At 41.5% G+C, this 576716-nt stretch overlaps 11 protein-coding genes across 12 annotated transcripts in view; 6 read left to right on the top strand and 5 right to left on the bottom strand.

Annotated features, from left to right (window-relative positions):
• The window catches only part of LOC139335410 (oxysterol-binding protein-related protein 2-like), a 28697-nt gene extending 20901 nt beyond the window's left edge, over positions 1–7796 (bottom strand). The window contains exon 1 of the mRNA XM_070969008.1: positions 7678–7796. The gene's annotated coding sequence lies outside the window, so the exon portion shown is untranslated. The remainder of the gene's footprint in view (positions 1–7677) is intronic.
• Positions 7797–18652: 10856 nt separating this feature from the next.
• mtcl2 (microtubule crosslinking factor 2) lies at positions 18653–108956 on the top strand. Of its 2 annotated transcripts, XM_070967754.1 has the most exons (24): positions 18653–20030; positions 25146–25247; positions 25590–25712; positions 40363–40512; positions 80186–80248; positions 84298–84465; positions 85426–85579; positions 85719–86289; positions 86917–87214; positions 88031–88264; positions 90706–90843; positions 93694–93819; positions 94434–94664; positions 95001–95117; positions 95245–95412; positions 101009–101161; positions 101428–101544; positions 104684–104748; positions 104882–105029; positions 105278–105874; positions 106105–106372; positions 106516–106740; positions 107416–107825; positions 108578–108956. In XM_070967754.1, the coding sequence occupies exons 1-24, from the start codon at positions 19029–19031 to the stop codon at positions 108722–108724; spliced, it is 5775 nt and encodes a 1924-aa protein (XP_070823855.1). In that variant the 5' UTR covers positions 18653–19028; the 3' UTR covers positions 108725–108956. The 2 variants fall into 2 exon arrangements, with proteins under 2 accessions (XP_070823855.1, XP_070823856.1); XM_070967755.1 differs by lacking the exon at positions 90706–90843.
• Positions 108957–140037: 31081 nt separating this feature from the next.
• dnajc16 (DnaJ (Hsp40) homolog, subfamily C, member 16) lies at positions 140038–147033 on the bottom strand. The gene is made up of 15 exons (XM_070968226.1): positions 146827–147033; positions 146272–146451; positions 146125–146191; positions 145671–145995; positions 145367–145551; positions 145082–145186; positions 144815–144973; positions 144528–144658; positions 144247–144430; positions 143798–143977; positions 143590–143666; positions 142871–142951; positions 142578–142667; positions 142324–142494; positions 140038–142224 (listed from the first exon to the last, which is right to left on the bottom strand). Exons 2-15 carry the CDS (start codon positions 146442–146444, stop codon positions 141777–141779), a joined length of 2376 nt encoding a protein of 791 aa, XP_070824327.1. The 5' UTR covers positions 146445–146451; positions 146827–147033; the 3' UTR covers positions 140038–141776.
• Positions 147034–147236: 203 nt separating this feature from the next.
• casp9 (caspase 9, apoptosis-related cysteine peptidase) lies at positions 147237–151073 on the top strand. Its single transcript, XM_070968274.1, has 10 exons — positions 147237–147585; positions 147710–147920; positions 148029–148106; positions 148189–148250; positions 148366–148542; positions 148647–148736; positions 148912–149059; positions 149148–149336; positions 149453–149562; positions 149662–151073. The coding sequence occupies exons 1-10, from the start codon at positions 147454–147456 to the stop codon at positions 149764–149766; spliced, it is 1302 nt and encodes a 433-aa protein (XP_070824375.1). The 5' UTR covers positions 147237–147453; the 3' UTR covers positions 149767–151073.
• A 2481-nt stretch (positions 151074–153554) lies between these two features.
• LOC139334940 (L-rhamnose-binding lectin SML-like) lies at positions 153555–155921 on the top strand. The gene is made up of 8 exons (XM_070968227.1): positions 153555–153627; positions 154263–154295; positions 154400–154462; positions 154591–154726; positions 154976–155085; positions 155180–155224; positions 155383–155515; positions 155767–155921. Exons 1-8 carry the CDS (start codon positions 153597–153599, stop codon positions 155897–155899), a joined length of 684 nt encoding a protein of 227 aa, XP_070824328.1. The 5' UTR covers positions 153555–153596; the 3' UTR covers positions 155900–155921.
• Positions 155922–156143: 222 nt separating this feature from the next.
• lrrc47 (leucine rich repeat containing 47) lies at positions 156144–160976 on the bottom strand. The gene is made up of 7 exons (XM_070968408.1): positions 160382–160976; positions 159494–159952; positions 159273–159389; positions 158948–159063; positions 157993–158095; positions 157785–157874; positions 156144–157465 (listed from the first exon to the last, which is right to left on the bottom strand). The coding sequence occupies exons 1-7, from the start codon at positions 160949–160951 to the stop codon at positions 157244–157246; spliced, it is 1677 nt and encodes a 558-aa protein (XP_070824509.1). The 5' UTR covers positions 160952–160976; the 3' UTR covers positions 156144–157243.
• Positions 160977–161621: 645 nt separating this feature from the next.
• Positions 161622–195662, top strand: cep104 (centrosomal protein 104). The gene is made up of 22 exons (XM_070968731.1): positions 161622–161684; positions 162799–162925; positions 163248–163421; positions 165747–165885; positions 167459–167521; positions 170291–170367; positions 170850–171018; positions 174785–174940; positions 175077–175304; positions 176155–176370; positions 176842–177009; positions 177848–178021; positions 181324–181500; positions 184406–184606; positions 185587–185682; positions 185974–186058; positions 187488–187560; positions 187702–187810; positions 187932–188070; positions 189572–189639; positions 191642–191729; positions 193478–195662. The coding sequence occupies exons 2-22, from the start codon at positions 162813–162815 to the stop codon at positions 193606–193608; spliced, it is 2844 nt and encodes a 947-aa protein (XP_070824832.1). The 5' UTR covers positions 161622–161684; positions 162799–162812; the 3' UTR covers positions 193609–195662.
• Positions 195663–195743: 81 nt separating this feature from the next.
• Positions 195744–197985, bottom strand: b3gnt7l (UDP-GlcNAc:betaGal beta-1,3-N-acetylglucosaminyltransferase 7, like). Its single transcript, XM_070968732.1, has one exon. The coding sequence runs from the start codon at positions 197787–197789 to the stop codon at positions 196554–196556; it is 1236 nt and encodes a 411-aa protein (XP_070824833.1). The 5' UTR covers positions 197790–197985; the 3' UTR covers positions 195744–196553.
• Positions 197986–199544: 1559 nt separating this feature from the next.
• c8h1orf174 (chromosome 8 C1orf174 homolog) lies at positions 199545–203096 on the top strand. The gene is made up of 4 exons (XM_070969383.1): positions 199545–199691; positions 200645–200716; positions 200862–201233; positions 201615–203096. The coding sequence occupies exons 1-4, from the start codon at positions 199680–199682 to the stop codon at positions 201750–201752; spliced, it is 594 nt and encodes a 197-aa protein (XP_070825484.1). The 5' UTR covers positions 199545–199679; the 3' UTR covers positions 201753–203096.
• Positions 203080–206396, bottom strand: dffb (DNA fragmentation factor, beta polypeptide (caspase-activated DNase)). Its single transcript, XM_070969382.1, has 7 exons — positions 206239–206396; positions 205006–205135; positions 204723–204908; positions 204340–204419; positions 204087–204260; positions 203825–203925; positions 203080–203558 (listed from the first exon to the last, which is right to left on the bottom strand). The coding sequence occupies exons 1-7, from the start codon at positions 206359–206361 to the stop codon at positions 203339–203341; spliced, it is 1014 nt and encodes a 337-aa protein (XP_070825483.1). The 5' UTR covers positions 206362–206396; the 3' UTR covers positions 203080–203338.
• Positions 206397–207273: 877 nt separating this feature from the next.
• On the top strand, positions 207274–362207 carry nphp4 (nephronophthisis 4). The gene is made up of 29 exons (XM_070969495.1): positions 207274–207525; positions 208128–208265; positions 231197–231366; positions 231760–231824; positions 247233–247382; positions 250223–250359; positions 264144–264328; positions 269220–269355; positions 289865–290083; positions 290406–290529; positions 294470–294522; positions 303049–303186; positions 310464–310618; positions 313312–313503; positions 316145–316332; positions 324019–324179; positions 325145–325328; positions 334156–334290; positions 336761–336960; positions 338345–338568; positions 346180–346369; positions 346980–347063; positions 352047–352206; positions 352823–352899; positions 353192–353277; positions 354643–354814; positions 356710–356889; positions 358221–358364; positions 361907–362207. The coding sequence occupies exons 1-29, from the start codon at positions 207349–207351 to the stop codon at positions 362045–362047; spliced, it is 4365 nt and encodes a 1454-aa protein (XP_070825596.1). The 5' UTR covers positions 207274–207348; the 3' UTR covers positions 362048–362207.
• The last annotated feature ends 214509 nt before the right edge of the window (positions 362208–576716 follow it).

A 576716-nucleotide genomic window follows, 5' to 3' on the forward strand; every position in this document is an offset into this window, starting at 1 on the left:
ATGATGCTTTACTGAACCTTCCTTGTCATTTTTTAAGATCTGAAAGAGGCAGCATGAACATCTGCCCAGGTGCACATCCTGTCAGCCAAACTGCCCAATGAGGGGGTAAAAAGATGGGACTAGCATAACAACACAGCGGGCTGTGGGTTATGGTGACTGAGGCTGCAATCAATTTATCAATGACTGCATCATTTGATACTTAGACTGTACAAAACATGGACATAGTCTCCATGATGTCTAGTATGGCAACCCGTCTTTTCTTGCTACAACACCAATTCTCAAAGTTTGGATCCCTCAGCACCCAGTCTGTAATTGATTTGACTACAACCTAATTTTATAACATGCTGTTCTCAGCTATGACCCAAAACCTCGCCTAGTAGTCACCACACATTTCTTCTTTTGTATTAGGTAACAGGAAGCAACAATGTCCAAACTCCCTGCAGTCAGCAAACCTCAGGCTCCTGTTTTAGATTGTTTTGGGTGTACAACCAAATAAAGTCTGGGGCAATTGGTCTACACCAATAAAGTTATTATTATTATTACAACCCATTAAAAGCATTTTAAGGCTGGGGACAACAGACACTACCCAGACCATAACGTTCCTTTGATTATGTGCTGGAAAAGTATGACAACCACTGATTGAACTGCTGTACAACCCTCAGGCTGTGCTTGGCCTTTCTGATGCCAAAGACGTAAAAGCTCCTTCAGTGTTTCTGAAGCTCAGTTGAGGCGGCACGCTCCACATGGAGATGTCAATTACTAGGTTTGCATGTTTGAAAAGAAACAGGAACTGAGACTCAATGCAATATCTAAAAATGAATCTTGGCTAAAATGTCTCATGAATGCCATGATCTTGATTTATTAGGTTACATTATTTTCTGTTTTTTGACTTGTAGAACAAATGTTCCTGCATCTTACACCAAGTGAAACTAAATACTTCAGTATAAACCAATATTAGACTATTTTTTATCTGCACACACTAAAACCAGTTTTACACTAAATCAGTTTCAATCTATACGTCTACTGGTTTTGGTAATCTTTCGTTTGGAACTATCTCACTTTTCTGTACCACAACCATGCCCATTTTAAAGCAAATTCACACACTTACATAGACACAGAGACACAATGAGCCCTCTGATTGGTTGCAAGAGGCTCTCAGATCATATCTCATGCTCTGACACAACCTAGAACTGTTACATAACCATGGCAGCGCACTTAAACCACAAACGCACTCCTACATACTTGGACAACAGCTTATCACAAGTAACCTCAATCTAAGGTTCACCTATTCCATTAGAGACACACAAATGCAGGGAAATACCTGTCAGGTGAAAGCAAACATGATATTCTTTTAGGATTTCCTGCATATTATTCAACACATCTGTTTTTTTACACCAGAAATATCAAGTACCAATAAAATGATGTGCTTCAGCATCCAAAACAGTGGTTAAAAAACTCAGCCAAGAACAAAAAAAGATGCCAACAATGAAGTTGCTACTCTCATACAGAAGAATGTAGCTCGCTGTAGTAGCTAGACATCTCTCCACAGTGGGGTTCTCATTAAGGAGTGGACATGGTAGCACATGATATTTTCGCAAAATGACAGGCTCATTCATTTAGAAAACAAAATTAACAATACTCGTACCTCATTAAACTAGTAAGCCTACACAATCTAAAGTAGTACTGTTGGTCATAAAAAAATAAAAAACATGTTCTAAATTATTATCAGGGCCTCCAATTTAACAAATTCTATTGATCCCTTGGGCCTCATCTTTTTATTTTGCCCTCTCAAAACAAACAAGTCATACCAAAGCTTGTTACTACAGCAATCCCACAGTCAAACTTTCCAACAGCAAACAAACTCATTAGCAATCACTTGAAACCTTAAAGAAAACCTACCGACGTGGCTGTTCCATTCATAAGACCAGTGTACAGATACTAGCCTAGCAACGTCTCTCTGCGCTGTCCTCCGAGGGCTGGCAAAAACATCCAAAGCCACAGGGACAAAGCGAGAAGACCAGAAACAGACAGAGAGAGAAAGAGAGGCAAGGACAAAGAAATTAAGAGAAGAGAGCTTGTTGCCAGGCAAGACGGAGCCCGGTACAGAGCAATGATACAGCACACACACCCCTTTCTTTCTGTTTACACACACTCATCTCAGTAGTTGACACACCTCTGCGGACAGTGAAACAAAGTGTCAGACTCAGTTCAGTTCAGAAATTCAGTAACTAGCCTGTGTTTCATGTGGATAAAATCCTGCCTGGCCAGACCAGTCCAGTGGCTCCTCAGGATGGATAATTCATCTTTTTCCACTGCAGAAAATGATCTAGGAGCCCCTAAATCTTTTTTAAAAACCCCAGGAACCATCAAGGAAGGGTCCGTTGTGCTGAACGTCACTGACCATTCAAAGACAATCCCTGAGTTGGCAACAACTAGTGTGCAATGTTCATTTAGACTGTAACAAGCAAGGAGAGAAGTAACCAGAAAAGCTGACATCCAAAAACGATTTCATTTGTCACCGTTATGCAGTGAAAAACACAGACAGCATGGGATAAAGGGGCTGTTATATCCTGATTTAGTTCAGTTCAGTTCCTGGGGCTGCTTTATTCCTGGGACTGTTTGGTCAAAAAGGGTCAAATGACTTACTTGCATCACACACACTGAATTTCAACATGAACTTCATCGTATCCGTCTGCAAAACACTATATGGCTGTGAAAATCTCAAAACGTCATACTGCATTTGCTGACCAACATCCTTGCACTTAGCTTCCCGTCTCACCAACATTTTAGCACAAAAACTAAACTAAGAAGATGCAGAGAACAGTGAAGTAGAACTTCACCGTGTTGTAAACCAGTATGTTTTTCACTCATCTTTTTTTGCGAAGCACAGTTCTTCCATATATTGTGTGTCTTTTGATTGAAATCCACCAAGCAAGTGCTTTGGAGGTCATAGCTAGAAGATAAACATTAGGATGAAGGGAATGGGGTTGATCTGCCAATCCCAGTGAAGGAGGTGGGATGCGAATGCAGCCTGAGAGGCAGCGTTGGGAAGCAGAAACACAGACAGGGCACTGTGTCAGAGGCTGCCCAACACAGAGCAGCATTCTGCTGTGGCTGCTGTCTGCACTAATTTGTGCAGAAAAGAAAACGAGTAACAGGAGTCGACCATGGAAGACAGAATGATTGGGGGTGATTTGGGTTTGTGTGTTCTTCATAAACAGATGTAGACAAATTAAAGCTGCAAATTAAATTGTGTCCCAGGCATCCTGTTTTCATAGCGTCAACAGAGAAAAATTTCGACATTGTGCGAAGAGAAAAAAAACTTAAAAAGGAAGAAACCAAAGATCTTGTTCATACCGTATCACACGAACATATAGCCTCAAGTAAACTCCATCTCTGTTTATCTTTCATAAGCTGATCATCCACTGTATGTCGTCTGTAGTAGGACACATCAGTGCTGCCTGAGGAAAGCGAAATGAAAGTACATCACAAGACCCTTACCATGCAAGAGTGGAAATGTCAACAGCCGACAAACAACTTTTTATTAGACCGCGAGTATGAAATCAAATTTACTCGACCTCAATCACAAGAGTAACCTTCTTGAAGTACATCCACTGACGGGCAATTTGGAAAAAATAAGTGCGAATGTCGTCAACATCTATCCTGGTCTGCGGAGGGAAGACATGCACTGCTGGCTGCATTAACGACTGCTCAGCATAATGGAAATAAAACAGTACAACAGCACTATAATGTACTGAATCAGCCTAAATCACACACTGGTACAGCTGTGCTACAACTGAGGACTTTGAATTGGACACCAAAGGCTGAAAATGCACCACGATTAACTAGTTAATCATGAGGACAATACTGTTCTTTTCACCTCTTTGTCTCGTTTGTTTCTCTTCCCACTAAAACAACATATAAAAGGATGAAATGGTAAGACAGACAAGTCTTTCCAAGCATTTATTAAAGCATAAAAAAATAAGGATGTAAATAGCCATGAAGGAAAAATTACAGTAAATACCCACACAAACACAGCTACACGAGTCAAACTAACAGTGCTGAGGTGATAAGAAAACAGTGGTCCAGTTTTGGTATCCTGACTGCCCCAGTGATCACATAAACAACATTCTAAAGGACTACGTGTGAGTCCATCATCAACAAGTGAAAACAATCACTCACAACCTGGTTTTTCAAGCAAAGACTAAAGCTAGTCATGGACTAAGTATTTTTCAACATTTTCAATTAGTGTTGTTGTTTGAGAACCAGGCTCAATACCCGTCGTGCAGAGGACGTGATCCTGAAGTGGTGACGGAGTTCCTTTGACTGAAGTGATGAGTCTGACCTCTTCATGCTCACTATAAACCCTCTGGGAACACAACACTGTCTCACTCCGAGTGGGATGCTGAGCATACAGTCTATCTCTCACACACAAACATGCACCACCATTCAATTTAGTGTGAGTCAGCGCGGTCCAGTGATACCTGCTAAGAGGTAAAACCTGCTAGGATGAGTCTTACTTTCACACAGGCTTATAGATAGAAAGCCCGCTCAGCATCTTGCCTCGAAACTTCCCAAACGTTTCCACCCTTAAACGCAAACACTGTGACACTCCTAACTGAGCACATATAAAACACTGTGCTGTGCTGGTGTGTGACTGGCTCAGCTGGGAAAATCTGGTTTAGCTGGATGTTTGCCTCTGTGTCGAGGTTATCAGTACGAGATACACTTTCATTTCATGGGGGATCAACAATAAGAAATCACATTTTAGTCTGTTTGTGTACAAATGCTACTTTGCCAGATCACTAACTACTTTGTCGTCTAGTATTACTGAAAAGGAGAACATTACCAAGCCCTTCTTCAGCTTGCTAAATGAGTAGTGTTTGTTGATACTCTTCAATATCAGTAAACGAGAACAGGAAAGATGAAAGAAGCAAAAAGCAAATCAAGCTGCATCATCACAGTCCTTGTGGTCTGCACCTGATCTGCCCATAGCCCCGGCATGTAATTATAACGTATTTTAAAAAAAAACAAAACACAAACCCATTTTTAGCTGGGATTCTGTGTAAATGGTTGCAGATAGAAATGACACAGAATTATTTGGACAAACCTTTTTTGTTTCATGTGCAAAACACATGCAAGACTGCGTCTGAAGTGGGGTCCAAAATGACCCTATGCACATTATACAAAACAGATATTTAGCAGAAAATCTGTGTTTTTTTTAATTAATACAGTACTTAATGATAATTTAACTACTGATTGCACAAATCTGGCATCTGCATCTGAAAAACACCACAAGGAAATTAATAATGGATCAATTTCCATAAGGGTTCATGGGCAAAATCAGTCATCTCTGTTTGGTTTCTGTTCTTATATCATTAAACTGATGTTGGTTGATTCGTTTTAATAATGTCTTTTATCTGTTTCGTAAATGAACTTATCATCAGTCATATTGGCCAATAATGACAACACACTGATCCAATGGTGTATCCGCAGCATGCACTCCTTATGACCATGAGCCAATCAAAACAGAGCAAAACAATGCAAAGGCTGTTCAACAGACAGGCTCCTGATTGGCTACCTGTTCCTCTGCTCTATCATAAATTATACATACAAGATTGTTTCTCTGTTGCCTAGATGGTTGCCTAGAACAGAATTAGCTCAACATTTGCCTTATCCTCATGTGGCAACACAACACACTGCAGATTTAAGACGCACAAAAGAAAAAGAAGCCCAATGTTACAAAGAATTGTGCAGGAGTAAAAGTGAGTAAGCAATCTGTAAGTGCTTATATTGTTAAATGTTTCATACAACAGGCAATTATATAGACAAAATAAACTTAAAAATCATCATTAGATATTTAAAAGTTATTGGAATGATGCTTTATATTATATATTTAAAATAGTGAAATTACACATATACTATCACGATCCTCAATTACCAATTTTTTAAGATTTTCTCAATCGATTAATACTTAAGCCTACAAAATATCAAAAATAATGACAATTAAATTACAAAAAACAACCAAAAGTCACCAAAAAATTGACCAGTGTGTAAAATTTAGTGGCATGTTGTGGTGAGTTTGCAGATTGCAACCAAGTGAATAACCCTAACCCTTCCTTTTCAAATGTGGACACTCATGAAAGGTCTCTCTAGAGTCAGTTTTTGGTTTGTCCACTCTTGGCTACTGTAGAAACACGGTGCAACATGTCAGATGCCAAGGGAAGAGGACCTGCTCTCTCTGTAAATACATAACATACAAACATAATTCTGAATATTATATTCCATTTCTGCCATATTCTGCCAATAGATCTACCTAAATCTTCCACACTGATCATTGTCTTAGTAGTAGTAGCCTGTCTAACAGTATTGCAGGGAAGTACTGTATTCAAATAATCAATCACCTACAAAACTGTCAGAAATTTTGTTTCATTCAATCAACTGCTTAGATCATAATTTGTTTTGGTAGAGCTGAAACTGTTTTAATTCAGAAATGTGAAAAAAATATGAAGAACAAGTCTTCAGTTCAACTGAAGTAAACTGTGGTGCTACACATAATCAAAGCATCTGACTTACTACTGTCAGTCTGGTACCAATTGTTACTGATTTATCTCCAAAAGATAAATACTGAATGTCCTGTTAATGTCAACAGGATAAAGTGGACAAATACCTCACTATCTCACACACGTATCAAAGACTTATCTGCATGTTAGTCCATTCTTTTCATGCAATGTTCCCAAACAGTAGTCAAAATGTTTATCTAAAATATCTAAACAGACTCTCAGTCTTGGTGTCAGCACTTTTCCCGACCTCTTCTCCATCAGAGGTCAGTGGATGCAGGAACACACTGTCTGCCTCGGAGGGATAGTGTGTGTCCATCCATGTGAGAGCAGACAAACAGTGTAGACCTACCCTACACCAACACCAAAACACAAAGCTTCGTTTAGTCTACCCTATGAGGCAGATCTAGATGGTGATGGAGGCAGTGAGAAGCCAAACAGGCAAGGGAACATTCCCGCTGTTTGCTGAGACAGTCAAAGGCGAGAGGAGGTGACTAAACTTCGCCTTGCCTGTGATAAGTGCTGCCGGTGACCCCGGTGTTCCTTCAAAATCTCTCACACAACGCGATCTGACAGCACTGCCAATATTATATCAGACTACTCACTAGTACCTCTCGTTAATATATTACTAATACAAGAACCCGATGACTGAGAGTAGTTAATAAAATGTCAAGTCAAGCTGTGTGTTGTTAATGAAGTCTTTACTAACGTCACCGTCCAACTCGCTACATAAGTACGGGAGAACCCATTCCAGATGCTATGCTTCCGTGAACTGTTTGCTTGCTAACATTAGCAACTGATCTAGCATGCCAAATGAAAACTTGATTAACCTCAGCCAACAAATGTAAATCAGAACAACGTAATAAAACAAGGATATGGGGCACTGCTTGTCACAACACATACACACACTGCACTGACAGCTGCAACTCTGACAGGTCGTCAGGGAGCTTTTGACAGCTAGCCGTAACGTTAGCAGGCGGGCTAAAAAAAAAAAAAAAAGGTGGCTAACTAGCATAGTTAGCAACCTCCCTTGCACACAAAAGACAAAGCAGAAATTGTGGCCCTGAAAACTCGACAGGAGACCATAGACAGAGTGGTAAAATGTCTGTCGTCTTACCTCGGCAATTTGCGCTGGGTGAGTGTTTTGATAGGTTCAGGGAGATGAACAGGAATTTAGTGTGCTCCCTTAGGTTGACACAGAAGCGGAAGTCGCTAGCATTAGGGGCGTGGCTAGATGAATGATAGGCATGCTTCGCAGCCAATCAGCTGTAACGTTATAATAATAATACATGTTCAGTGGCTGGTAAAAAACAATGTGCCAATACTACCCATGTTGTTGATCTGCTTATCTTGTTCTTTATTGTGCTATGGATCTTTGCACTCTGACCTATACTATGATAAATTACACAACATTTTTTTACTATTGGTTAGTGAATAAAAAATACAGATTTATCAGTTTTGAAGTAAAAGTTCGGCCTGGATACATGACATACAATCACATATCTCAGTCATAATCATTTGATCTTACAATTATTTTGAAGCTGTTTTGTGTCAGTGCTGATGTTGGACGTTTGTGAGGCCAGCATAAAGTCAGGTGGCTTGAGTTACATAGGTGGCCATTAAGCACCACACCCTGATGTCCTATTGGTATCTCTTGAAGTAGATAATTTGAACATGATGAGAATGATTGGAATTTAGTCTCTGTCCTGGATGGCTTTGCGGATGTCTCATGTCAGCAGCTTATATAGGTGAAATGTTGGTGATCTTTCGTTGCGAAAAAATTACGAAGTTTTAGATATTTTGCATCACTATATATTATATATCGATCATGAACCACAAGTATTTGTTTAGGTAGTTCTTTAAAAAAAACACAGATGAGCTTTTCTAAGTGTAGCAGTTGTTAACCTTGTCCCAGGAAGTGTTATTTTCTTCAGCTTCACAGTTCTTGTTGTAACATTTGGCCTTTGGATAGCTGGTGTTCATTTCAAGGCCTGCTTAAGAGACATCAGCTTAGCCAGAATCTCTCTCATCAATAATGTAGTCAGACATTGATATATTTGATACAGGTGTCTGCTTAGAGAGTAACACAAGCATGGCGAAGTATTAGCCATATGGTCCATACTGACAGCAACCCCAGTGCACCCTTTGCCTTTTTGTGAATATGTGCGCATGTAGTTGATCTCAGTGAAGTGTATTAAAGGCTTAGCACTAAAAGTGGAGACAATGTTGGGAAAAAAAACCTTCCTTGCTTCTAAAATTGATCTCTGCACTTTTTGGTGTGCACTCATGTGTAATCTTCAATAATGATTTGCAGTGTGCTTCTTTTCCCACCGTTACATAACCAGGATGGTGTGATGAGAAGAAAGGAGAACAGAGAATAGGATGAGAGCAAGTAGGAGAGGAGGAGGGAACAGGCAGAGAACAGTGGAGCAGAGGAGAAAATGGTCTCTATTCAGGCTCACAGTGGGACACAGAGTGCTGTCCTGTGTACACAACCACACACACACAAAGACACAGTCATGCACTGTACATACAGATGCCCAAACAAGCATACATAATACACAAACAAGCATACAAGGAATGTGCTGATAGTTGTGCTGTAGATTTGAAAAAAATATTCCTACAGACTAAACAGAGTCAACAGACTCATTTTCTATTTGCGCTGCTTAGTGAATCAGAAAAAGAGACATGTTCATGACTCTTGTTCTCATTATTCAGTGTTTGAAAGATTAAAAAAAGATAATTCCTTGAGAGAAAAAACATGCTCTCCTTCTATGATGACACAAAGGAAATGGAATGCATCACTGGGGAAAAGTAGGTGGTTAAACATGCAAGTTTGTCCGCATTTCAACATCAATTTCTGCACCAAAATAATCATTTGCATAGTTTATTTCCTGCGTGCTGTGCCAACCTGCCTCCCAATAGAAAGTCAGAGATGCTTTGACCCCTTTTATACACACTCGCCAGCAAACAGGCCCTTCTTCTTCATGTGCTGTTGTCCCCCTCCACTACTCTAAGTCTGTTACTGCAGGACTCCCCTCTCACCACTAGATGGAGGTAGAAGACAGATGAACTTTGCTCCCAGATTGCGGTCTGCACATCACTGTCCTCTAACAATGGGAAACTGAATATGGTTAGAGTAGGGTGATGGCCTAATGTTTGTGGTAACGTTCAGATAAATTAAGCCCAGTCTAGATAGCTACTTAACAGGCCAAATAAACCTATGTTGGGAAGGGTGTGCAGTAATGTTTCGTCATAAATTGAAAGTCTAGCTAACTGATAGCCTCAGGGAGACACCCTACAAGTGTAGGCCAGCTCTGTTTCTCTCCAAGTGAGGAAATGTATTTGTCATTTGCATAATCTGGTTGAGATTAATTAAAAATTTTTAACTGCTTGAAGAACCAGTCCTAGTCAAACAACGAATCTTAGTAAATTGGCAAAATGGTTGGCTTCTCCTAATGCTAAGTTAAACAGCCAGTCTGACTAGCATTGACGACAGTGTCAGTCTAACTGTTGATGGTGTGGTCTGTGACAGTCCTACAATACGGAGTGCACCTTTGACACACATACTAACTAACTAACTACACTCCTGATTTCAAACTTATAAAGTTACCAGTGCCGGTGACAGACAAGTTTGTCTACATTCCCTCATTGGAAACTTACTTCATTTTCTCTAACAAAGATGTATGCACCTATATGTTTAGGCCTTGTGACAAGACTATGAAGACTTTTGTGATGACAGCCGTTTAATGATCACCCTGTTTTCACTTAAAGAAAACAGATCTGCAGATCTTCTTGTGTTTAAAAGCACAATCTGTCTCCAACGATAAACTCAGCTCTAATGCTGAGCTTCTGTCATTTTTTCATAGTCAAAATATCCAAAAGTTTGGATTCAGTGCCATGCTGGAGTCCCTTGAACGTGATTTGAAAATAAATGAGTGTAAACTCTGATGAAGCAGTACATGGAACAGTTGCATAAGTGACAGTGGACAGTCTGGGACTGCACACACTTCTTGGACATGTTCAGTCCTATAGTTCAAAGTCTTTTCATTGATGGTATTCCAAGTTTCACATTGCATAACAAAGTATTACATGTTCAGCATTGCAATGATATACAAGACCCTTCACTGCCGTCAACATTAGGAGTAAAGCGAGCACGTGTGCTCGATGATGTACAGTACATTCATGCTTGAAGTTGTTTTTTTGGGTACTTTGCAAAAGCGCCAGCGTATATTCAGCTCTATAAGAGTAAAAAATTACATCCAACTTGGTGTGTATATTGGTCTAAGACCAGTAGTGTTCATTCAACACTACTCACAGAGTTAAATATATGCAGTAATAGAATAATATAGTTTTCTCACACTGTGAGCGTAATTAACTGTTTGACAGATGCCATTTGACAGTTACTCAACACTTAAAGAGTAAAAAATGTACTCTAAGTCAGTGTCTGTTTGGCATTTATAAGGAGTACAATGTAGTGTTGAATTGTCAACACTAAAAGTGTAAAAATGTACTCTGACAGATTCCTGAAAGTTAGCAGTTTTTACTGGTCCACAAACAATGTTTTTAAATGGCATTGTCCTATAGCATTCTATAGCCTGTTTATGTCTTTGGGTGATAGACTTATATATTTTTAATATTATTACAAATAATATTTATTTGTAATATCTTAGAATTTTTTGACAGTGTTCTTAAAAAAAACCTGTGTTTGGCCTCAAATCTCATTGACCAATGACACAGAGGCCACTCTCAGGTGGGGGGCCCACCTTAAGGCCCTCATCATGTCAATTTACTGTACTTGAGTGTTGCATATTCAACTAAATTTAATTATTTCCATTATTTTATTCCAGAAACAAAACTAATTCCACATCATATTTTACAATGCTCAATGGCAAGTACAGACAAGGCCACCACAATGAAAAAAATTAAATTACAATAAATGGACTTTAGAGATGCAGGCATGCATCCCAGACAAAAAGAAGTGATTTCCAATAGTTTATCATGTGAGCTGCACAAGGTGCGGCATTGGCTGACTTACTGCCCCCACCTTAGGAGACGTCACAGCACCTGCTGTGCATCACAACATGGGCCAGACTAAGTCATCACCAATTACTTTTACAATAGCTTTTAGTTGATTTTATTGATTAGCTGTTGCTAATTGTATTATTACCCACATCCAAATGTGAATTGTCTGCTGGAAACTGCATCAGACATATCACAGAAAAATGTTCCAACGTTATGCTGCCATATTCATGTCATGTCAGTCCAGGCATTTGATATACTGTTTGTACATGATAATAAAGTGTTATCTGGTCTCACAAATGTATGTTACATATATGAGATTTTTCCACTTCAGAAGTACATACTAGAATTCACCGAAGCACAATCATATTTTGACATAATTCAAATAGTTCTGCAGACATATACAGTGCTTGCATAGAAGAGTGTACTATTAGGTAGCCACTGAGTGCCTTATTCAAAGGTACTTCAACAGGGCAGTGGCTGTGATCTTTCTCTCAATACAAGATGATACTTCAAATAGCTGTGATGGAGTCTGGAAATGTGATACAAAACAGCTAAATGCAATCCTTTAATGCCATAATTAAGCGTTAAAAACCAAGCCAATCACCATCTTCAAATTTTTTCTTATTTTAGAATCTGGAAACAATGGTGATAGTATGGGATGACTCACACACACACACACACACACACACACACACACACACACACACACACACACACACACACACACACACACACACACACACACATACCCATGCAGTGCACACTTTTGAAGAGTCCCAGGTGAGATCAGGCAGTGTCAGTGGGAAGTCTTTGATTTGATATTATTATATATTGGCCATCTACTGTACTCAGCAGGGAGTGGGAGCTGAGGAGGAACTTGTTATTCCAGATAAAATGAGCCACATGAGACTCATGTTACTTGCAGGAGACAAAAATTCCTCTCTGACTCGTGGAGAAGGATTAAAAATAATCAGCTGAGGCAGACAACACAGGTGACACCATAACACAGCGATAAAACATGCGAACGTGATTAGAAGCATGCAGTAATAATGAATGTGGCATAGATTGGTTTTTAGGTGCTAAATGTGACTGAATCTGTTTCTGAAAACTAAAGAAATTAAAGAAACCAACAAATAAATGAATTATTTGACATTTTGGGAAATATTTTCCACATTAAAAAAGAATACTTCCAAAATATCAAACTATTAGAAACGGGAGATTTCTATAAGCATTTTTGTTAAGGAAAATGAAGGAAACAGACAGCAATAGGCAGCAAAAATACAGTAATTTCTCATCCTGGTACTGACATTTTATCACCTGCTTAGCATCCATTTACAATTATGAGCAGGGGGGAGAACTGCTTGTATTATTATTATTTTCATTAAATGGCTGTTAATTGCAAAACTGGGCTGACACGTCAATCAAACAAAAAAAAAAGAAAATTGAATTCTCCTTTATTAACTAAAATAACAAAAGCAAATCAAAAAAGAGTAGATATATAAGGAATGTATGTGTCTCAGCAGGCAGAACGTAGCTGGTAGCTGTAGCACTGCTGATGCAGCTTCATAACCACCAACACACACCGACTGCTTTCCAGTTACTGGACTGATGGTAACCTGCAAGGACAGCAAGTTTCCGTCTTTTTTTCCTCTCTGCAAAGCAGACTGGAAATCATGCATCTAATACCCACATTGGATGGCAATGAAAGGCACATCAGGGTGTTTTTTCACAGACAATTAGTGAAATATGTTCATTGTTAAGGAGTATTTGCTGGTTGGTCGGCTGGGTTTCCTCCCTCTGCTCTTCCACTGAGGCTGAAATAACAGTGTGAGGCGTCATGGTGCTAGTATGGTATTCATCACCTCATTTACACTCACATTGTTGATGAGTGGTCAGATGGCTGGCTGTTTCAATGACTGCCATCAAGTAATTAAGCAAAATTAAGATGAGTCTCTTGTTATAAAGATATGCAGCTCAGTACAGTTAGATGAATGCATGAGAAAAAAAAATGCTTGACTGAATAATCTAGAAACTATATTTAGCGGATTAAACCATTGTGTCGTAGCCCCTCTAGATCCAGACAAGCTGGCTGCTGAGCAGAGGTGCAGTAAGCAGGCAGAATGGATTTTGAGATGAAGTAGGTAGTTTCATATGTTGCTGTGTCTGCTTTATTTCATCATGTCTCATATACTTTGGTTCATTATTGCCTAGAATCCCCAGAAAATGGCCTGAAGCCAGTTGTATTTAGCTGTTGTTTGACATGTGGGAGATATGGAGGAAATCAATAACTGCTTTCTATTAAAAAGCATGTTGCATATTTCAACATCTGTGCTCACTGAATTGTTACTGTATAAACTTCAGATATGCACAAACACTGAAAAAGCAAACCAGAAATGATTTCACTGGTAAACTAACGTAGCATGCTCAAACCACACATACACTCTCAGGTAATGTTAGCATAGTTAGCGGCTATGGGAAACTCTGACCTGCAGTAACCCCCTCCACCCATTTCTTTCTTAAGATACCTCAAATCACATACCTGTCTCTGTGTGTCTGATTTTCGCCTATAACAACCCAATTTTGCTGACAGAATGGCATAACATAAAAAGATCCAGGTACTAATGTGTACGTGTCAGGATAGAGGTGTCCTCATGACAGTGGGGCTTAATGTCACTTGGCGAATTACAAAGAGTTACCAGCAAGGAGCAAATGGCATTAACATCACAGGAAATGCTTGTATGATGTATTTCACCTGAAGTGGTTAAACATTAGCTTGTGTTTTGCATAGGGTTATTATGGGTGGACTTAATGCAGGGCTGTTTGAGGGCCAATATGGGTACTGTTGGTGTGCACTTGGGGTTCCACTTAACTATTAAATGAATGCCTTTAACCACCTCGTCATATGCAGCATTGGATGGCCTGTTCATTAATGATTCAAAGATCTATTCTACTATTCCATATTGCAATTTCCTCATTGAATTTGATGAGTGTGTAATCTGAGTATAGCACTACAGTACACAGAAAGGCAACAAAACAGTCAGCATGATATGGACCTCTCATGTAAAATGGACTCTGGTTTGGGCAATATAAAAGATTATGCCAAAATAGACTCTTTGACATGTCACAGTATATAAAGAAGAGGCGTAAACAATGGAATTAATGATGGCTGACGTCCATTTAGCTGCTTCAGTTTCAGAGTCTTGGTATTGTTCAGGCTGGCTGGCTGTCTTGGCTTATGGTTATTAGTAACACTGTGATTTGCCTGAATTGACAGACATAAATATCTGCTGTGAAGATTATTACTATTATCATAGAAGTTTTGTGTGTATGAATATTTTTGTTGCATAACAATAATCAGATTTTTCAACTTATTAAATCATGACTGGCGCTGTGACATCTTTTACTTTGATTTTTGTTCTTCTTTTCTGTCTCTTCTGTCAGTTTGATTCTGTTTCCATTCAGTCAAGCTGCTTATATGCTTACTCCACAAAGCATCTTATTTTTTTCTGAGTGGCAAACCAGGAATATCAAATGCATCACTTCCTCTGTACACAAGATGATCTTCCTCATGAAAGAGATTCCAGACACTGAAACAAAAGATGGGAAAACTTTTTCATCTTAGACTTCAGCAAATTAGTAGAGTGAATCACTTTCTATTGGATATTTGTGATCACTATGACAACACATCAGGAGCCTTTTGTTGGCAGCCAGTCAGCGTTTCTGTTGTGCATGAAGATGTACAGTCTATCAGATGTAATTCTGTGGCTGCCACTGCGGGATCATTGACCATGAATCATTTAAAGACTGCTTGATTTCAAATTCACCCCTGCTGCTCATAGCAGTGTATGTCACAGGAGTAAAAGAAGGGAATGCAAATTTGGTGCTAAAAAAACAAAAAACAAACAAACAAAAAAACACATCAGATTTCTTTCTTTCTTTCTTTCTTTCTTTCTTTCTTTCTTTCTTTCTTTCTTTCTTTCTTTCTTTCTTTCTTTCTTTCTCCAACAAAGATTGGATTCAGGATAGATAGCCATTACATTAATTGCTCCTTGATCAGCTGTGCCAAAGGTGACTTTCTGACCCCTATACAATGTACCATTACTCACCACGTGTCAATGACAATGGCTATTATTAGTATATGTTGTTCAGGAATAAGACTATACACATATTTCATCTGTCCTCCAGCTTAATTGAAATTAAGTTACCTTCCAGTTAATAGCTTGTCTAAGCTAAAATACCACCTGTTTTAAGTTGGTCGCAATGTATTTTTTAATTAATACAGCTACACCAACAGTGAAAGCTGGCAGCAATTCATGACTGCTTAACATGGTTTAGGAACATAAGGGACCATAACCAGTTTTGGCTGAAGGAGTCCTGTGTTACTGTCCTTTTTGTTATATATCACAATCACATTATTTGTGTTTATATATACATGGTCACTATTAAACAAGACCCTCTACACCGGTTCACAACAAATGGCCACTCTGTAGTACTGATCCTTGAGTGGTAACATCTGTTCTAACTGCTCTAATTCTGTGTTTGCACGTCTCGAGTTTCTGCTCATGAATCATTCACGGAGTGTGTTTCTGCCACCGCAGACTGTATCGACATCTTGCATTGGGTCTGTGATGGGACTTTAATCTGATGTTGTCACAATTTCACAAACAGCCACAACCGAGAGAAAAGATCAAAATCGGAGATTAACCTGACTGGAGATGCAGTTGCATTAAGAGTGAAAGTAATCATGGGATGTAATTGTGTGTATATATGCAGTCAGACTATTGAAGGAAACATGAATATGGTTATTATTAGAGATAGGGAGTTGGTGGGAGCAGAGGAGGAGGTCCCACTCTGCTTCTTAGCTTTAATAATGTAACAAGTCATCTGTTAATAGCTGGAGATGCCATATTGTCCCTGTTATTTGTGGTAAATACAGCAGAAATACATTTTACTTATGGTTGCTTCTTCCTCTGTATATCTGTATGTACCAAGAAACGTGCTGCATAAAGGATTGTAGTTGCATAACATTTTACAACAGTATGATCAGATACACAAATCATCATGGTGTCACTGTTTCCAAAGTGGTAATGAGTGGCAATGAAACGATGGACCATTTGTTTCATACGTGGGAAAATTTTGCCCCAACAGTCTCACAAAAAAAAAATAAAAAATGGAACACTCGTGTCCATGTACACAAACCTAATCGATTACATTTCTTGACCATTTCACAAGCTGCCCTAATACTGGACTGTCAGCTCAAAGCACCACTGTGTGTAAGTGCAGCCTCACAGAGCAGCCAGCATGGCTGCAGACCCTCAGTCTTATCAAACAAATGCAAAGTATATGATAATACCATCTTTATTTTGAAGGTTGTTGGGCTCAGTGTAGCCTGTCAGCAGCGCATTACTGTCTACATACTAAGTCACACTCTTACAGTCATTTCTGACATCTATATTAGACACATGGCAGTACAAAAAAATCTCAGCTTCTGCCCACTCTTGCATTACTAAATATGTTTAATATAAAAAGATAATTCAAGCATATTAATTGCTACTTAACCTGCAAATTCCACTGGCTGCAGCTGTGGTGGAGCTGATGGCGTCCATTCCAGACAATGCTTGTAATTGCACAAAGGATACCCTACTAATTAGATGTAAGGTGAAGCGTATGAGAATAAATCAATGTGAGAAGTAAAAGTACAGATAGAAACAACTTACAGATAGAAACAACTAAACAACATTGACAGACTTTGGAATATGATGTGATGAAAGCACCAAAATCATCCAGAGGCATCAGCATGGAGATGATGACAAACTGATATCGCCAATTTGTACACATTACATGCTGACATATTTAGTTGTCTGTCTGTCTGTCTGTCTGTCTGTCTGTCTGTCTGTCTGTCTGTCTGTCTGTCTGTCTGTCTGTCTGTCTGATTTAAGCTTTGCAGCAGTGCAGCAGGCTGTGTTTTAGTAACTGCATCAGAAAACAGGACTGAGGAGTCGTGGGCTTTCTTCTCTTTCACGATGACACCTGACAGGTAACCTGAGACTTGCTGTACCTCGTTACCATGTGCACGTGGAGTCCCCTGCGGAGAAGGAGGTGAATCAATCATGGGAGCAGCTGTGGTTATGTCTATGTACAGATGTACTGCAGCGCATACAGACACCACATTAAGATGACAGTGGATCAAAGTTTAAGTTGATTAAGCTGGACATTTGATTGAAAATATCAACAAATATCATTAAATCAATAATAAATAATGTATTCAATAGATATAAAATACAGGATTATTATAATTTAATCATGAGCCAGGCACCAAACTGAGGGTTCATGTCTACAGTGATGGATTATCTCATCCCTGTGCTTGTGTTTTTTTCCCCATTATTATTTGTCTTTATGTATTGATTACCAATTCCGCATATAGTTCGTAGGTGCGTAGCCTTGGATTGTTTTGTCAGCTTTGCTGTCAGCAGCATTTTCTCTCTTTCCCTGTCCACTGTGTGTGCATATCTGTTGATCCGGTTGGCAAGTTGTATTGAATTGAGCTTTATTGGATTTCATTCTGTTCAAGAATGAGTCGCAACAAAACCCTTCAAAGAGGAAAAACAAGTTAGAAAAGCTCTGCTAGGGACACGGGCTGCAAATGAGCTCAGGTTACAAAAGCTGTGCTATATGTACAAAACTTAAATATCTATCCTTTGCAAATAACACAAATAATAAATGCTGACAGTGTGCAGACAGCAGCACTGTTAAAAGGAGGGATAGCGTCATTTTAGGGGGAGTGACGTAAAACTGTTATGCACATAAATATCTTTAAGTCACATGTATCTTAAACACCATTGTTCTTATCCAGTTTTCTAATTATATGAACCCTTTGGCTTTCAACTAACGCACGCATCTCTCAGCATCCTGTGATATTCTGCAGTGGTGGCGACAGAGAGCTGCAGAAATGATGCGCTCTCTCTCTCTCTCTCTCTCTCTCTCTCTCTCTCTCTCTCTCTCTCTCTCTCTCTCTCTCTCTCCATGTCCTCCAGGGCTACATCCCGTTATCTGGGCGGAGAGAGAGGGACAGAGGGTGGACCACATCCACCACACTGCCTCACTGTTTCTCAGCCGCAACTCCTCCGAGCAGGACCCGGCTAGTCAACGCCACCCTGACAGACATCCTGAAGAGGGGAGCGGAGGATCAATTTATCAGAACAAAGCGAAATCACATGCACGTTTAGCGTGCACACAGTGGAAAACGGGATTATATCTAGTTTCTCTTCTGGACTGTGCTTCCTGCTTCTCGTTGCAGCACAGGAGCTCTCATTGTGGCAGGAGTGAGGATCCCTCCTTTTGTGTCGCTCTGCAGTTCTCTGTTCACACTCCAACTTCTGCCTCCTGTTTTCTCAAAGAGGAGGTTTCATTTCTGTTTTTCTTGTTTTTGCCTAAAAGGAATGAATGACAAAAACAAAGGAGGTTGATGTCCATAACTCCCCGACTCACCTCTTCTTCGCCTCGCCCAAGGAACGGAGACTCCATCTCCGGCAGAAGATGGAAAGCGGAGGCGGGACAGAGGGCTCGGACAGCGGGCAGACGCAGCACGCGGTGCCCGGTCAGCAGCAGCCAAACGCCCGGGCCGAAACCGCGGAGCTCTCGGCGACGCTGGCCGCTCAGCCTCCGGGCGAGAAGAAGAAGATAAACCGGGCTCCGTCCCCGGCCAGACCGAAGGATGTACCCGGGTGGTCGCTCACGAAGATCCGCGGAGGGATTGGCACGCCGACCCTGAGCGTCAAGCCGGGAGCTATTCACCTGGGTAGCCGCATTTCCAGGCGCAGCCCGGTGGGAAGTCTTGCTGGGAAGGACGGTAAAGCGGAGAAGAGCGGTAGTGGCAAACCGGCGGGCAAATCCTCCTTCTCCGCCGCCACATTGTCCAAGACCTCGATGGCCAAGGCGGCCAAAAGCACCGGAGGGCGGAGGAAGGTGTCGGACGCCAGCATCGGATCCGACGATTTATCCAAGGACTCCGGCTGCGCCACTGGGAAACTCTCCCCGACCGACAGCAGCTCCGAGCTATCCGACTGCGCCTCTGAGGAAAACAAGCTCTCCACGGACGCCGTGAGCAGCGACGCCGAATCGAGGAGCAGCCGGGGCGGTGGACCGGACGGAGACAAGCCGCACAGGGATGGCACGTTGGCGGACAGAGCTAGCCAACAAGCCGCCGCCAAGACCACCTGCTCGGCCGCGGAGAAGGACTACAAGGACCGGCTCTCCCTGGGCGTGGAGACCGGGGAAGGGAGCATATCCCCCGGCGAGGAGCACTCGGTTACCTCATTTGACAGCAGGGTGCCCGCCAGCACATCCCTGGCTTTCTCAGACCTCACAGAGGAGTTTATGGACGGCATGCATGAGGAGTTTGTCCGGGAAATAGAGGAGCTGAGATCCGAGAATGACTACCTCAAAGTAAGTCCAGCATATTTCCATTATTGTCAAAATGTGAAATAATAGTGTTTCCCAAGCTGTTTTAACAATTCGGCCTTAAATAGACCAGATTCTGCATCAGAGATCCCATGGGAGGGGTTTTTAATGACAGATAGCATGACCAAAATACATTTCATAATTAACTCCATTACCTTTCATTTTGCTTTTGGACCAAGACACAAATCATCTCTCTGTCAGAATAAAGGTGGTTTTCTTTACATAGTCTGTTGGGTTTGTTTGCCAGTTCACTCTGACTTGCTTCCCTGCCCGTAGAAATACGTTTGGATGCCATCCAAGGCCACTCACTACAAGAATGATGATGTTAGAAATAAAAGAGTGTGCACCATCAGGAGCACATGAGCAAAACAAGCAGCCTTGTAGCCTCTGGATGGCATGTTAAAAGTGAAATCCTGCAAAGACCTGGGTATATATCGTGGGTGTATTATTCTGGAAAGGTGGTGGCTTTTCAGCATAGTTTGCCAGCCTGTGTTGTCAAGCTCATCAGCAGTTAACTTCCTGTCAAGGGTTGTTTTCCCAATAGAGGCATGCGCCAACACCAGCAGGGCATCAAGTGAGGATCAGTCCACATCAGTCTCAGTCCATCAGTCCTTGAAAAAGGTCAACATGGCTATTGTACAATGATATTAATCTTGCAAATACACATACAAACATGGTGTGGGCCCACCGAGCAGACACATCACATAAAATTCTATTATTCATATGTGTGACCTTTTGATTTACGGTGGTATTTGATTAGCATTGCTTTGACTAGGAGTTTGAGTATCCTTTCATTGTCCAGATGCCATCTCAGCATGAGTCAAACACTCAAGGAGACACGGACTCTGAATTCCAAATTCTTGCACATTTGTGTGCAGGGGACACGGAATGGTCGAAATAATGTTTTCGGAAAATGTACCCGTTGGCAACATCAGCACCGAAATTCTATTGTTCTGTCAAAGTGACACACATGAGCACTGAAAACAATAACCAGACCCTCAGTGCATCCTCACGAGCACCTGCACTCACAGTGGGATTGTGTGTCATCTGATACTGAGGGAATCTCTCAGCTCTCACTCGTGTGCAGGCAGTGAAATGTAATATACGTGGATCCATCCTGCCTTGAGAGTGATTGATTAGGGGACGGATCGGTTACATTAGCATGTCCCTAAGCACTAACTGGCAGTTACCAGACAAGCCAATAATTGTCAAAGATTGATTGGGGAGGGTGATTGATCCACAGCACATGCCTGAACAGAAGAATCACCCCATCCTCTGTGATAGTGTCGTGGTTCTTGGCGGATCTTTACCCCAAAGATGGCTTCCGCGATGCCTGCTAATAGGATTCAAAAGCCTGCTCTCTCACCATTTTCTTAACTGATGGTCGGCCACCTCGATGAGATGAGGTCTAGATGTATATCTTTCTAGCAGGTGCATATCTGCAGCTGATGCATGTGTGCATGTTTGTGTGTCTCCGTGGGGGTCCAGAGCTGCTGCTTGAATATATAGGACAGCATATAACAGAGCTACCCTTTTGGACCACCCCAGAGCCTCATGGGAGGCCTGGCAGTGAAGTGAGTCTGGTTGTGTCTGTTGTGGCAGCTGTGAGGAACACCTGGTTACTAATCTGAAGATCAAAACAGCACTCTGAAGTACCAGACTCCTCCTCGATCTCTCGCTCAGCGTCTAATTTCTGCTAGATTAAGATTCTAATGCACACTGTCTAATTCTCTCTCTTGATTCCTGCCCCTAACGTTCAACCTTTTTCTCCCTCATACCTCTTCGTCTATATCTTCACGTAGTGCATATTGACATGCTGAGTCTTGGTTGGTGCAGTAATTAGCTGATAAAGACAGCTAGCAGCTGTTGGAATCTCTTTAAGTCTGATATATTTCAGTATGTAACATGTTTATACCTCCTTATCTTCTTACTTTCCTATAGCCGGAGCATGCTGTGATTATCGTAAGGTGACATGCTCACAACACGATTGATTGTCTGTCTAATGCCACCGCCCACACACCTTGTTCAAGCAGCTTTCACTCAGCAGGAACCTCAACAATGGATTCAGTTATCATTCAGGTTGACATGCTGCACATCGACATGATAAACAACATGTAGGTCCTTATTTCTGGCCTCATGTTTACAGTTGAGCCTGACATCACAAAGATAGCACTTTCAGGGCTTAACTGTTAGAAACGTCTGTCCTGTGACTACGATTTAAGCTAACAGTCTGTCCATTTCACGCAAGTCTGTCAGTCTTGAGGTCATGGGAAGTAGGTGCATTTGATAAACTTCTATTAAAAGCTGTATAATCACACAGAATTGAATTATTTTTTCCGGAGCTGCTGAAGATTGATACCATTGGTCAGGAGATTTTGTTACCTTTGGACAAAGCCAGATTAGCTGTTTCCCCAGTTTTAGTCTTTGTGCTAACCTAAGCTAAGCTAACTGGCTGCTGCCTGTAGCTTATATTGAGTCAGATTCATCAAGTTCTGGATCAAAAGCTGCACAGCTCAGCAACATACTGGAATGCAGAGGAATATTTCTACTGTCCAAAAACCACTGCTGATGTGTTTGACGTCTTTATGCAACAATGAAGTGCACGGTCACGTCTGTGAATGTACTACAGCAACAACAACATATGAATTGGATTTATAGCTGTAGAAAGATGAGGGAAGGAAACAGTATCATAGATACATTTCAGCCAGTCCTTCAGTAGTCAGGTCTGTTATCACAGATGTGCGTGAGCTCCAATTTCTAACATTGAAAGGTCTCGCTCATTAAAATCTGATATCTGATTGGTTGATTCAATCTCCTGACTGGCTGGTTGCTCGCATGACAGAAAGCGTCTTCTTCTTTAGTTAGCTGTGGAAAGCAGGTCAGTGGACCACCTCTCTCGCTCTCGGTCTCTTGCCACATTAACTTGTGATTCCCTTGTTTCACGTCCTCACATTCTCACCCACCGCTGCCATGTTTTATCTCCCTCCCTGTCTACATTTGTTTCATGCTCTGTTTTTTCCAGCCCTTCTTTTCTCTTTCCTTTGCTTCCATTTACTTTCTGTCCTTTTCTTTCTCTCTTTCCTTTCCTTCTTTTTGTTTTTTCTTTTTTGCATGTCATATCCTTTCTTTCTTTTTCCCTCTTGCCCCCTTCTCTCCTTCCTTCTCTTTCTTCCTCTTTCCTTATTTCGTTTCATTTATTTCATTTCCCTCCATCCCCCTCTCTCCGCTGTATTGCAGCTGTGCAGCACAGTGGTCAGATACACTCTATTTTGGCTTAATCAACAAATCTCTCACAAGATTATACACACACACAAACTCACACATTTTGCCGCATGCTGAATACATACTCTCACACAAATTGTTTGTACTTTAGGTAGTAGCAGCTTAGACACCATACCCACTGACTCCATTTCTCGCTGTCTTTTTACACGCACACGTACACACACATACATGCACACGCATCCCCAGAGCTCATTGTTGCCACACTCAGAGAACTGCAGAGCCTGACCCACATTCTCCACCGTAGTAAATTATGACAGCACTACTACTACTACAGCTGCTCATATTCCTTTTGCTTATTTTGCTTACACATGATAGACATGCACACACGTGCCATGGATGCATAATAAGAACTGGGTGCAGTGTTAGAGGCGGGGCATTGTTCATTCTTATGAGCCTTGCTGAGGTGCATGAAGCTAAGAAAGGCACTTCCCAATGTAAAGAAACTGCCTAGATGAGTGCATGCTGCACTAGAGCTAGCGGAGCTGGCTAGCTTCCGTTTTAGCCCTGCGCTAACTTGGATGGGGATAACACAATTTAATCGACCGGCTCTTCTGGACTTTCCAAATATTCAAGAAATGAGCCACTTTGTCAGGGTTGTGACACCCAAAAAATGTATCCAGTTTATCAAAGCAGCTACTGTCACAATGCCTATGGCAAAAGTCTTTTTTTGACTTGTGTGCATCATGTGATATTGTAATACTACTGTTTGGCCATTAAACCAAATTATCTTCAAAGCCCGACACACATGCATGGGGCTTCGCACACACAGATGTTTCCCAACACACACATCACGCACCCTTGGACACACTGTTGTAGAGCCCCCTGCTTGCCCACATCCACCCTTGACATCTTCTAGTAGATGTTTGTTTTACCAACCTCACCCAAAAATCAGCCTTTTCCCAACTGGGGACACAGCTTTTCCCCAGTTGGACAAGCTGTAGGCGTGCACACACACTCACTCACACACACACACACACACACACACACACACACACACACACACACACACACACACACACACACACACACACACACACACACACAGAGCTGCACCTTAAATATGATTCAGAGAGATGATGCAACCCAAGCTGTCAGGCCGAAATGAATAATAAGTCTATAAGAGTGGTAGATAACATCTGTTGTAAACTGAGCGTATGAACTAGTTTATTTTTGAGTGATATTGTAAAGCTGTTCCACACTTTTTGAGAACTTCTGTTCAGATATTTTTACTTCATGATTTTAGAGTGTAGGAATTTCCTTTGCTGTCAATTCCCCTGCTGGGACTGTTAAGAGTCTCCTGTGAGCTAATCTAATAACCTGATCCTGACCTTTGACCTCACTTGTACTGCCCCCTGGATGGGAGAGAAAGAAAGGAGAATCAATACAGTATCACATTACATTACTCAGTGCACCATCCTGCTACTTACAACATGTAGATCTCCATTTCTGATGACCCCTTTCTTCTGACTTGAGAGAATATTACATAGCAGTTCATTTTAAGAGGACACTAATTGTAGTAACGGTCATCCTGCTAATTAGGATGATGAAGATGAAGATGCGGCTGCCAGTGACGGTGAGCAGTGATTAATGGGATGGATTATGATCATAGCATGGTTAATGGAAGATGATTTTTTGATAATGATGAGGATTGCTTTTATGACAAAGATGCTAAAAGCTATGATGACTCCGATCATAGCTTAAAGGATTCCCTTTATGACCCACTTATGTGCACATAATGCAGTCGGCTCTTTGAGTTACAGAGAGAGATAAAATGAGATAAAAGAATTAAAATGACTCTCCCTTCTTCACTGTTTCCAGGATGAGATGGAGGAGCTGAGGTCTGAGATGCTGGAGATGAGGGACATGTACATGGAGGACGATGTCTACCAGCTGCAGGAACTACGGCAACAGCTGGAGCAGGTACGACTGTGGGCGGGCAGACCGCCTCAGCGAGAGCAACGCTCACTGAATTCTCTCACCAATCATGTGAATTTCATGTTTGAGCAAGAGATGCTACGGGAAGCTAGGTGATCATGCGCATTCAGAATGACTCATTAAAGGCAGAGTGTCAGTTTACAGTAGAAAGCAGCAGATGCCTTTCCCCTGTATTATGTTTGTGTACTGCATGTCTTCTCTTGTATCTTGAAAGTTGCTGCAAGGGGAGTTTTCATTGACGACACAATAAAGTGAAGTGAAGTAACAAAGATGACTTAGACAGATGACACATAACATCACCTACTTGCACTGCTTCTGTCTTTTTAGGCGAATAAGACCTGCCGCATCCTGCAGTACCGGCTGAGGAAGGCAGAGCGGCGCTCTCTCCGTGTGGCCCAAACAGGGCAGGTGGATGGAGAACTGATACGAACCTTGGAGCAAGATGTCAAAGTAAGTGTTCACATGCCTGAGCGAGACTAAATGGAGCTCTGTGTGAATATGAAGAGGTTCTGAAGGCATGCCGCTTAGATTACCTGTGTTCATGCAATAGATACGGGACATGATACTGTAGTCAGAAGGATGGAGATGCTCCCACATTAATTCAGCTTGTGCTAAAAGTCTCCATCCTCCAGAAACCTAAAATGAGTTTGTGTGGACATGTTTAAGTATAAATATCTGCTCTTAATCTTGAGAAGCACATTCTCAACTCTACATTTATACATTTATCACTCACACCAAAAATCTATTAAACATTTCACCTACGTTTCTATAGCCATGGCTTCTTTTCATGCCAGCTTCCTAAAAATACTGAGTGTCAAACCATAATTTCCTACTATGAGCAGAGTGTGTTTTCACACTCGTAGTTAGCAGCCAACAAGCTGGCTAGCAGTCGTATGTTTTGTTGGTGACATGACTTCAAGTGTTTTTTAGACTCCTCTTATGACCTATTTCCTTCACACTGCAAGTCATGCGACCGTACTGAGGTCAGGCTTCCTCTAATTTGTTTGAGGAATTTCCCTTGTTAAAATGTATGTATATGGGCTAATCGTCACACTGAACGCCACATTAGGACATTAGGTTAACATGCACACACAAGGACCAGTCGTTCCAATTTCACACACACAGATGTAAATGTGCATACATATAGACAGCACTCTCTTTCATAAGAGTCCTCCACAGTATGCAAACACACCAGTCATCCCAATCGCTTGAGGAATCCCTGATAAAGGCCGGTTATACACAAACACACTGAGGGTAAAGCCTGTGTGTGTTATTTGTCATGCTGACCCTGGACTATGGATGCACTACACCAAATTCACAGCGTTCCTCCAACATTTTCCATGTGATAGAGGACACAATGAGGCCTTTATAAGCCGAGAGAGAGAGAGAGAGTGTGAGAGTGAGACTGTGATGTCACTCTCCGAGGGCTTTCCGCCGGCTGCTGCTGTCTGTCTCTCAGCTCCTGTCTCACCATCTGGTTGTTTTGGAAGAGGGAAGGAGGGAAAAGGATGAGCGTACATCCTGTGTCTCCCCTGTGTGTGTGTGTGTGTGTGTGTGTGTGTGTGTGTGTGTGGGTGTGTGTGTGTGTGTGTGTGTGTGTGTGTGTGTGTGTGTGTGTGTGTGTGTGTGTGTGTGTGTGTGTGTGTGTTGAGTCTGAAAGGAAAAGAAGGGGGACTGGTCACTGTTTGAAAATTCAAATCAGCCAATCACAGTGAGAGGACGAGGCAGGGAGGAACACAGAAAAAAGAGAGAAATGCAGAAGAAACAGAAACAAAAAGAAAGGAGGGGAAACGAGATATTCATGTGCTCAAGAAGGAGTGTTTTTATTTGAATGGGAGTGTGACTTTAATTTCAGTCTTACGTAGCCAATAGAAGCACTGAGACAAGGAGTGGGAGAGTGAGGTCAGACGTGATGGAGAAAATGGGAAAAAAAAAGCTGAAGAGCGAGTGAGGTTTACATCTGTTGGCTGCGTTAGCGGAGAGCGATCATAAACACAGGATACAGAAAAACACCCACACTGCAGAGAGACAACCCTGAGCTGTCTCACAACACATGGCTGATTGTGTACTCTCCTGCCGCCAGGGCCGAAGACACGGGCGGCAGGTCAAGTTACACCATGCTGTGTGTGTGTGTGTGTGTGTGTGTGTGTGTGTGTGTGTGTGTGTGTGTGTGTGTGTGTGTGTGTGTGCGTGCGCGCGCGTGCATTAAGCCCATGCTAAGCCTCTCTTTTGCCAGCCTCTCACAGTCACTCCTCTGTTTATTCTGGTAACTTTATCATTAGCCTTATGAAAACAGACACTGACTCCTGCTTCAGTGACTCATCAGTGATTCAGCTCCTCTGGCAAATAAGCAGCAGTAACAAAAAAAAAAGACAATGGTTATAAACCGCTGAGCTGTCTCAATTAGTGTAAACGTTAAATGTAGCAGCTGTGTAAGCTGTGGATTCATGGTTTTGAGGATTCTTAGCTTAAATGACTAAAAAAACGTGGACATCAACACACTGTTTTGTTGCTAATTTCTTGTGCAACACGTTGAACTGAGCACATGAATCAAAGCAGAAATTCAAGTGTCAGAGATTTTTCCTCAGTGTTGGAAGGTGAGTGTTGGACCTCACAGTGCAACTTGACCGTGACTTGAGCTGCTCTGCACTGAGCTGCTTTACAAAAGAAATTGGCTTAACAGCTGGTGATGCTTTAAGGCCCTGATTTGATCAGTCGCTCACATGCAAATGCACACACAGATTTAAACTGAAACACACACACACGAACGTCCTCACTCCCTGTTTTCCCTCACGCAGGCTTTGACTGTCTTTCTATTCACGTGGCTCTTTAGAGCTCCTCTAGGGAGATTATGGAGGCTGGTGAGAATCATAAAGACAGATGACAGATGAGGAAAAGATAGAATGAGAACTGTGAGAAGTGGAGGAATAGTGTGAATGTGTTTGTCACATAAACATCACATGCTCTGACTTGTGTTGCGTTAGATATCTCGTGTGTGTGTGTGGCAGGGGTACAGCCGTCAGAGTCTCCATGAGAATATCTGACATCATTTCCTGTCCCACTCGCACACTGCTCTCATTCCCACAGGCCACAGACATCTGGACACACACAAACACTCACACACAGAGGAAATAGTTGTTAGCATTCTCATGATGTCAACACTGCAGTTGTTACCATATTTCCAGAGAGAATCAGTTTTCTGCGTTTGCCTTTAAGGGACGACTATATAAACTGTGCTGCTTATGATCTCAAGCATGTCTTACAGGTGAGAGAACAGGGATTGGAGTGAACAGATCCTTTTAAAGCATGCTCCAATATTTTGGATGATCTGCTTGTTTTTTTTTTTTTTTACTTGTCAGGTGTTATATGACAGGTAGTCCTTCAGTATAAAGAGTGTCCGGGATGTGTTTAGCATAGCTAGTTGCTGGTTGCCCAAATAAGGAGAGAGACCGCTGCAGCAGTGGCTGGAAACCAGGGCGGCTTTATGGTGCTTTGTATAATATTTGTGCTACACATGGCACCAGAGTAGAAGCTGTGCCATTGATAATGTAAATATTATTCATACAGTAATATTATTCATTACAGTACAGTAATCAAATGATTTGACATGACGTCATTCATTGTTTTTCAGACCAGACTCAAGCATTTTTTTTGTATTTAGTCTTCTTCTGGTTTTACTACTTTCTCTGAACTTTGATACCATAGATACATCATCTGTTGCTACTGCAGAGTGTATTAATGTGCTTCCTTTAGATGATAATATGGATTTCATCACATGCTTTAGAATCATCTTCCCCCTCTGACTCCCTCACAGATACATATGTTCTGCCATCACTGTGAGGACCTTCATTGAGATAATACATTCACTAGCCTCAAACACTGACCTTCACAAGCTAACGTATAATCTCAAGTCTTAACATTCGGAAAAAGCAAAGGCATTTTGAATAGGTGAGGGTCAGACAAAATGTCCTCACTTCCCAAAAAATGTCTCTAGAGGACTTGAACTCAAACTGGTCCTCATAAAGATAGAAACACAGGAGCAGAACACACACACAATCATTAGATTAGAGCTGGGAAGCAGCAGCAGTATCCGGTCCATTTATCTGAGCAGGGCCAGCTCCCAGCCTCATCTCCATATGCTGTGTTATGTATGTGTGTGTGTGTGTGTGTCCATGAGAGAGAGAGAGAGAGAGAGAGAGAGAGAGAGAGAGAGAGAGAGAGGGGACTCAGGAGCCCAAGTGAAGTGTTCCTCTTCTCTCTCTCTCTCTCTCTCTCTCTCTCTCTCTCTCTCTCTCTCTCTCTCTCTCTCTCTCTCTCTCTCGCTCTCTCTATCTATCGCTCTCTGTGACACACACACAGTTACGTTTCCATAATTTTTGGGGACATTACACAGACTTACATCAGTTTCCTGGAGACTTACCATAACCATAACCACAACTTGCCTAAACCCAACCTTACTCTAACCTTAACTCAAGTCTTCACCCTAAAGTTGAATAATTTACATTGTGTAGATTTGCCCTTTGTCTCCATAAGGAAGGCGAGTCCACACACACACCCCAACCCCCACTCGCACCATGTGTCATTCACACACTGTAGGAACAATTGAGTATTATTTCCTCTGCTACACGTGTTTCCACTGCTTGTGAGTAACTTGTGAGTTACCATTCACTGTACCCAGTTAACTCCAGTATTAGCTACAGTACAGTATTAGAAAAAGAAAGTAACTGAAACGTTATTTGTGCTAACACAACCCTTGGATAATTCCCCAAACCAAAGATCAAAGCTGCTGTTGCCAATCCGGACATATTTTAATGGACTGGTATCGTCTCAAATAAAGCAGATCAAAATCCAAAAGTGCTTTAGTGAATGTTTTCCACCTCAGTCGGCTCTTGTTGGTCACAGTTCTCCTGTGAGAGGTAAGAAAGTAAAAATTCCAATGTGTGAATGTGAAAAATGATTTGGTAGTAGCAGAGGTGGAGTCTGATCTGACACATGGGTTTGCTCAGCTCTGAGGATGCTGACCTTCACTCCCACAAGTTAAAATGAGAAACATCACTGGCAGGCAGGAGCCAAGCCTTCAGTATTTTGATCAATGCAAGGCTATTATTTCAATGTGTCCGATACATATTTAATCAACTTCTAGGCAAATATAAAGATTGGATCAGAATTGATATTGGAGATACCCACTGTTAAAGGACTGTTAAAGGGATTGGGGCCAAAACAAACTTGATTGCAACATCCTTACCACCCACTCTTATTAGAGGACAGTTTCTCACTGGAATCCAAAGCTCGCCAAACCTGCTGTGCTAAGTTATGGTTGCTCAGCTATGCTAGGACAATAGCTGCTCGGGGGTGGAATTTAGAGAACAATCAATTGTGCTGAAATTCTTTTCAGATTAACAATTGCTCTTAAAAAATTGACAAGTTTGACAATCAGTCAATGCAAAGCATTCATTGGTGCCAGCGTCTCAGATTTGATGCCTTTCACTGTTTTATATAATTGAATATTGAATTATTGTTAAAATAAACTCGTCACTACATCGCCTGGAAGGTCATTTTTAACTATTTTCTGACATTTTATCTACTGAGAATTCACTGAAATGATTATTTAGACATGAATCAGTAATGAAAATAATCATTAGTCGCTGGCTTATCGAGTACTACTGCAACTACTAATACTACTACTGCTATGATATCAAGTCCTGTATCTGCACCATTGGATAGATGCCTGTATGTATGCGTGAACAGATGCACGGATGGGACGATGTTTGGTGATACCGAAGGTGAGATCACACTTCCAACTGCCAAATGACACGCCAAGCATTGTGGGAATTCATCACATTCCATCATCCTCTGTCACGTCCCTCAGTCCCTCCCTCGCTCTCTCTCTGCTGTCTTTATCCAAAGATAGATGAAGAGAGACGCAGTCTGTACCGGAACAGCTGTCACGCCAGTGGCTCTCTCTCCCTTTCACACATAATGGTTTTATATATAGACACGCAGCAGATTACTTGTGATGTAACATCCTCTTAATGTGTGCTGAGAGGCCGGATTGTTGGACGAACGTCAAAAAGGTCAACAGCATCAACATGAAACACACCGGGGCTACTTCACAGTGACTCACAGCCTCCTGCAAAATCCCATAATTCTTAATGAAATATGCAAATAACTGACGATCTTTGAATTTTTAAAAGCAGTAATCATAAATTGTGTACAAGGGAGCAGCTGCATTAGTGATATGTAATTTTAGTCCATACCTGCCTGTACCGTGGACACTTCATGATAAGTTGTAAGTATCGCGGCTGTGTACTTCATATGAAGCGATGACAGCGCTCACCCCAAAAAACAGCAGTGCTGCAATATGAGGCTTTTGCAGGAAATCCACACAGTAGATGAACATTGAGGTAAGATTGAGGAGATAACAGGTAGAGAACCAAAGGTGTTTGTCTTCCAAGCTGTCAGTCATTGTTTGATAAGCAGAGTAAAGTTACCTGACATCTGTCAGGGTTTCTCTTTAGGTAACCACCACTTTCTGCCAAGCACGCTGTAATGACAAGCTGATGTTTTCCAGGACTTCAGCTTCCACAGATATGGAACTATGGAGGACGTTACAGGAGCAGAGGATGAAAGTAGTGATAATGATTTACTCCATTACAGTGCAGCTTTATACTTGTTTTGTGCTACATTTTAAAGGGAACACTCATACTTTTAGGTCTTCATATTGATCTACATTTATCTGATGCCTGTATTTTTGCATGTAAAGACTGTACATGCAATACAAGAGTATATGATGTATTGGAGTAGGTTAAAGTGTATAGATTAACAGAATAGAAATGATAAACTTGGCGTAATAACCAGATGCAGTGAATACTTACTTTCACTAGCGTGAAATGTTTGACTTTTACTTGTAATTGAGTATTTTTCGTCATCACCACTGGACTCAAATCACAGGTTCTTTTTCTTGTGAAATATGATGAGTGCAATGAAACATGTCTGATTTGTGGTGAAATCAGATGGAGACAGTGCAGCAGTCTATTCTGGTTCATCGGCCCTTTAAGAACCATTGATGTGATTGTGAAAGATAGTTTTTCAGAATCACTCCTCATCTGTCTGTGCAGCGACAAGCTGATTCTGCAGTACTCTCCTCTGCGATAAACTGAGCGGTTCAGCAAAACAGTAGGCAGTCGATAATTCTACAGGGAGCCACACTTTGTGCACATACCTCATAGCTCATTAAAAAAACAATATAGTCACCTCCAAGGTTGACTTTAAGACCTCAGATGCTTTTATGTCTCTCCAACATGAAGCCGCAGCCTATGATTTGATAAACATCATGCAGGACGAAGCCAGCAGAGTGCTGAGGTAAATAAAAATACAGTGCTTCCCTCAGATTTTACATCAGTAGAAGTGGTTATGTTCTTATTTTACTTGACAACAGAAACCACAGCAGGAAGTTAAAATACTCACATATAGATAAAAGAAGCAAAGTGAAACAGCATCCATAAGTAAAATTGTGGTTCTTGGTAAATTAGAAAAAAACATGACCACGGCAAACTGACCCGAGTTCCTTTCAGCCACAAATGAGATTTTAAAACAACAGAGGACTGGGCTGCTGAGCTTGTGTTTTGAAGTGGACAAAGCCAATGCGGTGTCATAAATTAATTTTAAGCAGAGTGACTCTGTTTATAGAAGGTCCTGATTGAAACCCCATCAGAGCTGACTGAAGCCTTTCTAGAGTTTTCATGTTTCCTCCCACACTAAAGACATGAATGTTTCAGTAGGTGGTCAGAGTACTTCTGTCACTGCTCTGGGGCAAGACTGCAAGCATCCCCAGGTGCTGTGCTATTGCCTCCCACCGCTCCTGTGCAGAATGGGTCAAAACTGGAGGAAAAACTCTTGGTCTTCAGTATACATTGTTTCTTGTTTGCCAGGAATCAAACCAAAACATTAAGAATGAGCTTGGCTCATGGTTTCCCTCTGCTCTCAGAGTTTGTGCTAAGCTAAGCTAAGCTAAGCTAAACAACACCAACACTGCCACTGTCAAATATTTTCAGACTGTGAGCGGTTACAGTCGACGTCGTTTCGAATGTAAGCACGATGACAGAGAGGAAGGCAGCAGACATGAAGAGGAAGCCGCATCCTCTTCTCTGTTTGAGTCAAAAAACAACGTTTATGATGTTAGTTAACTTTTTAGAATTCCAGATGTGGTCATCTTCCTAAAAATATGCACATGCATTTGCACATCTATCTTCTTATGAGGACCTCCATTGACATAACTCTTCCAGCCCTTAGCCATCACTGATATGTCCACGTCTAACACCAACCTTCATTCGAACGTTAACGTAAACCTACATTTAAATTTAATCCTAAAACAGTCTTTTGAGGAAGTGGTGGCGTCTTTTTTAGCTTCAAAACTTATCCTGACAAAGACAAATACAAGTGCTCACACACACACACACACACACACACACACACACACACGCGCACACACACACACACACACACACACACACACACACACACACACACACACACACACAGCTGTTGTGTTTCCATAACGGTCATCTCTCCAACGACTTCCCTCTCTCTAGATTTTATCAGAGGTTTTAAATGCAGCTAGTAAAGTGTGTGTGTGTGTGTGTGTGTGTGTGTGTGTGTGTGTGTGCGTGTGCGTGTGTGTGCAGTCAAAGTGCAAACTGGAAAACAGGAAGAACAAGAATCTGGTTGTTGAACAGAATAAAACACACATCCACACACAGTGTACATGAAAGACATCCAAGTGATGACTAACTGACATTTGCTGAATGATATTACTGTTTGCCCTGTGGCCTGTGTGTATGTGTGTGTGTGTGTGTGCTCGTGCGTGTGTGCATATTGCATGTTTTGTGTGTGTGCGAGTAAAGGAACAGTGAAGAAACCCTCACTCTCTCTGCTTCTGAAGGTTTGATTTGATTTTACTCTCCTCATTCCATATGCTCTTTGTCACACACACACACACCCACACACACTCTTTAAGACATACACACACACACACACACACACACACACACACACACACACACACACACACACACACACACACACACACACACACACACATATCCACACATGCTTCTCCTCACCCAGCTCGGCAGCACCCTGACTGAATGCTAATTACATCCTATAGCTCTGTTACCGGGTAAAACCACAGCTTCAATGGCGTTGAATTCCTTCACGTTTTCCTTTAACATAGAAGAACAATACAGCATTTAGAAGGAGTTAAAGGCTGACAAAGGGGCGTTGAAGAGGAGAACATTATAGAATTGAGGAGAGGACAAAGAGGAGGAGGAGGAGGAGGAGGGAGATGAAGACCCATAAACCTGCAGTGGAGAAAACATCCCATGTTTTGAAGCTGTTCTCTTTTTTTGAATATTGATGCACCAATCAAATTGAGCACACTGTGTTCATCAATCACCTTTTCTGTCCTATTCAATCCAAACATGAAGCTCTGGGGGATTTCAGCCAACACACATTAAGAACACCTCCTTGTTTTGATGTTGAAGCGTATTATTGATCAGCTTCAGGGAGAAAATTGATATGCAGGTGATCTACATTTGGTTTAAGCGGTGACATCAAGATATCTTCATATTTCATCTCCATATTTATACTCGATGTTTCTGCACCACACCTCCCTGAAAATCAGACGTTGTGGGACTGTGATAACATCTTCCTTTGACTTTGTGTCCCACTTATTTAAGGTCCAGGAGCTATGCAGCACCACACGGTACCATCGCAAACAGCCCTAAATAACTATTAAAAGACTCTATTCAGATTCACGTCTTTCTGTTATTGCACTTTCAGTCATTAAGTCCAGTGAAAACAGAACACTCATGAAGATCTTCGGTATATTAGCATTTCTTTTTGTGCCATTAATGTGTGCAGAGAGTCTGCTGGCTCAGTCAGTGCTGTCCAAAATTGATGTATCTGTCCTGCTGTTTCTATGGAAGCTGCGGTAGTAATCAAAAGGAGCAATTTTGTCACGTTATTCACAAAGGTTCAGAAATCATGCTGGTTAAAGCCATTTTTATGAGTGGATTTAAAATAGCCTCTAACAGTTCCTCTAAATTGCGTGACAAACCACATTGTGGTAATCACCCTCCAAAACGGTTCCAAACCGCTGATCATTTTCTCACCTGACACCGCTGTGCTGTACACCAGGTCGTTCCCACATCGAAGTCTCAAGTCTTATTGATCCATAAACCACCTGACCTCCTCTCTCTGTGGATTTTGTGGCTCTGTAAAAATGGTCAATCCGTTACATTCCTTGCTCCTGACAGATGAGGAATAATTGTTACCGTTGCTCAGAGTCTTTTCTACTCTAATGTAAACATGTTATTTGGTAGCTCGCTAGCTATGAGGGAAGGTGATGAGGAGATGATTCTTAACCCTGCCTGTTAACCTCTGATTGGTCAATTGTTTTGTTAACTGGTTGAATTGGCCTTCTGGCATAACTTATTAAATAATAAATCTGTGAGCACAGAGGCCTGGAGCCACGCTAATGGGTTGCATGCTACTAGCTAATAGTGTATTTTGAGTATTGACATCTTCGGGTGAGGCTTCTACGTCCACAAGAAACCTTCAGGTGAATGACCAACTAATTTGGGAAGTTTGTGACAGCTTGCACTTTGTGACACGAGCTCATCTAAATACAACTCAAATTTACGTTGCTGTTGCACATGGATGGTGCACAAACACAAAATCGAAGCCACTTATGTAAAACAAAAAAATAATTGTAGTTGTCAGTCGCTTAGCAGCATTGTGCTTTCAGCTTGGAGTTGTTAAGATGGTCATTTTCTGAGTGTAGGGTTGGTGGACACTTCTGTCCTCCAATGCTGTACTCAACATGAAGCTGCTCAGTGTACAGCTGGAAGAATTATTGTAGATGGTGCTGAGACAACCACAATACATGAATTTGTTCAGAACTAACTGCTAAAATACTGACTGTCAGTGTTTGTAATGTGTACTATAGTGTTAGCTTTAGGAAGGTTTTGGCCAGCAAATGGAGAGGCTTTTATAAACTGGACCTACATAGATTTTAAGGCATCAGTTGATCAGTAGATGGGCGACAATCGAGTAAATTTGAGAATTGGATGAAAAGAGGACTTTAAAATGGTGCGAAAAAGAAAATGGCGCTGTTGGAGCTTTGTAACAGAAATTTCCAGAGTACAAGGGGAACTATGAGGAACTATTGAAACGAGAGAATCTGAATGACAGAGAGAAATGCAGGAGGTGTACAGAGAGAAGAAGAAATGTCTGTCCACACACACACACACACACATTAAAACATGAATTGGAGCGTGGTGGAGCTCAGGGAGCCATTGGGTAGAGTGAGAGTGGGCAGCACAGAGGGGCATTGTGGGACTCAACTGCACATTGGCACGGGTTCAAAGACACACACACATACACACAAACACATAAACACAATACACACTATTATAAATTGTGTTCCGAGAGATTTTGCAGATTTTGCAGATGTGCAAACACAGACACAGTGTGAGCCATGTGGATACAAACAGACATAACACACGCTCAGCATTGAACAAGGTGCACCTGCAGACAGCCACTCACATGTAATTACAAACTGTGCAAGTATTAATTATGCTGATGCACAATTACATAAATGGTCTCTCTCACACAGTGTTCACTCTAGAGCTGCAGTTACTATTCAGACTGCCCTCCACACAAACAAAATCTACTGTGTGATATATATCAAAAGTATTGATTGATTCAAGCTTAATTTTTTATGTTGAATGAGGAATACGAGGAATATGTTTTTAAAACTCTTTTGAAAGCTTTGTTGAAAAGTTGACACTTTCCATGTGTGTCAGGTTGCTGTACCATGGAGTTAAAGTCAGGCTCAGAAATGGCCAAGTCATGTAACTGCCAGGTTTTGCTGGGCTTTGAATGGACCAACCCTTCACCTTGTTTCCATATAATCAAATGAAAGCAGCTGGCAGCCGTTTGTGCTGACCAGGACTGCAGCAAGTATTACAGCAGAATAATATGACTTTATGTTGTTACCACGTTGTGTATGTTTGACATTCTTGCATGTTTTTGCAGGTGCGACCACATCATCTCACAAAAAACATTGTTTTTATTGAGTAAAATGATTGTGAATAATAGATGAATTAAGCCTACACTCATTAATTGTTAACATAAAAGTAAAATCTGCGATCACAAACCTCCTAAATCATCAGACACGAAAGACCATCTCCCACTAGATGAAGTCAGTATTTAGGTTAATGGGGTCCAAGTACATTTATGAGCTACTGAGTGATTGATTTAACACATGCATTTTCCTCTAAAAAGGGATATATCCATTTACTCAGCTCCTGATGGGAATCATTAAAGTTTCATTTCATCAAATCTAATACAGCCTTTAAGATAAAAGCCCTCATATTTAGATTCAGTGGAGCCTATAAGCAATCATTTTCAAGTTAAAATGGATAATTATTAAACTGGCTGATCTCTTCTATCTGCACTTTTTTACCCATCAGTTTGAGCAATCAAACAGCACTGATTGAGTGTGATACAGTAGATAAATGTCTGTCCAGTTAAGGACTTTTTTCGATTTTTAACAAACAATGAGCTATGATGTGGATATGACACCAGTTTTTTCACAAATCACACAAATCAGTGTCTTATGCCATGAGTTGTGGAGCTGAAACAATTTGTGGAACAAAGGAAGCGTTTGAAAATAAATGTATTCCCTTTCTTGTTGAGTTAGAAGACATACTGCTCTCAAGCCTGTCCATAAACACTTAGCTACCCCAAGCACCTGGTTAGCTTAGCTTAGCAAAAAGTAGGGAAACACATAGCTTGTATAGGTAACAAAAAATAAACTGACCCATTACACATGGATTTCCACAATGCAGAAAGGAGGAGACAAATAAGAACAAATGACAAACCAAAGAAGAAAGAAGAGTGACTAATTCACCAAATTAATCTGGAAAAAATGAAAAAGGATTTCATAGGGCCTAGTTATAGCTCCTTTATGAAACCTGTACAAAACACAAAGTGACAATTCACTGTTTCAGAGGGGCCATGTATTGCATTTTCAAGCAAAAATGCCAAAAATTGTGCAGTTTATTTAAAAGTACTTCAAGTCTCTTGGCCCTAATTTAAATGGTATGGTGTCTAAATGTATTTGCAGTGCACACTAATAACGAAATAATTTATTGTCATGAAAAAAGATTATACTGCTTTCATTTCTACATAAAAAGCCAGCATCACCGGATCCCAGTGTAAGTTTGCTTATTGCCGCATGAGTCAGAAATGGCTGTGATTATGTCTCTGAATGTGAGGTTCTATGCTGCTTTTATTGCTGCCCCTAAAAGACTTTAGACCTTATCTCTAGAACAAAAAGCCCATTGAAATGTCGACTACTAACAAAGAACCGAGTTGCAGAAATGAAGGCTGTGGTTTAATTTTGGCTCTCGTGTGTACTTTGTTTCCTCTTTTGTCATCAGGACATTAAAGGTGCATGCAGAACAGGAAATGTAACACACCTCATTTCATGTACCAGCATAATACTGGTATAACAGTAAAACCCTCAACTCTGTCCATGACCCCTAACACTCCTTTAATCTTTAATTCAGTTTCATTACTAATGGACTGAAAATTCAAACCAATAAACAAATGTGTGTGAACAATGACTCTCATCACTGCTTTGCTCACATTAGTTGTACTTACCTCATGATAAAGTCATTCTAATCTAATCTAATCTTATAACATGTAACCGTATAAATGTCACTAAACTACAATGCAGTAATCAGATGGGAGTTTCTGACTGTTGCGTTTTGTGTCCTGTCAGGCTGTGTTCGTATCAGACGTCAGGTCGCTGACTTTGTCCTACTTTGACTCTTTGACATTAGAAACTTTTAATGAATAAATCCCCCGAGGGGGAAAACAGTCAGACTTTCATAAGATCACATTATGTATAAAAGATCAGTTTCTGCTGGAGTGGTATTAATTATTTTGGGGGCTTTATTAGATTAAAAGCAAAGGTTCCTGCTGATAGAGAGGACACATTTTGTAGACTCAGCTGAAGTAACGGGCATTGAGCTGGTCCTGTTTGCACTGGCAGCTTTCCTAGAACACAGAGACACTTGGAAATGAAATCAAATCGAGCCAGGGCTCTCTGTCTTTTACCTGGGCAGAGATTAGTAACATAAAAAGTAATCTCCTGAGCAATATCCCCTGATGACAGTTCAGAGGTCACTGTACTGTAGTTAGCACTGGCAAATGGAAACCTGGTTACTGCAAGTTACTCACCACTCCACCTTTTGTACTTTGGGGGATTGTACACACATTGCTTGGAATAGGAAATACACTCATGAACTGGGCTGGAACTCTCTTTTAATTCCTGTTTGCTCACATGCTGTTTTTTAAGTGTTTTGTGAGATATTCATCTATTCATGCATTTGGCGCAATTGAGCATTTGGAAATCCATAGAGAGACTGTTGGTCGGATTATTACCTTAACAGGGTTTTTAACCTTTTTCCTCGGTCACACCGCAAGGGGAGAATAATCTTTATACACTGATCTGATATGAGAGGATCAATTTCCTCAACTCTTTCACTGTGTTTCCAAGTTTATTGAACTGATTTTGTGCTCAAGAGCTGTTGATTGAGCTCCTGGAGCTCTTGCAGTGATCTTAGAAGACAGAAAGAATCTTCCTCTCTTTTACATAATAGAGACTCAGATAATTATTTAGACATGAGACAGACACATTCAGTTGCAGTCAGATTAACGTGAAGGTATTATGTTATTTTAAGACATTTGAAACTGATAAAATGGAGAAGGTTTGGCTTATTTAATGGTATGCTCTTGGAGAAAAATGTGGTATCTAGCTAAGTGAGACACTGAAAAATGATTGTTTTTGTGTCCTCTTGCAACATTGGCACAGTGCACATTGATGCCTGATGTTCTGGAAAGCATGAACACATTTAAACAATGCACAGCTCTAAGACCACCAAGCAGTCACTGTTTTCCATGGTGGGGAATTGACTGTGCAAGGCGCTGAACATAAACTCTTCTTCCTCCATCCCTCCCTGTTCAGGTGGCGAAGGACGTTTCCATCCGTCTCCACAGCCAGCTGGACAGCGTGGAAAAGAAGAGGAGTCGTCTGGAGCAGGAGAACGAGGAGCTGAGGGTCCGCCTTCAGGACCTGGAGGTTGCCAAACAGGTCCTACAGCAGGAGATTGACAAGGTAGGATAACAATATCATAACTGTTGTATGGAACAAAGCCAGGAGGGGCCATACTGGGCTCAGCGGGGCTTGGTGGCTCAGTGGATGGGATGGATGCTGTCTGGCAGCATGGCTGTTAATACATATCTGAATTCTTGTCGCTGAAAGGCTGAGCAGAACTGGTCCAGTTTCCAGTTTTTGAGTATTTTGAGTTGTCTTTGTGCTTGATGAGCTAAGCTGTAGTAAACATCATATAGCTGTACCACTGTATTGTTCAGTAAGTGTTATGTTGAAGAAGATTGCTATGGTCTAAGTTCAGACTGAAGTGTCCATTTCTGTTTGGAACAAACTGGAAATTTCATCTTAACATGGAGGCCCTTGCTGATCCTTATTTAGCCTATCATCCTTTCTGCCCTTTGAAGAAAACAATGTTTACTGTGCTCTGTTTGCCTTGGAGCCTCAGGAGAGCCGATCTCTGTTCTCTTCTAGTGTTGACTTCACTCCTGCCACGCTGCTGCCACTCCAGGGACTTATTTGTTATACCAAGTGTAGCCAATAAAGAGCTGCAATGAAAAGGAAGAATCAGATTTGATGTCAGGGCCAGCTGAAGTGAAAATAAACAAAACAGAGTTGGCATTGCACTTCTTTGAAAGGCAAAAAAAAACACAAACGAAATTGATGTTAGACCCAGATTCAAGTTAAGCAAGATTGACCTCTCCACTGTCTCCCGAAGGCCTCATTCTGAACAGTCTAATCTGAGTGAAAAGCCTGAAATGAGGCTCCATCTTTCCACCCGTTTTGTTCTGTCTGTCTTGCTTGTGCTCACTGTCTCTTTTCTTCAGTGTCTGATGGGCTGGTGGTCATGGCCTTGGCCCAGGACCAGGCCTCTGATGTGGGTCAGGGTTGGATGAATGGCGGGGTCACTGGCAGGGGATCTGGGTCCGTCTGCTCCGGTCTGGCTGGACTGTGTGTTCTCTCGACACAGTTGCCAGTTTGCTGTTTGCGGATGGCTGGAAAGATGGCTGGGAGGGACGCTCAGTGTTTCCCGATGTTGACTTGACGGCAGTAGATGTGCAGTGTATTTGCCCAGGCTCACTCTGCTCACTGCCTTTCCTATAAGTATACCCACTTGAAATCCTTAGTGTTCCTCAACATAAAAACACTGCAGTCCCTTTTGGTAATTTAACAATACTGAAGTGCCAATCTGTGTTGATTATGTATGTGAGCATTCAGACTTTCCCCGTCACTTTGGTATGGTGTATAGCCCTAAATACCACTATGATCATCAGTCATTCAGAGGCGAAAATCAGGGCTGCAGTGATTTGAGAACACGTTGGTGTTGCTGTTGGGATTTAAAGTGCTGAATGTCGGCTTTCTACAAAGAGTAATTGCTAGCCTTTGCTTGCTGTTAGCAGTGAATGCATCAGAATTTGAAAAGCTCGGCGCTTTGATGTTCCTTAACAAAATACTCCTTGGGAGTTGTAGTTGATGTCGCTCCTTGGGTTTTTCTGTAAATGGGCTTTTTTAACTCTTAAATCAAAGAAGTATATTTTTGAACACAGCTGCTCATTGTTTGTACTGATGATTCAATGTCAGCCCAAGCCTTGAATTGCTCCAGCACTTTATATTGTCTCTGCAGAAAGACGATTTTTAGACATCTGAATGCCCTGATTCCCATTTTGCAACTCTTTTCTCCAAAATAGTCGTTCAAGACATCAGATGTATTGAAGTAAAAAGTGTTGAATCTCCCACACAAATGTACAAAAGTGGAAAAAAAGTGCTAGTACATTATGTGAGTAGCATGCGTTGATGTATTTAGTTATTTTCCACCTGATGTATCAGCCTTTTGACTGAACAGATGACTGTCATACTCTCTGCTTGTGTGCTTGCCTGAATAATATGGTTTCATAAGCTGTGTTTGGGTTGGTGAGGCTGAGTTATGCTAACCCTTCAGTGAAGGGAATTCTTCACATAGCTGATATGATTCAGGGAACTATGTTTGTGTGTGCTCATCCACAGAGGAATGTCTCACTCATCTGTGTCAACTACGGCCCAGAAACGGAAAAAATGAAAGAGGGATAAGAAACTGACTTTGGTGAGACATCAGGCTACAAAGCGATGTACACAAGCTAAAGAAATATGTGTAAAAAGGTTAAACAAGCAGGACAAAAAGGCATTTAACCATAGATGCAGAAGAACACACAGACAATGAAGGCTTTGGTGATTCACAGGTGTAAAGGAGGTTTGTGAATTATTGATTGTGTCCTGGTGGCGGCTGCAGGCTCCAGTCTGTACTGATATCGATATTCTTTACAAAGCAGATCTATGCAGAGAGACTGGCTAGACCTTTATTGTGCTGCTGCAGGCCATTGATATTTTACTGCAAACTGGAAAGGGATTAGTTTCTGCATATCTAACAGTGTTAATGCTTTATGCACAAAAACAGAAAAAGAAACAAATATTATCAATTAAAAACACCACAAACAAAAGCAGCTCCATTTAATTTTGAAGTGTAACCCTTTCTCTCCAGAGCTAATTGTAAACATATTGCTAGCTATTTCCACATGTTAGCTTATTGCTGACAGTGTGTATGTTGTGAATTGTTATGATAAAACACAAAGCCTAAGCTCTCAAATAAATCATCATCTTTTTATAAGCCATTATCGAGCCTTTACATTATCACAGTCACCTCAGTTGTCGCTAACAGCTACAGCTGTAAACGGTAGTCGTTGCAGGTAGCGTGTTAGCACATTATTAGCACTGTGTTAGCATATCATTAGCATTAGTTACATTTTACTTTGTCACAGTATTTTAATGTGAAATAAACATTACAAACCTAAAAAATTTGGATGTTTAATTATAATATAATGCATATATTTAATTCAGAAAATAGGTTACAATTACAGTTAGTCATGTGGCAGACGCTTTTATCCGAAGTGACATACATATGAATTCACACGCCAATGGCACAGCATCGGGGGTAGTTTTGCGGTTCAGTATCTTGCCCAAGGATACTTCGGCATGTGGACTGCCTAGGCCAGGGATTGAACCACCAACTTCCTGACTGGTGGACGACCGCTCTACCTCCCAAAGTCAACATATTTGTGTGTGCATTTTTCCTGAAATATTTGAAAAGTATTAGCACATCTCTTCTTTAAAAAACGTGGCTGAAACGCCTTCTATCCAGACACACAGTCAGCTAGCTGGTTCATCTACAGTAACATTATTCTCTCAGATTTGAACACACAGGGAATATTTTGGTTCCACTTTAGCTATCTGTGAAGCTGCGTGCTAATACATTAAACTTCTATCTTAACATTATCTCTTAATTATCTCTCTATTTTAACGTTGTCTGCTGGAGTATCTGTAGCTTATATTTAGCATACTGTTAGACCAGCACACACACATGCACGTGCGCTTGCACACACGCACTCATCTCCTTTGTTTACCACCCTGCGGGTAAAGAAACAATCAACTCAATTAAGTGGAACAAGGAGAATGGAGATGTCCCCTCTCTTCTTAATTTTCTCTGTCGTTCTCCTTTTCTCCCATTTCTCCCTCACAGACCCACTCCTCCTCCTCCATCCCTCCCTCGCTCACCTTCCATTCTTCCTCCCTCCTGTGCAGACCCAGAGGAATGCTGATGCAGGGATTTCTTAATCCCGTCCCCCTCCTCTCTTTCAAAATCTCCTCCTCCTGCTGTCCTCCCCCTCTCATCGGCCTGTCCCTCCTCCATACCAGAGAAAGAGCCTCCCTCTCTCACTCATACCTCTCCATTTTTGTCTTTTGCCCATCCTCTCATCTCTTTCTTCTCGGCTGCTGCAATCTTCCCTCTACAAAGCTATTGATCCATTCCAGCTGTGTGACCTTTGAGGGAGGCAAGGTCAGATTTGATGGAGGGAGGGGGGAGTGGGTGGAGTCGCAGAGGGATGTAGGTTAGGAAGAAGGGAGAGGAAAGATCCCTCTCTTTTGGTTTATGAGGGCAGGATGGATAGGTTGCATCTTTTCCAGGTGCTCTGTCATCAGGGAAAGAGTGGCTGATGAAGGGATGGATGGATTTTAGTCGCCCGCTATGAACAGAGAGAAACATTTGCAACAAAACGCAGCACCTCCTTTCCTTTCCTCTCCTCCTTTGCCTTTGTTTGCATATTTTTTCAGCAGCCAAAAGAGTAAACTGGCTTCTGAATCTGTATTGTCTCACTGCAGTTATTGTTTTTGCTCTCTTGGCTGTGGCTCTGCGTTTCATCTAAGTAAATGAAGAAACAATACCAGCTGCAGTTTATGTGTCACCAAATGTTTGTGCGTGTCTCTCTCACTCAGGCGTGACTGTGTGCTGTTGTACGTGCAGCTTTGCCTTATGAATGAATATGTGATGGATAGACAGGGGAATGGTTCAGAGGGTCAGGTGATGTGTGTGCTCCTGAAGTGATCATAAACTGAACGAATGGAGCTTTTTGACCTTGTAAGGATGGATAGAGGGATGGAATTACATTCAGAGTGCTCCAGTGCCCACCACTCACTCCCTGTGTACTGTATGTCTGCATGTGCACAGATAAAACCATAACCTGCTTATTTTGCTGAATGTTTATGTTCTACACCTAATGAAAATCATGTAATTCTACATGTTGCAAGCAAACATACATACAAACGTACATTAGTTTAACTTACCTTATCTTAATTTAAGGCCCTTTTCTGAGATTTCTGTGTGTATACAAAAACAGCACAACCAATCAAATCGGATCAACCCCATAAAGTCCAGATGCAGCAGATTTGCTAAATGTTGCTAACTGTTAATCTCTTAATCAGTGATATTTAAGGCTGCTTTTTCCAGACTCAACCTTTGATTGTTGCTTATTTAGACATAAATGTGTGATGCTATTGAGATCTGAAGATGTCAGCAGATAAGTCTCAAGTTTTGATTCATTTTATGCTTCCTAATGTTGATCAGGAGGTCTTGTGCAGTGCGGCACGCTTCCCTTCTGGTTTGAACGTGTAGGCTACAGAAGTAAACATCAGTATTTGATATTTTTATTCACAAGCTAATATTAGATGTTACTCTACATTAGTCCCCCCTCAGTCCTCTTCACATTGCCATTATTAAAGTATTACCCCTTCGTTTTTACAAGCTCACACTGTGGTGAGCTGAACATCCATTGTATGTCGGCGCAGTTTTAGCAGCTCGAATCCTGGCGGTCCTTTGTTCACAGACTGCAGTAGAAGTTGACCAAAAAGCTTTTATTCCAGCTGTGGCCACAATGCCTCAAGGTGACTTAACACAAAGGAATAACAGAGATGAAAAAGAGAGGTAGACAGATGGAGGGATGTGAACTGGAGGGATGCAGATCAGGATGGTTGAACTTCAAGTATTCCAGAGAGAAAGAAACAGGGGGAAAGATAAAACATTAAGCAAAGGAGAACAAAGGGAGAAGACAGTGGGATGAGAAAGAGGGAAATTATACAGTATATGACTGATGGAGAGAAAGAAAAGAGGGAGATAGTGGAGAGGAGGACTGTACCATGTGGGCTTATGGTAGGAGGGCTGGCAGTTGAGGAGATAACAACCTTAATTGGAAGAAAATCCTCAGTGGCTGGAGGGAAAAGGAAAAATGCAGCATGTCACTCACTGATTCGTCTGCTTTTCTTTCCTTGTGTGTTTTCTTGTTGTTCGTTCTCTGATTTCTCTCACTATTAGACATATACTCTCCCTTTCTCCTCCTCCTCTCTGCATGTGTTTAATTCACATGTTTCCCCTGAAGGTCATTTAAGAGGTTTCTTTCTCCCCTTCTCTCTTTCTGTGTGTGTGTGTGTGTGCATGCGTGCGTGTGAGAGCATGGTGATTTAGAGTTAGTCCATAGAGGATGATAAGGTCACTCTGTCTGCTTTGGCACATACATATATAAAATGGACATTTTAATGCTCTCCTCTCTCTCTTTCACACACATCTTCCCATAAATGCACCTGTCAAGAATGTGCTTGACTTTAGATAGTTTAAAAATACTGAACATTAACTGCAGGTCTGTGATGGGATGCAAACTCAACGTGAAAGTTGGATGCTCTACACTTAATATACATGCTGTCGCTTTGCAAAGAAATCTTGAATTCTGGTGTGTATCTTCATATACACTGAAGGGCTTCCTGAGCCAAATGAAGCACCTGAAAACTGTTGGAGATGCGTAGTTTTCACAGGACAGGGGTGATGTGCAGGAAGCCACACAACGCACAAGATAACCAGGAAGAGAGAAATCTTCCTTGGTCCTGGATGAGCGTCATAAATAACTGGTAGTAACCAGTATCTGATTCCTCTAATAGTTATTAATACACAGTAAAACTTTTAATACACGCATGCTCTGAAATCACTTCCTGTTTGTTCCATGTTTATGTGCCACTGTTTTATTTGCATGTCAGAAGCATCCATCCAAATGTAGTGCAAACTGACATAATAAAATAACTAAAACTCCACAAAATGTATAAAATGAATATGCGTCCATCCACTGCTGCCATTGAAGCTCCTCAGGTTTTGAAAGGATGTGGGTGGAAATGCTCCTTGAATTCTCTGTTTGACATTTATGTTCTATAAAGTGCCCTTGAAAATTCCTGTAATGACCAGGAAAAAAAAAGCAGCATCAGTAGCATCAATGTAAACTAAAAATCCCACGGATTGATGGGAAAATTCAAGGAAATTGTTGATTCATAAATGTCCCAGTTTTCAATTTACAGCTCACTATAGAGAGTGTTGAGTATGAAGGGAATGGCGGTGAGGAAAAGAGGCAGTGATTTGGACACGGTGCCTTTTCTCTCTGTTGAGGGTTTGTGGACTTTTACGTGTTCTCTCTCTCTTATTCCCCAGTTACTGCTGAAGGAAACTGTTCCCTGTTATTTCTGACTTTCAGGAAGTGCTGCCTATTGTTTGCAGCGAGCTGAGGGATGTGGGGCAAGGGTGGCTAGAGACTTGCAGCGTGCATTTGTGAGTGTGTGGTGTGTGCGTGTAAGGACTCTCTGAAAGCGAAGACAGGGCGTTCACTCAGGCTGTCCTGCAGCGTGCGCTAATGGCCACGGCGACGAGCTTTTACCTATCTTTATTCCTGCAGCGCTCGGAGCACGGGTGTATGTTACATACATGCCAGCATGACGTCCTTTGGCACAGCAGAGCCGAGGAGAGAGAGCGAGAGCAGTAGATAGATTCAGGGTTAATGGAAGGTCAGTTTAGCTGTAAAGATAGCGTGACAATTTGAGGGTAAAACCAGGGTGTTTATATTTAGGGCCTCAATTAACCCGTTAAGCCTGTGGCTGTTTTTGCTTGGTTGTCAATTACTTATTCTTATTTACAAGCTTAGCATAATCGCTGCACATCTTAGCTACTCATGCCATATATTGTGAAAACGGTTCTAAATCTAAATGGTAGAAGAAGGTTATTGCATCAGTCATCGGTTAATCTTTAAATCAACTGATTAGTCATGCAGTCAAATTTTAGAAAATAGTGAAAAAATGCCATTTACAGTCTCTCATGGATCTTGAATTTAAAGTTTTGTGGACATGTTACAGCATCTCTTAAGAGTCCAGCATTGTAAAAGTAAAACTGTGTTTTTTAGTGATTCGGCCACACCGTATCAATCATTCAGCCCCTTTCTTCCCCTCCATATCTGCTTTTCTTCAGCATGCAGCGCATGACACCCGTGTTATTTCCCCATGGGCCATCTTAGGCCAGTGGGACACAATGAAAGCAGTGTGTTGTCTGGAGGGACACAAGTGCTGTTAAATGGGTCAGAGCATCAAAGCAGCCGGGGTTTAAACTTTTATCTGGGTCAGAGTGATTGATTAGAGTGAAGATGGTCTTAGAGGAACAGAGGGGAAAATCAGCCACGGAATACCCCAACTGCACACCGGAGACAGGGTGATGTCTGCGGTAGAGACGAAGACAGTTGGAAGAGAGGTCCTTTCTGTTTTGGAGTTTGAGAGGAAGAAGAGTCAGGAGGAAAAGAGAAAATGACAGATGATGACAATCTTCCTGAGAGCGAGAGGTTTCATTACTGCTGCAATAAGAAGAAAACTGCGAGGTTTAATGGAGTTACTATTGCACATAAACAGATTGATGTGGAGAGAAACAAAGAGGGAAAACAAGAAAGACTCCACTTCGTCAGAAGAAAAGATGGGAGAGGGAGAGGAGGCTGAAAAAGGGAGAAATGATGAAAGAAGAAATAGTACCCGAGAGGATGAGCTTGGTAAGAGTGGAGAGGGAATAAGAGGGAGATTGAGAGTAAAGGGAAGTGATATGGAGAGCGAAAACAGTAGATACAGGGAAGAATCAGATGAGTGACAGAAGAGAAAATGAGGAAGAGAGGGAATACTGTAGATCTAGAGTGAGAGTGACAGACAGGCTGCTGTTTGGAAATGGGAATGAGAAAGTGATATATTAAAAGAAAAAAAGAGTACGATGGAGGGAAGGAAAATGAGATGATGAGAGGTGTTAAGAGACAGCGTGTGAACAAATAGAGAAAAGTAAGAGAATGTCAAGAGTGAAAGGAGAGAAACAGCAAAAGGAAAAGGGCGCGAGGACCTGGATGGAAGACACAAAGGGAATGTTGCTGGAAGCGTTTCTGGGTCGACTGGAGCTTCACTGGTACCAGTGGGACACACAGAGGACACACAGGCGCACACACACACATACACAAAGTGAAAGAGACAGAGTTGTGTGCTTGAAGTTGTTCATATGATAGGTACACACACACATACATTAATATATAGGCGAGTTTCTAGTTTTTTGGCCACCCCAACTCAAAGCACCGGCAGGAGTCAGCCTGCACTGCTGCCTCTTTAAATTCTCAAACAAAATCCACACAATCTGATTTATACACACTTTAACGGCGCGGCTTCTCATATCATTTCCCCACCATCACATATATTGGTGATTAATTTTTCGACGATCTCTTACGAGCCCGGAGGAGGAACGGAGCTAACATAACGTTCCTTCAATACGATGATGCTTTTATGCACAGATGATTAGCGTTGTGTTTACCTCCGACTCGTGTTCCCTCTCCTTACTGCCAATACTTGTGCTAAATTTTTCAACAGTCGAGCGTCTTTTAGGAGCCCGGAGGGGTTGCAGAGGTAATTTCATGCCTCAGTAGCTGGAACACAAGTGTGTCTGAGATTGAGATGCCCCACGTACTGAAGGGCCCTGAACTGTTCGAGCCACCGATGGAGACACTGGGAGGTGACTGGGGAGTAATAACACTGTAAAAACACCAGAGGAGGGGAAGAAGAGAGGATGGGGGGGGGGGACGGGGACCCTGCAGGGAGGAGATCCAGCTGGAGAAAAACACAAACAGCATTTTTTCTTTTGTACACTCACTGTGTGTGACACTCAAACTGGCTTCATTTAGACGTAACGCCTGAGCTGCTGTCTGCACGCTGCTTGTTTTGTCCAACCAGGAGAACAAAACCCAAAGGTATTTAAATCAAACTGAGAAAATAAGCAAACGCCCGCTTCTGTGAGGCTGGAACCTTACGATGTTTGACATATTTGATCAATAAGTGGCGGCACGGTGGCACAGCAGGTAGTACACATGCCTCACAGCAAGAAGGTCGCCGAGTCGATCCCCGAGTCGGGCAGGGGTGCATGAAGTTTGCATGTTCTTCCCGTGCATGCGTGCGTTCTCTCCGAGTACTCCAGCTTCCCCCCACAGACCAAAAACATGCTCATTAGGTTAATTGGTGACTAAAATTGTCCTTAGCTGTGAGTGTGAGCATGAATGGTTGTTTGTGTATATATGCTGCTCTGCGATTGACTGGCGTTCAGCGTGTACCCCGCCTCTCGCCCAATGACAGCTGGGATAGGCTCCAGCCCCCCCGCAACCCCAAAAGGGATAGTCGGGTATAGACAATGGATGGATCGTTGATCAATAAGTGACCTGATTGAATTGCCAGAACAGACAGTCGGGATGAATATAACGATTCAATTTAAGTATTTAAGAATTCAGTAAAAAGAACAGGAAGTGCTTATAAAACGCTGTTTTCTGACCTGAAGCTCCGGCTGGCTGAGTGCCATTGAAAGCCATAAAATATGAGATAAATGCTCACCTTTGACTGCAGGACACTTTATTTGAGTGCTAATGCATTACAGATAATGACTTCTAACAGGCACAAACCTCATCCTTTGAAACGTCACCTTGTTAGGAGCTGAGAGGAGCACTGCTCGGAGGTTTGAACTCCACGCGTATTTCACTTTGAACTTGTTTCAAAAAGGTTGCATGCAACACAGACCTGCTCAATCCCCGCCCCCACCTGCAGAAAAGCGTTGACTTGATGCTCATTGCTGTGTAGATGCTCAGAGATGGAAGCACAGACTAGAGTGACTCAAATGTTGGAAAATGTCAAACATAATGGTTCCTACATTTTCTCTGCAGCAGGCGGAACAGCGAAAGCTTCCCTGTGTGCGCACTGTGATGCTTTTGTCTTGAGTGGCAACAGGTCTGTAAATATCAAAAGGTGCAAATCTGCTCCTTTCAATTATCAGTAATGTTTATAGAAAAGTGCAGAATAAGTCTGCATTTGAATAGGTTAGCCATTGTCACATTTGGATATATACAGCAGAGTCTTATTAAGGCTATGTGCTATGCTTGTGCTTGGCCAATGCTGATCAGCTGACTCAGTATTTATATCGTGCAGCCCAAGTTTGGTCTCATTTTTAATAACCACACAATGAAATGAAAAAACACTTTATCTTCTTCTCAAGCAGAAATGGCATTACCATGGCAACTCGACCAAATTCCTGCTTGAGTGTGAGAAGCAGCGCAGCGTTTCCCTGACCTTTGCATCTGCATCTACATTTACTCAGCAGAAATGGGCAACAGTTTGTAAAGGATGGATTTAAGGGGGAGATGGATGGAGGTTAGATGGAGAGTAGATACACTCAGTGATGGATCGGAAGCCTCAGGCGTCTGTGTGTCCCAGCAGGACGGGCTCAGTGAAGTGGATGGACGGACGGGTTAGACAAAGAGCAGGAACGAAAGAAAAGAGTGCAGCAGGTGACAGATCCCAGAGAGTCGATTGGTCGATGACGATACTGTACACAGGAGCAGATGAATGACAGAGGGGAGGAGGGATGCTTTCTCTCTCTCTCTCTCTCTCTCTCTCTCTCTCTCTCTCTCTCTCTCTCTCACACCCATTAAAAGCTCTTCAGCTGTTACAAGCTGGCTGAAGTGCAGATTATCTCACCTGTGGGGAACAAATTGGGGTTTGCTAAAAAGGTTCCAATGTGGTCTCTGTTGGGAACCATTGTGTCTGGAGATAAAACACACATGCACGCACGCACGCACGCACGCACGCACGCACGCACGCACGCACGCACGCACGCATGCACGCACACACATACTTGTGCTTTTATACTTGTGAGGACCCTCGTTGACATGATGCCCTCTCTAGCTCCTTACCCTACCTTATATGCCTGACCCCAGCCCTCACCCTGACCCTACTTAACCTAGTAATACAATAATAATTATATTATTAGATTATATAGATATAAAGATATAAACTTAAATCCAGCCTGACCCTTAAAACCAAGTTATAACCTTCAAACAGCCCTTTGAATTTACTAGGACTGGACAAGAAGTCCCAAACATGTTCTCACACACACACACACACACACACACACACACACACACACACACACACACAATGGGTACATACACATACTGTGTTCATACACATACTGCGTTCTATTGTGTGTGAGTATGTGTGCTGAAAGTGTTAGTGTGATGATCTATTGATTGTCTTATATATGGACCATATTGATCCAACTTTGCTCCCTTGGAACTGCAATATGTGCTTTACTTTCCGTTGTGTATGTGTTCATGCATGCATGTGTGTGTGTGTTTAAAAGCTTTTTTCTAAATTTATATGAAGGTGTAATTGAGTATGTGTGTGTGTGTGTGTGTGTGTGTGTGTGTGTGTGTGTGTGTGTGTGTGTGTTGCTGTGATGCTGAGCAGCTCTCAGCTCATGAATTAAGGATGACTTATGCGTCCTGATGTCAGTGGTAATCTGCTGGCAGACCGTTTAAACGTCTCCTGTAGCAGCTCTGCGGTCTGGGAACAGTCAGAGTGCCGCGACAGCACCAGCAGGAATCTGTGAACATTACTGGGTTCATTTTTCTCTCAACAAAGATGTTTTTGTTAAAAGTTCTGCGTTGATTCTGTTCAAACTTAACAGTTACAGATAAAGCCACATTTTGTAGGTTTATGTGGAATAGCACATTCAGGTTTGTCATGTTCTCCATATTAACTTATCATTCTAACATTTGCTAATCAGCACTAAACGCCAAGTGTAGCAGAAACTGAAGGGGATGTCATTATTTTTGCAGGTATTTGGACATAAACCAAAGCATGTTGAGCTCACGGTGGAAAGATTAAAGGCCTGTTGAGCATCAAAGTCAGGAGGATTCATTTTCATTCCAGTCCATCCCATAGATGTTATTTCAGTCTGGACTTGAGTGGCCATGCAGGCAGTGTGGTTAAATAACAAGACATCTTACAGAAGCCAACAGCAGTGTCTTCTCTTCAAAATGATCTCTGTTACCGAGGAACTCAATGTAAAGGTTCACCCACGATTGGTTGTGCACTAAACACGTGTAAGACTGTTAGAAACCTGAGTTTACTGGAAATGTGACACACATGCCCCTGCACCCTAAGTATTCAGATCGTTATTCCAATTGCATGTTTCTTTCACTTCCTTCCTACTGTAATGGAGTACAAACATCGGCCCCATTTCTCAGTGACATTTCTGAATTTTCCCAGTGTCACATGAATGAAACCTCCCTGGATAATTGTTAATCTGCTCAGCAGACGGTGCAGCAGCTTCAGCCTGTCCGTGGTTTCACTGCTGGTTTCTCACAGTCGAGCAGATAAACCGAGGAGGCTGGAGGCAGCCGGGCTCTCCCGGAGCCAAATCAATATAGGCATTTAAATTTTTTAAAAGGATTGAGTGCCTTTGGATTTAATGGCTTCACACTTTGCTAAGTGAATGGCCACACTTTCCAATGAGCCCCTCTGGTATGGAGCCGTGGGGACAAAGCCTGAACATCATCGGCCACAGTCTTTAGATCTGTTCTTTCTGTGGTTCTGGTGCCTTTTTTTCATAGCTTTTGATAATGTCATAGTCCTAGAGCTGTATTTAGACATTAAACTCGATCAAATTCCCAGTTCAAGTTAAAATCTTTTCAGTGCGTCCCAGGTCTACAAGTATCAGACTTGTATGTGAACTTAAATCCTCCATATTTAGCAGGTGGTTTTTTGGTGGTCTGGCTTTTATTTCCTCGTTGAAACACTGCATTGACCTTGTCTTTGTAATTAGATGAGACAAAAGACAGAAATTGCAGTGATTTATGATGCACAGGGTTTCATGCTGTGCAGGTGATAGATGAAGAAGCTTCGATGTGGTCGTTCATTGATATTCCCTCACAGTACTGCCAGCTCCAACTACATTACAGGTGTCAGGTATTAAGCTGTGTACACGAGCGGCGCACAGAATCCCAATGTTTCCTCTCTCTCCAGTCACAGTGGCAGTTTTGGAAACATTGAAAAGCCAATTGAGAAGATTTTTATGTTTTAAGTTCAAATGAGGCAAATACTGCTACTCCTGAATCCTTCAGAAACCACTGGGGAAAGTCTAAACTGCTAAAGATATGAAATATAAACTAGATTTGTGCTGTCAGATTGCCGGGAGACGATTATAGCTGCAGGCCAAATATTCTGCACAGGCTCAACTCACCGGCTGCTGAGTTGAACGGCTCTGTTTAAATGACCTATGGTGCGTGGTCTAAAGTGGATTTAGTGCAGCTCCTTCTTTGCTAGTTAAACACACTCAATCTGGGTGGAAAGGGGCGAAGGGGTTGAAATTATTCTCTTAATAAAACATTGGTGTGTTTTGGGCGTCATTGGCCATCATCTCACACCTGCACCTGCTATTTAAATGGGGTATTCAGCAAGCAAACAGTTTCTAGCTGAGGAAACAGATCTACATTAACATCCACAGGAGCAGCAGGGGTCCACCAAAGCTCCCTGGAGAGAAGCAGGCGTTGGAGGGTCTTCTGTCTGAACGATGGTGGAGAATACTGCACCACTGACTTTAGCCCAGTCACACATTAACAGGTTAACACTCATGGGGAGGAGGTCATGACTCGATAGGGTTTTGGCTTTAGATAAATAATGTCCTGAAAACAAGCTCAGATTTTTCCACCAGCAGGAGCAGCTTCACCACGAGAAGACTCGGCTGACCCTGTTAGTGTTTAATGGCAGCGGGTGAGAGCTTTATATGCTAACGACGGATGATGGATGTGGAGGTTTATCACTGACGGATGATGGATGTGAGCCGGGCTGCGTGTTGACATCACTCTGCAGCAGCAGCATTCGGCTGCACAGCGAGGAGATAAACATGGGCTGCAGCAGCAGGTCATTTAAAACAAACGTACTATAGGTCGGCTCACAGTGTGTGTGTGTATTCCCAAATATCCCTCCCTTCCTCTCCTCCTCCTCCTCCTCCTCCTGCTTCTCTTCCCGCTCCCACACTGAGGCTGTGTGACATCATCACCGTGCTGCCGGCGTTGCTGTGATGTGGAAGTGGAGACGTGGAAAATGAGTAGCTGGCACCTCCCGCTGATGCTCGTCTGGCTGCGCCGCTGTTACTATGGCTGCACTGCCGGTGTGGTGTGTTGCTATGGTTACCACAGCCGCCGTAGCCTGGCGGGGAGCGCTGTGCTGTGAACTGATGGACTGTTTAACGGAGAGAGATTCTGCTCTGAACTCAGACTTTTTTCTGTCTTATACAATGATGAGTTCACTTTTAATTTGATGGAAAACTTTTTTCAAATGATTTATAGCCTCTGTTACTGGCAGCTGTTCCGCTACATGAAATTTAACAATCAGGTTTTTATGATATACTGGAGCTGGTTTATCTGTTTGGCTATGGAGAGACATATATATACATTTGTACAAAAGGAGTAGATTTGTTAAGTCCCTCCTTTGACACAGCTGGTGGCCTGGGCCTGCTGTGAAGGCAAGAGTTATACAATGATGAAGATGAGCTCCTCACATGTCTGTTAGCATTTCAGTTGTAGGCCTCTGTTGCATGATTGGCACAATCGTACTTCCGTTGTGAATAGCTCAGTTACACATGCAACTTAGTTCTTAGTCAACCCACATAAATGTCATAACCAGCAACCTAATTGACCTCCAAATCTGATTTAACAATGTGCTAACATTTCCATTTAGATACCAATTAAAACACATGGCAATGATCTTTTTAACTTGGAAGATTTTTGACATGATGATTCGATGAAAATGTATGTAAATTCAGCGTTTTGCCAATCTTTTCTCGTATATATGGAATCATAATAATCATAAGTGGTCTGGCTCCATCACATACAGACATGTGCTGGTAACTTCAGCTATAATACTGCATTACGTGGCTCAGTCAGAACAACAGAGACACTTGACCACAGGGAGTCAAGTGTTCATACAAACGAGTTAACCTGAAGCAACCATAAGCTCATATAATGTGAGTGGAGGCAGCCTTTCTTCCCACCTACAGCAGATCTACTGTTTGCCAACAGTCCGATCTGTGTATCTAATGTGTCCTTTTCCTGACCGGTGAATTGTGTAACTGGGATGGATGGACAGGAACCAAAGCACTTCATCTCCTCTGTCTCTGCGCTCCTTTGATCGCACCGATGGCCACGTTATGTAAAAGACGCTGAGCGCTTGCGACAGTCTTTTCTGCTCGGATCAGGAGGGAGAGCTGACATCCACGTGAGCATGAACATTTTTGTTGTGTCAGCCCTCATGAGGCGGCGCCCGGCGTGTCAGGTTAGGTTGGAAAAGTGAGTTTCAATCTGAGCAGGACTTGGATCAATACTGATTAAATCAAGAGACATTTATCACCATCTGAAACTCCTTTGTTGGCTTCAGAGTGATTGTGTCAGCAGTAGTTTGGTGGTTTGAAATATGTTCTGATAGAAATGCTGACGCTCTTTTGAGAAACGATAAGAAAGGGATTAAAAGTCAAAGAAATTCTGCAACATCTTATCTCACATTTGCTGGATTTTCCACTGATGCCTTCAGGATTTTGCTCAAATGTATGCAAAGACATCTTACTGTCTCATTAATGGGAGATAAATCTCAAATTTTCCTTAATGCTTATCCTGTATGTCCAAATATATTTCATCGACATTACACACACCGTTCGTTTAGATCCATTTCAAATCGAGCACCGCTCCAGAGCAGAAGACATTACTGTGTCAGCTTGTATAACATTGGCATTTCTCTCCAAACAGATTAAAGAATCTTTTAGTTATTACAAATGGTCTCCACAGACCAGAAGATTACCCCAGACAGTCCATCAAGGCACATATGTGGCCTCAAATAGATTTCTGTTATGAGTTTTTCTCTTTTATCTGGAGGGTTTTTATAGTGCCGCTGTCTTACATTCCACTCTGCTTCCTGTCAATCATCTGACTCCCGCAGGTTGAAATGGAGGTTTCACATGTCGCCTCCAGGGGCAGCTCCCACTGTGTGTTCAGTGTGTCTTTAACCTTTAATGCTGGGGTCAGACTGCATGAACCCAGGCTGATTTTGAGACATTACCAGCGTAATAATTTTGTTGTGGTGACACATCTAGTGTGAAATCTCTCAAGACGCGTTCCTTAGCCTCTCTGGAACGCATCAGATGACAAACATGCTGTCAGGAGGGACCACAGAAGAAAACTTCACTGCTCCTACTGTCCTCTCCATGCCGCCCATGTTTTTTTTCTTGCTAGACAAGACAAGCACCATCACATACAATGTGTCTGATTGACAGTTGCTTCACCCGCCACCGCGATGATGTCTGAACTTGAGCGTGATCATGAAATAAGACATGCTGTGATTCGTCTGGGTCATACGTGTAGTCTCGCCAGTCACTCGACTGACACACGGCAAGAGTTTTTGGCACTGTGGTCATTAGATCTGACACGGTGACCATCTGCAAAGACAAGAATATTGTGTAGTCTGATCCTGGCTCAACAGTGTACACTGAAAAAAGACTCAAGGAAATGATCATGCAGACAACAGGAGACTAATAACTTAACAGGAAGTATCATAATCATCGTCTTATTTAACATTTTGTTAATTTCATAATACCAGAGGACCAGCGTTATGGTTTTATAATCCCATCTTTCTGGTGCTGCCGCCTCTGTCAGAGGTTGTGATAATTCACTTGTAGCACGGCAGTGAACCTTAACCAGTCATCCAGAGCAGAAACAATCACGGGCTGGTTAATGGGGCAGAATGGAGCTGTGGGTATCTGGAGCTCGACTGAGCAGAGAAGAGAGGCTGTAATGTAATCACACACTGACTGACTGGTTTGGGATAGACAGAAATAGAGGGATTATTATGTGATGGCCCTGGTGGTGGTGGCAGGACTGATTGTGCCTGAAGAGAAAAGTGCCTTCAAGGGTCCCTGTGTTAACAATTGGAGGAGGAGAGGAGAGAGAGGAGGGGAAATACGAGGTAAAAGGAGAGAGAGGATAAGAAAATAACTGTGCATGACCTGACTGTGACTGTGAGACAGGGCCAGGATTCAGTAAGATTTGATAATCCCAATCCACAGGAACAGACTGCAGCATTGTCTTGACTTGGTCATGCGTTCCAGTGGACGTGCATGACCAGTATTTACAGTGCAGATGGACCTGGACGTTTCACACCGGAACAAAACCAATCCAGGATTTCTGAACCAAACCTTTTGTGCACTGAACTTTGATTCTCAGCCTAAATTAAATTAATTACAACCCAACTGGTTTGGGCTGGCCTTAATTTTTAATTTATTTGTCAAACATTTTCCCAACAATCACAGCACATCAATCAGTTGAATGGCAGTTTATATAAAGGACATTAGTTTTGTCAGCCTGCCCTCTGTTAAATGTGCCAATTCAGCAAAACGTGCATCAAGTTTTGAAGCCATCATCAGGTGGTCCAAGATTTCTGTGGGTTTTAACCAAGGAGTGAAGGATGCTGGGTTCTCTTTATGCACTGCCGTGTGATACCCATGAACTGTAATAAAATAAGGCTCCTTACATGCAGCAGGTCAAGTTAAACAGAATTCATGTGAATCTGAGGAGGCCTTGGTCCAATCAGAGCTCCATAACAACCATCACAACAGACACTGTTACATCCTTATTCACTACTGACATTTTTAACCAAACTGTTTGACTGTTTTATACATTGTATATCATTTCCTGAGTGACCAGGCTTGATTTGTTGGGAAACCTGCTTCCCACAAGTTGTGGTATTGTCCTATCACATAGTGTAATAGTAGTGCTACAGCAATGATGCTACAGGCAGCACCTTTGTTCCCTCCCATTAAATCTATAATGTTAAATCGGATGAAGAACGCTATTACTTTCACCGCATTGATTCTTTATTCTCGTGCCAATATTTGAACTGAAGTGAGGAGGCCGGGCGGGGCGGGATGGGATGAAGATATGGAGAGAAAATAAGATGCGACAGGTGAAAATCAGTGGATTGCAAGAGAGACGGGGAGTGAAGGAGAAGTGAAAAACATGGAGACGGAGCCAGCAGAAGAAAACAAGCACAGAGAGAGGTGGGATGAGGGCAGGACGAGTGTGGAAAGACAAAGAGGTGAAGCTGGAGGGTGGAGGAGAAGATGAAAGGCAAAACTATGGATGGAAATATGTAAGATGGAAGAGAGAAGAGAGGGGTGTGAGAGGAGTGGGAGGTGGACATGCTCAGCGGAGTGGATGGGCCTGTAATCCTACAGTGAGAGAGATTTATCTCTGTCCTTTTGTGTGATAGTAGAGGACACCAGCGGACCATTACAGAGATCCCTATTTCATGAGGAGACCACAGCCACACTGTGGGTTTAAGATGATAGACCAATCAATGAACAGGTAAAGAGACTGTGTCATGTTTTATAATTTAAGGACTCGTTGTCCAATTCAGAGTAGTTAATAATGTATGAACAGGTGGTGGTTTGGTTTCAAAGCGCATGTACATTAGAGGGCACACGTCGGCTGTTCAACACTTCAGTACTGTATGAGATGATTTCTTCGAACAGTCGGTGAGTTTTACTTTTGTTGATTCAGTTCTAGTCATGGGCAAAATATAGTACATATCGACGGAATTGAATTCAACCATGTAAGCGTGAATTCTGTTGTATTAGTGTTATTAAAGCCATATATGTTAGTATTTAAAAATAGTAACATAATAATTGTGTAATAACACAGACTGTTGCAGCCCTGTCCACAACAAAGTGGACACATGGTGCCCCTGTCCACAAGAAGCATTGCATTGCAAGCTAATGTACGATTTAAGGAAATCAAAGCCAGAAGACAAACAGCAACAAAATCTAGATGAGAACACCCACCAGGACAACATGTCGCCTTCAGAGATGAACAGTGATCCGGCTGCTAACTTACCACCCAGTTATTATAACAAAAACAAGAAGGTAACTAAAATGGAAAATGGACCAATAAATAGACCCAGTTCAAACATTTTTGGCTAAAACAGGCAAAACTGTTTTAACAGGATTTCTGTGTGATGTTACACAACCACTTTCAAGGATGTGAAATTATGTGCTGCAGCTTTAAAGCTGAAATAAAATCCTTTGAGTGTGTCCTGTCGTCAAGGTCAGTTTGCTGAAGGTTCGTCCTTTGCAATTGCAGCGCGTCCCCCATTTATGGACACCAGGATTCAGCTGCTTTCACTCGGTGTTCTGTACCCTCGGTGCACCGTTGCCAGGGTTAGCTGTTAGGACAGATAATGGCGGGAATGATAACATTACTGCAGTGCACACAGCCAGACCTTCACTGGTTAAATGGTCAATATCCATTGTGTTACAGATCATTAACCTGTACATGTTCTGAGTCTGCTGCACTGGAGCACTGTCTCAAAGGCGGTTTTTATTGGAGAGTAGAGTCTGAGGAGGCATGCTGCACCCCAAACATGTCGGAAAACTGACGAATCACTCACTTATTAATTATCTCAGACTGATTATGAATGTCCTGACGTCCTACTTCCAAAATAGCCTCTGCGCGTTCCCTTAAATAGGATTTCTCATAATTAGCACAAACATCGCCCACGGCAGCAGTGCAAGCCTGGACTTCAACCATATGTGATCATAATGAGAAAAAACACTGCGATTAAACACCCGCTGTTGTAGCTTAACTACTGTTTCTGGGTGGATTTGAAGCTGTGCAACAAAGCAGAGACAAATGTGTGTCACACGATTCTAATCAGAAACTTGGACACATTTTTAATGATGGTTGTGGAAATGGAAGACAAAATGGGGAAATAATGTCCTCGAGAATCTCTGAACAGTTTTGAACTTCAACCAAGATTGATTCACATTTTGTATCAAAGCTTATTTCTTTGTATAATCAGACTCAAATTAAATGAAACCTTTAATTACATTCAGGTGAATTTTTCTGTGTCAAATTTAACTTAACTTAACAAATTAACAAATTTAACCTGTGAACTTTGGCTGTTGATGAATCTAAGCTTTTCTTGACCAGGGCTGTCAAAGAATATTCTTAATTTGAATTGAATGTAATTGAATTGTAAAGAAAACCAGCAGCAGCACTACTGTGGTGGCTGTTCCTGAGAGGGCCTGAACTGAATGCACTGCATGATGGACAAAAGTCCACAACCGGAGTTTCCCATATAAATAATTCCCAACATGTGAGCATATTTTTGCCCAACACGCTGTTTCCCTTCGCTGCTCCTCTGTTTTCCAGCCTCTCTCTCACAATTCAGTGAATTAAGGGTTTATTTCCACCATACCAGATTTGGTGGTGATTATTGGAACAGTGAAAAGATGAACCAAGAGGGTTTTGGTCAGTTTGTTGTGTTTTACAACGATAAAACTGCTGTTTTTGTGAATGGAGTCTGGTGTCTTGGGCCAGAGTGGTGTCACGGCTGTTTCTGGTGAAACAAAACAGATCTTACTCTCAAAAAATACAAAAAAAATACATGATACATCATTTCCACAATATTGTCAGACACTTATTAGAACAATTTGGGCCTGTCAGATTCAAACCAAACATTGCAGTCAGTTTCGTGGCTGCCGGCTGCAGCTCTTTTGTTCAACGCTGAAAAAATTTTGAGAACTGTTACATGTCCATTAGTTACTTTGACATGGAAATATGAGCAAAGAGGGTCCATAATCACCTGACCCGACTGATTGAAAATGAAATGTAGATCAACAGATCAACAGACAATTAATTCACCAACATGATACAGGACATTATTTTATTTGTTTATCTCTTAAAAGACATTTGTGGCTGGTTTTGACATCTCTCCAGTCTTGGCTGCGCTGACCTTTGAGGGACCTGTCAGCCAATGAGTCCAAAATAGAGGAGGCTGTCGTAGCACGTTAGCTGTGTTACACCTTCCACTTTTATGTAACACCCTCCATGAGAGGATAAGCTCCTTCACAAAAGACAGATGGTTTGCAGGCAAATATTTCTTCTTAATAAATCACCTGAGCTTATTGTCCTGTTAGAGACCAAGCTAATGAGCTAACTGTCAGTTAGCCAGTCAGGCTTGTTTGCTTGGAGAGCTTTCTTCCCATCTTTAAATAGACTCATTGAATTGAGTGATGTGCATCCCTGGGAATAAAATGCCGTAGGGAGTAAACAGCACAGCATAGAGAAAATAGCAAAGTCCTCAGCGAGCTATTGTGACGTGACGGCTCCACGACATGCCTAACAACGCTCCTGAGCCGTTCTGAAATCACTGTAAACCACGGCCTCTTGGGCCTCATTGTTTTAGTATTTCATTAAAACGTGGGATTTTTGCAGAATAAATCCCCTGAAATGTTCAGTACCTCTGACAGCTGTCTGCCACTGAGGAGGTGCTTTGTGTAGAAGAAATAGAAGATTTGAAATGATCATGTTTGTCATGTGGTTCATTATCATTAAGGCAGGAAAGAAACTGTCGACATTTGCTGACAAATCCCAAAATTCACCTTTCAAATACTCTCCTATTTAAGCCATTTGAGTCTCATTGAACAGAATAGGATGTCAGAATGATAGCTGGCTGCCTGTAAAGCTGGTAATTTGCTTCCCTGAGTTATCTTCAGGTTCTCTGAGCGCTGTGGTGATTCCCTCGGCACTTCTCAGAGTCCATGTCATCCTGTCAAACTGGGGTCAAAAATTAATGGCTGCCTCCTGGTTGTCTTAGAGCTGATTTGATCAGAGCAGCGGAGCAGAACGGTGTGATCTGGTCTGTGTGTGTGTGTGTGTGTGTGTGTGTGTGTGTGTGTGTGTGTGTGTGTGTGTGTGTGTGTGTGTGTGTGTGTGTGTGTGTGTGTGTGTGTGTGTGTGTGTGTGTTGCTTTTCAGGGCCCAGATCTGTGCTACAGTCTTCATCGAGTAATTTATTGCAGACAGATGAGGGACGCTCTGCCCTTTAAATACAACAAGTTGTGGTGTTGAGAGAATCACTGGTGCTCACTCAGCTCCTTTCTGGAAATAATTATTGGCCAACGTTTGAACTGTACTGTTCAGAAATATGTTGATTTAAGAGTTGTTACTTCCATTTATGTACAACAACATGTACAGCTGCATCAGCCCCCTTTTTTCAGACAGTTTTATGTGTTATTTGCTCTTTTTCCGGCCTCACAGGAAGGTAAATATCTCCAAGCTGTGATTGGCTCGGCACACCAGTCCTGCTTGAATTACTGAACAGATTAGAGATGAGGGTGATTTATAGGTCTGGAAGGTTTCCCACAGGGCGCTGATGTAGCTTCATTGTTTTAGTATAAAACACTTTTGATTTATCATTAAAGGTGCGTTGATGAAGATTATTTTATTAACAGTGGATCTGATGACGACAGTTGAAAGTGGCCCATTGTGTCCAGCTAACAGGTTTGTCACCTCTGCAGTTCCTCTCAGCTCCACATGGTGTTTTAGCAGCTTCAGAGTCCAAAAAAATCAGTTAAGGCTGCTTTAAGGATGTTTATTTTTTCTAATTTCAACCGTCATGCTTCTGATTTCATCAAAAATCAAACACTTCCCACCTCTCAGGAGTCTCAGGCCTCTCTTTTGTTACTCTAAGTAAAAGTAAGTTTTGCTTTTGCTTTTGAGCTTGGTCATAATTTGATCTGGTACTCGCCCTCTTTCCTTTCACTCTCCTTCCTTCCACTCCTTTCACGTGTCCTCTCTCTGCCTTCAATTTATGCAGCTCTTAACTTCATTATCCCATGAGGAAAATGTGCTTTGCAGACAGAAACAGCCACACAATAAAAACACAACAGCACCACACCGTCTTCTTGTTCATTAGAGTTGTTTATCTGTGATCGGGGATGTTGTCTCTTCCCAGCGTCTCCCGCTCGCGTCCTAATAACTGCAGCCAGGCAGCAGATCGATAAACTGGCCTGTTAAAAGCACATTAAGCTCATCCCTTAACTCAAAGCTAATATATGAACACATTCATGCCTGTGTTCATTTGTGTGTGGCTCTGTGCCTGCATTAGCATGTGTGAGTCTCTTTAGCCACAATAATCAGGCCTCAGCAGCTTGTAACTGGGTCAAACCGGGCCAAACTGTGCCATGTGGAGAACATTTGTTTTCCTCAGTTTCCACTCCTGTTCCTAATGTAATTATCAACGCCACGTCAAGCATCATCACTAATTCACACCGGGCTAGTTAAGGCTCTCCGTCTGTGATTCTGTGTGTCTCTGAGGTCGATGAGAAGATGAGTTCAGTCAGTGAGCAGAATGAGAAGAAAAAAAAGGAGAAAGAAATGACAAGAAGATTAGTGTGAATACCATGTGTGTGTGTGTGTCGTACACTGCTTCCATGTTGACAGGGGAAAGAAAAGGAGGACGATCCCCAAATCTTCAGCAGCCAATTATGGAGGAGCACATGGTAGGAAGGGGGAAGGAGGGGTCAAAAGAGGGAATGAAAGAAAGAAAAGTAAAAGAACAAAAAAGGAAGAAAAGAAACAAATACGAGTATGTAAGTGAATGAAGAGGAAACTGAATCAGAATCATTGGCTTTAAAATAAATGTAATCGATGCTAAACATGCAGCGTATTCACGTTACAGAGTGCTGCACACATGTAGAACATCTAGAAGAGAGCGGTTTTCCCATAAGCGGACTTGTTATTGGGGACAAGACGAGGTCACAACTCGTCTTCGTCCTCAGAGAGCCGGGTTAAGGCTTCAATCAGCGTGTCATATCCTGTTTGATTTCCTGTCAGAGGGGCTCATGTCCAGGATTACAGGACTCCGATGGAGGGAAGGCGGGAAGGATGGGAACTGAAATGGCGGGAATGAAGATCAGTTGAGAGAGGGATGGTGTGTTTAATGTCTGTCAAGAAACCTGGGAAATCTCTGACACTGTAGGGAAGATATGTTCAGCCGGTTTAGCCTTTGAGCATATGTAAAGTCATGATGGGTAAATGTTTGCCACACTGGAAAAATACCTCTTAATGTATGTTGTCACACATCAGGAGCAAACATGGTAAAGAAATATGTTAAACGTTTGGACCCTGACATGTGACAGCAGTAAGCCCCACACAAACGAGTGATGCTCCTCTGCTGTAACTGAAGTAACAGAAGGTGATTGGTCGCCTCTATCTCTATTTCTCAAAATGATAACTGTAATTTCCCGTAAATGGCTCTGTAACGAGGTTGTTGCCTGTTCTTCCGCCTCTTTTGTCTTTGATAAGGAGGAAAACATGTTGTTTTTCTCCAGCGGCCTTTCACTGCCTCCACCACCCTCAAAAAGAATTATCTTCACCACTTTACAGAACACTGTAAAAGACTTTGATTCCCCACAAAACGTAAAACAGACAAACCTCCTTAACAAGTTTGACATTTTCTTAGTTTAAACGATGTTAATTAAAGGTCCAGTGCGGAGGACTTGGTGGCGTCTGGCAGTGAGGTTGCAGACTACATGGCGTACATCGTGTAAGAGGACCTGCTCCCTCTGTAGATACAGAGTTCATTCTGAGGTAACCAAAACATAATGATTCTTATTTTCAGGTGATTATACTCTGATGAAAACATACTTGTGAATATTATATTCCATTTCTGTCAATAGATCTAAATCCTGCACGCTCCACCTTTAATTTTACTACCCACAGCAGCCTGACAGCATGTGCTGGGTGTTATTTCCGTCAGAGAAGCAGGACCTAAAGGAGACCCAATATTAGGTTGAATGTGACTCAAAATAACAAAACCTGAGTAGGTTTACAAAATCAGAGTTTTTTAAAAAAAATATTACTATTATAGCGTATAATTAATAATGAGGTTTAGTCTAATGTTTAGATATTAATATTATTCAATAAATCTAAATAGAATAGCTGCATATTTAGCATGCAGGCATGATGATGGTACCAGTGCTGTGGTCCAATGAAAAAGCCCTAAAAACCTCAGCCGTGTAATCATTTTAATGTGTCAGACAGATTGCTGGAATGATTAACCCATCCATACCACCTTTATCCCTGTGTGTTTGATGTTTGTCCATGTGTTTGAACCGTCAGACACACCTAAAGGTCACCAGAGCGCTGACATGTCCATCAGAGACGGCCTTTGTTCTGCTGTCAGGGAGCTCAGACAGCCTGTGATTATTTCAAAGCACAAAGGCCGTAATATCACTCAGTCTGCTTTAATGAAACACACAGTGGTTTCCTCCTCACTGTGGCAGCAGACATATCATGTGAAGGCTCCGCTGTCAAGTAGCCCCCGTAGTCTTATTGTTATTTTTTAGATTTTTAAGATACTTTAATCGAATATATACAGTAGTTCACTTACTCACTATTTAATATTTCGCATGACTCTTAACCTGAACTTGACGCAGTTCAAATGACTGGACAACCCGTCACACACACTCTGATGTGCTACCAGCCATCACTGCTGGCTCTGTGTGTCTGTGTGTGTGTGTCAGGTGTGAAACCACATGTGACAAGACATCCGCACTAATTAAGGATGAGAACCATGTTTATCAGGAGGCAGCAGGCCATGCGGCGGTCACATGGACGTGTGCGTGCATGCATTTGTGTGTGTGTGTATAAAGCGTGCGTGCACTTTGTGAGCATTTGACAAAGTCCACCTTAATTCAGTTATTGTTGATGTCCTCCCTTTGCACTTTAATTAGCATTTTTGGGGTTTTTGTTTAAAATGTTGCTTTTTTTTAAATCTGTTTACAAAAGATTATGAAACTGTCATCACCATAAAATCCTGACAGCTCCTCTAATGCACTAATAAATAGAAAATAAGAAATGCTAATGCAAAGCCTAATTAGATTTTGATCCATGGGAAAGAAAAACAACCTTTTCAGTGCAGACTCTGGTCGACCAGCGTCCTGCTGTCCATCTCTACACTTTATCCACAAATACAAGCAGGCTGATAAGTGCACGACGAAAACAGCCTTTGCTTCAACATGACCTTAAAGATGCTGATCCTCTTCTCAAACTCACGCTTTTGACTTCACCTACTTCCCGCTCTTTCTGACCTCCTCTAATTGGCGAATATGAAGCAAAGGTCAGTCTCAGTTTTCACCTCATTAGAAGCCACCTCTTATCGAACATATAAAGTGTACAGTGAGACAAAGAGTGCGTCTGCGGGAGAGCAGGGAGGTGTTACTGCAGATGATGCTCTCTATTTATAGGATGTAACGGGGTGCTGTGCTGTGTTGTGGTGTGCTGGGCCACCCTCTGTCACACACACCAGATGGACGCTCTCTGTGTTGATGGAGAAGCTTGTGTTGTGTGCGTCTCTGTGTTCTCGTTCACATATGGTTTCTCTCTGTGACGCTGCGGTAACAGTTGCTGGCAGCGCAGGTGCCTGCAAGTGAGAAAAGAGGGAGGGCGGGGGGTGAAGTTTAACCCTTGTTTAACCAGGCGGTATGACAAACTGACACGTTATGATTATGGGCAATTTCAAAATTTCAATTTCAGCAAATGCTGGAAACCTGTGTGCCTTCATTTACTTACAGCAGATCACAGTCACAACAGTTACACATTGCTGCTGATGCTGGTTCATATTAAATTATTAAACATGTATTACTTCAGGCATGACCAGTGGCAAGAAAGCCAAACTTTTTGAGGGAAACATATTGAAAGTTGTACACGCAGCATGAAAGAACAGCAACATCTGAAGAAAAACCTGGCCTTAGTGGCACTTCTTTAATGCTACTCCAAAAGAGCTAATTACACTTCCTGCTGTTTGTCCAGAAAAACAGAGCTACATCTTTGGAAAGTCTCTGATCTGAAAGGATTTGCAGGAAAATAGCAAGAGATTAAATTCAGAGACATCAGCAAAGGAATCTGAAAGGATTCAGTAATGGTCGAGGAAAATAATGTTTAGGTTAGCCACCGTGAAATTTTGATGATTATCAGACGCAACACGCGGCATGAAAATTGAAAGCGAGTTGCTGTTTCTCTCTCTCCTTTCTGTTGAAGCATGAAGGAAGGAATAAAGTGGTTTCAAGGCAGAGTCCCAGCTAAACTCACTGACCGCAGCTTTAATCCTTTATGAGCAGCAGATAACAGGTAACAGATCTCAGCTGTTGGATCCAGCAGGGTCCTCTGTGCCATTAGCCTGTCGGCGAGATCGATGGTGAAATCAGTGGGTGTGATGGTGTGGACTCGCTCTGAGGGGAAGTTTACATTCAGTGTCGGGGCAGCTTTATGGAGGCTCAGTCAGTGGATGGTGGAGAAGGTGAGGGGTGAAGAATAAGAAACCTCCTGTCACCTGTCTTTGCTCCATATTTCCGCCTTTTCATTCATAGATACTCAAACATTGATCACTGACACTCATCAGACTTATAATAGTTTTTGTCAGTTGTTGTCACTCTAATTCCAATGCCTGAATTTGGCTGTCTGCCGATACCAAGTACTGATCTGACACCAGTGTTAAGTTCATGAGCTGTATGCTGTGTGGAAGAGCCCAAAGAGAAGAAACAAAATGTAATACATCATTACATACTGTAGATATAAATACACTGAATTGTTATTTATTATTAAAACAATAATAATCCTGCACCAGCAGCTTGGTCAATTCAGGCAGAAGCACACTCGATAAATCTCAGTTCACACAAACAGTATAAACAAGTAACTTGTGATGAAATGAAACATTCACCATGAGCAGGAGTCTAAAGCCTTTGTATATTTTGTACATGTTTGCAAAAAGGCCCACAGATGTAACTGAATCATGATAGATCAGCTCCATTATCAGCCCTGTGATAACTGCTGCAGCTGTTTGATTCAGCATCAGTGCTTGATATCAGCATTGGATCGCTGCTTTCCTAACAAACACGACACTTGTTGACATCTCAGTCCTGATGAACATGTGCACAAATTTGACCAAACTGAAGAACCAAAACCAAAGACATTTCCTGTAGATTGTAGACTGCAGATTTCATATTCCAGTTAGTTTTGTATCATTTCAGTGATCTTAAATGTCTTCCCACGCCTTGGTTTAGTTTTCAGGTTTGTTTTAGTTCTAATAACCTCGACACTCACAGACCCTTTAATCATCTTTCCTCACATGTATGTCAGCATCGTCTCTTCTGCCAGCCATGAAACTCTCACTGCATTCACCTGTTACACACATTATAGCATCACTACCTGAGCGTGACCCAGAGACCAAAAAGCAACAGTGGAACAAAACACCTGAACAACCACCGAGTAACACCTCAGCTTCCAGCTGGTGATGCCTTGATACCACGCCACACTGCTAGATACCTTTTAGAGATTCAGCCTCAGCCCAAGACTTTAGTTCAGCCAGTTGATTTTTAAGTTGGTGGTAACTGGATTTATTTCCAGAAAAAGGGCTTTTGTTCATTATTTCTCAGTTACTGGGGAGTTTTAAACACGGTGAGCCTCACACACGCCTGATTCATCTTTGCAGTCTTTCGTCTCTGCTCATCTTTGCAAAGATAATACTGAGGAGCTCCAGTGGGGAGATGAGCTTTTCCCACGTTTACAAAATATGCAGATATTAAACACTACATCATGTTTATGGTCGATTCACATCAGAATCGCAGAGGGACATTGTCCTCAGCACAAAGGAAGCAAGACAAAAAAACTGAATGAGAGAAGATGAGGCACTGCAGGAAACTCTTTTACAGCCTGATTTAAGATTCTCATCATTTCGCATTATTTCCCTTATGCCTTTATGGCCGTTGCAGAGCTACAGTTTAGAGAGAAATGCCAGGCATCGTTGTTTCGTTATTAAACGTGTAAAAGTTATGAGGATTTGTGTTTTGTTGCAACGATTTCACAATTTTCCTCCAGGCCACCATCATTAAGTCTCAGTTTTTCTACTCACACATGATATTGAAACGTGCGCAGAACCAGTTTGCTGTTGATGATGTTCAGGTAAATTGAGTCGGCTGGATTCTTCTTCGAGGCAGCGTGCAGGCGACTCCATTCGCTGGCCTCATTAACAGAGAGCGTTTGAAAACGAGCGCATAAAGAGGAGAATGAGCTGTAATTATTCGTCATGATTTGTGTTTGGGTTTGAAGAGGTGAGGCTGCCTCGTGTCAAGAGCCTTTAAGGGTCTGTGCTTCCTATACTTTTCAATTTTCTTTCTCACTCCATCCATCCATCCTTCCTCCTCCTTCCCTCTTTTTACTTACCACCTCTTCCTCTCCACCTCTGACCCTCTTATCATTCATCCTCCCCCCTCATTTATGTCTCCTCCCTTCCTTCCTTCCTTCCTTCCTCCTCTTCCTCTTTTCTTTTCCGTAATGTGATGCCAGGGTGCCTTGGCGACAGTCTGCGAAAGCCGTTGCTACGGCAACGCATCACGGTCTGTGGCTGTCGAGACGTTGTGTCGGGAGGCGGGGGGATGTAAATGGATGCTGCGTGCTGGAGCTGCTCCTCGGAGAGGAGGAGGTCAGACAATCAGATACTGAGTCCTCCAGACGTGAGCTGCTCCTTCCACGTGTTTTCCTTCTCATGTCCTCCTCTCCTCACCTCATGTGATCATGACACTGATGCCTTTGTCAAGTACCCTAATGCTTGCCATAGGGTCATTTTGAGGAAACTTAAGATGCAAAACAATAAGATATAATGACATTTATGTGAAGCTGTGATCATAACGACATGGAACAAAATTCATCATTTGGTCTGTAGAGAAGTGTAGCTACATCGCTACAAAGCTTGTTTAGACTGCTGCACCTGGAACTGAAATAAATGAGAAGTTGAAGCAGCAGAACTCCACAACCAAAACTCAACTAAACTCATCTGTCCAGTAATCAAGTTGATGGAAAATATCTAATTATTATTATATCTTTGATTGTTAATCATTAATGCTCTGCAGAATCCTGCAAACCAAACAGAAATTAGCTGGTTTGTACATGAAATGAGAAATAAATTAGCCCTTTAATGAACGTTTAGGGGCAATAGGACCCTGAGGAGCATGTGGGGATGATTTGGGGAGAGGGGAGGTGAATGAGGCTTTTGGCGTTGAGGTTTGACGTCTGCACGCACGCACACACACACACACACACACACACACACACACACACACACACACACACACACACACACACACGCACACACACATTGCACGTCCTCCTCTCAGTCTGTTCTTGCTCTGTTCAGCTTGCAGCACCACTGGGCACATGCACACACACGCATACACCACACACACACCCATGTCTCGCTTGCACAAACAACAACATGGGCACAGCTAAACACACATATCAACACAATAAACACGCCATACACACATGAATAATTCAAATCAATATGAGGCATTCAGGTCGTACTTGAAGGGGTGTTCATTTGCGCAAGGTCACCTACTAACACACTGCCTTAATAAGCAGAGTGTCTGGAGACGCGCACACACACACACACACACACACACACACACACACACACACACACACACACACACACGCTTTTCTCTAATGGAAGTGGCTGGAAGTGAGAGGTGGTTCTGGTAACAAAGAACTGCAAATGCTCCTTCCTCTGCCCCTCCCTCTCCTCCCCTCCTCCCCTCTCCTCCTCTCCTCTCCATCTTTTTTCCATCCTTCCCTTCCTTGATGCTGTGTTTACATTTTGCCAAGTGTGTGTGTTTGTGCGTGACAAGCCAAAGTAAACAGAGGAGGAGGAGGCTGGTTTTGTCAGTCTCAAATACAGCCTGTTGTCATGATTTCTTGTTGGAAGAGAGAAAGAGAAGGAAAAATGAGGGGAGAGAGAGGGGGGAAGGAGGGAAAGACGAGTCAAAGCAGGGCGACGGGAGGAGAGGCAGACGGTCGAGGCACTTGTGTGTGTCGCTTTCCTGCAGAATCAGTGTCACATCCATCCCCTATCAGTCTTGCAGTGCTTTGTCGCTCTGCTAATGCTATGCTAATGTGATGCTAATTGACCATTCACTGTCTTGGCTTTAGCTGCGCTGATACACACAGGCGGATGTGAGCCAAATCACTGTTGTGCTACAACACGTCAGCATTTGCCTGCACAGCTGAAAATACAGAACATTTAAAGAGGCTCAGAGGATGTTTGTGAACCTGCAGGACCGTAACGTGTGTCTGCTGGGAGAACATCAGTTTAGCTTCAAGAGATGGCGGCGAATTGATTTTAAATCAAGCAGCGGCAAATTTAGGTTTAGCCGGCGGCGTGTTGATTAGCGCTAGTTTTTGATAGGGAAATCCATCTGAGGAAAAGGTGTGTGTATTCAGCTGTGGTCAAGCTGCTGCAGTGCTGGTCAGGTTTACAACATCACAGGAGCCTTGTTTCATTCTTTCTGAGGAGAGAGAAGACTGGTCGTGATGTTTTAAGCCATTTGCTTAAAATATGAGAAAAAGTATTGACTCTATGTATAAAACATGTCAGTGTTATCTGACGTCTCTTTTTACAGTGTGTTTGTCATTTGGTTGTGTATCCAAAGCAACCCAATAATGTTTACTCTTGTCCCATGGAGTATCATTATGCAGCATTAGAATCCAAACTGACAAAAATCTGAAGCCTCAAATGTAAAATTACACTGGAAATATTGGAACCGGGTATAAGAAAGTATTGATCTCATCTGAACCTGATCGATACTGAAATGATGGCTTTCCCTTGAGAGCATCACAGTGTGATATAGTTTTCATTGTTCCAGTGCCTGGCTGGTCGACACTGAGGGGGTGAAACACTTGATTTGTATCATTCAGCGTGTCTCAGTCTGCTGGGATCGTGGCCTTAACTCTCTGCCAACCTCAGGCACCACACAGAGGGTTAGATCAGTATTTTTCTGTCAGCATATCTGCTCCTCCTCAATGTCCCTGTGTGTCTTTGCATGATGAAGTCACTCATTTATCCCTTCCTCTCTGTGATGCTACTTTTTTCCCACCAGGCATCCCTGCAGTCATGTGAACAGGGAGATGCTGTGTGCACGCACAGAGGAGATACACTAACTAATTAGGAGAGAAAGAGGGCTTTGTTTGACACTTGACTAAAAAGCTGTCCGGGCTGACGTCAGCTGATGGCTAAACTGAAGAATTAAAAAGCTTCAGTGTTCCAGATGTTCCTTTCATGATGGTTTTTTTTTTTTTTTTTTGCCTTGACCCATTTTCTCAATAAGGTGTTATTGTGAGATAAAATGACTTTTAATGGACAGCTTGGTGGCCTTCATTTGGACTTTTGGAGTTCATCCGTCTTTCTGGTGTAAATGAGACGAGCAGTTTGATGGTCTTGGGAAGGTCGTCCATCCGTTTCCTGTCTCCCTCTTTATGCTTCTCTGATGTTTTATGTTTTTCTGTGTGAGAGTGTGAGCGTCACCTGACAGGGTGAGACACCGGGGGGAGAAATACACTGTTCTCATGAAGGATGAATGTTTGCACTGCGCCTATACAGCTCATTTGAGACCTAAACAGTTTCCCAGTGGCGTCCCACTGTCTTATATACCCATACAGCATGTTTATAAGAAGAAGTAACACAGTCCTCCTCTTGCCAATGAAAAGTAAATCCATGAGCAGTCCGGTTCTCTCAGGTTTGCAGCCACAGACTTACAGGGTCTGGTATGAGCACTAGCTTATCATTGCTAACGTTAACTCGTACTCTCCAGTGAACATTGCTGAGTTGACTTTGTGACTCCTCTCTACTTGTGCTTCACTTTAGCATCTCACAGATGAATATTTCAGTGCTTCTATTGCAAAGGTAGAACGAGGAGTAAACAAGCGGTTCCTCGCCGGTGATGTGTTTGATGTTTTCTGCTTGTGGTCTCATTTCACTCGCTCTCAGATGTGTTACCTCATGATGGTGGCTTTAACATGAACTGACTCAAAAGGATCTTGGGAAATGAGTTTCAGTCTTGTGGATCCTTTTCAAGTCATTTGCATGTTTTGATGGATTTTTTTTTTCCTCCGCGTCAGCAGCCATCTCTTTTCATTAATGTCTCTGTTTCTGGTCTGAAAATCAATCAGCAGACCCGATACACTGGCTTGACTTGTGTACTCCATGAACATTAACATTTTTATCAGTGTTACACATACGAATGCAGACCTGATGTTCACTGCGATGGATGACTCAGCTGTGTAACTGTGAAATGGCTGCGTGGAACAGCAAGAAAATCCAGACAAATATGTGAAACACAGCAGCATTCTTTGCATGAAGGTGAAGATGATGTAAAGCTTGATTTGTAGTAAATGGACTGAAGACTGCACGCTACTGGTACAGTACATAAAGAATAACTGGAGGGCAAAGAGTCTGATTTATCTAATTTCTGATCCTCAATTCAGGCTTCATTGACATCGCAGCAGACAAAGGGGCTTTATGCTTGAGGCCCTGACAGAGAATGGGCTGTTTATTTCCTAATTCAGTGCGAGCAGGGTGTTATAATGTTTTCACAAAAAGTGTGTTAAAGTGTGATAGACATTGCAGAGTGTGGAAACAGCGTGAGTGTGTAGTAATGAGCGGAGCAGACTGGGGATTTGGGTGTTGCTTTCGTCTTATCTGCTCTGCTCCGTTGTGCTCTGAGCTGTTTTCCTGTGCTGCAGACAACTGGAGAGAGCTGCTTAACGCTGCATTTGCATGCTAGGAATTCTATAAAAAGTCTTTATCAAGTGTGACGACGAATAATGTGATGTTAGAATCTGCTTGCAGTATTACGAGCGTCCATTTGTTTCGGTATATGAACATGATTTGATTGTTTTTACTTGGTAAATAGCCTGATTTTAGCAGAAGAATAACCTCTCTCTCTCTCTCTCTCTCTCTCTCTCTCTCTCTCTCTCTCTCTCTCTCTCTCTCTCTCTCTCTCTCTCTTGCATCCATCTGCATCTTGTATGAAATTAAAATAGGCATCTAATTATTTGTGAGTGTTTTGTCATTTGTATCGCACTGGGCAGAAACAAAGGATGTAATTTGCAACAAAATATTTGAAGAACTTGTATTTGTGTATTTGAAATACCTAAAATACATTATTAAATATGTCCTGATCAGCCTGTTCAGTGTTTCTCTTAAAGGACCAGTGTGCAGGATTTAGTGGCGTCTAGCTGTGAGGTTGCAGATTTGCAACCGACTGAATATCCCTCGCCTCATCCTCGCTTTCCAACCGTGTAGGAGAACCTACAGTGGCTGCAAAAATTATGAATAAGTGTGAAATGTTCTCTCTAGAGCCAGTGTTTGGTTTGTCCATTCTGGGCTTCTGTAGGAACATGGCGGTGCAGCATGGTGGGCTCTGTAGGAGAGGACCGGTTGCTTGTAGAAAGTTGCCGTACGAAAGAACCATTCAGTTCCCCCACTAGCATTTCAATTGGCTGTCCACTCAGTCAGTCACTGGTAACTTTGGCTGACAGAAAAACCACCCAGCATGCACCCCTCAAATCACCCCCCCCCCCCCCCCCAGAACATCGTGATTGGCCACATCAGATCTATGAAGAGGGGAAATTAGCAGAGGACACCTTTTCCATGTTTGGTGGTGAAGATGAGATCCATGTTGAGGATACTAAATACCTAAAATGTCATAATACCACTGTGTATAGAACAGTATTTTTTTAGTTCATGCTTTTTAATTGCATACATTTTCTCATTCAGTACCAGTATTCTGTATTTGATTTTGCTACATCTGAAGTATTTGTAATGAGATACTTCTGATGTATTTGTGCCCATCTCTGCTGTTATGCAACCCATTGTGCGTTGCATTGTGTAGACTCTTTGTTCCAGTGTGTGTGGTGATGATGCAGAGACGGGAGTGTCCTGTTCTTTCAGGCTGAGACTGGCCCCCTCGCCTGTGAAAGCGTGTGTGCCGGTTGCTGCATGCACTTCAAATAAGTCACATTTATTTCCTCAAGCCCACCCTCTTTATGAGCACACTGGGAAACACACACCTTCACTCAGTATTCTTACAGTCTGATCTGATCTCATTCCTGCCCTCAGAGGATCATATGAGCTGTCGTATTTCAGCGACTAAAAAAAAGTAATGTTTTTCTTTCTTTAGAAAATTGTAGGGTTCTCATTTTAAATGCGTAGCCCAAAATGTGGTTCACTCATGACCAAGAAACATTACTTTGTCTTGAACAATCACTGGACGTGCAAAGCAGCTGTTTCCTTCTGCTGCCAGTCGTTATGCTGAGCTAGTCTCCCAGCTCCAACCCGCGGACACAACTGCAGCCTCCATTATCTCATCTCATATCCTTGGAAAGAAAAGTGAATAAACATATTTCTGAAAATGTCGAGCAATTCCCTTAACAGCCTTTGGTGAATGGCAGGTGTGAATTATGAAGTGTCCAAACTAATTAATACCTGTTACGCAGGCAATCAGCTAAATCAAGAAAAGGAAATCACTGAGTCGCAAGACAGTTAAAACAGATAGTAAGAGCGATAAATGATGCACCGAAGGTCGTCAGCTTGTGATGCTAAATATAAAAGACTCATGCTCTCTGTTGTGTCGCTCTCAGGGTTTCACGCCTGCTTGCTTCAGGTGAGTCTGTAGATGGAGAGCAAATCTGATTTCAGTGCAGCCTCCTCTCTCACTGCCTCCATCCCCAGAGAGCAGTCTCATCTCCTGTCAGTTAGCCTGTGTGGTGGCTCGTAACCTGACTAGGCTGTTAAAACCGTTTCCATTCGGGAAAGCAGATCAGCACGCTGTAAAAACTTCTGCTACTCTGGTCTGTAGCAGCGGTAGCGTCTCAGTCCAGCGGTGTTGAATAGTTTTGTCTGTGTATTGCTGCATGCTGAGCAGGCGGGACGCTGTTTTCATCCCTCTGTCTGTTTTCAGCCGTTTGAATGACCCTCACCACTGCTGTGTGTCTTTATTCTGAGTTTCAACATTGTTCTTCGTCCTCATTTGCTCCCTGTAGCCTTCCAGAGGTCACATTATTTCCACGTCCAGAGTTTCAGCGTTCGTTTCTTTAGTTTCATCATGTTTCAAACGCTTTCCTCCTCTGGCCGCAGTGTCAGTGTTTTTCACCCCACTCCTGCAGACTTTCCTTGCTTTCCTCAGGGTGTTTCATGAGGTCTCACGGAGTGTTTGAGCCCGCCCTGCTCTGCAGCCCGAGTGTCACGGCTGGTTGAGCTGCAGATCAGATTGGATCGGAAGGAGGAGAGTTCTCGCTGCTGTGCCTCCTCATCCATGACAGAGGAATGACAATATCTCTCTCTTTTACTCTCCCTTTTTGTTCTGTCTCTGACATTGCTGTTGTTTTCTGTCTTTCTGTCATTGACCATCTCTTCCTCTTTCACTGTGCATCCTGATCGGGTTTTCTCCTCCATCCTCCAGTTCAGACCGCCAAAGGAGGGCTTTCTGTGCATCTATGCTACCTCTCCCTACTTTCTCAAGCCCGTCCATCTCCCCTTCCATCAGCTTTTCCCCTGTATAGAATCCACAGTAGGATCGTGATGAAATATAATGAAGTGTTACCTGACAAAACCTTTTCTGCTGCTGCTGCTGCTGCTGCTGCTGCTGCTGGAAAAGCACAGGACACAGCCAGAAGCTGTTAAATATGTCATCAGATAACATGGGACTCAACCTGTTATCTCTAGTGTAACTGTAGACCTGCGGGCTCAGAAACAGGAGATCCAGGCTCTGGTCACTGTGTGTGTGTGCATGTGTGTGTGTGTGCATGTGTGCTTTAATAAATAATGTCCAAGCATACTGTGCAAGTGAGAATTATAGACAACAAACAACAAAAATAGAGTAGCTTTCTAGAAATGGAAGTGACCCACGTGTATTCTGTCATCTGGAGGAAGAAAAGATGATCCAACACTTGATCTGTAAATATATATAGAAATATATATTTACACATTTGTGCAGTATTCATCAATTGAAATGTTGCCTTAGAATTTTAGCCAAAAATTATTTTTTTCAGTTAAACTGACAGTTCAGGCAGTTCTGATTACCTGCTGGTGCAACTTGTAATTGGAGGCAACTCAGACACATTTCAGGCTGATGATTATCAGCTTAGGCAAGAGTTTGACAACCTGACTCAGCATTCAGTGGTTCAGGCTATGTGGGTGTCTAGTTGCCAGTTTATGCTGATATTTGGTGTTTTACAGTATGTAATGTCACCGTCAGTGAAGGTTCAGACAGCTGATTGACAGTCCAGGCGAATATTTGTCAGTTCAGGTAAGTTTAGGCAACCAAGTAAAAAAAAAGAAAGGCTTTTTTCGCAGCAGACATGTTGACTGGTCAAAACAGAAAAAGCTCAGGTGTTACTAAAAACATGAATGTGGGCTCCGTTCCATTCAGGTGTTCCAGTAAGTCATGCCAGGAGTCAAGTTTCCATCCAACTTCAGAGCAAATATGACCTGAAAAAGAACATTCAAATGCAAATCTAAGACCATACTTTATGTAATGGGGACCAAGACCTTATAACTGTGCCAGATTAATGAGAACATTGGAGTCCCTTTGAAGGCATTCTTACATAACCTACCGCCCCAAAGTCACCATCTCTATAGGCTGAAAAAGTCTATTTTTATCCCTCAAAAGGCTTTTGTGTTGCAAACTCAAACAATCGTTTGGCAACTTTTCCTCCTTCTGGCAGTTGAGGAGTCGCTCATGCAAGTAAAACAAGGTGTGATTTTCATTGCCATGCGCTCCCTCTCAAGAGACCAGCATAAATTAATTTCCATGTTTTTCCACCGAAGCCCCCCCTCTGCGACTGAACACTGAGCTAAAAGCCTAATCCGATAGTCCCGACATCAGTCCAGCCTCCGGCCCGAATCAATGGTTCCATTATCAGACAGGCTGATTGATCAGTCGAGTTTAGAGCATTAATAGACTATTTGCATTCCTATAAACTGATCTTAAAGTGGGTTGTGAGACTGAGGGAGGGATTCATGGAGAGAGGGGGGCGACTGGAGGGAGGGAAGGACAGCGGGAGATGAAAAATTAAAAGGTTGGGGAAATATCCCAAAGAGTGATGAAGGGGTGAGAGGGAGGGGAGGAAGAAAGGGAGGGGTGAGGGGATGAAGGGATGGAAAGAGGAGAGGTGAGGCAGAGAAAGACTGGCAGAAAGAAAAAAAAACAGACAAATAAGCAAATATCCTTCACATTGATGCTGCACTGAATCTCCTGGACAGGAGAGGAAATCCCTCTGCGCTGGAGGTCACTGCGTTTCCGCAGTTGACATATTTCTGCTCACCTTTTCCTTCCTTCCATCCCGCCGTTTCTTTCTTTTGTTGTCGGTGGTTCATTGCAGAGACAGTAGCTTGTTTCCATGGAAACGGACAGAGCCAGATGAGCTGAGCTACTTGCAGTGCAGCGTCTGTCCTGACTCTGTGTGTGTGTGTGTGTGTGTGTGTGTGTGTGTGTGTGCGTGTGTGCGTGCGTGCACGCGTGCGTGCGTGCGTGCATGTGTGTGTGTGTGTGTGTTTGATTGGTTTTGGCTCTGAAGACGAGGAGGGATGATGATTTATTTGATTGTAATGCACTGGGCAGACAGTTGGAGGAACACTGTGTGTATGAGTGTGTGTGTATGTGTGTGTGTGTGTGTGTGTGTGTGTGTGTGTGTGTGTGTGTGTGTGTGTGTGTGTGTGTGTGAGCCAAGTAGGTATTAGCAAAGCCACCCAATGTTTGGTCCATGTCATTAGACCGCATACCTCTGCTTTTGTCTCTCTCTGTGTCTCTCTGTTCTTACAGTGGTACCTCCAGCTCACGCCTGTAATTCCACACTCTTATCAGAAAGTGAATATGTGGATTTGCCAAAATGTCAAGCTATTCCTTGAAAGAGGAACAATAGAAAGTCATATTGGTAAATAAACCGGTGTGAGCTATCGAGATTCCCATGCCTCCTGGAAGACCTGCAGGTGTTTAGTGTCGCCTTACGGTCTGAATAATGACAACGTTGCTTTAATTATACAGTTCTGAAAGTGCATCAAAGTGATGAGCAGTTTGCCAAATGGATGGTCAAAGTTCTGAACAGGCACCCAAACGTATTATTGTCTGTGCAGCAGGTGTGGTTGAGATGATGGCTCTGCTCAGAGATGAGGTAAAGATGAAATCATATGGTGGTGACGCTCTGAACTACTGTAGTTTTAAAGCTTAAATGAAAATCAAAGACACATTTGAGGAAAAAAAAATCCATTTTAGTCATAAATGTCTGCATAGAGGGAAAGTGTATATTGTGATTACACAACTTTAAAGCACACTTTTTTTCCAGCACAGGTCGTCTCCTCGTGACTCACTTGATACGATCATTCTTCATCTCAATGAAACATCCCACAGTCGATGAGGAGCTTTGCTAATGAGACTGTATGTGTGTCTGTTGCAGAACTCCCAGAAGAAAAGAGGAGCACGACCCAACAACAAACCTGACAAGAAGCTCGGTCCACAGGTACACACACACATGCACACACACACACACACGCACACACACACACACACACACACACACACACACACACACACACACACGCTGCTGTGTTTTCCCCCAGACAGTCAAAAAAATCAGTTAAAGAAACAAACTAATTAAACCTTTTCGACAAACCTGGAACGATTTATCTAACACAGACAGAGAGATGTGGAGCGATGTCATCAGTCACAGCCAACTGAGTGTGTTGAAACATCTGCAGCACATGATAGAGGAAGACGAGGACACGAAGAGAGAGAGGGTTGGTGAAGGTCGTGAGGGATATAAATATAAGAAAAGGTGACTGGGTTTGAAGGAGAGGACGGTTTTTAATGAAACAGAAAGGGACGAAAGAAGAAAGAGATAAAAAAATGACTTGACATGTCCAATCAACACCAAGGTTTAGTGTGCGATGGATCAATCAATTGCCAATAAACTCACTGCATGGGTTTTTTTTATTATTTCTGCTAAATTGTCAACATTTATGTGAGTTTTTCCTCATTATCAAAGTGCCCAATTCTGCTTTATATACTGTACTATATTCATTTTTCAATATATTCTTTATTATCAGATCATATAAAGCTACAGATTTTAGAAGACCTTGCAAGCAGTAACCCCATCTGTGGAATAAATAGGATTTGAATTGTGTGCGCCCTGCAGTGGTCCTGTCTGGGATGTTTGGACGTCCACTTCCTGGTAGTCACATCCAGGGATGCAGTTGAGGGTGACAGCTGAAAATTTGAAATATAGATAATAGATGTCATCATGTTTTCTGGAAATGTAATGGCATGGACTGTCGGTGACATAAGGCTGCAGAGCTGGCTGTTATTTCCTCCCACATGTTTCCACATTGGGTAGGTCAAACAGAGCAGCACTGGTTCTAAATTATAATCAATCCACCAATCAATCCCTGCGTGGACAGTTTATTTCTTATACCAGCATCCAAACACGCAAGTAAATGTGCTGTGCAGGCGGGACGAAGTGACAGAGAGTGTTTTTATCACTATCAGCTACAGCACTGAAATGTTCAGTTCAGTCAAGAACAAACTGAAAACTGGTAATAAAGATCTTGAAGATCCCGTAACCAATGAAATCTAAACAGTGAGTGACATAAAAATCTATTGGTTTTCACTGGAGTTCAGCAGTCATACACTCGGGTCAGGCAGAAAATGTAAACATTACTGACATGTCAATTAACACTATAGCCAACGTGCTGCTTCTGGAGAGACACTTCAATTAAAGGAGCTACACGGTTCATTATCGCATTAATTGTGAGTCCTGTTTTGCTTTTTATTTCCCACTTCAACCACAAATTGAGCTCAAGCTTCAGGTTGTCTGGGACCGCAGAGCACAGCCGTCATGTCAGACATCTTGCATGTTTGATCCCTTCAGCGTGTTCCTGCCTCACAGCTCATGATTGTGCTGTCTGCGTGTCTCTCTGTGACCTATTTCCTCTGGGGATCACAATATCCAGCAGATAGATCAGCAGTTCCTGTCTTCCCTTTCTCCTCTTCGTCAGCTCTGTGTGTTTTCTGCCCTCCATCTTGTCCTGCAGGTTTTTGTCATCCGAGCAGTTTTTGTTTATGTTTGGAGTACAGATCAGGCGCTTTAAATCTCTGCCTCCTCTTCTGCCTCTCTTCTTCCAAAGACACAAAGTGAACTACTTTTTCCTGAACTTTACTCTTCCAGAGTCTCTTCTTTTTCCACATCACTAAAATAGCTCAAACACTGCAGTAAGAACTTTTCCCCTCTGTGAGAAAGCACTGCAGGACTTATGAGCTCAGATTTTACACAACAAGAGTACACAGAGATTCAGATCAAAAAAAAAAAAACTACAGGACCAACGCCACAGACGGTGTTTGCGGTGAAGGTGATCCTCTCGCCCCCGTCTCTCTCCGCCTGCCGGGCTTCCCAGGCTTCCTCTCCAAGGCACATACCATAAATGGCTGTAAATTCACTGGCTCTCACCTCGCTTAATGTGGTTGGAAATGCTCCACAGGCTGTAAAACAAATACAGCCACAGAGCTGCTTCTGAGGAATGGGTGCACAGGGTCACCTCAGGTCAGCAGAAGTTGCTGAGTCTGGGATGAGAGATACATAAATGAATAATATTTGTCAACAACAAACACAAACAGCAAAAATTGGAATTAAGATATTATAGTTGAAGTATATATAGATGTCGGGGGGGCAGGAAAGCATCCCCATTTGCAGTGTTTTGAATAGTTTCGAGTTTAAAGTAGCTGTTTTGGGCCACTAGGGGGCAGAAAACACCACAAAAAGCTGACAGAAACACAGCCCTGACATATTATCGCCTTCTGAAGCACTTCTGCAAAACAAAAACTGTTGCCTGCCTGCACATCCAGCAGACATTAGCATTTATTTACAGTTGTGTTTCTGGTCACCTGACCAGTGGAAGTCCAATATTCACACTCTTTAGCTCTGTTTCGATCTCCATCCACTCCAAATGCTGCACCATATTCAGCAGCTAGTCGTTAATGTTAGCTTTTTTGCTGAAAACAGGCACCTAATCGGTAATCGAGCAATGAGACTTAACCATTAAATGTTCCCTACAACCAAAACAATTTGTTAAAAGGTGTAAAAATGCTCCAAAGGAACAGAGTTGGTGATAATTCAGTGATGTCGGCACTGTGAGCGACCCCTTTGAAAAATGAGTTGTTTAATGCTAATCCTTGCTCAATTTAATACACTGCTACAGTCTGAGCTGTATCCTGAGGTTTTTAATGTTAGCCAACTAAAACTTTATGTTGTGTAACTAACATAACCGAGTCACCTCCTTAATGATTGTTGTGATACTGTTACACTATGTTTTTTAGTATTTACCGTTATCCATTAAATCTTACTTGTGGCCATAATAGTAGACATAGTCCAGCTATAAGTGCAAATATTGCTGATTGCTGCTTTTAAGTACAGCAGTACGTGATAATGCTTCCACTACTTTACGCAGTGTGATGATAATTTGCTGTGTATTTTGTGTGTGAGGGAGTTAGTAAATATTCATTTCTGATTCTGAATGACGGCTGCGTTAAACCACTAATGAGTGTGTTTTCTGGAGTTTCTCTGTTTTCTGTGCGTGTGTTTCTTTTGTAAAAGCCTCACGAGGGACAAACGCAGCGTGACTCTGACCTCACCATTTGGTAGCTGAAAGCCACAAGTTAGTTAAAAAGCTCTTTGTCATTATTCCTTAAGTTCAAGGCGATTTTGAATGGAATGAAAACCCAGTTCATCCCAGTTGAGTTGCAGCGCTGTAATGAGCTGTGGCTTGTGTTCGGCTGACAGAAATACACTGCTTAGTGTGTCATATAGCTGCCAGGGATGATGTCAAAGCATCACTGTGGTTTGAAACACACTCAAATTTACAGAGCACCAGAACACAATCCAAAGAAAAAGATGATCATGTATGACCTTTAATGCTGTGCAGCTGTCAGACTGGATGAAATGATCTGACTGTGTGTGTGTTTGTGTGTCTGCACTGTCTGCAGCTTTTACTCTGTGTGTGTGTATGTGTGTTTCCTTCCCTGTCAGGTTCTCTGTCCATCTCTATGTAACCTCTGTCCCAGGTTACACTGATTGAAGTGTCCTCTTGTCTTAACCGTTGGACAATAGATCAGATTTGACACATTGCTACTGTTCAAGTTGAGGGACGAGTCGTGTGTGTCTCTCTTTTTAATCACGTTCCACCGGTTTATTTTCCACTCTGCATTGTGGCAGATATTGTTTCATCATTCATTTTCTTTTGTTTGTTTGATTTTAGATTAGTCAGAGTTTAAAAACCCGAGAGGACGGAACTGACGGAAGCTTAAACCCACAAATATTTGGCTTTTTTATTTAGTGAATTACTTGCAAAGATGAATCAGTTTGATGTAATTGACTGATCATTTAATCTAGTTATAGGCCTGAAAGGTCAATAGCACTGATGACAGATGTGAGTGCGTGTCATCCTCTGTGTGATCCAGCAGTTTTTCCGTATCAGCGTCACCTCAGGGTTCTCTTCCCTCTCTGTCCCGTCACTGCAGGAGGACAGCTCAGACCTGAAGTGTCAGCTCCACTTTGCCAAAGAGGAATCAGCCCTGATGTGCAAGAAGCTCACCAAGCTGGTGAAGGACAGCGAGGCCATGAAGGAGGAGCTGGCCAAATACAGGTCGCTGTACGGAGACGTCAACGCCTCACTCACCGTGGAGGAGGTGAGGATGAAGGAGGACGGAAAGACCTAGATGTTAGCTTAAAGCCATTTTATACAGCGGCAGAGCAGACAAACTAGTGGTGAGTGAATAAGGCTGTAAAACAGGAGCTGGCAAAGTAGAGATCGCTGTATGGAGAATCAAAAACCTACCGTGGAATGGAGGAGGTGGGAGAAGGGTGAGGATTTTCGTTTCACATGGAGAGCTGTGATGCAGCCCATAGAAGTGAAAATCAGAAAGCTGAGTTTCTGTCTTTTCTCAGCATTTAGCTCTGCACCTCTCAGTGTTTGCCTGAGAGCTGCGAAACGGTGCCACTTGGCTGTTATGGTGGACGTGGTCTGTGAAGTATCCCCACCCTTTGTACCCATATAAAACCCAAATGGTTCTTATCCCCCCTGTGCCAAACAGGCCTGGGAAAACTCTACAGAGGTGCATTGTGTTAGAAACAGCCAAAACATTCACACAGAGCTCATTAAATCAAACTGACTTTTGAGCCATTTTATGCTGAAAACTAAACATTAACAAACACCTCAACAAACAAACAAAGAAAACAGACAATTATTTTACTACAATTACTCCTTAAAATGTTGAATTTGTAGTCATTTGCATTATTAATGAGCATTTAATTATTCAGGACTGGTAGTATTGGTTCTCCTCTCCTTATCTCTTTTTATCTTCTTTTATTTATCTCTATTACAATCCTCTAACTTAAACTTTTTGCTGCTACTTACACATTTACACTGTGAACTCTTATTCTCTATTGTTTATTTTTAGTATTTATTTTAATGTAGTTGTTAGGACACGTCTGTCTTTATTCTTTGTGCTTGTGCGCTTTACTTGAAATTGTCTCACCGTGGGATAGTGGAAAACGGAATTTCGATTCCTTTGTATGTCTGGTACATGTGAAGAAACTGACAATAAAGCCGACTTTGACTTTGACTTTTGATCTGGCTCCCCTTCCAGGTTGCTGACTCCCCCCACACCCGTGAGGCGGAGATCAGAGTCCACCTGAAGCTGGTGGAGGAGGAGGCCAACCTGCTGAGTCGACGCATCGTGGAGCTGGAAGTGGAGAACAGGGGGCTCCGCGCTGAGATGGACGACATGAAGGGACCACAAGGTCATTGATACATTTCTTTAATCAGTTTGTCAACAGGTAGAATTACCTAATTGGACATATTGTACAGCACAGCGTGATTTAGTTGTAAGTGTAAAATGGGCTTTTTGTTGCTTGACTTCTCATTATATTGTTTCTCTAGATGGTCCTCAAGAGCTGACTGGTGTCGGCGGCGGTCTGGGGGCAGGTCTTGGCCTAGGAGGTGGAGCCATGGTGCTCGGTGGAGGGCCTTCCTCTGAAAATGTCATGGAGCTCCAGAGACACCTCCAGTTTGTGGAGGAGGAGGCGGAGCTACTGAGGAGGTCTCTCATTGAGATGGAGGAACAGAACAAACTCTTGATGAATGAGATTAACCGCTATAAATCTGAACTCCCGCCGCCAGCGTCCTCGCTGTCGTCCAACTCCTTAACCTCATTGACGGATGGGCTGCTCAACGACAGCCCGGTGCACTCCATACAGGAAGGGGCGGTGCTAATCAGCACAGACGCCCCGGCCCAGGAGGAGGAGCTCAGGATGGCGAAGCTTCAGATCGGAGAACTGAGCGGGAAGGTGAAGAAGCTGCAGTACGAGAATCGAGTGCTTCTGTCCAACCTGCAGCGCTGTGATCTGGCTTCCTACCATGCACCTTCCTCTTCCTCCTCTTCCTCCTCGCTACGACTGGCCCTGGAGACTGACGCTGAGGCTGGAGACTCTGCTGAGTGCCTTCCCACCAGGTAGTTTCCCATTGTCTTGAAATTGTGGTTCCACAGTGTGGTTCTCCACTGGGATTGCCTCAGTGTGGGTATTTTTTGTAGCTCAGCTCAGCAACTTTGTTGAAAATTCAATGAATACAAACAAACAGACCCATTCTTTTCCTAATTGAAGGCAGTTAGGGAAAAGTTGCTGATTTTTAATTTGGGTAGAAATCTGTTTATGTTTTTGCTTCCCCCGATTCTCTATTTCATGTTTCATCGTGGGTCCACTTAAAGATGTGTTCAACACTTGTTAGCAACTGTTATTGGACATGACGTAATGAGTCCTCCCCTATCTCATGTAGCCAGCCTGCTTTCTTTGCAAGCTCCGCTCAAAAGCCAGCTGTCATCGTTCTCCAATCTCGTAACAAGACGAGAACAAGAGAGAAGTGATGCTGCACTAATGCACAGCAGTGCTGTGAGCTAAATGCTAATATCAGCATGATAACAGACACAAAACAGCAGAGCTAAAATGCTGATGTTTAGCAGGTATAATGCTTATCATGTCCACTAAGCTAGTTTACGGTGTTAGCAGGGTAACAATCCGAGGGACCACAGGGTCCCCGTCCTCACTCTTCTCTCCTCTCCTCTTCTCTGCGTTTCCATCAGCCCGCCCCACCGCAAAGAGCCAGTAGGGGGTGAGAACGACGCCCTGGAGATCAAAGAACGGAAAAAGAAGATCGAGGACAACGCTGACGCAGCAGCCCTTCTCCCTGGGTGCCTGGGGCAGAAGGACCATGATGCCTTGCTAGCCATGAGGGACCAGGCTCGCTTGGTTTCCACGGCGATACAGCTCCTGACCTCCCCGGAGTCTAACTGCCTCTCTTCCCCATCCATCTATCACAAGGTCTGCAGCAACGAGGCAGCAGAGCCGTGTGACCTGGAGAAGCCTCAGCCTCACAGCCAGGTACAGTCCCCCCGAACACACTGTCCAATGAAAGCTGGACATCAACCGAGTGGCCTTGTTAATCCTTTTCTCATGAAATCTACTGAAGCCCTAAAGATAAGTATGTACTGTAAAGTACTTACTTGCTGATTACTTGCTTTGATTCACAGAGCCATTGCTGTGTCTGTAAAACGTCATAAAATAATGAAAAATGTACATTGTGACGTCTCCTGATTGCCTGTTCTGTGTAAGCGATGACATGAAATAAAGAGAAGCAGCAAATTGTCCAGAGAATATTTGCCTTCTTGCTTGATAATCACTTTCAACTCAACAATGAAGCCATTATCAACATTGTTGTCAGTTTTCTGTTGATCAGTTAATCTATTTATCAACTAATGATTTCAGAGCTGCTCTACAGGACAGACAGTCTCCTTGATTTGATTCTGTCTGCTTGTTGTCGTTAATAACAGATAGTTTCAGTACAGTTAAGAGAAAATAAATAAGTCGAATAATATAAATGAAGCTTGTTCATGTGCAGCATAACTTAATGTTCATCACCGGAAATAAACTGATTTTGTGATTCAGGTTTCAGGATGAGAGTTTCCTGTCAGTCCACGTCTTGGTTTAGTCACTATAAACCAGAGTTTAACTACATTTAAAAGGCAACTATGGATCTCTTTATTTCTTTGGGTCGAATGAAAGAGGAGAAACTACACGAGTATCTTCTGCTTTGTCACTTCTTCTTGCACTTATTGTTCAGCCGCCTGCAGAATCGGCCCCACAGCTCCCTCACATATCTGATAATAACTCCTGTGTGATCATTTCTTTGTTTCCCAGATCTCAGAGCTGTCTGACCTGGCGGACCGGCCTCTGGTTGGTGCTCTGACCAGCAGGCTCCAGGCCCTCCACACCCAGCTACAGGCCTTTGTAGAGCGGGTAGACGGCCTGGGTAAACCCCCAGCAGGCAGGAGGGACCCTGAGGTGGAAGGAGAGTCTCCTCTGGCCTCCCCCTGCGCCTCCCTCCCCTGCTCTGGAGATGGTCAGGATGGACTGAACACGACAGAGGAGAAGGTAAAAGACAAGAAACACACTCCTCCTTTTCACTCCTCGTCACTCTGTCTCTTTCATTTATTATCTTTTTTATTTCAAGCTTCTACTTTTGTTGGATTTTTATTTCCTGTTGTCTCTAGTTTGTTTTTCTATTCTTCAGTTGTGTGTTTGGTCCAGTGCCTAACCATTAGTTTGGCTGAATAACACTCCCAATCCCATCTAAACATGCCGCTTTGGTTTCTCCTCACAGTGGAGAATGAATTTACACAACATGCTCAAATCTGATGTGTCACCAGAGACAGACAATAAAAGCAAACAAGAAATTAGCAGATTAAAGGTGAAATGAGTTTTGTTCTGAGAAAAAAAAACTGTCAATGAACCTGACAGGCTTCAAACACTGTCTGAAATGAACTGTTAGCTCTTCGGTGACGACAAATTGTGGAAAAAAGCAGCTTTTGCTGCATCAGATGAATTCAGATTTGAGCCGTCAGTGTAAACCTCTCCACATGATGCCACCCATGTCCTCTGCATGCTTTATAACTGCCTCCTAACCTTATGTTTAGATGCTGCTTTAGGCCTCAAATGGAGCCTGTTTGTTGCATGGACATAGTGAGGTTATTAAGATCACATAAAGCACCATTTATTTCTATTTCTATATATATATATATATATCTATTCATCAGCACATCATAAAACTGATTCAGTGTACAGTGTGAGTTTACATCTAGTGTGTATGAGCACTGTGGCTCACACCTGTTTCATACAAAGTTTCATTTATATCAACAGATTTACTCACATTTACAGTGTAACTGAGAATGGCATCATATTGAGGCCAGCAGGATGATTGGGCCCGTTTAAAAACTTCAATAAAATCGTAAAGTAAAAGTCTGTCATTTGGTGTTGATCTGTTTTAGCTGCCGTTAAGTCGTTATTGACGCAACAGTCTGTGTTATTTATGTGTAATATCAATAGAAACACAAGACTGCAAAACCTCTTAAAAAAACGCCTAAAAATGGTGCAGAAGTCCAGTTTAGATTCTGATTGAAGGAGATGTCCACACAGAGCTCTTGAAACAGCAGATGAGACAGTGAGCTCAGCCTAAATAGATTTCCAATCATACTTCATGAATCACATTTTCAGTCTGAAATGCTCCACTGGGAAATTTGTGGGCTGCAGTTGATTGTCAGTGATTTGTCATTTATTATTCCAGTCTGAGGGTCTGCTGTTTTTTCAGTCATGTTGTGCTCCATATAAAATTCAGCCTAAGGTCTGCAAAGATAGGAAAAGCACATTAGAATGAGCAGAGAGACGGAGACATTTTTTCCCTCGCCTCTGACTGTCAGGAACATGTTTAAAAAACATGAATACGCCATACATTTTCTGGACTAAATGAAGTTGTGAAGTTTAAAAGGATGTCAAGACTCAATAGGAGACTAAATTTACTGGTTTAGGTGGATATTTGTTACAGTGCCTCGACAGCAAGAGAGACCTGTTTGCTGTAAAATGTGTGTTTTCTATTCTAATCTAACCTAATTTGCCTGTTTGGAGGAGGCATGATGACATGATACAAAGTTTTAATAGCATACATTATAATGTTTAGACTCCATTAGAGGCCAGTTCTGAGTCCCAACACCCCTCCGATCTCTCCTCCCTTTCCCTGTCTCTCTCTCCTTCCCTTCGTCCCTTCCTCCTTCCCTCTCTCCTCCTGCACGGGCACCATAACCGTCGGTTTCTGCACTTCACTTCGATGTCCCCCTTTCCCTCCTTTTAAACCTCCTTTATCCTACTCCTCATGCCCCCTCCTCTACATCCTAACTGCCTCCCTGCTGTCCTTTCACTCCTCCTTGCTGGCCTCCCTCGCTCCCACTCTTCCTTCTCCTTCACCTTGTTGCTCTGTCGCCCCTTCGCTCTGACCTTTCATTCTAACCGCCTTCCTCCTTCTCTTACTCTCCCATTCGTCTTTTTTCTCCCCTCTTTCCCTCTCCCTTCCCTCCTTTATTCCCCATTGCTGTTTCTCCCCGTCTCTCCTTTCTTCCCCCTCCTCTATGTCCTCCTCTGTTTCCTTTTTCTCTCCTCCCCCCTCAGCCATTCATTCTCCCCTCCATTCTCCTTTTCTTTCTTTTCTCCACTCTCTCCTTCTCCTCTCTGACCAAGCTCTTTTTCCTCTACATCCTTTTCTTCGTCTTGTGAGATCCATACTCAACTCGTTCTGTTCTGTATTTGTTTCTCATCATTCTCAATGTTGTCATACGGATGGACACCATTTTGGTTGTATTGTTTTTTATTCTTATTCTTGTGTTTGTTTGTCTCGTTTTCCTTTCATTTCTATCACTCCCCTCCTTTTTGTTTTTAATCCACAACTTCTCCTCCTCCCCTGCCCCTCCTTCTCTCCTTTATGATTTCATTGTTCGTTTGTTTGGTTGGTTTTTTTTCTTCATTAACTTGCCCATGCATGCATGCAGCAGCCTGATTTTAGGGACCAACCAGAACCGGAGGTAATGGGTCAAACTGAGGAGAACAGCCAATCAGACATCAATGACACTCAAAAGCAGGAAAACTGCCCACTGGAACAGGAAGAGAAGGAGGCAGATGATGCATCGGTGAGTCGCTCAAAATCACAATCATTCACATCATGACAGGCATAAACATACGCATCAGAGCGCTGCAGGGCCCTGAAATTTCAGGCCTAGTCTGTCTCAGGGCTGACAGCTAGCAAATGTTTTCAACCTGAACCTGACTTCAGCCTGAAGCCAGTGTTTCAATGTCCAGTATCTCTGTTATACGCACAGACAAATAAACACCAGGGGTTCAGCCTTCAAGGTAAAAAACTAAAGGTCTAGTCTGAGTCTGCTGCCTCACCAGCCCGTCCATTATTATAAAAGTATGAAACTACAGCCAGCAGAGGAGATTTTTTTGTAACTCCCTGTACAACAACGTGTAATTTTTACATTTCTGTGTATGCATCCGAGATACACATCTGAGCTATAACTTATTAATTAGTGAGCCTTACAGGTGGCAGAGCCAGGCTAGCTTTTCCCCCTGCTTTCAGTCTTAATGCTAAGCTAAGCTAACCAGCTGTTGTCTGTAGCTTCATATCTAACAGGCAGGCGTGATAGCGGCATTGACCTTTTCATCTAACTCTCAGCAAGAAAGGGATTAAGTGTCTTTCCAAAAATTCCTTGAAATCCTCTCTATGCTAATAAAACACACTAAAATACTGCTTAATAAATCAACACGACCTCTTGGCGTTGATATGAGATCCAATGACGAAACCCAATGTTCTCCCGATCTGATCAGCTGAAATTACAACAAGCAGGAACTGTAAATCGACCAGGTTGGAATTTTTCTTTATATTATATCATTGCAGCCTCATCAGTATCCCTGTATATGTTAGTCAGTATGTCAGAAGAAATTGCAGCGTTGGCGTTTTCAAGTTTTTAACCAAATCTCATGGTCTTCTTCGGTCGGAGCTTGCTCAGTTGTCATGATCTAAACTTTTTTATCAAGCCTATTTCCAATGTCAATGAACTTTTACCCTCAACTTGTAACATTGAAGGTTTAGTATTAATATTTGCGTTCCTGAATCAGACACACACCCTGACTACGCCCCTCAAATACATGCCTGCAGTGTGCAGTGACATCACTTCTTCCTGAGCAAACACACAATGACAGGAGGCTCAGCAAAGGTTAATTAAAGGCTCATTTATACGCACATTTACACACACACACACACACACACACACACACACACACACACACACACACACACACACACATAGAAACTCACACGTACTGTAGCTTGAAGCAACCAATGTGGTATAGTGGCGGCACCTCATGCTAGCAACACAGTGTTGTAAACAAACGCAAACAGTGACTTCATCGTCAGATGTGGGACTGACAGGAAGAAAGGACCTTTGTTTGGTTGACCTTTTGCTGGTGTGTCTCCATAGTAACCAGGGCCGTGTGTGTGTCTGCATCTTTATCTGAGCTGGAGAGGTTGAATGAGAGAGAGAGAGAGAGAGAGAGAGAGAGAGAGAGAGAGAGAGAGAGAGAGAGAGAGAGAGAGAGAGAGAGAGAGAGAGAGAGAGATAACAAGTGAGAGTCAGATATTCAAGAGACTGTTTGTAGCAGTGATGAACAGAGCAGCGCACACACCCAGTGTTTATGTACACCCAGTATTCAGTATAATGCTGTAACTTGTACCCTGCAGCATTCAATGGCAGAGTCTGAACAGTCTCTCCTTCCACCCAGCACCTCTGTGCAGCCTCTCTGGCTGGAGTGCTGGTTGCTAAATACAGTCATCGAGTGCAGGTCTTCATTTTGGTCTCACAGGCACCAAACATGGCAGCTTCACTGTGATGGCAAGACTTCAGGTGGCTGCCCAGACGTTCACATCTGAAGTTGCGTTTTTGTTGGGAATGCTGTAACTCTGTCTCTCCGGGCACTGAGACATTTTGGAATCTTGTCACCATGGCGTAGCTAAACCAGCGGAGACCCCAGACAGTCACTGAGCTCGGCTGCTGGTCGCCAAGAAATAATAAAAGCACAACTGTACGGCTGTCTGCTTTGATTTGTCTTCCAATTAAATGAGATAGGTGTTAATTAGTGCGCTTAAGATGTGCTGTTGGGAATAAATTTGAGCTTTGGAAAGAGCCAGGTTAGCTGACTGTCTTTATGCTAAGCTAAGTTAATCAACTCCTGGCTTAAGCTCCATAGTTAATGCACAGACATGAGAGTGGAATCAATCTCCTCCTCCAAGTATGAGCAAAGCTGAAGCCTCCTGAAGTGTAATCGAAATATCTTCAAGAGAATAAAAGTTAATGAACTCATTCTTATTCTGTGTTATTTAAGTATTTGCTCCCATCTTTGCTCCTGTGTTGCTGCAGTTTCTAATGCTGTCGCTCATTTTGCACGAGCAGCTCCCGCTTTTTCACACCGGTGAGTCATTTTGGAGTCGTTTGTGACGGTGGGGGCTGTGAGCGGCCGGGTGGCGTTCTGGGTGGAGGGTGATGGAGGACAGAGGCAGAGCCCAGTGGAGGGTGAAAGAGGACATTAATGGTACAGCGGTGGGTCGATGGATCGCACTCACTCAGCAGCCAAATGAGGCATGGGGAGGGTGCTTGGGATGATGCTTGTGTGTGTGGACATACAGTGGCGTGCCGCAGCTGAGGTGTGATTTAAAGGGTTTTGTAGCACAAAAGTGCCATGTTAAGTGCTTCTCACGCTCGCCTCTTTCTCCCTTTTTAATCTCTTTCTAAGTCTGCCTTCCCTCCCCACTTTTCCTCTCATTCCTGCTTCCACTCTTTTTCTTATTCATTTTTCTTGTCCTCTCTCCCTGTCCCCCTCTTTTTTCCTGTGTATCATTATTTCCCTTCCCACGCCTTTTTTCCTTCTTTCTTTCTCTCACCCAAATCTTATTTTTTCTTCATCTCCCTCCTTCTCTCCTCCAGCCCATCCAGTCCAGTGACCTCCAGGCTCAGCTGTCTGAAGCAGAAACGTCAGCTCTCAGACCTCAGGAGGAGAAGCTGGAGAAGGAGAGGCAGGCTCAGAGGGAAACCTCTCTCATACTCACCCAGGTCTGTTTGAAGCACTGAATACTGTCACAAACGCTAATAAACTAATCTTGTAAACAAAACACCTCCAGACTCCCACAGACACACTGGAACTCCACTTTATACACAAATATACAGAAGAACCCACTTATTTTGCAGGCAAGCTAAATATGAATTATTTGATTTTTGTTATTCTGATTCTACTTTGTTTAAAGTCTGTAAATGTCTGGAGAGGTCTTGGATGCTGTTAAATAAAGTGTTTTAAATCCTAAATCTGGTTTTAGAAATCCACAAATAGCCTGCATTATGTCAGCAAAGGCAATATTCTGATTGGATCTCCAGGTTTTTATTTTGCAAAACCTTTTTATTGTAAAAGGATTTAAGAAAATTTGAAAAGGCACAGGAGGTGTCTGGCAGCTAAAGGTTTAGATGTATCCATGATCTGTCTGTGCACAACGTTTTAGGAAGTGAATGAGCTTTTGGTGACTTATGTCTGACATTGTGAACACATGGAAACCTTCCTTTAATACATACTGGAAAGCACACACACTAATAAGCAAACATACATTCAGGAAGCTAACAGTTTGGGCCTTGAGTCCTCCATGATTGTCCTGCCTCAAGCTGTCCCTCTCTCTCAGCTTCAGGAGGAGCACCAGAAGGCTCTGCTCCGTCGGGACTTCCAGCTGCAGAGCTTGGGCCTGCAGGCTCGGCTTCAGCAGAGGCTGTGGAGCCAGGAGAGGACTCTGCTGGTCCAGGAGTCTCAGCACCTCAAACAGGCCTTGTTGCTGCTCAGCCTCAAACTGCGCTGCTTCCTCAAACAGTGGAGGCTAGGCTGCAAGAAGGACACAGAGTGGAAAGACATCTTGGAGGTATGAGAGGGTAGAAACGCGTCTCAACACGTCTCATTTTGGCCAAGATAAAATCAGTTCTCTGTTTTTGGTTTATGTAATAATTTCCAAGCCCCAAAGGATATTTCTGTTTGTCCCCAAAAATGTTGATCTGAGGTTTTTAATTCTATTAATTTAACATAAAATCTGAAATTTTACTTTGTAGCAGAGTTTAAATATTGTAGCTGGATGGACATTTTGCTGTTGCCTGTGAAAATACATATAAAATGAAAGAAAATCATAAAATGACAGTGTGTTACATAATATCAGAGGCCAGCATAAGTGATTGACAGCTGATCCCGCTCTGATTGTTTTTAGATGAACAGCCTGAAGGACCTGTACCTGCTGCTGGAGGAGGAGAACCTGACAAGCCCCGCCCACCAGAGTGACAAGAAGGCTGCTGCAGACGAACAACCGCTCAGCCCAACCATCAAGGCATGTGGACACACACGCACACACACACACACACACACACACACACACACACACACACACACTCACGCTGGAACACACAAGAAAACCCACACACACTCTGACAGGCGTTACCTGTCTGTCCCTGCAGTCGAGCGCTGTGAGCAGCACCTTGGCAGACCTGAAGGTGGCGCTGCAGGATCTGAGCGGAGAGCTGCGACAGGAGAGGCAAGGCTCCCAGGAACTCACCCAGCAGTTCGCCAAGGCCAAGGCATCATGGGAAGTGGAGAGGACTGAACTAAAGAGTCTCATCACACAGGTAAGAAGTACCACTGTAAATTCAGACGTGTTAATATGAGTACATTTGAGCTGCTGCTGCTCCTCTCGCTGGTTTGATGGGAGCAGGAGTGTGGAGCATACCTTTGTGCAGCAGGCAGGATGTAGCGGTGTTTAAAGCACAGTCGGATGAGTCGTTTGCTCCCGTCAACCGGGCCAGGTGACAGACTCAGGAGACAGATGTCGACATTTAAAAGCCATCAGATGCTCGAGCTGAAAAAAATGAGCTAATGACATGAGGACAAAAAAAATGATTGCTGTGGGGAGATGGCCTCAGGAAAACAGCAGCAGAGCATGTCGTCCATCGACGACAGAAAAGTTTGCTGAAGTTACAACCACTAAGTCTGACATGTCAAAGTAAACCACTACTATGAATCCATGTGACGTTTGGTTGCCTGTGCTTCTTGCTTCCATGTAAGTGGACAGTTGTCGTGCACCTGACGGGCAGCGGACGCATGAAAAGACCATTTGTGGTGTTTCTGCTCTGAAGCGGCCAGTATTCAAGTGTTTTTTTTAGAACCAGTGACATCCTTGAAGGTGACTTTCTGCTTCTCGATCTGTCAGCTGCCTTATTTGTCCATCCAAGCCTTTCAGCACCTCTCCCTCTGCCTGTCTTGTCTGCAGACTGTGAGTCATGGTTTTAATGTTTTCTCCTCCGCTCCTCCCTCATTGTCTCTCTCTCTGTCTCACAACAGCAGCAGAGGTGGTAATTGTGTAAGTTTTAATTAACAGCCTCTGAGATAGACAGCCTGTGTGTCATGGTAATTGAGACAGAGAGACATAAGATAGAGACAGAGAGAAGAAGGAGAGGCCTGGTAAAGTTCAGCAATTACTAAGCCTTTTCAATGTTGTTAACTCTGATTAACAGTGCCAAGGCCGTACCTGCAGGTCCAGCTTTGTTCTGAAAAGCACTAACAGGATCAACACAGGCTGGAGGGGGTCAGTTAGCAACAACATTTACCTAAGTACTGTGGTTGTTGTCAGGCAAATGATACAGTGTGCATCAATTTTCCATTATAGTCACAGGCTGCAACGGTCAGTCGCAAAAGGGGACAAATATCAGGTGCACCAGAAACAACTAGACAGGAAATAAGTAATCAAATGCTAAATAGAAAACAATTAAACAATTGATGTTAAAAGGAAAGATTTTCAGTGGAGTCAGGGCTTTAGCCCGTTGCGATCTGTTGTGCTTATTCAAATCCTAATCATAACTCTGCATTCATAGACTAAAACGGCCCTCTGTGATGTAGCAGAAGCCCTCGCTATAAAGCAACCAAAACACAAAAATATACATGACATGGTCATTAATCATCGTCACGATCGGACAGATTCAGCCATTGGGCTGCGGCGCAAGATCATTTGTCTTCTGGCAGCCAGCGAGAGCAGTGTTACAAAGAGATAACACGCTCCTCTTTCCCTAAATGTGACGTCTCAGCACCTTTTATTAGTTTAAATTCATGGACAAACCTATGTGGTTTAATTTAAGATCGAATCCCCCCAGCTGTGCCTTTTACTCTGGGTGATCATGGTGGATGTCGATGCACACACAAATATTAGTTTCAGATTTGATCATACTTGACTGTGTCGCAAGTTATTACAAACACACACATCTGTGCAACACTTTGAGGCCAGTATTCTGTGTGTGTGCGTGTGTGTTACCCTGGCCCAGATGCCACATCTGGAACCAATCTCTTCCCTGCCAACAACGCACACTGTAAAGTATGCCATCAATTTGCCCTGGTGGTGTGTGTGTGTGTGTGTGTGTGTGTGTGTGTGTGTGTGTGTGTGTGTTGGCGTGTGTGTGTAGACATCAGTGCCAAGGCGTCCTGGCAGGCCCAGCGGCTCCTCCAGCTGTTGCTTTGTCGAACGAGTCAACTCAATTTCAAACACTGTCCTACCTGTCAAACTGCTTGACAGGAAATTATCTGCGCCGTTCAGCCTGATAAACAAACATCGTCAGCGGAGTAGAAACGATATCCAGAGCCCTGAAAGCACGCAGCACACACATGCCCCCTTTTTTTTTCTGCGCCTCAGTCATCCATCCTGCATGTAGGACATGTTCGAAACACCTGCTGTCTCCGCGATGACACAGAGTGAGCAGCTGGAAGCTCTGAAGCTCTGATCGCTCATTCATCACATCTGTTGAGTCCACTTCCCTCATGAAGGGAGGATGAAGATAAAGGAGCGGGGAGGGAGACAGATTTTTTTCTCTTCAGACGACTGAGACGTCAATGTCCAGCTCAAATGCAGATGCAACTCATTATTCGATGAGTAAACCACAAACTTGGTAGTTTTATTCTTCCAAAATGATACATGTGACTCTCCGGAAATGACCCAGGACTGTTTTCTGCTGCCTCCACGTTAATGTCTGGTTAAATTTAGGCTTAACCTACTTGGTTCAGAAGTTCATGAGCCAGGAGACAGTTCAGCTTCGATTAGCGTGAAGACAAGGAGCAGGGGGAATCAGCTCGTCTGGCTCAGTCCAAAGATAAAAAACAAATCTGTCTGCCAGCACCTCTAAAGCTCACTAATTCACATATTGTATCTTATCTCATGCTTCCAGTCATTATGCTAAGCTAAGCTAAGATAAGCTAAGCTAAGCTGAAACTCTTCAGCTTCATATTTAGCAGACATGAGAGCTGTATCGGTCTTCTTACCTAACTCTCAAGATACGTTCAAACTTACACTTTTACCTGTAGTACTTTAAGTGTTATGTGTCAGACCATCAAAATAGGCTGAGCTGCGACTTCAAAGCCTCAGTTTTGAATAAACAGCATGCAGTGCAGTCAGCTAGACCGCATTGCTAAATTTAACATCTGTATCATCTGTATGCATTATATAATATCTAGGCTGTGTTTGTATTTAGAAACCTGACACACATCTCTGGAGTGTTGTGGTTGCTGTCTGCCCTGAAAACAGCTGAAGGCTGCTGTGCAGTACTGATAACATCAACAGCCAACATTAACTTTGTTGTTCCCTTATGGTAAAAATCTGCTGCAGGCAAATAATATGCAGCCCGAAAAGCACATAATGGGTTGCTGTTACACCAAACACATACATTACAACAATAACAACAATTAAACATACAATACATTTCAATAGCAGATCTTTACAGTACACTACTGTGCAGTGTGTGTATAGAAATGATTCATCCCAGACTTTGTAGTTAGAGTTTGTTGCAAATGATAATCTCTTATTTCTAACTTATTTATATGATCATTATTGAAGTGGCTATATGTCAGCACAAATAACACTTCAAGCTTTAGTCCTCCTTCAGTGTGAAGGAAAAAATGTTCTACAGGATGATCCCATTGGCTGAAACATGGAGCTAGAATAGTAATTGCATATGCTCTCTAATTGGTATAATAATAATAACAATGGATCTAATAATAGTGATGATAACTCATTCCTCTTGACCTCCCACTCGCTGCGTAAAAACCTCTGTGGGTATAATCGCTGTTTGTGGCCTCGGTGTTGTTAGTAGCTCTGTGCTCTGCCTTCCCACAAATACTTCCTTCCATGTCTCTGGAAACCACTTCTGTGTCAATACCTGAGCAAGAAAAAGAAGTTGTAAAGTCACATGATGAATGTGACGGATGTGAAGGCAAATAAGTCATCAGTGAGTTTGAGGGGTTTTTTATAGTAAGAAAGATTTCTCATTAACCAGGAACTGGAGTCCTCTGCTGGGATTATTTCAGTAAAACTTAATGAATAAATCTAAATTTTGTATTCAGGGTTTTACTTGAATAAATAGAAGTAATTGAACTTGCTAAATGGTGAGAGTCGAGTTATGATCGCCTGTCTCTCATCCGCCAATAAACGCCAGTCATCCAGTAAAATCGCCTCCCTCTTAACGCCTCAGCAGTAAACCTCGTTAAGACGTGGCGCTCGTTAAGCAGCGTTCATCATTAACGAGAAACACTCTGTTGCCATAGGAGACGAAAGCTGGGCTAAGGGTGTGTTTGCTACGCTGTGATTGGCTGCCAGACAGTTCCATTAGCACCATAGGGATGCCAGTGCCACACTCAGCCAGACTGAGAGAGGCAGAGAGTGGATTGATGTGACTGTGTGTGTGTGTGTGTGTGTGTGTGTGTGTGTGTGTGTGCGTGTGTGTGTGCGTGCGTGCGTGCATTTGCGCGCGTGTGCGTGTTTGTCAAATTGATAGGCCCGGTACTGTCGGCTATGTGAACTATGAGGCTCAGACAGAGGAAAAGGGAAAGCAGAGCTGCTCATAAAAATTTCAAGCGATCCCACCTACAGGCTCTGTGACAGATTTATGGAGAGTGAAAAAAGGGGTGAGAGAGCCTGGAATAGAGGGTGAGAATGCTGAAGAGAGAGGGAGAAGGGTGAGAAGGATGGAGAGAGGGTGAAAAAGGGGAGAGGGAGAGGGAAGATGGCATGAGAGGACAGGAAAAAAGACATGATTCTTCAGACTGTGGTCTCTTCCCTCGCTCCGTCCACACCTTATCATGCCCTCGCCACAACGTGAGCATCATTCAGCGAGCAGCAGTCAGCCATCAGAGGGATCTCATCTGTGCACAGACTCCTGAAATCGTCCATGAGATCATTTATGAAACGGCCCCTCCTGTGAGGATGAAACACTTGGAGACAGTGGGGCTTCCCATTACACATCGCTGTGTGGTCACATGAGTCATAGCTGTGTTCAGGAAAACTCTTGTAATTATTTGTGTGACTGTGTTTCTGTGTGTGTGTGTGTGTGTGTGTGTGTGTGTGTGTGTGTGTGTGTGTATCAGCTGTATTTTGAGGATCTTTTTTCCATGTTGTACTACGTTAGTCAAGAGGGAATTATTCATCTGTGTATGCCAGCATCATGATCTAATGCCTTTACATCTGGCTTTTTACCGACTTGAATCATTCTATATATTATGTGATTTAATATGCGGTTTATCATGTTTTTATTTTTACTGTATAATTATTATCAGTCCTCTGTGGAAGCACTTTGTTCTGCCTCAGTTTGCAGATAAAGATTTTACATGCAAAACATGATGATCTTGTGAATATGGTTAATCTTATAGAATGAATGAGTCAACAATATGCAGGGTAGTGTCGTTTCGTACCATCTGGTTCAACACTAAAATGCTGCTCATATATTTCCACATCAGTATTTTAGTGCAGTAGAGACAGCCTGCTTTATCAGCAGGACTTTTAATTTCAGCTTTATCAGCAGGACTTTCAATTTCTGAAATTTCCCCACTGTGGGACTAATAAAGGTATATCTTATCTTATCTTATCTTATCTTATCTTATCTTATCTTATTCAATACTTGTGTGCATTTTCAAATTATACTTGATTGTCCAAAAGAGGAAATTGATGCTAGTATGTATTGTACCACAGTATTTTGTATTTAAATATTGTTACTTTTACTGAAACTGAAGATCTGAATTTGTCTTCTATCCCTGATTATAATGTAAGAGTATTATAAAAAACTTGACGGTGAGACCGACTTCTGCTGTCTTGAGAGTCAAAATAAATCAACTGTAATGTTACTGAGAAATTTATAGTATCAACAGTTGTCTGTTTTCCTTCTGACCAACCCTGCACCATTTTCCTTTCTCCAGCTTGAGACCAAAACAGGCAAAGCAGCAGCAGCTCTGTCTGCCACTGATGCACTGGAACCTCCAGACCTGAAGGTGGCGCTGAAGAGGGAGCGCGAAGAACACCAGCACCTCCTGGCCGATTCCTATGCAGCCGTGATGGACCTGACTAAACAGGTACGTTTGTGCATGGATTGAGCATGGATCAAGCTGGTTGGAAGGCAACACAATCTGCAGAAACACTTAGAGTTTGAAAATGGCAAGTTTAGACAGTTTGATCGAGATCTTCAGGTGGGTGGTGTCAATTTCCAGTTCTAAAAGCTTTCTAGTCATATTCTGGTGGTGTGCACTCCACGTCCATCTTGTTTCCTCCTCCCCCTCCTCCTCTGATGTTTGCCTCGTCTTCTTGTCTCTCCACTGTGACCTACCTGTGGACCAATCAGCTTCAGATCGGAGAGAGGAACTGGGGCAGAGAGAAGCTGGAGCTGCTGGAGAGGTTCAGCCAGGAGAGAGCTCAGTGGGAGCAGAGACTGAGAGAGGCCACTGCACAACAGGGGAAGGTATGACGGGCTGATTCAGTGTGAGTGTGTGTGTGTGTGTGTGTGTGTGTGTGTGTGTGTGTGTGTGTGTGCGTGTGTGTGTGTGTGTGTGTGTGTGTGTGTGTGTGTGTGTGTGTGTGTGTGTGTGTGAAGAAGAGATAAGGGCTTGGGCTGATGGAATATGAGGGCATGTGGCTGTATGTTCAAGATAAGAAGAACATCTGAAGTGTATCAAGGCATTTGATCGGATGTGTGTTTCCTGGTAGTCTTCTCCCCGTACATTCAATCTTATCTGATTTCCCAGGTTTCTCTCAAATTTAATTTTTAAATTTCAGGCTTTTGGGGGCAGTAGTTATCTCAGTCAGCCATTCATTTCAGTGAGACCATTGAAAATAAGTTTCTGAAGTTTTTTTTTTTTTTGGGGGGGGGGGGGGGTTCATGCAGCATCATCCAACTAAGCACATTCCAATATGAGCAAAAGCATATTCCAGGTAGCTTAATTTATAACAAAGATGCAGTTCTGCTCTCTGTTTTCCCCCTCTGACCTGTTACCTGATCAACACAATTCAATGCAAACCATCAGAGTCCTTATGACCCGTCACAGTGCTGCAGGCCATTGTAATACTGGGTTTCAGAGCGCAGTGGTGCTGTTATTATCACTTTGTGCCTGAAAGGGCCTTAACTCTGTCGAATTGAAGCACGTTTTTCACAGACATTTTTCATCTGAACCTCCTCCAGCTGAATGCACAGCCTCCATTTTTCCGATTACTCAATACGGCCCATTGAGTTTCTATAGTTTGCTGTTTTTTTTATACAAATGCTTCAGATCAATGTTACCCCCGTGCAGTTTGTTGGCCTTCAAAGCTGTTGATCTTTTACTCTACCTGGACTTCCTGGATCATATTTCATTTTCTTATCAGTGCCTGCAGTAAGACACCAACACTACACATTGTCCGGTGTTATTTTTGAAAAGCCAGACAGTGACTTTCAAAATAAATGTAAAAGAATAAAGAATGCTACCAGCCCCGGTCTTTGGGATGGTATTTTCCTCTCAGGATACTAGTTGCTGCTTACAGTAAGTACACAGCTGGTAATGCCATAATGTGAGTAAGGAGAACCTCTCTGGCGTTATTGCTTTGCTGAGGTCGAGCTGCAGTTGAATGCTAAGTTGAGCTCACCAGGAAAAACACGGTCAGTCCGATCTGCTGATTACACACCAGCACAGAATCTGCCAAACTGCTGCAACATGTCAGTGAGGGATGAAGGGTGAATTGCATCATTGTTCTCCGCGGTCATTCGTGATTGCTTCTATCCCACAAACTCTCACAGAAATAAAGAGCCAGACACACAGTTAGTGGGTCGGTCCTCCACCATCATCTCTCATCTGTCTGCTGTGCCCCCTTCCTTTGAGGCTTTCAGTTTCAGGGCGTCTTTGTCCTCCCTTTCTCGCCCTCTTTCCTTTCCAGTCATTCCTTTCTTTTCCCGTCTCATCCGTCTCCCTCTTCTTCCTTCCTCATGTCTGTCTGGAGTGTGATCCCATCTTGCTCCTTCCATTAGGTGGCCGTGTCCTGTATTGGAAACTTGGCAGGAGACCAGAACTTGTCATACTTTAATTCACCCTGTCCCAGTCTCTCTGATTGCGTCTGTGTCATGCTCTGTCACCCACAAATCTTATCTACTCTACTTGTATTACACTGCTGGGCCTTTCAAAGACTTCTGACATTTGATTATAGTGCCCCCATCAGGCCAGGAAGTGTACATTTTTGTGTCAGTTGGACTGAGCTGGAGCTAATTAGAGATACAAATCTTGTGTTTACTAATGCATCAATTTTATTTATTTCACATTTGTATGTATTTCAAGTTGAAATTGGTTGTTTTTGGAGAATGCTAGTTTAGAGCAAAAGAATGTACTCAATGGAAGACAGGAGTCTTTTCTGTGATGGTTTTGTTGATTATAGTGAATGTTTATCTTTCAGTGCAGACTGTAGTTTTGTTTTTAAGAAATCTGGCCAAAAGAATTGTTCTGCTCTCCAGATCAGTCTGGACGAAAGATTTCCAGATTCCCAAAAATATGGAGCAGATTAAGTTAAACCAATTGACTGTAGTTTGTATAATTCAGTCAGACCATTTTTGTTCCTCAGAACAGTGAGATGAACTCAAGGTCCCCTTCATTAGCACTGCCAGTAACGCTCCAATGTGTTCATTTAAACTGACTTTAACTCTATGTTATTTAACACAATTATTTACAGGTGGATATCATTTTGGTATTTCTTATATAATTCAGTTTGAATTTGTAGTGGCGGAAGCTGGACCAACCATTTGTTCCATTGTTGTTACCCTCTCAGTCACTCATCCATCACTTTTCCCTTTGAAAACAACTCTGCCTTTAATTGTTTAGACATTTCTGCTCACATGCAAACGCCTTCATGTGCTGTTCACTCAGCATACGCACATAGTTTTAAATCAAATCGTAATTTCTACTTTTCATGTTAGTTCAGCGACATAGCTACACGTTCCCCTGTCTGCAGTCAGCTTGTGTGTTCTTCTCAGTCGGTTTGCTGTACACATGCAGGCAGCCTGGTCTGCAGTGCAGAGAGCTGCAGGTGAAAGTCTATCAGTGTGTCTGCACAACTGAGCACATTATCTGCAAATGTCATTTTCCCTTCTGCCTTTCTCTCATTCTGTTTCTTTCCTCTGAGGGGAAATGGCTTCAGAGTGTGAAACGCACTGACTCAGCATCACCATCTGTGTGTGTGTGTGTGTGTGTGTGTGTGTGTGTGTGTGTGTGTGTGTGTGTGTGTGTGTGTCTGTCTGTCTGTCTGTCTGTCTGTCTGTCTGTCTGTCTGTCTGTCTATCTGTCTGTCTGTCTGTCTGTCTGTCTGTGTCTGTGTGTGTGTGCTGTGTGTTTGCATGCTGTCTGCCACAGATGGATACTAGTCAGTCTCCACTTCCTCCTGTGAAAACAGCTCAAGAGGAAGTGGATGGCAATGAAAGGAATGTGTCTACAGTGGACACCTTCCAGGGTGTGGGGAAAGTGCACAAGTGTAGAATTCTACAGCAGCAGTTTGCTCAGATGATGCAGGTCATTTAAATGCTAATAAGATATAAAGATGTAGACTCTCTTTTTCACTGACAGTCAGGGTTTTCTTTGTCCTTACAGCCAAAGTCATTAGGTGGCGAGTCCTCTGCAGACACAGTCGTTGCTAATGGGACAATATTACCAAGGTAATAATTAAAACCTTTATCTCACAGTGCCTAGTTTGAAATGAATCCTTAACACGTGGAGAAATCAGATATTTCCTAAACTAACTCTGAGTGGAGTTTTTCATCAACTCCTCGCTGCTCTCTCAATGAACAGAACTAAATCCACATCAGAGCTGGACGGCCCAGAGGTCAACGGAACAGCCAATCCGGAGGAGAAGATTCAGTTTGCAGTCCCGCCTCTTTTGATTCGCCCGGGGCCGGGTGACCTCAATAGGAAGAACTGGACCTACCTGACCAACGAGGTGAATTAGATGGGATTTTATAGATTTACTGTTTTAAAATGTGCATTTTATTGTGATGTCTTTACTTTTATATCTTGATCTTTCGGAAGCCAAATGAGACACCAGCTGGATTTATTTCTTGATGTTAAGATTATTCTATTCATCAATCATTTGAATTTCTGGTCCTCTCATCTCTCCCATGGTAAAAAGTACACTTCTAATCACTTCATACTGGTTTCTCTTGTCCCCATTGTCTCATCTCCTCTCAGACCCCAGAGGTGGGGGACACTTGTAAAACCTGGGACGGCCCCAGTGGTTCATGCAGCAGCTTAGTTGCATCAGAGCTGGATCTGGACTCTGTTCAGAGGAGCTACACTGCCCCAGACCGTACCGGCATCCGGATCTACTACAGCCCTCCTGTTGTACGACGCATGGAGCACCAAAGAAGGAACCAGGAGGCCAGAGATCCGCAGCAGGCCCAGAACGGGAGCTCTGCCCTGGGACTGAGTGCCTCGGATGTAGTCGTGGATGCAGTGGAGAGCCAGGAGGTTCAGCAGCCTCCGTCCTCTTTTTCATCCTCGTACGAGCAGTGGCTGAGCTCACTGTCCAAGCAGCACAGGGAGCTCCTGGAGAGCAGAAGTGGCTGCATCACCGGTTCAATCCCCAGTATTGTCAACAACGGCATTGGTGGCTCGACTAACAGTTTGGTTGACGGGATGACGCCCTCGTCAGCCTTCCACAGTCTCGAGATCGGGGAGATTTCAGCCAACTTAAGTGATGACATGAAGGAGATGACCAACTGTGTCCGCCAGGCCATACGATCTTCCTCTCTGGAGAGGAAATCCACCAAGGATCCCGGGAGTCAGGTAGTGTCTTTTTAAAAATGAAAAGCTGAAAAACTGTTGAAAAACTGATTTTATAGTCCAACTATTGGTCTTAAGTATGCAAACACATGAGGTTACCTAGTGTAGGTTTAAGGGAATGCTTCTTAATCAGAGTTGTCTCTATTCAGTTGCTGTTACAGTTACTCCTCGCTGCATTTTCTCCTTCTTGAAATACACTAAACATTCTCCATCACTTCCATTTCTCCACCCAGGTGATCGGCATGTCCACCAGGTCCACGCAGACTGCCTTACAGTACGTCAGCATTGGGCTTCAAACAGACAGCCTTCACAGCAGCAGGGGGGCGGGGTTACACTCCAAAGCCTGGTCTCCTCGCCCCTCGTCCACAACCACCTCCTCACTGGCATCGGCCCGAACCCGGCAGATATCCACCTCGCTGGATAAAGTTCACAGCCGAATCGAGAGACCATGCTGTTCACCCAAGTATGGATCTCCCAAATTGCAACGCCGAGTGTCTGCGGGTAATTAGATGTCGTTTTCATTCCAATGTCCGGCTGGTTTTAATCACAAGATTTTTATTTTTGTGATTGTGGTCATGGCTCCATTGATGTTTCATTGATCTCCTTTGTAAGAGAACATGATGTCCAATGATTGTGTTTTTTAGGCTCCACGTCCAGACTGGATGGGAGTTCCTCCTCCAGGGACCGGAGCCTGTGGAGCCTTCAGCAAAGATCTCTGGGTGGAGGAGGAGGAGGAGGCTCAGCCTGGGCCCGCTCCACCACCACCAGGGACAGCCCCGTCCTGAGCGGCCTCACCGATGGCCTCTCCAGCCTCTTCAGTGTGGTGGAGCACTCCGGAAGCACAGAGTCGCTCTGGAGGGGTGACGGAGGTAAGACACTGTCTGACGGAGGGCTTATTGAAACAGAAGAGCCACAGACTCTTTAACAGACATGAGCACACATCTTGCCCTGCACCCTAGCTTGTTGAACGAGCCACCAAACAGCATAGAAACTTAGCTGCAGAAGTCCCTCTGGTCTGTTTAGATGCTGCTGTGGTTCTTACTCTTCAATACCACTGCTGATAACATAATGTCTGCTCATGGTTTGTGAGCTACAGCACAAATTTGTTTAGTTTGTCTCTCATTCCCCTGCCTGTGCCGGGGCTCAGCCCTACCAACCGCTACCAATCAAACATATTTTCCCAAAGACCTTTTGTTCTTCCTTTCCGTAATAAAAACATGTTGACAGAGGAGAACTGGATGTGATTTGAGTTGGACTTTACAGTAAAACCTGAAGTTTGAAAAGGCAAATCTCCTCTGTCCTGTTTTGGAGTAGCAGATTCAGCAGTTCATTTTCTTCGTCTACACTTGGCGATAGAGGAAGAACGCAAGCTTCTACCATAAGTGAACAATGCCTGATCTTACTTTGACACCCAAAGTGTCCATTCCTCTTAATAAAAGGTTTAATATTGTTGACGTCACAGCTCAGGCCTCCAGGATTCAAGCAGTTAATTATCTGTCTGGAAATCATTATAGTACACATTTTGGATTTCTGTTTGCCATTAGGAGCCAGCCAGGGCGCCAGTCCAGCACGACAGCCTCCTGCCGCAGGGAAGCCCTCCGGGGTGGCAGTCTGTGGATCTGACCCTGGCTCTCAGCGGTACGGAGGCCTGGTCCAGGAGTTCTTCAGGAACGTCTGCAGCAGCCGTGCCCAGGGAGGAGTCACCCTGCCTGGGGACAGAGTGCAACGAGACTCCCTCGGAGGTCTGGGTGTCTTGGGGGGTTTGAGTGGCATGGATGAGCCCAAGCCGGAGTGTGTGTCAGCAGGGGCTGGATTGGGCGGAAGCAACGACAATGTGACCAGAATTGTCAATAAAAGGTTTATGAGACAGACGGCTGGGGAGGAGATGGTCAGTATTATGGGAGGAGGGAAGGAAACGATGAGCAACGCTGGAGCTGCAGGATCTGGGACAGAGGTGCGCACATTGCAAATGCATTTTTATTTTCAACTTAAAAAGGACTGGATGAGTGGTTCTGCTCCTTTGCACAAAATTACATTTATCAGTAAAATAATGATAAACAGTAACATCACAGCTCAACATGTGCAAACAATTGATCGTGGGTTTAAAAATGAAATCGATGACTATTGAGTATTAAAGACTTTTAATGGATTTCCTACCATTCCAATTAACTGGTCATTAGAGATTCTTAAAGCTTGCTTACATGTAACAATAGTTTGATGTTAAGAGATTTATGAAAACTTGATGTGTGCTGTAATGGATTTCACAAGTCACAGCTGGACATCGAATGCAGACTAGCTGAAACCTACAACCAGATAACAACTGTCTCCACCAACAAAGACTGTTTGAGTCTTGGTAGACAGAAAGGAGCACATATTTTACTGAAACTGAGTGAAAACTGTCAACACCAGCTGGCCCAGACTGTGTTCAGCTTTGTCAGATCAGTCATCATACCCATTTCTTATTCATAAAAGGGTCAACAATCATTGTGCATGTCCCTGCCTGAAGCTAGTTTCACACGTCTGCTAAAATGTTCTGATCGCTCAGAAACGAGTGGAAAATAATGGCTGCCTGGGAAGGAAAAGGAAAGGAAAAGTTAAGAGGGTATATCTTGCAGGGGTACTGTCCTTTAATCTGATTTTAAAAACTCTATTGGAAAAAAATCATGTATTATATGAAAACACATTCATACTCTTTCCCTTTCCCAGGATGCACCCTGTGACTGTGCTGCCCAGTCTTCCTGCTTCGCCCGACCATCAAGAACAGCAACTCGCCATTCGCTAGGCCAGTGCAAGCACCGCCCACAGGAGTCTCTGGCGGCAGCTGAGGAAAAGGTGGACATCTGCAACGAGTGACAACACCTTTACTGCCACATCCAACACACACACACACACACACACACACACACACACACACACACACACACACACACACACACAAAGCAATACTGATTCTTCACAAACACTGTACACCACTGCCATGAAAACACATTTCCTCACATCTCTCACATCACCATATGTACACGTGCACACCTACAACCTGCCACACAGACGCACTGCCAAACATAACACACACATACACACACACACACACTGCACAGACTGCCCCACAAACCCACTGCCACATGCACTCATTCATAAACACACACACACACACACACACACACACACACACACAGAACCCAGGTAATATTACACTTGTCTTGGACTGTACCATTCTGATGCCAAGGACAGGGAGGACTGAAACTCCAACCAAGCAGGAGATCCCACCGTCACAAAACTACCAGCAGGACATAAAACATAAACACACATGATCTTACACATGAAACTAAACAAGAACAACTACGAACTGGAGAGAATTTAACAAAACTATGATGTCAGGACCGGACCTACCAAACTCTCCCCCACCCCAAATTTTTAGAATAACAGGTACTACAAATGGTCAGTTTTGGACTGTAAAATCCATCTTGATGACATCATCTTGCCGCCCTGCTGTTGGACCAGCAGCCATGTTGGATTTGCAGATAAATAAGAGAAAGAAAGGATGTAGTCCCACTTTGAATATGCATTGAAAGTGCATGTGTTGCTTTGGGAGGCCAGTATAAAACTGGAGAGGAGACATCCGTCACCACTGGAAGGATCTTCTGTATTGTGTTAGCAGCTCAGAGACCATCTCGGAGGAGTAATCTGGTGGAGCGCTTGGTTGATTTCTCTCTGAACCTTGTCATACGCACACATGCAGTGCTGAGAAATTCAATTATGCCTTTTTGATGGATGAGCACAATAACTTTCCATCACAACATCTTGATGATGCCTCTGCTTCAGTGGCAGACCAGTTGTCTATGTCTATTACAGCTGATCACAAAAGGAAGAATTCAAGGACTATTGGACTACATATCCCAGCATGACCAGACTTGGACTCCATTGATGGATGTTTGAACTTGTGGGCTCCATAAATGAGACCACAAAACTGACTTGAGTGGACTTTATACCATAATCGTTTAGTAGCAAAACTAAACAACAAAAAGCTCTTCTTTCTTCAGTGTAACTGTGTTCCCAGAAGGACCACGGCCACAGATACGGGGACATTTTATGGCATTGCAGCCATGACTTAAACCTTGTACATCTAAGAAAACCTACTTCAAAGGCATTACCCTCCAGAGTCTCACTGGAAAATTAGAGTTTTGGTTCGAACTTGTCACAGCAGGCAGAAAGTGCCTGTTGAGTTATTTCTTCGGTGATTTCAAGATTCATCCTTAAACCTTCGATGACATTGAAGATCTGATGAAGATATGTGGTGTACAGTCCTATAGCACACTGTCCTGAAAGGCTGAAGTTAGTTACACTAACTGGGGACCATTTCTGATTGACTAAAAGACCCATCTGCAGATTTCACTTGGCATTGGATAGAGATGCACTGATATCATGTTTTTCACTTGTTTTAACAGGTTTTCAGAGTGCTTCAACCACTCCTTTGAAATCATGCTGCAGAAACCCAAACCAACGCATGAAATGTGTTCCCTTTGGCTCCATTCTTTCAAAAAAGTACTAAAAATCAAGGTAGTTTATACAATCTTGTGTTCAAAGTGGTGAACCTCGCTCCATCCTCGCTTGTGAACGACTGAGTCTTTCCAGGATGCCCCTTTCATACCCGATCATGATACTACCACCTGTTAACAATGAACCTGTCTACCTGTTTAACGGGTGTTTCTGGAGCATTCCACATCTTTCCCAGTCTTTAGTTGCTCCTGTCCCAAAATGTTTGAAATGTATTGCTGCATCAAATTCAGAATAAGCAGATATTTACAAAAAGCAATGAAGTCGATGAGGTCAAACATTAAATATATTGCTGTTTTCCACTGAATATATATCAGAAAGGTAAAGCAAATTGTCACATTCAGTTTTATTGATGTTTCACACAGTGTCCAACTTTTTTGGAATCAGGCTTGGAATTAAGAAATGTTTTAATAATAGAAATGATATTGACCTGATGCTCATCAGCTCTATCAGTGCATCCCTATCCTCTTTGCTACACACATCAGATATGATGTGTCTCCAAACTCAAGATGCTCATCTACCATCGACCGGAAATGCTTGCTAACTCTAAACCGCGTCCAAGGAGAATTCAGCCAATGCATTCCTTTTTTTAGTCTTTCCCCGATGTGTACTGCAAGTGTGTGAAGAGGATAGTTTGAAAATATTCACCTTGTACTTGCTCCTTTCTCTCCGCCCTTCTCTTGCAGACAACTGTCCTTGTGTTATAGTACTACAACGATGTCGTAGCTACTGTACGAACCCTGTACGCATTTTGAAAATGTAGCATCATGAAGCATCAAGCTAAGCGCTGCAACTGTCCATCTGCAGCCACAGTAGGTCAAGCATCGACAGTTTTTACTTTTAAGAAATACATTCATGATGGGTTAGATATTTTCAAACTTTAGTCAAGCAAAGTTGTTTTCCTAAATTGAAAATGTATATCCATTTTTACCTCCGTGGCAGTCACTTCCAATGATATAAAATGTCTTTAAGTAGGATGTCTGCACACCTGGGAAAGAAGTAAAGGAGTGACAAATGTTACAGTCCTACTGGTGAATTGGAACCATAAAAAAATACAGTAAACTGGAAACAATCATATTTGGAAGAGGTTTTATTCCATTTCTTTCTCCTCTCCCTTTGTTTGCCATGTTGTTGTCTTTAGAATCAATCAACAGATATTCAAAGTGCCTGTCAGATTTCCTATTCGTCAGCTCACACCAAAACTGGACTCATACAAAAACACACAAACAAACCTAGCAGGCCTTTTTTTTAAAATGGGTAACATTGTTTATATGCGCATAATTGTGATTAGGCTGTGCTAAAGCTACACTTAAGTACTGTACCACAGTGGAGGAAGGACAAATGGTTTACAGGTATAGCAGGATATAATATAGTACACCATATGTTCACTTTTTTTATACTAAGGGTTATTATATTTCTGGAAAGTAAATTATTTTTGTTTGATTTATTTTATATGGATGTTTTTGCTGATATATTAGCCTGTTGTTTCTATTCTTTCTATTTAGTTATCATGGTGCTACTTAGTGTGAAGTCTGCTGTGGGTTCGCCTCCTTTAACAAGGCCTCTACCCATCTGTCTATTTAAATATGCCTCCTCACTGTTTCTTTATGAACAGTTCAGCATGTCTCCATCTCTGCGCACCATTTAATGAGTCAGCAGTTTAAAATAGGGCATTACAGTAACAGTGTATGTATTTAAATAACACAGTGAGGAAAACCCACAGTCTGAATGCTGCTGTCTGTCTCCACTCCGGCCCTCACTACTGGTAGAAAACCAACCGTCTGGAACCAGTCCCCACTTCAAAAGCTACTGGCCTGATTGCCAGGGGAACAGGCCATCTTATATGTTGACCACAATTATACAACATGTAGTTTTAGCCAAGCTAGTCTGATTGGTTTAAGACCACAGAAATCTTATAACCTCATTGAAATGTTTCCAAGTATCCCAAAAAGCACAGCTAGTAAGGTTGAGTAGATATCCATTCCTCTCAACAATCCAACATATTTCCATCTTTTAAAAGCTTTGTAGTAACGTCACACAATTGGAAACCTCTGGGATAGTCAGAGAATTGGTCTGATGCTAATAGAGGTAATTTATGTATCAGCAACAAGAGAAAAGGGGGAAATGCTGAAAACAGATGACTGTGGTGCTGTTGGTACTGTACTGCTGCAGATAAGGAAGGACGCCAAGACACAGTAACCTGTCTTTAGTCACTTCAGTTTGAGCTTCAGCTCAGTTAAACTGAGCTAACAAGCTAACATGTTCACTGAGCAAAGCAGCTACACTGCCCTGTATGTCAGAACTCATTTTTCCCTACTTAAACTATCACTATCACTCTACACCCACAGAAGTGGCTCCTAGAAGTTCATAGCTTGCTTCTTCACAGATATTGCGTGCTTAGATTTATAGCAATTTCATTGGATTCCAACATTGACCCGGGTCTTTCAATGGCAGTAGAAACATCTCCACTCCTGCAGCATAATCCACCACTTTGCTGTATGTTTCCATCAATTCTATATTTGCCAAAATGGCTAAATGTACGGCTTCTGTTTGATGCTAGCGGGGTTAGTTTTACAGTTGATGTTTTAAAACAATGGTTTTTCAGTGGAGTATTCCTCAGGAGGTCTGGCACATTTTATACCTACGGTCAGAAACAGGATTGAATCTGCTCTACTTGAGGTCTAAGAGTGCAAACTTTAGAAAGCATGACGTTTGAATTCAGCATACCAACTCATTAAAGTTGCTAAAACCTGTACAATTAACCAAACACTTAAATACAAGCGCCATGTTTCTTCCAACCACGGTTAAAAGAATCCAGATTGGTAATGATACACTTCCTACTTATAACAATACTAGCCACTAATGGTAGCTCCTTATGTTAGTGCACAAATTACAGTCCAAACTGCATGTTAAGACAGCTGACGACATAGCCAACATGTTATTATGTACGCTCAAAATAGTTCAGGCACATTAGTAGCATTGCAGTACGAGAGAAATAAAAAGCAACTAACTTCGTTTTCCGTTCACTGTGGGCCATAGGCTGGGGGTCTCCATTATGGCTGCCGAGTCTTTGCCAGAAATCTCTATATACTGTAAGAAGAGCCTGTGGGTAGACAGCGTACAGTGTAAGCCAGGTTGCCAGAAGTCCTGTCTGCAATAACCACAGTCAAACAATGACTCAGTCGTCCCACAGTCTCTTCCACCACGCTCCAGGATGAATATTCTTAAACTACAAAGGAACTTCATCATACCCTAATATTAGGTTTGGCATCATATCTGCTTTTGGAGTACACTGTAAATCTACAGCATCGGTCATAATCAGCCATTAAACTTCGCATTTGAAATCCAAATGTACCGTGAAACTGCATCGGAACAATTAAAAATGCGACACAAAATAAAAGCACAAACCTGAAGCAAATCTACTTTCAACACTATAGACTTGAAGATGAAGAAGAGATTTTGGCCTCAGTTCATCATTCAAAATTTCACTATAAATGTCATTTAGGCACTGACATGTTTTGTGACTTTAATGTCTTTTCAAAGGTCCAACTCAACGGCACAGGCCAAACATAAATTCATGATTGCGAGAAAGTTTGTCAGATTCTGTTCTACCTCTTACTCTTTTTACACCAACACTACAGACTGAGACATGTCATTGAATAACACAGAGCAAAAGACTAATGGATCCTGAACATAACTGTGCATCAGTCCTCTGAATATTCTTGATCCCCTATACCAGGGCCTTCGTCCTACTGTCATTCAGTCTTGCTGTCAATGAGAAGGTCACTTTGTGCCTTTCCTGTGCAAAGATGTCTTGGATTAATTAAAAATGTAGTTTCTCTGCAAACATTTGGATCCGACAAAGTACAAACTGCATGATGATGCCAAAATCCATTAAGATTAGATGTCTTAATTAGTCGTCTTGCGGTATAGGTGTGGACTGATAAGTGTTTACGTTAATCTTCAATAGTTGCTCTCCTACATTCTTACGTACATTCTGACGGACAGTACATGTTACAGACCAATAAGGGATCACGGTGTCAAAGTTTCAAGAGTACAGTATGCCTTAGACATTAGTTTTGCTTTATTTGTGTGACCAGACCTCCAAACAGTTGAAAATTTGGACCAAGGTTATGTTTTTAGGTTTTTTTTATGTTTTCTGTTGTTAAACGTTAAAATACAGAGTATTGTTTCATGTTTTAGCTGATTTGAACACATAAAATAAGTGGTTTGTATTAGTTTAAATGTAATTTGTTATTTAATGATGATTCGTCCTGTAACAGACATCAGATGTGATCATAGCTGGAAATACATCGCACAGCTTCTTCTATATATTTTTTTTTTTGTGCATTTACTCTGAAATGGCGCACTGAGCAGACTCAAATCACTCTCTACGACTCCGATGTCATTGGTCAGTTCTGTCTCTGCCTCTCCAGCCTTTCCACCTGCCCGTCAGGTGTTACATTTGCTCCTCCCCCTCAGGTTATATGTACTCGTCATTGCAGCCAATGACAGACAGTTTTACAGGTCACACTGCATCACCAGCCAATGACTGATGAGTTCTTACAAGTTGCATGGCACAAACCATGAACCTCATTACTCCCTGTGTAAAGTAAAGTAACATGAATTTTTCCAGCCTTTTTAACGTGTTTCCCTGCCATTCATATGATTATCACAATCTGGCAATATGTACATTAATTCTAAGGTGTTCATAATGTTAGCTAAACTATTAACTAGAGACTGCCTGTATATTCGCTTTATACTGTATAACCTACTTCTGTCTTTTTTAATAACGCTTGATTCTTGAATGAAAGGAAAATGCAATGAAAGACAAATAACATGAGTACACAGTCAGGAAATTCGTCCCCTTGAGTTGCAACTTGAAGAGAAAGGAAAGGTTTGTACTTTCTGTCCTTTTATTTCTTTGAGAAAAGCTGAATGTCAACGGCTGATCTGAACCAGGTCGCTGTGGAAGTATGTAGCTCTCTCCCTTTTTAGACCGCACTTGAGCATTTCTTCTGTACATAGGCGCATTTCGAAGCTGACGAAAACAAAACAAGGCAGCAAACATTAAGTGAGTAAAATGAGAAAATTTGATCCAAATGGATTTTTAAAGGGTTGGGTTTTGTTTTTGTTTTTGTTTTTTCGACCAATGTAGCTTGTAAAACGAGATATTATAACTGCCTCCTGTTTGTCATAGAATTCACAAATAAATGTTTGTTGAAATTGAGCATGGTTTGTTTTCTCGTCTTTTTGTGCATATTGAACTCAGGTGAAATGTTCATTGTCATCCTCCACTTCCCTTTTTTTTACTTTCCCCTCTTGTCTTTGGATAATACGCATTAGTTGCTGATGTCAAGATGATGGGATGTCTACGGTGGCCGGGAGGGGCAAATCAACATTACAAAATATGAGACAAATACATTTTGGAAAACATTTTTACATATCATAAAGCAAAATTAAAATACCATAAGACATTTACAAGTCTCAAAATAAATTTACATTTCAGAAAACAAATACACAAAACATTTTTGTAAGCGCCAAGAGAAACTTACAAATACAATCTACCGGAAAGGGAATGTCCCAGAAATTGTGTATTTATGTGTGCAAAAACCACATTTTCACGGCGTGCATCGGTGGGGTGGGGGCCCCAGGGATTTCTTGCTTGGGGCCCCAAGAGACCCTAGCAATGCCACTGCTTTCAGTTCCCAAGTGGCTCCTCACATTTTGTTGCTTAAATTAATTTAAGAAGATAATGTAGAGTTAAATACTAATGTACAAAACATACTTTATATCAAAATTTATTGCATTTCCTGCAGTCACTCATTTTCTCACGTTTCCAGCGTTTAGTCTGTTGCAGTTCTGTGTGTGTGTGTGTGTGTGTGTGTGTGTGTGTGTGTGTGTGTGTGTGTGTGTGTGTGTGTGTGTGTGCGTGCGTGCCCCCACTGCCCTGAGGTGAAGCCCGACCCCTGGGGCCGCCGCCAGGAGAGACGGAGGCTGCAGCCACTGGAGACGGAGATCGACGTCAGGGAAGGAGGATCGAGAAACCTGCAAGTTCACAGGTGTGAAGCGGCACCTGGAGATGATGAAGCTTTGAGACACGGCGTCAGAATCCTGTTTGGTGTTTAGTCATGGTGTGTTTTTTTGCAGAAAAACACTTCGTAGATTTGTTTTAAAGACAGTTTTTGTTCATCAACACCTCCTCCATGATTCTCCCGATTCTGCCTTTGGTTCAGAGATTTCTATGAAAACGTGATTATGTTGAAAATGGTGTAAACTTTGGGATGAATCAGCTGCAGCTGCACTGAAGGGGTGGAGGGAGGGCGGAGCAGGGATGGGGGATGGAGAGGGAGGAGGGGTGAGGGAGAGGGGTGGAGGGAGGAGGAGGGGAGAAGGTGATAGAGACGGCGGAGAAGAGTAGAGTTCATTGGGCACTCCTCCTGGACATGATGCTGTTCTGGAGGGGCAAATCCTGTCACTGTACAGTCTCACGCACTCATCCAAGTCTTTCTGAATAACATCACCAAACCAGAATCTCAACAGACACTGATGCTCATGACTCGCGTTGAAGTATCCAGCGTCTCTATGGTCTGCAAATAGCTCCATCCAGAACTGACCCCTATAGAAATTGATATAATAATAATAATAATATTACAACTAATAATAACAATTAATTCTATTTTCTAAGCATATACACATGTTTCAAAAATGAAATCAGAGGTTAAATATAATTGAATGACTTTATGAAGGCCCTTACCTTTCCTTTCTGAATATGGACCACCAGGACTCAATCCACACATGTGGCTGGATGCTCCAGAGTAGTAGTCATTGTGGTGGTGGCATAGGGTGCACTCAATTGCAGCTATGGTCCCGTTCTCCGTGCACAATCAGTCCTCAGTCTCATGGGGATGACACCGAGGTGTCGCACACATGACAGGAAATAGTGAGCGATCACTGATGGGTCATTATTTGTTGGTCCACATGCAAGCCACAGTGCACACGATGAACAAGACCGCATTAATCGGCTCACATGTTGTCCACGAAACGGGCAAAATATGACTCAGTCGCTGTCCATCTCCATCCATTGACAACATCAACAACTCAAATTTACCCGCTCCTGTTTTTACTTCCGGGTCAACCCCGGATTTAGGACATTCCCTTTCCGGTAGATTGTATTTGTAAATTTGTCTCAGTGCTTGTAAAAGTGTTTCACGTCTTGTTAAGTTCTTTTCTGAAATGTAAATTTGTTTTGGGACTTGTAAATGTGTTATGGTAATGTAATTTTGTTTCATAATATGTAAAAATGTTTTCCAAAATGTAAATTTGTCTCAAGCTTTGTCAAAGTGTTTCACATTTTGTAATGGTGGTTTGCACCTCCCGGCCACCGTAGCCAGCAGACTGAATACACCCAGTCACCCACTTTCTTCCCTCAGTACGCTGTGATTTTGTATAAAAGCTGACAGTCATGAGAGAAACATGCTGAAACCTTTGGTTGTCATGGTCCTAGATGCACTGAGAGACATGTTAAAATTCTGCCCATGTCATAAAGTTAGTACCAAATTCTCAGTGTGACTGCTGCTACAATCCAAGTCTACAAACCTGCAGTGGAATTGAAATCTGTGCTGGCCTGAAGGGGAAAACATGTTCTTGCATCATCAGTAAAATATTAAAAATTCATTAAAAGCATCTGAATTTTAAGAATTTCTCTGGTGAGTCTCCATTTTACTTAGGACCACTTATCCAGTAACTTTGAGCTTATTTTCTTTTGTCTGGCTCCATTTCTCTTTGTCTTGATTGCTTGTGGTAATAGTATTTTCTAAGTGCTTCCTTGCAACAAATTATCTTAGATATTTGTGCCTTAGCGGTAGTTTTGCATGTTTTAGGTAGAAATATATCACTGAATAAGGAGTCTATAAAAACTGCAAGCTGTTGGTTTCAAAGCATTCAGAGGGGAATTGGGGAATTTTATGGGCATAGGAAATACCTTCAATATGATTATAGGACTCTAAGAATAGAAACAATTTGTTTCTTCTCAACAATAAAAATGTTTAGAATTAGAATTCCTCAAACAACACCATACTTTTTAGTTGATTTGGGACTTCACTACAATCTTCTTGAATTACTGTCCTGGCCTTTAATGCCCAGAAATGCCATAAATGCAGTCCCACAGATGGGAATAAATTTCTGTTATTAACATATTGGCTGTGAAAGTGCTTATTATCTCTAGGAATACAGCAGAGCTTAAGACGAGTACTTACCCATTATGGGGAATGGGCAGATGGTGTTTTGTTGAGACAGCGTTTGGAGAATACACACAATATGAAAGCTCGAATAATACAGAGAAAGTAATTAGGCAGCAGTTCACTCCCTGTTCCCTGTAAAACAGCCAAAACTGCAGACTAAACAAATTCACTATTTGATTATCATTTTCTGTGAAGCTATATTCATTTCATCCTTTTGTTTGTCTTGAATCCCCATATGGCTCGAAGTGGCAGCAAATCTGGTATGTTTTGCGAGTTTGCATAGGTGGGAGGGGGAAAAGTGACATTTTAATGGGACAAGAAGGAGAGAAAGGCCAGAGAAAATGAAAACGAAAAACAAGATTCACAAGATGAAGAAAACAGCCCGAGGGAGGGAATAGAGACAAATCAAAAGAACTTCAGGTCCTCCAACTCTCAGCGAAACCATCCAGTGGAATGTGTAAAGCCTCGGGCTGTGGCTGTTTGTACAACAAACGCACAGGAAAGTGAGAGAAGATGGTTTCTCGACCTGCTGGCAGCTTTAGGAGAGGAAGTGGACAAAAGAAAAGAGTGGAAGAAGAGAAGAAAGAGCTCCTCCCTGTACAATAGTAACAGAAAGCTCTCCAGCCACATTCACACTCATGTGAGAGCACGTTCAAAGACAGCTAACGCTGGTCAATGTTTCACACAAACTATCTCCGCTGTTTGAATGTGAGCGTGTTACGATCAGCAGCTCCCTTTTTCTTGTGTTTCTGTCTCTTTATCCCCTGTGCGTGTGTGTGGGTGTGTCATGCAGGTCACTCCGACAGGATTGGCTCCACCTGTCCACACTTCCTCATCACCTGAGCACACCTGAGACGCATCAGCCAGTTATCCACCTGCTCTCCACTATTTAAGCCCCGGATCTGCACCCAGTACTTCTCAAATCATCTGCTGTAAGCAGTAGTGACATTTGTCTCCAGTCTCTTGTCTGTCCAGCTTCTTACATGCCTGACTCTTGTGTCTTTCGCCTGCCTCTGGTTCTGTTGTCCGTCTTGCTCTGGAGATAGAAGTGTGGACTAAAGACATTGTTCATTGTAAACCTGCATCTCACCACTGGGTATGCTTTGTCGTCCATAGTAAAAACACGTAGCATGTGGAGCTTTGGGTGAAAGCCCTCACCGGATTACCTCATCAGCTGGGCTAGATTCAGTATAGTACTGCATCAAAGAACAAGCTTCAATGGTGTGGGTGTGTTACTACAGGTACCTGAATGAGGAGATGAAATACGAAACAGGAAGCTGAGTTAAGTAACACCAGAAACCATGGGACATCAATGTGTCGCACCATGAGAGCAGATTCTACAACTCCTTCTACAACTAAAGGTCCCACCAATTACAAGGTTGGAAACATTCAAAATAGGATGATGCTACACCTCACATGCAAACACACGGAATGTGTACTCTCACGTGATTATTGTTGGACTGTACTGCAACAAGAGCTGGAGTCTGGATCAGGTTTCTTTGTTGAACAACCCTGCGTTTTTAACCCCTTCTTCACAGCATAGTGTCATTGTGACAAATGAGAAGGCTGCACTTTTATTTGACCCAGTACTTAAGTGGGTTTGAGGAAAGTCATTGCAGTCCCATAGGGTGTCATATTGTATATGTGGGACTGGTAGTCTGGGGGCTTTGGATAGAATGAGACACCCGAGAGATGCACATCAAATCCCTTTAGGTTCCACTTCCTTCCTACAGCATCTGGGCTTCTCTTTAAGTCTGGTGTTTCTCTTCATTCAAGCTGTTCCTGTTCCTTCCTTCACTTGCAATTCTTAATCTGTTATTCTTAATCTTTCCTCAATTAGTTTTAAAACACATCAAATCCTCCCTTTCCCCCAACCCTGGACCTGCACCAGTATGCCTAGAGAGCAAATAAATCCACTGAGGACACCATTAACACAGCTCTCCACACCGGGGCATATGTGAGAATGCTTTTCATTGACTACAGTGTGCATTCAACAGCATTGTCCCCAGCAGGTTGGTCACCAAACTGCTTGTCTTGGGCCTCAGTAAGTCACTGTGCATGTGGATCAAGGACTGTCCAGCCATCAGATTCTGTACCCACCTCTCTCCAAGCTTGACCTCAGCAGTGGTGCACCACTAGGCTACGTAAAAAAAAAAAAAAAAACAGACTTGTGTATATATATATTTATACTGTTATATTTTTTACTTTTTAATAGCTTCTTTTTAATAGATGTGTCATGCACCAACCTCACCAAAGCAAATTCCTCGTATGTGTAAAACCATACTTGGCAAAAAAGCTTTTCTGATTCTGATTCTACGTGCTGAGTCTATTTCTCTACTCCATCTACACATACATCTGCATGCCCACACACCCCTAAAACACAATCATTAAGGCTCAGACAGTCTACAAAGACCAAGTCTGCAAACTGGCAAGATGGTGTACAGAAAACAATCGATGACTGAACATTAAAGAAATCGAGGGACTCATTATAGACTTTAGGAGACACTGTGAAGTGAGGCTCAACAGCAGCTCTACTTTCTAAGGACTCTGAAGGAAACCAACATGTCTGTGAAGCTGCTCATGCCTTCCACCACTGCAGTATAGAGCGTACCGACATACTGTACTATAGTGGTATGCTGACTGTTCAGACAGAAGAGCTTCCCAGAGAGTGATAAACACAGCTCAGAAAATAACTGCCCTCACTGGAGGACGTCTTCAGATCACGCCACAGGGGCCTCGAAGAGCCACACATCCAGCCACAACATCGTCATAACACGCCACAGCACAGAATTAACAACTGAAAGAGCATCTCCACACGATGAGGAAATTTGTAAATATCTGTTTAGAACAGATTTTTTTCTGACGCTTTCATCGATTGTCGTCTTTGGTCTACTGCCTCCACTTTTTACTGCTTCAGCCTCATGCTTTCTTTGCCACTTTCTCTTTGTTGTTTCTCCTTCTACCTCAACTTGTCTTACTTACAGGAGCGAAAACAAGCTTGAGGAGGAGGCCGGCAGCCCTGATGGACAGACAGGAACTGACCTCATCATGGCAAGTTTGAAAACAAAGGAACCACTTCCTGTTTTGACTGAACTAACACATCAGTAAAGGAATGATGATGGTTACTAAATATACTATTATTATGATTATTGTGATTATTATTATAAAGGTTGTCAAAATGCCCAAAATGCATCAGAATTCATTTATCTATTGCACACTGAGTACTTGCATGTGATGGTTGTTAGATGAAGCTCAAAGGTGGTCCTTAACAAATCAATTTCCAATTTTAAACTACACTTCTAGTGCCTACTCATCAAACTAAAAAGTCAATCAGGGACATGAATATTTTAACAAGTATAGATTTATTTGTTCCTCAACTTACAGCTTCAGTTAATTCCATGGATTTTTTTTCCAGTAGGCAATTGAACTGAGCTCAAATCCCACTGCAGGAGTCAAACTAAGGTCTAGATTTAACTCCAGGACTGTTTGATTCCCTGTTAAGTCAACCAGCTCAGGAAGAAGGATTACAGGAGGTGGAAATACTTAAGAACATTACGCAAAAAATAACTCTAACTTTGTCGGAACTCTTGTTTTTATCTTTTCTAGACTTCTGCCTTGAAACCAAAGCCTGCTTAAAGATTAAAGCCGATAGTGAGGTAATGAATGGATTTAACTGAAGTCTGGTAGCACAGGATGTCATGTTAACTGCAGAATCAGCCTCAGGAGACACTGAGGTTAAAGATATAGATCTGTGTGTGTGTGTGTGTGTGTGTGTGTGTGTGTGTGTGTGTGTGTGTGTGTGTGTGTGTGTGTGTGTGTGTGTGTGTGTGTGTGTGTGTGCATGCACACACACACAGCCTCGACCTAAAATAGGTCAGTATCAGAGGAAGCTTGAGGAGGTCTTATGACAAGGCAGCCACTTAAGACTGTATCTGTCCATCTACTGTTGGTGGAATGTAAGAAGAGAGGAGCAAGTCAAAAAGACTAAAAGTGAGAGTCAGCCATCATGAACCTTTTTTACCTTTTTTCCTTTCATTTCTGAAAGGTTTCAGTTGCTGTAATGAATATATCCTAAATCTAATATTAGATCCTTTGTCAGATATGTTTAAATCCAGTCGCTAATGTCTGTTTCATTAAAGAATACGCCTGGTGGTATTCTGTATTCAGTGGTGGAAAGTAACTAGATACATTACTCAAGTACTGTACTTAAACACAGTTTTGAGGTACTTGTACTTCACTTCAGTATTTCCATTTCTTCTTTTCCTCTACTCACTACAATTCAGAGGGAAATGTGCTTTTTACTCCACTTCATTTCTCTTTAGTCACTAGTTACTTTGATGATTAAGTTTGATAAGACAAAATGTCATCAGCAACTAAATTATGATGTAATATTATAAATGAGACACAAATTTCAGCATTAAAGTGAGGAACACATTAATGCATCAGCATTAACACGTTCTGAAAGTACTAGTTCTCAGTACTTTTCCTTTTGGTACTTCAAGTTTATTTTGTTGCTCATACTTTTGTACTTCCACCTCTGCCCTTGATTGATTCCTTCACAGATTTATGTGTGTGTGTGTGTGTGTGTGTGTGTGTGTGTGTGCGTGCGTGCGTGCGTGTGTGTGTGTGTGTGTGTGTGTGTGTGTGTGTGTGTGTGTGTGAAGAACTATTCTGGGCTCTACAACATAATCCATATGACTCAGTGTACCTGCTTGCTGAAGGCTCCTGGTGGCAAAATTGTTTTAGAAGCACTTTAGCTGTTCGACATTTTTGATTCTCTGTTTAGTTAGTGAGCTCAGTGGACTGCTGCGATGTGTGGCTTGGTTGACCTCCTCTTTCAGGGGCCTGCCAAAGACACAGGTATGTATTATGTCAGATGGAATATAATATGAACACAAGAGTTAATATTTCCAATGGACAATTAAGAGATGGCTATAAGAAATGTCATCAGCTTATGTCAATGTTGTATTTTTGGAATCTTAATGATTTGCTCATTTAGTGGAGTGACACAGACGACCACTACTCTGCAGCTTGTCCTGTGGTCAGCCAGACTGCTGATCTGGTCTGGAGGCATTCTTTTTCTTGTAAAGGAAACCCTGGATGTTCTGCAGGAACATTGTCCGAATCTTCCTTGTTTGTGCTTCTTATGTGGAGGTTGCAGCAGTGCACTTAATCCTGCAGACTGAGAACGGCCAGTTCCTTCTGCTCCAGGTCGGGACCTGTCCTGAATCACTGATTAATTACAGTGAAGCAGTGATTAATGAGACCAGCTACCCAGCTACCATGTGTTGCCACAGGGAGGCATTGCAGAGGTCTTAGTGTTGGAGAGACTCTGGACTGGCAGGACAAACGTAAACATCCCGCTCCATTAAAATGCAAATTGTAATGTCCATTTGAAATACTGGCAAACTGAGACTAGACTTATACTGGGAGCGGTCTCTCAAGACATGAGCTTGAGGTTAGGTGCCACATACAGAGGATCATCTGTTTTGGTTGTTGTAACATTGCCTTACCTCTGGCGCTACCTGCAGGCCAAACTTCAACAATTTTTGTGTTTTTTTACTCAGTGGTATCCCAGAATGGCAATGTTTCCTCTCCATCTTTCAAATACCTTTTGTGCGTAATGATCAATTCATCCTCACATCTCTGCCAGTATGGCTAGAGACTTTTTATCTGTCTTACAAACCTAAAATAGTGCTTAATTATTGAATTAAATATAACACAAAACTGTTAACAAACATGGGACTACAATAAACCTTTAAATGTATGTTACTGTAAATCATATATAGGTATATATAAGTTCAGTTTCTAAATTTCCAGTCAGCTTTGATCACTGGTGTACTTTGCAGATTCAGTCTGATAATACAAAATGTAATCAATAAATAAAGTGTGATGTTATATTATACATTAAAATAAACCTTTATTGATTCCCAAGACGAAATTCACAAGCTACCCATCTAATAAACTATAGTAGTTAAACACCTGTACCAGCTTCAAGTGATAAACACAGTGATGCATTAATAATTACAATCAAATAATATCACACACATTATTCTGAAACATGCCATTCTGCAAAATAAGAACTTTTACCTTTTAAAAAAAACTCTGTATGGATCCTGACTTTTACTTGAAAGTGAGTGAGTATTTCTACAATCTGGTAATGTGTTTAAAAACGCACTGAGCTGATGGGGTCACATCACTGGGTGATGTTCATTATAATAAACACTGTTATGATAAACACATTTTGAATTTGTCTCACAAAGACCACCCTGCTGCTGTAAATACTCACTAAAACTCACTAAAAATGTGCATGAATCCCCAACTGAACAGCCTCCCACAAATGCTCTATTTACTCCTGTTTGCATAATGATTGCTAAAATATGAGAATTGGAAGTTATGGTTTGGTCCTTTCTGTTAACATCATACAGCCAAACACACACACACACACACACACACACACACACACACACACACACACACACACACACACACACACACACACACACACACACACACACAGGAACACAGGTACAAACACAGGATGCAGTCAGTGAGGCTCCAGTGATTAAAACTGAATGCCAAGAGGGGAATTCAAGCTCTTTACTTGAGACTAACTGCACACAACATACATTCATGGAAGGGAGTGACTTTCCTTTCACAGAATACTCCTTGAACATTATCAAGGTACTATCACATCAAATAAAAGCACAAACACCAGACCTAATAGCAGAAGGCAGATCAAGGATCATAAGGAAAACACATTCAATAGCAACAGCAAGAAGGCATTAGCTTCCAGTCCTATGTGACCTTTCCCAGCTCCACTGCGTGTCCCTGCTCCTTATCTCTCAGATAATTAAACCATCACATCGCTGTATTGATAGGTTCAATAAAGAGGGGTCAGTGAATGTTGGGAATCAAGGGAGATGGAGATGGCAAATCCACCCACAGCTGATGAAACATGTAGAAGACATGTAAATAAAGATGCATTGTGCTTTCATGCAGGATTGCTGAGGAAGAAAAATGAAGGTAACTTGTTTCTTTCTAACATAAGATTTTCAGATGTTTAAGATAGAAAAACATACATGAAAAAGGAACCGATACTCTGCCACAGGTGCTTACACTGGAAGCTACCAACTACTCCCATTCAATAGACTTCCCCTTATAACATACAATTTCACCTTCCATCTAATGCATAAGCTATGTTAAACTATTGTTACTGCCATTCAATAAATACTGCAACACAGACAAAATTTGCACGTTAGTTAAAACAAACTCACAATCGTCGCCCTCTCACCATCCTGGTCCTTCTTGCAACTATATATAGGTACTCGGACAGCCAGGGAATTTCTTGTTTGTACTGACACCACACTCCAAACTCTTTAGGTGCTGAGCATCTCTCTTACTACAGCCCATGCACATGAGGTGCCTTGTGATGGCTGCTTAACTGTGATTGGACAATCATTGTAAGGGGAGGGTGTAGCAAATTGAGATTGTATGTTTGGTATTTTTAACATTATGATGTGTTACCTTGAATACAACAAACACATTTCTTAAAAATCATAAATGGACAATGCATAATGGATATGTGCCTTTAAAGATCATCCCCATTAAGTGTCCTTTTCCAGCACTGTTTGGCTCCCCTTGAACTAGCCTTTATAGCCAAACTTCCCTTCCTTCTTCTTTTCTTTTTCTTCTTTTCTTCTTCTCTTCTTTGGTCTATGATGGCTGAACAGGAAGAGAACAATGTTCAGAGACTTTAAACGCAGTCTGTAATATTAAAAAGTAAAGGGAACTAAAATAGGATTTTGAAAGTGAGGAGGACATCTCCCTCTGCTGCACCCCCCCCCCCACCCCACCCCCCCCACCCCCTCATTTAAACCTGCATTAACTGATTTTTTAGGTTGGCTGTAGGCTGCAGACACAAGATGTAAACAGGTCTGATGAGTCTAATAGTTAATAGAAATGCTAATAGAAATGTTATATTATTATAAATATTATCCTCCTACTGTACATTAAACCCCCAAGATGTAAGTTTTGATTCATAGTTGAGCGTCAGATTTCACCTGTTGATATCACCACAACAGCACCAGGAGGCATAGCATTTTACATGATCAGGCCAAATTATGCTTCAGCTCAGTTTGAAACGCAGTGACATCTGGTGGCTGGTGAGACTTAAAACAGCAAATCACCGCTCACTCATTTGAACTTTTTTTAGTCTCATATGTGTGAAAAAACATCCAAAAGGCCTCTGTGATATTATCAAATCAGTAATACTTTTGTTCAGAAGTGCTGCACTAAATGCAGATGTTATTGTGCAATATGTTACAGCGAAATAATCAATACATGTACTGTCCAAAGCCTAGACACCATATAATACTAATACAACTTAATACAACAGATACGGCAATACCAAAAACTCACAGCACCATAAAACATCAATACAAAATCTATGATACAATATTTTAAAAAAAGAAAGAAATTACTTGAAAAAATGCCCTTTACTAAAAATTTGTTTATACAGCATTTTTATTCATATAAAATTTGTTTTTGACTTAAAAGTGCTTGTGCTTTCCTTTTTTCATAAGATAAAATACATAACAGTAGCCAGCCATGACTGAAGCATGAGCAAAAGATTGGCATTTGAATTGTCTTTGGCAATGAATAATTGAAACATAAACAAGTCCAAATGGAATTGTGATGAGATTGTATGTGTTGGCTCAAATGGGTTTACTAACCTCTGAAATCCACCGTTGTCGACCACACAAAACGTCTGCATGTTCAAGGAACATTCTAATTAGATTAGACTCAACTTTATTGTCATCGTCAGAGTGCAACACAGAGACAACAAAATGCAGTTTAGCATCTAACCAGAAGTGCAAATAGTCATAATATCCAAAAAAATATGAATACATGGAAGTAATCCAGTAATCCAAACGTATACAGTAATGAATTGTCAGCGCACAAACTGACTGACAGGTGTTTTAGATATTTAGTTATCTTTTATTCATTGTTTATCATTTGGAGCACTGTAACTGACACTTAATTTTACTCTATTTTATTTCTGTACATATGTATGTATACTTCATGTAGTTCAGATCAGAGACAATGCTTTCGACCCCACATACTAATGTAATACCCACATAATAGACGGATTCTAAGGAATCTGAGAGGCATGCAACCAAGTTATTTACTTTTTATAAATTATTTAAATTTACTCTAATACTGCACTTGTGTACAAATTTTTAGGTACTTGTACTTTACTTGAGTGTTTCCATTTTATGCAACTTCATTCTCCCACTCCACTACATCTCAGAGGCAAATATTGTACATTTTACTCCACTACATTTGTCCGACAGCCTCAATTGCTTGTTTCTTGTCCAGTGAATACCATGTGTCCCCTAATTGCTTGATTTTGGATGTGAACTGAAGGATTAAGTGTTCCATCATGGGTTGAAAAAATTGTCCTCCTTAAGATAAATAAACAATATTAAAACCTTGGATAAGCAGGAAAATGATAAAACTAAAAACAGAGCTTTTTTTCTGAGCTTGTGAAAAGTCGACTATAGAGATAAATTGTTCTCACTGGACAGCAATGCTACATATGTGTGATGATCTCAGATAACACCAGTAATGCATGCAGTAAGTTTTGTTTTACTTAGACTTTAGTGAGAAATATAAGATATTTCAGCACATAATGTGGAATATTGCAGTGTTAAGGCCATAACTTAGAAGTTAAGTGTTGTTTGATTGGCTCAGACAGACAGATGTCAGGAGGAAGCAGCGCGGAGGGACAGAGGAGGACTAGCATCCTTTGGCAAAGGGTTGTGAATGTTAACGTTTCCTCTTTAAAGTAACGTTTATTGGGGCGAGTGTATGTGCCAGTGAGTTCTGCGTAACTTTGAGCTGCAAGTCAAAGGACAGCGTGCCTGAGTGAGGAGAACTGAGTGCACTTCCTGACGGGGAGCTTCACTGGTTTTCTTCATGGGGGTCCACTGAGGAGTTCTTCAGCTGAACTGTGCTGCCTCATCTAGGAGAGGACTTGTCCCACTGAACTGTGAGTCTTAGGCCTGGGTCAGACTACTTCAGACTACTTTTATTTGCCTCAAATGATTGTCACCGGTCTGTGACAATATTTAACAATCTCACTGCCGTGTGCCACACACATACTACACGTAAGGCCCCCGACATCTGTATGACCATGACGACCACGTCATCAGGGAGGCGGGTGAAGCAGCTGTTAGTCAAACTGACAGAAGTGTTGTGTCTTTCAAATAAATTAAATTCATTGGCATCATCCAGATAACAATTACCACTAACAGATACGATGAATCTCATTTACAGTCATTTTATTTCCATAGTTATTTACAAGGCTCTCAAGTTTTGAACTGAGTTCAGGGTGGGGACGGGGGTCTGATCTGATAAATGACACATAAGTTCGTACAAATAAAAACATTTATTTAATCCAGCATTTCTTAGTGCAGGTGTGTGTGTGTGTGTGTGTGTGTGTGTGTGTGTGTGTGTGTGTGTGTGTGTGTGTGTGTGTGTGTGTGTGTGTGTGTGTGTGAGAGAGAGAGAGCGAGAGAGAGAGAGAGAGAGAGAGAGAGAGAGAGAGAGAGAGAGATAATGATTAGTGTTGTTATTGTAGGTCTTCTGTAGCTACTTCAGCGAGTGTGTTAATCAATGTGTTATTGTCATCATTGAAATCAGAAGGTAATGTTTTTGTAGCTGGAATATCTAAACCAGGGGTGTCAAACTCCTTTTAGCTCAGGGGCCACATGGAGGAAAATCTACTCCCAAGTGAGCCAGACTGGTAAAACCATGGCATAATAACTTAAAAATAACAACAACTTCAGATTGTTATCTTTGTTTAGTTTGGTCCAAAATAGTACAAGCACATTCTGAAAATGTACACATGCAAAATAATCCTCTTGACAAAACACTTCAAATTAGTTGAAAATTCTGAGGACAAAATTGGTGCAATTTCAAGAACACAATGCCTCAGTGGTTGGAACTTAGAGTTTGTCTCTGTATCTACAAAGGCATACAACTTTAAGTCACAGCCTATCTGGGATTGAGCAAAATGCAAACAACCATATAGGCCTTAGTTGTGGTCTTTCTCCATGAGAAGGTTGTCAAACTGACGGTGATTCAGGCCTCTGGAATGGATGAAATTAACAGTTCGGACAACCACCTCCATGACGTTATCTATCTTTAATGACTTGCAACATAATGCCTCCTGATGCAAAATACAGTGAAAAGTCCAAAAATCACATCCTCCATTTGCCATCTGCACTTTCTCTCTGAATTTTCTCACAACACCTGCTTTTTTCCGTCATTGATGGCGCACCATCTGTAGCCAGGCTGACAGGGCGGGACTGGTCCACTCCGACCCTGTCCAGTGTTCTGACAAGGGCGGCGAAAATATCACCTGCTGTTGTGGTATTTGTCATTGGCACCAACTCCACAAACTCCTCGGTGATGGTTTAAGTGTCATCAACATGAATGTGGCCAGTTGCGCAACATCTGTAATGTCCATGCTTTCATCAATTGCAACTGAAAAAGCAATAAATAACTTTACTTTGAGCTTCAATTGGCTGCCCAAATCCACCGAAAGATCAGAAATCCTGTCTGAAACTGTGTTTCTTGTCAGACTGATATTTGCAAAAGCCTGACGCTTTTCAGGGCACACAATCTCTACAGCCATCAGCATGCATATCTTGACAAATTCACCCTCACTAAATGGTTTTGAAGACAGAGCAATTTCATTAGCAATAGGGTAGCTATAATTTGGGATAGGTATGCATTTTATTAGTATGATTAAGGTCTTACACAAATCCCTCAGCAATGGTCTGCACCGGCCAGATCTGTTCCACCCAGTTCCCATTATCTAGGGGCACTTGTCAGGGCTGCCCCCTTTCACCCCTACTTTTTGCTCTCTCTCTCGAGCCACTGGTGCAGAAAATAAGACAACATCCATCTATATATCCCATCAGGTTTTGTAACACAGAACATTGTATATCTTTGTACGCTGATGACATTCTTCTTTATGTAGGCAGGGCTGGTACCCCAATCCCACATTTGCTTTCCTCTCTTGATTCATTTAGCTTGCTCTGTGGGTATAAAATAACTGGACAATGTCAGCGCTGATGCATTTAAACACAGCTGCAGGTTTCCCTGCCCTCCCAGATACCAGTAGTTAAAAACTTTAGATATCTCGGAGTTGAAATTGTTCCCGCTACGCCGTCCATTGTGATAAAAAATTTTCAAGGTATATTTAGTCAGATAGAGAAAGACTTTGAGCATTGGTCGAATCTCCCAAATTCACTTCAAGCTGGAATAGCAATAGTTAAAATGGATATACTCCCTCGTGTTAATTTTGACTCTTCTATCTTCCTCTTCCTCTTACTCCTCTGTTAGGCTATTGGGACAATCATCTGTCATTAGTTTCTAAATTCATATGGAAAGGAAAAAGACGTCTAAAACTCACAACTCTCCAGCGTGACCACACACAAGGGGGGCTAGCTCTTCCTGATTTTAAAATCTACTTCTGGTCTTATATACTACGCCCTCTATCTACATGGTTCAACCCAAGTTCCTTCTTGGAGACCAATTGAGGAGAATTTTGCACTACCTCACAGGTTGCAAGACCTTGTGTATGCTAACATACCATTAAAAAATGCTAAATTACAATTAGGCCCTGTTATTTCTTTTGTACTCGCATCTTACCATACAGTGATGAAGTATATTGGCACAGATTGTAAATGGCATAAAAAAGATTTTCAATAATTTCTCACTTCTTACTGGTAATAAGCCCTTTTCATTTCTTCATTGGAAGAATTGGGGAGTAAATGTTTTACAAGATGTGTATAGTCTCCATGGTTTACGAGCTTTTGACAATCTGCAAGCTGAATCTTCCAGTTTTATCTTTTTTCTTCTATCTGCAGTTGAGATCAGCTATGCGGGCATACAGTGTTCCGTGGGGAGTAGCTCTCCCCACACACCCTCTACATAAGTTACTCACCTCAGGAGGACCCAATCGGGGGTTGGTTTATAAACTTTACGAATTCATTTCTGGTTGTCCTAAATCTTTACCAGTAGAGTTTATTAGGAATAGAGATTTAAAAGACTTAAAGAGAGATTTGCTGGGACACAGTGTCAAAAAGTCTTACGGATACATGCAGAAACTCCAACCATCAATTGATACACTATAAGAAAATTCACAGGATGTACCTCACCCCCAGAAGGTGTTATTCCATGAAGATCATCACATCTTCAAATTGCAGTCTTTGCCCACTTAATGCCCACGATACATTCATGCATGTTTTTTGGGAGTGCCCGGGTGTGGTTAAAATCTGGAAGAAAGTGTCTCTTACTTTGAGTGACATTCTTAGGGTTAGGATCAGGTCAGAAGAGTCTAATAGTGATGCCGAAGGTTATATTCTTTCAGCACTGAAACATGCTGTGAACGCACCAAATTCACAGGTTTCCCATTCTGGTGTGTGGCAGGCTCCTTCTGAACCCTATGGGGAACTCACTTGATTCCTCTACCTGTTCCCCTGGTAGAAAAAATAGCGGCACAACTTAGTCGGTGTTGTCCTGGTAATTTCTCTCCGTAAGAAATACAAGGTGTGGCGTGTGAGCGTGTGAACGGGTTGAAATGCATGTGTCTCACGCCCAATGCGTGACACGGTGAGAGCTTTGTATTTATTCTACACGGAGCAGGCTTGGCTGTGTTGGGCCCTTCAGTAATTACTTTAACATCTGATCTGGAGTCAGTAATGATAAGCATATTTCTACATTTATAATGTTATGACAGGGATCAGCTCTCTGTTCATCTTTCCAGCTAACAGTCACATGCAGCCCAGGTTGAAAAGGTGAAATATTATGTTCAGAACTAACTATTCAAAGAAAAGTCCTTTAGTCCCATCATTATCGCCCCCTGTTGGTACCACACCTTCATACACGTGTGGACTTTCCACGACTTTCCTCCTCCCTGCATGGGAGTATGGTTCTATGCTTCTCCTGTACAAACAAGCCTTGATCCATCTCACGCAGTTATATTATTTAACATCCATGAAAGCCTTGGAGGCACTGTTGCATATCTGTAGCAAACATGAGCAATGAGTGCACCTTAGGCAGCTTTATGTTTGACACTGTGATGTAAGTGGTTCTTAGTGATATCATTATATGCTCCAATTGAGTGGTTTCCCTGGTGGCTCAGAGAAATTGGGTAGCAGGGTCAGACCTCATGTGTAAAATGAAGACAGAGCTTTCAAAGGCAGAGGTGCCGAGTCAGGTCCTTTTGGAGTCCTCGGATAGGATTTGAGTGGGATGAGAGAGCAGAAAGGAAACTGAAGACAAGTTTGGGTTCAGAGAGTGTTGACATAGGAGAGAGGTTAAAAATTAGCAATACATGTCACCAAATAATCATATTTTAATGTGAATATGAACTCTGTGAGCACAATGTAAAGTGAAAGTGAAATAATACAGGTTTAATATGTTTTCAACCATAGACAGTATAACACAGGCCCATTCACAGGACAGTTTTTCAAGATTAGGTAATAATGCAGGACCATGTTAAAGGCCTCAGTCCTTAAAGTTTCAGTAGATATTGTAATGTACTCTAAGAATGAGTGCTCACCATCTAATGTCAGAATGTCCAAAGAACCAGGACCTGTTCTCCTGTTGGTTCCCCTTTTGATGGCTGGAAGTTGGACAGCAACACGAGCCTTTTGAGAATTTGCAACACCCTTAAATATGTTCTCACAATCATGACAATGATATAGGGCCGCGCAGAGACCTTTGGAGGGGCAGGTGCTCAAAGTTAAAAGGGGGCACATGGAGCACGAATTTGAAACACCATACAGAAACATACCTTGCAATATAACCGGTTGAATGGTAGCAACCCATATTCATAAAGAATGTAACATGGAATCACAACATACCATATCATTGTCCACACCTCATATATCTGTTAGAGGCCAGTGCAAAGCAAAATTAGTCTCTGCTTTACCTGATGGGGTACATTAAACAGCTTCTGTTGAGAGGGTTGGTGAGGAGGCTGCTGCTGCTGATATGACATTTCATACTTTTTCAAAAATTGTACTGTATAGCCACGAATTTAATCCATTCAAATCAAATCAAATCAAATCAACTTTATTTATATGGCACTTTTCGTACGTTACAGTAATACAAAGTGCCTCACAGGGGGTAAAAACAAAAAACAGAACAATACAGAACACTGTGGCCCGAAACCTCCCACCCCCCCAAATATACACACAGATACACAATTACATACACACTCACGCACATACATAGACATACGGACAGACATACATACCCACACACACAAACATACACACACCCACATACATACACTAACTGTGGCATTCATAATCTGCCCTTTATTATTCCTAGCGCTAAATTAATTAAGTAAAAAATAATTAAATGATATAGAAATCATGTATCTAAATATTTTGTGCTTTTATTCACTTTGACTATTGACAGCAAGGTTCTAAAAGTTCTATAATTTGTATGCATATTGTATTTAATTTGTGTGTAAATGTTATAAACAAACAAGTACTGATATGTTTAAATGAGAGGTTGAGAAAATCAAAATTCAAATTCTTCTATTATTGATGTATTTATATTGTAATAGTCCAAAATTATGTGAATATGCATATTGCATAGTTTCAGTAAAATAACATAGTCTATGCCTCATTGCCTCTAGAAACATAGGAAAAAACAGCTTGACAGTAAAATCACACATGATATCTCTGTAATGCACTTTGCCCATGACAAGAGAAACATACAGAAACAAACAAACAAACAAAAAAGCCTCACACACGCTGTGTGTGCTTAACGAGCGGCTATAACTTGTGAGAGGTGTGTGGTTGGATGACACAGAGGATGCTCATTGCTCACTTCACTTCGTCAGTCAACTTGCAAGAATACACCGTGCACAAACGAATACCGCTGCAAAACCTTTTCACCGGACCAGTTGTTTACTCAGTCGGGTCTTTTTCGGTTACGCGAGACTAGCAGTGGCCGTCTCCAGCAGCTCAGCGATGAGCAGCAGGGCACGTCTGGGCAGCGACGGCAGGGTGAGGGCACGTTATGGATCATGTGACCGACCAAGGTAGATCTAAATTATTATTATTATGTTTTATTTGTTATTATTTGGGGCCACACAGACGGACTTTCACACACACACACTTACCAAAAAAATAAATAAATAAATAAAAAATCAAATCAATCAAAAGGGCACTTTGCCCCCCCCCCCCCCCCCCCCCCCCCCCCCCGCACGTGTCTGCAATGATCCATTTACAATAAAATGTCATCATTATTATTTTTTTGTCCCTGACTTTTATGTAGAGCACTTTGTGTTGTATCCATAAAGAAATGAAGTTTAGTATTAGTATGAATAAGAAAAAAAACTGGGAAAGTTTGGCCAGCGTGAAGCCCTCAGATCACTTTATTGAGATACTGATGGTGAAGCTGGATGTTATCTGTGAGCCACCAGTTGACAATGTGGGTGGGGTCTGGAGGTCTAGGTCCATTGTTTGCTAGTATGGAAGTCATTTTTTGGTTGTCTTAAAACCTTTTAAATGCTCAACGCTGTGAAACGAAACAGACCTGTATGATGACATTGTAGCACTGTGCAGCTCTCAGCAACGCTAAAAACAGAGCAGTGTCTTAAAGCAAACATGGACCACATGTGCTAAATGTTGAGTGGAATTTCAGTTTAGCAGCTGTTGAGAAATTAATTAGTAAGTTTCCTAAAGGAGGATTTTGGACAAAACCGTGTGGTGGCATGATGGAACAGTGGTAGCACTGTCGCCTCACGGCTAGAAGGTCCCGGGTTTGATTCTTGCCTGGGGTGCTGTGGGCACCGAAGCACCATGCTATTGTGAAAGATCGCTGTCAAAAAGACGTGTCCATAATTAAAGTTTCGTATTTGTAAAGTTAACAATTTGTGTGTCATAAAACTTGTTTTACAAGAAAAAATTCCGCTGTCATATACGTGAGTCTGTGAAATTGGGTTCGGGTTACGAGTGTTTTTATATGAGTATGAGTCTAAAAGCTGTGAGTGCAAAGTCTTGAGAATACAACTCATTTTTCTACGACTACGAAGTCTTCACTGTGACTACGAATTCTAAGCTAGCTTCATCGGCATGTAAATATCTTTATCTTGCAAGCTAAAGCAATAAGTATGTGAGTTCCAGAAATGTATATTCTATGAAATGGTTCGATTTTATGAAATCAACAATAGCTATGCATGTTATTATTGACATTACCTGTGAAGTCTCTCCAGGGATGGCGGCGTTGCCCTGCATGTTTGCGTCTAGTGCATGCGCATGCGCAGTTGGAGGAATCGCCGATGGATTACTTTCCCCTGTGACTTGAATGTGACCTCAGTGACCTCATTTCAACACTTTTTGAGTCGTACTTGTAAACTTGAATTCGTAGTCACATGAAGACTTCGTAGTCGTAGAAAAATGAGTTGTATTCTCAAGACTTTGCACTCACAGCTTTTAGACTCATACTCATATAAAAACACTCGTAACCCGAACCCAATTTCACAGACTCACGTGTTCACCTGGGGTATCCTCCATTAAAAAAAGCCCACTAAAAACATTCAAGAAGATCACCACCTGACCAATGGTGACAAAAAGGACCTGGGTTCCCAGGTGCCACTGTTGGCTGGCAGCCCACCGCTCCTGGCCTGCTGCAGAGGAAGGACTTACCAGGATGGGTTAAAAGCGGAGAAAGAATTTCATTTAAGCATGGCGTGTGCAGTTTCCCCTGTAACTCTGCATGTTGTGACAATAAAGGGATGTCTTCTTCTTCTTAAAACTGTTCTCAAAACTGTTCTCTCAAAACCCTTTCTCTTGTCTCTCATTGCTGAATTGTTATCAAGAAGGATTAATTCCTTATTTGCTTTGAAAATATTGACAGCAGTAGCGCTGCTCCCCTTGGGTTTTTCTTTTATTAATTTCAGCATGATTTTAATGACACATTGACATACCTGGATGTTCCAACTCAAACATAATCATCATCATCAAGCACTCAAAGGCATTTCATCAAAGGTGACCTCTGACCTTTCCTCAATCACTTTGGCCATATTGTGGTTACCAAATGGATATTTTCTAAAGGCAGGTTGTGGACAAAACTGTTCCTCCCTTTTTTTTTTTTTTTTTTTTTTTTAACTACGTAATTTTTTAAGCACATGATGAAATCTGTTTTCTGCTTTTTTTTTTTACCACTCTGAAATACCAAACATCCTTCAGACAGCCTGTAACTTAAGTCGGCTCTTCTTTTTGGCCAGTATAATGTTGACTGAGTCTCCATGTTTTCGTGTATTTAATGCCATCACAAACAGCATCTACCTGCTTGGCAGACAACGTACATGCTGAAGTGAATGAGCAGAATAATGCTACAACACACTGCCACAAAATACCAGTCAACTGATCAGCGTTCAGAATTACAACCCACGATCAAATTTCTGAAGCATGTGCTGTGGCTTTCTAGAAGTCTGTGCACATTATTCAGAATTTATTCTAATCTATTTTCATTGCACCCCACCCAATCCGGCTTGGAATCGAAATTCTCTCATCTGCATATTTGGCCTGCCACAAGAAGTCATTATAATAACTTAACAATGTCATATGATCCTCGTACACAGAGAAGATATTTAAGGACCGTTTTTCCCTTTCCAAGACATCCTGCAACTCGATCTGCTGCAAGGGCAACCTCCTCCAATCGTCACAGCATTGTAAGGTTTTAAGTCTTGCTTTCATATCACACGATCAGCTGTTTCACTGCATGTACATGGAAAAGGTTCTTGATCTGTTCATTATCATGTACGTTTAGTGTCCACTTGGAATCTCACATTTAGACAGTGTAATTGGCTTCATGGTCCATTTTCTTCTCTAATGTATCTTTACATAGATGGCATCAATTCTTTATGTCTTTGTGGTCCTCTGTTTGACCAGTGGACTGTGGACTGGAGCTAATGTAAGTAAGATGCACAGTATAGTCATTTTGAATGAGCTCTGTTCTTGTAAAACCTAAAGCCTGAGTCCCATTGCAGCTGTTGAGTTTTCAGCATGACATTATTAAGAACATTGAAATGAAAATGTGTCATCAGCAAATACATGACTAGTAATGTTGTGTTTATGTTCACAGGCACAATCAGGTTGGTGCTTCCAAGAATTGTGACTGCAGACTCCAAGAGTGATAAGTTTTCAAAAATGACTTTGCCGGTCTCTGGCTGTTGTTGGACAACTTTTCTGTTGGGTTGCCCATAAATTCAGCATTAATTCTGTTTGTTACAGGTCATAAAATCTTGTAAAATGAGTGATGGGCTGCCATAGGAATGCTTACTCAACTTGTAGCTCATTTCATGTCATATTAATCAGCTGTAGGAGTAGAAAACTACTGGACATGGTTAAGTTAAGGCAGGGGTTAGGTGTAGTCTGGGTCAGTGTAATGAAACAGTTGTTGTAAAGCTCTTGTGCCTGAACCTCAGTTATTCCTCCTTATTCGTTTGCGCCCTCCTCTGCCTTTCGTCATCAGCAGAAGGGACTGATGCCTCTTTGACTTAAAGATGATAAATTACCTTTGGTTTTGAAGTATCCCTTCATTGTGGCTCAGCAAGGAAACACTGTCCTAGGACAAATTGGGAATATTGTACCAAAAAGACTTAACTTTGGAAGATACCCACATGATTTGGCTCAGACATCAGAAGCCACCGATTAGCTTCAGTTGTCACTGGCAACTTTTACAAACAAACATGAGAGATGGAAATCTAGTGTTTCTCCTGCCATACATCTACCATGTAGGTCCAGAGGAAGAAGGAGAAGAAGAAGGCCCTTCCTGTAAGGGATGCCCTCCTGGGTGGACTCAGTTAGATGACAGCTGTTACATATTGGTCTTCAGAGCAGAGGACTGGACTGATGCAGAGGTACTTCTTGGAGCAATATCAGTTATAACTGCCACACATAAAACAGCTTGTTCTTACAATAATTATTCAGTAGAACAAGTCCTCTTTTGGAGATTGATTGTCACATTATCACTTTGTCTCTTCACTGTTGTCAAATTCTCCCACTTTTATGTCCTCATATGACTCAAGTCACCTCAATATTATTGTATTTTTCCTCACTCCCTTTGTCTTTTTCTGCTTCACTCTGACTTGCTCTTTAGGCTTCCTGCATTTCCCTAGGTGGGAATCTGGCCTCAGTTACAAACCAACTGTGGTTCCAGTCCCTTAAAGAAATGATTACAAGGTTGAACAGTTTGAGAACTTGGATCAGAGACCATAATGTACCAGAGGTGAGTGATTTAACAATGAACAGGATCTGATGCAGCTATCCCCCTGATATTATTGAATTTGGTGCTCATATTAAAAATATAGATGTAGATATAGATATATAGATATATATAGATGTTTACCCCCCGAAAACCAGGACATTCATTTCATTGTTTAGCAAATGTCCTGTTTACCCTCATGGTGTTGGAATTGTGGTAGAGGTCTCGGTGGTGGTAAATGTGTTTTTTGAGTGAACGGACCCTTAAATCCGTGTTTTTCAGGAGAGGCACTACCCTGGTGATAGAAAATATTGCTTGGAGATGGACCAGAAAGGTACACACTGATTATTTACTGTGCTCTTAATTGTGGTTTTGCAGAAATCAGATTTCAGTATGCAATAAGGGACACATAAACTTTTCTAACTAATTACCTGATTTTATTATTATTATTATTATTACTATTAATAATAATAATAATCATAATTTTATTGTTTATACTTTGAATTAAGAAAAATAAATAGTTTGTGACTTTCGCTTTAGGAAACTGTAATGGGCACTTTTCACTACTGTGTGAAATTTTATTGACCAAACCAGAAAAAAAAGTAATGATAATTAAAGAAATAATAAATGTCAGCTCTAATTGTTTGTTTGTTAAATTTTGAATTCAAGGTGAAATCTCTGTCGCAATCTGCTCTGACAAGAAACCCTATCTTTGTGGCATGAGTCTGTGACGATCCCCGCCATGTGCTGTCACTTCTGCTGCCATGACGATGTCACTCTCTCGCTGACGATGTCACTTCCACCAGAGTGTCAGGCCTCGGTCGCATCACTTTCAAAAGATCTGTGGCAACTCTGATTTCATTTCAATCAAACAATAAAAGGATGTATCCTGATAAGAAATTTGTCTCATCTGTTTTCATAACCATCTCTATCTATCTATCTATCTATCTATCTATCTATCTATCTATCTATCTATCTATCTATCTATCTATCTATCTATCTATCTATCTATCTATCTATCTATCTATCTATCTATCTATCTATCTATCTCTTACTGCCTCTGAATATTAAAATGAGATGTCACATGGTCCAGCAAATGTTCAACCCGCTCCCGTATATCCAATACATATACTGTATGTTAGCTTGACACAGAGGCAAAGAAGGGGGATAGATTTGGCTCGCTTGTCTGATATATCTTTGACAGAATCGCACTCTCTTGAGCTTGAATTCAGTGCACTTCATCGTGTTGTTCTGCGCAGCAGTGCAGTAATGGGTGGTGATGAATCTGCAAGTTTGCTCATTCATTCAGCTCCTTGTCAGACAGCCAGTCAGATTGTGTTTCCACAAAAGTTCCAGGGAACTCATTTATTGTGCTCAGTTCTACTGTGTTCACTGTGATGCATCTCTGTTCACTGTTCAACTGTTTCAAGTCCAAACATCCACAGCAGGAAACAGTGACTGTAAACATTAAATAAAGAAACAACTTAGAAGCATTTAACTGTGAAATGAACTATTAGTTAGCAGCATATTCACAAAATTTAAATTTTGGACTTGTAACCATGACAAATTGCACATTGAAGAGTGGCCTCATCAGTTGCACACATACAACTCCCCTGTACATGCTGGAGGCAAATGTCAGCAGAAGAATTCTGCAGATTTTCTGTTTTAATTAACAAACATACAGCCTTTTATTGCAACCAACAAGAGGATGAATACACTATTGAAGACCAACTGAAACAGAGATCATTTTTTTACACTCACTTGTAAATTAAATCTTAATAAAAATCATTTTAAAAATCCATGTAAAACATTCACCAAATCTTACATACTCTTTAAAACACAGGTCCAATAGATAACATGATTATGTACAATATTTACAGAGTACCAACAAAATTATATGTTTTTTTTTTTTTCACTTAACGTTGACAAAACAAGTTATTAAAGCAAGCAAGCACACACGAAGCTTGACTTTACTTTCATGTCTACGTAATTCAAGACGACTTGTGGCAAACATTCAGAAAATGAAATGGACTGTTCAGCCTGTTCATTATGTTTGCTACATGAAGCTACTGGCTAACTGAGGTTCTTAAATAGACCAAGGCTGCTAAATAATTCTTGCTTGCAGCGAAGTACGTTTTAAACCGCAACCCCAACAGTTTCTGTGTAACATAAGTATTTTCTTTTGATGTATTTGCACGATCAGCAAGAACACAAAGAAACCCTTGACGTCCATGGTAAAAGGCATTGTCATGACGGCAGTACGCTATATTGCACAAGCGAGGCAGCATTCAGGAGATAATATGTAACGGAGAAAAAGGGCTGAGATGCATAAAAAGGATATTCAGTGTTAAAGACATGCATCTCTATTCACAGTATTCATCGATGGAGATGATGAAGGTAGTTATCTTGCCTCCCTTAGTGTGTGGATATGACTGATGGTCATGAAGGCAGGAGAGGGGGCACCCTGTGCCATGCCATCCCTGCCTCTCCCCAGCTGTCACCATAATAATAAAAAGAAATGCCATGTGGCCACAGTGATTTTGTTTTCTGTTCACAAGGCTGTAGCAGCAGCAGCATTTGCCTGAATAAAATATATGTATATAAACCAGCATGCAATGAGTGTAAGAGGGGTACGCTAAAGGATCTGACCCACATTACTTGCACTCAAGCCATGTTTGGAATATTCACCCAATGTTTGTAACTATTAATTACCTCAAGTCCAAGAAAGGCAGCTCTATCCTAACACAAGGGGAGTGTGACAGTGGATGAATACTAAGTGCTTCCTAACTCGCCTCCATCTATTTACTGGGGGTGATCTTGTCTAGTCCTGGCCAGGCGGGGATGTAGTAGCGAGGCAAAGTGCCTTCCATGAGCCTTTCCATCCACAACCCCAGGCGGTCCAGTTTGTGGTGGATCTGCAGGGTGGATATGCTGCGGGATCGGTTGGATTTGCGCGGTGGGTGGTCGTCGCGAGAACCGGACCTCGACCTCCCCCCTGAAGTGCCGCCTTCATCCTCAGATGACTTACTGTCAAGGTCTTCCCCAGTGTAGACGGGCTTAAACAGACAAAGGTACTTCTTGTGGCCGTTAAGTGCCAGCACGTAGCCGGTGTAGTCCATTTTGTGGCTTCCGCTATCATCCTCGTCCGCATCAATCTGCGTGGCATCCTGGGCATATTCCAGCAGAGTGTTCATCCACTGGCTGTGCTTGTCGATGTTCAGGAAGGAGAAATGCAGCGTCAGGCTCCTAAGAGAGGGTGGAAAGAATTAATGTGATTAAGTATCTGTAAACACGAATGTTTCATACACAGCTAAAATGTCCGTTTCCCATGATTCTTGAGGTTACCCTGTGAAGGAGTAGACCTCTTTGGCAAACTTGCTAAGCAGGATGTTCTTGGAGGCGTCGGTGAGAACCAGCACTATGTTCATGTGTCCCGGCCTCAGCTTCACCAGGTTGCTCATGTAAGTGATATCCGTCAGCTCCGTCACTTCCACAAAATTCTTCTTGGGAGGCCGACTAAAAATCAACAGCAAAATTAAGGACCTTAAAAAATTACGGTCAGTCCTGCACTGCATAAAATATGTAAGTGTTATTCTTGCCTTGAAGTGCCACCGGTCCCTGGTGACCCATTTTCAGCTTTTGTTCCCTCTTTTGCCTTTGGTTTAGTCTGCTTATCATCACTTGAGTCACTGAAAAACACACCAAAACAAAAAATAAGGTTTTGCCCAGCAGGCATGTGCAGTGTAAAGGAGTAAAATTAAAAGCATTAGTACTTTGTTTTCTTTGGCTTGTCTTTCTAGCTCGCTTTATATTGTGTTGGTCATGTCAGGTGATGTTGCCGTAGTTACATAGTTTGCTGGTCAAGTGAAACATGAATGGCAGAGCCACCAACCTGAAGGCCTGGATGACCACAGTTCCAAACAAGATGAACAAGGCAGAGAAGATGAGGGACAGAAGAGGCATCATCTCACGCCTGCAAATCATCAAAGATGTCTCAGTGCAACAAGACAAGCGGCATCTGCCTTGCCATCATATGTTATTCCGTAACAGGTGGACAGAAGCTTACCTTGCAAGGCAGCTGGATTTGCGAAATCACGAGATCACACAAGATCGTATGCGATCACGCGAGCCGAGAATCCATCTAGCCTGGCATTAAGTTATGTGTTTGTGGCCAAACAATAGTTGCCTTGGTCCGATCAGTGTCCTATGACGAACTAATAGCAGCTGAAAGCGGGCATGGTTTATGTGTGACGACAGCAAAAGAAGTGACTGTTGGTTTAAAAGAACAATGGCGGCTCCTAAAGAGGTTAGCATAGATGCTACTATAGCATCAGAACTAGAGAGTATTTCTTCACTGAAAGAAGAGTAAGGAGTGATTGGTTGAAAGTGCCTGCTCTTTTCCAAACAGTCTCCAAGGACGGCTTCCTAGATGGTTCTGTCACAAACCATCTGGTGCATCGCGTTAGACGGAGGCTCGCATGCAAATAAATACTTTTGCAGAGCAACTTCTTAAAATTTCAATCTTTCACATCAACCTCTTTCATATACATGGCACTGCTTCACTGAATCTAAAATGAAACTTGAAAGAGAGTGTCAAAGCTCTCTACCTACCAGTTGTTATGCAGAATATCATCGATGACTTCAGAGAGGTAATCGTAAGATGCATAGATCCATCGGATAACAAACATCTGAAGAGTGAGAGCGTTTATCATTAAGTAACAGGGTTGGTGATATTTGACAAACAGCACTTGGTTGTAGGAATAGTGGCTGCACAGACAAGCATTGTTCAAACCCACTATTTTCACTCAAAGGAACGTACAGAGGCAAACTCGTTGTTGAGCTCTGGCAGCATGGCGTCATGGATGAGGATGGACGGGTCCCTCTGAAGTCGCTCCAGCTCCTCCTGAAGATGCTGCTTGTCTTCCTCACTGCCATTCCAGGTGGTCACCGGCTTGAACAAGGCCTTGCCTGCAGCATTACGCCTCTCCAGGATCACCACCTGAGTACAAAAAAGGTACGAAGAATCTTGTAAATGGGGGTGTGAGTTATTATGTTAAATGTCTATTAGAAAGATTTCAATGGGATCATTTAGAGTTGATGTTTTCATGGCGTAATTCAGGAATGATCATTGAAACCATTACTTTGTCTCAACAAATATGCTGAATTCATTTCATACATCCTAAAGTGCTAGCAATTCTCTAATCCCCATAGATCCTGTAGATTCACAGTGGAACTGGCAGCTGTAGTGTGGGATATGTATGTGTGTACCTGTGTTGGTGTCTGTGCGCTGTCTTTGCTTTGCATGAGGATGTCACAAAGAGGTTGCTGCAGCCGTTGGTACACATATGCAAATCTAACAACCTCCTTGGCATTGGTGGAGGCAAATGAGAGGAACGCCTTGTTCCCAAAGGAAAAGGTCTCTTCGTCACCTGTGATCAGCAGCACGCAGTATCTGTGTGGAGGAAGGACAGTACAGTAACTTAGCAAATGCAAACTAGAAACAAACTGTGTGAACAGACGTTAAAAAAGCAAGTGTTGGGTTCTCTTACTTCCTGCGTCTGTGGAACTGTTTGACAGGACAGAGCTCATCGAAGAGCTTCTGATTGACCAGCCGAGGCACAAGGAGAAATTTGTTGTTTGACACAAACTCATCAATAATTTGCTTTTTCATTCCTTTGGCCTGCAGAGAGCAAACAAGACCACATGGGAAAAAAGACTGAGGTGACATTTCAGTGAACACACGTATAACTAGCTCTGTGTATACGTAGATACCCGTGAATAGGAGGAGAAAGTGGACCCACTTTGTTCCCTCAAGCTCCCTGCTGCTGTAATGTACCTGTATGATGTCAGCAGGCTTGTCAGTGTTCTCTTTGAACACCAGCATGGTTGGAGCATAAGTGTTAATATTGAACTGTTTCTGCAGGTCGGCAGTCTCTGAAAGGCCCTGGTCCACGTAGCCAAACTGCAAGTAGTCCTTATAAGCAAAAGCTGTCAGCTGTGGAGATGCAGACATAAATTACTGACACATTTGTGTTCGCGATGCAGTTACGGTCAGTGGCATGAGATACATTTCACATTAAGTAACTGCAGGACAAGAGCCTACTTTGTATAGCAGAGGAACTACAGGCACTTGGTCGAACAGGAGCACGTGTGGCTTGTTGAGCTCATGCCAGCTGTTCAAGAACTGCAGGTCATTCTTGTCTGTGACCTGAAATGGAGAAAATGCAAAATGCTTCATTCATTTTGGATTTAGCCCAATCCATCATCTGTATATCCATTATGAATCTACTCAGCAGCATACATTTTACATGTATAAAACAACCATTAGTCTTCCTTCCTCTAATTGACTGTATACGCAACTCTTATCAGAGCACAAGCCGATATTTACCCGCTCCACAAGCCTCTGAGGAAGAAGGTCTTCTACAAACTGTCTCAGGTGCTCCTTTGCTACAGCGTAGTGAAAAAACGTCACTTTGCCATTAATGACTCCAAGTATTGATGGGGTGCGATGAGCACCCAGGTGATTGGCTAACCGTCTCTCGTAGCCAACATCCACCACACCTATCCCCACGCCTGCAAAGACAGGATATCCACAAACATACACACATCAACCTTTTCACCTCGCTCTGTGCAACCCATCAGACGGCAGCACTGCTGGGAAATTTTGGATGATTTATTGACTCGTTCCAAACCTAGAGTCTCCATCTCCTGCACCACCTCCTTCCAGACAGGCTCAATGTGGATGCAGCTGAAGCACCAGTCAGAGGTGATCTTTATCAGGTATGGTCTCTTGTAGCTGTCAGGCACCACGTCATTGACGTACTGGTTGAAGTGCAGTATGTACTTGCTGTCAGCAAAGTCCCTGTGGCTCTTGCTGTTGAAGGGAAAGTTGAAGAAGGACTCGTCGAAGTAAAAGCTGTCATGGCGATGACCGTAGCGACCACTGCCGTATGGATGGGTGTCATCAGTCTGGCCATAACGGTCAAAACTAGCACGTTTGTCCTCGTTGGACAGGATCTGGATTTGAGGTAGAACAAATATCAATATGGCAGACATCTTCCTCTGGTGCTGCTAGTTGGCTATCACAGCTCACATGCACATACTGCATGACACGAAATGCATGATTTTTTTTTTTACATGACTGACCTCATAAGATTTGGTTATCTTGATAAACATGTCCTCAGCACCTGGATTTTTGTTTTTGTCCGGATGCCTTGAGAGGAAGATGCTCATTAGTAAAGAACTGGGAACAAGGTTGATAAAAACAGGTCAGTATTGTGTGAAAATATTTACCATTCTTTTGCAAGACGCTTATAGACCTTCTTGATCTCAGCCTGGTTTGCACTCCTGGTTACTCCTAAGATTTTGTATGGGTCCATCTCAGGCCCGGCATGGGCTGCTCCTGTCAGCAGCACTGAGAGGACCACCACCACAGCCAGCTGCACAGACATCTTTGACCCTGCCATCAGTTACCTGTAACACATCAGATCTATCGTCATCAAGTGGACTGAGGATGATCAGACCAGAAATTATGACAGCCTTTAGCTGACACAGCTTTCCCCCCATCCTAACATCAGCCTTGTAATGATGCATGATGAAGACAACCGGGTTGCTAAACAGGATGGCATTATAGCATGCTAACTACACAAGCTAGGTAATATTTGTCAACAACACCAACACATATTACAATATCATAACCCTGCTGACATGTCACTAGCCTGTGGCATTAACGTTATTCATCGAGGATAAAAACGTCCACGCAGTATTTTTTCTCCATTAGGGTTAGTTGCGTTGCTACAGTATCTCGCTGTGTCTGCCTCAACGCAACAGCTCTACGCTCCCGGTCACCTCGAGCAGACGCTGTCAGCCGGTGCTGCGCCACATATTTGGTGAAGGTTTTGATGTTCCTCTGCTTGATGGTTTACGTTGATGTGAAAAGACAGCGAAATGCAAAGGGTGTGTTCAGCAGCATCCCACAGTTCCTCCCTCCAAGGCGAGCTGACAACCTGCTGCTGCTAAGAAGGAGTAGAGGGGGAGGTACCCACCGTCGAAAGTAACATTGGGAGATTGAGTGTTTGGTGACACCTTCGGCCTCGTTTGTGTGTGTTCGGTTTATTTTTGTTTGTTCGTGGCGCCGCGATTTTTAGGTTGAACGCGTTGAGGTACGCTGGTCGCGTGTGGCAGGAGCGTACTGTTAAAGAAACCAAACGCATCCTTTTTTTTCCCCTGCTTACTCTGTGAATGGACCAATCACAGACGACGGTGATGTAAACAAGGAAATGGGTACTGCAACCGAGCACAAATAAGAGAAATGAAAAGGAAACTTGTGATATTTGTAGAGGAGCAAGGTATCATTTCTCTTTTACAAAGGAGTTGACTTATTTTAGAGCACCGACTGACTTTGTAATCGTGACAAAATTAGCTAGTTCGAGCTTTTAAGATATTTTTGTCCCTCGCTGAGGTCGGTTGTATTGAATGGAGGAAAAACACAAGAAGATTCTCCAGCGCAACAGGATCAATCTCGTGAGAGACTTGGACCCATCGAAACTGTACGATGGCCTTCTTGAAAATGGAGTTTTCACCCATGACATGATCGACGAGATAAAGGTAACACAGCTATATGACAGTTTCAGGTTAATTGTCTGTTGTTTGTACAGCGGCCATAAATACACGTCATTTAACAATCAGTTAATGTAACACTGTTAACACATGTGACTGTCTCTCCCATCAGAGCTCTGGGACCAGACGTGACCAAGCCAGACAGCTCGTCCGGGACTTAGAGACCCGGGGGAGTCGAGCCTTTCCATTATTTCTGCAGTGCCTTCAGGAGACAGGTCAGCACAGTTTGGCGGAGCTCCTGCGGAATGAAGCTCCGACAGTTCAGCTTCAGCCCGCAGCGCCCACTCAGGTGCTCCGACCTGTTGTCCAACCCCTCCCAGTGTGTAAGTGAGCCTCGATTATTACAATGATTTGTAGCTCTCTGGTCTTGTAATGTGAAGAGTTTGGTGTCGTTTATCGCTCATATACAGCATGTGCTGTTTCTTTAAAAGCTTCTCCAATGGATAAGCAAAGGCAAGATGACGCCCCTGTCTATCCAGTACAGAGACCCAGTACTACTCCCAGTCCATGTGAGCCATATGGTTAATTCACATATTAGTAAGAGTCTGATAAGTTCCATGATGCTTACACATATTGGTGTTTTTGTCACAGCACCAGAAAGGGAGTATTTCAGACCAAGAATACAAGGCAGGACCCGACGGGATAGCATTCAGGTGAGCACCATTTACTTATCTGGCACTGCACGGCCAATAGAAAGCCAAAGGCTGCTGCATCAGCTTATCAAATCTCCTTCTCTGCTTCCCTATTCTGTGTATGTGTGTGTGTCAGAGCTATAAAATGGACTCCAGCCCGTGCGGGCATTGCCTCATCATAAACAACGTGGAGTTTGAACCTCAGAGCGAACTGAACAATCGCAAAGGGTCCAACATAGACTGCGACAAGCTGGAGAGCAGATTCAAGGCGCTCAACTTCATCGTGGAAGTGAAGACAAACCTGAAACAAAGAGTGAGACTCACTTCCTCTGCTTCCGTGTCCTTAAACCACATTTAAACCACATTTAAACCTTTGAGCTCGTGGTTGTAAAGCTAACGATCATCTCCGCATTACAGCAAATCAAGCATGAGCTGTCAGCTTTGTCTAAGAGGGATCATTCACAATATGACTGCTGCGTGGTCATCATGCTGTCCCATGGGACTGAGGTTAGACATGTCCTACGTTTATTTTTCACCCAGTCTCTGGAATTACACTTGGCTTATAATGGTGCATGTACACATGATAATATGTGTAATAACTCTAATCTTTTTCTCTGACCGACTTGAGTCCAGATGCAGGTGACCCATGAGATCTAATGTATGTTCACGTTTATGTTCACAGGTGAGCCACAACCGCTTCCCTGGTGCCGTGTACGGTGTGGACGGACAGCACGTCCCTGTTCAGCATATCACAAACTACCTCAATGGCCGGCATTGTCCCTCTTTACAAGGCAAACCCAAACTCTTCTTCATCCAGGCTTGTGGAGGAGGTAGCTAACACTGAACATACTGAGTAACTCAAAGTAACAAAGTGCACTTAAAGTGATCTCAGAAGGAAGCGTTTGTGTTTTCCTTGAGGTGAAAGAGACACCGGCTTTGAGGTGTCCCCTGATGAGGTCGAACCGTCCATGGGTGGAGAAGATGATCAGATGGATGCCATTCCCATGTCGTCCAGCAGCGACTCTCTGAGCATGTCCGATGAACCAGACGCCAGAGCAACGCTGCCGACTCCGAGCGACATTCTGGTGTCCTACTCTACGTTTCCTGGTGTGTGTTGCATTCATGCACCCGCGTTCATTTTGCTCAATATCTCAAAGTTATAGATGAACCCAACTTGCTGTGTATGTCTTCCTAATGCCACTTTGACTGTGTGACAAAAACAGGGTACGTTTCTTGGAGAGACACCCAGTCGGGCTCCTGGTACGTCGAGATTCTGGACCGTGTTCTTGAGGAAAATGCTCCGACAGATGACTTGGTCACAATGTTGATGATGGTGAGCTTCTCTTAAGATACCAACAAAATTAGCTTGACGATTTAGACCTCTTCAGTTTAAACTTACACGCATCTGATTATTTACTGTGCTTATTTTCAGGTTAATCATGAAGTTTCCCAAAACTCTGCAAAAGGGCTCTACAAGCAAATGCCTGGTTCCTTTAACTTCCTTCGCAAACTTCTCTACTTTCAAAGCCAAGCATAGCTGCAAACTTCATTACTTTCAGGGAATGTCGGTTTACTTCAATGCCGTAAGGCATGATTGCAATTTTTTGTGTGATTTGACACAATCATGTCTTACTATACATGTCTATTTGCTTGTCACGTCTTGCTGTATTTTTAATAGTTGGCAACTTTTCTAAATAAACCTTTTGGGTGTAGGTGCTATCTTGTAAAGGAAATCTTAACATTGTGAAAATGTGGTTCAGGCTAGTTTTTTTTTTTTATATCATTGTGTGGTCGATAAGTGTAAAATACTTTGCTTACTTTTATTTCAAGTCTCTTTAATATACTGGTTTTGTTCACAAAATGGGATTTTTGTGGAGTTATTTTGTGAAAATGGAGTCAGAGGCAAGGAAAGACTTTAAATCTCATCTCACCAGCAATGTTAGTGTATATATTCTGTTGTCATCATACATTAGCATGCTAGCGTTGCTGCATGTGCTACCACTGAGTTACATTATGTCAGGCTGAAAACAGCTGCAAGTTAGACAGTAGTTTACTTGACTACACTCCAGTAGATGGTGTTCTTGAGTCACTGAAGACTTGAGATCTCACACCTTTTATTTTCCACCACTGCCTCCAGGGGTCTCCATAAAATTAGAAATGCTGGCATTTCATTAGCTTGTCCTGTGGCCTCAGATGCACACACACTGTTTCAAACGCAGGTTTATGTCTGATGTTGTAAGCCGAAAACAGTTGTCATGAGACACAAACGTCACCATGATGTTTCTCATGCTAAATGGGAGTTCATGGTGGCCTTTATGTATTTGGGGAAACTTGACATGAAAACATTGGCAGTCCCTTAATTATAAAGGTGATGTCAGCAGTTTGTCCATGCAGCTGTTGTTCTTCAGTTAGTCTCTCTTTAATGGATTCAGTCATTGCTTTATTATCACATCAGTTGGCCTGCAGAATAAGAGACACTTTAAATCGGCCAAATGTCAAATGAAACATAACTTTAAATAAAGTGGGTTTTTTTGGAAATTGTTTTTATGGATGGCAGTGTTGAGCTGTCAGCCCTCCACTAAAGTTCAGTCTGAAACATGTCGTGGATAGATTGCCATGAAATTTGGCTCAGTCATTCATGGCTCCAGAGGATGAAGTCTACTGAGTTTGGCGATCCCCTGACTTTTCCTGTACTGCCATGGTAAACATTACATCTGCTTAACATCATCATGCCGGCATTTCATTCAAAGCACTGCTGTGTGTTCAGCGCAGCCTCAGAGCTGCGAGCATGGCTGTACAGTTTCTGATTACTGAAGGCTGTATGAATAAAATCTGGTTCATCAGACATCTTTGGGTCGTCCTAATTTTGTGTTCTTTTCTTCATTGTGATCTTTGATATTCTGTTTGGCGTCTTATTTTTCACTTTGCTGCAGTGCTTTTGTTTCTTTCCCAACTAGAAAAATCCATATTGATAATACTACACTACACTGCACATACTACTACACTACACCTCATGTTTTCCAAACCATAATTTAATGACACTGCCAATTTCCGCTCTTTCTCATCTTTCAACAGCTAGAAAAAATTGTCCATTTTTTGTCTCCTCACATTTTCGAAATTAACTCAGTGCTTCATCAGGCTCAGTCCAGTCGTGCATGTGGTCCCTTAAAAACATTAGTAGTCTATTTAGTACTTTTTTGCAATCTCGTGTTTAATTGTATTAATGTTTTTCAGCATGCGTCTATTTTCTATTTCACCACAGCTAAGAATCACGAGGAATAGCCAGTATTTTATCAGACTGCTGCTCTTCTCAGCTCCCAGCCTTCCTCACCTCACCTGTTTGTGAGTCTGTGTGTTTTGTTTGGTTCATAAAGGCTTCAAACTGCTCCGGCCTCTTCAGTCTGCGCTCTGAGACTGAATGTGTGCCGTCCCTCATGGGATTCTGTGTGACATTCCTAGGATTTTTCCTTTACTTATTTCCACTTGGGATGTATATGTTTTAAGCTTTTTGCCCTGCTTAGACTACTTTGAATGATTCAAACAGGAGGTATAATGAAGTCCAGTTGTTCTTAGTCTGATCTGAAGAAGATCAAGAGATTTATGACACAAAATGTGTCAACTGGGTTTTCACAGTTCAACTTTGACAGTTCACCGAGTGAACATTTGTACATGTGGTGCATTAATATGACACACATGAGCATTACTGTATTTTCATGACACTTCAGCACCAGCACTGCTTCCATCTCCTCCTCGTCTTTTTGCCAGGTGAAGGGCAGGTAACATTCATCCACTGCGCTGATTATGGACACCACGACCAGATCACATGCTCTTACAAGCAGCCTGCCAAATACTGACTGCTCACACCTCCCCAGCAATGTTTCTGACAGGCACAGATGACCCCTCTTTGTCAAATTGTACCTCAGGATGCAGAAATCAAAAATAGCTCCAGCTCACATTCAAGCCTGTATTTACTCATGTCACTCTGCCTCTACAGCTGCAATGAGAAAAACAGCTGTATTATTAAAGCAAGCAACTCAGTGGTTGGAGACCCTGGTGTCAGCACTTACAAGTACCTGGAGGTGGCCTATGTATGTGAAGGTAAGCAGCTTAAAGGCCGTGTTTGACTCCACTGAGGCTCTCCTGTGGTCCAAATGTGCAAAGAAAACATGATGTGGATGTTAATGCTCCGTTAATCTAAATGCATTAAGATTTTAGTGTCGTTACATTGCTTTTTAATTTTTCCAAACATTGTTTTGATTTAAGCTCTGCTGATGAAGGGTGAAATACAGTTTTTTTAACCATCCTGCAGTAAAACAAGTCACTTAATATTTATCTGAAGTCATTCTTCTCTGCTTTTTTTTGCAGAGCCGGTGATCACTCCAGAATAACTTACAATAACATCACAATAAACATGTATCAAATAAAATACACTGAAGCAGCATGTGTTTTGAGTTTTGCTTTGGTGTCAATAATTATTCAGCAAAAATCTGGACGTGCTCATGCAAAGCTTCATGAATCCTATCATCAGATTCTGGTTAAGCTCCACTGCATTGTTTCACTGACTGGTCTTTCTGGAAGTCTGCAGACAAAAGATAACATCAGCGGCTTTATAGTTTTCCAGGAAGTCCACAGAAAAAAATAACATGGCGACAACTCATTTGTATGTCAGTTTTCAAGCACTCGGAGCTTGTTATTGCAAAGAGCAGCTAGAGAACCAGTTAAGGCTCTACTAGAGCTACTCTGAACAGTTCCAAAGACTGTGTTTTAACTTGCAAAACGAGCATTTGGTGCTGTGAGGAGGTATGGACATACATGGGGAAGACTGTCGCACAAACACATGACCTTAAAAATGATGCTAGCTCCTCAGGACAGGATTTTGCAGTCTATACATCAAAGACTAAAGTCTATACGTCAAAGACAGGGAGCACTCCTTCCAGTAAGGACATGTGAGAAACAGGGCTGGTGATGTGAATGAGTCTATTTTTTGTCTGGAAAAAACAGCTGGGAAAAACCATCTCTGGACAGGAGGGTGACTGATCATCAAAGAAGCCATCAGTAAATACCCATCTTGTGAGTTTTGCAATGCAACTTTAACCCTCTTTCTTGTTCGGTGACTTTTTGCATGCGTCACCTCATAGTACTTCTGTAATGTGAGCTGGCACATAGAGAAATCTTCTTCCTTCTGCTCATCACGGACTTTCACATTGTCTACAGCAAGTCATTGTCACTGAAGGGAGCCAATTGTGCAATGTCAAGCTGCTGTTTTGTATATAAGGCGAAGTTTTTTGACGGAGAATAAACACAGGTGCATCTCATCCAGCCACCATCGGTCCCACTGCTGACCTCAGACTGCATCTTCTAAAAACCATGCTGCGCTTCAGACTCAACACCACACTGTGTGAGTACACAACCTTTAATTAGAATGAAAGCAATTGTTAAAATTAGTTTTAAGTTAGTTTCAAATAAAATTTTTGATCTGATTGGAGTTTCAGGGTGAGACTGTGCATGTATACACATTAATGTTGAAGGTCATGCATCGTGTTCATTTACATAAACTACACTCATTATAATCTACCCATCAGTCTCAGCTATTTGTGACACAAGTAATCCAGGTTAGAGGACCCTGATTCATCATTTGTGGTTTTTTGGCGTTCTAACACGTAGATCCATTGCATGTTTCTCTGTAGTTTGGAGATTACATACTCTTCGTTTGACTCATATTGTAACATTTGTTAAGATTTGAGGTCCCTTTATCGATTGTATCTTACAGAAAAATGACTTGGCGGCATCTTAGTGGCACAGGATGATTTATGTGCCTTTTGTATGTAACTGATGATTATTTGAGTAACAGATAAGAAGAAAAAGATAATAAACCACATTTACTAATGTGCACAGCTTCTCTGCTATATGACGTTTATCATTTGGCATAGATTCAAACCATTTAGAAAAAAGGTCTTTTCTACTTTGATAGGACAATATAAAAATATGTTATATGATTTTTGTAAATGTTTGACAGTGATGTCTCTTTTCCAGTGCTGGCAGCAACGTGTTCACTCATGACAGCAGGTAAACGACTGTGCATGTGCTATCAGACCGCTTGCATTTATTTTTTACATACAGCTTGAGGCTTGAACACACTTCAGTGTATACTTTCATATCTGTTATTTCAGTTGTTTCCACAGAGACAGTTATCACCTGTGCTGACAGCCACAATGTCCAGCGCCTGAGCTGTGGTATGACTGAGCTTTTAATGTCTTTGCGTCCACACTGAGCAGAATATTTAAGTTTCATGGTTTGATTTGTATAGAAGAAAACTGTCCCACTGGTTTTATGACGTCATTCCTCCCTCGGTGTGCGACAGACACGGGGGTGATCAGTGTGCTGGAAGCACTGTATGGACGGACAGACAGTGAGACCTGCAGTGAGGGCAGACCTCAAGGACAGCTTGCCAATACACAGTGCTCTCAAGAGGGCACAGTGGACATCCTGAAGAATAGGTACACATTACATGTACAGTAATAGAATAAGAATTTACTGTTTTTTACTACATGTATTCTAACTGTGTGCTGGCAAAGAGTCTCCTGATTTGGTCAATGAGTCAAACCTCCGGCCTTGCTGCTATACTTGGAGTTAGCCGATAAAGTAGTGAAGTCTCTTCAGTCTGACTTTGTACTGTATTTCATTTGCACCATTTTAGTGTGCTTTTACTTAGTGCTGAAGACATGCTCTTGATGTTTTTCCCACAGGTGCGATGGCAAGACAGCGTGTGAAGTGAACATAAATGTCGTCCGTACCTCTGATCCCTGCTATGGCACCTACAAATACCTGGAAACCAACTACACCTGCTTCCCAGCAAGTCAGTCACATGTCTGGATTTAATGAACAGTGAAACAAAGCTGCATGTTTACGGTGTGATTATCTAATATGATTTATTTGTGGTACTTTGACAGTTCGCATTGTTGCATGTGAGCACTCTTTGGCACATTTGTATTGTGGTAAGATTACATTTTGTCTTTTTGCATTCATGGAATATTAATGTGATGAATGTTAGTATAATTACATTTTCACTGCATATCAACACTAAACTGATTGCTTTACTCAGCTGCATTTCTGTTCTCTATGCTGAGCCAATTTTGCCTCCTCTTCATGTCAGATGAAGGGCAAGTTATATTTGTCTACGGTGCTGACTATGGACGCCGTGATCACACCACATGCTCTTACAAACGGCCTGGCTCTCAGATTGAGAACGTTTACTGCTCAAACCCCACAAGAAAAGTTGCTGACAGGTAAAGTCGCACGCTCTTTGTTAAATATAAGACATAAATCAAAACTTCAGGAGGCAATTTGCTACTGGCACAGACAGATAGGTGAGTTTGAATTACTGCAAGGTCAGTGAATTAGGAAGAAAAACGCAGATATAAAGAAACTAACTCAGATCTGTTGAGGTTGATTTCCACCTACTTTCACCTTCTTTAAATAACATATTTCACATGGTGGAAGGCGCATCCAATTCACTCATGTCACTCTGTATTTACAGCTGTAATGGGAAAAACAGCTGCACTATCAGAGCGAGCAACTCAGTGTTTGGAGACCCCTGCGCCGGCACTTACAAGTACCTGGAGGTGGCCTATGTATGCGAATGTAAGTATCTTAAAGGCCGTTCACACTGATGAACAGCCATTGTGCTGTAGATTATGGGATGGGGAAACAGCATGATGCAGAGATATGTCCAGATCATGTTGCTAAACCAGCCAACGGCTACAAAAAAAGTCTCAGTGATGGTAAAAAGTTGTTACCTAAGTGCTTCAATTACTTGTCTGAATTGAATGTTTTGGGTTCTTTTGCAGATCCTGGGCTCGTTCCAAAGCAGTCTCAGGTCACACACTGAAATCACAGCCGTATCACAATAAACATGCACTGAAGGAAAGGAATCTGTCAGTTTATTCATTTTATCCATGAGCAAGAGAAATGTGAGAAACAACAGCAGGCTCCTGTTCCAGTTACACAACTATACCAGCGTACCAACATGGAATAGTTTCACTGTAAAGACGTTCAAGGAGTAAATTTAATTAAACGTAACTCAAACAATATTGGCTGCTGCTTAAAGGGAAAATGCCAGCACTTGAACGATCCCCTCCACACATGTATTAAGGCATACGTAAAAACTGTCTACTGTGTGTCCGACATGGTTTTAGCACCATATGAAAATCCTTCTCCCTCATTAAAAATAACCAGAATAAATGAGTACGCTATTTTCATTTCTGCTGGACACATGATGTCTTATAGACCTTGTTTACATCTGGCAATAACATGCATCTTGGGTGACTGGATCACAAGTGCACAGTGCTAAAGTATAAGCACCCACCAAGACGCATAATGACGACTTGCTGTGGGACGCATGTGACCACATATCCTTTTGTAGTGTAAATGCTGAAGCGGCCTTTGTCCTGTCAGTCTCAACAGCTGAATAGCCAGTACATGTCAGTTCTTTGACACAGTTTTGTTTTCTTAGCCTTTGACCGTCTAGTGGAAGTGATATAAGCACAAAACAACAGAACAAAAGGAAAAACACATTTTTTGTCTTGGAGGGGGGCTTTCAGTTGATTAACAGTCATACAAATCTTCCAGTACTACAGATAAATAAGTGAGGCCAGAGTTAACATTAGTTGAACAAAATGAATTTTACCAACAGACAAGTTGTCTTCAGTTTGCAAATAATACAAAAATACGGATATTGTGACATACAGTTTGTCATGTTGATCATGCTTTCAGGAAGCGGGAAGATTTATTAAAGTATTACTACACAATTCAAAAAGCTGTACATTCATGAACAGGCAACATTTGCGACTAGCTGAACCGCTGCTGGATGCTGTTTTAAGCACTACAATTCCTATTAGGGTCAGATTTTCTGTGCTCCCCAAAGGAAAGGGATGCAATTTTCTGTTACAATCTGTTATACTGACTTCATGTAGCATGTGAGTGAGTGTAAACATCAGAGGTCTTCTGGAGCTCCACTACCAAATGACGGTCAGGTTGCTGATGTCCTCAGAGAGGTCTGTCTTCGACGGGTAAACGACCTTCAGGTTGCCGTCATGGTCGACCGTTCGGACCTGCTGGACGATCAGCTCGCTGGAGGTCTCATGGCTGGTGGCCGGGTCTTGTGGGGCGTCCCCTTCCCCGTCTGACCCCGGCTCCTCCTGATGCTCTGCCGTGAACTTGTTCAACTCCGCCATTTTCTGCAATCAAACAGGAAATGTCCTTTAAAAGTGCGATTTGTTGTTGCATTCATAAGAGAGCAGAGAGTGAAAATTAATTTCTTAGATTGTCTTTTCTTTAATGCAGTTCGTTCAAAAAACTCTCCTGATGTTTCAAACTAAACACTAAAGTCAAATGAACCCAACAGTGGAAAACAAGGGCAGGAAAAGTCGTGTCTCAAATCCAGACTGTATATGAATTCTATACAGTATGGACAACACGCTAATAGTCACTGTAATATTGTAATAAACTTGAGTTACTGTTTAATGACAGAAAAGAGAGAGAAAAACTGAAGCTTACTACAATCAGGGCGTCCATAACATCTTTACAGGTCTGCAGGCTGGTTGCACTCGTCACCTCCAGGAACAACTCTTTGGTGGACTTCTTGATCTGTGAAGTACAAACCTCATAATTATTTCTGTTACATCGTAAGCAGACACAGACACACACTGTGGGCTACAATTCTCTTAAGGGAGGACACAATTATGAAGACGACAAACATACACACCTTGGTTTTCTCACTGTTGGTAATAGGTGGGAACGAGATCACGTGTCCCTCTGCGTCCACTAGGCAGGGATAGAGAGCTTTTCCTTGCAGAATCTGCAGGTATCTGTAAAAACATAAATGAGAGACAACAATATGAGCTTAAGCAAAAAAAAAAACAAAAACATTAGTGGTATTGATGTTTAAATGTCATTAATACAGATCACTTACAAATCTTCACATTCTAGTTTTTCTGCACTTTTTTTCAAATTACACACAGATTCCCACTTCCTGCAGGCACAATGTGAGCGTAATGTGTTATATACTTATATACTTATACTGCCTCATGTGTTGAAACGTAACAACAAGCAGGTTAAGATTAAGATTAAGATTAAGATTACTTTATTAATCACTGCACACACTACAGGGAGGAGACTGCACACACGCCATGCTTCATGAAATAATTTTTCTCCACGTTTGACCCATCCTGGTCCGTCGTTCCTCTGCGGCAGACCAGGAGCGGGCTGCCAGCAGCCAGCTGATGCTGGCGCCGGCGTCTTCTTCGTCACCTTTGGTCAGGTGGTGATCTTCTTGCATGTTTTTAGAGGGGGTTATTTTAAGGACGGGGAAGGGAAGAAACATGGGGAGAACATGCAAACTCGACAGAGAAAGGCCCCTTTTTCCTCAAGCAGCAGGCACTGAAGACATGGTGGAGGACACGCCACCAGCGCCCACAGTGGGATTCGAACCGGGCACCTTCTAGCTGTGAGGCGACAGTGTTACCACTTGCTACCCAATAGTTATAGTTAAAAGTTATACAGATGTCTTGTGCACCACTTTCTTGTAAAGTGCTGTCTCTTATTTTGAAAATTAGTGTACGTATCCCCTTGACTCCAGCCTGCAGTCAACTAATGAGGATCTTTAGAAACACAGACAGAGACAAAGCTCGTGCTGTACAGGAGTCCTCAGCCGTACTGACTTGTGGAGGCCGCTGACGTTCTGCCTCTTCTTCTGCTTCCTCAGCTCGTCAGCCTCCAGCTGAAGGTGTCTTATCAGCTCCACGGCCGTCATCTCCTTTCGACCCAGTGGTGCAATCTAACAAAAATTGTGTTATTAAGTGAAATTCAGACAAGAGCTTTTCAGTAACAATCATAGCGGGCCACACAGCAACTGAAAGAAACGGAAAAATGAGACGCGCACGCACGCACAAAACTCGGATTATCATTTTTTTTATTCGATTACTGCAAAGGACAGGTTTTTAAGTCTAGCTGGCATAAGAATGAGTTTGAAATCTGTTATCATACCTTCAGCTGGGTAGGTGGTTTGACATCATAAATCAAGGGAGCTTTGAGAAGCTGCACGTCATGAGTTGCAATGGTTGCGGTGGTCCTTCTACCGCACAGGTCATCGTGGAGTTTTGTCTAGAAAAACAACGTGTGAGATGCTTTTGGTGGCTAAACTGCACACCTGGATATTTTATGTGATGCACCGACAAAATGCCACCTTGTGACGGTTTTGATCTTACCTGAGCCACCAGGAACCGTTTGAGAGCGTTCCCAGGCTTTAGGTTCATGCCTCTGACCACGCAGCACACCAAATACGGTCGAACATCTTTCACTTCTGCACTCACTTTGACTGTGAGCGCCTCAGGACCGTCTGTAACGTGGAGAACCCTCACCACCATCTTGTTCAGTTCCTCCACCTCTTCCTGTTCATCTGCCACCTTCTCCTTCTTCTTCCTTTGCTGCCTTTTCCCCTTGTCTGCGTTGCGACTCCTCTCTGCATCACCTCCATCCTCTCCCTGTCTCCCTTTTCCTTTTCCTCTGAGGTAGTCAAGGATGGACTTGGTCTGGCAGCCGTTGACCATCTTCTCCAGACGCTTGTCAGTCAACTTGTTGCACTTGAAGTTGATCTCCTTCAGCTTGGGGCAGTCACTCAGGTCCGGGGGGATCTCACTCAGCTTGTTGTTAGAGAGATCCAGCACCTGGAAGGACGGGCATAAGGAGGACAAAACCATGCGCATAAGTTGAGTTTGAGACTCTGGAAAAGAGCTATTGTGTTACATAAATGAAAAACCACAAGAGGCAAGAGTATTTCGCATTTAAGACGGTTGTGTGGCGGTTACCCGCCAAACTCGGTTTAAAATCTGACATTTTAGTGCTACACTGCCTATTAGGTACTGGAAAACCCCGTTAGCTATAAATTTAATTTATACACCAAACATCTTGGCAGCTCCTCTTAAATTCGGAGGATATTTGATCCACCCAGAAGCAGTTTTCTTAAAGAAAATCACCACTAACTGACGAGATGACAAGCATCAAAGTGTGTGTGGAGTGAATTGTAAATTCTGACGAATGCGCCAACATTTACACTCATTCTGTTTATGTTTGTCTTTCGATGAATTTCGGCTGACCTTCAGAGCAGATAGCTTGTGGATGTCTCCGCTCAGCTGGTCAATGGTGTTGTCAGAGGCGATCAGTGTGCTGAGGAGATCCAGTCGCTCGGAGAAGAAGTCAGCGGGGAAACGTGTGATGTGGTTCTTGGAGATGTTGATGGAGGAGAGCTTGGTGCACTGGCTCAGTCCCTCTGGCAGCACCTCCAGGCTGTTACAGCTCACATTGAGAGTGTTTAGCTCCTTTAACTGAGTGATTCCTTCTGGCAAAACCCCGAGGTTGTTGACTGAAAGGTCCAGGACCTTCAGGGACTTCAGGTTACCGACGACATTCGGGACAGAGGCTAGCTTGTTCCTGCACAGGATGAGGCTCTGGAGGTTTGTCAGATGTTGGATGTCCTCGTGGATCGCTGTCAGACTCGGACACTGGCTAACCTCCAGATAATTCAACAATGTGAGGGAGTAGATGGCAGAGTCGAGTCCCCCGTTTGAGGAAATTCTCCCGTCTACAATTGGACCCTGTAAAACCAGTTCACGTCTGTTCCCTGTCGCTGCTTTCACTATTTCGGGCCACTTCTCCATGTCATCCATGCTGCGAGACACCAGTTGTCAAGATGGCCAAAAAGACATTATATCCGTTTTCATATTTCAAAATAAATTATATAACAGAGCAGGCATGGTAATTTTGCAGGTCTGTGTCAATGTTTCAAAAAGTATAATCAAAACATAAGTTGAACAACTTGGAAGAATGAATGCTACTTAGAAAACACCAATTGTTACTGAATTGTGTGCTCTTATTATGAAGCCCGTGCCTCTCTTGCTGATTTGTGGCATATGTTTTTATTTTTGTAGAATATCTATATCACGAGTCTTAGATTTGCTGACCCCAGTCGACGTACCGCAAAGCGCTACAGAGTTTGAAGTTACTGCTGCATGCGATGCCTTTATTTTGCCAAATATTTGCCTTCCTGTTGTAACTGACCATTTGCTCTGCTCCACCCGTGGACCAGGAAGAAGTTGTGAAAACACATAAAATGTAATAAATATATAAATACATACATAAAATGTATTTTGGATATTAATCGATATGGTCATTGTCTCAGGAAGTAGGCAGACACGTAATACAACCAGAGATGTTAAAGCTGGTTTCAAGAACTAACTGCTGATCTCAAAACGATCTGCACGCATGTAAAACTACGTTGACCACAATCCATTGCGACTTGCGACAATCCTTCCATTGCGCATGTCCGCGCTGGTTGTTGTCAGCCGTGGTTATGGAGATGAGATGGAAAGACGGGCTGTCAACATTACGGTGATGTTCGTGGTAAGATATCTTTGAAATACGCGCAAGAAAACTTTTATTCATTGTAAAATATATACCAACAAAAGGTAGGGCATAACGAATGACAGTTGTCAGTGCATTAAATGGGTTTTAGGTGGTGAAAATACCTTTAAAACACAGCTACTCTAAAACGAGCAGATTGAGTAGTTAACAGTTAGCTAGCTAATGCCCCCCGCCCAACATGTGCAAGTCAGCAAGAAGGATTTCTCTGTCCTGTACAAGGGGGCTGGAAATATCCAGGATTTACCCGAGAGAGAACCATACGCCAAATTGCATGCAGTAAACTGGGCCGTTTAATATTTTCTGTCTACTGTCACAGAGGTAAACCCCTCAACAAGATTTTGCGGCTCTTGCGTTCATATTTACAGAGACTGACGTACATTGAGTTCACGCATGCTGAATAAAGCACAACTTTACAATGATTAAACAATGATTGTTCAATTGGCGTAATGTTTTTCTTTTATTGTTAAATTAAGGAATTAGTCTATTGTTTCTACTCTATGTGAAAGAAAGAAAGAAAGAAAGAAAGAAAGAAAGAAAGAAAGAAAAAGAAAGAAAGAAAGTAATTGCTGTCTAATTGCTGACAAGTTTGTTGAACATCACATGGAAGAAATGTGTGTTGTGACATTGTAGTTTATAATGGGACCAAAACCATAATAGTTTTGGATGGATCAGGAAATAATATTTTCTCAAGTTGTAAGTGGTTTAGATGGACAAAGTGCTGTGGCAGTCCTCTAAGATATTACATTATTTAAGTGTGGGTGGGTAAAAGTTTCAGTACTAATACTGATACAATACCTGAGACATCTGACCTACAGTATGTTTTTTTTATTAGTTCACATTGAGAAATATACAAATTTGTTTCCATACACCCAGTACAACAGGTACTTGTGCACTTTTCGGACACATTTTATCTGATTAACATTAAAATCAGTCTGTTAATTAATAAGGCATTATGTCAGTATAATGGGAAATGCAAATGCTCATAAACACAAATTGGACTGCCCAGGTCTGTAAAATAAATAGATAATTGTGGACTCAACATAAATCTTTTCATTCATCATTGTCACTAATTGAATTGTTTGTATTATGTCAGTGCCCATCAGAGGGATGCCCAGAAAGATAGGATTCATTGTGGTCAACTGTTCCAGTCATGAGGACAACTTCAGTGCCAAGGAGCTCATGGTCCATGCGCCCACAGTCAGTGGCTGGAGATCCAGCAGGTATAGTAACACAGTGCTGTACTTTCAAAAGCATCTCACATTCATGATGACAACTTCTTCCTAAACTACAGAAGCAATAAATGAATGCAAATTTGCAGTAGCTGTGACCATATGCATGCATGCATTCACACATTCATGCATTCACACTCAAACAACCTCACTAGGCGTGAACAGTTAATCATCTGTGCTTTGGCTCATGAACAGTCTTTCTATAAAATCTTGTGCAAGTCCATGAAACCATTTGCTTTTTTATTATTTTATTTGTACACTTCTTCTATTGTCTTAAAGAAACTCAAAATTGTGTTTATCAACTATTCTGCAGGCTGTGCTCCTACCCTCAGCACATCACCCTCCAGCTGGTGGAGAGAAGTAGGGTGAGGAAGCTGCAGCTCCTGGCCCACCAGTACCTGATCCCAGCCAAGGTGGAGTTCCACCTTGGAGACACCCTTCCTGAAACCAGCACACCAGGGTTCCCTGCACAGCTTCGTAGACTTGGGTGAGACTGCACACTCGGCAGCTCAGTTTTGACTTGGTCCTTTTTGTGTGTTTTTATTAGAACTTCACATTAGTTTGCATGTTGGTTTAGGAGATACACAAACACAAACACAGGTCATTTTGAAATGTTCAAGTGATCAAATGACCAATGCTGTCTGACCATAACTGACCATACCAGAAAGGAGATACATGCAGACAAGCTCTGTGTTAGTCATCTTATTTGCTGCACAAATTAAGAACCAATAGTTATAGTGAAGCAGCCATCAACTGGGTTCAATAATGTGTCATAGGTAGACATCAAAAGGTGGACATTGATGGAACAGTGTCTGGTCTCAAAAACATAAATTATCCATGTGCTCCTATATTTCACTGATCCGGCAACAACAATCCCACACTTAAAGACCTTATTTCTAACTTCGGATTCTTTTCTGGATACAAAGTAAATGTGGATACAATAATGGCTATGGATATCAGGTGTAAAATCCCACAAGCAATTGAAGTACACAACAACAGCCAACAGATGGCATCAAATATCTTGGATCATAGATAAATTATATGAGGCAAACTACAAAAGTATAATCCAAAATATTACTAAGGACCAAGACCGCTGGTCAACATTACCCTTGTCCTTGTTCGGCCGAGCTTCTATATCCTTTTCAAATGCTCCCTATTGATATCCCTAAATCCACATTTGACATACCTGACAGACTTTTCGCAAAATTCGTATGGCAAGCCAGGAGACCGAGAATCAGATTGAAAACATTACAGCTTTCTAACACACTGGGAGGATTAAAACTTCCAAATATTAGATATTATTTCTGGGCTGCACAGTTAAAACCGTTTGTCATATGGCTCCAGGACCTGTCGTGTACACGGTGGCTCGATATAGAAAAAAGCTTATGTTTAAGACCTCTCAAGACCCTGCCTTCTCTATATACTCCCCTGAAGAATATAGAAATGGGTGAATGGACCAAAGTTACACTAAAAATTTTGAGAAAAATAAATCTGTTGTTCGGGTTACCCGAAGGTATTTCTCCGCAGACCCATATAGGATATATGATGGACTTTATACCCTCTCATACTAACTCAGGCTTCAGGCTTCGTTTTCTAATGAAGCATAGAGAATGGAATAAAGTGACGGATCCAAATCCAATTGAGGTGTTTTTAGTGAAAGTTCAAACAGTAGATGCTGAGAGGAAAGCTATAAGTAGTTTTTATCAGATATTTCTAAACATCATTCTGAACAACACATATCACATAAAGAGTAAATGGGAAACAGAAATGAACACGGACATTCTTCAGTACAAATGGGATGAAATATGTAATGAGGCACATGCAGTTACCAACTCAAATACATGGAGGGAATTTAAGTGGAAGGCAATAATGAGATTTTTCCAAACCCTGGAAATAGTGACCAAGATGAGCTCAGTATACTCAAACCTATGCTGGAGAAAATGTGGTACACAAATTGGCAACCACACCCATATATTTAGGCACTTAAAAAAGTATTTCGCCAGGACATCATAATAGACTCAAAGGTGGCACTCCTGGGTTTGACCCCGGCAGGTCTCGAGGGAAGGGCCAAAAAATACCTGCTACTAATATTGCTAACAGCAGTGATGAAATGCATTACAGTTAAATGGTTAAAACCTGAGTCCCCAACATGTAATATGTGGATTGGGAAGGTCTTGGAAATCTATCAAATAGAAAGTATAGTATAGTATCTGAGACTCCAAAGACATACAGTATATTTATCAAAAGATGGAGTCCTCCCACCACCATATTATCTCAGTGATTATTCTCTACTCTTCTTTGCATCTGAATCCTTTTTTTTTCTCATTTTATTTCATTTTTTATATATATATATTTGGCCCTCTTTTGTCTTCATCATGCCTTGTTCCTCTTCCGTATTCTATTTTGTGAACTTTCGACCGATATGAATATCATAAAGTTGCAGAAGGGCTGTTTATATTGATGTATAAATGCTGAAAACAAAATAAAAATTAAATGAACAAAAACCAAAACAAAACAAAAACAGAAATTATAGTGTCCTGGGGCCAAAATACATGCTTGTTAGCAATTAGGAATATACCTGGCCTTACCCTTGCCCAAGGCATTGGCTTACAGCTTTAATTGTTCCCCATGTCCTGCACAGGTATTACCCAGTGCCACTAAATATTGAGTATGAATTACCCCACATAAGTAAAGATAAGTGAAGTATCCATAGAGTATATGATCACAGAATTAAAATGTAGCTATGTATTTTAGTCTTCATATCTCAGCAGAGGAGTTGAACTGAAGAGCAACACTCTCACTCTCGCCACAGGTACGTGTCTTTATCAGATAATGAGAAGACATGCTTCAAAGCCCGGGAGCTGAAGTCAGTCCATGTCGACGCCATCGGGACATACCTCAGAATAACCTTCCACAGGAACCATGTCAACCGTTACAACCACTACAGTCAGGTAGACGATAGCAATGCACTGTTGTAAAAAAAACATTTAAGTGTTGCCTTGCAGAGTTAATAGGTTGTTTGCAGATGACCACGTCACTCTTTTGTTGTGGAGGAAACTGCAGATGGAGGGCCAGAAGTGATTTTCTGCATAGGAAGCACCATAGCACACATTCAAAATGACCATGTTTTGTGTAGTTTACTGCCTCGGTAGCAGCAAAACTTTCAGTTCAGCTGCTCCTCTTCATAGCGGTCACATCCAACATACGTTCTGATTTTTTCATATGAACTCACTTCACTTCCAGCCCTCTGTCTGAATTTAACATCACGTGACTGCAGACAACCTATCAGTTTACATTAATGGAGAATAAATAACAAAATCTTGTTTCAAAAACATTCAGTCTCACCATTAACAGCAGCTCTAGCTGCAGCCATTTCTGTAAACAGTATCCTTCAAATGTGTGTTTCACATCATTTCAAGTCATATGCTGTTTTTCTGAAATTCCCCCCAGTGTTTGAAACACACAGAGGTCATTTTGTCTTGATTGCTGCTGCATGAGGCTCTGAGCAGCACTTGTCTGATACAGCACAGCAGTATCCAATAGCAACACAGGCTTCAGCCCCCATCTCATATGATAGTTTAGAGTCTCATGATTATTGTCTTGTTGTGGGTAAAGGAGGACAATTTAAAGACTACAGTAAAAGAAGCTGATAGATCAAGCATGTTAGACAATAAACTATTTCAGAGTAATTTGAGAAGGATCACAGAAAGTGCTCTGCAGGTACACAGCAAGACATCACTGTTCGCACTCTGATATCATGTGATGAGCTTTTAGCATTTTTAGTGACTAAACTATGAATCAAAACATTGATTTTGTAATCAGCCATGAATGTAATACAATAGTTGTTGATCTGATTTTAAGCATTTAAAGGTAGCTTTTCTTCTGGATCCGTAGCTTGTACCAAATCCCATGAAAATAACACAACTAACAATGTATTCGTCTGTCTCTCAGTACTTCCCTACTCCGTCGGTGCCATTCAGTCCCAAGCTCTGTTAGTTCCTGCTGAAATCTTTAAAAACAGGTCTCAAATTTCTGGATCCATTTTCAGGCAAAATAATTTCATAAAGCAGCTGGGCACTGTTGCTTTACACACATTTCAGCAGCAGATTAATACATATTTGGGACTTTAATCAGTTTTTATGGCCACCTGACAGTTTTTTTAGGATTGATTCAAAATAAGCTGCAGTGTGTGTGTTCATGGTAATGAAGGAACACGTCAGCCAGTGCAACAGTGTGACTCACAGATGTGTTTTCAACAGTTTTTGGACAAACAATGGAGCTCTGACTCACAGTCAAGTAAGATATAACAGGCTTTACACAGTCAATACTTTGTCATCATATTGTTGTAATTTCATGTGATTTTATGATAATGCAAAACATATATGATATCACCAGCCCTGTACTAGAAAGTAAAATACTGACCTGTTAAACATCCAGCACTCATCCATTTATCACATGCACTAATTTTTCTCTCACAGTTCTGTTTCCTTCAACCACTTCACCAACATCTCTTTATGATTTCAGGTTGCTTTGGTTGCCATTAATGTTCTGGGAGATTCTTTGGATGGCAATGCTTTTAACACACTTGTAAGTGAGCACTCTCCTTCACCTGTCACCAATCACTGAACTTACACCTGCACAGCAGTAGGTGGTGCTGTTGTGCTGTGATTTTATGAGCCATTGCTCTGTCATCAGCCACTTAGAATAAGGTTGACTGATTGTTTCCTCATCCATCCACTGATGGTGCAAACACTGTGACAGTTTGAACTATTCACATGCTAAAATGGGAAATAGGTCTGTTAAACAAAAGGGGTCAAAGTATTTCTCACATAGCATATCACACATGTGGTATATCATATATACTTTCAATACTATGTTTTGAGGGAGTATTTGATGGTTTTGTTCCATCAGAGAATTTTATGGAGAGGATACACTGGGTTGTATAGATATAATACATATATAAGTAGTATTTATTCATATTCATTGATCAAAAGAGACTGTATAAGCATGTCTGTATGCGCACGTGTTTACCTGAATGGTGTGTTTGTATATGTGTCAGGAATGTCGTAATGAGACACAAAGGGAGGACAGTATGTAATCACACAGGAGGCTTTTAGTTAGCCAGTGTAATCAGATAGTCCTGCAGACAGACAGGTCCTGGAGGAGGGAGAGCACCTTAAAGCACACACAGACACAGAGACATGGAAAGACACGGACACACACTCGCACAGATTCCAGTGAACAAGCTTTGCATTGTTGCTTCACTAATCCGACTCTGAGCGCCCCCACCACAGCAGTGATCTTGCCTGGAGGGTCGGCTGGATCTTGTTCTCTTACAGTTTGGGAGACTGTGGTGTGGATGCAGGAAGAAAGCTTATTTAAGTGTGTGCCGCTCATTTTCACCCTGGGCCACATCAGTGTTATGGTTGTCCTCAACGGGCTAGTTGTAACTGTAAGACTGTAAGATAAATGTAACTACTCCTTAACATATTGTTGCATAATTGTCTCTGCATTTGGTTTTTTATTCACGTGTACAAATACTGGGCATGCATTTTCATAAGTGTAAAGCACATTGCTCTGTGTATGCTGTAAAGCAGCATAGACTTATTTTAAGACATTCATACCTTTTAAAGGCTCACAATGCCCACATAAAATGACGTGGCAGGCCGCATTTGGCCTGCGGGCCTTGAGTTTGACACATTTATTTGTCCAGGTTTTAAGATATCTGTCTTTGAGATTTTCATTACAATGGGGACTAATGGAATTTTGTTCATGATGCTCATGGCATTGAAAAAGCATGATGGTTGATGGTAAACAGAAACGTTTTCTCTGTCGCAAAGATGCTGAAAGATGCTGATGCTTCATGGCCTCCATTAACTGTCCAGTGTCCTGTAAATCTGCTCTGTTAACTTTAAAACAAATGGCAGTGTAAATGGCCTTCATCACAGCATGCATTTTGACTTGTCATTGTAGGAAAAAGCACAGGTGTTACTAATAACGCTCCATGTCCCACTAAACCATGACAGTGAGACAGTGAGCCAGCATGAATGACAGCAGGACCCTGAAACTGAAGCAGCTAAATGGAACTTAGCCATCATTTAGTGTATTATTTACACCTGTGACATGTCAAAGTGTGTTATCTCTTTCCCTCTCTCATTTAGCAAGAGATTGATGGCCTGTTGAATTGAAAGGATCATCTTCAGATATGTTGTGTTTCATTATTAGTGTTGTTATTAGGTTTTAATATGGTTTGTTGATCTTTTTTTCTCCCTTTCCTCCAGACTGAGCCTTACTTGGCTTTCTAGTGGGCTCTTTCCTGGAGATGTGTTGTTGCGTTGCACCAGTTTTCACAAAAATGTTCACCTGCCTGTCGATTTTTCCAGAACAGCAATGTACATTGTTTCTGTAGACACATATTGCTGTTGAATTTTTAAATGTAATTTTTTGTTGCTGTGCACACTGCATACTAAATCCCATTAATCTTTACTCTATTGGGCTGGTGGCTGAAATCTTAGAGACACATACCTGAAAACCTGGACACTTACAACCAAAACATTTCACACATTTCAAACCTTTTTGTTTTGTAATTTGGGTAAACTGATCCTTGAAGAAGTGGTTTAAGAGGAAGTATAGTTCATTAGCATGACATACAAATGCAGTATGCGGATCTGAACTGTTAATGACATATTAATCCACCAGTAAACCAGATTATCTGAAACGGTGACATTTAAAAACGCATTTGGCAGCTCTTTGTCCTCTTGGAATATATTTTAGCTTCTCATATCAGACGGAATAACGACATACTGTATGATTAGATAAGTGTACAGTATTGTTCTTGTTCCTACTTGGTTAGTGGTTAACAGGAAGTGGCACTCTTCTCCACCAGGAAGTTTGTCTTTCCTCATATTTAATGCTGGTTTGATGCTCTGCTGCACTAGAAAAAGAAGTGACGTCAGTAGACACTATTTCCTGTTCTCAGAGTGAATTATAAGTCTCCAATAGCTAAGAAGGTTTGATTAATGATTGGGCTTGGATAGATATATACGTGTGTGTGTGTGTGTGTGTGTGTGTGTGTGTGTGTGTGTGTGTGTGTGTGTGTGTGTCTGTGTGTGTGTGTGTGTGTGTGTGTGTGTGTGTTCTTGTATTTCTTATTACTTGTTTTGTGAGGTCCAAGGAGTTTTTTGGTGAAGTCATTTTGGCTGATCCTCACTTTTGAAACGGGCAGTGTTTTGGTCAGTTTTAGTTCGAGTTAAGGGTTGAAGTTGAGGGTCATCTTTAAGCTAATGGGATTTGAAAACAAGTCATACAAGAGCTTATATGCGTGAGTGTGTGATTTGTCCATCTGTTTACCCCCAGCCAAGCAGAGAGCAGCTGATCGAACACTACCTCAACAGTACCCAGCTGGAGGCCGCCATGGACACGACCTTCATGGGGTGAGGCTAGTGCATTGAACCCTGGTTGCTTTGTCTTGTGACAATAACATTGTTCAACAAAGCCATTTAGTCTGGAAGCCAACCAATAAGGCATTCAAGGTCACTCGCATTGGAGGACGATGCAGGTGGCGGCCTGTCAAAAGAGGAAAACACATTTCGAAATTGTTGTTTTTTTTTTTTTTTTAATATGTCAACCCCCAAGGGACGTTTCACCTCAGGGTCTCACTCTTTGGGGGGTTGGTTAGTGTTTTTCCCCTTTGATCAGGAATTGCACAATACGGAGCCCATTTAACTGATGGTTACACGTGTTTTACACTCAAAATGAATTTGAATTCTAAATCAACTGTTCTGTCAGCATGTCTCACAAGTGTAACAAGCTCAGACTGACAGAACTGTGCCACTGTGAGAAAGACACGTTTTAATGTTTCAGTTTATTTATTGTTTCAAATGTTTGTTGTCTTTGTCTCCTGTCTTTCACCCAGCAAATGTGAGTCCATCTGCCCCTTGGACGACCTGGCCTTCGACATGTACCAGGACCCCGAAGTAGCTCACATCATCCGCCACCTAGACCAAAGGAAGCAGGACATGGTCCGGCAGGAGAAATACGAGCAGGCCAAGAATCTGAAGCAGGCCATTGCAGACCTGCAAAAGGTACTGTTGCTCCTGGGAGGCAGACTGGATGGCCACAATTCATTGACACCAAATATTTGCTCCACAAATACCAGGATGTGTTCTCTCAACAGTGAGAGCATTTCAGAGTCTTAATGAGTTACTCACAGTCTGAAAAAGTCTTGAATATTTTTTTCTAGACTGAAAATTACAACAGTGAAACAATGAAATATATATAAAAAATGAAAAATGGTCAACAGCATAAAATCAAATCAAATAAACACCTGGAATAAAAAATAAAATAAATGCCAATGATTAAATCTTATCCAAGGCTTTAATGTTACTCAAAATTAAAAGCTAGGCTATAAAGATAGGTCTTTTATTTCCTTTTAAAACACAGAGAACTTGCCATTCCTATGTCCAGAGGCAGTGAGTTCCACAGGTTAGGGGCTTAAAAACAGAAGGCACATTAAAAACACAGAAGGAACATTTAAAAGAGTAGTGGAGGACCTTAGTGATCTGGCTGGAACAGCTGATTGTGAAAATGAAAAATAAATTTCCTCATTTAGCTTTAAAAAGGTTTTTACCCACCTATTCATTGATATCAGTGAGACGGGCATTGAGATCATGTAGTGCATTGGGGTCATTTGAGGAATGTACAGTTGTGTATCATCAGTATAAAAATGATAATTGACATGATGATTGTTAATAATTTTTCCGAGTGGCAGCATAATGAAAACAGAATTGGGCCAAGTATGCATCCTTGTGGAATACCAAGTTCAATGCCATGAGTCTCATACATACATACTGTAAGGATGCAGGCTGACAAAAACCACCTCTCAGTTATATATGATTGAAACCAAGCTAATAGATGGTCAGAGGGATAGATGAACACGTAGTTGATTACAGACAATTTTGCCTAAATGTTTAGCAAGAAAAAGTAGATTAGGAATGGGTCTGTTATTGTTTAGCTCTGATTAATCTAGATTAGAAGTCTTGAAAGCTGAGGGGAAGGTGCCAGAATGAAGAGAGGGATTTATTAAACTCGTTACTGGAGACAAGCTGTAGAAGCAGGATTTAAACAGCTTAGTTGGGATGAGGTTTAGAACATATGCAGAAGACTTCTGACACCATATCAAAGGATGACATCATAGATGGAGGCACATAAGCAGGGAGATCTCAGGCAGTTTAGCTGTCAGTGTTTACAATACTGGCTCTAATGGAAACTATTTTTTCTTTATAAAAGAAGCTAATTCTTTGCATTTAAGAGTTGATGATTTATTATGAAAACTGAGAGCACCTGATGGATTTAAAAGACTGCCAATTGAGAAAAAAGAACTTTGGGATTGTTTATCCAAAGCCCTCTAATCACTGCAGTTGTTGACATCAAAATGAAACTCACCAAATAAAATGATTTTTATCAAGGCTGGTAAGATCATGTTTGGTGGGGGAGAAAGATATTATAAATAAAATATTCAAATGTTAGAAAATTACCATAAGAGCTTTGAGTGAGGTAAAACTACTAGAGAATTACTGAGCTTTACAGGTGTTGGTAGGTGGATTTTTGAACCTTGGACAGAGTTAGGTTAGCTGTTTCTCCAAGCTTTCTGCCATTATTCACACCTTAGCTAATGGCCCACTGACTCTGGCTTTAGCCGTTTACTGAACACAGACTTGACTGGTATAATTTTATCATGTGACTCTAAGCAAGAAAGCAAAAAAAGCACATCTCACAAAAAGTATTCCTTTTAGCCACAATGCGATAAATCATTTTTATCATTCATTTTTATACCGTATTTGTATATATAATGCACATATATAGTTTATTTTGTTTTAAATTTAAAAATAAAATACAATTAGCATCTCCTTGAGCAGATACAGCATTTAAATGCTTCTTACACCTTAATGTATCAATAATGACAACCCAGTGTTATAATATAGAACAAATAAACACTGAATGGAGTCATTCTGCATAATGAGCACTTTTGGTACATTAAGGACATTTATGTGATAATACTTCTAAATCTTCCAGAGGAGTACTTTTACATTGTGGTATTGCTACTTTTACTTCAGTGAAATGACCACATTTCTTCATTAAGTCACTATTCCAACAGCACACTTTCAAATTATCTCCTCAGAATACATATTGACTGTTATATCTGTCTGTTAGTGTCTGTCATCATACACAGAGAGCAACACCAGCTCACGTTTATATGCATGCTGTACATTTAGAGCAATAAGCAGCATGTTTAAGGAAAACGTTTTTGAGAAACAGCATATTTTTACAAAGACTGTAATTACTGCTGTGGTCCATAAGCAGGCCATGTACAGCAAACTACAGATTTTTCAATATTTTTTCTCTTTCTCATGTCAACTTTGTGAGGCTTTCATTCTTTTTACACATGCAATTTCACCACTGTTTGTAACAGTAGTTGTTAAACATTGTTCAGATTCCTGTTACAGACCTCCTTTGTATACAGCGTTACCATGCTGACCATGAATTCTTAATAAGCTCAACAGCTGTGGTGATGGTCCTCGGCTAGTGTCTCACCCACGCCCAGCCACAAGCCTTTCTGTAACCAAATAACACACATACACACTAGCATCTTGTTAGCATGGCACGTTAACATGGCAGACAAAGCAGTTGCCATGGAAGTCATGCTGAAAATCCTTGTCATCACACCCTCAGGATGTTTTTTGGTGTTACATGATATGTGAATGCACATGCCAGAAAGAAGATCGAACAGATGGCAGAGAATTGTATATTTCTTCCTGCTTGGAGGATTATTGAGTAGAAACAACAACTTGCTGGAGATCCGAAATGTAAATTGCAGAAACAGCTGCCGTGTTTTAATTTTGTCCAAAAGAGAGTACAGAATGACAAGGTTCGGACTGTGTCGCTTGGCACCTGGTTAGCAACTTAATTCAGCTTAATGGAATTTCCTCACGAAGAAATTACGTGTCTGACTTACTGGAAGTTGTTGTCAAATTTCCAGCCTGTAAACCTTAATGATTCACCATGTGGCACTCTTACTGTTATGCAGCACCAGGCCTGTATTACTGTGCAGGGCAGAACCGCCTGTGTCTAGTCTAGTCCAATCCCCAAACCAGCTCCAGTTAGGTATGAAGAATAATTCTGCTTAATTACAACCTGGGTCTTATTTGTGCAGTTCTGGGCCATTGTTTCTATTGGTTATGATGACACTGTACTCACCACGGTAACTGCTGAGATCTAAGAACACAGTGACATCAGTACAATGAGGTTCATTGCAGTAAAAAGCACGGCCATTCAGATCATCAGTTGGGTAAAAACCAAGCTGACGATTTAACCAGATTATCTAAGTCACTTTATTTGGAGGTAAAACTGAGAGTGATCTCAACTCAAACGTAGGCAATAATCCCTCATTTCAAAGGAGAACTGCACAATTAGAGACAGTATGACCGATCAGAGCCGAACCAGGAAGTCTGTGATGGATGTTTAGAAACTCATAGCTGGTGGGTCTGATCATGTGACTGCTCATGTTTCTAGGACTTATTTTCAGTGATGCCTCTACATTACCAGATCTCAGAAATTCGTCATTAAGTACAATAATCCCTTGAGTTGTCAGCAGTGCTTGGTGAAAATTGTACAAAAAGTTGAGTTTTAGTCAAGATGGACACAAAGTGACAGAAATCTGAGACAACATGAGATCACAAGCAGACCCATACAACAACCTTGCTCCTGTGTTTACCCGTCTAAACATGCAGTGTAAGCTCTCTGTGTCACTGCAGGGCTATCTTTTCTTCTCCCTGTCCCGGGCTCTTCCAGGTGGGGGAGCGTTTGGCTCGATATGATGTAGAGAAGCGATGTGCCATCGAAAAGGAAGACTATGACCTGGCTAAGAAGAAGAAGGAGCTGATGGAGGAGTACAGGAGAAGCGTCTACCAGCAGCTGGAGGTCCACAACCTGCTGGACATGACAGTGGTCAGTCATGAAACACTGATGACGATGCTTCACCTGTGTTGGTGTTAAACAACATGAAAAATTACAGGATGAGGGTCAAAATCATGACTCATTCTGCCTAAACTGAATTCTGTTTTTTTTTCCGTCGTGTCACCAGATCACGAGGGCAAGAGATTCATCCCCAGCCCAGGATCCTCCCTCTCTTCAGCCTTCTCCAGGACATTGTTCAGTCCCCACCAAGCCCCTTGTGTCCACGGACACATTCAGAAAGGAGAAAAAACCGAACGCTCTTGAGAACCAGCAGGCGGATGCAGAAACTGTCGCGTCTAAACGAGGCAGCCAGCCTGGCACACCGCGCACGCCTGCCGCTGTGCCCAAGATAGACGTAAGTGCCAGTTCACCAAATGTGTCGACGATGCAGCACGTCATAACATCTTTACGCAGCGTGAAACAAGTCCAACACCTGCAGACACTTAAAAACAGTAATAAGTTGTCCAGTGCTCATTTGTTGAAGACTGTGGGTGGTCAGTGATGACATTTCTCTTTTTGTCTCAGTAATGATCCAGTTGTAAACAGCTGCACCTGTAGCTTGTTCTGCTCACATGTATTCCTGATTGTTGTAAAAATAATCTAGCCCAATGTAGCACCTTGTGAACACGTCTCCTGCCTTAAGCCTCTGTAGTGTTGGAACACAGAGTACATTGGGAGATTATGACCAACTGGGGCTTTTATGCTTTACTCACCACCTACAGAGGCCGGCCCTACTGCAGGTTTGGGTTTCACTATTTAATTAAAAGCGTGCAACAGTTGGCTGACTCCAGCGGCTGCCAACCTGGCCTGAAGGCAGGGCTTTGAGCCTTGTATGAGGCAGCTGAGTGCCAGTTGGCACCTGGGCACAGGAGACAGTGCTGACTGGTGGGAGCTTGGGTTTGTATAGAGGACCTTAAACATTCATTGTTATCATGATGTTGAATGATCAACCGTTGAGCACTTAAATGCTAGTGAGAGTTAGTGAAAAGAACAGGGGTTGGGGTGATAAATGTTTCAGAAAGGATCATTTTCAGGCTTGACAGCAGGGATCCATTTTCTTTGAACTATCTGAAGGACATGTACTATATTGTGTGCTGAGAAATACACAGTGCCTATAAATGTAATTAAAATGTGAAAGTTGTAGAATGTGTGTACATATTCTACTTCAGGCTTTAGATACCAATGTTCTTAGCTTGTGCTGACAGGTTACCAGTATACCTTATGATGAGAGGCCGCTGCCAGCCCTTCAGAGGAAAGAGCGTCCTGTGGAGGCCATCCAGAGCCCCGTAGAGCAGCACTCTCCCAAAACTGATGTCCAAAGGACTCCACGCAGTCCTGAGATGAGCGCAGAGCCGGAGCCCCTTACGGAGAAGGCACAGAGAGAGGCTGGCCTTCCAGTAGAGGTCTTTGGAGAAAACCTGGTAAGAAAAAATGAAATGTGGAAAAACTTCACGACCTCAGCTAACTAAGGGTTTTACTCTCTGAGGGGGTTTTATTTTTGCACATGTTTTCTGAAAAATATGTTCTGGCATCCATTCAGAATAGTCCGTACTTTTGGATATAATTGTCCTGTTTTAGCTGTCCCACGTGTATTTGTATTGGCATATTTGTCAGCAAACAAAATACTGCTGTTCAGAAAAGCTGAAGATTTCACAATACCCATTGTCATTTTATCCATCGATGATACAAGAAATACAGAGTAGCACAGCTTTAAGGGATCCTTAACAAATGTTTATGTGAATAAACTAATATTGGCAGATATGGGGGTTTGTAATGTATTATCTCTATATAGTACATGACATGTCTATCCACATGTGTTATGCTACCCACATATTTGATATTTGTGATTTGTCATCTGTCTGGCCAATGCTCTGTCCTCTCGTCTTTTCCAGGTAGCTGGGGCGTATTCCAAAACCTGGTCCTACAGAGAGGATGCCCTTCTAGCAGTGTACAAGAAACTTTTGGAGCTGTCCCCCATAACACCCAGAGAGGAGCTCAGAAACACAATAAGAGCTGCAGTCTTCATGGTGAAGAAGGCCCTTGTGGATAAAGTGCCATCTGTGAGTCATTTTCTCAAAAGAAAATTGTCTTGGTGTGGAATGTCCAAGTTAACTGACCGGACACTGCTGCCAGTACAGCAGCCTTATTGTGGTGTTGAGAACATGTTAACTTTGTCGCTGTCAGTCTTCTTTAAGTCATATTCTCAGTTACAAACAGAGCTAATGTTCATGTTCAATCATGAGCACACACTCACACATGCACACCCTTAACAATCATCCTCCTGTACCATGTACAACCCCAGTTCTCTCTCCCTGAGCTGGCTTCCTTAAACAAACAGTTTTGACAAGGATGGCCTTGTAACCCCTCCCTGGAAGTTGTCTACAGCTTGTATGGTAATGAAAAGGATAGTGCTTCAATAATTCGAGTGATTTATTTTCCCAGCTACATCAACACACAGAATGCTCCATTAAGATGTTAACAGGCTCATGTGCTGCTCCACAGATTGCTTCAGTTCAGTTCATGTTAAATACACACTTCTCTGGGAACACATTGGTCTATGCTGGGTCTGAAAGTAGCACAGGGTGTTTCCAGTCTAAATCTTCCAAGTACTCACAAAATTCCACACATACTGATAATGATCTGGTTATTTGATGTGTCAAAAACAGGTACAGAATCTTTGCTTTCCACTGTCTGGTGGATATGTCTCGGTCGGCTTCTTAGCAAAAAACAAACCTCCGTTCAGAGCTCCTGATACTACTGTCCTTTTGCAAACTCTGACCAGCTCAAATTAAACATTTCCAAGTCTCGCCTCTCTGCTAATTGACATCACCCCAGTGCTACCTTTTCTTGGAAGGTTCACCAGGTTTGGAGCTTAATGCCCCCTGGCTCTTTCCTTAGGTTTTCCACGCTTCCTTGAAGCTGTTGAAGCTACTGCTGAGCCAGCTGATTCCAGCTCTGGGGCTTGGCCGGGCTGAGCTGGCCCACTGCTTGGAGCAGACATGGCCCAACTTGCTGGCCAGGACTGGAGAGTCAGCCAGCCGCCTGCGGGCCACTGCCACCGCCTTCATACAGGTATTGTAACACACTGGACTGACACTTATATGACAGCAGTTGATTTGCACAAACCTCGTCAGCCTGCTCTCCCCTTGCTTAGCAGCTTTGCTTTGATTGAAGAGAATAGGAATTTACAATCTGCCTTCACTCCCTCCGTTGTCTTCCCTCTCGTGCAGAGCTCTGTGAAAGCTTTTGTCTGGAAATGTTGGAAAAATAAACGCCCTCTTTCTTTTTCACTCCACAAAACAACATTGCATTGTGCTCCAAAGTAAGCCAGCAGATTTCTCGTCAAAAGCTCATCTCCGTTGCATGCCTGTAAAATGAATGAAGAGGCTGCTGGTGATTATCTCATTTGTTTATGGTTATTATATCTCAAATTTGAAATTGTGGTGATTTATTGACATCCAATTTGTACACATACCAGCAGGGTGGAACTTGTAACAAGTACAAATGGGTTTCAGTGACCTCCCTGTCCCATGTGGGGACTCTCAAGGGTGGAACAGTGACAAAGACAGCATGACAGCAAACCCCAACACATTAGAAATGCATCCAATACAACTTTGCAGCGATGAAACAAACAAAAGAAATACCATAAATACATAAATACCAAAAATACTTACAGAAGTCGAGAGAGTAAAGATAACCTCAAAATACCGGTACTACCACTATACCACCTAATCATGCACAGTGAACAATGATCCACTATTGTCCTCACTCACTTCCTCACTGTTAAATGTCACCAGCCAGTTGAGTAAGAAGCTAGAAGAATGGCTTGATGACGGAAGAATAGATAGATAGAAGATAAAACCGCACAAACGTTTTTGTAGACATCAGAAATGACACAGCGGCACATGGTTGAACAAGATAATTCAGGTGTTCCCAAGAAATGTAGTCTTCAGAAAAGATCTTTCTCGAACCCTAAATTTATTAGAGAAGAGAAAACATGTTATGTTTCATTCTAGATCAGGTTAAAGCAGAGAAGGTTTCGTTTACTGAGCTGTGTTTTGGCTGGTTTTCTGAAAGAAAGAAAATTTGGCTTTTAGTACACAGTGAGAAAGTGCCTCCAACATTATCTGTGTCACAGAAATGTTGTCTATAGATGCATATTTCTATATAACAGACCATTTCTGTCTGCTGTCTTCTATCTGTACTGGTGACTCTGTTGTCGTGAAAATACTTCAGATTACGTGGAAAAATAAGAAAATATTTAAATAAATATTTAACATAAAGACTCCAATATCAGATGATTTCGAATGCATGTTATACTGTTGGCCTCCTTCCACTTATTACTACAAATTTTATTGCTTCCTGAGGCAAAATTCCTGATCTAAGCAATAAATAATCTTGATGTCACTGACATAATGCTGCCATTGGTATGGATAGCATGCACAGTAGATGGACACACATGAAACATGCTATAGTCAGTGACTGTGAATACACGCACCTGCAGGACAAAGTGAAATTTTGTATGCTTAACTGGGTTTGTATGTGCATGGACACAGATAATGGTTGCAGTTAAATGCAGCATGTTTTGTTCCTCCCAGATGAAATCAGTCTTACAGTCAGACAGCGCCCACAATTCTGTATTCAAAATGATGACTAGAAAAACGCCTTATTTGCACAGCCCGCAGTAAGCAAACAGAAGAAACAGCTTCATTATGTGCAAAAATTCAGTCCTGCTTTCCTCCAAAGGCAAACTCTGGAAAAGATTAGATTACCCGCGCATGTTTTAATGGGTCTATCTCTATATTTTTGGATTGAGGCAACACTTTTATTGGAATATATTGCTTTTGATTCATCCAAGAAAGTCATGAAAAAGAAATAATAAAAGGTACAGTGTGCGTATAACCTCTAAGCAGTGAAACAGAGACTTCTTTCGAAGGTGATCAAGAACTCCAGTTCTCCTTCCCTTTGTTGGCTAAAATGAACCGTTTTCAGCACACAGGGTCATATTTTTGCACTGCCCAGAGCAATCTCCCCATCTTTTATTTTTTAAAGATTACTTTTGACTGTAATTTATAGTATTACAGTCGTAGTGTCGTGTAGGATTGAAATAAGGGACGTTGCTGTTGTGGTGGTATGCGTCTTACGTCTCAGATTTTGTTGTTTGTTTGTTTGTGTTGTTTTGTTTTCTTAGAGCGTTAACATCCACAGCTCACCTGGCTGAGAGGCGCTGAAAGGGCAGTTACATGCAAATACAAAAACTAACTTCAAAAATGTGTTTGCATCAGTGCGCTCTGTGTTTTTTTAACTGCATACATAGAGCGTGCAGATCCTAGTGTGTGGAAGTTGTTTTACATATTTCTAAAGGGAACTTTTACTTTTGTAACATGATCTTCATTCCAGAGGCCTCACTGGCTGTGTGCTGTGCTGTAGCTTGATATACAGGGTGAGTTAGGAAGCGTTTGAGGTGTCATCATGCTCTACATCGGCCTTTAAACAGCCCTTGTTGTAGTCACCTTGAAGACCCAGACTGCTTCCTTGTAGCCTTTAGCTGGAACAGAGCAGTTAGCGAGTGTTTTTCGTGTATGCACTGTGCTGGACTGTGGCCCTTTCACATGGACTGGAGGGTGGAGTGTTTCAAGTGATGGCGCACAGTATGTAAGTGAAGTAAATGTCTGCGTGAACGTGCGTGATGTGTATTTGCTGAGTGAAATAGGTTGCAGTGTACTCATGGATGGGCGTGTGTATGTGTTGAGTAAGAAAGGGAGGATGTCTTTACAAGCTACAGTAACTTCTGTTTCAAAGAGTTCATGTCAGGCCATTACCACGAGTCTCGGCCCTCTGAAATCATCGCCCGGCCCTTCTGGATCTGTTTGGCGCTCCGTTAGAGCTGCGACTGAATGCCTCTTTGTACGCTGAGGACAAATTACATGTTTTTTTTTTCCTTTTCTCTTTCTTCTTCTTTTTTTGTCGGTGTGTGCGTGCGCGTGTGTGTTGTCCCATATTTCCGACATACATTCCTCTCACCTGATGAGGCTAAAATGACAAACAACTGAGAGAAGTTTTTCCACGAGCCCTCCTCCATCCTGCTTTAATTGTACACCTGTATTCTCTGTCATGACTTGTCTCTTTAACAGATGCGTGTGTTGAATGACAAATCACCATGTGTAGCATCACACAGATCTTGTTAGTGTTAGTTCAGCACGCATGTTACTTAATTTAAAGGATGTTTTGTTAGTAGTTTATAGCACACATATTGCTTAATTTAAAGGTGCATACAGTACATGTACATATACTGTACAATGACGTTGCTTGCTACTGCTAATTTTACACTGGCAAATTTCAGTCATTGTTTCTTTCTCATGTCCCCCTTTTAGGAAATTGCTGTTTTGAAGGATGTACGCACCTTGCAGGTAATCCCTGGTGAGCTGGTGAAGCCCTTCAAATCCAACTTCCCCTCTCGTCTGGCTCAGAGTCGGGCAGAGCTGCTCGAGAAGCTACTCGCCGAACTCGGTGCAGAGAACTCTGGCTTCACCCCGGACAATGTCATGACGGTAAAGGACCCCAACAATGGAAAATGCATCTGTCCGTACTGTTTTTAGTGATGTTTCCCCCCCTAATTAATTTGAGTTGTGTTAAGTCTGATATGGAAGCCGGAATGGCTGCAACAAGCAGCAAGGTATGTTGCTATCTCAGGAAATAAGCCTTAAGTTTGCCTCAGAAACCAAATTTCAGTTCCTGTTTTATTCCCCATTAGAAGCAGACATCTATCAGGCTGGTGACGTTTGGCTCAGTAATTACGATGTGACTAACTAAAAGGAGAGCAGTCCCTCCCTGGCTTTCTGTGGCCATTCATTTTATCCAAATAGGCTGTCAGCAAGCTCCAGTCAACTGAGTCAATGTTGTCACCATTGGCATCCACTTTACATCCCCTGCGCACTTCTGGTTTCCAGCAGTGACGTAATATCTGCGTGCAAGCTCTCCAACTGTTGACCAGGCTGGGCGGGAATTGTCCCGTCCTCCCCTCTCTGGTTTACAAACGGACCTCCACCCATCCCCCTCCACTCAGCCCTCCTCTTGACTTTAAACAGCTTTTATCAGTGAGAGCAAATTGTTAGGTTTGTCTCCTGAGTTTCTCCGCCTTTTGAAACCAAAGCCACACAGGTGGCATTGGATGGCCTGTGTTTGCATGTTTGTGCATGCTTTCTCAGCGCCTGTCCCTTTTGTGCCGGCTGCCTCTCATATTTGCCTGGGAAACATTTCCAGTCTTGATTGAGATGTGACAGGATGCCTGTGCTTTCTTCCGCAGTTTGCTTTTTCTCCTGACTGTCACATCTAACAGTTTGACAATAAACACGTACGAGATGCCAAATTTAAATGGAAACTCATTTTCAATGAGGAATGGTTTGTGAAGTAATTGTCTTGTCTTTCATGTTGATACACCTGATAAGCCATTGTGCTTATCAGATTTGGCTCCATTTTGCCTACCAGCTTCCAGCAGATTTTGTTAACTTCAGGAACTTTGCATATCATCAAGCCTTTATCAGCCACCAGAACAGCTAAAACAGAAATGCAGTAGCAGGTCCGTGGACTAATATTCCCATAGTTCTAAAAATGTCCTTGATTCTTGATTTTACTTGCTGTGGTTGTCTGAAACCAGGCTAACAGAGATTGTGAGACCTAGTTTGATACTGTAACATGGCACCAAGCAACATATCTTTGATTTCAAAAGTACAGAAGGTTCAGGGTGGCTACGTGCGTCCTGTGAGAAAAAGATTCCTCTCAGGACGTGCATAGAGCTAGATACACTCAATATGTAAGCATCAGCATGTGCCATTGAAGGGAGCAACGTGTGGATAAACCTGCCTGTATACCATCATCGTGCCTTTGTTTTGGTGGTAGTAGCTGGCCTCAAACACACGAAGGAATTGCACAACAGACACAGGTCATATCTTTTAATTGATATAACACAATGAACATACTTGGTAAATGACTGAATCCTTCAGTTCACAGCTAAAACCTTTACTCGTGTATGTCTCTTTTAGCTCTTGTGGCTAGGCCTCTTGACGGCTCTACAGTGTTAGCCCAGCCATGGTTTGAGCATTTTTCCTTTTTCCTCCAGTGTAACCTGGGTGATCTGCTCCCTGTCGTGAAATAGAGCGGAAAAAAAGGACGTGATTGGATTCCCTGTACTTAAAATGAGAAGCGGTCAGCAGAGACAACGTAGAATAATGGCAAGCTGTCACTGAGCCTGTTGAGCGAGGGATGGGCAGCCTTTGTGCACAGTTTACCTCTGAACGTTAATGTTCTCCACTGGCAGCACTGCCATTGTGTTGGGAGTCTCTTCACAGAGATGATGTGGGATGATGAGCTCTTTTTACACCATGATGTGCGCTTCCATCAAAGGACTTCCTCAACAGTGTTCCTGTTTTGCAGATGAAAAAAGGCTGAAAATATCGCAAATGCTGTTTTATAAATGTTGACTTTTGGCTGTTAAAAACAAGCACTTCATGTTTTCTGTGGCCTGCCTTATTTCTACAGCATACTGTAGGTAAGACAAGGCGAGGAAAATTTAGTTGTATGGCACCTTTCAATCACAGAGGCAATTCAAAGTGGCTTACATAAGGCTAGGGCACATTTAAGATCCTCTGGAAGCTGGTCCATCTGTGTTGTTGAGTGCAGACTGTGTGTTAACTGTTTCTTAAGAATAGGATTAATGTGCTCAGTCCTCCAAGAAATAAGTTTACTCAAGGAAATCAGGTTTACTACAAAACAAACAACAGCCTGATTGCTCTAATCTCTGCTGTAAACCTGCAGCAGGTCACTTATCAGATTTCAGATTATTTCCTAATTATTTCCCAACGTATTTAGCCATCTGGAAAGCTTTGTGTTAGTTTAAGGTTTACTCAGACATTGAATGGAATTAATTTTGAAGATTTGAAGGCACCGCTATGTGTAATGATTTCTCCTTTCATCCCGCCACTTTGCAGGGATACCGTCTGAAAGTCTTTGTCATCCACATGTAGACTGGTAAAAAAGTACATTAAAAACTTGATTATGTATTATCATGGCCAAAAAATGGCTTTCTGCAGGAGATTTCTAGCTACCCTGCTCACTGAAACCTGGTGTCTACTGTGCATGACACTGATGAAATCAGGTAACTGTGGAGAAACCACTGTAATCCAGTTACTTAAGGGCATGTACTAGTGGTTCTCAGCACAACAGCAACATACTGCTAGTCCATAGGTGTGTAGAGTATTTTTTTTTTTTAATTATTTATCATTTAAAATTAGATCTTATTTGTTGTTTCATGCCAGCAACCAAAAAGTGTCTTTCTTTTTCCCAGTAAAGGTGTCTCTGCTCAGCAGGTCAAACCAAAGCTGAAACAGTAATACCCAGTCAGTCAAAAGTCTTGCTCAGTGTTCACATGTTAACAGAAAGCCTGTTTTCCATTGTCAGTTCTGTACAGCCGCTTTGCAGCACAGTGCATCAGCAGTTCGAGAGCTGGCAGTGCGCATCATCTTATCCATGTACCAGCAGCACAGAGCTGCTGTTCTCAGCTACCTTCCAGCCAATGACGCTGCCGCACGGAAGAACTTCCTCTACAAAACCCTCTTTGATGGCTTTGCCAAAATTGACGGAAAGCCGTTGGAGACTCAGGCAAGAAGTGTTTTTTTTTTTTTCCCTCTTCACTGCAAATGAATTTCTCATAATATTAGAAATGACAGAAATCTCCCGTTTCTATATCTAACAAAGTCTAACATTCCTGACATTTATGTGGGCGTTTGTAAGCATTTCGCAAACATCATTTGCATCAAACTGCCAGGCTGAGTGTCCACACTATTCACTTATTTGAAACAGATTGTAGTCAGCGAGCAGCAGCTGGTAGATGGACAGTGAAACTGTCACACACGGCAGATGGAAGCACTCTCTCAAGCTGAAAAGAGTTGAGCTTTGTCGAGGAGAGTGCATGATGTCATGTCTTTTTTTTAATTTTAAGCTGACCGTAACAAGAAAGAGGAGGCAGGGTTTCATGTTGCATGGAGAGATAACTGCCTCCGTTGCTTCCTCTGCCAAAGCCATCACAGTCATGTATGTGTTTTAGTCATTGGGTTAAACAAATGACCCATGCCAGATCTGTGCATGCTCTGTATTAGCTGACGGTATAATGTAGATATAGTGTTGCATTTCATGCAGATGCTTCCCATCACCACCAACTGAGCTGTGTGTCAAATTGCAACAACAGCAAAAGTGACCGATTTTTTCATATTAACACAAAATGTGGTAAAGGATAGCATTTGCTGTTGTGCACTAGAGTAAACACAAATCCAGCCATTAAACAAGCCAGCTTGTAATCGAACGCTGGCACGGTGAGATACTGTTGTACCATGAAGTTTGTGGCCTCACCAAATGCCCAACCTGGCATCATTAGAGACCTTGTCTGTCACCGCAGCCCTAAGAGCCTGCAGAGCTTTAAGCCATGCAACATTAAAAAGAAGAAAATGAAATGAAAGCTGGGGTGGTGAGTGAGAAGGATCTGTGATGCTGGAATGATGAATGAAGAAAGCAAACATGGAGGAAAATGAAAGACTGACTCTGACTCTCTGACTATGACGCTGACCGTGTTACTTTTCACCCAGACGTTGAAGAAGGGAGTTGGTCGGCAGGATGGGCAAAAAGAGAAGGAGGAGATCCACTCTCTTCAGGAACAGCTGGCTGCTTTGAAAGAGATCACAGTAGGTGGAGCTGTAATCAGACAGATTACATTACTTCTGTAATGGCTGCTAATTTGTATTTATGACTCCACACAGACTTCTTACACTGTAGGTGGTCAGAAACTAATTCACATGTACAGATAACAGCACTGGTACTTTACATCTCCTTATGAAAAGGAGTTCCAGCATTTGCCTAAATCTGTCTTTGTCTGAAGTCACTGTTAAGGTTGTTTAGAGCTTTCTTTGTCTAATGGCATTTCTTTTCTGATGGCTGTCTGATGTGTATTTATACTTCTCTGTCCACTTGTGAAGGAGAGAGGGAATGAACGCACCAAAGGACAAATGCCCAAGAAAGAAGCTCCCAAAGTTGATAAAGATTCTCAAAAAGCCTGCAAAGGTACACATGCTGAAATAGAAAGAAGCAGAAACTCACACTCCAACTCACGCTACAGCACCAGGTCTGATATAGATTGCTTTATGGCACTAAAGCAGTGTTTCCCAACCACTGTGCTGCGGCACATAAGTGTGCCATGAGAAATCATCAGGCGCGCCGTGGAAGATTATCCAATTAATCTAAGGCTTAGAGCACCAATCAGGTGAAGTTTCCCTGTATGCAAAGCTCTCAAGTCTCGGCCATTGGGCGTGAGACACACGCATTTCAACCCGTTCACATGCTCACACACCACAACTTCTATTTCTCACACAGAGAAATTACCAGGAATACGCCCACCAAGTTGTGCCACCATTTTTTCAAACAGTGGAACAGGCAGAGGAATTAGTGATGTGTCGGTCGCGAATGAAACAGCTTTTAGAGCCGGCTCTTTGAAGTGAACGATCGGAACCGCCTCCTGCCTGGGAGCCGAAGCGGGAGACGCTTTTTTTTTTTTTGTTTTTTTGTGATTTTTTTCTCTCAACTTTTTTTCTGTTCAAGCCACATGTGATTGGTCAACTACATGATGTGTGATGGCTTCTGTGTGTAGGCACTGAGCAGGAGGGGGAGGGGCAGCGTACGTGCGCACACATACATACACATGCACTAAGAAATGCTGAATTGAATAAATATTTTTATTTGTACGAATTTATGTGTCATTTATCAGATCAGACCCCCGTCCCCACCCCAACCCTCACCGCCGCCGCCAAAATATCACTGAGCTCAGTTCAAAACTTGAGAGCCCTGTGTGTGTCTCTCTTCAATTCCTGCAAGAATATCAGCTTTGTGTTCAACTAAACAGGCCCAGGTTTCACACTGAGAAAGTAAATTGAGTAAATTGAGACTAGATTTTCATTATATTTCAATAAATACACTTTTTGTTAGATTTTTGTTTGGTGGTGTGCCTTGTGATTTTTCTAATGTAAAACATGTGCCGTGGCTCAAAAAGGTTGGGAAACACTGCACTAAACAACAATGTGGTGCTGATACAGTTTTTAGAGTTCATGACTTGTAAGACTTGTAAGACTTCATGACTTGTGACATAAATGGGAGAGCCCATGGTCATTCGTCACTTCTGTCCTCATTCAATCATGTCAATAACAGAAATAAAAGCTCCATTTCAAAGCAATATAGCAGGATCTAAAGCATGATAGTGACGCTGCCAGTCGTTTCTGCCATGATTCTGCAGAGACAAAGCGTACATATACAGAACAAAGTGATGCACCCCACAAGTTTGGCTTAATTATACCCCAACTTGATACCATGTTTAAGTTCTGCAGGCTTATAGTTTCCTCCTCTTGTGTAATTCTGCACCTCCTTGGGTTTATACTCTGATGGGTGGCCCTAAAGTAGTGCAGTCATGACAAGTAACAAATACTGTCTTCTTCATTTCCAGCTGTCTCAAAGGGACCCCAGAACAAGGGAGCAAACGGTATTGATGTCCAACAATCCATCAACTATCTGGACAAGTAAGCAACTCAATGAAGACCTTTAAAAAATCAGTGAAATAATAAAAAGACACAAAAAAATCTGTTTCACAGTATTCGTGTTGTTAGTGTGCCAGTACTTGAAGGAATACGATTGAACTGCAGCCTGATCTCACCTTTCAGCCTGTGCATATTCTGCGGTAAAAAGGACGAGTCCTTCACAGAGGATGGGTTGGACCTTCACTACTGGAAACACTGTCCTATGCTGAGACGCTGCGATGAATGTAGACAGGTAGCCTGTTACATCTTCAAAAGTGTCGGCATGAGCACTTGAAAGAAGAACATCTGCTCAGCTGTTTAATCACCTCCTAAAGCTTGAGGACTTTCTGTACAGCTCTGTGTTGTGTTCGCAGGTAGTCGAGATAGCCAGTCTCACAGAGCACCTACTGGGTGAATGTGAAAGCAGGTCCAAGTTCAGCCAGTGCCCACACTGCTCAGAGGCTGTGGCCACTGAAGACCTCACTCAACATGTCCAAGGTCCCGCCTGCAACCGTGAGTTCTCAGTGTCACTCCTTCATGCCATTGGACAATGCTTTGTGGTGAAAGTCACGCAGTTTGTTGGTTTTGTTTGCACAACTTTCTTCTTGTTTTTGTCTTTGTTGGACTGAGACACAGAAAGGGAAAATGGGACAGAGATGAGGTATGACATAAAACATAAGTCTCAAGCCAGAATTGTGGACACCCAGGATGTGCCTGTGACAGATCTTTATATGTCAATGAGAAATGGCTCAACCAAAACTACTAAATATTTCCAGAGTAACTGACTTACTCTATTCCACAAACATTGCTTTACTATTTCACTCTGTGGGGCAGAGCAAAGCATTCTCTCGCAATTTATTGCAGCTTCGTAAGCTTGATCGTCGATGTCAATCGGGTGGAGATACCAAGTTTTAGTGGTCTCTTCCCTGATGACACTGTCACCTGTACTGCAGCCAGCCGCACATTTGCTTGTCAGTGTCATCTTCAACCTCACCTTTGCCTTAGCTGTGAGACTAGTCACGGCTTTCTTGTTGCTGCTTTAAGCTGACTTTGTGGACTCATGCAGGTCTCCACAGAGCAAACTGCTCTTGATTGTCCTCTCAACCCAGGTGATGACCACTATTACTGGTGACTGACCGTGATATTATCTATTTAATGAGTAGGGCAGTTAGTCTCATCTCTCTCCTTTACTTTGACATTTTACCTTTCTACAGGCTACAACCTTCTCCAAAGCTCTCCCTCCCTCTCTTACAGGGTACACAAAGAACATAATATCCTCATTGAGATTAACCGTTTCGATGAATCATTACATTTGCTCCAAAAAGACACATTTCCTTAAACACTGATTGACCAACTACCTCAGCTGGATAAATACACGTCTGCCCGTGTGTTGATATTCCTGGTCTTTACCTTGATTGTCCACGGCTGGATTTTTTAGGCTGACCTTGGTTTAGCACCCAGTGCAGCTGAGATGTCCGTCTCTTTTAATAATTTACTCAGTGGTCATTCACTGACGTGGTGTGGTGCCTCTGTGGCAACAATGACAACACCTGCCAGAAGGAAATCAAAAGTCAGTACTTTTTTCATAGTGTTGGTGTTGTGTAGGGTTACTACCAAGCCCCATTACCAGTATTTACTATCAGAAAGCTGATGTCAGCTGTTCCTGTCAGATCTTCTGTTCTGTTTTTTTTTTTTTTTTCCCAAGTTTACTCTTATTGTAGCTACTAACCTGAAGAAAGAGGCTCTCTGTATCGAGACTTGCATCACATCCTGTCACAAGCCATATGGCTCCATACATAATTGACACCACTGAGCCTTTTAAGTACAAACATCAAGTCTCTCTTACCCCTATTGGTTTAACAGAAACTGGAAATGTGAGTTAGGATAGATTGTGTTGACCCTAATGTTCCCATTCCTCAAAGGTGTATTGTATCTAAAGCTCTTCTCCCTCAGTGTTTGGGGGACTTTTTCTGTAATTAACAGGTGGCTTAAAGGTGTCCTGTTTCTGTTTTAGCCCCCATTTCGGGTAAAGCATCCAACCACTGTCCTTTGTGTCACAACAACTTCATGCCTGGAGAAGAGGTGAGATTCTGTACATAGATGTTGTATTCGAGAGATCCGACTGTGATTGTGTTTTCTTGTGAAGGCTCAATTAAAGAAAAGCATAAGCATGTGGCATTAGCAACAAAAAAGTGTGACGTGGAACACACGTCCCTCTAGAGCTGCTTCCTAGATAGTCAAATTTACAAGACGGAGAATGAGAATGAGAAAAAGCTGAAGGTTTTCACAGCCTGAACGTCACTCAGTCAGCTTTTCTATTGTCCCTCCTTTATATCAACACGGAAAGTCAAGAGTGTCTAATATTGGGCTTGAGGAGCAAACAGGTGTTGAGGTAAAACACCGCTATTGTTGGCTTTTAAAGACTTCAAAGGAGGTGAAGCCTTTCTTCTTAAAGGGCTCTTCCATTTGTCAAGATGAAGTGAATCACATTCTTCACATTCCTATTAGCTGAAGGAGACGTAAAGACAGAAATGTCCAGATGAGCTGTTTGCAGCTAAAACTTTGACATGTATTTTTGATAGCTGCGCTTTCTCTGAATCTTTTTGTCGTCAGGGTGGCTTAAGATAATGAACACTGGACAAAATGAGTCATTCTCCTGCTGTAACATCAGACAAATTCGGGTTTCCTTTCATCTCAGCAGCGGTGCCAGTTTTCCTGCTGAGAAGGCTTGAATTGTGTTATTATGTGGGAAATGTTTAATCTGTAGCAGGAAATGATTGGCCTTAAAGATTTGCTGGTAATCTCATTTTAATATGAATCGACAGATATGGAAACATTAGTAAAATTAGCGATTCCAGATTATGAGCATACACTGAATATAACCTCAGTGTGATCTTATCTTTGTTAAGCAAACAGTGCTCGTATTTCAGCGCCCTTAGTGCTGCTCATCCATTACTAATCCTTAGTGTCAGTCCACTGTGTGGTGAGTTTAAAATGCAGTGTACAAGATTCTCCGCCCCACTGGAAGATGTAACAGTGTCGCCTTTCATCTGTCTTCCGTTACGTTTCTGTCATTGTGGCATCTAATGAATCATGCAAGTCGTCTTTGAAGGAGCCACAAGAGCCGCAGGGATCAGCCTGACCAGCACCTGTCCGGACTCTGCCTGTCCACACATGAAACTGAACAAAAGTCCAGAATTTAATACTGTTGCTCCTGATATGTGATTAGCCGATCCGCAAGGAATGTATAACCTAAAACACTGAATGTAAATTAATGATCTTTTTTTTCTTTGTATTTGACAAACAGTTTGGAATACATATAAAAAGGCAGAAGAACTGTACGACACGGCCGTCTACATTTAGTAGATCTTTGAACAACCGCTCAGTGATGTCACAGCAGGTGCTTTCCCATTGGCCGCTGATGGAAGACACCTGCTAAGATGTGACCAGATGTTTATCAGGCTAAAAAGTCTCAATCCATACAGAGCGGAGCAGCATATTTGATTTAGTGTTCAGTGGCCTCTGTCATAGCTGACGTTTTGACTGACAGGTGTAACTAATATCATTAATGGTCGTTCTGGTCTTATTTCCAGTGTCCCAGTAAGCTGTGCCAGTGAGACAGCATGCGCAGAACTGGATCTGGCACATGTAGCTGGAATGATATTAATTACATCTGTGCTCTTCCTGCTATGATGTTTTATTTGCTATGAAAAGTGCCTGTTATCCTTTGTCACTGTGCTCATCAGAAATACGAGTCTCTTGGTCTACACTGTGACTGTGATGTTGAGGTTATGCCCAAACGTACAGTCACACCTATTCAACCTTAGTTGTAATTTCTGATCTCATTTAAAATCTGATACCCAACATGCAGTCTCTCACTCCACTCTCACCCTTGAAAATGAAAGAAGTGACACTCTGGCTGCCAGAGCTCTGAGCGCAGACCCAATGAAAGACTGCAGTGTTAGTGGGAGGGAGGGCAGCCATTCGGGCCTTGACTGGGCCCACAGTCACCCGGGCCATGCCCTGATTGAGAAAGTACCTGGAAGAGGAATGGACTCACTGAGCTACTTTGTCCCTGTTCCAGGCCTGGAAGGCTCACCTCATGGGCAGAGAGGGCTGTAAACAAAACTCACGCAGGACTGCGGTGTCCCAGAGAACCCAGCCAGCACAAGGTAAAGCATTCATACCCACTGCGCTGACACCTACCTCCCCAACGCTCACTGTGAGAGCTGCACAAAGTGCCCATGCTTGTTGGTAAAATTTCACGTTGCAGCTTTTCCACTATTGGTTTCCTGCCTCCGAGCATAGAGGGAGGCACATAAAAATAGTGGCAGGTTTCGCATGGAGCCGAGTGTAGTGGGCGTTTGTGTATCCATTTCGAGTGATATTTCGCAATCGTGGCAGCGGTTGTAAGTAGGTTGTTAATGTCTGACACGTAACAGTCCTGTCATATCACAAGAACCCTGCTTTGCTTTACTAACCGTCTTGATTCCACAGTGACCATTGGGCTTGTTCAACCCACTCACCAGAGCACCAGTGCTGAATATATTCCAGTTAAAATCACTGAGGTTTTCATTATATCACGCCCCATTTTTAGCAGCAACTATTCAAAGTGTATTTGCACTCTGCGATTGCATCTTTATATAGTAGTGTTAACTATCACTGGTAGAGTCCACCTTCCTCTCCAGGACTTAAAATTGAGTTCCCATACACCTGAAATTCCCAGGAAGAGATGCATGCATGTGCTGGACAAAAGTAAATGAACTGAGTACGACTGTTGCACAACATTATCAGGGTCACTGTCCGCTTTATTAAAAAAAGACATGGGACCATGAATCCTCTCAGCTCACAGTTTGATCATGTGCCCTGTTAAGACGTGTTTAGTGCACCCAGTGGTCGATATGTGTCATTTTGAACTAAAGCTTACTGGTAACCAAAGGTGTCACCAAATCACCCAGGACTGAAATCTTAAGAATTAGAGTCCCAGTTCAAGTCCCAGATGAGGTCAAGAGTCATAATGACCCTGCTGACATATGGATACATTCTTTACAACAGCACACAAGATAACACGCTGAGGGGACAAATGGCTCACCGGTGAATGTGTTTACATTTCAGGGTTTCCTCCGAGGAAATTATTTATCAAAGGTGTTAAGCCACCTGACATTGTCTCATGATTAATGTAGTTAACTTTTACTGCACTGCCACTTACTACCTGTTGCACATGTCACCTATTTACATACCCTGTTGCACATGTTTAGAAATCACTTCCTGCACCTACCTCATTCTGTTTGTACTTCATGCCACTTGCACTACTTACATGTATTTATATATTTTTTTGTATATTCTGACTATTTGCACTTCTGGTTAGATGCTAAACTGCATCTGTTGTCTCTGTGTTGCACTCTGACGATGACAATAAAGTTGAATTTAATCTTAAGAGATGATGGCCTAAATAGTAGCCACCCTCATTAAATATGTAGCATTTGCTGTCTTTTATTCCATAAAAGTATATAAATTTTGTATGATATTAATGAGGGCGCTCCTCCTGTCAGGCAAGGTGGCCGCCATTTTTTTTAGGTGCTCATTCTTCTGTGCATACTTCAATAAGATTAGCATTGCTTTTTTTTTTTCTAATTCCCCTTGGGTAGAAAACAGTTAGTGGCTTCCTGCCTTCTGAGAGTAAGCCTTGTGATGTGGTCGCAGCACAGACGTACGTAGTACGTAGATGATCTCCCCCAGCGTGCAGCCACATCACCACGAGCTGCTTGCCTCATGAAACCTTCCTGTTTATACTCATATCACAGGTGATGCAGGCTGCTTTGTTTACTGATAACTAGCAGTTCTTACAAAGGCTCGCTGTAAGGATTTCTGTGTGTGTGTTTCTGTCCGTGCATGTGCGTGTTTGTGTGTGCTTCTCCAGGCAGGGCTATTGGTGGAGCCAAGCTGAAGCAGGCCTGGTCAGTCGGGGCCAGAGCCAGGCCTCTAGGCAGAGGCAGCCGGATCCCAGCCCTGGCACCCGCGGCCAGAGGACATCCACCAGGGAAGCACTGAATCTGCTTCTAAGCACCCAGGTGACAGAGGAGGAACCCAACAGCATATTTCCGGCATGGCAGCACTTTTAGAAAACAGTCAGCTGTATTCACCAACATTTGCAATAGGGTTTTTCATTTTTTGTGAGATTATCAAAAGGGAAGTCTCCCTGTCTTATCAGCTTCTGTACGAACTGGCATTACAACACGGTGTTATACTTACTGAGACACTGGTGGTTCACGGCATTAACTTTAAATAAAATCCGGTCCTGTTAAAGTCAGTGACAGAGAGTCTACACAGAGAGGAGACGGCTGGACTCACCCATGTTACATCTGTCTCCTCTTTTGTCTCCATGTCTGGTGTCACGTACCTGTCGGGCTCGTAGATGAGAGCGCACTGTGTGCCGTTTAATGACATCTCCTTGTCTCAGTTCTGAGGCTTATTTTACATATTTTGCTCACTGCCATTTGAAGCGTCCATGGTGGGGAATTGCACAGCTTCAACGGGCCGTCCATTGGTGTAATGTTGTACTTGCATAATGTTTGGGTGAGTCTGAAGATTTGTCAAAAAGACAGAAATTAAAGCAGCAGTGGCTTCTTCTCATTAGACCCGACTGTCTGCTGAAGTAACCACATCTTTCAAAACTCCACTCACTCTGTTTGAAGCTCAGGCTCTCTGTTATAAACGCGTTGGCTCTGAGCCCAAGCCGAGCTAATCCTGATGACATCACTCTGACATCATCAACAGAAGACGTTATACAAGTGTTTCCACAGGCCAGTAAACTAACCTTTCTGTTTAAAATGTGCAGAGGTTCCCTTTAAAGCTCTCCAACACTGCTAGAAAGGTGAACGTTTTATCGAAAGATGGTAATTATTGGCCGTTTTTACATCAAAAAATGACATTGGCATTGTTAAATTGATATTTAGACCACAAACTCTTCAGTAAAACTCAGGGTATAACAAAGCTGAGATGAGTGATCACTTGTATCGACTGCACAGGAGGAGTCAGGCTAAGAGCTTCCCATGGATAATCAGTGTAGTATCATTAAATATGCAATCAATCACTGCATCTTATAAGAGAATGATGACGATGTCTGATACTTAGAAACGATGCTTGCAGAGGTGCTAACGAGCTGAACGAGGTTTAGTTACAAGCAGAGGACTTTTGTCTCTTGGCACCGCTCCAGCAGACGAAGCTTTTGTCCTAAAGCCATCGACAAGCGGAGTGTCACTTTACTGTCAACTTCACGCTTTGCCACCTGGTTTACATTTTGTTCCTTGTCTTAACTCGATTACACACAGAGAATGAATTAGCACTTTGCCAAAGGGACGATGCCTCACCGCTGACTCTTCAGCGCAGCACAGACTTCATTTTTTTCCCTGCTTAATGCCTACCGATAACCTTGAGTGGATAGCACAGTTTTACATGCTCTACAAGTCTAGTGAGAGAAAGTTCATCTTTTAACTGAACAGAATTGTTACATCAAAATACAAACACCCCGGTGATGAATGTGCTGTATACAGTAGAATTTGTGTAGCACCGGTTTTTCTTCTTCTTGATTTGTGCTGAATATGACCCAGACTGACCCCAGCAATCACCTTGAAGCACTTCAGTGGCTTTAAACTGACTTTAAGCACAAACTAAAGAGCTCTGTTATGTTTGGTAGCAATGTTATGACCAAGTTGATTGTACTTTATCTGTGATTCACCCTCAGCCCAGAACAGAAACATCATTGAAACAGCCTGAGGTGTTTTCAGATTTTTGAATATGCTTTTACAAATGACTAAGGTAAACTCTTTATGGGTGTATGTGATAACACCAGCTGTTGTGTTAGTGAAGAAATAACTAAACAAGGTCAATATAGTCGATGTATAAGAGAGTGTATTTAGTTTCTAATCCATCACATTGGCTTAATATGCTTCTGTATCGAGGACTGTTGCAGCAGTGGATATTTTATTGTCTTTTTATGTGCATAGTAGTCAGTATTTTCTGAATGCTAATAGTTTGGGCAGGAAATGGCTATTTTTTCCATCAGAGTATCTGTATTTGTTTAAATAAAGCTGCATTAAGCTTAATATTGCATCTTATTTCAAATCTCCCCCCAGTATGGTGCTGCTCTCCAGCTGTTCACACATCAGTATGAGTCAAATACGGCAACAGTCATTCTGTATTTACAAAGCTGACAGAGAGCTCCAGTTTTATTTACACTATCATACAGAAATCTACAGAAAAATTCTTACAGCCCTTTGGTTTCTTTGGTTTTTTTCTTCTGTGAATCATACACAAATGAATCAACACTTAAAAATTAAAGGTGAAATAAAACAATATATTAACTTAAAAACATTCAAACCATTTGATTTGTATAATGTCAGTACCCTTGACAATAATCACTCATCTATGAATGCAGAGGTTTGTTCCCTGCAGTGTGCTGTGAGTCCACACAATTCGCTTTGACAGCCACACTGAAATCCTGAAATCAGAAATTGTCAATAAAATCAGCAGTTTCAGAGGAACACCTGGATGTAACAAGTCAAGTCTTATTCATGCCTGCACAAAGACGCGCTACAACCATCACACCCATGTCTCTGCAGCAACACTGGATCCCAGATTAACTTTGAAGGAACTCCCAATCTCAAATGGCACCAAGAGTTAGAGGCCTCGGGTCCTCCCTGGGCTGCGTGCGCACTGCGGGGCTGTGTGTTAGTGGTTTCACAAAATGGAAAAATCAGAGGAGGGATAGTGGAGAGGAAACCCAACCTGTCCACGAGAGATCCGCCGCTTTAATTTGACATACAGAAAGTTTTCAACACACGTGAGCATTACATGTTGAGTGGATAAAACCACTGTTGTAATGAAAATATTTGCCAAAAACCGCCATCTCTGCACAGATCACGATGTCTGATCTCTTAAAAAGTCCTCTGTATTCCCACTAACAGCTCAGCTTCGGTGAGGTGATCTGCCGGCGGTCATATGGAGGTCTTTTGAGCACAGATCAGTTCCTGGCTGTGCACCAACCTCCACATCCTGAGCAGCTCCTGCGCGCTCAGCTTGTGCACCACGATGAGGTTTTTATAAAAGCACGGCTCGCTGTTCATGGGGCTCACCCTGCGCCTGGTGATGCCGAAGGTCCTGAAGCCCGGGTGCATCTCTGGGGTCAAGTGGAGCTTCTGCAGGCACATCCCCAAAAACACGTCGTCAATCGGGTACAACTCCAGGTCCTCCGAGACCACGAAGAGCCTCCTGGCCAGCTGGGAGGACATTAGAAACCCCCCGCCTCCGACGTAAGGGGGATATGGCTTATCGTAAAGCTCTTTGGGGATGTAGTATTTGCTCTGCCGGTTTCGGATGGGGATCGCCTTGGAGATGGTGTCCCCCACAAACAAGTCGGCCTGTTTGCGATCCTCCACCTTGAAGCCGATGAGCTCCAGCAGGTTGTGCGTGTTCACAAACACATCATCGTCTCCTTTGAATATGAACCGCACGCCGGAGCAGTAAATGTCGAACCACTTGAGAAAGTTGACCTCTTTCAGGGTCAGGTTGAAGAAAGTGTCCATGAAGTCCCACTGAAGGATGTCCCCGTAGATCAGGTCCTCGTACTCGATCAGTTTCTGGAGGTTCTTTGTGTCTTTGCCGGTCGTCGGGCTTCCCAAAAGAAATAAAGTTCTGATTTTCTTCCCTTCCACCGTGTGTTCTTTGCCCCAGGTTTTGCGCACCGCCTCCCGCCGGTCGTGCTGCTCGATAACGGACTTGACCACCATGAGGAGGTGCACCTCTCCATCCGCGCATTTCTCCGGGTGATTGATGAGCATGGGGAAGTACCTGCAGTGTCGGTGCAGAACGAACTGGTGAAATCTCGGGTCCAAGCGCCGGAACCAGTCCTTGGTCCTCACCGACGCGTCCTCGCTGCAGTTGAGAACCTGCGCGTCCCAGGAAGCCGGAGTCCCGTTGGAGACCCGTTGCGCGTCCAAATCGTTGCTCGGCGCTGGAGAGACTGGGCTCCCCAAACTATTTTTCAAGACCCCCTTTTTGAATGAAAAACACTCGGAGCCGCACCAGCCGGCATCCCTCGCGTGCTTGACTCCCACTCCGTCCTTCTCTGCCAGTTTCAGCTTGTGGATCATGAGAAAAGACGCGAAGACTAGAGACAGACTCAGCAGGGGTTTCAGCAGACCGACCCGCTTTCTCCGAAAAAAGTGATCCATGGCTCTCACTGCGGCGCGCGGAGACCCTCAGACGCTGTACCTTTTGACATCATAGTCTTTCACAACTGTGCGTCCGAGCTGAGTCCACCACCGCCGCCCCTGCTCATTTGGACCCCAGAGGTCGGGTCCTCGGCTATGTAAGAGCGCTGACAGTGAAGTGGCCCCGGGGCCTCTTTTGCCCATGACGGCGCTCAGTGGACTCACACGTCGCCTCCCGGTGCGGGGAAATGATGCAGGACACGCAGCATGTCCCCGGGCGTCTCCCTCTTCTTCTTCTTCTCTGCCCTCTGTTTCCACACAAACTGACTGGGAACCTGCTGATGCCCCCCCCCCCCCCCCCCCCCATATCTCCTCCCTCTAACGATCCACACTGATCAGCAGGTTTCTCATCTCTCTCTCTCTCTCTCTCTCTCTCTCTCTCTCTCTCTCTCTCTCTCTCTCTCTCTCTCACACACACACACACACACACACACACACACACACACACACACACACACACACACACACACACCAGGTGTCCACCACAACAGGAATTATTAAAAAAAAACAAAAAAACAAACAAACATGGAAGCAAACAATGGACTTCTGAAAGACTTCATTAAACGTTACACGTTGACTGCGACTATACCAGAGGGTACAAACAAGTACTGTATATAAGCACAATAAGACAAACACAACAGATCTAAAGCAACAAAACAAAAAATATACATAAAGCACTGCATCAAGGAAATCCTTACGCCAAAGGTTCATGTTTTCCTTTTGGTAACAGGTATTTAAAGGGAAGAACCAAACCTTTTTTTCCCAATGTAATTTCAACTATTCCACATCAGTATATCATCAGAGTACAATATCTTGTTGGAAAGCTGATTTTCTTATTGAAGCGGAAGTTTCACAAGCATCAACAGGTGGAACAACAGGAAAACTCAACATCAGAAGTATCTCCAATATCCTAAAGGAATGACATTAAAAACAAAGGGAAAATATTTTGGAGTTAAAGAATGGACGAGCTGCAAGGTATTCTGAATTGCCACAGTTAGTCATTTGGTTTAAGTGAGTGTCCAAACAGTACAATGTAGTTTTTGAAACCAAGTCTCAAATATTAGAAATAAGACATATCGTTAGCCTCATAGCATAATTGCCTAAGTCATTTTTTGGCCAAATTGAGATATCTGCCTAACTCTACTCTCCTGACACTGCTGCTTCATCCTGCCTTATCGCCCGAAAACCTTAAAATATGACTTAGGCAATTATGCTATTAGGCTAACGATATTTCTATTCGCTCCCACACAAAGGATGGAATTACAACGTCTCTAGTACCCTCTTGTGGACGTTGATGAGAATTACATTGTGTTTCCTTCTTGTTCATCACCTCACACCACCCAGTTAAACCAGAACCCCAAATTTTGAAAACCAGAATTTGACTAAACCAGCATTCCTCTGACATTATGTAATATATACAACAAAGTCCACCCGGTGAGCTGACAGCCGCTTTGACATGAGAAGTTTTGAGTAATAGGGCTTAAAAGCGGAAAACGGTGATTTTACTTTCAAAATAAAATCCTGGATATTCTATAAGGATAAAATACCTGGGCGTATTAAGTCTTATAAACGTGAAAATAATGAGTAGACACGTTACAATAAAAATATCCAAACAGAAATGATTAATGCAACACACGGTCAGGTGAAATTGAGGATAACATTGCGGTGACGAGACGAGACGCTGTGACCTCTGAGTGAACCTCACCAACAGGAAATACACCGAGGCGACGACGCCTGATCGTGAAATTACAGTAGTTGTTGACTGTAGCTAGCTAAAGCCAATTTCATCTGAAAGCTAATAACGAATAAATTAGTCGAAAGTTTAATATCGGGGTCGGGAACTACTAGCAAATGGTGCACAAGGTAGGTATTTAGCAGGGCTATTAAACAAACGGGTAGAAACAGCAGTAAGTGTCACCGGTAGCTCAAAGCAATCCTGCTAGTTTTATTAGCTCGTAACGTTAGCCGATATGTCGTGATCGGTTATCGGACACTGTTTTGCTGGCTCTAACAGAAAATGAGATCTTAGCTGTAACCATAACCTCCAGGTTTGTGTCATCGTAACTACACACAACGCTGAAGAGATTATTGCGCCATGTGACTTTAATTTGTGCGTGGTACGTGACCTGCCGAAGGGCTCCGTAGGTTTCGCCGTGGTGGCTTTTTTTTTTTTTTTTACGTACGATGCAAATTTAATTGTAGAAGCTCATTTACTTCACTGGAAAAACGGTGTCGTTTTCATAGTTCCAGTGTTTGTTATGAACTTCAATTCGGCTCGGCGTGGACACGCCTGAAAGGTGTACATGAAACGTCAATTGAATAAATGGTTGAGTCGTGGAGTGACGTTAAATTTACAACATTTTGGGAGGAGTTTGGTCGGCGGCGTATACGGAGTGTTAAGGTTTCCTCCAGCGTAAACAGCAAACGGTGAAGAGTTACTTGTCCCCTTTAACATCGTGTGATCTGAATCCAGTATATCCTAAACATAGTTCTTAATACACTCACTCCACCAGCTGTCATTCAAAATGTGAAGTTTGGTGAAAGGCATGGAAAGTTGAGGCCTTTGCGAGTCGCAAATCTAATGTTTCCTACTGAAAAGACCACAAATTTCAAGCAGTAGAATGAATATTTTCAGTGTTGGACAAGAAAACAAAAATCCATCAGGACTTCTACCCAGTCTTACAGCGTATGTGTGACTAAAACCATGCATAACATCCTTAAAATGCTCAACTCAAACAAAATGACTGGATGGTCATCTGAGGCAGCCAATTTATTGCTGCTAGGGATGAAACAAACCACACTGTGTTGCTTTGCAGATGCCGGGTCAACTTAGCAGCTTGAAACCCAGAAAGAGGAAGAGCAGCTCTGAGGTCAAAGGCACCAGAAAGGTTTGTGTTAACCAAGTTTTTCCTCTGATTTGGACTGTTGTAACATTCACAAGTGCAACTGAGAACTATGCAGGACACACACATTGGGCTCGCTATTATACCTTGTGTCTTTCCAAGTGTGAGATGATTAACTTTGTGCCACCAGACTTCTGCTACAAGGAGGAGATGCATGAAAAATCCAAAGACGCAGTCTGCAGCGGAGAGCAGCGCGGCAGTCGGTGGTTACAGTAAAGCAGACGGGCCTCTGGAGAGACTCTCTCACATCAGCTGTGAATGCCACCAGGCTGCAGGCAGGAGGAGATGCTCAGCGTCACCGGAGCTTGAGGGACCGGAGGGCAAAGAAAATGAGCTGAGGACGGGGCTGGATTTGGACGGCTGCAGAGGGAACCGCACCGTGGACAAACAGGAGCCTGAGGACATGGATTGTGAAGAAACTGGCAAAAGCATCTTCCCAGATGATGACAGTAATCAGATTCTTCCGGTGGAGCAGTTCTTTGGAAACTTGGACGCCGTACAGGTGAGGCATTGTAGTTCATCTCCATAACAGGCACTAAGGGAATAGAAGTATGATCTACCAGCGACATATTTTAGACTGAATCTGATCACTTAAATGCAAAAATCTCCTGCCTCACAGCGCCTGGAGAGTGTACCGAGCAGTTTTAAGTCACTTTTACATCCATTAACTCAAATGGAAGACAGACGCACTGCCTGTTGCAGAATGTTTGCAACACCGCTTACATGCCTGCACAGTTATGTTCTGTTTGACTTTTGGTAAGTTGTTCCCGTATTTCCTGTTAAAAGAGCAAGAAAACCGTATCAGTGTAGCAGTCATATGGAAGAGATTTCTCAGGTCAAACTAAAGGGTGCTCTGATAACCACAGCGTTTTTCATTCTGCAGGACTTTCCTCAGAGATCATCAACTTCTGGCCACGTTCACAGGGAGAGCAGGAGACGACATTACTACGCACGAGAGGACAGCGACGAAGAGGGGGTGGGCTTCAGCAGTTTGCAGCGTGACGACAGAGGGGGCACTTAGTGGAAAGGAACTGCACTTATCGCTGTGGTGGACTCCAAGTTGTGCCAGTCAGCACTTAGGAAAAAGCAGCCGGGTAAAACGACCAATTCAGATGCAGCATCTAATCGGCCCTAAAACCAGTCACAAATACGCCGTGTGCGACGCCGCATGAGTCACTGGTGATGAAATTCCCCCCAGCGGCGTGAACCTGTTTGCTGTAGCTGAATCTGCTTTTTGATGACCGTCACTTAGGGACAAGCCGACATTATATGGGTGTACTGTATTTGCCTTAAACCTGCCGCTAGTACCCCACCATGTTTACCACATGATGACATAACACGACGACCACATTTACGACTTGAGTTCTTGAAGGTGAACTTTGAAATGTCCGATTTTTGACTTGACACGAACCGTCCAAACACACAAAAATGCCAAATTTTATTCAACCCGTAACATTTGGCCTGATGCCTGAATGCTTCATTTCATTTCTAATTTTTGTAACATAGCTATAATAATGGGGTCAATGTAGCCACTTGTGATGAACACAAAACAGTAGTGCTTGTTTTATTATTTATTGCTGAATTTATGCTCACATCAGCCCCATATAGTCATCTCTGGTGTCATCTGGAGAGTGTGTTGGCACTTTATTTAGACAAATCAGTCACATAACGTACTGCTTCATCATTTGTGTGCATCTTGACATTAGCCTTGTGAAATGCCAAACCGTGCTGGATTCAAATAACAAACTTCAAAAAGCTCAGATGACAAGTGATAAAATGGAAAATGGCTTCAGACTGTATGAAAATGATGAGGAAGGAGTGTACACATGTCAAGAGCAGGTCCATAATGAGAGCTTTTAATATCACAAATTCAGTGTATATGCCATTTTTCACCAAGTGTCTCCTCAGCGCTTCTTTGTGTGCTCGATTTTTGGCAGCTGCTCAACATACAACACATCTGTCTGTATATCCTGAACATGTATCACAGCAGCTGACAATTATCCCTGATTGATTTGCAAATATGACAAAAAATGTACTAAAAACAAATTAAACCCATTGCAGTTACTGATAAGTCTTCAGTGGAAGAAAACTAAAATGAACTTAAACCCGACTTTGAGGATGTCCTCTAATTTTAACAGCGATTGCATTTGTGCTGTTCAAATCCTTTTTTTGTACATAGCTGATTGTTCTGACCATCCAATCGAACGTTTTATATATTTGTACTGCCTTATTTATGCCAAATGATTTTCGTATTCTATGCAAACTTCTGACTGAGTGAATGCCTTGTACGTCAGTCATTGTAATCCATTCACGCATTTTACATGGTGCCAACGCAAAGAACAAATAAATGTTTTTCATGATTTCACCGTTTGTTGCAGTGGAATTACTTGTTTGTGACAAACTGCTGCCAGTCTGGATTGAGGCTCTGCAGGTTGCACCGGCTCAGAAAGCAGAAAACCATGATAGCTTAAAAAAATCTAGTGAGGTAAAGGGCAAAGTTGCTTTGTGGATCTGAGGTAATTATTCCTAGAACTGAGCTGTGTAATACGTTATCCTGTCACTGTTCATACAAATGAAAGAAAAAGTTTTCATAAGACTTATAAATATTCACACCAAGCGCCTTTTCCTCCCTTTGGCTTGTCGGAAAATCTCCTTGGGGTCACACAGCAGGTCGTGGGCACCTTTGTTGTGGCACACGATGTGAACCAGCTTCAGGTTTTCCCTGGTGAACAGCAGGCGGTAGAAGTAGTGCAGGTTGACGTCAGCGCTCTTGTGATTCTGGAGAGCGTCCTGCAGAGCGGGAATGACCGTCCTCTTCTTTTCAATCCTGGAAACGAGATGAAGAATAAACACTTCGAGTTATCTTGTTCCAATTAATACTTCACAGACTGGAAGCTCTACAGCATGACTGGTTTATATGAAACATGAAGTTAATTTATTTTCCAACGGATTAATAGTTTTGAGACCTTAAAATGTGATCAAGCGGACACAGATTGCATGTTAATGACAGGTGGACATGGGCAGCAGTAGCCAGCATGTGGCTGGGCTCGGTTTGTCCTTTGGGACAGCGAAATGCTTTCTTGACTGTCCCACCTGTGGTCCAGATTCCATGTGCTGAAGACGACCCTGCTCTCGTAGCTGCTGTAGGGGTTGATGGAGTGGAGAGACAGGCACACTTTCTGGTCAAATGATCCCTGAGGGGGTAGCAGAGAAGAAGAGGTGTGAACAATCCCACTGAATAACTGACCTCAAATGAGCTGTTCTGATTACAAAAGTGGTCTCAATTTCTGTCTGGCACATAATGAGGGTGAGCTCTGGTAGACCTATGAGCGCGTTGGTTTTCTACCTGTCATACCTGGCAGGTAAACCATCCTCCCTGAGTGCAGAGGCGATCTGGCTCCTTTACAGTCCTGTCGAAGTAGCAGCCATTGTACCCTGCTGCCTTCAGCATGTCCTTCAGGCACGCTGATGCTTTTAGAAACTCTTGCTTGACTTTAGCCTTCTGTATGCTGTTGGTGGCACCAACCACCTGAGAACAGAGCCAGAAAACCAGTGTTAGATGTTACTGCAGACACCTGAGGATTCATCAACAGAACACAGAGTTTTACCTCCTTCATGTAGCTTCGTATCCTGCTTTCACAGTTGAACTTCATGTAGGCAGACTTGGTCTTGAATCGAGCATCGACACCTGAAATGAAAGCCCACTTAAAAGTCTCAACTGCAGATGAATATGGAGTCACGTCAAGTGTTTTTTAATGAACCACATTCATGTTTTTTCATTGCTTCATTAGTTACAATGTTTGCTTTCATGTTGTACTAATTAGAACATTATTTAGAGGTCATATCCACAGTATCAATCACTTCAAGACCAGTGTTACCCACTCATTGACCTTTTCTGATTCTAATAACAACTGTAATAATGTTAGAGGCTGATGATGGACATTCAAGCACGAGCTGTATGGATAGCCAGAGTCTCCATTAGGCTTAGTACCTTTGAACCAGTCCTTATCCTCCTCTCTGCTCTCCAGGTCAGATCTGTCCTCCAGGTTCAGCACCAGTTCAGTCAGGATTTTACGTCTCTTTGGCGTCTGCTCATCAGACAGGAGCCCTTTCGCCGCTTCAATGAGGCCATCGCCGTGCAAGCCTGTGCTCAGTAGCTGACCGATGTCATAAGCGACTGAAATCAGAAGCACAGGTCCAGAAGAAACACACACACGTTTAGATGTGAAGCGTTTGTCTTGATGTTTTTTTAATGGTGTCTGAGGATGCTTCACCTCCTCCGCTCCATGTCTGATCTCTGGAGAGAAGAACGAGTTCAGTGTTGTCTGCCAGAGTCTGGAAGTATTCCTCTGTCACCTCTGTCCCATCAGCACACAAACACACATGCGCACCAGAAAGTGGCAACTGGAAATGAGGATGACACAAAATTAGACAATAATAAGAACAATAATATGTTTCAAATTCAAGTGAAAGGAAGGCCCAAATTATGACATTTTGGTTCTTTCTGTCTTACAGTATTACCGCTGTGAATACTGTGACACCTACCTATGGACAAAAAGAGTTTGTGTAACTGTCAGCTTTATTCTCATCAAAGACGTTTCACAGTTTTTCCTGGATGTACAGACAATCCGGAGACACAGGCTATGATGACAGAATACACTGACATGTTCTTCCTAGTTCCAGTTGTTCTTTATAGATTAAATGTTCCCTGACACCACAGAGCAATCTATGACACGGTTTGCTCAGATGAACTTTGTACATTTATCTAATGTATCTTGTGTTTTGGTACAGTGAGGTTAATCAATATCTGTATGAAGGTAAACTGGACTGAAACATACTTGGTATTGTGTTCAATTTGAAAAGGACAAGTTTGAATGATCTTTGCTATGAAATATCTGTTGTGTCGCTTGCTTTGTACATACATATTTATCCACACTGGTCTAGATTAATGTCCTCTATATAGATTTCTAACTTTGATTCATTTTCTAATCATCTGGAACCTGCTGCCACCTCTCCGCTCTGCTTGTGTGCTGCTCTCATAATAAACTCTCCCCTCTCAGTATACATCAAGTTTTTTTTTTTTTTTTTTTAATCTTAAATGTCTTATCTTATGCCGATAACTGGGTCACGAACATGCGATCACATCACTTGTGGATCCAAGACGTCTGAACGTCATGTGACAAATGATTTTCTCCCACTGATTCACGATTCGCCGAATCTTTTTGAAGGTCCGTATGACCCTGGTCGTGACCCGTCCGCCCCGTATCAGACTGTTTATCACAGAAGTCAACAAAGTACAGTTATGTGTGCCAGCACTAAAAATGTACTCACAGTACCCCAAAACAGTTACCTGTAAAGTCACCAGTGGTTCCAGTGAAACAGCTGTGTTTCTACTCTTTATCAACAGTACTGACTTTTCTGTTTTCTTCATCATATCCTCGACAAAGAGAAAGCGGAACGGGCGGTGACTTTTCCAACTATTACAAAAACACAACATATGGGCTCACCTGTAATAATTTACAGCCTTTTTTAAGCAACTCCTTCACATCTTTTGCTGCGACCCCGTACTTTCTGTTTTCAGTGCAACTCCTAATTTTGACAGGCTTGTCTTTCCTGAAGAGTCTTAACATCGCACTGCCGTCAGTTTGTACCTACCGCTTCCGTCTTCTTCCTCTTCACGCCACGCAGCAGTGGTGTGTTGCTGCCCCCTAGTGTCCCTGTTCTACAACTGTCTTTGTTTGATCAGACGCTGCTGTGAGTGAGTATTCAGATATTTGACTAAAACACTAATAAATGAATAAATACCCAATCGCTACCGAAAGTTAAAAAAAGTACATAAGTACATAAGAATTATCAACAAAATGTATAAAATCTTCAAGTACTCACCATGCTGGCAAGATTGGCCCCAGTCAGGTTTTTATTATTAGGGCTATATTTTATAATGTCGATTCATTATTAGTATTAAATGCGTAAACAGCATTTTGTTATTGTAGATGGTTGATGGTGAGCTAGCATTTTATATTTTAGACTTAGACAGCTTTTATTGTCATTCAGTAGACAGCAAGTGAACACCGAACGAAATTTCGTTTGCAACAATATATAACAATGTATTATAATAAAGCCAAAGTGTAAAGTCAGGGAATGGAAAAACTCAAATATGACAGAGCAGATTAGGGGAGAAGAGGTCATGTTCTGTAGTAACCAACTCTTCCACGTAGTTGCCTCCAGTGCTGACCAATCTCACTCCTCACGCCTGAACCTAACCTAAGAAGGTGTACTGTAGACCTGCATGGCAACGTGAACATTACCATAGAAACTGATGCAGCGCGATGGGAAATACCAAATGAAAGGTTTTGAGTTTCAGATACGACTATTGAAAAATGTAGTTTAGATATTTAGTTTCTTGTCGTTTCGACTCCTTGCACAATAACGTTCCTTTATCGTAAAGTCCGATTGTCTTTATTATTATTTTACTCGTCGATACTCTATATGAAGTAATTGATTTACGCGGGGCAACCCCTCTGCAAGGAGTGGTAGAATCCAATCTCAACATGGCGGCCGCGGGTTTGAAAATCCAAACCGTTGGATAATACTCACAGTAACAACTCGTAAAAAATATGGTCAAAACAGAAGACATGTCCACCATGGCGGACGGCTGGAGAGAAATTTTTGAGAGAAGCCGCTTGGCTCCCCCGCCCAGCCAGACAGTCCGTCTGGCCGCGGAAAACCACTTCACCCAGTCCCACGGCTTCCAGCTCTACCTCAGCCGGCTCACTGCAGCTCACCTCCCTCAGGTGACTGCTCACAGCTAACGCTCAATAGAGATGTAGCAACAGTTCTGCTCCTGGCAGAAATACCAGCAAGGTTAAACGCACCTAAATTCTGCGTGGTTTGTGAATTATGGAGTCGAGTTTACTTGTCATTATATAGCAAAGGTAAAATGAAGACCGAACAGTATCTCTCAGCTCTACTCCATGGTAACGTCACAGTGCGTCTGAGGAGAACTCGCGAAACCCCGTTCGAAAAGTTCCATAATTGAAGGTGACGTCGCTTTTTAACATTATCTCAGTTGCGTTCACTGGTACAAAATACCGGAATACGCGGGCGATGGATCTTCTCGTAAATTCGGTTCAGAGATAATCCACCAAACACCTCTTTAGATAATATTAACACGCACAAATGTGTCACACCCACTGCTCCAGTTGACAGACGTTTTGTGGACAAAATAATTGCTGTATGAAATGTACGCAGAATTTAGGGTTGGATCTTATATGAAGATCTTGAGTGAAACTCGCATTAGGATGTTTCCAGAGAAGTCTTAATTTTTCATATAGCCATATCTTTCATGGCAAGGACAAACTTTTCTAATGTAGCTGTATTCCATTTTTACTCATAGGAGATGTCAGAGGGGGAACAAGATGTGACCTACCAGCTGCGAGTGACACTGTTTGATAGAAAACACCAGCACTTCTTTGGGAAAACATGGAAGAGCCGACCTCAGAGGATGAAAAACAGCAAGATCTCCTTCAATGAGGTAGCTTTCTCATAACAGGCATTCCACTGAAATAAAGCAGATGACTGCAGCTATGATTTACTGTGTTTTAAACTCCTCTCATGTTTTGATAAGCTGCGGGTTGGTGATTATATAGTAAAATCAAATCCCATTCAAACATAAATTACATTAATTTAGCACAGCCATTATTGAATTAAAACTAACTCAAAGCTCCGTCACTCAAGGCTCTTGAGAGCCTTGCTCTGCTCTTGAGAATGTTGCCAGTCTAAACAGAGCAAGTTACAAACTTCCCTGATTGCCATTAAGAGGTTCCAGTTTCATCCAAGTCGCATGTTATAAGCCACCTGGTCCATTTTCCCAGCCTGTATGTTGAAGAGTAGCACATTTTTATGTGAAACAACAGCTAATGACAATTATTATACAAATTTTCATAAGAAAATTATAGCTACCTTTTACATTGCTTTATGGTAGATGTGATGAATAGTAAATCAATTGGTAATCAGGCAGTTGTGCTGCAGATTAATATATTTAAAATGGTTCTCAATTACACAATGACTGGCAATATTAGAACCTGGTAATTAAATTGTCCTTCAAGCCCCTGAAAACTTGCCTTCAAAGTATTTCAATATAATATTGAATAGTCATAAGTAAAGGAGATACAATAACAAGGTTTGACAAAGTTCCGAAGTATAACAGCCATAGGTGTTATTTATTTAGTGTTTTTAATACTTTAAAACTCCTTCATTCTGACAGTGTGAGTGTGGTTTTGATTAGATTCAGTTCACAGTGATCTGTCAACATAAGCAAACAACTCCTCTGGGAACAGGCAATGTGGACAAAATCCTCTATTATGATATACAGTATGCAATTCTATATTTCAATACTACTATATCAGACAATATATACATTTTCTCAAAGATCAATAAAGAAATGGGATACAATCTTTTTTTTTTCCTGCCTTATCCAGATAATGAAATAACCCCCCGCCCCCCCAAAAAAACAAACAAAAAAAAACACCTTTATGAGTGGACCAAGGGTGTGCAGGGCAATTAGGAGGGTTGATCGCATGTCCTTGTTTAACTGTCCAGGTTTAGTGGTTTTGAGGAAGTCGGTGTGTTTGTAGCAGTTGTGCTTGGCTTTGCATTTCTGTAATTTTTGGAAGGACAAGGTAAAACCATGAGAGCATCTTGCTCACACGTTTCACTTGTTGTATGGCCACTTATTGTGAAACGCTGGCAGTCTCACATAGTTAGGAATTTGGTGTGTTTTGCTATTTCAGCTCAGCCTTCTCAGCTTTCACACTCCCACTGAACAGAAGTGATTGAAAAGATTTGATTGATTTTCAGCCTGCATGTGGTGGGTATAAAAATTTAAGGTCTAATGGTTTTCATGGCAGTATTTCTGCCTCTTTTAACATGTGCACAGTTGCAACTCATTAGTGCTCTGCTCATCCTTACAAGTGAACAACACCAAACACTTGTGCCGTCTCACTGTCATTATTGGTTTAGCTTTCATGATCGACAGAATGAGCAGCCCTGCTAAGAACCAGCAGCAGTTTGTTAGCAGCAGGTGCACAAAACGTGTGAGAAACACAGTGAATTCAGAATAGACCATTTGGCTTAGCTGCATCTATCAATCACTTTAAACATCACAGCCGAGTTGTGTGGAGCCTGGCCATGGCTGCATTTTGCTTTAGACTGAATTACAGCGCTGCAGTGAGGCAGGCAGCCAGGCAGCCGACCACATGTTACAATTTGTTCATTTTACAAGTGGGAAGTTTTACAGTGAGTCTTTAGTTCATTTATGCTGCCGTGCTGAAGATTTGTAGAACCATGTGTGAGGGTTTAGAGGTCAGTGTTACCACAATTTAGTTTGTTTTTGACATGGAGGATGCTCACGACACTCTTCCCAGTTTTCCATTAAGTCCATTTGATGAGTAGAATATGCTTTTCTCTATTCATTCTCAATATTTGCAATATGAATCCATATTATTATATTATCTACTCTTGCTGTAGTGTGATGAATCAGTCAGGAAACTAACTTTACTGCCCTTTCCTTCTCTCACTATCAACTGATAATACATGTAGCGCTGAATCGATGAGTAGGTTAATAATTGTTTTAAGTGACAAAATAACTATCACATTGAATTAACTTGCTGTAAACATTGATTGTTCAGAATTATTTCGACATTTTACAGCTACACAATCAACTAACTGTTGGGTTCAGCTGTAAATAGATTTTTGCAGAACGTTGCTTTTCTCCTCTGACTAAATCACAGCTCCTCTTGTGATGTGATGATAATTTTAGTTTTGTTTCCTCATGTCATCACTTTTAGCATCATGTTAGTGTTTGCATGCAGATTGTATTGCTGAAAGCATTGTTTGTTGGTTATATTATCAAGACAAACAGGCAACTCCAACCATTAAGACGCCAGTCCTTTATGGTTTGGACATAAATTTGGTGCAATTACGTGTACTTACTGTGGTATTTATTGTAACTTAATGTCCTCTTTTGGGAGTGGCAATATTTCTGCTGTGGTTGAGCTCTTCTGAAGAAGGAACACTAATACCAACTGGTTTATTGACTTGGGTTTGTAATTGTAATGTACTTTTCCCTGTGAGACACTGTGAATGCACGTTGGCCTGCACTTTCAGTCAGAAGTGGGGTTTGAGTTACGCAGAAGTCTACGGTCTCACTTTGTTGCACTTTAAATTTTGTTACTTTTCCCAACCATTGTTCTGTGTCTTTTCCACTCTGTAATCATCATTAGATAATAGGAACAAAGAAACAATTTTTGATGTCAAAGTGTGTGATGTACACTATGAAAGATGTGCTTTGATGATGAAATTTCCAATTACTTCTTGAAAATGCTAAAGAGAATATCATCGCTACGGAGGTCTGGAGACACAAAAGACAAAATATACAACACTGATATTGAAATATGCCAGAAATCAGATTGTCGTCATGGTATCCATTCAGCTTGAAAGGACTTCTTTTGTTGAGCTAGGCACCCTCCGGTCTGTCATGTCCATGCTGATTTGGTGGCTTGTTTCCTGTATAATAGGTGAAGCTACAGTTGATGGCTTTGAACAACCCTTTACACGTCACAGTGCAATTGGGAGCTTTTCTAGTTAGATATGAGATATAACTAGGCAAGAAGATGTCACCACACTACTTTTAGTAAGTAGTGATTTTGCCATGGTTAAAGCCAAAGATGCACAGTGTGACACTGTCAATCAAGAATGCCACAGACCTTTGAGAACTCTAATGAATTTCACTTATCAGGTAAATTCTTAATTTAAGATATGTGGAATTTGTTCTGTTAAATTTTTCATTCCACCAACTTAGTTTAGGTCATCATGCTTATATTAAATTATTAAGTATTAAAAGACCAAAAGTAAGACCAGAGTTGAGGTATTTTTCAAATGTTACCTTAATACAAGCAACCTTATAATAACTTATGTAATGTAAGTAATATGTAATGTAATAATACAGTATAAAATAGACCAGTTTCATTGAATTCAAGTTTCTTAACGGTGAATTAGTCAAGAAGATTAGTTATGATACATAAATTCAGTATTTATGGCCTGCTTTCTGTCTGTCATACCAGCAAGATCATCACTGAAAATGTCCTGCAAAAGTCCTGGAAAGTGATTGTGACCCCTCAATATGATCAGGATGTACAAGGTGTCTGCCAGCTAATGCACAGTATGTAAGCTCTGACAGGAATTTAGCATAACATCACAAGACAATAATCATAAAATTAGCATATTACAATTATGGTCCTGCTGACACTGGAGCGTCGTGTTGGGCGGTATGATGGTATTTATTGTCCAACGGTAGAAATCTGTCCACTGGTAGATGTTTAGCAATACCATTTCCACCATGGGAGCTGTATTGACACACTCATGTGCAGTCTATGCACTGCTACCCTGCTACACAGCGAGCGAGTGGGCGTGTTGATGACATGGCACAGTGTGTAACTGCTTCATACTGTTTTCTGCTCGTCTGTATATTTCTTTGCACTCTTTTGTTGATATTGATATCAATGCAAACCATATTTATTCCTGCTGTAAAGTTGGGGGTCGATGGGGATGAACTCACTTTTGGAGCAAGCCTCAAGTGGCCATTCAAGGAACTGCAGTTTCTGGATCTGGGGTGTTAGCTTCATGTTCAGCCCTGGAGGTTACTGCTTGGGTGAAATACAGAACAGCAGCACTGCTGATGGAAGGTTTTTGGCATCTTGTTGCACAAGACTCAACATTTGAGGAGGCATTCCTGCTATTGCATGTCTTGAACCTTGACCCAGCTGAAAGATGCAGTCCAACTACAGTGTCTTCCAGAGGAGTTTCTTGTGAAATGGTAATCATTTGTGAACTGTAAAATGTACAGTATATACCTCTACTCTTAAACCTTGAGTGTGTGTCTCCTGGCATCATGTTTACCATCTCTTCCAAATCATTTTCTTTTTTTTGTACGAGATATCAGGGGAGCAGCTGGATATCTGTGTTCTCTCTCAATCGAACATCTGAAGGACTCTGTATGTCCCGGTTGGCGGCAAGTCACCCACTGTTTTATGATTGCGTCAGAGCACTGCTGAGCTCCTCTGCAGCTTGCAGTCGAAGATGCCTGATCTGCTTACAGTGTGAGCTGTTGTACAAGCTGTTTTGAGAAAGTCTTTTTAATGGAAAGAATACCATGAGCTGTAGCTGGCTGATAAATGCAGAGTGTTGCATAAGTCTTTTTACAGAGACATCAATGAGTCACAGCTATGGCAATTTCTGATTTCCAGTTTTGTCACCATCTGTTTTCTGTCCTTTCCTCTGCTTGATGTTCTTTTGATCGAACAATCTCTCAGTGTACGGCCCTACTTTGATCCAACATAATAGTCCTAGCCTGTATAAAAACCCACTTGGTATCCCAATAAGCGTCCTAATCCCATTATCCATCCAGGGTAATAATATAAACCACATCATATCCTATCACGATGATAAAGTGGGCCTGGCCTTCTCTGTGTCGTGCCGCAAGAGCTGCATCAGCTTTTTTATTGGATTTGGCCCGATGCACTCGTATTCATGCTGGTGTTTATGAGTGGCAAATTGCTGTTTGATATCCAAATAATGTCAGAGGGGGGATCCTCTCTTGAGTTACAGAAGCACAGTGAAAATTGCAGGGCCCCCACCTCCCCCCCAGTCAGCCATGATGGATTGGTTTTAATATCGGCTGAAAAGCAAAGATGCGAAGTGATTAAAGAGAGAAAGAGAGAGCTCTTACTAAATCTATGTTCTTGCTTTGTCTCTGCATTTCTTTCTTCCCCAGCACAGGCAAGACGTCTCAACAATGATGACGTCTGTTGCTTTGTGTGTGCTGCCGCTTTACAAGCTGTTTTCGAGTTGTCAGATCTGACTTATTAAGCTTTTGTTTTCAAAGTGGCATGCACGTTTCAGGACAGTTTGATAGGTTTGTCAATGCTTTTTACGCTTCTCAAATCTTGTGAAAGCTGTGCTTATGTGTTGAATGCAGCAAATATAGCCCAGTAGTGAGAAATCATACTGAAAATTTAGGCCTTCAGTTGTCTATCTGCTTGGATGCATAATTGTTACATACCTGTGAACTTATGTCCCTTTTTGTCTTTTTGGTGTCTTTTTTTTTACCATGGTACAAAGTCTGGTATGTCGTTAGTCACCCATACTACCCTTAACTGTCTTCCCAGTTGCTGGTTTTCTCACTTCATCATTCAGCTTGTCAAGAGTTTTTTACAGGGTCGCTCTCCTTGCTGTACTCAGTCTGAGGTAGCGAAAGCTGTGGGCAGTAGAGGGCAATGTTGTGCTACAGACAGTGCAGATGGAGGAGTTGAGAGGCTGGAGGAGGCACAGAAAAATGTGCATCTTTCTGCATTGTCTCTCACCGTGATCACTCCATTTGAACTCCCTGTCTTCACAGGGAGCCAGTGGTTTCATCTCATATGTGCAACATTATCAGGCCGACAGCTGGGCTTCGGAGAAAAGGCCACGTTTTGTTCGGTCGTTGTTCTGTCCGTGCAACCTCTGTTTTTCTAGGTCTCCAAATGCTGTTTGGCATGACTTAGGCAGCTCTGCACAGAATAAACCGGGAGTAACACGTGCACACACACACGCACACACGCATATTTTATTTCACTCCTTTTGTCCTTTCTCTCATCCTTAACCACATGTCTAAAGCTAACCCTTATGCTAACCCTCTAACCCTGGCCCTACCTTAAACTAAAGGGAGCAGCAGAACAAAGCAGTGGACTGTCATGGCTCGAGTCCCTACAATGTGATGAAAACAATACCCCTCACCACCGTAAGCACTAACACGCACACACACAGCCTTATTATATGACTTCAAAGCCCTGAAAAGCAGAAGACAGTGCTTAACCGATGGGAAAACATTTGAACATCAGTCATGCAATTCCTCCGCTTTTGTCTCTTGAATAGTTGTTCTTTAAAGAGCAAACTGGTTTCAAAGTGAAGAATCCCATATGGTTCAAACTTGGGCTTGGAGTAATGAATTCATGGCAGTAGTCACATTCATCATGTAAAGCATATGTTTCTCCTTAAAGCGTACAATAAGTTGCCAAATTTAAGCTGTCAGCGCTGTAACGAAGCTTCAGTTAAAGCCTCCACCCCTCCCATTTTTGCCTTGCTCTGTGAAATGAGACACACACTCTAGGAAGGCTGGCTCAGCTGAAGAAAAACTCCTCTTTTGACTCTTGTATATTTGTTGTGTGCTATACATACAGAGTGTTTCGCAGTCTATTACGTATGATTGCAGACATGATTCACATATATTCAAACGTGTCCATTCAGCTGTCACATGGGATGAAGCTCTGCCCTTTTCTCCAGTGTTTAGAGTAAAGGTGAGATTATCTAACTCTCCTGTCAGCTCTTCATCTCACTCCACAAGAAAAGAATAAACTATGAGGAAATGAATTAGGTTCTTCCCCTTTGACAAGTTTTTAGGAATCCTGGGTCGAAGTTATCAGTTTTGGGGCTCCGCAGTATGATGCTACTGACATTCAAAGCAAGCAAAGACATGTAATACAATGACATAAGAATGTAAATAAAGGTTGTGAAAACTGCCTTTCAAAGGGATTTTTAAGGTGCCATGTCACAATACTGTAAAATATGCTATAAACACATAGGTTACACACTTTCAGCTCTGCCTCCTTACTGGCACTGCTCATTGTTTTTCATATGTATTCGTATTCTTATTGATACTCGTTCATAATTCTCTAAATGAAAGAGGGACATTATCTGAAAGAAATGAACAGTTTTCATTGTGCAACAACTGTTATGCATGCTCAGCATTTGCTGGATTTCCATTCACTTTATTAAAGATAGCCCACTCTTTTGCCCACACATTTGAACCTGTTGTAAACAGGACCACAATGTAGTTGCACAGTGCTTACAAACTTATCATTAGCAGATGGCTTGAAGGCTTTCTATTAATTGAATGAACGATGTTCAAGTACTGCTAGAAGCACTGGCTGCCCTGGAGCAGTACTTAAGCTCTGACAAATCAGGAACTGGTACCAAATTAAGACCAGCCCTTGGTACCCATCCCTCCTCCCAACAGAAGCAAGTGTTTAACAGAGGGAAGAGTAACAGTAATCACATTAAAAAATGAATAGCAACTGTATGAAATCATGTGCAGAAATCATGCAATATTCGTGTTAGTTGCTCTGCACACCCACGATTCACCCACACAGGTGTTGTCTCTGCCTGATTAGACCTATTTTCAGTACTTGATCGGCATCTCTCTCATCCTGTAGTTGCACCTGTTAGGGCAAGTCTCATGTACACTTATTGGTAAGTTGAAATCGGTGGCCTCACGTCATTCCCAGCCCATCTCTGCCCAACGTCAACCTGAGCAGAGGTGCAATTAGTCAAGTTGACTGACAACAACTTTGTGAGTGTGCAGAGCCTTTAAGCTCCAATGCTCATTCTTGACCTTGGAAATGTTAGCTTGACAAAACAATTCAAACTCCATCTCCGTTCAATATTTGTTGTTCAGAATCATATCTTGTGGTAGTTGAGGCAGGAAAAACAACTGGGGGGGGTTGACTCCTGATGTCAGTCATCCTGCAGTGAGACAGTAAAGCCACCAACTAGAGATGTGACCATGCACAGTATATAGTGGTTTGAGGTTGTGCTATGCTCAAAATGCCAATGCTAACAAGCTCATGTTTAGCAGGTATATTTTTTCACCATGTCTGCCATCTTAGTTTAGTGTATTAGCATGCTGATATTTCCAATTAGTACTAAACTCAAAGTACAGCTGAGGCTGATGGACATGTCACTATTGAGCAAATAGAGGCTGTCACCTCTTGATAGTGCTAGATGATGAGTCAGGGGATCACCAAAGTCCCTAAGATTTATCCTCTGGGGATAATGAATTTCATGGTAATCCATTTCATAGTTGAGATATTTTAGTCTGGACCAAAGCGGTGGACTGACCAGAGCAGACCAACATTATCATCCCTCACTCAAGGCTGTTATTAGAAAACAGCCTTACACACTAGTTGTTTTTCTTTTAAGCAGGTTGTTTGAGCAATTTGGCAGAGTATTATTATTTTATTAAATCAACCCTTTATTAGGATAACTAAATGAACGAGTAACTGTGTGGGTGGTGTTTGCTGTAATGGTGCAATTATCACCTTTTGTTTTGCATGCATGGCTTGCACTTTGTAGCCTATGGGTTCTTCAACCTGTTGCTGTAGATTTACATAGCTACCTTACCTGGGGAGGTTTGACAAAAAAGTGACTGATAAAGCATATTTTTTTGCATGTGGAAAGCTTCTGAGACTGTCAAACTGCCAACATGGCACACACACATGCACAACACCACAGAGATCTGTTATTGACAGCAGTCTGCACTGCCTCTCTGTGTATGTGTTCAGTTTAATTTCAAGATTTATGCATCACACCTGGTTTGTTAATGTTGGCTGTTTGAAGGCACATACTGTAGCTGTAATTATGCCGTCTGTCTGTAAACAGTCAGGTTTAAAGCAGAATGTTTTTTTTTCACTAGCTGTGTGTTAAACAGCAGGTGATGTTAATTTGAACCAGGATATACATTTCTGCTCTGTGACGCAGCTGTATTTGCTGTGCTGTTATTGTGTTTTTCATACCAGTATGATTGGTATGATGATTGTGTATAGTTAGTGTTTGGCAGTCTTCACTCCATTCAACACTTAGCTTCTTTCAGCGTTCTGTGCTGTGTATATGCACTATTTCTCATTCCTTATTCTGCATGCACATGTTAACAGGAACTTGTAAACATACCACCAATGTGGTAAATGTATTGATGGATTTAAACCTTTCATATGAAGACCAGGAAATAGGAAAACTATGCCTGGCTATTTTAGGAAATGACACAGAGGGGGTCTCATGGAGGCATTATTAAATAATTCCTTATATGAGGTGCACCTCTGCGATATTTTACTGTGTGTGTGTATACACACACACACACACACACACACACACACACACACACACACACACACACACGCACACACACACACACACACACACACACACACACATGCATATATAAGAACACATATAGACTAACTTACCAGAATTAACTCAATTGCAGGTGTTTATGATACTAACCGTTCGTGAACTTGATTGATTCTGTTCAGGATTTCGGCCAGCCAAAAAGCCAATAGCAATCCTTCCTCACATGATTGATCATGTTTACATTCAGAGCGTGCATGGAGACGACAGGCTTTTCAGAGATGAGACCACGGTCAAGAGAGTGAGGGAGGGAGAGCGCAGGGCAAAGAGGGGTCTACAATGAATTAAGATTTTACCCATTTTAAGTAATACAAAAAATTCAATATGTAGTGGCCAATGTTGATATTGTGGTGGACCGCCACAAAAAAGTTACTACATGAGAAACATTGATAGGGAAGTCAAAGTATTCATAGACAGAGACATTGTTGGTTTTGGTCTTTTCATAAAATTTGTTGACAGCATAACACCAGCCTTACCCTTTAACACATCGAGCTGTGCTCCTGTATTAATGCCCACTAGCCCAAAATGGCCCCAAGCAGTCTTGTATCCCCTCTGTTGAACTGCTAAGTGCTCAGATAAATGGTCAGCAGTAAAACATGAACCTATATTGAGTCTTGTTATGTTCTGTCTTCCATTCTTTATTTTCTTTTACAAGGCATGGCACTTCCTTCAGTAACTGTAGCAAGCCTATGAAACCCGCCTGTGTGAAAAGCCATATGATTGATGGACAAAAGAGCCGCTATGGCAGCACAGACAGGCCTTCAGCTTACCTCGGGGCTTAATTCCTTCTCCCAACTGGCATGCCACACTAAGAGATATACACTTCAATTATACATGGGGATGGTGGGGGCGCAGACTCTGCTGCCTTGCCTGAGAACTGATCAATATTTCAGCTCCAAGGGGACCAAACATCTAGCGGAGCAGCTGCTGCTTAACAGCTTTACACACTGGAGTGGCACACCCCATAATACACAGCTATATACTGTAGGCGCGTGCGTGCGTGCGTGCGTGTGTGCGTACATGTCTGTCTGTCTGTCTGTCTGTCTGTCTGTCTGTCTGTCTGTCTGTCTGGGAATTCAAGGGCCACAATAGTTACTGCCGAGGTGACATTAGGGAGAGATGAGAGCCTCGAGGAGGTGTTAGGTGTGTGTGTGTGTGTGTGTGTGTGTGTGTCTCTGTGTGTGTGAGTGTGCGTGAAACTTATTTCTATTGTGGAAGGTGTGTATTGACTCAGTGCTTGACTCTTCTTCCTCCATCCATATCTCATTTCTCTTACCGTTACTCTTACACTGACATGCACGCTGGACACACACGCACATACGCACGCACACACACGCACACACACGCACACACGCACACACGCACACACACACGCACACACACACACACACACACACACACACTGAGCTCGCCCCTGTAATTCTGCTATCAGCTCTCCTGTGGGTCTGCATTGGCTGTGTGTGGGGTAGAGAGGGAAAGAGAGACAGAGACAGAGGGGAAGAAAGAGATTCTGACTGTCTTGTACTTTGTTGTTCCAGGCTTTGACATGTCAATTCCAACTTTACCTTTTTGAATCTGAAGTCTGGCAGTGTTCCTCTGATCCTTTCATCATTGTATATTTCCGGCATTCCTTCCTCTTTTGTGATGCACCTCCAGCATTCACAGTCAGTGCCGGCGGTTTGTCTGTGAGGCATTTCAGACAGGATTTACAAAATGTCAGGAGACCAAAACCTGGGTGACTTTACCCAGTGAGCACTGAGATCTGTTTTTGGCAAAGCTGGGGATGTTGTGGAATGCTGGATCTTTAGACTTTGTTGGAGTCAAGGACAAGGCAGCGAACACCAGAGGCACTGAAACTAAAATCGAGGAACAGGAACTCTAGGAAAAGGTTATGGGAGTTGTGCTGATTAGGGGGTTTTCACTGTGCATAGGCATTTATTATGGAAACTGGAGTCGCTGTTGGTGCTGACAATAGGCTTGAACTGGAACTATGAGGAGAATGTCAGAATTACCACACTACTCCTCTTCTCCAATCTTATTCATCTCTCATCTGCTGCAGCCTAGCCTTGGCTATGATCCAGGGCATATTTCCTGTCAGGACACATGTAACTCAGAGTCGGCACTCCCTCTGCTTACAGGACTGAAGTCAGTTTTCAACTTCCTCTGTTACCCCCGAGTCCGTTTGGAGCCATTATACATCTTTGTCAGTGTCTGCCTTCCCTGTATTGAATCTAGAAAGAAAGAGTTAGCTTGTTTTTCTCATGTAATAACAGACAGGTGGCATTTGTATTGAAATACACAATTGATTTGTGAACTTTGACGCTTGCTGGCAGGCCTGGACATTCATAGTCTTTAGAGGGATGCTACCTGAAGATTCTGGTGACTCGTCCCCAACATTTTTTAGCACTATCATCAGATCAAAACACTTTGACTCATGTTGATATTGCAAAAATTAAGAGCAAGGGCTCCTTGAAAATTCCACTTTTATCTTGAATAAATCTAAAAGACTGATAGCCATTAAACTGAACATTTGTGCTCCTCAGACAATGAACAGTTTCCTTTTTGGAAGATCAACAAGTGTTCTTCTTGTGCCACCCTCAAGCCAAAATCTCAGTTTTTCTACCAATATTTCATTCCCACTACTCATCAAGCAACTTAACTGGTGGCAAAGCTCTTAAGAGTTATTGATTGCGCTTCTCAGTGTAGGCTGAACACCTGGTTTTGCCGATCCAGATCCGATCAACAGCACAAGGACAAACATTTTCCTGCTTGACCTTATTTTTAATGATTCTTCTTGGGTTGACATTGAGAGGACCCATATCATACGCTACAAAGCCACAGAGTGACTAATGATTAAGATTATGTTTTATGGGAGGAAATGGAACCAAAACACAGTTAAATTAAATGCCAGGAGTGTGTAGCATTGATGTGCCATTGATGTGTAATTGATGCTGCTGTGGTGTAGCAAGATGGTCAGCTGTGATACTAGTCACAGATCTAGTGCTGTGAGATAGTAGACATAGAGCCAGTGTAACAAGATAGATTTCAGACTTCAGGCGAGACGTCATTCAGTCAGACTCTTTGGTGATCAGAGATGAGGAGTTTTGTGGTCTAAAAATTTTGCCACTTGGCCTAAAAAGACCATGAGATGTGGTTGAAAGAGCTAGAAAAGCTTGTGAGCAGAGCTGGAGTTTTCACACACTTTCATGCTCAATGAATGTGTTCTAATTTGCTTTGGATGCAGAACTGGAAATTTATCAATAATATTGCAATGTGCAAATCTGATGACACCTGTTACGCCCGGCCTAGGGGTGCACAGGCACAACAGGAAAAGAACCCCCATCTTCCCCAAGTCCCAAGTTTCACCAGTGATTATTATGTTTATTTACAAAAGAAAATGAATCAACAGAATGCTCCAAACAATAATGGCTTCAGGGTGGACCAAGGCCAAAACAACAAACAAAACAATTCTAACTGGGGAGGATATAACTTACCTAACAAAACAAAAGAACCGAAAGACATAAAACTTACCTCCCTAACTATGCAAAACAGGAGAGAAGAATAAGTTTAACAAAACTTGCAGTCCACCCTTACTAAGAAACGTGTGGCCGGTTGGGAGAAGAGAGAGATGAGAAATGCCTGCTACTGCCCCCTCGCCCGCCGCCATCTTGGACCGTTTTATAGCCGGTACCTCCAGAAATAGCCAATCCACCAGCCAGGACCGGAAACAATTGACCAGTCACCTCTCCGCAATGACACACTCCAATCTGCATAAAGAAAACTATATAATACAGACGAGGAAACACACAAGAACTGACAGAAATTACGACTGCAGTCGTAATACACCCTGTGTATAATATGTTTATGGTAAAAACATTTCCTGTGCAAGTACATTGAGTGTACTTCCTTGTTTGTGCACACATACTTGACCAATAAAGTTGATTCTGATTCTGAGTCAACATGTCCTCATACCTAAAGGACTGAATAGTTTAATTGTCAATGACTCTTAAAATTATGTATATGGCTATTCCCAAATGGCATATATGACCACTGGAGAGTACCAGCAGCAGGTGTACTGGATGTTTGTTGAACTGGATATTTGTGAGCACATGGTTAATGTAGTGAAATGGTCACAGTTTGCTGAGGTTTAGGCACCATAACTACTTGGTTAGGTTTAGACAACATCTACATAGGCCTAGGAAAAAGTCATGGGTTAAAATAAGTATGCTACTGTTACGTATGTGACGTAATTTAAGTACCTAAGTTTAAATAAGTCAATGTTGACAGTTTCAATGTAGGGCTGGGCTGAACGATAGCAGTATTTCTCGCGATAGACACGTCATCAATATCAATATAAAATGCGTTCGATAAAGGATTCGATAATTTTTTTTCCTCGTCGGAAGAAACCTGAAGTTGCGAAGCGAGGTTGGTTGCATGAACAAAGGCACTTGCTCTCAGGTAACTGAGCCAAGTAGGGACTAATCGCTAATCAGTGAGAGAGACATGCTAGCACGCCAATCATGTAACAGTATCAAGTTCGGTTGCACCATCTCGTTGTCACGTGTTTGATGCTCCGCGAGGAGTGAGATGAGAAATAGAAAGTGAGCGCTGCAGCGAGCGAAGAAATCGTCGATAGAACAGGGAAAGTCAGCTCACCAGTATGGAGTTTTTTGGATTTTATAAGTCGGACCGTAGTCAGACCAATATGGTCTGTAACTTATGCAAGACTTTAGTCCCCACCAAGACCGGTAATACCACAAACTTATTTAACCACCTTAGCTGCGCTCACTCTCTGGAGCGTAGCCGTATTCGTCAAGGTCCGCCAACCGCAGCACCACCGCACAAGCAGCTGACCACCATGCAGAGGTATCTGCTTCAGCGCCTGATGACAAATCATCTAAAAGGCATGAAGACGTAACGGAGGCAGCGGCATATCATATAGCTAAAGACATGCTTCACTGAGCACTGAGGAGAAGCCAGGTTATAAACATCTCTTACACGTGCTTTTTTTTCTTAAACACAATTGCAATAAAAATATAATTGAATAGTTCATGTATGTTTAGAGTAAGAAGAGTGACTAAAGATGTTAATATGTCTAGGCTGGTTTTATAGTTCAGTCAGTGTTACTGTACTGTCTATCATGTTTGTTTGTTTGTTTGTATGTATGTATGTATGTTACAGATGCCAAGTCTACCTCAGTTTTTGCTATGTTTCCAAAACACTGCACATATTTGAAAACATTTTATTCACCAGAAGGTGAATCAGTTTGTGAACTTCCTGCACTAAACCTGCAGAAAAAAAGTTCCCAGGTTTCTCTCTGTTTACATTTTTACACTTTTTTTACATTTATTATTTGAGTGTTTTCCATGGTTGTGTTGACATTTCGTTTCTGCCTTGATAGCTGAGGGGATTATAATCAGGAAGGTTAAATTTAAAATAAAAATGTTTAAATTGAATGTATTTTTCTCCTGGGCCTTATTTTAAATAGGTCATAAAAAATATCAATAATTATCGATATCGACCAATATAAAACATATCGCAATAGAGTTTTCAGCCATATCGCCCAGCCCTATTTCAATGACAATGTCACACTGGGCACCAACAGCGCTCTCATCCATCTATCTACCCCACCTTCTCCATATGTGGACTTTCTTGCTCTTTAGACTACGTCACCTGACGTCTTAGAATGCTCCTGTCATAATTACTACAACCATGAGAGGTTGCAGCCTAACAGAAGACAGAAATATTAACAAGTTATATTTGGAGGCTATAAGGGTAGGACTACTGTACATGACTCCTCGACCTACAAGTTTTCTTTATTGGTTACCATAATGTTTTTATTCTCTACCTTTTAAGTGTGGCTGATACCCGCTAGGTCTGGTTATCATCCAAAATTTAGATTTAAGTCAGGAACTATCAGATCAAACAGTAAGTAAACAATTAAACTGGCATTCAATGCCAACTTTTGATACTTGACAGTTTTCAGTTCTTGGTGCTATGGTCACATTTTGGTCAGCACCAGAAAAATATTGAGGTTCAACTGAACACATGCAGGGCCGGTATCCTAATCTACAATGAAAATAAAATGTTGGTCACTTTTAAATAACTTCACTTGCTGCTCTCTATAGTCTAAATAGCTTCAAAAGGAGATTTTTTTAAAAGTGAGAATCACTGCTGGATGAAAGTCCTTGCTGGATAGAAATCGCATCACTGTCAACCTCATTCCTTGGAGGGATTCCACATAATTGGGCTGTTTTTCCAGTAATTGCTGCAGTCCTTTCATCTTTGGCTGATAAACCAGCTTTTCTCTGTCCTCCACCTGTTCTTTTTCTTTTTTTCCCCTCTGTTTTATCTTTATGACAACTTTAATATCAAACATGTTTTTTTTTTTTTTTTTAAACTTCAGCCACATTGCTCACCTCAGGGGACACAGCACTCACTGCCTCCATTAATACAGTCTAAGCTTTTTTTTGCTCACACCAGTCACTCAGGTTTTATTGAATAGATGAGGAATACGAAGTATAGATCTTCACCACTCACTTCAGTTCCTAGCAAAGTTTTCTGTTTGGGAGGCGGTATTATTTTAGCCCCAAACAAGCAGTAGTGACTGACATATCTGTGCCCTTAACGTCCTTTTGTGTTGCCACAGAAGCAGTTGCTATCGGACCAGAATAATGTGCCGATTTAAATTTTAAGAGTTATTTCTAAATCCAAATTTAAAGCGACCAGTTTGTCTGTGTCAATCCCATTCACTCGTTTTTTTCATTCATTTGTTGTGGCTATTTATCTGTTGCTATTTTTCTGCATCTGGCACACGATGATGACGCCTCCATTCTTAATCCCCCCTACAAAGCTGTGACGAGCACAGCAGCAGGCCTATCTGAATCGCACCAAAAAATTAAAAGATTGTGGCTGTGATTCATAGGTTTGACTTTTGCCAGGTCCAAATAATACTCAGACTAATTGGGACTTATTTTTGGAATTCATTTCAATGATTTTGCATTGATTCATGTATTGCTATTTTGTTTGTTAATTGGTGGCTGATTTGCTCTGTTTGGGATTATTTATCCTCCAGTCTAATTCAGAATGGTGTTGACGGCCTGTTTTCTTTCTGGATCGGGTCTGTTTTGTGTGTAGGTTTTCCTCGGGTCAGTTTAACATCAGGTCCAACATATTTCGAAGCTTATTCAAAGTCTGTTTGATTCAGCTGCCACGCATACGCATACTTGGTCCAACTGTGAACCTGTGACATTTTTGACCGGAAATAACCCTGGGGCCTCCATTGCTGTCATTTTCTTTTCCTCTCTATCATCCACACCGCCATCTCTCATCTCTTCCTGTGCTGGTGACAGTTATAAAATTTCACACTGAGAGGATTTGTGATGCTGGTACCCACTGCTTCTGTGCCTGTCAAATGACTTACTGTATCTCTCTCTCCTTTCCTTGGCCTCTCTCTTCCCCCTCCACTTCAAGGCGTTGGTTACTCTGCCAAAACCAGTATCAGAGCGTTACAGCCAAGAATTTTCCTGTGTGCATGTGCTCGCTTAGCTTAGCTTCATAGGACTTCATTAGCTGAGCCATGGCTTTGAGTTTTTGCCTTTAACGACAAAGTCCCAGGGTGAAGGCACATACTATATAATAAATGCAGTAGTTATACAGCAGGGGCTCACAGTTGGATGTACATTTATACAATGCATTAAAGCCTGATTGTGTATGTGTCTGCTTTTTTTTTTAATGTGGTATGAACAGCCTTTATCCATTTTCGATACACATGCACACAGTCACATGCTCTCATACATGCATAATGTGAATAGTTATAACAGACATGCAGACATGTGGAGCCAGCCTATTATCTAAGTCCCAGGTAGCTGACACTAGTGCTACCTCCCAACCAGCATGTTGGATAAATGGAAATGCCCTGTTCGCTTTTCTTTTGGGAAGCCTCCGGGGGTCAAACAACAGGGCCCTGTCAATTACACTCCAGTTGCTCTGGACCTCTCTATGCAAAACCAGTGCCCATTCGCAGCCTCTTTGTTTTGTGCAGTGCCTTTGATTCCTCCCTTCAGTGCTTGCCCAGTTGCCCACAATTCGAGCATTTGAATGACCACCTCGAGAGAACAGGGAGAATTAGCCGCATCTTTTACGCTCTGATAGCACCATGAGAGGTTCATAATTGCTTGTTTAGCACCAACAGTCAGTAATAGGACTCAATGAAGCTATTACACAAGTTTTTGTTCATATTTTATAAATGCAAGTTTCTGATTAAGGATGTGATACAGTTTCTGTTATCACTTTTCAGTAGTCACTAAGTCAGCTTTATGTTTTAGTGTAGTACTGAAACAGCTGTTAAACCAAATATAGGAATGAATATATTTTAAGTTGTCCATTGATAACTCTGATAGTAACTGAAGTTGTCTAAAGTATCAATATTTTGATACCTTTTCCATTCCCTGTGTTTAAAACTATATGATCTCTGTTCATTCTACATTTGATTGTATCAAAAGTACTGAAGAATGTGTCAACCATCAAGGTACGGAAAACATTTAAGAATAGCAATAATAAAGTTGATTACTATGAACATTATTACAAACGTGTTGGTGTGTGTTTAATGACTGTTTCTGTCCTCTGTCAACGTGTTTGCATGCACTACACAGTATGAGGCATAGGTTGGATGCACATGCACACATTTAGAATTGTGACTGTAATTCAGTGCAGTCATAACTATCATTCATTTCCCTCGCTCTCTCTTTTCTACATTGCTCCCTCACGCTATGATTTGCCTCTTTCCTGTCATAGTTAAGTTCTCTGTCACCCACAATGGGTGCTCCATGAAACCTCCAGAAGCTGCAGACAGGCTGGCTGTTGCTAGTGACAGGGACTTCAAGCTACATGCCTCTGTGCTGATGATGTTTTAATGTCACCCCATTGCCATTCGCCCCTCTTTACTCAAGATGTGTGTGTGTGTGTGTGTTTGTGGGGAGGGTGGTGGGGGGTTGGATATTTACCCCTGTGAGAATCGATTACTGCTTTGTTGACAGTTGCTGCGGAGTCTAACCTCTCATTAGGTCCGACATATGCTGCGCCTGGCATTGCTGCAAATGCAAGCTGTTTCTCAATGACATCTCCCAGTGCTACTGTGGCTTTGGGAAGGAGCAAGCTCTCATGACAGTGTCTTAACGTAGACTTCCGGGGATAAATTGTAGTGCATTTTGTTGGTTTGGAAAAAGTAGAAATTTGGAGCTTTACTCAGGCAAGCTGAGGTAAGCGTCAGTGTGGAGTAATTGAATGTGAGAACAAATATGTTCCCATAGCTCAGGGTGTAACAGTTACAGTATGTAAATCAGAATTCACGTTTCACCTTTTCTCCAAATCCCTCCCACTCAAAGATTTGCAAATATTAATCAGTTATATACTGTAAAACAAAACGAAACTCAATTGACTGCTGGCCTTGCCTCATTTCCTGTTAGCACAAAGCATTACATTACATTCACATTCATTATTTGCAGCGCTGCCAGAACTATATGCAATAGAGCTCAGTAAACATAGCAGACTGTGTGGTTTTCAAACACACTGTGTGTTTCTACAGGATAGAAACAGCACTGGAAATACTGTCCTTGCGGTGTTATTGTGTTAATACTTAATCACGAGTTACTTTTGGCTCCATCTTTATTTCTTCCCAGTTTTTTAAACTATGTTCATTCATATTTTCTCTGGCATACACAGAATGAGACACGACTAAAATGGAATCTTTAACAAAAATTGAGAAAAGACGAGACGCACAAGGTGCTGCTGTTAAAGTTGTCGCCACAACTCATGCATATGATGATGTTCTCAAGAGTCATTCAGCCTTTTTCATATACTCAGACTGAATGCACGGTGGAGCAAAATCCTTCTCAGAAGTGTGCCAGGTTTACATAATAAGAACAATACAACTCAATAAAACAAGCAATAACAACAAATCTAAAAAAAATAAAATAAAATGAAAAAAAAAATCTGCTTCTCTTGCCCTGTACTTGGGGGCATGGACTCCTAGATTATTAACAGATATTTCACATACATAGTTACTGAATGTCCTCTGGAAAAAAGACCAAGCATGTCCATAGGAATTATTGCTGTGGACCGGACCCTAAATCAATAGTTTAATAATAAAGTGACTGTACATACAATTTACTAAATCAAAAAAGTGTATGCTCCCGTGGCTTAGAGGTTTAACGTTGACCATTAAACTCAGTGTTACATGTCTCTCTCCCTCATTTCCTGTTATCTGTCTGCTGTTGCTATGTAATAAAGGCATAGAATGCACGCAAAAGTAATAATAATAATAAGTGAATTTAGTATTGAGTTACTAGCCATAGACTGGAAGCCTTGTACTGTGCTGAACAAGAGATCAACATAGCAAGAGCAGAATTGCCTACATAACAGAGCATAGCAAATGATGGCAAAGCAGTGTGGACAAGAGAACAGTGAGGCTTCTTTTTATCAGATCAATAGTGAGAACAGGAGCATAGCAGTAAACACAACCACTTGAAGCTGAAGATAATAATGCCTTTGGCCTTCTTGCCACTTGCATAACTGCACATTTGACGTACTTTGTTGGCTATGCAACCAACTCAGTCAATACAGTTGGTTGAGGATGAAGAACCACCTCTGCTCTGAGGCAGGATCTAAACACAGGTCGGCGAAGAAGTCTCCAGCCGTCAGTTTGTATTGGAAAAAGACATAAAAGCATGCTGTACCATCACGAGTAAGCTGTACAAATGAGCTCATGTACCTGAAATAAATTTAGGCAGAAATATTTATTCAAAACACTTGACACTATTTTATCCTTCGTTCAGCTTGTCTGTCTCAAAATATTCATAAGCACTCATCGTTGTTTTCTCCAGTATCGACTACATCCTTTGAAAATCTGAATTATTACAAATTGAGCTTGGGAGATTTTTGTTCTTTGGGGACAGCGTGTTTATTTATTTATATTTTCCTGAGATTGGAACGGAATGCATTTGGAGGCGTATCAAAGCAGTGAGGCAGATGAAAAAGGAATTCTACCTTTGAATTGGAAATCCGTCATGAACAGTGTCCACGTTTGGATAGCTCTGAGGCTGGGGACTACGTCTTTGACCACAATGCAAATTCTGCATTATCACAGGGGTAGCAAACTTGGGTGAACATGATAGAAATAATAGACCCCCCCTGCCGCCCCCCAGGCTTTTGTTTATACTGCTTGGGATAGGTTCAAGAGAAGTTCATTCAAAGATGTAGCTTTGATTTGGGAGTTAAGGTTGGAGGAAAATAAATAAATAAACCGAGTGAAAGTAAAGTTTTCACTCCATGAATACTGAATGACATGCATCTTGGGATGGGGGATATTTTTACTCTCTCAGCTCAGCCCATGTCTGCTGCTGCTGCTGCTGCTAGAATATCTGTCTGAATTCCAGCTCTGCATGCACACAGAATGAATGCTGAGTCCATGAGAAATGTGCATTTCCATTATTGAGAAATTAGGCAAATGTCAGATTAGGACATCGATAATTAATAATTCCAAATTTCTTGTTTCCATTTTTCCATTCCTTTCAAAGCTCAGCAGTAAAAATGTCCTCACAAATTCAGATCATCTATGTTCAGTTACCAGCTACACATCCCATTCTCTTTCATTGGCCTCTGCTGTGCACAAAAAGTTAATGTTCAATGACCGCCACCTTCATCTCAGCAGTGGCACCGGTTTGTCAGCTGTTTGTGAATCTCAACATTGTCGTCGGCGAGGCAAAGTCCAATGAATATATGAAAACAAGCAAGCAGATAAGTAAAACAAACCATAGTGTCAAGAGTATCTTCCTCCTGCCATGTTATGCATTTGTATTCAGCAATGTTTGGATTTGAAAAAACTAGTAATTTAAACTCACCTTGCACAGAGATAAGACTGATGTGGCCGAAATAGGAATGCCTCCAAGGTTCTGAATTTGAATGCACGGCTCTGTGGTGGCTGATAGCTGGGTCTAAAGATGAGCAGGCTCTGCCACAGTGGGCTGGGAGAAATTGACTCTGTATTTCAAGGTAGCTCATGTCTACTTATGCCATTTTTTTCTGTTGACACTGTCATGTTCTTCTTTATGGTTTTGAAAAATAACAGGCTTTATTGTGCTCGGGGACCAATGTATCAGAGAGAATTTGTGGGTCTCTTTATCATATTGAGGACTGTGTGCATATAAATCAGTGTGGCTCCGCTGTAGGTAGCCTATTATTTCCATTTTGAATGGCAGATCAGAGTCTGTGAACAATTGCATCTACCTGGCACAGACTACAAACAGGCTCCCAAAAGGCTTGGCTGTCTTCCTCTGAACTTGTGTAAAAATAGCAAGGTCAAACCCCCCACATAATCCTAAAGAGTCTCCTAACCAGGGGGACATACCGGCCTCTTGATGTGGGATTTTTGGTGTCACATCCTCACCAAGGATACCAGGTATTCTTGTCAACCCTGGATGTTTGGCTCATTCCTTTTAGAGGCCTGCAATGTGGAAATTGACCCCAGTGTGTCAAATGTATGTCATTTCCCCAGAGTGACTGTCAACATGCTGTTATTAGCCATTATTATGATACATGTCATATAACTCATCTTGATTTTATTTCTTTCTGTCACATGTAGTCCCTGTCTTGCACTGAAAGAGCACATACAAAGCGTGGAGAAAGTACATCTCCTATCTACCAGTTCATTCCTGTGATGCTAAGATGCTAAATGCCTAGACCTGGGTCCATGATGTCCTTAGAGGACACGATGCTCTGCTTACTTAAACAGCTTATGTATGCTTCTGCTGGATTGTAGTATTTTCCGTAACTACAGGAAAATATAGAATAGAGACTTGTTAATTAAAGGCATTAAGATCTCTTGCTTGCCAAGTTTTTACTCATAATTGTCTCGTCATGTTAAATGGGTTGGGGGATCTGTGAGTTTTCATCAGTTCTTTTGCGTGATACACAAAGCACCATGCAGACACACTCACACACTTACACACAGATTGCTTATGATGATAACAGAGTGCATTTAAAGAACTTTGGAACAAGCCATTAAAAGTGCATGACAGAGCGATGTCACAGTAATACCTCCAGGAACAGTCCTGTATCTACCTGTGTGCTGTTATTCATAACATGCTATAGATTTGCGGTCTAGTAGTGTTTATAGTTATCAGTTCTTTTTTGTGAGCTCCTTGTGACTCCACAGAACATAAATATTCACATTAAAAGCATTTAAGCCTGGCACGACCTACTGCCAGTCCCTGGAATTAACCTTCTCGAACACAAACTGGATCGGACCTAAAATGCAACAACACTACATTTTAATTCATGTTTCTTGAGTCAACATCACAGACCCTGGGATTGATAATCTTTCTTCTCTCCATGTGTTATATGCTTCTGTAGGTCCTGTACTTCCATACGTCTCTGCGGTTGCCCAGCACGGTAGTGGTTCTGGAGCTGGTGTCCTTGTCACCGAGGCCAGACAGCTCCCAGTGTGCCTCGGGGCGAGGCTTCACTCTCCTGGAGCTTTTTACCAACAGACCAGAAGCTCAAGCTACTGATGGGGACAGAAGGTGATTAGCCCATTCTTAATTATACCAGCCAGGCATCAATTCTGTTTCTCATAGGAAGATGGTTGAAGGGCAGGTATGTTTGTGGTGAAGGGGTTGCTGCATGAATGTCATCCAGGGGCTGCCAGCTTATTTATATACTTACACCTGTTAAACCTTTTGCAACAGTAATGTGTAGCTCAGCTGTAGTAATTTGACATTTTCTTCTGCTTGCTTACATCACTACAGTACTCTGTTGTCAGGCATTAGGATTAGTGGCCAGGAGATAGTTTGATTGACAGTAGTTTTAAACGAGAAATTAAATGTAACTATAGACACACATTTCAGTTATGTGGGCACCTGTAGCGGCTCCCTTCGTTGAGTCAGTCATTCAGATTGGCTTCATTTATCTCCCAGGCTGAACCTACACCATGGATCACCCCGAAGCCTCCTCCATCCCCTGCTGAAGGACACTGCTGACTGTAAGGCCTTTTTTTTATATACTATGTTTTGCAAGTATGTATTAGGTCTATTCACTTAAAAGCTTTGTAGTTGAAATAATGGAGCAGGGAACCTGAGAGGGCCACAGTACATGTATGCAGGGTTCAGGTCAGTAAGAACTTGTGTTTTTTGAAGTGTGAACCACAACATCTTTAGCTACACATGTCAATGCTGCTGACAATTGAAGGTGCAGTGCCACTTTGCCATGTTAAGCAAGCTGAGCTGAACCATGATTCATTTACACTTCATACAGTCTGAAGGGAGGGATTATGTCATCAGGTGTAACCTTTGGAGACTCTCATCCAATATGGACAGTCTCTGCTGTGGCAGTTTAGCTTGGCAGGGAATGAATGTATATTAATACAAAGTAAAATGATCAGGTATCAGAGTGCTGGCTTAAGTATCAGAGCGATGGCTTATGCTAAAATAAAGTGGATTGAATAGCAAAACATTTAACTTATCTAACCCAGATCAACTGGCACCACTATCCTAAAACCTCACCGACTTGGAAGAACTCCCAGCACAAACCTTATGAGGAAAAACAAAATGAATACTGCAACTCAAGAAAAGATACCCCCAGTGTGCAGTAGGCGCTGTGAGAAATCAATATAATGAGCAGTGTAATGGGCAATGAAATGTGAAGACGAAAACATAAGATGAGAAAAACATAATTAGCGAGAAGATAGGACACCAGCAGTCAGTGTGAGGATCCACAACAATGTGAGATAGCACCAAGAAAGGGTCTCTGTCGAGTATATCTGAAAAGAACAGTCAGCTGTCATGTAAGGTGAGACCATTAAGTGTCTTATTGACCATTAAGTCCTCCATGTTTCCTTTAAAGGCCAGTTGTGGTTGTTTTTCTTTAAGAATGTGGGTGTGGAAGTCGTGTCCACAGTGATGGCACCCTCCATGACAGCTAACAATTAGATATATAGAAGATAATGAATAAAGTTATTACTTATGATTGAATGAATTAATACAAATGTGGATCTCCTTGCTGGAAGTTGACAGTTCGATTATTGTTCTGGCTTTGGGTGTAGGTTGTTTTGGGGAATTCGCAGCCATTGAATGGATTATCTGTGAATATTAGACTAACATCGGTTTAGCAGCTGAGAACAAATCTTCTTGAATTATTGAGTTAGCTACTGAAGCGCAGGGCTGGTCTAGATATGTCCTCGCTTGGCCTAAAAACCAAAGCTATGAATTACAAAACACTGTAGTGCCTCACAGTATGAATAACACTGTGCCCAGTGAGAGCCAGAGTTCCTGTCTTGGCTATCATGTCACATGAATATTAGAAAACCTTCTCTCAAACGGACTTTTATGCTCGCTGAATTATTAACCACATGCCTGTTGTTTAGTGAAACGCTGCTATTTTGTTTTAAGGGCCATATTGCTGCCACTCTTGCTGCTGCTCTTTCATGGTCAGAACCCTTTTCCATTTCTTTATATCACTTTTACTCTCATCCACTGTGACAGAGACACATCGTCCCTGTGTCTGCTGCTTGATGTGCAGAGCATTTTGAGTGTGAATTTGTGGAGTGAAACAAATATCTCAAACCGTTTCATGCTGGAGTGAAATAAGTACATTTCTTTCTAGCGGTCATTCACGTCTGATTGTGTGAAAGAATTGTAATGAGAAAACATGCCCTGGAGGATGACATTATTTTTATTCTTCATTCATTATAAATTCTACATAATTCAGTTTCCCCAACTTTGTTTTTGAAAATGCTGTAGCTGGGGATAGAAGAATAATATCTTCATTTTCTTTGGGTGTCGCAAATGAAGTTGAGGTTAAAAGTTGAATTGAATAAAAGTGAATGAATTTAAACCATAAATGGATGCATTTCCACGTCTGCCATATTAAAGGGTTATCAAGGATCACACACCATTGTCATTACAATGGCATGGGCTTCCTTATAGTCATAAAACAAGCTGCTGGCTCAAGATATAGACCTCAAACGGACACAGACGCCAGTTGTTGGTGGTTCAGTTTATTCTACACATGGTGTCTGCATACATGGAGGTGTTCACATGTTTGAATGGCAAATATTATCTCTGTTGTTGCACATTCAATGTCACAAATTTGGGCTGAATTGTGTCAGGTGGACCTTTGTGGCCATGCTGATGTGGAACCTGCAAATTAACCTTTGGGCAGCACTGTAATTGACACATTTAGAAGAACAAATCTAAAGTTCTGCTTCAAAGCTAATAAATGATGTAGACATCTATCCTACAAGCTTATTAGCAAGCTGTTGGTAAAACAATGATTTCTGTGGTCCTCCACATTTGGAGATTCTGCTGTAATTGTCATTTGATATTCCATCACAGCACCAAACTTTCACATAAGATATGAAACTAAGCACATGAGATTGACCATTTGCAGATGATCGTGTACTGTACTCCTTAGTCTGAGACAGGGTTGGAGAGACAAGGCTGGCACAGTTATCACTGTGACAATAATGAATCATTATCATTGCAATGATCATAATGAATTCAATTCTAACAGTTCATGTTACAATGTCATTTTTTTTATGCAGTGGAAATGTTGGTATTGACATGATCTAAACGGCCCCCAGTTTTTCTGAGGCGTCTGCATACATATAGCTAGAGGTCAGACAGCGCGCTCTTCTTTTTTGTCCATTTTATGTCATTGTAAAAACTTGTTGAAAGAAGCTACTATTGATTGCCAGTTTTTAGATTTGCATGAGGTTGCTTTTTTCCCCTTTGTGTCTTTGTTGCCTTAAACCTTGATGTGTTTTTAGTTGTGTCTTCAGCGCTGTGTTTACTGTGCACATATGAAGGGCAAACAAACCACATTCCTATCATTTACATAATGGTGCTTATTTTCTGTTCCAAGGCCAGCAATTGTATTCTATCCTCTTGAGTACACAGGTAGGTCAGCATTCTGTCCACTGTTTGCAATGCAGTGTGTGGTCTTTGTCTTCACACTCCACTGACAGTTGTTTGCTGCATCACAACATGCACCGACGATGAATTTGAAACATTTTTGCCTGGAAAATATGTTCACCGACACTTCCTCTCACAGAAGGAGCAAAGACTATCAATGTACTTAAGATGTGTGTTTACTTTGTGTCCCCGTGGTTGACCAACAGGTTCAAATGGGACATTGTGGTTACACGTTATTCACGTTATTCACTTTCAAAACAAGTTACATGCTGACTGCTTTAGACACCTTTGTTCTGTAGGCTCCAGAGGTAGACCAGGATGTCCGTTTATTGCAGGGTTGGTAGTTCAATCTCAGCTCCTCCTGCTGACATGTGCCTATAAGCAAGACATTGAACCCCAAGCCTGTGTGAGTGAGAGGCAAATTGTCTGTTAAACCAGGAAAAGGTCTTTATAATTGCATTTCATTTAACATTTGTCCGTAAAGCAAAAAATACCTTCTTTGCTCATGAGCGTATCTTTTGCAGCATATAACATCATTTTCCTCCAGGGTTTTTCTCCTTTTTATACACTTCTTTTCAGCTTCACCTGCTGACTTCCACCACCATGGTTAAGTGAAATGTTTAAGTTAAGGCTGGTTATTTTCTGTATATTACCTGTTGTAGACAAATCCCATGTAAAGACTGAAGACTGATAATTAATTGCTCCGACTAACACATATTGCCTTTTAGCTAAAGCCTGATATGTTATTCCACCGTGCCATCGAATTGTTGTGTAAAAACTATTAAAAACACATCAGTGAGCCACATCATTGTACCGTGTGATACACACACTGCAGTTTATTTTGACTCGATCCCACCACTCAAACATCCTTGTGTTAGAATTACTCACTAATGTATTTAACCTCAGGTAAAGTAGTTCCAACAAACTCACTGTTTAGTAACATTAGCTTAGATCTAATAGTGCACTGCTGGTAATTACTGAGCCTTTATGAAACTATAGGTCTATGACCTATTCTTAAAGATTGATGTTTCAGACTAATGGGGCTTGGGGCTTTGGGCTCACTTAATAAAAGTTCATACAACTCTGGTCAGGGGAAGAAAATACCTTGCCCCCACTAGATTTTAAAATATCGGTGCCAGTGCAGCACTGTGGATAACAATATGTTTCCCAGGTACCACTGTTGTGTTGCTGCTAGGGACATTAATAACAAAAGTAGCGGCACAGTGAGGCACTTTCTTCCTTTCTTTACTTCTACTAAAAACACTTAGCCAGTGGTCAGTAAATTACACTTTCATCTAATTGTCCTCATTTAAGCAGGAGACTTTTCTAAAGGTGTGTACTCCCACACACTCTGTGGTAAAGTAGACCTTTATCACAACGTTAGATTCACTGCCAGTTTGAATGCTGGAGTAAGAGTAAGATAATAGTGCCCTCTTTTCTACATATTGAATTAAGAATCAAATTGTGGGATTACCAGAGATTCTCATTAGGGAACAGTGAAAGTATTCAGAGATGGACTAACACTTTTGTTTAGAAACGTACAGAATAATTTCGGCTTTATCCTTTAAAACAGGTGCTGTATGTATGTAAAAACTTTTAGGCAGAGACATGTAAGTGTGAGCAAGTGAAGACTGCAGCGTGTTTACAGAAATGTAATTTTAATGGATGCATTCATTGAGATCTTCCACAATTCTGTCATAAAGAATCCATAGTTTTGCAATGATAGTGCCAGCTTTCACAACAGGCCTTTTGGAAATACATAACTCGTGGCAGCGACGTGCCGCTGCCAGGGTATGTGCTTGTTTTTGTATATGTGCATGGTGTGGTGTGTGTAGGGGGATGTAATTGGGTGCCAGGGTGTGAGCAGGAACAGGAAGGTATACTGGAGGTGGCTGCCAAACACTACATGTTTCTATGCACTACAGCCAGGCTGTCTGCCACTGGCTGAGTAACACACACACACACAGGCACACACATGCATTGCCCCCTCTGAGTTTGGCGAATGAATGGAGAGGACTAGATAGAAGGAAATGAATACATGAAGAAGAGAAAGAAGGAAGGAGGAAAGTAGAAAGCATTGGTCAATTTTTCTGTTTTTAAATAGACATCATTAGATTATGTAATTAGATCGATAGATTAGATAAAAAAAAACACAATCAACAAAAGCGAATTGCTGCTGCTAAAAGCACAAGCTTTTTTTATTGTTCCGTTGCAGCAGAAAACGAAAGCAAGTTCACCCCTCAGGTTAAACACAGTTTTAACATGTGAATTACAAACTGAGCAAAAAGGTGTAAGATCAGTGGAGAAAACCTGAATGCAGAAATATAACTTTGAAAGAAGTTGGTGTGAATTGAAACAGAAAAAGGAGCAGTGAAACGGGCAAGAAAGAAATAGAGTGGCGGTGGCAGAGAAGTCAGAACTTCTCTATTTTCCAGAGCTGGAGTCAGGGTCAAGAGGCAGGAAATGGGAAAAGGAGAGAAGATAGAGGGAAGGAAGTTGCCTTGGGGCTTTTGAAAGTCTTAAAGGATGGTCGGCAAAAAAAGGAGGAGGAAACAAGCACGAAGGGAAGCAGTAAGCTCATTGGCTTGATCTAAGCTGCTCTTCTCAACCAACTGGGAGAAAAGGGGAAGGAGCAGAGAGAAGCAAAAATGAAATGAGAAGGGTGGAGGGCTGCTGTGGGGCTCTCTTAGTGTGATGAGAGGACAAACAGATGGTACATTGTGTTCACATTAGCATATCTTAATTTGAAGCAACACCACGATGAATCAGTTTATTGTGTGCATGTCTGTGTAAGGGGGACAGAAAGGTAGCGCCATGACAAATTTTGCCACTGACATCCCAAAAAGCCTCTTTGTGGCTAAGATAAAGAGGTTTGTGAGAGCTTTCAAAGGGGGTTTTACCTGCATATCTAACTCTAAGGCATCCCACAAAAGAGTTTGTTTTCACCACCTACGCCAGGCTTTACTGCTGTTTGGGTGAACTTCAAACTTCCAACAAACATAATGAAGCTAAGCAACACTTTCTCCTGTTGTGGCTCCTCCGTCAGGAACCTGCTCCAATTCAGGCTCATATTGAGCCAGGCCAGACTGTCCTTTACAACTGTATCAACAAAAGCTCTTTCATGCATGTCTGCATGTAAAAGAAGCATCTTTATTATTGATTGATAGAGAACAGTATTGATTCAGTATTGATTCTATTCGCTAAATAGAAGTTTCATGGAGTGAGAAACTTGTGCAGTCAGTCAGGTTTTAAACAAACCCCCAGGTTAGCCAAACTGATTTTGACAAGAAAAGACTTTTTACCTAAAAAAATGACTTAAATTCTCTGTTGTTTACATCCATCAGAGTTTACAGACCAACTTTTTGGTTCGACATTGACCTGCAGTACTTACACTAGTTGTGCACATGCATAGTTTTCCTTTGCAAAGAGGGATTATCAACATTTGGGCTGCACTCGCGCTCACTTTGACCTCTAGAGTGTTTCAGATAATCTGTTTTAGCTGCTGAATTGTCTGACTGTACTGGTCTCACCAGCAGTTACCCAGTCAGTTAAACACAGGATTCAATAAAGCCAGTTGAAGCCGGGACTTGTTTTGGATCTTTTACTGAACCACGGTGTGAAACTGCAACACAATGCATTACAGAATAAACATGTAAATTTCGGCCGTAACTCGTAAAATAATACATTCTCAGCATCAATATAGACCTCAAGAACACATACTTACAGACAATGCGTCTTAATAGGCATGTAAGATGACAGAGAAAGTTGCAGAAAACACTCAAAAACGATCTGCCGGCTGCCCGTTTATGTACTTCCGGTTTTTAGCCGCCACTTCCGGAAGTGACGTCATCTCAGAAATAAAACACGATTTCACAGTAGAATCACTTTAGAAGAGCAGAAAACAACAAACAAACAACTCAAGACAATTTACTGTCCTTAACACTCTCCGCCTGGGGTCCTTGAACGACCCCACTTACGTTCATCTTTCACTTAAGAGTCCTCAGGAGACAGAAGGAGAACCAGTTCAGTGACAGGTCGAGAGAGAACTTTCTGGGTTCCGTCTCTGGAGACTCTAATGTCCACCTTTCTCACCTTCCCGTCTTTGCTTGGTGAAGCCTTCACGATGATGGCCATCGGCCACTCGATCCTCTTGGCCTGGTTGTCCTTCAACAAGACCACGTCTCCTTCTTTCAGATTGGGCCTGTTGTCTTGCCACTTGCGTCGATACTGCAGCGTGCTCAGGGAGGCTGCAGCAACTGACCTGGACCCATGGTCAGCTGGGTTGTGTTCCGTGGGAACATATCGCCACTGGTCTGGGGATGAGGTCTGTCGAATCCGCTGGACTCTGTTATTCACATAGACGTAGAACCGCCTTGCTTGATTGTGAATATACCCCAACACAACTTTGCTGTCAGTGAAGTATGTGATGCGGTCGAGTTCCATATCCATCTCTTCCACCACCAGTTCTGCGATTTCAACTGCGAGGACTGCCGCACATAGCTCCAACCTTGGAACAGTAATCTCTGGTTGAGGTGCCAGTCTGGCCTTCCCGAAGACAAAGCTGACTTCACTCCTTCCATCTTCAGTGGTTAGTTTCAGATAAGCCACTGCTGAAATGGCCTTAACAGAGGCATCACAGAACACAAATAGCTCCTTGTCTTGAGCACAACAGAGTGGGAATGATGAGTAAGGCCGTGGTATCTGAAGCTCCTGAAGATCTAGGAGGGAGGTTTTCCACGCTGTCCATTCCCCTTCCATTTCATGAGGCAACGACGAGTCCCAGTCCTCGGCTTGCTTAGAGAGCTCTCTGAGTAAAAGTCTGCCTCGTATAGTGACAGGAGCCAAAAAGCCAAGGGGATCGTACAGGCTGTTGACCGTTGATAAAACTCCTCTTCTGGTGTATGGCTTCTCGTCGTCTGAGATCTGAAAGGAGAATGTGTCTGTAGTGATGTTCCAAGACACTCCAAGACTCCGCTGTAAAGGGAGATCGTCGGTAAGGAGTTTCAAGTCTTTAATCTCTTTGGCACGGTCCCCGGGAGGAAAGGCCTCGATGACTGCAGGTCTGTTGGAAGCTATCTTGTGGAGGCGAAGGTTAGAAGCAGCAAGCATTTCCTGAGCCCGCTTGATGATGCTGATAGCATCCTCTTCTGTAGAAAAGGACTTGAGCCCGTCGTCCACGTAGAAATCTCGCTCCACGTATTGTCTGGCGTCACTGCCAAACTCTGCCTCTCCTTGCTTGGCCGCTCTTCTGAGACCATAGACTGCAACTGCGGGAGATGGGCTGTTGCCAAAAACATGCACACGCATTCTGTAGTCTATGATATCTTGGCTTGGATCATTGTCGCGGTACCACAAGAAGCGCAGATAATCCCTGTGGTCTTCTCGTACCATGAAGCAATGGAACATGTGTTCAATGTCCGCAGTGACAGCCACCAGATCTTTCCTGAACCTCAGGAGCACGCCCAGCAGGCTGTTGTTTAGATCGGGCCCAGTAAGCAACACGTCGTTCAGAGAAACTCCCTCAAAGGGAGCACTTGAGTCGAAGACCACTCGGATTTGCTCCGGCTTCCTAGGATGATAAACTCCAAACGATGGAAGGTACCAACACTCTTGGCCAGCAGAGAGTGGTGGAGCAACTTCGGCATGCTTGCTGTCGAGCAGCTTCTTCATAAAGTCAAAGTACTGGGCCTTCATCTTTGGTCGCCTTTCCAGAGTTCGGCAAAGTGAAGAGAAGCGACGGCAGGTGTAGTCTCGGTTGTTGGGTAGGTGTCTCCTTGGTGAACGAAAGGGGAGAGGGGCGACCCAGCTGTTTGAGCTGTCTTGATAGCACTCTTCCTCCATTAGCTGAAGGAAGCTCAAATCCTCCATGGATGGCGCAAGTTGATGGTCTTTGACCGACTGATGGAAGACTGACTTGCCCAGACTCTCTCCGGCATGCGTTAGCGAGCGACGTGTGATTTGGGCTGTACTGAGGGGCTGGCGGTCGAAGTTCTCCTTGACTTGGACCTTGCTGGTACATGGCTCAAGGTAAGTGGGGCGGCCGTTTTCCAAAACTGTGGTCTTGAAGGCGTTCACTTGAGACGGCCTGTGTGCTCCCCCAAGACACACATCTCCAATGATGACCCACCCCAAGTCAAGTCTTTGAGCGAAGGGGGCGTCATGAGGACCGTTGATCTGTTCCCGCACCTTATGCACTCGCAATACATCCCTTCCCAACAGCAAAAGGATGTTAGCCTCTGAATCAAGGGGAGGAATGGCTTTGGCGATGGATTTCAGGTGGCTGTGATGGAGTGCTGCGTTTGGAGTGGGGATCTCTGTGCGGTTGTTAGGGACCTGGTTGCATTCCAGAAGTGTTGGAAGTGGGAGACTGATCTTTCCATCCACTGATTTGACCATGAACCCACTGGCCCTTCGGCCGGCTGTTTGCTTCAGTCCTGCGCATGTCTTCAGCGTGTACGGTTGTAAGTCTCCTGTGATGTTGAAAAGCTCGAAGAATTCTGACCGGGCCAAAGACCGATTACTTTGGTCGTCTAGGATGGCGTACATGCGTTTCGATTCTTCGTAATGTCCTTGGGGGAACACGTTAACAAGGCATATTTTTGAGCATGCTCTTTCGCTCACTCCGTCGCCACACACTTCAGTGCACTTAGAGGTAACCTCATCATCCACACACTTCAGTGCACTTAGAGGTAACCTCATCATCGTGAGGTTCGTTGGGCTCCCCGCCATTCTCTGAGGCAGGAGGGTCTGACCTTGACCTTGAAGGAGCCGGGCCTGGGTGGAGTGCTGAAACGTGCCGAGTGCTTTCGCATTCCCTGCACTGTATGTCCGCTTGGCAATCCTTGGCGAAGTGGCTTGTGGACGAGCAGCACCGGAAACATATAGAGTGGTCTTTTAGGAACTGCTTGCGGTCTTCGTAATTCCTCTCTCTGAAGGTCCTGCACTTCTTTAGTGGATGAGGCTTGTCATGGATAGGACAATGTTTGGCGAGATCAATATCCCTTTGCTGATTCCCTCTTTTCTCCACAGGTGACACTTGGGTCTTGTGGACTGCTACAGGCGTCCAAACATTCTTATCCGGTCTCTCCCTTTTTGCAGGCGTCGACTGGAAGGGCGCAGTGTTGAAGCTAGGATCTGTCTGTGTTCTAGCCTCGTTGCAGATAAAGTCAACAAACACACTGAAAGGAGGGAAGGGAACGTTATGTTGGAACTTATACTTTGAACCCACTGATTTCCACTTGTCCTGTATGCCGAATGGGAGCTTCTCCACGATCGGGTGGACCCCTCTTGAGGTATCTAGGTACGAGAGCCCAGTCAATACGCCATCCAATTTTGCGGCTTCCACCTCCATCAACAGGTCCGCCAGCTCTCTCAGTTTGTGTGGGTCTTTATATGACACCTTCGGAAAGTTCTCTAGCTTGGAGAAGAGAGTATGTTCGATGGCTTCAGGTGATCCGTACGTTTCTTCCAGCCTTTCCCATACCATCCTCAAGCCTCTAGATGGGTCTCTCATATTTACGGCCTTTATCCTGCGGGCATGCTCTGATGATTGTTTCCCAAGCCACTTGATGAGCATGTCGAGCTCTTCTCTTGGCGACAGGTCCAAGTCGGCAGTGGCCCCCTGGAAGGATGATTTCCACGCCCAATAATTTTCTGGTTTGTCATCGAAGACAGTTAACCCGGTAGATACTAGCTGCCACCGGCCATGCATTTGATGAGGTCAAGCGTGGTGCTTTGAGTACCTTGGTTGGTGGGTACAGGAGAATCGTAGTAGGGCTGGTAAGCGGCTGGCCGTTGTCTACGTTGCTCCCAGTGACCATCTTCATACTGCTGCTCGGACTGAAAGAGACCAGGCTGAAGGGATCTAAGCTGAGAGCCATGTCCTGCATTCTGGACACCATGCCACTGCTGCCTTGGAGCGGCCGGCTGCTGAGGAGGGACTCCACCTGGATCCCGGTAGAGTTGATTATGTTGACTAGCATCAGATTCATATGCCGTTTGACGGACAACTGGGAGCGGATAGAAAGTAATGCTTTTGTCATCCGTTCTAGGTGGCTGGTGGATGGATTCGACGTGGGCTTGATCATGCACATAGTCGGCAGTGCGCTGAAGCCGTTGGTCAAGAGGGACGGGTACAGGTGCACTTTTATGCGACTCACATTCTGATTCCAACAGGCCTGCTTCCAGTATCTCAGCTTCAGCTATGGCAGCATTCATTTCTTTTTCCTCTTGCATAGCTTCCAGAGTGGCTTGAAGGCGAGCCGTTTCAATCTTTAGCTCCTTCTCTTTAACTGCGAAGGCAGCTCTGGCTTTGGCTGCTTCTGCTTTAGCCCTTGCTTGGACAACCATCATGCTGGAACTAGAGACTGAAGACCTTTTTGATCCATTTGATTTTCTTGATTTAGATGACGCGGACTGTTTATCGTCGTGCTGGGCTGCATCATCACAATGGCTCAAAGGCATAATGGAGGCGGATGTGGAAACAGAAACTTAGCTTGCTGACAACGCGATGTCAAATGTGACAAATCTTAGCAGGCTCTCCTTTCTTCACAGCCTATTGTATGGCTGTCTTTTCACTGTACTGGTCTCACCAGCAGTTACCCAGTCAGTTAAACACAGGATTCAATAAAGCCAGTTGAAGCCGGGACTTGTTTTGGATCTTTTACTGAACCACGGTGTGAAACTGCAACACAATGCATTACAGAATAAACATGTAAATTTCGGCCGTAACTCGTAAAATAATACATTCTCAGCATCAATATAGACCTCAAGAACACATACTTACAGACAATGCGTCTTAATAGGCATGTAAGATGACGGAGAAAGTTGCAGAAAACACTCAAAAACGATCTGCCGGCTGCCCGTTTATGTACTTCCGGTTTTTAGCCGCCACTTCCGGAAGTGACGTCATCTCAGAAATAAAACACGATTTCACAGTAGAATCACTTTAGAAGAGCAGAAAACAACAAACAAACAACTCAAGACAATTTATTGTCCTTAACACTGACTGTGACTGTTTCTCATCCTGTCATTGTTGCAGTACTTGACTGGTGACGTGTTGACTGGGGTTCAGGTCTTGTCAACAGCATAACAGACTCACTTGCATGCAGCTATATTTTTGTTTGTTTTGTTTTTGTACTCTGGACTTTCCCTTCAGCTGTATTTGATGATCTCATTCCACAGGTACAGCTTCATTGGTAACAGGTGATAGTATCATGATGAGGTATGAAAGGGGCATCCTGGAAAGGCTCAGTCGTTCACAAGTAAGGATTCACCTCTTTGTGAACACATAATTGTATAAAGGATGTTACTACATGGGCTCATGAACACTTTTTAAAACCATTTTCGGTAAACACAGTTGCGTTCAGTCAGTGAAAAAAGCACATCAAAAATTCTTCAATCCTAAGTTGACATTTTCGGCAGATATCGAATTGTTCTCAGAGTTAAGTTTTGACAGAGCCTGAGGTTTACTCTCACTGACTTCACTGTGACATGCAGAAGTACCAAAGTAGTGATTTCTTCTTGCCAAACATAGAAAACAAATGCATCTTGCAAGTCACCTCTTTAAATCCCTTCACTCTTACCTAAGTTGGCAGTAAAACCTTCTCTCTAAAATCACCCCATTGCTATTCATCTTTATTACTTTCTTCTTTCCCTCTCACCCATCTCCCAAAACCACTGCCTCTGTTTGTCTGATGCTGAGCCATTTTTTGGGTTATTTTTCCCCCACTTCCTTGGTTTCACATCTCTTGCCAAGTTGCTGCTCAACTGACTCTGAGGTACCACACCACTGCTGTAAGGAAATTTTGGGGTAGTTTTCTAATCTATGCATAGCATCTGACTGAAACCCAAGCTTGATGCATAATGAATAACAAGAAATAAATGATGAAAAAGTTGCCGACACCTGGGCACCATCTGTGTCAAGAAAGTTCTGTTTGATTTCTCCCGCCCTTTCTCTCCCTTCATACCCACCCTACTTTTTTCTGTTTCATGGTAAGAAGCACCTTTTCCATGAAAGCTGCTGCCGCCACGGAAAGCGTTTGTAGAACAGAGTTGAAGCTGTGCTGCAACCTCAGAGATTTACCCAATACCATTTTCCCTTTTTTTGGCTTCAGACGTAAGCACTTTTTTTTGTAGTAAGTTATATGTTTGAGAGAGTTAGAGGGTCTGGCTAGGATGAGTCATGGACAGAGAGGGGAGGAGAACACAGCGATATACTCCATCTTCTTTCTTTCTCAATCCCCTTTCATTGACTTTAAAGATAAAGGTGCTGGCTGTGCCCTGAAAATGGATGAAAAGCTGTCTGCAGCAGAAATGGACATTCTACCCATCCTTTCCGTAAACTCATCTGCTTTCTGAGTTTTTTCACTTTATATGATTGAAAGGGAACTCTTTTGTTAACAAAATGTCCATCTCCCTCAAGGCCCTATGAAACATTTTATTCCAAATAAATTTAATGTCTTAACATATAAATGTAATCTTCTTTACAGCTGGGCTATTGAGCCGATCCCACAGAGATCCATTCGCTTTTGAAGTTGAAGTTGAACTTGAAGTGTACTTCATGTGTTCAATCATTTTGTGAACAGAATTCATTGTGAAAGTTACCAGTCGGCAATATCTGAACAACTTGTTTTCTTCCTTACAAAAGTCTGAACTTTATTTCTGTATTCCAGACATTAAACTTTTTTTCTCGTGGGCAATGTTTGGAAGGCAGTCAGAACTAGAAAAGAAATGCACTGATGTTCTAAATGCTGATACATACAGTTTACTGAGAGAAAAACTGCTGCTGTGTGGATTACATTCAGCAATTTTTCCAAACTGTGCGATGTGGGGTAGTTTTTATTACAAGTCTGATGCTGAAGCTATATAGTTTGATGGCTGGTCAGGGGCAGTTATGGCTGACAAAATTTAGGTCACATGGATGCTCTTAGACAAATGTGAATACATAAGTATAATATGGGCCTTACTGACTTGTTGATTGTGACAATCCAAGTTCATTTGTCAATGTATAGTAAAAAGCTTAGATAGTTTTAATAGCAGAAGTGACGCTTCCAAATGCATAACCAGTCTTCCTTGTTGTGTCTTTAGGGTGACTGTCTGGCTGGAAATGAACTAAAAGCCAGACGGATGGCAGCCTTCTTCAGTGGCTCTCTCTGGTGAACGTGCAGATGATCCTCTGCATGTCCCAACTCTGAAAGTCCCACATGTGAAAACAATATTTTATTCCTGAATATTGAATACCTACCTATATATTGTAAATATGTTTATATTTATTTCCTCGGCATACAGCTACAAATGTACAGAAATTGGCAACATTCTTAATCTTTGTAGCCAAATACTACATATGTGATCAACACATGCTTAGTTTGCACCACCTATGAAGACTGTTAAAACTGTGAAGACATATTGCAGTTTCCAAAATAATCCATGCGTAGGCTTTCTGACTTGCCACTGCGATGGTTAAAGTTGATTTGTTGAGGCGACTAAAACTGCTTGATTGAGGTTAGGGAACGATTATGGTCATAGTTAACAGAAAACAATGTTGACTTTTGGTCGGAGACAAGATGCAAACAATGGTGTCAAAATGAGGCATGTACAAACCCTTCATCCTGATCTCCTCCTGAAGAGGTTTTGTAGTAACATCATAACTTCAACAGGTTGCATGTCATGGAAACATAAGAGTGTTTATTTGAACAGTATCTGACCTTGATTATTCCCCAAAACACATCCCAGCACATACATGCTCTGAGACATCAGTCACATCACCACCGTTTCACTACCTATAACACCTCAGCCACAGATTGCTCACTGTCATCTTGTTGAAACAGCATATGGGAGTGAATGGAGCTTCCTGTATTGATTGTCACTGATGCTGTTGAAGGTACAATCATTAACCCTGTCAGAGTGACGGATTGTTATGCTGTTCAGGCTTGAAGGAAGCCAACATACCAGCGCATCAAACACCACTTTGCTCACCTTCCAAACGTTGTGTGCTTTGTGTTGATGGCAGGAATTGTGAGTCGTCGCTTGTCATTGGATGACCTGTTTGAAAGATGACAATGTCTAGCTCATTGCTCATACCCTTTGCCTCATCTACACTGCAGTGCTCTTCGGGAGGAGCGTGTTTTCCAAGTTGAATGGTTGTCATTTCGGTTTAGCCCTGGAAAACGATGCTTGCAGTGTAATGGAACATTGCACCTAGGTCACCAGCACCCAAATGGAATATTGAAAAATGGAAGTGTCTGCGTGTTAGTTGTCATGTTGTCAGGTGACTCATTGCTTCTGGGGAAATATTAGACTCTGACACACTCTGACGCAAGGGGATAGATGACGTTTCTTTGGGTAGATTGGGGATGATGGTGGGCTGGAATGTCATTATCTAACTCCTTTGGATTCAGAGCGGCAGTTTGCCTGTTTGTCATGAAATTAATACAACCTTGTAAAACAATTCTACGCAAATTTGTTTGGTGTCTTTGCAGACAGCAGTGTCCTGAAGATCATTGATGGAGCACACTTTGACTGTGCGGTAAAAAACCATCCTGCACTGCTTTCCATGAAGCACCTCCTTCCAGAGAATGTCCTTGTATCTGGAGACGAGAACATCCCTGGGCTTGCAGCTTCCCCAACAGGTAAACTTCACATCACTGGCAAGGTGTATGGTAAGAGAATGAGCAGTACACTCCCCTACAGTAACAGATGCTCTTTTAAGAGGTGTTAAGATCTTTGACTCCTCCAGTTACTTAACAAGATTATTAGACAGTAATGGTGCTGTGCTATTCCTACATATTAATAACAAAAACACTATGATTCTTATTTTCAGGACATTATATACTAACGAAAACATACTTATGAATATTATATCCCATTTCCAATTCCAACTAGGAAGGATTATTTTACAACACTTGTGATCTGGGTCTGATTAGACCAGAAAAATCTATCATACTGTATGTGGGTGTTTACTGTGCAGCTATGTGCAGCTCATTAAAGAATTGTATGAGATTCAGTAATCAGTAGCGGAGCTAGTTTGGTTCTCACGCTTGATGAAACAAACTGGTCAACAAATAGTTGAGGTGTAAACCTAGCTACCTACCTAAATTCAAACCAGAACAATCAGAATATTGCATGGCTCGACCCAACATCTTCAGCACATATCAGGTGTAACCTTACATGCTGTATTTCAGCAGCTGCTCACTTGCCTTTGTCCAGCTGTCAAAATCATATACAGGACATTCATCATGGTAATTGATAGTGGCCTTTTCTGGAAACTTAGTTCCATCAGAAGTTGAAATGTCTGCAGTGCTTAGAAAGTAAGTTTCTAAGGGGGAATGTAATGAAGTCTGACAGTGCAGAGCTATAATCATTGGGAGTCAGTGGGAGGTATGGTAGCTGGCTAATCCTCTTCATGTTCTGGGGCTGTGAGCAGCAGAGACCTAAGCTGCCTTTTAAGACCACAGCCACCAGTTTGATATTCACGCTGCATTCAGAACAGTCCAACTCTGCGCTCCAGAGACAAGGTCTGCAATAAAACGCTTGATGGCTACATTACTCTTGAAGAGATTACAATCATACTGGCTATTTGCTCTTTGTTGTGTCTGAACGGGGTGATTGTGGACTTCACAGGCTCTCTTGCTTCATCCATTGGCTGAGATGCTTTCTTCAACCGATTAATTCAATTCACGCCAAGTATCCAGATGGAAACCGTTTTTGTTAGATTGTTTGACACAGGCATTGATATCTCTCTCTGTGGCATAAATATTTCAGTGATTGGCATTAGGCAGCTTACCACAAATCAATGGAGCAATCATTTGGATGGAGCTGCCGTCTCTCAGAGAGGTTCTAATAAAATATATTCATAATCAGAGTGAGGGTTGACTGTGTAAACATTTGCCTCCAAAAAGGGTTTCCCCATGCAGCTCATGGATTTCTCCATGACAGAGTATGACACATGACAATAAATAACTGAATGCTTTATTGAAGTGTGACAGTGTGATTAGTAGTAAGTAGTTTACAGTCTTAGTTTGTTTCAAATAGCCTTTTTAAGCTACCTTGGCTGTCAGTGAAGATGGGAGACTTAAGTTACTATCAGAGCTTTGTGAGAGTGAAACCCTACCTTATATGCTGTTGATATAGATGTTAAACCAAGAGTTACATATGCAACTACAGTTCTATGACTTTTGAATGACCGGCAGATGTGTTACTGTATGCAGACATTAACATGACTCGAACTCATCTGATGTAGACGGTGTTGCAGGCGTTTCTGTTCAGAGGAGCAAAATATGGAAGTAGTAAAGGGGAATTCATACAGTTGCACCTGTTATTTCACCTCAGACTGGCCATCATTTTCAGACGCAGAGGAAATTTAACATCGGGAAAAGCAGGTGTAAAATCTGCAGCGCTGTCTTATCTGACACACCTGGAGGTTGTGATACTAGCCAGGTTGAAACAGTTAGAGAGACATGCAGAGAAATGCAAATTCAAAGATGTATTCCAAAAAATCCTTAACAGAGCTTTCTGCTCAGCACCACAACACAAGCTATTTGAAACTTTTACCAGTCGTCATTCAACCACTGAAGCTTTTGTTGAACATCAGGTTGTTCAATATCTCCTCACCCACAGGCCTTCTCTCTCAGGAGGAACTCACACTTGCACATCCAAAAATGTCTTTTCTTCAACAAATATTTTAAGCTCAGCAGCAGAAAACATTTCCCATTGCGATCCCCGCATCAGATGTTATTTAGCGGCACTGTTGAAAATCAGATGAACTCCGTCTCATTTACATCTGTAGCTTTAGTCTGGACCAGACTGGTGGACCGACCATCTGACTGTCAAATTGACATTATCCACAGAACCAGCTGCTGGCGTGGTTGAAAAATACAAACAGGAAAAGTGAAGGTGCAGCTAAAACATACATTCTAGGCATGTGTAACATTTGAAGTGGAGCATCTCTGGAGTCTGGGTGAGGCAGACATATGACTGAAGTAAAGCTGCCATGAAACAGCAAGTGATTCTGGAAACTAAGCCTTTGGCACTGAGTTGACACGACTGATAAAGTAACATGGAGAAGCTCACTTTCTAAGATAACGCACACACATAACTAGAATCAGCATGGCTTTAACACTGTATCGAGCCATGTATTTTCCACTTGACCTCTCTCTTTTAGGTTTGTGCAACTGCTGGGAGGCCATGATAAATTTTCTGGGGACGATGGAAAATGTCAGGGAACTTTGCCAATGCGTCTCGAATAGGAATAGACTAAAATATATTTCACAACTGGTCTCACACATTTATTTCGCTCGATGGTGGTTTTCAGCCGTTTATCCTCCCCACAGAACAGACCTTCTCAACTGAAAACAAAGCACAGGAAGAGAAATCCCATTTCAGACCCAGAAGTGATGTGAATATGATATAATCATGTAAATGTCATGCCATGGTTGAATGTTGATGCTATTTTCTTATGTGCTGTCACCAGGTGATGCTCTGCTGAAGCCTCAGTTGCTCAAGATGCTGCCCTTCACCCTGAACAGGCTGACCATCTCCCTCCAGCCGTCCCTGGAGAAGTTTGAGAGCCAGCTGCTGCAGCTGATCAATGCTGACTGCCATAACACAGTACGGCCAGACTACTGTAACACACACACACACACACACACACACACACACACACACACACACAGAGTCTTGATGGTCCATTGTGGACAGTAGCAGAGTGCATCATGAGGCACATTTTGATCCATCTCCTCATACAGTGGTTCTACAGTTTGGGCTTTTGAATTGCTTGTGCACCTAAGAACACGCTTGCTCTCAGCATGCTGATAAATATCAACTACGGATTGAAGGTGAAGGGAAATATTGAGGTATACTCACTCGGAAAGCAAATAAGCAAATACATCTCACATCATACATCCTTTAACTGCATGGTATGCTTACAAGGGAAAACAGATCATCTTATATATAGACAATTCTGATAACATTTCATCCTTCTTTGGAAGCACTTCACTCCTCAAATTAAAGATGGCCGCAATGGCCCTGACACACCTCTGCCAAGATATTTTCTCCAGCCGGATGCTTTCCTTTATCTCACTTTCTGTTTCTTTAGTGTGTAAGCACAAGCCCTTTAACAGCTGCCACTGCAATTTAAGACACATCACCTCTGAAACTAAATGGAGCTCATCTATTCTCTTTCCTTTTCCTTGTCAATGGAAACCCAGATGGTTAACCGTATTTGACAGGTGCAACTATGGACTAGCAATTATTTGTACACTGGCTTTGCACAGGCCCTATCTGCTCACTTCAGCCGAAGTGAGATGTGTCTTTGGTACGAATGAGAATTGCTATGACAGTGCTGTCACTCCGTATCTCTTTCCTGCCGCTGTTTGATACTGCTGGGCTAGATCCTCAAACACAGGGGATCGAGGGAGTGTTTATTAAGTGGAGCAAATGGTGGGCACTAGTTCTTCTACCTTGTAAATTCATGCTAAGTGTACCTAAGATGGAATAACTGCCTAAACATTTGTTTTACGGAACTGCAGGTGGCTTTGAGCTTAGGTGCTTATTTTGATGGATGAGTGAACAATCTGTATGGAAAAGCCAATGCCATGAAAAGGTGGTTTGAAGTTTTCATGGTGCTGTAAAGTTAACAATGAAAAAAATAGTAGTTTCAAGGTTTTGCAATTATATTGCATTAATTTATTTTGAGAATGCCATGGACTTGCAACGTCATGTATTTCATTCTTGCAAAATATGATGCTTATCTTGAAAACATTTAATTACACTTTAACAATATGAGTGTTTTCAAACCAAAATAATACCAAATTGTGATCTGAGAACATTCAGCAAAATTAATTAGACCGCTCTCTTCTCCACAAATTTCCAAAATATGTGTTTACTACAGGTGGGAAACAGCAAGCACAAAGCAAAATATGACCAAAACCAGATGGCCTCTGAAGAGTCACACAAATAGCTGTTTATCGTTTGAAAGGCAAATTGATGAAAGAAAAGCTATAATTTGATATCATTTGGACAACCTTACAACATTTGACAAGGTGTTAAAGGTGGCTTTTTATGCCAGTCTACATGCTCTCCTGCATTCTGTGACAAACCTACATAGAGTATTGTTGGTCAGTGGTTCCTGGCCTGTATCCACAGCTCTGATCAGCTAAAGGTTAGGATTTTAGCTGCTGGGTTTAATAAGATAATGTTGACCCCGAGTCGGGCCACCCAATTTATGGGAGGATGCTGTCCTTTCACTGGTCCAACTTTGCTTCCCTTCCAAAACTGCCCACACATCCTCATTTAAATGTACTTATATTTAAAGGGAAGATTTGTGGAGAATCAGCCCCCACTGAGTCCCAGTAATTAACAACAATATAAGACTCTTGAAGGCTGCTGATTATGTGACCAAAAAAAAGGAGGAGGGGAGAGAGGGGAATGAATTCATTAATTAATAAATGGACTCACAAGAACAATCCTAATTTACCAGGCATATTGCCATTATATTTGCTGAGGCTCATTTTGCACTCCCAAAGGTATGAAGCCATCTGCCAGCACCATCCTCAGGACAAGGACCATTAAAGTCTCAAGGGGCTGTGAGTGGGACTAAAAACTTTTAGTTATTTGACCAGGCTTTTGGATAGTAAATAGAGGTCTGAAGCACATCCAATGTATTATTAAAATACAGACTCAGCATATATAAAGGCATCAATAAATATCCCTCAACAACACTGTGATAAAGTCAGATGCTGGTATGAGATTCATTGTGGTGGTGGGGGGCTTATCTATTGAAAGTATGTGAAAGGTATATTACCCTAGGTTATTTTTTCCTTCGCCATTTTAATTATACTTGATTCTCCACCTTATTTTAGTGCTTGCTCACAACCTCCTTTAATCCGCTCACCTTGCTGGAACTAGCTGCCCTGGCTAGCTTGACTTAGTTTTTTCAATGCATTTAGTTAGTGTAGTGGTTCTCCATGGCAGCACATACTCAGGCTTGAGGTACAGAGCTCGCTCTTTGAATCCCTCACCCACTGCCACTCTGATTGGCAAGGTATGGGATGCACGGCATAGCAACTGGGTGATGGCCTCAGACTGGAGTGCATCATGCATGAGAGAAGGAAAGATTTGGAACTAACAGTCCACGTCCTTCTGTTGACATCCACATGTTTTATGTTTGGATTGTCTAGAAATTCACTTGAGTAAATAAGTAGTGGCAGTGGGTTGTGGCAGCACCTCTCTCTAATTAAATACAAACGATGGAAAGTTGGCAACAGCTTTGTCTGTTTTCCCCCTGTGTGGTAAGTGACATGTTAGCATGAATAATTTGCATTCTCATTTTGGTGTTGACAGTTTTTTTTCTCCTTTGTGAGATGTTCTTTGAAGGTCTTCACAACCAGCCTAAGTCACGTAGTTTAGTTAAATGTTTCAGACTTTTCTAACTTTAGAGGTATGACGACATTCTCGTGTCTGTGAGAGGTGTTAATACATGCAGAAGTCAGCTTGATTACAGGTTTTAATTAAAGCGTGTTTGTGTGTGTGTGTCTGTGTGAGAGAGAGATAGACGTAGAAAGGAAAAGTGTGTGTGATCTGTGTGTGACCTTTAAAAGTGTGACTCCAGCTGGATTGTCATCAAGCTGTCTCTGAAGTGATGCTGACACCTCACCCGCCAACTCGGTTTTAGCGTTGTGTGAGTGAATGTGTGCATGCGTGTGTGTGTTTGTGACATATTATACCAGCCAGTCTGTGCTTAAATTGGCATTGAGGCAGAAATGGAGTGACGAAAATGAAGAGGAATGGGGTGGTGGATGAATGTACAGTGCAGCATGAGACGAATCCTTTGTGCTGGCTGCTAGTCTGACATACAGTCTTCACATAATCTCCCCATAAGTATGGCTATTTTTAGCCTCACAAACTATCACAGTGTGGCTTCTCTTTACAGTCCACTTTCCCATATATGCTGCTGGTGCCCTAGTTGATGTGCTTTTCATGTTAACTACTGTAGCTACTTTCCAAAGCTTTCATAGCACACTTTAATGAGCACTAGGCTAATTTGAACTGTGCTCTTGAACCTCTCCAAACAAACTCTGACCTCGAGTTAAAAAGCCTAACACTATTCATCTTCAGGGCTCCTTGAACATGTCTGTCTTCCCCAAGTTTGAGTGAAGTCAGAGGCTACAAATGACCCGTAGCAACCATTCACCTACATCTTCAATGAAATATATCACTCCTGATGAAAGGGCATGAGATCTTGTCAGAAATTATGTAACATCTTGGCTTGTGATCAAAAGACTTGGGAGAACAGAAGACGGTGAAGAGGAGGAGAAGGAGCAGGCGAGGACCAATGCCACGCCGCAGGCAGAACAAAACGCCGTAGGCTGATTTAATGAATGGAGAAAGAGTCTGGCAACAAAGCTCCAGGAAGTTTTCATTTGTCCTAAAAGAGGAAAACTCACTCAAAGTAGGACTGCCCCTGTGGACGTGGTACTATAAAAAAAGACAAAGGAGGTTGAACATTTCTCAAATAGGAGGCATCTTGCGCATTGTTCTCTAAGGACACCCAGTTTGGCTGCACCTCTGAATGTGAGAGCTGACTGCCTGCTCCTTATCATAATTAGGCCTGTAACCATTGCATCCGATGTGGTGCAAGGGAACAGGGTTTAATGCACTTGGCTCCCATCAAATATTCATGAAATGCAGCTCTTTGTAATGATTGACGATCCAATGATTAGACGAAATAGACTGCACCTGCTTATAGTCCCTATAAGTCAGACGAGACAGAGAATGCACAGCGGTTGAATGAGGGAAGGTAGATTCATAAAGTTTAAAAGTCTGAGTGACTGCTTTCTTCCACTGTTTCTCCTCTGTTGAGGTAATCTATTTGCACCAAACCGAACAAAGTGACCTCCAGGAGACGCTTAAGAACACTGAGGCAGGATCCATCAATCATTGGTTGGGATGTCAGCTATTGCAAGTTTTGCATCACTGGGAGTCACTGAGGAGGGAGTCACTGCACCTTTTGTCAGGGCAAATGCCATGAATGTCATACATGCCATACAACAAAGTTTTCTGATTTCCCTTGAGTGACAATGGTCTTTATAGTACAAGTTGCAGGTCACACCGCAGTGACATGGCATTGTTCCACAAAAGGCAGGTTATGGTCACCTCACCCCAAATATAACTGTTAGTTGTTTGGAAATTCAGCTTGGCCCTGTAGTCATTTATTTTGAGTCAGTTCCACATACACTATCCAGCTGCTGTAAATACTCAATAGAGCACAATAAAGAGCTCAACAGAGATATTAGTCCTTGGGTTAAAACAGTCCCCAGTAAATGAAAGGCAATGGCCAGACTTTTTAGGACATTATGGAGCCTTTTTTAAACAAAACTCTGTATTTGTGAGATTTATGTCTTTAGTAGAAATAAATGGGTTTGGAGCTGAGTGCTACAGATATGGCAGAAAGTCAGAAAGTAGACAGACTAATGCATGGCTGGTTTCTTTTCCAGGACTGATCCCAGCCTTATCATCTAAGGTTATGATACTGCATGTTTGTGTGCCGTTGGGCTCATTTTCATTGTAAATGATATGCTGGTGGTGTAATATGTGCAGTGGCTGAAACTGGCATGAGATGAGAGATGTTATGTTGAGGGACAAGTGGTATGAAATAGTGAGGGAAATGGGAAGGCAGCAGTGTGAGTTTGTGTTTGCCTTAATATTTTTGGTTGTGAATTATGAGAGCGTTTCAGCAATAGAGCAACAGTGATTTATCGGTAGAAGCGCTGTGCCAGTTAAAATCTGTTGAGGAGTAGGGGAGTGGGAGGATGAGAGTGGCATGCTAATGATGCTGCCACTGTTTCTTGCCATGGATGACTCACCCTCAATATGGGGGAGCTAACATCCTCTGTGTGGGCAGCAGCACATACGCACGCGCACACACACGCACATGTGTAGGTCAGTGTCCTGACTACTGTTATCTGTTGGTTGAAACACGGAAAAGGACAAGTTAGCGGCCAACTAGCATCTTCTCGATGACTGTGTGAAAGATGTGACAGTCACACAGTGACAGTTCTTTTGTTTCCTTGTTTTCAAAGGTAAGAGAAACATGCCAGAGTTGTGTAACTCACTGGGTAATTGCCTTGTACACAAATCATGTGGGACATAATTTCACCTGCTTTCTCTCTCACACACTCTTGCCCCCCCCCCCCCCCCCCCCCCCCACACACACACACACACACACACACACACACCCCTTGAGATGCCAGTTGCCATCTGTATAGTTATTATTACCTTTTACAACAGCCTACACATTAATTTCACAAAGTGCTCATTCAAAAACTTACTGTCAAACAGCTGATGGCTTTTAATGGTTCCATACAGAAAAACAAAATCTACTGTGCAAAAGCTGTGATGAAAACCCAGATGTAGCTTTTATCATAGCAAGCATTGTGTAGCTGTTAGTGCTTGATTGTTTTTTTTGTTTTTTTTTTTAATATATGTATATATATGTAAAGGAAGAAATTAAATGGCAAGGACTGAAACGGTCATATATCACCAGAATGAAATACTTACAGCCACCAGCAGCTCTTGTGCAGTCCATAACCATGACAGGGATCGTGTCCTGTGACGGATACAGGAAAGTGTGACTCTTTCAGTTTAACCCTCGTGTGGTTTGACTTAATTAAGAATTACTAAATAAGCTATTATTAAAACCCGGTGAATGTTGAAGTCAGAACATTTCCCACAGATGGGCTTGCACACTGAAGAAAAATCATGTATATTGACTAAAAATCATTTTATTACACCAAATAAGCAAATGTTTACCTTTTTTTACATGTTGCATTCACTATACATGAACAAACACCTGTCTTTTGGTTGGCAAATAATTAAAAACATGCTGACACTGTGTGTATGAAGCATTATGCCACATATTTCCAAAACAAATTCTACTGATTATGGTCATCTGGCCATTAAAGTGAAGCCGAGCGAAGTGAAATGTGTGCTATCCAAAATAGTGACAAAGCTTATGTTTTGGGCCAGTTAGACCCCAGACTGATCAAACTCCCTATCAAACCTCTGGTTCTATATGCTATGTACAAATTTACAATATATACAGATCCCCAACCTAAAGAGACATGCAGTGGAAAACCCTGCAAAACCGTGTGTAATAAAATCCTCATATTACACAAAGCAAGCTCACCTCTGCTAAAGTGCCTCTACATTTTGCTGCTAGATTAATAGTCGAATATCTTTAGGAATCATTTTGGTTATTATAGATCTCAGTTTCTTGTGTGCTGCTTTGTGGACTGGCGTCAGACACACGTACGCTGCATATAATACTGGATTTCTGTGTGTTTGTGTACACTCACACATAAATAAGCATCTATAAAAGACGGGGCTAACAGATAATCAAATATAATTTGAGATAATGGCGCTAATCAGAAATGAGAAGGAACATTATTAATTATGTTGTCAAGATAAGTAAGAAAAGATGTAATTAGGCTATGAGTCATAGAATTGTTATTTTGCTGATTATATATTTCGGCTGAACTCCACTCTTCCAAATGAAGATATTCTCCTCTCAGTGAGATGATGTAGCTCTGTTACTCAAGTTCGGTCCAGTTGGATCTGTTTAGATTCCATATGTCCGTGATTTGATTTGCTTTCCTTCGAAAAATCGGGAAAGCATCTCTTAGATTGTGTTTCAGTGGAGAGCTTTAGGCTGTGTCTATACTCACATCAGTCACTTTTCTCCCTGTGCCATCAGTGAAGCGCTGTATTGTGGGATCTTTGGCTAAAAGTAGTGCACATTTGATGAGCGTATGCGTACATGCACAGTGAGTAACACATTGTACTACAATTTGTTGTGTAGTAGGTAGCAAATAGGGAGTGATTTTGTCCACAGCTTTAGGGTGTTGGTGAGTAACTCCAATTGAAGTACTTGTCAGATGGTGGAATAGCTTCAGAAATCCCCTCCACCCCCCACCCCCAAACACACACAGTTTTTCCAATATTGGAATTGGAAAGTGTGACTGGCCAGGCAGGAAACGTCTCTTTCCAGCTCTCTTTTAGAATTCTTTGCACAACTACAATACACGTGTCACTTTTTCTCTACACAGGTGAGACTATGGCTGACCTCTGGAAGAGACTCTCTGGAAGCGTGTGTCATTATCCCTCACATTCAAACACCATCTCATCTTCGAGTGTGGCCGGAATTAGTAAAAACGCCAAAGCATCATACACCTGTCTCTGCTTGAAGATGCTCCTTGGCCTCGGATGTGAAAGACATCTGATATTACAATACTGGTCGTAGGTAACAGGTTTCAGGAAACCATATTGGGACTTCTGACCCTCTTATTGATCACTACCGCTAAGCCCTGCCTCAGCCATTTATGAAGTCCCTACTCAGTGATTACAGGGTCAAGACCCATTTCCTCTCTGGAGCGTCTTATGTCCCAGCTGGAGCTATTAAAGAGAGCTTGCTCTCTCACTTCATATCCTGCCCTTTGAACACAATGAAATAACCTTCAGAAACTAATTTATCCTCCTCTGAAAATCTACTCATTTTCCTCAAACTTGCACAATGAGGCAGCTGCCGCCTGCTTTACATTTCTCTTCTAACTGCTATTATTTCTAAATTCCCTCTAAATGACTTTTTCTTTTTCAGCAGTTCCATTTTATTCAAATGACAGTGTCCCCATCTAAATCAATTTTGCTTACTAACATTTCATCCTCTCGCCTCTGTCTCCCGCTGCCTCCACCAGCAGTTGGACCGGTAAATTGAATCTCAAAGAATCTTTGTTGTTAATGTTTGACAGTGATAATGCATTTTCAGGTCTGAATACTCAAGTCAGGAAATAATCTCCCACTTTTGTACTTCAGAGGTTTTTTGTCATTTTAGTTTGGATTGAAATTCAGATGAGGGGAAGGAGAAAAAAAAAATCACACCCTCCAAAATAAAAAAAAGACAGGAATGTGTGTGAGTTAATGCCATTCATGTGGACTGGAATCAAATGCAAGCCTCTTCAGCAAACAGCATGCACTACAATCCTCCACAGATATGTATTGCCTGTATTTTCTGTAGGGTTTTTCTTTCCAAGATAAGGTGTGTTTTCCACCATGCAGAGTTATCTTTGACTTGCTGGCGAGCCCTTTATCCTGAGCACAGATTTCAAAGGAATATGGTCATTTTTCCTCGACATTGCAGAAACAGTACAATCTGGGTTTTGCACCTCACATTTCTGTTGAGCCGTCAAGGCCGTGTTGGTGTAAGGTCGGCTTTGGCTTGCTCGTGATGCGCTGCACACTAACAGCCATGGGAGTAGTCTTCACAGACAATAGTGATGCACTGGCTTCGATGCGTTTTCTTTCACTTTATTGTTCTTCCAACAGGAAACGGGTGGTTAAGCAGAATGCTTAGTTTCCCTTTTACAGCTCCCACATTGGGGTGAGTCGTCTAATTGTGAGACAAAAAACCCACCCCCAACTCTTCTCTTACAACACACTGCTTTTGTTTACTCTGTTAACAAAGCTCAAAACAAACTGCCTCCAAAAGCATGCAAATTAGTCTCATTCTTCGTCCCCATTTTTTTCTTTAATGATTTTTTTTCCTTTATAATTTTTTTTTAACTTATATAAGCACATTGGCTACAAATAACTTGCACTTTTTCTAATGCAGGTGCATTGTTTTTACGCTGAGGAGACCATGTCGATCGGTTACCATGCCACTGCCTGGTTTAGCGATTCTAAAAGCAAGATCTGTGGGAATGTCACAAATATGACATAAAGGCAGGAGACAACAAGCTTATGTGTGTGTGAAGAAGCGAAAGACACACCCACGTGGCACCGGTGCGCTCATCACTCAGAAAAGTCCCTCTTCTGTGACTCTGGAAATGGAGTATAATTTAACTTGGGGGCCATTTCATTGTTCCCTTTAAGCTTCTTAGCTCTAAAATATTCATATTTCAGGCGAGGGAGGAAGAAATCTGTGACGGCAGCAGACAGAGGCGAGAGGGAGAAGAAAGAGGATAGCGAGCAAGAGAGGTAGCGAGAGAGGGGAACTGACGGAGTGAGAAAAAAGAGCAAAGAAATAAATGAAAGCGAAACTCGGAGGAGGGGAGGGAGAAGAGGGATGCAGAGAACACAGCAGCACTGTTACTGATGTTCTCTTATAAACAACTTTCTCTCTGTCTTTCTTTTATTTTCACTCTGAAACACTTCGTGGCAGACCTGTCCAACAAGAGACAAAGGCGTTTCCCTGTCATCTCCCCCAGCTCTGGCTGCAGTGGAGGAAAGAGGCGGGAGCAGACAGACGGTGTAGGAAATGACACAATCATAATTATAATCTGGATGTCACTGAAAGCAATTATTTACAGATGCCTTGTCATACTTGCACTGCTTGCTGCCACTCGCCGAAAACACGATTTTTGTTGGATACGTTCATGTAAAGATGAAGTGAAATACAGCTAGCCAAAAATGATGGAACACAAGATAAGAAGTAAAGTAAATACACTCATTGTGTTCATGTGTTCTATGCGAGAAATGTGACGCAAATATAGTATATAGTAAGTATGAATGGAAACTGAAAAAGACTGGATGAACTGAGCTATGAGTAGTGAATCAAAGATGAGATGTATGTTGATATAGTGCAGTAAGTCAAGTCATTTTATAGAGCCCAATATCACCAATCACAAGTTTCCTCAAGGGACTTAACAGTGCGACATACGGTACCTTCTGTCCTTAGACCCCATATCAGGAAAAGCTCCCCACTAAACTGATAACTTGAAAAAAAAAATCTCAGGGAGAGCTACAGAAGTGGGATCCTTCTCCCAGGATGGACAGACATGCAATAGATGCTGTGTGTAGATCAACAGATCAACAAAAGATCACAGTATACACAATATTAATTATGATGACAAAAGTGCAAGTACATGCAGATTGTAAGATATAAGTGAAGAGTATGAATCCAGGATGATGATGAGCAACATCAAGTATCACCAGACACGACCTCCTCTCAACCATGGAGACCTGGAAATGAGGACCGGCCACACATCACAGGAGAGGCAGCACAGCGTTCACACAGACAGGAGAGAGAGAGAGACGGACACATGGAGGGAGAGAGAGACGGGATGCAAACTAGGGAGACAGGAGGAGAGGCTGGAGGGTGATGATCCCATTGTGGCTTTTGTCACCTGGTTCTATAACTCAAGCACTGCTGGTCTTGTGTTTTGCTCATTGACGACTGTTTCCATGATTGAAGAAACGACTGCACCAATCAGAGCTTTGTTTTTTAACAACTCTTAAATCATCTTTTCCTCGATCAGTGATAGGTTCAGTATTTGTTATTAACGGGGCTTGTCTCCAGCAAAATGGTAGTTAGATTGCACTGCAGGTCCACCAATGGCTTATTCAGAGCTTTGTCAACTAAAGACCGTCTGTATCAGAGATTTAGAAGCACATTCTCACTGCTGCTATTATCCACACCTACCAACTGGTATTGCCATTGTATGACTTAGAATACTTTAGCTGCAGATACATTTTTGAATAGGTGTGTACTGTATTGGGGCCGAAATATGAACAGTAAAAGAACAACAGCAAACTGTCACATCAGCTGTATTACAGGAATTTTAAAAAAGTGTTTCATTTAGTTCAAAATCTCTTTTAAAGGACAGACCTGAGAACAAATTACACACAGTATATACACCATTACAAGAGAGTCCAGTCACACAGAGCAGTGAGATGTAAATACGATAATATGTCCTGATACTGTCAACAAGATGTATGTTGTTTTCTTTTTTCCCTTTTCACTTGCAAAACTTCACCTTAACCGTACGGTGCGCACACAAGGATCTGATGCATGTTGTTTGTTTTTCATGATTTTCTCTGGTAATTAGTAATTATCCCGCTCGTCACGGTGGAGGCACGGTGCAGAGTCCCAGATTGAAATGTGTGATGTGCGCTCCTCTGTGAGGGCAAATCTTAGTCTTGGCAGCGAGACGGCAAACGTTAATTGAATGGAGCCTTAGCCTATGTGATCCAGCTGGAAGACAGTTATGTAACACTCCCAAAGCCAAATGAGAGCTGACACGATTCAAAACGCACTATACATAGAGCATTGCATTAGTGAGTCACGGCGTCCTCTTATAGGTAAATAAAAAGTAAACCTCCACAAAGCACACCGCAGTGGAGCAACAGACAAGGCCTCTGGGTGTTTATGAAGACATTGCACATCAATTCAGATTCTCCTTCACCTGTCTCCCTTCTGTTACCAGAATTGCACTATTCTATACCAGCGTGGATCTTTCTTCCCACAGCACTTGAGACGAGGTTTTACTGGAGATATTTTTTAAGAGGAAACGGAGAAGGCAAGGAATCACTCGAGGTTACGACAAGAACCCTAATCTTCCATCACCAAAAGAAAAATACGGTACACCGCTGAGAACATATCGGCCGTTGCTTGTGAGAGAATGAGCGACGATAACAAGAGGAGGGTAGATAGTAAACAGGCAGGCAAAGAAGGGGATGGAGTCTGTCAGTGCAGAGATGTAACATGAGGAGAGCAGCAGCGAGCTGTGGTGTACGTGGGCTGTACAGTAGCCAAGCAGGCTGGCCGGCTGCTCCTGCTGATTTAAAAGAAAAAGCCAAAGCTGAATTGATATGCTAATTTGATTGAGAAGGCGTGGGTGGATATGGAGATGGTTTTAAGCAGCGAGAGGGACTGAAAGAGAGAATGACAAGAAAAGAGAGGGGGAGTGGGAGTGAGAGATGTGATGGATAGAGGGAAAAGATTGAAATGAAACAAATGGGAAGGAGTGGGACGAGAGGCGAGCTCAGCGTGGCTCCGGACTCTAAGGCTAGAGAGTGCTCAGTCAGTCGCTGAGGAGGTGTCAGTCAGCTGAGAGTTAGTGGCAGCAGAGTCTCAACCGGTGTCTGTTGACTTGTTTTTTCAACGTTGATAAGCACACACAGTGTATTTTGTTGTGCGCACAGCGACAGTGAGTGTGTGAGGTCAAGGTCGAAGAGGAGATCTACATTTGCAGCTGCATTTTTGCTTCCAAATGAATTCGACTAACCTTTAGATTCAGATTGTGTGACGATGTCTGATTGTGATTCTTGTGCAGACGTCTTTTGAAAGATGTGCCATGTTCCCACATTTCAGACATTCAGTTTGGGAGAACAGTGCAACCACTACTATTATTGATATGATACCTGAGACTCTGCTACCAACACTACCAACACTATATATATATGTATATATACACACACACACACACACACACACACACACACACACACACACACACACACACACAAACACACACACACACACACACACACACACACACACACACATACATACATACATACATACATATACATACACATACACACATACGTATATACACACACACACATATTTTACACACACATACATTCATACATACATATATACACACACACACACATACATACATACATGTATATACACACACATACACTCACATACACACATACATACATATACACACACACACACACACACACACACATACATGTGTGTGTATGGATGTATGTACGCACATGTATACACACATATATTTATACTTTTGAGGAATATAAACACATTGGTCTGCAAAAGGTTTTTTTTTTGAAAGCAGCATGAATTGGTTTTTTTTGGCCATTTTGGAGCACCAGACGAAAATGTAACTATATGATCACCTTATAGTGAACATGTTGCCCCCCTGATGAATATATGATGTTCACTCTCCTTGTAGTTCTGTTTTGCGGCTGTAAAACCAAAACATTGAGCTGAAATATTCTGCAGAGTTGAGGGGAACAGATAACTCGATGGGCCTGTCATGTAAGCCAGCCTTAATATATAATCATTACTGCCACATTTCTAAAGAGTCAAATGCTGTCTAAACACAGGGGCGGGATGGGAACTTTGCATAAATAAAATTGTGGTTAAATTGGCAAAACACTGTGTTTAAATCAGTTCTGAGCAGACATTGGATGGCAATGCTCTACTTTAATGACCATGAAAACACTCACTTTGACAGGATTATTACAGTAGGTCTTTGCGTTTGTGGATCCATCTCTTTTATATTCCCTTTAGGAGTGTGTGCTATCGTAATTAAAATCATTACGGTAGTACACACAGCAAGGTCACAAATAAGCAGGACGCGTTTGGACAACTGGAAGTTGTGTTCTGTCAGAGGGGCTGAGTGAACTGCCTCATATTCATAAGTACTGTCACTGAGTCCTTGTAATTGCCTCACACAGAGATCCACAGAGGACATGCCATCATCCTTATTGTTTGTAACATAATGTGTATCTTGATATGTTCATTTTTCTTCATTGAGTTAGCAGAATTTCATAACTCCATTGTTCCTCTCACTGATTCTCAGAAACAGCCAGGACCAGAAGGTGCACAGATGACGGTGGTCATTCAGGAAAGGAGGCTCCACGTTGGCGTCCACAATGGCTGGTGTTTCCTCGATAAGCCCCAAGTGGTGGTGTTGGAAGCCCTTGCCTCAGGGGCCAGGGGCCGAGCAGACAGCGCCTCCAAGCACGGCACCCTGGTCAAGGACAGGTGAGCGGAGGGAACGCATGTATATATCCACAGTGGAGCTGTTGCTGTGGGCGACAGGAGATGGTGGAGGATAATTCTGTCAGATAAAATCCATAGATGTGCAAAAATATTTTCAGTAGTGCTGATTTTTCCGGTATTTCATCAGCTTCTGCCGGCGCTGGTCCTGTTGCTGATAGGCAAGTGATTGTAGAAAGTTTATCCTGTTAAGTCAGCAAAAACTGAATTTTGAAGGAGCTAAGTTGGTGTGAATTTCATTTGTTTATAATGTTGGTTGGGAGATGTGTAGACTTGTATCTTATTCTCTCCTGCTGTTTATTAGCTTCATACTTTCCTACATCTACAGTGTGTATTTGGTGTGTTTCTCATTCTTGCCATTCTTACCACATGCTGTGTGAGAGCAGTTATTTCATATACTGCTGTCAGTTTTTTCCTCTTTGTCATATAAGCAGACTGCAAACACAGTCCAGTTTGGTGCCAGGTGGCTGGCTGTATGACCGTTGGATATAGTTGTCCTTTCAATATGGACGAAAACTAACTGGACTCCTACAGGCAGGTGACAAATAATAGGAAAAACCTCAGGAAGTGGGTGAAGAAACATAGAGTACAGTTGCTGCCATACAGGGCACAAGGGGTTGCTAAAAGGTTTGATGAGTATGAAAATGATGTGAGTCATGCTATAGCCTGAATATTCACCACATCTCAACCCACACGTGTTTTTTTTTGGAGCAAACACTAAATGAGGGAATGTCTTGCAGAAGAATGGTGTTCAGAGACTTGCATAATCCCACAGTCGACTGTTCCATGCCCAGCGCCTTGCGTCCATGTGTGTCGAAGTGTCCTTGAGCAATACAACTGAAGGGCAGGCCAGCGTCGTGTGACAATAAGTAGCAGACAGTCAAAAAGACAACATATTAAAAAAAACCCATAATGTTACATTTTACATAGAGTTGTGTAGGAACAAGTACTTTATATATTGCATGCAGCTGTATGTGGCTCCATTGACCTTGCTGAAAGAACAAATCCTGAATGCTTGCTTGTTCAGGCCTTCCATGTTGTAAGCCAGCCCCAACCTCATAATTCACACACTATTCCATGCCGTACAAGCTTCCACCCTCATAAAACAGCCTTGCATTACATTCCAATGCATATTTGCACTTTATAACCAATCAAGGAGATATGGCTCCTGCTGCCTTTGCCCCTGGGTTTTACTGAGACAACACGACACTGACCTTGTCAAAGTGGATCTGCCGGTGTGAGGTCACCAGCGTCTTCCTTAGATGAGCAGTAAAACACTTGGATTAAACATTTTTAGCATGCATAGAACAAAGCCGGAGAGGTGCAACACCACAGACTGAATGTGGCATGAGAGGTCCTAAAACTCATTGTAATTCCTGGGATCAGAAACATTGAATTAAATGAGTACAGTTTCAGAAAGCTCCATGTACAATAACAGTATTAAGATATACTTCTCTATTAAGTCACATTTGGGTTGAACGTCCTCAGATTCAGAATCAGAGCTGGTCCCTGCTCTTTGCTAATGGATCAGAAGAGGCTGTAAAGAAGCCGAATCAGATACTCTGTGTTTTAGAACTGACTGTGCTTTGGTTACACCAGCTGTCACAGATACCCCATTGAACCCTGTTAAATCTTTGCAAGTATTTCTTGACATCAGTGTTGTGAACAACTTAACCTTTGACTGGCACAAGTAAACAACAGCCAGCAATTTCAATGAATGAGTTGGTTGTGTGTTTTGTGTCTTGTGCAGGTTTAATAAGCCTGTAACTGAGATCCATGCTATGACCTTCCTCTCCTCGGACAATATGAAAATACATCAAGACCACTATATAAGATAAGAAAAGAAATCATTAAGGAATATATTGTGACCATATTGACATGTCATAATTTTTCTGTGCACTTAATTTGTCGTGCCTTAATGAGGTCCGCTGTGAGGGGTGTAAAGAAACGTGTTTGTGCTGACAGTACCGTCTGCAGAATGCTTAAGCGAATGAAAGTGGAATGGTGTGCACATGCTGCTAGTTGCCATCAGTAGCAGAAGCTACCGAGTACCCTTAATGCATTTTATTATACTCTTCCACACCTTTCTGTCAGTGTTAGGTCATTTATTTAAGCCGTGGCCCTCAGCCTGATTTAATGGGATGTTTTCTACAGTTTAATGAACTGATCATTCATTGGACCTTTGAGTAAAAGGAGTCGTCGGACTATTAAATAAAATGCCCAAAAAGAAATTTGCTGTAAAGCTCAACAGATGACGCGCAGATGATCCCCTTTTTCAGTTTGCATCTGAATCAGCATCTATTGTGTGTCCTACTTCAAATGAGACGCTACCTAATGTGGCGATTATGTGGATGATTATATGGGTGTCTTACAATCATGACAACGTGTCTGCAAACATGCAAATGCATAATCAACACCATCACAGGCTGCTCACTAACTATCATCTTCGTCCATATAACGTTGTTATGTTCTTTACTTTTCTGTTTTTCCCCCAAAGAAGAAAGTGCTTGCCTAAATGCGGTTTAGTATGGTAGCACCAGAGCAGGCAATAATTGCAATGTTTGCCTCTTTTTGGGCGCTGCCAGTGAGAACTGACACTGCCTTGCTTGTGTTATGCCTGCTGCTTCCAGACAGCAGAGAGACAGAAAAAAAAAAAAAAAAAAAAATCTGAAGTGCTCGCCTGTTCCATTCTCCAGAGAGTCCGTGAAGCGAAAAAGAAAAGGCGCTCGGCCCCACCTCGTGACACGCCAGCACTCCACAGTATGCTCCCGTCTATGGTGTATGCAAACTGTGAATGACGAATGCGGAGAGTGCTGTTCCACTGCTCACACAGGAGGCCAGTGCTTGCCAGAGAACATTTAGCAAGCGAGTGTAAATGGTCCAGCGCGTTGATTTCTTTTCCTATTAATAAAAACTAAAACTTCATTAAAAGAAACAAGTGGACACGACATTGTACTCAGGTGATTGTAAGTTTCTGCAGTAATGGCTTATAAAGCACAACTAGACAATTTCCCCCTGGGAAATTTTGAAAGGGCCACGGGTGCCGCCGCCGGACGATGCCAACCGCTAATGCTAAGCTGACATTAGCATGTCAAATAACACATTAAAACCCTCTGAACCATCATTAGAATGCCTTCGACAATCATTTTAGCCTAAGTTAGCATGTTAGCATTAGCATGCTAACATTAGCATGTCAAATAACACATTGAAACCCTCTGAACCACCATTAGAATGCCTTCGACAATCATTTTAGCCTAAGTTAGCATGTTAGCATTAGCATGCTAACATTAGCATGTCAAATAACACATTGAAACCCTCTGAACCACCATTAGAATGCCTTCGACAATCATTTTAGCCTAAGTTAGCATGTTAGCATTAGCATGCTAACATTAGCACGTTAGCTCAACAACCCGACATCAAAAGTCAAACCTCCATGCACCAACAAGTTCATAGGACTTCATGTTAGCATTAGCATGTTAGCATTGTGGCTAATGCTAACAGGCCAACATCACTCATTACCTCACTAACACCTTCAACTCACCAGTAATAGGCTAGGCTGTGGCTGGTCAGCAAGCCAATGCAGACCTTAATGAGGAGCTGCTCATTTGAATTAGCTGCATAGCTGCAGCTTAAGCCGCATATGTGTGTGTGTGTGGGAGAGGCACTGAGGCTCAGAGGTTGCCACGGTAACTTCAGATCAGGCCACAGGTAACCATGGTGACGAGCCACTTTGGCTCTGGGAGAGTCTGAGAAACGTCTGAATTTGGCCTCTGCGCACCCCCCGAACAAACGCTTCTCACGCGAAGACCGAAACTCCTATTGACGAAATTTCTTCACCATCAGAGCCACAAGGCTTTGCTCTACACTCTAATCACTTTCTTTTTTCGCTGGACTCAAAAATGCCGATTTTACAGCGAGTTAAAAAACGGTTGGTTTCTGTCTCTCCCGTTTTTGATTTGTATTGGACCTTATGGGCGAGGTCAGAGGCGCTCTCCTCGCTCAGAGGCTGAGAACTCAAAAACCGTAAGTCCTATGGCTTAGCCAGGCACATCGTGAGAATCAGCGCAAGCGGCACTACAACTCTGGAAATTTTCACGTGCCTAGAGCGGAATTTGTGCTTTGGAGGAGCGTGGAAAGACAAAAGTTTCACACAATTTTCAGAGCTTCTCTCCACTCTAGCAGTTAATCCCCTCCACTCTAGCGCGAACATTCCGTGCAATACACACCCATTATAAACTCACAATTTCTCCCAAAACGCTCATGGTCATTGAACGGCGACTGCTCAAAAACTATACGACCTACTGAAACGAGACTTAATACACCAATAGACGAGACTTATGTCTACGTTTTAAAGTTGGAATGGCGTCTCTAGGCGAACGTATGCCGGAGCAGTAGCCCTTTGAAAAAGGGGGAGATTTTTTCACTTTTTTCGCCTCTCCCCATTCATTTCTTATGGGATTTTTTCGTGCGTTTTTCGCGTCTTACGACGCGAAAAACGCGTATTCTGTAGAGAAAAATAATAGCACACCGAGTCCGATCGAGCCGCACGTTTTGATATATGATTCGCCTGGGTGCTCTCAAAACTCTAGGACTAGTAGCGAATCGAAATTTGACACGGAAGAGGAATAATAAGAAAAAACCCGCAGAATAACAATAGGGCTCGGGGCTTCGCCCCGAGCCCTATTGCCCTACAGCTATTTCATAGCTGTAGGGGCAATAGGGCCCGGGCGAATGCCCCGTGGCCCTAATTATCTTTATTTGGGTCTCATAGTAGCTTCATTACTCATCTCTCTTTGCGTCTCTCTCTCTCTCTCGTTCTCTTTTACCACATGCTTCACGCTTTCACCATATGTGCTCGTGTGTCTTTGCTCCTCAGCTCAGCAACATCATCCCTCCCTCAAACGCTGGGACTTCGCAGCAGCTTGGAGCTCAGACTGACCAATCATCCGGCTTTGGCAATCATCTTCCAGCTGGAGTGTGTCTTCTCTGTTCCAATTGGCCGAGAGACAATGGTAAGAGGGACGCACAAACACATATGCAGCATATGTCCTAAACCTTACCGATTGCTTATCCTTAATCTAAGTCCTAGCCTGAAATCAACCTCTTGATGAAATGAGAGGAATGACCTCTACTCTCCCTCTGAAGTTCTAAAACAAAATAGGTCTTCACAATAATAAATGTCGAAAGACACCTGCACACACACACACACTCTCACACACACACACACACACACACACACACACACACACACACACACACACACACACACACACACACACACACAGAGACAGACCCTACTGTCCTGTCTTCGTCCTGCCTTTGTTCTCTCACCACCTCGCTCTTGTCCTTGGAGTGTCACTCCATCCATCTCTTGCCAGTGTCTCCCAGAGGAAATTACTGAAGACATCCTTGGCCATAAGTCCTCTGTAAACAGACAAGGCTGAAAGATAGAAGGATGGAAGTGAGGAGAACAAATCCAGTCGTGATGATTTGAGCCGAGCCAACTTCTTATCTTTGCTGTTATCCACGTATTTGGTCATGTGGAGGTTCGTCTATGCCTACATTTTGGGGTCTTTCATTGAACCATCTGCTGTCTTTAAATTGTGCAACAAGTTACGGTTTCAAGAACAGATTTTTCTTCTTTTCTTTTCTCACTTTGTTCCTTAAAAAAACAAACTTACAGCATAGATCATCTGTACAATAATTTCTGCCACTGCTGAAGTAGCAACTAACACATATGTATGTCCACATGAGACCTACAACCAAGAGCCACACTGATAAAGTGCTGACAGCATATCCAGCATGCCAGCTGATGCGGTACAAGAAGGTGCAGTACACAAAACAAACGTTGGATGATATATCTGTGAAATCTAACAGTTTTGTAAACTGTCAAATACTGATATCTGCATCAGTCTCAAAAGTCCAGTCCACATGGTCAGTACTCAGTCCTAGTCAGAGGATTTCTTTAGGTCTCTTTGTTTCAGACGTAACAGCTTTGTGTTGGCGTTCCATGTACATGACATGACTCGAATTTTAACATAATCTCTGGTAGATGACAGTAATCAGGAATTATTGTCTTGAGCTGCCCGTCATTGAAAGTTGACTGACCCATTTTCTTGATTTGTCGATGTAATGGTTGATATCAGGCCTCAATCAAAAATGGAATAATGGTCAGTCATTGCTGCTGAGTGCTAAGTTGGCCATTATTGGTAGGATGAAGATTGAGTTGGAATTGCATAATTTCTTGTGGAGCACATCACCATTATTTTTTTTCAGAAGCCCATAGCCTAGCTAGTTTTGAGTTGTGTGTGATGATGTAAATGGTCCTTCAGAGGCACGTCAAAAGCTTTCGCAACCCTACTGCTGTGACTGTTAACATGAAAATGTCAAATTTAAACATAAAATATTGTCCTTTTCTGAAGTGCTTTTCTGTCTCCCCTCTGTCCAAATGACTTTCATAGACCAGTATCTGGCACCTGTGACAGACCGACACAGTCTACACATCCCCAGGGAAGTCATTTCTAAATTCAGGCCACACCACTTAACAACCTCTCATGGCATGGAAAACCTCAGAAAGACTGTGGTAATTATGTGTGTGGGTGAGCCTTCAGCACTTAATGCATGCCAAGGCTTGCATTGTGTCTGCTGTGTGTTGTACTTTATACAAGCAGAGGTCACCAGATCACCAATTAAAAGCCGCAGAAAAACAACCAGCCACTCGGTCATGGGAGCATCATGGTACTTTTGCGCTTATGGATTAATTCACCCATTCTTGCCTCGTGACAGCCAATCAGTCTGTTTTAAAAGGACAGCCCCCCCCCCCCCCCCCTTTTTTTAACCGTGGATTGGAGTGATTGTTGTTGACCCGTGATGGATATTGTTTAGGGAAAAAAAACAACACTTTCTACAGTTCTACATTCTCCAGAGCATGAAACATATCAAGTGAGGAGTAGATCACCATCATCAGCCTTTTTGTTGCGTGCAGTTTGCCCATGAAACTCGAATGATCATGAGCTCTCATGATTGGAAATATCAGCAGAGTAATTGTTACAACTGAAGAGCTATATGTCTGCTCTCTGAAAGTTGCAGTAAACACTGCGTACGGGGAAGCATACAAATGTAGAGAATTATTCAAAATGCTTCAAATGTTTTTCGCCAGCAATCTCCCACACAACTATTCTCTCGACACAAGTCCTCATTGGGGGTGTTAGTTTATTTTGCTCAAATGCTTTAAATGTCTGTTATTATAATAGCTTGTGACTTTGAGAATAATAATAGAAAAAGATTCAGGGAAATAAAAACAAAACCAATAGTCTCCAGCCATCCTTGCGACCCTGTGAGCAGCTCATTTTCTATCTATTTGGTCACAAAGTATTGGACAAATATGTATTTTGACCTGATGATGGCACTAGATTAGAAGTCAAGGGATCACCAAAGTTATTCCAATTCATTTTGAGGAGGACTTTGATGTCTGTACCAAGTTTTATGGCAATCCATCAAACAGTTTCACTCAAAACCAGAAATGTCAACCTGCTGTTTGCACTAGATTAAATGTCATGGGATCACCAAAGTCTGACTGACCAACCGACCAAAAAATTGACATTGCCATCCTCAGAGCTGTGCTGCTCGTGTGGCTAAAATTCATATGAGTGCATGCTTGCTTTGACAGCATACACTCAGATGAGAGGCTTGGAAATAAAAGCCCCATTAGTGGTGTAGTCTGAAGGCTGATAGACACTCAGAAACAAGGAAGTTGCAAAGCTGAAGTTGTACATGTAGTTGGCTCAAGAGATTGATAGCAACAGGCAACAGAAAATGAAACAGTGCATTTGCAATCAGCACACAGGTATGTGCTGTGTGTCATGAGTCTGTCAGCTCCATGAAACTTAGTAAATGTGTCTCAGCGGTTCACAGCTTGATTCAGGATTCAGTTCACTTTGCCAGTCTCTTTTCCAAAAACACACTGCCACTCCATTGCTGCCTACATCGAGGTGAGTGGTGCAATTCATCAGTGAACTCAAAGGGATGAAGGAAGAAGGAATGACCGTGTTGACTGATAATGGCCAGGTTTCCACAGAGGATTAAGTCTGTGACTGACGCCCTTCTGATCTTTTCTCTTGTGCCATCACTGGACAAAATAACAAGTACATGGAGATATCACCATCTGATGGGCAGATTGCCATGAAATTTTGAGCACATTTGTGCTCTACAGTACATTTCCATTTCCACTTCATGAGCTCTCCTATTGCTCCTACCAGCTCTAATACATCTCTTAATCTAATAAACAGATTGCCATGAAACGTACTGAGAACATTCATGCTCCCAGTGGGATAAACTTTCTTTGCTTTTAATGAAAAACATTAACTCAGGTAGAGAAATTCTAATAAACCCGATAAAACCATCAACTGATGCCTGTCTACATCATCCCAGAATAGCGAGGCAGAAACTGTTGTGTGGGTGACAAAAAAAAAAAGAGATCTCCTGCCTCACTCTACTTCACCACCTTCGCCTTCTCTGGCATGAATGTTTGATGAGGTGAGAGATATTTAGCAGGGGGAGAGTAATTTCTGTCTCTGTGTGGGAGTGGAGTGTGTTTGCGTGTGTGTGTACTGATGGGTGCATATGCTATTTGTGAGCGAGAGCCTGATCTATCTTGGGTGTTGACTGATAGGGATTTGATACGTATTGCCTCCTGAAGATGGCAGCAGACACGACACCCTAAATCTCACCCAAACACCCACTGCATCTTGCAAAAGGCACCTGTATTGTCAGCTGACTGCTAAAACTTCAGTCTCTGCATCTTGGGCAACCAAGACGAGCGTGATGGGACGCCATACATGTCCCCGCACTGTGCCGCAGCTGTCAGAGATGTGATGCAATTGAGGTGTTATAGCCATGTTGAGCAGAGGTGTGCCTTCAGGGCAAGCAGCTGTACACTGTCAACAGCACTTCTCACCACTTGACACCACTTGTGAAAAACAATCGCGAAGGTTCAAGTCTGATAGCTGCACTTTTCAGGCCAGTGTTGAACTGAACTGCTGTTTAAACCTGCAAAAAACAATCAAGTTGCTTTAGGTGGAAGACTGACTTATTTAAAAATGGGGTGAATCATTCTGGAGAACGATTGTTGATATCCACTGAGTTTGACATTCAGAGAATATCTCCTCACGGTCCACTAGCTGTCCGTTCTGTGCATGCACTGAAAAAAAAATCTGTTTTTTGTACACAGCCCGGGCTCTGTAAATGGGAAACAAACAAAGAGGCTCAGACCAGGATTAGGTGTTATACAGCACAAAAAAACAGACCCGATAAACGGGAGGTTCAGCAGAATAAAGGAAAATAAAAGTAGACAACCGTAAATCTTAATTACAAAGATGTATACAGATACAACAAGGAGAGGAGCGTAAACTATGCACGGAAAACATAAACAATCATAAATAGAACTTAGAGAGCCATATAATATACCCAGGACAGTTTACATAAAGATATCTTATGTACATTAATATATAAAAAATAGACTTAAGTTTCCTGAGAAGTCGCATAGTGTAGTATAACTTGATCCTGCACTGATACAGTTTAATAGTAGAATCAAATGTCAATAATATAATGGAGCAGAATACAACAGAACAATTACACCCTGAAAATCTGCAGTTAAAACATGCCTTAACACGTTGAGTGTTTTGAGTTTTCCAATGGCTGTGTATAGCCTTAAAAGCTGAAAGTGAAGATATTAAAGAATATTAAGTGGCTCTGTACTAGTGCTGTATATAATACAGAATCATAGGATAATAGAATAGTACACAGGAGGATAGGAATGATGTGTATAAAAACACATTATTGTTTTGTGTGGTGTCACTTACGAGTGACAGACAGATACCTTGAAGCTCTCAGTTAGAGTCCCTCATAATGGAGAACTGAATCTATTCTCTGTCATTGCCGATGTTGCTTGACGCTGACTGTACACATTGCCACTAGATGGTGCTGTGTAGTGTAACTTGAGGGAGCCTCCTCTGCTGTTAGCTGTGCTTGGACGGGGTTGAGGGCAGGAACATGTAGTCTGCCTTACTGTTGTTCTTTCCTCTGATTAAATAGAATTATGTCTTTTGATGTATTCTGAGGGGGCTAAGGTGGGTGAAAAGAGTAAAACAATTTTGCTGAAATCCCTTCTGTCCTGAAACATAACCCCTGCAATCCAGAGGCAATCACTCGGTGCTCTGAGACTGCCTCCATGTTTAATCCTCACTGTGTTGAAAAGCAAGTCTGCTTCTCACACAAGACAAAGAGCGAGGATGGTCTCTTTTTACAAAATTGCAGTGCCCTCATTGCCTTTGGTTATGAAGAAAGAAAATCATGCTATGTCGTCATTTGTCCTCTTTGGTATTTTTGATGTTAGTTATGATTGGGTCGCTCTCTCTGTCTTTTCTCTGTGTCGTATCCTGTCTCTCTCTCAGAGCCTTTGAGCAGAATTCTTTCATGCTCCTTAGCAGCAATCAGAGGGATGGAGATAACAATTTAAATTAAGGAGGCTGAGGAGAGGAGAGGAACTGGGAATTTGTCTGATAGGCTGTTCTCAGAGGGCGTCTGGGGTCAACGAACTTCATATCATCAACTTTTCTTTCAGTCAAATACATCATGTCCACTTCCTGTCTTCCTCCTTCCTTGTGCTGTTTTACTATTTCCTTCTCAGTCCCTATTCCCTCCCTCCTTAAGGGCTCCATCGTGTTATCCAGCATCCCTCTCAGGCTACACACATGGGAACCCTGTCCTCCCGTGTCCACTCCAGCCACACTTTTCCCTGTCATCCTGCCGCCTATTGAAGACAAAACCCAGAGAAGCTGTTTACAAAAAAGAAAGGACACGTGAAAGTATGTGTGAGAGTTACAATTAGCTGCTCCACACTGCCGTGCTCAGTGATTATGACACCTCAAAATGTAAAGATGATAGTCGCCTTAATTCCCTTCATCTCCTCCCGTATTACTACTGTAATTGCTAGTTTATGTACCATATTCATTTGTGGTTTGAAACAAGGCATTAATTGGATATGATAATATGATATTTCAGTTTTACTTAGACGTTATAGATAATGGATGGATAGATAATTACAGCTGCTTTGGCATTGTTGGAGTACATCTCCAAGGCAATGCAGTTGTTGACATTGCACTGCTACTGAAGTACTGAAACGCAAACAAGTGATTCAAGGCGTGTCTACAACCATTTAAGGCTTACTATGGCAATGGAAAACAAGCATCTGAATGTGCACCCAGTTCCACAATACATATTTCTCTGTATATAGACAGGAATTTAGCCTTAAACTCTTAATAGAGTTTTATGTATCAGGCCCAGAACAGCTGGATGAATATTACGGCCATTCACAGCTGATGCTGGTGACCATCCTTGAACAGACACAGAGGTTACAGTGCCCCCATAAACAGCCTCCTGTTACCACATCAAGGATACCATGAAAGGTATTAGAGAAAACGTGTTTGGGTTTATCGTTAATTGTTTTTTTTTGTTTTTTTTATTGCGTGTGTGTGTATTTTAGGTAAACGGACCTTATAATTAGTTGATTTTGAGTGTTGAATGCCAATATGTCCCTGTCCATTTACGAACAGTGTAGAAATAATCCTTCTTTCATTCAAGTCACAAGAGCACTGATAAGAGCAAATCCTTGTAAAACAACTTTTAATTGCTCTTTTCTCAGCTCCTTGACATACTCATCTATTTGAGAAGTCAAAAACTGGTGTACCCATCGTAGTCCGTCATGCTTTCAGTGATCCACTCAAAAGTGTAAGTGGACGCCCTCCACAGTACATGATTTACTCACTGTGTGAATACCTGGGTCACTGACAGCTGACGCCAGGCGATGACGGCTCTCCTAATTGTGGCCTGTCAGCACCAATTTGTCCCAGCCGTAACTTCATCTGAGGCATCTCTGGCCTGCTCCTGTTTGCCGCTCTCTGCCTCTCCTCAGCCACCATTAGCCTGTTCATCAATTGAGCCATGTAATACTGTTGCATATAGCCTAATGCAAGACGATTTGGACTTATTGTTGTCTGCCTTCCTCCACTGACAAGCACTAGCTCATCGCTAATGGAGGGGCTGGTCTGGGGGAAGTGGAAGCAGGAGGCGCTGCTAACCCCACACGGCTTTGTCCTTTAGCCAAGAAACAATTTATTGGGGGGCGTGACAGCTGCAGTCATCCAAAACACTGACATGGGGGATGAGTGACTGCTCATAGGTCACAGTCTCAGATGGATGGAAGCAAAGCAGTTAGACCGAGGGGATGGGAGGGACATGTAAAGTGGAGAAACTTGGTTTGATCCTCTCACTAACCACCGTCACACTTCTGAGAGACTGTCAGACGCGAATCACTTCCTCGGAACAGTAATTGGCGAGTCTCCCAAGCTGCTACACTACAGCAAAGTTGTGTTGCGGAAAAAAGGATTTTGGCAGTTGTGATACGTGTCATGTACTGAAATGGGTTCTCCGTTTGAGTAACTGGGCCAGCACACAACCAGTAATGAATGTGTCACCGGCATCATATGTTCATGTTGCGCCACCTTTGACCCTGATTGGGCTTGGTGAGTGGCACAGTTGATTACTGTGCATCTGAGAAAGTGCAACCATTAATGCGTGACCTTTAAACGTACTCAGTGTTTTGCCCTTTACTGAGCTCTCATCTGGTTACATGCAGACGCAGGACTGAATTTGGCAGCATGCCCATTTCTCATATACTATATAAAGCAGCATTCCAGCTCAGAGAAAACACGGTCATCAGTAAACCAAAGATGTTTGTTGTGTTGTCACCCACAGAGCACATTGGGCAGCATTCATGACTCTTGTCTTGTTTTCTGTCTGTGGTTTCATTTTAAAATACAAATCAAAAACATCTTTCGGCTGTCAGAGGGGTGAATGAGAAAAATTCCCATAGAAATGAGACTGATGAGTGCAGAGGATACAGAACTAGAGACATGAGCATCACAGCATTTTCTAAAGTGTGACTGGACAGAGGCTTGCCACCACTGGAGAACATCCTGCTACTTACGCTATACAAACAAGTTCAAGCATCAGTACTGGAAAGCAATCTGAATCGCTGGGCTGTTTTTGTGTTAGACCCCACTGTATGATAAAAATGATAGAAGTCCCCAGTGGAACATTTTTGTAATGACATTTGTGTTTTATGTATTTCATAACTTAGATTTCTCCACAAACCAATTGTGAATTAACATTTCATTAATGAAACCTATTTTGCCATATTCCCTGCATTTCCAAATAGTGGCCTGGGCCTTTATTTAAGAGCGGTATGCCTCATTTAAACAAATTAACCCAACATAGTCAAAAGAAGAAGCAGCGTAGTGAATAATATATGACTTTGACTCTTTACTGAACACCTTGTTCTTTAATATGAAAAAAAACAAACAAAAAAACAAAACAAAAAACTCTTGGTCGATGCTATTGCACTACTTCGTAGCACCGATGTCCATTTGGACCAGAAGGTTGCATTAGGGCGCTTATTCTTGTTGTTCTTTCCTGTCTAGAACCTTTCTTATGTTGTATGAAAATGTCATATGTACGTTGCTTTGGATAAAATTGTCTGCCAAATGACAAATTGTAATTGTAATGACTTTGTTATTGTTTTATAATGAGATAGTACTGTGAAAATGTACGTTATGGTGGGTTTATCATTTGAGCCTTCTCAAAATGTGCTTCTGTTTTCTTCTCATTCATTGACATGCACCCACAACTGTTGGCTAAGTTTCTCAAGTTTGTTCATTGAAATGACATTGCTAACAGATTTTAACAGCTGTAGATAACTTTTGAATTACGCTAACATTAGTTGCATGAGTTCGTTAACTTTTAAATAATATGCGCTTGATGGCATTTCATTAGCCGACACCATAGAGTGTCATCCAACACCAGCTCCTACATAGTGGAGAAATACTTTATAGGGATTTACTGGTCCTAAAAAGGGCTTTTTTTTTAACGTAACCTGTAACCTCACAATAATGTAGAATGGAACACTCCTCACCTGGGAAGTAACACTGAGTTACCTCTAGGTAGCAAGCTAGGCGAGAAAAACACAGCAGAAAACCATACCGGTTAATCCATTTTTCATACATGTGCTCGGCGATATTTCGCTTCGGAGAGGTTTAAAAAAAGTAAATCCAAGGCAAACCACTGTATACAGAGTAGAACTCTCACTACAGCCCCATGCACACTGCTTCAACATGAGGACAAATCCAAAGCTTGACAGGCCTGCTGTCAGAATTGCAGCTCTGTCTTGTCTCTGTACCTTTAGAAAAGGTGAAGTCTGTTAAACGTGCTAATGTCCTCCCTTATTTCCCTTACGGGGGATTAAGAAAGTCTTATCTTATCTTATTTTAGGATAAGATATAAGGATTAAACAGATAAAACTAGATTAGAATTAATTCAAATAAATACTCAGACAATCCTTCAGTTATATATTGAAAATTCTCCATATACATATTGAATCTACAGCATGCATACAGTATTGTTGCCTCTTATCCTATGGTTTAATAGTTTTTGTTTAGAATGTTGCACAAGCACGCATTGTGTGTGGTATCAAACAAGCTTTACATTAGCTGAGATATATAACAAATCCCACTCTCTTAATTATCTATTTATTCCTTCCTCTGTCTCAGATGTCACTGCCAGGGGATGGAAGATAAACAGTATGTGGAGCAGAAAGCAGTGACATGGCTAGCGGCTGGGTTTATTAAAGGTGTTGGTGTACGCTTCTCCTCTGTGCCACAGAGATGCTTGTTTGGATTTTAATTGGCTCACCGACAGGTACATGCTGTATAGATTGCTGTGTGTTTTTCCTGTGACTTCCCTTAAGTGGCTGTTTGTGTGTTGCTGTGTGCAGTTCATTCGTGCATGTGTGTGTGTCTATGTGCATTTACTTGGTTATTGTGGGTCCCTGCAGACTTTAATGGAGTTTAATGAATGAAAAAGCATCACGTGAAACTCTCCCCAATCGCATGCTCATTAAAATTCCCTCTTTACTATGACACTGTCCCCTAACTTATGAACCATTCCCTTAGTCTTAGTTTCCTTGACTGCTTACGTTACATGGCATGTGAACACCAAGTCCTCCTACTGTTGTGGACCACATCAAAGAAACCAGTTATATTTTTGTTTGGTTCTGATCTGAAATGTCATACAAATGTTAATTAAATGTTAATCAAACATCTTAAGCACAGTAATGTCACCGGGATTTAGAAGTGATATATTTAGCTGATTTGTGGCCCATTCTGGAGGTCATTCCTCCCTGGAGGTCCCTTTTCCTTTCTCACAACGAGGAGAGAAGTTGAGGATAAGGCAAGGGAAGCTACATGCCGCAGAGACAATATTTCGCCCGCCTAATTAAAATGAATGTCAGCTCTCCCCCCACTGAGAAGTGCATCAATCTCCCCCTGCGATAGGCCCAGAGTGAGTCTTACCCTGTCAGTGCCTGCCAGCAGTGCTATCCTTCTCCAGACGGATGCATTGCCCTGGCAGCCAGGGAGGCAGTGGCAATGATGTTTGCACATCTAATGGTTGCCATGTGGATGGCCACCTCAGACTGAGACCCTGCTTCAGATATAGAGGAGTTTCTGCCCACACTTGAATGATTTTCATTTAAAACAGCAATTGTATAAAGTGGTCAATGGCATTTTGGAGCCGTTTCAGGCCTGAGCAGCTGTGGAAAATTCAGTTTTAGCTGTCCATTGTTCCACATTGCAGATTGCAAATACAATAATACAGATGCAAAATCCAGTTTTTGGATAGTAAACGGTGAAAAATGTTGAATTGTTATGTCCGTCATTGTGGTGATGCTTTCCTCATACTGTATTGTTAGGAACAAAGACATTTGACTAAAACATTTGTGTATTTCCTGTCCCAAAGCCATTTTTGTCATTTGCCTTGTCGGTAACTCAGCAGTCCTTTCTGCCCATCCGCTTTAGTCTTGGAAAATGTTGTGATTTGACAGATTTCCTGTCAGATCTGATGGCAGTATAACTGAACATCAAGTTCAGGTCTTTAATATCCTATGTATATATTCCTGTATATTTTTATGGAGAAGAATGTGTAGAACATACCACACCAACTTGTCTGTCTTCTGATTTTTCTTTGTATATGTATGTACAGAATACTGTTAGATTGGTTGAGCCAAACATGCGAGGGTACATAGATGCTGCTTTCTGTGTTTGCAAAATGTCAAACAGATTTCATGTGCAGACCAGATAAATATCTGCAGACATCAAGTTTGACAGAGCTTTGATGTTTCACATGCATTCATGCATCAAAGCTGAAAACATCACCATAAGAATCTCACATGTGCTCCTAATATCATTTCCTTTCAGCAAGTGATTTGTCATCTTTTGCGTTATCATTATCTTCGGTGATTTAAATATTCATCTGAGGCTAATCATCAAGCACATGAGATAATCATCTCAGGTACTTTGTATTACTCTTCTGAGTTAGATGCATTCTGTTCTTGTAAATGAGGAAGCTACTGATGCTAATTTCCCAAACCAGACTTTAATAACGTGTAAATCTAAAGGTGAATCTCTCGTCTAGTTTGTGGTAAGTTTCTATACGCTGTGAAAAGCATGCACACGACGAGGGTCGAGTCATGCTGTCATGCCGTGACTCTGTGAGGCTGTAAAGCTCGTTAAAATGAAAGCAGATTATAAGGTGCATAAATGTTGAGGTCCAAAGTTTGTTTTTGATCCTTAGTGTCACAGTTGTCCCGTTAACATGTGTAACAGGTAGTGCTTACAATATTCAAGACTAGTGTTATTATTATTGTTTTAGCATGCACATTTTTTTGTTACCTGCTAATCAGCACTACACACAAAGTACAGCTTAGGTATTATAAACCAAAGGCAGATTTTTGAGCCAGCAATGGCGCAAGAGGAAAAGTACGTCCATAAAACCTATTCACTAGCCAAAAACTCTGTCCTGAGCAATTATTTGGTTCTTGTCTAAGCTGTTATTTTCTTAAAAGCAAAAACACTGGCAATGGGTTTAAATCATTCTGATGCAATATGCCTGAGTACAATTTGTACAGTTATTCCAGAAGAAAATCAAATAAGTATTAAATTTTAAATGAGAGATTCATTGATTCGTTCATTATATATGCAGCTTAAGCATCATTGCTTCTGCATGTGCATCTTCTGTCCGTATTAGTCCTCAGGTCTTTGTTTTTTCATTTTTTTCTAAAAGAGCACCCAACTGCTGATTTAAAAAAAAAAAATCTGAACATTCACAGTAAATTGGCCTGAGCAATGAACATGTCTTTCATCTCCTTGAAGTTTTGCCATCAATGAAGGCGAGATGTGAGACTAAGCGTAATTCTTCCCAAGCCCTATCTGGCCTTGGTGAGTTGAATAGAGCACAGTCGCCTGCTGGGTTCATTTGGACTACTTGTGCGGAAGGATGAAAATGTGAGTGGTTTAGTGCTCTTAAGTTAATGATCTCGGTGCATGTTCCCCTCACTTCCTCCAGGGCATCTCATTGTGAAAAATAAGTAGTGGGAGCTGTGGGCCGGTGCCTGTCACAGGGTCTTGGCTGAAATAATGACTTGAACAGCCCAACAGACTGAGGTAATAGTAATAACTGTCAGACTTCGTCTCCCATCAATGCTCACATCCCCCTAATTTAGGATTAATTCCTGCTGTACTCCAGAAAGCCCCGAGTCGCTGAACGTCTTGCCACTTTCTTTGAACGTCTCCAAAACTGTGTTCCCGCAAGCTGCTTTATCTCAGCTTATCACAAACTTGTCTTTTTTTATATTTGGACATATTAGTAAAATTTAAATGAGCATAGCAAAATCAGCTCTGAAGTGGTAGCTGTTTCTAAAATTAGTGGTGTTTTTCCTTTTATGTATAAGAAAAGCCTTTTCATCCTTTTCTTTCCAGTCAGTAAGAGGTGGTGAATTTGACTGGTTGTGTCTCTGCTGCCAGTCCGTCTCATCTGCAGGGAATGAGGCCTTTGATGTGCAAAAATCGCCATCTGTCACCTTTTGATAATTTCCTCCTTTTTTTTTTACCTCTTCACAGTGTCCCCCCAAAAATTTGATGATTACCTTTCGTGCTCCAGGTTACAGACATGAGACCTTTGTTTCCACCCTGTCGTATGCTTGAAACAGAGACACTGTTTCTTTTATTTGTCTGCAGATGCTGCAGCATTATATTTTACACTTCTAAACAAGGTTGATGGATTCTTCCCTTAGAAAACGCTTTGCCAGTTGGAGCAATTATGTGTGCAGTGACATCGCCTGTTATTGTTTTCAGTACAACTTTATGAAAAAGTTTGCTGCTTCCTTGTTTTTGCCTGAGGCTACCATTTCTGTTTTTTTTTCCCTCTCCCAAGTGCACTGTTGAAGCAAGTGCTTGGTTACTCTCCGAGCCAAAGTTAATGGCTCTTCTTTTAAATATAGCCTTTAACACTCAAATCAACTGTGTAATCACACTTCGGGGAAATTAGCTATCGATTATTCTGCCTTGTCCGACATAATGACCATAGCAAACAGTTCTAAAAGCAACTTTTAATTCAAATTCCCTGATAAATTCAAATGTTTCCGGCCCAAAACAGAGCGAGTGCAAAAAGTCATACTTTATTTCCTCTGAAGTGTAATGTCATTGATTTTGATGTCTCTTTGCTGTCACCAACAGGCTTTACCATTGATTAAGACTCGCTGAGTTACTGTGCTGTTCAGAATGAGTCAATGTGTCTGACCCTTGAGGCAACTTTCTTCTCACTGGAGGCCTTCAGCACATGCATACATCAGCTAACTACCTCCTACAGCACTGTATCCTTACCACAATGCCATTAAACCGCCTACACCCTCATGTTGATGTCACATTGATCTCCACTGTCACACAATCAAGGAAGTGCATATTGTTGTTTTTAAGCTCATGTATGCCTCCGAACATTGAGGACTGTTTGCATACAAGGATTACATGCATAATGTGAATTTTCTGCCCGGCTTTAAATGAAACTGTTATCCCTGTTTGTTTACTCAAACCACAACTAAAGAGTCTCTTTGAGATTCCCTCAATCCTATTGTTTGCCAGCCCAGGCTGTCAGCGTTTTATGCAGTTCATATGTAGATCACCCCATTCTGAAGTACTTAAAAAAACCACTGCATTGAAATCCTAATAGTGATTCATGTCGCTACCAGCTTTGCGTTTCAAAGGGAATTCTTACTTGCTGTAGTTCTGTGCAAGTTTGCCATTGTTGTGATCGCAGAATGCGGGTTTGTTTGTTTTTTTTTAATCCTCCATATTGACCGTTATTACGGATGTTCACTTCACGTGTGTTTGTAGACATGTATTTGTGGTGTGGTGATTAAGCACCGGTGCTTAATGCTCACTGTCTGTTTGGCTCTCAGATTTTTCTTTTCCTTTTCGTCCTCATTCGCAGTTACTCAGTGCAATTTTGAACATAGAGTCATTCTCAGTTTCACATGATTGGAAGACTGAAAGAGTGTGATAAGCATTGAGTGTCGGACAGATAAAAGGTTTTTGCGAGGCTGTAGGCGTCCCTGTAGAAGAGGCCCCTGATTGGTCCTTTGTCTCTCTCATTCTCTCAGAGCTCAGCCAGCATTACTGCTCCCGAATCATCCCTGCAACTGAATATATTCATTGAATAATACAAGAAGTGAGTGTTGGGTCATGTGCTAGACACTCATTTTGTTCTTTCCCTCGTGTTCTGTGGGAGCGCAGACATGTTAGAGACAGAGAGCGCTTGAAAAAAAAAAGACACATTAGATAAATTGCCTCACAATTTTTACTGGCTACTCCCTCCGCCATGAAATTATCTTTCTGTAGTTGGATCATTTTTACAAAATCATCACTTTGAAAATAGACTTGTTTGATTGAATGTTTCGTATGAAGCATGTTATTAATTCAGCCCCATGAGATGGAAAACAGCCAGTGCCTCAAGGGGGAATATACTGCTGTCTGTTTTATGGCTGCCATATATTTCTGGAGTTACAATTCAAAGAAATAGCTGTTAATGTCTGTGCTACTTGGGGGTAAAATTATAGTCTGAAACAAACTCCCTCTCGAGAGGAATGGAGTATTGATCTGCATCTGGGGCTGTTTCAAAAGTGTGAAGCAACATCAATACTCTGCATATGACTGACCAATCTGTATGTACTGTATATAGATTTTAAAGGCGTGGCACAAATTTAATAGGCAAGGCCAGCGCCATCCCACAGACTGAAGAGATTTGGTTTAAAACACTGGTGGGTTTAGGTCTGTTGATTTGTACAGTGAATATTCTGATTCATCTACCATCAAACAGGGCTGACTGGTCTTTAACCTTTGCACCTTTCGCGCTGTTAGCCCCTGCTACCGCACACCATTAGTTGTGCAAAATGTCAGCTCCATTAACCTATCTGAACGCTTGACTTTGGGCTTTGTTAGCAAGCTAAGTTGACGGCAACGCTCTTTTACATAATGCATATTAATCTGACATTTTGAAACTGCTCTCACCCGAAAAACAAAGACAGCTTTGATTGTTTGTTTAAAAGCCTTAAATGATCTATGCTTTTGTTTACCTGGCAAAGACCTCTCATGGCCGCGCGAATAATGACTTTTGTCTGCAGGGACGCTGAAAGTCGTTGCTGGTAGAAACTCAAACAGCTGATGCCAATCAAGTGTGACTTTAGTGGTCCGCCTGTACGATTGCTGTACTTCATATGTATCAGTCTGCACCGACTTTGTGTGTCAATGGGCCTCTGCTTTTAATCTACTTTTCTCTTCCATGCTCAGAGAGATGTGATCTCATTGGCGGCCATTTTAAATCTTGTCTTTCCTTCCTGAACACGTGAACTGCATCAGCAGAAAAATCTTAACTCAAGATCAACTATTTTTCACCTGCTGTCTTCACTGTTGTCTTCAGTGAATGGAGTTTGCTCAGTTGTCGTGGAGATAGATGCGTTGTCATCACATGAAGTGGAACATCGGTCACATGACACAACAGGTGGAGAGGAAATTGTAATTAGTTTGTTCAAAGATGGTCTTTGGATGTGGATGACCTGCTTGATCTCTCCCGTCCTGACTTTGACCTCATCCCAGTCATGCCACTGATGTTCAGTCTCTTGTCCAGGGTCCTTGCTGTTTTACCAGTGTTGTCTTCGCTGTAGTTATTGCCATGCAGCACTTTAGTTGTCCTCTCCGGGGAACTATACTACAGCACTGCCAGTAAGCTACTGTATATCACAATTAACTCTCTGTTTCTGTGGGTAAATAGAGCCGCGGTGGCAGGGGGCTATAGAATAGACACGGAATAAATGGATCAATAAAGAAAAACATTGTTGTTTTCATCTTGTATACTCCTCGTGGAGCTTACTGCAAATCTGTTTTTGCCCAGTGAATTTTTGATATTATTCAGTCTGGGGAAGGCATTTCTTTTTTCTGGCTGCTGTCCTGTCAGCTGCTCAGCTTCGCTCCTGAAGGAACAGGTGGTTTGATGCTATAACAGAGTTTCTAGTCTGGTTTGAATTTAGGGGAAACCAGTTCTGCTCCTCTCAGCTGTTAGTATTACTGCTGCCATCTCATACATGGACAGATCATAAAGTACAGCATGTTGAGACCATATCAAACAGTATACTCACTCACTCACAATTTGAAGACATAGATACTGAATATATATAATTTGTTGGCACGGTGGCAACACTGTCCCTCAAAGCTAGAAGGTCCCGGGTTCAGTTCCCGCTGTGGGCGCCGGGGGCGTGTCCTCCACCATGCCTTCGGTGCCTGCTGCTTGAGAAAAGGGGCCTTTCTGTGTGGAGTTTGCATGTTCTCCCCGTGTTCACCTGGGGTATCCTCCACAAAAAAAACAACCCACTAAAAACATGCAAGAAGATCACCACCTGACCAATGGTGACAAAAAGGAACTGGGTCCCCGGGCGCTGTTGGCTGGCAGGAAGGACTTGCCGGGATGGGTTAAAAGCGCCCATGGTGTGTGGATTGTGACTAATAAAGGATTTCTATTGAATATAATAATTTTTCCCAGTTATGTTAAGAGCAGTTCAGAATGTTTTGATCAAACAATGCTGTTTCAAAATGAAAGAAGTTTAATTTCTGATCACACGCTTTAAAAAAGCATCTTTGTTGACTACTGCAGACCGTACCTGTGCGCCATAAAACCATCTAATGGACTTTTCATGACATTTAGAATAGAGACGTTACTTATATGAATGGTGATCTATAGTATTGGATTATGGTGTTGCATGTAAAAACTGTGCTCAGGGGAGTAGTAAGCATTGAGGGAATCATTATATGCTCCTCGTTGTCTTGAAATGATGTGGACCAGCAGGCTGCTTTTGTATTCTGTACTGTCCTACCTATGATTGATTACAATTGTCTGAGGCTGACCAGCTTATTAATCGATTCGGCAAAACCTCCGAGTCCTCTACGGATGATTTAAAGCAAAAGGCTTTTCTTTTTTTTGTTGTCGTTGTTGCTGTTGCTTGTCCTGGGATGGCTGAAGTAGAGGCGCGATGGGAGTGATTGTAAATCATGTTCAAACACAACAAAGCTGCTCCTTAACTGTATGTGTTACCAAATATTTAGGCCCATATATTGACCAAATCATATTTAATATGTGACCGTTCCCTGCAGTGCATTCATTTCAAGGCTTTGTAGTAAATCTGACGTATTTTCATATTGCTTTCTAAATTATTGAAATGATTAACTGAGTGCCTGAGTGATTTAGTTAATATGGCAAATGCTGTAATTAATTCTGGCAATAGACAAGTTCTTTGCTTTTGAAGTAAATGTTGATTGCACAATCAACACGAATAATGAGGCATTCAGCATTGAGAAAGGTTCATTTTAAGCCTCACTCAATGTAAAGATACTTTGCAGTTTAGCCTTGACATTACAATCCCTAAACCCTCTAATACAGTACCTACTAATCTACTGTATAATGATGGTTTTTCATCAGGCTGCAAACTGCTGCTGTGAGCGACTGTCATCAGAATGTGTGAGGCTGCATGGCACCAACCGTGTTTCCATATGAAGGGCATGGTATTTCAAAGTAATTGCCTAAAGGAAAACTTAATCTACTGTATCTTTTGAATATCAAACACCGACTCTCTGTAGGTGGTCTCTCAAAAGTTTGTAGTTTGCTCTTTTGTGGATGATGACAACACTGACAATAAATTCTACAAAAGATGCACAGTCACAGTGAAAAAAAAAACAAAAAACAACAAAAAACAAAACAGGATGTCAGAAATCCATAGACACCTCTGAAAACCATCCTGCAGCAAAATGAAATTAACATTAGCATTTTTATGGTTTCTGGTATGTCGCAGCCCACGCAGACCACACAGGATTTAAAGTAGCCTGTATGAGTGCAGAGTTGAATGTGTGTGTGGTGCTGTGAAGGCAAAACAAAAAAGAAAACCAGAACAAAATTACAGATGATGATGGCGAGAGAGACAGGCAGATTGAGAAGCCAGCCTAAATAACATACTGTAAGCCCAGGCTCCCCAGGTACAAGACAGCAGGCTGGATGGCTCTGCCCATCCTGACCTGCGAGGGGAAGGGTAAAGACAGCAGGAGCAGCACCGACAGAGTCAGGGGTCATTACAGGCATGAGACATGATTCCTGCCAACACTTATCAGCTGGACAATCAGAGCAGCTCTGCGGGTTGGACGTGTATCTCATGTGGCAACCTGCATGCACAAATTAGAGCAATTTTTAAGCTATCACGAAATGGAAACCTATAAGTACATATGTGTGTGATTGTATAAGTACATACGGAGTATATATGTGTGAAACTACAGGACAGAGATGCTAAGATTACTTTAAACCCTATATAGCAGCATCTGGGATCATTGTTATGGCCGTGCAACGCATATGATCAGGGATTTTTCTAACATAAGTTGTAACCCAGCAAAAATTCAGTCTTTAGATGGCCCGCATTGCTCCGACTGAAGCCCCCTGTGCACCACTTCAGCATATTTATTTGTTGTTGTTGGCTTATTTAATGGGGACAGTGCACATTAATAAACATTGCTGTAAATACCAAGAGACTATTTTTCATCTGTCGTCCCAGGACAGATGTTACGAAGTCACCCTAAAACAGAATATAAGATTGAAATTACACCTTTATTGTGCTCATTTATAAACATGCAGAACAATAATAAAAAGGAATAATATTAATGTTGATAAAAATATCATTCAGGACACCGTTACACACGCTTAGACTGTGAGATACAGGTGCAGAGGCTCATAATGCAAGACATGCAAATCAAAAGAGACATAAACTAATAAGACACTCTGCTATATTATTAGACATGAACTGAAACATCCAAAGCAGAAGAGCAGACATAAAAAGCACGTACAACATATATATAAAATACATAATTGAGTCTGGCACAAGAAAAGCATAATCAAAGTAAAAGACATGCATGCAGGTACATGAGGACAGACTGGTGATAGCAAGTGAGGTTCACAGCACAGACTGAGGACGGAAGGGTACAACTGAGCTTTAGTGTTGACATAGTGCTAATTAACCATTTCTTTGAATGAACTCGCAGGTAAACTGTATGTCTAGAGTTCTCAGATAGTTGCTAGGATAAAGTTCCCTTTTAGTGAAGCTTCAAAAGAGAATGCAGACTGACTGAAAGCACTTTTTCTCGGTGGGATAATTCGTTCCTGTTTTGCTGCGTCTCTTGTGAACTGATCCTGATGTGGAGACGTCAGACCATTTCTAATGTTGTACTTAAGACAGCATCTACATATTTAATCATGTTTTTGCAACTCAGCAAGTTACATTTTTTAATACTGGCAAATGATGAAAAGGCACTGATTTCTTTGATTTTAAGTGTTTGTTACAACTTGCAGCCAAGATGGCGGCAGGTAGAGCAGGTACAGTCATAGCTCACTTGCTGTTTAACTTTTTAAACCTGTTAAAATCAATTCAGCATTGAAACCTGTTGACAACATGACTCCTGAACGTTTGTCATTGTGGAAACATTGATCAAGCCCATCATCTTTTACTGGACTCTAATTTTGACTTCCTTGAGATTTGGGCTTCACGTAAAACATCCCATCAGAAGCATAGCAGCAAAAGAGGAGCGACAGAGTGGGCTCAAGGGGAGGCTTTTATGTGAAAGATAGTATCCAATGAAATGAAGTCTATTTGCCAAACTGTTAGGAATCGGAATGTGTTGGTCTAAATATCATTTTATCACCAGAAATGTCTTTTGTTTCTATTGTAATTTATCGTCCTCCCTCCTATGATAGTAGCTTCTATGACAAATTAGAGAAATTAATCAGGTGGAATCAAAGCTTGACAGACCTGTGGTGCCCAGTCCCAGTTGCTGTGATTGGACATCCATCGGTCCATCGGTGATCTCACAAGAAGTGGACGTAACTTCAAAGATGGTCTCTTTGGAGTGATCAAGGCTGTTTCCATGTATGAAACCAATAATACTCATGTCATTGTCTGAATGTCCTCCAATGTCATGTTTTTTTTCCATCACACAGCTATCTGCCACCTCCACGTCCCGAGCGGCCTTCCTGCAGTGCCTTCGTTGGGGGATTTGGCGCCCCTTCCAGGAGCCGGCTGACTGGAGGGGAGAAGAGACACAGCTTGTTCTGCAAGGAGGTGCAACGCCAAACCCTCACGGAGTCATGGTCTACAGCACAGAGATGTCTGCCAAAACTCAGAGCCCTGCGCCGCTCTCAGCTCCAGGCACAGCTCAGGTAACACAACAGCACAGATAAACGTCTTTTCCAAAAGGAACAAAATGTAAAGAATGAGTTGAAAGGTGTTAAGACGAGGTGACGACTTCAGATGCTTACTGGAAGACAAAGGCTTTCACGCTGTCTCAGTTGTTTTTGGCATAATGTGGTATGAAGGATGCGAATATTGTTGGAACTTTTCACACCTTAGCAGTGAACCTTTGCTCAGTTTAGGTATTTTAAAATAATTACACATCACTGTCTTCCCATCCTGAATCTGAGCTGTTTCATTCTCAAAATTTTTTTGTGTTACTGCAATGTCTGAAACTTTCTCCTCTCAAAGGATACGATCACATTTCGGCTGTCATCCAGTCTGGAGAAGAAGGCGTCCAGCCCAAAGGCCTCTCTGAGGACGAAGCAGGAGGGTGTGTCACGCCTGAGAAGATCACCTTCATCACCTTCACAGGGTAAATCATCGTGTTCACCCATAATGGCTTTTTAAACACATATTAATTACTTGCAGAGGAATAGGAACAAGGTGATACAAAGAGTTTTCCTCCAAGAAGCATTTCAGACGCTCTTTGCTGCTCACAGCCAGATTTTTGTTTTCTCTGTGACAAAGGTTTGTTTACTGGACTGCAGAGTGTGTGGTCTGTTACTGCAAATTGTTTTGTAGGTACACCTCAAGCGTGCAGCAACACCCAGGTGTAATCATCCAAAGTTCTAAGCATCAAACTAGCCTGTCCTCTGCATATAATGCAGCCCCCACCTCTGCAGCGTTATCTCAATTGCACCACCTGCTCTCTGCATGATTAGCACTCTTCATCATTGGGGTCTGAGGGGAACGAAGGGATAAACTCAGAGTGCTAGGAGAAGACTTTGGCTGTCCATTAGGGCCTCTTGATCTCGAACAAGCCTTATTTTTTGCATCCTCATGCTTATGTCTGCTCGACGAGGGGAACTTTGGTCTGAACATAGACAACAACAAGCACACACATCCAGTATTTTCACTCTTTGGATTCTCACTAAATCCTTTCAAGGTAAAGAGTAAGACTGATATTTTTAGTGTTTTTATTTTTAGTCAGTGACTGCGAGTAGTCATCCAGTCTCTCTATCAAAGGAAACTAATGGATTTTTACAACAAACAGCTCCATTTCATTTTCTCCTTCATGAACTGTTCATCTGACTGTTCATGTTGGCATCCATTCAAGTGTCCTACCCCCATGCAACATTTTGGTTACAGACATATTGTATATGTTTGAATGTTAAACACAAATATATTTAGGGCTAATTAGCTTAATATTGTTTAATATTGTCACCTTCTTACAAATGTTATTTTATGAGTCTATATCAGTGTGAACAGACTCTTAAACATGGAAAATCCATAATGGTCACTAGATACTGAAATGCAAAATGCTCTCAGAAGACATGTCTATGAAGTCTACCAGACAAGCTTAGTGATCTTCCAACAGTTCAGGAGTTACCTCCTGTAGTCCAGCCAGTGTGCTGCTCCAGGGAATGGCCAGCCTGGGATCCAAGTCGTTTGATGGTGGATGCCAGATTAGCCAGGATGGAGCTGGAGAATGATCTGACTGTAAGATATGAATAACTTTTTGGCTTGTTACCAAAAAGCACAAGCTACTCAATGATCACCCTCAGGATGGTCTGTGCATCTTCCACTGGAGAGGAAGGAGGTTCTGAATTCAGTCATATTCTTGAATGCTTCGGTCGGCCAGATGTGGCCCGCGGGCCACCAGTTGAAGATCATGCCACCAACAAGTCAAAGTTTTCTTTTATCCAGTGAAATAATTGATATACCGGTGCAACATTTTGTACAGACATTCATTGTTCCCAGAGGATGAATCCGACTGACTTTGGGGATCCCCTGATTTTTCCTGTTGTGCCACCGTGAGGTTGACTGCGTGAAATGTGGCACACTTGAAGTGCTTTAACAAAGCACTTCAAGCACAATTTGCACGTATTCTCAGATAAAGTTTTAATATAATAAATGTAGTACTAGCAAATATTTTTTCCAGTTTGAGCATGGAGAGCTGTATTTTTCAGATATGAGAGCGTTTTGTGTTTTGCTCATCCAGCTACTGTCATAAGTCTGCTTCGTCTCAGACTCCAAACCTCCATGAACCTTTTTTGTTATTGTGCAGGAAAATCCGCAATTCTCTAAAAATACCCTCTCAGGCTCAATTACGTGACTCCCAGCGGCAATGACATACTGTTTTCCCTTCTAACTGAGATCATCGCAGCAGAGTGGCTTCAGCATTGCATTTGAAAAACAGTTTTGTAGCATCGCACATCAGCCACTCGTGTCACCAGGCACATTGGCTGCTCATTGCTTATGATGTGCAGTGGTTAAGACTGTGAAAATAAGCCTGAAACAAGTCCCTGTTTTTTTTTTTTAATTCTCCCTTCAGAGTTTTAAAGGGGTTATAAGTGTATGCTGCTGAATTTCTCCAACAGAAGCTTTTTTTTACTGCGTCGTTCCCTATTAAGCGTGACCGTTCCGCGATATCCCTCCAAAAATAACTCCTGAACCCGGAGCTTTAAAGAGGCCTCCCACTGAAACAAAGTTCTGATTAAATATTCCACATCCCGCACACAGCCAAAGATAAATGATGTGCCACTCTCTGCATCTCTTATTGAAGCCCAAACTGCTGATTTGCTCTGTGTCTGTCTGTGAATTGATTAAAAGTGCAGTAAACACTACACACAGCCACTCAATCCTGGTGACAGCACAAAGAACTTGAGTGGACCCTGGCTGTATACTCAATGATTTCCCTACTAATGATGCTGTTAACTTATCTTGGGAGTGAAGAATAGTGTTGATCAGGGCCTACTTCATGGATGTGTAGAGAAGGCTTTTGGCAAAGTCTATTAATGACATTTTAATCAGCGCTCAAGTGTCCTCAGAGGATCGCCCATGAAGCCCGAATGATTCTGGCTAGTGTTCAGAGGAGAATGATATCATGAATCTCTGTCCTTCTTTGATTTCAGCGCCTTAATCATCCCTGACTTTGCTTTTCCCAGAGTGTGTGTGTGTGTACGTGCGGGTGCACGGACATGCCTGTAAGTGTGCTGGTAGATGGCAGATCGCTTATTTAGACCCACATGAAATTCACGGCCAGTCTGAAATATGTAATTCACATCTGTGATGCATGTTTGATGAATTTGCTGTGTTTCACAACATCTGAATGTGTTAGAAAGAAACAAGACAGTTTGCCAATCTGATGTTTTGAGAATGAACCACTAAGTTATTCATAATGGACATGGACTTGACTTCCAGTTAGACTGGTGGAAATTCTCGTCCGTACATTTTCACGAATCTGTAATTCAGCTGAACCCGCGTTGTTTACATGACCATCGCTCTGGCGGTGAGCTGAGGGAGTGAAATGGGGCTGATCTTGCTGTTTTTCCTCAGATGTTTATTAATGAATTTTAATGATGCATCATACTGTTTCTGTGTATTTAAATGTACTCTTCCTCAATCCCTGGTGCGTGGCGCACATATAGGTGCTTGAATCTTCCTCTCAAACAGCTGCTCGACTGTCAAGAAGGCCTCTCATTGATCACGAGTAAATGGCCAATTGCACGCCAGTCCGGCTAATGAGGTGCAGCACATTTGCCACCGGCTCGGGACGTAAAACAGTGAGGAAACGGAAAGCTTTAAAAACAAAATGGCTGCCGGGGGGTTGGTGCCAGAGTACATTTGTGACAAAGAGCCAGCCAGTCCTGCACCGTGTCCACTCTATGTGCATGTAGTCTGAACAGATGGGAGATACAGTAAGACACCCCAGGCAACTGAAGCAATTTCCAAAAGGCCAGTCAAGCCCAGCGCAGAGTGAGAAAGAGTGGGAGACGAGGACAAAGAGATGCTGGAAAGACTCTCATTTCAGCATTACCATGGCTACCAACCAAAAACCTCAGGAAGTATTGTTGGACTTTAAACTCAGTGTGACGTCTGAATCGAACTGTGCCTTCTGATGTGTGTCAAATTGGACAGATTTGTTACGAAGTAGTTCTGGTGCCACCGTCGTCTGTGTAGTTATTTACTCGATTCAGAACACGTTGTTACAGTTTATTCTTTGTACCTCAGAATGACAGCTGACTGAAAATATAAGAAATAAGAAAGCAATCAAGACAAGATGACGTTTTACTGTCAACTTCCATTCTCTCTCACCGCTAATATTCCCCTGAATGTCTCCCACACTATAAAAATAACAACTGCCAGGCCGAGCGCTACATCCAGTGTTAATTGAGCTTGTGGAGTTGTTGCACACGTCCTTGTGAATACATGAACAATAAGTGATAAGCTTTACACTTACTTTATACTGTCACTGTGTACACTGTACAAAGTGGAGTAATTTTTTTTGTTTTGCTTGTGTTTTATTTTAGGTCAGAAATATATTTCACCAGCTTCTCCACCCGAGTCTCCTCAAGGCCCCGGGGTAAGACACCTTGTCACCTACTCAAATGAACAGGCGCTGCACGCATTTTAGCTGCTTTTTGTACTCACATTTCTCTCACAGGTAATAAAATCCTGCTGTCAGTAAGTCAGCAGAACAAGCTGACGATACAACATTTGACATATTTTAATCTTTATGAAGTTATTATGGTGAAAAATCAATTTTCTGTTTGCACATCCCGCCGATAACATCCTCATTCATTTGTTGTGTTTCTGTTCACTTAATAATGCAGCAGTCCCTCTCTTTTGCTCTGTTTTGGTCTCCATCAATTCCCCTTGAGCTGCTAACTGTCCAACCCTCCTCTCCAGCCAGTTGCTAACTTTGTATGCCTGTTGTTTTGAGCTTGGCGGGTAGCATACATTTGGTTTATCAAAGCTTTTTAGCTGAAAACAGCTGGAAACAAGGTTGATGGTAATAGAGTTTATGGGCCAGAAAACCAAACAATGAGCTGAAAGAGGTCAAATGTGATGTAGAGCTTTATGTAAAAACACGTTTCATATAATTTAAATACTTCAGTAAATGTTTTATTGTCAGACATTTGTTAGTGCTTTGATAACTTTTGAAGGGTATTTGGCTTTTTATCCATAATAAAATGACTGGATTAAGTGATAAAAAGCTTAATTTACTGATAAATTGCAACTTTTATGCTCGCAAAAGCAAGAATCGTATTTCACTTGATGAATAGAGCTACATTTGATCCTTTCAGTGCAGTTCTGTAGAAATAATGTATTCAGTGCAGATCCAGATACGCATTAGGCTCTCTGTACATGATGTGGTAAAGCTGCAAATGACTCACCTTATGTTCAGGTGTAAATTAAAAATGCGTATGCTTTACAGTGTAAAGTAGGTACCTGAAAAATGTTCCACTGTTAAATTTCACACCATAGGCTTAGTCTCTAAGTGCTTGTCTGTGCTATTGAAAGCTATTGAGCTGCTACGTAGAGCAACAGGAACAGAGAAAAATCACACATGCTCCATGTTCTGCACACTGAAAGTAGATTTTTTTGTTCACAACCTCGTCCTGAAACATATGTTTTCTTCCGCTTTACCTCCGAGTCAAGAAACATTATTAAAATAACTTCAGTGTTCATGTGCTATCTAGCTCTTGTCCGTACTTGTCAAAGAAAAACCATATAAATGGATTCCAGTTCTCAGCCGGCCTGGAGTGATTCCTGGCTGGATGACAGAATCAGGAAGCCCCTCTAGCACTTCCCTCTGCGTGGATACAGCGCCCCTTCCATGCTCTCCAGACAAAGATCATAAATCTTGACTAACCCACAGTCGTGCTGCATCTGGTCTGCCGACATAAATTGCAGGTGAAGCCCATAAATGAAAAGAAAATATATCAGGAAAAATGCATGTGTGTCCCAGATCTCACCAACAATGTGATGAGGATGCATTAAATGTAATGCTTTTTGTCTTAAACTCTTTTGACTCACCTGTACGAGATTTCAGAAAGATTGGGTCTATCAAAATATCCTGCAGCCAGAGTTACTGAATATGTATGAAGCTGGCTGCGAAAAAGAAAAATGGATGTGTGCGTGGGCGTGTGTCTGTTCAAAATGTTATTCTTGGTGAAAGACTTCACAATATCTGTGTGTGTCAATCATGAAACATTGAAATCACCACAGAAATCTGGGAACTAAAAGTATTCCTGATGATGAAAATCATGCATAGATGCATCAAATCAGATGAAATGTCACATTAGCGTCAGTGTATATTAGAGGCTTCCCACAGGCACTGATACACTGATCAATCCTACAATAACACATTCAGCTGCATCATAATCATCCATCCATCATATATGAGGTGGGCGACGACGACTGACTCATATCCTATCTTAGTAAGATACCGCGCATCGACCGTATGAAACTTATACCGATAGTGTGTGTTTCTGTGTGTGTATTTTGTGTATCCCTTCATCCTGGCTGAGCTAAGCTACTGGGCGTTACCATCTACCCTCAGCCTGAGTGGAAGTGCCAGTAGAGACTGGGAGTTGTGATGGATGCTACTTTCTCTCAGGATGAGGCCAGGGAGACACACACACACACACACACACACACACACACACACACACACACACACACACACACACTAACGCAGTGCCACAGAGCGGAGGAGGAGGAGAGATCAGCTCTGTTTCAGTGTTAACTCTGTGGGCCAAAATGAGCCACAGTCTGTATTGTCGACTCATTTTAAATTGAACCAACAGAGGCTGGGAGCTATGGGAGTGCTGCACCCATGAACTCTGCAAATCGACCCTCATTTTGATTAAGCAGCGAGGGTGGTGGAAGCCTGCAAGTGGGCAGCTCCCCGTGGGTAACGAGAGACAACTGTGGTCATACTGGGCAGCTCTTAGGGGAGGACGCTGGAAGACGGTGGGGCTTAAACTGGATATATCGCTCCGCTTGTAGAGTCTTTTTTCTACTCTTAATTCAAAAACATCTGGTCTACCAAACAGGCACAATTAATTTGAGGAAAATATGTCACTTCTACCATGTGTTTTTATTTGAATATCCTTAATTATCCTCGGAGTAGTTCCACAGCAAATTAGCCGATGCTTCTGTAATTTTTTCAAAGGTTTAAGGGTTAAGGTTCAACCACATTTTCCCAAAAAGGGCAATTAGCTTTACAACAAAGGTGAAGCATGCATTGTAGGACAGATAAAAACATTTCTGATGTGCTCGTTTTTAAAGCAAGAGTATATAAATAATGCCAGAACAAGGGGAGACTGTCGCATAATAACACATTCAAAGACATCATCATCATTAGGAAACCTTACTGAGAGCAAGTGGAATGGAACCATAGGCAGAAAATGAAGTATGCAAACGGACTCTGCGTTATTTTCACAGCAGTTCATATTTAAAGTTTGCTAACATTAGCCGCAGCAAGCTTGTGATCATATCAGACCAATTAAGGCTGCAGGTACAACACTGAGCAAGGGTGCATTTCATGAAGTTCCTTTTACTTCATGGTTTAATCTTGCTTTTAAATTGCTCTCAGTAATATTTTTGGGATGACTATCATTTAATCTTGTAAGTAACTGACTGTAAGGACTTAACTAGCCTCTGGTAGCTCAGTGTTTTGGCTTTCTAGCCTGCAAACACCCTTTTTATCCATCTGGTGTCCCGCCACAGGAGGCAGCTGGTTAGTTAGCTGGTGAAGTATCCAGCAGCTACAGGCCAGATATTTTCCTCAGGAGTCGGTGGAGTCCAAAACAAAGCCAAAAAGAGAATGAATATTTGGCTTACTTTCATTGGATATGAGGAAACACAACCACAATCGAATGCTCCACGTCTGCTGAACGTGTAAATAGACAAAGGTTAAACCATGTTACAATGATGTTGTGATTTAAGCTTTTTGTGCTGCTCCCAAGTGGCCAAACTAAAGCGGCTGTAAGTTTACTTCAAATGTCTTATACATTCTCCTTTACATACGTATTCATGTAAATAAAGGGGTGAAAGAGCAGTCATTCGTGCCCCGGCTGCTCGACGTAGATATGTATCTGATGGCCATCCAGGATTCTGCATAAAGAAAAGAAACAGAAAACACTGTGTGAAGCTATGCCACTGCTGTTGGCAGTCGCCCTGTAATCCATCACGACTCGTGTTGCTGCAAAATTCACAGTCTCTGTGTCTCTCCCTATCTCTCTGTCGCCTACCCTTTCAAAGATACTGTTATAAAAATACACCCATTTCAATCTGAAAGTGATTTTGCCTGTTCAACAAAATTTTTCTTTCCTCTTCAACACGACTGTCGAGTGCTGATTAATCAATGGCACCCTTCTCCGAAATGGCTCTGTAAACAAGCCGTATGCTCCCGCTCTGTCTGTAGGCATTGTTGGAGCTGACAACTTGCTCTTGCTCGCATAAATTATTGATCCTTGACACTCTGTGTTTGCTTTCGTGCAGAATGCTAAGGATCCTGTGGTATTTATAGCCAGCATTTGGGGAGGCAGCTGAGTTTGTTTGCCTGGGTTGATGATGATTTCTTGCATTGGGCTGCGGCCATGTTTCAGGGTCACGCTCTTGTTCTGTTGACCCAGGTGGTCTTGTAGTCCATGGGCTAGAGGTGAGGCCATGTTTCAGTTTGTTGCTGGCAAAGGGCTGTTTGGCAGCTGGTAGCAGCTCAGTCAGACCTAATTTCTCCAGATCTCCTTCACACAGTGATCGTTAGTGCCTTGCCCTTGTATAAACTGTCTTCCACATTTCAGAGCGATGTTATCGTGCGACTCTGTTTAGCACTCCAGCCTGCATCTTTCTGCTTAAACACAGGAAAGTTAAGGGGTAAATGTAATTCTAAACATGTAGTTGAAACTGATTTTCATGCTTCGACGTAAACTATGTGACGCATCGATGTGAGCTGCGTAAAGTTTGATTTTTGTGTTAAGCAAAGCACAAAGAGTTTTCGCTGAAATTACAATGGATTTCTGTTAATGTTGGTGTTTTTCTCGGGATAATCACACCTCAGACGGCACAGCTCAAACTCTTACCGCGGTCCTCATGATTACTGCAGTTTCAGCAGAGTTATATCAGCGCGGCGGCTTTGTAGTCTGGTTTTGGAAAATCTGAATGGAAACTATAATATTGTATTTGAAGGCTGCCTGATCTTCACTGGTTTTATCTGGTTAATATGCTCTCTGCATGCCGGTGTCATTGAGGAAAAAACTTTGATGTGTAGAGAAAATCGAGCGTGGGCTGTGTCTTTTCGCTGTTCAAAAAAGACCAGATGATTTGTGATTTGCTTGGTGCAAAACATATCTTCCCATATTTAATAGTGTCTTCATGGAAAAAAACAAACAATTCAAGCCACAACCACAGTACTGTCCTTGTTAAGCATTGTTTAGGCTCGTTCAATGAGGTTTTTGTTACAGTAAACTCAATTTCGGGTCCAGCAGCACTTATGTTCAACTTCCTAAAACCTGCTGATACCTTAAAAATGTTTAGATCAATGATTGTCGTGTTTTTAATATCTCTGTTTGCTCCATTTTTCAATCTGTTTTCAGTCTTTCTTGTCATCAGTAGAGATCCATCTCACTCTTCCTCACGTCTTTCTCGCAGTATTTCCCTCGGTCCTGCACATCCTGGCTTTTTATGTTCATTTGTCACGCTCACACATGCGGTTATCACTCACCATTACTCACATCAAACCCCCATTGTTCTCACTGTGCCTTGGTACTCCCCTTCCTCTAATGTTTTCCTCTTTTGTGTGCCCAAGTCCTCCACCCTTTGTTCTCAGTATTTCATTCCGGTAATCTGTCCATCTCTTTCGCTGGATCTCCCTCTGCATCCTCCTCTCTTTTGAACCACACCTGCCACTCACTTTCTTTCTTTGAGCCACATGATGAGCTTAACCCTGTGGTCTCTCCCCTCACATACACACATACTGAATGTCAGGAAACAGCCAAATGAACGTTCAGGAGACTCCTTGTCACACACACAAACACACATTTAAACACACCTCACACACGGAAAGGAGAGGAGTGAGGTTTACGCATACTGTACATGTGGACAGATATAATGCCTCAGACACATTCACACATACACAAACACACATGCAGATCCCATGAAGCCAGAATGTGAACAGATGATCTGCTTGGCTGTCAGGGCAAACAGACTGAGTTCAGAACATTGGCAGGCACGGCGATGCCACTACTAATTGCCTTTCTGTGCGTATTCTCTGGTGTGTGTGTGTGTGTGTGTGTGTGTGTGTGTGTGTGTGTGTGTGTGTGTGTGTGTGTGTGTGTGTGTGTGTGTGTGTATGCATGCATGCGTGTGTGTGTGTATGCATGCATGCATGTGTGTATGTGTGTGTGTGTGTAAGACAGAGAGAGATCAGCACATGCAGAGTGAGTGTGGTGTCTTTCACACACTACGTATGCAGGACGTGGTGACTCAACGTGAGGTGTGTGTGTGTGTGTGTGTGTGTGTGTGTGTGTGTGTGTGTGTGTGTGTGTGTGTGTGTGTGTGTGTGTGTGTGTGTGTGTGTGTGTGTGTGCTTGCATATAAAGTGTGATGGCTTAGAAATACTGGCGGGGACTGACTTGTGACAGCCTACTGGTCTTGACATTTTAGGACATTTTGAATTGTGAGGACATTTTGACCAGTCCTAACAGCCAAAACAGCTCATTTTAGGATTACGCCTACACCTACAGTAACATCGTATTTGCGAGTGAGCAAACTGTGGAGTGGCCCGCAGTTTCAAATGAAGATATCCACTCTGAAACCTTGTGTAAGTTAGTCAAACCAATTTGCTTTCAGATCTCTGTTCCAAAGACATTCTTGTCAGTATTTAAACTACAAAGAGAAAGACTTTAAAGGTGATTGTAAAAAGTTGTTGAAGGCAGACATCTGCTGTGTTCAGCTTGAATTCAGTTTGTCAAGATGAATTCCATTCCAGCCCAATAACACACGATATTCTTTGTCTTGTAATCCCATGGGAGAAAGGCCAGATGTTTGGCATGAAGCAGATTTAAAACTAAACGTAGCTGTTCAAGGCAGAAAAAGATATTTTGGACACATAACACAAACAAACGTTTTTGATAAGGATTTTTGTGAATTTGGTTAATTGAATTGTGACCAATAGCAGTTCTAATAAGAACATCCCTTCGGTTGGGGGGCACCCAGTGGAAACTAAGCAAAAACACAGAGAGCATGCAAACTCAGCACAGGAAGGCTCCAGTCAAAGCTAGTGTGGTCAGAAACTAAGACCTTCTTTCTTTTAGGTCATAGTAGCATTGTATTTTATGGCGTAGGGCAGCAGTGTTTGTTGTACTTCGTGTTCTTACCTCAGCTTTCCCTGCACGGTGACCCAACTTGCCAATTGAGGGGAAGCTACTTTTGCGGTCAGCCTAACCTCCTCAACCTCACTGACCTGCCGATGGTTCAGTCATTACGAACGCCGGCTGTGCAGCCGAACATTGCTCAAACCCACAAAACTTTTTAATTCTGGTGAAGAGCCCAACATTTCCAAGCACAAACCAAACTGTCAGGGTGAATTTTGGGGAAATGTGCATAAAATGACTCCCAAGACATCTAGAATATTTCTATTTGATGGACTGGTGCAGTCATCAAAAACGTGGAGTCCTCTGTTTAAGTATTTCACTCAGAGTAAACATCATATATCTTCAATGGAGATTTGGAACAAGCTGATACAGAATATACATGATGCTGCCAGACGGCGTGGAATAAGATGAGTTTTCCAACTTAAAAACTACTTTAGGATAAATTCAAGGGGTTCTAGGGTCACAAGATTATGAATTGGCTTGTGTCTGTGATCAAGGTTAGGATAAACATGTAGATATAGAATAGAATAGATAAAAGTTGCCCGTTGCATTTTCACAGCTATCTGTGTTGCTGTGGAACTGGTTGATACTTGTTGCTATGATACCACTCTACCCATTGCCAGTAAACAACATATTAAAGTTACCTCAGCTGGAGGCAAGTGGTATCTCTCTTTCTTCAGCTCAGGGAAACAGTTCCTCATGCTCGTGGTCCATGACGAGGTGCGTGACGTGTGTCACAGAAGCACATAGAGTCTGCATGCTGTGATTGCATCCTTCTTTTCTCTGATATGGATGAAGAGATTTGGAGTGACCGGGAACGTTTGTTTGATCCCTTTTAATGTCCACTCAAATTCATGTAAATCAGTGTAATGTCTTCACAAGCATAGCAGAGTCAGAGTCAGAGTGCATGTGTGTCTAAGAGATCAATGGGTAAGTGAACATCTCTTTTACTGCTCAATAGGGTTCGATACAGTATCTTTATTGTCTCACAGAGAGCCGTTTGTTTTGACCAGAACAGATTCGATAACACTCACCAACAGACTCTTAGATGAGAACCAACTGAAAGACGCATTCAGATTATTGAGGAATACTGGCCACAAGAAAGTCAATGATGCTGTTTTTAACATTGTAGCTTCGTTTCTCTTTTACTTAACAAGATAAACTCTGGTTAGGCTGAATTTAGAGTAATCAAACTATTCTGTCTCTTCTACTGCTGATTAACACCTAACTCCTTACAGATCCTGCCACGCTTGTTAATTATCTACTGCACTGGAAGCAGTGTGCTGGAAGGTGGAGTAATCTTACCCTGATTTTCTGTTGAGGGCAAGTGGAGTGTCCATGCTGCTCAGCTGTTTTTGAATCATACGAATACAAGTCCACCGTCTGTAATGATGCATATCTGCCACCCTTGTTATGACTGTTAAGAAAACTGCATGGAGCTCTCAAACTAGTAGCTACATCCTCCTTTGTTTCCAGTCCTCCGAAGCAAAAAGGGAGCAGACAGACAGTGTTGAACTTGACCTGCTTGGGGGTGACAGTGCTGAAAGATCGTGGGTGGAGAAGCGGGTGGAGTGAAAAGGGCTTATAAGTGCCAAAGCAGTGTAATGGTCTGTTGTTGTCATCTGAGATGGCACATGTGTCTCTCTGGCGTAAAGTATCGTCCTGAGCCCTGTTGCTCATAATCATAATAATAACAGCGAATCATTTGCATTGTTTCTTTGCAGCTCTCACTGTCTCAGCTGGCAGTTACTTCACGCTCGCCGACTATCAGCCACTCCAGCTCCGTGTTGCCATGGCAACAGTCGTTTCCCTCTCTGCTCCATCCTTCCCCGTTGGCATCGGCCCACCAGCTGTCACATGTCGTAAGATTCCCACCCCCGTACACTCACACACACACACACACACACACACACACACACACACACACACACACACACACGCACACCCACACGTAGCCTTGTACTCACACACATGCACATGCTGAGGAAAATACACAAGCATTAAGCAAAAGGGAGTCGTAGATGCCTTCACACCTAAGGTGCACATTCAAACACAGCAACACACGACATGGTAAGCCACATCCTCAAGGATACACAGACAGTCACTTAATAGAGTTCAAAGATGCACTCACCTTTATAGCTCTCTGCTCCCAATTTCATACACAAACACACACACACACACACACACACACACACACACACACACACACACACACACACACACACACACACACACACACACACCAAACCTCTAAACTGAACTCCTACCCAGCACACTCTTTGTCTTTGGAGCTACTGGAGCTGCTGGAAGTGCTGGAGCTCCTTCTTTTCATCTTTTTAATCAAAAGAAACATTATTCTTTCACTTTTTCTTTTCAAATCTTTTTACACAGGCTGCTTCAATTTTCTTAAGGTATCCCGTCTCATGCGTAATGTTGTTTTTTGCCCTCTGGGAAAATATGTTTAATCTGCCTTGTCCAAGGCCAATTTTAATTATGATTAACCCTGTTTTTCACGATCAGTCGATCTTTTCTGCCTCATCTCCAGAATTCAATTAATGGCCTGTGTGGGGGTCGCAGGAGTAGCATTTAATTGCAGGCCTACATAGGTCAAATACAATTGTTTTAAAAGTATTTTAAAGTTATTTAGTGGACTTTTCTGTGAAGTGCCACACCAGGTCATATCCAGTGTGAACAGTCTTTAGCAAATGCTGTTTCAACCAAGCTCTGTCTTATTGAAACCACGTAGATCCCAGTGAAATAGCATATGGAGGATAAATCTGAGGAAATATTTGACTGGCTCTACTTGCTAACAAGCTGTATGCATCTGAACAAAATCCCATCATTTGAGCCAGGGGACAGCAGAAATGAGGAAGTCAGCCATACCGTGCTGATTTTAAATAGCTCTGAATAATTTCCTGAAATGACACAAGGGCAATCTTTTACCCTCAGTTGTAGGTGTTTGCTGCTGAGAATCAGCAGGCAGAGTCATTCTGCCTTTGAACACCACCTTGTCTTTGCCAATTTAAACCGTGTTCACCCACAGAGATGCATATATTTGGGAATCAGCATGCTGCACAGGAAAGACACACACAATGGAGAAGAAATCATAATTGTCTAATCCTCGGATTAACCCTGAATCTTTTTTCAGCTTATCAAAGTCAATCTGTAGCTTCTCATATGATGTGTACCATGTCTTGATGTAGAAGAAATATCACTACAGGAACACATTGCTAGTGTTTAAGCAGTAAAGAGATTTGTAAACTGTTTCAGTTCATGCACACTCTAAAGCGTTGGATGGAGCTGTAGACTCTGCTAACAGTACAGGTCTGTTTCCCTTCTTCATGCCAGTAGCTTTGCTAGAAATATGTCAGTACTGTATTATGCAACAAATAGCTTTCTCAAATAGATAACGTCCAACGTGTCAGTTACCCTTTTAGGTAAATCTAAAGGTGCAGGCTTGTGGACTGGACCTCGCACTCAACACCTACTGTAGTGGAGTGTCTAAAGTGCTCGCTGTCATCATGCCAAGTCCACGAGGGCACTGGGCTGTGGTGGGGATAAAATACAGTAAATGACAGGACTTAGGGCGTTAATCATTGCTGTGGATGTGACAAATGCAGACACCTTGACCTTTTAGTCAAGTATTTCTGACTGGCTATGCCAAGATGCAGGTACGCTCCTACCCCCAACTCCTCCTGTGAAGTTCTCAGGCCAGGTGGGAGACAAAGTCCCTCCAGTATGTCCTGGGTCTGCCTCAGGTTTTATAGTTTAAACCTTCACAGGGAGGCGTCCTTTATCCTCTACTGGATGCACAAACTTCCTCAAATTTCAATTCAAAGGACCAAAGTTTCTTCCAAATGATTGACCTTGTCCCTCGGGGTGAGCCCAGACCCCCTGCGTTGAAAACTCATTTTGGTTGCTTCTAACTGCAGTCTAATTATTTTGGTCATTACCAAAAGCTCATGACCATCGGCAAGGATTGAAATGTAGAACAGTTAGTAAAATGGGATATTCGCCTTCGTTCTTACCATGACAGTCTGATCCACACCAAGAGTGGACTCTCTGAAAGTCAGCAGAAGGTGTGCTTGAGGCCCCTTGCAGACCTGGTGAATTGTGCAGTCTTTGGACTCAGTTGTCCATGAGCCCACAGGTGCAGGGACATCTGGACATTTGGATTCAGTCTCTAAATACATTTCTCTGAATTTAGTTTTAGTTACGGTAACTATAATTCAATCTTGATAGCTTGTCAAGCATTTAAACAGATAATGTGGAACATTTCATGTATAGAGAGTAAATCATCGCCTCATTCCTTCTTTTGCCTGTGTATATTAAGTTTTCTTTATTCTCATTTGTCATCTTAAGTAGATTGTGAGGCTGTATTAAAGCTGTCCTGATCGTGCAGTCCACCTGCTTGTGCACCTCAGTACTTTGCTCATATTCTAACTAGACAGCAGCAGCTTTAATGGGTTTCTCCCATATTTCATGCTTGAAATCCATATACAGTAGCTTAAGCTATGAGTCATATTGCAGGAATAATCCAGGAACTGTGGATCAGGCTTACTGGAGATAACAATATAATCAGACACACAATACATCTAAAAAAAGGCCAATTCAATTTGGTTTCGAAAGACTGACTAGGTCGTGCTGTGGAGCTGTCAGAACAACTTATCTATTGCATTACACTTCACTATTTCATCTATCTGTAACTATGCTGGCCGTGAAAAGTTTAGAACATCCTGTATTTTAGATGTTTCTTTTTCTTTTTTTTTTAAATTTCAAGCAATATACTCACTATGCTGTGAAATATGGCACAGTTAGAAGTCATTTTAATTAGTGTGCCTAACCCATAGTGTAAAACATGCACATACAGAGCTGTTTATGCCTGCTGATAGTTAATATGTTTGTTTCCATGTATATACCTACTTAATTATCTTCACTATATCTGCAACACAACATTGGTTTCAATTTGGCTCATACATCTGCTGTACAGATCAATTTGGCTCATACAGCACCGGTTGAATTCCAACTATCAGAGAAAGTTTTAGATCTGAAATGTTCTTACTTCTTAGCAGCCATAGATTTGTTGATTTTTCATTATGTAGTGTTGAAATTGCTTGTAGATTTACAAATTATAATACAATTCTTTGTGGTTATTTTAGAATTAACCTTTGAGCTAGTGCACTGGGGGGTTTATAGTGATTCACCAGTTTCTCATTGAGCAGCAAAGTTAATGTATTAGCATGTTCTGTTATGTTAGGATAGCACATTGGTTTTTAGTTGTCTGCATGGCATTTTTTTCCTGTCCCTTTTTATCCCTCATTATGGGTGAGAGGGTAAAGCACTGGACTGTTTTGCTTCACCAACAATTTACCTGACATTATAAACCCAAGAGTGCAGGGAATTCCTCTGCAGACTATTAGTGCTGAAGCTGCTACCGTTGCCACAAAAGGAAACTGTGACATAACGGTCAATGCTAAACATTGTGTAACAGCAGCACAAGTGAAGAAGAGTCATAAAACAAACTGACTCAGTAGCTCACATTAGCTACCATTGCATGTTGGTCATACCAGATCAAGGAAGGCTGTAGCTACAACACCCCTTAGTGAGGGTGGGTGTGTTTTATTTATTATTCAATGTTTCTTCAGTAAACAAACAAGCGCTGTATTTCCTCTTTCAGTAGCTGCCATTTCCTGGTACGGTTTTATATTTTTATTCTATTTTTCTAAGATCAGGCGACAGTTGCTTGATTGTGCTTGCTTGTTTCCTACTCTGCAGCTGCTCCTGCACAGCGCTGTGTTGGAAATTGAAAAACACTGTCAACATTAAAGTCGTGGATAAGTATGATGCATTACTGTATATCCCTCGTCCACTGGCTCCCATTAGTTTTTCAGTTATGATACTGTGCGTTTCTGTGACATTCTCTTTGCGTACAGAATTCATTGTGTATGCCTCCATTTGTCCTTGTCCGTAACCTGAAAACAACTGGCCATGAAAAGTAGTTATTCACATGCCATCACGCAGCATAGGCTTCATGGCTGCAGCTTCAGATACAGTACAAAGCCATTACTTTGAGCCTTTTGAACATGCTAAGGCTTTTACACCATGCCTTTGCATCCCTTAAGGTTATTATGTTGCAGGCTGTTTGATCAGAGGGAGAACATGGATGTGTATGTTGCAGCATGACTTTGGTCGAGGTTATTACCAGCCCGTTTGATGGAGAGCCCAATAACGCACAGCCTTGCATGTCCCCTGATAGGCCAGCTGAACCATGCGCATGTGACAAACATCAGAATAAAAAACACTTGACTGGAAAATGACACCATTAGCACTCCTTCGCTAATTATCTGCGCTAATACCCCTCCAGCTGCGTGTCTGTCAATGACAGTGGAGAGGGAATTAATGTTTGGCCAAAAAAAGAGAAAAAAATCTGAAATGAATTGATCCACAGGCATTATAGTTCCTTTCGCAGTAACTGACATTGTGAGCAAAATGCAAAACAAGGAATAATAGTATTATAAGTAGAATGTCAGTAACTACATTTGAGATTAAACGCAAGTTTGCCTCGAAGTCAGAATAGTAATAACAATAAGTTGGTCACACTTAACTCATCATTAGGATGGCACTTTGGTTAAATTAAAAGTTATCACTGTTTTGCTCTTTCTCATTGCAGGGAGGGACGCTAATGAAAACACACTACCTTCACACATCAAAACAGGAAACACTTTACTTTTATGGCTCATTGGAAGTTTCCTGGAAAGACTTCTGTAATTTTGTACTATTTTGGGGAGAACAGGGATGTCCTTGAAAGCTGCTTTCAGACCAAAGCAAATGTTAATTCAGTCTGAATTTATTATTGAAAGCTTTGTTCTCAGGATATGTTGAACATCTCTGTTTCTCCTATAATTAAAACTAAATTACATCGTAAAATCTTAAGTAATCTGTGAAGTAAAATTAAGTGCTACTGCATAAAATACTTTAAATGTGAAGTCTTTTCGTTTTCAAAGGTTAAGACTGCCGGTATTTTCTTATTGTCAACAAATCCCATGACCAAAACCAACAATGAATTGATCCTACTAAGAAGTATTGTCTATGTAGCCAAAGCCTGATTATTCCCACGTGCCATAAAGCATCCTTGTGGTCCAAAAACTGTTTAAAGCACATCAGGGAACCACACTGTTGAACTGGTTGACATTTCCCTTCAAACAGTGAACTGTAGTTTATTTTGAGTCAAGCCCACATGCACCGTCCTGCTGCCATGAATACTTACTCGTGCTCTGAATGTGAAATCCAAAGCTGAAAGTAGCTGTTTTTGGAAATAGCTGAGCCTTTTTTTAATATATATATATAAATTATATAACTACATAGACCATTTTTAAAGATGTGCATCATCACTAGGAATTATTGGGCTTGGGCCACAGGCAGATGCAGCATTTAAAAGGTTCACTCTTGAATTATTGTTCCTAACTTTAAGGTTTTTTTTCACCTTGCTGGTGCACGATTATTTTAATGATAAATAACATCACAGTAAATGTTTATCTATGTATTTGTTTGTGACATTTTGTTTTACAAAGCTTGGAAAAAATGTTGTGGTCAAGCCCTATGTTGATCTCTTTACAATCTATCCCAGATATTCTGCCCTTCAGGGTCTTGAGAAAGTGCATTGGTACACCTGAACAGTCTCTCTTGGTGATGCATTGTCCTCATGCCAAGTTTATTTATAGGATATTTTTAACAAACAGATGTACCATAGAGGTCTTTGCAGATAACATGGGCGACAAAAACAGATAAAATCCAGTATAGTAAAACAGTAGCAATAGAATAGTTTATCACAAAAGAGTTACATCCAGGAGGAAATCTCAGAATCCAAACCAACATACTGTAAGTAAGGATTTAATAATAGGGGAGACAGCTTGTAGGGACTGATTGCTAAGACGAAGTCACACCTTCTGCCTCAGACGTCTCCCAGTTTTACGCACACTGAAATAAGAATAGAATAGTGTAGCATACAATACTTTCTGAGATTCACACGTCATGCTTCTCTTCTTTCAGTACCAAACATGTCCATTTACAGTCGTTGGTTCTTGGAAAATTGTAATCTAGAAACTTTCCTGCAGCTTTAAACACTGGCTAATAACAATCATATGTGTAATAATAAAATAAAATAAATATAGTAATAGATTATTATTATGAAAACAAGTTGTATGGCACCTTTCACACAGGAAATGCTGCTCAACACACCCATCCCCAGATTATCAAACAGCATGTCTCCCTTTGTTTTAGGGCCTTAGGTAAATTATTGCTTATCCATTTATTTCATTGCCAGAAGACAGTAATGGAGTCTGTGGCTGCAGCATCATTTGTTTCAACACATTCATGCGTCTGAGCAGACCCTCGAGAGGAGAGTATTGGCTAATCTTAGGTTTGCATGTTGATGGACAAAGCTGTAACTTTCCGATGGGCACTCAGAATCAATACAGACATTCACATGGACCAAGGAAAGAAAATCAGAGTAAGCTCTTTATGTCCTCTGTGACGTAGCTACTGTGTATCGAGACATGTAATTGTACTGTAAGTGTGAGGTTGCAGCAGCCAGCGTGTTAGGCTCGCTGGCTCTCTTATTGCCATGTTGCTTTGTTCTAAGCCTCCGTAATACAATTTTACTTTCCGTGCACTTTCCATGTATCCAGCTGCCAATTATGTTCATTGAAATTCTTTTCTGGATTCCTTCCTGTCTGTAAGTGTACTGCACTGCTGTTGTTTCATGTTATTGCACTTGCCTTTCCCCACTCTTTTGTGTAATCAGCTTGTAATTTCATAGAAGTCTTGCCTGTATGTCATTCTGTATGATGGGATGGTAGGCACTGCGTGGTCTTCTTGGGCACTTTTGGTGGAAAAAACCCAATAGATCGTAGATATAAAATAACAAAACAAAATTTCCTGCTATATTGCAGCTACACTCCTGATTAAAGCATCTCATTTATATACTGCCTGCTGTACAGTGGCCAGATTTCCTGGCATCTTTAAACACTTTAACTATAAACCATCCACCATAAGTATTAATCAGATTCCTTTTTTGTGTTCAAATCTTCATTTATCTACTGGTAATTTTCTGTTTCTGTATCATCCCAATTTGGTCCAGGCCTGCTCAGGCGTCAGCAACATTGCCCACCTGGAAGTGAACCTTCAGCGGGAAGGAGAAGTGTCACCTTCAGCTCAGGAGGGAGAACAACTTCAGGAGCTGCCCTTCACCCCCGTGCATGCCCCTGTCATCACTCTGGGGATGAATGTGCCAAGGTGAGCCCCCTCAACTGACATCTTCAGGCATGATCTGCTTTGGAAAGTCAAATGGTTATTATTCTGCAAACTGCATCCATGACAGTCATGCTGTGAGGCTTTTTTTTTTTTTTTTTTACATTCAGTGGTGGAGTTGAAAAGTGAAAAATAAGCAATGGCTTTTTCTTTAATCTTATTATACTGCAAACCGTTTCTTGTAGTGTAACACAGGAAAGCTTTCATAAAACATGCTGGACCTTCTGTCCTTGAACATGTTATTTTGTGCTCTCCTCATTGCCTCTGAATCATCATTACTCATGTTAAGGCCTGTGATTTGCATAAACTGAACTTAAATACAGCAGCTTGGACTACTCTGCTCTTTGAAACCCAAAGCTATCCTTGATGCTGTATGAGGAGTAAGGAAAATCCCACTTTACCACAATTGCAATAAAAAATCTCTTATATGTGAAACTGTATAGTGATACCCATGATGAGCAGCTGTATACTGACTTGAGTGGAATTCAATCGGTGGGCAGCACTTAGCGTAAAAAGGACATTCTAGTATATTCCAGAGATATGAAACTAGTATGATTTGGCCACCTGGCTGCACTAGACTAATGCATATGGAGCTTGAGTTTGAAACACATTTTGCTCCTTTTCTCCCAGTTGTATTTTCTTTGATCAGCACCTCATCACAGTTTCTGGTGTGGCTAACCGCTCCACCACAGCACATGAGTGTTACTGATGTTTGATAGGAGACTGAATGAAAACCACTTTTAAACATCCCTTTAACATGCATGCTTTTATCTGGCCCAGTATCTCAGTGTAAACACTAGTACAGTCCTTCATTACCGCAACACTTCACTGGTCTTCACTGTCTTGCTGTCTACAGAAGGATATTGATCGGCTCACTAATTGGCAACATGTGTTCACGGGTAGTATAACGGTGTTATATAGGAGAACTCAGCTCAGAGCCAATTTAAAGAAATCGTTTTGTCAGCCTTTACATTCCACTTTTGGTAATGGTCTCAGTGTTGTTTGTCCGTGTGAAGATTCATCAATAAATCCAACTGTAAAGAAGAGGTTTTGAAGTTGATTTCGAGTTACAGAATGCACTAAAATGAGCCCACACTTTACTTTGCAGTTAATAATAGAGTTTGGAGAGGATATCATAAAGGCAGTGGTAATGGAGCCAGGTATGTTAAGGTGGGACACGAAATGAGGAAGTACACCCTGCAAATAATGAGCATAGTAACTCAGAAACAGGGCATCGCATTAGTGCAGAGAGTCTGTAAATAAGCAGCTGGCATCAAAACAGTTTTCCAATCCCAGAGTTTGGATCCAGACATGATGCTGTTCAGTTCAGTGGGCTGAAACATCTCTGCCTCTTCACTCGGAGCCAAAACATCTTTTTGACTGTTTTCGATGTGGAATGACCCACTTCTTTGAGTAGAACAATGGAGTATAAAGAGGTTTAATTGAAGTTGCTTTGCATATCTCATTGAGCCCCTTTTGAAATAAAAATGATGGCTTGAATATTAATCCACTGTGGCTAAATTAAGACATAACTTTGAGCGATGAGGAGGAGAGGGAAAGCATGAAATTGACAAAGCTGCAGAGGAAAACCCAACTGACGGTCTTCCTCACCGCCGCTGCTTTAATTAGTTTGATCATGGCTTCCTTCTCATTAAACTGTGGGCTTGACTGTTTACAAAACTGGACACAGGCAGCGTTACCGTTGCGCTAAACCCAAACATTATCGTTCATTTTCCCGTGCTTGCACTTTAGCCAGCCATCTGTGCACTATGTTTATCATACCCAGAGTGCTTGGTGTCAGTGTTGAAAGTATAAGTTATGAATGTTACCACAGTTGTGGAAAAAACAGGTGGCCACCATGATTAGAGATAACTGCCAATTATGCTTGAAAATCCTGAGGGAGTGCTTTGGCACCCGCTCTCTCTCCCTTGTAGCGTTCTGGTGCTGCTGCTGCTTGACAGATATTGCTGACATCCTCATGCGCTCTAATCACTGTTTCACTGCATTTTTGTGAAATCTAACCAGGTTGTGAAATTCAGGTTCAGTTTCACAGGATGAAGGTGAACGGACTGTGTTTATATAGCATTTTTCTAGTCTACCGACCACTCAAAGCACTTTACAACACGTGTCAACATTCATCAATTCACACACACATTCATAAACTGATGGCAGAGGCTGCCGTACAAGGTGCCACCTGCTCATTAGGAGCGATACAGCGCTTCCTGTCCCACAGTGATTCTGTGCTCACCCATTCACATGCACACTCACACCCCAGTGGCACAGCCATCAGGAGACTGGAGGGGCTGGGGCTCTCTCTGATTAGAGGACGACCCACTCTTCCTCCTCAGCCGCAGCCCCCTGATGAAGTGAGTAACTTGAAGTTATCTCCCTAAAGATAAACATCTTGAGTCTGAATGGAGCTGATGCAAGATAAACCGAGCTAGGCCTGAAATGATAAAGCAGCGCATTATTCCACTCAGATCGAAAAAAAATGTTCTGCCTCATTTACAACCACAAATCACTCAAGGGAGGCCAGTGCATCAGGGACTGAACGCATTACCTCCTGCTGCTCGTAAAGCATCGGGAGCGCCATTCACTTGAGTCTTTTCAGCTTGGAGAATGATGGATGTGCACTCATGATTCTTGAACCTTGCCCTAATTTAACCCTTCTCCTTTAGCTCCTGCTCAGTCAGCTCCAGGAGCTCACAGGCCCACCTCTACTCCGCTGGCTTCCCCGACATTGTGGACTTGAGTGGGCAGGTGGCAGAAGTCCTGGACCCCACAGAGCCCATGCCCTTTGACCCCCACCGCGAAGAGACTGACCTTCTGCAGGGAAACCTGTTGGTGTTCCAGTTTCTGGCATTTACCAGGTGAGGTCTGCCATGCTGGGTCACTAGAGGCTGCAGAGTTACTATTGACTGATAGCAGCTCATGTACTGCACAATGTATTTGCTGTTGTCATAAATGTTACTATAGATTAGGCCTGTATGCATGCAATATGCTTCTTACAGTAAATATAATATGTTTCCAGAAATGTCAGAACTGTTGTTGATTTGATAGCACTTTTCTTGCATCATACTGTACACTGAGCCACCGGCCATTTAACCGTTTACAGGAATAGAGACGTCCCTTTTGGTTGAAGGGCAAAGACGCGGCCCTGCTCGCCTTGAGATTTCTCTTTTTTTTTTTCATTGAACTGCAGCCAACACTTCAGTGCACTTAAGCCATGCACACACAAAGTGCTTCCAGTCATCCTCAACACATGTGGGCTGCTGAATGATGGGCACACAACACAACGCTCTTTGTGTCCTTCTATCTTGTCATCAGCACTGTCAGCAGTATGATAAACCCAATTCACATTTGTCTTGTTCGTCACAGACTCACTGCCATGCTGCCAGGACTTCCTGTGTACCATCCTCAATATGATGTCATTTCTTCCTGCAAAGAGACATGTGATGTCTAATACTGTTCTCAGTGTCACGTGTGAATGGACAGATCTGCTTTGTTTCCAATTAGAATTAACATATGTTCATCAAAATGTTCTTTTGACTCCTCCTGCATGATAACAGACTTTAGAGATGGAGAAATGACAGCAGACTCACTCACTTGAATTTATCATTGGTTATCCAAGGGATGCCATGTCGTCATGTAACATCTCTGCAAACGCTTTGCCTTTCTAGCGAAATTCACACTTTTCCACAAAAAATATGGTACCTGCATGAATTTTGTAGATCAGAAGGGAGTTTTTATAGGAAGGGCATGAGCAGGTTGTAAACAATCCCCAAGATTAGCCAAACTTATTTGGAGGAAAAATGGAAGTAAAACTTCTATTGGTTCCCCTTTAACGTACCATGTTCCCATAGTTGTGGGTGCACACATCAGGCACAGGCGAGCAGAGCAGTCAGTAATTACATGCTCCCTACCTCCAGCTTTCCCCGGCCTCCAGCATCACAACACCGTTCCTCACATACAGGCTGCCAATTAAATCACTTCCTTTCTGCAGGCCACTTGGAAGGAAGTTTGATTGTAAAAACCTTGTTATTGTAAGATTATAACAGCAAATATTTACAGCCTCTGGGTAAGTTGAAACTGTATCGTATTATCAGCAGGAGACAGTGGAATAAAGCAGATATTTTAATATCAGAAGGTATGGAGTTTTACTTGAATTTGTTTGTTGTGAAAATATGAAATCTTATTTCATTCAAGACAATCTTAAGACAATCCGAAGTGCGACCTGATACGTGAACATACATTGTGTCTCTGTGGCTCGTTGTAGAATGGGTCAGGGGTTTCCTCATAATTAGAACAAATATGCATGACAGGAGTTTAGGCACCAGCAGCAGCACTTAGGCAAGCAGGGAGCCCGCGGATGGCAGTGTAATTTCTACCTCTCACCCGGGCGCCATAATTATCAATATTGTCTGTTTACCGAATGAATATTAATGCCAGCCCCTCTGTGAAGATGGAGCACGGCAGCATCTTTAACAGTGAAATATCAGAGCGTGTGATTGACTGGGAGGTCACACACACCGCTCTTATTAGATTCCACTTTGAAGACTCCGGCTCTGATGGCCTGTCTGCAGTCGTGGGGGGCCTCCCAGCTACTCCCTGTTTGTTTTCAAATGCCTTGTCTTTCTTCCTCATTATTGAATACCCGGTGACTGATTGCTAATCTGTTTATCAGACGGAAGCAGAAAGAAGCTCATTGTGAAGCTCGCTCATTATTTATTGTGTTCAATGCTGTCGAGTGCTCGAAGGCTCACCAGGACCTTTTGTGGGCCGTCAGCAGTTTGAGGTGTGTCTTTAGATTTGTATATGAGTGTGTGAACTAATTTTTTTTCTCTACAGGAGTCCCATTGAGGACAAAAATCCATACAATAATTGCCTTTGTGTCAACAGAATATAACCAGATTTCTACCTTTTTTTTTTTTTTTTTGCTTTAACATTCAAGATTTCCTGTCCCCCACAAGTCTAATAGCCAGTTTTCATGCTGCCTTCAGTTTTGAAAAGGAGCCAAGCTATCAGCTTATTATGAATCAGAGGTGTAGTGCTGAGTTTGTACCTACTCAATCACCAGTCCAATTTATAGCCACTTTTAAGGTGTGATTTACCCCCTTAAGTTCTAATCCTCATTTTGATTATTGGGTTTTCACTTTTAAGTAGCTGTAAAGCTGAATTACCGGCTCTGGTAGGACGTGCGAGACATGCATATTAGATTTTTTTTTCTTTCCTGGAATTGTCTGAGGTAAATCATTAGCTGAAATGTGATTTATTCTCCCAGGTTGTTAATGACATTTTGCAGCACGTCTTCTCAAATATGCATGCCGCTCTACTCCCCACATGGATTTTGTAATAAAAATATCACAGTTAGTGTTTAATTGATAATAGCGGGGGTAGTAAATCAATCGCTTGTACATTTATTTACAAACAGCATTGCAGCATTACATTCAAATTTTGCACTTTGAGTGATCATAACTTTCTGAATATTTATCAACCCCTGTCTTTTGACAGAATACCAATGGCGGGTGTCGGTGCTGATTGGCCTGACAACATCTACTTCACCTTCCAGTTCTACCGCTTTCCACCAGTGACATCGCAGCGGCTCAAACTACTGACCAATGACAAGGTTCAGCAGAAAGTTGGTGATCCACTTCCCTGCGTCCTCGCCTCCATCAACAAAGACGGCACCGTCAATTCTGGTGAGGATCCACTGCTTATTTCCTCACTGAAATGGGGAGTCAACAGTTTGGATGCACTTTGAGTATTTTAAATGCAATTAAAGTGCAATTAAAGTGGACCATAGGTTTTGAATGAATCGTTTTTTCCTACCCTTCAGACAGCAATTAACTTCCATTCATATAAGCAGGGTGAAACCGCAGAGAGTTATGCTATTAATGCATGCTTACACGGTTGTTTGGTGGTCCATGTCTATGTCGAAAGGTGGGAAAATGCATTCATGTACTCCATATAAAAACGTATGCCCACTCTTGTAAGACCCTGGTATTGATTCCAAACAGTCTTGGAGTCGTACATCTGTTACAGATTCGGGCTAAAAGCCGGGCTGTGATTTGTCTCTACGGCTCTCCAGGTTTACATTGTCCAATCAGTGTCTACAAACTGTAAGCTCGCTCCATGATGCTCCATGATGTTCTCTGATGCTGAGGCACTTCTCTTTCAATCAGCCGAGCGGGCGCTGATTGATGTCAAGTCTATTCATGTAACGACTAATGAAATGGAAGAGATATTACAGCTTCTGACAGAGCGTGATATTGAACACACAAACAACCCCCCCCACCCCACCCCAATCCTACGCCTACCCATATTCTACATTCCCCAGACATACACTCCAGCCTAACTCCATCAATATTTCTCTGTCTGTCTCTACGTCTCTCTCAGTCTGTGTCATCCAGTGTGCACTTCCACCAAGCCCTCTCACATTCAGACAGATCCTTATATTTTCTAAGGCTGGGAAACTTTCCACCTGTTTACTGTTAACTGCTGAACTACGAAAGCTTCCCTTCCTTATTTCAAGGATTAAGCGCTGCAGTTATCATTGAAGAGTTTGTTCACTCGCAGCTTCTCTTACTGTTCAACTGGGTAATTGTTTCCTCAGGTATCCAAAATCTGACTCATCGTTCTTTTGGATTATTATCATTATCCTGTATTTTATCATGACTTTGCATCTCAAAAGTTTAGCTAATTGAGTGGATTCAGAGAAATTTCTGCTGACATTAAAACTGCTTTTGTTATAATGTTATTACAAGCAAATATGAGAAAGGTTTGTGAGCATTATCTAAATGTGTTCTAATTGCCCCCAAAATGACAAATTTCATCTATTAAATACATCACATTATAAACAGAGACTGAACAAACATTTACACAGAAAGCATATGAGATTCTCTGTCTCTGATTTTATTGGAGGGATGGTAATTTTGTTTAATGTTCCTGATGTTCAAACCAGAGTAATCGAAGATAAATCGAGAGCACAGGGGAGAAAAGAAGTGGAAACTGAAAGCTAACTTGATTTTGCTTCTCATTTCGATGCTAAGGCAGAAAAGACAAAGACAAAACTCAAGATAAAACAAGTCCGATAAAAGTTCATTGTCACTGAAGACATCATGGAGGCTCTTTTGACATTATTTAATCATCAAGTGATAGCAGTCTTCATGTCCACTCAGGGCTTTTTTTCACTTCAGCCTTATGGTACGCCTGCTAGCATACTGTGGTTAAAGTTAGCAAATCTTAAAAAAACAAGAGACAAACACACTGTTGTACCTCACCTGGAGACATATTTGTTGTTTCCTAATTATGCTGTCCTTCCACTCTTTCAGTCAGGATACCTATTGATAATGTCTGCAAAGGGGTTTTGGGAAATTCAGTGTACCATTATCCTAAATTTCACTTCTGTTCATCGTCATTGCTGTTCAGTAAAGTTTTTTTGTTACGTAGTCTTACATTATAGCTGCACTGATCAATATTTTGATATTAGCAATGGAACAAATGACTATTGACTGAAGTTTGGGATTAGTGAAGAAATTCGTACATCTAGAAACTAGTGATGTTTTCAGTGGTTGGCAGAGACTGCATGTCTGCTGGGTGGGTATATAAAGAGGCACCAACGAAATGTCATTGTTATGTCTACAGCTTTTTTTGCTGCCCCCAAGTGGCCAGAAAAATTAATACTGCCGAAAGCTTTTGCAGTCGAGGCGTAAGAGCAGTGATAGCTCATTAATATTTTGTAATTGTGCGTGGGGATGGCTCAACCCTAATCACAGTACTTCAGTAGATTTAAGGTCATGACTTTCCCGTTAGACACTCTTGGTCGTCAATACTTTTAAGCTCCTCTGTGACAGATTTTAAGCCTTTCTGTTGCTGTGCTCAGGGTCATTGTGAAGGTGAGTGACCCAAAAACAGGCAAAATGATTTCCTCTAACGTGTAGCATGGGGCTGATTGATTTTTGTTTTTTATTTTCACTGGTTTGTGAGTCTTCATACCCTGAGGCAGTACTGTCTGCTTCATTGTGGAGATGAGCTGTGTTCAGTGTTGCCTGAGAAAATGTAAAATAAGCCAATCTAGTGTTTTCCTCTGCGGTGCCCTCCACTCAAAATAGTTTCAGAGACCTGCTCAACCCAGTGACCTGCACCTTCATACTGTAGGGTCTCTGCCATTCACTTTAATGGGTGTGTGTCTCATTTCAACTATTTTGACCACCTAGAAACCATCAACTGTTGGCGTATTCCTTCAGAACCATTTAAAGCAACAGCTTTTTGCCCCGCCAAAGACAGCATGTTTCTCCCACTCTCTTTGCGATACATAGACCAGAAGACAATCAGCTCCCTCACTCCCAAACTCTCTCCCACTGTGGCACTTAAACACGCAGAGACTGAGAGAGGATGAGACACTGTTTGGCATCCTGCTGTTAATCTTATGTAAGTTAAAATGTTCTGTCTCAACCACTGATTTCGCTTAGGCAATAGGTGTGACATGTTCACAATTATGTTCAAGCAATTCAAATGGTTAAACTGAACAATTAAAAGAATTCGCAGGAGAGCAACTGAAAATGTAATTTGCTTCCTGCTGGTTGTTTTTTTTTTTTTTTTTTTTTTTGAGGATTGCAACAAGATTTAAAAAGCAGCAGTGGGACACACTGGAAGTTCTGAGTAGCTAATGGTAACAACAGATCAATATGTGAACTGTACTATTTTTAGCACTTACTTGCCAGGCATTGGAATAATCCTGTATATGCCCTTCACAACCAGGGCCCACTCACACAGCTGTGTTCACTTGCCTGATAGGATCTCTTCTCTTGACTGCATGTACAGACTGTGTTTGATTGACATGTCTGTGGCTTTCCAGTTGGTTTTGTGGCATCTGTTAAGATCAGTTTTCAGCTTGTGCCATAAACAATGTACCAACTGAAACAAAGCACCAAACACACGTGTTTAGTGTTTCTGTGTTTGGTTTAAACTTACCAGAAACTCCCTCCCTCTCTTGGCTCTGTACCTTTATTAACTGGAGTCATACATCCTTGAGATAAGCACACATTTTTGGTAACACATTACTTACATTTAGATACAAGTATTCACCATTAACTAGTTGCTCATTAGCATGCATATTAGTAGCATATTGGCTTTTTGTTAGTCTTATAAAGCACTTATTAATGCCTTATTCTGTATGACCATATTCTACAATATACGGGGGCATTAACTAAAGGTCTCCCCTCAATAACGAGCTAATTACTGCTTATTGATAGTGAGTAAGGAAATTGTTGTACATGAATTACCTTAACCCTGGAATAATGCACTAATAAGTGCTTTATAATTACTAATAAAGAGCCAATATGCCATTAGTATACATGCCAATATGCAACTAATTGATGGTGAATATGTGTACCTTAATATGAAGTGTGGCCTCTCATTGTGAAAGCAAAATAAGTTTTTCCCAACATGATAACTATTTGCTCGAACAGTCTCACTAGCATTTGCTATAGGTTTTTATTTACTGCAGCTGTGAGTAGCTTCTCCTTTGACATCTAGTAGTTATGAAGCTGTTTTTCCATGAGTGGGTCGCTGTGCTGTTTATGCCATGAGTGCATGCGGCACATCCCTGCCGATGGGTTGGCACTATTCCACGGATCTACAGGTGGTGCTAATATGCCAAGATATGCTGCAGTGTGCCCATGAAAGCAGGGAAAAGAAAGACTGTTAGCAAGTAAACATGGATGTAAACAATGCTGCATTTAAAACACTGGGCAAAATCAGCATTGCAAATGTTTTCTGAAGAAGGAAATGCATTCAAAACATTCGTTAGCGTGACTTTAGTCAATTCAGCAGAATACATAATCATCAGGTCCTCCAAACTCCGTCCTCTGTAGACTTTGGGTTCTGAAATAACATCACCTTACTTCCTCCCTCTTGTCTACAGCCACTAGAGGTCTTTTCCATATGAACATAAGCATATATCATCATAGGGCATTTGATGAAAGAGCTGATGCTGTTGTTTTTCTCATATTTACCATCTTCATTTGATAATGCATCAGTCAGTGTGTGGGCAGCTCGCTTTAGCTAATGAAAAATGCAAATGTTTTTATCCAAAAAAGTCTTGGATTATTACTTTTGTGTGTTATGGTAGAAAACCATCACAGTGTTGAGTAATTTCAGAATAAATATCAGATCTAATAAAGTGCATCATATCCGTGATATTGCAGTGAGAAAGCCTAAGTGGCCCCCATATGTTCCCTCGGATATCTCAGTAAATGTGGCCTTAGTCTACAGCGATGCTCTGGTTTGCGTCAGTCTCTGCATCTGTCTGTACACCCTGTGCATCCTCACTGTTTTCTTTGCCTGCAGCCTTCACAGCGTTGTTGAGAGTTGTTGATCCCCGGCAGGATTTTCAGCCTGCCTGGTCTGCTGTGTACACACCAGGCAGGCCATCCAGGTTGTGCGTGTGTGTAAGGTGGGGGGGGTGGGGGTCTCGGTGCCGCTCCTCGTCTGCAGACCTAGCTGCACACACGCACACAGTCCTGTAAAACCCTTGGGCCAGATATGTCAGCTCTTCCCCGCTTGTGAGCGCAAACACACACGGCACATTCTCTCTCTCCTGCGCTCCCTCTGTGTTCTTATTGCCACCCCGCCACTGCACACAAGCCCAGAGCATGCTGGGAGAATTAATGGTGCAAGTGGAGAGAGTTGGCGGGTGGTTGAGGAGGGCTGGGGAGTCTGTGTAGGTTAGGCGAAAGGAAAAGGAGTTCTTAAGCAGCACAGAATATAAAGACTGCTTTGGTCTTTGTGTGTCTTCCCTTGTCTCTTTGTCTTTTTCCTTGAGTACTGCCAAACAAGTCTATTATAGCTTTTCATCAATAATTGTCTGTCGCTGTCATTGTTGAGTACTTTAGAGAAAATGGAGGTTCCCCTTGTCAGTACATTTTTGTTCTCTTTTTGTTTCACCTCAGATATCTGATCAGAAAAACCATTGTAGTTTGGGTGGATTTTATTCAGCAGTCTGTGAAACCTTCACTCTAACCTGCCTCAGCTGGCTTTAAGCAGCTGCTATCCACCCGGATGAATTTTATTTTGCCTTTCAGTGCGGAGGTTTAGTGTCTGTGATGGTCTAAATGTTGCCTCTGAAGCTTCTCTGCCTTGGTAAGAAGAAAGCAGAACCTTACAACAGTATACGCTTTTTAGTGCATCTCACAGAAGCAAACAACATCACCTGTCTGTGAACAAATGGCCAGAACTAGTCACACACACACACACACACACACACATGCACACACACACGTAATGCACGAATATCTGTGTGTGCGCTTGAAAAGAGAAACATTTTCTATTGGGTCATGTGTGCAGAGAGTCAGAGGGGCTCGGTGGTCTCTTTAAAACAGCAGGGCTGTCACCAAAGGTCCTCATAACTCTGCTTCTGTCCAGCCAGCTTCTGCTCTGCACGTTCAGTTCATGGGAAGAAAGGCAGCGTGGGGGCTTTGATTCGGAGTTGGAGGGAGGCTGTAGAGAGAATTTTGGGAGTCAAGTTGGCACAGGGTCACATGCTCGCACCTTTAACACGCACGCACGCACACACACACAAACACTCTGTAGCAATAACAAGCCGCTGCAGGTTGGGTTTTGGCTGCAGCTGACTGTACATGGTACCCACTCACCAGCTGAGTTGGATCACTGGTGGGGTCAGTTTCATTTGAAATGCTCAGAGTTAGAGGATGAGTCAGATTTGAAGCCGGTACATGGCTGAGCCGTGATCACAGAATCACAGGGCGGCTGTTTTAAATTCTCAAAATGAATGTGGGCTTTTACTCTGAGTTGATTTAATCAGGATGAAATGGCTTGTGTGCTTGTGCCTGCATGTGACAGGCAGGAGTGGACAAAATAACAAAAGGCTGATGATATAAATAATACATGTCTGATGAGGTTCAGGGCAACCCATTGTCCACAGAGCAGCTTCGGTCATCAACTGTGTGTCTAGTAATTTTCTTCGAAAAAGAAAACCTTTTCTTTCTGACTGATGAAGAGGAATATCCAGTCCTCATCAAGGTCCAAATGTGTTAATTGTTGATGTGCTGATTAAAGCCATGATTTTATCCTGCTGCTCATAAAATCACTATTGAGGTTTTTAGTATGTTATGCACTATTATCTTCCTGAATTATAGGAACCCTAGGGTGCTTCTGATTTGATGAAATGGCCTCATACTCCCTGGTTATTGTACTCCCATGCAGTGCAATCATCAGACCTAATGACTCCCAGTGGATTGCTGCTGCACCAGTTCAGAGCTGTCCATAAGTCTGACAGCTGGTTACAGGTATTACAGCTCTTGCTCCAAATCTCTGGGTGGAAGGACAAGTTAAAATAGTTATCAGATCCATGACTTCTACAAGTGGTGCATCTTTATGTGTTCTGATGTCAGCTGAGACATACACTGGTTCTGTTTTTCAGACTGTACGGCACTTTTGAGGTGTTGTTTCAACCAAAATTTTCTTTTCTTAACCTCCAGTACCTAGGATTAAGACAAAGAAATGCAGCACATCTCCACAATTTAGAAGCCTCAATGGGGACTGTTGGGATTAAAAGAAATGACTTGAATGATAACTCAATCATCAGAATAGCTGCCATTTTTCTTGTTGTTTTATTTTGATCCATTATCAATTATTCAACTATTTTGCTCTACATCCACACTTGGGCTCGGATGTTGTCCAAGCCAAGAAATCTGCTGATCTAAGAGTTGTTATGTCTGTCGACTGTTAGACTAACCAATAGAGATGCACCTTTTGTGATACTTCTCTGTCGCTATAATTAGTTAGCTAATTACTAGCTAGCTGTGTAGGAAGATGATGTCCTCAGGTCAGAATGCCTAATTGACGCCTGGTCATCGATGCCTGTTTCTTCCAGATGGAAAAACAAGCATCAATTAACTCAACGCCATATTGATTTGAATTGCTGAACCAACCAGAAGTCTTGAACGAGGCTAAATCATAGGTCCACCATGCCATGGAGTTTTCAACCACTGGTAGTGCTATTAGCAGTATTTTTATGAGTGGGTTCCCATTTTTTGTAATTTATTCACAATATTTAAGCGATAGGCCTAATAGCCAGCAGTTTAATGCTGTTCCTCTGACAGACAGTTGGTGGCATTAACACGGCAAGAAACACAGCAGTATTCTAGCAAGGTAAGGATGGTGTTATGGTGTTACATCGCAGTCCATTAATATTTGGAAAGTGACACATTTTTTTGTTGTTCTCTCTGTACTCCCTGTGCTCAAGGTGTTCACATTTCTGTTAGACAGTGCAGTACTCATGAGCCTTCTCTTTACAGCTCAATGTGTTCGAACAGTCTGTGTGTTTTTCCCTCCACGCTGAAGTCTCCTCTCTTCTTGTCTAGGCTCTCCGGGCTTGCAGGTGCAGTTCAGAGTAGATGATGGTTTCCTGAGGCCAGGAGAGAAGCGCTGGTTCCTGCGTTACCTGGCCCTCCACACCATGCACATCGACATCTGGGACAGCGACTCATTGCTCCTGATAGGTTCTACTGCCATTGAGCTCAAGGTAGATGATGATGATTCAGATCTACAAAGATGAAAGTGATCATTTGTGATAACTAGTGTTACAACACAAACACTGATTCCCGCTCCCCTGGTGTTCATCGTAAGAAGAGCTGAGCATTAGAAAAACAAAGAAAACATATCTTTTACACATGCTTTGTCATCCTTCATTGTAACGCAGTGTATCTGTCGTGGATTCATGCAGCGTTTGCAGATTGTTTTAACACATTTAATAGAGTGAACCAGGCGTTGCAGAGAAAACTGCTTCTGATAATAGAATGTCAAATGCAAAAACACTGTATTACCCAGGTGTCCCTAAAAACACAAAACATGTCAAAATAGATGTTATAAATGGTTTTATTCTGTCAACTGGTACCGGCACAAAAGCCTTATTTAATGAGATGTGCAAATGTTGTGGCTGTTTTTCAAATGTGTGTCTTTAATAGGAAAAGGTCATGAAAAAAAATAAAAAAGGAAATGCACCAGAGTGAAGCTCAGTCTTGTTTTGAACAAACCCAGTACTTTTTGTGTTGCTCCCTGTGTGCTCTGTTCCAGGATTTGACCCAAGCAAATTTTCTGTTTTAACCTCTAATAAACAACAAACCACATATTAAGTTCTTTTAATTTGGTCTTTTCAGCTCTTCTTTCTAGCCATTGGACAGAAATGCTTTTGCCAAACTTGATGTAAAATTGATTTGTTTTGCAACGTGAAATTTGTAAAGCATGTAATGAGAAAAACTTAAAGGAGGAGTTTATAACAGAGCAGAGCTGCTCTGAATTTGACCCTATTCATTTGCTGCTAACTCGTTCTCCCAACCGTTCCTCATAACATGTGCTTTCATTTTCTTGCTCGTCTGCCCTCTTTTACTCATTCCCCCTCATGTCTTGGTGAGTGTATTTGTGTTTATCGCATAGTTGTGAATAAATTCATCTCCTTTTCTTTTCTCACACCCTATTTTGCATCCCCAGTACATGTTGCGTCAAGGTAAAGCGGCAGTGCAGGCCCTTCATGAGGTGGAGGTTCTGACCACCGATTACGTGGGAGAGGACACCCTGCTGACGAGTGCAGATTTGGGTCGACAGTCATCTCTCACCCCCATGACAGTCCACACTATTGTCAGGGGCCGGCTGCACATACGCACAGGCAACATAGGTATGTTTTTCTGATGTTTTTTTTTTCTTTTCTGATCGTTGAAACTACTTTGTTTACCAGCTATTGATGTGGCTCAGGCCAGATGAATGAAAGTATTTGGTAAAAAATTCATCTGACCAGCCGGATTGTAGTCTCACTTTGTGTTGCTGTTAGCGCATACCCCCATGGTGAAACTCGTAAATCAAATAGATCCAAGCTAGTACCACCCCCACTGGGATACAGAAGAGGGTTGAGAGTGATGGGATGTACGAGATGAGAGGGCTGTGAATGGCTGAGTAGCTGCATTACCGAAACATGAATGCAAATGTGAAGAAGGCCCGGAAAAGGAAGAACTTGTATTTGTCGTAGCTTTCAAAAAAAAACAAAAAAACATCCAGTTTCAATATCACCCAAATCTACTTCTACCTCTGAAATATTTACAAGAGTGTTTTATATTCAGGTCATATTCCATTTGGAGCCTCAGATTATGAAGTAATGTTGTCTGTTTACTTTTATTGATGTGTAGAGTTGGGAAATGACAGTGAATCCCCCGGGCTGCTGCTGCTGCTGCTGCTGCTGCTGCTGCTGCTGCTGCTGCTGCTGTTGTTGCTGCTGCTGCTGTTGAAAGTTCCCATTTTCTGGAGGTGTGCAGGCTCGCAAAGCAAACACTGTGCCAGAACGAAATATCTTGATGTGATAGTTCCACTCCGTCTAGCAACTGAACACCTTCCCTCTTCCCTTGCGCTCATCCAATTTGGGTCTGGCGCGCCCCCACAGTGCGATGCCAGCTGATGATAGCTCGCTTGCCATTAATCAACTGTTGAAACGATACTCCCTCTCATAAACAATGCATCATTCTCCCAGCCTCAGAAACTCTGCAGAGTACCATTGTTGGGGCTAAATATGCCAGCACTTATCACTCAAAGCAGGTTGAGAGCGCAGTGGGTTATTGGGTGTGCTGGGGATGGAAGGAGGAGGATTGTGTCTGGCATGTAAATTCCAATCAAGGCTCAGATATCCATCAGGCGCCCTGGCCGACAGTCAGAATCAATTTGGGGAGGGAGGACTCGCAAGCACTTTTCTTTGTTTCTGCTTCCATCTGTCGCTGCCTTTCACACTTCTCTCTTCGCTCTTTATCACAGTCTTCCTGTTTTCTCCTATTCATCCATTTACCTCTTACCTTTCTATCACACGTTCTCTCTTCCACCCTCTGTCTGGCTGTTTGTTGTCTTCTCTCACCACCTCTATATCCTCTGTGTGTCTCACTCTTTCTCTGCATCAGTCATCAAGCTGTAATAAATCAGCGCTCTTATTTGGTGGGTGGTAAAGGATATGAAGCTCGGTCATTAATACTCACTGCTGGGGGGGGGGGGGGGGTCAGAAGTTGCCCACAGTATGACAGATGCATTTCCTGTATGAAGACTTTAACAGAGATTTAATGCAAAGGACATACACACACACACACACACACACACACACACACACACACACACACACACACACACACACACACACACACACACACACACACACACACACACACACACATGCATATCAAATCACTCATACATGCCATGACAGCAGGCACTCATGCATACACGTAGACATATAGACAGACAGGTGTAGCAGAGCATGGACAGGTTGGCTGATGACACGGGTGGTGGAAATGAGAGGCGGACAGGTAGAGTATATCACTGTCATCATGTGAGAACCCTGGAACTCCAGTTTTTGTGATTTTCAAGTTGAATAGAAGGATTACATGGCTTCTGTATGGATTCTTTACTGGTTCTAAATCCCCTCTTGATGGACTCAAAACTGCATGATGGCCAAGCTTAAAGGCAGGCTGCATTTCTGTGTTGACACTGTTCAGATAGACTTCTTGGATTTCAGCTTGAGATGTGAAGGAAAGCTGCTTGAAAATGGCCGATGACGCAGAGTGCGAGACAAAAGAGGTGGTGTGTGGCAGTGTGACAAGACGTGTCGCCACGGCAGGAAAGGCTCTTTTCAGTGAGGCTGAAATGTCTTTTTGCTGTGACCTTTTCGATTTAGATGAATGTGCTGATTATATTGTAGCCATGCATTATTATAAGATGATTTGACTAGTTTAATGTGTTCTGTAAATCTTTGAATATTGACCAGGGCCTGTTTGAAAAAGCACATAAAAGACAGAGGCCTTTGTTTCTAATTTCTCATATTTCTACTATATTTATTAACAATCCTCAATGCAAACTCAGTCTGCAAACTCTTTTCATAAATTCAGCATACTCTACATTTCCACACCACTAGTTCCAGCAGTGGAGTTGGACAACAGTCTCAGTACTTGTCATTCTCCAGTTTGGTTTAAGCAGCTGTCAATTAAACTCACCACTTCACTGCACATATGTATAACATTAAAAGCCTTCCAGTCCAGTGACTCACAGGGCGTAATTCCTCCCATTCCCACCGGACTTTTAATTTGAAACATCTAGAGGAAATGTTGAGTTTCAGTGAAAGTAACAGAGCAGCACTCAGAAAAACGGCAGAAGGGAAGTGATTGAAATGAATTAGGAAATTAAAACAGCATTTGTGTTGAAAAGAGAGAGTCAGAGCAGCAGTGTGATCATATATCCATATATTTATATAATTAGGTGGACCCCCACAACAATGTCACTATAACTCACAAGCAATTCAGTCCTGACTACACACTGCTCTCTCCCTTTTTTTTTTCAGTCATGCATGCTATTAATCATGTCTTTACTTCAACCCGCTGGGAATTCATCAGAATTAGGCTTTATTGGAAAAAGTGAGTGGCAGACTGTCATTTCCAAATGAAAAAGAGTGAAACACCAAATGATATCCTTTTTAATCATCACAAGGTAGGATTGACATGTAATTAATTAAATGGTAATGATACACGCTGTCAGGCCTATTCAATCATTCTGTAAAGCAGCTTTTATTAATAGTCTCATAAATGACTAAAGGAAGTGGCTTAATCAGAATAATAGAGACTTGCAAAATTGTCACTGGAACGTGGGGTGTTTGGTCTGAGGTCTCGAGGAAGGAAAACATTGCTCCCATACAGAGAACTGTAGGAGCAGATGAGGAGTGTATAAGCCATGACGACCGCCTGCTCGTCCCATGAAACTGATCGACTGGTGAATCCAGAGGAAAGCTACGATGCTTTATTGATTTCATCTGCTAAATCCACATGAACTCTGAGAGGAAAATGATGAGAGAGGTGAGGGAAGAAATACATTAAGGAGAGATGTTTAACTGTAACACAATTGAAAACTGTGCAAAAGCTCAACATTTGGAAGCTGCTATGAATATTTTGTAGCACCCCTCGAAAATATTACTTGGCCCAAAGTCTGCTGAGTCAAAGCGGAGTCATCAGTATGTGTGAGCAGCTTTGTCCCAAAGAGAGAAGATAGAAAACACTGAATGGTCTCTATAATCCCTGATGTCATTATGATGTGAAGCCCAGAGCTTTTCCAAAGTCTGATGCTGTGGTCTAATTGATGGTCTGCTAACGGTGATTAATGCATGTTGTCCTTCCAAAGCAAACAGGCAAGCAAACACAACACAGACAGATGACAGACGGGTCAGAAACATCTTTAGAAAGCAAAGGATGAAAGAAGCAAGGAAAGACAAGCCATTTTTATAGATTTACACCTCTGAGGCTGTAGAACAAGTTAAGAAAGCACATGACAGAAGGGTACATATATACAGAACTGAAAGCAATGGTCCCTTCATTGGGATTCTGTATGCTCACGCTTGCCTTGAACATTTCTGTTTTACATGTACTGCAGATGTGTTTGTTTATTTGCATCTACGTGTGTACATTACCATTTTCCTGCCAGCAGTGGGACTTGAGGAAGGCAATGTTGAAAATCCTTGTATCCAGAGTAAGCTTCTGTATATTGACATGTTCAGGACAAATTACCATATGATGTGCTACAGACGTTCATGGTCCCTGGAGGATAATTCTTAATAATTTTGGTGACACGCTTAGTGCCGGAGTGGGGGACCTTTTTTCTATCAAGAACTGTTTCAATCTTGATAACATCCTTTGAGGGCCATACTAAATTATTGAACACATGTGTCACCCTCTTAAATAGCTTGATCTACTTTTCTTTGAAGGTGCGTCTGATGTCAGATGGGAGCAGTGATGATGATGCTACTCCTGGCTGTTTTTCCAGGTTTGGTCAGTCAGTCTTGAGCAAAACCAAGTCTTTGCAAGAGTCAGTTTTGAAAAGCAGTGCTCACAGTAGTAGGTCGTTGCTTTGCAGCTTAATGATTTTGTGTTTTCAGTTGTCAGGCACATGAGCTGGTCCCACGTTAAACAGCATAGCAAATACACTCACTGGCATATTCAGATGTCACAGAAGACTTTTCGTCTTGCAGCCCAGGAAAATGTGTTTCCTCTTTTCAGTTGTACTTGTCACAGTGTTAATTTCACTTTTCAATTTAACCGGAGAGCCGAGAAGCTGGCTGGAGCGTGAGGTTCAGCTCTGAGAGGCACTTGGTAATGTCCGTCTTGAAGGTCAAATCACAGATACTTGCTATGATTGAGTTTCCACGAGAGGTTTTCTCTTCATCTCCATGACAAACAAACTGGCACTTTGGAACAATTATTGTCCTGTGCAAGCAGCTCCGCAGCAGCAGCAATAACAAGGCGCTCTTTGAAGATATGTGGCTTTTTAGCTGTGAGATGCTTCAGTATGTTCTCCAGCTAGTAACATATTTTTTTCAGCGTACTGGTTTGTGCGAAGCTCGTAGCATATGTTTTTTTTTTTTAAGCTGCCTGGTCCCACTGGAAACAAGGTTTTCAAGACAGGGAAATGCGGCCTGGATAACCAAAACAGTGTGCTGAAAGATGGTAAATTCCATCCATCCATCCATCCATTATCTATACCGCCTATCCCTTTCGGGGTTGCGGGGGGCTGGAGCCTATCCCAGCTACAATGGGCGAGAGGCGGGGTACACCCTGAACTGGTCGAAAGATGGTAAATTGCTGCATGAAACTGAATGAAACTACATAGTTTGTAGTAATTCTCTGTGGGTTCATCACTATGACCGACGTCTACACACAGGCATGTGATCCATTGCTAGAAAAATATTGATTAGGGTAGCTTTAATGCAAAGAACTCAGTGCTTATTTTGGCTTATTGTGACGGAACTCATGCTAGTATGTCTAAGCCAAGGCTGCAGCAGTTTATATAATAGTTTTTGATGATCCAACTCCATCTTACACAGATATCATTTGAGTTTGGCTTCATAAAAAGGTAATATTAGCTTCATTGCCAAAGATTAAGACAGTGAGTGCTTTTATTACCCAATCTGGAAACATGTTGGTAATATCTGCCAACAGTAAAAAGGCCCATATGTGACAGAAGGGAAAGCCTATTGAAATAAAATCATTTTGCTGACTGAGTTGCGTCTGTATCGTTTCTCTCTTAACTCTCACTTTCTCTTGCTCTCTTTTGCTCTGTCCACACACATGCACACACTCTCTCGCACACAAACAGAAAGCATGTATCTGCTTCAGCGCAGTAGAGGAGACAGATTAGAACCTTCTCCAGACCTCACAGTGCTCCTCATCTGCTGCAGCCTGATAAGCCCTGAAGAGACTGGCTGTTGCAGCAGGAGAGAGTAGAGAGAATCCTCTCTAAAGCTGCCACTAGTGGAACAAAATATCAGTGAAATTTACCTAACAATTAGTTTAACTAGGTGACTTCCCCAAGGGCTGCACATACAGTATGTCTCACTCATTAAAAGCTCTTGCTGTTGGCGAATTAAGACCCGACTTTATCAACTTTGCTTTTAGCCCTGAGGTGAGGGGAAATCTGCTTATTCTGAAAGGTCAGTGGCCTGGAACAGGGAGCCAGAAGAAATCGAATATTGCAGACTACTTTGAAACCCCCTCGGCACTTGCTCCCATTTGTTCTGAGGGCCAGTAAATCAGGGGTTTGTTGTGGCCGTAACCTCAAGAACTGCCAGCAGAGCAAAGAGGGCGGGCAGGTGGGGTAGTGCCGAGTAGTGTTATTGTCATGCAACAGAGAGAGGTAGTCAATAAATTTGATAGAGTTCAACCCCCTGGCACTTTGTTCACAATTACTCTCCTCCACACAGACAACATGGAGCAGCCAGCGCTGGGCTGGCCAGGGCTTTCTCTCTGCAACACAAACCCGGAGTATTAGCTTTCATTTCAGTGATGAGGATCATCAGCACTGTCTAAACAATCTGCCAGTGTGATTCAGCAGTTAGGGATGGATAATGTGACCAAGAGCAAGACATCCACGTCAACCTGGATTAGCTATAAAGTAGGTATTATCTGATGAGCCTAATGATGGTTCTGATGAAAGCCGATTAATTAAAATGATTAAATGATTAAATCAGAGGGTCACGAGTGGGTTCCATCACCCGTCCATATGTTTTTATTGTGAGCAAGTAGCACCGGGTGTTCATCTTATCGCATCCTTGCAGGCTCATTTCATAATTCTATCTTTCATCAAAGCATTTCTCGACACAAAAGAAAGCAGGCTGAGAAAGGCCCATAATGAGGAGTTGGGAAAGAGATCTCTATGGCTCTGTTATTGATTGGAGATGCTTATGTGATGGCAGATGTAATGTCCTCACAGTTATATTTGGGAAATATAACTCAAACAAATACATTCGACTGAGTCGTGTGGCCAGGGAAGGGTGATGGATGATGAGGGGAATGCATTGGGACGGCAGACACCTCACCCATTAATCTGCAGAACTGCGCTGTCTGTGTCTGTTTGCATGGCAACATCAGCTCCCCATTACTCATTTAGCTGCCTCCCATTATCAGTTTGTTGATGAAGGACTTTGCCTCTGAAAGATTTGGAGGGTACTTTTTGCCTCCCCTTCTAAAACTCTTACAAGCTCACTGAGGTGTCAGTTCTGGGCGGTAAAGCCACTTAATTGCTGCACTCACCATATTTCAAATGAAAGCATCCCGGATGAGGTATCCCACAGCCTCTTAGGAAATGCTCAAACTTCTTACACTACAATTAAGCACCTCATTTGGGTATGTTGTGATGTTCCGAAGCCTAGACACTGATGGGAGTAATGGGAGCATTGTGTCAAAGTGCACTGTAATTTAAAGAGCCGTAAACTTTAGTTTTAATTACTTCTTCAGTCAACTGTTGTAAATTGTATAACAGGCATCCCAAGTGTTGGCTTCAGTATACCTGTAAATTGCACAAAACAAGTCTTTTGACCCGTGGTATTTGAAAATGCTCTTGTGAAGATGGTGCATGGCTGCAGGCTGGTGTTGTGGTTGTGAGCAATTATCTGTCACTTTCATTACAGGTATTTTTTGTGTGTAAAGCACTGTTCAAAAGCATAAGCAAGGCTGTCCCACAATTGCTATACTGTAGGGGCTCTGTGCAGGATGAATTAATGTTAGAAGAAAACCTAATATCAACCATCATTCACTGCGTTTGTACAAGTGCACCCTGGAGTGTTTACTTATCCACATGCCTTTACAAAGAAGGGGATGATTTTGCCTTTAGGAACAGAAAGGGAGATAAATAAGGTTGAAAACTGAAGGCAGTCTGGTTGTGAAAAAGCAGGTTTTGCAGAATAACCCACAACTGTCAACTTAGCCAACCAAACAATGATTTATAAAGCTTCTGTAATTGCGACATAGAAAATGAGAAACCTCAAAACTCAAATTGTTCTTTAAATGAAAGCTCTGTAATGCTGTGGTCAGCCCCCACCTCCCGAAAGCTTGGTGTTTCACTCCATCTCTGACACTCAGCACTCAGCCAAACCAGACAGAGGCCAACACTAACCATCAATCAGCATGACACTCATCACAAGCTCTCTGTGTCCAGACCTCTCTGGCCATTTCAGGCTACTAATTAACCGCTCTAGGCTTGTCTTCATGTAGTGCTCTAAGCCAGAGTTTAACCTGGAACGTGTTCACTTTGGCTCTGTCTACAATGAAAATGTATTGTTTCACATGTGATTTAAAAGAGAACTTTAGCTTAAATTAATTAATTTAGTTGGCAATCTGGCCAGATCTGGCTTCAGATCTCGGTTTGGCTTACTACTTCAAGAAGCAGCAAACTCACGCGATTCAAGTCACTGCTGGAGGCTGATATGGTCTTTAAATAGAATGAATCAAATCAAGAGTTTCAGAGATAACTGTGCTTCTACCATTTATCATCCTGATAGTGATATAGAGATAGTCTCAGACATAACGTACAATCAAATAACATATTCCTCATTGAAACTTCTGTCGGGGAGTCTGCTCACTGGTTAGTTCTTTTGCTGCTATTCACGAGTTTGAAACAAATAAAAAAGTTCTTCTTTGGAAAACGTCCGACATGACATCCAGGTAATACCGAGGTTCAGAGCCTCAATCCCAGCAGTTCCAGGCTGACCTGCCCCACCTGTCAACAAGGAAGGTTGATGTTAGCCTAATAGTTAGCTTAAATGAGGCAATTTCTTTCTCCATAGGACTTTTTTGTCAAGTAAATAAACAGTTTGTCACTTAATTGCTTGTCAAATCCATTGACAAAGCATAGTGGTATGCTATATTCTTAGATGTTTACAGCAATATTTTACAGGTGATACAAGTGTAAACCTACAAAAACACAGTCAAAACTGGACCTTTAACACTTATTGCCTGCAGGTGGCACAAGTCTTAAACTTGCAGCCACTCTTTCCTTCCCTGCCTGTGAGTGACAGTAGTTGGCATGTGTAGAGCTATAGCACTCCCTCTTGTGGAGAATCTGCAGCCTGTTAAAAGTGCGTGAGACTGAGTTTATGAAGATGAAATATGGGGTGGCTCACATGTGAATATAATCATAAAAACTGTCTTTCTTTTCAACAGGGTGCCCAGTAGATCCTAGCAGGAGGAGGCCAGCAGTCATGATGCCATCTCATTCTCACATCATCACACCTCGTGAAGTCACTGGTAGCTTCAGAGGAGGCAGCCTGTCGTCCAGAAACATCCTCCAACTCAATGGCAAGCACTTTAATCTACAGCCCACTGAGTCCTGTCTGTGTTGATGTATAAACGTAGCATTTAACACTTTCATTAACTGTAGAGTTCCCTTCACTCACCTTTCAGTTTATGTCTGAACACATGCACATGTGTGTATTCCAGCGCTGCTGAGTAATTAGTGGCTTTTATTTGGGCGGTGACCATGCTTCTGCCTTGATCAACTCAACCAGATCCATTTCACATTCTGTCTATTGGCTGCACCACTGAACCACTCAATTTTCAGCCTAATTGAGCTTGCAGAAGCATCTCTGGTGGCTAGCCACAGTCCTGTTTGTATTTTGTGTATGTGTGTGTACGTGTGCACGCCCACACGCACACACACTGGGGAAACCAATTTTTTCCTCAATTAGAGAAGCCGTCGCCAGTCAACTGGTGTGTATTCCTAAATTTGTACTTAAAATGTGGACTGTGACTCAAATACACACACATACACACACAGTAAAAGGCATCACATTAGAAAGAGTTGAAAACAAGCAGATAATTGCTTGTAATGATATAAAGTAAGTCTGGCAGGTCTAGAATTCAGCCCACTCTGAGGAGAACAGACTTTGGAAACACTGTGTAATTATATTTCACAAACATTTGCTCATTGCGCACTACATACTAATACACTGCTAAAAAATGTGCACACGGAAGCATGAACAAACAAACATAATGTATAGAACATGTTTACAAATGCATGCGTGCGTATGTTCAATCCAAATGTATTCCCTAAACTGTTGCGACCATTTATTCACAGCTCTTGTTACTGTGCAAACACGGTCTGTTCACTGTTTGCTGTTTCTTACCTATCTCACTCTCCTCCTCCTCCTCCCCACCACCACCACCTCTCCACTACTCTTGTCTCTCTGTGCCCTGAACTCTCTCCACTCCACCTTCCCTTGCCATTTAGACATACAGTGCGCCTAATTGCTTTCACTGGAGTCCAGTCGCAGCAGACTGAAGCAGCGTTGTGAGTGCGCTCAGTCCCACACCTGTCCCACTCATTGTCTGCCTATGGCTGAAGGAAGCAGTGTAGCCAGACACTATCTGGTTTGGTGACTGGCAGTGGACCAAATGCCTCTGTGATAAGGAGACTTTGGAAAAATGTCCAGGGATGAAGAGAGAGGAAAACAGAGGGAAAAGGGAAAATAAAAGAATTTATGCACAAAAATGGGAAATTTACTCTTGCAGATAGGTGCAATATATGTAATTAATGGAATTCTGTTCATACATCAGTGAATATATTTCCTTTCCATCTCTTTCTGATGTGTTGCTCTCATTTAAATACACTACTGCTAGTTAAGGATACTGGGCTGTTTGCCATTCGATTGAGGTACTGATCAGATGGCATTAATCATCGTTGCTTTCATCAGTGCATTATGGTGGCCAAGAGAGCTCAACTCACTGCAGCTAAAGAAAACTCATTGACAAAACTCAAGTAGTAGTACAAGTACAGACCAAACACACAAAATCAGTTTCCATGGGACACTAAACAAACTGGCAATTTGTAAAAAGCTAACTTTTGGTGATATTGCCATCACGTAATCACCTAGTTACCTCCATCATGCTCCTGTGCACGAATGTGTTTGTTCATTTGCTTGTTTATATTTACAGTATTTTGTTTCCCTAAACGCAATTTGTCTACGGTCAAAATGGTGTACATCTTGTCTTATTTCCATGTGTTTTGCCAATTTGGTTGTTATTTTCAGAAGTTAAGGCACGATGAGCTTTCTCCGGCAATTACATTCATTTAAAGTTGCCAGATGAGTGAGGCTGGCTGTCGTGTGAATGTTTTACGTACTGGTTGCAGGAAGACAAGCTGCTGTGCAGATACCAAATACAATACTTGTTTCCTTACTTTGAGAAGATTTTCTACAAAACCTTTTTCTCAAAAGAAGCGCAAGTTCTCAGATGTTAATTGTCTAAACACGAGCAGCCGTACAAGAACGTCTGTCTGATCCAAGAATAAGTTCACAGTTTATGAGTAAATTTAGGTTGGTAAAAAATTCATAATGCTTGTGTTGTTCAAAGTGCAGGATTAGACACATTCTCTTTTTGGAGCTTTTAAAGAACATGAGTAATGTGCATGATTTAGCCCAAATGAGGATGGATTGTTTGGTGAGGAGTAGATGAATCAGGTGTTTTAATTAGATATTTTGGTGCTTGCAGAGGATACATTGCCATGGATGTGAAAATAATTGGTGAGGAGAGAGCAAGTCTGTTTTCCCAGCAGTAGGGCTTTGGCCCAGTTGTAGCGGTGCCAGTTGTTTGACTGTTGTCTGCGTGCAAGCTGTTGTTTCTGGTGCTCCAACAATACTTTAATCTGTCACAACTCTCTCCCTTGGACATTTGGAGGGTTTTTAGAACATATGGTCAAAATGGCAAAGAGATTAGATTCTACTCTGTTCAGTAAATATATTCATGATTGTGGCCCGTTTCTCCTTCACAGCGAGGAACACTGCACAGGCACACAGACTGGAAATAGACGGGGATCGCGTGCCGTCGCTCAGACGCGACATCAGAGCTGACGCCGCCGTGCTCTCCGAGCACAGCCTTAACGAGCCCGACAGCGAGCGCCGCAAGCTCAACTGCATGGCTGCAGTGCATCAGCGAGAGGCCAAGGAAGATGCTAAAGCGACTAAGGTCACGGTGAGGTCAAACTTTGCACTTAGCCAATGGGGAGACAAGAATAGCTGCTTAACTGTAAACGGAGCCGCAATGCCCTGCCCCTGTGTCGTCTTCACTTAAGTCTTAAACGGACAACAAAGACAGCGCAAGAGCAGCTTTCATTCTGGCTCTGAAACATGTCATGAGGGAGCTTTCATAGAGGCGAGGAGTGTCTCCCAGACAGCCTGCCAGTGTTACAATTCTCATGGTGATGTGCCCTTCAACCCTCTGTGTTTTAGTGACTGTACAAGGAGGTGTTAATTGTTTCCTACCCAAAGGCACATCTTGTACTTTCACCCATGGGCGCACATGCTAAATGTGATTTTGGCTGTGGTGCATGTCTGCCTGAGACATTTTACGCATTACATTTCCTGTGGTAAGACCTGCATTTTAGTCTGTTCACACCCCCATAACAGCCAAAACTATGTGGAGTATAACTGCTCGCACAGGAAGATTTTAAGGGTTGCTTTGCTATTCAATTTAGATTAGACTTTTCTGGGCTGATAGCGATGACTTTATTCGGTCTAGGTTTATCCCCGGCATTATTTCTGTTCACTAGACCTGTTGAAAACCTCAATATTTTATTTTCTAACATGCTCAGTTTCACTACCCTGAGTTCTAATGTTTGATCTGTTTTTAGGACAGGTGTACCTACTGACCATAATACCTGTGCTTTATTGTACCCTTGTAATTTTTAAAGGGTTTGAGTCCATAATTACATTTATCACAAACTGTTAGATATTCCTAAAAAGAAAAACAAAGTAGAGACAGTGTATCTGTTTATTTTACCCACTGCTTTGGAACAAGGCTGCACAAACTTAATGAGCCCAAAATTTGAGAAAACATGTAATATTGATTCCTTTCTAAACACCTGTACTCAGTGTTGGAAAGCTTATGGAAACCGTGGATGCATGGAAGTTTGTTGAAAAATATGCACTGAGGTTCTGAAAAGGTCATTTCATGTTCACAAAACTGAACAATATGGGATAGTATGTAACACAAAGCTCGCCCGCTTGCAGAGCTTTGATTCCAACTCTACAATGTTCCAACCACAGAATGTAGCCATGGAGTTATTGTTCATGAAGAATGGGTTATTGTATGCCTTGAAATAGACACTGAAATGTCACAGAGAAAATTCTGTTTTATTGCACCCTGGGTTTTTTTCTTACTTTTATCCATGATTATTATTATGGATATTGCTAGCCGGCAGTTTAGCCAGATGTTCTAAACCATTTCACATGGAGGTAAAAAAATACCCGCCTGTCTGCAAAAATTTGACGTATTTTACAGAATGTCATGATATTGTGTTGCCTGGTGTCACATTGGTATGTCTTTTTGAGTATTTGCCATTGTTCTTGGGCATTAGGATTGGACTAAGGAAGGCCGTTTGGTCAAAGCACTCCATCAAATCAAACCCAGCGAAGAACGCAGCAAGGCAGAGGGCATCGCCAACATGCTGAGCCAGGCCATCACAACCCAACATGTGCTCTATGCCAGCCTGGGCTCTGCTGAATACCTGGAGTTTGTCCTTAAAAATCCCTTTAATGTACCTCAGACGGTCACCATTCACAGCGACGACCCTGAGCTCAGGTAAGACTCTGCGAACAATGAGTTGACAGTGAGGTGATGTCAGCCTGCCACCTAACCCTTAACTGTTTATTTAGTGTGATATTTTCCTCTGACAAGAGAAAACTCTTAATGTGTTTGTTAGTCATGTGTTTCGTCTTTAGAATTGGGTGGATTTGACACGTTTATACTGTAGGTGTGTCCCCAGTCCAGCACACCTACTGAGTTGTGTTGTTCTGTGCTGGACAGTGTTCTCCATTATCACACCGTAACAAGCCGTGCCCCATCCGTGAAACTGTGTTCACGCACTCAGAATGTGTTTCCAAAGGTGATGGTGATCTCTAAAGATGCTTCTTAGACCTTTTTTCATCCAGCTTTAGTTCTCACCCCTGACCCTCCACCCCCCCAACGTGAGATGAACTTTGTTCTTTGACATGATAATTTAGCCTTTCACCTACTCCTCAAACACTTTCAGTCTTGATGGGAGCTGGTGGTCTTTTGACATGCAAACAGTTGAGGGCAGTAAAGCAACATAATACTGTGTATTATCCATCGTTAACACAACAGGAAGACAGAAGTTGGCCCTCCTCTCCCTTGTCATCAATCTTAATGCATGGTTTCGAATTTGTTGTTGGGACTGTGTATAGAAAGTTACGAGTGGCGTCTAATTCTGCAGTTAATTTACTACCAACCAAGTCATAGCTCTGCTTTTGGAAGGCCACTTGAAACCAAGGCCCCCTCTGAAACTAAAGTTAAATTGGAGTTCCATGAAACTTCATTCACATTCATTGCATTTGTCCTTGTTACCTCTACATTTTAAAGTTGTAATGCTGCACTGGACTTTGCCTCTGCAGTACTGTCCAGCTTTAACTGTTATCAGTTAGCTGCACATATGCGACTTCGTAGCCTAATGTTAATGCGGTGCAAAGCGATACTTTTTCACAGCAGACATTTTATCTTGTCATAGTTGGAAAAGCACACATGTTGGTAAAAGTATGGCTTCATCTATTAAAGGGCTCCAGTAATTAGACAAGAACAGTAAGTCATGACACCACAAACAACAGCAGGACTCTGAAACTGATGGAGATTAATGGAATTAAAACCTCATTCATTTTATTATTTAAAATTGTGCTTTTCCTACTGTGATATGTCCAATGTCTTCCACTATTTTACATATCAAAAAACCTGTTGATCATGTGAGGGCAGCTTGCACATCTGTACTTAGATTTCTGGCTGTGGGGCTACCCTGTTTCGATTTGGCTCGTGGATTGTGTCTTTAATGGAGCACCTCTCATATGATGGTGCATTTTTGAGATCTATGTATTTTTACTCAGGAATAAACTTGCTAAATCATTGGTTGTTCAGTATGAATAGCAACCACATTTCCAAACACATCTTACATCTGTGTGTCTGCATGAATAAGGAAGCTAGATTCACATTTCTGCTATGTTTCACTCTGTTGTTCTCACACATACTAGAGGCCTGTAAAAGAACATTCTGGCTCCTTCAGCACCACAATCAGTTGTCCTTGACACAGATGCAGACATAATGCTGGTGAGATGCTAAATACCCCCTTTAATCCAGGCATAGCAGCCGTTATGAGTGACGTTTCCTGGATCAACCGTTCTTGGTATCCATGTCGTGTTTGTTTCCTTCAGTTAGCGTTGTTGTTAATCCCCCCACACTGAATCTTTTGTTATGGATTCTGCTCATGCCTGAGCTTTGGATTAACATATATCACGCTGATCAACAAAGGCTGGAGTGCGCCATGGATGAATCATTATGGCATTAGCCCGGCCACCGATCCTAACAGGTCTAATTGAGAGTCATCAATCCCTGCATCTGTCCTCTCGTCGGCTTAGCACCCTGCTAGTTTATTTATTTATTTCCTGATGAGGCAGCGTGACACTTTACACCAAACCGTCTGCCACCTCCACCAAGAGCCAGAAATGTGTAAATTAGCAAGGAGGCTTTGGTATTTGAAGAAGCAACCTCAGGTCACTCAGTCAGGTTCTGGCAGTTCAGTGGTATTTTATCATAGACATGCTGTACTTTTTTCATAACTTCATTTAAGGAGTTTTGTATTTATAGAAACATATACGCACATGTACAAACCTAGCCTGGATATGTTTAGGAATGTTCAGTGAGCTTCCCTGATCTCTGTAGGTAGTGTGTTCCAGAGCTTTGGAGCTTAATGGACACAGGCTGCATCCCTTATTTTCTTTGGGCTGTTGATGGGAACCTCCAACAGACCAGCAGCAGATGATCACAGTGTTCGTGAAGGCAACTAGTGAACAAGGTTAGCTTGATCATTGTCCATGAAGGATGTTGTATACAAGGAGGACAAACTTAAAATCAGTTCTAGATGTTGCAAGTTTTTTTGTTGTTCTTTTTGAAAGGCCAGTAAATAGCATGTTGCAGTAATCAAGTTGTATGTATGTGTATATGTGTGTGTGTGTGTGTGTGTGTGTGTGTGTGTGTGTGTGTGTGTGTGTGTGTGTGTGTGTGTGTGTGTGTGTGTGTGTTGGATTTCAAATCCATGAGAATAAGTCTGCATGCTATGGGGCTCCTAAATGCTATTGCCTTCTTTTATGCATTTGTGGCATGAGTTTCCACTGGTGTTCCTCCAAAGACGGTGGTGAGTGGATTGGGTTCAAGAGATCTATTACATGGAACTGACAGGCAGTCAAATATGGAAGACCCAGGGGCAATTTTAGTGATTTGGACCAATTTAAAGCAGCTCTGTTCAGTTAACAAAGCCATCTAACTAAAGGACAGACCGGAATGACAATTCCAACTGAAGAACTTCAAATGACCTTCGGTCGTGAAGCGCCGGTCAGTGCGAGGGGCAGACTGACACCAGGCTCGGTGCCAGTGATTGATGTGTGTACCATCCAGTTATTCCCCCACAGCTGATGTGCAGATGTTGCTTGTTTTATATGACTGTCCATGATCTCTATGAAAGAAGTCACATGATTAGTATAAGCAGACAAAGTTGCATGTCAGGCCCTGTTCAGCAGAGGAAATCAACAATGAAAATAAACACAATATCCATAACATCTTAATATCTGATAATGTCAATACAGTTCTCAGTACAAATGACATTCAGCAGAAAAATACAATGCAAAATATAATACTTTACGGGGGGGGGGGTAAGAAATACTTTTGCTAAGGGGGGGGCACAGTATGAAAAAGAACATAGAGGTGTGAACACTGTCGCAGGTGCAGCAAACAATATTAGGCTACACAGAGATATAGAAACAAATAAATTCCACAGCAACTGCAGCCACAAAGACACATATTGAAGCAAAGAGAGCTGCACAGCTGCACAACACAATAGTTGTTGATGTCTCTCTCTGTAGTTTTTGTACTCACCTGTCTCTGAACCTGTGGGCCTTGTGCACTGCAAAGTCCTCAACAATCCGCTCTTGGTTCAACTTCTTTGCTTGACTAGTCTCAGTTCATAAAAAACCAATCCACCTTTTTGTCCCTCAAAGTTTTCAAAGAGTTTGAGCTGATTAAGTCTCTGCAGTCAAAGACAGTCAGAAACAGCAGAAAGGCCTCATTGACTACACTCAGCAGTGTAGCAAATGTAGAGCCACTGCTGGAGGATCCTCTGGGAGCGTTTTTGCATTTAGCCAAACCCAGCATGCACTGATGTGCAGTGGGCGCGCAACAGGCTGAGGCAGCCATAAGGATTTGGTGCAAATGCAGCATGCAAAGGTTGAAGGTCAAAGTGGAACAGTCCATTTTATTCAATTACAGATTATCATTTGTTTGGTGTGACATGAAAGGAAAACATTTAATGAATTAAATGAAAAAGGAAACACAAATTCATGAGGCTGTTGGTGGATGATGCCCCAGGCAGTCGCCTACCTATGCCATATGGTAAAATAGCCTATGGACCAGAAGTGACTATAGAGAGACAGGACCAGAATATATGGCCTATCAAAACTAGGTTACTGAATCTAGGGCAGGTGGGGTTAACAGATTGCTATATTTTAGGTCAGTGGTCTATCGCCGGAGTAATTTGTTCTGTGGAACACCTTGAACTGAATTAACCTGTTATACAAATAGAGGAAGTATAGCAGAGATGCCGTTTACCTCAATATCCTCAGGGATTACCATTTCTAGGTTGCATTCCCTGGCTTCCCGTATTCTAGTCCTTGTTGGTGGATAAATATTTTGGATAATATTATATGTGCTGGAAACGAAACCCCTGTCAAATAGATTCAACTTAAATAGTTCATATGTAGAATCCTCATTTGGAGTTGAAAGATTTTAAAATGACAGCATGCTTTCTGGGTTTCTATCACTTTTTGCCAGGAAGTTTGGGATTTCTCAGGATTTAGCTGTAACTTTCATCTTCGGCACTCAGTCCTCCACCTGTTGAACGCAGCTCTGCACTCTGCTTCAGGGATAGGAGCCTGCACGTCTGATTAATCCGCTTGTGTTTGTTCACTGTAAAAAAATATTTTGCCACATAGCTAAATTGTAAACTGCCATTTTTGGATGACATCATTGTTCGAAACGCCTGCAGTTTGAAGATTGATACAGTTATAAAACCGTAATAATGCATTTCAAGGTCAGATTTCAGTGTTTGCTTTCTTTCAGTTTAGTTTGTAGGATGCTATTGCACAGACGCACACAAAGACATGCTCTAAATATCTTGGGTTGCCTCGGGAAAATCTCTGGAAAAGGAAGTTGATTTTGGTTAGAATTCCTGAGAAATCCTTGGATATGAATTCCTGGAAATCAGAGATATTGTATACATCTCATGGTGAGGTGTGCAGAACTTGTTTGTTTTGTGAAATACATGTTTACACTGACCTGCCAAGTCTGAAGAGCCCAAGATTTTGTACACAAACAATAAAACCTGCCCCTGTTATCCTACTGCATGGACCATAGCTTGGTCAGTGCACTGAGGCTACTCCACTGTTACTTCCTTGTCAATATTTCAACCAATTTTTGACAATGTGCTTTCTTGAGAACACAAGCGAGGCCTTGGGTTAGCTCTTTGTTCTACAGAAACAAACAGAAAAAAGCCCGACCCTCAACCTGAAATCCAGCATCAAGCATTGAAGGGCGCGCGCTTAGAGAGAGGCTAGGCTAGCTGTAGCTTTGATGTCTGCTGTGGTTTAGAGCCTGGAGGCTCCTCTTGACATGGAGGACACGTTTGCTACCTGTTGCCATTCATTTTGCATGGCTACTTTTTACACTTGGCCTCACAGAGCTTAGTGTGAGCCATGACTGCTGGCTGACAGAGAGATAGGAGACTCCAGCTCCTCTGCTGCTGTCCATGCTGCTGCTTTCGCTCTCACTATTTCTGCCTCTCATTATCCATCTTCTTCCCTGTGCTCTCTCAACTCTGCATCTCTGAATCACTCTTCTCTCTCTTGATATCCTTTTAATCATGTTCATTTTGTTCCTTCTCTGGATTTATCTCTATTTATTGCAGGCAGTTTGTCCTCTTCACCTCCTACCTTGTTCTATTTTCTTTCTTTAAAAATGAATCAACCCATGCTTTTTTCATGGCAGCTCAAGTGAAACGCGCGCACACACACACACACACACACACACACACACACACACACATAGAGTTTCTTTGTTGTCATAATAAGCCACAGGCAAATTGTTTCATTCCACGTGCACAGGTGGGAATCTCCAAATAAGTTTCATGGAACTGACTGTTGCATCTCACCCTAATGTTAGCGAGGTGGGCCCCTGAAAAATTCATAAACTCATGCTCTCCTATTGAGAGAAATTCCCCTCTCCATGCCCATGGGTAGGAACCTTTGATGTTTAAAGCAGCACTTCCCTTTATGCATTTGTGCGTGAAATTTTTGCATTCAAAGGAAGAGGAAAGAGTGCAGACGAGACCTCCCTCTGTTGAATCATGTTATCTGTTCCTGTTGCTTTCTCCCTGGAAATCCATTTGTTGGGGATTGAGGCGGGTCTTTCACTGACCTTTAGACACTTTTATGAAGTCTTCCATCGGTAATTAAAAGGAAAGCATTGTGTTTTTGTTTTCACTGCTCAACCGTAACATTGCTAGAATCATGGATGTGAGGTGTAGAGCGTGAAAACTGAGCTCTGTAGTGAGTTTCAGCTCACCGTTTAGCCGCTGGCCCAAACTTCACTGTTCTGGTTCACTCTCATTTCTCATGTGGCACTATTTTCAGCCACAGCAGACGGCTGTTTTTAGGGAAAAACCTAAAAAAGAGACCCACTGTACACTATCTGCTCAGCAGACACACAGTTTTGCCAACTAGCTGGTGAACATTGTGGAGCCTTTAGCAGCTAAAGAGCCAGACATTTCCCTCAGGAAGTGGTAGACACCAAAAAAGGAGTTATAAGAGAGTGAGTATTGGACTTACCCTGCAAACACATGTGGCATGGATGCAATGTGTCACATAGGCCGGCAGATGGAGGTTGTTTACCTGCTACACTGACTCCATCTTTATAGCATGTAGTTGCATGCTAGCGTCACTATGTGCATATTTAGTTTTGCCAAGTACTGCAGCTGGATATACAGGATTGGGAAGCGTAGGCTATATTAACTGGTGCTGAATTAATTAACTATATGATATGCGATGTAAAAACACCTACAGCATTACTCTGCCATGTCGCAGTGCCTCTGGTACAATCAAGTATTTATTTCAATCATTTTTAAGCAGATTTTACTGCTTTGTTGCACAGTTCTATGTGGTTTTTACCTGTTGGACAGCTGAGCAGCTGCACCAGTTGCATAAAGATTGTGACGAGCAGCACAAACGGGGTGCACGAGGCTTCCGTGGTGAGTGTAGAAGCTATTATAGTAATAGTAATAATGCCCTATGTATTTTGGCCATTACATTCACCAGGTGGCCAGAGACCTGAATCCAAGTTAATGATAATGTTGCTCTGTAACTGCTGGATATGTTAATAAGCAACAATTTCTCATAACAACTGAGAAAGAGATGTGTGTTCACAACTTGTTTTCACTGCCCCCAAGTGGCCAAAAAAGTCAGTTATCGCAGGTTTAAGTTTATTTTAAGGCAGAGACTGATCTGCTAAATGACAGTTCAGTACATCTTTGTAATTGTGAAAGATAAATGGCTTCATAATTACATTTAACAAAACGTGTTTGTGTCTTCTATATCTCTGGCATTTGTCGTCGCCTCCCTTTGCTGCTGGATTAATTGTATGTGTATGTTAACCTGGTAACATTTGTGATGAAAGCTGCTTTAGTTAATACGTAGTAAACACATTGATGCCTTTTTAAGGATAGTGCGGTCAGTTGTTATGTGAGGATATTCATGCTTGGAGTCCAAAGAGAGAATCCTAATGTTTCTGATCACCGTCTGATTTTATTAAATTTTTTAGACAAGTTAACTTAAGTAATCCAACAACCTTTTCTCTACCGCCACGGTCAGTTTTTTTAGCTAAACTGCTGTTAAGACTTGAAGACTGTCAAAGATCGGTATGTTGTTTGTTCCTCTCAGTACCATCTTATCATACTGCAGTGATAAGGTAATGAATAGTGCGGTGGTCCTGATGGTGTAACAAATCCAACTCTGATCCTGGATGGATCCTTTAAAGATGGAAGAAGAGCCTGCTTTGATCTCACTCAGCTCCTTTAATCTTTCCACCTAGTGTCATCACTAACACAGAGGAGTGGGGTTACTTCAAGGCACTAACCAAAACTCCGACCCCGCTGGAGGAGAACATGTTCCACTTGGAAGACGGTACCCCAGGTCCCAGCGTTTACCTCCGGCCCAAGGAGAGCATCCATATTCCCCTGAAATACCAGAGCTTCCTCTGCGACCACACCATGGCCCTTCAGGTACAGTGGAGAGCCGAGGTTGATGCTGATTGAACGAGAAGGACTAGTAAACCTTTAAAACCACATTTTAGGAAATGTAATTATTGAAGAATGCAGTGTTTCTGATGCAGTGTTTCAGCAGTCGCAGATGTTCTGCTTGAACCCTTGAAAAAGCTCGGATTTGTTCACAGTCACTGCATATTTCCATCATCATAGATGAAAGGTCAAAGTTACTGTTTTCATGTAAAACAGTAACTTTGCTTATTGATTCCTTTTCTAAAAAAATCTTTTAAAATTGATTGGCCTTGAGTGGTTCAAAGATGTGCTTTTGGTGTATGAATAACAGTGATAAAAAGTTGGAATTTCAAACTTATAAATATAAATGTCAGGGATTATTAACAAAAACTGATCTATTCCAAGGGCAGGCCATACACATGTTATAGCAACTCAGACTTGACTGTAAATCGATGCCAGAAGGACACTTCAAAATAATTTATGTAGGCTCTTATCTCCTGTAGAAGAGGGGCTTTCGCACGCTCTTGTTCTCTATATGCAGATGCAATATTTTCAGTTGTTTTTTGGTAGATGATCAATTTTGATAACTATTCTTTTTCTAATCAAATCCTTGCAGGGACCAAGCTTCCTACCTACAGGGAAGGGTTCTCAGGTGGCCAAGAAGAATCTGCCAAATATTGTTTCTGCCAAGACTATCAAGGTACAGAGTGTGCTACTTATGCATTTTGCAATATTTTCTGTGTATTGGAACATCTTTATCTGCCTCTGTAGTTTTTTGCTGCTCAATCCCTCGGTTGTTTGTCTCCCGGCTGGAATTATAGTAAGCCATGGATTTGAGATGCACTGTGGATGTACAGAATGTTTGCTGTCACGATAAGAGCTCTAACATAGTCCATTTTAAATGTTTTTAGCATCTTAGGGTATAAAAATTGATTGTGCAATTCAGCAGAGTAGAGGAAGATAAAACCACCTAAACTCAGTGTATCGTGTGAAGCTTCTGATTTGGAGTTTAGTCGGGTTAACCCTCTGGTACATCCCTAAGTCTAACAGCATCTAGTGTACACACACATACTCCCAGACAACTCTCTGCGGATTGGCAGTGCACCGCCTCCTCCCTCCTCTCCTCTCTCACACAGTCACAGCTCAGACACAAAGAACGCTTTGAAGTGTCAACTGTTTAAAAAGTTACACCAGCCAGACAAGATTGTCAAGCAAAATTATATGCTGGAAATCACTTTTATCTTACTGAACATAGTTTATCTTCTCCAACCGGCAAATGTCAGGCTGGAGAGTTAAACTATCTCGGATTGGAGGACAGCTTGACACGTCTAGCTAATCTACTTTAAATGAACCGTGTATATATAGTATTACTCTGAAGTAATACTATTTAAATTTTCCCATTTGATGCACTCACTCAACCATTTATAATATGTAAGAAGTTTAGAGGAAGGAGAAACAATGTGCATGGGCTTGTTCGGATGCACTCCAGATAAGATGATGCGCTCTGTATCTCTGTGTGACATAATGTGCTCTGCAGCCCCCGTATGCTACAGCTGTCCCCAAAATTAACCTCTGTTCTTCATGAATCCATTCAAATGAAAGTTTCTGCCCTCACTTTACAGATGTGACCTTATATCTAGGCTTACATTATTGGCACATTTATGCTGCTAAAAAAAGATCGCCATCACTGCGCGCTAACCTGCAATAATCCTGTTGTTCATGTCGAGTACAGTACCCTGAAGCTCTCCCATTGCACAGGGTGATGAAATATTTGCCAGTCTGCCAAGCATTTGTGTATGTCTGCCGACGGTATGTGTGTGTGTGTACTTGTGTGTTAGTGTCAGCACTGCTGCTCTGAGCAGAAATCCTGTCAAGAGGTCAAAGAGGTCGGGTCTGGATCAAATCTGTGTCCCGCTAAAACTGACAAGCCCCAACAGCAGAGCTGTCAGGATGCCAGCTTTGGCACCGCTGTCAGTCAGCACATATCACCAGAGCCAGATCTGGGCCACTCCTGTAGGTCAGCATGGGCATGCAAATCTGACCCATCAACCATTTGGACAGCTGCTGTTTGGCAGGGATCAGCTTCTCAGTTTGTGAATCAGTGACCAAAATGTAGAAAATATAGTGTAGTCCATTACTCAAGATTAAATATTTAAATCAGCTGTAGCAGTTCTAATGAAGGTCCTCTTTTTTTCCTTGTACTGTGGCATTGCATAGATTTACATGTCTATTATCTATTAATATAAATGAATGTAAGAAATAATTGTACAGTTTGTACTATGACTATGACTATGTGTACTATGTCGACACCTGAACGTTGTTAACCCGCAGCTATAACAGCCTGCAGGCCACTGGGATGCATTTCCAACAGATTATGGAGCCTGGCTACAGGGATTTGCTCCCATTCCGCCACAAGTGCATTAGAGAGGTGAATGTGGGCGACAAGGTTCAGAGATGGTGTTCCAGTTCATCCCAAAGATGTTGGGTGAGGTTGAGGTCAGGCCTCTGTGCAGGCCAGTCAGGTTCAACACCAAACTCAGAAAAGACTGTTTCATATATTATAGTGTGTTTTTATGACAGTGAACGTCCCCAGCCTTTATTTTTAGCATTAGGGTGCTGTGAGTAATTTAGTAATCCCCTTTAAAACCCTGCAGGTTTAACATACTGCGAAAACATACGGACTGGAGGCATGAATATTCACAACAGATTTCATGTGAATCAGTCGATGAATTTTCTAGGTAAGTTTGTCTTAGACCAAAGTGTTGATTCAAGGGAAACTTGACCTTTCAGTGACATTAGAGATAAGGTCAGGAAGTCACTATTATGATGAAAATCATCGTCTAGGGACCATGAATATCCACAGGAAATCTCATGACAGTCTGTCCCATAGTTGTTGGGGTTTATAAAATGGAAAGGTCAAATCCGGCAATCTGATTGGCTGTTAACTGTGATATAATGAGCGTATACCACAGCTACTATTCTAAAAAGCCTTATCACAGCATATCACTCCGCTTCAGGGAAGCAACAATCTTTCTATGACAACAACCATGTGATGTGATAAGTAATTAGGAGTCAAATAGAGGAGTCCCACGGACAGTTCCCGTATAATGACAGTCACACGATCAGCACCTTGACAGCGACTGTGACACTAAGGGCTCTATAGGGTGATCTGTCACTGTCTGATTGAACAGCCTCATGGAAACGATATTTTACAATTCTTCACATTATTTGCTAACGAAATTCGTGAAGGCAAGTAATTTGGTGCTTTTAAAGTCATGATATTCAGATGCCGCTGCTGCGTCTCCAGGTGCCTGCCGCGATGTCACATATAGTCGGCTTAATAAAGTCAGTGATCACTCAAAGCTAAAACTATTAAAAAAAACTCTCATTCATTGAGGTTTTGGGTGGATTCTTCCAGACCACTCACTCATAGTTAACTGCGGTGGGGCCTCGCATGTTTACGTTACGGGGCTGATTGTCAGAGAAGCAGCATCCATGACATCAAACTGTTATAGTAGGTAGCAAGAAGTTGACAACGTTAACAAATAGACAACGTTTTGACAACGCTAACAAATAGACTAAATTAGTTGAATTGACATGTTTAAGGTTAACTTTCACCTCCAGATAGGGAGATAATATGTATTTCTGTTTAATTAAAAACTACATGAAAATTATTGTATATTCCTCTTTCATATTGCCATTATTGGTAACTGTTTTATAAAAGCAATAAAACGTGTCGGGCCAAAGAACACCCCTTAGCTGTGGTATAATGAGCGTATATCACGGCCTGTCGTGACGTATTGCTTAAATATAAACCTTATGTAATCCCAAATGTTGGACTGACTCACAGACATTGTGATACTCTCTCTACTCTCAGTGCAATAGTGTGTAATGAAGCAGCTGTTTTTATTTTTTGGACCTTAGAAGTAACATTCTTTTATAATTCAAATCCTGCAATATGTAGCCTATAATCTAAACTCAGTTATATGTGGTATGACATCATGTACATCATGGAACGTGAGCGAGTTAGCAATTAGATACGTTTACATATGTTAGCATCTGTTTATACATCAGCTTTCCTCTGCAACCATATGTAATTAGTGTATATATATGAACACATTTGTGCACAGATCCTGAGGGCTATTTTAATGCAGCAAACTTCAAAGCACATTCTGCATGTCTGGGGGTTTCAGTTGTCGGATTGAAGCCAACTTTTATATTCTCGTGTACATCGTGCTCCATCATCATCATGCTCTCTGGTGAATTTTTCAATAAAACTTTTCAAAGCCTGTTTTTGAAGAAGCTGTATATGTTGTTTAGAGCTGAAGTGCCCGAGGAAGAAAACATGGCAATTCCACTTCTGTATTTCACTAAATAGAGTCAAGGTATCAGAATGTAGGTATTCTCTAACACAGTGTTCCTCATTTCCGGTCCTCGGGCCCCATCACCCTGCATGTTTTAGATGTTTCCCTCCTCTGCCACACCTGATTCAAATGATCATCAAGCTCTGCAGTGGCCTGATAACGAGCCACTCATTTGAATCAGGTGTGTTGGAGCAGGAAACATCTAAAACATGCAGGGCAGTGAGGCCCGAGGACCGCAATTGAGAAACACTACTGTAACGTCTAATGGCACACGACAAGTATTTTTTGGCAGTCTCACACACACACACACACACACACACACACACACACACACACACACACACACACACACACACAGAAAACAGGAGAGAAGGTAGAGATGAATGAATAAATAAATTAGTTGCTGTTGTTGGCATTAAATAAATCAAAACACATGACGTGCCAACCCTGGCTTAAAAAAGAAATTCCAATTATTAGTAACTTTGGTCTTATTTTCATCATGATGACTGTGAATTCTTATCTGAAAAAATAAATTAATTGTACTCACCAAGGTCATTGCAGAGATCTGGAAATGTGGCAACATTACTGTTAAGAAGTCTGATGGAGAAGAAACACTTCATTTGGAAGAGAAAATGACAATGATAAACTTATCCGCTGTAATCATCCATCACAGTTTACAGACCGACATCCTGCTTCAACCTTGACATTCTGCACACGCGCATGAGTGCATGAGTCCAGTGACTTAACTATTTCAGGTGTGCTCACTTTCATGTTTACCTCCTAGAGTGGTTTGGATCAGTGGTCAGTGGTCAGGCACTCATAAGGGGTCCTAAGATACATCTAATCTAAGAAAGACAAATACACATATATTTCTGCTGCAGACTTGTCTTGAAATTTTACATTTTCTCTGTCTATACTGGATACTTTTCCCCCTTAAAATATTCTTTAAATGAAACCGTTGCTCACAGTTTATGAGCAGAGTCAGTGTGCAGTAAGGCCATAAGTTAAGAGGATTTTTGACGGGTTAGAGGCTTAAGGTTGAGAACCACTGGTTTAGATAATGTTGCAAAACTGCTGGCTGGTCAGAATATGCTGTTACTTTGTTGATTACAAATTCAACATAACTGATCGAAATGATAAAAATCTGAAGATAAGAACCAAGTTGTAATAAGAGTGTTATTCTCCTTTAAGGAGCTTCCACCCAGCTATGGCCGTTCCATTAGTTTGGCTCGAGGAGTTTCTTGCCCCATGATGATATCGATGCTCTTTCATGGGTGGCATGCTGTTGATACTGCTGACCTTTCACCCTCCCCCCACAGGTTACATTCAGTGCAGAGGACGGCAAGCCGATGGCCATCTGCCAGGTGAACGTGGAGCCGACACCTCACGTCATCGACCAGACTTTCCGGCTTTACCACCCCGAGCTCTGCTTCCTCAAGAAAGCCATCCGCCTGCCACCCTGGCATGACCCCAGCACAGGTTACCCCCCATCAGCCATTACTCCCTGTCCCACAGCTCCCACCCTCCCTCCTCTGATGGTGTCTAGATTGCAGGATTTATTGCATCTTATTAATTTGTTCACTATTGCATTTTTAGTATTGGTGTGAATATATCTCCAGCAGATGCACTGACTTACTCTGCCAGACGAGCATGAACACGTACATAAATGTGCAGAAATACAAGGACATATTTACAGTACACATCTTGGATGGGAATGAATAATGTATTGTACCTTCATTTTATTGTGTTTTTACTAAAATATCGACCGAAACAATCTTGCAATATAATAGAATTTCTAGCATGAAAAGAGCAATAACAACAGAGAGGCGTCTCTATTTCCAGAGCAGGAAATGAAAAGAATGAAATGGATAAAATGAAGAAAATAGCACAGCATGATATGCATGTTTGTGTATATATATTGTTTACGTGTATATATGCTGGTTTGTATAAATTATATCACGTTAAATGTGTCCTTGAGATCAGCTAGATGATGAACTGATGTCATTCATGAAATCTGCTGAAAAACGCCATCTTGCTCAGATCTTTGCTGTCTGAATATTCACAGTTTTCCTCTTTCTTGTTTTGGGTTAACCAGTTGGAGGCCCAAATGTGAAGGGTCACATTTCTGTACGATGCAGTGACCCTAACATCATCTGCCAGACAAGAATGCTGGTAGGAGAATGACTTTTTTTTCTGAGGTTTTCTAATACCCGACTCTGATATCAGCAGGGGATTCATTACTGAACTGATAGCTTTAACACTGTTTCCTGTTCCGGGGGGACAGCACTTTATTCTGGCTTTTCCATCATGAATTGCAAGCTGTTGTGATACCTAAAAGGCTCACCCTTACACCATGCCGCACACCTTTAAAGTGCTAATGTGATGTCTCTTTTGTTTCTGCCTCTTTTTTCCCTTTACCTCTCCATCTTCACATCTCTCTGCCTTCCACTCTGTTTCTGTCTAGGTGCCAGGGGAGCCTCAGGATGTGTACTTGAAAGTGCCAGGGAGTCCCAGTCCACACATAAAAATGTTCTTTGTGATGGTTTTTACGTATGTATTATTTACTGTACGCACCAAACACACACACTCACACGCACATTCACACATACACACACACACACACACACACACACACACACACACACAGCTCAGCCTGAAGAAGTATTCTATTTTGGACTAATTAAATTGTTCATGCAGGCTTGAATTAATTAACTAATCAGATGGAGGTTTGGTGGTCTCACTGCCTGAAGTTACAGAACCTGTTCTCTGGTCTTTCAACTCTGCACCAGGATTAGAGCAATATAATGCATGAGTTTGTTAAAATGCAGGGTCAATGTCTGCCTCTTACCGTAAGAGGCACTACACTACACTGATCTGCATTAGATTAGTTTTCTATTGGAAAGCTTTATTTAAAGTTAGCCAGTGGATTTTTTTGGTGAACTACTTTATGTTTGCATTCAGTGTTTCCTTGAAGCCTGAATGTCCAATGAGATGCATGATATACAACCAGAACAGGTACCCGCTCAAAAAAGCATCTTTCCATAGTGCTGCTAGTGGTCAGAAACTCCATTTGGCACCTTTACTTTAGTTCTCGTGAGTGATTTTGGTTGGATTCCCAATCAGAGTCATCTATGAATGTGTAGTGGAAATGGTTGCAATAAGAAGAACACAAGTAGCACTTTATTTTACAGGATAAATATGGTGCACACAGCAGTCACCATATTATGTTCCTGAGATCATCCAGTCCTCCTCTTCTGGAATAATACAACCTGTACGTTTTTCTGTGTGTCACATAATGTGTGGTAAGTAGATTAAACACAGTTATTGAGGAATATGCACCATGTGAGCCCACTTCCAGTGCACACCCTGTCTTGTAGAGGGGACCGTTTTGAGGGGTCTGGAGCTCAGTGCCAGTTAATAATTCAGACGTGTTTTAAGACATTGTTTTAGAAGGTAAACTTCAGGAGCTATAAAATCAAGCATTACAGGACCACCTGCTGTAGCATTGCAGCTGCATCATGTTAAAAAAATGAATATATCATCACTCACCAGCACTGTCAATCCAACACTACTGATATAGAGTCTGCCTTTAAAAACCCAAACCACTTGAATTTTATTCCAAGTATCCCCAAATGCTCCTTGAGCGCTGTTGTCACAGAGCAGGGCTGAGTTGGTGACTACATCGCCTCCCACTCACAGCTCTCAGAATCAGCTAGGGCCACTGAGACTGAATTCCCTTCTTCTCAGCAGCAAGAGGAGGATGATGATGCTGCTCCTGCTCCTGCTCCTGCTGCTGCTTATTAAAATGCTAGCACAGCCGTAGATCAGCGCTCCTCATCTCTGAAGTCCTGCTGCTCTTGCTGCGTCTCCAGAGGACCTCAGTGTAATTGTTCCTGATGATGTTTTTCTCTGTAGTGACAAGTGGACGGCAGCGCCCTCCCAGATTTGGCAGATTTACGTGCATTTCCTGGAGCGGGTGGATGTCAGCTGTGTGACTGGTCAGCGGAGCTGTCAATCACTGGTGCTGAGGGGGAAGCAGGCCATTCGCAAGGTCAAGTGTTTCTCATCACACCCCCAGGAAGTTGAGGTACAAGTCTTCAAGGGCATTGTAACATTGAATGCACTTTTTTGAGGCTGTTAATTCGACAGCAACTTTATTATGCTGTCAGTTGATTGTGGCCCCAATCCAAATCCATGATGTTGCCTCATACTCAAAGTATGAAGCAGAGCGGCAGCTCGCCTTCGCTCCAGTCTGGACATCACCCCGCTATCGAGACATCAAAACAGAAATAAACTCAGCTGGTACCCAAGTCACGCCAGGTCCAAATTACACTCCTGTGGGTCCCAATCTGTTTATCAATATGTCTAATACCCGAGTGGATCCAAGCGGATCCTCTCCCAGCTCTAACCGTGCGTGCCCCATAACCACTGCAGTGGAAAATGTGTTTTTTTGAGGCACATGTGCAGGAAATCTGACATGTATCGCTGCTCTTTGGGACACCAGCTGCTCATTCATTGGCGGAGCATCTTGCTGCTGCCAGCATTGGTGTTTTCTCTGTATTTCGGTTTGCCCAATTTCTGTTTGACAGGTTCTGGGAGGTTGCCTGTGGGTCTCTTTTGGATTTTGGACCCATGAAGACCTCTAGTGGAGAGTTGTGTTTGATTCTTCATGATTGCCACAAACACTGGAAATCTGCACTGTAGTTAAATGCGTAACTCTCATTTAGAGTTGTAATTTGAAAAGAGATTAAGAGAGTGCGACGAGCAGTCCGAATGGTTTAATGTGGTGAGCTATATGTTTGGGGCAAATCTACATCATATTTGTACATGTTCCCATATTTAATCTAAAATGAGGCGTTGGTGCAAGCTAAATCTTCAGTGCTGTCTTCCCTTTGTTCATGATTTCAGTTTTTTAATTGGGACAAAACACGGCTGACACATGGGAAACAAAATACAGAAAAGAGTGAGTGGAATCAAAATAGGTCAAATCATACCTTGAATCTTCCAAATCCAATCAGATGTTGAGAGCTTTGTTCTTGCCGTATTTTTTTTTGTACTAGCAATTTTCAAACCACATACCCAAAAATGATTTCTTGCAAATTGTTCTCTTAGCAGCAGGAAACAATGGAGCAGCAACGGTCTCTTTTGCAATAACCCCAGTTTGAGATTCAAGTCATTATCAAGAATGTGCAAATGCAGATTGTCAGAAAAATTGGTCTTTTCATGTCATTTCATTTTATTAGTTACCTCCTGCAGTCGTCATGTTGGAACACAATTTGACACAATGCGGAAAATAAGCAATGCTCTTGTGCTCTCTGAATGTATGAAAATACGTTCGGGGAGTGTCAGATTGCCCTCCATTTTAAAATAGATCGTTTCTTATTCATAACGGTGCAAGAGGGGAGAGAGGCTGACAGTGCTTCTCACTCAGAGTAGTAAAAGGGGCAATGCATATTACTCATAATAAAGGAAAAAAAAAGATGGACTGTCACAGCCACCACCCTAACCCTAACCCTAACCCACCACGTACAGTACGGCCCAGTCAACCTATTCACCCTGAAGGCTTCTGGCTGAAAAAGCGCCGGATGTTTTTTTTTTTGTTGTTTTTTTTAAGGTTTCATCAGGGTATGTATCAGCAGATGCTTTGATCTGACTCTCGGCAGGTTAGCTCACTGTGGAATGTATCGGAGGAGTCTTATAAAACAGGATAAAGCTCACCGCCAGAGAATAGCTTTGCCTTTTTCCACAGATTGAAAAGGAGCTGCGCAGTAAATCTCATTCTCACATCCTTCTGTCTCTCTGTCACTTTTCTGTGACTCTCTCATTTCATTGTCTGCACCCGCTCTCTGCCTGTTTCACTGAACCTCATTCACCCTTTCTTGGTCAATGCCTCTATGTCTCTTTATTAATTGTAAAACCCAGCCAATCAACATCTCCACACCTTACTGCCCTTAACCCCACCCCACCCCACCCTCTCTGTAGGTGGACCCAGAGGGTGTGTTTGCTTTGCCTCCTGCAGCAGTGCAGGAGCTCCAGTTGAAGGTGCAACCATGGCGAGCAGGCAGCCGCTTCTTGTATGTGAACGCAGTGGATGTGGAGCACCGGCGGCTCGTCACCGCCTGGCTGCTCTGTCTCAACGTCCACCGGCCCGTGCTGTCCAAGGTACAGTATGTGTAGGCTTTTTTCCCACTTTATCACTTGCAATGGTAATACGTGGGGTTTTGTTGTGTCTTCGTCTTCAGTGTAAGCACTTGCCCTCAGTGTGGCCATCATTCACCGTTTGTTGAGGCTTACTCTCACGTGGTAATTGAAGATCAGTTATCGTTTTAGTCTTCAGAAGAACAGTGAGATGATGGACAGCTCAACCCTAAAGGGACATCTAACACAGAGTCACATTCAGTGCTTATCGAGCCGCTCTGGTGATTTCCAGGGTCAGCTGGACATTCCCATCCCCTTTATAGCTGGTATCAAGGAAAGGCTAAGGACAGCTGATCCCAGGCCAGCACTCAAAGCCAACCCCTTCTGTAGTGCTGTCTGTCTCTCTAAACCAACTAACTGACTATTGAAGGTTATGTTCACATTACAGCTAAGTGTCTAATTTGAATTTTTTGCTCCCAATGTGATGCCTATATTAGTCTAAACCCAGAGGTGTAGTGCTATTTGTTTAAGTACCGGAGCTTGTGGCTCCTTTGAAGGACATTTAATCACGGCAGGTTTTTAAATTTAAATTTAATCACAGCGAGTATACTGACCGCACAATCACAAGATTGACTTTATGAATCATTTCATCATGTTAAGCATACTACGTGACAGTCTGCCAAGAAACAGCTGAATGGACTCAAGAGGTTTGTGTTTTGAATTATTTCATTACCTTAACTTGAGCTGAACAAATGAAGCTGTGTTCAAAATATTCATTCTGAGGAAAAGTTGCAGTGCAGGTCAAGCTCATCTGATAAACTATGAAAATGTAGCTCAGCAAGTTTTTATTTCCTGCAGGCTTTGTCGATGCAGCAGGAGCTGGCCAAGTGTAACAGGCTGGCTGTCTAATGTTTCTTTGTAAACCAGAGGAGTGAATGATGAATGAAAGGATTCTCCACTTGTTTTATTGGCTCTCTTGCATGACAGTTTTAGCAATGATTGCATCTTCAAAAAATATTCAATCTTGAAAAAATGTATATGAGGTTCAACCAGATTATGTGACCTGTGTATATTCTGTGTCCTCACTTAGAGAAAAAAGTGGTGGAGCATTGTTTCCTACATCTAAACCACAGAAGTCAGTTGTTTCAAATCTCAATCACTCACACATGTCTTACAAAAAGTGCTCTGGAAGCACACAACCAACATGCAAACTGTACATTTGCTGGTGCAAACATCTAAAAAAATCTGATATCAGCATATTGGGGCATTTCAAGACATTGCCAATGATTTAGTGACCACCCAGTTATGGCTCTGTCTGCGTGTGTGTGTGTGTGTGTGTGTGTGTGTGTGTGCAGGCATTTGAAGTGTGTGTCCCAGTTGGTGGTGGGCGTGGCAGCTCCAGGAAAATCACCTACACCAACCCTTACACCAGCAGCCGCACATTTGTGCTCCGCTCTGACCATCCAGACCTGCTCCAGTTCAAAGAGGATAAATTCCAGGTGAGATAAGACAGGAAGTCATGCGGTTCTCTTACTCTCATAAAACCAATAGTTTGATTGACGGGAACCTTCATCCTCGACAAAAAAGTTGTTGTCTTTGTTGCTGAGGGAAATGAAGACCCCCACCGGTACAGGTAGTTTAATGGGACTAATGGTAACTTGGGAGGAATCCTTTCTGATCATTGAGCATTATTATTGATAGCTATCGATTTATTTATTTAACATTTTAAGATTATAATTAAAATTGATAGAATATCTTATTCTGTTTTAGGCATTTTTATTCAAGTTGAGGCATCATTTGGCATTTCCCAGTAATTTACCATGAAGCACTAAAGTTCAAGCCAAACCAGTTTATTCCACCTGCTTTCACTTAATTATATTACATCTGTATGTAAACAAGTTGCAATTCAAAGCATTTTTGTTAGAGTTTGGAATTGGTTTGAGTGCTTCACAGAATGTGTTCCAATCATGCAACAGAACAAGCTCTATTTATTATGAGTGCCTACTGAAGAGCTAGCAACAATGACTCGTCTTTTCGCTGACTGAAAATCAGTTTTCGATGCTTCCCAGGGCTTTTTGTGAGTATGATTAGGTTCTGCATTCACTTCACAGCGACACCACAAGCCTTTCAGTTTGTCAGTGTATTGTCTGTTACTCAGTAAAACCTTCTAAAGTTAAGCTCCAGGCTACAGCTCCCACATTGGCAATATTTACCGACAGTTGACATGAAATTAATATTAAATGGTGCCATTAATTTGTTATGAACAAAGGAAGACGCAGAATAAAGATAACAACCTGTTGTAAATACGGCAATTAAAATGAGGAAGCTACAAAGTTTCTGTTCAACGATGATAAATGAGCCGTGAACGTGTTTTCACCATCCTCACGAAACACAATCTGGCAACACGCCTGTAAACCTTACTGGAAAGTAGGCTGCTGAAGAAGCTCGCTTAATGACTGCAGCACCTTCAGTCCTCCACCTGTGTCTGCACAGGATGCATTCAGGCACAGTCCTGAGTGTGGGCCACCTGCGTTTTGGCAGTGGTCAGAGCAAACTCACAATGAGTTTAGTTCCACACATAGGTGGAAGAAAATAGCCTGAAGCATAAAATACTCATGGGAGGGGTTGGGGTTGTATTCATATAGCGCGAGTAAAGCGTGAGCCTTTGTGTGGCCTGTGCAGACAGCTGTATTGATTAAAATAAAAGCGTCTGAAACTGCCTTTTCTGTCTTGGCTCTGGTGGAGATTTATACAACGACAGACTTATGATGGATCTGTGCTTCAGCCAGAACACAAAACAGACTTATTCAGTCGACATGAGTAGGAGACACTTTAGTGATGGATTATTTCAACAATGTCACGCACTGAAATTTTAGCCTAGTATCAGCTTCAAAATCAGTTGCAGTTCACTCTCAGCTAAAACCCAGTATTAGACACGCCGGCACACACTGATACTGTTAAAGTTTATGGAAAAAGTTTTGGCCAACACACTGACTGTGACAAATAAGACCCTTTGTGTGGAAAAGTAACCTTTAGTGTTAACCGTGACATATAAGGAGGAATTTCCTGTCATCGTGGCAGGTGAGTAAAAGACATCAACGATTTCTGGCCTCTCATGTTGACAGTTCATTCCTCAGCTGGTAGACAAGTGAATGATTTCCTTGTTTGCCTGCAGAACAAAACAGGAGGAATATGTCAAAGTCATTATGCTGTTGTTTTATTGTTATGTTGTCAGCCCCAGTGTGTCTAATGGCTGATTCACTCACACGCACAGAAATGAAGCACCACAGCCACCGCCGCCATTGCCTTTCATTTGCTGAGGTGTGATAAAGTGGCAAAACAAATGGAAAAGCAGCATTTTGAATTAGCAAATGAATGAACGGGATGCAATGAGAGTCTGTTTCCACATAAACTATTTAAGAGTCTGGCTGCTGCTGTCCAGAAGACACTGCATCAGTTAGACAGAAGGAGGTGGGGAGAATGACTAACAGCCATTGTTTTGGTTTTTTTTCCCCCCTCATCTTGTCAGCGAGGCTCCAGGTGTCTTATAAAGAATTTACTGTGTCCGTAGCATTAAGCAAATGTGGAGCCACTTTCTTTTTTTTTTTGACATAACTACCTCGCCATGATAAAAGCAGCTGTCAGGAGGGAAAGCAAAGCAGAGATCAATACTGCTGCGCTTTTGGGGAAGATTACAGCATAAATCCCCCAAATTGACCTATATATTTGTTGCTGGCTATTACAGAAAATACTAGAAGACAGTTCTGGTCTGATTGAAATACTGGGAAAACCAAAAAAACGACCAAATAAAGACCTTTCGCACACTATGAGCCCTGAGAAGAAAGGCAGTAAAACATTAAGCACTGTGTGCCCTCAATATTAAGGAATCATCAGAATTGCACTCTGGCTGGAGAGACGGTAATTTGGGCCAAAGACAGAGTGTGATGTCAAGAGGTTCGAAGAATGAAGAATGCAGCCCATTCGGGGCTTCTTCCTGTAATAATGTTCCTGTTTCAGACAACCCTTCATTATATTAGTGGAAGCCCACAGTGAGGATACACACTGACACTGTGTGGGCAAGCTTTTGCTTCAAGTGTGAACAAAGTTGCTCCAAAGTCACTGAAACAAACGCTGTTCGAGAGTCAATCGCTGGCAGCTGAGTTTCAGTGAGAAGAGGATGCTGACAGAGCCACAGATAAAACGGGAAGGAACGACTGGTACTTCTTAAGTTAGATGTATATGTTCCTGTTTAAGAAAGACCCCAAAGCTATCTAACATCATGGAATCTTTAGTTTTATTGCACATTGATTTTGAAGTTGTCTGGGCAGCAGGTAGGGAATACATGCTCTATCTGACTCTTATTGCATGGGCACTGTGAGGGGACCACAGCCTGGTGTCTTGTCTGACAGATCGAGCCTGGAAAAAGTACTCAGGTCTGTAGAATCCACTGTGGCTGGTGTGTTTGTCGGGCAAAATTATGGAACCGACATACTGCGTAGCTATTCAAAGACAACTTGGTCATATAACCGGGGCTGTTATTTGGTGTATTAATGACAATAAGATGCTTCTTTCCCTTTGATTTATTGATTTTTCTTCTTCTGTACCTCTTTTATGCAAATGACATGAATTAAAACACACCTTAAGGTAGGAATCAGCTTTGAGAATGATAACTGAAAACTTGTTTTTGATCAATGCCACAAAAAAGGTTGCTACTTACCACCGGTGACATCACATCACAGTTAACACATTCACTGTCGTAGGAGGGGAAGTTGAAAACACTATTCTTTCACAATACAAGACGATGCATCCCTGAACAAATGATAGCATTTTACCTAAGATAGATATTAACACTTGAACTGATTTTAAACTGAATGTTGATCTCAAAAATCAAACCGAGCCACAAGATTCTCAGACATCCACATGACAAATGCTTACATGCAAAGAAGATCACCACCGTGAGCAGTAGCTGAAGAGAAAGAAAGGAACAGCAACTCACGCTCAAAGGAAATGAAGTGTTGTTTGCTGTTTTCACTGTGATCAGATCGGCGGGGGAGAAAGTTACACCATCGGACTACGATTCGCCCCCAGCCAGAGTCCCGGCTCAGTGGAGATACTGGTCTACGTGAACAACCTGGAGGAGAAGACGGAGGAGACGTTCTGTGTGAAAGTGAACTACTCGTGAAGCCATGATGCTTGTTTCAAACAGCTGGAGACTGATGTGTGTTTTAAATGTCTTTTCTGACTTTTTCTACAAATGAGCTGTAATTGTTCTACTTTGCGTGTGTGCCATTTTGTAGTAGATCATATTTATGACCAGAATAAACTTTCTTTTCACATATAGTATTCAGATTTTCTTTCAGTCGTTTGAACATGCTGGAGTATTGTGCACAGTGTGAATGAATGAGAAGGTTTGTGCTGGCATGATGAGCTTCACTGAAATAAGGGCAACATGTTGAATTGAAAACAAGCAAGCAAAGCTACTTTCTCTCAAAAGCTTTCAACACAATACTCAGTGTCCTAAACTATACAACAAAGCAAAGCAGACGCTAAACATGAAAGTACTTTCATGCTCAAAAGTGAAAATTAGGGTGCAAGAAAGAAAAGAAAAAAGAAATGATCTGCAAAAGTCCCTGAATATATGCGTGATTTATTTTGTTTTGTTATCAGCAAAGCAGCACAAAAGCTGCTACATCAGTGTCAAAGCTAAATCCCAATCGTGATCTTTCCCCTCCTGAATTGTCCGGCAAATGTCTGACAGCCATGCAACGGCGGTCCGAGGGTGAAGGCAATAACGTTTTATCGACTTTAATTACCCAGCAAAGCCTCTTGAATGCCACTCGATGGTTGAGTTTTAATCTCAGACAAGCCAGGGGTCCGCTCTCTGCATCCCCTCACCTCCCAAACAACTTCTCCTCATCACTGCCGTTATTAGAAACAGTGCTGTAATGAGGTATGACTTTCCAGCAAGGCACACATCTCTTCAGATCGCCCTCATTAACACCAGCACCCTTGTAAAGCCCTCCTCCTCTGCTTCCTCCCCATTCTGCTGTGTGTCTCGCTGTCTGAGATAGAGAGAGAGAGAAGGCCATGCACATTGTGTTATGTAACACAGTTACACAATCCCCCCACTCCCTCTGTCCCCTCCCTCCTCCCTTTCTCTCATTAAAATGCAGGCTGCAAAATAAGCCTCAGCACAGCAGCAGAGGCCAATGAAAAGAAGATGGCAACCAAGCCGGATGCACTTCTCTAACATCTTCTGAAGCAGATGCCTCATTGTCTTCTCTTTTTTATGTTAACATGTTAACAGCTCACAGAAATGCACATTAAAGCGGTGCTCACTTAATCATTTGTTCCCTGTTGTAGCCTTTGACATTCTGGCTCTTAAGCTAAAAGACGCTCTGTGCAACTGTGAACATTTGGCTTAAAAGATGGAGTGGGATCTTTTTAAGTGTACCTTAATACAATATTCATATGCCATATGTATGGTGGAAAGAGTTATTTGAGGTTCTTGCTGTTCGTACAGGCTCTGGAATGATCTTTTTTGAGTGTGAAGACTGTGTTAAAAAAAAGGGGGGGGGACAAAATCCTCACTTAGTGTACAAATGCATTCAAGTGGGCATTTTCCAAAGTTTCAGGCTTTTTAGTACAAAATTCGTTCTTTGTGTTTCCTACTTGTAATAAACCTGCACACGACTACCAGTGTGAAGAGAGTCACTAGATTTCGCTAACGCAGACTGCTTAAAGTAACCCAGTCTGCCTGAACTGTCATTCATTTCATTGCTTTAGCTTGACGTTATTATTTCTAGAAGTCAATCTCATCCATTTTTAGAGCTTTTTCTTTTTTTCATGGATGCAGCTAGGTAGCTACCTAGCCGTGTAGGAGGATAACGTCTCCATTCTTAATTCTGCCTACCAAGCTCTGATTGTTCCTCCAACCAGGGGTAACTGTGAATCACTGAACACATCTGAGATGCGGGCAGTGACTCAGACATCTGGAAGCAGGCTAAATCCTCATATAAGCTTCAGCTGAACTTTAATGTGCATTTTTTGCACAAAATGAGGAGTGTGGATTTGGTCCTGTATTTCTTTATGTTGGTCGCAGTGACAGCTCTGTCACACGCACAGTATGTGAACGTTGTATTAAGATAGGCTTCAGATATCTGAACATATTCTTCAAATGACAGCACAAGTGGCTGAACTTTTCTCACAGCTTGTTCACTGTGTCTGTTGGGGGTGGAGATGGTGAACAGCCGTCATGTTTCCATGCTTCACTACCTGTGTGTGGAGAACATCTCGTGCTGCCATCCATCTCCAATTTGGGAAAGAGGATCCACAGCGTGTCTGGCGGGGATGGGATGCTGGTTTCTGTTGCGGCCCTATTGTGATTCACCGCAGGCTGATGAGGCAGGTGTGTTTTGTGTTGCAGTTTTAATACCTGCGTCCCGCTCGGAGCAGCAGCCCTCAGTGAGAGCTGCGTGGCTGCTCTCTGAGGGAGGGGCAGAGCAGCGCTGACACCTTATTAGCGGTGCCAGTCCAGTTGTTGGTGGTTCCTCCTGAAGGAGCACAGACACCCGCCACAACAGCTCACACTGTCTGTTCACCTTGTTAGTGTGGTTAGACGGCTCCTGTCTAGCTGCCCTGCAGCAGAGAGGCTGCCTTGATGTTTTGCTGGGTGAAGGGTACCTGTTATTGCCCTGACTGAGAGAAAACCAGGCCTACCCGCTGGTGCATGTCTGTGTGTGTGTGGGTGCCTGGCCTGAGCCATGTGAGTGGGTGCACGTCTATGAGAGAATACAGCGACGCAGGTATCAAAGAGCTTTGTAACTGGAGGAATATGCAACCTAGCAACCAGCCCTCCTCCTCATGTACACCGCTGGCCTGGATCGGCACTCTCACAGAAGAGAGGAGAGAGTCTGTGTGTGTTTTTGCGGTTCAATTCAAGCTGTGGAGCGTTAAACTGAGAACACACAGATAACAACAGAGGAGCCGCGTTTTACAGAAAAATCTAATCGAAATAACAGAAGGAAATTCAAAGCTTGTTCACTCGTTGCCATGCCCTAATCTGGATGTCACAAATGAGGTTTTCACAGCTATCAAAAGCAACACACCTGCTGTGGCATCACGGGCGTAGCTGGAACTGCAACATGCTTGAAGGTTTCAACCCAAAGGTTTGAACAAGTCTTTGAAACAGTGATTTGACGTAACCAGTGAAAAGTCTCCACAAGCATGAACATGTGAAGTTCCAACAAAGAAACAGGAAGAAGAAAGCAAGAGAAATGAAAGCAGAGCTGAAGTTAAAGCAGCTGTCTTGTTTTATCTCAGGGAGGGGCACCTGGGTGAGATTAGACGTGAAGTGCGAAATGGAGCTCCTTAACAAATTGAAATTCAATTACCTCGTTACCCTTCTCAGCAGGACCTCCCCTCAGTCATGTGCACAAAAGGAAATGTGTTTGGCTGAGGGACCCTTACAGCAAACACACATCCAGCTTGAAGACGCTTCTCAGTAGATGGCAGACTTACACATGCAGCAAATTCCCACTGTTCTTACCAGTCTCTCTTTCCTCTAAGGCAGCAGTGCATCAATAAGGTGGTAAACTGTTACCTCCAATCTGAAATTATCATAAATATAAATATCTTATCCTGTGCAACCAATAATTTAAGAAATACTAAGAAAAGCTTTCTGTCCTTTAGCTCAACTTTTCTCCTTAAAATAGATCAATCAACTTTGTTCTGTGTACTTGTCTGTACTGTATGTGCACAGTGAGCATACAGTGGACTTCATTTAGAATTAGGTCAGGCTGAAAAAGAGGACGAACACCATCAACAAATAAAGAGTGGATAATCAGAGCCTCTCTTCTTCTGCCTGTCTTCTCCCTCTCTATTCTTTATTAAACCGGTTCCATGACTCAGGTCTGGTGTTGTTCCTGTAAATGACTGTTGTGCATAGGATCGAGGCTGTTGACACTGCCGAGCACAGAGGGAACGTGGCAGCATTGCTTTACAGTCAGACGCAGCCAGGAACAAGGTTTTAAACAAATGTATCTGGAACAGGAAACAAAGGCTCAGCAAACTGCTTTCCAAACTGTAGACTGTGAGGGGTCCATAATGGTTTACAGACTGAATTCCTGCTTCAGCACTGACCTATCTTGCTCTTTTGTTTGGGCACACACATTTCTTGTAGCATGAGGGATCACCACTAACATTTCAAGTGCACTCTCTATCAGTTCTGCCTCCAAGTACAGTAGTTTAGATGATCTAAACTGGTTGTTGTTTATTAGCCTGTGTTTCAAGCCTGGTCAGACCTACTTTTAAATCATCATTTTTTTCAAAATCACTTCTCACATCTTAATCTGCATCTAACAGAACATACCCAAATGCATTTATTTATTTTTAGTTTATCATCAGCTTCATTAGCTAACATTAGCTACCATTCCAATCCTGCTCATTGTCCCCACCCACCTGATTGACCTATTTTTCCTCACATTATTATGGGGATAACAATAACAGTTGTTTCTTCCATCTTCCTGATTGCCTCATTTGTCTTGAGTACATAAAATGACACCTCTGTTGTGCCCCCCCCCCCCCCCCCCCCCCCACACACACACACACACACACACACACACACACACACACACACACAAAACGGAAGGCATTGTCAGACAGAACAATGGAGCAGTGACGCGGCCACTCTTCCTGAACATCAGACTATTGTAGTCCTGGTAAAGACTGAGCTGAATGCAGCCATTGTGCTTTCTATTTTTTTATTATTATGTCTAGATACTATATACCGATGTAATACAAGGGGCTGTGTGGGTGTGGGCATGTTTCTAAAGGGCACAGGTGACCAATAGAAAAAAAAGGAGTCTGAAACCACATGGTGGTTCATGCTCTACCACCTTTACTTTAAGAGCTGATACTGGAGCATGCACACTGCTGCAGAATTTCATGAATATTGTAGTGGATTTTGAATTTGAACTTGAAGTCTAGTGGGCAGATTGTGGATGAACCTGTTTGATTTAAATGACCCTGTGGTTTTCCCTCTAGCGCCACCCTCAGGTAAAACCTGTCAGTATGTTGTTCTTTTCATCCAGCACTTTAATGGTCCCATTAGCCATTTCACTTCACACCTTCACTTTACACACACAGTGTATGTATTTATGCATTTTAAATATACAATAAGTGTCCTCCTCATCTAAGTGCTCATGGCTGCTAATTTATTGTATAGCTGAGGATAAACGCCTAAAATAACGTTATGGTGGTCTTCAGGGGAGAGATCGTCCTATAACTGGGTCAGTGGTGCATTAACAGTAACGGCTACAAATGATGTCTGTTGCCAGTGACGAGTTCTCGTAAGTGTCCTTGAACAATTTGTGAACTCGACTTGCTCCCACGCTGTTAATTACTTTGAATGGGAGTGTCAGCTAAATGCCTAAATTGAAACTGTAAATTAGCTCAAGTCAAGAAGGGAAACAGAGAGCAAGGTAAATCGAAAGCTGTGCCAATTGAATAAAAAGTCCTGCTTCTGTGAGAGAAGAGAAACTTTCAGTCCTTGCCATTTGCTTTGGATACTGGGCAACAATAATTCCTGAAGCTGTGGAAAGGAGATTTCCTGTGAGTTTATCGGATAATAAACCAAAGATATTTTGTGGGCCAGTGCCCTGTTATTCTATGACAGAAGCAGTTACACAGAGTGAATGACGATGTGAAATCAAGGAGTTTATGATCATGTTTTGTAGTTTGCATGCGTTTTCTGTCTGCAGATTTAAATATGTATATTTTTATGCATCTAGAGATGAGACCACCACAGTGCAGTTCACTGCAGCAGCATGGGCCGGTCTAACCACATTAGGAAAGGTAGAAAGGGAATTACAGATTCAGGAGATATTTCTGAGATGAAAATATGCTCTCTGGGATATTGCTTTCTGGTGCTTGTTAAATGAGAGGTTTGGATCAAAGGTAACACCAAGATCGTAACATATTCCTTCTTGATAACCGTACAGCCACCCATATTAAGTGAGAGGTCTGATCCACACGAGCGGATTCCTCACTTGCCGCATTGAGGGAACAAGTGTTTTTGTCATCTTTAGAAGTTTTTGATGAAGTTTAGTGCATTCTTTAGACATAAGGTGTCCTCTTTATTTCAAACAAACGATGCTGTGGAAGAAGAGGGACGCTCTGTCCATGCCACAAGCCACTCTGACAAACTCCAGGGCCTGATAAGACCCAGTGAGGATGCCTGGGTCAGGGAGTCTGATCTTAAAAGACAAGTTACATTACCGATGCTCTTTTGAGTACAGTTGGAAGATAAAGAAGGAATGTGTCTTTGATGATTTGTTGTAAAGAGAAGTCGCAATGGAAATGTTGCTGCAGCGGCAAAATCCTGTCATGACTACTCCAAGTTCGACCAGTCGAGTAGTTGATCACAAGTGTGGGTGGAAGTAGAACAAGTCCTGTAGGACTTTAGCCAGCACCCCCACATTTACAAAACACTGGTGCTTGTACTCTATGATTCAGGTGTCACGCTATAGCAATCCTGCTTTGCATATTATGACTTATTTATGGCTATTAGCCAGCAGGTCATCACAGCACGAACCCATCTGCGTTGTGTTCTGCTCTGCTCATTTGCTGCGGCTGACAGGCTGATACTGTCATCACCAGAGCTACGCTGCTAACGCGGATGAATAGATTTAGATTTACATCTTTAAGCACTTCCTGTCGGAAAAAATTGTTTTAAATCAATATCAGGCCCCTCTTGTTTTGTGATAAAACAAAGTGTTTCTCTGCGACATGCTTAGGTGAAGTGTAACAATAGTCCAGAGAAAAATCAGAAAACTGCAAATGTCAGTGCACCTGCTAAAGCGGAGTGCATTGACTTTATTGCCCATGAATTCCACTTCTCATGTTTGCTTCACTGAACTTTGAAGTCCATTTTCAGATGATATTTACATACATACACGCAGTCGTTGTGGTTTAGCTGATTTGAACTGAACTCTAGTGAAGGACTGATTTCTAACCAGTGTAACAGTTATATTATCCTTTTTCATCAGGGAACACTACATCAGTCAGACAGGGCCATTATAGTGCACTGCTGTATTCACCACAACACAGGTAACAGAGTAGGAACATTGGGTATTTAACACTAATGGAAAATTAATATGCATAAAAGCATCTTCATTTCTGATATGCAGCCCTTTTTCAATTACAGCCAACTGGAAGGTCAACCAAATGTAATTACAAGCAGCAGAACACTCTGGAGGCCTGTGTTTGGATTTGCAAATCTTTTACAGGAAACACAGTCACAAGGGTGCTACGACGGAGTTTGCTTGCTTTCAAATTGAAATGAAATGGATTGATGCAGTTAAGGTGAAATTATTCAATCTGATGCAGATACCAGCGGTAGAGGGGATTTAAATTACTTAAGTGTTAGCCTGTTATGAATTTTAAATGGGAAATCATGTCCCATTTCCTGGGTTTAATCAAGTCTCTTTGAAAATCAGCCACTGGATTTCTGGTTTAATATACTAACGGTTAGAAAGGAGAGAGAGAGGGGAAATGAAATATGGAGTCCTGATTGGGCATCACAGTGCACTTTCCGTCTGTCAGCAGAATGGCCTGCCGTAATTAGGAAGAGCAGCACAATGGAAGCAGCGAGCGCTGTGTTCAAAGCCAAGAGCTCTACTCTTTTATTTTGCTTTGACTTCACACATTCAGACCTACTGGAGACCTATCTGCCTCGCTTTGTAACCACTGCACATCAGAGTGAGCGGCCACTTAGTGAGGCTGAGATGTACAGAGACATTATCAGTCACATCAGAGACACTACAAAGCTGCCTCCCACCTCTGCCTTGTCCTTTTACATTTACACACTGCATTTAAAGTCAAAGCATCATGTGTCAGACACACACGAAGATTATTTGTTGGAACTCTTCTGTTCAGATTCCCTGTGTTTGACTATAAGTGGAAAATTCATCTTGCCCTAATCAGATTAGGCTTGGAGACAAAACCTAAATATGCAGTTATTAACCCATAGCTTCAATGTTGATTACTAAGTGCAGTCCTACTGACCTGACCGCACTGCATTATGTAAATATTCATGAGTGAGCGGCAGGCCTGGGAGATAAATTGGGCCCTTGCCTGCGTGTCCACCTTATCAAGCGAAGGGTCAGAGCTCGGGTAATTTCTTATAGTGGAGTGGAGGCAGTTCACAACCTTTCCATAAAATCCAACCCAGAAAGGAAAGCTCTCACCTTAAATCATGCCCCCCTTTCCAAGGACTTGTTGAAAAATTGTGCCCCTGGTGATTTTCCATCACTGACCCAGTCCTGCAGGAGGTTCACGTGTCGATAACTGTCAGCTGTCAGTATGCCTGTTAGCTGAGCTGGATTGCTGTGTGCTGTGTGTGAGTGCTGCGCTCGTCAGAGAGTGTAAATGGATGGTAGGTGGTTGGTATTGTAATATTGCTTTCACTGCAAACTCTAAAAAAAAATTACATTTCTGTATAAACAATGTCTAAAATGACTGCATAATGTGAAGTGCAGCTCATCGTGATGAACCCACAGGTAATTATCACCCACCTCCTCTCACCTTTGCGGAGTGTTTTAGCATCTTTCAGCTCACTGGTTTGCTTTTACTGCCTGCAGTCTCAATGCTTCCATCAACTTTGTTTCCAGCAGCAGCAGCAGCAGCAGCAGCAGCAGCAGCAGCAGCAGCAGCAGGCAGCTGTTTTTAGTGGAAAATGCTCTCATAAATTGTCCGTATGCTACCTGCCCAGCACCAAACAGATGGATAAAGTAAGCAGCTAGTGCAGCACTTATCAACTGAGTTTATTAGCTAAAAACACAACTACGGGAATCTTTTTTTTTTTCTTTCTTTCTTCCTTTTTTTTTTTTTTTTTTTTTTTTTTTTTAATTACAGGAGTTGGTGAAGACCAAAGCATCATCAACATTCACCAGGTCGGCAGAGATACGCTCCAAAGAAATGCTAATGTCCTGGGGCTTCCTGTAACCTGAGCTTCTAAGAACCTTGGTCCATCCTCCATATTGGAAGGCCAGCGGTTTGATCTCTGACCCCTGCAGAACCCCAAATAGCTCCTGATTCTGAGTCATCAGTTTCTGACTGTGCATGTGAAAGTAATGAGCTGAGCGGGTGGCACTTAGCCAACAGTGTACACGTGTGTGTGTGTGTGTGTGTGAATGGATGAATGCTGACGTTTACAAAGGCGGCATTCTGGATTTCTGCTATTAAAAAGACAAAAGCAGGACCTATGTAGTGTGTTTTAGTTGTATGTGCTGCTCAAGTAAGCAGACAAATGAAGTAAGCAGTTGTGGGACAGACAACAATGGAAGAAGTGGTGTTGATATTGTTATTGACTGACTTTCATGTTAACATGAGATAATGGAAAATACAGGACCCTGTCAGGGCCAGCAAAGGCCAGGGAGGACTGAAAACTGTATCCAGCTCAATGATGCACTTTGTAGTTCTTCACTTTGCTCCACTGCACTCATTGTGATTCACCATTTTTCTAGAATCATGTTTAATCTTCACCTGCACAGATTGGCTTTGGTTGTATCTCCATTTCTGTCAGGTGCCGAGAAATTGGTTATTGATTATGCTAGTTGATACAGATGCAGAAGCAAAATGGTTTGTAGTGTTTGTTGTAGTTAATATTGATGTGAAACATGTAGTTTCACCTCCTGAGCAATGTCATTGAGTCTGAGTCCTTTCCAGGGAATGTCCAAAGCGGACTGATAACAGTGGAAACAAACCCAGAACTTGTGACAGTGGCTACGTGTTCGTGCATGTTAGGCTCCTGTTTGGAAAAGAGCTGAGTCTGTCTATGATTCTGGATTTGAAGATGAATCCAACACAAGAAAGCAGAAGCTATCACAACTAAGTGTCTCTAGAGGCATGCTGAAGTGTTGCTGGCAGGTTTTAGGGTTTTTACAGTCCATCATTAAAACGACCAAGAGCTTTTTTTACTGTTTTTATTTCCTTCTATTTTTGCAGCATCGCGTGACGGTTTTTCAGGACTAGTCAGAGCTGTGGAAGGCCACAACATTGAACCAGTGGTGAATTCTGCATGCTACAGGACAAAATAAACCATGCCTTGTGGATTTTACAGGCAATAGTCTAATGTGAATTATTTTAGCATTGCTGACTGTGTTGTCATCAGCTGTCCTTTCCCATTTGTGTTCAGCTTTTCCCGCCGCCCGTGGACAAGCTGCCATTTCCTTCAAGCTCCGGACCCCCTCTGTGACCTCACAGTCGTACTCCTACATCTCTCACTATCCGGCACCTCGCCTCCTGACAGCACACTGATCTTACACTTTGCTGTCTTAAATTAAGATGAAAATCAGTATTTGATCCTTTTCTCACAGTAGACTTTGAGATTACTCTGTGTTCCTTAAGGTCAGCCCAGTCTCTGTGCCCTGAGCCCACAGAGACTCCATGTCCTGACTGTGGGCAGAGGGCCAAGCATCACCACCCACAGCCCCCCCAGTCGGCCCCCAGAGCTTGGGGTCAGCGGAGGTTCATCTGCCCTTCAGATAGAAAATGATCCGATGTGTTTGGACAAGCTCACAGTTCATAAAACAGCAGGCGTCCCCACATTGAAATAAAAGACTCACTGAATTGACTAATGTAGTTTTATGGGCTATCAGTACTTTGCTGCACTGTGGCTACATAAAATAAGATGCTCACGTACATTATTCAATCGTCTATACCCTCATGATAAGTTGCAGTTTGATTGATTACTTATTCATTGTAGAATCGGTCTCTTAACTCACACGTTTTGATCAAATTCCATAAGAATGCTCAAACTTCATTATTGGGTTAGTGGGCTTTAATGGAGAGTTTTAATGTTGCATGATCTAAATGCTAATTCAGGGCCTTTTTCAAATTAGTGGAACATCTCAGTCAAACACATAAAAGCCCACTTTTAAATGGGTACAGTGATTTAGTGCTACACTTCCATAAAGTTGGAGGACTCACAAGAGACAAATTAAAACAGATTGGTCAGAATCAAAGTTGCTGAAGCTACTTATCCTGGCTTCTAGTACTTATGTAGTATGGGTCAAAGGATCCTACATTTCCCATCATGCAGCCAGAGCCTCTGTGCCTGGCAAATTCCTAAATCTTTCAAAATCCACACGCTAGTTTGTAAACAAGGGCTTTCTGGTAAAGTTTGGAAATCTTTCAACCTGATCTGAGATAACCCTGATGAGGGTCAATGCACTGATGAGTTTGACCATGTCAACTTCATAGAGTTTGGTCTATGAAGTACAGTTTTTGCTCTAGAAGTATCCTTGCATGGTTATCGAAAGTAGCCTAAGAGACAGTTTACGTGGCCCATCAGCGGCCTCACACTCCAGGTTTCATACCATCCATTCAGAACTCTTGTCTAGTGTGTCATCCAACCACAGGGAAGCCAGAAATTCACCTTCAACAAGGTGACTATCATGGTATTAACGTAGTAGCCACACCAAGTCCGACAGGATTGCTGGTTGGGAACTGGTGTGTCTCATTCAAGACTTATTCCTTCTCCGCTTCCGCTGCTTCCTGCAGCGGTGCTGTCCGTGGTGCTGAAAGTCCTCCTCACAGAGAGCAGTGGATCCTCTTTATGTACACAGCATGTACCCGCTCTTACATACACTCTGACTGCATACGGACCTGAAAAATCCATCTAAAACTGTGTTTGCTCTCAGAATGACTTTGATAATAATTGCACGGTCAGTAATCAGGTCTTATGACCATTCTTCTGCCCTTGAGTTGAGGTAATTTTAATGTCATAGATGCTCGTACACAACGGCGGAGAAAATAATCCCATCTGACTACTTGGTTTTTGCTTGGCCTGCCTTGGATGCTGTTCTACATGGGAATAATTTGAAAACAATTGCATTTGCTCTATCTCATACCCTCTGTGGGCCTCCCTGAACATGAAATTTCAATTCTCTGCTTTATACCAGGCGCTCATGTCTCTCCCCAGCTATTGAGGCTGTAATGTGTGCTATAAATAACACCAGGGCCAGAGAAAAGGGATAGAGGGCATTTTGCCATACAGCTCAGTAACGAGCAGTGTTATAAGTCATTAAAGACTTTTGTGTAATTAATGCAGCATATGGTAAGACACCTGCTTTGGAGACTTGATGGTGTTACAGGCCACCTACAAGGTTTTATACTCTGAAGCTGCCTTCAGATAATAGGAAATTTGCTATTTGCTAACTGCGAGGGAGGACACAGAGCATAGTGCTGCAGAGGCAAAGCGCAACACAGGTATACACCATCAAAAAATGCACGAAGAAGCTATTGACCATGTTTGAAGGCAACAACAGCAGTTGCGATTGCAGGTCATTTTGTATACAACTTTCTTTCAAAAGGTGCTTGTGATACGAAGAATAACCCATCACTGTGTCTCCTGGCATAGCTAGCGCACATTTAGCATTGCATCTTGGTTTTTTTTCTCTCTCTCTCTCTCTCTCTCTCTCTCTCTCTCTCTCTCTCTCTCTCTCTCTCTCTCTCTCTCTCTCTCTCTACCATCCAGTCTTGTTCAGTCTCAGCAACCAGATTGTTCAGCTGGCCTGTGTGATACTACCACTGAGGCCAACCTCTAGGTTTGTCAGTATTTTCCTTGGTTCATATCCTTCCATGATCCCTGATCCCTGCTTGCCTCGTCCACTGTCCTGCCTGTCTGTCCTCTGGCTCACAATCCAGCTCTCTCTGTCTGTCCCGCTTCACCATAAACTGCGGATCAGCTCGTCATCTCTTCAATAAAACTACATTGAACTGTTGCAGATCCTGCTTTCAGGTCCAAAACTTAATCAGTTTAATCATAAAGTCACGTTCAGTGGCAACTGAAGTCAAAGTTGAAATAAATTGAACTCTGAGTGCAGAGCTCTGTGGCAATTTCATGCAGTGCACCATGCCAAGGGTAGGGTCTCTGCCTTGTTGGGCGCCACCGCTGACCATGTGTGGGCACTGTATCTCTTTGACATAAGGAGAAATCAGCATTAAATAGCTTCGTTCAACTAAACTAAACTGAATGAATTAACACTTGCCCTGAAAGTTCTCAAAGCGACACAGCAAATGACATTTATTTTAAAATGCATGAATACATTTGCATTGTTTATATGTGTGAAATGAAGACTATCCTTAATTAGTGTAACTTGTAGTGTGCCATTGTGTGCATAATTACACAAAGGCTTAATTATCGTTAACAATACAGAATCCAAACTCATTCATTCTTAAAAAAGGGGGCAGAAAAGAAGTACCTCTGCTATCTAAATTGTTCCATTAAACACAGCTTTGTTATGAATGAAAAGGCAGAAATGGTTCTTTATTGATTGGAAATAAAGCAGGTTTACTGGAGGTTGTGATAAAAAACAAAGTACTAAATGGGTGTGATGCCAATTTTGATCCTTCCAGTCAGGGCCTGCTCATCATGATAAAGTGTGTGGCTCTGATCCCAGAAGTAGCAATTATAAAGACAACTTGCCTACATACCCATACTTATCCAACACAGAATTAATTAATACCAATGTATAAGTCCTCATAGAGGAGGAGGGTGAAGGCTAACAGCACAGCAGCGGTGGTGTGTGCATACAGGATGAGTGTTTGCTAGCTCTGTTCACGGTCATGGCTGCATGTGATCGATGGATTACTATAGCTCTGATATATCGCATCTGTGTCCTGCAGAACAACCACAGAGCTCTATGTCTTAATAACAGCAAGGCCCTAAATGACTTATTCACATTAATGCTGTGAGATGATCAATATCTTACAGTGACCAGCCACAATGACTGTGCACTGGGTTCTGAGTGCTGCCAAAACGTGGGTGACCCACACTCAATACTGTGCCTGAATGCATCTAGTGTAGACACAGAGGGAGGCCTGATGCCACTGCTGCTCTGCTAACATGTCGCTCACGCTACCCCGGCTGTGCACACATTGTGTCAGTGGGAGGAAAAAAGTGGAGTCGATTTCAGTGCACCGATCACAGTTCAGCAACATTCGTATGAAAATCTCATGATAGATGGTGACTTGTCGCAGCAGATTAGCCCAGCATGTGATCATGAAACTCATGTTAAATAATACATGAAGATGTTTCTTTTCAACCTTGATTGTTTCTTCTTCATGAATACTTAATATTGTGGAAGCATAGGTAGGATTGGAAGCCAAGTATTCAGGGGTTTTAATTGATATTCATATTTTAGTCAGTCATCTGGGTCCTTGGTTTGAGTTAAGGGAGGATTATCAACCGGTCAAAGTTGGTAGCAGAGCCACAGAGGCCCCAGAAGCCCTGAGTCTTGTAGGCAGTTTGATTAATTGCAAACTTTCCTTTGAGAAAATGCACCATTATAACACGAAAATCAACTGTGTGGTTTTAAGAGCGTATTTATTGTAGTTAGTTAGTATTTATTTGTATTTAGTTTTAAGCTCAGTTACAGTATTTTATGCAGAGGTGGTTTGATAAGAGTCTACTTCACAGATTCTGTTATGTACATGCAATAAATACAAAGAACTTTTACAAAGACAAAGAAAGTTTGCTAGAATTTTAAGATGTCAAACAAACACCACCCTGAACACGCTGTTAAGCTTCCAAAAAACTTTTGGCATCCAGAACTCTGATGGTAGGACCGTAGATCTGTAACTGTCAATCTGAGGTGACAGAATGAAGTGTTACTTCAAGTTGTTTGTGGGCCAAATTCAGGACAAACCTAAGCATGATGCTCAAAACAACATTCAGGAGAGGCGCAGCCCAAAAATAATAGTTGAACAGCAGGTCTCTCAAGGCCAGAATGCAAAGGTTTATCCAAACTACTAAATAATGCAGGATGTACAGGATTAAAATCAGCTAAAGATAAAGTTCAGTGGATACCTACAGAAGCCTTTTAAGTCCCCCTGTCTGCAGCGTAGATTGAGTTTACAAATCCAAAATATTTCTCTTTTGAGACAATATTGACAATATTAAGACAAAAAAAATTCTCATCTTGTTGAGTGAAATAAATACGGTTAAAATGTAAATTAGTAACCAGCATATTGGACAATGTATTGACAATATTGGCAAACGAAAAAGTAATTAAACCTCACACAGAGTGAGGTTACAGTTTAGCTAGTGGACTGTCCAAGAAAAAAAAAAAAAAGACCCAATAATACAGGGACAGCTGCCAAAGGCTGTTAAAACAGCCAATGCTGCGTTTACTTCTACCAAACATAACTTTTCAGTGCTTTGAGAAGCACAATCAAACCTTTATTGTATTGGGATGGAGGCAGGAGGCAAAGCTATCTACATGGCCAGACATTATGACAGGTAAGTGGGAAAATATATGCTTCTGTAGCTCGAGTGTGCTGACTTTGAACTGCAGGCAGCTGTAGCATTAGTGCCTCTTCTTTGGACTTAAACTTCACTAGATCTTCAACTGGGCACACACAAACTTCGAAAAATGGATGACAATTTGAACACAACATCTTTTTGCCTTCGCTCACCCTCCTTTTTATATGATGAAGTCGGCCGGCCATCCCAGTAATAACCACTGATGTTTATCTTCAAAGCCTTTGTTGTAAAGAGTTCCACCTCACATCTCATCTCAGCTATGGGACTCACTGACTCATGTTCAGGACTTTTCTGAAGCTTTAGCTGCTCTGATTTAGGACATACTGCTTTACTGTAGAGAGAGAGAGACAGGAAATAAGCGTTTGACAGTTTTAAACATTTATTGTTCTCATCATGTATTTCTTGTGAACATCAGGCCTGCTAAAGAGCAGATTTGTTTCATTTTCATTCTTCTTTATGCATCGGGTCTGGCCCTTAGCTCTGCAATTGACCCTGTATGTTGGAAAAAATGTGAATTATTTACTCAGGGCATTGTGCTTGTATGTAAATTTCACATATTCTCAACTAAGGTCTCTCTGTCAGGCATGATGTATGCTATTGTGCATTGCTCGGCATTGAGCTGGTAAGAAAAGAGCAGGATTGAAATATAACCGCGTGTGTATGTGCCAAGAATTGATTGTATGTTATTTGACCGTTTGACAGACTCACATGGTTGTGGGGAGTGTGTAGAATGAAAAAGGCAGAGAATAACATGATTGCTGCATTTGTAAAATTGACCAAAGGCTGCAAGCTGTATATCAAAATAGTCGCCAGATTTGACTTGAAATATGTTTGCATCTGTACCAATTTCATAGTTTCTCTTCAGTTGTTTTCTTTTTTTTTCTTTCTTTTTTTTTTCCTATGGCACAGAAATCAAGATCTTTATTAATGATATGATCAAGATTTTTTTTCTTTAGATGATATTTTAGTAATTTAGAAATGATCTCATAAGATACTGAGTCATAATTATACCTGAAAGCCATAGTTATGAGAAAACATGTCCTCTTTTCCCTTTCCTCATACTATCGGAACATAACATGTCATAACATGTCAGAAGGTGACCTTCTAAAAGCAGGCCTATATTCTGAAGTGCATTCAAAATGAACTGAATGTGTTTCAGTCTTGTTGCCTTCATCAGCTCCAACACGGCGACATATGTCTGAAAAACATAAATACAGAAGACTCCGTAGAGGGAGAGCAGGAAAGGAAAACAGAAAATTGCAACAAGCGGTACATGTGAGGTATTTGGGAGGAGAGGGAGAGTGTGACTGGAGGATTTTACATGATGCATCACCCTGTCTTGAACTCATAAAACTATACAGTAAAATTGGGGTATTAAAACAACAAATAAACATTTTACAACAGGATGGCATGTTATTGTTGTTTCAGTTTTGTGCTTCCAGTCTTCAGAGACAGGCTTCCTCTTCACAGATATTGATTGTTCTGTCCAAGATTGTAAGAATGAATTAAATTCTTGAATCAAATGCTCGTCGCTATAAATGGTGCCATTAAATTTGCTGACACTTCCCAAGAAATGCAGCAAATTCAATCTGTTGAGTGCATTTTTGAGGCAGCTCAAAGTCACTTTGTGATCCGTAATATGAATAATGAGTTCATTTATCTATAATAGAGGGCTGGAATGCCAGCTAGCTACATTTCTACAAGCTGTGTTAGTGAAATGGAGCAGTTTCATGTTTTCAGTGTGGCATTAATGAAATATCTCCCTGAATAATGGATTAAAATACCAGCTTTAAGCTTGTGGTGGAAAAAGAATTATTTAAGAATAAAAACGATGGACATCAGATCCCACTGTGACTATGGATGCATGACCAAACAGCATTTATAAATATTTACTCTTTGGACAGTAACGACATTCAGCCATGTTGGGTTGTGCATTGTGTAAATCTCCACTACAGCACAGTTGAGCCTCTTAACTTCAGGCTTGCAGCTGTCTGTTTATTTGCTGGATGTTGCAGTTCTTTGGCAGGATAGAACAATCAAGCTGTATACTTTCTTAAAAAACAAACAAACAAACAAACAAAACATCTACATATAACATTTTAACATGAATAAATCATAGCTGCATTCAGTTTGAGACACTGGAGTACACACCTCAAACAAATGTCACTGAGGAGAGTGTGTAGCAACCACTGCCTTTGAGATTGAGTTTTACTGGGTATAAATTGCTGGATGGTTGTGACAGGATGTGGGGCGAGGATGTTGTCCTCCCAGAGCAAATCCTAAAACCTTTGTGACAACAGCACAAGACGAAAGGAGGTAAGGTGCCTCTTCAGCAAAGCCAACACATATATACAGTACGGCATTAAAATATAATGCTGGTCACTCAGAAACAAGGTGATGAATATGAAAATATTACTAGTTCATGGCAATCATCACAAACCAATGTCAGATAAGTCCAAATCACATCACTTCTCATACAAGAAGAAAAAAGTCCCAAGATTTTTCATTGCTGCAGAAAGTTGTTCAGATATCCACTTAAAAATATACAAATATTCATAAATGAATAAATAAATAATAAAAAATAGAGGTTTTAGATACATATGCTTAAACTTATTATTAGTTTTACTGAGGCAACATGATGCCTATGCAATGATTTGTTTTTCAACTGCTTTAGTAGGAAACAAATCTGATATATACTGCACATAAGGCTTCTGCCACATTTATCTTCACAGGAAACAAAATCCTCTTCCCACAGTTCCCATGTTCTGTAAAATCAAATCATTTTATTGGCATTTTGTTTATATTTTATACAGGTGTTGAAATAAACAATCCCTCCTAGGCTCAAGAACAGACAAAATCAAACTCTTAGCCTGGAGACATCTAAAAAAAGTCAGGAGTCAGGTAGGTTAATCTTTTCCTTAAATTCTTCAAACGTCCACAGTGTTATCTTCTATTAAGTCCCCACTTACTATAATCTGTTTATCTGGCCATAGGGAAGAGGATTTAAGTTCAAGGCCAGGTGAGGAAATCATAATTCAGGGACATAGGTTTACGAGGCCCAGTTACAATAAAACCTCAAACTTTGTCAGCCTCCATACCTTCATAGTATTCTGTCACAAAAAACTGTCATTGTCAAGAGCTTGATATGAGATAGATATGAGATATGAAATCAGCCTTGGTCTGAGGGAAGCCGTAGACATGTCTCACTGTCATTATTTAAGAGAGAGAGATTTTTAATTTTTCAGGCTAGAGGTCTGAAAATGTGGATAAGCAAGAGAGACATTTCATTTCGATGAGGTGAACTCTCCAACACTCAGACAAGGGGAGTTTGAACCAGTTGTTAAACTTCATGGAATAAACTTCCTTTTTACTCTATTTATCTTTGCAGGAATTTCCCCAAATTCCTGTGTTCACCAAAATAGTTTGTTTGAATGGTGATAATAATTGAGGTGTTTGAACACATAGTAATGTGTCATCTGCATGTAACAGCTGCCTTTGACCACATTCAGGTATTAAACTGGTCTGTAGGGTGTAGCTTTACTGATGTATTAGCATTCAATGCTGTCAGTGGAGGCAACCCTGTTTTAAAATAAGTGAGAAATTCATTTAAGTAAACTTGCCCACTTCAGAGCCACTTAAAGCCAGGATCTCAATAACCTGCTTGGGGGTCCAGGGGTAAAAATGAGCAGTGATACAGAACACCAGTGAGGTGTTAGTCATTACGCTCTCTTTTTCTCTGGGTCACCTTTTTCTTTCTCGTTTTATTAACAACATTACAACAACATAACATGACATTATAACAGCGGGAGTAAAGGCCACAAAGAAGGTAAGTGCTTGAAGTGTAAAGTGAAATAATTATATTTTATTTTTTATATCTTCATGATATTCTTTGTTCAAGTAACATGAGCATGATGAGAAGTATTGGGTTAGCTATTGAGCAGGAGATTCCTCTCTGCGATTATCAGGTTGGTGTGAAAAAAGAATAGACTTGTAAAGAAGGTGTTGTGCACCGTAGAGAAGAAAACATATGTCCTCTTAGTGGTGTAGCGGGCTCTGCAGGTATCAGTAAGGCCAGTTTCACTGCAGCAGCTGAGCAATGATTTGCCACTGCTGGGACAAAGTGAACTTCTGAAGCTGATCCATCTAGTTGAATCATTATAAACAATTAAAGTCCCATCCAACCACAGAGCAGCTGTAATAAGGTTCTGCAGCCAGGTTCGCCATTCCTTCAATGGTAACATATTTCCCCTGCCTAGCTTTGACAGTCTCAATCTACTGAACGTTAAAGGCTGTCTTTTGTGAGGCAGCCACACCTTTACTTGCACGGCTAAAAGATGCATGAAAAACCTGGCCTGCCTGCAGCTTATGAGTCTAAATGAATGCAAAATCAATTGTACTCAGAAATTTGAATATCCATGTCTGAACCCAGATTCTGTGCTGCCTGAAAAAGTTGTTTGCAGTAACAACATACAACAAATTAGTTTCAGGCTTATTGTCTGTGTTATATTTAGGAGCTTCTGAATGCATCTTGGTTCCATAATTTAAAGAATACACTGATGGTAGAGGCCATGGCTCCCAGTCAGCAGGTGTATGTTATTTTCAGTCTGATTCTCATTTTGGCATTTACCTTATGTAGTGTTCTGAATGTGATGTGGACGCCAGCTGTGCTCACATTTCCTCTTGGAAACTTGGGGCTCTGGGAGTTGTCCTGCAGACAGTATGAATTATGATGTCAGTACGTACGGTAATGAATAGCTATCCAATTGCATGAAGGAAAGTCACAACAGCCTCACCCCAGACTTTTGGGAGTGCATGTCTGTATGCTAATGAGGTCTAACATGACTTTGAATAAGATCACGGTAACTCCAGAGTGTTTTAAAGCAGGAAGCACATTGTTCACTTGTGCCTCTTCTCATTCAGCTGTAACAACTGCACTGATTCACCATATCATTTTTGTCAGCCTGTGATTAAGCCTCCCACTCTTACCCAGCAGGTGTCTCACCCACCTGCTGGCTTTGGCCCAGTGGCTAAAAAAGTTGAATTGCTCCCCAGGTAAGCAGACATCTGAGGCAGACGTACAAAGTATTTCAACCCCATTCACCCCAAAGTTCTGCTGTGAAAGAGTAATTCCCTCAATAACAAGCCAGTTCTCTGCAGCAACACAGGGTTGGCATCCCTGCTAGTTTGAGTTCAGCCTCTCATCTGCCCCTATTAGGGCCTCATCCAACCTTGTACCAGCAGGGAGAAGAGAGACGAGCTGGACATGCAGACTCCATTGACTCCCTCTTGCATGGGAGGACAGGCCTTGAAAATTGATTGGATTCTGAAGTTAATGTTACGTGTTTTATTTTGAAAATTGGCCATTCCTGTGTGTGACTTCCTGCCCGGTTTGATCTGCTCTGTGCAACTTGACACAGCTTCCATCATAAATAGATTAGATATACATTTTAATCCAAGCCCTATAGAAAGCCATTTCTGGGATGTGTCTGAAATGCGCTGCGGTGCCTCTGGTGGAATCAGAAGCATTGTCTGCCTTGAGAACTGTACATTTACTGTTTGGTAGAAAATAACGAATTTGAAGCCTGCTGAACTTTGTGCAAGAAAACACTCTTTGGAACTGTGGATATAAAGGCATTCACATGGGAAGTCATAAAAACATAAAGGCACCTTAAAAACATCATCCAATATTCTGTGTTCAAATTGGGAGCAACACCAACCAAAAACTCCTGTGACTCCAGTAAGTGACCTGGCAATGAAAAAAGCATTCTGGACTTCACACACATCGGTTGTATAAAAGCAATGAACACATAGGTCGTGCTATAGCTGAAACCTTCAAAGGTGAAAAGGACCAGACATCTTACATCATGCAGATTTGGATTGGCAGATTTAATTAAGAGAGACCGCATCTCAAAAGTGAATAAGGGCCTGTTCATGCTGATGTTCAACGAAAGTCTAAATCAAACAGACAAAACTAAGCAGTTGGACATGCATGGATGTATCTGGGAGGGCGAGCAGGCACAGCCAAGATACCTGGGGCCACATTTTATGGAGCGTGTCACAGCCCAAGACTTACTGAAACATGTCAAAGTCAGTAAAGGTTTTATTTATCAGCAAGCATTACATCATTTTTACTGTCACATTCGTTGATTTTTTTTTTTTTTTTTTTCATTGCAATGCTTTGCAAAAGTGTGATGATCTATTCTATCAAGAAATCTGGCTGGGAAAATAACTGGAACCATGTGAGGAGGCTAACATTATTGTCATACATACATGGAGGTGAGTGAAACTACATACACATTTAGAAATTTAGGATTACCTGCAGGAGTTGAAAATTGAAAAGGAAAACCATCCAAAAGGTTTCTGAAAGTCTGACCAGAGATGTAGACAGGTCTGCAGAAGAGGCTGAGGGTAAGGGTGGCCCTGAAAGGCTCTGAGGAGGGGCTGCAAGGAAAAGTTAGCTGAGCTCAAGAACACTGAGGAGGAAGAGAGCTCAGATCACTGTAGCTTAGTTCTTGTAAACACACACACACACACACACACACACACACACACACACACACACACACACACACACACACACACACACACACACACACACACACACATATACACAACTCTTGCACACACAGCTTGCTATGTTCAGTTGAATGTTTGTGTTGAATGTAAACGATTCATTTACTTTCCAAGTAATTCTCCTTTTCCTGCATACCTTTTTTGGGCCAGTATAGATGTGAAATAGGCATTCAAGTCTGAAATGTAACTTTTTGAAACCTGCAGAAACCCTGAGATAAGAGGATGCTTATTTCAGCTTTGTTTAATGATGAACTGGAAGTTGAGTTAAACTGCAAAGTATATGATACAAAGAATAACTGTTATTCTCTCCATACAGTAGATGACTTGAGTCACTTAAAAAAAAAAACATGTACTGTGTACATCCCATAAAAGTATGTGTGCTATAACACATTAAAAAACTCAAGAGCAGATGTTAGTAATTCATGCGTTAATTTTTTTCCCCTGTGAAACCTGTCAGGCTCTATACAGACGTCTTCAGGTGATGATAACGCGAACAAAAACAGGTCAACCACTGCTCGTGACGACGTCAGCAGAAAAAATACTCTTTTCCTCCCAATGTAAAAGCACAAGGGGAAGCAAAGTCACATAAATTCACTCTGGACTACTGTGAGCCATTTTCAGAGCTTCCTCTTGGCTGCTTACCGTCAGGCACCTGGTCACTGCCTTTTTATTAAGTCCAGACCTCACATGTGCGCTGTTATTAGCTGGGGGCTACACACCCACTGCCCAAATGTTGCAGCCCAAAACATCCTGAACACAACAGCATAAGAAAGTACAGGCAGAGGGCAGAGTCTCCACACATAAACACACCAACACACACTCCTACTGGGTCATCAGTGATGACTGAGAGACATTACTGTTGTATGAGTCTATATATTGTTTTAAAGGAAAATCCTGCACAGCTTACCTTTAAGTGCTTGCAGCTGCAGTAGACAGATGAGAGTATAATTTCAGATTAAACAGAGGTAAAATACCATTTTCCATCAATGCTCTCTCCTCTCATCTAATCAAGGGCAGCCTGCTGATTGGTCACTCTTGTGTGAAGTGTGCATGGTCAGTGTAATGCACCCTTTCTGACATTGCTGGTTGATAGACCAGCTGGGCTGACAGTGCATAGACTAAAGAGAGTTTTCACAAAGAAAAGATTAATTCCTATTAATACGAGAATAACCCGTATCACAGGGGCTCATTTTTTGACAGTGCTGTAAAAGTAAACTCTTGGTAAGAATAAACAACACAGAGAGAAGTTATTGATCTTTGCCCTGCTCTCTTTCTCCGTCCTGTTTGTGACAGAGTAGGAAATTCCAAATGGAGCTGCCAGTCTCCGGCACTGAGCTGTGACGGTGTTTTAATATTCATGTACCGTCTTGTAATGAGCAAGTCAAGTCAAATGTCAGTGTTTCACGCAGCAGAAGCGCAATCCCACCTGCGATAAGCATTCAAATGGGAGAGCACAAGCAAACATGAAAAGGTATGTTTGTTATGTATGAGTTTCACGGACGGCGTGTACAGGCACCCATGGGAGAAGAGTCTGTGGCTGGAGACGCACAATAACCAGAGGCAGCGGGGGATCAGGTGAAACCTCAAAAAAAAGCTTTGTATCGTCAACATCATAAAATTCCCTCCATTTCCAGATGTTATGGAGATACGGTATCTCCTCTCCGCTGTCTGCCTGTCAAAATAAAGGAGTGTTTATAATCCTCCGATAAGCCACATTCTTAGGCTCCCCAGACAATCCTCTTTCAGTCTCTGTACCTTTCAATCATGTCACTTATTGAGTTACAGAAACAAATGGAGCTAGACTAAAGTTCCTTTCCCTTCCTTGTGGATGGCAGAATATTAAAGAGGGCTTTTGGAGCTGCTCCATCACAGCTGGGAGAGCAGGTGGTGGGATGAAGCCCAGGGGAGACTCCAGTGAAGCAGACCTGGCCTGTAGGCAGCCTCAGGTACAGCCGCCGTCTTGCCAAAATGACAGCCACGAAGCAATTTTACATTCCCTTTGATAACTCTATACTTGGGTTAGATCAATATGGTGATTTGCTCTTGTCTGTTTTTCTGCTAAATATCACACAGTTCAGACAGTGGCATTCAATTATGACACAACAGTTTAAGCATTTTGTCACATTTAATCGATTTAATACAATTGCTTCCGCAGTGCTTCAGGCGATTTTTGAAAGTCTGCTATATATGTTTGTAATTTTTATGTGTATTTCATTTTTATTCCATTTTTTAATTACTGATTAGCCTTGCTAGCACCATGGCTCCTGGGGTTACAATATTGGTTCACTGTCCCACTATTTGATTCCAGGGCCAACGACAACTATTGAGATGAATTGTGATGAAACTCACTCACGTTCTCCTTTGAATGGAATTGTAACAGTGTCTTTGGTCTTATGCTATGATCTGGTCTAAATTTCTCCAATACTTTCTTATGAACAAACGGCTGTACACACGCTAACATGCATGCTTTCATCCATCTTGGGTCAGGGCTGAACACAGCACATACAGTACCTGTACACCCTTCTTGCATGCACTGCTCCATTTCAGTCGACGGACTTGAAAACTACATCCACACTTTGCTTTGTGAGAACTCAAGCTTTGCTGACAGTTCTTGCTCGTACACTCATAAGATGAAGCCAAGAACAGCTTGTATTCCAGCACTTTTCACTGCTCTGAGTGCAGCCCTGACAGTAATTGCATAGTCCACATTCAGGGCGTGAGACTGGACTCATACCTTGAGATGGAAGTCATTTTAATGTCAATCCCTGCAAAGGTAAAATGACATGAATTCAGTATCAACGTCTTTGTTTTGGTCATAAAACTGGTAAGTTTCAGTGAGAGTGAATAATAGCATATATGCACCCTGCTATTGCCAAAGAAGTGTGTGCCTTCAAACCCCATTCTGTATTCATCATTAGATTCTGACAGGTGGCTCTATGCTTCAATACCTGTGAGTAATCCAAAACTACCCATTTATGAAACACCTCGTACACACAAACAACAATAGAACAGTAAACACTAAAGCCAAAGCGTTTTCTTCCCTGCTTTGAATTTTATGTTTCAGTTTTTGACAAATAGTGTTGACTATTGAAAGTTTTGGATCATTGGAATAGATTCCACCACAAAGAAGAGCGAAAAACATGGCATGGTCGTCAACTTTTTCAGTGATGGCAAAGACTCCCTGGCTGCTCTTCCTTGGGGTGCATTCAGGAAGATGGAGCACAATACCATATTCTACTGTGGTTTCCAGCTGCCTCTTACGGCGACCTTCTGACTTTTCATGCAGTGCCACCCGCATGCCAAAAATTTCCCCTATTCAGTGAAATAGCTTGACTTCTACTATAAGGATTCAAATTTTACTGGCTTTTCCTCTGACATGACCAGCAGTTTGACACTTAAGGTTAAGAGTGAGATGTCTTGACAACTAGGGGATGGATTCAGACCTTTATGAAATATGCCACATAGAGGGAAAAGTGAGAAATCTGCTAAGCATAAGTGCACCCAAGGAACGCAGAAACATGCTCCATCGCTGACTGTATTTATATCATCTCTCCATCCATTTTCATCCTCTCCAACCAATTGTCTCTTTTGCCAGTAGGCTCTCAGAGTCACTACTGAAACATAATGTGTAAGTGATGTGTTCATATCCTTCAAGTAATACATGAATAAAGTACTGAATTTATTTGTTTTAATGTATATAATACAGGGATGGTCACAGCATTTCATGTTCAGCCAGGCATTTGATTCTGACACCTAACTGTAGTCGTTCAGCGTAGGAACTAGTGAACCCAATCCTTGCTGCTGCTATTTTAAAGCAAGAGGTTATTTTAGGATTCAATGTGTGCAACTTTGTCTAAATGCAAGGGATACGTGGACAGTGTTAGAGTGGTGGGCACCCAAGGCCGGGGGTGCTGGAAAATTTTTCTTATTTTCAATCCCAGTGTTGACAGGTATGCATGGATTTCCATTAAATTTAGTACAGACATTCACGTTTCTAACAAGATCAATCCTAATGACTTTGGTGATCCCAGGATTTTCCTCTAGAGCTGACATGAGGTTGACATTTTGGATTTTGAGTTAAATATCTTTGCAATTATTGGGTTGGTTTCCTTGATATATACTAATCAGTTTCAGTTTGTCCAATACGTTGGTTTATGTAGCAGTGCTCATTACTGTCTTTCCTGAATTTTCATTTCAGGTGAATCAGACCCAGAATATCCCAGAAAAAAGTAAATGTTCCTTTTTTGTGTAGCTACTCAAAACTAATACACTTTCATTTGTAATTTCTGTGAAAATAGTGAAAATATCAAATTCTATCGAATATTGGCCAGATCCATGTTAAAAAGCAACTGAATCAAATACATCAAATTGAACTGATTTTTATTTGTATCACACCATCGACCATGTGTGAGGAATAACTGCATGTGGCTGGTAGCTGGTGAAACTGGGATTTTCTACATATTTCCAAAAACACATGGATCATCATTGAATAGAGAGGTTAACCAATGACACCGTTTCACAAATGACTCTGCTTCCACTGACCTCATTTTACATTGATTCTATCTTCATTATAACAGCTCCAACAGAGAAAAAACATCAGGCAGATTATGAGCACGGCTGCATGTGGAACTCCCTCCCTGGCACAGCGCTTATCATGTGAACACATGTTTGTAGAGGAGGTCTGCACCTCAGCATCAAAGCCGGTCAGAAATGATAACTTCATGTCAAGCATTTCATTGTTATTGTCCTTTGAATTGTTATTACCCAGTGCCTCTTTGAAGGTTGTCTGCATTATTCAGTCCTTGGTACAATATGTCGTGTTTGGAAAAAAAACGAAACAAAACATGAACTCCAGAGTGAAATATTCACCACCTTTTTTTTCCCTCTTGTGTCTTAAGTGTTTTTCCAGCACAGGGTACATTCTGTACAAGGAGTGAACATAGTGAGAATCATCATCTGACACTGTAAAAGGCTCATTCTCACAACATTTATCCCAAATAACAAAGAAAATGGACTGTTATGGGGCATTACGTGAATTATAGTCTTTCAGTAAAAACATGACTTCCATCTACAACCTCCTTGTCATAATCAACTATAGAACATCAGGTTTTGATGTTGGAAATGATGATAATCTTGAAATAATCATCCATCTATGTCTTCATGACAATACAGTGCGTCTCCAACAGTGTAAAGAGAATGTTATTTGAGGTTAGGATTAGAGACACACAATTAAACTTGTCATGCTGCACACTGCTGGGATTGCTGGGATCTTGTATACGATCATTTTCGCTCCTGCTGATGCATTCACTTTCCAGTGGCACTACTATTACCGGCATAATTGCATCTTCAAACCGCCCAGAGTTGCACCCTTGTTGCAAAATCCATTAGCACACCACAACACTCTTCCCCTGGGATGAAGACGGGGGTTTCCAACAAGGCTTGATTTCACTCTGTGAGACTGAATAAAACATGGACACTTTCCTGCCTTAGCCTGCCCTTCATTGATTGTCTCACTGAGACAGGGAAAAGAATGACTCAGTTGAGTTCGAAAGGCTTTGTCAAATGAAATATTACAACGCCTTGTGTGTTTCTCTGTGTTCAAAACTTTTGCGAGCGCATTCGGCAACTCCTGAATACTGTGAAGTTTTTTGACATCCGTTTGTCACAGCAGCTACTGGAGGGAGTCTGACTCAACACCCACAGTACTGTTATCTATTCAAAAATAATATCTTATTTTCATTTCCTTACTCCATATTTTGCTTTCAATTATGTGAAAGTCAAACAACTTCTGTCAATGCATCATGAAGAGCATTTCTCTGTTTTCTCATGCAGGTCTCAGGAGAAAGCCACTGCTTGCTTTCTTGTCTCGAGTCTTTTCCAGCTCCATCCCACACTGCCCTATATTGGCTGTTATGTAATGCTTACACACCACCTGAGGGCAACAGTTCTTCCAGCGACAAGGGAAATCTCATAAACAACCACTCTCATTTTTATTTTGCATTAAGCCTGATATTAACGTCTTTACACATAATTTCAAACTTTAGACATGAGAGTCAAAACTTTCTAAAAGGAGAAATGAGCTCTGGAATATTACAAGAGCTCGGCACAATATGTGACACCCCAATAAGACAAAATATAATTCACATCATACACTGTGCGCAGGAAATTAAAGTAGTGTTTTCAGCAATTACAGCACACCGAGGTACTGAAAGAGCGAAAGTCATCTAAAAGAGAATAACCTGCTGAGGCCTTTGTACAAGCTACACCAGTGCAAAACATTTATGAGGACTTTGCAAGAGAAGTAATGCCACTGATGACTGGCAACAGCTGTGTTGATTGCCAAGAGATAACCAATGGAGCATAAAAATTTTGGTAAAATGGCCACAGAAACAAACGATTGTGCATCACATTAATTCGTGGGACTAATAAAAGGCAATTCTTACAGGTGAGACTAAAGTGATGCTGACGTTGGTCAGTCATTTGTTCGCTTGATCCAGCACAGAGTGAAATATCTCAACAGCTATTGAATGGATTCCCTTGAAATTTGGTGCAGACATTCTTTCCCACAGAATAAATTACAATAACTTTGTTGATCCCTGAACATGTCCTCTAGCACCATCATTGGGTCGCAAATGACTCCTAAAATGACATAAATGACCGTTGGAGAGCACCAGAGTGCACAGAGTACCTTCTTTGTCACATTATTAGCAATGAAATGGTCACAGTTTGTATAGGCACCAAAACTACTTGGTTAAGTTTTGGAAAAGTTCATGGTTTTGATTTAAGTAAGCATGTTACTGTTATGTAAGTTAAGGAAACGAGCAGCAGTCTGCTGGTTGATAGTCCTGTGTTTGTTTGACTCATACATCCATCAGGTCTTTATACTTCGTCACCTGACTTCCTCCTTTGCTCCCATCTACATCAACTACTAGAACCACAAGAGATCACTAACAATAAAGGCATACATTATTAACCTACTTGCACAGACGACATAAGTTATGATTTTTCTGGTCAGAATGGACTGGCATGTAAAACATCATCATTGTGAGCACATGCTCACAATGATGATGTTTTACATGTTATCATTTATCATATCAAGTCACCATGGCTACTGTAACAGTATCCACACAGAGCTGCTAGAGTGGCTGTAGACTCTAGCTAAATCATGAGTCAATTTTCAGGTGTTGAACAAAAAAATCAGTCAAGCCGTAATATATTTTATTCATAACACAACTGTAGAAATGTTACTCAGAGTGTGTTAAACTAAGATAAATCACCTGTAATTGGGATGCACTCGACATAGACCAACAAAAAGCATTACCCAGTATACACTGTCAAATCCAATATTAAATGGATTAATGAAGAAGATAAAGGATCAGAAATGTAGTAAACTCACTCTAATGTCTGTCTGTGACCATTTTTAGAACTACTGCTGCATGATGGAGATGTTCAAGATGTTGGTTTCTTACAATTTGCTTAGATGTGGGAATGTGGCAACATTACCAAAAAAGCAAGTCAGACAGGGAGAGGAGAAAAGAAGATGACTTGTGGTGACCACATGAAAAAGAGTGGCAACTTTGACTCCAGCATGAGAACTTTTACTGGTCTGTAGCTGCGTTTCCATTACAGTTGTTTGCAAAATAAAAGCAATATTTCTGAAATTTCGACAAAGTTCAAGTGCTACTTGCAGGTGTTTCGATTGAACGCTGTTTTGCGAACTAACTGAAATTCTCGTAAATTCTCGGCCGTCCCGCGAGACTTCACTTTGAGGAAGATGGCCGAAAGCGTTATGCGTCTCGGTACACTGATCTCAGGAGCCGCTATGGCTGTTGCTGTACTTATTATGAACAGAAGGCGGAGGCAACGTATAACTGTTCAAAGGCGAAGCCCTTATGTGTGGCAGCGGTCACGAATAAGGGATTTCTGGGAGAAGATTGTAAATGAAGAATTCACAGACGAACTGTGGATACAACATTTTCGGATGACCCGGGCCACGTTCAACGAGCTTTGCAATGTTCTTGAACCTCTTGTGGCACCAGATGTGTCATGCCCCCGGGAGGCTGTTCCTACTCGGAAGCGAGTGGCTATTGCCCTTTATAAACTGGCAACCTGCTCTGAGTACAGGGTAATAGGGGAAACGTTTGGTGTCAGCAAAACCACCGTACACAGGTGTGTGTATGGGGTTTGCCAAGCTATATGCAGCAAGCTCGTGAAAAGAAAAATTCATTTGCCGGACGTGGATGAGGCTCTAGAGATTGCGCAACGTAATTATGAGGCACATAAAATACCCCAGGTCTACGGTGCAATCAATGGGTCTCACATACCTATTCATGTCCGTTGACCTCGGTGACATGTAAATGCGAAAAAAGTGTTTCCATTACACTTTTGCGATACACTTTTATATCGACACGTCTGAAAAACCACCTCATGAGAGCGTAAAAATGTTTTTGCGATATTTGAGAGGATTTTCGAAATATAGGTGTTTCCATTACCAGTATTTTATTGCGATATTTAGGTTTTGCGCATTTCTAGGGGTAATGGAAACGCAGCTAGTGTCTCCTCTGAGACTCAGTGGGACAGTGTAAATTTGGGATGTTCATGAATTCCACTCAGCTGTTTTGGCCACTGGTGGCCTCCAGTCTTTAATTGACCTCTGTCATGAGTCAAGTATCCGCAGCACTTCGGCTGCTGTGTGCAGCCATCTTCACCGCTGGACCGGAGAATTCAATTAGCCGGGCTTCTTCTTGCCCACTAACACTGGCTGCATCAGGGAAGAGTTTCCTCTCCCTGGGAGTTGGCTATTTGCAACACCGCACATTATTTACAATCACAAATGTGCACAATGAATTCAGAAAGTCAAGAAGGGACACGCGTCAGTATACTAAAAAGCATTTACAATTCCTGGCTCCCCGCAGTCCACTGCACTCTCCCATCCATACAGAATTAAATATACAAGCAATTTACCCTTGGTGCTGTAATTTCTCTCTGCTTCCATATTGGTTTGCTTGAAAACAGAAAGTGGCACTGCAGCAGCAGGAGCTCAAGGGGACAGAGTTTAAAATTTTCCAGTCACTGAACAATTCCATTCAGTCAGGTGATTGTTCAATTTAAAAAAAAAAAAAAGAGAAAGAACAGCACACTGCAAAAAAACTGTGATTGCTACAGAAACCAAAATGTCTTGTAAGTTAATTACAATTCAATACCGGGATGACACTATGGCACTGACATGGAAAGATACCACTTTTAGCTGAATGTGCTAATGATAGCAAGAGTCCATCTATTCCTGAGAAAAAATAATAAATAAATAAATATGAGTGTCCATATGGCCTCTTGGCTGTTAAGTTACTGAGTAGACACACACAGAAACACACACACTGTAGCACTGGTAGCTCCGTCTGCCTTGTTGGGAGAACCCACCGCTCCAGGAACAGCTGTTCACTGGTGTCCCTTGTGGCCCTCTGCCAAGCCAAGTGTGTGTGTCAGCCCACGACCACACAAACCCACCTAGCACGGTGAGCCGTGCACTGCACAAATGAGTAAATAAATGAAATGAAGAAGTGTATTCAACGCTTAGTGTGCCTCCCAAGAGCACGGCAGCTACCGACTCTTAAAACATTTAATGAAGAAATGTTAGACGGGAAAAGAAAGGAGGAGGATTGTTGAAAGGAGCTTCTGGCTGAGGAGAATGGAGCTCAAACATGGTTAAAAAACAAAGGATTATGAGGAAATGAGCTACTCGCATGACAGCATAAATCAGTGGGAGGCATTCTCCTCTAATGGAAAGCAGAGGCTCATACCGAGGACCTTATCAATCATAGAGATAGAGCTGCCACCTTATTGACTATGCACCAAACAAACAATATCTCGGATGAGGTCTAAGTGCTATTCCCAATATGGACCACATTGTAGATCATTGCTCTGCCAACGTCTCCTGGGAGCACATTGAATTATTGAGAATGCATATGAGTGTGAGTGCAGAGCATGGTCGCACAAAGATTCCTCTGCTGCCAGATTACCACCGCAAACATCACTAAAGGTCACATTCACTGAAAAATATCAGAGACTGGAACAATCTCTTAATAGAGGCTAATTTTACAAAGCTATGCAAAGTGTGTGGGAGAGTACCCATAGAAATTTCAATATATGCTAATGCCGTTTGTATAATTCAAAAGTGCTCCTGTTATGACCAGCACACACTGGCTGAGACCCAAATCTCAGCAAAATGTGACCAACAGTGTTGGGTCTATGAGTCATACATTTGGCTCTCTATTTCTGTAATATATATCCCAATGACCGTTGACCTGATTTACACAAACTAATTTAGCAAGTCATAATACTGCTGTGTGTAATTACAGCTCATTTTTATATTTTACTAAGCAACAGCATGGGGCGAAGAATACTTTTAATCAAACATCATATTTTGCAAGACAGGTCTGTCAGTATTTTTTGAAATTTCTTACCTTTGTAGGATTTTTTACAAGCCTAAAAACCCTATTTCTTCATTCAGTCTTTTTTCAACCTGGGCTTATGAATCCAGTTTATTCAGAAGGTAGAAACTCCCATATCTGTTGTATAAAGGGATTTTCTATGCTGCGCCTGCAGTAACTAAACTACGAGACTTTGGGGAAGCAGTCAGAAGCATGACGTGGATATCTGCTTTCTTTCTGGCTGACCTGTTTTGGTCTGGAGTCATGTGCACCACAAAGCATGGTATTCACTGCTTAATCTAATAATTGCAGTGGAAGGCTCTCTGACCGTCTGTCTGGTTTTACGATTAGATGTAAGGATAATGAAATGCGAAGTTCTGGTCTTCCCATTGGGCTGATGTCTCAGATACATTATTACATTTAGTCATTTGACAGACCCTTTTATTCAAAGCGATGTGCATATGAATTCACACACCGATGGCGCAGCATCGGGGGCAGTTTTGGGGTTCAGTATCTTGCCAAGGATACTTCAGCAAGTGGACTGCTGAGGCTGTGGATGGAACCGCCAACCCCCTGATTGGCAGATGACCGTTTTACTTCCTGAGCCACAGCCACCACGGATAAATGCATTACTCACCAAGTTTGCATGGGGTGACGAGGTTCAGACTTTTTCTGTCTGATGCATCAATGCCTGGCTAACCAGTTAGGCAGAAGCTCATTTGTGTCTCTATTAACGCCCACCCCCATGTTACCACCCTCTGTGCATTGTGTATATGCCTGTTGCCTCCAAACTCTAATGGAGTGTAGTGACAACAGAAGCATGGTGACAACAGAAGACTGCAGCTTCATTACAAAATTTTAAGAATATCTGTTTTCACACAGTGCCCCTCTACAAGACAGAGTCATAATGCAGGATGTTAGATATTGTAAAGGTGCAAGATGCCTAACAAATCAGGAAAAAAATCTAATTACCAAGACCCACTGAGATGCATTGAAACTGGGACTTGGGTCCTTGTGGGTGTGGAGCCCTCTTTACTTGTTTGGTGATCCAGCTGGAGTGAAATGAATCTACCCTCAGATGCTCTGACATTGTTCTACATCAAAATTGTCTGATTTCCAACTTGTGTTCCAGTATCTGAGGTGTCGTGATTTATATTTTTCATGTACTCATTTCCCCTCAACCTGGATTGTCAACTTTTGCTTCAGTTAGCAATTTCCTGTATTTCCCAGAATGGCTTTTAACAGCCGCCAACAAAAGGCTTCTCTGCGCTGTAAACATGTAGGTGGAGAGAGCGGCAGCAGCGGTGCAGTGAGTCTGAGAAAAACAGAGCGAGACAGAGAACAATGCCGTGGAACTGTACGACTATTCAACACTGACACAAAATGGTGAGGCTCGAACGGAGCCCTGCATGTTTTATTCTCAGGACTGACACTGAAACCTCATATTAACTCTTTATGTTTTTGACTGTCTAACACTGTGTCAGAGATGATTTTAACACAGAACATGGCCTAAAGTAACTGGACACCCAACCATTGCACTCATTTGTGATTGATGAACATCTCATTTCAAAACCATGGCCCTTAATATGCAGTGCCCACTTGCTTTGTGCAAAAAGGTACCGTCATGCATGCATTGTCAAACAGGAAATGGTTTTCTCCAAACTGTCACTACAAAGCTAGTAGCACACCATTGTCTAAAACTGTGATTCTCAACTGACCTGGCTTTGGGACCCACCATCACCCCTTAATGACAAACTGTGACCCAAGCTACGACACCAATAGACCAATCAATCCTCTGCATAAAAAATCCCCTTCAAAATGAAAGCACAGGGTTAGGGTCAGCCGTGACCCACCAGTTGAGAATCACTGCTTTAAACCAGTGATTCTCAACTGGTCTGGCTTAGGGACCCACCATCACCCCTAAAAATAAAAACACATGATTTTTTTTCTTAACTTTTTTTTACTTAACTTTTTTTTTTTGCCTAGGCAAATGCTCGTGACCCACTGAAAACGGACCCACCACTTGGGAATCACTGGTTTAAAATATAATTGTAGCATTAAGAGCTGCTTGAACTGGAAATTAAGGGAAAATGCCGAACTCATGACAAACAGCCCCAGAACAAAAAGTACACAACATACTTTTGGCTATATAGCATATCCTTACGTAACGACACCTGTAAATCATCACAGCAACAAACAAGAGCGCTGTCCCCAGCTGCAACCAATCACAGCATCTTACACACTTTGTTGGATGCTGTCGTTGGGTCATGAGGTTAATGATTTTGTGCTTTGTCAAATCAGATTTATTTTCTGAGCATGGATTAATTTGTCAGCATTGTGCCATCCATTAAGGCACTACTGAGCAAAGCCTTAATTAGGAGAACGTTAATTGCAGTGATTACCAGCCTCCTCTTGAGGCGTTGTGAATGGGCGGAGGAGCAGAAATCGCCACCAACTTTTGGGAGTGACGCAAATTAAACGTGGTGTTCGCAGAAGTCACACGCTGCGACAGTATGTGGAGCCTCGCACTCGTCCTGTTTCCTCCAAGATGTGATTTCCTTAATCTCTTTGGATAGCCTGAACAAAATTACTGAGTGATTGCTCAAGTGTTGTTCACATAGATAAATGTTCTGTGTGGAAAATCGCAACAAATTAAATTATTCCTACTGAGGGAGTATTGTATTGGAGGGCTGGAAGCAAGTGCAGCCACAATCTCGTGGAAGAGACACAAAGACAACCCTAAAACACAGTCAGCTCTGTAGGCAATGCAAGTGTTTGTTTGTCTGTGACACTGATATGCATACGCAATCAGATGAAAGACTGGAAGGCTGCTTGCAGGAGCCAGAAGCATGTTACCTTATCGCAACCGCGGCTGTCTGTCTGTGGGCTGTTCACATATTGTGACGCCTTTCTGTCCCCAGATGTTGCAGGTAAATCTGAAAAAGCTGTGGCGCTGTTCTTAGACTGGTCTATGTGTCCAATCTGCATTACATTACTTTTCAAACAGATTCAGTCCCAGTCAGAGAGAACTTCATTCAGAAACTCAGCAGCAGCTTATAATTTAGTAGTGACCTCAATTAAGGAATAACATCAGATTTTAGCAGCTGGATGTTCAACTTCCTTCACCAGCTACTCTGCTGCTTTTTGCTGGGCAGCTAGTGCACATTTATGAAAGCTTTTTGCTCAAAACAATTGCCCATTTCTGCTGGAGACAAAGTTGATTAGAGCAGAGTTTGTGAGCTGCAGGGAACTGTAGAGTCAGGTAATACTTCTCTATGACTTTGTCTTTGCAAATTTAATCATTCACATTGCCCATTCATTTCATTTCTATTCATTTCCCATTGTTAATATTAATAAATATCATTGCAGATTTAAAGGTCCAGTCGGGTACCTCACCCCTTCTTTTCAAAGTGTAGGAGAGCCTATGGTGGCCGTGACACTCGCATAAAACATGAAAGGCTCTCTCTAGAACCAGTGTTCGGTTTGTCTGTTTTCAGCTATTGCGGTGGAAGAGGACCCTCTGGCTCTGTAGATATAAAGAGCTCATTGTAAGAAACCGAAAATACAAAGATTCTTATTTTCAAGTGATTTTACATGAATGAGAACATAGTTATGAATATTATATTCAATTTCTGCAAATAGATGCCCCTAAATCTTACACACTGGTCCTTTCTGATATGCTTAAAATGGCAAGAACTTGAAAATCCCTGGACCCAGTTTCGTTGGGTAGAGGATCTGTTATACTCAATGTCAGAAATAATTACTAGGGATTGAAATAGGAACAGTTTACACTGTTACAGTTAACCATACCTTTGTATTGGCTTCCTTTTTCTAGCCATGTCCACGGAATGCTTTCATGGTGGGAAGCCATATTTTTCACTTTTGATGCAGGGAACATGTGTATCAAATCTTTCATCTGTACCATTCACAGTTCCCCCGGGAAAATGCACCGACTGAGTCTTTCATGTGTCAGAGACAAAAATGTGTGTTTGTATGAACAGTATATGTGTGATAATCTTGAAATGCAGCGGAGCAGTGGGCTGCCTCAAATAACCTGACCAATCAGAATCTTTTTCTTCATTTTGAGGCGAGCACAGCTAGTCTTTAGCTTGATTCCCAGCCTGTGTGGGATACATATTGATTCAGGCCTTGTGGAGCCATCCATCTTCTACCAATGGGCTCGGGTGCCCTCAGCCTCTGAGCTTGCTGCTTGTATTTAAACAGTTGATGGCTATCACATGAGATATAACAAATCGATTGCAGACAGCATTATGGAATATGATTCATGGCTTTGAGCGGAGCCAGCAGTTAGCTATAATTAAGCAGGCTTATTTGTAGATTGAAGGCTGGTGTGTTCACTATCCCCTGAGATAGGTGGAGACGGATGTATGTGAGCGGTGGGGGATAGAGCCCAGGGAGGTCAGGTTTCTCCTCAGAGGAAAACATGTCAGGTACACTTAATTGACAGGATGCATGTTTGAGTGCATACTTGCAGTTGCTTTGTGTGTGTGTGTACTTGTTTTTCTATCCTTGTGAAAAACTAAATTAAGTTTTCAACCTTTGGAGTGATGACACAAGGTCACTCAATGTTCTGTAAAATGCAACCATAAAAAGAAGAGAAGAAACCTAATGGCTGTAAGCAAAGGTTTTAAACCCTTTAAAGATGTTTAATGAGGTAGGAAAATAAGGAACTATGAAAGTCAGCATCTTTGTGGTCAACTTATTTGGAATTTGGCATAAAATCAGGGCACTTCACATTGAGCACTCTTGGTTGGTTTGCAGGATGTCCATTTCTGCACCAAAGTTGCAGAACATTGGTCCATGCCAGTCCACTATGTCTGCATCACGTTTTGTGTCATGAAAGTGAAAACACCTTGTCATTGCACGGTCAAGTTAGCAAAAATGTGTCGGGTCAGACTTGCAAAATGAAGCTCGCTGAGAAACATTTCAGCCGGTGGTTGCAGTTTGGTTCAGTTAGGAACCAAAACTGCATGGTTAGGTTTACATTTCACATTTTTGACAGGACATTTACATTTTGATATAAACACATATCAATTCTACATGAAAATATAATAGTATTTTATTAGCAACACTTTAGCTTACATTCTAGAAATGACAAGAACCTGCCTGGTTGAAACATTAATACAAACATGACATGTTAAAAATAATTCAGGTTTATTCATGAAATAAACAAAACAAAAAAACAAAACAAAAACTGAACATTTGATGTCTCTGGCTGAATTCTTTCTTATACAGTAGCAACGGCCACTGAGACTCATGGGGTAGTATTTACGAGTAGCATGTACTGGTATTCAGCACAGCAAACTGAGGGAAAGATAAACATGATTTCTAATAAAGAGAGTATAAATATGTATTTGTATGGTAATAACTTAACCCAGTAAAATAGTAAAATAAATAATCCAGGGGACGCGGCCATGTGTCTGTGTTCAAAAACTTGAGGGTAAAAGTAAAATTTTAACAGCATAATTGGAGTAAAATTTTATCAACCAGCTGCAAGATAACATGCTCATGCAGTAAGCCCTGAAAACATTCAGCATGTGTACTCTATGTGTGCATTTTGCTCTCTATGTCAGCACAACAGACATGAAGGACTCGGGAGCCAATAAAGGCTGGGAATGTGAATTTCACTGCTCTGTGCTCCATATTATGCTGTGTAGCTTTATCTAACATGATACTTTGATAAAGTTTTTAGCAGCGAGAACCTGCTGAGAAACTGATCGATTCATCAAAGTTTAACAGTGTAAGTGCTTCTTTCTGCTGTGTGTTGACCCTGAGTTACATCCCTGCAAACATCTGACACAACTTTTGTTTTGACTTCTGCTGTTTCTTTCAGCTAACGTGGAGAGATACCCTGATGTGTGTTCTGTCAGCTTGTCTGTGCTTACCTTCTGTGCGGCGTTCGCCTGGGAAAGACCAAACAGTAATCTACAAAAGCACACTGTGGTGAACTGTCAGGGTTGAAGCTTGTCCTGCTATCCTCCCCTCTGTATCAAAAAGCTTCGCTTCTCCCTTTGATGTGCCGGCACCTCGGTGCTGCTGGGTATGATGCCCCCATCTTTTCTTCGCAGCTTTTCATCCCCCGTCAGTCCAGCTGACATCAGTCAAGAGTCTGCATAAATGAATGCTCTCCAGTCTGCATGAAATGGTTTTGTCACTCAAGAAGAACACTCAGCACTCCAAACATATGACTACAAAACAGAGATCGACTGTTGATGTGGGTGTTTTGGAGATATGTATACACGGTGACAAGAGAAAGTCCAGATGTTGTTTTCATTGCTTGCGCAGTGCTGGGATGACTGTTTCACCATGGATCCAGCTTGACCTTTTATTTCTTATTTTTTCCGAATTTATTTACAGGAGATGGTCATTTTCTACTAATCCACAGCGTGTGGTCTCTTGCTCACGGCGTCTGCCTTTTGACAGGCTCATATTAGATGAGACCCACCTGGCAACCAGTCAAAAATGACAAATCACAACTTGTGACTGTGACAATACTACCACTGGACTAATGCCACTGTCTGAAATTTTAATTTGTAGAGGCCAAGATTTCCTACCTCTCAGACCCTTAGTATGGGTAAAGCACCAAAAACATTGGCTGTCACAATCCCTGTTGGTCAAATACCAGTACTGCACAAGGTACCCTTTACAGTCTGTGTGAACAGGCAAAGCCTTCCTTCCAGGAAGCCTTTCCAACACGTGGTTAATGTTATGAAATGGTCAGTGCTTAATAAATGTCTAATATTGCTGCGGATAGGATTGTACATCTGCCTGAGATGTCCAAGGATGTGATCAAATATTGGTATTTGACGCCCTGGGAATGAGACTTGGCTCACAATTCCCATAATACAAATTGATGAACCCTTTCATTGGACCCTTTATGCCTGGTTAACAGAGATGATTGTCAAGCTCCATGCCTGCTGTTATAAATTTGTTGTCCCAAACCTAAATTAACCCCTGATGACATCACTGCCAGGCGTTATACAGCCCCTGAGGACATCACCTGGGTTACTGTCTCAGATTTGACAAAATCTCCTTCAGAGCCACAGAGTACTTCATACCCATGACAAGTAAACTTATGTTTGTGTACTACTGGTGGAGTGGCCCTTTAAAATAGATATCCAACAAGAATGATCTTATATTGTAACTTATGTCAGTGACTGGCAGCTCTTGCCATGCAATATTAAGTCAGCTTGATTGATTCCAAACAAACAGTACAGCGGGACTACATGCATAAGCACAAAAGCAGAAATACACACATGCAGTCGTTTATGCGTCATAAAATTGAATTTCCTCTGCAAGCTTAATTAAGAAAAGCTAAAACTATAGTATTCCTTTGACTGATGATGAAAAATGAGGTCAAAGGTCAAATTTCTGATGTTTTTCATTTTCCTACTTGAAGTGGAATACAATCATATTGGAAACTACATTAAAATAGACACAGCTCTACAAAGTATGGAATTCTAGTGAGACACTGTTCAGACCTATGCTGCACTGAAAAGATTAAGGATCCAAGTAAAGGGTTGTTTACTGATCCTCTGTGGTTTGCTTCTTCTCTGTGCCCCATTTCATCATGACACTTTACTTAGCTGAGTCAAATCTGTGTGCACATCGTGTGCAGCAGGCAAGCAAGTAAACACACATCTCCACAGCACCCTCTCTTTTGACCACATTCTGTATGGAAAGTGGTGCATTCATTTGAACACGTGGCTCTTGATGGTTTTGTTGAGTAGTTCTTGCTCTCTGGTTGCTGCTGCGCAGTGTTAGGTGGGGAGGGCAAATAATCTTGCATTTGAGTCAGTTTACTTGTGACAATCACAGGTCAACATGGCAGTTTCACTGTTTGTCTAAAGCTACGTCACATGAACTTGAATTAGCTGTATGTATTTATCTAGCTCACCTTGATTATCGTCCAAGAGGATTTCATTTGTCTGATAAGAGCACAGGATTGCTTCCAGATATGAGTACATGGCCTCCTCTGTTTTCTTTAAATCCCTTGCTTGATTATTACCGTGTGTTCAGGAGGGTTTTCCTCAAAGGTCACTTCACAAATCAGAAGAATTACAGTGCATAGAGGAGTGAAATCTTTAAATGCATTTACAAAAGGATTCCAGGCATGGGAGATGTATTAGCAGATTATCTGCATGTTAGTGGAATTAGGGATAGGTGTGCGCTTTTACAAGCAAGTGACAGATAAGTGATGCCACAGGGCCATACGGCTGCAAAGGTCAATATTGTGTTTACATGGAAACTGAAGGAAATAGCTCCTAGGTATCTACATCAGTTATTAGCCTAGCTGCCCAACTAATTAAGTAACAGGCACAGTAATCAATCACAGGCCAAATTGGATTTGGATTGGATTTCTGTGGTCTCTGCAGTGAGCAGCAAATTGTCAAAAGCCAGAGGTTTGACTTTGACGATGACATTCCCAGTCAGCTCAGGCAGAAATTAGTCACACGCTGTAGGAGAATGGCGAGATAAGTAGCAGTGTCATAACACACGGGGGGCAGGTTTCCAGCTGCCAAGTATCTCCTGAAATATCATCACTTAGGTTGAGGGTGCATGTTTTTGGTGATTGTACTGTGTATTCGCTTTATTCTTTTATCAGTAAAAAATGTTGGCAACAGAACAATAGAAGGAAGTAAAAAGACTTTTTAGAAATAAAGTAAGGGGAGGAGTAATGAGGCGCTATTACATCTAAAAGCTTCAGCACATATAGAACATAAAGACTGCACTAAGTGCGATATATAATGCTGTCTGTGTGGAATAACTCTGTTAATGAGACCTCAGTGATTTTCCAGCCACACACAGTCAAGCAGAGAAAAACAGTTGCACTGTTCCAAAAACCTATCACAACGCAAACTGTTGGCTGTATTGATTTTGGGTCTTTTTCCTAATAAGAGTCGGAAACATTTCAATGATGGGCAAGGCATTTGGGATACTTGAAATGAAAGACCCTCACAAATGTGAAATACAATCAATAAAGTGAAAAATATATCCCCACCTCATGAGTTTCAATTAACCATGTTTCTCGAACAAATTGAGCGAGAGCCTGAGGGTGCCAACACCACAAGGTTACAACTGATCCAACCTTGGTTTCCATTAAAGTTGTTAAAATGCAGACTAACCTGCAGAATGTCCTGGTAGTAACCCTTCATCCACCTGTTCTCGGAATATTGCTCAGTTCATTTAGTCTACTAATCACTTGCTTTGGTGTGAAACCCTGGAATAACAGCCATACCAAACCAAACAAATCATGCAAATTAAATGACAAAACACATTTGTAACCGCCTTCTAAACTGACCCATGTAAGCGTTTTCTGACCTGATGTGCCTGTCAACAAGACAACATTTGTCAGTGTCTTCCCAAAACAAATCATCCTTACAAAAACATTCATATTAGTGTTCTCTGTCAACTTTGGACCTTTGGACAAAGACAGGTAAACAGTTTTCCCTGTTTCTTGTCTGCTTCCTGCTGGATATAGCTTCACATTTCGCATAAAGACATGAGTGGAATCATCTTCTAATCTCTTGAAGAAGGCAAACATGCATATTTACCATTCAGATTATGGTTTGGTTATGTTTAGTTGAAGTAGACTACTTGATTAAAAGGGTAGGTTTACACTCTGTAACCAGAGACATCATCTTTTCATTCCACATCCCTCGTTTTGTCACATGATGCCTATGTGGCCCTCAGTGAAACTTGGTAATGTGTAGCAGCACTTTAACTTTCAGAAAAAAATGCAACCCTGTAGTACTATACAGGCATCATCATCATTGTTGTTTATGTACAGTACACACACCGCTTAAAAACGTGTTGCTCTTTGTACTCGTAATCCTGCCGACAACGCCAGAAAATGTGGCCCTCAGTGAAACTTGGTAATGTGTAGCGGCACTTTAACTTTCAGAATAAAATGCAACCCTGTAGTACTTTATGATAAAAGTCGACAACGCCACCCTTTTTTTTTTTAAAGAGGAAAGGGTCCTCACAACGGCTAGGAGGATCGGTACCAGTTAAAAGAGCAACCGTCATTAAAATACAAGCGGAGTGATCTCACACAGTTTTCATTTTAATAAATAATTAAAAACCAGAATAACGACAAGCCAGTCCCATTAGCCTACTGTGGCGAGGGCAAAACTGGCTCAGTCCAGTACTAAGCAGTCCAACAATATACGCAATAATGCGCGAAGTGCAGGGGAAGCAGGAATAGCCGCGCCTGGTCTGGGCATCCGACGCGCCGCCTCCTCGTCCACGGGCCCGCGAAGGAGGAGATTTTACTCTCCTCCACTGCAGTTGCTGTGCGTACCACTGACGGCTTTCCTCTGTCGAGCGATCTGATCTGCACAGGTGTTCTCTTTGTCCCCAGCGGCACGGCGTTTCTCCCGCTCCGTCCCCAGCGGCTACCTCCTCCGCTGCGCTGTGTTGCGTCTGTCCTCCTTCTCCAACTCCACCTGTTAATTAAACTTTTTCCTGCTCCCATGCCAAACCCATTGTCCGTAGTCCTGTTCGGATTGGCTGGGAGCGAGTTTTTTCCACCCAGGTGCCAGTCTTTGAGCTGATTGACCTACTTGTCATCTCAGTCCAGGCGCTCAGTGGCAGAAACATCACAAAAAGAAAACAAATCAAATCAATAAACACACAGCACAATATCAATAAAGGAACAACAACTCATGTAATAATCAAACCATGCAATATAAACAACACACAAAAAATATAAACAACCACACAAAATAAGTACCCATGAAAAAAAATTCAAATCAAATCCAAAATTGAAAACACCACATTTCTGCCCACCGACACCTACACAAAGTGGGATGAGTTATTTTGATCTTTTACTAGTTACTGTCATTTTAAAGTAATGTTACTTCACAGTATTGCTATTTGTATGGACTAATGGGTTTCTTACTACACTACTGTGGCGCTACTTTCACCAAAATAACTGCAGAAGTACGACTATATATTACATTTATATTATGTTGTGTAATAGCAGCAGATGTACTCTGGTTTTAATCTATGCACCTGTCTGCTCGTGCAGCTGTGTCTCACAAGTGTAACCCTGACATGAAGCATTTATTTATGTTTCAAGTCTTTTTTTTCAACAGTATGTCCATGAACACGAGGTTGATGCCCCATAAATAGAATGAATGAATAGATATATTTATCTACATTTTGCAACCTGAGCAGAGCAGATTGTGCTGCTCTCTGGACGGAGCCAGCCGTGCACACATGCAGCTCTTTTTGACTAAGATTGCTGAAAGCCCTGCTCAAGACGTTTAGTTTAGTTTGCTCTTTTATCCTCCTAAATGCAAATTTTACATTGTGACATTAGTGTTTGTACAATAGGGTTTGTAATATGTGTGTTCAGAACATGATGGTTTATGTGGATAGTTGTCATTATCGTAATGTTTTCAGGTTCTTGTTCCCTCTATTGAATGTTATTAATGAGACATCATCGTTAATTGTAATAGACAGAGAGACAGAGATTTTGTCAGCAATGTGTTAAATTACTTTATTACTGGCGAAAGGTAATATGTTACTGAAATACTGTGCCTACATTACCAATAGTACACCTTGACCACCAGCAATTCAGGTTGTATATTTGTTATGCTAGCAGTGGCTAATGTAGCCTTGAACCATTAGCCCCAGGCAGAGACGAGGAGCAGGCTGCAGAGGTTTTGTAAACTCACTTTTTTTCTAACACCCTCAGATTTCTTCATTCTCACACTTGAAGTCTTCATACCCAACCAGCTGAATCATGTGTCACTTGAGCCAATTCATCAGACTTCTTGCAGCTCCCTCTGGAGCCGCTGAGGCTTTATACATTTATGGTCATCTGAACAATGACTCATCTTATCATTTCTTTGGATGACATGGCAAACCACTTACAGCTCCTTCATGTGTGTGACAAGTGGAAGATGCAACATTGAAATTCACCTTTTTATCTGATTGTGTAAATCATAGCCTAAGTTTCATGGAAAAGGATTAATGATTGTTAGTCCCTGAGGGGTTTCTGTGGAACAACACACCTCAAATGGTGCAAATACAGAACAGTCTCTGCAATTTGTTTGAGACTGAAATTGAAATATGAGGCATATTTTTAAAGCAACAGTATGTGGTTGTACAAAGCTGAGATTGATGATGACTTTTCCATCCGCTCAGTTCCCTTTGCTTGGAATGAAGCAGATGCAATCAGATGAATTGAAGACCAGAAACACAGGCTGCGCTGGCAAAGTCAACATTTGAATCTTTTATTTATATCCACATGGAAACAATTACCTGCCAGTGCACGCACACACACACACACACACACACACACACACACACACACACACACACACACACACACACACACACACACACACACACACACACACACACACACACACACACACACACACACACACACGGGGGGGGGGGGGGGCATCACTTGTGGGGACATTACATAGACTTACATTCATTTCCTGGAGCCTTACCCTAACCATAATCATAACCACTATTTGCCTGTTCCTAACCCTATACCTAACCTAACATTACCTAACCCATAACCCTATCCTCAGTCTTCACCCTAAAATATAATGATTTAAATTGTTGGAACCTGCATTTTGTATTTCCCCACAATGTGAGTAATACATGGGTACACACACACACGAACATAAGCACACAGCTATTTCGCAGACAGAAAAAGAAAGAGGCTCAAAACCTCAAATGCAGCTGCTGAATGAATATTAAGTCACCTTGTGTAGTGTCAGTCTTCATGCAGCGCCTGCTCTCTGTTCAGGTTTCAGATGTCACCCAGTAGGAACCCCCCTTTGGTTTTGATCCATATCTGTGGCAGGTGTCACTCAATAATCCTCAGTGCCTCCCAGGGCTTCCCTTTCCTTTTCTTATTCTTCTTTTTGGGAGTATTTCAAAGATTTTTAGTTTCCACTGATCATAACTGAGAAGACAGGAGCTTTTTTGGGCTGTATTACAGTGTCATAACATTTTCAAAACACACCAATACATAAGATATTTTGTTTGCTGCACAGATGAATGATTACATTATTCAATTCTTCTCAATTTATTCCCAGAAATTTAGGGAAACTGTCTATTCAGGCTGTTGGATATTCTTATTGCATATGATCCCCTTTAACATTTTTTTCTTTTTCAAGAGAAGTTCTGCAGTATATTTGTATACTAGTAAGTAGTACTTACTACTATATTTTTGACTTAATACAGTATGTTTATGACAACCTGGTTCAGGTGATAATCTGGCGTTATGAGACACCCCTCTGGATCCTAAAAAGCACAGCTAAATTTCATTTGGCCACCATTCATATTATTATTCATACCTGTGCTCTTCATACTGTAAGAATGTCATAATGTTACTCATTTTGTTTTACTGAGCTTTATTAACCATTGATAAAAAAGAGTATTTAACCACTGCTGCAGGCCTAAATTCAATGACATCCAGCGCTGAGAATTTAAATAAATCTGTTATTTCAGCTTACATCTCACTGAACTGACATTTGCAACAGTTTAAATGCTGGTAATCATCTAGTTAAAACTGAACCAAACCAAGGTAAGATTGGAGGGATGAGAGCTCCTGCACTTTCCTACAATTCAAAAGGGCGAGTAAACACAGACTGTTTTTGTCCTTCCATTTGTTTAAGGTTCTTCTTCTTCCTTGTTATGAAAAAGTAACCTTCAGAGGCTTTGAGTCATCCGCATGTGATTTTCAGTGCAGCAGCAGGGGTACAGTAGGTACACAATTTGACTCCTCAAACAAGCACAGTTCCATGTCTCAAGGTTACTTTGGCAAGTATGTAGACAGCTGGTGATTCTTTTTATCCAGGCATGCTTAAAAGAAATCAAAAGATCAGACAAATATTTCAGTGACTGATAGAAATGCACAAATATTTATTTTGGCTGTATGATGAATGTTTGGTAGTTCAATGATCAGTTTTGATGGCTGTGACATGTGGTGAGGTTGATCGTAGCAAATCATTTCCCGTTTACATATGTTAACATTTGACATTGTATTTTTTTGTGCAAATGTGCTTCAGTGAAGGTATGCATGACGTGCGTCAAGGTGTGAGCTCGTGTATGCAAAGAGGTCTATGCCGGTATGAGGAGGCGGCTGGTTCGCCAACAGCCAGCTCTTGAAAGTGATTGGCTGCTACTGGAGGAGGCCACAACATAAGGAACCAAGATTGTTGCTGAGGAATTGTTCACAGCTCATCACCCAACCGGCCACACTTGCATCAATGTAGGCTTTGCCATACTGATGGCTTTAGTTCTTATGAGGGTTTTAACATTATGCAGCATCATTTGATTTGGTAGTTCCATCACTAAGATCACTACATGGAACTTGACCTTCAAACTAAATAAATAAATAGATAGATAAATAAAACTCAGTATAGTTTTCGATTAGGTCTATTAAGCGTGTCACATTAATCTAATGCACTTTCCTTCATATAATATCCCAAAATTATATTCTCAATGCGCAATTCTTTTGTCTGTATTATGCAAATATAACATTGTGCTGATCTCAGAGTTGTTTGCCTAATATGCAGTCACAATATGTGCACCAAATACACAAACAAATCACAAGGCCTTTGTGTTTATTTAATTCATAAATTCAATACATTTCCACACATGGGACAGTTTCCATATTAAACACATGAAACAGTGGAACAGTATGCTGTACCACCATACTTAGACCATGCTGCACTAAAACATTTCCACTGTGGCCTCACAGCAGGAGACAAACGCACTGAGCTGTGCAACAGCAGGACGGTTTGATAACAGGGCCAACCTGTGCCCATCACCTCCCTCAACCAAAGCTGTAAATTGACTGGCCAAACCTGTGTGAATGTGCTGGAGACTGGAGAGAAATCATTGTTATTAATATTTAAGCTGTTTTCAGCTTTTGTTGAATGAAACTGACGTTATTGTTACTACTACTACTACTACTACTACTACTACTACTACTACTACTATGTACTTCAAATATCAACCTTTCTTGTTTTCTGATCACTTCAGATGTACAGAGGTATGTGAAGTTACTGCATAAAAAAGAACATGTCCTGCTGCCGAGTCAGTTTCCCATCAGCATACCAGCCGAAAGCTTTTGTTGTGCAGCAGTTAAAGGAAATGGGAAATGGGAAATGGCAATGCCATTCATTGTAGAATAAGAATTGGTCTACACAAAACATAAATATGATCTATGCTGTTTTGTCAGTTGATCAGTTTTGAACCTTGCAAGAGAAGAATGGAGGAAGAAGAAACAGCTGCAGTCTTACACTCTTACCGTATATGTATGAACCAGCACACCTGAGACAGTTCATCAATGTAAACGACACCTTTTACCTTGCTGTGCTGTCATAGTCATAGCCCCTCATGATTTGGTTTCGTGGAAGGATGTTGGGTGCTAATCCATTGCAAATCCATTTCTTAGAAGACAGACTCTTTGTAAACATGCACAGGACCTAACAGTGGTACAAGGCAGCACAGCTACATGACCACCACACATTTGAGAAATGCAAGAAATTATTTTTAAGAACAGATGAGCAGGATCCTAAATCCTAAAAAAAAAAAAAAAAGGATCCTAAATTTGGGATTGAATTTCAGTTTTACTGTGATTTAATTGAAGAAGATTTTGACATCCAGTTGCTCATCATGGCCAGAGTTGTGTATCATCAGCATAACAGTGATAAAACACACAAATTCACTGATCAATTGCCCTAAAAAAAAAAAAAAGCAATAAAATGGGCCTGTGGCACTCAAATTAGAGGTAGCATGTGTAGTGTGTACTACCTTAATTTGATGTTGCATTCGTTGATAAAATGTCGGGGCACCACCTTCCTCAGCTAAGAAGGACTGCAGGAATTAACTGCTATAACGCTGATAAATACTAACGAATGAACTAACAGTAAACCAGTCTGATAACCTGAAGTGTAAACTCTGGATACAGGGATCGTAAATATTCAGTTCAAAAGGACACCGTCTAACCAGGACTTAAATCAAAATATCATTTATTAAGCAGAATTGTGGATAATGGGTAATGTACCATGAACAATAAGACAGAAGATGGGAGGTGATATGACAGAACACACAAGAAACTTATGGCAACACAAGGGTAAATAAATTGGCGATAGTGAGAGGCAGTCTAAAAGGAGTAATGGGGACGCGAACGCAGAGTTAAGGGAATGAACGATTAATGGAGAGAATTTGGACGAATTGACCTAATCTTAACCTCACGGACCAACTCTTATTCAAACCCGCTTAGCGTGCCTACTTGGTTGCTGGCGTCCCGTTGTGCTCTGCTCCGAACTGGCTCGAAGACGTTCCAGATGTTCGTCCGCGGCTCGATCTACTTGGTGGTCTAGTGGAAGGCCCAGACCTCCAAGATGACAAACTGGTGCGGAACGGGGCGTCTCTGGAACTGGTTCGGCGGTCGGTTACAGATGATGGACTGCTCCGGATGGTTGTGAACCGGACCAAGGATCAACAGCTGGCCGCAGGGTTTGGTTCGGTTGAGTCCGTGACGGATTATTTTAGACTGATAGTACAAATTAAGAGTCTCTTCGATGGCCGGTCGAAGAAGGCTACAAAATTAGTATTACTTGCCTAAATTCACTAATGAAAACAAAACAAAACGTTGGGCTAAAGAGGAAGTTAACTTTGAAGTTTACGGCAAATTATAAGAATACGTCTTCTGAAGATTATTTACGCTACTCGAATGCTTGGAGTAGCTCGAAGACGAAAACTCAAGGAGCAAAACGGCTGTGCAAAACTTAAGACAAAAGCAAAGAAAATAACTCAGCTGAGAGTAACTAGACGTGAAAAGAAAACAAAAGAACAAGACTAAAACCAACTAACAGAAACAAAAATCTACTGAAAATCTACTAATCTACTTAGAAAACTAAAAATCTACTAAAAGGCTACTAATCTACTCCTGAAACGCGCACTACACGCAGTTTTTAAAGGTCGCTCCGGGGCGTGTCGAAAGGCAGGCCATCGAATCACGGGAGACTCTTTGTGACGCGCGGTGTAATCTCGCCTCATGGAGCTGAACTAATCAAAGAATCATACGAGGGCTCATCTGCTTCTCACTATGGTCAATCACATATAATTTCAATGACCAATTTTCAATGGCATTTCAACATTGCTCACAGCATGCATCAGACACTTTCTATGGTTGGGTGAAAACATTAAATGATAATCATGGTACAGTTTTATCCCAACAGGTATAATAACTCAATGAATAACTAATACAAAAATAAAGGTAGGAATAAAGAGAGGCAAATTATATTTGTCAAAATGATTATCACGATTATGGTTACTTATCGATAAATGTGCCAAGTCAAGCATATTCAATCTGACGGTTAGGAAACTCTGGATGGCAGTATGGTTTTGTGGTGACAATTCATACAAACTTTTATAAAACCGTTAAAATCAAAACTTGGTCATACTTCAGGTCAGAGATACGGGAAAAACATCAATATTATGCGTACCCCGAGTCCTGCAAGTTGAAAACATGAAAAGTTAAGTTTAACATAAAAGTCTGGTTATCTTGGAGTGTTGAGGAAAATCACAAAAGCATACACAAGTTGCCTCAATGGTTGTCCGGTTTACGACCCATCAGCATTTGCTGATGTTTGTGGATGTTCCTCTGGAGCCTGGCGTTTGTCTCTCCAGACGGTTTTATTGTCTTGATCACTCTTGGGGCTATCAGGAGAGAATTAGCATTGCCATGAGAAACATAGTGAGGAGAAGGTGAGGAGAAGGCCACCTTTGATGTTGAGGTGTCTGTGTCCCTGGCTTCCCTGAAAAGAAAACATGGAGGAGATGTCTCTTGTCCAGACATCTTTTCTCTCTTCGAAATCAGTTTGCATTATAGGTAAACCAGATGGTCTACAATTCAATCAGTTGGCGGGTTTACACCTCCATTTCCCTTGAGTATCACCAAAAAGGAGGGAAAGGGGTCAGTTAAAGGCCGGTTCTGCTACACATGTATGTCAAAGAAGAAGTGAACTAAGAAATGAGCCCTGAGGAAAACCAAAATACAGCTGAGCCGTCAAGGAAGAAGAAGAGTGTTACCCAAGAGTTACCCAGAGTGACAGAAAAAGTTCTGTTAAACAGGTATGTGCATAATAAGCTAAGAGCCGCACCTTTGATGCCTGTCCAGGTCTCCAAATAATGTAAAAGGATACTGTGATCAACTGAGTCAAAGGCAGCACTTAAATCTGAAAGAGCTAAAATCGAGCAGTCACCTCTGCCTGCAGTTAGCAGTAGGTCATTCGTAAGGTCTATCTTGGGACAATGAAGTGCTCTAAAACCATGCAGGAAACTTTTAAAAACACTATTAGTATTAATCAAAGATATCAATTGGAATGAAATTATATTGTCCAGAACCTTAGATAAAACAGACATACTGGAGATTGGTCTGTAGTTACATAAAGAGAGGGGGTCCAGGTTAGTTTTTTTTTTTTTTTTTTTTAAGCAGTGGGTGAACAATGGCAAGTTTAAAACTGTCTGGAACAGAACCAGTTGTGAGTTGTTAAAAGTCTGCAAAACAACAGGGCTGATAGTGGGGAAAAACTGCTTTGAGCAGCTTAGTGAGGATGATATCTAAGGTGCAGGAAGATAAGCTCATATGGGAGACCCTACTCTAACTGGGTAAAAGCAGGCCAGTCTCACGTCCTTAACTGCTCTCTGATAAATTAGCATTTGGCTTTTAAATGATTTTTTAAAAACACACCTAGGTCACCACCACAGCCCCTTAGCCTTATTAAAGTAGCTCAAATTTGGGTATATCTCCAAAAGGTGACTATGTTTTCCTTCCTTCAGCGAGGTTTCAGTTAAGAAAAAGAAATCAAATTCTTTCAGAAATCAAATCAGTGTGCCTCTGAATGTCTACAAATGTCAGATTGTGTAATGGACACACTGATTGCAGCCATATTTGAAAAGAGAGCAGCTGACTAAAACATCTGGTACCTCAGCCCAACATAGGAATAGGGCATGAGATGAAGACAAACTGTGGTGGTTTTGGGGTTTACAAAGATCCCCAGGACCATTTGCTCTTTTGCTGCCTCAGCCTGGGGCCTGTACTATGAAGCAAGTTCGACATGACAAAGATGTCTTTTCATTATCTGGTTTCAATAAGTCAAATAACTGCAATCACGCTAAGCGGTCACATGATGAGGTATCACTGCCCCATCATTTGGGCACACTTAGACCTGACTGTAATTACATTTGCGTAGTCCATTGAATTAATGTATTGCTTAAGTGTAGTCTGATGGTGTTTCGTATGACAGTTTTAGACTTATTCTTTCAGAAACGAACCCAGACTTAGACCAAATAAAATACATTTAATATCAGCAGACAACGGCTATATCTCTCATATAAAATGTCTTCAGGGACAGCCAAAGGTCACTGAACACTCTTGCCCTTCTCAGAGACCCTCTCACAATCACACCAAGCTCCACAGGATTCTCTGTAGATCATGATGCCATTTTCCAAGAGATGCTGAAAACCCAGGGTTAAACCTCTAGTTACTTGCTAACCTCAAGTCTTGCCTTGTGATACAGGCCTCTGATCACAATCCTTGCAATCACAGAACACAAACAACAACAACAACAACAACAACAACAAAATAGCACACCCTACTAAACATGTTGCATTACAGACATACTATCACTGAGGGCTGGGGTGTGAGACAGGGACAACATCCTCAGTTCTTATTATTTATTAAGAATTTAGCTAATCTGTTTCATTTGGACTGTGTGGTTTCACAACATAAACAACCAAACAAATCTCATAAGGTTCTGATTCAAATGTTGCAAAATCTCAGTCGGTGCTCAGAAGTATGACATTCCTTTTCTCCAACAGAGCAGTGCACACTTAAAACCAGTGAGAGGAGCTCAAAATGAAAGTGAAATTAAGAAAACATTGAGTTCATGTTGGACAACATTGCTTTAGTACAAGCTAACTGGGAAATGAGGTTTTCAGGGTCTTTGAAACCTCCAAGGAGACTTTTAAGATCACTGCTGCCAAAGGAGGCACACTGATTAATTGCACTGTTTCACTGAAGATGAAACACCAGCCACAGACAAGCACTTGCTGCAAGGTGTAAACATCTCAGTACTTTTGATAAAAAAAATCCTCTCAACATTTTCCAAGACCATTTTTGCATGTACAAAGAAAATACAGCTTTAGTTCAGACACATTACACACATACAGCTTTCACATGGGGAATGAAATGCCTGCCAGATGACATTTAGACAAAATGTCTAAATGTCATCTGGGTGGCAAAAGGATAAGGCTGCCATGTTCTTTTTTTTTCATAATCAGCAAATCCCATGTACAACCCCAAAACAACATTGAATGTACCTGACTGACTAGGACTGTGTGTGTATCCACAGCCTGGTATATCTTATTCCTGTGTGCCTCTGAGCTCCATTGATGTCCAACAACACATTAAAAACACATTAAAACCCATCAGTGAGCCACACTGTTGCACTGGATGACATGTTCCTTCATTACATGAACACACAGTGCCGTTTGACTCAATTCCACATACACTGTCCTGCTGGCTGAAGTACTAACTAGAGCACCAAAGGTGATTTAATCCACCTCTGAAAATAGTCCACAACAAATGCACCATTTACTCCTGTTTGTTTGTTTATTAAAACCTACAGTGCCCCGGTGTTTGAGTAAATTACTGAATGAAAGTATACATGCGGGAAGGGTTTTTAAAGATTTGTCTTCCATAGGAACCAGGGGGCTCAGACCTGAAAGCCATAGACGGAAAGAAGCCTATCCCAGTCGTCACACCCTGGACCGGTCACCAGTCGATTGCAGGGCACAAACACACAACCATTCATGCTCACACTCACACCTAGGGGCAATTTTAGAGTCACCAATTAACCTAATGAGCGTGTTTTTGGTCTGTGGGAGGAAGCCGGAGTGCCTGGAGAAAACCCACGCATGCATGGGAAGAACATGCAAACTTCACACAGAAAGGCCCGACCCAGGAATCGAACCGGCAACCTTGTTGCTGTGAGGCAGGCACACTACCTGCTGCGCCAGCTTCCACATATACAAATTAAATGATCAACAATTTATTTCTCATCACATCCATCCTATAACTCCTGATTCAAATAGGAGATTAATATTGAAATGTTTCTGTCAACACAATTCATATTTCTGATACCTACATAAGTTATGATACATTTGGATAATGTCAGGTTATCTGACAGAGATAACTAAAACTAATTTTCCTCCCCCATCAACGGTACAAGTGGGACTCTTTACAGGAGGCCAACCACTTGCGATTTGATCTGTTCTTGCATTGAAATATTTTGTGAGTATTGATAAATTTTTTGCACATCTTGTTTTGGATGTAAATCAGTCCAGCTTTTGAATGAGGTCATGTGGAAATATTAAAATTTTTCTTGTTCTCATAGCTGTTTTCTTGGACACTGTATCAAACCTCTCCCTTTCTGACTCTGCATATGAAATTTCCAGCTGACCAGTAATTAATTGTATCCAATCAGTAAGACCACATAAAAGCGTAATTCATATTTATGCTCTGATTACTTTTAAACTCAGTTCAGTGGCTGGTCAACACAAATAGGCTACCTGTCTCCATTGCTCCCTGCAAAGACCTCTTATTTGTTAAAAATGCATGAACAGACATCATTCCGACTGTCTGACATGAGCACAAATGTTGTTGTATTCACCAAATTCGTGATGAATAGTCCAACCTTTACATAGTCATATCCATATGTGGTTTATTACACAGTTAGCTTGCCATTCAATCTTCCTCCTACACCACTATCATCATCATCATCTGCAGACTGCTTACAAAAAAAAGGCCAGCGAAGCCTTTCTCTCGCCGCAGCTGAGACGAGTTATTGAATATCTGTATAGAGGCTACATAATAATGTTGGGGTTGGAAAGAAAATGGGCTGGCCCTCACAAAACTGGCCCACTGGGAAAATTGGCAAACCTTCATAATGGCCAGTCAAATTAAATTAATTAATTAATTAATTACTTTTTAATATATAGATTTTTTGTTTTATTTTATCACATTTTATTTGGATTTGTCTCTGTTTAATGATTGATAACCCCACTTCTTTGTCTGCAGTTGAACAATATGTAGCATCTCATGGCGCCTTCATGTAAGTAATTCACAAAAGGCTTTCAAGCAATATTTTCATTCTCCCGTTAGCTTAACTGTGAAATAAAAACACATGAAGTTAACAAAAAACAAACATTTTAACGGTCTTTGTAGAGCTTGTAAAATTCCTGCATTGCTGACAAATTCAAACTGTCCCAACTTAAAGGTAAGTAAAGGTGACCTCAAGAAGCAATTTGAACTTAAAACTTGCTAACTTCCGTATCACAAAGAAACACTTCTTTGCCATCACACATAGCTTTGCCTAACCATTATCAGGAGGAGACAAAGACTGGCTGTTTTAACTGAATAAGAAATTACATTGCTGTTATTAGCAAACCTGTTCATTACTCACCAAATTAGGACGTGCACCAAAGGTTACCTCAAAGTTCCAGAAAGCTTCAGACCTGCCAGTTACAATTCCACATCACCCCTCTGACTGACTGACTTATTTATGGACATCCAATTAATGCAATTAAGGAAGTTCTGAGAGTGTTCCCTGCACCTCCTCTTGGGAGTGGAGTCTTGATTGATGATTGTGTCTGCAGCCAGAGGCTGAGCAGTTGTGGACACACTTCTATAAGCTTTCTTCCAATGGCCCGTTTGTTGATGTAAGCAAATGGAAAGCCATCTGAAATATTTGGCTTAACTTCAGAAAAGATACGCTACTTGAAATTGATTAATTACTTTAATTTATCTAAGTATTTCTTAATTTATTTGGACATTATGCATTATTTAAATCTATTTGTGTAATATAAACAATAGAACCTCTCCCATCACCACTGTTTCCCAAAAACCCTCATCTATCATGACATCGCATGATGGAAAGTTCTGTTTCATTATCACGTCAAAATCTTACACATTGATGAAATACGTTTGATACTTAATGTCACAGTTAATGATTTGTAACATTTTTCACCAGACTCTCATTAGACTCTCAACTCCCTCTTTCATACTGCACATCCAGTATTTTCCGCTGTTCAGATGGCTGTAGATATTTTTATTATATCCACAGGAATGCCAAGATACATTTGAATAACCTATCAAAGGTTATTAAGAAAAAGACGCACACCCTCAACATTCAGTCAGATAGCTGCATTTAGGGGAGACACATAAGCAAACAGAACAGGTACAGTAAAGGTGATGCCTATCCATGTGATTTTCTCACATTTTATAGGCTTTGATTTTAAGGCCATTCAGCCTTAGATTTGAGAATTGTTTTTCTAATGCGATGCAGATCTTCCATCCATCCATTTTCTATACCGCCTATTCCTTTCGGGGTTGCGGGGCGGCTGGAGCCTATCCCAGCTGTCAACAGGCGAGAGGCGGGGTACACCCTGGACCGGTCGCCAGCCGATCGCAGGGCAACACACAAGACAAACAACACACTCACACTTAGGGGCAATTTTAGAGTCACCAATTAACCTAATGAGCATGTTTTTGGTCTGTGGGAGGAAGCCGGAGTACCCGGAGAGAACCCACGCATGCACGGGAAGAACATGTAAACTTCACACAGAAAGGCCCTGCCTGGGGATCGACCGATGACCTTCTTGTTGTGAGGCACGCACACTACCTGCTGCTCCACCGTGCAGCCCAAGGCAAGACTTGTCAGGGACAAAAGGCTAAGGCAGTTACCGGGGAACAGGAGATCAGTCCAAGATTCAGCTGGAGAGTCTTGCATGAGGGCAATGACAATCTGGCAACCAGTGAGTGTGGCAGAGCAGCTTATATAGTGCACTGATTGCAATGAGTCTCAGGTGTCTGATCAGGTGAGCAGGCTGAGTGGCTCAGAGTGGAAAAGTACTGAGGGCACTGGTGAGCAGATGAGGAAACAATGCCAGCAGGTACGAACTGTGACACACGTACATGTAGGTTCACAAGTCATCAAGCACTTCCAAAACATATGGAGATGTCGCAACTTAACCGAAGGCTGATAACTCTTAAAATCTGCCAGGTGAAATGAATTATAATCAGTGGATGAATTTGAATTGTATTAACTGATATGCAACCTTTTCTTTTATCATATGTTTTGAGTTTTCTTTTCCACACAGATGTCACTGGTAAAAAAGTGAGGTGCAGATAAAGCAAGTTTGGAGTAGATAAACAAGACCAAGCCGGTGGATTTAGACTGGGTTGGAATGATTAACAACTGGCTATTCCCTGGAACACCATAGGATTTAAGAGCAGTGCAAAGTCTGAGATATAAGAAAAGTAAGGTCACCTTTTTCATTTCAGTAAAAACTCTTTGACCACTGAGGGAGAACCGAAGGTTTGTCTTACGCCAAGTATGACTGAGGAACCAATATGCTGATTAACCTTGCAGTGTTTCCAGCTTTGTAATGTATTGATTCAAAAACACCTATAACAAGGTGACAAACCTTCTCCCCTTCTGTATTTTGTCCAGCTCCACAGATTCAAAGTAGCCTTTTGATTAAATATTCCTTTCATCGCAACACCAAGGATAAAATGTCACATTTCAGCACATAGTCATCAGTATTTTTGGGACAGGTTTAAATGCTGTGGCAGTGAGGACAACATGCTGTTTGCATCACGCTCAATGGAACACAAAATTAATAGAATCTGGCAGCGTGATTACTGTATAACTCCTCTCACCCGATTCAATTCCCAAACAGGAGATAACAACATAATGGATGGCAATGTCTTCTACACAAGGTCTATGGTCTGATGTGAGCTCTGTTTTCTAGTCATATAGCAGATATGTGGCCATCGTCAGGGCCGTTATTTCTGCTGTCAGATGTGAAAAAGGACAAAGGAAGATGAAAAAGGCCACAGTGGGGGGTGGGGGTGGGGGTGGGGAGTAATCTTACAAACAAAGACAAAAGAAAGAGATCATTCACCAAAGTAAACTTTACCATCTTACATTATGTGGGTGTTTTTCTGTTTTTGACCAATGGAACAAACTAGTGTCAATGTTTGGGTAGCTTCTTTCTGGAGGATGTTTATGCTGCTGCTGGTGAGTGGTGATAGTGAGGTTTTAGGTGAAGGAACTAGGTCTTAAAACAGACCACACTTCGGAGGCTTGTGTTGTTTCAGGCCGCCTCTTGCCTCAATCTGCATAGGCAACGGGGTTAATTAGGAAACCCACTTTACTGATGTGTTTCAAAGGATGAAATTAAAAATTAACCGGCAGCCCTTTCACGCCAGCGGGAAACCATGGTGGATAAATAAGGAGAACACCCCGTCCTGGTTAGAGGCTCTCACAGAAAGTATTCAGCTGCTCCCATGACATGACAGGGAACAGAAGTACTACAGCACAGATGTTGTGATCAAAGTGGATTGTGTTCTCCCTCTGATGCACACTCCTTAAAAACTGCCTTCTGAAAACTTTGGTAAAGTTTTCTTTTTGATGGCAGCAAAGGGTCCAATGTACATTAAATATAGTAAAAGTAATAAAGCATGATGTGTCCCAGGAAAAGGAGTTTTAAGGTGATGTAAAATCTCTGCCTTTATGGTGGGCTGGTCTGCAGTTAATGCCACAATCAAGCATGCGCTTCTGAAATACCTGGAAGAGTCCCAAATACTGGCCCCTCTCTGGTGTAAAATGATGTTTGGTCAGGGCAAGATAGTGCACAGATTCATCACTGTGGTTGATGAAGAGGAAAAACGCAAATGTATAGGAGATGTTACAGGAAGAGACACTTTAGCGCTGATGCACTGAGATGTCGTTAAAGATGTCAAAGGGATGGTAAAGAGCCGATTGAAGTGCAGATTGCAGGAGGCAGGTACATCCCTTGACTTTCAAAAAGGGTTGCTTGATTTTATTGAGGGATATTATTGCAGTGTTAATCTACTAAACTCTGCATGATTGCGGCTAATTGAAAGGTAATGGCATTATTGATTATGTTGACATCATCTAGAGGGCCTTATAATGGAAAGTGTGTTTCTGAATTCTAATCACTTTTGTAGATTGCCGCTTGCTATAAATGTGAAGCAGAGAAAATACTAACAACCAGAAAAGATGGATGGCAGACACTTTCAGACCATGCAGTACATGCACTTTTATGTCCAAAGGAGTCAGAGAGTAGGTGATAAGATCATTTAAACCTGCAAAAACAACTTGTAAACATCAGCCGTGCTTCCATCTAATTTCATCTAATCATGCAAATGCAAATTAAAAAAATGTATTTCCATCAACTAGTTTGGAGTGAATAAACTTTGTTGTAGAAAACATAGTTTTGTTGGTAGTATAGGCTACATTACGTATGGCTGCAATAAGCAGAGAAGAGAAGAAGTCGCAACCAAAAACAAGACAAGTTTTTGCCAACTGCCGGGCAACCTAAAAGAAGAAGAATAAGCAGAAGCAACAAAACCAGTCACCGTGACCTCCTACACGAGAAAAATGGAGACAGGTCTTCAGGAATTTCTCAACAACGGACAAAGCTTCTTTTTCTCACAGAGTGGAAACATTACAATATTTTCCATCACACTTTTGCAATATGACACTTCAAAATGCACATAGAAATATGACGATGGAAAAATGGCAACTGATATATCATCACCTTTGAAGCTGATATGGGGAACTTGTTACCAAACAGTCAATTCTTTAGAGATCTAGCGGTTATGGAGCAGCATAAGCATTAATTTTAGATAGTGTTTCTATCCATTTAGCAAATGTACCTCCAATACCCTCTTTTGGCTCTGTCTTTGGGCTCCAACAACTCCTCTAGGTAATACCTGGCTCTTTAGCTGCTCTATGCTCTACTGTGTTCACCAGCTAGTCGCTAACTGTGTCTGCTGTTTGGTGCTGTGTACACTGGATGTTTTGCTGAAAACGGCTGCCTGCTTCTGCTGGAATGCAGGCTGATGAGAGTGATGAGCCCAACACAAAACACAGAGTTACAGGCTGTAAAAACCAAAACAAGGAGCTGAAAGATGCTAAAATGCTCTGCAGCACTAAGAGGGACTGCAGAGTTGGGTGATAATCCTCTGTGGGTTGATCACTATGAGAAATATCTTTCACATTACATACAATCATTTGATCTATTGTCAATATAAAAATACTGATAAGTACAACTTCATGATGTCCAAGTTAACCAGAATTGGCACTGGGCAGTTCTACTGGAGTGAAGGTGCAGTTTATTTTACTGACTCATAACACAGAATGACTCACATGTCTATGGGGAGTTGATGGGGCTGTTGATCATTACCAGAGACTCTATCATTACCTGGAGAGCTGCTGAGCCCTCTGTCCTTCTTGTTAAGGCTTTTATTCAGATGTTTTTTTTTTTCGCTCTCAGCTCACTGCTCTGAGTATTTTCAAGACCCTCTGTCAGACATATTTTCAGCTACTAAGTGATGGATTTGAATGAGCCACTCTTACCAGCTCAACTATAAAATGCCAATTCCAATTGTTCTTTGGCCATAAAATGAAAGACAGTGTGTGTTCTATGTGCTAGATACCCGAGTAGTAATTGGAGGGACAGTTTTAAAACTAATGTGTCTTATACATAAATGACTGAATAGGTTGTTGCCAAAGACTCCCAAAATAACGTCTAACTATTTGAGAGAACAAGTGTACTGGACCTGTGTTGTCCCATGGTTACTGTTGCTGACTGTCGCTGTCAGGTGGTTAACATTGTCAAATGTTTGCAGTTTGCTTAAGTTTAGGCGCCAAATCTACTTGGTAAGGTTTAGCCAAAGATCATGGCTTGGGTTAAAACGTTAAGTACCTCATGCAAGTTATAATAAGGCAATATCGACTTTCAGTTTCTTTAGGGACACAGCAGTCTCCTGAGGCAAAGTCCTGCTTTTGTTCGGCCCATCCATCTATGGACAACCTTTTTCTGGTCAGGACAGGTTGTCTGAAACTAACTACACCTACATCATGGTTAGCCAAAATGAGCCAAGTAGCTATACAACAATACAACGCATTTAAACATCCCATAGGCCATGAAGACATAACAAATGTTGCTGTAAACATTTCAAGATTCAAGATTCAAGATTCAAGAAGCTTTATTTATCCCGAGGGAAATTGCTGTGCAGCAGTTGCGATACAAAGTGTAGAAGTAGTACGAGTAAGAGGATAGATAAAACACACAACTAAATGCAACAAAGTGCAAGGCACAATTAGAATAATATAGCATGAATAAGGTGAAGAATAACGGAGTAACTAAACACACTAAAATGCAACACTGAATGCAAGAAAAGACAGTTAACGTAGGTATATATAATATACAACAATACGCACTGCGACGGTAGTTGCATGAATTGAAATATAAACTGAAATATGAGAACTGAATATAAATTAAATATAACAAGTACAGTCTAAAATAACAAGTACAGTCTAAATACAGTAGAATAAAATTAAGTGATAAAGTGATGTGATGAGCAAGAATTAAAGTGAGTGAGTGATTGTTTAAAGTGATGCCAGTGATAAATATGGTAGTAGATAAAAATAAGAAATAAAAATAAAATACAGCAGCAATAAGACAGAATGTCATTATTCTCAATAATGAACCCAGTCTCTGAATAAAGTGACAGTGAAGATAATGGTAAGGTGACAGGTGACACAGAGTCTCTGCATTGGCTCAGGACACAGAGTCTCTACAGTCCCTCTCGCGGCCAGAGGTAGATGAGTTGAACAGACTGATGGCCATAGGAATGAAAGACTTCCTCTGGCGTTCAGTGTTACATCAGGGGGGAATGAGTCTGTGGCTGAAGGTGCTTCTGCTCGAAGTTAGCACCTTGTGGAGAGGGTGAGCATTGTTATCCAGGATACTATGCAGTTTACATAGCATCCTCCTCTCAGACACCACTGCCAAGGAGTCCAATTGTACCCCCAAGACAGAGCCAGCCTTCCTTATGATCCTGCTGATCCTGTTGGTGTCTGCTGCCCTCAGCCTGCTGCCCCAGCACACAACACCATAGAAGATGGCACTGGCTACCACCGACTGGTAGAACATCCTCAGCATGATGTTACACACATTGAATGACTGGAGCCTCCTCAGGAAATAGAGTCGACTCTGGCCCTTCTTGTAGGAAGCCTCAGTGTTCTTGGCCCAGTCCAGTTTATTGTCCAGGTGTACTCCGAGGTATTTGTAATCCTGCACAACATCCACAGGCACACTGTTGATGGAAATGGGTGTGGGGGCCGATTTCCTCCTGCGGAAATCCACCACCAGCTCCTTTGTCTTGGTGGTGTTGAGATGCAGATGGTTAGTCTTGCACCACTCGACGAAGGAGTCCACAACGCCCCTGTACTCCTCCTTCCCCTCACTGACACAGCCAACAATTGCAGAATCGTCCGAAAACTTCTGCAGGTGGCAGGACTCAGAGAGGAACTGAAAGTCCGAGGTGTACAGGGTGAACAGAAAGGGCGAAAGAACAGTTCCCTGGGGAGCCCCAGTGCTGCTGACCACAGTGTCAGACATGCAGTCCTGCAGTCTGACATACTGTGGTCGATCTGTCAAATAGTTTGTAATCCAGGAAACCAGGGGAGGGTCCACCAGCATCGCCTCCAGCTTTCTCCCCAGCAGGGCAGGCCGGATGGTGTTGAATGCATTGGAGAAGTCAAAGAACAAGATTCTCACAGTGCTTCCCGGTCTGTCCAGGTGGGCGCCGGCGCGATGGAGCAGGAAGATGATTGCGTCCTCCACTCCTAGTTTCGGCTGGTAGGCAAACTGAAGAGGGTCCAGTAATGAGCTGACCAGGGGCCGAAGAAGTGACAGGACGAGCCTCTCCAAGGACTTCATTAGGTGGGACATCAGCGCCACCGGTCTGTAGTCGTTGGGGGTGCTGGGACACGCCTTCTCCGGTACTGGAACCAGGCAGGATGTCTTCCACAGCACAGGGACCCTCTGTAGACTCAGGCTCAGGTTGAAGATGTACTGCAGGACTCCACTCAGCTGGGCTGCACATGTTTTGAGGACCCTCGGGCTGACACCGTCGGGATCTAGATTAAAAATATTAGCATTTTCGAAAATTCGACTAAATGTGAGGTCAATATTCATATGCATGTTTTTTAATCTATAATATTAAGAGCTGTTTTTAGTTTTTCCACTAATGATACAAAACCTTTTGCGTGTGAATTGTACTTGCACTTTAAAAGATTTTACAAAATGAGGCCAAATCTATTAATGTATCATACTGCATACCTGTCAACATTGGGATTTGAAAATAGGGGACATTTCTGGGAGCCTGCCCTAGACTGTCACACCACCCTTACCACTGTCCACATACTCTTTACTTTAAGACGAGGCAACATGAAATGAATCCTACAATCACCACAAGGCAACCACGTGCTGTAAAATGCCAAAGCAGCAAGGATTAGGTTAACTTCCACTCAGTGGCAGAGCTTCTTTCTGCGCCTCTTGGGCGTGCTTACATTTGACAGATTTGTCATGCTGGCTCACATGGCTTTCCATGTGACACACTAAAATCTGTCTGGCATATTTTACAAAGAGCATGAATTTGACTGATGTTGCTCTTCATTAAATATAGGTAAACCTCCTCCCATTTGATGAGATCCACAAACTTTAAGCCTTTTTGGGCAGGTACTCTATCACTCTCAGGTTCATCCCATCTTGTTCCTCATTTCTTTTGACTTATTCTTGTTCTTTTTCTTGTTTAATTGGCAGGTGCTGTTTGAGTGAATGACTTCTTGTCCTTAGATAGCAAATGTTCAACATACTGCCACCTGCTGTACTGGAGAGGAACGGAGCAGACACATTAAATCTGGATTTATGCCTCCTGTCAATGTTACAACTGACTTTTTTCTTTTATTTTCTTTTTTTCTGAATAAAATAAAACCACTTCTCTACTGTATTTAATCATCATATTACTAAGTAGTTACTTTGTATTTTAATCATTGTTTCGTGAGCAAGACTTTTCTGGCATCTGGAGCCACATCACTGTTCTTCTGCAACATACACATCTGGATTCTTTTCAGCAAGTAGCAAACTTCTAGCTTCTCCTAGATTCCTCTCTTGGCAGTGAACCAGGCGTTGAGCGTCTTCTATTTACTCATTTGTTTTTCTGTCCAACCCTCTGACAGATAGCTGTTATGGAAACCTCATTTAAGTGGTGCCAGAGAACCATATTTTGTACTGGCATTGTCCCTTCACTTCACATTGTCCCTGGTAATTCAAATTGGTGAGAATTCAATAAGGTGATCACATGGAAGGTCAAAGCCAAAGATCAGTGCTGGGTTTTCATTTCCATGGTGTTGCTGTTACTGCAAATATCCCCTTTGTAGAGTGTGATGGTTGTAGAAAATGATATGACAGATTTAGCCTTTTGACCCTTTGCTCCTGTCCAGCAAAAGATGAAAAAAGAAGCATAGCTCATGGATCAATGTGTCACAGTTTTATCCTGAATCAATATCAGACAGGGAACAGACATATTTCACTTCTCGATGAAGGGTTTTGGGAAGCAGTGAAGAGGTCATCCAACTTGTTAGCTTGATGAGATTTTTTTTGGAGCTAAACGCGCCCGGTTGAATAATTAAACATACACCCGTTTAGCTCTGGGTGCAGTTCACTCGAGACTTGTCCCCTCAATAATTCAGCTTGTTAAGCCTTTTATTAAAATTGCCATCAAATATTTATCTCTCACTGGGACCTCTTGCAACCTTCCTCTTTTTATGATCATCACTATGGACAGTTATGCTTACTGACAGCTATTATCCTCATGGAACGTCAGGCACGTACAAGTCGATCATGTCCGCTTGCATGTAACACCTCACAACCAGAAAGACTGCTTGGGCCACATCAAATATGTCCTTTGAGGTGAGCTGAACATGTCTATGCCCGAGAAATCATTTGAATTCTACAGCGGCACATGAACTGAAATCAAGAGCAACATAGTAAAGAGGAATTTGACTTTGATTGTCAAACCATTCCAAGAGTAAATGAGTATGATCAGCGGGTTTTGGAGGGACTTGGCAGCAAAGCACCCAGCATAAGGTGCTGCTGTGGAGTTGAGGCTTTGCAGAGAATTGTCTGTCACAGGGCAAACATTTCACTTACAGCAGATGCTCAGTGGAGCATTAGAGTTTGTGTGGCCTCTCCAGGGAAACGGCCTAAATGGGATCACTTGCACTCACAACGGTGTAGATAAGAGACCCAATGGGCCACTTTGTTGGCTCTCAAAAGAAATCCGAGTATCAGGTAACTGCTCTGGTCAGATCAACACATGTTGCCTGCATGAGGAACTTACGTTTTTTTTTTTTTCTGTTTTTGGGGGAGCTCAAGCGCAAATACGATAATGAATGTTTTCTGCAACATAATTGAAATGATAAAAAAATGTACCTTTGTACACAACACTGTACTGCATGATTTTGTTAACAAATAAGAAGAAAATCTAGGTCCACACAGGGAAGGGGAGTATATCATAGAGAGCCAAAGTAAAACTGGAACAGATTCTGTCCCAGATGTAAGAAAACCTCATTCAAAACCACATTAATATTAATAACAATAAAACTGATCAAAATCCGGCCCTAAAACATAACCCTGTTCAACAGTATGTCATACGGTTCACTGCATTTGTCCAGACAGAGACGGAAAATTGCAAACAGATGGCAATTCCAACAATACCAAGACGACCAGTTTGACAGACGTATGAAAATGGACAGGGAGCATCGTTGACAGTTTTCAGACAGCAGAGGAAGCTGCTGAAACTGGATAACATGTATGAGGGGGAAACTGTCACAATGGTGTGTTACACACACAACCACAGATAATTTGGCTGCATTTTAGCTTAGTACATTTTAAAGTAACACATTAATTTAACTTTATTAATATCAGACTTGCGTCAAATTCTGTAAGAAAGGTCAATGTTTTATTCACATTCATATAATTAGATTCACTTATCGTATGATATGGGCAGCAAATCCCAGGAACATATCCAGGAAATTTTTCATACAAAATGAAACCGTCCTGGAGGACGTGTGTCAACAACAACAACAACAACAACAACAACAACAACAACAACAACAACAACAACAACAAAATGGTAATGACAATTTCGAAAATCTCCATGTTGTTAGGACCCAGCCCAGCTGACCCCAGTCTACACCCTGACCTCATCTGATATTCAATCATGTGTGAACTTAGCTGGTTTCTACCAGTGACAGACTTAGAGGGGCGTTGATTTTTCTCATGGAACTCATTTATTCATCATGAGTACTACACAGCCTGTGAGAGCTGCTCTATCATGTTTTCTGTGGCTGGAGGGAAGAAGCCTGGAAAAATAACTGTGATGACATCATATCTAATCTCATGTAAGTCTTGTAGACTAAAAATATAGAACAGGAAGACAGCGTTACAAACTGTGGTGTGGAGTTTGGAGTTGGTTGCATTTCAGGCATCAGGCATTGTAACTGTATGTTTTTATGGGCACTTCTTGCTTCTGATTATGTGTTTACTGCTGTTGAATAATCTGTTTACTGTTGTTGGGTAACTTGTTTATTGTTGTTTAATAGCATGTTTATGAAGTAATTTGTTTACTGTTTTGAGTCATATGTTTACTATTGTTGAGCATACCAAGACAAATTCCAAATTAAATGTGAAGTTGATATGGAAATTACTGAATCCTAGATCTAATGAAAGATGCTATTGAGTTGCATCATGGGAATGATTGGTTCCAGCTGTCCCAGCAGGGAGTACAATTTCAGTATGCGTTGCTCTTATTTATGTCACTTTCTTGTACTGAGTTAATATTTACAGTGCATGCAAGATGGAGAGAGTGTGTTACACTGGACCATGACTTATTTCAGTTGGATCACTCATTACAGAGTCAATTTGGTACCATTAGATGGTAGTATAGATGATAGAACAGTCAGTTGCTTCTGCAGGTTTGTTTTAGGAAAAGAAAATGGCTGCATGTGGTGAGGAACATGATTTTCATAAGTGCACAATCTATGGATGGTACAGTGGGAAACCCAGGAGAGCACGGAAACAAGCAACCTGCACATAGAAAGGACTGTATCTCACCACTGTGAGGCCCCAGAGATAACCTCTCAGCCACCTTACGGTGCATGATGACAGCAATACATGACACTGATTCCCTCATCAGGATGCTATTTCTTTTATAGACTTGGAAATGAACCGAGGACGTTGTTGTACCTGCACCACATCGGCAACAATTGGACAGGGCAATTGGCAGAATTTTTCAGCCAAGCCATCTGGGCAGCATGTGTACCACTGAATGCCATAGACTTCCAGCTAGTCTCACTGGCCTCCCCACTGCTTCCTGAGTGACCCTGAACTCTGACAATTACTCTCCTCTGATGCTCAGTGTATCGCAAGTGCATGTAAGCACAGAGCGTTGCACGACATGCGGCATCACGTTGAGAAACATAAGCCAGGCCAATTATCTCTGTATGGTTTCTATTGCAAACATGCCAATTACCGGCACTGCCACCTGCACACAAATGAAGTCCCACAGGCCCCGAGCACACCCACTCTGAAACCTTTCATAGACTGCGCTTGCCTGTGGATTTAGGTTTAATTTCACAGTGGTGCATCTGCTACTATGTTGTTTCCACAAAGGAACTTGCCAGTCTGTCTGTAAAAAATCTGAGTACTTTGATTTTTACATCCATTTAGTATCCCTCCACTTGATGTCTGTAAATCTGGAAACTGCAACATTTAGATCATCTGAAACTCAGTGTTGGTAGGTTCCTGAAGGCAAGACTTGATGGAGCGACTCCTGACATTGTCAAGTAAAATCAAATCCTCACTTCTGTCATATCAGTGCAGACAGCATTGAGTGACTCATACTCTCCTAATCGCTGTTCAACAGTGGCCTGTCACACTCTTAACAAAGCAATATATTGTTCTAACCCTGCCTGTAACATGGACAACACTTTGACCTCTCTTAAGTCAAATCAGCAATCTGTTTCCTGTCAGATCTGACCCTCATGCACTTGCCTCATACTGTTGCTGAACCCCCTTGGTGCTGTGTAGCTTTTCTGAGTGCAGCAGCATCCCACCTGGGAGCAGCTGGGTAGGGGGGAGGCAGCAAAGAAATATTGATCGTAATAAGCCAGGCAAATGACCTCTGGAGTATTTTTAGACTGGAGCCATATGACTGGGGAGGAAGCGGGCCATTTTCATGAATGAGGAATGAGACGGTCGTTTCTCTCGCGCCATCGGCCCCCTCTGCGATGTTGAAGAGTATGCAAAGACCTCCCCCAAGGCTTGGTTAATTATTCAGCCCCCACTCCTCCATGTACACCGCCCACCCCTTCTCCTTATCCTCATCCCCTGTGCCCTCTGTAGGAAAATGCCACTGAGTGATTGAATTGTTTGCTGATGGAGCAATCTCCACCATCTTTAACTCAAAAGCCACTCACTATAAATCAAAGCAAACATTTCTGCTACCTGAATGATTAATGTCATCTAATATCCTTATGTAATTGCCTGTTTCCCCAGTGCACCACAGGCATATGTAAGTTAAACGTTGAAACGAGGTACAGCACATGATAAGATTGGATTAAGAACTGAGTCTTATAATTTATCAAGAAAGTATCGCAGGTTGTCTTCATGTCCTTGTCAGTCCACAGACACATTTTGTTCCATTACTACTGTGTAATTTCCTCTCTGATGAGTTAGCCAAATGATTCTAACTCTGTGTTTAAATGACATTTGAAGATAAACACCTTTTTTTTTCATGGAAAATGGGTTTTTAGTGAAGGTATTACATAGCAAACACGTTGGGTAATCGGTCAATCTTTGCACAGGAGACGAAGGTTTGAAAAGCCTTGAGTTTTCTGATTGTGCCTTCTAAGCTCTGCCGTTTACCTTGCACTAAAACAGAGCATTTACCCTGAACTCACTCTCATTGAAACCTATACAGTAATCACAACTAGAGCCTTGTCAAATCATAAACACAGAGCAAGTATGGCCCTCCTCATTTGACAGTCCTCTTTCTTCAGTAACACAGCTGCGAGAGAGCACATTAAATTTTCCCTGACGTGACGTGGGCGTTCACACATTTACAAGCTCTGCATCTTCGCAGCTAATTCCTCAAGATTAAAATAGATTTGCCTACCACCTTCAGGGTTCATCCACCCCTCCGATCTTGTCACACATTTCTCTGACATTACTGACATTAAACATCCAAACCAGACCCGGATAGGGATTTCATTTCCATATCCTGAGTGCGACAAGTTGAGGTCTAATCTTGAAGCTTTTGGCTCTCAGGCCTCTTTATAAATCCACTAGTGTCACGGGGGTGTTTGTAAGATGCAATGTTTGATCCTGGATGGAGCCATGGAGATGCACATCATCGGGAAATCTAGACTGGAATGTCAGTTATTTAACCTGCATGGGCTTACTTTAAATCTGTATTCATCAAATGTTAACTTGCTGCAATTACAATTTGTAATAAATTACATGAGATTAGATTCAATTTTTTCTCATTATACTAAGGAAATTTTTTACATTGAACCTATCTGCATAGTGTACTGTCAATGTATTTTTGGCCACTTGGGGGCATTGGAACAAGATGTAAACACAATATAAGCATAATGTCATCTTATAATGTTATTATGGCAAACACATTAACAAATTATTATGCATTTTACACTTTCAGCAGACATGGAGCAGCTAACTTTCTTGGTTATATACTGAAAAAGCCACCTTTGACTTGAAGCATGACAGGCTAAACATGTTGACCTTTTCAATATTCAGCCAAAACCCTAATCTCCCTTCAACTTTAACCAAAGTGCTTTTCTAGACCTAACCTAGAATCTGCTGGCTGAGAAAATTTGATGTTAAAGTTCTGTGCTTGTTATGCCCAACCAACCACGCTGACTTCATATACTTGGACTTGAAAAAGTGTTGTCAGTGAACATAAACCTCATCAGAAGTCATATTTCCTCTAAAATGTATTTTTGGCTAAACTAATTAATATTAGTAGAGCACGTTGTTGTGACACAACCTTCTTTTCCTGGAAAACTATGTTTACTGGACCAGAAATTTGAATGCATCTGCAGAAGACTATCAGTGTCTTCTGCAAAGTTTGTCGGTCTTCTTCATTCTTCACTGGAGAGATAAGGAGCCTGTATTGTTGTGGAGACGTGACAGCCTCCCGCTGAGTGTCTGTAAATCAAAAGTCACAGTACCTCTGATTATTTCAACTTTATCTCGTGAATGTTGGTGGCTTAATAGAAGTATTTACATTTTAAATGTGCTGTGTTTGTTGCGCATTTGTCAATTCTCCACCAGTTCCAATTTGTGTTCATGCAATCACTGCCAGAAGTGATTATTCATGAATAATGCATTTCATCGTTAAGATTCAGCACTCAGGGTTTGATTTGCACAGTTATATTTTTTCCTCATCTCTCTTCACTTATTCCTGATACTCCGCCTCCACCCACTACCACCAGCAATTCTGCATTTGTGTTAAATAATTCAAATGGCGCAATAATCAAATGGAATGGATCCCGCAGAGTGTATTCACTCTGCTTTAACTGCTGTCCCGTTTTCCCTGTGAATGATATGTGAGATGCGACCTGCTTGCTGTTTCTCTGTAGCAGCCGGCAGGATGTGAGGTTGGCAGACCAACGAGAGTGCAGAGCTGTGGAAAGAAACGATTCCTACTGGCAATTCCTGGCACAGTGATGCAAGAGAGACTTATTTTTCTTGTAATCAATCCACATATGCTTAGGAGGGAAATGGGGGAATGTGTTGGATGAGGGGCTGGTGGGGTGGGGTGGGGACACTGATGGGATTCCCCCCCTCCCATTGACACTGCTGCGTTCCGTGCTTGCGTCAATAAACCCAGCTTAAACTACTTAATTATATTATGTAAGCTGCAAAATCAAGGAACACACTGAAAGACAGCATCTAAGCGCAGTGCAGAGTGTGTCTCTGGCTCAAGTCGTCAGAAGCTTCTCTTCTCCCTCCATATGATCTCAATACAAACAAAAATGAACCCTGATGTCTTAACGGCCTTACGCCCTCTTACTTATCTGACCTGCTTTTACCGTATCAACCCTCGCGGACCCTGGGGTCCTCTGGCACCGGCCTTTTAGCCATACCAAAAGACAGAACAAAAACCCACGGTGAGGCGGCATTTAGCCTCTGTGCTCCTCACCTGTGGAACAGCCTGTCGGAGAGCCTCAGGTCTTCAGAGATAGTTGATATTTTTAAGAAAAGGTTAAAGAAACACCTTTTTAATCAGGCTTTTTAAGAGACCGTTAAATTCTTCTTACGTTTTATCATCTATCTTATGCTGATACCTTTTAGTTTGTTTTATATTTTGTATTATTTTACCATATTTTATCTACTTTATTCATTATCTTATGAACTTCTCTTCTTTTAACTGTTTCATTTATTTTCTAACTGCAGTGTTTCCTCAGGGGGGTCGTCCACACTGGGAGTTGTGTCTGGTCTGCTGCCGGGGGTGCTATCCTCGGGTCCCTTCGGCCCGGCTGGTGGGGGGGGCTCTCTACTTTGGTGTGGGGGTCTGCCGGTCTGTCAGGGTTGGGGGGGATCATGTGCCCAGCTCACAGTCCATGATGACTCCTCTCGGTGTGGACGGCCCCAAAGGTGGCATTATCCTCCATCCTCAGTGTCCTGCCATGTCTCGTTACTCTTCCTACCATTTGTGGTGTGTGTGTGTGTGTGTGTGTGTATGCATGTAGTTCGGGGTGTGTGTTAGTACATACGAAGGGTGGCAGGGATGGGTTTTTAATGTTGTTCTGTTTTTATTGATATTGTTTTTAACTCTTGTAAAGCACTGTGTTGCATTTGATTATGTATGAAAAGAAAGTTTAAATAAACTTTAAATAAAGTTTGATTGATTGATTCTGGGGCTGTACGGTGGCGCAGCAGGTAGTGCGCGTGCCTCACAGCAAGAAGGTCGCAGGTTCGATTCCCGGGTCGGGCCTTTCTGTGTGACGTTTGCACGTTCTTCCCGTGCATGCGTGGGTTCTCCCCGGGTACTCCGGCTTCCTCCCACAGACCAAAAACATGCTCATTAGGTTGATTGGTGACTCTAAATTGCCCCTAGGTGTGAGTGTGAGTGTGAATGATTGTGTGTATGTGCCCTGCGATCGGCTGGCGACCGGTCCAGGGTGTACCCCGCCTCTCGCCTATCTTGGCTGATAGGCTCCGGCCCCCCCGCGACCCCGAAAGGGATAAGCGGCATAGAAAATGGATGGATGGATGATTGATTCTGATGATGTCTAGGATTAAAAAAGTGTCTAGACACTTCGTTTCTGAGTGCTAGATTACTATTGAGCCCCACTAAAAGATAAAATCACTATTCATCACAAAGGAGTATTCCTTAAATCTCCTTGTCGCATAAATGACACCACTAAATGAGTGTCTGTTTTTCCTCCGTACAGTTTTCACAGCTTTGGACTGCTGTGTTTTGCACATGTTATTAATAAAACATGTGCTGGAGCTTTTAAGTGGCACAACTCACATCCTCATCAACATAACGCAACACCCTGAATAATTTCTGAAGTATTCCGTAGCGTCCAAAGGGAGAGAAAACATTTGAGATGTCATCGTAGATGTTTGCACGATGTTAGGGTGTGCACAGGAGGTTAGGATTGACAAGACCTCAATGATGGTTTGTGGAATTGGCATCTCCTAGAATGGAATACACACTCTTAGTATTCATAAGCAGTGTGTTTTCTATCATGTAATAACTAATGTCATACCATAGCTGCATGCAATATTCTGACTGGAACTGGCTCTATTAAATGCATATGAAACACAATGAGTGGCAGCCCACAGATAATGCATATAGACTATGTGTATTATCCTCTTCAGGGTGTATAGATTTTTGAATACAGAAGGTGAAGGAACACTGAAGAAAAATACTTGAAAGGAACAAAAGCACGTTTTTTTTTTTCACAGTTAGTCTCCAGAGACCAGAACAATCATTTTCCACTGTTGTCATATGGCTCACAAAATTATAAAACTCAATATGAAACCAATGAGCCTTGAAGAGGCACAAATTATTAGGGAAGTCAGTTCTGTATTGACTGCAGCACCATTAAAGAGATTGTGTCGACTCTCTGCTCATTGTTGGGAAAATAAAAGCTGAAATATTATGCATGGCGATGTATGGCACATGATTGCTCACTGATCAATATTTCCATCTGTGCGTGATATTGCACATTATATTCTCAGTCATAATGTAACCCCTTAGATGTCACAGGTCAAGTCTAAACAATTACTCCCACTGAATCACCAAATCCCCCACAATACTTTGTCTGCATCCACTCTGTGAATTACTACGCTTTTCTCTTGACTGTCAAAGGTATACATTTTATCACAGGAAAACTGCATAACAGCCATTTTCTGATGCGAGCTGTTAAAAATAATAACCAGGAATGGTCGATAAGGGAGATGCATTCCCCGGGACTATGGGTCTTACAAGTTGACTGCACAGTAATTACATCTCCCGAGGATCCAGGAGAGGAAAGTTTTCAAAAAGAGGGGGAAAGCTGGTGAGGCAGGAGAACTTCATGCTCTGCAGGCATCACCGTGCTCTCCTCCCTCTTGAAACAAAATATGAATGCTAATATCTCATCAGCAAACAGACGGGGAACACTAGAGACACTTTGTACTGGTTCATTCATCCTGTCTTCCATGTGTTGTTTTTAGACATGTTGTTTTTGTCCACACACATGTGGCATATGAGGATGTTCAACATTGTTTTAAAGGAGGACGAATCTTTGGGCTGGTTTGTCGAGCTGCCTTGAGGCTTAATTTCTACTACAGTTGTGCCATCAGCTGCTACACAGCTTTTATTCTGGGGTTGCATGGAACTGAAAAGAAGCTCTTGTAGTCACTTTGTCAGGAGTCTGGCAACATTGTTTCAAGCTACTAGATTCATTTGTGAATCAAAAGTAAGTATGAAGATCCACTAGATGTGGAGCGATGGAAGGCAAAGTTTGCTCTTATTAATTGTCCATATCTTTGATGTCATTTACTAAAAACGCAAACATGAATACATACACATGCATGTGCACACACACAAACACAAAAAGCAATGTAGCACCAGGAAGTGTCGTGTTTCCCAGGTGTGGATAAATGTGGATTACATTTACAGTTTTTTGTTTTCTTTTTTGCATGCCACAGGCCTTTATGACTACAGATAAAACACAGAAAAAGTTGGCATAAAGGGCTGGAAAAGTTGTCAAAAAAAAAAAAAGTCTTGAAAGTAGTACAAAGTGCAGTTTGTTCACACAGTGCTTGCTAAACTACTTGCTAACCTGTGTTTACACATCCACAGCAGCAAGACAGAAGTGTAGGAAGCACTGTTGTGCAGTTACTGTATGTGTACATGACCTGAAATTTACATATAAGCATATATTTATTGATTTTTTATGGTGAAGATATTATAACATATAATATTGCAAAAGTAAAAGGGAGACTCCATTCAAACATGATTCTACTTCTTTTCACTCGATTAGCAATGTAAGGAGCATATCTTAAGAAATTCTAACAAAAACAGATGTGTTTATTGCTCCAAGTAGGAATGAAAATGAGCTATAGGAAGGAGTAAACTGCCTCATAATGTAGTTTAATTAGTAAATGTAATGTGATTCATTCTCAGTTAGACAGAGATTAGGAATAGGAATCTCAACAGCATTTCTCTGGCAGAAACAAAGCATGTTTGTAATGACAAGTCCCCGTTACTAGATTTCCAGTCAATAGTATAGATTGTAAATGAAGATAATTCAATTGATCTACAGACTGGCATATATGTATGCGAACACAGGCTAAATAAACATGTGATATTTTAACAAACATATTTATTTATTTATTGATTGATTGAGGTTGCAGATGTGGGGCTGGTCCGCCTTGGATATACTGCACAGATGAACTCAAGAGTAGTGAAATGTTTGCTTGAAGAGTATAATGTGAGATCCATGCTAAGCTAATTGTAACAGTAAATGTTGGTGTTGGTGTCATACATAAACTTACCTCTGCCTCTTCTCCTTCTCCCAGGGTGTTTGGCTAAAAGAATTCCCCAGCGGCTAGCACACCTTTTACTAGTTTTCAGAGGGTAATGACAAGTGGGAAGTGGGTAGAGGGGTTAGATTATTTAAATATATTTATTTATGTAAGATATTTATTAGGTCTATGTGTGGCTGTGTAAATAGTTAACAAGATGTGTATATTTTCAATGCTGGGTTTATATAAGTAGTTATTGTGTGTTTATGTGTTTGGATATCTTTGCTGGACTCTGTATGTGTGATATGTGTCAGCCAATATGTGAGTAGACAAGCTTACATAAGGAGCAGTCTCTGTGTGGTGAAGTCGTTGGCCTGAACTGGTGTACCTGGTGCGCTGAAAAAATAAAATTCTCATACAGAACCATCATCCATCTCCTCATAAGCTTCCTTAAACCACTCAGGCAGCCTTACAATATTACAGAAGTATAGCAGTCAGTGTACCACAGGGCATGTCGAGCAAGTACATTTACATACAAACTGACGCAGCAGAGAGCTTTCCTGTAACAACAAATCCAGCTGAACTTGTGTTGCTGTATGAAGTGTGCAGATAACGTTAGCTTTGGCTATGTGAGACACACAAAAAGCATCCACATCCAACCTACTACTCAGGTTATTTAACTGGCTTCAAATGAGGTTTAACGTTCACACAGTTTCTCTCTCTCTACTTGCTGTTTTAGCCGCAGAACGTGCTGGTCCTCAGAGCAGTCCAAAGTAAAATGGTTAGTGCACATGTAATGTTATGACTGTTAGCCTAAGAGTTTTCTGTTTGTTGTGTTGGGACATTTGCATTGAGTTGATCCTCGGATAGTGTGACTAGATGAAGACTTTTGCGTTGGTTTTTGCAGCTGCAGTGAACTTTGCATATGTTGCTCGTAATGTTACCTTTCACGTCTTCATGTGACCAGATTAGTGCGTTATCTGGCTTTTTTTTTTTTTTTTACCTTAAAACCAGTTCTTGGGTAAAGCTTGAGCATGGTGAGCTTGAGCATCTTACTTTCTTGCCAATTATCTCAGAGCAGAATGACTTTGTATTATATATGTTGCATGTTACATATATAAAAAATGTGATAAGAATAACATAATAAGAAGTTATCACTCTCTTTCCCTTTATTACAGGGCTTCAAACAAACAGCGGTAAGAAAGCACAGTCAAAAGCAATACTCTGTTCAAGACACAGATTGGTTAAATGGAGTCTAAACAAAATAACTGTGAAACTCCAGAAACTCTTATTTATTAGACTGAGAAGATGATGATAAATAAACAGTATGACGACTGTAGCACGTTTAGCAGTTTTAGCTCTCTTAGTCACAACATTCCAGTCACATACAGTTCTCTCCTCATCTTCATAAACCTCTTCATTTACACCTTTGCACTGAGAAAAACCAGTGCTCTTTGTATTGCTTACATAATACCCACACGCACACACACACACACACACACACACACACACACACACACACACACACACACACACACACACACACACACACACACACACACACACACACACACACACATTATCTATGGCCATCTTCTTTGACTTTCTTTGCTTTTTTTCCTCTTCTTTGTTTCTACTCTACAGAGTTTATATGTATTGGTTGAGATTTCTTATTGTCATTGTTGTTGTTATTATATATGTGCTTCTAAATGTTTCTTTTGAATTCAACTGTCTTGCAACATTAGTGTTTGGAATATTGTGTTTTTACTGTGGGCTGAAAAAAGAATTGACTCTGTTTCTGATTATGTGGTCCAAGTACATCCTCTGCTTCTGATCCTCTAGACTGCCTTTGAGTTTGTTTAACAAAGTAAGTGACGTCAACGTCCCGAGAGTCAGTATGATGCTGCACTTCATCCAGCATTTGGCTAGCTTGGTTAAGGTATTAGCAGTCATATTTCTCTGCGGAAATGGACATAAGAAAGTGTTTTCCCAACAAGAGAAGTTCACCTTATAAGGATTGCAGTTTTGTAGATTCCAGTAGTCGAATGGCAACTAGTGTTGACGTTACAACTACCACTACCACTGTGCATCTCACACTGTCAGTGTTTTAGGCTTGATGATTTAGGCCTCTGACTGTCTTTGTTTGAATTTTAATGTTTAAAAGTGGGGTGAGACTACATGACTTTAGCACACTATAGCCATTCTTATAACAGGCTACACATCGAGTCACAATGAGTTCATGCAGACTGAACTGAATTTTCAGTGTCATTGCTAAAATATAGCAGTAAATGCTAATACATATCATTTCATGGTAGTCTTTTAAGATATAAATCTACATGATATGGAACTATGTAATATTAATCTGTTAAAAAGTCCAGAAAAAAGACTTGATTTTCAGGGCTTGGCTCTAAAAACCAAATGCCCTGCTGGTTACTTTCCTCTGGCACCGGGACTGCTCCTCTATTTCTTAGACATGACTGGATATTACCCTTTGCCACTGCAGTGTTCACATCTCATCGTGACAGAGGAGCTGCAGAGATGGTGAGAAAGTCAAAACAATAAGAAAAATTCAAACATGACAAACCTGGCTTCTTGGCATTTGCTTGGTTACCATATGTAGTCTATGTAAAGTGTTCTTGTTGATGCCGCTTCGTGTAGTGTATGCTAACTGTGGCTGACATAAGATGAATTAATAATGTAAAGGCATCTGTATGCTTCAAAGAAAGTGCTTGTCAGATCATTGAACTGGATGTCTTTGCATGTTTAATCAGATCCAAAACAGATCTTTGGAAATCCTGTCCAAATCAAACAGCAGAACTGGAGAAGCTGCATCTGACAATTTCTGTACTTTTCTAAAACAGACTAATCTAACAATCATGGCCACTCTACACAGCTGTTCTCCAGGTGTGTGGAGGTGAGAAAAGTTGCAGGATTTGAAGTTTGGCCTGCTTTTTCAGTCTTCGCAAATGTTTTTGTCTGTTTACTTTATGTGAACGAGCACAATGCCATGAATTCAGGAAGAGATTGTGCAAAAGTCCCCCTTTGAACCATTATCACAACTTTACCCTCGAAGGGTTTTTGTTGTGCAACAGGCTTTTCACCTCACCTTTGAGTGTTTCCATTCAGAACAGCTATAAACATTTGTGCCTTTAAATGTGGTTGGACAATATTTTGTGCAAACTTTTTCCTTTTAAGCCTACCTTGGCCTAAAGAATGCACCATCTGGATTTCTCTTATTGAATCAACTTCTTAAGAAATCAATTGTGCCTGTATTTCTGTATCGTGTTGCCTGTTCAATTTCACCACATATATGTGCATTTGTTGCTGTTTGGCCTGGATGAAAACCTGCTCGACACCACAAGCAATTCTACTGCTTTAGAAATGAAATATTTAATTGAACTAATCGCCATGGCCAGGGGCTCTGTGCCTGTGAGAAACCTGTCACTTAATTTGCATTTAAATAGAAAAACACTCGCTGAACTATTTTGCTGGTGGGTGGGATGGCTTTCTGTCAGCTGGGGTGATTTGCTGTGATTTAGTGCTTTTGAAATGCTGGATTTGTATATGGAATGATCACTGCCCCTCTTGTGTCTCATTATGATTGATTGTTTGATTGTGTGATGTGACCCGCTCCTTTTTTCCTGTTTGCCAGGTCGGATAGGTTACATTTGCAGTGCAGAAATTTTTCCTTCAAGTGGACCAGAAGACTCATTTTTTATACTCCCAGGCTGCTGAAGCGTAACGTTCATTTCATCAGCTGAATTGGCAGTCATTGCAGGAAATCAACCCCTTAAATTGTTTTGATTCAAACTGAAGGCCTCTCTTGTCTCCATATCACCGTGGTCATTATCACTGACTTTGAAATGGTAATTAGGTCTTGCTAATGAATATTTACAGTGGTGATTTATGTATCATGAATACACTCATTACATTGCTTGCAGCCATATATTGATGACATTTATTCAACATGACAATTACAGTGATAAATGCATGCTTGAATTCTAATGTGAACTTGATGCACATTTTGTCAGTAATGTACATGAGACTGGGAACTTCATGTGTGTTTTTATGGATGGTGTCTGTGCACAGGTGTGGGAATCTGCCAAATAATCTGCTTGACCTCTGGCAGTTATTGCAAATGATGAGATGAGATAATTATCTGGCTTCTACACTGACTCTGTAACCTGCTATTGTCACAACAATGTCATAAACACAAGTAGTATATAAAAAAGAAAATCTAAGAAAGTAATGTCAGTGTTGGTTGGCTGATTTGTCCATCCTGTGTTTCTGCCCAAAGCAAGATATCCCTCAACTAGTGCTATCCCTGACAGTTAGTTTCAATCCATGGCTGCTTTATCAAAGCAGTGTTTCTGTACTTCACACATACTACAATGGGTTTCCATCCATTATGCACATTTTCAATTTGCCCATAAAACCTCCTGGTGTGACAGCAGGAACATCCTGTCTCTCACGAGCTCCTCTTTCACAAACACCTGGAGTTCCTGACCATTAAATGGTGCCTGGTCTTCTTCCCTGGGAGTTCACCTCAATGATCTTCAGTATGATTTGATTCCACTACAGGCCGACACTGCTCTGCCTGAGTTGCATGATGCCCTTGTTAGCTAACAAGCTAAACATGGAGGGGATTTCAACAGGGCTGACCTCCGACTGGTGCTGCCAAACTTTCAGCAACGCATAACGGCCCCAGGGGTGAACCGACTCTGGACAAGTGCTACATGCGGTTCAAGGACGGGTACAGAGTGCAGTCTCTCCCTGCTTGCAGCAAATTAGACCACACTGCAATCTTTCTTTCACCAATGTATTGTATAACCAATGGCTGAAGACAGACAAGATGTAATATTTCATTAAAACTCAATCTTCTCATTTCTCCCCTTAGAAACAAAAAGTTCATTTCTTAGACAAAAGGGGAGATAAAGAGCTAGATTGGAGATAAGGGAAATCTAGCATGAGCCCACTGTAACTCCTCAGAATGCCCCAGAAGTTAAAGGCCAAGTATGAATAATAGAAAATATTTCAGTTTACTGCATGCATTCACTAAATACCCAGTCTACTGAAAATTCTGTGTATGTACTGCTAATTGTGCAACAACAAAAACACTGTGCAAGAAACACAATGCTGCCCAGATGATGTTTTTTATTGAAATAATGTGGGACGTTGGAAAGTGTTCATGCCGAATGAATGATACCGTATTTCATTTGCTTTTCTACAATATTCACTTGTGGCAACTAAAGCATCTTTTAATGGGTATGCTTGGCCAACCAAAGCACTGGGCTATGGTTAGAGAACGACTGCCGTCTTGGTTAAATTTTGAAAGAATTCACTGGTCACGCGAAAGATGTTTACTGTTACAACATTCAGTGTAAGTATACAATCATTTTCTGACATTACCCAAAGAGTCTTGTTGTTTTTCAAGTTTTGTGGTGGGCAGTGTTTCATACTTATGTTATACCTCTGATCCATATTATCTGTATATGCACAGCAGGTCAGACTCCATCATCCAGAGTGATTTGAGGTGATGAGGTTCTTTGCTGTGTTGCTGACACCTTAAATAGGGTCAATCTGAGTACACTGCCTCACAGCTACAGCCAATGACACGAGAGCTTATTTATAACCTGTTCCAATGGATCACGCTCCAGAGTGAATCTGCTGAATCAACACCAGTACCGGTTCCCCAGGTACCTTTCATGCTTATGAAATATTCACACAAGCACATGTACTTTCTTCAAAGTACTCATATTTCATCTTAAAGACACAGTTTAATCCCTCTGATACCGTCATGCTGATTACTTGAAAGCTGCTGTGCATGTGAGCCCTCCTTCCATCCAGGCAGTACTGGTTTGAAAAGCATCTGCTGTAGTCCAACTGCTTTGATTCTTCATGCATTCCCACGTACCTAATCTGAATAGTGGTTATATATTGTGGTCATAATGACTATGGGTTGGAATTAAGAGTAAAGCTTACAGAATGAACTGTCTACTCATTTCATTTGATTGATCTTGGATGAAAAGAGATATATCAACTCCACTAACAAACAGTAGCTGTAGACTTCTTTGAATGCTGCTGTAAATACATCACCTCCCTGCTGCACAGAGGATTTTGAATACATTCCTGTATTGTCTACAATAGCTGTAGGTTTTCTCCCATCAATTGTGTAACTATAGCACAGCTTAGTCTATAATCTGCTGCATGTTGACAACATTGCAGAAGCTTTAACCAAGTTCATTGTCAATGCATCTGTTTATTTATGCACTCCAATTCACCCCTAATCCTACTAGTAGTACCAGCAAGTTTGAATCTAGTGTTGAACCAGAATGTATAGATTGGCACATAGCGCACAGTTGGTACAGTAACTCATAAATTATATGGTGCTGTATTCCAAGTTTGTAACTGTGTTATAAGCTTTGTGTGCTTTGTATCATGACAGTAGTATAAATTCAAAATGAAGATGCTATAGCTGCTAAAAGTAGCACTTTCAACAATACACGGAAAAGCAGCCAAAGTAACAACAAAGCCATGTCAACTCTTCACCAAACCCTGCAGGCATAGGGGGTGCAAATGTATTCATAATCCATAAATGTTCTTTGAAAGATATCGTGGAGTGGAAGGGTTTTCTCTCATAAGACCAGTGAGAAGAAGAGCATTGTACATAAGGAAAAGGGCTTTACAAATGTCTTTGTTCTTATTGAGTACACCCGAGTTTGTATAAGAAACCATGAAATGAGCCGTAGCTGCATACCTGTAGATGGTGGTGAATGTGAGTGCAGACCTGGGGTGACTATGTCACTCGGCTGGCCTGGGAACGCCTCGGGATCCCCCCGGTAGAGCTGGAGGAAGTGTCCGGGGAGAGGGAAGCCTGGGCGTCCCTGCTCAGACTGCTCCCCCCGCAACCCGGCCCCGGATAAGCGGAAGACAATGGATGGATGGATGGACCTGGTACATTGTGAGTGATGTGACTGACTTGTGAAAGACTTTCCCTGCTCATTTTCACCCATGCAGCACTAAGCCAGACATCATCTTGCCTGACTTTTCTGAGGACTGAATCGTTGAGTACTTGAAAGTTACTTTAGGAAACAGGTTAAGAGTTCATGGGCCTTCAGCCACTAACCAAAAAAAAAAAAAAAATCACCACAATCAGTGGCAGTTTTTTCACCCCACATTCACTTGTACTGTGAAATACATGCTGCAGATTTTGTGTACTTTAAATGAGACTTTTACAACTAGAATCTAACGCCTATGAAAAAACATCCTCAAACACTCTGGCTTTTCATCATTTGCACAAGAGCTTAGTCATCTCTGTGGGCTGAGATCTATATTACAGGAAATTCAGTCATTTTAAATGATCAGACACGATGTGTGAAGAGACAATAGAATAAGGCTTTGCTGAAAATACACCTGATTGTGTGCTGTGTGATGCTCACTGACAGGGGACCATAGCTGACCCTCCATTTTCATTTGTCTTGATTGAGCGTCCTTTACAGGGTGTATGTTCTGCAGAAATCAAGCTTTGTCTCAAGAGGTATGAAGTGTTTGAGAAACCCTGTCTTTCATGCATGACATTCCTCACATCTTTTTGCTATGAGCACATAGAGCACAGCACCAACAGCAGCTGCAGCGTGCCTGCTTGTCTGTCAGAATAGCATTTCATCTTGAGCTTGATCCTGGCTGCAGTTTAGGATGCCAAAAAAAAGAAAGAAAGAAAGAAAGAGGGACTGGTTGTGTCAGTAATCACAAAGACATAAAAGCGGAGTGATGTGGGCGAGCGAGTGATTTCTGAACTACTTTGTCAGCTGAGTTGACTTGTCTTGGCATGGGTAAGGAGGTCTGAAGCTCTGAGCGCCATGTGGACTACACTAGCCTGTAATGGAAGGCAGTCATTATTATCTAATTAGGCAGACTAATGATGTGCCACAGAAAGCCATAAGGCTAAGACAGTCTCCTTCATGGCCGTCTGTTTTTCACTAAAGGCTGTTCTCACAGAGGCAGATGTACCTTAAAGTTATTTTCCAAAATGGCCAAATGTTGCTCAAGTGAGAGAGAGAGATATTTGTTTGATAGAATATTAGTGGAAATAAAATCATTCGTGTTCAAGTATCCTATTTCACTTACATTAAAGGCGTCAATATAGAGTTCAAGCATTTACTAGATGCTGTTAAATCATAATGAATCACGCCTGGGGGCAGGCAGGTGAGGTACAGCTCTGGTTTAAGAATCGCTCAGGGTTGGGGAGGGCAGAAAAAGTTGGAAAGAGGTTCATAGTCAGGAGGAAGGCTCTAACAGTGTGGTTGTGCATTACTGACTGACTGAATGGCTGAGTGCTGAAGTAAGAGCATTGGTGTGGCCGGCCAAAGGCAAAAGATTTCCCATTGGCTATTGCTCTTTCCGTATTGTCACTCTAATCTCAATTCAACTTTTACCTTCTGAAATCAATTTATGTAGACAGCTCTAATTGAGCCCAGGATTTATCAGTAAGGCTGCTTTACTCCAAACATTTTCACTCTATGTACCTGGACTGTGTGTATGATCTTCTCAATGTGTAGAAGAACATAGAACATTAAATAACATGCTGCGTGCTGGGAGATTTAAATAATCCATGAAGTTTCGCTGCTTTGTGCGAAATGTACACAGCACTTCACACTATTACACAAACCCACAACACATCCCGGATTAACCACAGCGCCAGCAGGTATAACGACAATCTGTTTATCACTCGTCCTCAGGGAGTGTTAACAATAAGCTACTATGTGTACTATGTCGTTCATACAAGGTTTAAAGTTTGGAAAATTTTAACCGTCATGTTTTCAAAGTTAGAGATGCTTGATTTTCAACATAATCTAGTGCGTCGTCTACACTATCAGTCGTGTAAACTGAATAGCTTTTAATATTTCTAATGAAACCATCCTGTTATCATTTAAAATGGTTTGTCTCCTGGCATAGAAATAAGTGAGCATTAGATAATCATGATTGAAGTGTACAATCAAAGTTAATGTGATCAGCAGTGACATAGCAGCAGGTGGTAGCATCATGGTTGGATGTGTAAGGGGCATCTTCGAAAGGCTCAGTCGTTCACAAGCAAGGACGGAGCGAGGTTCACCACTTTGACTGACAAGGGCAAATCACTTAACTACTGAAACACCGTGAATGTAAAGAGTCAGGACCAGTCAGAGTGACTTCCTGGATGGCCGAGCAGTGACCGCAGGCTGAGGTTTAGGAGTGAATCATGGACTGGGTGCGAGGAGGTGTTACAATGAATTCTTCATGACCTTTAAGTGTTTCAGAGTAGATTGGGGGAGCAAACAGGATATTTCATTAATCAAGCGTAACTGGTGGGAGCCTGGACCAATAACTGCAAGCCACTGTGCTGATGCAGGGCTTCACTTGAAACATCTATTGATATAAGAACAGACACCAGGTCACTTGCGAAGGTCTGGAAGAAGGATAACAGAATCAGGACATGAGGACTGCCTCTTACTCTGCTGGAACACCACAGTTTCAGCTGTTGATTAGGGGAGAGACGAGAAGCATGTGTACAATGGCGTAGATGAGCTTTCTTTTACTTGCAAAACCTTCCTGATGTTCACAGATCTTTCTTCCTAATTATCTGTCCCAGCTACCAGTTTCCTCATTCAATACAAGTATCTTTGAGCACTGACACTGACAGACACTGGATCCCACCAGTTCCAGGGTGCCCCTCTGTGATGGAGTCTCACCTATGACCTCCAGAAAAATGAGAATTTCCTTTCACGAATGAATAAATGATTAACACCCTTCTCCTATTGCTGACAGAGGGCATAGTAATTGACAGAATGAGTACCATTCATGTGGGTGCTGGTGACAAGGGAAATAAATGCGGCTTGGTTCTGTTGGTTCTGCTGCTCATTGACGCCATGAGAATGGCTGAAAGTAGGGTAGCAGTTCCAGCTGACAAGGACGTGACATTTGGGATTACAGTTTATTCAGAATTTGATACAGTATGCTGGAGTTGTAACATGACGTCTGCAATCATGTATTGTATGGTCACTAGATTTGTGCTACCCAAAGCCAATATTGATATTGGGTTCTGATATCCTTCAGGTCAGGGAAAGGCCTAAATCTGCTGTAAAACATCATGGTTATACCGAGCCCGCTTGGTGTCAGCTGAGAAGGACTTTCACAGACTTTCATGCTATAGCGTACTTTTACAATATAGTTCTGAGATGTTTTGCTGACATTGATCATGTTTTACAAGCACACATAATCTACATGTTTGTACCTCATTTAGATGTGTTAACAAATACTTTGTGACTGTATTGAATACTACAGTCTGTTGTTCTTTTAGTCTATCATCACTCATTTTAAATGTCAGTATAGCCAATCTCACAGCACAGCTGCTGTCATTATCCTGTATTTTTATTTATTCTGTCTGACAATGTTGTGATCATAAAATGATAGAGATACCTATATCGCTCTGACTGCCGCTCTGCCGCTCTTGCTTTTTTTTTCTTTTCTTTTAATCTTATGTCAAGTGTGTTAAAAACTATGTAAGTGGTTGAATGAAAGGAGAGTCTTAGTTTGGAATCTATGTTCCCATAAAAATACAGCTGATAAAACGAGCCATGACTGTAATTATTTCATTGGTGGCGGTACAAGCATGTCAGCCTGTCTGTAATGACTGGAGTCCAATCATGGAGTTCAGTCATTATTGACCAAGTTCATCAGATGCTAAGATGGAAAAAAAGATAAAGGGATGCACAAAGAGAGATTAAAAGATTGTTATTATGGCACGTAAGAAAATGTATGTAGAGTATAATGTTTAAAATACAAATGAAAACAAAAGCTGAATACATCTGAAACTGGCATGTGATCTGATGTGGAAAAACAATGAAACCGTGTTGAAATGATTTTAAAAGGATTTAGTTGGGCACCATTACTGAAACCTACTTCATTTATAGAGGTAGCATAGAAAAAAACACCAAGTACAGTGCTGATTTTACTTTGCTCTACATTTGAATAAAATGGAAATACGTGTATTTAAGATGAGAACTGCTGTCACACAAAGGTTCAAGCGTTGCTGCTCAGTATTTTTGGTAACATTTGAAGAATAAGTAAACAAATGAATCCAATATGACAAGTGTTGATTACCTTGGTTACCTTATCTTTAATTGTCAGTGCAACTGTCTGTAGAAATTCAGGCATGCAAACATATCCCAACATCCTCCCTGCTGCCTGCCAGACTTACACATGCCGTCATTCTACCTCCCATCCTCCATCACTTGTTTGTTTTGAAGACCACTACAAAGCTCAGCCAACATGCATTCAGTCCTTTCACCGTCTGTTGTTGCTATTCATTGGAAACATGCAGCCTTTGTGTTGCATAGCAGTGCAGCAGATTTCATGTCACATCAAGAGCGATCTCAGAGTGCAAAGTAAAGACCATTGTGTAAAACAGTTCTGTGTGTTTACTGTAATTATCATAATGTCCTAGATTAATGTGGTAATGTTGATGTCAGGATGATAAATGTAGCACCCTAAGGTAAAACACAGCTTTAAAGAGCTTCTTTAACTTGTGTTTTATGTTTTCGGCATAAACAACTTAATAATTCCTTCAGAATATATTTGGCAGTCGGTGCAACAGTCCACTTTACTTTAGTCACTCTAAAAGCTTCTTATCCGCTGATGCACTTTGAAATAACTCAAGCGGCAGCAGAACTTTGCTCTGGATGGTATTTTAGAGGTGTGTGCTATTTATTTTTAGATGACAAGGATGACCAACACTATAAAGTTAAATGCCACAAAGAATTAGTGTGAGTTATAATGGGGCCAGGGCAAAACTAATGGTGTGCTTGCATGTATGGAGGGAACAGGGGGGTTGGGTGGGTTAATGTGTTAACTTGATTAAACATTAAATAAACTGTAAACATTTCCATAAGTCATTTTGGTCTTGTATGGTAATTAAGGAAATGATAAAGGAGGTATTAAATCTACTGTATTTTATGTGTTTCCAGTGGCAGTACTTCATCACTGATACAGTATATTGCCCAAAGGCCACATTCTACACATAACATATATTCTGTATTTATTCTAATATACATTATCTCATATATCAAAGTACATGGGATTCATGTCAGTGAACTGCTGTTACGTTACAGCCGTGATCCACATCTTCGCAGTTGCATATTTTGTGGGTTGTGGACATCAGAAAGCAGCAAAAACAGCAAAATAAATCTCACTTTGATGCCAAAGAATTTATTTTACACTCAAAGCTGCCACCACACTTCATAAAAAAATGTAAAAAAAACACACAAAAAACAAAAAAGTAAAAACAAATCCATTTCTCCTCTCTTTGTTTCCATAGTAACCATATGACAAAAATGAAGCAAAAACACTAAAGAGAGGCACAACGTAAATGAACATTTAAATATAAATCAGCATAAGCCTGAGTGACAGCTACAAAGTCATCATGCCACTTACTGAGGTATAATTATTTTAACTATGACATCTTGGATTCTGCCCCCTGACAGTTTGAGGCAGGAAATGAGACAATTTTAAAGCGCCACATGCATACAAGCTGGGAAAATTGACTTGTACAAAATTCAGGACAGTTGCTGTGAATGCAAACAGACAAGCGAATCACCATCAAAGTGATTTGTCAAGGGGGAGATCAGAAACGTGTGTGCCTGAAATTCCTGCTTCACAGCAGGCACAATATTCTGAAGTTGTGCACAGAAACCTCCACATACGCCATGCACTCTGTAAATGTTTGAATGAGTTGGGTAGAGGTTATGTAATGTGATAAGTGTCCCAGCGCTCTTCCATCAAAGGCAAGGCCTGAATTAGTTAAGTATGCTCATAAAAACACATGATGATTCATTCATAAATCATCAAAGTTGTCCTGCATTGTGAAAATATGGGGGCAAACACAACACGCTGTTGTTGTTGAAAATGAGGCCATATACTGTACAAATTATTGCAACTAATATTTCTAACTGAAACTGCGCTGACCACCCAATGCGCAGTTGGACTCTACATGTACCTAAACTGTAGTTCCTGGTACAGATCCACCTTAAGAGCAGGGAGACATGTCAGCACTGGGGGCTTTAGGTGGAGGGCTTCATTTTAGTCCTGCAGTGGCTACACAGCATGACTGAGCTCTGCCACCACTTTTTAATCAGTGACAAGGAAGGCATTCAAAGACTTTAATTAAGCCAAAGTTCTAACACAGCAAGGTAAATCCCCCCCGCCCACAAGTAAAGTCTTAGGCTCAGAAGTTTACTCTAAGGTGGGGTGTGAAACTGAAACTCCTCACAGACTGCATCATATCTGTTCTCTATGTGCCCTGAAATATATAAGAAATAAAATAAAAATAGAAATAAAAAAATTCTGCAAATGGGAAACAAACGAAGTGGCTCAGACCGAGCCACACACCACCATTCCAGCAATCAGCAAGAGGTGGCGTTCATGTTCGTGCACAGGTCAAGGGGAAGAGGAGGGGAGATGAGGGAGCCAGAGGGACAGTAAATCTGACATGCTAACGTGTAATTGCACTGTGAAGAAGGAGAGATGGAAATTTAACAACTTTCTCCAGAATGACTCACCCCACCTTTAAGTCAAAGTGGAGAAATATGAACATCAACACGAGCTGACATCCAGTCTCATAAGTGCTCCAGAAGATTGGTCTTAAAGAAAGGTGTTAAAATAGTGATGTTTTTTATGTAGGCAGCATGTCAGTATTGGATCCTGTTCTGCATTTGCTTTGTGTTAAATCAGTCTGTAGACATGCATTTACATGCTGTTTGATCCCTGATCTATGAAGCAACTTCTAAATACAGCTGTCAGATACATGTAGTGGACTAAATAGTGAATAGGACAATATTTTCCTCTGAAATGTCGAGAAAAGCATTCATATGCTCAAGATTAAAATTTCAATATCTCAACATTTTGCTTGCATACAATTTGCCACACATGCTTTTAATAGCTGTGGGTGAAGTTGTCATATAGTTCTGGATTTTCAACAGGTTGGACCCATTATGGAGCTAAACAGATGACAAACCCACGATCAGACAAGCAGCTCCATGATGCTGTTTTTTGGCACAGTGGTGTTCTGAGCTAACAGCTACTTTTATCATGCTAACATGCCTGCTATGATTGTGCTATGATGCTGTTTGCCATTTTCATCATCTTAGTTTAGTTACCATGCTAACAACTGGTAACATTTCTACTGCAAGTGAAGGGCTGACATGGGATTTATTTTTGCCATTCATGTAGTTTCTTGGAGTCTCTTGAGCTCTCTGTTTGCTTATGGAAACATCCAATATTCATAAAGCAATAAAAAAAAAATAAAGCAAGAAAAGATGATGTCTTCGACCTCCTCCATACTTGTTTTTGTGGTTGCGTAAACATACATTTTACATTCTTACTGTCTGTTATTTACAGCATTTCTTTGCTACCAGCCTACCCTGTGCACTGTTTACATCTGTGCTACACCTGAACACTCGGAACAGAGGCGTGGAGACGGCAACAATTAATTTTTCCGTCTCTGTCTCTGCAGTAGTTTGAAGGATCAGGGTTATCTTTAGGTACAAGATGATAAGGCCCACAAACACAGTGCTAAATAAACTCAAGTGTGATTTCATTAACAGCAATGTAACGCTGCATTCACTTCATGGCCGCAGTCAGCAGATCGAAGAGATTTCCTCGCTCAACTGAAGAACAAGAACACTTGACAAAAAGAAAACTTCGAACAAGTGCTTCAAAGTCCTGTACTGTAAGTAGTTCCTTTTTCTTTTTTTTTTTTTGTCTAATCCCCAAACGGGGCTCAAAAAATATTCAAAACTGTCCACCGTAACTGCTTTGGCAACTCTTTTAACATCCAGTATGTCTGTGTATCCCGAAGTCAGCTTTCCCCATGTGAGACGAATTACAATAACCCATATCAGAAGTGTTCCCTATCATGCACTGTTGAACTGCAACCACTGCACTGTTCCCTCAGTTTACCTTACCTTGGGAATCTGCAAAGGAAGGATTAGTGGCCCAGATGAAGGGGCCGAGCTCAGAGGACCACAGGGACAACGAATATGGAGCTTTAAGCCTTCCCGGACCTCATTACAACAGAGTCTGCAGACAGACATACAGGATAGGGACCGGTGCTTAGAAACTGCTACTGCCTTCAGTGCAAACCAGGGTTCATGTGGGCTTTGAAGGCCACTAACATTACCAATATATCAGGGCCATGCACTGCTACAGTTTTGGTGATGACATTCTTATTTTACTTGTTGGTGTTAATAATTCTTTCAAATTCTTTGACAGGATCAAATTCAGGCTTTTTTTCTGGCAATCTAATGATACAACACATAAGTGTTGGCAAACTTAAACTTGCCTTGTGTTAAAAATAACGCGCAAGTCAAAGCAAAGTTATCAATGTATCAAACCAATAATAACACTAAAATTATGATGGAATGTGGCTACATTCAGAATGACAGCATTTACAGAAGAGGCATGGTGCAAATCTGACATACTGGCATTAATAAGCAAGATGATGGTCAGGCCTGGTGCCAGAGGAGAGTAACTGGCAGCGCATTTGGTTTTTATGGCCAAGCCCTGACAATCAAAATAAGTTTTTCTGACTTTTTAATGCAACAACGGATTCATCGTTCAATATTATGTGTGTGAAATGACAGGCTTAAGTGTATATTTTAATGATGACACATTCAGTGTATATGAATGAATGAACATGTTGCTAATAGGCTGCACTATGCCTATTATTTCTAAGAGTAACAATGTATGATAAAGCTGTGTAGTCTCACCTCATAGTTATTAGTGCAAAACAAAGTCACTAAAACAGCGACATTGAGACCATCACATCAGCACCATAAACCACACTACACATCAAACAACAAGACAGCGTGTAGCTCAGGCAACAATTGATTCTACTGTCACATATCTATTACTTGATATTGGCAAACGTACGCTGAAAAAGACCCAATATTTTTAACCACCTAAAACTGGGAAGCCAATTCAGGAAACAGCTTAAACTAAAATGATTTGACAAATATAATTGTGGCCCACTTACTACACTCCATTGGCTCAGGCTCGGCCTAATAAAGCTGCAGCCGGCATAGCACTGTTTACTCTGTTTGACATCTCTCAAATCTCTTTTGTTGTCAATATACTTTCTTAACTTTCCAGAGCTGTAAACTCTCTAAACTGGAATCTCATAAAGGACAATTATATAGAATTTAGTGGTGTCTCGCCGCAGGGTTGCAGATTGCAACCAACTGAATACCACTCCCTTTCCAAGCATGTAGGAGAACCTACAGTGGCTGTGGAGCTCCTGAAGGCTCCTCTCTAGAGCCAGGTTTTTTTTTCTTTTTTGTCTGTTCTAAGCTACTGTAGAAACATGGTGATGCAACATAGCAGACTCTTTTTAAGAGACCCTCTCCCCTCTGTAGATATAAAGGGCACATTCTAAGGTAACAATTCTACAAATAGATACCCCTAAATCTTACACACTGGTTCTTTAAGCCTCATTGAAACTGGTCTCAGCCTTCCTGCATCATGCCGCACCAGCACAGCCCCTTTTGTTTTTTAAAGCAGGTCTGAGTGCCCCAAAGCAAAGTAAAACAGTCCATCATTTATGAGTCATCAGCTGAATGCAGCTATATGGGTTGTTTAATATAACTTCATATTTTATAAGATGGATAATGAAGCATAAATTGTTTTACACTCAATTACAGTACATCTTGCTGGCATGCCTTGCACTCTTGTGGCACAACGCCCAAATCCAAAATCCAATCTCTTTGATATTAAGAATTCCTCAACTAAAAAAGCCAAACTTGCTGGCATTAATTGAAACATTTGAACTGAATCAGAATAAATCATTGAAGGGCTTCTGATAGAGAGTGAAATTAAACAAATGATATCTGACTTTTAATAAAAGTTGAATTTTGGTATAACTAAGTAAACTAATATTGTAGTCTAACTTCAGCACACACTGTTCTTACATTCAGAGAGCCCTTTGAAGGGCAAATTATGGCATAATGATAGCAATAAACAAGCATGCCTCAGTCTACAGAGCCAAAATCCCAGTTTCTAGCTTATTATTGAGCTGAAGAAAGGTCGTGAGATATCTCTACAACTGACTCACATGCTCTCTGCTGTCTAATTGCCTATTAATCAGCGTGTAATGAGTTTCTGATGTACAGACTGTATGTCTTGGGAATTGGAAGTATCGTTCCAGAGGAATTTAACTGTGACATTATGAAGTGATTGTTTTTGTGTTTCAGGGCATCGTAAACCACTGTGAGCTTGCCTGCCAATTTCACCTCCATTTTGAGGCCCAACAGCACAGTTGAGACTCACAGTGTTCAGCGGCTGATTTCCAATTGGCTTCAAAAGTTGATTAAACAAACAATGGATAACACCATTTCAAGACTGTTTTCAGCCTGCTTTTGAGGTTTGAGCAAGCATTTGTCCTTAAATAATAAAAGTAAAAAAGATTTAATTTAAGGCCTTCAAATAATTATTCTTCATAGTTGCACAATAAAGCAGCGATAATTAAATGTAACCAATTTTGTAGTAATTAAACGTAATGTTATTGTACTGTATCTATTAATTTACCGTAAGGTCCAGATTATGATGAATAAATGCCCGAGCTCAGTGGAATTGTGAAAAAGACTTAGTAGTAATAAATCTCTTTCACATTGCCAATTGATTTAATTAGATTAAAAAGAGAAATTACAGCTGGCAAGCAATCAGATGATGGCAGAGTCCTATCAGGATCCAATCAGTGGCTCGATGAAACTCAATTAGGATTGAAGCGAAGGAGAAAATCGGCTTACACCATCAAAGTCTTTGGACATTCTCTCCTTATAACCTGCTGAGCAAGTAATTGAAAAGGTTGAAACATGTTAACTCACCGAGACTGGACATCAGCCAAAGTCTGAAACGTATTTATTAAATTTAAAGAGAGAGGTTAAATGAAAAAAGTTATAGAACATTGGTGTTTCTGATGTCTAAAATTAGAATATCTAACAGCATCTCTTCCCTGCACAGGTTCCACAGGTTGCTCTACATATTTGCCACCAGCATTCATAATGAGTGTACTAGTTTCACTGCAACTGAGCATAGCAGGATAATACAAAGTTCATGCCCTGCCTGTCTGCTCCGAGTGAAAGAATTGGATTCACCCCTTGTCTGGCCTGTTCCTCCTCAGTCATCTCAGAGCTCCGTGATTCTTCTGGATTCGTCTGTTTGCACATTCTCCAAACATCTATTAAAACTATTGACTTTTGCTCGTCTCCTGTCTCCTCTGTCAGAGTTGTGGCATTTTGGGTCCTTTCAATATCAAAACCTAACAGTGAGCATTAATAAAAGGCTTTTTAAAAAAGAAAAGTTTAGAGAAGAGATTTAAAAGATGTCACTGATTCTGCTAGCTTCAGATCCTTGGGCAGGGACTTCCAGAGCTGAATGGCTTTGAATGTAAATGCCCTGCCATCTTTAGTCTTGAGCCAGTACTTAGAAACAGCCAGCGGAGCCCTGCCTGAAGATCTGAGGCTGCGCTCTGGCTCATAAGAGAGCGGAAATTCACCAATATAACTGGGAAAAACTAGCAGGACCTAATACACTTTCTCCATTGCAATGTCAATGCTTTGTAGTATGTAGGAAAGTCCAGTAAACACACAAGCTTAATCATTTAATAAAAGTTCAGCTGGACTGTGAAAACAGCCTGTTGGGAATATTGCTTGACAAAACAAAGTGAGACTTTTGACCCATAACTTTCTGTCCATAAACGGTGCTGGACCTCGTGTACTTCCTGCCTGCTGAAAGTCAATGAGAACATACAACATGCTCTCCGGTGATGGACAGCACTTGGTGGCCTTCAACAGGTGGCGTGGCTCATGATGGGGTTTGAAATATGCATCAGTGCTTTGAGTCAAATCTTCTGCATTGTTCATATTTCCTTGTTTAGTATGGTGGCTGAGAGAGCTCAACTTAGTTAAGAAGAACTTACTAAGTAGAGAAAGCACGAGCAACTAGACAAAACCAAACACACTGCAGATACACTGACAAGCTGCAAATACTCACAACAAAACCAAACAGCCAAACGAGCTGCAACCCAAACACAAGAACACCCTGCAGTATCACAGAGGACAGATCTGCTTTATGCTTATTGCTTTATGACCAAATACCTGCAAAAAGAGTGCCAGTCACATCAGTTTAACCAGTTCTTTGCTTTTTAATGCAAATTTGCATGTTAAGAAAATTTAAGCATGCTAACACACTTAACTAAGAAGCTGATCATAGTAAAAAGTGCTTGCTCAAACCTCAGATAATGTTATTAATAATGTTAAAATGGTATTACATTCCTTTGCCCACCTTTACAGGAATAGAATCACATGATGACAATAACCTGCACACAGCATGCTCATAACCCTGATGCTGCTGTGTGAATCTACAGGATCTCGCTTCTTCACTTGGTCATTGAGAATGAGGGTTTTTGTTTCACCATATTTTACCTGATGCTGCTTTAAAATTCTGTCCTATGATTTTAGGGCAGTTATTAGTTGTAGGGCAGTGATTCATAAAGATATCTGAGCTAGATCTTGATTGAATAGCGACATTTCTCTGTGACCCTGCAGAGCTACAGATACTAATTAAACCTTTAGTCACATTATCACTATTGTTCATGGGTTTAATCCTCCATATGTGCCATTAGCTTTCTTTGAAACTCCAAATCTAAAGCCTGCGATTGATTTAAATCTCATCATTTGAGGTTCACCTCACAGAGATCTCAATTAAATCAATGTCAGTGAGGGATTCAAATCTGACACCGTGGCTTTCCCCCTTCTCCCTGCCTCCTGTCAGCTGACAGAGTGGTTCCCTTTGTACAAGTTGATTAAAAAGATACTTGAAAAGAAAAAATGTCACTCCTGCTGTCCCTTTTGACAACAAATCATACTCATATGCTGGACTTTGAGGCAGAAGGGGAATTTCGGGGGGATGTGTTAATTCAGGAAACATCTGTCATCTTTCTGATTGAATAGCTCATCCATCAGCGAGGCTGCAGGGTGTCCAAAAATCCACTGTGAGGTGATTAGCATTCTAAAAGTGCAACGCCTGTGAGGTAGACAGACTCTCTCCATTGAAAAGAAGAGCACTGCTGACATCTGTGGATGTATTAAAGAGTCTTTTTGGCCAGAGAGAGAACAGTGGAGGTATCTTAGCGACGAGTGCTTGGGAATACTCAAGCACAGTGCAGTTGTCATCAGATCTCCCTGTTGGGGGAATGAAAAAAAAGTTGCATCATTTCATCTGACAGAGGGATGACTGACGAATCCGTGGTCATACTGCTAAAACTCTGGGCCTTGGAGGTATAGATTGTAAAAGATGTAGCTGAACACAACACAACACAACACAACACAACACAACACAACACAACACAACACAACACAACACAACACAACACAACACAGGGTTTGCTTTGACAACCAGTGTGGCAATAATTTTGGCAATAATGTACAGCATACTAGGTTGATCATATAGGTGGTCCAAAAATAGATGGTACTTTTCTGCCTTTTATTTGGATGGATCTTTACAAACAAACCAAGAAGAATAAGACATGTCAGTCATTGGACACAGTATTAGTTTTGTCTACAAAAAATGTCTTGATAAATATTAGTTGGTGTACCTTTTATGATGAAATCTGTTGTGTTTAATTATGCTGTGACAAGTAAAGACAAGACAAAATAGTTGTCTGTGTGTGGGCGGATAACCTAACTCGGATCACAGTAGCCATCTCAAAGTATTGGTTGTTTTTCTCTTCGACCAATTATGTATGTGCAAGTGCAAGTTTATATTCTCACTGGAGTGAGAGCTAATTCATATGAATGCAACACACGTACCACGCGGTTGATATCTTGTCAATGCATCATGGTGCCTGTCAGCAAATGTAAGATGCAGAGTGACGCTGCAAATAAAAGGCAACCCTGTGTGTCTAAGTTAGTTTGTGGTGATGAAAAAAAAGCCGAACTCAAGAGTCACTACAGCACGAAACAAACAAACTTGATGGAGCTGCATGGTTAAACACGATTGGATAATACTAACCCTCTTCAGTAGATTTTGGATGCCCAACAATCAGCTTTGACATGACCACATTCTGACAGACAGGCAAGTAATATGGTGAGCAAGCTAACAGCTAGTAACCTGAATCCTTACTCAGAAGAAGAATTTGTGAAGTAATACCTGCTGTTGCAGAGCTGATACCACTGTGCAAAGTAAACTTGTCCAACAGTGTCAGTGATAGCAAATGTCTTTGTGATTTGGCCTTCATGGTGGACATTACCAAGTACCTCTCAGAGCTGAACCTCAACCTCCAGCCAACTCCAGTTCAGGACATGAAAGGTAAACAAAAGGATTTTTAACACATTTGCTGACCTTTAATGTTGAACCAGCTGATGTGCCTGACAACCTAAAACATGAAATCAATGAGCTGCAAAGCAACAACTTGCTACTGTGAGCAACTCTTTTCAAAACTGGCTCTCGCTAAGATTCAGTTCTGCTCAAGACCGACTGACGAAACCTGGAAAACCAGACGCAAGAAGTATCATCATCATCATCATCATCATCATCATCATCATCATCGTCATCATCATCACTACCATCTGACATCAGACGTCTCACTAAAAAGACTGAGTTCCAGCCGTCACAGAGGTTGGTGTGATATTTGTGCTCAATAATTTAGTATGGCCAGAGGTGCAGTCAAGGGGGGGCCAAGGCCACCCTGATACAATTGTTGGCTGCCCCAAGTGAGCCCCCTCCCCCACCCACATCGCATATGCACAATAAGCTTCTCAGGTGCTGCCCAATCACCAAGATTATAAATTAAATAGCAGGACCAAGGGTGTCAGATTCATTTCATAAGTGTGTATGTGTGGGCGTGTGTGTGACTTTTGGGTTCATATTTCAGACTCAAGACTAGTTAACTTTGGACAGCTGGTGCAACTGAGAACAAAAGACGTGTCCCCAATTGAAGGACAGATGATTTTTTGGTCGGTAGTTAAGGTGATGGTAAGGGTTGGCAAGTAGTGGTTTTGGTCAGGCACAGCGCCAGGACTTCAATTTTGGGTGGGCCGCAGTTACTTTGGGTGGGCCTCTTGATTACAAAGGTTAACACTGTTTCCAACTGGTACTTTCACTTAAACAAAAATGACTGGTATCATGCTGTGGAAGGCAACTAGTACGTCTAGCTGATTATCTTTTTAAAAAACATTTTCAATGCTGTAGCTTATTATTTCACCACGACAGTTAGCATTCATTACAAGTGGCACACGCGGCTTATCTCATTATCTATATTTTATAGATAGTATCTATACTATCTATATCTATATTTTAGGCAGGAGTATTTAGCACTACTTCCCGTATTGTCTACATTTTCTACAAGTTCTAGTTTCAATGGGAAATGCATTTGCAGGTATAAATATATAAAAAAAGGAATGATATGATTTCCTTCTACATAGTTGGAAAATGGCGTGCTACTGTGTTCAACTTGAAACAGAGGGCGAAAGCCTGACTAAAAACACACGAAATATCCTTTAACTACAGGTGAAGTTTTTATTTAAATTCTCACAGACACATTTATTACTTGTTTTCTCTTTTGATACTCACAATAAAGTATGCCATAGACAACATTTTGGTGACACGCAGGCAGTCAAAGACACAGTTCTTACTCTTTTAACATACTCCAACATAGATCACTGTTGTGCCATAGCGATGCATTCATTTAACTGTAGCAGCCTGTGCCTACAAGATAGAATTCTCAGTAACCATTTTTTGCCGAACAACCGCCAGATTGTGACGTGTATGCGTGAGCGTAACATGTCTGTTGTGACCAGTGATGGCCCGCTGTGACTGGACTAGGCCTCACGTGATAATAGCCGAATAAGTGCTGTATCTTTTTTTTTTTTTTCAAATGGAGTTTTTGTTTTAAGGGTTTTATTAAAATGATGATTTTAATCATTAAAAATAAATGGTAAGAAAATTCTCCAAGTCATTTAGGGTAGGCCAGTTGTACAAGTGGGTGGGCCCAGGCCCGTCAGGCCCACCCGTAATGCTGTTTTTGGTTGTGGTTACAGTAAGTTGCCAGGAAATTAATGTAAGTCACTCAATTTCCCCTCAAAACCAATAGAAGCAGTTTATAGACCAGAGACTCTGACTGCACCACAGGGTGGTGGGAGAGAGAGAGAGAGAGAGAGGGAGAGTGTGAGAGAGCTGCATGAGCAGAAAGACAATTCTGTTATTTCGAGTCTTGGAGTATTCAAAAGCGACAACCATGTTTGATGTGTACAGTTATGGTTATAGGTGTTGTTCTTCTTTAGGGTAAGGTTAGTGGGAAAAGAACTGTAATTATTGAAATGCACACAGTTCATGTTGTAGTTTTCATTTTATTTAGTTTTTCTTTTTTGTTGTTGTTAAAGAAGGCTGTCAGCAAATAGTTTTTGTTGCAAAAACACTGCTCAGAATCTGTTGTTCCTACTTTCATGTCATTGATTGCAGATTGTCGTCTGCAAAGTGAAGTGGTCTTTTTTCTCCAGTGGTAACTCTTCAATCATGATCTTTACCTCAATTAATCATTATTGCTCCGGGATGACCTGAAAATGTATGTGTATCACTGTGATGACTTCATGGCAGGGCTTGACATACTGTGTGTCTGAACCTGGTTTAAGATAAATGCTGTTTTGAATCCAGTGCAAGGCCAAAGACTGAGCAATATATCACTGAATCTGAACTTTTCACAAACTTTTCTAACACTTATCTCTCCTAGGTCTGATATATCATTTGTCTGATGTTCTGTTCCCCCTCAGGCACCACACTCGATCTGCCAAAATCTATTACAGTAAACTGGTTCAATATACCAGAACTTCACAAGCTTTTTTTAGTCCTTCTTTTCTCATCTAAAAAAGTTAGATGAGAAAAAGTGTTTATATCTTTATGACTTTCTATAAGTGGATTTGTGAGATCTGTGGATCTTGTTTTGTTTGCAGATATGAGCTAAGTTCAAACATGACATTGTACTATAATGTGACAAATGGATGTTAGGTTTCCCTTTCAGCTGGGTGGCAAACTATGGCTGCATCCCAACTCAGACGCTGCAGTCCACATTTCAATATTAAATACACAAGACCTGGCCTATTACAAATGCTTTGATGCATGTAGCCCTCTTTGACCAAATCTGGAGGACAGTGTATCCTTTTCAACCCCTGCACCATGATCTGTTATGTGCAATTACATTTTTTAACAGTTAACAGTCAGAAAATCTCACATGAGCTCTCCGTATTTAACATATATTTTTCTTCAGATGGAAGAGCTAAAGAAAAAAATCAACAAGGACAAGGCCAAGCACAGCCCCTCAGGAAATTGGGGAGGAGGTCATTTCTCAGCATTAGAAGTGCTTTATGATTGACCCCAATTTTAAGTAACACATGTTATTTAAGTAAATGTGCAAACTCAACTTTGGGATGAGACCCTATCACTATAATTCCTTCCATGTGCTGTATCTACCCCGACAAGCTTCAAAATACTTTTGATTATATATTGATCAGACTGTGAGGAAATAATTCCCGACAAGAAAATATGACAACAGTAAGTAGTCAAGTCTGTAAAAACATTAAGTAGCATTGAGGATCCAGATCCAAGCATAAAACTTAATACACTGCTAGCTTGCTCTGCACATAGTGATGTTCAAATGTAACTGATTTGCTTTGGCAAAATAATTTTGTAGAAATAAATAAAAGCTGCTCTGTTTATTTGTATTGTAAAAATGAGGAAACACATACAAATTGGCAAAAACTGTGTACAGCCAACGCAAAATTATCATACACCTGTATTAATCCTGAGTTATTGCGTGTGAAGGGTGGACAAAAAGCTGGAATTTCAAAGAATGCGAGGTGGGTATGCCAAATAGTGAGTGAGAGTGGTTGTAGAGAAACAGAAGGGAAGAACAGGGCTAACAGACGAAAATTCATTATGTAGCACAGTGGCCATGTCATGGTCATTGCCTCTGGGAGAACAAATCAGGACAGGAGGAAAAGAATCAGGACAGGAGAGGACAGAAGGCAGCTATAGAGAGGTGTGATCTGAAAACGGGACAGCAGTGAGTGGGTGTGGGGGTTGGCTTGGTGTAATTAGTGGGACAAGATACTCAGAGGGGCTACCATCCATCTAGAGAGCACAGACACAGGGGAGCCTTCCAGCTCCTTATCCCAGCCCTCGGCACCTCTTCCTGGACTGTGGAAGTGAAGGATGGGTCCTGTGGAACACCATATGGCTTCAGCCAGCTTTTAGTAGATCACGCAGTCCAGATACGTAATACTTATCCTTTGGCATCGAGTAGCAATTTCACTCTATTTTGTCAGCAAAAGGATTAGCAGTTTTATCTTCGCCACTGGGACACATCTTCAGATCCCTATTGCAACTTATTGGCTGAGTGCTCCCGATACTGGAGGTGATCTGAGATGGATGCAAGCTGGAAAAGGATTCTCTGATCATCCAGCACTGAATAAAGTTTCACTGAGCAATGCAGTTTTTGGGATCATATTAGGGACTTTTGCATGGTGAACCAAAACATTTTGCCACAGAGCTGGAAGCCATCTGACAGCTGTTTTTGGCTCCTTAAAAGAGCAAGGGAGCTAGCAAAGGCCTGCAAATGTGTCTTTCATCCTGGTTCTCTCAGCCTGTTGCAAACTGCTAGAGCTGCTGTCTTTGATGTCATAATATCGCTGGTATTTCCTCTTTGACATGCATTACGACCATTATTACCAGACATTATCATCATCACTGATGTACACAATTTGATGGCCAGCCAACTGTGAGATTTAAGTTGCAGCCACTGAGGCTTTTGATGTGCCTTTGAAGCTAGGAAATTATTCAAGACAGAGTACACGGCAGGAGAAAAAAACTTGCCTTGGAATAATTGTATTGTAGTGCAGCTTTAAGTGTATTCCATATGTCAACACAGGATCCATTCCCTTTACATTTCCAGCATGCATACCAATTAGGACATCAGACAAACACATAACAGCCAATTAGATTTTTTTTCCACTTGCTATTAACATGGGGGATTTTCTCCGATTACCTCCTGCTTACATTGCCTTTGGGCTATTTATTTTTGCTGGATTATGAAATGATCCTGTTATAATTGACAACAGTAGCAGTAGCAACAGTGACCGTGTGAAGTAGGAAGATACAGGAACCACCCTGCCCACCTGCTGCTGCACTCGTCATGGCGCTCCTGCAGTTATGCAAGAACACTGTGACACCACTGCTCTCAGTTCACCTTCTTCCCCCATTTTATACAATCTCATAAAAAATGTATTTAAGCACTTCTGCAATGCTGGGTCCTCTGTTTCCCTAGCAACCAAATTCACCCACCAGTATTAAGTGCCTGAGGCCTGGAGCTAGTACAATATTGCTTCACTTCTTTCCTCTCCTCCTCTTCTTTCATTTAGTGATATTGTTCCCTATGCCTATGCAACAAACCACATCCAGTGACATCACAATGCTGTTTTATTTCATTAATAAGTCATACAGTTACAAATAAAGTGTATTGGGGTGGTGAACAGTAACTAGGCCAGGGCAATATCAGGAGGCTTTGCAATATGATGTGCACATAAATCCTGCACCCCTGGGTGATGTAAAGGAAAAAGTAAAGCAACTTCAAGGTTACAGGGTCCAAAGACTGAAGAGTCCAGCTGCAAAGAAAAAAAAAAAAAAAGAAAAAGAAAAAAAAGGTGGGTGAGTGAAATGAATAACACATATATTCTGGTGTTATGGCTATGAGACCAGCTGCCAGTGACCAGCTGTCAAGTCCTGGTAAGACTGTGAACCTGGGTGCCAAAGAGAGAGAGAAAAAACTCTGGAGAGACACTCTTCTTGCAAACATCAAGCTTGCTCTTATGCCTTAATTATGGACAGTATGTGACACTGTGGTGGTCCTCAGAGACAGTGAAGGGGAAAAACAAGCAGACTGCACTCTCAGAGAAATTTTACATGACACTCAATATATGCAGCAGGATCTAAAATGGCCTCCAACAAGCTAAAAGTGCAAATAGAATGATAGCTGAAGCTGCACATGGCTGTTAGGGGGCTGGCTGGGCCATAGGCAGGCCCCTGGAAAGCCCTGAAGTCAGACAGTGGACATATCTAGGATGAAAGGGCCATGTGTTGCTGTTGTCAGAAGGCATCAGATGCAGTGACTTTGTTGTGCATTACATGCCTTAGCACACTATCTCTTGAGAGAGCTGAAAATGTCTTGTGTCTATCTCAACCCCAAGCTTAACTAACCTGATTCTAAAAAAGTTGGGAATGCAATCATTTGCAAACAAACTGTTTACTGACAACTCATTTATGAAATGCTCCCAAGCACGTAATATCCTTTATAAAATAGCTAAAATCAAGCAATCTGATTGGATGTTAGCCATGATGTAATAACAGTAATATGGCGATGACTTCGAAGTCTTTTACACAATGCAGTAACTGCCTCACTCTGCCTGAGCAGCTGTGCTGGTCTCCATGCTGGACTTAAACAATACAATAAAGACACACCGCTCAGTCAGTCCTGGTGTCTCTTCAGAGATGCAGTGTTTACAATGTGCAACCAGCATTGTGAAAAACCCTTGAACGAAAGATGACAGTACATTGTGCATCAAAATCAGAAGATGACTTGAAAGAAATAAAAAAAAGTGCTGGAACCCAACACTCAGGACGGTTTCATAAACAAAGTGTGGTTTTAGGTTCAATTACTCTTCAGGTGGAGGGGAAAGAGGGCAATCAGCAGCTCAAACCGACATCCTTCATCATCAAAAGAGATGAAAATGGGCTTAATTCTGAAACAATGGCCTTCAAAGAGCATACAAAGAATCACAATGACCCTCAGGAGAAAAAGAGAGCACAAGAGGATTCCTGTTGAAACAGCCTGATGATCCTCTGTGCCAGGTTTCATCTATAGAGAAATATCTCTCAAACCTACCCTCAGAGGCACCAGCCTTCTATCTTCACCTAAAAAGAAAAGTGATCTGCACCAACATCTGAGTCAACAGTTTTCGGTATAGGTCTAATGGATGGTCTTCTGTCTAAAATTCTATATAATTATGTAGGGTAGTCTATTGGCTGTCCTGGATGTGGTGGTCTAACTGGTCTGGTCTGGTCTAAATGGTCTAAACCAGTGGTCCCCAACCTTTTTTGCGCCATGGACCGGTTTAATGTCAGACAACATTTTCATGGACCGGACATTGAGGTGTGGCGGATAAATACATCAAAATAAAATGATATGACCGTCTGCCCCTCTGCTTTCTTTATACATCGATGCTCTGCCCCCTAATGCTCTCTGGTCGCTATGGTAACGTTTAAACATGCCTTCAAAATATGATACAGATACACCATAAAATTAGTAAAAAGTGCATGAAAAATCTAACTCACCTTAACGCTCAATCAATGGGAGCCCTGAGCTTGTTGTCGATGTCTGTTTCTTGCTCATTTTGCTAGCTTGACTGTAAAATTTCAACAGCCACGTGTCACGTGACTGAGATGTACTGGAGAGAAACCTAATTTTTCAAAATAAGGCATCGTTCAGACTCAGATAACAAATAAAACGGAAATAATGTAAGTTATTTATTCTTTCTGTGTGGCCCGGTACCGAATTACCCACGGACCAGTACCGGTACCGGTCCACGGCCCGGGGGTTGGGGATCACTGGTCTAAACTACAGCTTGAATGTAAAAAGTGTCATTTGCTGTGTGTTACAGATATATTCGAGAGCCAATGGGTGTCATATTGCGATAATGCTGCCCAGAATATGCAAGTAAGCAGGAACAGAGAAGAATTACAAGAACCACTGCCTCTGCAGCACCATGATTCAGAAACTGATGTGGGGGTGCAGGCAGAAAGGAGGGCCTACTTCTTTGTCAGAACAATGCTTTATGAATGGTCTATGAATATCTTACTGAGACTGAGCCTTTCCAGGATGTCCCAATCATGATACTATCACCTGTTACCAATGAACCTGTTTACCTGTGGAATGTTCCGGACAGGTGTTTTTGGAGCATTCCACAACTTTCCCAGTCAATTGAAAACAGTACTGTTTTCAATTGCGCATATGTCAAAAACGATGATCACATTCTGTTTTATTCATGGTTTTTTTCATTTATACAGTGGCCCAGCTTTTTTAGAATCCGGATTGTATTAGACTACATCACAGTCATAGTTGAATAAATTCAAGTGATTTTTACATGGTTTATGTCACTGAAGGTGATTCTTCAAACAGTATTCCAGAAAAAAGGGGAAATGTCATAATAAAGCACTCATTTCTTTTAAATAAAGCAAGGATGGCAGATTTGATTATGAAAAATGGAGGATTATATTCTTATTTCAACAAACGTACTTAGTAAAAGAGCCTTCCCATGGTTTGTCCTTTGGCTTATTCGTTATGACTGGTGATGTACAGTGTGTTTACTTCTTGTCTCACAATTTAATGAAACCATTAAATTGTTTATCTGTGACATGTTAAGGTGTAGTGTTAGTGTGTGTTTGGACTGAACAGCACAATCCTCCGGTCGCATCCCCCTAGTGGCCTGGCGCACTTCCGTTTTGTGGAGTGAATTTGCAGCGTTTGTCTCTTGCAGTTGTTTTGGGGTTGTATGTGTTTTGATATTTGCAGCATTTTTCTTTCACATTTGTTTTGTGTGTTTGTAAGTTTTTGCTTCTGCTTCATTTCTGTGATTGCAGCATTTTTCTCTTGCAGCGTTTTTCTGTTGCATTTGTTTTATGTGTTTGTGTGTTTTTGACTTTGCATCATTCCTGTGTTTGCAGCGTTTTGCCGTTTGCGGCGCCTTTGCCCTTGTCAGCCACTGTAACAATTGCATATATAGTCAATGCAAAGACACAAGTGATTCCACACATGTGCTACAAACCCACATAAACTCTGTACATGTACACAATGAGGTCATACATTATATAAACAATTTTTACCACACAATAACGCAGCAATGTGAGGTCCATATGCATTATATTTTAACTTTGTTAAAATATAAGTAGCTGATTTACACTTAACTCTGGCTATCAGAAATAGTATTTATTCTAAATAACAAAATTTCCCTTCTTACATATTCATCTCTGGGCACCACCCTTTGAAAGAGAAAAGTTGATAGTGAATTACTTAATTTAGTCTCAATCTGAAGGTTGCCATGGAGCTCTTGACTTGTGTACAGTGATACTCACGTAACAGGCTCCTTATACATGAAAGGCTTATTATGAATAAATGATTGAATGCATGAATGCAGCAACACACCAAATTTGTGAATGACCACGATCAGAACTGATGAAGCATATCTTAATGAGATGCATCAATTCGTGGAAAAGCAGAAGAACAAGTGGGTGAAATCTTTAAGAAAACATTATAATTGTTAAGGCACCATTCAGCAGCTAAGAGGGAAGACAAAAGAAATTATTTGAAGTCATTAGATATCGCAACTATATTAATGGGAAGTCCTCATTTTTGAGGTGTTTATTGGGTCTGAGGTCGCACAGAAGAGCTGAGTTCTTTTAAACTGGTAAGAATCCTCTTTACATGTGAATAACAACTCTGACATTATAACCTGTGAGTTTTCTTTCTGTCCAGTTTCCTCTTGCTTGGCCTCTGGTCACATTCATATTTAATTGTGCACTTAAATGGATGACTATACATCCCAGGGCGACAGCCAGGGGCTTGTCCTGTTGGATTTGTGAAAGAGGTCTCTTTGAAATGGGGAAAATTGATGCTTATATACCGTATACCATGCACAGAAACAATTCAATCGCTTAGTGTTTTCAGTTGTAGAGAAGGAGCGTTTTAACCTGTCAAACTCTTCGATAAATACCACCTGTTTAAGAGGACACTTAGCTTCTAGGTTCTAGATATGGCTGCTGATGTTAGTGGCCACCATTAGGTTTTGATGGCTTTAATATAAATAGAGTGAGCTGCATTATTGAATTAGTAGTTTGTGAGTATATTGAATGTCTGGGAATAGGGGCCTGACAAGCTGATTATGGTAGTCACAATTCATTTCAATTACTGTTAGAAATAACTTCATTAATAAGAGTCAGGAAAATTAGTTCAATTTTTTTCTCTGTAAGGGGACTTGAAGCAATCAGGCACTTTTATTTCATAACTTATTTAAACAACAGGCGAATTCTCAAGGCGGGAGTTACATTTAGTAATTGCTATTTTTCAACACAGGTCCAGAACATGCAGACACAATTTTCTATAACAAGGGTATTCACAAGGCTGGAGTTACCTTCATTCCGGGATCAGTCTACACAATATTTTTGTCTCTGATGATGGTCATCATTTCAGATTGAACAGTTACAGTGCCATAAACTCTCATCATGTCTTTGTTGGGTTACTGGCAACACTACATGTACATCTCCGACCACAGCACGCCTTATTTCATGATCATGATTCATGAATGTTCTGAAAAAAAAAAAGAAAAGAAAAGAAAAGAAAAGAAAAGAAAAGAAAAGAAAAGAAAAGAAAGAAAAGACAGCTGTGGATGCACTGTAAGATTAAAAGCAATTGCAAGAGACAGTGTAAACACATTTTTTTTAACACAGGTCCACTCAGGGACTTAAAGCAGATTTATACTCATTACAGTAATGCAGATTTCACTAATTGATCTACACAAATGTAACTCAAATTAAATTTAATTGAGGCACATCCTTTCATAGTGAAAATTTGATTGCCAATTAATTGATTAATTGTGTCTCAGTTCTTTATAAAGTGTTCTTTATAAAGAAATGAAGATAAGATAAGACTTGGGATGTATATCTCCACCACTGAGGCCGATTCGATACGCATCTCGATATGCAGCCACTGATACGATACATTAATGATACATTGAAGCCTCTGTCGATGCGATGTGATGCGATTTGCTCCGGTTCACGATATGATGCGATTCAAAAATGATTTGATAACGATATGACTTGCTTACAAAGAGATTCGGTTCGATATGATGTGATCCAGTTCGATAGTTAGTTGTGGTACAAGAGTGTGCCCATATCAGATTTCTTATAGCACAACTCTGCTTAACTTTCTGTATCATTTTGAGAGATGCATGTAATATTTGGTTTGTTTTTACTGAGCAAACCAATAAATCCTATTTTTAAAAAAGACATAATTCAGTATGTATAGAAAGAGCATTAAATTTTACTTATAATAAGAAATCCTTACTCCGCATTGTGTTCTCTGTCTCTACAATTTTACAAAACGTATACAACTTCACAGTTTAACAGCTTCAAAAAGCACAGTATGCATAGTCAGATTCGTTGTGCTACTGCTAATTGATAGCTGATTGGCATTGTTTGCGTGCGTTTTATCCAGTTTACCTTCTCGCATGAAAAAAAAAGAAGTATTGCCACACGTTTGATTTGTGTGTCTTTTTCAGTGCACTGAATATCTCCTCGCTGCCAACGTCGTTCTCATTTGCCTCCGTGTTGTGAACAATGCTTGCGTCACTGAAGGAGGAGCGATGGTGCATTCAGATCGGAAAACACGGCTAGACAGGGAATAGTACTAGAACATGAAATAACCGATTTAACCATGGAATTTACCGATGCAGACAGGCTAGAAGAGATGCCCCGTAATTCACTCGTAAATTATATCCGATGTACCTTGAATCTACTGGTGCAGTCGCATCACAAACATTTGTATCGGATCACCGATATGAATCGGTGAATCTCGTCATCCCTATTTCAGTAATTGAAAATAAAATATAGGTCAGCTGAAAGGGGCAAATAATACAACATAATACAATTTTTTATATTTTGCTATGCGTAGGTATGCAGATCTTTTAAAAGATGTCATGTTGAAATGATATACAAGCATTATGTCTCTCATATTGGTTTTCCCATTTATAGACGTCATTTATAAACATAGCTATTCGAAAGGTTTGAACAGAGGTGTTTTTTATTTATTTATTTTAGAGGGAATATTCTAATGTCATTTTTGCCCATTTTCCCACATTTATGGGTCCAAGTGACTTACTGTATGGAGACAACAGTTTTTGAAGTTTTCCAGAGCAAGAGTGTGGCAGTTGGCAGCCACGAAACCGGCTGCAATGTGACCCCTCTAGGTGTTTGTGCACCATCAATGCATGTCCACTGAAAGTGCTTTTGCCACTGACAGGCTCAGATATAGAAAGGATCCCTACAGAGGTAACCTTTTGTTAAAGAGTGAGATCCTTTTTGTTTAACAAGAAACAGCCGTTCTATTGCTCTGGCCAAAACCACCAGACTCCATTCACAGAAGTAGTAATTTTATTATGATAAAAAAAAAACTTAACTTCACCAGAACCTTCTTGGTTCATTTGTCACTGTTCCAACAATCACTACCAACTCTAGATTGGTCAAAATAAAGCCTTAATTCATAGAATAAGAGAGAGAGAGGCTGGAGATCAGGGAAGCAGGAAATGGTGACGTAATTATGCTGGCCAATGCCTTACCCTTGTGTCTCAAGTACCGTTTAAAATGAGTCAACCAACATAAACCAAGGAAAATCACTTGCCAAAGTAAAACCTTGTTCAGTGCGATAATTGGGCAAATTAAAAATATTCTACACTAGCTAAATTAAAAATGTTCAACATCAGTTGAACATGTATTACACAAAGTGTCCAGTGGACTCTGTAATGTCAGTTATATGGCAAATATCTATCTCAAGTGTGATAACACAATAGTCAACTGTAGCCACTATGAGTAAGGTAGCAGCAAATTACTGAATCTATCGAGATCATTTGATTGCACTTTTTTTTTCTTTTTAAATTTACTCTGGGTTTCAAAGGTTTCAATGAAGAAAATCATTTCTGAGAGATTCCCTTATGTTTAACAAATGTTACATGGCCCTGAAAAATGAAACTTGTTGAAACCATAATCAGCAGATGATTATTTGACAAGAAAATATGCTGCAGCAAGGACATTTGGATCCAAATTAAAGCCTTTTGCCAGATATGTCACTAGGAGAGTTTCACCATGTTTGAGAAGCAGCAAAAGACCATTACACATCCTGTCAAGTCTGTTGTCTCTATTGAAATGACCAAGTTTGACAACGCTGGCTTCCTCTAGAGAGGAAAAACTGTTCTGTTTTTGGAGTAAGATGCTTTCCCACTATTACCTATTCATGACATGGAATCAATAATCCCCGCCTGCACAGTCTGTGCTGCTCCTGGGTCTAAGGGATTATTTTCATGTGCTTTTTCTTATGTTTAGACACAGAGTGTTACAGACTCAAGGACAGAACAAGAGATAAGAAAAGGCTTTAGAAAAAGTCCTGGTTTGCTGTTTATCCAGTGGTAGACAAAGCAGAATACATGGTATTTTATTTACACTGACTGTGTATAATTTGATACACTTCACCCACAGTGAAGTTCTTGAAATATTACATTGAAGCAGCAGATAACGCACAGCAGAAGGACGAGGATTGGTGGACTGTTGACATGACGAGTTAAACCTGAACTCAGCTTGGTTTCACCCCCTCCAGTATTATTGGAACCAACATGTCATATGTTCGATCACAGCTGACACCAGCCACTTTTCAGTAGGACACAATTATCCAGCTCATGGTATTTTAATTTCACTATAATTGACTTTAACCGGACAATCAGCGGGCCTATAAAAAATTTAGATGAACAAAGTGGTCAGTCGGTTATCTGTGGCTTTTTTTTTTTGGCCAAGCAGAAAGTGTACATGCTGTTGAGCAGAATCATTAATGAGCCTAGAAACCCTTCTGGAGGTTTGATGTTGGGTGTGTGTTTGCTTCCTTTTATGCTCTCCAGCACATTTTAGTTTTGTTGATGGGTCAATTCAAAAGCAATAACACTTTGATTATTGCCTCAACAACAATTTAGAAAGACTTATCTGGAAACCATGACTCCATCGGGAATATGTTCATTAGCACATTTTAAACAGTAGTACTTAATACGATTTTCTTTCCAGAAAGTTAATAAGAGAGTGCTTGACTCTGGACACCACTTCATAAATGTGTCTAAAGAACCATTTTCACATGTTTTATTTGTAGAATATTTGCAGAATAATCTGCAGACTGCAGCCTATTATCCATTAAATCCTCCATGAGGTAGTAAATATCGAGGAAATGTTGCATTTATATATTTATATACATATACATCCAATGCAAACATCCAGAAGGGAGTCAAGGCTCATCAATGATATATATATATCTGTGACCACTTTACTGGGTACATCTGTAAAAGTCCTTAAGATTTTCACAAAATAAAATCCTGTTTTTGGTGTTTTTATGGTCTGCATGTTTTCCCAAATAGGCAATCAATGTATTTACATTCTGCAATTATTCTTTACTTACTAGCTGTTAGTATTGGTGGCAGAGTCCACCACTCCTACTGGATTCAGATTGCCTTCACACACACTCGGGATTCACAGGAAATGAGACATGCCTGTGATCCCACGTTACTGTTTTTAATTTGATCTCTTCGATATCAGCGTCAATATTTACTGTTCACTCTTTCACAGCTATATGAGAGCTGTATTATGTTAATGCTAATGCAAGCTGAAAATTAGGCAGCAGCTGCTGCTGCTTCGCATAACAGCATTCAACTAGTGAAGCAAGGGGTGGCTCTTATTCTTAGGCAGTCACAAGAAACAATGTGTTTGGTGTCGCCAAATCAAGCAGGACTACAACGTTAAGGATTAGACCTTCAATGCAAATATCCAAACAGCCAATCACGTAACTTAATTAAATAAATCAACTCAAGAATGTCGAGAAGCTAGTCCAGAGTTTTCAGTTGTTCAAGCCAAAGAAAATGCAAATGAAAGTGACCATGGAATGACAGTTATTCCGAATGGTGTTGCCGATCACGTGTGTCCCTATATGGGTCTACCCGTCATCTAATGCTACTAATGCACCATGTTAGTAAGCACATGTGATCTCAAGCTGGTTCCACAGACACCAACTTTTAGTTTAATAGAGCAACTTTCTCATCAAGTGTGACAGAAGTTTAGCAGTATGAATGTGCAACTGACACTGCATCAACTAGGCAAATCTCTAAAAAATGTTTAAAGGACCTTGCTGAATCCATGACATACAGAATTCAAGCTGTTCTGGAGACAAATGGGGGCTCCACGTGTACTGCATTACCAAGTGTCCACTGATTAGACATCTAAACACATATTAACAGCTCCATAGCAAATCATGATTCAAAATGTGCTGCCACTATCATGTTCTCTGTGTACGGAAATAAAACACTCAGACATCTTCAGTCTATTTGCAGTGCTGGCCAAGAACATAACACCTGGCTGCATAACCAATTGTAAAGACATTAAGAGAGATTAATTCTACAAGTTTGGTAAGGGAAGGCAGAATGCAAGCAGACACAGCCCAGCAGCTTACAGCCACTGTTTTCCTAATAGAACTCACCAAGCGAGAAAAGCTGAGACACTCTGAGGTGAGAGAGTCAGGGGAAAGTGTGTGTGGGCTTGAATTTCTGATCACATACTGAATGCTGTTAGTTTACTCTGTGACTTCAGGATTCATGGTCAGGGGTTAGAGCAGGCCACACCAAGTCGGCTCTGGCTTGTAGACGGGATGTGAAGCAAGTTTCAAAGTATGAAATTCTATCCATCCTTTAAGAGGAGTTATGAGGCCATATGACAGCAGGGGTCAGTCCACAGGCTTCAAGGCAGGTACTTACCAACATGGGCCATGATTTGAATCTTGGACACATTTTCAAGTTCATAAGAAATTATGTTTTCTTTCAGGACGTTAAGAGTGCACAATGATTGCTTGAAACTTGTGATCCAGTGTTTAAGTGTCACATCGGGGCTGGGGTTTTTAACCACACTACTATTCTAAGACAGTCCACCGCTTTTTCTAAAATACTAAAATACTCCAAAATACTAAAATATCTCCACAACTAGTGTTCAAGCAGCCAAATTCACAATTTTAAAGCACTTACAGATCAAAAGCCATGTCAATAATCACGGTCAATGATAAATTAGTATATGACTGATTAGAATATTGACCAACTTCTAGACATCATAGCAACAGGGGACCACAGCCCTTCTGCCCTCAGAGCGTTAAGTGTACCAAGTGTGCACAACTGCTATGTATAGGTTTATACTCATGCCCTACATTGTTGGACAGCTAAGATTCTTGTGATTCGATTGATGCAAACCATTCCAAGATACATGTCACCAGTAAAAATCTGATTAAAAATTGAGGCAATTCACAGATGAAGTCTCATAGTAATCCAACAATTGATATAACTCAACTAAAAACAGACTGGTTGCATTGGCAAAGGTCCAGATGATCCAAAGCAGTAAAATATTTCATCCAGAACACTATAATAAATCAAAAGCACAAATTACAACAACAACAAAGCTTCAGCCAGGCCAAAGGAGCCTGATAGAAGCATTTGGAGCCACGCTTACCCATAACATTCCCAGAGCTGAAAAAATAACACGATGCATCTGTGAGTATATTGCCAAAGACTTAAGGTCATCTTCTGTGGCTGACAACAATGGATTTCGGAGGTTAGTAAACACGCTGGAGCCAAAGTACACAGTTCCATCAAGGCCAAACTTTAGTTGCACTGTGATGGCAGCTCTGTACCAAGAGACAAAAGCTTAAGTGACACAGAGCCTCAAAGAAGCAGAGTGCATCTCAACAACCACAAGCTACCCAGAGCTATATTACAGTCACAGTTCATGTTATGACCAGTGAATGGGAAATAAAATGTTTTGTCCTACAGATGAAGCCTCTTTTCCAATCACACACTAGACTCAACATAGCTGAGGTTTTCGAGTGGGAACTCGACATGAAGAAAAACAACAACCATGATGGTATTGCTGTTGTTACATACAATGCACACACTCCATCTACTTGGTCAAGTGAAGGGTGCAGCTGCATTTTTTCACTGTAGCTCAACTGCCACAGCTGAGCTGTCCACCAAACAGAGACTCTGAAACCTGCCAGAACATAAACTGATCCTTTTTGTGGTCACCTGATGGAACAGCTCCATTAATCATTTTATAAAAGGATTGCTACTGGCTGCTGCATTGTTTTTGTTTTGAAACTGTACACGGTTCAATCATTCATTGCTAAAGGCAGTTCATGCCAATCTTTTGTCATGGCTGGCAAGTTTTATTTTATTTTCTGAAAGAAAGAAAGCAGAAGCACTTTAGGTTAAAAACAAATTTTCTATGAACACTAATATACACTAATTTATTTAGAAAGAGCATTTTAAGTAAATTTTTGTTCTTTTTTTAGTCTCACAATAGATATTGTATCATGGTGTAAATATCAAGGTATTATCGTTCTGTGAGTTTTTGATATGTCACATCCCTAATATAAATATATCTAGTTGAAATATTAGTATACATACCTAAAATATGAACATAGATGGCACAACTATTGATTGCCTGAATATAAAAAAGATATTTAGATAAATATAGTGTATACAAATTTGTTTTGAAAACACCTAGACATACCATTAGAAAAACATATGTAAAATAATTCTTTTCTGTTGTATTGTTATTCATTTTTATTCAACTTGGACATGCTGTGACTCGGCTCTGATTTCCCATTGTGTTTTCCAGCTATTGAGGCCCAAATATAGTCATCTGCAGGTATCTGTTTAAAAATAAATAAATAAATAAATAAATAAATAAAGAAGAAATTCCGACAGAAATAAAACTGTTCTACTTCAGTATATTCAAACTTCTGTTACTCAATCCTAGTAGTGTTTACAGTGATTGAGACTGCTGGGGATAAAACTTCACAGAGTTTCACACATTTCAAAAGAGACCAAACCATGCATGTACTCCATATGGCTGGAGAACAGCTTTCAATTTTCTGTGGGTATTCCTTGGATAGGTATTTTCAGCTACTTTTACAGGAATGGGAAGGGGTGACCAGGGCATCAGAGACTGCTTTCCTGCATTTTAGTAAATTTATGGACTAAATCTGTTGCTGTGATTTGGTCAGAGGGGAAGAGGGCATTGAAAATGGGACTCCGAGGAGAGTCTGGGGGGTTGACAAGTAGCTACATCGACAGTAAATAATATTGCATGAAAAGTAAATGTAGGAGAAAAACACGTTGTTCATCACAATTAATCTGTTCGGATTATTTTGTTTATTCTAGATTCATTATTCAGATCCCCATTAGCTTCCACACAGGGGTTGCAAGTCCACCTGGGGTACATACAAAACAGACAACAATCAAAGTCACACAATGCTCCTCTCTCAGCTAAAGACAAACAAACCTAAAATCACAGAATCATGAGAAAGTTTCATAGCGGCGACACTGAGCATCTCCGTAACCATAGTAACTCACTGTCACTCCTGCCTCTGAGAGGAGAGACGCTGTACTGCTCCCAGAAGAGCCACTGACTGAGACTACAGCATGCATGGGAATAAATTGCAATGTAAAACATTTGTGTATACTTCTGGCTCTCCCTCTGATGGTCTGAATAACTCACAGCTCACTGCTTTTGTAGTGCTGTACTCTGTCTTGTCTGTCCATGCACTGTCAGTGCCCTCTTTTTTCACATCGCGACAGGATTGGTCATAGATGTGTTTTTCATGGCGTGAGGAAATGGATGTGTATCAGTTATTCGAGTCTCACTGTCAGTGGAGGAGAGCTGGAAGCCCTGTTAGCATGCTGACATTAGCATTGAGATTAAAAGCACTGGTGTGCCTAAGCAGAGCCTCAACGAGCTGCTAGCGTGCCTTTTGTAATCTTGTTATTACCTTTCATGGGGTCTTTACTATATTTTATACTAATATTAGGTAAGGCTAACCAGCAAAAATTACCATACTAACTTGTTAAACTAAGTGACCATCTTAGCACATTAGCATGCTGGTTTTAGTATTAGCATCCATCCATCCATCCATCCATACAACAATTAATTTCTGTTCATTGCAGTGTGCTATTAAAAAACGTTAACAAAACATAAATTACTCCATCCATCCATCCATTATCTATACCGCCTATCCCTTTCGGGGTTGCGGGGGGCTGGAGCCTATCCCAGCTACAATGGGCGAGAGGCGGGGTACACCCTGAACCGGTCGCCAGCCGATTGCAGGGCCACATTCAAGGACAAACAAACATTCACACTCACACCTACGGACAATTTAGAGTCATCAGTTAACCTAATGAGCATGTTTTTGGTCTGTGGGAGGAAGCCGGAGTACCCGGAGAGAACCCACGCATGCACGGGAAGAACATGCAAACTTCACACAGAAGGGCCCCGCCTGGCCCGGGGATCGAACCGGCAACCTTCTTGCTGTGAGGCACGCGCACTACCTGCTGCGCCACCGTGCAGCCATAAATTACTCATCTCAATTAATATTTAGGCACTTCGGCTCTTCATAAAACTTCAATCTTTTGCTACTTTTTCAAGAAAATGTTGACTGTCCTCTGGACCGTCCACTGGCTCGGCCTATCTGTTGTGTGCGATGCAACAATCATGGGCTGCACAACAAGGACTGCACATGTTCATAGATGTAAATCTTTGGGAATTCTCAAAAATTATCATGTCAGATTCACTAGATGTGCGATGCTCCCTTTTGTAAAGATATTGAGAATGGTTCAGAGTGTGTATTGAGGAATAAAAAGCATGGAGTAGGTAAGTGTTATTACATTACTGGACATGTTTATCATCCAAGCCATGTTACGGCATGCAGCGGGTTCTTGGCCCTAAATAACACGAGTTATACCTGTTCCTGTGTATTTGCGAAGTGCTAAGTAGCTTGCATTATTATTGATGCATAATCTACTATAAGGATAAACAATTGTGTTTAGTGATACAGGCAATGATACAGCCAAATACCTCAAGGCTAAACAGTCAGTTTTTTTTCTCCATGTTATGGAATCAACTTGGTAATGCGTCATTTCTCTGCTACTTTATAAAACAAACTCTTGGTAATATTTTACTCCTCGCCCAACCTCAGATTATATGACCCCCCCACCCCCTCTCTTTTTAAGGCATTAAAGAAACAACAGTGCTGTTTAATCTAAATAAATTAGCCCCAGTTGGAGGCAGTAATAATAGAACACAACACGCAATAAACCGCTGTCTCAAAACAAAATGAAAGCAGTAAATATCCTGTCTGACTCCAAGCTCCACTCCTTTGGCGTGTGGAGAAACTGGGTTGTCTCTGTCTCACATCGAAAGCATTAAACCTAATTTAAAGGTACTAATATGAGTTTGAGAGGAAAATACCATCAGAGGGCTGCTGTTTTCTGATCGCAGTACCTTGGCTATTTCTTTGCAGCCTTATTTTACACAGTACATTTTCTTTTCAAATGACAAGCCTAATGGCATCCTTTTCAGCCACTGCAAGAGACAACATCTTGTTATCTTCTTTTGTAACTATGCATAACAGCACCCTGCCTTTCCACATCTCATATGCTACAGAAAAACAGACAAACTGGGCTTTTCACACAATACTGGCACACTGAGCTATTACAGCAATTAGTCCTGGCATATCTGCACCATAATTTGCTATTTTTTCTGTTATTATTTGCTGCAGTTTCCAACCAGAGATGGGAAATCTTAGAAGCTTTTATTCAAGAATAAGATCAATACTAAAGAGGAATAATGCTCTACTACACTAAGTCACAGCAAACTTTGTAATACCAACAGGTATAACACAGTTACTTTTCCATAAAAATTATAATCTTGCAGACCTAGAAATGCTTCAGTAACACTTCCTGAATGACATTAACAGACAGGTACAGGAGGAAAAGTTGAAAGAAATATGCATGCATCTTGTTCTGTCTTCAAAGGAGCACTGCAGTACATTTCTTATGCTCCCTCTCATGCACCAGGTGCCAAGCATTCAAGCAGGCTTTGCAGCTCTACACGCAATAGTCTTCAAATCATGTTTCAAGGAAGCCTTTACAGAACATTTACATACCTATGTTCAAATGCCAATAAGACATTACTTTCCTGATAGATGAAGCCAGCAATGTTCTGTATTCCATGTCTGAAAAGAAATAACATCACATAAGATATACCGTTGTTATTAGAAGAGATCAATTATGTCTAGGGAATGAGTATTTTAAGCCACTTACATCCATTCAACATGCCTCAGCTTTGGGCTACATCCAGACTGAATGTGGTGAGGCAGCCAGGCATCCCTGACACATTCCCTGACTGGCTGCTTGTGCAGTTACCTCTACAATCCAAATGCACTTTACTGTACTGCTTGCTTTTACAGTTTAAGTCATTGAACCAGTTGATTGTATTTTAGTAGTAAAATGGTACAATTTACAGTTACATGCATCAATTACACAAAGTTCTTTGTGTGACTGGGTACCACACTGCAGCCTCTTTCCGGTCTGTATGTGTTTAGGTCTCATGCCCCTATGCATTTAAAAGGACTGTATCGCTGTGTTTACAAGTGGTGGATGGCAGGGTTGCATCCGTTAACAGCACTTCTCCCAACCCTCAACCTGGAGAATTAATTACAGATGACATCGCTTGGGGTGGATAAACCCAAACAGGTATTCCTGGATAGTTTTCCAGTTCGACTGTCCTCAGGAAAGTCACACACTTTTACCAGTTCATGGTACCAAAACAGATCCCAGCGTAAGTATTCTATGAAGGGTAATGCTCATTTAATTCAACTTTTAGTGAAAGATTTGACCAAGAAATGCAAGACAGAGAGGAAAGACAGTTTACTGAGGAGATTGCAGTCATCTGGGAAACGCAGGTGCAGCTTTATTAGGCCCAGCCTGAGCCACTGGAGTGTAATAAGTTGGCCACAATCATCATTCGCTGTGTAATATTTGTGTAAGTTGTTTTCCTAATTTATCTTTGAGCTTTTAGGTGGTCAAAAATATTGGGTCTTTTTCATCTTTTTTTTATATGTTTGCCAGTATCCAGTTTTAGACATGCAAGAGTAGAATCAAATGTCCTCTGAGCTGCATGCTGTCTTGTTGCTTGTTTGATGTGTAGTGCCGTTTATGGTGCTGATGTAACAGTCACAATGTCACTGTTTTAGTGACTTTGTTTTGCACTAATAACTGACTTAAGCCTCTTGCTGTGTTTGAACTGTAATGTTTAAAAGTGGGGTGAGACTACAAAACTTTAGCTTGCTTTGCCATTCTGAGAAATAACAGGCTGCACAGTCGGGTCACAATTATTTCATATTGACCATCATTAAAGAATACAGTAAATAAGCTTTATAACGCGTCACAAAGGGACTAGCTAACATTGGGGAAGTGGAGCCCAGACCTCGCACAAACGAGACAAGTGATGTCACACTGCAGCAATAACTCCTAAAATCAATGGTCCTTTTCATTTCAAAGAACCTGCATCTAGACAGTTTGAGTTTTGGATTATTTCCCTGGTACTACCTTTGCAGCAGGATTGCTGTTCACTGCTCCACTGCTGGAGATATACTGTTAATTTGAACACAGTGGTCACTCTAATTTTAGGTCTGGTTTGGTCTCCACCAATGCCTGAGGGAAAAAAAAACAAAACAAAATAATAAAAAAAAGGCAACTATATTTACCAGGTAGTCGGTAACCTCGTCTGTCTGCCATGCGGCTGGACAATTGATTTATGAAAGCTGGCTGCTGAAAGCAGAACTGCCAACTGCTGCTGGAAATGAAGTTGATGATGGCAGAGATTCTTGTTGTCTGTTTGTTGGAAACCCATATTAAACAATGAGTGATAAGAATGAAAAAAGACAAATTCCCTCTGTAGCTATGTGCACACACGGCCAATAAAGCCAATTCTGTTGAGCTAAAGGTGGCTAAACCACTCCAAAGAGCTGCAGGGGATGGCAGAGTTAGGTGTTAATTTTTTGTGGATTTGTCATTACAAGCGACCCCTGTCATATTAGACATAGTTGTTTGATCCCTGGTTATCACTCACAGCACAGTAGCTGTGTTATACCATGTGGTATTTGTCACTTTGTCTCTCTCTTTCCTGTAATGGCTTGATTCCACCAGGCATGGCCTGCGTCACGTTCCGGCTGCGATGCAGCTGCCATTCCAGCTTGTGATTCCACCAGGCGTGCTGCAGGGTGTTTCAGAAACATTGCAGAAGTGGCTCTCCACTTTGCTCTGCTTATGCAGCTAGTCAGTTTTTGACAGAAGCCGCGTCAAGCAGCTCAGAGCAGATTGAGCCGGGCAGGAAATCAGATAATGGAGCAGCATAGAGAATCCGGTGTGTTGATGCAATATGCATTGCTAATTCCTGAAAGTGTTTAGACAGTAAGTATCCTGTGAAAGGTCAAGTCATTGTAACCTGACAAATTTGCAATTACAGGACTTTGAACTAATAAGAACTTAATGTAAACCATTGCAATGTTGAGATATCATCTTGGTTGCAGAAAGATGAAACACCCAGGCAGGGCATTCTCCCAAAATGAATGCGTGTCAATCACGTAAACGGAGAGGCCCTGTGTGTGTGTATGCATGTCTGCAGAGGTATATTAAAGAATGTGAACAAGGATAAAGTCCCACTCTGCCTGTCTCTGCTTCATCTTGTCATCAGTGTCATTTCTCTCCCCAACACTGGTCAATTCTCAAAATAAAAATCGATTGTAAAACAGACATTAACTGCATAGCCTGCTTACTCATGGTAGAGGCACACATATCAAAGAAAAATGAACAAATCAACAACATTTTAGCAAATCGCTCCGGCAAAACCATGTTGCAGCCTGAAGGTGACACAGCTGTGCTCAGTGGAACACAGTTAGCAGACACCACTAACAAAGAACTGAGACAGTCTTTGTGCACAAAGTTGAAAACTACCCCTCACTCAAGGTGGTTGTCTGTGGAGCAGGCCAACAGTTCTGCATTCAGTCAAGTGCACCAACACAGACTCACTCTCCTTCAGTAGTGTGAGAGCTATACAGCTCAACACATCTGTCTAGTTGCTTTAACAATACAACATGAATAGCATTTGCTGCAGCTCTGAAGTGTGATGTTGCTGTGCTGGAGTTATTATTTTGCTCCCCTGGCAGGGCAAACGCAGTTATTCAGCGATGTTCGGCACAGGGTTATTTAGCTTGGACGGTTATAAAATGAGAAATGTTTGGGCATGGCTGGTCTGCAGGGTTTGTGTCCTCAGGGCAGCTGCATGCTCCAGTTAAAACAGGGATTTGGAGGCCGCTCTTTCACCTAGCTGCATGTCACCAGTTGATACACAATGTGCCTTGTAGGCCATCCCTTCACGCTCTTGCACACACAAACAAACAGGCAAACACAAGCTTGCATATTATGCACAGCCACACATATGAAGACATGCATAAAATCACACTCCACGAATGCAGGTGTGTCCTTTTAAGGAGCATTTTGCATTTTTTTTTTTTTTTTTTAACAGCCTTCTGGATAAAGCTATTTAGTGTTAGTCAACATAAAAGCAGAACTTCACTTCAGTAAAAATAGATATCTTTATAAACAGTATATTATTACCAAGACTCCTTTGACTTGCCAATTTTGTTGAACCTGAAGAGTTTATTTTTCTTCTTGTCTTCCAAAACAAAGAGAGTTTATGTCCAGATCTTTCTCTTGACCGGGCTGTGCAGAAAAGTCAGCCGTGTGCGACGACAGGCACAACAGTCACAATATTCAAATGAACTGAAAACACGGAGTTGCTGTGGTAGCATGGGTCTTGGTATCATTAACCTTTTGATTAACCTTTTGATTCTGGCAGCTGCTGTGACTTTCAACAGGTGGCTGATAGGGTTTGAGTCATACTTTGGTTTTGAACTGCTGACAAGCGAAAAAACAATCAGTTGTCACATCCAGTGCCCATTTTTGTTCCCAGCACCGTACATCTGTCAGATTGGGCTGTTATCAGGCTGATAGTTTGAACCCGGCATTGGGTTGTGTTGTAGTTACTGCATGCACAGACACATTACTGCAAATCACCATGCACTATAGAAAAGACACAATTTCCACCTTGTCAGTGAGACAGATGAAGTTCACCCACTATTGCATGGGATACATTATATGGGATGCAATTTCTTTAGATTACAGTATTTAATGCAATCAAATGACAAGTATTCACAACTTAAGAATTATTATTTTAACTATATTTAGACCATCACGATAAACCAAAACATTCCATTACAGTTTTTCAATGTCACTGAACGAGATGAATACAGGATACAGATATAGACATAACAAATGCAACAACAGTACAATGCAGTGCAATACAATATAATCGCCCTGTCTGCAATGAAGCCCCATGCTGGGTTTTTGGTTGCATCATATTGTACAGGTGTTGCTTTTATTCCATTCATTCCCTGTGCTCAGAACTGTGCAAGTGGATTTCTTTCGTATCACCAGTGCTTTCTATCACTGGAGGATATCCATTATGCTCATGAAATGGCTCAGTTTGGCTCATTAGTGTAATCCTGGTCAATGGTCACAGAACGAACACAGACATACCACACAAGTCAGAAAAATAATGACAACCAGGGGCCTCATTTATGAGACAGACTTACAATCGATATTGATCTTACGTATGACTTAAGCAGAAAACCACGTATAAGTAGTAATTTATGAAGCCTTACTTTGACATGCAAATGATTTTATCTCTCAGCAAAGTCTAGCCTTGACTTAGGTGATTTTTCTGCTGGTTATGTTGGGGCAGTGTGAGTGCATCCAGAGCCTGTGGTGAACTATGGTGAACAAGATGATCTGAATGATCAATTAAAGCTGTGTAGAATAGGCAGACCTTCAGTCATTATTTTTAGGGTTTGATTTTTACAGCTGTGGTTATGTATGGCTATTTTATTCCTCTATAGTTGAAGGTCAGACCATTTCTATTTAGCATCAGCCACAGTTCTGTATGTTTGCCCCACTTCGTTCACTGCGCACACTCACAATCTGTGTGTTTGGGAAACCACAAGGCATGTGCCATCAGTCAAAAGTTGATTTTAGATTTATAAATCACAGCTGTGCATGTTACAAATGGGATTACAAGAACCTGCTTAAGCAACGTTTTTTATGCTCAGTATCTTTTATGAATCAAGTGAAAGTGCACCATCAGAAATGATCTTAAGGCTGAATTCAAGCATAAATCTAATATTTTTAGAAATGCAGTTTAAAATCCAGTTTTGTCCCTCTTATTGGATATTCTGCGGTCAGTTTGTGGCTTCTTTGAAGAAACTGTCCTCACCAGTATTTGGAGGTGTCAAAGTAAAACAGGGTGTGAACATTTCTCTCAAGAAACTACTTCAGTCACTTTTCATGTGTACAATTTGCAATGCCTTGGAGGAAATAAAGAAAATATGAAGAGGAAGTGGAATATGGCCATGGGGAGGTTATGGTGCTGAGCCTTTTGTCCGCCCTTCAAATGTGGCCATTCAGCGCAGGTACAAGCACTTGCCTTTTGACACGGTCGTATGAATTAGTTTGTCACAAGCATATTGAAGCCTTTATGAAAGAGGTCAAGGTAGGTCAACAAACTGCCGAACGTTGACCTTTTCCAATCAACAGTCAACACTTTCCTTTTACTACAGTCTTTCTCAAAGCCAGTAGGGCATACAGTTCTTTCTTGATCATGGGAATAGTTGTTCAACAAATTAATATGAACTCAAAATCCAAATACCGGCTTTTTTTTTGGAGTTTATTCTGAATCAAATTGTTTTTGTGCCTAAGCCTAACTAAAACTTTAGTCAGAAAGGTGACAGATCAGAAAACAGTCACATGACCATTAGTGGTTTCGGAAGGTGCTGAAAACACTCATACTGGTCAAATGTGCCACTGATGTTCTGATGTTTGTCAGTATTAACAGTAACTGTAAACGTTCATGTTATCCACTTACAGACAGCATGAAGTGAAAACCTGCACTTACTATATAAGCTTTTTGACTAAGCTAGGCTTGCTGACAGTTTGGATGGAAGCCCAACAGCACAGTTAAGTTTTATCAATGAGGCTGTAATCATAGATGTCAGCTGTATTGTTTATTTTATTTATTTATTTTTTGCGTACAAGAATTTAAGATGAGGGCGAGGTTTGTGGTTTGGCTTGTCACAATTACTTTACTCTGGAGGCATTTTTGATAAATTGCCCCTGAAGTGAACCTACAAATGTCCACAAAGGACTGGTAACTCTAGGCAGCGGTTACACAGAAAAATAGCCCCACGTTTGCTTCAGGCACCGAATATGTTTAATACAGTATGATGCAGCACATGTTGGCAGCATTTCTCTTTGTACTCCATCCAGGTCTTTGAAGCAGACATTAATGTTCACCTCATGCGTAGACATAGAGTATTATCATTTTAGAATATCGAGAACATGTCTGAGGCCAACACATTATTTAGAATGAAAATATTGAATGGAAAAATCATCACAGATGATCATGCTGTTTTAAGCAGCATGAAACACAGTGGTGGAGTAGCTGTTTTGAAGCTACTGTCAGAGGTAGATCAAAAAAAATCCAGTCATTACCCTTTTGGCAGGATGAGGGAAAAAGATCATAAAAAGTTGTAACATCATGTTATTGTGCTTCAATTCAACACCATTCGCACTACTCAGTGGTTTAACATCACCCTCAGTAACCCAGCACATCAGTGAAGATTTGCAGAGCACTGGCAGAATCTTAATGCCCCCATTTGAGCACTCGCTGTATCAACATCGTAGTGCTGCCAACTTGATACATCTGCCAAGGAAGTTAGTGATTCCAAAGCTTTTTTTGCCCTGCAGAGATCATTTAAGGCTGTTAAGTTATTTTCTTCAATACAGAACAGATAATCCCCCCTCTAACAACTCCATTCACAAAACAACCGTGTCAAAGTCATTCTGAGGCAACAATTCAGGTTTCTGTGGGACTCAGGTTCCAAACTGTGGTCGATGAGACTGGGAGCACTTTAAAAACCAGGGGCTTTAAGTGTGATGCCAGGGTTTTTGTGGTGGGGAGGCGGAGGTGGCGGCTGCTATTGATCGTCTTGCGTTTGGAGACAATAATCAGGGAGGCTGATGTCAGGCACACAGTGGATCTACCTCGAAGGAATTGATTGCTTTGAGCCGCTGGCCATTGGTATTCTTGTGCTGGTAGACAATGGTAGACAGACAGAACAGGACACTCTGTCTTTGAGGGTCAGTGACGGGGGGGAACTGACGAAGGACATGGAGAGGATTGGGGGAGGTAATGGAGAGGAGAGAAAAGGGGGAAAGAAAACCGATAGAAAAAGAAAGGAAGAAAGTAGAAAGAAAGTAGAGAGAAGGGAACAGGCCCAGCCATGCTGTCATCTTCACATGTGACTTCTGACAGCAATCCTCAAAAGACAAAAAAGTTTCATTGCAAGAGCGGGTGTATTCTGCTATGCCCTCTGAATATCCAAGTCTTGTGGGTTGTATTCATACCCTAAAAAGAGGAAGAGATGAAGAAGGCAGTGGCATGTTTATCCTTTGGAGAACTCTCTTGATGGATCCTTGTGGGACTCCAAAATCCAGATGCGAAAACCTGTTGAACCTTTTGATCTAGATGAAAAAGTATGGAGTCAGAACAGACTTAACGACAGTTTTTTATTTTTTTCATTTTTAAAGTTTTTTTCAGTGTTACTGGTTTTCAGTTTCAGCTGCCTGCCACTATTTCTGCATGTAGAGGAGGGGTTTTAGGGGAGGGGGCAAGGAGAGTGTGAGTTAAATACAAAATCTGAGTTCACCTGAAACTCCTAAAGCTCATTAAGTCCGTTCTCTCTTCTGTTATGTCCCACATAGAATGATAGAATGCGCCTGGTGAATGGCAACAATGGCATATTTTGGAGGTAGTTGTTGCACGTGTTATGTTTGTTTTGAATCACACAGGCGAGGGACTGTCCTGTCCAAAGTTAACAGAGGCAAAACCACATACGTGAGTTTTCGATATTTTTCACCTACAGTTATGGCATGTACTTCTTCACTGATTATCACTGAGTCTTGCAGTACAAGTAGGAAAACTAGCAAAGCTAACAAAAAGCAACCAACTGATGCCTTTGACTGTCTCAATTGGTCATGTGACCTTTGTCTTGCAGGCCATAATGGTCCCTTCCTGTCAGACGCACAGCAGTGACATATTATCACCAGGAACGCCTGCTTTCTTCCAGCACATTGCACAGTACAGTAGCATTCTGTGGTCATCAGAGCTTAAGGGTTGGTGAGGGCACTATGATTGAACTACAGTAAAAGAGCTGTAAAACCAGACCAATGAGCTACGAGAGGCTGAAAAGCTCTGTAGATCTGCAGACAGACAAATCATTCCATTCAGTTAATTTGAAAATATTGATTGTAATAGATGAAAAGAAAACTCCTTTAACACTGCCTGAGTTGCAATAGTTTTTTTTTTTTTTAAAAAGTGTACCAAAATTGATGCAGCAGAACCGGAGCAATCATCTGTTTTACTCAACACATTCATCTTCTGTGTTAAAACCTGGTGCCTACAATTTTCTGTTCAGTTGTGCTATGCTAGTGGTGGCTAACGTAGCCTCGAGCCATAAGCCTCATGCAGAGATGAGGAGCTTGCTACAGAGGAGGTCTGATGAACTCACTTCTTTCTAGCTCCACATTCCTGCATTTGTTTTCATTTTATTTTCACTCGTTTAACTTTTTTACACACATGCAGTTGTACTCCCCAAGACCTGTGAACAGACTTTGATGTGTCAAATTGCTGTTTTCACATTGGAGTATGGCTTCAGTCTTAAAGTCCCTCTTCAGCTGAACATGTAGTGAAGAGGTGCCAGAGCAAAAGCTGCTGATATGATTTTCTCTTTGTCCCAGTCAAAGTCCTAGCTCTTGTATTTTGAATAGCAAAGAGAAAAACACTTTTCTTTACTGCCAGAATAAAATGTTGCAGCGGTGCTGTTGTGTATTACTATCACGTGATGCCATATGCTCTAGTCACTGTGAAACAGAAGAACACTGCTGTTTCCCCCACCTTGAAGTTTTCATCGCAGAATGCGGCCTCAAGGCAAGGCTCTGGCGACGAGAGACCAAGCTGCATGACTCATTTGTTTATAAAAAGATGGCGGCTGTCTGCCACAGATCTGTCAGAGCCCATGATCAAAGAGGAAGCAGGCTAATTTTGAGGAAGGAGAACTTTTCATAGGCTGCCACAGCCATCGGCGGCAAAGCTGCTGTTTATTCCCACTGAGCGCATGATGACGAGGCTGTGACAAAAAGCTAGTTTGCGGATGACTAAATAAGCATTAGTTTACCACTTAAAGATGTGTCATTGGGTACTGTATTCTCGTTTTCCCTCAAGCTTAATTTCCTGCCAGTTGGTGTACTGTCAAGTGCCTATTTTTCCGAAGAGGAGTTGGTTTGGTTTTTGTGTTCAGTACTAAGCAGGTTGCAGCCTTCTCTGTTCCATTTGTCTGGTTAGACTGAAAGATTTGTAAGCAGTGATTGCTTCATATAATACAGGGAGCTGTCTGCACTGATGATGCTTTTCCTTTTTTGGGTTAAATCGTTTTACTGAGGGGATTCTTTGTGAAATAGATGATCACAGCTTGCCTCCATTACTCCGAGAGCCATGTCTCATCTCAATGAAATCTTTATCCAACTTTTTTGACTTAATTCAACTTTTTTTTTTTTTTGTTGGATTTTGAAACTTTTCTTCTTTCCGGTTGGATATTGTCTCTCCTTCATAATTCAGATTCATTTCTTGGGATATAACCTTCTACCTGGGGGTCTGCTTATCTTTATGTATTTGGATGAAATTGCTTTTCAAAAGCTGACCTACTACCGATTCCCCAACAGCACCAGACTGAATTTTGCTTTCTTTCAAGTCTGGAGTTAGACAATGTAGCTTTTGCTAAACAGCAGCTACTGTGGCCACAATTGACTATTACAGGATCTCTTTTATTAAAGGAGACCTTGAATTTTTTCTCCTTTTCTCAAGGTTCTTTAGAGCCATCACCATGATCAGGCAACCACAGTTAAAAAAACTGAAAATGGACCACAGCCGCAAGAAATCAATTCAGAAATCTGACCCTCCAATATCCATCCTTTGAGTTAAGTTTGTTAACATTAGCCACAATAAGCTACTGGCCATACCAGGTTGAATCAGGCTGTAGTGGCAAAACCTCAAACTAAGACGACAGTACTCCAACACGTTCTCACTTAATCGGAGGCCTTACGCTTCTGAATATGATGCTCTAAGTACCCTTCAAGTGTCAATTTTGCATGTTCAGGGCTCCGTGGAAATGATCATGGTCAGGGATACCTAAAGTAGTGACCTGTGTTAGTTACATACGTTACTTTCAGTTGGATATGTTGCATTTCTTCACTTACTGTACACACATAAGTTAAAATGAAGTCTACCTTCACATTTGGTTTAATACAGGACACAAACCCTGTTCACCTGAGAAATCTTGATCCACCCAACCACCCCAACCTCTCCATATGTCGACTGTCCTCACCTTTTATACTATGTAATTTGACATGTTGGGAGTGACATCGGTCTGGCCATAGAAGTCTATCATACTGCCATGCACATTGAAAAATCATGCTAAAGGGGGACATAGTGCCTTAAAAAATGACCAAGCATCCAGATGTGACAAGTCGTCGGTGAGAACAGGTTTACAGCACCCACTCTGCTTTACTCTAAACCTCTGTGATAGGAACTGTATGTGAATGTCAACACAATGTTTTTCCTAACTGAGCAAATCCCCCGATGGTTTTGACCCATGAACTACCACTGAGGTCATATCCTCTTTACCATTTCCTGAGATTTGGGGGGTTTTAGTAACCTGGGAAAATCTTACACACTGTGGGTATTTTATATGTTGAATCCAGACTCAATTTATTCAAATGAAACAGTTTTGGAGGTCAACAAAAGTTGTTTTGAGAGTAAATGAAAAATGAATAATCAAATAACTTTTTGATGGCTGGGTGAGATCTTGAACCTCAAACATCCTGGCTGTTTGTGATCTTACCAGGTAAAATGAGAATGAATGATCTTAAAGAAAACCATAGACTATATTACATTTTCTGGAGTTATCTTACCTTTACATGGAGAGGAAACATTAAACCTTATAGGAATTCATGACACATTCACAATGTCTTTATGGGGATGTCCAACTTGCGTAGGTGTCAGTCTTGCATGAATGCATGAATATTACTGCGAAGCTCAGGAACCAACTTCATTTTTTACTTCTATCTGGAGTTCAAGTTAGAATTCTGTTTTACTGTTGCAAAGGTTTGAGCAAAGCCTTTGTAACTTCCAGACACACTCATATCTGATCAGATGGTGCTGTCACCACAGTATTTTACCAGTTGTGTCACATTTTCTTTATCTGCCTTCTTACCCCTGTCTCTTGATTTGTTCTTATCTGAGCTGTCATGTTAGCCTCAGCTCAGTAAGAAGACAAAGGTTAGTGTATGTTGGAAGAATAAAGATTTTTTACAAGACTATAAATCCTCCAGCTGACTGGGCTGTGACATCTTCCTGCTCAGATTTTAATGAAGTAATTGCTACAGAATTTGCTCCACTGCGCATCCTCCAATGTCATCCTCTAAGGAGGTACTGCCGTTTGGTTCCCCGTCCGTTGACTTTGTCATTTATTCCAGATTAATTTATTTCTGTGAAAGAAAAGGTTTAAGGTTGGCAGCAGAATTGGCTTCCAGTATGTTTTAGGATATACTGTATTTTATGCAACAGCAATAATTCTGAACTGTTCCGAAGAGTACTTGAGGTTCTCTGTAAATTTGATTATGACACAGGCTCTTTGCCCAGTTGCATTTATCAAAGTGGTCAGAAATAAGAGCTTATTATGACTTTGTTTTTGTGAAAATAAATTGCTCTGCTGTTAGATCTCGATGTTTACCTTCAGCTAATGGTGAAGAGGTGCTGCCTCATAATGTGAAGCATTGCTTTAAGCCACAACTCAGACACCAAAGTAGATATATACCCCACCTTAACTTTAGTGTGATCCATGTTCAGCCACCTGGTCTGTTAGAGTAGACACCAGCAGGATCATTTTCTGTTTGAGCACGTACTAGATGTCAGGTCCAATCTCATCCTTTCAGGTTTTTAAGCTAAGACCATATGGCAGCGTTTTAAAGGAAAAGTTCTGGCTCTTTGTTTGTCCATTCAAGCAATAATGTGTCTGGCAAGGAAAATGTCATCATATAGGATTGACACACACACACACACACACACACACACACACACATACTCGTATTTGTCCCTTTTTGGGGCCCCACGTTTTTTACCCAATTGTGGGGCCCACCCTTTCCAGTGGTCCCAGACCTCTGTAAAAAATCAGGCAAGCTTAAAAAAAAATAACAAAATTTTCAGTCACTTTAGATTAGCCATATTCTAAAATATTTTTTCTACGCTAGTTTTTTTGGTCACTTATGGGACACGTTTCTAGCATTTGTTACTTGGGGGGATCCACTTCCACACACACACAGATATGTCAAGTCTTTCTACCTTAGCAGGGACCAAAAACTAGATGGAGAGAAATGGAAAGTTAACATCAAACACTACAAGGCAAAAGACACAATCAACAGCAGAGGGGAAAAGTGCCAGAGAGAGAAAAGTGCTCAGCTGGTTCAGAGAAGCAGCCTAACAACACCTGCTGTATATGAAGCAGACGCCTGCTTTATCAGAAGAGAAAAGGAGACGGCAGAGCAGAAAGTTGAGTCCTCCACTCCAACAGAGACAGCACTGCTTCCTCCATGCTCATCTAATGTGACTCTGACACAGGCTGCACGAAGGCCTGGATACAGAAAGAGCAGCCCTCTGCACAAGAACTACAGCTGCCATTGCATTGTGCTCTGATGTTAGATAAGAAGCTGCAACATACTGACTACAAAGAATGTTGGACAGAACTGATTACCAGCAAAATATTCTCTGCAGTGTGTCAAGACCTGTATGTTGGTCCACAAGGAGCAGCAGCAGCAGTTGTCCTGCGTCTACAAGTACAATCCTCCTCTGATGGACAATATCTGAACATTTCTCTGCAAACATACTGTTACGTCAGAGATCCCCCAACTCTACTGCCACTCTCAAAAGAACACAGCGTGCCACTAAGTCAAATACCAGATAGATTATGGTCACAAAGTTAAACAGATGCAGGGTTAGTAAGGTCAGCACAGTCATTTTTTAGTGTGCCACTACATCCAGACTTACAGTATCAGTTTACTTTCACATATCAGGGACAGCAGTATACTTTCACGTGTCTCACATAAGGCTATGTTCAAAGTCTGTCAATATTCAATAGAGTATTATGATCTACAACACTTAGAACTCATGAGCACTGTATTACATTATATGGATGATCTACTAGTTTGTAGCACCCCCAAAGCGCAGTGTACACACAACTCAGTCTCGGTTCTGGTGGTGTTGGAAAAAGGGGGGCATAAAGTAAGACACATTGCAATTTGTCAGTCACAAGTTGAATGCTTGGACAGACAGCTTTGTGTTAACAAACAAACTATTGCACCCTCACAAATTGAGGCAGTGACAAAAAGCTCCAAAACTGCAAACGATGGGGCACATGCTACCATTCTTGCGGATGGCTGGTTTCAGTTGACCTTGGATCTGTGATCTGTGATCATCAAAACAACCCCACTACGCGGCCTAATCCATGCTGCAGGTCAGACAAACGGTTCAGCTGAATTGCAATGGACTCCAGAGGCTGTAGGAGGCTTTGAATCCCTGAAACAGGCCATACAACAAATGGCTCCAGCACTTGGTGACCCTAACTATGCTAATGTTTTTCACTTGTATGTTGCAGAAATAGCAGGATATGCATGTGTGGTACTGATGGAAGAAGCTCCCACTGGTAAGCAGCCTCTAGCAAATTATAGTATTAAGCTAAGCTACATTGAAACAGGCCTTCCTCCTTGTTATCAGGGGGTGGCGGCAGCTGCCTTTGTGTAACCCTTGTTACAATATACGCAATATGATAACAGAGCACAGGTAGGTGATAGTCAATAATAATACCTGGACTAGTAACAGAAGACTTTAAGTTCATAAGAGCCCTTATTTTTGAATGTGCAAAATGACATACAAGCGACAACGGTGTGAATTTTCTGTGGCCACTTATTATTGCAAATTTGTCAGACAGTTGAACATACAGCATTTAACTGGAACAACAACGTATGGAACATGACAAACTAAAATAATAAAGCCTGCAGAAGAAAAAAAAAACCTCTGCTCCCAAATTTATTTTTTGTGTTGGGGCCCTTTCTGATCAGTGTATCAGTGTCCTACCACACAGTCCGTGAGAGAGGGGGGTATCAGGAAATCCCTCGAGGTTCAATACCAGTGGTTCGACTCAGCTCGCCACCCAGTTCACACTGGGAATCTATGGGTCTTGGGATCCAGGAATAGCATCTGGATCTGGAGAAACCTCGCACAAGCCCAGCGGGACGGTGAGACGTGGCTGACTGCGACCTCTTTTTAATGTGTCACCAAAAAACCTGACCTATAGGCAGGTCAGATGAGATCCAAATGGCTTGTTACATTCATACACTGTCTACATAAATCATGGTCACTGTTCACTCCTTAGCATTAATTAGTTCAAATCATGTTCTCAACATAGTTTAGTTTTGTTTACAACAAAATTATATCTTTAGCTCAAGTGTTCAATTGTAAAACTATAAATACATTCAAAATGCTTTTTATAATCAGATTGAAGAATTAAATGCACTGTGGTTACATTAGTAACTAACAAAAGATCATATTTCAGAAGTAAAACAAAAATAATACGAAGTTCCCTTTTACTTTGGTCAAATTTTGCATTCAATGCAGTAAATATTCACAATAACTTAGAGGCATTAAGGCTCAACGTGCAACGTGCTGTCTCTCCTTGCACCGGTAACAGTGAGACTGCACTAAATATTAACTTCTTTAATTACCAGAAACAGGAAATAAACAATCAAATAGTCTCATCAATATATATATATATATTTTTTTTTTTTTACAACATCTGTCGCAAACACAGTTTAGGAAAATAACATCTCCCTTTGTAAACAACAATCAAAATAATCAGTATCTCATTAGTTAACACATGCCAGCTGAGTGGCTAAGCCTGAGCTAATATCCCATTAGCATCACAAAACACAGTCTCAGGTAGCTAGCACCATTAGCACCTTTTCACTGCTATCTGCACCAATTAACATGAATATCAGCTGCTTTACAATCAAACAGGTTAAATAGCGTTTTCACTCACCGCTGAGTATGAATCTAAGAATGAGCTTACAGCATTTCACCTCGCCAGATCAGCAACTATCATTTAGTCTTTCACGCTGCTTCAGCGGATGACATTATCTCTTTATCTATGGGACAGCGCACGAGGCAGCTAACGCGACACGCGTCCGTAAACCGGAAGTAGGGTCACACAGCAGAACGAAAAGGCTGATCACCTGGGCTCACGGGTGCCACTGATTGGCTAGTTTGGGAGCTTGTCTAATGGAGCCTTTACAGCCACTTGGAAAGTGCAAAATTGCTTGTGTGCAAACGTTTTGTCATATTTTAACACTTTAATGGGTTTAAGGTATTTTAATGATTATTCAATGAATAGCTTATCTCCCAATTAAAATGAATAATTTCAAAAGGGACAATTACAATATTAAAGGGATGTCATTTAGAGCCTGGGCTACATTTGCCTTCCAAAAAGCACCAGCCATTACAATGGGGCATTCAACCATTTTGTATATGTCACATCAGCTACATGCATTGATCACAAGCCCCTGATTTGTATTGATACAAGCTTGAAGAACAGGCTATCCTCCCAGCCCCAGAGCTCACTGTTCAGCAATGCACCACAATTAATCCTGCCACACGGATGGGCGTTGAAAAAAAAAAACTAAACTAAACAAACAAACAAACAAAAAAAACAGCCACTACAAGATTTATATAATCAGCCTATACCAGCACAACTTACCTATTTTGTGGATGGTTCCTGTTGGGATGCTGCATGAAACCATGCTGGTTATGCTGTAATACAACTGCATTTGAATGACACCTTTACTGAGGTGCAAATCATGAAATGTGCTCAACCTTGTTCTGCACAGCTTGCAGAAATCACTGCAGCTTGTTGCCTGGCGGCAGGAAAAACTTTGAATGTTTATAATACAGACCCACAATATGCATATGCAGTTTGTCACATTCATGGCATCATTTGGAAGCTAAGAAGGTTCCTAAGAGCAGATGGCACACCAGTAACTTATGGCCAAGCCATCTCAGCTCTCTTAGAAGCACTACACTATCCAAAGCGCTAGCCATAATTAAATGTGCAGCTCACCAGACTACAAACACTTTGATCGCTAAGGGTAACAACTTAGCAGATCAAGCTGCAAAACGTGTCGCTACATCCACCAGAGGAGAGGGACCCTTTAAGGTTATCCTATCTACCCCAACTACTCTGAAAGTAGAGGGCAAGAGAATTTGGTTTCATCTAGATCTCTGCTGCAGAGCCAGAGATCCAAACCGAGCAGAAAGGGACGGCGACGCCTCCCATCTGAAAATTAGACAGTCTCCTGAAGACTGTATAGGAGGAGGTGATGAAAGCAGATCTACACTCGGTGCAGGAGAAGGAATATCAGCACAAGCATTCCCACCAGAATGTGACTCACTTAGTTTTTGATTGGCAAACAGGAGAATGGGTCAAGTCTACAGATGACTAAATGGAGAGCTTTGGTTATGCTAACTTTAGACGTAAGCCGATCAATCTCTATTATAAAAGATTCACCCATAAAAGATCAACCTATGAGAAGTAAAACAGAACAAAAGCAGACCACAGAACGCACTTTGGCTGTAGGCTCAATGGTAGCCATCTTCGGGAGGATACCACTGAATAAAACAATTACACTCACATATGTCAGATCAGCTCACTACAATCAAACACTGATATTAGGACCAGATGGCATGGCACACACATATGAAAGCATGGCAAACTCTGATTACAACACATACCTAAATTAAAAATGGGGAAGAAATCATGTAGAAAATGAAGAGGTAAACACAAATCACAGGAATATCATAAGGATTTGCAAAGACTATTAGATGTGTTAGCATTTGGGCCAATACTGGCAACACGATCATGAACACATGTACAATATTTAAACATTTCTGTTCATTCTAAAGATTTTCCATTACCACCATTACCCTTGGAGATTCAGATTGAATCTATAGAAGCAACAGCATGGACAGAGAAAAGCTGTAATCTTTCTCAAGGCATCAAAGCAGTATGTATTTGACGTACTTTAGAATATAATTATGATTTAGTAACTCCTGAAACTCCTGACCAACTACCGCTTAGCAGTAAAATCACACAACATGAAGTTTCACTGTGTTAAAGGTCACTTATGCTATTTAGCACACATATGTTGTGGAGTGGAGTGGAGTGGAAGAGACATCAAAAGACTATAGCCAGAAGTACATATATGCAGAAGATGAAAGCTTTAGGAAAGGTCAGTGTGCATATGTGTGTACTGACACAAGCATGTCTCTAGTAGGGAAGTGGCTGTACTTCTTAACGCAAAGTAAAAAAATACATGGGTCTTTTGTCATAAGGTAGGGCTTGTGTGTCCACTAGTCTCTCCATATCACTCTGCGAAAGACAGACATGTCTGACTGTCCAAGAGTTGACTGGCAGTATGACCTGCAGACGCCAAGTGGTTCCATACGCCCTCCTCCACCTTATCCATCCCACTGGCAAACGCAGATGACAACTGAAGTTCCACTTCGAGGCTCCGAGGGAAGTGGATGAGCCACCCGAGGTATCCTCAACCCCCATCAAGACCAATGGACAGCCCGATGCCAGTGACTACCCAGAAGACTGGAGGAAGGAGACCAGACAACGCCTTCACCAATAACATTACTGTGCACTCCTATGCTAGTACATCAACCATGCTTCAAACCCAGTCACCAAGGTTGATGTCATTGCTATTACAGCCACAAGAGTAGTAACACCAACACTGATGAAGGAGAGGCTGTGACCAGTTAAGCTGGAGCCTCCAATCATGACATCCCTGTACCAGATTCTTTGCTCTCCCTACCTTTGGCTGAGTTCAGGCTCCACCTGTTTGACAAAACGCCTGAACAGGCTGCTTTCCTTACCGATCAATGTCGAAAATACTTCTCACGTGAAGAGGCAAAAAGAATGTGCTTTCGTACCCAACAACTTGCTGTGGAGAAATTTCAATGGGTGGAGGAAGAAAAACGCCTCCTCCTTGAGGAAAAATACCATTCTGCGATGAAAAGATGAACTCAAAGCCACCTTCAAGTGACAAGTGGCAGCAATCATCCACGAGGAGGATGAACACATTCAACTAATAAAATAAAGTGGGCGTCATTAAGATGCTGGATGTACAACAGTCTAAATCACCACCCTTCACCAGACCTCTATGCATACTCTCCATCTAGATGTAGTATAATTTTTTCTAACAGATATGTGATGATATGTGATAACTGGAGAAAATATTGTAACCAATGGTAGTTGAAAGTAGTTGATTTGTTGAGTATGATGTTGTTATGATGTGATCTTGTGATAGCAGCTGACTTGCTGAGAGTGATATCGTAATAACAGCTGATGTGCCGAGCATGACACTGTAGCAGAAGTGGAGAAATCATGAAATCAACTAATCTCATAAGGAATCCTTATCAGCAGAGACCTTGCAGGTGCCTTGGCAGCCGCTTCTTCTTCGTGTGGTGAACAGTATGAAAGACAGAGTGCAGACCATTGTAAGTTGGAGTTCATCAGGATTGCACTGTGTGTGTTTCTGAGCGTGTTCCCCTTCACTGTCAACAACAAAGTATTTTGCTCCTCAGACTTCTGACTCCTGCAGATTTTTCCTGAAACAATTGGACAGCTGAATTTGAGTGCATTCGGCCTTCACATTCCACGACAATATCAGTTGTTTCTGTAATTTTTTATTAACAAAAACATGCAAGGCTGCATCACAGGTTTACATCCTGCATCTCCTCTCCTCAAATTAGGGAGGGCAGTGATAACCAAAAAGCAATCACCTGCTGAACATGACTCAAATGCTGATTATTACAGTGAGCTTTGACAACAGGAAAGCAGTCCAACAGCTACTTGTGTTGATAAAAACACAACATAATAACATAATAGCAAAGTACTTCACTGCCATCCAGTCTCGACTCTTCAGAACTTGAGGTTCTACAGTGATGCAGTGCTGACAGTCCTTCTTCCGTGGACTTACCTGAATGGGCATAAAAAGGACAAGTTACAGAGTTGTAAGAACTTTAACTTGTAACTACAACTGGAAAAAATCAGATTGATTCCATTGGTACAAGTACTGACTTGGTTGACTTGGCCTAAAAGGGGATCTCACTTCAAAATATTTTCTTCATCATGCAGCAGCTCAGAAAGTGCATTATGGTTATTGTAAATACTTTAGTTTGGATGCTGAGAAGTGTTGTCCTGTATGTTAACAATCACTTATAGAGGGGTCCATACGGAGGGCCCCATAAGGACATGACCTGAAACTTGGTGTGTGTGGAAGAGAAAAGTTGGAAAACCCTTTTGTATGAAGAGTACCTAACAGGGCCCCATTAAGACATGATCTGAACCTTGCGTGTGTGAAACTAGTCTGTCAAGTTATTAGTGCACTCTGTGAAGAACACAACCACATTCATTCTTTCCATTACCTTTGGTCCATCATCTTCAGCAGCAGCATCATCAAAAACCTTGGAGGACAGATCAACAGGAGGCACAGCCATCTCTACTGCTGCTGGAGCCTGCTTGGAGGGCACCTGGTGTTTAGACATAAAACAAGAAGACAGTGAGCTCTGACAGGAATCATGATTCTGGATATACTTATAGGTCACAAAGATATTAGAATCTAGGGCCCCATGAGGTGTCAGTCTTGGAGGTCTCCCTATCTTAACATCTAAAAAGAGGCCTAAAAAGGGATCTCACTTCGAAATATTTTCTTCATCATGCAGCAGCTCAGAAAGTGCATTATGGTTATTGTAAATACTTTAGTTTGGATGCTGAGAACTGTTGTCCTGTATGTTAACAATCACTTATAGAGGGGTCCATACGGAGGGCCCCATAAGGACATGAACTGAAACTTGGTGTGTGTGGAAGAGAAAAGTTGGAAAACCCTTTTGTATGAAGAGTACCTAACAGGGCCCCATTAAGACATGATCTGAACCTTGCGTGTGTGAAACCAGTTAGCTAAATGGACATCAAATAGAATCTAGTCTGTCAAATTATTAGTGCACTCTGTGAAGAACTCAACCACATTCATTCTTTCCATTACCTTTGGTACATCATCTTCAGCAGCAGCATCATCATCAAAAACCTTGGAGGACAGATCAACAGGAGGCACAGCCATCTCTTCTGCTGCTGGAGCCTGCTTGGAGGTCACCTGGTGTTTAGACATAAAACAAGAAGACAGTGAGCTCTGACAGGAATCATGATTCTGGAAATACTTATAGGTCACAAAGATATTAGAATCTAGGGCCCCATGAGGTGTCAGTCTTGGAAGTCTCCCTATCTTAACATCTAAAAAGAGGCCTAAAAAGGGATCTCACTTCAAAATATTTTCTTCATCATGCAGCAGCTCAGAAAGTGCATTATGGTTATTGTAAATACTTTAGTTTGGATGCTGAGAAGTGTTGTCCTGTATGTTAACAATCACTTATAGAGGGGTCCATACGGAGGGCCCCATAAGGACATGACCTGAAACTTGGTGTGTGTGGAAGAGAAAAGTTGGAAAACCCTTTTGTATGAAGAGTACCTAACAGGGCCCCATTAAGACATGATCTGAACCTTGCGTGTGTGAAACCAGTTAGCTAAATGGACATCAAATAGAATCTAGTCTGTCAAGTTATTAGTGCACTCTGTGAAGAACTCAACCACATTCATTCTTTCCATTACCTTTGGTCCATCATCTTCAGCATCATCATCATAAAAAACCTTGGAGGACAGATCAACAGGAGGCACAGCCATCTCTTCTGCTGCTCGAGCCTGCTTGGAGGTCACCTGGTGTTTAGACATAAAACAAGAAGACAGTGAGCTCTGACAGGAATCATGATTCTGGATATACTCATAGGTCACAAAGATATTAAAATCTAGGGCCCCATGAGGTGTCAGTCTTGGAAGTCTCCCTATCTTAACATCTAAAAAGAGGCCTAAAAGGGGATCTCACTTCAAAATATTTTCTTCATCATGCAGCAGCTCAGAAAGTGCATTATGGTTATTGTAAATACTTTAGTTTGGATGCTGAGAAGTGTTGTCCTGTATGTTAACAATCACTTATAGAGGGGTCCATACGGAGGGCCCCATAAGGACATGACCTGAAACTTGGTGTGTGTGGAAGAGAAAAGTTGGAAAACCCTTTTGTATGAAGAGTACCTGACAGGGCCCCATTAAGACATGATCTGAACCTTGTGTGTGTGAAACTAGTCTGTCAAGTTATTAGTGCACTCTGTGAAGAACTCAACCACATTCATTCTTTCCATTACCTTTGGTCCATCATCTTCAGCAGCAGCATCATCAAAAACCTTGGAGGACAGATTAAAAGGAGGCACAGCCATCTCTTCTGCTGCTGGAGCCTGCTTGGAGGGCACCTGGTGTTTAGACATAAAACAAGAAGACAGTGAGCTCTGACAGGAATCATGATTCTGGATATACTTATAGGTCACAAAAGTTTGCTCAAACACTCCTCTTCCTATAATGACACAATTAAATAATCTTAAATAAAAGTCACACCAAGTTGCCTTAACGTTTCTCATACGGCATTAAAAAAAGTCTGTACTCTTTAGCTCCCATGCGCTGACCCCAGATCAATATGTCATCTCCCTCCTTTGGGAAGGAGGTGGGGGAGAGGAGAATGACAGCCAAGCTGTCCTCCATGACAGACAATGACTCCCACCCCCTCCAACACACACTCACTGCACTGAGGAGCTCCATCAGTGACAGGATGCTACATCCAAAGTGTGTGAAGGAGAGGTATTGCAGGTCATTCCTTCCTGCAGCCATCAGACTGCACAACAGAAACTGCTCCAAGTAATCAGTGCAATAATATGTTTACACTCTGTGCAACAACCTGCGCAATAATGCAATAATGTGCAATAATCAGTGCATAACAATCTGTAAATACTATCTACAATTTCTTAGGAGGACGTAATTCTTTTATCCCACTCATGCATTGCACTTGTTCTAATACTTTATACACTTTATTGTTGCTGCTGTATATTGGAATTTCCCCTCGTGGGACTAATAAAGGAATATTGAATTGAATTGGGAAGACCTGTGAGCTGGATTTAATTTCCTAAATGCTCTGAGACATACTATCTCAAACAAAGAGATGACTTTATCTAGTTATAGGCCAGACTGAATGCATGATTGTCATAGGTCTAATTGTGTACTTTTGTTCTTTGTGTAGTTGTCTTTCTAAAATTGTCTAAAATGTGACATGACTTTTTAAATATGAAGGTTTTCTGTTTAACAAAGACCATCATGTGATAACCACATGACCTACAAGCCTGTATTCTGGTTCTCCGTTTGTGTTCAAAGCATTAATTTAAAATGTTACTTCTGAATATGCAAAACAGTTTCACAGTATTCAGACCTTTCACATTTTCATTACAGTCTTCTATTGGTTCAGCACTTACTTTATTAGTACTTGAATGAGCTGGACACTTTACATACAGCAGAAATAATATAAATAACTTTCCATTTGTATATTTAATGATACCAGTGTGTACCTGAAACTTCTCTTATGGAAATCAGGCTCATTTATACACACCTACACCTAAACAAATTGGATTTAAACAAGACAGGTGACTGAAGCCAGTTATTTCTATAAGACATCTTCTGAAAAGTAACCTAAATCTTTCTTCATTCTGAATGAAGAATGGTAATGATGAATAGTATCTAAAAATGTGCTGCTGTAATTTGCAGCTACCAAAAGGACTTGCGGTCATACCTTTGATATTATTGATAAATCTCTCTGCAAACCATGGCTTGTCTCCAGCTGACAGAATATATGAGATTGCATCTTCAACAGGCTTTATCCGGGCCTTCCTTTTGGACGTCATTGCTCTGTGAAAATATTTTTAAAGCATTGAACAGCTGTGCAGCATGAGGAAAACAGATTGCTCATTAACTAATTCTGTAATTTAAAGAATACCATAAACAGGGTTTATGCTACTATTTACATAGCCTAATTATTGTGACTCACACAGATCATTAATCTCTGACTAATAACATTGGTTAGCTTAACTATTTCTCAACACGAGTTACATTTGAGGGGTGGCCCGGACCCCAGAAAGCTTACCTGACCTAGCCATGCTTACCGCAACACTTTCCCTGACCAGGCCTGAGCCTCGGAGCACAGTTAGCTTACCTGACCAGGTCGAGCCTCGGGCGCAGGTAGCTTAACTGACCGGGCCCGTGCCTGCCGCGAGGCATATAACGTATGCCGAACAATAACGTTTGTTACGTTGTTACTTCTCTGGCTGTATGTGACATTTTTGACTACTGTAACATGCCGTTACGTGTGATCGTATACCCCCTTAAAGCCTGCGTTGAACACTGTTAGCACTTAGTTGTAAGTCACCTGGACGTTCGCTCCGTTAGCAAAACAGTTTCTACCGTACATTAGCTTCCATAAAATAAGTACGAAACGAGCACTTCCGTTGAAAGCGGCAACAACACATTTATCAAATACCTTATCAGACATCTGCTCACGTAAAACAGCACGTTGAAACTCCTCACTTCTTGTATTTAATTTTAACTCTTCCACCGTCTCCCAGCTCGGCCGTCTCATGAATGTCAGCCAGTTTAATTAGCCGTGTGTTCGACCGGATGTGCGTCATCGGCCGGATGATACGTTCCGCTCAAAGCGTCTCGCTAGCGTCTCCAAAGCTAATGGTTAGCAGCTAACTAGCCTAAGATTACAGAAACGGTATATTTATATTTTGTACTAGCAGCTAAAATAAGCTTCTATATCAAGTGGTACAGTTTGTATTAATAGTAATGTTGTAATAGCTTGTTTCTTTTAGTTCCACAAAACTCTTTATAGTCAAAACATGTTAATTAAAAATAAAATAAAATAAAACTGAAAATAAACTTACCTTAACAGTTACAGCATCGCTCTGTGTTGTCATTGCAGCATTAGCTCTCAAACAAATCCTGTAAAATCCCGCGAGACTATGACACATACTGTTCAAGGCGTCTCATTGGCTAATATCACACACACTTCAGGAAGTGTGTGTGAGGCTGCACTGGCATCAAATAACCTCCATGGCGCCAGTGAGCACACACACTTCACACACACATTTCCAGTTTTTGTCACCTTGTGGGCCAAAAAAGATAAAAGCATGAGGAGCATCAGGGAAGGCTCCTGAGCCATTCTAAAGCACTAAACGGTCTGGGGCCCAGCAAAATGGCCCCACAAGAATTCATGGCCCCATACCGTTGGTGGGCTACAGGTGGTATGACCCCACGAAGTAATAAATGCGAGTGCACACACACACACACACACACACACACACACACACACACACACATATATATGAGGCAAGCATGTAGGAAAGCTTGGGCAACAACTCACTGACGTAGTTTTCATTCTGTTTATTATAGTGTTTTATGTTCTGCTCCACAATATTTCCACACTTCCATTATTGCTACAGATAGAATTGAGCTTCTCCCTTTTATATGTGCATACAGATGTTGTTGCAGTGTTGATTATAAAACTGCCAATAAACATCCTGTCTGCCATAAGATCAGCCTTTGTCAGCCTTCTCATATCTGAGAGATGAAGCTTGCCACAATATCTTACTATCTAACAATGAAATGAAATCCTATTAAAACCTTTCTGAAAACATGTGATTGTATGGTCTATTTGAACCCTGTCTCCTTGAAAATCTGTTTATATATTAAACAATTATTTTTTCCAATTTTGTTGTCCTGACAAACCAAGTGAATGAAGCACTGCCAGAGTCAAAGGGAAGTGATTGGGGCAGATTAAGGACTGTGACTCCAGAGACCAGGGTTTGCTTCCTGACTCCTGTCTGTGGTTATTTTTAGCCACGTTGGTTTAGATTAAAGAAAGCTTCTTACTTTGGTTAAATGTAAATCAACATGTTTTGTCTCTTGTGTGTGGTTGTGCTGCCTCCTAATAGTTGACTAAATCATCGAAGAGAGCCTTAGCCAACCAAACACTCCATTCATTCCATTGTTTTTAGGGCAGGGACTAAAGTATCAGAGGATTGGTTTCAACACCCTCTTCTCTTTTAACATGGAAGATGCTGCTGCTAACTGTAGCTGCTAGTTACTGCCACTAGATGAACAGTTATCAAATCATGCTAACTCATGTATCCAAATATGAAAAATAGTACCGAATTCAGCTGAAAAAAAAAAAAAAAAAAAAAAATCCTAAACTTTCTTTAAACATGGGAATCAAACTAGCAGCCAGAGATGTCTGAATTGGCCTCATAAATTGTACAAAAAAAAAAAAAAAAAAGACCTTCACTGACACAAACAACTGCACCACATTAACGGGTGAAGATGGATAACACTGGGGCATGAGAAAAGGTCACAGTAAACAAGCAGGAAACAAGCAGCCTGGATGACACAGCAGAGCCCCTGTAATAATCTTACACATATTCAGTATCCAGATGAATTTTTCAGATGTGACAAAACAGACAGCCGCTTTTTGAAAAGTTTGGACAAGCAAAAGTTTCTGAAGATGGTTTGACATCAAAAGAATGCTAGATGGATCTGTCATCTCTGTGTGTCTGGGCTATGAAAATAAGTCTGCATTTAATGCACATCTCAAGCTGCACAAGCACACCTTGGTCTCCCCTCTGTTTCCTGTATACGTTGGAAAGGTCACTTTGTGGGTGGAAAGAGAACATCATCTATATGCATATGCCCATCAGACCAATGAATTCGGATTCTCGCCAGTTGGCCAGTCAGTCTCACTCAGCAGAAAGCAATGAAAATGGGAACTGAGAGGAGAATTTACTCAGTGACTCTGACAAAAACAAAGAACCTAAGATGCATAATTAGGCTGCAGTCCAGGCTGTGAGTAGAAACATGCCAGTTGGCAAACTAGGCACTTAGGCTCCTGCTGGGACGTCTAGCAGGGAAGCTGGGTCTGTAAAGACCAAAAACAACAGGCAATGTGGTGACATTTTCTGAAAACGCTGCATTATAACCTGTTTTGTGGATATAACTTTGTGACCCGACCCCCCCACCTCACCCCCCTGACACACACTAAAGCCTTCCAGCAAATATTTTGAAGTTAATAAGCAGACTGCTGTAAATACAGCTCTGAAACAAAAGTCGGGACATCTGTCACCCAAAGCTGCTGTATCGGTCATGTTGTTTTATGAAATCAGAAAACAGCTTCCATTTGTGCATCAGTACAAAGTTTTACCATGGCTGCATTGTGAATGTTTTCTGTTTGTCATTATCAGAAGCAGCCTGATGTTCATTCATCAGAGTTAAATAACCATAATTTCTAAATCTTGTGAGCAGAGAAGGGAGACAAATTAGGTAATATTGTATCTTCAACTGACTGGGTGCGAGATCTGCAGACACTACTCAAGGCTGAAGAACCTCATCCCTCTGTTGCTCTCAATATATTCAGTCTCTGTTTAAATTTACATTTGACAACATGGAATAATATTTTTTCAAAACAATATTAGAATAGAACATCAATCAAAAACAAGGCAGCAAAATCCTTGTGCTCATTTTTAGGAGAGATGCACAGTAAGCGCAACATCATCTTTACTTCAGTATCAGAGATTTAAAAGCACTGTATGCAATTTTTGTCTTCTTCTTGTTAAACAATCACCATTCTGAAAAATTTACAGTCAAGGTAATCAAGTTTTATTCACATTTTTAGTCACATTTGCTGACTTGCTTCTAATCTCTCTGAAGTATCATCTGGTGTTTCCCTTGATGCCATTGGAGGCAACTAAATGAAATGCACCTTTTCCTTCAATAAAATGAATGAATTTCTTTGGGTTTGAACATCGTTGGAAACATTTGGAATAGTGTAAGTACACGATTCAACTAAATCTATAACATAGGTTTAGACAGTCACCGCGATGTTACATGTTGTGCTTTGAACATTGAAACTAAATATGATACAAATGCTACAAAACTGCCGTATTATTACAGCGTTAACTCTGCTTTATAGGCTTTCATTATTGTAGAAAACACTCACATCGTGTGTTATTTGGTGTAGATACATAAACACTTGCAGACTTCACTGTGACTCCTCGACTTCTGAAACTAAACCTGCTCTCACAGTTAACTGATACAGTTTTCTGGAGTTATTCAGAGTGTTCCAGCAAAGTAAAGCATAATGAGTGTCTGTAAATGTTGGCTGACTATCTGCATTACTAATGATGGTATTGTGTGTGGATATCTGCTGAAAGCAACATTACTCAACCTCAAAATATCATCACTTTATTATTCATTGAAATATTTTGGCAGTCTTGCCCATTCCTACATGTTGCTCTTTGGTAAAAAAAAAAAACTAACATAGCTTAAACTAAGTCTAGGGTAGAAAGTGAGAAAGTCTTAAATTTTGGGGCACAAGCAGGAGTCCTTTTTGTGATGACATGAGACGCCCAGTACACAGTTATAGAATCCACAGCTCACTGATGTATAATGCAAGGCAAGCTGCGTAAGGCCTTGAAAGCAATTATCAGTAATTCATTTTTAAAATTGACAGGAAGCCAGAGCAGCAAAACCAGCACCAGGGTAATGCTATGAAGTCTTAGTAATCATGCGGCAGAAGTTTGAACTAACTGTAATCTTGCTGCAGCTTCTTGGCTTAAACAAGTGCAGTAACAATAGTCCAAACAAGAGGAGACAAAACAATGGATGATTTGTTTCAGCTGCTGGAAAGAAGGGGTGTATTTTAGCAGTGTTTCTTAAATAAAAGAAGCAGGACTTAATCACTGACTTAATGTGCTTCTCAAAGTCTACATGTGAATCAAAGATAAACCCAATGTTTGATGTTTAAGTCTATCAAATGGAAGCATTTTCTATTTACTTTCAAGGAAAGAAAGAAATATTGAAAACAAATGCAGTGTTATAGAGGGATTTTATTTTTCCATCTCACACAATGATAATGAGAGTTCAATGTGAGTGAGACCTAAAATTAACAGTGTCAAACCTTTGCGGTTGACAAATTTGGCAGAATACAGCTCAATTGCAGCCCTCCATTAGCCGGATATTCTTGTTCATTGCTAGATTATGACTAAATAACTAACCTGCTATACTTTCTGTGTGGAGTTTGCATGTTCTCCCCGTGTTCACCTGGGGTATCCTCCATAAAAATACCCCCACTAAAAACATGCAAGAAGATCACCACCTGACCAATGGTGACAAACGAGAACTGGGTCCCCGGGCGCCGGTCGACTGGCATCCCACTGCTCCTGGTCTGCTGCGGAGGAAGGACTGACCATGGATGGGTCAAAAAGCGGGAAAGAATTTCACAAAATGCATGGCGTGTGCAGTTTCCCCCTCAACTCTGCATGTTGTGTGTATAAAATTGTGACAAATAAAGGAATTCTTCTTCTTCTTCTTCTTCTTCTGGTATTTTTTGAACTCCTAAATACTCCTGCACAGCCGTTTACATAGTCAACAAGTGATACAAATCAAAAGTTCTGCAAAGTCCTGTGTTCTTTAGAGTTAATGGGCCAGATCAGGGTCAGTGTTTTATGTGCAAAACCAATGGAGCTGTCAACGCATTGTGAGGCAGTGGCACTATCCATGGTATCTGAACTGCAAAGCCATAAGTGCAGCTCACATTTCTTGCCTTATGCAAGAAGTCATAAACATTTCCATCTGCTACCACACATACACACACACAGAGCAAGGGATTCAAAAGTACCCAAAAGGGGTATTTGGATGGCAATAACATTAAAGTGGTCTCAGTTCAGTATACAGTTTGACCGCTATTTTCAAAGCCCTCCTCAAAAGCAATGACCAGAGCCAGAGCCTCATAAAACTCTCACTTGCCCAAATTGAGACCAAGCTACTTCACTCTAGATCAGAGTCATTACGACAACCTATTTTGAATAATATCTCGCTGATGCACAAACGCTCACAGGGTGCTTTGAGTAAGTATAAAAGGCGAGCAAGTATCGCTCGACGCGAGCGGAAACTGGGAAATGAAGGCATCAATCATGACGGTGGGATTGGTTATGAGTCCCAAAGGACAAATGAAACCCACAATAGGGAGGGGGGATAAAAAAAGAAGCCATACAACGACACAATAATACAGCAATGCACAGCAAACGATCAGCTATATTTGATAAAGGCAGCAATCTTCAAAGACTCCGCAGGCCATGACTAAAAGATCTTGTTCAATAGAAGAAAACTGAAGTCAGGGCAGGAAGCGAGATAATAGAACAATAAACCTTGTCGGCAAAGAAGAACAACAAAGCAATAAAGCAACTTTTGTGAAGTTGTAAACGCTAATGACATATTTTAAGATTTGCTGAGCATTTCCGACTCATTCAATTCCTTTGAAAGTCCCAAGAGTATTTTTTGTATATAGCAATTTGCATCTGGGCCTCATTTACATTTGAAAACACTGGATCATGATTGCTGCTGTTAATCTGCTCTGTGAATATCATTGGTTTTGTTTTACAGCATGGAGCTGCAATATATGTCATAAATCATAGTTCTCGCCACTTGGATCCACTGTCATCTAACATCCTATACGGCTGCTGGTTCATTTTAACATTGCTCTCGTGGAGCACTGGGAAAACCATTTGAAAAGTGTTGGGGATACGAGCTGTTGGGTGTATGCAGGCGTTGATTTATATATACATAAAGAAATGAACAACTATTTGATGTTCTAAAATTAAATAAAATAAATGTTAATGGTTGCACAGTTGTGGACATTTGCATTGCTGACCACAAATAGGACAAAAAACATTCTGAGAAGTCACATCTTTGTTGTGTTAGCCACTTAATGCGCCAGTAATTATATCAACTTTGCACCTTTAAGTTGCACCCATGTTTTACATGTTAGTTAGTTTCTTGACAATGTGGGGGCAGTTGACATATCAACACCTAATAAAGTTGAGAACATGTTCACAGTGAAACGTTAGCATTGATGGCCTCAAGTCTCTTTCCACCTGAGGAGTCTAATTGCGGTTTCCACTCCTCTTTCAGCTCTGAGGGAAATGTCTGCCTCTTAAGCTGCTAAGTGCATTTTTTTTCCCTCACCAGTTAGTCCATAACTGTCTGCTGTTTGGTGCTGGGCAGGCAGTGTGCAGTGGGTTTATCAGAGTTTTTTTTGCTGAAAGCAGCTGCCTGCTGAGGCGAAATAAGGTTGATAAGAGCAGACATTATGGGCCAAAAAAGCAAAACAAAACAATGAGCTTAAAGAAGTTTTACAAGCTACCTATACAATCAGATTCAGATGATAATTCACTGCAGGTTCATCTCAACAGGCAACTCCTTTCACATCACATGTAGTCATTTGGATGGCTGCCTATATACTACATGTTCACTCTGTTCTTTTGATAAGTTGTACCTTTACAAACAGACCCAAATTCTACCAGAGGACTCAAGGCTTATGTATAAATCGCTGATTTTTCCTGTGTATGATATTAGTAGAACTCCTGGTGTAGCTGCAGCATTACTCATCTCTACAGTATGTACAGCAAATAATGTAAGTCTATAGCTGGATTTACTTTAGCTTCATCAAACATTGAGGAGCCTCATCAAACCTTCAGGCCTTTTGGACCCTGGAGAGTGACTCGTGAGGATATAGGAGCAGAGATATTGTACCTGTAATCGACCTCCATGCTTGTGTGATGTGATCATACCATGCACAAACACACTTTGGTCAAATGTTTGGCCGAAACTGAGTCTAGCCTTATTTTCCATACCCCTCGGTTTTTATGCTGACTGTGAAGTGAAACTGCTTATGACATGAACCTGCTGTTTCTAATTGTAACTTTTACATTGCTTTTGTACATCCTTGGCAAGTGACTAGAAAAACAGAACCCCCCACAAGCAGTACAGCACAGGAGCCGCTTTACCAGCTGCTGCAGCTGCTGCTGCAGCATCATGTTGGCTCTTTCCTAAACCATGAAGGATTGCAAACGCGTCCCCCTATAATTGCTTTAAGATATATGAATGTAAAAATGTAGAGGGAAAGCTAATGCTTGTTGCCAGTATAACATAGAGGATGGCTGACTGAAAATGAAACCTTCCTACAGTATTTACTGCCAGAGGAATGTGAGTGATATTGTGATAGATTTGCAGTGAATTATTCCACGTTACTCTTTCCTTTAAACTTTAACGTAGTTATTTCATGGTTTTTGTAGGTTAAAACTTAAGATTATGACCACACTTATAGTTAAAAATGTCAGAAATGATTGAACAAACACCATATGTCATTAATTACCGCATTCACCATCATATGTGCATACGCCGATAAGTGATCTGTCGATGTAGCATGAAGTCATACAGTATAACATGTTGCGTGCACTATGAATTAGACTTTTCATTACTATAATTTGCTGTTAGTGGTGATCTCAATATGTTGTATATGTTCTCATGCTGTAGGTCATCCTGGCAGAGTATTTGATCATACGTCTTCAAATCTTTAAGGGTCTTTCTGTTCTCCAGTGGTATTCAGATCCTTTACTTAACACTAATACTTCAATGTAAAGTCACTATGAAGTAAAAGTCTGGCATTCAGTATATAATGAGATTATTATTAGACTGCTGATGCATTTAGGCAGCCATTAATTAGAGCAACTTTGGTGGTTATTTCTCCTCCAACTTGTCAACATTTTATTTAATATCAATTAATCAGATGGCCACAAAGCATCTGACACTGTCAGTCTGGGGTCTTTGGGGTTTGGAGGAAGTTGCTCACTTTTCCCAGCCTTGGCAATAAATGTTAGTAAGTCATTGATAAAGAGTTCAACAGTCTATTGAGGCTACAGTTGTAATTAATTAATGAATTGTTAATAATGATTCTCTGCAGGCCTATTCCAGAGTGCTGGTGGTCAAAAGGTCCACTGAGTTAAGGAGTTAGAGACAAAACAAGTGTCCTGCTGGGGGATAATAAACACTGGCCTGAGAGAGAAGAAGAAGAAGAAGGTACTTTATTGATCACACATTACATGCACACACAAACATGCACACGCCATGCTTCGTGAAATTATTCCTCTGCATTTGACCAGCATTTGATCCTTCGTCCGTCCTTCCTCCGCGGCAGACCAGGAGCGGTGGGCTGCCAGCCGACAGCGGCGCCCGGGGATCCAACTCTCTGTCATCACCATTGGTCAGGTGTTGCATGTTTTTAGTGGGGGTTATTTAAGGAGGATACCCGGGTGAACATGGGGAGAACATGCAAACTCCACACAGAAAGGCTCCCTTTTTCCTCGAGCAGGTGGAGGACACGCCACCAGCGCCCACCTTCTAGCTGTGAGGCGACAGTGTTGCCACTTGTCCCACCGTGCCACCCAAAGCAAGTTCCCTGCCCGTGGCCGTCGTGGTGAGAGCACCGAATCCTAACCACCAGACCACCAGGGAGTTATCATGATAAATAAAATATATATATGGTTTGTATGTAAACTCAGCACTCAGCAAGTGTAACATCATAAAATGGAAAGACTCAAGGAAAGTACATCAGCGCTTCCTCAGTCATCACCTTTTGTCTCTGTGGTGAGATGTGACTTCTTCTGAAATCTAAGCATCGTTCACTATATTGAGCTCAATTCTGCAGCTTCCATTTGTTTCTCATTTGTTCCGTACAGCAACCTTGTATTTCTGAATAAACTGGTGACTTTTTTTTAGCTGTGCTCAAAACATTACGCCACCAGCACCCCACACACACGCACGCACACACACAATTTGGCACACTGAGGCACCAGAAGACATCACACATTGTCTTTGACTTTGCTATTTCTTGCTGGCAGTTGTGGGAGGGAGGGCGGGGTGACAGGCTCTCTGACCAGCCGAGCTTTGCTGGCTGTAATTGGAGTTCAGGAGGTAGTGGAGGCTGCTGGGTATAATTGGACGGCAGCCAGGAATTTCTGTGTATGGTTGTCTAAGCCTCGCTCCCCTTTTCACCGGCCATCTCAATTACTCCCCTGGTCCAAGGCTCCTCACTGCCTGGCCACTGACACAGCAACCTCAATTTCTCTCCAAAATGTGTGTGTGTGTTTATATTGTATGTGTGTGTGTGAAAGTGGGTGGGTGGGTGGCAGTTAAGGAGAAGGGGTTTAATGAGCCGCAGTCATCATCAGGACCATGGCGAACGCATCGGGAGAAAGGCTAGTTTGCCTGAATCATACGCAAGTAGATGGACATGTTCAGTCATCTGTGCAGAATAATCCCAAATTTATGAGCACACACAGAGTTACGGCACACTAGTTTGCCAGAACAACACTCCCAGGAGACACACACACAGTGAATCTTCAGTGCAGTGAATGGCAGTGACATGGCAGATGGATTTGCAAACACACACACACACACACACACACAGAATGACAGTAATTTGCTGTGCTTGTTTGGCTTAGTTTTCTTCAGCCTGGAGACCCTCATGTTGCGCTGAACGGCCCCCTGACTCTACTCACAGCAACCATCTCCACCCCTCCACTGAACGTAATTAAAGCTATTTTCAATTACAAAGGCCAGTACTGACAGGGGATGAATGAAGAGCATTGTGCAGCCCCAAACATCAAAAAGAGTGTGTGGCAGAGGAGAAGACACAGTTCCTCAGCAATGTGGCTTCATAGCAACAAGTTTCCTGAGCAGCTGGATCCAATGTCATCCAATCACATTCAGGTGCACAATTTCTGTTGGATCAATTAGGACGCAAGAACAGTCTGATAGCATGAGCAACCCATGCTTTATCTTTATTAGACACTCAGACATTATGTTGAGATTGTGACTGTTTCTTAATAAGCGTTTTATTTTGGTGACAGTGCACTCTTCCTACTGAATCATCCTGCCACAGTGCATTTTAATTACAGGCGCTTTTGTACACGTGCGCATCGCTGCCACAGAAGTAATGGCAATGGAAGTGTTGAATGCACCAGTAAAGACCCTGTTTGTTTTAATTCAACTGGTGTGGAGCTGGATGAATAACCTTGTCTCTATGCAGCCACAGTGAGAGTAGCTGGAGATACTGTAATGTATGTAAAGCTTTTTGCAGTCCATAAACCCTGCATCCCTTTTCATGTCAGGGCTCATTGCTAGCATTTCTTATGTAACCACAGTCTTTCCTGAACTTTAACCGAGTGGTTTAGCTACCTAAATGTAATGGAACAGTGTTTTCGATGCAAAGAGCAGATGTGGTGTTGGCAACAATCATTTTGCAGATACATTTTCTACAGACACTCACTTAAAAAATGCAATGTGGTAGTGAACTTATTCACTGAAGATAAAATATCAGAAGCAAAAACTACTTTTTCCACTAAGTAGTGGAGTTGCACCAAGGGTGTACATTTAGAAGTGAAGGGGACGCGCTTCTCCATTTACTGTATATATATTCCTATCGATCTAGCAAATAACACATTTATTATGAAACTGGTTATTGATCAACCCAAATGAAAGAAATCTAATAAAAGTTTAAGTAGAAAATAAGTGTTCTGTACATTGGGCTTGTTGAAAAACTAACCCCAATAAAAATCAGATTTAGCGTTCATTGATAAAGATGACACTTTAATAAACATGTATTGTATTTCCATCTTTACTGCAAAAAGCACGGTGCTCAGTTGCAGCATAATTTTAGGGGAATACTGCCGATTTAAAATACAGATGACATGGTTTATTTTTTCGGTCTGCAGCCTTCCTCTCAGGCTATATTTACAACCTGCACCAAATGAAGGGTAGGACAGCAACCTGCACGTAGCCTAAGAAGCAAAGCCCAGGGCAATGAAAGTCTGCAAAATGCTCACTGCTGCTAGTAAAGGTCGATTTCTATGAGTGCATAGTTATAGCTGAAAGCGACAAGATGAGCACTCAGTATTTTTATCTCATCTCATCTGAATTATGTTGGCTGTACAGGAAGAGAAGCTTGCAGGGATTTTAATGAGGAAAATTAAACTGAAAATGCAACTATAACAAATGTCGTTAATATGACCTGTGCCCACAACCCATTATGGAAATAAACCTAAGCCAACACCACTATATTTCATTATCTCTAGGCTCAGAAATGGTTGCCTTGCATGCCGCAGTCTGTTGCTCCAGCACAAGATTGAGCACCTGCACCTACAAACCTCAGCCCTTTGTTTAAATTACACCTGATTCAAGCAGGGAATCAAAGCAAGCAACCTGGTCTAACGTCATGGAGCAGAGAGAGGGAGAGATGGGACCGCCAGGCGACTTGTCCTGAAGACACATCTGGCACTGAAGAGCTGGTCAGCGGGGTGGGACTGGCCTGGTGCCGGCCCTGACTCTCTGCTCCATTATGTCGACCTCCCACTGCAGGTGGAGACAACTGGTCAGACGCCGAGAGCCGAAAAATAGTGACTGCTTTAAAAAGCCACGTCACACCACACGTGTACAGTCTTGCAATCAATTTAACGATACTGACATCTATAAGTGAGAGAGAAAACATGCATACAGACTGATGAAGTGAAACTGAAACTTATTTGTCCTCAGGCAGACACTCAGACAGGCAGGTTGAAGAAAACCCAAAAAACACGAGCAGGCAGGGGCAGAATCCCCAAAAAACAAGCAAAAATGCAAATGACCAAACAAATGACAGGTCAAGGGACAAATGCAGGCGACCTAACAACTAATACTGACGACATACACTGACCAAATACTCAAGAGAGGGAAGACTAATGAGGGGACAGGTGAGACTAATCTGCAATCACAGGGAGAGAGACAAAGGCAGGAACTAAAACAAACCACAACGCATGAGAATAAACGATTTCAACATAAAACAGGAAATAACTGAACTAAAATTTAAAACCATAAGAGTCAGCCTCCCGATGGTGACTCATGTTGGTGCAACCCATGTGCTTCAGAGAAAAATCAGCGCTGGAGATTTTACAGTTCAAGCCTCTTTCCTTAAAACTTTCTGTTAGAAACATGAGTTTTTCTTTCCAGGACATCTGAAATTGGAGTGTTTCTTTCTCTTTTTACTCTCCTTCTCTCACTCGCTGGGGAGGACGAGGCATGAGCAGCTCTGTTCAGCATCACGGGCAATGCAAGAAAGACATTTAGTGTAGCTGTATTGTTGTGCAACAAACAGTACAGTAGACCTTTAAAGTCGTAGGGCTTATACACACTGTACACTGCTAGAAATAGATTGTGACAAAAAGGGGAAAAAAGGTGTGAAAAATTGTCAAATTGAGAGAAATATGGTAGGATGGGAGGTGAATGACAAATGAGAGTCTCCTGGGAATACTGGGAGGCTTGGCAAGTGTGCACTGTATACATTTATGACTGAAGCATGAAATAGACCTTTGCACTTGAATGGCACCTTATATCTCCACAGGTTGCTTTACCTTACAATGAATGCTGGGATAAAGCAACATGCTAGAGAGCTGGCTCCGAAGCTTTCTGTGCTGATTTTTATGTCACGTTGACAGCATGACAGCATGATGATGCAGCAAAATGCTAAACATCTTGAGTGTACAAATATTTGTATTTCACATGGCAGAGATTACAAATACTTCACACTGAACTGTTAAATGTGCAATGGAGACCACGTCTTCAGCTCACCACCCACTTTTCTCTAGGTAGGATACCATTTAGCAATCCATAGCAAGTGCTTTAAAATATGGAGACCTGCAATATTCATGCTAGTGAGGAATGAATGGATTTTCTGAAGAACTCATGACAGCTAATTAGTGAGCTGGATGACAACTATGTCTAAAGAAAAGGGGAAAAAAGGATCTTCTTTAAAAAGTTTAAGCACCACAAGCTGACGTGTTTGAGGTTTGTGGTAGAAGAAGGGTGAAGAATAAAAAAGGAGATTTAGAATTTGATTCAGATAATATTATAGGGGAGATCTACATTCCCACCTCCTTTTCCCATTTTGCGCTCCTATGTTTTGCCTCTCCTTTTGTCTCCTGTCTGTCTTGTGTCTCTGCAGGGCGTGGCAGGCATCAGGTTTCCAGCTAGTATTCTTCAAATCGTCTGCCTGCCTGTGTGGTAACGACCAAGACCAAGAAAATCACTGAGTGCCTTTTAGTCAGTTTGCCTTGTCTGCTACCTGCCTCCCTGACCTTCCTTTTTGTGTGTCTGTGCTCAGGTGCCAAATCCTCACCTGTCCTTGTCTGTGCCCTGCCAGTCTGCCCTCACTGAGGAAACTGGACTCTGGTCTCTCTTGATTCTCTGCCTTTTCTGGATTTACCAATTGCACAATCTCTGAATATCCATTAAATTGCTAAACTTTCATCAGTCGTGCTGTCTTCTCTGTCTGAGCATGTTATTTTGGGTCCTATATAACAGTTATTGGAAAAAGGAACATGTACTTTACCCTCAACTTATGCACCGAAATGGCAGAGAACTAAGGGGGCTTTGCTTATTTAGGAGCTCATTTAACGCACCGAAAATCTCTTCATTTAAACTCTTAACTTGGTGCTCAATTGGTGCTTCTGGGAGAGCAGAAGGGGTTATTCATCTTCTCCACTAAAGTCTTTATCCCCTTCCCTTCACACACAAGCGTCAGAGCTAAGTGCTGTGCTCTTTTTGCAGCTACCTTCACTTCTATTATGGGATCAGAGAGTGTGCAAACACTGGTCTGATGGGAGCCATAATCAATCCCTTAAGCACAGAGGCTGCTGTTGGATGGAAAAAAAAAAAAAAAAAGACCCGCCTCACACTATACCATCTATTTACCTCCCAGTAACTCGATATTCCCTTGGACCTTTAGGGGGGAAAAGATTCTGTGTTGGGGAAAAAAAGTAGATGGCTATAGTTGGTTCCTTAATTGGGAGATGTTTGGAATTGTCTGGGATCAGAACAGTTAACCCCAGTGGAAATACTCCCTGGTTAACCTGAGTTAACCTGGCCTTGTATGTCCCCGTCAGTCCCTGCTGATGGAAAAATAGGGGGGTTATTAAGCAGAGACAGACCATCTGGGTCCGTTATGGGCAGCCTTGAGCGGTTGAGAGCATTTGAGGGGGTGGGGGGGGGTGCTGCCCTACTCCAATCTCCAATCACCTTTTTTCTTCTTTTCAGCCCTTTTCATGCTCAGGTCAAACAAGCAAACATGCTCAAAGGTTAGCTCTTTGTTACACAAATAAACACATTCTTCAGGTTTCTTATGTGGTTATAAACAAGGGTTTAAAAATGTATGTGAAGACTCCAAGCTGGCAGAAAATTTAACCTCAGGTATCACATAAATTTTACTGATTCCTTCTGCAAAGAGTGTAGATGAAGCCTTTAAAGGAGCTGTGAGGTCATTCTTTTAAAATGGGAAGTCGAGCACACAATATGCTTGATGTTCAAGTGGTTTAAGTCATAACAACGCTGCTCCTAGGTGACTGAAAAAAAAGAGGGACACTGTCTTGGTCCCTTTTCAGAAATGTTAAATTGTCTTTTTTGCACCTCAGCTTCCAAAAATGTAACAAGACTAAGAGTCTCCAGCCATGCTAGCTCCCTGTTAGACATACAGTAGATAGGTGATTTGAGCTACATGTCAGCAACTGCATGTTAACATGCTCACAATGATAATATGAGCATGTTGGTGTATAACGTCTGTCATGTACACTATGTTAGTTTCAAGATGTCCTTGACAGCTCTAGAACAAGTTCTGTGCTGTTGGCCCATAGTAATATAGAGTACTGCAAACAGCTGTGTGTGTTGGTGCTGTGAGATGAACAGTCAAGTCAATACCCGACTCCTCCTTCCCAATCACCAGCTCACTCAGCATGTGCGTGTGTGCTACTTTGATTTAAACACACTGTGTTTTACCTGCTTACCTGCTTGACCTGTGAGTGATCAACAGCACATGGCTTGTGGAGGATACAGAACTGCCAAAACTTTGATAGGCGCTCATGAGCTGCACACTCAGATGCTCCATTCACCGGTGCTGATTGACAGCAGTGTATTTTGGAGTTACTGCTTTACACCTTGATACTCACCAGTATGTGTGTGTATGTGTATGTGTATGTGTGTGTTGCTGCTGCTGTATGTAAATTTACTCAAAAGCTCAGAATTTAATGATACAACAACATGTGAAAAAGACGTGGTCAGACTGATTAGCACTCAGCAGTTAGCGGATCAAACCACATGTTTACATGTCTTTAAAGTTAGTAGCCCAGTGGGCAGTGAGACCGATGCTAATGCAGATCAGGCTCATGCTCAAACGTGTGGTGATGAAGTTTTTATTTTAGGAACAGTTATCGTGGTATTCAGGGTAAAAGTGCAGCAGAGCTGATGGGAAACAGAGCAGTCGCTCTAGCCTGTGTGAGCATTTCCAACAGAGAGGAAAGCGGTGTTGCATCAGTGGCAGTATGAGAAAGATGAGGTGTTTTTTGAACATTAAAACATGTAAATCTGTTCAAGCAGATATCTAATATAAAAGTAAGAACTTAATATGAGAATAACATGGCCTCTTTAAGACACTAAGATGAATCATCATCAACTGTTTAGTCACACTGACGTCTTACAGGCTGATTTGCTTTTCATTCACACTTTCTGTTTTGACACGAAAAACTCAGCTGCAGCTGTTCCTGTTGGAGCCACTTTGTTCCACAATTAGTACAAAGCAACATGTGAGACTTGTCACAGTGGCTGTTACATTCTAGGTGTACTGGGGTAGAGAGTGACTTTGATGTAAACGTTCATCGTGGTTTCCATCATTTTCATGTTTATGAAAAGAATCAACAAAACAGACAGCAGGTTTCCATCAAACGTGTTTTCTTCAAACTGCAGTAAGGAGTCTCTGTAGAGCTTTTACTCTCAAACAATGCATGCTGGGAAATCTGCTAATATGCTGATCAAGTAAATTTAATTTAATGAGTTGAGTGAGTAAGTTGGCAGAACTTCATGTTCATTTTAAAATTTTAATTACCACCAAGGCATCCATGGTCTGACTCCAGTTTAAATTAAAGAACTTCTAACCTCAGCCAGGCACCAAAATCAGCTGATCTAAACCTTTCTGTTGCTCCACTGACCAGACTGAACACCAAGGGCGACCATACGTTTTTGGGTACAGCTCCTTGGCTTTGGAATGGGCCCACATTGTGTTTTTTTATTATTATTCTGTAAATCCTTTCATCTTCATCATCTTTCATCATTTTTATTATTATTATTTTATTATTGCTATTATTATTGCTAAGTAATGAGAAAAATCTGAAGTAGTCTGAAAATAAAAATGAAGTTCTGTTCACTTGAAATTGATGAATTGAACATTTTTATTTGTATTAAATTGAAAAGTTCCACAATTCCACTAAATTCCTGCATAGAGTACTGAGCATTGAAAAGCTAAATCTGAGGGTTGTTTGAGTCCTTTTGACCATTTACACATCCACGACCACAACAAAGAAGTGAACAGCTTGTCTTTGCTCAGGGTTTGGTCAGTGTGCTTTGATATAGCCCCTCATCTCCCTCCTCTGTTTGTGTGTTGTCTTCATCTTGTACTCCTGTTATCATGGGTGGATTACCCTTTGCCAGCCACACCCATCGTGTTTCAGAACAAACAGCAAGAGGTTAAAATTTGAGCTTCCTGTAGAGAACCCTTAGAGAAACCTCTCTGCAAACTCCTCCAGCAAAACACTCCCTGCTTATTTCTTTCTTCCTTCCATCTGTCTTTTTATCTTCTTCCACTGATGTAAATGACTTTGGCCTCCTTTGTCTTGGCAGACTGGAGGGAAACTGTTCCTCCTTTTAGTATGAGTGAATTAAGCACCGCAGCACCATCACTGTAGCTGACTGATATAACTGGTCAACCCCGTTAAAGTAATTGATAAAAGCTTTAATTAGTAAATTGTTACTAATTATTACGATCAATAATACTGGTGAGATTTGCAGAGGCGAAAGCTAATCACTGCAATTTAAAGTGGATTGACGAGCCAAATAGACACCACCCATTTATTCCATTTTGTTGTGTATTATATACATTTTTCAGATGTTATTTATTCATGTAGTAACTGCTCAAATGACTGTTCACTTCTCATTTTCTGAAAGCTGTCAACATGAAGATCTAAATACTGTTGCAAAATGCGGAAATACTGTCTAATTACGTATCAGCTCTAAAGTTAAATTTGTACAATGCATTGAGTGGAATCTGTCAATGAAACCATGTGTTCATCTTCTGATCACAGAATGTAACTCCCCCTCCCTGTTTCTAAAAACCCGCATCTCCAGGAAAAATATTAAATTAGTAAAAAAAAAAAAAAGAAAAAAAAGAAAAAAAAAAAGTGAAAGCATTTCGCCACAGGTACGATAACACATTGAACAAATCAAGCAGTGTAACCGGGGCAGGAATTTCATTGGCAGCCACAACAGCGTGCAATGTAAACTACATGCAGCGGAAATGTCTGTCACACACATATATGCTTTTAAATGTGATATAAATATAAATCATCATACTGTATTTACTCATCCACCTCATCAGACAGCATCAAAAGTCTCAATAACATTTTGAATTAAACACAGTTTTTTCCAGAGCTGATATTTATTAAAAAGGCATTAATCAGTACATTTAAGTGAAATCAAAATCACATTTTTAACTTATGGCTTTGTGCCCTCTAGAAAATTACCCTGTTACAGACCAAGTGACTTTGCTCCTAAAATTACAAAATTCCAAGCCTGGCTGTAATTCCAGAAGACATAATTCTAATTACTGAGCTAATGTTCCCAAAATCTGACCCCTGTCCATGTATGAACACAGTCTATCCTGACAGGCATGCAGCCCTGATGGTGTCAAAACTTTAATCCAGCATTAAATGCATATATTTACACAGAAATGTATATTTCTATGTAAAACAAATGTCTTGTATGCCTCACATTAATGACATTTTGAGCCAAAGTGTAATATCTTTGAACATGACATATACTAAACATTAAACTATACACTAAAACACAGAAGAAGAAGAAGAAGAAGAAGAAGAAGAAAAAGAAGAAGAAGAATGAAAAGAAATAATTATGAAATTCTTCATTTGGGTGTAATCAGCTCATATAAATCAGTTCACATTGTGCTGCTGCTCATAGACAACATACACATTATTGATTAGTGCTGCATTAAATCAGCAGTCTGCAGTCAGCCACACTGCATCATATCCAGACACTGACTGGACAATAGTTTATTTTTTAATAAAAGGCTTGTATTTGTTCCACATACTGTGTATGAAAACTAATATATCTTCCAAACTAATCTTTCTTTAACTAAATGGAAAAATACAGCCTGCTGTCCGCGCAGCTACAAGCCTCTTTGGCTACAGAGCCAGATCTGATGTGGTCTGCTTACAAGTGACAGAGGCAGACGGCTTCTTCTGGCATGTAACCAGACCTATTTATCACTCTGACATCCTGGTGGCACGTCCCTGATGAAACAGGCCGAGAAAATGTTCTTCAGGAAGACAGAGCGAGAGGAGATGGATCCAACATGTGGACGAGCACCATTGTTGTCACCAGGCTGTGACCTGTTTGGCACGCTGCCTCGCCGGCAATCCTGTCAGTGATCTGGATGTTTGGCTTGTTTCATCTATATTACAGATGTCTTTGTGCAGCTTGGCTCTGCCTGCTATCTCTTCCAAGTAAATTTAGAACTTGAGTTCAAGCTTGTAGCAACAGCCAAGGCTCGTGGCTTGGGGAGTACAAATCGAGGACTTATCTAGTGCTGCCATCCGGCCGGCCTTCCATAAGGCTGGCCAGTGGCGGCAGGCCAACAGAGAGTGTCAAGGCCTTGCTCAGAATAGACATGCATTGAAAAAAGTTAAAAAAAAAAAAAAAAAAACTTATCTGCAATGTTTTGATTGCATTTCTTTAGGATTATAGAGCTAGACAAAGAACTCATTGCAACAATGAAAAATTGTTCAAGTAAAAATTTGCTTGCTTTTTGCCCCAGGCTGGCACTGCTTCTCTTCCCAAAGGCTGCCGTCCTCTCTTTACATAGTTATGCTACATGTACTCTGGCATGAGCCCAGTAGTACCCTGAGTCAAGAGGAGATTTTGGTTGGATGGCTCCCCCCAAATCCTCGGTGAAGCCAGGCTCTTCCAACTTTCAAAGACTTAAGATAAGAAAACTTTTGACTCTGAAAAATACCAAGTAGACCTTTAGTGTGCTTGCTTTGAAAATCATCAGCAGTCCCACTATAAGTGATATCCTGCAACCACCTGTGTCGGTTTACAATAATGGTGTATTTCATGCAGAGTTATCTCTGATGAAATGGATGCTGCAGCCAGCGTAACTAAAGGCCTCTTTAACACAGCCTGTTCAAGGCAGGAATGTTGTGCCATTAGTCTGCCTGGCTCTTCCATAAAAATGTACCAACACGGAGGACGACATTGTTGTATCACTTTTCAGCCAGCAGCGGAGGTGGTCACACAGCTGGATTGACATCTGTATAACAAGGGTGAACCAGCAGGAGGGAGTGTGGCGTCTTGGTGACATGTTATGTGTGTGACCCACCACTGGGGCATTAAAAAGCAGCTAGCAGCAGTTACAGCTAACTCAAAGAAGCAGAAGAATAAGTCAACAGCTAACCTACAGAAACCAGAGATGTTGTTTAGAAAGGGTATGTTGTTTAGAGGGGCATATGTTATATATCACGCTAGACCTTTGTTGTTTTACACGTAATGCCTCTTTTGTGTGCAGAATGCCAGCATGCTATCTAAAATCACACACTGGAGCAGCATACTGCTGCCGTTGTTCGGTTCAATGTAAAAGAGCAAAGTTGGGACAATGAATCTTCTTTACATCAGTCTTGTGGGACCTGCAACATTTGTCCAGTAATTGAATTGAACATGGTTAATGGTTCTGTAGCTGTGAAGGCAGTGGTGCTGCAGCAAAGCTTGGATGTTGCCTTCAGACTGATGTCGGCAAATGCTGTGATCCTGCCACGAATCTTAAACAGCTTCATGAAAAAAAGAAAAGAAAAACCTTTTTCCTGCAAAGGAAAGGGTCCAAGACCACAATCTATTAGCTTATCAGTGGAAACCGCAGTCCACTATATGAATAATACACTATCCCCACTGTGTGAATATTCCTTATGTTTGAGTGCATACTTTTCAATATCATGAACAAGTCAACTTATTCAAGCTTTGTGCTGATATAACAGGGAAATCCAATTCCACAGAGAGCACCAACCATTTCAGGCAAGTCAAAATTTTAAATTATAACTGAGCACCAAGTCAAACCTACCCAGCTACCCAATTTGAAGCCCTGCCACCCCATATGGTTCTTTGTTTTTGTGAGGGTTTCTGCCCATTCCTCTCTCTCCTATCGGACTTTCTTCCCTCCTTTCATTCTTCTCTCACAGAGGCCAGTCAAAGCTCTCTTAACATACAATCATTCTTTCAAAGCACAACAGAACCACATTGTTACATGGTGCCACCCCTAATTTGGACTAGTTTTACTTGAACAAAGAACAGACTTTTCACCACAAATTCATTTGACTATAGCAAAATCATATTACAGCTTGTGGATTATGTAGCTGATAGGCAGGTTTAGGGAGCATGAATATGGCTGTGGAGGTAAACAAACGCTGAAAGGTTGAGGGATTAAGAAGAACTACACTATGTGCTGTATAGCTTTGCTGGGGGATTGCATTACCTAATTTCATATTAGCAATTATGTATTTAAAAACTGCAGCAGGCCCTAAGATCAGCAATGAAACAATAGTAGGAAATATAAGAATTTCACAGTCCTCTGTGAAGCAAAAGGTGATGATGATGTCCAAACAACAAACCAACATGTAACTCCTTATCTGAAGGAGGAAGTAGAAAGGTTTTTAACAGCCTGCATCTTATTTTTGTATTTTCACCCATCTTATATCTGTAACAATTCATTCAAAATATCTTGTATTAGTTGAGGCCTGGAGCGACATTATTAGAACAGTGTACAGTAGGACAAGTAATACAGCCAATTCAATGTGCTGTGTTGTCCAACTTCACCGTGCCCTGCTTCTGTGTGGAAAACTACTTGAGCTGTCCACAGCATCAAAATCAGATTACAGTTGCAGAATTTTTTGACTGAATTCTTTCGTGAAACCCTGATTCCAAAGAATTCGGGCCATCGTGTAAAACATGCATAAAGAGAATGTGATCATTTCTTAATCTTTTTGTTCTTTCCATACACTCAGTTGAAAACAGTATAGTCAGTATATACCAGACAATACATTATTTAATGTTTGGAACATTCCACAGGTAAACAGGTTCATTGGTAACAGGTGACAGTATCATGGTTGGGTATGAAAGGAGCATCCTGGAAAGGCTCAGTCATTCACAAGCAAGGATGAAGCAAGGTTCACCACTTTGTGAACACATGATTGTATAAAATGATTGCGTTATTTTGAAATTGGGGTTATAAAACAGCATGAGTTTGGATGTGCTGTAAACAAAGAGACAAAATAGCTGCTGCAGGAGTTCTTGCTGTGGTATTAAACTGCTCTGTCACCAAATCAACCAAGACTGAAATGTTAAGAATCACCAATTTAAGGTAGTGGCAACATTTCCAAAGGCATTACTCAGATTAAGATGTTTTTGTGGTTTGCTTGTACTCTCCACAGAGGCAGATAACTGGCTGAACATGACCCTGCCTGATGTGTTCAGCATTCAAACTGCAACCTAATCTTACTGTGATCATGTTCATATCAAAGTATGAAAGCATCCGTTTCTTTGTTTCTGACATGTTCTTTTCAGAGATGTTTTTGCAAAGGAAGACTCACACCCTCTGGCTATAGGCCTTGAAATGAATGAAATGCAGGAAGTTTGTTTGTAGCTTTTATAAATGATGGAGCATTTCATTGCTGTGTGCATGCAGAATAACAATCCTGGAAGACTCAAGATCAAAAAATCCCCCCCTGTAACTCATTATATTCAGTCATTCTGTTACTTTGACTATAATAGAACATATGCTGCACTGATTATATGTCAAACATAATGAGAGTATGGTGTTTACATACTGAACATTTAAAGCATTGCTGCGTTAAATACAAGATGACATTTTTAGTGTGTGTGTCTTTTTTTATGATGGATATAATAAATAACAATGGAGAGATCTCTGATTGAAATATACATCCATATGTCAGTCTCTGACTATGCTCTGCCATAAACATCAGTAGAAGAACTACACAAGTGGCTCAAAGACATACCAACAAAATTGAAAATAGAATTTTTCAAGGGCTCCACCCAAGGCCGTCCCACCACCCTTAACCATTGTCCACATCCCCCTTACATTTTAACAAGAATACACACAGTGAATCCTATAATCACCACCAGGCAACCACTTGCTTTAACATATCAGAGCAACGAGGATTGACTTAACTAGTTCCTACATTCAGTAAGTGACTACAATTAAAATCAGATACCTAGTTGACAGTGAAATGCTGCGAACATCCCTGCATTATATACATGAAAAAACAAAAGGGCAGATAAATTCAGCACTTAGTTAAACATATATTACATTTAGGATATGAAAACATCACACACATTGTGCTTCAGTTGTGATTCTGAGTGAGGCTGCTGACAAGAGAGACGATCAGTAGAAGAGGGTGATTTTGAGAATGGATGAGAGAGGCATGATCTGATATCACCACAATGATGTTGTTCTCACAACATCATAACTATGATCTTCCAGGATGATCATTGCAACTGACCACTCATGCTGTTATGATGCTTTGTGACTCTGGGAAAAATCCTGGAAATATACGCATGTGAGAAGTTAGACTTGTTCTTCTTGTTTAATTGGCATGCAGGTGCCGTTTGAGTGAATGACTCTTAAAGCTAATTTTCATACAGCCACCTTCTAAATCGGTGGGGAATGTAACAAACACATCAGACGGGCGGTCATGCCTCCCATCAGTGCTGCAGCCAACCTTTTTTGTGTTTGTTCTTCAAAAAAGTTAAGAATACAGGCGATGCACAAGAAAATGTTTTCACAGGAGGACAGTGGGAGAGAAGGATAGAATACAGGAGAATCCTTGGAAAACTGGAGGGTTGAAAGGTTTGTTCAAAGGTGTGCCATGACTGGAAGCTAACGATGATTGTACCAAAGTGATGCAACATCAATGATGTCCTTTGCATCCACGCTAGCAGACAAAAGAAGTGTGTTTTATACTTCCTCAAACACGAACATGAATGTGGCAAACAAGCTAGTCAAGCTGAAAATTCAGGTCGCTCACTTGCAAAATAGTGAAAAGAAGGAGGAACAACAGGAAGCTCTGAGTAATGCTTTTCTCCTTGCATTTCAGAAGGCGACACAGACATGTCCTGTGTCCTCCTATGCTGAGGATTTTGCTTGACTGAAGCAGCTCGGGGTGAACCTCGGAGGTGCATATTGATGTGAAGGGGGAACATGGATAATGCAGAGCATCACACAAGCTATCAGTGGGGAGTTAAGAACAAAGTTGCAGTCCATTGAATTTGGGAGCTGCTCTTAGATGGATTGGAAAAACCACCTTGCAACTTGACAGAGACTCCACTGAGAGAATGAATGCGCTTAAAGCAAGCAGCAAAGCACTTGGCAGCGTCCTCTGAGTGTGACTTGGTCCAAATAGTAAATACAAGCAATTCAGAATGTTACTCCAACATCAACAAGGTGATAAAATTGTCTCTTCAAATGCCTTAAAGCAGAGCAGCAGATTCTTACATGTCAACATGATAAAAAAAACAAAACAAGTCCAGATCTGTCTCTGTCACGTACTCGTCTCTCAGCCCTGATGCACATTCACCTTACAAAGATGACCACAGAGACTTTGACCGAAAGCCAGCTGTTGGCCTGTGGATGGAGACAGTTAATCTAAGACTCCACTGGGACTGGGAGGAGCATCTTCACCATCGACTGGGCAGGAAACTGAAGCAGGGCACACTGAGGGAGACACCGAGGAGGACAGCAAGGAAGATTGTGTTTATTTTTTCTATCTATCTATCTATCTATCTATCTATCTATCTATCTATCTATCTATCTATCTATCTATCTATCTATCTATCTATCTATCTATCTATCTATCTATCTATCTATCTATCTATCTATCTATCAGGTTTGTGAAAGGCATAGAAAACCCTCATCCTGCCCCACCTGCACAGACGCCGTCCCGCTGCTGAATGATTTTTCTATTAATGTTTAATACAGGGAGGCCAGTTCATTATTTACTCTGTATAAATTAAGGTCAGATAAAATTGATTAACCCCCCCAGCTCAGAGCGCTGCCCTTTAGATGTGTATCTGCCTGGGACTAAGAGATATTGACACAGCAAGTCTTGCTGACAAGCATGTGGCAGAAGGCAAAGTAGCCGCCACTCGGCCCAGGCAGAAAATAAACTCTTGACAGCGAGGAGAGGAGACAAAGTCAAATATCAGCCACCGGCTGGTCAATCTGGATGATTAAATCAGCACCTCGCACTGCAATCAGGATGGGATGATCCAAAGGAGATGAAAAGGTGTTAAGGAGTTTTTGAGCTGATATCTCTTAAGGCCTTTTATTTTACTTCAAATCAACCAGCCTATGACTGAGATGACCTCCCAGGCTTGAGGCCTGAAGACGTGATTGCTCATGTGCAGCAAAAGTTCAGTTAATATTGATACAGTTTAAAAGGGGATTTTATGAAGGATTCTGAAATAATTCTTCACCTTTTCTAAGAAAAGGCCCTTCAGCATTTCTAGTGGAGGGTCACGTAGAAGGCAACAGCACACAAGCATGATCCAGACTTGCTGTTCTGACAAGACCGACACACTTAAAATGATCATACACAATCTAAAGGAATGTACGGCTCTTTTCCAATAAATATCTCACTGCACTGAAAGCTGGAAGTAGGCCCAATGCTTTTCAGTTGTTATGAAGTTATTTCCTTCAGCTAACATATATGGAACATTGTGAATATAGAGCAGGTACAGTGTTGCTTTTAGGTGTCTGTTCAAACATCAAGCTCAGCACAGCAGGGAGTGGGGAGCAATGACAGCAGACTCTGAGCCCACAGGTGGATGCTGGGGTGGAGTTGGGACTTTTGTAATGCTGAAGAACGGCAGTGTGAGCAGAGCAGTGACGGCTTAAGCACGCTGGCATAATGAATTTAACATACTGAATGTTGCAGTGAGAAGAGTGCAACTATGTCTAATACAAATGTTTCATCTTTTTTTTTTTCAGCTACAGAATACAGATCTGCCCTCTGAATGTCCCGTGCTCTCTTCAGAGAAAAATAAGTAACCAAATGGAGAAAATGTATACTTTATCCTTTCTTCGAATATTTGATATTTCGTTATTATAAAATGACGTTGGCTACCGCATATAACGCTGTTGTGGGTTGTATATTCATCATCATCAGGGCATTGTAAGTTGTCTTCGCATAAAATGAAACATCAATAAACAGCTTAAAAACTTGGAAAGGTCAAGAACGGTTCATTTGGATGCTAAATGGCATGATGCTCATTCTTCTGCATTACTAAAAAACACTGCCTGTCCTTGATGTGTGAGCTACATTTACCAATGCAACTATGGTTTATTTTGTGCCTCTTTGGCCCTCTCAGCTCAAACAGGTACACTGCTTCACCCACACAGAGGCATACAAGCTAAAGTGACATTTATGCAAGATGTCAAAATACCTTCTTTTTTTCTCACTTTCAGTTCTGAAAAGCTTTTTAAAAGTCGCTTTGACATGGTTTCTGATTCAGAGGTGAAGTTGCTGTCATCTGATAAAGCTATAGCCTAATTTTTCCACCAGAATTCAGTAATAGATTATATTTCTGCAGAATGATTCAATGGCCACTGAGTAGAGGAGAAATCACATGTGGTGCAGTTTACTGTATATAAAGGCAGAGAAAGCCTTGACTCTGTCAAATCCTCACAGTTAATTTAATTGTTACTGGCCTCCACAGCTGGCATCTCACCTCAAAAAATATACAGTGAGTGTCTGTTGCAAGTGAGACAGTTATTAGAAATGCTATAATGTGGACTGACAGAACTGTGAAATCAGAGGCCTCTGCCCTGGTCACAGTTGAGAATCCCCATTAAGGCACAGTCAGAGAGCGAGTCCAGAGATTAACAAGCGGGAGAGATGCATCGCCACAATTACCAGAGAGCAGAGGGGTTCTGGGTAGAAACACCAAATAATGCTTTGGTCATTGTAGCGTACACAGAGATAGAATGAAGGGGTTTAAAGCATTTTAAAAAGAAGAGATATTAAGGAGACATTTTCATGTTGAGAGGTTCACTTACTTGCAAGGAGAGGAATGACACCATGGCAGATTTCTTTACTGTAAATGCAGTTTTTCCAAGGAAAAATTTCTGGCCAGGGATTTGCTGGCTGGAAATGCTATTTTCTTGAGCTCTCAAAATAATTTCACACTTCCTCTGAATTTACCACATTCTACAGGGCTCTATCTACCATGAGTACACTGAGACTTCTTTTTCAGGGTAGGAAACTGCCATAATACAAATATCTTCTTTAGTGCCTTCCCTGTTTTTACTGTCTCTTTTATATGTGTTTTTGTTTGTTGTCAGCATTTTTCCAGGAATTTTATTTGGCTGTTAAAATTGATGATTGTCTGAGCCAATGGTGATCTGCAGGCTGCCTATAAAAATGACAAATGTTGTTCTGTAAGCCATTTTCCCTCACAATAGGACAAGGGCTTGCAGTATCAGGGTCAACAGTCTGACCTGTGCTGTATAAGTTTCTGTCCATCTCTCAATGCCCCTGAGGGTTCGAGTTGGATACACTCACTGATGCTCTTGGAAAATATGTAAAACAGATTAAAGGCAGCTGCAGACGGCACAGGCCTTTCATATCAATAAATTATCACCATATTAAAGCTGTGCTGCCCAATGTGACAAACAAAGAGGTATCAACTGACTCTGCAGTTCCCATTCACACTTCTTTTTCACATCCCTTATCTTTCAGGTCTTTGTTTTTATATCCCACAATTTTACAGTTTTGCTTCACTCTCCTCAGTGCTGTTTTCACCTGCAGCACGCAACATTTCCATGAAAATGCATGAAAATCCCTGTACGCCACCAGCCCAGCACCAGATGACACACACAACAAAGTTAAAGGCTACCTGCCAAACATAGTGGATCATTTAGTGGCTTAAGATGTATTTATTTGGAGTCATGGGGACCAAAATGAAGCTAAAGAGTGATTATTGGACTTACATTTGTCAGGTGGCTGAAAATACAATACTCCAAATGACCGATAATGCTGCTCTGTGCCTTCTCAATGTTTAAAGAGGAAAATGTTTGTTAACACATTTCAACCCTGTGAGGTGATATGTGTCAATGCTGTGTTTAACCTACAGCTTGTTGTGCTGCAAAAAAAGTGCAGGTTTAAAGGAAGTCTGACAGGGATGCAATTGTTTGTCATTAAACCCAGTCAGATGAGATCAATATCAATTTCAGAGGGCTTAGCCTAGCTTTAGCTCAAATAATGGAAACTGGGCAGAAAAACAGTTCTCTGTTTTCTGTTGCCTGTAGCCTCGAAACTCAACTGGAGTGAAAGAATACACCTTTAAAAGATTCATCATTTTAGTTATCATTTGTATCTTGTTAGCTAACATACTAGCCTCCAATCCATCCAAGCAAACACTGGCATTATGCCAATAGAGGTGCTGCATCCACTCAGTCTCTTTTACAAGGCCAAGGAATAGCTCTGAGGCACAGAAAAATAGCTGGAAATATAATGAAAAAACAGGAAACCAAACAAAAACAAAATGACAGCATAAAAACTAAACAGACATGAGGAAAAAAACAGAAGATTATCATTTGAAAAACACATCAAAAATACAAATATGTGTCTGTATTATTATTCAGTGCCAGTACTTGTGGTAAGAGTTCCAAACCCAGCATTTCCTTTTTCAGTTCAGGTTTTGTTTTCAGTGTCACATTTCAGTTTTGCCAAAATTCAGTCACTGTTCGAGCCCCATATCACAGCTGATTAGCCTGTGATATATTAATATTTTAAAACATTACACATAGCACCTCTAACACTCAAAACCTTTCCAATGTGACCGTTATTCCATATGTTCTAAATCTGAAGTCATTTCTATCAGACAGTGAGCAAAGTGGATTACAAGGTAACATTTTATTTGGTTACCATTGACATCTTTTTCTTTTCCAGCTCCTTGTATCTGTGGCTCATATTCTGTCTGCCTTGTGCTTTGAAGTCCCATTCATTGCTCTTCAGTTCTCTCATTGTCACAGTCTGTTATCCCTGTGTTGCCGACAAGCTTGAGGGCACAGGCTCGACATTATACCCCTGGGTGGCAGCTGTTGGCCATCTCTATTAATGTTATCTCCTATACATGACAAGATATGAGATGGGGACATGATGATTAAAATGGGTCTGTTCACTGGTGTTAGGGGTATTAACTTTGACCGCCTGTGGAATTGTATTTCAAAGGCGAGACATGTTGTTTTTCCCCTTTCCCTTTGAAGGCAGTCATAATGATGTCCCCTACCTGTCAGCCTGATGATGGCTGAATAGAACAGCAATGCACTGTCACATTTATAATACATAACAGAGACAAGTTGGTGCCTGCGAGAAACATATCAAGACATTTTGATGTATTCTGAAAGAAGCAGGTATGAGAGACGCCTGCATGACTCATCCAGTGCATAATGAAAGAGACTTGAGTTCATTTGGCCTTCATGCCCAAGCCTGTAAATGTACCGATAAGCCCATTATATTAACATTTCTGGTGAAAAGTGTCTTGTTTTGTGAAAACTTAATAACCCAACTAAACTCAAATTAGTCTCCTGTGAATCCTTCTGAGCAACTGGTCTGTAAAATAACTCTCCTGCCCCACACTATTAAAATGTTACTGGAAATTTTACAGTGGTCAGCTCTGTGCTCATTCGGCTCCAGTTTGAATGTTTGACTGTACAGTAACTGTGTGTGTTTGAGACTCACAACCAGCTTCTGAATGCTTTGATTCAACAGACTCAACATGTACTGAATACAATTATCTTAAGGCTCCACTGACTTTCCAAATAATATTCTCTAATACATAATGGATGAATTCAAGACTAGAAAAACAAAACAAAACAAATCAGGATTTATACTTTTATTGATTGGATGACATGCGGTACATTTAGCCTTCATGGTTAGAACTAAGGTGGCACAGCAAGTAGTGCTCGTGCCTCACAGCAAGAAGGTCACCGGTTTGATCCCTGGGTCGGGCGGGGAAGTTTGCATGTTCTTCCCGTGCATGCGTGGGTTCTCTCCGGGTACTCTGACTTCCTCCCACAGACCAAAAACATGCTCATTAGGTTAATTGGTGACTCTAAATTGTCCTTAGGTGTGAGTGTGAGCGAGAATGGTTGTTCATCTGTATATGTTGCCCTGCGATCGACTGGCAACCAGTTCAGGGTGTACCCCACCTCTTGCCCGTTGACAGCTGGGATGGGCTCCAGCCCCCCGCAACCCCAAAAGGGATAGTCGGTATAGAAAATGGATGGTTAAAACTAAACCAATCTGCACCAGCAGCATAGGCATTCCCTCACCTCAACCAAGACATTTTCATTTCTTGAACTTAACCAGCCCTTAAAGTTATTATCTTGGGTTTCCTGTAACAGTAATAGTGTATTTACATTCAGCAATTCCCTCTCTGTAGTAGTTTTTATTGGTAGTGGCGGAGTCTTCCCATTCCCTTGTTGGCTCTAAGTATGAGGGATTCACAGGAAAATTATGCTTGTATGTGACCTAATTTATTTAATTGATAACAGCTTGACTCTGTAATAGTTGCTTTCTTTGTGTCAGAACTGTATTAAGTTACTGCTACAGCACACACGTTTGCTGCACTGAAAGTGTTCAACTGCTGACACTCAAATCATTTTGGTCATTTTTCATTAGCAAAAATCTAGTTTAGCTTCATAAATATTATTATTATTATTATTATTATTATTAATCTTTATTGAGTTGGGCACGTGTATAAGTCTGAATTCCACTCTCACGGATAGCCATAGATGGATGTAGTCACAGCCATAATTACCTGGTTGCATATCAGTTCATCTGTCTGCTGCATGGGTTTTTAGGTCTGCCAATCAAAAGGTTGGAAAGCAGTTGTGATAATTTACCATCTGTGTTGTATTAGCAAAAGCAGCCATCATTACTTACAAACATTAATTCATGGCCGTGGCTATTAATAACACCCATATCAATGATTCATGTTCTTTAAACCATCATTGACAGTTTTATTTCAGCCATCATCATCAAATGTCAGAATATAATCAATGATTTGGTTTTCAGTGCTTTGAATCTTTCACAATGAGGGATGAAATAAATATGACTGTGAACATGGGGAACGAAAAATAATCACACAAAAGTAATCAATGTGCCTGTAATTAGCGGGATCAGATTGCTGGGTACACTGTAAAAGAACAAGCAGTCAACCTCACTAACAAGCCAAACAACAAAGGTTTTATTATTGGATTCAGCCTGTCAACATCTTTTTCCATCTTCACCTGATTACATCACCCTCTGATCACCACGTATGCTTAATCTGCAGTACTGTATGTGAGAGGTGCAGAAACTCTCACTGCATTTTGTTTTTTATATATAACAGTATATTTGGGGGGAAACGACATTTGTGTGGCTTTCGTGTGCACACATTTGGCCCTTGGAGTTGGATGATTGAAGAACACAGCGGAAGTGAGGTGTGGAAATGCAGCAATGAAAGAAAGGAACAGCTCTATGGTCTGACAAAACAAGATAATTGTTTACAGTGACAGAGGTCGTGGCAAAATGAGACTGGCTAAAGCAAACAGGCTGAATATTCTGCTGACTGACTGAGTTGCATAAGAAATACTTGTAATAAGTGTAGAGCTGCAAATGAAAGGTAGATGTGATGTGACTGATGTGAATGAGACTGTCACTCCCAAAAGTATGAGCAGCAGATTCATTAAAGGGGAAAAGAAACACTGTAAAAGAAAAGCATTACTTTGCTTGTACTACTGGTTACTTGGTAACATTTACAATGTTACTATTAGCCTCCTGGTGGGAGGGTGGGAACCGTTGTCAGACCTATTTAGCATGAGCAAGCAAGTAGCGCAAATGAGCTTATGCAATGGCATCAATGAATCACCTTGTGTGTGAAGACATTAACGCTGTTCCCCATTGTAAACTAATATAACTACATGTGCATTTGTCACTAGCTGCCGTCAGGGAAGTTTGAATATAGTCTCAAAGTGTGCAGCAGTTGGATTTCACTGTAAATCCCAGAAAACACAACAGAATTGTTTTTGCTGCAGGATGCAACAGGATCTGGGTGAAATGTGGTCTTAATTTCAAGAAACATAATGCTATGCCTAACACTTTTTAATCCTTGTGTGGGCGGACTAGATGGGTGCTGTGGTGAGCCGTTTCTCAAGAGTGAGCCTTTGTGAATGCAGAAGCCACCAAGCTGAAGCTAAGCTTTTCAGACTCTCTGTACCTGCACCATCAATTTGGATATAAGAAACTTCATGTGCATAAATTTTGGTCTTTTTGTGTGAAGTCTCAGGTGTTGTGAGAGTTAAGCTTAAGTATAGAAAATGTGTTATGTGAGTGCTAATGCAGGCTTAAATATGGTCTGATTGCTTTTCTAGCTGTCTTTTCTCAACATTTCTGCAACATTTCTGACTTTGGTATATAGATTTTGAGTGAAATATACCTTTAGTTCAACAAGACAGACACCTGTTACGCTCTACCAGTGCACACTTGTCTTATCAGTGCCTGTTGACTGATCAGAACAGCCACTGTTATTGTAATGAGGACATTAGGCTGTCACTTTACATGATCTGTGGTCCATAGTTCATGGCGAACAGCTTCATTATGACTATGGGACATGTTTGATTACAGACATTATAACATTTAGCCTTTGACTCTCATGCCATATTACTGTACTGCTCAATGTGCCATTTGTCAGAAATTGATGTTTACTTTATCTAAGAGAGGAAGGAGGCCTGAGACGTGGAGCGTGGTGAAAAAGCATTGAGTATTCTCCTGTTTTCTACAGTTTCACAGAATTTTAGAGTAGATTCTTTCATAGATTCTTATTTATATTGCACTACTGTTATCAATGCTAATATGCTCACATTGTCCATTTCATCTGGTGCAATACCTTTACATCTTGTGCAACTTTTAAGCTGTTGTATATTTTTTTCTCTACTGTGCAATAACACTGTTTATTATCCATATTGGCAACAGTATTTTTATAAACTGTATATATTGTGCATATACATAGACTCAAGCAATTCAATGTTCTTTCTATGCAATAGTATTTCTCAAGTGTAATACAACATGTGACATCGGTAGTTTTCTCATAAGAATATTGGCAATAGTATTTTCATGGGCAGTAGGATTTTTATGGCATTTAGTATTTTTATAATCTGTACATAATGTACATATATAGTTGATTTTCTTCTGTGCCACTGTTCTTTTGTAATACTTGCTAGTTGTAATGACTTTAATTTATTGATCTGGTGTGGGATCAATGAAGTCTTATCTTATCTTATCTTATCTTATCTTATCTTATCTTATCTTATCTTATCTTATCTTATCTTATCTTATCTGCCCTGCGATCAGCTGGCCACCGGTTCAGGGTGTACCCTGCCTCTCGCCCGTTGACAGCTGGGATAGGCTCCTGTCCCCCCGTAACCCTGAAAGGGATAGTCGGGTATAGACAATGGATGGATGGATGGATGGATCTTATCTTATCTTATCGAGACAAAGAGAGATTGCGTCTGATCTGGACTGCTCACATGTGCCACCTGGTGGTTGTTGGTATGCCCTGCAGCTACTCCTGCAGCTGGATAAATTCCTCCCCACCTGCTGCCACAGGATTACCGTGGTATTGAAACAGCAATTGCGTTTGAAATGGATCACATCTGTGTATGTGAAAACCTGCAACTGATAAAGACTACTGCTTTCTGTAAGAATCTAACTAGAGAGGGTGCTGTTTTCTGAAGTCTGCAGTCGTCTGATGTTGGTCATGGGGCAGGAGGTTGGCGGTGGTCACCTACCAAATAACACAGCACAGACTCTCCTATGTATTTCCACTGTCAAAACCAGCAGCAAATCCCCATTAAGCATGACACAGTGCATGGCCGTGGTCATGGAAAATGTGCTGTGTATCACCCAGCAGGGTGCTGAGATCAGGAAGATAGATGAGATGGGTTACCAACACAATATACAGTAAGAGGACTTAAGGACCTAGTGATGGACATGGTATTACTGCAATCCATCATTGTGGCCATTACTTACACTGGTGATAAATTGACATACATTGCAAATTCAATGATAAAAGACATCTGCAATGTAAACACTCATATGTGCATAATAGTAGGCTTACATCACAATGGTATTCTGTGAATGCTTGTGTGTGAAAAAAGTAAATGACAATGCTAACGAGCTGCAGATCTTAATTAGGCATCCGATGGGGATTTAAACTGGGACAAACCTCATCATCAATGATGGGAAACATAGTCTTTGATGCAATTCGTGGCTCCCGCAATTTTAGAGATACCTCACATAATCACACAGCTTTTCCTGGCACATGGGAAATGTCTTTCCTTCTCTACCTCAAACACACACCAAAACACACAGACACGCCGTCTTCTCATCCGGCTGAGCAATGCATATCTATCCTCCGTCAAAGACTGCAAGGACTAGAGCTGAAGCAAACACGTCACAACACTTACAAGCAGTCCTCTCCTTTGTGTGAGGAACCTCAAACAATGAGTTAGTTTGAAGCTTGACTGACCCCAGTTACTGTACTTAGCAGGGAGAGAACACAAAAAAGACATACAGCTTTTTAAAGGCTCGCCCTGAGGGCCTGAGAGGCAGATGGGGCTCTGAAGAGTGAAAATGAATGGAATCTGATAGACTGGAAAAAGTCTAAAAAGACACTTAAAAGAGGCAGAGATGCAAAGGCGGCATCACAGGGGCAGGCTGTGAGACGAAAACACCATGAAAACGCTACATTAGCTCCCTCACTACTGCTGGTGGAGGCAGTAGCCATAATCATTTGCCAGTCTAATGGCAGTAAGGTGGTGATGAGAGCTAATGCATACTGTCACAGGAAATTAAAGGAAGGGAGGCCATTTGGGGGCATAATTCCTTCAGTCCCCACCCCCTTTTTCCATGGTTCCACTTGATTGATAGTCCTCTAAATGTTGCTCTACATTTAGATGTAATCAGGACAGTCTTATCAGAAAAGATGAAAGACTTCTCTATTCCTGGGTTCATTCCATTTATACTCCACAAATGACACAGCCACTTAATTTATCAGTGCAATATCTCAGCCCCGCCACAATGGGAAAGTGGCATAATCCACAGTGCCAAAACTGGCAGTAAGAATGGCATCCATATGGCTAAGAATTATAACATGTATGAATAATGCAGAGGGAGGGGCTCAATATGTCAGTGATCGGAACGTAATGCGACAGCTCTAATTATATTTCCACTGATTCTGACACATGTTCCTCAGACTGACCGTGTTGCTTTCATGGTCTCGCTTGATCAAATGTTTAATTTTACAGGCTTTACATCAAATTCAGTGGTATCAACCCAAAGATGTAATGGTTTGAGAAGCCTTAATTGAAAAACCTAAACAGAGAGAGTGAAGCAAAAGGACTTGAGTGACTGAGAGAACAGATGTGAAAATCTTTTGACAGGACAAGAAATAAAGGCCCTGCAGTAGAGAAGACATTTTTAAGTTCAAGTCTATGTCGATTCTCAAGTCTTTAAAGGGTACATACTATGTCAAGTTTTGTGTCTTTGAGGGCTGGCCCTAGTCAGGTCTCAAGACCTTAGGGTCAAGTTGAAGTCAAGTTTTAGGGCTTTGAGGGAAGGTTCTTGGGGGCAAGTCCATGTCAGGTCTCAAATTTTAAGGGGCAGGTCCAAGTCAAGTCTCAGATCTTTAGTGGCCGAGTCATGTCCACAGTTTCTGAAGCAAAATCCAATTCAAAAACAGAAATGATCAGAGAAACAGAAAATACCTTTATCAATCAGTGTAGCTAAAATGATTAGAAACTAAACAATCAATAGGCACATAAACAATCCCCTTATAACAGTAATCTGGGTAAAAACATAATCTGGGGTGAAAATAGTCCTGTTCAGAGACAAAGCAGCTATACTAGTCACATGCAGCCAAAACATATTTTTCAATAAAAATAAAGGTATAAAGCCAACACAGCAAGTAGCTATCTAATGGAGCGGGTACCTTGGATGTCCAAGACATTCCCACAATCAATTTATTGCCCGCAGGTGTCATCTCTGCTGCCAACACTGCAAACTCTGCTCCTGAAGGTCTTCAGCAATCCATGCCTGGAGCATGCAGTGATATTGTTTCTCTTACAGCATTGAGTTAACACAAGCAGAAAAGGGAGCATCTGCTTCCACATGCCATCAAACCTGCAAGCAATTACTAATTACAGAACACAGATAATGCAGAGCACCAGACAGAAACATCTGTCTAAAACGATATTAAACTTATGAGTTCAATGGAAGAAACAAACAACAGCGTCAATGTGTTCAGGTGATGCTAGGTGACAGCGTACATTCAAACAATGTACTCAGTCACCAAAAAGATGCAAGTGGGTGTGAATCTACATGGATTCACCCAGAGTGGCACAAACTGAGCAGAGGTACATTTACAAGAGATGAAAATCTTTCAGCTTGAGTGAAACACTTGCTCTTCTCCCAGGGCTTTATGAATCTACTATGTAAATGTGAAGAGGCTAGACAGAAATAACCGAAAAACAGATTTTGATTAAAGTGACTGAGGTGTTTGAAATGAGATGGGTGAGCACATTCTCAGATCTGAAAAAGAAGTGAACCTTTTTAATTTAAAAAGGAGCTGTGAAGGAGTGGACGAGTGGTGGAGGGAGAATACACCAGACTGTGCTTCATTTGCAGTTTACACCAGATGAACAAGCAGTTCAGGTCGGCTTGGCGAGGCTGTGAAAAACAATGTACAGAGTGAAAAAAACAACAACACAATAAACTTCAGAAAAAAAAAAAAAAAAAAAAAACCACAAGGAAATGCATCAGTCATTACAAACAAAACCCAGAACTGGGCCCACGACCACTGCTAGCAGCAAGTTTCAATCAAGAACCAATTGTATGAACGTAGAAACATTAACAATACGACACTTTAAGAAGACTACTCACTGAAACTACCACTACCCAACATGGTGCTGCCTGAGTTCCCTTTACTTTAAAGCAGGACTTCTCAAACATAGGCTTTGCTTTTCATTCAAGGCCAGAGGTCCAGAGCGATTGGCGATAACAAAATAATATATAATCAATTAATGTCACATCTTTTGAGATTGGGTCAGCACCAAACCGACGCAGAGAAGACTCAGACAATTAGTCCATATTTATTTCATACATATTCCTAAACCTACACTTGATAAAAGGAGACATGTTCTGTATCTATGATTTAGGAGCTGACAGCAAATCCTCTGGTGTAACGTTAATGTGTGAACTCAGCAGCAACAACACACTCCAGCCGTTGGTGTTGCTATAGCAACGATGTCAACCGTAGAGAAATTGGCCACATTAACGTCACATTTATCAGGGGACAGGATGGCTGTGAGTGATCTCCAGCTACACGCATGTTCAACCTCACTAACAATTTATTCACTGAAAGAAAATTATTTTAAAGCAGAAAATAATTAATCTTCATAACTTATTGTATCCTATTTATAACAGGTATGGCAGGGGTCCTCAACTGCATTTGCAATTCAAAAAACTAAATAAACAAATAATGTTATTTATTTTCATTTTGAGTGACAGTATATAAGTGTGAACAGATTTCTAAGAAGCAAGGAAGATCCATAATGATCACAAGATACTGAACTACAAAATGCTCTCAGCCCCCACCAAGGAGGCAGTCAGTGCTCAACACAAAACCAACATTTCAACCACTAATATATGAGTCCTGATCTCAACAACAAACTCCCCTTTGGGATTCCAGGAAGCAAACTAAAATAGTTAACTTGGGACTCAATACAACATTTGACCAAAGAAAGTTAACTCATTAACTCACTCAGTTTAATGATTGTACAACAATTCCAGAGTTATTTCCTGTAGTTCAGCCAGTGTGCTGCTGTCAGCTCGAGGGAATGGCCAGTCTGGGAGCAAAGTGAATTCATGGTGGGTCCACGTAGTAGAGAGGATGGAGGTGCACAATAAATAGGTTCTATAGAACAGGTAGACTCTGGATTACGGACTTTTTGGCTCCTTGCCTCGGCTGGGTCCAGATTACAGACTGAAGTCCAGATTTTGAGAAGCCCTGACACTTCCCACATCCTGTTTGTCAGCTTGGATCCATGACCAGCATGTAATATGTATGTGACCTTTAATCCAACAAGCATTTGGTTCACTGAAGTTGAATATATATCGAATTGAATGTACTGATAAATTAGTTGAGTGGTTATTTCATTAACAATGTGAAGGACGACAGTATGCATCCTGGCATTACCAGATATGACTTTTGTAAACAGGTTAACATGCTGTACCCAAATGCGCTCCCTATGCAAACATAACGTAGCCAGAAACATTGTGGCATGACATAAAATTGCAGAAACTAGAATGTGTTTGGCCACTGTACAACATACCCCTGAAGGACATGGATTTGAACCATGATAGGCGCCATCTCCACTAATCTCATAATAAAATATATTTTCTCACCAAATGCCCCTGCATGCCTATCAAGACAGTAAAAAGACTAACAGCACTCTCAATAGTAATTAATCTTTGCTATCAAGGGGATTTACTTGGCAGTTTCTGTTCTGCCACTGAAAATAGTCTCATCAACAAAGATTTGCAAACTTTTCCCTCCGCCAGTGAAGCAGTTCAGATAGCTAAAATGGAAACAAAGCTTCCCAAATTGAAATAGTGCTATCTGATGGGGAAAAATGGATCCTTCTTTTTCTGCAATTCCCCACACACTGTGCCCTGGAGGATGGGAAAAGGTAAACAGCCGCACAAAGACGACTCAAATCGAAAAACAGGATCTGTAATCGTCTAACTGATAAATTACTTCACAGGTCTCTGTAGGTAAATCATTCCTCAGGAACTGATGTCTTCTAGCATGAAAAGAACATTATGCGTTTGTGAGTGCATAAAATGACCTGCACACCACTGAAAACATAAATACACACCCATTATAATGTTGTTTTATCTATTTACACATGGGGCTCACATAGTAAAAAAAAAGGAGCTCACAGAAACAACGCAGCTGTCATCAGTGCCAATGCCTGGTAATTGTCGACCTACAGTAGACCTGCCAGGTTCAGAGGATAAAAGCATCTCGTATCTCAGGCTCAGTCATACGTACAGTCACACTCCTGGATGTCTCATATCTCCATGTAACTGGCAAACATGCACGACTGGGATTGCTTCACAGATGTCCTGATTTATGTTGCACAATTGTCACAGGAGTTATGAATCTGTGGAATTGTGGAACGCACAGCTTGTCTTATCTGCCTATACTAACTTTAGTCCTAGATTAATCTTTTTGTGTGTATGTATGAGTGGTGCAGTACACACGTGATCTGCAGTAGGCCTGCTTTAAAATTAGTGAAGTAATTGGACCACTTCATGACTCCACATTGCACGTATCATAGCAAGATATTATTATTTAATATGTGCCATAACGACCTGTAGTATTTTGTATACTATCTAATGTATCCAAGTTAAATTCACATATTTTTCTGTATGGCTCTTAGTCTCATAAATGTGGCAATTCTGACTGTGGGTCATGCTAACATTTGTGTCCTGCACAGAATAAGGTGAAAGTACTTCAGTTTTCCTTTAAAGGTATGATTCACCTGCCAAATGTCACTGATTTATAGCTCCACTTCTGTGGATTAGCTCAGGACTTTCCATTTAGTAACATAGTATTCAATATCAGATAAATGAAAAATTAAACCTATCAGACTGATTGATCAGGGGCAGCCTGGTTTGTTTAATTTAAGGTGCCATATACAGTATTTACCTTCTGCATGTGATTGTTTGAATGTGGTATTTTCTGGCTTCAGACTGCACTGTATGGCCCCAGACTGAAGAAAAATCTTTAGCTTGTGTTATTGCATGATCTTGTGTTTTCTCTGCATCAAATACACTCATTAAACTAGAGTTTACAATCCCTGCAGAAAAGTAAGGGTGCTGTGCATGAATCAATGCACTGATGGGACTGAGAATGAATGTAGAAAAATCATTATGCACAGATTTACTGTTTTTATTATTCTTTATTTTACCCAGAGTGGAAGCACTGACCATGATTGAACACCCTGCTCCACACAGTGCCTCTTACACATGAGCAGACCTGGACCACCACAACATCCAGCTGCCCAAACATTAATACTGTGGCCAATGTAAGCCTCTTCAGCCAATTAACTGTGCAGCAACTATCAGACTATGCTAAATCATTCAAATATGCCAGCACAGCATTAGAGAATCAAACTACTTTCATCGGCAGTGCATATCCACATGTCTGCATATCCTTTCATTCCTACAATGAAAACCACTGTCAGTTAAAGTGACCATTTTAAAGAAACTGTGATATTTTGCGGCTCTTTAATTCACTTTATGTTCCTTCTTAAAATTACTTCACACCCAGGGCCTCCTGTAGCCTGTCTTTGTGTCATCACTGGTTCAATCCAGTCTTTAGCCTGCATGCCACCCAACCCACTCTTTGGCTGATACCAGATGTGTACCCACTGAAATTGCACACTAAGCCCTTGCTGACTTTGATCACAGGCACCATGATGTGTCTGAAGTGCTCACCCTCATCAAATCAAGCGATCAAACCTTATTTATTTCTATGAATATGATATGATACCCTTTGGATGTCTGACTCTGGACGTTATTTAAAATAAACCCAAATGATTAGGAGACAGCACACTTGAGCATCAGAGTTCATTCTTGATTTTTAAATTTTAAATTGAATTTGTCTTTGGCTTCTCCAATACATTAAATTACAAAGGAAAAACAAATGATTAGACACTTGACATCATACAACGACAGACAAATTGTCCAAATAGACAGGTAAAATTATTATAGCCTACAGAGAATAAACTTAAAATCCTTTAGTATTCCCTGGTGCAGTCATTTTTTGTTCAGTGTTTGTGTGGCATATGGAATAAAAGATTTTTTGTATATTTTTCAACTCGCCCCTCTGAGCCCAGAATCGGCAGCCAGATGTGTATAGTGTCTTTTTCTGAGAAAGCAGATTTATTGTTATGGACTGTTCCTTTTACACATTACCTTTGCCTAACATCTCTCCCTCTCTGTAGCAAACGCTGAAGTGCAATTAGGTCCGTCCATTTAGACGTAGCCTTTCTCTCTTCCCATGTTTCTCATCAATTTCCACTGTTCATTAATACAAACAAAATGCCTTAAGATTAGCTTACAACATATAAAACAGCTGGGTGATTAAATCTCTTGCTGTAAAATATTTCATTCCAACAGTCAGAGATCATTAATGCATCTGCATAAGGGGCTGGGATATTGATTGGGTCACTGACCAATATTTCAAGATCAGGTTTTACATTTTGATGATGTGAGTAGGCAGATTCCCCAGTGGCTTGGGCATGCTGTGTAAAATCTATGCAATGGACACAAGTGTTCTGCTGCACTGCTATGATTTAGTACTTCCTACCTGATGAATTATTCTTTGTACAAAAAGAAACAGTGATTCTTTAAATTTGTCTTTTTTTTTTTCTAAGTGTTGGTCCAATCAATTTCAATTTGCTTGTAATTCAGCTTCTTTTTCAGGCTTATATTGGGGAGAATCAGCCTAACAATCAAGAAGGCTCATTAGGAGATAAAACACTACTTTTCAGTGGTAAATGAGTAACTGTCCTTGAATGGCAAAAAAGGAAAAACAAGGTTGTATTTACTGTAAAGTTTGGCTCAACCAACAGGATAAAACAGACCAGACAGAAACATTCTTCAAAATCAGAGGCCATCAGCAGAGCAAAGGGTTTTTCGGCACCATTGTTCACAAATGTATTCATTTTATCACAACCTAAGTGATAAACGTAGCAATATATTGCTCATAAAATTGTGATTAATTGGTTGCCAACCAGATTCAGCAGCATTAAAAACTGTCATTAAATTCTAATTAGTTCTACATGAAGTAACAAAAGACCTGGTTACTTTAATCATACATATTTATTAGGCTCGACTTGGTGAAACAGTAAGATAGATAAACACACTGGAGAGATAATTGCCTCGGAAAAAAAAAAATTGCACCCACTGTTGAACACGGACTCTCACAAACAATACTACATAATAATTAGAGGGAACATGTCTCTTCTGTGGTGATAAACAACCCTGAGATTGTATATCTGATTAAAAAAAAATAAATCTAATTAACTTAAAATAATCTAGTTGGTGGCTGTGTGTCTCATTCAAAAGGTGAAAATGTCTCCAGCCATTACCTGCCGTCCTCATCAGAGCTGTGAGCTGCGTTTTTGTTCTACTGTTAGGCCAAACTCAGAGGATTTACCAGCTGACAGATTGATTATTGCTTACTGATTGGGGTTGTCAGTTACAGATTTAGAGGCTTCGTACAAAGTCTTTAGGGACTGAAAATGGTTTTAAAGCAAGTCTGACGTGATCTATTGACTATTAACCTTAGAGTGCTGACAATCATAGACAGTCTGTGCAGGCCTGACTCAACAGGACTTAGGACAGTTAACCTCCTGTGACTCTTAGGTTTCCCAATGGATGGGGTTATGCAAATTCAAGATTAGCCTGGTAAAGTGAGGCAAAAGATTTTCAAGCCTACATTCATCAGGGAGGACCTCCCTACTTAACCATACATCTGCTAATTTGTTATCTCTGTTATGACACTTAGCATCGGTAGCACTAAAAATTTTATTGAAACTAGATGTGATCATTTAAACACGAGGTAAATTCCATTATCTACAACATGGTAATTTGAATGCATTAGCATTCTAACATGGTCATGATAACAACATTAGCATGCTGATGTTTAGTAGGTATGATTTACACAACATTAACCATGTACAATGGGTGCTGGATCAAAGAAATATGTAGCGGATATTCAACAAATAGATCTGCAAACCAAGTAGCTACTATTGTGGAACTTTTTACTTCTGCTCTGCTGGGCATATAACCTGACACGTCAGATGGTTTGCTACACAGATCCATCTGTTAAGCCACCTTTGAAAACTGTTTGGAAAAGGGCAGGCACTTAAAAAAAAACTTTACAGATGATTGGATGAACAACCTGTCAATCAGTGCCTATCACAAGCTAACTTAAACCAATCAAAACAATGAATCATGTTGTGGTAGGACAATTTTGAACAACTAGCTGTGCAAACATTGTACCCCAACTCCCACTACTGCCTTGTGGAAGGTGTAACCAGCGATGTGCCATCTTAGATGCACATGGAATCGTCTCATGTACATACAAATGCATGTAACATCAATGTTAATATGTCAATGTGCCCCGTTTCTGCAAAGGTTGACCCTGTCCATTGAATATCTCACTCCCACTACTGTACCTGCACTTAGCCAGCCATGCATGCATGCTGGTGCAGTGACTAGGACATGATTCCCCACTGGCTTCCCACCCATGAACACCAACTGAGTTTGTTGGAGCAGATCAAGGCAGAAACACCACAGCTGAATGCAGCTCATTACAGTGATGGGCTTGCGTTTTTCCTGAAAATTAAACCGCCTCAATTGTCAGTTCAATATTTGATTTAGAATTAGTTGGAAGTGGATTTTGCAAGTTTTGATGAGTATTATTTACTTTCACTTTTTAAAGTTTTAAAGGCTTGGAAAACTTGGTTTCATATCTCTATTTCTAATTAAACATTAAATATTCCTGAAAAATATAAAGCAACAGCACGAGTTTGAGTTCACAGAAACATCCTCATTTATTAAGTAAGACTTTAATACAGCTAACCTGCTTCTTCAGAACTGCGTGACAGCAACCAAAATAAACCTCAACTGTTATCACACTTTGATTCAGATACTGCTAAATCATATTGTACTAAGACTCAGGGGTGGAACATCACCTTTTTCCAAATGAGTCCACTTCAAACCAGTGAGAAGAGCACAAGAGAGAGAGAGAGAGAGAGAGAGAGAGAGAGAGAGAGAGAGAGAGAGAGAGAGAGAGAGAGAGAGACGAAACAATTACTGTATAGAAATGTCACATTGAAAGAAGCAAAACTGCTTTGATTTTGGCAGAAACTTGTAGGAGCTGATTGGTTTAGTCCAGTCAGTTTTATAGCTAGAATAGCTAGATAACTAAATTCTCCAAAGGCATAACAAGTGCCACCTACTCGATGCTTTATGATAAATATAACACTTGAAGCAGTCTGCTGTCATCTGCAAAGCAGGGCATTGTGAATCTGGTTTGATCATAATGAACAAGTCTGATCATACCTTTCTCAGTCATAGAGGCAAGAGCCTTTGTATAGACAATATCTGCACCGAGAACACTTCAAAACCTGTAATTGCCAAAAAGGAATTCTAGGAATTATTAACAAATCCAGATTCGAACTAAATTCACCCATCCTTAGTCATGATTACATAGCCAGTGGTGAGGTGTTTGAAAATTTAAAATATGACTGCAACTGCACAGTGAAAGAGTTTGGTTTCAAGCAAGTAACCCAAACATCAGTGCATCAGCCACAAGCATAGGTGTAGCGCTGCTAGTTGCAATTTACATTGTCTGGTTGAAATTCATATTCATTTTTAAGTTCATCACTGAAGCTGCCATCCAAGACAGCCAATAAAAACAGATGGAATGAAAAAGCTGTCATATTGTTATTCAAGGTGTATTTATTCGATCCATGACGCCTTAAACGTTGCCAATAGCTGCTGGTTGCTACACTTTCATAGCCTATTAAATGAGATTTTCCTCAAAATGGATATTTTGAATGTGGCTTCATTTGCTCAAAACCCATTCAAAACACAAATTACTTGTGCTCATTTACCTATATTTCTTAACGCCATGCTAATTGTAACCTACTACATCCATGATATCACCTGATACTAATGTTAGCTATTCATGAAGTCAGTCTAAAATTTGATCATGTGGTCAGTTATGCTTGACTGATGTATGATAACTTGCCACCATAGAAACAGTGATCACATGTCCTTTGAAACAAACCATGACTTTACCACATACCGCAACTGTTCCTCATGAAACAGTGAAATGTGACACTGTATGTTCAACCAGAGGTTGTTGAAGAGTTCAAGAAACAAAGGGTTGATAAACTTCATAAATTGCATAATGTCCCTTTTCGGCACTGTGGCATTCAGCACAGTGAAGTTTCATTCCAACAAAGCAACAAAGTAACTTTTATCATTATGGTCTCCTTTAGATTTGTTATTGAGCGTTTCACAAGCCATGCAATCATCTGTTAATGGCAAACCTATGTGGAAAACACATTTTAAAGGCCTTATGTGATTGTGTTGATTGTCCCGCCCCTGGTCCCCAGTTACATCTACAGGTTATTGACTACAGCCACAGACAACTTACAATCAATACATAGCACTTAAGCCATTGCAATTTCATTGATCCTCCATCGCATTCCACAAAAGGTTACAGAAATGGAATCTGAGGCAACTGGCAAGGCTGTGGTGTACAGGCAATTTCAATGAGAGGGAGAGGGTCTTTTGTGAGTGGTTGGTCCCATTTGTTATTTTCACATTTCTCAAAGAGTCTTTTGTGGAGAACATCAAACAACTACACTGCAGATTTGCTCTCTGTACAGTGGGTGTATCGTATTTTGAAGGTAATCAACTCTGTGGATTCTCTTCACACCTTACTGTTAGGAAGTCTTCTGATGAATTTCATGTTGACATGCTGACAGAGGTGACCATATGGGATAAATGACAGCGAAATAGAGACCGAACACCATCAATGTCCAATTCAGAGGTCAAGTATGACACGTTGCATGGCTGTTCCTTGTTCGTGTCATAGCGACCATTGTGTTCCTCAACAGCATAACGAGGGAGTTTCCTATTGTGCGCCACATGGCTGGAAACCTGCCTGTGATGTGAACCGCGGTGCTTGTCACTGGGCATCAGAAAATGGCCCACTCATCGGAAACAAAGAAGACACAGATGCTGCACCCACACAGTACATGCCCTCCTCTGCCTGATGCATATTCAGTACATTCGGATTGTGGAGCTCTAATGTAGTCTGGCACATTAACCCTGCGATAAAGGGAACATGCACATACAGTTCTGTCAAATCATAAAAGCATTTTGCTGTACCTGAGAGGCAAGATGTGTATTTATAACATCTGCCGTGAGGGCTACAGCATTTTGGTGACCATCATTGCTGACAGTATTTTGATGGCCTCATCTATAGGTCTTACAAGATTTATGAACTCAAACACGAAAACTAGAGTGCTTCTGGTGGGAATGGGGGTACCTTCAGTTCAGGCTTGTTTCTGTAATAAACTGAGTGCATAGTTTTCTGCAATGTTATTTGTAGATTTATTGACACTTTTTTAACATACAAGGACATTAGGTGGTTAACAGTAAAACTTTATTAGTCAAATATGGCAGGATACTGTATCTGCTAGCTTGCTGAATAACTTATCACCTTTGTACGAGCACACAATTGACAGCAATTCAAATGATAATGTTATTTCAACTATGAGATTTCTGTAACCTTTGTCTATGCATTACTCACCAGTCTAAATTAAGTGAGACTTCATTGGAAAAAGTGACATCAGATATTTCATGTACCAATCAGACTTAAGGGTATGAGCTTCTTCTTTATCATCTCAGTTCAAACAAAACCACTCTTTTCCCACCAACTCAGCCTCTTCTCAACACAATGAGCCGAGTTCTCAGCTCATCAGCTATCTATGACATTGCTACAGTGTATGTGTCATTTCCACTTTTCCTTTTTAATTATTTCCTTTGGTCATCATCTTAATGTGCATCCCAAATTAATTTTGTTGAGCCATCAATCTGATCTGCTCAGCAGTTGTTTTAATCACAGACTGATTTTATGGTGCCATGTTAGTGTAGCAATCTGTAAAACTGATGTTAAAAAATGCCACGCTTTAATATGTTCTTATGATGTAGCCAATCACACCTATTGTATGTCTTGTACTTTGATCAGAATTGTGAAGCTTTTATTTTCTAGAGAGGCCTGACATTATCTATGAGCTAGCTGCTTCTCCACTTGCTTCTATAACTCAGTACAATCTCTTATTGAAGGTTTGTCATTGGTCATTCTGAAAAATGTAATGTGTTCTTGGGCTTTACTATCCTTCTTCAATGTTAAATAAGTATGTGCTATTAATTTGGAATATGAATCCTTTTCACAAAGCTAAACCACAAATAATTTGGAACTAATGCTCTTGTTTGACATAATCTTTTCAGCTTTGTAGTTTAGTCTTCCCTATGTTGTTTGCCAGCATCATTGTTATAGAGGTGGTCACAACTGATAACGTTCAACATGCAATTGTTCTCAGCCGAAGGAAATATTTAAAAACATCAATTTAATTTTTTATTAATACCATTCCTGTCTAAACAAATGGAGTGAACCACATAATAGCTATTGAATAAGGTTATGTTGTATGGCTGGATTTTGTTTTTTCATTTAATTGAAAATGTCAATGTGATTCTGAATGACATTTTCTTACCTCCAGGAAAGAACTAAAGTTTCTGCTTCACGGCGGCTCTCTGTGCTTACAGCATTACCTCTGGTTTCAGTTGTGTGGAGAGGAGCGTGTAGAGCTTTGCTGAGGATCTGTGGTGGTGTCAGCTCTGCTTTTGGCACAACAACCTGATAATAAAACTTGGAGGCAACTGTTGAGAACATACAAGTCACATGCCCAAACAATCCAGCGATCACAAAAGGACTGGGGTGGAGGTTATAAATACACAATGCAGCAGGTGACCCAAGTAATCTCAAGGTCACTAATGCCTGGAGCCTGGAGAGTCTAAGGGTGTACACACTATGTCTAGTTGAGGAAAAATTGAATGTAAAGAAGATCATTTTCAAGAAAAAGAGCAACTTTGAGTTACCTTTTTCAATTTTACAGCTGATGATTTTCCAGCAAACGCTGTAAAACAACCGCTGCGATTCTAAAAGGATGAGATATAGTGAAAAAACAAATGAATGTCCTCTATGGATCTTCAGAAGCTTGCTGATTGGTGGTGCCACTGACTTGTGCACAGCCAAGGAGAAGGCAAATCCAGCGCTAATCCACAGCTGATGCAGCGCAGGATGGGCTGTGTCTGCTTGGCCCATTGTGGACTCAGGTGTTTGAAGCCTGAGCAGCTGTTCCTGGGCCAGCTCCACGGTCAGCAGCGCTGCATGGCTGGCGTTCTCCAGCTGAGCCGAGGCCTGTTGTCTGTGCCATATTTGATACCTCAGCGAGTAATTAATAAGGTTCTATTAATAACAATGGGGGCTGTAAAAGATCCCTTTTCTTCTCTGCTCCCCACTGCAGGTTTTTGGCATAATCCAGCTCTCTTCACTGCTGTTATTAAGTCAATAGCTGTCCAGAACCACTGGGATGAAGACTTACATACTCCTTCATAGACTGTGTTAATTCAACATCAAGAAACGATGTAGCAGTAACTACACCCTAATTATTGTTATTCTCCATATTTGTTGAATTGTTTGCTTGCACTATAGATAGCAACATTATAGATAAAGGATTTTTTTTTTTGTCTCTAAAGGGTCTTTGTGAGGTTAGAGTGTTTTAGACATTTTAGACATCTTTATGCACATGTAAAAGTAGTGCAAGGACGATTTTGTGTACTTTATTTCTCAGTTTTTACAGTTTTTACCTTTTATCCAGTGTGAATTGATGCTATTCATAGAGCTGTCTCTTGTACTCCCACTAGGGGTTCATGCATTTATGTATTCAATATTTTGACTGCTGGAAAGTCAGAAGAATTTCTTTGTCCGATTTGGTCGGTTAACAAATGTGGCAAGAAAATGTTCAGTTTATAGATGCAGTAGATTTTAAGACAATGATTCAAGACATTTTGACAATCTAGCAGCAGAAAATCCCACATTATGTTACAGCGGTGGGTATCCTCAGGCAGGTAAACATGAAGACATTAAATATTAAATGAAAGAGTTTGGACTCCCCACAGGCGGTTATTTTCTTTGTTGTTGCTGTATTATCTCTTCCATGTTTCCCTCGGATCTCCCACGTTCCCTAAGCTCTGTACAAGTGGTAAATGTCAATGCTTAGGTTCAGGTGACTTGCTGCACTTGACCTTTAGTGACCCATTAAGGAGCCCTCGAGATGGGAGGAAGTCACCCAGGTTGCAGCTTTTATGAGAAAGAGTTTGTCCTGAGATTTTCAGGCTTCATTTTGACATAATTGGGCATGCTATGATTCATAAGCCAACATTCCCTGAGGGCTAAATAATGGTTACCAAAAACCACAAAGGCAGGGATTATACAATATAAAACTGGCAGTGGGGTTAAAATGAAAATGGATTTAAAAATGACACCCATTAAAAATAGATCCTAATCTGCTAGATGGATTACTGTATGTCATGACAGTGACTTATTCTGATATGTCTTCATTTATTTTGAGTAGGCAGATATCATGAAATTTAAATGCAATTGACAGTTGCCAAGTGCCGGTACAACATTTTTCAAATGTGAATAGCAGGAAATGAGTGTGGGCTGAGAGAGCTTTTGAGTGGTGATGCTGCAGTGACAGTTATTTCTGCCCAAGCAATGACTGGCTGCCCACTATACTGGCACTGTGAAGCCAAATCAGTAAGCTGGCCTTAGGCTACACAGCACTGTTGTTGCCATGGTGAACAGATTATCTCTGTATAGAAAAAAATTCCACTCTCCTGACTTTGTGCCCACCCCAGTTGCTGACCATGGACAGTTGTTTTAGCTGGTAACCTTTAAGTGTATTACTTCTCCTTTCCTGTTGAAATTCTGAAAAGCCAGAAAAAATATTTCCAGTTTAGCTTTAGTTTCCTAAACTCAAGCACAGACAATAAGGCAACACATACACACTTAAGATAAGTAATTAGGGCACATATCCAATCCAATCCAATTGAAATCTGTAGCTTAAAGGTAATGTGATGGTTATAATTTAATTCTATCGTGACAGGGAATTTTCTACTCTGATTGGTCGACAGGTATCCACAACTTTCTTGCAGTGTGCAATATGTACATCGTCCCTAGTCCCATGACACCTTGTATGAATTATGGGTACATCTTCTGGTCATTCCTTTCACTGAACAGGCATCTGTGACAATTAGTAGTATGTGAGATAAGTAGTGTGGAAACATTGCCTGTCACACCTAAAATAGGATAACATGCTCACTCCTCTGCTATGTCCATTCTGGACTACGGTAGAAACATATTGGTGCAACATTACAGACTTAAGGGAGGAGGACCGACTCCCTCTGAAGAAATAAAGAGCTCATTCTGAGGTGATGAAAACACAACAATTCTTTTTTTAAAGGTGATTATCCACGAATAGCAACATATTTTGTTTTGCATTACTGTTATCAATGCTAATACATGCTCACATTGTCCATTTCATCTCGTGCAATACCTTTACATCTTGTGCAATTTTTAAATTGTATGTTTTTTCTCAGCTGTGCAATAACACTATTTATTATTCATATTGGCAACAATATCTTTATTACCTGTATATATTGTGCATATACATAGACTCGTGAAATTCAATGTCCTTTCTATGCAACAGTATTTCTCAAGTGCAATTTCAACATATGGCATTAATAGTTTTCTCATAAGAATATTGGCAATAGCATTTTTATGGGCAGTAGGATTTTTATGGCATTTAGTATTTTTATAATTTGAACATAATGTACATATATAGTTGTTTTTTGTTCTGTATCCTGTACAGTTTTTATATCTTGATCCTTTTGTGCCACTGCTTTTGCTTTTTGTAATACTCGCTGGCTGTAACAACTTCATTTCCCCAGTGTGGGAGCAATAAAGTCTTATCTTATCTTATTGATGAATGCTATATTACGTTTCTGCCATATTCTTTCAGTAGAGCTCCCGAAATCTTAAACACTGGTCTTTAATGCTAGTTTCTGTTATCTGAGGCCAGTTGTGCAGGTCGTCCTCCCATTAATGATGTGTAGAATTTCCTATGATAGTGATGGTATCTTGAAGGCATCAGCACATATTGCGAGGGTTAGGCACGGGATATCAGGGTGTGGTTGTTGTTGTGTTGACATGTTCCGAGTGTTGCAGGAAAATGAGTATTTCAGAATTGTCCCTCTTCTTGTTTGTGTCCAGCAGACACTACATGTTGTCAGATATGGTGCAGGTAACTGACTTGAGTAACGTGGAAGTTAAATCTTTTAGTCTCCACTCCAACCTACCAGAGTTGCAGATGGCTAATGTTAACAGTGAGGTAACAGATATTTGGATCATTACTCTTGAAAATGGAAATGCACCCCTAACGTTTAAGATAAATACGTCAGATGTGACTGTCATAAGTGAAAAACATTCCTGACAATCTACAGGAGGGTAACCACCCTATGAACTGCTGAAGGTGAAGGTGGAATGACTTTGGGAACCTGCATGGCAGACCACCTTCCAGAGACTAAATTCTGCCTTATCATCTGTACCTGTACTCTACTTCTATGACACTAAAAGACCCATTGTGGTGTCATCTGACTCTAGCAGTTACAGGCTTAGAGGGGTCCTGCTACCGCAGCATGGTGAGGACAAGAAACCTGTGGGCAACCCTTCCCAGAGGCTCAGCAGCACAGAGACCAGGTACACAAATAGAGAAAAAATGCTTAACTAGTTTTTTTGGACATGTGAACACTGAGAAATACCTGATTGGACTTGACAGCTTTAAACTAATCACTGATCCCAAGCCCCAGGTACCCTTAATGGTCAATGAAGACATTGACAATGTCCCAATAAGGTGCCAGGGGCTGCTGATGAGACTCATACGCTTTAATGCACAGGCTGTGCACACCCCAGAAAAGACATTAGCAGTAGCTGATTCTCTCTCTGGGGGCCCAGTGCAAAGTTTTGCCAGCAATGGCGTGGCTGCACATGTAGACTCAGTTCTGAGTGATGTACCAGCTACACCACAGATGCTGCAAGAGATCAGAGACCACACAAGATCTTCAGCACCTGGGTAGTCAAGTTCAACCAGTCAGACTGGCCAACTTATGAAATGAAAATATCTGGGACTGTCAGGGACTTCCTCATGGTAAGAGGAGACTTGACAGAAGATGGTTTTGTGGTCAGGGGTGACCCCCTTGTGAGTCCCAGAGAACACAGATAATACATAAGATTCACAATGGTCACCAAAGGTTGGTGAAACGTAGAGAGAGACAACCTGTCAGTGCAGTGGCCAAGAATTTAACAGGACATAGTCACAAAAGTAACTCAGTGTAAGTTTTGCAGAGAGAACTGAAGCACACAGAGTAAAGAGCCACTAATGCTACCTGTATTACCTTCCAGACCACAGCAAAAAGACAACTGTGTGAATACAAGAATCAGTCCTATCTGGTAGATTTCTCTTCCAGGTACAGTACTAGGAGATCCTACACCTACCCATGCCAACCAATAGCCAGATCAAAGAAAGGCTAACAGCCACCTTTGCAGGGTATGTTATTCCAGACGTTTTCGTAAGCTGTAACGGACCCCGGCTAGTTTCAGAGGAGTTTCAGACAGTACAGTGAGAAATCTGATCATTCATGTCACATCTTGTCCGTGTTATGCTCACAGTAATGGACTGGCCAAGGGGTGCCAATGTGCCAATATTACAGTTCACATGAAGCTAAAGAGCTTCATTGAGGTGGGTATTTGTACATGCAGATGAACATAAAACATCTTGAATTACCATCCGAAGAATGGACCCCTGCTAATGAGCAAGAAATGGAAGAAAACATCAAAGAACAGCAAAAAGATTTAGGTGGAAGACCTCACTAAATAGACAAGAATAAATATTTGCTGAGTACCCAAAAGATTACAAAGTGATAAAATTGTTCATGGATTTTCTTTAACAAAATGGATTAAAATACTGACTTGCAATCCTACAAGGCCCTGAAACAAATCCTGAGTGAATTTAATTATACCTCCACTGATACTTCAAAACCAAGGATGGGTTACTCTTAAAAGCATGAGGTTGAGGACAGGAGTTATTCAGAGCTTGCCTACTTTCATCTTAACTTACAGCACGTTCAGCTTTTTCAAATTTCAAGTCATCAAACATTGCTGAAAAAGAAGGAAAGATATGATGTCTTCCAATTTGACTTGAAAACAATAAAAGAGTCACCTGCGCTGATGTACAGGGTATGTGTATGAATATATATAGAGCTGATTTTTGGCATCTAGGTTTTGACTTCATCACCCTCAAGTACACACCAGGTCAGTACCTTTGGCATAAGGGAGTGACAAAAACGACAATTACATGTTGGTGTCTTGATGAACAAGTTTATCTATCCACCCAGCATACTTTATATGACTATTACATAAGCAGGATAATAGCTTCTGGGTTGCATGTTTCATCACTGTAAGAGATGCCTCCACTAACCAATTACAATTGTGGAACATACTTCTAATCTGGTGTTATTGCTGACATAATGGCGGACAGAAAATAGCAGCATCTGAGAAGCTTATTATGCATATGCAATGAGGAGAGGGAGTCAGTGGGGTGGTCAGCAATTGTATCAATGTGGCCATGGCCTCCCCACCCCCCCTTGGTGGCACCCCTGGACTTCATTAGTATTTGTACAATGCATATGTATGCAGACATTAATTCAGCAAAAGTTTGCACAGCTGTCAAAGCCGACAGCTGATCCCAGCTGGATCAGCTGTCGGCATCATCAGAAATGGACAAAGGATGTTTTATTTCTCAAAAAACATATTTCTTCTCAACACACACGGTTTTCTTGGATCTCTCCATGCATCCTCGATGGGAGGGACTAAGATGCAAGGAAGAGACGTCAGCTGAGGACAACGTGAATGCAATTTAAGAGACTTAACTCACAGAGACTGACAGGTGAGCACAGGTGTCACAGGAACAGAAGAACCAAAGGAAAAGACTAAAGTCATGGCTGCCACTGTGACAGCCTCATTTTTGAAATGTGCATCCAAACTGACTACATTTATGTGTTTTATTTAAGTAATTTACAGCATCCCTTGAGCTGCTATATGCCCCTGCTGACCTTTTTTGTAAACTTTATGGATAACAAGTCTCTGCATTCACCATCTTGTAATATTATATTCACAGTCGAAATGCTGACCGGAGCCGCCAAAGCAAATTTAATGTATGCACAGTTACATTCATCAAAAACTGTTTACAGTTCCTTGCTGTGGATAGTTTTATGCATTCAGTGATCTTTTCACAATCAAGTTATTGCAGAACTTCATGGTCTCAAGCATATCAAACCTTGATATGCACAATTAAGCTAGAAAAAGTCTGGACTGGAAGCCAGTTACATTTGAATATCTTAAAGAAGTTGAACATTTTAACTTATGTTCATTAAATTTGCAAACATTGAATTCATCTGTAATGTCTTAAATGGCCATGTTGCCAAGGCTCTCAGAAACATGATGGGGGTTTTCGGGTTTCTGGCTCAATGGATGCTTCTGTGAGGAATTCAAAAGTGCCTGATCGCAAAACCTCCTAGCCTTTCCTCACCTTTCTTACCTTTACATCTCAAATGTTATTAGGCTTTTAAATACAGCTGTAAGCAGTTTCCTGGAAGTAATTGGTCATGCAGCCATGAGCGGCCCTGTTACCCCACAGTTTCTCAATGTAAATTCAGTTCAATGCATATGTCATTGTACTTTTTTGTATTGTAGCTATTTATAGTCTAAACCAGGGTGGGAAAATAACTTTTTAAAACGCAAACATCTACCAGCTATTTATCTGATAGATAAATATTCAAATTCAGCAGCCACTGTATAGTAAACCCTTATTCTTCACCAGGCACTTATATATTCAACAAGCATTTGGCTGGTCGCTGGTGCTAATTTCCTTCGCTGGTCGAAAACCATTAATGAACAAACTGCAAATAAGCTTCTTGAAATGTTTGTGCTATGTTATGCTTATGTATGTGCTGCATTTGAAATATTCAAATATATTGTCAACTGCCTGTTTGACTCAAGATGACCAGTCTGTTCTGTGCGTCGTAATTAAAGGATGTCATTATGGTTATTTCAGACAACAGAAAATAGAATGAAACCATCTATTGCAATGTGCAGCACTTATTCATTTATACACAGAGGTCAGATAACACAGTTCATTACCAGGAAGCCTTGACAGTGATGGTGAGAGTGTCATACTATAACAGGATGTATAATGTAACCACAGTGTATACAGTGGCAGTGTTTTGTTGGGGAAGGAGAAGGTGTGCTAAGTGAAAATGCTTGCTGGCATTCAGGTGGGAATGGGACTCTAGAGCAGCCCTTAATTGGTTTGCAGCAGCCATGGCTGACTCAGGGACACCAGGGAACACATATGCCCAGAGAAACAAAGCCTTTTTTAGGTATGGGATTACAACACACAAGGGAATGAGGACACACTAAAAACATTGCATGGCAGAAATCCTTACAATTCTCCAAAAAAAAAAAAAAAACAACAAAAAAAGAAAACCTCCCAGAGCTGTGAGATTTGGTGATATGGAAGTATATAAGAGGTTGCCATTTGTCTCAGAGTTAAATGTCTCTATTGGATGAATTTTCATGAAATTTGGTACAGACAATGAGGTTTACCTCAGCGTGAATTATTATTACTTGATTATTCCTGTCTATCATCTAACACCATCATCAGGTCAAATTATGACCTGATTTATGACTAAAGACGTGCAAAACAGTAATTCCCATCCGCCTCAGAAGTACTGTATGTTTCATGCTCATTAGCAAATACTATAATATACTAACACACCACAGTAAGATGAAACCATGAGAAATATCATACTTGCCTAACAGCATGTGAACATTGTCATCATAAGCATCTTAGCATGCGCATTTAGCTTAAAGCACGCTGTGGCCAAGAACTTGGCTGTACACACCAAGTTTTTACTTTTCATTGGATACATTGGATAAGTTTGACAGTTCAGTCACTGGCATACCATAATAATGTGAAAAGTGATTTGCTGTATGTTTCTGTCATTCAGCATCAACTGTAAAAACAGATGTGGTACTGATGTACTATAGTTGGAGCATGAACATGACATGAGGTTGTTATTATTTAAATTAGCTTTAAAACATTCACCTAATAAACATCTGCAGAGAGCAGTCCCTCATGTAGATCTGAAGGAGAAACATTGTAATTGATTATGTTTATGTGTGCGGTTCTTGATTTGGAGGGCCAAGTATGAATCTGAATAGCAACTTCATCATAATCACCAATCTCATCTTCAACGTCTTTTTTTGTGTGCTCATTAGGGATGCCTGATGAAGTTCCCAATCAATATGCAGATTAGGAGCACATCAATTTGTTTTGACTCTTCTGTCATCATTTTTTTTTTTCAGCACAGAGCAATCCAGCTGAAATGCTAGAGCGGAGATGTCAACACCACAGATTTCTATCAGCTCAGCACTACACCGAGCGATCAGAGTTTTTCTCACCATGGACTGATGGGTGTGATTTATAGACAGAGATTTTGTGAAATGGTTTGGACTGCGCATTAATACTGAATTTTACTGATTTGAAAAGAATGTGTGTTTGCTTTAGTTTATGCTGAATTTGTCCACCTTCTGTCGATTTCTGTTGACTGAGATCTTGACAACTGTACCAGTCGTTTATTCATTACATTACATTACATTACATGCGCTTTTTATGCATCTTAAAATCTTAACGCTCACCTTGAGCAAAACTTAATCAATTTTGTAACTGCTGTAACCATCCTCTCCCTTGTGCCAATTTACAGGGTGCATTCATACTCCCCAGAAGATGAACCATTTCCATTTCAGGCACTCTATGAGTTTTCCTTTAGCACCATCTTCAGTAAAAACAAGATATCTCATAATAGAATAGGAAGATTACTAAAATGTATTTAGTACATTCATGCTCCCTGGGTGACAAACCCTTTTTCATTTTAAAACAATTTCCTGTAGCAACACATGCAAGGACAAAGATCATATTTGACACTGCAGCCTCTTGATGCTATCATAGCTTTAGGTTTTTCATGTTGTTATGTTATTGATACCTTAATGTTGGATGGTGTTCATTATTGTCTTCTGGTGTGTCAGTGGGTACAAGTTATTTCTTGACCTACAGATAACTCAGTGTGATCTAGTGCACTTCTACCTCGTCTGTGAATGTAACCAGAGTTTCTTCATCTCGGCTGTGTGCTCGACAATCCGACCCAGCTTTGAAAAGCCAATTCACAGAGCAAGTAGCCACTTCACTTAAGTGATTCTGTGGTTTTTACCACTCCATGATTTCTCTCATCTCTTGCAGCCCCTCTCTGCTCCCTCCCCCTGCTCTCTGTGCCATGGATGGAGCTGATCCCTGTCAGGGAGGTCCGGTTCTCTGTACGTGGGGGTTGAGTTATTAAGGTAGAAAACACAAGCTCAGCAAACATGACCACAGAGACAGATGAGGCCTTCTTCACATTCAGGGCTTCTCATCATCCTTAAACCTCCAGAATTTACTTCCTGTCAAGCGGCCGCCCTTGTACAGCATAGACGTAAGCAACATCATTTATAACACCCAAGCACCTCATATGAACTCATACACCATTGCATGTAATCACAAAGTTTATGTATCTAATGAAGAGTAAATAGGATTCCACAATAATCTCTGCTAAACAAATTCCACAGCCTGAGCTCAGCCAGTATGAAAACAATCCACAAATATTTCAGAGCCTGCTTGCACCAGCTTCATCTTCCATTTGGAGGATGGTACAGTAAATATGCCCACCGATGCACAGTAACTCTTTTAGTAAGCAGAAAGTTTGCATAAAGGCTGAGTCATGTAAAACATTATGTTATGTGAGTGCGAAGTATCCCATTAGCCAGAGCTAATTCACTGATGTTGAGATTTTCCGAGGTCAGACCCACTTGACAACAGAGGAAAAATAAATCATGTGCTCCAAGAATTGTTTAGGAGGAGATGAAACAATACAGTGCTGCCTGGATACATAGAAATTTATCACAAATTGTCTAAAAAGTGGCATTTCCGGACTAATGAGATGGAGATAAGTCTGTCTCTCTTTTTTCACCTAGTTACAAAGGTACGCTGTGAACACTTTGTCTGATGCAAGGTTAACATGTCAATATATCCTGTCCTTGGTCCATCTCTCAGCAATCAGAGAGAGAAGGTCAGGCTTTCTTCTTCAGCTCCTCTGCAGATATTTCTATCACTCAGCCTCAATTATCATTTCCAGAGGCCATTTCATCTACCACTGTCAGCAGAGGTGTCAAACCAAGGAAGAGGCAGGGCCAAAGACAAAGCCATGATGAAATGATGATGGTAATAACTTTTTTTTTTTTTGTTAACCTTGTTGGTCAATGCTTCACCACGCAATGTATGTTACTGTCACATTTAAATCTTACTAGTTCTTCAGACTCAAAAAAGAACTACCTAGACTGAGTGTTGGCACAAAGCCAAACTCCAAATATCATCACAGATTGTGAACTTGTGATGCATGAAATGCACAAAATGTTTTTATGAAAGCTCGACTAGGCTTTTTTTTTTTTTTGGGGGGGGGGGGGGGGGTTCTTGTTTTTCATTTATTTGACAACAAAAAAGGAAAATAAGCTCTGATTTTGCATTTTTGATTTCAAATTAACATACAGTGATTATTCTCAGTGTCGTTGCTGTGTTACTGACTACTAAAGTTCATCATTGGCATTGACAAGAAGTGGCTGGGTACATCAACAGCCAGAAAACTAATAGGGAAGTGGGGGAAATAATTAGCAAAAGTAAGAAGAATTTGAAACAAACAAAATTCTTCACATCTAATTTTTCATTCACAGGCAAAAGGAAAATTGCGTGCATTTGTTCAATGTTTAGAGGCATTGATTAGTCGAGTCTCAGGCTGTCAATATCCCTAGCTTCTTTATAAATCCTCATTTAGCTTCTCTTAGCAGACAACAACAGCACCATTTTCCCCGCTATGCTGTCGGCACAAGGTGGAAGCTGTAAAACTTCCACAAGGTAATGTATGTGCCACATGCTCTTTAGTCTTGTTGAGAGAAGAGTTTACATTATGCGTGAAATGGTGCAAAAGATTTGACACTGATTACCGACTTTCTGCTGAGTTTGTCAGAGTGACTCTCATCTTACCAAAGTCAGGCATTTTGCAAACATGCTCCTAATCGGAGGAAGCCTGCTCTCAGCATTATTAACATTAACTGCATATAGCTCTCTGCTTATTTCAAGGCCATTAAGTGCTCTACTAAGTGTCATTCAGGCTAATTTAGTATCTTGCTTGATTGAGTTAAGGCACAGACTGGATAATGGAGCTAAAAACTTCAAGAGGAGCCGTAGAATGCAGGAGTGATGAAAGGTTCAAACCTGCTGAAGCAAACTTAAGAAAGACACCTAAATTGTCCCAGTTCCAGGTGTGCAGTCACATAGTTTTATGGATTTTGTTAAACCACAAAACACCTGAGAAAGCAGGTGCTTGATTACAAGTTCCAATCAGTCTGAAAGGCAAGATTTGATTAGCAAGGCAAATTCATGCAGTGTGGGCGGCAAAATGGCAAATTAATGTAAAATGTGCTCCTAGGTTTCATTGTCCTGGCAGTTAATGTGCACATTAAGCTGCTCTATTTAGTATTTTTATATTAACGGTTGATCAGTAACTACACCAGCCATGTTTATTTGCTCCACACCAGTTCATGGAAAAACACTTAATTTTCTTTTTTCCCCTTTTTTGCAATAAATGTTTGCTTCAGGCTGCACGGTGGCACAGCAGGTAGTGCGCGTGCCTCACAGCAAGAAGATCACCGGTTTGATCCCTGGGTCGGGCCTTTCTGTGTGAAGTTTGCATGTTCTTCCCGTGCATGCGTGGGTTCTCTCTGGGTACTCCGGCTTCCTTCCACAGACCAAGAACATGCTCATTAGGTTAATTGGAGAAAATTGTCCTTAGCTGTGAGTGTGAGCGTGAATGGTTGTCTGTCTTGTATGTTGCCCTGCGATCGACTGGCGACCGGTCCAGGGTGTACCCCGCCTCTCACCCGTCGACGGCTCCAGCCCCCCCGCAACCCCGAAAGGGATAGGCGGTATAGAAAATGGATGGATGGATGTTTGCTTCAAATTCACTTGATAGTAAGATGGAAACATGTGTTGCTTGAAGTGACAAATTTACAGAGAATTATCACCCAACTCTGCACTCCCCCTCAGCTCTACAGTGTCTTTTAGCTTCTTTACACTCTTTGTTTTGATTTTCAATATCTGCTCTGATAAATTGAAGTTCTGATCTACTGGGATGGATATACTACTCGTGGCTAACTGGTGAACATAGTGGAATCTTTAGCAGCTTGTTACAGGTGGAGGTTAGCAAATCCATGTATTCAGATCAGGTGTCAGAACTGAGTGAATCACCAGTGACACCAAATCATTTGCAGTGCATTTACAGTGATTTTATAAGGACGCCTGTGTTGACATTGTGTTAATCTCAGCCACTCAGCCCAGCTCCATCAAAGGTGTCTTTAAGTAACTCTAAAGTAAAGGACTAACAAGCAGGCACACAACTGTTTTGAGTTTGTTGCTGACCTTCAATACCTAGCTTAGTCCCAGTGACTGCACACAGCTCTTCATACATCTAGAGGAAGAAGAAGAAATCCTTTATTAGTCACATTTTGACACACAACATGCGAAGTTAGGAGGGGAAACTGCACACGCCATGCATATGTGAAATTTATTCTCTGCCTTTAACCCATCCTTGGACTGTCCTTCCTCCGCGGCGGACCAGGAGCGGTGGACTGCCAGCCGACCGGCGCCCGGGGACCCAGTTCCTTGTTGACACCATTGGTCAGGTGGTGATCTTCTAGCATGTTTTTAGTGGGGGTATTTTTATGGAGTATACCCCAGGTGAGCACGGGGAGAACATGCAAACTCCACACAGAAAGGCCCCTTTTTTTTCCTCGAGCAGCAGGCACTGAAGGCATGGTGGAGGACACGCCACCAGCGCCCACAGCAGGATTCGAACCAGGACCTTCTAGCTGTGATGTGACAGTGTTACCACCTGTTCCACCGTGCCACCATCTAAGAAGTGAAGCTGCAAGGTTTAAACCGTCCAAACTGAGCAATTCTATCAATTTCAGCTAGCGAAGGAAACAACATACAAATAAGAAAACTTTAACTGCCAAGGAGCTGAATTTTCCTGCTTTTAGTGGAGGCCTATTTCCTCCAGATACAAATCTGATATCAACTCTTCCAAAGTCTTGTTAAGACAAAACAATCCAATCCCCAACATGTCACAGTAACAGAGCCTCACTGGGATTAGTAACTGTAATGTAATTACATGATTATACTTAATCTAATTGTAATTCCACTAATCATTACTGAAAAAAATAATCACCTTAATGAAAAGCATCACTGCCTAACTGTGTTAATTAACATCAACATGCCAGATGGTGACACGGCAGGTAATGGTACATATTTGTTTTGTTTGTTTTTGTTTTTCATGCATAATTTTGGCATTACTAAAACAAAAGGCGCCCAAAAAAACACAGAAAAGAACCTCACTTTTCCCCTAATTGTATATTATTATGCAGATGTTCGGTTAATTTTCCGAAATAATTCACAAAACAGAGTTTATCCACTGTCTAGTCAGGAGGGACAGCATTTGTTTTCAGTTTTGACGCACTCACATTTCCCAGAGTTCTTATTTATTTGTGATACATGCGGCTGCTTGTGTGGTCCACTCTCCGGCCCACTCACCAAAAGCATGAATCATAATTCTTATAGTAAACTATGACAAAGACTTTCTGTACGTTCATCCAATCAACACGCCAGCTCTCATTATGCATCGCCCACTTTGAGCATTTACCATTCGGTACTCACTGGCAGGGAACTGGCAAGCATGGATGTTTACAACAAGCCCCCACCCCCCGTTTGTAAGACAGATGGAGCCTCTTGCAAAGACACATATGAAACCAAAATCCACTAATGCTGTATTCACCAGCTGAACCCCTGCAAATAGAGGACATTATCAGCTGAAACGTGACATACAACTAGCTTGTGGTGTGGAGCCAATTTATTTCACAAATGAGTTTTTTTACAGGATTGTATAATTATGGATCTCAAAGGTACAGAAGGGGAAAGGGTAGAGGTGGCTGACAGATAGTCAGTAAGTCGCTTTTCATCTTAAAGCTTCTTTCAATACTTTCGTGACGACTGTAACCTTCTCGTGACCCCAATAGTGTTAAGGTTGATTAATTATGCTGAGAGCCCACATAAAGAGTTCACACCATAATTGCCGCCTAGTTTCTTTTCTCACCTTGCTGTGCTTTGGGCTTCTGGCAAAATGGCACCATTGTGCAGAATGTCACGAGTTGCTCTATGCAACGGTGTGAACAGACCAATTAAGCATTTATTGCATTGCAGCTACCTGGTACTTACTTGATTTTGCACTGCTTGCATTTTATACACAAGGAGTTAAAACACAAGTGCAGCCAATCGTTGTCATCACTCTGGGATCAATTAAGCATCTTAACATGGGTAATGAGTCCCAGGGTTATATAGATTTTGCTGTGTGTTCAAAATGTCAACATTTGTTTTATAATGAGAGGGTTGGACCAGAGTAGTAGGAGTTTAATCCATTGCAGATTGTTTAATCCACTGCAGACTGAATATGGCAATATACCAAATACTGTACAGTGTGTGCATTAAAATTACTCTGCACTGTGCATTGCAGAGGCATTTTATTTACCCTCCAAGTAGCCCTTGTGTTGCAATATGAGTTTTATTGAGAATTTTATTGAACAAATTGTTTCTCTGCTTATATATCAAGAATTCAATATGTTGTAAAATTACATTTCTTTCTTTCCAATTATGTAATATGAATTATCTTATGCAAGCTGCTGTCTGTGGAGTCTTATGAAAGTTCAGTGCAATTTTCCAATACTGTCAGAGAGTACAGCTGTGTTGCAGGATAGCACTGATGTATTTCATGACATTACAACCAATGTGATGCTATGCTAAGATGCTACACTAAGGTCACTTTACTAAGCATTTGCTCATCAAAGAAAAACATGAGAAAAGAAGCGGGCATTGTGACGGATGTCATGTTCACTTGCCATGAATTAACGTTTTTAACTGATTATTTTTCAAGCTCAATATGTACTGGGTCTACAGCTCCTCCAGTAAATACACCAAGTCCAGCAACAACTCCATATACATTAACAAGCTACTGTAGCTACACCTTTCCAGTCGTCACAGCAAAAACACAACAAGATCAATTCAGTTACACAGCCTCACTCTGTACTGTAAGAATTACTGTGTCAGAGTGTACCTTACATTTAGTTGTGTGAGTAGTGACAGACTCTGCCCTTGGGACAATGTCGCAGCACAGCTCTGAGACCAACAAGTATTCCTGGCAAATATGAAGACTGAACATTTTAGACTGTGGATACCACTCATTTTGGAGCCTTGTGTGTTGCTGAAAAGTGAAAGGATACTGAAAGGCCTTAAAACCCCATTTTATCAATCAGCTTCTTACTGTGGGAGGTCGGGTTTTGCTCCAACGTGCAGTTTTGAAACCGTTTTAGTGACTTTACATGAAAGATTTCTCTCTTTCTGTTTTTTCTGTGAGCTCTACTCACTGGTTTAAGGAGGGTGGGGCTTATTTGATGAAAGTGATGTCATTTATTTTATGCACCAATCACAGTTTAGTAACATTTGACTCTGAACCTGATGACAGCTGTCATGTCAATTCAGTCTGCTCAAACCACATCCACACAGAACAACTGTCAAGTCACTATGACCAAATGAGGTAATACAACGATGAATTAGGTGAACTGGGTGTCTTGTGGCTACATTCCCATAAAAAAAATGCTGTATTAAGTTACTGCTACTGCAAACCAAACATTTACTACTGTTGGAGTTTCACATTAAAAGCATTTAACTGATGAAACAGGAGTTGAAGTTGTCACAGAAAATGTAATGTGTTTGTCCAGGAGCTTTGCACTTATTGCTGTAATTTAGAATATTTAGTAATTTGTTAGTATAGTAATTTATTTTAGCATTTTTGAGAGCAGATCACTTCAAAAATGTCAGGGAGCAATGGAACAAGGTGAAGCAAACCCAGTGAAATGTTACATGAAGAGTTACAGGTGACAGGATGCAAACCAACTTCAGCTTCTCATCAGGGTAGCAAACCCCTTCAGTTTCACAGTGACCTGCTGTTTGCAGACTCATGCAGTGTGCAGGGTCAAATCAAACCATGGGTGCTCACAGAATGATGGAAAAAGCAATCATTGCCTAACTTTTCTTCATGATCGCAAATTTAACTCAAATATGTAGAACTTTAAATTTGATCACTTGATTAATCAGTCATAAAAACTTTATGTCATAGATAAACACTTTGATAGATTTGAAATCAAGTTGTCAGTGGTTTTAAAGGCTGTATGCTGATAACTCATCTCTACTCTCCTGCTACAGATGAGAATTTATTCCAAAAGCAATGGGCAGCTGGAATGTAACAGAGAAGTTATTTAATTTTACTCAGTAATGTTTTAGTAGAGTGAAACACAAGGGACATTAACATTTTACCTTTAAATAATCTCTGGTAAAATTTATTAGAACAGTTTATAAGTGTGTGTGCTTGTTCCGATGTGGTGAAGTGTAAAGTATGAACAACACACTGTTATTCGTACATATCCGGGCGGATTTCTGCAGAAGTCACACTGACTTGTACACTGTACTGCTTGTTGAATCAAAATCTCAGTGTGCTCATGTGAACAGAGAGCAGCGAGAAACCTGCTACCAACTTGTGAAAGGAGATAAAAACCAATGTTCTGTGCAGAGAACGCATTGACAGATGCTAATTCTGAGGGGGTAACAGATGAGACAGACAGGATGGACATCTGACACCATCTGAAAGACAACGCATCAATAACACCAAGTTGAATAAGACACCACAAAGTAAGCAGCTATCGGTGCATACAGTAAGCCCATATGTTGCATTTTTCTCTGCATTGTAAGATCTTTTTTTTTTTTTTTTGAAGTTTTATCCGAGTCAGCAGCTGAACTTTTTGCAGGTTTACATATCCTTGATCTGATATATTATATTATGCAAGCATGTTGGACACTAACTGAACAGAACTGAAATTCCTGCTGTCATATTGGCTATATATTAAAGAAGTAGATTTTTATTGCATTCTGCCCCCTACTGTCTCAGGAGTGTGCTAAACTTAAATAGTGCCAAAACATTAGTGTCTCATTCATTTAGTCATCTCAGTACATGATCAATCAACAAAACATATGTGTCAAGGCTGAGAAAGTGTCTGTACACTAATGCAGCCACTTATTCTTTCAAAAGAGTCATAAAAAAGATAAAACACAGTTCTTGTAACATGTCAGCAAAATAATGTTATCCCATTTTCTACCCTGAACTATTTTGTCTTTTCTAAATTCCCCTCCTGACAAGGATTTCGCTAAATGAATCTTGCAATTCAAGACACAAAACCTTACCATCAAGGTACTTGTCACATAACCTGTCCCATCCAGTTCGAGCACAACAAGAATCTCTGGGAAAAATCAATAAGCCTGCCGGATGCAAGTGAAGGGTCAAGGCATCGCGACGGGCTTACTCAGTCATTCAGATCCCTCCCCAACAACAAAAACGTGTGTGTGGATGACCTTTGTGCAGCATCTCACACTCTATTTTACAACACCATCAACAAAAGTGGTGTAATGAATTTGCTTGTCACTAGCTGCTCACTTAGGCTGTTGCATCCTACCTCACGACAGCACTGCCTCTGTGACTGCACTTTAATAAGGCAATGGAGTCTTTGGCAGGATCAGTACATTTGGGAAATCCACTGAGGCACCAGTGATTGAGTGCCAGTGCCAATGCTAAAAACCCCTGGATTGAAGTGATGGCTGATGGGTAACCAATTTGATGGAGGGCAGTGTCGCTGCGTTGTTTGATAAAAGATCATTGTGAATCACTGTGGGTGGGTGGGTGGGTGGGGGGCATTTGTTCCCAGAAAGTTCAACTCAATATATTTTCCTACCCCCTGTTGGTGCAAAGGGCAACGCTGCAATTTGGCATTCGCTTGCATTGTTTCTTGTTCAAGGTCTTGAATCTAAAGCGTGCTGTGGATGTGAGGGGGTGGGATTGCTGGGGCTAAAAGCCTGTCTTTGTCATCACTACAAAGTACATGGGTCATAAGTGGATGGGTCAATTAATAATTAACAAATTGCCCTTCTAAGGGCTTTTTCCTTTAAGACGGCATTGGCAATGAGGATGAAATGGGAAGTGGTCCCTGCATATAGTTAAAGGACGTTCATGAATTTACAATGAAGAATGAAGGGGAGCGCTCATTTCTAAGTGAATGAGGAAGTGACTTTGGAAGCACCTTATAGGATTAACCCTCTCCTTCTGCACATGACAACCAGCATGGCCTGTCAATACACCATCATAGAAATGCCTACTGCAGCTGAAAAGCGGCAAATAACAAGGCATCTAATGAAACAACAGTGTAAACCCTTTCAGATGATTTGATATGGGTTTAGGTACACTGTCAACAATGTGATACTAATGTGATGTGGGAACATTTGTAATGACAAACTTGATTCATTCCAGATGAGCTGTGAAAAACAAGAAAATAATGATATGATATTCTTACTTGTTGAATAATAAATGTGGATGTGTAGTTTAAAGAGTCCGTTAATGAAAGAAGTCATTATTCACTCCACTTTTATTTCAAATACTGAATCAGAAAACTATGTCTGCAACATAACTTGCTAAAGCATAACTTGCATAACTATTTTTGTGAGTTACACATCAGTAGTAACCAGGACATTGTTACTGTCGAGTTTTAGAAATGTCTTTTTGACATTTTGTGAGGACCTCAAACTTAATTCCATCCAATACCATTCTATTTGGAGAAATTTAAAAAAATTGGACAATAAAATCAAAAATATGTTCATGACGAGATGCAAGTAGAGGTTAGTGAGAAAATCTGTTTTAATAATGAAGGATATGCTGTATACCGGATTAAATACATTGAATTTTGCAAATACAGTGGAAAGTTTGTGTAGTAGTATGTGGTGTGCCACTCAAAACTAAAGAGGTTCAATCAACACCCTTTCATGATGAAAATATCAACTAAATAGACATTGATCTTTTTGCCCAACTTCTTTGACTAACCACTCACTGGGAATTCTATCAAACATTCTGCAGTACAGAAATTAAAAGCATTTAAAGGCACAAGAGATTATTTGATGATATTATGTTGCAGTTTCTCATTAATTGTAACAATTGATAGTTTAGATGACCTGGAACTCAAAAGGGCAGAAACATTCAGGTGCATTAGTGCATGTTGACCCAGCTGACCATTACTGGTAACTGGAGCCAGACTTTGGTGCACTTTACAGAAATGTTCCTGGATCTCAACATAAACATAAGGCCATCATGCTATCTATATCATTTGAGCCCTTGCTTCTGGCTATTTAATGATGTTCTGTAATGGCCAAAAAAAATGACCATCCATTTGTCAGTTGTCAATAATCAGTTTGTCTTTTCATAACCCTCAGGACAAACTATTCAAAGAGAAAAGGAGTCACAGACACGGCTTAGCCAGTATAATGTTATCAATACACAAACACTTGGGGGGAATTACAGGAGGTCCCCTTATTTAGTCTATGACAGTGTCACAGAGTTGAGGCTAAACAAACAATAAAAGCACAGCATCTAAATATGCCTTCACACACTCAAAGCACTGTGTACACTTTTAAATTAAAAGAAATAAAACATAATTTATTAATGATATGCATGTGTCACCTTTTCAAATGAGTAGCCAGGTTTGTAATGCAGAAAAAAGCAGATTAATTTCTGAAACAGTTTCAACAAACACTCAACATTATAACCTTCAAGATGGCTAGAGCTATAGCAGGGCTGCTGTATAGACCACATTGGTTTTAGCAAGGTGTACTGATTCAACTGGGTTAGGGTAGTGCATTTTATTTTGGAGTGTTTGTTGAGATGAAGTGTTATTCATGTTATTTTAGTCAGGGATTTTGTGAGGCTTAGGCAAGTGTTGTTTCGAGCTAAATGCTAACATCAGCATGCTAACACAATGACACAATGGCAATGCAGATGTTTGGCAGGTATGTTGTGTATCATGTTCATCATTTTAGATTTGCATGTTAGCATGTTAACATGTGCTAGTTAGCACTAAACTACAGCCCACTAAGTCATGAAACAAGTCTTGCACATAATGAATTTTTTACCTTGTAGAGGTGCCAGATAAATAGTTAATGGGTCACCAAAGCTATTGAAGTTCATGCTGAGGGGGACAGGAATGTCTGCATTCATCCATGTAACATCACAAATGTTATCCTCATGGTGGCACTAGAGGAAAAGTCAGATCATCATCACCTTTGGGAACCCTTCATGTCTGTACCAAATTGTGCCATGCCATTTTGTAGATATTGAAATACTTCATGAGATATGTGAAAACGTTAATCCGCTACTGGCAGAAAGTCAGAACAACCGCAGTCAGTAGCTTCATCCTCTGGGATCCATTTCATGACAATCTATCCAACAGTTGTCGAGGTATTTCCCTCTGCATCAAAGTGGTGAGCCAACTGAATGGTGGACTGACATTTCCATCCCTACAGCTATGCTGCTATCATGGCTAAAAACAAGCAGAATCATCCAGTATTCAGTCATTTAATGTTCTGTTTGGTGAGCAGGTTATTTTTGTCTGCACCCAGTAGGCAAAGCAAACATCATATCAAACGGTACTGTGTTGGCTCCAATACATATTGTAGATGTCAGAGCAAAACACGTCCAGTGGATTCTGGCCAGTAACCAGCATTCATTTCTTTGTCTGCCATGGTGAATATACCTGCTCATGTGAACGATCCAGTTCTTGCAAAAAATGGTCCCACAAACCCCATATGTTGAATGGATTACACCCCGTGTGTCAGATAAAGACACTGAATGTTTAGAACGGCAAATGTAAAAGCTTCCATGAGCTGAAAATAGGTTGGATCACTGTTGCATAGCAATTGGTGACAGTTGCATAACGTGTTTGTTTAGATAAAACGTGGCAGATTTTTAAAGAGCTAACTGGCATCTCTGGGTGTACATCGGCCCTGGTGTTAGGCTAGACTAGTGACAATGACAGGCTGTGCTGACTCATTTTTCCTCTCCTCTCAGGTCACCAGCTTAATTCTGCAGTAATTCCACTTAAAGCTGGGATGTCAGACTCCTGTATCTATCCTGTTCTCTGTCACTATAGCCTGCCTGCCTTGAAGTTACATGCAGTTTCTGTCTCTCTGGTGAGTGTGTGTGTGCGTGTGGCAGCTGGTGTGTTTGTGTGCGTGTGTGGGTGTGTGTTTGTGTGCGTGTGTGTGTGTGTGTGTGGGGGGGGGGGGGGGGGGGGGGGTCTAATTCATGAGCCTGATTGAAATGGAGCATCACAACCCCCCAAGAGGTCTTTGTAAGCCCATCGTCTGCCGGGGAGAAGCCACGATTGGAGGGCTGTAGATCATAACAGTGATGATAGTGGTTTTCCTATGATAGCACAGGGGGGAACAGGGGGGCATTGAAAGCCAGTCTATAAAGGCTTCATTCAAGCTCCTGGCAAAGACCATCCATAGCCCCCCAAGTGCACCTGCCACTGCCTAGGAGACTCACGGAGAAAATCTCTAAAAATGGCCAAGGGTGATAGATGGGGGCTTAGCGTGTGGCAGGCATTGCCAGCAGAAGGGGCCGTCCTTTGGGTTTTCCAGCCGGTCAGTAAAGCCAGAGAGTGATGTAGACAGTAATTCGAGCAGAGTGAGTTATCATGCCACTGAATGCCTGCCCTCACATGCATGAGGGCAATATGTAGCAGGGAGCCATGTCCTGAAATACTCATCAACTTCCAGAAGCAAGGGACCATATGTAGAAAGCCAGGAGTTATTCATACGTGGTGCACAGCTTGAATGAACGGCTATTTCACTTCTGCTGCTCAAGCTGGTTTTTCTCAAAGCTTTAGAACAGATAAAGGTATTCTTACAGCCAAAAAAAGTGGAGAGGATGGAAAGGAATTTGTGTGAAGATAAAAATACTCAGAGAAACTTGCAGCTGTGGGGCTTCTGCGGTCAACCTTACAATAAGTCAGTCACAAATCTTGTTCATGCTCAGCTGACTGTTAACTGATAAAAGGGAGAATCCACAACTAAATATTTTAGTCATGTAAAAAAAAAAAAAAAAAACAGCTAGAGCTTTTAAATAAACTAATAATAAACTGGCAAACAAAGAGAGAGTGGCGACTGTATAGTTGAGTTTATTAGAACAATGAGGCTACAAGTCTAAAGCTTGTTCTGCAAGTGTTCCTTAAAGGAGAATTCAACAAATTTTAAACACAAAAGTCAGCTTCGTCTTCATCATTGGCTCCATGTGAATCTGAGGAATTAACTCCTGATGATGTCATAAGGGTGTTTTCAGCAAGGAAATTACTTTAAAAAAAGAAAAAGAAAAAAAAAAGTTTTACCTTTTGATGACACTGCAAAAGAGGTCATGAAGGTCAAGGGTTCATAATATAAGAGCATAGGTGTGTTAAGTAATTGTCCTGACAGCCAGCCCGTTTGAATCAACATCGTCTGGTTTATATCTCAGCATTTCATGGCAAACAGTCCTTTAAATTTCAACAATTATAGGCAAGTGGGGTGTTACAGAAAGTTACCAAAAACATCTGAATTTTTCTTCTGGCAACCATAAAGATATTGTGCATCTATCTATCAAATAGATGTTGAAATATTTCACAGAATACATGAAAAATCTGACCTGCTGGTGGCATTGAAAGTCAAGATGTACCCAAAGGTATGTAGGATTCATCCTCTGAGGACAATGAATATCAGCATATCAGCACCAAATTCACTGCAACAGAGCCACGGCTCAAGCTCGCACATGATGGAGGATGTAACGGTACTATACCTTTTTCCACCACCAACAGTTGCAATTGTAGACCAGAATGCATTAAAGCCAAGCAACCTGACAAGTTGAATATTGATCAGAAACAGTGACTTTTGCTTTTTCGACTGGAAAAACTCCAGCAGCACTGTTGCACTCCCCACCTACATTAAATTATTCATTCAGGCACACTCTCTGGGGTTTGCCACGAGGCATTTAGGTGAATATAGGTCAGTGGAAGTTAAAGTTGAGTGAAAATACACAAAAAGTAACTTATCTTAAAATCTCAAGACTGAGATATATCATACATAGCAGTGCTTAATATATGGTGCTCAGAGAAGAAACTCAAATCTTGACTGTGTGGCTTTGACATATTCTTTCAAACCTGTTATCAAGTCACCACATTTTCTATTTCAAAACACTTGAGGGGTGACAGTGCATCTGTCAGCAAAGTGGCAAAACTCTCAGAGTTTTATCTTTGGTTTTCGTAACTGGTTTACACACACACACACACACACACACACACACACACGCACACACACACGCACACGCACACACACACACACACACACACACACACACACACACAAAGAAGAAGAAGTGTGATGTCAAATTTCAGCACCCACACACTTTGAGCCTGTGAAGAATATGGATGTCTGAAATGTTCCCACCTCTCAGCAGTTGGAGAGGAGTAGGACCATTGGTATTCAGAATTCTCATGAATAACTGACTGATTACAAAATGGGGAGCAATAAAAGCACCCTGAGCTATAGTCAGAGTTGCCAGGGTCAAATTAGGATGCAAATTAAAACTAAACTCAAGTCAATAAATTGAGTGCGCTAACAGCAGTGCATCAGGGTAGATTGAATGATGTGTGTTTTCCAGCGGTGTGTGTACTTGTGCATCTTTGGACACATAATGAAAATGCCTTGTGTTTACCCCCTTGACATTTTGTATAGACATGCTTCAGGTGTCAGTGCAGTTTGTTCAGCACTATTACATTTTCATGACCAACTAAACATCTTTGGCGAAAGGAGTTAAATGTCAACATGCTTTGCCTGACAAAGACTGACTTCTGCAATTATATTGTGTTGCTTTGACTTTCTGCTATACATTCCATGGCCTTAGGTATGCAGACACCTGAACATTACACCATATCTGATTACTGAACATGTTATTCCAAAGCCAGTGACACTGATATGTTGTGATAACAGCCTCCACTCTTCTGGGAAGACTTTCCGCAAGTTTTCAGAAACTGGCTGCAGGGTTTTACTCTCATCAGAGCATTAGTGAGGTCGGGGCACTGCTGTTGGACGATGCGGCCTGACTCGCAGTTCCATTTCCTCCAAAGGTGTTGTATGGGGCTGAGGTCAGGGCTCTGAGCAGGACGGCCAGGTCAAATTGTTCATCACTGGGAAAACATGTTGAAACAGGCAAAGGCCTTCACCAATCTGTTGCCACACACTGTGGTTGGTAGCAGACTATGCACTAAAATAACAACTTGCCAATAGAATACTGTATAGTATCAATATAATATATCTTCCATCTTTTGTTTGTATGTATGCTCAGCTGATCAGTGGTTATTATGAACCAAGATTTGTAAGATTTTACCCATTTAGACAAAGACTGGTGGTATTTCAATTTTGATTTTGTGGAAACTTCAAGGCAGCAGAGAAAGCTGTAAACACAACATTGGCACATTTTGAATGCAAACAATGTTAATGAACAGTTACCTATTTACACATGCAGCAGACAAGGAGCAACATTATCATTCATTTGTAGTTGTGTCTGTGGCCATCTGACGGATGAAAATGAAGTCAGTTTTATTTACAGTCCAAAATCTGAAATTCAAAGGGCTTTACAATGTGTACAGCATATGACGAAAGACCATTGAGCAAGAAAAAAGGAAGAGTCCTCAAGAGGAGCAGCAGGGGAGGGATTCCTCGAAATGATGTGTTACTATAGTCTAACACTCACTCTCCTTTTAGCTCCAGTTTGGTTTCCACCGACTCCTGAGAAAAAACCTCAGTTTTTCAGTTGCTAAATACTCCACTATGTTCACCAACTTGTTGCTAAGTGCGCGTGCCAACTGCTGCCAAAGCTGAATCGAGCTGTGACAGTGAATCGAAAGAGTAATATGTTAAAAGCCAAAAGCAATATGCTAAAAGAGGCTAAACAGCTCTGTAGAGTTGAGGAGACTTGCAGAATTGAGTTATAGTTCTGTGTGGGTTTGTCACTATGTTACACAGCCCTTTTATCTGTTGTCACTCTAAAAAATACTGATTATCGCAGGGTTAACCCACCCCCTGTCATGTGGTGAGTTATGTATTAGCTCAAAGCAAGGATAAGAAAAGTTATAAGGAATGTAAAATGTGAACAAAATCACGTCTTTTCAAGGTGACTGGTTGAGTTCATTAACTCTATAAAATCGTATGAACCAATTGTACAATCTGTATTTCTTCCTAAATATTGGGAGAGATCCTCTTACAGTGATTGTTATAGTGCTATTTAGAGGTGCTTTTTGGGCAGAGATAAGACAATTAATTTGGCCCTGATTACTGATGTGCCTATTAGTTTTTTTTATAATAGCCACCCTGAGGATTAGCCGTCAGAGTGTCAGCCTGTATTTAACTGTAATAACCCTTCATTTTGGCTCTGTGGCTGAGACTCCTGCTCCCTACCGTCCACACACACACTCTTTATCTATTCCATTATAATGAAAAAGAAAGAGCTAGAGGGCAGAGCTCTGTTCATAGCAGATAAGGATGATGTGTCAGCATCAAACAAGGTACAATGTCAAGGATTTGATTAGGAGCTGGTCTTATTAATATCTATCTATCTATCTATCTATCTATCTAATGTACATACAGTATTGCGTTCAAGTATTTATGTATGGACTAATTGTTATTGCCAATGCTTTACAGGCTGAAATTCCTAAAACCTTGTCTTGCTTGGAATGTGATATTACATAATACAGGGCAAAGTAAATGAATTGTGTACAAAGTATGAAAACTATGGGAGGAAGCTGACTTTGACATTGTTGAAAAGCTAAGATTCTTGATTTGATAGATGCAAACTGCCACCAATAACAATCCAACAATTGATAACACTGCAACAAAAACAGTCTGTTTTACAAGAATCTGTGTTTAAAGGAAGGGCGTCGTTCTCTTCTTTGGTGTAAAGATCAAGCCAGACCCAACCAATTCTGCAGATGACTATAGTCAATGAAACTCCAAAATTAGAATATGCTGCTTCGGTAGGTAATTTACAGCCAAATTAGGGAATTCAGAGCAAATTGGGATATTACACAGGATTTGAAATGATAAATAAAGCATGAGGATACCCCAAATGAGAATGTGGGTGGCCTAAATATTAAATGCCCCAGCATTAATATAGATATTTATCTATATAAATATAATGAATAGCCTTTTTTGTAGAGATTAACTGCGACTGAGTAAAACAAGAGAACACAATAGAGAGACAGTTTAGCTTTACAGTAGAATTGTCTTTTACAACACTAGTGTGGTGAAAACAGATCCAGCAGACGATCATTCATGGGAGATTCTCTATGTGGCTGATTAAGGTTGCCATATTTTATAGAAAAAAAAAAATTCTCTTATTCCTCAGCGAGTTTGTTGTCTTTTCCAGAGGAAACTTAGAGCCACCATCCAATTGGCAATGGGAGATCTCATTGCAGTAAACTTGTTGGCAATGGACAGTAGGATTTGTGGAAGCTTGATGGAATGACTATCTGTAAGATCAGAATTTGAGAGGTTGCCCAAAAGGCATATCTCAGGATCCATTGGGAGAGTAAGTCCATGAATTGTGGATAAGGCATTGCAGATCCCCTGCCAAAAACCTTGTAGTTTACTACACAGTCAAGTGGAATGAAGAAAAGTGCCCTCAACTAGACCACATATATCAACAGACAGATGAGAGATTAAGTTTTAAACACATGTAGCTTGGAAGGGGTGAGACACATGTGATGCAAAAAATGAACTGGATATCTAGAATTTAGTGTACATGTAACACCAGTGCTGCATACTGTAGGTACCTCCACAGTATAGATCAGTCTCTATACTTAAAGTCTAAATATTTCTGGTTCAGGAATTGAAGCAAAGGTAACGGGGCATCACACACCTTAGAGATGGTTCTAGTCATTGGTTTGAACTGAAGATATTTGTCTTTGGCAGACAGTTAGCGTTCCTGTTTTAATAACTGAAAAAAGATTTAACAATGTTCCAAGTCTTTTTAGGAGAAGACTCAAAGTATCTATTCTAGTACAACATAGGAATAATCCTATTTCTTCTCAAGGGAGTCGCTGGGAGTCAGAAAACCATCTCACATCAATTGTGTCATAG

Source organism: Chaetodon trifascialis, chromosome 8 (assembly GCF_039877785.1).
Source record: "Chaetodon trifascialis isolate fChaTrf1 chromosome 8, fChaTrf1.hap1, whole genome shotgun sequence".
Taxonomy (NCBI): Eukaryota; Metazoa; Chordata; class Actinopteri; order Chaetodontiformes; family Chaetodontidae; genus Chaetodon; species Chaetodon trifascialis.

Bases quoted from the DNA above. Each gene is read 5' to 3' on its own strand.
- mtcl2 (XM_070967754.1), top strand. From the start codon at position 19,029: ATGACAAAAACAAAGGAGGTTGATGTCCATAACTCCCCGACTCACCTC. The intron at 94,665-95,000 runs GTATGAGAGGGT...GATTGTTTTTAG, and splicing joins AGTGGAAAGACATCTTGGAG to ATGAACAGCCTGAAGGACCT. The intron at 105,030-105,277 runs GTGAATTAGATG...ATCTCCTCTCAG, and splicing joins GGACCTACCTGACCAACGAG to ACCCCAGAGGTGGGGGACAC.
- dnajc16 (XM_070968226.1), bottom strand. From the start codon at position 146,444: ATGGCAGGGTCAAAGATGTCTGTGCAGCTGGCTGTGGTGGTGGTCCTC. The intron at 145,996-146,124 runs GTCAGTCATGTA...CCTCAAATCCAG, and splicing joins AGATAACCAAATCTTATGAG to ATCCTGTCCAACGAGGACAA. The intron at 143,667-143,797 runs GTACGTTCCTTT...CTCACTCTTCAG, and splicing joins TCAACAACGAGTTTGCCTCT to ATGTTTGTTATCCGATGGAT.
- casp9 (XM_070968274.1), top strand. From the start codon at position 147,454: ATGGAGGAAAAACACAAGAAGATTCTCCAGCGCAACAGGATCAATCTC. The intron at 148,737-148,911 runs GTTAGACATGTC...TTATGTTCACAG, and splicing joins TGCTGTCCCATGGGACTGAG to GTGAGCCACAACCGCTTCCC. The intron at 149,563-149,661 runs GTGAGCTTCTCT...GCTTATTTTCAG, and splicing joins TGGTCACAATGTTGATGATG to GTTAATCATGAAGTTTCCCA.
- LOC139334940 (XM_070968227.1), top strand. From the start codon at position 153,597: ATGCTGCGCTTCAGACTCAACACCACACTGT. The intron at 154,296-154,399 runs GTAAACGACTGT...CTGTTATTTCAG, and splicing joins GTGTTCACTCATGACAGCAG to TTGTTTCCACAGAGACAGTT. The intron at 155,225-155,382 runs GTAAGATTACAT...TCTTCATGTCAG, and splicing joins TTTGGCACATTTGTATTGTG to ATGAAGGGCAAGTTATATTT.
- lrrc47 (XM_070968408.1), bottom strand. From the start codon at position 160,951: ATGGATGACATGGAGAAGTGGCCCGAAATAGTGAAAGCAGCGACAGGG. The intron at 159,953-160,381 runs GTCAGCCGAAAT...CCGTCCTTCCAG, and splicing joins ACAAGCTATCTGCTCTGAAG to GTGCTGGATCTCTCTAACAA. The intron at 158,096-158,947 runs GTCAGTACGGCT...ATGTTTTTACAG, and splicing joins AACGTCAGCGGCCTCCACAA to ATACCTGCAGATTCTGCAAG.
- cep104 (XM_070968731.1), top strand. From the start codon at position 162,813: ATGCCCAGAAAGATAGGATTCATTGTGGTCAACTGTTCCAGTCATGAG. The intron at 187,811-187,931 runs GTAGCCTGTTAC...TTGTGTTCGCAG, and splicing joins GCTGCGATGAATGTAGACAG to GTAGTCGAGATAGCCAGTCT. The intron at 191,730-193,477 runs GTAAAGCATTCA...GTGCTTCTCCAG, and splicing joins GAGAACCCAGCCAGCACAAG to GCAGGGCTATTGGTGGAGCC.
- b3gnt7l (XM_070968732.1), bottom strand. From the start codon at position 197,789: ATGGATCACTTTTTTCGGAGAAAGCGGGTCGGTCTGCTGAAACCCCTG.
- c8h1orf174 (XM_070969383.1), top strand. The intron at 200,717-200,861 runs GTTTGTGTTAAC...TTGTGCCACCAG, and splicing joins AGGTCAAAGGCACCAGAAAG to ACTTCTGCTACAAGGAGGAG. The intron at 201,234-201,614 runs GTGAGGCATTGT...TTCATTCTGCAG, and splicing joins GAAACTTGGACGCCGTACAG to GACTTTCCTCAGAGATCATC.
- dffb (XM_070969382.1), bottom strand. From the start codon at position 206,361: ATGTTAAGACTCTTCAGGAAAGACAAGCCTGTCAAAATTAGGAGTTGC. The intron at 204,909-205,005 runs GTGAAGCATCCT...TTCTGATTTCAG, and splicing joins TCAGACATGGAGCGGAGGAG to TCGCTTATGACATCGGTCAG. The intron at 204,420-204,722 runs GTACTAAGCCTA...CTTTCATTTCAG, and splicing joins GGATAAGGACTGGTTCAAAG to GTGTCGATGCTCGATTCAAG.
- nphp4 (XM_070969495.1), top strand. From the start codon at position 207,349: ATGGTCAAAACAGAAGACATGTCCACCATGGCGGACGGCTGGAGAGAA. The intron at 207,526-208,127 runs GTGACTGCTCAC...TTTTACTCATAG, and splicing joins CTGCAGCTCACCTCCCTCAG to GAGATGTCAGAGGGGGAACA. The intron at 250,360-264,143 runs GTACGGCCAGAC...ACTGATTCTCAG, and splicing joins ATGCTGACTGCCATAACACA to AAACAGCCAGGACCAGAAGG.